The sequence below is a fragment of the Cervus elaphus genome, chromosome 15 (genome assembly GCF_910594005.1).
Source record: "Cervus elaphus chromosome 15, mCerEla1.1, whole genome shotgun sequence".
NCBI classification, from domain to species: Eukaryota; Metazoa; Chordata; class Mammalia; order Artiodactyla; family Cervidae; genus Cervus; species Cervus elaphus.
The window spans coordinates 8,060,784-8,596,737 of NC_057829.1; the positions used below are offsets into that span (position 1 = coordinate 8,060,784).

The window sequence follows — 535,954 nt, forward strand, 5'->3', positions numbered from 1 at the left end:
AAAACAACCATTGAACAGAATCCTACTTTTATCTGAGTTGATCTATTAGATATGAAGTTTGTAGTACTTTCATTTTACAATTACTTAGGAAGTATCCCACCATATGACACTGTTAAGAACTCATCCATTTCCATAAAACACTGATAGAAAACTATAAAACATTTCTAGAATTAAAATTTTTTTTCTTAATATCTTGACCACCCACATGGAATATGGGATCTTAGTTCCCTGGCCAGGGATTGAACATGCCCCTGCTTTGGAAGCTCCAAGTCTCAACCACTTGACCACCAGGGAGAACCCTAGAATTTTGAACTTTTTGATGAGTGAAAAATTACCTTAACTTTGGATTCCATTTACAAAGTCACCCTTCAGATGTCTCCATCTTCTATACTATATGACAGCAGTGAACAGGTAAATGTTGGTGGGTCTTTGGAAGTTTATCATATTTCTCTGCCTGTTTCATATCTAATAAAATAGGGATACTACTACCTCCCTCACAAACTCTGCTAAAGAGAATTAAAGGAAGTGTCTTACATGGCACCTAGGAGAGGTCTTAACACTTAGCAGCTATACAATAGATGTTACATTTTTCTCCCTCTTAAATGATAGTTTGTTGCCTTGATCTGCATGAAATGCTTCTTTCCTAATTCACCCAAGTCTTTATTGCCTACCAAGAATCACCAGATGTTAGATTGTTTTTTGAAATTCTTCTGATTTAAACATGCTAATAATGAACACGTCTCATTAACCACATCCCTCTAGCATCAACTGATATTTACTTCATACAGTAATTCACTCTGCCAAAACGTGCCTTCTGAAAAGCTAGTTGCAAAATTCTCACAGTGGAATTAAATACGTTTCAATGCACATGTAAACCAAACAACATTTGAAATAAAGCATTTCATTATACTTTAAAAAAGATATTTAATCCCATGGTTCATTTCATGATCCTTCCATTTAATCAATTTAGCAGGTTAATACCTGGCTTATTAATAATCTTATTAACATACTTTCCCTTATTGAATAAAAAATAAACTATTACAAACTAGTCGCAATCATCAGGAGTAGACCAAAGCCACTGAGCAAATAGATAAACTATAAAAAAAAGTTTATTAAAAAAATAGACAACATATGTAAACATCTTTTTCAGTCACAAAGCTTCATAATACAGCATACCAGGCCCAGGCCTCAAATCTCTGCAGTGGGAGCACCGTAATTGTTGACTAATAAGAATCAGTTTAATTTATCTTTCAGTGAGTTATTAGGTCTATATGAAAATAAATAACCAGATTCTGCTAAGTATACTAATATACATAGAAAATCACAGATGTACAGTGGATCTCAGCAAAAAATAACTATCTGCAGTAACATGTGAGATTGAGTCCTTTTATCATAATTGTCTTTTTAATATAGCTTCATTTCTAAATTCATAATGTAAAGTTGACTGAATAAAGCCAAACAGGAACAGAGTAGAGGAACCAGACAGATGGACACCCATCACTCCCCACCCTCACATGCCATGCCACGCACATGCCACACACACACGCCACACACACCTGCCACCCTCACATGCCACACCACACACACATGCCACACACACATGCCACACCACACACATGCCACACACACAAAGACACACACAAAGACACACACATGACATGCACACATGCCACACCACACACACATGCCATGCCACACACACAAAGACACACACATGGCACGCACACACGCCATGCCATACACACATGCCAAAGACACACACATGCCACACACACATGCCACACAAAGACACACACATGCCACACACACATGCCACACCACACACACATGCCACACCACACACACATGCCACACACACATGCCACACCACACACACACAAGGCACACCACACACACATGCTACGCCACACACACATGCCACACAAAGACACACACACCACACACATGCCACACCACACACACATGCCACACACACACAAATACACACAGGGTTTTGGTAGAAGCAAAATTGAAAACATAATTTCTATATTTCATGTTTCATGTATTACTGTAGGCACATATTTCCTTTACTTTTAGCTGGAAGTTACATGCCCCCAAGTGACTGAGTATGAAGTAGTCAACCATAGTTTCAAGTGTGATACAATTTTGAGGAAACCAAATCTGTTACATAATTCAACAGCCACCCCAAAGGGAAGTCAAATCACAGAATGGACCATAACACAACAAAATGTAATTAAGTACCTGAGATTTTGCTGCAAGAATCTTAAATACAAGACTGTTCTCTTTAGGGCAAAATGCGCTTATATTAACATAATCCTTTCATGCCCTGTTCTTTATTTGCTGGGGCATACTTATTAGATGACTAAGATGTTCCAAAATGGCTAAATAATACAATTTTACTTTTTAAAAATCTACTATAGGTAGATATTTTATCACACTTGATTTAATTTAAATTGCTGACCTTTCAATTATTCAGTAACTTTTAACCAAGGAAAAATTTTAAATGAAGTATCAAGTAATATTTGCAATTAAAGTTTTTCACTGTATGGAAAATTTAAGATAGTTATTATCTGTCATCTGAATAATCATATTCTAATGATTAGCATAATATATTTAACAGAAGAACCCAGATAATTTACCAAGTTCCTGGATAGCCATTTCATAGCTTAATAACTCAGTAGTCTATTTGTAGCATATCTGTATAATTCATAAAAGTGACTCATAAAATAATTTTAAATCATTTAAAAATCTGATCTGCTATCCAAAGATTCATTTTATAAATCCACATCTAAAAATAATCTATAGTTCTCCTTTCTATGACATCAACTTATCTCACCCAGCAGATATCTAACATTTATCCACAATTAAGTGAAATGTGAAATAACTATTATTTGAAAATACTTAAATTCTAACATACTGCTGTTTCTTGACTTTGCAGTGTTTCTCACTGACTGTATTTGAGGTTACTGGGATGATTATGCATTTAAATAGAGAAAATAAAAATTAAATGACATCAATGTTTACAATGCATGACACAATTAATTTTTAAAAACCCCATGGCAAAAGGAAAATTTTTACACTTCTGGATGCCAAATCAATGGCTACTGCTGACAGGGGACCTTTTTCACAGGGAGAACCCACAGGATAATGTGTCTCAACTGTACACAGTATGGTCTAAGTCAAATGTTAATGACTGATTTGTTTTAAATCTATTTTGGAGTTCCAATGGATAAAATTTTTTAAAGTTACATTCATCAAAACTTTCATAAATTACATTCAGTAAAACTTTCTCAAAGAGAGAAACATTGCATATTTTAGATGAGATTTGGACATACTTGTGCATTATAAGCCTATTGCTGAACTTAAGTAGCTTAAATAGGACTCTGCATCTATTCTAGTTATCAAATTTTTAAAAACAGACACCTTTACTCACTAATATCACATTATTCTTGGCTTTTGTTGCACAAGTAACAAAAGAAAAGAAAGAAATGAAGAAAAAAAAGGGAAAGGAAAATAGAAAATGAAGGAAGGCAACAGGAAGAAAGGAAACAAAAATGGCACACTCACAATTTTTGTGTTGTGGGGTCGCCAGGAGTCAGACACGACTTAGCGACTGAACAACAATACCAGAAAAGAATATAAATGGGAAAAAAAGCATTTAGAGTTGTGCTTAAACACAGATTCACTTTGTTGTGCAGTTCTTGCTTTATAGTATTGTAGTATTTCAAGTTGCTAGGTAAGAATCCAGTGGACAAACAATATAGTCAGCCAACAGCAATGACTTCCATTTCTGGAGAAGTTAAGACATCCATTACTATTTCAGTAACACGGCCACAGCTTTGAAAACACAGCAGCATGAAACAATTAAAAGGTAGACACCTTGTTTTCATTTGTTCACCTTAAAAAAACAAAAAGAAATGCTTGAACAAGAAGGCACTTAAGACAGAAATTCTTTCTCGAGTTCGTGCAGAGACGGTCGGCTCACTCTGCCTCTCACCCTGCACAGAGGCGCCGTGCGGTCCCGGCTCTGGCCTTCCACGTCGGTGTCCAGTAAGGAGGGCACGTGGGGCTGAGTCCTCTTCTTGGGGCCGAGAGGACAGCTGTGGGCTGGTCCTGGACCACCCACTGCAGGGCCAGCCTGTGAGGGCTGAGGCTCTGTGCTCGGCAGGAAGGCCTGCAGGGCACCTCCTCGGCTTCTTAGAGGGGGTGGGCGAGGCAGTGGCACCATATGGATAGCTCTTTGCTTCTCAGGTGGGACCTCACTTGGCAGGTCACTGGGAGGTCCAGACAGGGAGGGGGGCATCCCCCAAACCCACTCAGGAGGCAGTTCAGAGGCTCCGGGGGCTGAGATGAGAGCTGCACCAGCTGGCAAAGAGAGTGTGTGATTAGACAGTGACATTGAAGACGATGGATAGCAAGGAAAATAAACTGGGTGACTTCACTGAGGTGACCACCTTAAGTAAGCTTTGACAAAAGAACCTGAGCACAAACCTTACTTTACAAACTGTTAGGATATAAGGTTTGTTTTTATTGAAAAGCACCTCAAAGTTGGAAAGATTGCTTGAATCTATGGAAACTACAGCTGTAAAGAGCTAAATCATCATCAGATACTCGGAACAATGATCATTAAAACTGTTTAATAAACAGGATAGATTTCAGAATGGGATTAGACTGGACTAAAATTAAGGCGTAAAATGATGGTGAATATGACTGAATTCACTTTCAGGTGATAATTTGAAAAAATTAATGAAAATAAGGAAGCAGCTATGTTTCTACATGTTACACCTTCCCTGTTTTGTTCTGAAGAACTGACTTATTACCACTCTTGTTGTTTAGTTGCATCCGGCTCATTGCAACCCCACGGACTGTAGCCTGACAAGTTTCTCTGTCCATGGGATTTCCCAAGCAAGAATGCTGGAGTGGGTTGCCATTTCCTCCTCCAGGGGGTCTTCCTGACCCAGGGATTGAACCCAGGTCATTTGCATTGGAAGGGGGATTCTTCACTGCTGAGCCACCAGGGAAGCCCTATTACCACTCTGCTACTGCTACTGCTAAGTCACTTCAGTCGTGTCCGACTCTGTGCGACCCCATCCCTGGGATTCTCCAGGCAAGAATACTGGAGTGGGTTGCCATTTCCTTCTCCAACGCATGAAAGTGAACAGTGAAAGTGAAGTCGCTCTGCTGCTACTGCTAAGTCACTTCAGTCGTGTCCGACTCTGTGCGACCCCATCCCTGGGATTCTCCAGGCAAGAATACTGGAGTGGGTTGCCATTTCCTTCTCCAACGCATAAAAGTGAAAAGTGAAAGTGAAGTCGCTCTGCTGCTACTGCTAAGTCACTTCAGTCGTGTCCGACTCTGTGCAACCCCATCCCTGGGATTCTCCAGGCAAGAACACTGGAGTGGGTTGCCATTTCCTTCTCCAAGTCGCTCTAGCAGATAACTATTGGCTTTAAATTAAGGAAAAAAGTTCTTATGGGATTATCGTGGTGGGATTTCACCATGTGCAATTATAAATTACTAATACTTTATTGCCTCATAAAAGAGCAATAAACCAATTTATTTAAAGACAATGAAAAATAATATGAGAAAAATTGTGCCTACTTGTAGCACACCTAAAGAGATAAAGGAAAAGATAAAGCACATGGAAGTAGCTTCAGTTTTAATACACTTTATAACCAATCCCAGCATAACATTTTATGATCTAAAAAGCATTTTTCATATGCATTATCTCACTTAATCCTCATGATTTATATCTGATGTGATTGTATTCACATTTACATACAAAAGAAATAGTAGTTAATCCCCACATAGCATCTACTGTCCATTTGATTTTTATACCCCCTGAACTCAATCTCAACATGACTGGACAGTGAAGTCAGGGGATGCGGAAGACGTGGTACCACAGGGGAAGTAGGACAACCAGTTTCAGCAGCAGCTCTCCCATTAATTATTGGTTCAGACTTTGTCAAATGATTGTCTTCCTAACATGAGGGGCTTAGAGCAGTTATTCTCCACATGCTCGCTCTGCTTTAATATGCTATTAAGTATTTAAGTTTAGTTGTATTTTCCCCAGAATCTAAATGATAGTTAAGGTCAAATCAAAGAATAAAATGAAATGAAAGTCAAATGAAAGGGTAAAATGCAAAGATCTCTGTAAAGAGTGAAAACAGAGTTGTAAATGTAATCGCGTGGAAAAGAGAATCAGAGAGTCATAGAGTTTCACGGTCCAGTCTCCGCAGCGGTGTCTGGTACTGTCAGCCGTGAACGCAGCCTACCTGGGGGCCGGGGAGCGCTTCCGTCAGACATGGTCCTGCGGTGACGAGCCGCTCTCTCTCTGGAAGCAGCAGCGTGAGACGCTGCCGTCCCCCCACGTGTCAGCTCCGCGAAGGAGGGAGGCAGGTTTCCGCACCCGTCACGGCTGGTCTCCAGTCCGGGCGCGGGGGCGCACTTCCGGCCCCTCCCTCCAGAGGCAGCGCAGGGGTCTGGGGTGGGCGCCCGAGGGGCACAGGAGACGTGCGTGCTGCTCTCGAAGGAGTCTTCGCCGGCCGCCTGCAGCAGGCACTTGGTGGAGAGGGAAGGCGCCGACAGGAGGTTTGCAGTGGTGGACGGTGGGAGTGAGAGGGTGCTGCCGGCTCCCTCGCCCAAGGCCAGCAGCCTTGGGGCAGGGCTGGCACTGCGGCGGGACTTCGGTGCCCGCTGGAAGATGCCTTCACGTTTCTTCCTGTCTTCCTTAGGCAACGGGTCTTCAGGAGCCTGTGCTTTTGAGAGCTCCCTTATGTCCAGGCCCAGGGCCACCGATGCCAGCAGCATGGTGCAGCCGTACAGAGCGGACTCCGTTTTCTTTCTCTGGGGGGATCTGCTCAGACTGTTTGGAGGGCTCCCCTGAGGAGTGTCGGCAGCAGGGCTCACTGGGGTTCCCTCCTCCCAGCTTTCGGGTTCCACTGGGTTCTCTCTCTGGCCATCTTTCCAAAGAGGTAGATCGATGTAGGCCTGAGTTGGCGATTTTATCTGCTTTGGTTTTCTGTGTTCCAACCCGTCAGGGGCAAGTTTTGGCTCTTCACAAGCACCTACAGAGAAGGATAAACACACACGCTATGACCATTTTACAGCAAAAACCATGAAAACTACATTGTAAAACAAAGCTGAAATCTAATAAATACATATTCTACATTATGACACATGGAGTCCTTTTCTGTTTAGCAAATGGTTCGTCCAGGAGGATCCTGCAGAAGGGGTATCCAGGGTGCTATGACTCAGGCTCCCTGCAGAAGAGCCGGCAAGCAGGGGCATTTGCAAGCCCTGAAACCAAGGTAAACATGATCAATATCTGCATAAGATCATATCGTGCTTTTGGGAGTCACTTAGGCATTTGAGAGATGCTGAATGCTTGCTAGGCACCAGGCACTGGGAGGACAGTGGTGAACACAGATAAACTTTTTGGCTTTGAGTTGACATTCTAATTTGCAGGTGATGAAGAACACATACATTATGGGTTCCATGCAGACAAATAAGAATTTTAGGTTAAGAGTGATGAATAGGGAGAGAGGTTCAAGAGGGAGGGGACATAGGTAGAGCTATGACTGATTCATGTTGATATATGATAGAAGCCAATACAATATTGTAAAGCAGTTATCCTCCAATTGAAAATAAATAAATTAAAAAAATTAAAACAAAACCAAAAAACGTTATGGGCAAAATGGAGCAACAAAATAAGGCCGCTTGAATCTTCTGGCTTGTGTCACTTTTACCCTACCATATTTTTCTGCATTTCCTTTGTGTGCTTTTGCGTGCTTTTCTTTCTTGAAGAATTAAAGAAAAATCTGCCTCATGATTAAAAAAAACAAAACAGTGATAAATAAATAAAAACGGGTACTGAGGTAGAGGGCTGGGGTGACATACTTCAGCTGAGGTGGTCAGGGAAGGCTTTCCGGAAATGCTTGAGCTGAGACATAAACTCATAGAAGGACCAGGCCACACAGATGGGAGGTGGGAGGGGGCCTTCAGGCAGGACAGACAGTGTAAGCCCTTTGCTCATTGACCCTTCCAATGAACTACAGGGTTAACTTTGTGCAGACCCACCTGGGTCAGCCACATAAATCCTTTGACTTCCTCCAACTGTCCTGTGGAGGAGTTATTAATAGGATCAAAATATTCTAAGAAAGAATAAAAACATTAAAAAAAAAAGGCAGGAGGACTATCCAGTCACAAATAATGAAACATGTACTGTAGAAATAACAGCCTTGTTACTATTAATTGCCCTTCATGACTCCTCAAATGACATTTGATGATGCACTGCAGTATATAGAGAGAACCTCTTGCCTAGAGTCAGCGCACAGTAACCAATCTGGTGTCAGAAGGTGCTCTGAATCCAGGATTCAGAGGGGACCTGCCTCTGTTTACCTCAATGTTTACGCAGATATTTATGCTGAAACCACATGGTTGTGATAACACAGAAGAAGAAAACTAAACATGAACAGTGAGTGATAAGGTGTGTGTAAAATTGAACATAGCACTGATAATAAATCCAATACGTTTATACCATGTTTGGATAAAGCATCTTTCCTTTCATCACAGTATCAAAGAGCTGTCTTAAGTTGTTGAGGGTAAAGACCAATTTTGTCTTCTTTGATGATAGCCACCATTGAAGGTTTTCAACAGCTACCATATCTCTTCAGTCTTTTAATATCTGAACACTGAACAGGAATGTTGAATATTGAAAGCAATGATGACTTACTTAAATTAGAGATTCCAAAGTAACACTCTCCAGCAGTAGTTTTCCACAGCTAACTAGCTTGACAATATTTTATCATGTTGTGGGGTGGGAATATAACCTCAGTAAAATTTCAGGGTGCCTACATTTTCATATTTACTATTTCCTATACTCAATTAATTTGGATGTATCTAATAAATTACACTAATTTTTCTGGTAAAGAATAGGAGTTACAAATTCCTAGTAAACAGTGTGGAGCCTAATGACCACTCTCCGCCACGAAGCCTGCCAGGACAGAAGGTAAGTTTTGAGGTCAGTATACCCCACTGCTACTCTGATGCTGCTAACCCTTCTGACATCACTTCTAGGGCACTCAGATGCTAAGTCTGTTCCCTGAAACCCATTTACCTGGCTGGTCCACAAATAATGAAGCCAATGGCATGGTTTTCTGATTTTTTATTAATATGGTTGACCAAGGACTGTTGCCATCTGAGAGAGGTCTTATTCTACAAGAGAAAAATGTTTATTTTGGTATAATAGAACCACATGAAACACAAATTAGGTTGGTAAATACACAGTAACCAAATTTTTAGGTGGTAAAGAGGACACATTTGGATTCCGTGTTTTACGGAGCTAACAAAGTGCCAATAAAACCTTAACACGAGACAGAAAAAACACTTTAAAATGCTTAACCAAATAATAAGTAATTTAGTGTGATAAGCTCGTTCTAGAAGTTAACTTACTATTCAGGTATCTTTCTATTACTCTGACTGCTTTTTAAAAGGTAAGTCTGGCCAATGCAACATTTAAAAGGCCCCAGTAAAAAAATAAATGAATAAAAAAGCAGTGCTCCGTGTCACAGTGCAGACTGAAATACCGCCAATGTCACACATGTACCTTTCTTTGCAATCAGTTCTTTCTTTCATTTGAATCGAATTTGGACCCCAGGTACAACCCTTTTTCTTGAAATTCCTTTTTATATCTTCAAATTCTTCTTGTCGACAGACGGTGTTTCTGCCCCAAGTTTTATTGCTTTCATCTGAGGTCACTAAACAGAGAGCATCACTCATTAACCAATTACAATTTCTTTAAGTTTTAGGATGAATCAAATCAGTTGTAAAACTATCTTACTCAAAGTGTATAGATGATTGAGAAACATGAAAACAATGAAGAAATTACTTCTTTCACCCTACTCAAGGCAAACGTCTGTCTCTAAATGTAATAGAAAAGTAAAAGATACAAATTTGAGGTAGCCATAAAGGGCTGATTATTTCTTTATCTATGCATTTAACATGATGCGATAGTTAGGATTTCATTTTACTTGGGAGAAAAAAAAGAAAGGCAAATTGAACATTTTAACCAAATCAAAGTTTAAAACTTAAGGAACAAAGGTCTATTTTGAAACTGTAATTTCAGCCACTATTTCATTAGTCATCACAACTATTTGGCTACAATTACCTTTTAAAATCTGAACACATGCAAGTTTTCCCACATCTTGCCTTATTTCATTCCCCTGTGGGGAGGTTTACACTCACGTCTGACCTCCACCTGTTGCTGACACACGTGTGACACAACCGCCTCCTCCCCCAGCCCCTCTCTGCTTGGGAATCCTGGGGAGCGTGGCTGTGGTTACTACACACTTAGAAAACAATCCTGTCACACGCCAGAGGTCCTAGAAACACAGCTGAAAACATTATGACATGTCTACACAGGGGGTAAAAATACACACTTCAGGTCTAACTGAAACTTGCACGGCTTGATGAATTAGTTTATGTATTTTTTCCACTAGGCTGAACACACTAAAAGCAAATACTAAGTGGTATTTTGAAGGACAGATCTTCCTCGACTTATGATGGGGTTACATCCCAATAAACCATCGTAAGTTGAAAATGTAGTTAATACACCTGACCTACCAAACATGGCTTAGCCCAGCCCACCTTAAATGTGCTCATGTACCGCCATGGCTGATTCACGTCAATGTATGGCAGAAACCACTACCATACTGTAAAGTAATTAGCCTCCAATTAAAATAAATTAATTTTAAAAAATGTGCTTAGAAGAGTTACTGTGTTTGCTTAGTTGCCAAGTTGTGTACGACTCTTTGGTGACCCTATAGACTGTAGCCCTCCAGGCTTTTCTGTCCATGGGATTTCCCAGGCAAGAATACTGGAGTGGGAGGCCATTTCCTTCTCCAGGAGATCTTTCCGATCCAGGGAATGAACCCGCGTCTCCTGCATGGCAGACAGATTCTTTACCATCTGAGCCACCTGGGAAACCCGCTTAGAACAGTCACACTGGTCTATAGTTGGGCAAAATCATCGAATGCAAAGCCTATTTTATAATAAAGTTAAATATCTCATGTAACTGATGGAATCCAGTAGTGAGAGGGAAAAACAGAGCGGCTGTGAGTATATGGCTTATTTCTCCTCATGATGGCGGGGCTGACTGGGAGCCCAGCATCTTGAGAGAGAAGGGTGCCTTGCATCACTCCCCAGGAAGAAATCAAAATTCAAAGCATGGTTTCCACTGAATGTGAATCAGTTTAAAACCATCGTAAAGTCAAAAAACCCTAAGTCAAATTACCATAACGTGGGGGGCCATGTGCAGTAGGTTGGTCAATACACACCAAATGAGAGCTAAATCCCCAAAAGCAGAATACTGTTTTCTTTACAAAACAACTGGAAGTAACCCCAAATTCTGGATTTCAGTTTTCAAAATATCCACAAGTATGCTACTGATGTAATTAGGTTATACAAACGTCGCAGGTACAGGCTTCACAACATGTCTCGAGATCTCATTTGAGTTTCTACTCTGTGGCCTGGTAACGTCACCAATTGTGCGGAGTCAAAAAATCATTTACTGTGAAAATAAGAAAATTAGACTAAGAAGAAAATTTTGATTTCCAAATAGTTATGATACCTCCTGTGTTTCATATGCTTAGAAACCAGTTATAAAAACATGTCTGCTTAAATTGAATCCAAGTCCACCAGTGACAGAAACCCACCCAGAAGACCCCAAGGCGGGCAGAGCTTACGCTGTATCGCTCGGAGCCGGGGGATCACCGTGGGGCTGCTGGGCGGGCTGGAGCTGCTGCTCTGCAGACTTCTTCGTTTGTCCAAGTTGGGGGACGCCTGCACCGTTATTTTGTGCTGGAAGTCTGTTGGACATGGGGAAAAGAATGAGAACTGAGATTTGAGGGTGTTAGGTGGTTTTCAGAGCCCCGTCTTTGGTATGTGGCAGTAAAAGCAGAAACTGCCAGGCAGTAAGAATACGGTATGTCTCAGAGTCTGTTCCTGGTTTCTTTCTTCTCTTTCATTCAGGTCCATAAATAATGACTCAGAATCTTGGCACAGGAGGCAGCACACTGGGACGCACATACTCAGAAGGAAATGAACTATTAGTGAGTGTCTGCAGGACCCAGCAGTCTTCCGGGAAAAAGAGCTCTCCCTGCGTTCAGGCCGACACAGTCGACAGGAAACTGAAAGAGGAGACAGCCTGGGTTAAACGTGCCCCGGTTCTGTCACTGACTGTGGACCCCAGCCCGGCAGGGCGCCTCTTGGAGCCGCTTTCCTCGGCCTTTGGCTGGCACGGCAGACACCACCGCGGGGCTGCTGTGGTGATTAAAGCAGAAACCCTCCTCACGTGGGGTTCAGAGCATGCTGCCCCAACGCTTGCTCCTCTGTGGTGTTGTTTAGCCACTCGGTCGTGTCCAGCTCTTTGTGACCCCGTGGACTGTAGCCTGCCAGGCTCCTTTGCCCATGGGATTTCCCAGGCAAGAACACTGGGGTGGGTTGCCATTTCCTCCTCCATGGGATCCTCCTGACCCAGGGATCAAACTCCAGGCAGATTCTTTACCACGGAGCCACTCAGGAAGCCACATTTACTCCTTAACCTGTTACATTTCTACAAGATGGTTCACTCTTCATCAACCTAGCATGGAAATATTCAGGTCTGGTTTTTTTTTTTTTGGGTATTCATTTCCTTATGCAGGCTCCCATGTCACAGAAACTTATATTAAACACATTTTTATGCTTTTCCCCTATTGATTTGGCTTTGTCAGTTTCATCTTCAGACCCAGTTAGGGTCAGCCTAAAAGTTAAAAGCATTTTGTGGCTAAGGTACCTACAGATGATGGTTATTATTATCTAACTGTGATACAGTCATGCCAGACGAAATGCCAAGAACTATGGGAACATATGAAAGAAAAGTAATATTACCAGAGGAAAGAAAACTTTGTAAACTGTCAGAAAAAGTATTGAAAACTTAGAAGCAGGAAAAAGAAATGAATGGGTATTCTTTCATCATGGTGTCAAGCTTAACCTCTGACTAATTTCATATTGATGGGGCTATTTTTACAACTCAGTAGAGACAGAGGTTAACTTGTAGATTTAGTCTGGTGATGATGCAAATAATTTTTGCCTGGTGTGAAAGAAAATCCCAAAGGTTATTATTTATTGCCATATTGGGCATTAACCAAGTTTGTATGTAGCCTAGCAATCGAATGCTAAGATTTCTTTATTAAATTGACCATAAATACTAAGCTCCTCAAATTCCCATGTGAACCAGTTTTAACTGGTTCCCCATTAATATTAATTAATCAATATTATTAATTAAATAAATCTTTGACATGTTCGTTTTCCATTTGCAAGAAAGCTATAATTTACCTTATTGTATAAAATAATTATACTTTCAAGAAGCACATGCTATTGAATGAGGAGTTCGAATTTGGTAGACAAGACAGCTATCCAATTACTCATGTTAGAAATCTGAAGCTTTCCTTGATATTGTGTTCTCCCTAACCTTCCACATCCAATCAAACACAAAATATCTTGTAAATTCTGTTCTGTAGTCTTCTTAGAACTATTGTTGAGAAATTTCTATTCCAGGTTCTGGAGTCAGCAAACTCCACATGTGAAGCCCAACTTACCACTTACTAGCCACATGAATTTGTGGAAAGTGACTTCATCTCTGTAAGTCACAGCATCTTCATTGACAAAAATGGAAAAAATAATGATTCCCACTTCTCAGGACAGTTAGGAAAACTTAAATACAAAGAAGTCAGAAAGTACTTGGGCTTCCCAGGTGGCTCAGTGGTAAAGAATCTTTCTGCCAATGCAGGAGACTCGGGTTCCATCTCTGGAGGAGGAAATTGGCAACCCACTCCAGTATTCTCTCCTGGGAAATCCATGGACAGAGGGGCCTGGTGGGCCATAGTCCATAGGTCGCAAAAGAGCTGGACGTGACTGAGTGACTAAGCAAGTAAGCATAAAAAATACTTAACACACATTAATGACACTTCCTGTTCTATCTCCACCACCACCATTTCACGCTGAGACTGCTCCAATCCTTTGGTCTATCATCTTCCAGCAACTCCACTTGAGCCCTCTGATCTACCTCACAACAGCCAGAGGCCTGCTTGCTTATTTATTTGTGGCTGTGAGGGTCTCTGCTGCAGCATGGACGCAGTAGTTGTGGCACACAGGCTTAGATGCTCCGAGGCACGGGGGATATTAGTTCCGCAACCAGGGGTTGAACCCACATCCCCTGCACTGGAAGGCAGATTCTTAAACCACTGGACCACCAGGGAAATCACAAGGTACATGCTTGTCATTTCCTGCTTAAAGTCCTTTGAAGGGTTCTCATCATTCTTAAAATTATAGGTTGAAATCATAACATCCCCTCTAATTCCTTGCAAATCTGATCTGGGTTGTTTGTGCCACCCATCACTCACCATGGTCTAGACCAGGGGACAGCAGGCTTTTCCTAAGAAGTGCCACCCAGTAAATATTGCAGTTCCTATGAGCCACATGGTCTGCCGACGGAGCGGGAAAGCATTCCAACAAAAACAAAGGCGTGTGTTCCAATGCAACGTTGCTATGGACGCTGCAGTTTACCTTTCCTGGAAGATTCATGGGTCAGAAAATCTTCTTTTCTAGTATTTAAAGTGTATAAACCGTTCTTAGTTTGTGGGCTACAGGAAAGAGGTGGGAGGCTGAATTTGGACCAGCAGGTACAGTCAAAACGGTCTTTTTTCAATTCCTCAAAGAAACGAAACTTCTTCCCATGTGCTTCCTGCCTGTTCTTTGGCTTCCCTTCATATTTGGTGGGGCTTCCTAGGTGGCTTAGTGGTAAAGAATCTGCCTGCCAATGCAAGAGATGTGGGTTTGATCCCTGGTTGGGTCAGGAAGATCCCCTGGAGTAGAAAATGGCAACCCACTCCAGTATTCTTGCCTGGGAAATCCCATGGGCAAAGGAGTCTGATGTGCTATAGTCCATGGGGTTGCAAAAAGTCCAACATGACTGAGCATGCATGCCAGACCACATACTTGGCAGATTCCTACTTTGAGTCTCAATTTAAATTTTTATTCTTGGAGAAGCTATTTGTGATTGCCTTAGATCAGGAGACATCGCTCCACTAATCACTGTCATATGACTTTTCCTTCACAGTAGTTAATAATTACAGCCAAAACAAAAGAACATTTGTTTAATTATTAGCTTAAGACTCAGCCCCTCCAATACAATGTCAGTTCTCTATTGGGAGGGTTGTTAGTTGCCATCACTGCAGCATCTCCCCTAAATGGGCACAGAGCCATGCACAGGAAAGATGCTGAGCATATCTTTGCTGAATGAGTGTTTTCTCTGTTTGAGATTACAGTATTCACGAGCGCAGAGATCATGTTTTGAAGGCAATGCAGATGGAAGTGAAGTGCCAGATGGGAGCTCTGTGCCCCTACCATCTAAGAAAGAATGATCTGACCAGGCAAAGCGGCTTAAGAAAGGGAAAGAATTGATGCAAGAAAACAGTTCATCAGAACAGACTAGTTCTAACTGAACTAGGGGGAAGGGAAATAAGTAGGAAAAGAAAGAAACATTCTCACCCAAAGATATGAAACAATTTAGAGTGAAGAGCTTTATAAAGGTTCAGCTAGCCTGGTGGCTCAGTGGTAAAGAATCCAGCTGCAATGCGGGAGCTGCAGTAAATGTGGGTTCGATCCCTGGGTCAGGAAGATCCCCTGGAGGAGGAAATGGCAACCAACTCCAGTATTCTTGCCTGGAAAATCCCATGGACAGAGGAGCCTGGTGGGCTACAGTCCACGGGGTCACAAAGAGTCAGAAACAATTGAGCACATATAAGCACATGGAAGTTTTTATAGCGAGAGGAGCCTGCAGCCCAGAGTAGAAGGCATGCATGCACTTGCAGGCCTCAGAACTAGAATAACAGAACCAGGCCAGAGCATCTGAATGGAAAACCACGAAGAACAAGTGATGGGAGAAGAGACGACAGGCACAGGTCAGGGAGCCAAAACAGAACGTTTTAAGGCCAAGGGTAGTTGCAAAGGCACAAGACTGGATCTTAATAATTACTAAGATTGAGAGTGCTTCTGGTCTTCTGAAAAAAACCAAATACTTGTACTCAGGGGAAAAAAAGAGCACTCTGTGCTTTAAACATAACAAAACATTCTTTACGATAAACATCCTGTTCCTTTGAAACAGAGAAAGGTTGATTCTGTCCCAGTTACAGATGGAGGAAAACTCAGGCTGAACTGTTAAGGGGTCCTGGTTGATGCCCAGTGTTTTCTGGACTGCTTGCTAGATCTGTTCTCAAGGTATCTGCTCACGGCAGGTTATCACGTGGTCCACAGGCTTTTGATTAAACCTGTATATTTTCACTGGCAATATTCATGTTTCATGAAGGACATTGACACGGCTCAGTGGGAATCCTCATTTTACACTAAAAGTTGCAGTATCCTTTGAAAAGTCCTTTTGGGGCTTCTGCCTTCTCTCCCTAGGCACGTACACATGCTTGCTCACATTCACGCATGCCAGACAGGTGAGTGTGGCAGGCCTCTGGCTCTTGTGAAGTGGTTGAAGTTAGAATACCCTGGCTTTAGAGACATACCAACTCCTGAAAGTTTCAAAACCTCTTTGATCTATTTTATATGTTCTAAAAATACAACTTGGGCTCAAAACAAACATAATACAGAAGGAGTGATATAAAGTGGTCACTGTATAAATGTATCTGCCACAACCATTCTTTCTCTCTCTACAAGTTCCAAGACTGTACACAATTTAATTTACCAACTCTTAGATTATGCTGCCTCATTGTATAAGCGTTCACCTTCCCTATTAGGTAGCTACGCAGGATTGTCAACAGGAATAATTACATTTGAGTTTTCCAGCAATAAATCATCCTAGCTATAAGTAGCCATAAGATGACAAGCTGCCATCTGTGATTATGAAGGACAAAATTACAATAATTAGATAATTATTCAAATTTAATAACAATTTTTTGAAAGAACTTTTAAGCAATGTTCTGGCTTGTCATCTGAATCATTCTCTAACCACCAAAGTGATTCTTTGCTTAACTCCACCTTTTTAGGAGGCTTAGGTGAGGATTTGGCTACTCTAGTCAAAAAGACAATCTAGGTTGATCTGTGTATATGTGTGTGTGTGTGTGAAAGTTGCTCACACACAATGCCCTTGTTACACTGGCTGACCAATTTTTCAAAACAATTAAAAAGAAAAGATAAGGGGGTATCTATGAAAATTATGAACCTTCAATTGCACCAGTTGAGTACACAATGCTAGTTGAAGGTTAACTGACCCCCAACCAGTTTAATTCCCAAACAGTACAGAAAGCTTGAAGGAAAAAATATCTCTTAGAATTCTTACCCTAAGGGAATACCTCCTACTAGGAGAACCTGATTTTTGCTCCCCATGCCTTGAGACCAGAGCTCTCTGGATTACTTATCTAGACCATCTCTTAAAAAAAAAAAAGGAATGAAGTCTTTTAAAATGTTCTTATTTTCAACTGTTATTTACTAATAGTGAGTTTTACTGGAACAAAACCAGAAATATAGACCAATGGAACAAGATAGAAAGCCCAGAGATAAGCCCATGCACCCATGGGTACCTTATCTTTGACAAAGGAGTAAGAATACACACTGGAGAAAAGACAGTCTCTCCAATAAGTGGTGCTGGGAAACACAGCTGTCCTACAAGAATGAAGTTAGAACTCTTCCTAATACCACACACAAAAATAAACTCAAAATGGATTAAAGATCTAAATGCAGGCATACATATTAAGAACCAGTTCGTAGGAGTCTCAGATACATTTCTAAGAAATTCTTTAAGCTAGATAGACATGGAAAAATTCCTGCAAAAGGGATTTAAGTAGTTTGTAGCTGGAAAAATAAGTTATATCACCCTCCAATCTGTCATCTACCAGCCGTTTCTTCCTTAATAATGTACCATGAAATAGTACTAAAATCTGGTAACTTAAAGAATTTTCTAACAGATCATAATATTGGAATCCACTAACTTCACTGAATGTAAGATACAAATAATTGCTTTCTCCACCAAGCAAAACTACTGAAGGAGAAAAATAATTGTTTTTATAGTTCTAATTCTTTTCTGTGGATCTTTGGATGTGTGTCCTACGTTGGGATACTGTGTAAGTAAACTCTGCGTGTTTGTGTTGGTGAGGTGGCTTGCAGAGTTGGGGGATTCTAATGAGTTTCCATAGAGGTACCGGTGTCACAGCGATGTAGCACCATCTTGTGGGCAGAGGAGGTAACTACCACCCTAAATTACAGAAACTGCATTTCATCCTTTAAAATGGATTAGGACTATAGCAATAGATTTTGAGGTTATGTTTTAACTAGAATCTTTTATTAAGTGGCACAAGGTAAAAAAAAATATGTGACTAAAATGACCCCTCTATTCTCAGAAACAGAAAAGGGAACTAGTACTATCCAGGAATGATACAAATCTAGCAAAAATATTCAAATATATTCACTTAGTGCTGAATAAATGCAAGGTACCAGCCAAGCAAAATTTGAGAAGAACCACCCCAGGGACCCTGTGATATTTTGTTTAATCACTCTCTCATGAATTAAAGAATCGCTGGAATGATTTCATTGTTTCCCCCAAGTTTCTTTTCCATCAGTTCCTAATTAGCTCCCCTCTCCAAAGTTTCCCCAGGGAATCAATGAATATTAATTATGGTAATATGGTCACAACACAGATAGAAGAACACTGATATAGCTAAGGACTAGAGAAGAAAACTCACACTGAATGCCTCTCTGACTGTCTATTGTCTATATTAAAAGCAGAAAGAAGCCTTACCTTAAAGAAAATAGACTATTTTAAATTATGTCTGACATGTCAGACAGTCCAGTGAGTTGTCTTTCAAGTTACACTTTGGCTAAAAGCAAACATTAGAAGAGGACCTGGAAAAGCACCTTTTTTTGGTTCCCAAAGAGGTCAGAGGTAAAGTGAATGAGGACCACATAGCCAGTTCTCACCTCATCAAACCACTTAATCAATGATGTATATGCTCTGTACTTCTGACTACCCCATAGCAGCAATTTTCTGATCAATTAAGGACTTCTTCTGCAACCAAAGAAGTCACAATACATGGCAAGCTGCAAGGATTTTGTAGTAAGTATCTTTACAAGACAATGTATATATATTTTACATAAAACAAAACTACTGTTACTGTTATTTAAATCAAATTTCCACACTATTACCAAACATCTCAGGAGAACACTGGAATCTGTAAAGAGCACTCTAAGATGTAATACAGACAGAGAGAGACAGATACATACACAGATATACACATCTACTGCGTATTCTCTATAGGCTGGGCTTCCCAGGTGCTTAGTGGTAAAGAACCCACCTGTCAAGCAGGAGACATATGAGACTCGGGAAGAACCCCTGGCCAGGAGAAGGAAGTGGCAGCCCTCTCCAGTATTCTTGCCTGGGAAACCCCACGGACAGAGGGGCCTGGAGGGCTACAGTCCATAGGGTGGCAAAGAGTTGGACTTGACTGAAGCAACTAGACAGCAACCCTACAGGTGCAGCTCCTGCTCTGTCATCATCCTTCCCCATGAGAAGACGGCTGCGAAACCCAGAGGGGCATCTGAGGTTACCTTAAACAAAGCGCAACACAGAACATCGAAGAACTTTATGGATTGACATATGTTTGCTGTTTTGTATTTTGCTCCGTTTCTCCCAACATGTCATCCATTCCAGTTCAGTCGCTCAGTCGTGTCCGACTCTTTGCGACCCCATGAACCGCAGCACGCCAGGCTCCCCTGTCCGTCACCAACTCCCGGAGCTTACTCACACTCACGTCCATTGAGTCAGGGCTGCCATCCAACCATCTCATCCTCTGTTGTCCCCCTCTCCTCCTGCCTTCAATCTTTCCCAGCATCAAAGCCTTTTCCAATGCGTCAGTTCTTCATAATCCATTTATGTTATATCACAATGATTTAAAATATTTTTTAAAAGGTTGCCTAGAATTACTGGTTTACTTCCCTCATGGCTCAGCTGGTAAAGAATCTGCCTACAGTGTGGGAGAACTGGGTTCGATCCCTGAGTTGGGAAGATCCTCTGGAGAAGGGAATGGCTACCTACTCCAGTATTCTGGCCTGGAGAATTCCATGGCCTACAGTCCATGGGGTCGCAAAGAATTGGACACGACTGACCAACTTTGACTTTCACTTTTTTACCTCAACAATTTTGAACCCTTAGATGAAGGTGGGCAATCACTGAGACACTGAATATACCTTGCTAAGGGTGCGAACAGCAACCTCAGTGCCCCAGATAACAGCCCAGCTCCTTGTGGAAGCAAGAAATTGATGTTCAGATTTTAAAAGGTAACTGTAGCCTAACAATTGTGATGACTAATGAAAAGTTTGCTTAAATTACGATGTTAAAATATACCTCTGTTCCTTCGTTTCAGACTTTGATTTGGTTAAAAAATTAAGTACGAAGTTTAAGTTAAATGTTCCATTTGACTTATCCCCCGCCCACCACAGGACCAAAACCCTAAACTGTTGTAGGTCAAAGAAATCATTTCATTGCTTTTATGTTTCTTGATTGTTTAAGTATTTTGAGAAAGATGTGTTTGTTCTGGATTTTCACCATGTTGTGTAGTGCTGGTTCAATGCAATCAGCTAAAGAGGAATTCTGCTTTGATTTCCAAAGGAGTAAACAATAAACATCATTAGTTAGGAGAGGATGCTCGCAGTCAGATACACTGCTTCTGGTCCCCGGCAATATGCTCCCTCCCCAGGCAGTTTCACACGTGAAAACTCACTAGGTCGTTCTGTTCTGACCACAACTGAAGCAAGAGGTGAAGATGCTCAGCCATAAAATCTCAGCCCCGCTCAGATGCAACAAACAGCAGACAGCAGGGAGAGGCACACCATTCTGAGGGGACGTGGGGGCGGGCCGTACCTGAAGGTAAACTGATGCGGTGGCCGTCTCTGAGCTTCAGGCGGCTCCTCTTAAACTTGCCCTTCCTCTTCTTGACGTTGGGCTTCTCCTGATTCAGCTGGAAGATGAGGATGTTGAGCTCTCGCTCCAGCACGTCGATCTCCCGCGCGGCGAGCTGCTGCTCCCGCCGCCGGAGCAGCTCCTCCTGCGACTTCTGCTGCAGGGCGGCCCGCGTCAGCTCCTCCTCCCGGGAGCGCAGCTCCTGCCGCCGGGACAGGGGACAGGACCACGGTCACTGCAGGCCTCCCGGAGCCTCCCCGCAGCCAGGACAGGCCAGGCTGGACCCCAGCTCGCCAGGGGCTCACACAGGCTCCATCTGGCAATTCTGGGGTGTTTCTGCTTCGTTTTGGGGGTGGGGGTGGGGGGGGCAGGATGGCTTATTTAATCCATGGCTCTTATTTGTATGGAGAAGGCAATGGCACCCCACTCCAGTACTCTTGCCTGGAAAATCCCATGGATGGAGGAGCCTGGTAGGCTGCAGTCCATGGGGTCACACTGAGTCAGACAGGACTGAAGCAACTTAGCAGCAGCAGCTCATTTGTATTAGGGGCCATTAGCATCATTAGCATCATTAAGTATGGGGTTCTGAGTCTCACCAGGTGCGCTAGACGGTAAAGGACCCAACTGCCAATGCAGGAGATGTAAGAGATGCAGGTTCAATCTCTGGGTCGGGAAAATCCCCTGGAGGAGGGCATGGCAACCCACTCCAGGATTCTTGCCTGGAGAATCCCACCGACAGAGGAGCCTGGAGGGCTACACTAAGTCGCAAAAGTTGGACACGACTGAAGTGAAGCACAGCATCATTAGGTGTCGAGTTTTGTGCCTCACCAGGCAGTTTCTCAGATTTGCCCTTCCTCCTGCATGGTTCTTTCTGAAAGTTTTACCCACCTTTTTCAAAGCCCAACTCAGAAGAAGGCCGGGAAGCATCCCCCTGGGCTGAGGCACTACGGGCTGGTCCCCTGCCACAGGCAGGCTGCAGCCCGTCCACGGGATGCATGCAGGGCACCCGGCCACAAGCTCAAGTGTGAAGGGTGTCAAGCTGTGGGCCGCCGATCCCATCTGTCCATAGCCCTTCTAGTTTTAAGACCCAAGAAGAGGCATCACATGTCTTTACACCCAAGTGTAAAGACCCTCTCTCTTGTTTCTGGCCTTTACAATCACCTGGCACACACAATGTATATCAACACGCCGTAACCAACTGCTGATGTGAAGGACCCATTGGAAAAGACCCAGAACTCTAATCAGTGACTGAAATGGGGAGGAAATCTAAAAAGGAGGGGATATAAGATATATACGTAGAGCTGATCACTTTACAGGAGAAACTAACACAACATTACTTCAACAAAAATTAGGAAAAAGAAAAAAGAAAAAAAGAAGGCCCATTAAAGCCAAAGGGAAAGCTTGATTAATTAAAGGAAAATTCTTCTAGTCACCGAAGACTGCAGCAGTTCAGATTTCTTTCCTTAGGGACTTCCTTAGGGCATTTAAGAATTTGCTTAGGGAATTAACACACTGTGGTGGAAAGACTAAGGGGAAAAGCAAAGCTAATGTGGCAGGAGTCAGGTGAAGGCCCATCAGAAATGAAAACGCAACAGCTCTAAAAGGATAAGCCACTGGAAAATACAGTCAGTCCACAGAGAATTATTTAGGTTCCCGTGGATGGATGAAAACTGTCGTTTCACAACACGGATGTCATGAATCAGCTAACAGAAGCCCCTCTGTCATGACACTTACTGAGTAAAATGTAACTTCCTCTCAGTTTTGGTTTTAGAATCATTGAATTGGTAAGAAATAGAAAATCTATGAAGAATACTTTTATTCCTATTATAAAAAAATTACTCACTAGTAAAACGGAGAACACTACAGTTTTTAATCCACATCCCCATTCTTATTCCATTTCTGTAACCTGTTCCGTTCTTTATCAGAGACATAAATACTTCCTTTGGTGCTGAACTGCTTTCTCTTGTAGACTACCCTGCCATAAATCAAGCACTCGCAAAGAAAGCCAGGCGTTTGCAAACTTTTGTTTACACTGCACCAGACAAGTTTAATCTTAGAACATGTGTGTTAGTCTCTCTGTTGTGTCTGACTCTCTGAGATCCCATGGACTGTAGTCCACCAGGCTCCTCTGCCCATGGAATTCTCCTCCAGGCAAGGATACTGGAGTTGGTAGCCATTCCCTTCTCCAGGGGATCTACCTGACCCAAGGATTGAACCTGAGTCTCCTGCATTGCAGATGGGTTCTTTACCATCTGAGCTACCAGGGAAGCCCAGATCCTAATGCCAAAAACTTTGTGAGAAACTCCACCTTCTCAGGCAGAGCCTTGGGCTGTGAACTTAGAGAGCTACAAGCTTGGTGCGAACATGTCACACTTCCTATGAGGCCATACTTTCCAGAGGCCACCTCAAAAGTACTGATGTGAAGAATCACTGCAAGACAGACGCTCTTGGAAAGGAGGAGAGTTGATCCATGGGACTGGAGTCATAAGGGAAAATAAATATGGAGGAGCATCCTCCCACAAACAAATAAGGTAATATCAAGAAAAAAAGGAGAGTCGTAAAAATAAAGGTTCTTTTTGTGGATCAATTCTGATCTTACTACTGTAATCTACCAAAGTAGACTGAAACTCAGCTTTGAAACATTCCTTCAATTTGTTTTTTCTAAACAAATTTCATAAACAAAATGATGAGAGAAATAATTTCCTTAAGACCAATCACTATTCAAATCAGTTCTGCTAATATGTATCAGCTGATTTATAAGGAGAGACCAGTATTTCTTCATTGTATTGTGCCAAATATAAATAACTATTTATTACTTGAAAAGGAAAAAGAAAGAAGAAAACACTAGCTGTTTAAAACAATTCTGGAATCCATTATTTAACTGGTGGCTTTACAGTTTGTTCAAACTGGAGGTTTTACTGTAGTGTATTTGGGGAGAGGATCATTCCAGTCAACTTCTAACTCATTATTGTCTGCCCTTCTGTTAAGATATTACTTTTCAGGAGTATAGATAACAACCCAATTAGCTATTGTAGAATGAAATGGCATAAGGAAGAGATAAAGGCTGTAAATTCACTTAGGCTTTTTGTGTTATTGCTACAGTAATTGAATAAGAAACCATTTTTAACTCCAGGTCTCAAACTAAAATGTAAAACCCTGTGCAGTGACTTTATAAATTTAAAAAAAAAAAAAAATCACTTGCTTAAGACTTCGTAAGAGAAAAAAATAAGATCAAAGAGAAAGTAGCCAAGTACTCTTCCTTCTGAATGAGTTTTAAAGCATTCAAAAGTATATAAAAAAAAATAGTCTGGGGTATCAGAAGCCCTTTGGATTCTTTGAAATTATGAAGCACACAAAAACATTCTTCTGGCTGCTGAGATTACTAGGCAGTGCTATGTGTTTAATTGCTTGGCACAGGCCACTCTAGTAATGGAAAACCCACATTCCTGGCACGAGGTGTTAATCATTAACAGCGACAGGCCTTCCCATAGTGGTTCAAAGACAGGTGCACATACCCAGCGCACAGAGACAGACGTGCAGAGATAAGGAGCCAGGAATTTGGGGAGGCGCCGGTATCTATGGAGGCCACGGTTTACCGAATAACGCAGAGCACGGCCAAGTCACTGACCATTAATTCCAAGTCCGACGCCTCCTACCTCAAGCAATCAGTGAACAAGAAAGGCAGATAGAGCACATCTACTGTGCTTTTGACTCTATCAAAAAAGATGCAACTTGAAACCTTCCAGCAAAAAAAAAAAAGACTATATATTCTTTCATTGTAAATCCAAGACCCACAACATACTGTAAATGCTGTATTTCAAAAAGCACTGCACAGAAATCATATAAATATATCAGAAATCATATATATATATATGTAAAGACACCACTGCAGGATATTGCAAAAATGAACCCAAAGACTAGCAAAGAAATTACTTGTAAGACCTCAACATGGAGAAAGAGCAGACATCCAGTCTTAAAGCATGCTTTTTTAATTTTCTCACCACATATGATAAGAATTGAGCTTCCCTTGTGGTTCAGCTGGTAAAGAATCCGCCTGTGAGACCTGGGTTCAATGCCTGGGTTGGGAAGATCCCCTGGAGAAGGCAAAGGCTACCCACTCCAGTATTCTGGCCAGGAGAATTCCATGGACTGTATAGTCCATGGGGTCACAAAGAGTCAGACACGACTGAGTGACTTTAACTTACGGTAAGAATTAACTCACTGGTTATGCCTCTCTCCTACAATTTCATATATAATTACTAAGTTTAAAGTAATAAGAGTCAGTTATTAATGACATTGCTTCCAAATTTTAAATTCTGTGATGCCAAGTTTTATTTTTCCTCCAAGTCTTTTTCCATTCCCCAAATGTTTTTTACTTTTGCTATTAAGCATCTCATTTTAGAATTCCTGAAAACCATTTGGAGAGGGGTCAAAAAAAATCTTAAGAACATATTAATAATATCACTGATAGTAATCCTTCAAAGAACTGCAAGGGTGCAAAAGTAATGCACTCAGTCATGTTCCAGCTCAGAGCCCCGTTTCCCAAACACCTGGGCTGGGGACAGGGGTGGGGGTGCGGGCAGGGACCCGCCCCGGCTTCAGTCAAAGCCACGCTTTCTTTGTTGCCAGGTGAACACGCACACAGGTCAGCACTTAGGAAGCAGCACGCAGGCCTGAGCCCTCTGGACACCTCGCTCGCGGAAGCCCACAGCACCCCGAGGAGGGGGACGGCATGGCGGTGACACTTTGTGGGGGTGTGGGAGGACGGCAGGACAGTCTCCGTCAGCCAGTGGCAGCGCCCCGACCCCACCAGACAGCCTGGCCCAAGTCCTCGGTCTGCACCACCTTGCTCGACTGCTCGAGATGCTGGCATTCTGCTAAAGACTTAATATAACACGCGGGCAGGGCCGGTCACGGTTTGGCAGACTCCCGTGTGCACACCCCTGCAGTCCGCCTGAATTCCTCGGGGGCAGGGGCAGAACAGCTGGAGCGGGCTCAACCGCACTCCTGCTCAGCTCCGAGAGCTGGGGAGTTGTTGAGACCCGATCTTCATGCCTGGAGCACTCACCTGAGAGTCCTCCTGCTTCTGACCCCTGAACAACCAGAATATCTCTCTTTACGCCCCCATTCTGCACCGGTTTCTCCTCTCCGTGGCTCCGGGCTTGCAGGCCCCTCGCCTGGGTCCCTGGCCGTCCACCAGGGGGAGCTCTTTAAGACGTGGTGGTGCTCGGTCGCTTCAGTCGTGTCCGACTCTTTATGACCCCAAGGACTATTGTCTGCCAGGCTCCTCTACCCATGGGATTCTCCAGCCAAAAATACTAAAGTGGGTTGCCATGCCCTCCTCCAGGGGATCGTCCCGACCCAGGGATCGAACCCACATCTCCCGTGTCTCCCGCACTGCAGACAGATTCTTCACTGCTGAGCTTTTGGGAAAGTCCCTTCCAGACATGGTGCCCTCGGTTGAACGTGACGCTGACGATATGATCTGAACAGACTCAAACAGGATGACTGTTTCTTATTAAGTGAGCTCTAGGTACTTATTAAGGGGATCAGGGTATAAGTTTGCATTTATCAGTTTTGAATTTTTAAACTCACAAAACACTGAAAAATCTAAGGAAGTCAGTAAATTACCTAGAAGTCTACTATTTGAAAAAATGGCTTACACAAAAGAAAAAAAAAGGATTTTAGCAGCTCACAGATTTCCCTCTAACCTTTATTTTTAATTAGTTAAAATTATGAAATATTTTATATATACTACAACTAGAGAGAACAGCAAATACTCATGCACTTACTATCAATATTTAACAGATGCTAAATTTTTACCATATCTGTTTCAGACCTGTTAAAGTCCTCTGTGCGTCACAGTGAATCCTATCCCCCACCTTCAGACCTGCTGTACTTATGCTGTATCCTTTATATCCTTCCTCTGTCTATACTTTGCCTTTCTGTACATTTGAATAATACTGTTTTATGTGGTCTTATAAATTTATACAATGTGATTATCCTTCTGCAACTGCTTTCTCTGCCCAATATTATATTGTCTGAGATTTAGAAGGCACTAGTGGTAAAGATTCCGCTTGCCAAAGTAGATGCAAGAGACACGAGTCCAATCCCTGGGTCAGAAAGATCCCCTGGAGAAGAGAATGGCAACCCACTCCAGTATTTTTGCCTGGAAAACCCATGGATAGAGGAGCCTGGTGGGCTACAGTCCATGAAATCACAAAGAGCTGGACATGACTGAGCACTCACTCACTACTGTCCATGTTGAAACATACAGCTGGAGTTCATTCATCTAAGTACTGTACAGATTTCTACTGTAAGAATATACAATGGTTTAGGCACTTATTTCCCTATTAATGGATATTGGGGTTGTTTCCAGTTTTTCATTATTACAAACAATACTTAAAAGTGAATAACCTTAATTTCCTTGAGCATACATGTGAGTTTCTTATATATAACCAGAAGTTAAACAGCTGAGGTGTCCTCCACGTAAGATTCAAAATAGGATTCATGGCATTTACACACTTTTAAATTCTCTTTTCACTGAGAAAATATGACAGTTGGAACTTCCCTGGTGGTCCAGTGGTTAAGAATTTGCCTGTCAATGCAGGGGACACAGGGTGGATCCGTGGTGCAGGAAGATGCCACATGCCTCAGGTCAACGAAGCCCCACGCACTGCAACTACTAAGGCTGTCCGTCCCAGAGCCCGCGCCCCACGTCAGGAGAAGCCACCACAACAAGGAGCCCACGCTGCAACCGGAGAGCGGCCCCTGTTCGCCACAACCAGAGAAGAGCCCGCACACAGCGATGGAGACTCAGCGCGGCCAAATATTTTCTACAATGACAATAATAGTAAGTACTAATATCTCTCAGCTATTAAGATATATATTAGGAACCTGTAAGGAAATTTTACTTAGGTATTTAACATATCTATTGAACGTCTACCACGTGCCAAGTTCTTTGCTCAGTGTTACAGATGAGTGTGACCAAGGATAAAACAGACAGCTCATGAACTTAACGAGTAGGAAAGGCGGACCAAGGACACACGAAGAAGCAGATAATAATAAAGTATGACCCAGTGCGGCTGTGATAAAGAAAGTGTCGGACGCTGTGCCGCTCTACGTGGTGCAAAAGATGAAGGGCAGGGGGCTCTGGGGGCCTGAGGAGGAAGCAGCAGCAACTGTGAGGAGAGGGTAAGCCAGGCCAGGGACAGACAAAGAATATACACAAAGGCCAAAAGGCAGGACAGCGGCACCAGAGGAAATGGAAGAGTTCAGTCTGGCTGGGGACAAAGGGAGGCTAAATGTGGGAGAACACAGGACGTTATAAGGAAAAGGAGTCGGCCACTGAGGCGAGGTGGTTCTGAGTTGCGTTTTAGAAGTGTCACTGGTGTGCTGAAGGGCTCAGTTAGGGGAGCAAGGCTGGATGCAGGGCACCCAGGTAGGATGCTGCTGCAGGGAGGCAGGTGATGAGTGAGGACCACAGGGGTCAGGGGAGTGAATTACCACTGATGGTCTTTGTCACAGGGGAGGCCACATCTTCAAGACCTTTGAGACTGGGTACCTACGGGAATAATATCTCATTACCACACAAAGGAAGCAGGAGGAGGGAAGGCAGATGGGGAGTGAAAAGGAGGTTCTGACTTCAGTGGTTGACTGGCAAGGGTTATGGGGTAGCACATCAAGCCCCTTTTGAAAACTTGTCAGCGGGATCCAAACCCTTAGCCTGGTGGTCCAGCACTGCTCACGGATATGGGATGCTACATCACAGGGCTCTCACACTTGTCCCAGCACAGAGCAGACATTCAACACATTTGCTGGGAGGAAATTGTAACATGGAAACTGAGAACAATTTCCCCAAAGACATGCTTTTAAGTTGTATTTTTTTTTAAGAGAAAAATTTACTGTTGGGGGAATACCCATGACATATCTTGTATGAATTCCCAATTCAGCCTGGTAATAGCAGAAGTAAGCTACTCACAGACTGAATTTAGTGTCTTGGCCCCATGCACAGTATTATTGTACACTAGCTCAAGAACTGTTATGCATATATATGTGTGTGTATATATATACACACATATATTCAAACCACAACTTTTTTGCTCTTTCCTCTGCACTTAGTTTGGCTATGTGCCTTCAGTATTATGGTCAATGTGAAAGTCTAGTGATGTAATGCTGAGTCATACTACATAAGTCAAGGTAATTTAACATGGGAGAATGACCCAGTTACACTCTAATCCCATATTTTTATGTCAAGCACTGGAACATGCAAATGGACTCTTTATTTAGCAGACCACTATGGTCTATTTAAAAAGAACCCTACTGCTTTAGATAGCTAATGGGAAGCTGAGGTAGTGCGGGGAGCTCAGCCTGGTGCTCTGGGACAACCTAGAGGGTGGGATGGGGTGGGCGGTGGCAGGGAGGTTCAGGAGAGAGGGGATATGTGAATGCCTACGGCTGATTCTTGCCGATGTATGGCAGAAACTAACACAGCTTTGGACAGCAATTATCCTCCAATTCAAAATAAATAAAGAAAAAAGGAGAAGAATTCTATAATTTTAGAATCACAAATATACGGCATATAAAAATGCCTTCCTGGACAATTACATAGCTTTATGAAGTCTATCAATAACTTGCAATGTGGTGTTGCCCAGACATTTATTGTACATTGTTGTTCAGTTGCTAAGTCGTGTCCCACTCTTGGTGACCCCATGGACTGCAGCATGCCAGGCTTCCCCGTCCTTCATTATCTCCTGGAGTTTGCTTAAACTCATATCCATTGAGTCAATAATGCCATCCAACCATCTCATCTTGTTACCCTCTTCTCCTCCTGCCCTTAATCCTTCCTCGCTTCAGGGTCTTGGAAAAGAATAACTGGGTCATTCTTCACATCAGGTGGCTCTTCACATCAGGTGGCTAAAGCATTGGAGCTTCAGCTTCAGCATTAGTCCTTCCAGTGAATACTCAGGATTGGTTTCCTTTAGGATTGACTGGTTTAATCTCCTTGCTGTCCAAGGGACTCTGAAGAGTCTTCTCCAGCACCACAATTTGAAAGCATCAGTTCCTCAGCACTCAGCCTTCTTTGTGGTCCAATTCTCACATTCGTACATAACTACTAGAAAAACCACAGCTTTGATTATATGGACCTTTGTCGGCAAAGTGATGTCTCTGCTTTTTAATACGCTGTCTAGGTTTGTCATAGTTTTTCTTCCAGGGAGCAAGCAACTTTTAATTTCATGCCTGCAGTCACTGCCTGAGGCCTTTTTTGCAGAGCTCTTCTGTGTTTCTTGCCACCTCTTCTTAATACCTTTTGCTTCTGTTAGGTCCATACCATCTCTGTCCTTTACTGTGCCCATCTTTGCATGAAATGTTCCCTTGCTATCTCCAATTTTCTTGAAGAGATCTCTAGTCTTTCCCATTCTACTGTTTTCCTCTATTTCTTTGCATTGTTCACTTAAGAAGCCTTTCTTATCTCTCCTTGCTATTCTCTGGAACTCTGCCTTCAGCTGGGTATATCTTTCTGCTTCTCCTTTGCTTTCACTTCTCTTTTTCTCTCAGCTATTTGTAAGGCCTCCTCAGACAACGACTATTGTCTTCTTGGATTTCTTTTTCTTGGGGATGGTTTTGGTCACTGTCTCCTGTATAATGTTATGAACCTCCGTCTATAGTTCTTCAGGCCCTCTGTTTACCAAATCTATTCCCTTGAATCTATTCATCACCTCCACTGTATAATCATAAGGGTTTTGATTTAGGTCATATCTGAATGGTCTAGAGGTTTTTCCCTACTTTTTTCAATTTAAGTCTGAATTTGGCAATAAGGAACTCATGATCTGAGCCATAGTCAGCTCCATGTCTTGTTTTTGCTGACTGTATAGAGCTTCTCCATTTCTGACTGCAAAGAATATAATCAGTTTGATTTTGGAATTGACCATCTGGTGATGTCCATGTGTAGAATCATCTCTTGTATTGTTGGAAGCAGGTTTTTACTATGACCAGTGTGTTCTCTTGGCAAAACTGTTAGCCTTTGCCCTACTTCATTCTACACTCCAAGGCCAGACTTGCCTGTTACTCCAGGTATCTCTTTCCTACTTTTGCATCCCAGCCCCCTGTAATGAAAAGGACATCTTTTTTTATGTTAGCTCTAAAAGCTCTTGTAGGTCTTCATAGAACTGTTCAACTTCAGCTTCTTCAGCATTAGAGATCAGGGCATAGACTTGGATTACTGTGATATTGAATGGTTTGCCTTGGAAACGAACCGATATCATTCTGTCATTTTTGAGACTGCAACCAAGTGCTGCATTTTGGACTCTCCTGTTGACTACAAGGGCTGCTCCATTTCTTTTAAGGGTGGCCCCCTGGTGGCTCAGCTGGTAGAGAATCTGCCTGCAATGCGGGAGACGTGGGTTTGATCCCTGGGTTGTGAAGATCCCCTGGAGAAGGAAATGGCAACCCCACTCCAGTATTCTTGCCTGGAGAATTCCATGGGCAGAGGGGCCTGGTGGGCTACAGTCCATGGGGTTGCAAAGAGTCAGACATGACTGAGTGACTAACATACATATATATATATATATGCCTACAGTAGTAGAGATAATGGTTATGTGAATCAAATTCACCCTTTCCTGTCCATTTTAGTTCATTGATTCCTAAGATGTCGATGTCCACTCTTGCCATCTCCTGCTTGACCACGTCCAAATTCCCTTGATTCATGGGCTTAATATTCCAGGTTTCTATGCACAAGAGAAGAATTTAATCTGTTGAACAATTATACACCTCAGACAACCAAGAGAAACTCTGAGTCATCCAAATGCTAAAGTATTAGAAAAATAGCTTTTAAAGAGTAAGTACTGCCACTGAAACACAACACCCCCCAAACCTGCAGGCTTCTGGGGGCTGCTGACAGTCGGGAAGTCACTTCCCCACTCGTCTGCCTTCCTATTAGGTGTGTTTCTGCTCGCCTGCTTTACACTGTGTATGTAGTTAGCATACACACAGCTTCAGCTTAGTTAACGCTCGAGTTTATTATTTTCCTTCTCTTAAAATGCATACACCTAGAGCCTCACTCATCATATTAAAAAGTTCAAAAGTTTTTATACAATTTTCCACTTTCTTCAACAAAGTAATGCTTTAAAGACAAAAGGAGGGGGAAGAAGGGGGAACTAGCATAAAAGAAGTTTTGAAGGACCTTATGGAAAACATGTAGCCCATGTTTAAATTCTGATTTGCACCAATCAACTGTAAGAAGACATCTTTCAGACAAACTGTGACATCTGAATATGGAATCTTACATGGTATCAAGGAACTACTGTTATTTTTAAAGATAATGATGGCAAGAAAAATGTTTTTAAAATTCTTACCCATCAGAGATGCATTCTGAAGTATTTAAAGGTAAAATGACAAGAGTCTAGGTTTTACTTTAAAATATTCCAGTTTAAAAAAAACATGATGATAGAAAAAGAAATTAACAAAGTGACAATCTTTCGACAATTATTGAAGCTGGTTGATGCACACAAAGGGTTTAGTATGTCATTCTTTCTCCTTTTTAAAGTTTTTTTTAATATTTGAAAATTCCTTTAATAAAATTCCTTTAATAACCTTTAGTAAAAGGTTATTTCTTTTCCAGTTATACCTTTAGAGTACAGTTCTGTTTTGTTTTAACTGGAAGGAAAGAATCAACAAATATTGATGTGTGAAAATATTTTTAAATAATGGTTTAGTGGTTTAGTCTAGTGGTTCTTGCCTCATGTTCTACATAATCTTCATGAGTGTGAGCATGTTATGCAGTTAATATTTATCACTGACCTTTTCCTTTGTTCTCAACTCATCAAACATTTGTTGAATTTCCAGTTTCCAGTCATCTTGCATGGAATGAAAGGACTCTTGAGGCATTTCAGTCATAACTGCCTTTTCAATTTCAGTCAGTTGTTCAAGAATTAAGGCAAAAGATGGTCGAATGTGAGGGTCTTGTTGCCAGCATTCTAAAATAAATAAGAATCATGGTAAGTCCATTTCTCCACATGGTTCAGATTGTCAGCCTGTGTTGACAGGGTCTGTTCAAGATTTTAAACATCAGTTGATAATGATTTTGAAAATTTTATTTTACACCATGCCTGTGTCAGCAGCCTGTGAAATAATTACTATTAGATAAGGCTCTTGTTGTCTGCATGACTTGACATCAGTATACGGATGTGTGCTTCCTCTGCCTTACCATGAACTCTATCTCGCCTAAGCTGCCCTCATCACGTGACTGACAGTTTCAGAGTTCTAAAAGTCAATCCAAGAAAACCTAGGTCTCTGAAATGTTATAGTCACAAGAGAGGTTCCAAGTAAGGTAACTTACTGCCCACAAAAAGAGTTACCTAACAGTTTTTAAAAAGATAAGACCAAAATAGATAAGGTCATGGCAAAACCATGTCAGCTGAGACTGTAAAGGATTATTGATCATTAGGAAGAATCAAAAATAGCACACATGAAGCCAAATCAATATTGCCTTTGAACTCCACTAGTGTATTTGATGAAAAATTTATTACCATTCAACTGAATTTTGGTATAAATGAGTTATTATTAAACTGGATTGTTTTTAAGTTACTTAGTTCATCAAAACTTAATCTGACATCTGAGATCAAAGACATGATTTGTTTTTCTTAAAACAGCATAATTATTTAAAATCGTTTGAAAATTATAATTACAGAAAGTACCCTTTCGGTTAAAAAAATATGCAGATGTTCTCTTTTTTAGAATATTTGTTGGAGTGCAGCTGCTTCACAAATGTGTGTGAGCTTCTGCTACGTGGCAAAGTGAATCAGCTACGTGTGTGCTCGGCTGCTACACAGACACACGCGTCCCCTCATTTCTGGATTTCCTTCCCAGTTAGGTCGCCACAGGGCGCTGAGAGGAGTACCTGTGCTGTATAGTAGGTTCTCATCAGTCACCTGTTTCATGTACAGATGTCCTAATGAGTGACTCCCTTGATCCCACAGACACACAGAGACAGAGACGCCCAAATACCTTTCATGAGCCTGGCAAACGGCTCGGGGCAGGTGGAGGGGATGGGCAGGGTGAGCTTGTTGACCGCCACCCCGTAGGCCACAGCCAGGCCGTCGATGCCACGGTAGGGCACCTCTCCGGTGAGCAGCTCCCACAGCACCACTCCATAGCTGGGAGGGAGAGTTTTCATAAAGTTAGATGGGGTTTTCTTCCTCACGACACAGTCAATGGAAGAAACATATCAGTGCCTTCACCCAGCTCCTAATAATCTTCTCTTCCAGCAAAGCCCACAGCGGCCCTTATCCCAACGTGAGAGGTAGGTTCTTCCACTTAACATTCCAAACATATGCAACTCCTCTCCTTCCAGAAATCCGTTATGCCTTCTTCTGAGGAATTGAAACTACTTAGTGGATAGGAAAGCTTAAAAGCAGTACATGACTGAATTAAACAGTGTCCAGAACCAGGCCTTTTCATACTGTTGAGATGACATATTGGAAAAGACCCTGATGCTGGGAAAGATTGAGGGCAGGAGACGGGGATGACAGAGGATGAGATGGTTGGATGGCATCACCGACTCAATGGACATGGGTTTGAGCGAACTTTGGGAGATGGTGAGGACAGGAGGGCCTGGTGTGTTGCAGTTCGTGGGATCGCAGAATTGGACACGAGTGAGAGACTGGAAAACATGAACCAGGCCACACATAAAGAGCAATGTGGTTGTTCTGATGTTTGTCCTTCTGTCTCATTTTTTCCACATCTGAGGATCTTCAGGACACTGAAGATTCCAGCCCTACTGAATCTCATGCTATACAGCACGGACTGAAGTCCAAACATGCTGTTTTAAAGCAGGTTTTTGAAATTGCTTCTCTCTGCCTCTCCCTTTATATTTAGGAGATGTGATGCCTACTAGTAACGGACAAAGGAATCCTGTGAGCCTCCCTGCGCCTGCTGGGAGGACATGACACATCTTTTTTATAACCGAGGGAGGTAAAGTGAAAGGAGAAAGAAAAACAAGGAACAGCCGCAGCAGCCAAGCTCTTCAAAGCATCAGCAGATGCCATGCAGGCGTGTGCTGTGCTGTGCCGAGTCACTCGGTCGTGTCTACTCTCTGCGACCCCACGGACTGTGGCCCGCCAGGCTCCTCTGTCCATGGGGATTCTCCAGGCAAGAGTACTGGGATGGGTAGCATATCCCTCCTCCAGGGGATCTTCCCAACCCAGGGATCGTCTCTTGCATTGCAGGTGGATTCTTTACCAGCTGAGTCACTGCTGCTTCAGTTCAAGGGCAAATGAAATTACATACAAGAACCAGCAAACACACAGTAGAAGGATATCGAAATGAATTTTTAAATGAAGCTGAAGGACCAAGTTTCAGTTCACATCCATAGTAGAGACTGTAAGTTGGCCCAGTTCAAGGCAGTACAGGGCAGCATAGAAATAAGCCTTGAACATTGTACATATTTATTCTCTTCTACAAAACCAATCAGAACCTCAGTTTCTCTTTGTTGTTGTTGCTTAGTTGCTAAGTCATGTCGGACTTTTTGTGACCTCATGGACTGTAGCCCATCAGGTTCCTCTGTCCATGGGATTTCCCAGGCAAGAATACTGGAGTGGGTTGCCATTTCCCTCTCCAGGGGATCTTCCTGTCCCAGGGCTCAAACCTGCATTTCTTGCATTGGCAGGCAGATTCTTTACCACTGAGCCACCAGGAAAGTCATCTTTTTTCAGAATATAAAGTGCATTCAGATTATCTTTTGTTTCATTACATAGAACATCAGTCACTCTTGACACTCACCTGACTTTAAAACACATAAGCATGGGGAGAGGACACAGCTTTGTACCTATGGATAATTCTTGTTGATGTATGACAGAAAACCACAAAATTGAGTACAGCAATTATCCTTCAATTAAAAAATTCAAAAAAATGTTGAAATGCAAAAGAAATTAGCCTATAAGGAAGGAGCATATTTGCTTTAAGCTCTACTAACATAAGGGGCTTCCCTTGTAGCTCAGTCCGTAAGGAATCTGCCTGCAGTGCAGATCAGGGTTCGATTCCTGGGTTAGAAAGATCCCCTGGAGAAGGAAATGGCAACCCACTCCAGTATCCTTGCCTGGAGAATCCCATGGACAGAGGAAACTGGCAGGCTACGGTCCATGGGGTTGTCAGAGTTGGACATGACTTAACGACTAAACCACCACTATTAACATAAGAAGTACAGTGCTATTCACTTTTCTAATCTTTTCAAACTTCATTAACTTTAAGTTAAAAAAAGTTTGAATTTTTTTGTGTTTGTGTGAGTTAAGTTTTATTTTGGGGCATAATGAGGACTATAGCCCAGGAGACTGCATTTCAGATAGCTCTGAAAAACTGCTCCAAAGAGATAGGGGGAAGGCCAGTGTTCAATATGACTCTAGTGAAGTGGGATACTTGCAGGCAAGCATAACATTTTGGCAGAGGCTTGCCAGTTACCAGGAACAGATAAAAGTTTGAAATTTAAAGAAGTAACTTCTCATTTCTTCTGTTTGCTGCTTATATATGATATTTGAGCATAGTTTTAAAGACAGCAGACAGAAGGCAGTAAAATATGCCTAAGCAAAGGCAAAACAGCTCAGAAGCAATAAAAGCCATTTAACTGTGTGTTGGAACTGATTTCTGAGTCTCATTTGATTATCTCCTGATCTTAAGAGATACAGTGATTCACAGCATCACAAATACAAAAAGCCCTCTGTGAAGAAGAGCTGGTCTGCAGAGAGACTCTGGAGCCCTGGTGCAGGTCATCCTGGCCATGACCACTGCCTTTATAGGTCTCTCCACTAGTGCCCACTGGACTCCAGACTACACTGGAAACATTCAGAAAGGGACATAGAAACAACAGAATGTGCCTACTCAAGTGGGGCTCACAGGTCCTCCAGCTGATGTGCTGCTGGCCCAGGAGCAGAGGTGCTTCCGTCTGGAGGGCCTGAGTCCAGGGCCCCTTCTCCACCAGGAGGGGTAAGAGGGCAGCACTGAAAGGCTCCTGGACCTGGAGGCAGCAGGCCTGGGGCTGAGCTGCGGGGCTGACTCTCTGCTGACTGTGTCTCCACTCACACGGCCTTGAGCTGACCTTGAATCACTGATGAAGTATTAGGGATATCTGCCCTACCCTCTCAAAGCACTGCTTTACATTTTTTAATAAAAGGAATATACAGTGCAGTACTTCTAGGTTATATAATGTTATAAGTATTAGTAATTAAGTTGTAAACAGGATTTTTCAAAGGCTATCTGCTTAGTTTCTTAAAAATTATCTGTATTATGATGCATTAGCAGAGACACACACTTAATTTCAAGAGTAAGTAAACTTAATTTACAGTTCAATCAACAAAAATCATTTCAGAGCATAAGACCAAAAAATTCTTAGAATAACCGAAAACTGCCTAAATTCAAAGAAGCTTCCTTGCTATTCTCAATAGAAAATAACAATTAAAACAATAACAGCACAACTTTGCCTCTTGGAAGTTTCAGAGAATGAATAATTTAGGATAGGTCATTTTTCCAGAGCAAAGTAATCTGGTAAGAACCAATCTGGAAAAAAAAAAGGGGGGGGGGACTATTTCTATGGGACAATTTCTAAAGCATAATGCATATTTTTCTGCTCTCTGAAACTCAGTGGGATATAGCATAAAAAGCCCTCTGCTGAGAACACAGTGGTCTAATGATTAAGGGCTGCGGTGGCAGAAACGTGGCTCTTAAGCCATGGATCAGAGTGTGCTATTCATTAGTTTTACAATTCTGGGGAAATGTCTAAACCTGTCAGTGTGAAACTGGGGTAATCACAGGAGTCACAGTAAAAGTTCAGTGATAATATCTGTCAAAGTTATCTCGTAGAGTAGTAACTGGTAAGGAGGGCAGAGGCAGAGAGGACGATCACTAAATACACTGGTGTACATATATAATACCAGCCCCACAGACCAGGGCAATGCTTCTTGAATGCAATTATTTTTATGGGAATATTACAAAGGAGGTTCTAAAGCAAAGGTCTGTGTAGTTCAGAGGGACAGCCTGCCCTGCCTTCCACATCCTGACACCTAGGACTCTGCTTTAACACATCGGTGCGTTCTGGAGATGTGTGCGGACGTCTGGCTCCACACCAGGTGGCTACAGAGGTCAGTAGGCTCTGGTCTTTTTCATACATTTCATGCTCTTTCGCTCCTGTCGCCTACTCTGTTCTCAACTGCTGTTTTTGTTCTTTTTTCTTTTTTACCAGCTTAGCATCCTTCTCCCCTCTTCTGATTAGATGCTTCTACTGAAAATCAGACAACCAAGCTTATATTATACAACTGAGAAAAGAACAGATTTTGAGGGAATTCCTCTCCACGAGTGTCTGGACTTTAAGACCCAGACTGTGACTGATTTTAGAAATTCTTTTTTTCCTACTTCTTGATTCTATGTTTATAGTCAGTGAGGTTGCTATAAAGCATTTATGTAGATTGCACAGCATTTGTATAACTTATAATTACATAGTTTATTTTAAAAGGCACACAATGAGTAAAATGGTTATAGTGTTAAGTAATTATTCAGAATGTAAAATTGATTTATGGTACATTTTATGAGTTTTCAGAGTCTTGAAGTATAATTTCTTAAAACAATCACCTACTTCACTTAGGTATTTTGGCATTATATGTTCAGAAAATTACTGTGATTAAGTCAAGAACAACACATCTAATATTTTATAAAGACACATGTGCTCAGGCTCTATCACCACAGTATAACTCATTAAGTAAGGGGTGAGGCCCAAGCTTTTGTATTTCTCAGAACGGCCCAAAGACGCTATAGAACCCCTGGCACAGGCGATAAATTTCTTAAAAGTCGTAAGTATAACAATTAAGTTAGAAGGCCTTATTTATACACTGCTGGTAGGAATGAGGATTGGTGGAAAACAGTCTGGCAGTTCCTCAAATGATTAACTATAAAATTACCCTGTGACCCAGCAATTTCACTCCTATCCAAGAGAAGGAAAACTCATGTCTTCACAAGAACTTTTTCACAGATGCCCATAGCAGCATTATTCAGATTTCGTCAATAAGTTGAAACAGCCCCAATGCCATCAACTGGTAAATGGACAAGAAAATGTGGTATTATCCGTCCAATGGAATATTATTCAACAATAGATAAGAATGAAGTTCTGACACATTCTATGACATGAACCTTGAAAATACGCCAACTGAAAAGCCACTCAGAGGACCGCATATTACATAATTCCATTTATACAAAATGTCCAGAATAAGCAAATCTAAAGATACAAAACATAGATTCATGATTGCCTTGGGCTGGGAGGGATGAGGTTTTGAGGGAGATGGCTACCTTTAATAGGATTTCTTTAATGGATTATGAAAATGTTCTAAATTGTGGTGATGAAGGTGCACAACTCTATTAATATGCTAAAAGCCATGAAATTGCACAGTTTAAACTGGCGAATTCAATAGTTTGTATGATGTGTGAATTATATCTCAGTAAAGCTGTTAAAACAACAACAATTAAAAAAAAATCCTGGAGTTTTAATATTAGTCACACAGCATTTTATGAGCCTTAAGTGAAGACCAGTAAGCTCCTGGTGCATTTTAAGTATAAACAGAGTTGTTCTGTTGCTCTCTGTGTTGTTCTGGCATGGATGGTGTCTTCACTCCCTAAGGAGACAAAGTTGAATGGAAAATTCAGATAACCTGGGATCCCACTTTGGTCCAGCTCTCCATTCCCAAACCAGAAGCTTTAATCTTTAGATGATTCAATCTATAAAATGAAGGAGCTGATCTAAATTTTTTCTTCAAACTCCTTCCACGCTAACATTCTGTGTGTGAGTCATGAGGAATCAAAATGTTGCTTAAAGTGAGATTTATGTTTATTTACCGACAGGTCTTACAAAATGACATTACTGTTGACTCAAACTATAACCAGTTTTAATCAAACCTCAGATTTAATAAGATTCTCCTATCAAATGGAAGTCCTAGAACAATCAAAATCTCAAGTTACCCATTCCAGCATGATTATAACTAACGTGATCAAAACCACAAAACCTTCAAAAAGCCCCAAACAGATCTTCCTCAACTTCCAATGAGGTCACATCTGGATAACTCCATAGTAAGCTGAAAATACACTGAATACACCTAACATCACAGAAGGCTAGCCCGTGCATGCTGCGTTCTCACTGCAGTCCTGTCCGACCCTCTGCAACCCCATGGACTGTACCCACCAGGCTCCTCTATCCATGGGACTCTCCAGGCAAGAACACTGCAGTGGGTTGCCGTGCCCTCCTCCTCCAGGAGATCTTCCTAACCTGGGGATCAAACCCACATCTCTTCTGTCTCCTGCACTGGCAAGCGGGTTCTTTACCACCGGCACCACCTGGGAAGACCAAGCTTAGCCTAGTCTTTCTAAAAGTGCTCAGAACACTTACATCAACCTAGAGTTGGGCAAAATCATCTAACGCAAAGCCTAAAGCTGGTCTTGTGTTGACTACCTCGTGTAGTTGATTGCATCTGATACCAAAACTGAAAAGCAGGGTGGTTATCTGGGTCCAGAATGGTTGTAAGTGTATTATTGGTTGTTTCCCCCGCTGATGGTGGGGCTGACTGGGAGCTGTAGCTCACTGCCTTTGCCTGGCCTCACAAGAGAGGACTGGCCCATGTGTCACTAGCCTGGGAAAGATAAAAAAAAAATCCCAAGTACAGTTTTTAGAGAGTGCATACCACTTTTGCACCATTGTAAAGTCAAAAAAGTTGTTAAACGGAATGACCACAAACTGGGGACCATCTTTACTATCCATTATGCTCAGAATGATTCAATACTTTGGGACTCACATGGCAAAGAATTTGCCTGTAATGCAGAAGACCCAGGTTCGCTCTCTGGGTCGGGAAGATCCCCTGGAGAAGGAAATGGCAACCCACTACAGTATTCTTGTCTGGAGAATCCCATGGACAGAGGAGCCTGGCGGGCTACAGTCCATGGGGTCACAAAAAGTTGGACACGACTAAGCAACTAACACCTGGGACTCATTTAATGGAAGTGCAGCAACCAGTTTCCGCTAACATCTGCAAGAGCAAAATGCATGATGCTTACTCACCTCCAGATGTCGCTTCCCTTGGAAAACAAGGAAGACTTGATGACTTCTGGGGCCATCCAGGCATAGGTGCCCGCTGCGCTCATCCTGGTGGTCCTGTGCCATTCTCTCGCCAAGCCAAAGTCTGTGATCTTCAGTGTCTTGTTGCAGATGTCATCATACTCTATCTTCTCGAGGAGCAAAACTAAGGGAAAAACAAAGGGAGAGTGTTCGCTTATTTTTATAATTTTTCAGTGGCTTTTAAAATACAGTCTTCACTGCAGTTAGCAGTGAAGAGAACAAACCTGCATTTTACCATTTTATCTTATTAATACATCATGCTTTTCATAGCCTTTAGTGGGTCATTTGTGCCTGAAGTTACAAGTTTAAAAAAATCCAGACACAACACAGCTTAACATCTTTATGAGAAAGTAAATGATTTCTAGGGGCTGGAAACATTTAACTGAGATATCACAGGGAGAATCAGAAGTCTGTGAAAGTTTATGTGACAGGAAAATAATACATGGTTTTCTTCCAAGAACTTAGGTCCTGATCTAAAAATGTAGTCTTTTCTACTGAATGTATCAGAGTATTGCAAGTAGACGGCATATTACCATAAATCATTATTATCAAAGATTATCTTAAGTTTGCCAAATGTGAATAGACATGCTCACCCATTAAGTTATTTTATGAGATTGGATTGCTTTACCCAGAGATCAGAATACAGCAAAAAGTAAAACTTTCTAAGAAACATTATCCAGATGCTGGCTCCCCAGCCCCCTGACAAAACGCAGAGTTACAAGAGCAGCTTCCAGGAGCTGAGCTGAGGTCAGGGCTGCCCCGAGCTCTCACGTGTGTGCGTGTGCGCTAAGTCTTTTCAGTCGTGTCCGTCTGCCACACTCAGGTAGCAGAAGCTAAAACAACCCTGCTTCCCATCACTGCCTAGGTGCACCCCCAGCCCCGCCCTTCCCAGAGCCTTGGGTTCCTCTCTCCCCTGATTTCTCTGCCTATAACCAAGCAGAAATGTCCCACTATTTTCCATGAGGATCTGATGTAGCTGCATATCCACGCGACTCCTTCCCATTTGCTACAAAAGGGATGGTTTAAACCTACTGTTTTCTAACTTATCCCCTTGCTCCTTCCTTAAAACCCTCCTTCTAGCCTGCAGCTCAGTTATTCCAGTTCAACCTAGTGCCCCACAGACATGAAATTAAAAAAGACGCTTGCTCCTTGGAAGAAAAGCTCCGACCAACCGAGACAGCGTATTAAAAAACAGAGACATAACTTTGCCAACAAAGGTCCATCTAGTCAAGGTTATGGTTTTTCCAGTGTCATGTATAGATGTGAGAGTTGGACTATAAAGAAAGCTAAGCACTGAAGAATTGATGCTTTTGATCTGTGGTGTTGGAGAAGACTCTTGAGAGTCCCTTGAGCTGCAAGGAGATTCAATCAGTCCATCCTAAAGGAAATCAGTCCTGAATATTCATTGAAAGGACTGATGCTGAAGCAGAAACTCCAATCTTTGGCAACCTGATGCAAAGAACAGACTCATTGGTAAAGACCCTGATGCTGGGAAAGATTGAAGGCAGGAGGAGAAGGGGACAACAGAGAATGAGATGGCTGGATGGCATTACTGACTCAATGGACATGGGTTTAAGTAAATCTTGGGAGTTTGGGATGGACAGGGAGGCCTGGCGTGCTGCAGTCTATGGGGTTGCAAAGAGTCAGACACAACTGAGCAACTGAACTGAACTGAATGCCCTGCAGATGCCACTCCCCCACTACCCTGCCACCATCTCACACCAAATTACAGTCCTTCTCTTTTTTATCTTTTTAAGCCTCTCATGAATAAACTACCGATACATGTCACAACAGGGACGACTCTCAAAACCACTACCCTAACAGAAGGAAGCCCCACATGAAAGGTTTCATACAGTGATCTTGTATGACATCCTGGAAGGGGGACAGAAATCAGACCAGCAGCTCTGAGGCTGAAGGGAATGGTCTGAGGGCAGCACTTCATGGGAGAGTTTTTCCAAGGTGTGCAAATTCTCTCTCTTGGTGGTGGTGGTCACAGGATTATATGTATCTGTCAAAACTCATCAAAGTGAACCCTCAGAGGGTGAGTTTTACTCTATGTAAATTATACCCCAATAACCTGCATTTTAAAACATTCCATGAGTCCCCATAACTCAGGGATAATGTCCACACTCTGAAACCTGGGCAATCACAGCCCCTAGATTCACACAGCAAGCTACATTCAAACCATGCCCGGTTCCTCTACGGATAAGCTTCCTCCGCTCCAGCCAGGCTGGCTGCTCCTCCAGCCCAAGCAGTATCTGCTCAGTGACATCTTCCAGATACCCCAAGTCAGGAAGCATCACGTCCTCCACACTCACGTGACCTCTGTGTTTTGGTGACAGCTCTGCGAGGCGCCACGTACCGCTGTGTTTGCACTTACTTGATGCCTCCACTACTGTGAGCGCTGAGACAGTAAGTGTGACACAGTGAGTGTGTGAGTGAGGGAGAGAGTGTGTGTGGTGGGCATGGCAGGAGAGCAGAAAGACAGTAAGAAACGTGTACGTTCGTGCTCACCCGCATGGAACCACTCTGTGGTGTCTGATTCAGCACAGGTGCATGGTGTTTACAGGTGAAATGAACAAAACATGCCCATTCTCATGTTTATCCTTTGCCCAGGCCAGTTCCCATCTAACAGAAATAATAACCAGTCCATAAGAGTCATTGGTAACTGTCAATATTCACTATATATTCCCTGTACTTTACAGGCGTTATTTCATTTAATCCTCACAAAAATCGCAAGAGATAGGTCTTCACGATCAGAAGATAATTAGTACTGGAAAAAAAGTGAGCAACACAGTGAATCCAATCAAACAGTAACCCAAATTTCAGAGTTAATAGAGTATATGTCTGTGTGTGTGTAGGGGGAGTTATTATTCAGGTTTCACCTTGAAAAATAACATGAAAAAGTCTATTTTAATCTTTTTTGCCAGTTTTTCTAAATGTCCTATGGACATCTAATAACAACATATGAGATACAAAATTTTAAATATATTTGTGCAGGATACAAGATTAATATAAATTAATTAAATATATTAATCTACTATATTTAAATTATTAATGACATCATTCAAGATGCTCCTATTCTTATTTTTTCTGCACTTGATAAAATATTCTCAGAGAAATGTTAATATGTCTCACTATGATTATGTATTTTGTTCTTTTCCCTTATATTTCTTCTGATTTTTGTTTTATGTATCTTTCTTTGTTATTAGGTGTCTAATGATTTATGATGTCCATCTTCTTTATAAACTGCACCTTTTATCATTAAAAATATTCACCTTTGTTTCATTTAAAAATGAATAAATTAACTGAATTTTTTTTGAAAAGCCTTTTATTCTTTAACAACACTTTTGTCATTATTTAAACTAGGCACTAACTCTTAAAAGGACAAAAATGAACAAGCATGGGAGACTTCTTAAAATAAATTATCCAAACAAAACTGGAAACGAGCATAAGACATTCTTCATGTTTGATCTGTGGAAAAGGGGAAGCACTTTCCCAAATGTTATAGGAATAATCAGCGTTGATGGAGCACATTCTGTCCGGTACACTTAACGGGTATTTTAATCAGATAACCCCCACCAGAGTGCTATAGGTGGATATTATTTATCACCTGTACTTGCTAGATAAGGAAACTGAGACACAGAGATGCTGAGTAATCCGTCCAAGGTCACGGAGCTAAGGAGCAATGCCATTCAAGGTTCAGGCTGTCTGACCCCTGGGTCCATGGTCCTAACTACGGCCAGCATTGCTCAGTTGACAGCGGTTATAAATTTTTCACAACCGCTTTCTCGACCCCTTGGAAATCTGCTTGTATTCAGGAGCCCGCTGTCGTCCTTTCTGATTTCCTGCCATTGGATAATTACCACGTGATCTCAGGGCAGCCCCGAGGCATCACGACAGAAGCATGCGTGCAGGGCAGACTGCTCGGTTTGGACTCTGCCTCTGATTGCTGTCTGTCACGGGAATTATGATAATGTGAACGTCATGGGGTTGTAGGGAGGAACAAATGAAGACACACAGTGCTCAGAACCATGTCTGAAACACAGTAAGCGTTTCGTAAGGATTACACATACATGTATCCACATATACCAGTGATCAATGGGTTTGAAAGCATTTTTAGCAAATCTTCAATATCACTTTCATGGATGTCAGGAAATCCTATCACTTTGCAAGGCTTGAAATTTCACTTTGTAATGTATTCACATTTGTGTCATCAATTTAGACAGTCACTGAAGTCACAGAGTTAATGCAACATGAGCTAGCTGAAGGGAGACTGATTATACAAGTTGCCAATTCTGAATAAATACTGTTGCATGTAATGTTCCCTCCCCTAGAACTTCTAACTAATATGCAGAGAGCAAGGACCCCCTTCCATCCCCCCAACACCACCTAAGGCAGTACCTCATACACCAAACACTCAATAGAATAGTTTTCATTAATGATAATTATTAATATCACCAGTTATAATAAGAAAATTATCTCCCACTAACTAATCCTCTTCTATGTCGAGTTGTCTCCGTTTCATATCTCATTGGACCTTCATGCCATTCTGTGACAGTCTGGAATTTACAGTTTCCAGGTCATAGTTAGAAATGTAACCCAGATCATACGGTACCATACGGGGCCAGGCTTCAGATCCCATCTGAAGAGCATGCATCTGAATGACCGGGCACAAAGTGGGCACACCAAATTCTGGGCCACAGAAACAGACAATTCTTGCTAGCAACCCAGTCTTCCTTGTTACTAATAATGCTACCAGTTACAAAAAGGGAACAGAATAATCAGAAATTTCACTTTGTTAATTTTTGAATTTTCCTTTCTTCCATGTCAACTTAAGGTATATTTATTTCTCAGTGCTAATTCCGCATAAATATCAAGAAAAAAATCAATATTTGATCCTTTAAAATCCTGTATACTTGAACCACAGAAACAAAAAATAGGTAATTAGCCACAGAGACTTCCCTGTGGCTCAAACAGTAAGGAATCTGCCTGCGATGCAGGAGACTGGGGTTTGATCCCTGGGTTGGGAAGTTCCTCTGGAGAAGGGAATGGCAATATGCTCCAGTATTCTTGCCTGGAGAATTCCATGGAGAGAGAAACCTGGCGGGCTATAGTCCGTGGGGTCGCAAAGAGTCGGACATGACTGAGCGGCCAACACACACACACACAAAGCTACTTTATCAGCTGTATGATGTTTTCCCCCTCATAATACACACTACTTTCACTTTTAAATGATGATATCCTTACACCATACAAGACTCTACATTAATGGTTGAGTTGGCTGGCAGTTCTATATAACTGTGTTTTCCAAGACATTTTCACATATTTTATCTCCTCCTTCTGATAAACTTCCAAACAGGAAGGCATGAGGATGCCTTGATTAAAATGGGCCTTATAACCAATCCACATCCTCAGGCCCCAAGTAATGCCTGACAGCCCTTAGAAGCAAAAAACCTCAGAAAGGCAACTCTAAAATAAAGGCAGAACTACCAGTGAGAAGTAAACACTCAATATTTAAAGAGGATTGCATTTCTAAAGCAATGCCATGGCAGAATGCACTATTAGCAGCCACTGCATTGGCAGCTTTGAAACACCTGCTCCCACCTGGAGCCCGAGGTTTCCACAGAAGCTTTGAACTAACAGAAAACAAGTTAAAATAACACTCTGAATGTCAAACGTTTAGAGTTCCATGAAAGGCCCATTGTTCTGGATTCTGTTTCAGAGGTGTTCAGCAGAATTCTTCAAATTCCTTATCTTTTGGGCAAAATGACCGAAACCAAAAATAGCCAGTGTCCCGACAGGTAACGTGACCGGGCACCTGGCCAGGTTTCAGCGGAGGGCAGGCTGCGGTGCTTCCGCTTCCTGCCCACTGCCAGGAAGAGGACCCCAAGGAACAACCATGCATGAAGCGGGCACATCAATTTCTGGGCCACAGAAAGTAGTCAATTCTTGCTAGCAACCCAGCGACGAATGTTTGAGCCCCTTTTTATGCGACTTCAGTAAAGATTTTTGACCCCTGTTAGCCCCATTCTTGAACAATCAGCCTTTACAACCTGTGTTTTGTCTACTTATTCAACCATGAGGCACTTGATTTTTTCCAGCTCCTTTGAAGTTTCACTTTGGTATTTTCTGAATTATAGTATATAATGTATATATTTTTCAAAGCAATTACAATGTATCCATTCTATTTCCTCACCATTTATGGGAGTGCCAGTCCAAATTCCATCTGAGTCAAATAGGTTCATTTCAATTAACCTTTAACTAGGACTATGTTATAAAAAAAAAAAAGTCTGTAAGAAAGAAATCAATTGAGGAAAGCACCAGTGTGAAAGAATATATTAACAAAACACCACCTCTCAGCCTAAGACAGTAATGTTACTCTGTGAATTTCAAGTCTGAAAACAATCAGCCATTCATTTCCAGGGGAAAAAATGATAACTTTCTAAGTTTACCAAATAGCGCTGAACTTTCTCACGTTTCTTCCATCCATTCCCACACCTGTAGTACTTATTCACTCACCAGTCTCTGGAGGCCTTCATGTTGGTCTTCAAGTCCCTCCTCAATCTCATCTCTATGTCTTTTCAGCTCTTCCTGGACTTTCCAAAAGGAATCCTACACCCTAAAATTTCCGTACATTAAAGGCCACTTCTAAAAAACATGACATTACATTAGCGTCTCCTTGCTCCTGGTGCCAGCCGTGTGGACTGCCTCCCCCTTGCACCCTCCACAAAACCACGCCTGGCCTCCACTTCCCATGGACGCAGCCCAGCTCCAGCCCTGGATTCTCGCTGCAGCACCTACTGTGAGACGGCCATCAGGTCCCACTGGCCTTTGGCATCTCAATTTCCCCTTCTAGTAATAAACCAAAAAATCAAAAATGAACAGCTTTGCCACTCTCTCCCTGCTCCCATATTACGAAAGTTTAGTTTAGTTGCTCAGTCGTGGACGACTCTTTGCGACCCCATGCACTGTAGCCTACCAGGCTCCTCCATCCATGGGATTTTCCAGGCAAGAGTACTGGAGTGGGTTGCCATTTCCTTCTCCAGAGGATCTTCCTGACCCAGGGATTGAACCCGAGTCTCCCACATTGTAGGCAGACACTGTACCAGCTAAGCCATCAGGGAAGTCCTTATTATACGAGCCTGTAAATACCATGTCCCCCTGGGTGCCTTCCCTCAGGACGTCATAGATGTTCTCTGCATTTCTAAGGCACTTAAGCTGTGCCACTCCCATTACACTTATCTCACTTGCTGGTCTCATCTCTAATTAAATTATAAGCACCTGGAGGAGAGAATGTGCACCTAACTCATTGTATTCATTTATTTCTACTGCACAGCAACTACCATTTCTATATACTCAATAAACAGTTGCTAAATGAGTGACTACTATAAGGGGAAGAAGGAGCAGGAAGAAGATGAACCTTTTCATGTTAAGGCAGCTGCTGAGTATGGATAACCAATGCACCTGTTCCTCCTAAAACAGCACAGACTGCTTTAGAAATGATGATAGCAAAGTAGTTATTTGGATATTGACCCATCAGCTGCAACTGACGCGGTTGATCGTTCTCCCCTGAACCCTGTTCTTCTCTGGCCCCCAAGTGTCACAACACTCTCACACTCTGTCACTTTCATTCCTTTACCAGCTGCTCCTTTTTCTGGTTCCTCCCTCTCTGCAGGGCCTCTAATCCCTGGTGACCTCCAGGGCTCAGCCCTCAGACCCCTGGTCTTTCCTCTTGGCACTCAGTCCCCAGACAATGTCAGCCACTCTCAGGGCTTCACATGCCACGGACGTGTTGCTGACTCCCAAGTGATCACTTCCACCCTAGTTCCTCGAGGGTTCTCAAAACTGCAGACTGTGTGACCTGCCGCAATGTCACTCAGAGCCCAGGCCTTGGTTCAAAAACTTTCCAGGGGCCAACCCCTCTCTCCCGGGTGCCCCATGATTCCCTTCCAGGCCTCTCCTGTCACAGCAGGCTCCTGCTCTGGGGAGAGATTTCTGTTTTTCAACCAGAGCTTGTTTCTCCAGGTGATCCGCTTTCCTACTTCTTCAGGTTTTGCTTCCTTTTCTGGATGGCCTTTCTTAACCACACGCTAATCTTTAGCTGCTCACTCCAAGATTTCAACCTTCCTTTACAACTTTTAGTTTTTCTACTAAGCATTGGGCTTCCTAGGTGGCGTTAATGGTAAAGAACCCATCTGCCAATGCAGGAGACTAAGAGTGGGTTTGATCCCTGGGTCAGGAAGATCCCCTGGAGGAGGGCACGGCCACCCACTCCGGTACTCTTGCCTGGAGAATCCCGTGGACAGGGGAGCCTGGCGGGCTACAGTCCACTGGGCTGCAAAGACTGAAGTGACCTGGTACTCCTGCACTAAGCATTGCCACCCTCCACCATACTACATCTTTCACCATTTACCCTCTAACGCCCACACTGCCCACTGGCATGTAACTTCCAGGAGGGGAAGCACTTGCTCTCTACTTTGCTCACCACTGACTACCCAGAGCCTGAAGCATCCCTGGCATGCAGTGCAGCCACCAAATGGTGTGATGAATGAGTCAGCCCACTATATACAAGGAGAGAGACCGCTGCAAGTTCCGGACACGTGAGCAGCTAAATATCGTGACTTCACATGGCGCTTACCACCATAGACACACACAATATTCAGTTTCAGTGAGAAAACTTCTTACATTTCATTGTGTGTGAAACAGCAGCTCACTCTATCGGCTGAACATTTTCCGCTGAACATTTTCCGTATTTTGTCAAGGTACGGAACAAAGAAAACTCATGAGGGAGGAATCTGCCGCAATATCCTACATGAATAAGTTAGTAAACAGAAAGTAATATAGTTGATATTATGTGAGTCAATATTTGCAAACAACCTGAAACAAAGTAACTCTTGAAAGTCAATTAAGCCAACAATAACTCAAACCTCCTATATGTAGTCAAGACACTCTTCCCAAATGGCATGTGATTCGCTCTTTTTCAAAAAGCATAAAAAACGTCCCAGTAATGAATTCTGCTGCTGCGCTTAGTTGCTGTCGTGTCCGACTCTCTGTGACCCCATGGACTACAGCCCACCAGAGACCTCTGTCCATGGGATTCTCCAGGCAAGAACACTGGAGTGGGTTGCCAAGCCCTCCTCCAGAGGATCTTCCCAACCCTGGGATCAAACCCAGGTCTCCCGCATTGCAGGTAGATTCTTTACCGTCTGAACCACCAGGGAAGTCCAATGAACTCTGCAGTGAAACAGTTAAAACAGCAATTGAATACTTCATGCCTTCTCCCTGACCCTCAACTTATCAGCCCAAGTTACAAGCAGACTTGCACAGTGTGCGGAGGGCAGCATTCCTGCAGGGAACAGAGCGCGGGACTGTTTCCTTGTATAGCTGGCTGGCCTGGACCAAGGGAGGCAATGAAATGATGAAGACTCTTACCCCCAACTAAAATGAATAAACGCGTGATAACATGGCACTATATTCTGCAGAAATAACAATGTCCTTGGGTTATAAAGAACTGTGGAAAGCTTTCAGGTATCAAAGAGTGCACACACAAGCAAGTTAGGAACTATTTAAAGCACTCAAAGTGTTTCTAAATCATACACAGAAATAAGTATAGTCACCAGCTTACACTTAGATTGCAGCTTACAGTTTATTAAGTACTCTGACATATACAGAAGTCTGGGAACTACATCCTGTGGTCCAAACTGGAGAGCTGAATAGTTGCAACAGGAACTACAGGGCCTGCAGAGCTAACACATTTACTATCTGGACCTACAGAGGAAAGTGTGCTGACCGCAGGGGTACACTCTCTCAGTGATCCTCACACTACCCTGTTCAGAAAGTTTCAGTCCATGAGCCCACTGCTTGTGAGAAGTGGAGTCAGAGCTAACTAAATCCTTGCTGCTTTGGGGTCAGTTGTACAAATATAAGTTTTAGGCTCCAAAATAAAGCCATCACAGTTCTCCCAGCCTCCCCAGGAACCCTTCCTTCTGCCCCCTAAAATTCCTTCATCAAGGTATTTCTACCTTGTGGGAGCCCCTCAAGTACCACAGAGAGTTTGGGAAGTCACACTGAAATTCAAAGTTAAAATCATCAGCCTGACATAGTAAATCTGGTCATTATTTTCTAACACTGGTGAGTCAGAGGGAGAAAGTGCCCTGTATCAGCTGACTAAATAAATAAGGATTATAAAAATTAGGTTCTGGCCATAGATGATAAACAATTTATGCCAAACTGATGTCTAAGTATTTTATTTTTTATTCCTGACCCACTAATAATAGTGGGTATTGATAGATATAGTCATAAAGCAAATTACCCTAAGGTTATATACTTTTCTTTGTAGATGTTTGTCAGAGCTCTTTCCTCCTCAAAACTGTCCATGGCTTGCTTTTGCCGTTAGACAGTCCACAACTCTTGGCGTGGCATTCAAGGCCAGGCTAACTGGCCACAAGCTAAACACCAGTCTCCTTCTCAACAAAAGCCACTGTCTGCTTTTCATTCTAGCCATACCTGACTCCTAACTGTTCACTAAAAAAACATCTGCTTTCATGTAGAATGTACCCAATTGCCTATGAAGGATTGAAAAAAAAAACAAAACTAGATTTTTCCCCTACAGGTTCCTCTCCATCTCCAAGACAGGAATTCAGTAGACAGTATCAGAAATCAAGACTTTCAGGCTCAGTGAGGTTATATAACTTGCCCAAGGTCACACAGCTCGTAGAGGACACCAATATTCAAACCCAGGTCTGACCTCAAAGCCAAGGCTCCTGCTGGTACTGCACAGTTCTAGAACAGTCCAACCCTCACATGCCAGTGTGGGAAAGCGGGACTTGCAGATGGCCTTCTGAAATGATGGAGGAGATCTCCTATCTCTGCTTTCTTTCCCATGCTTTGATACACTTGACAACGACTACAAAACGATCTGAGATGTACCTTATAAAATGAGCATAATGTGAAAAGTGAAAGTCAGTCAGTCATGTCTGACTCTTTGTGACCCCATGGACTGTACAGTCCATGTAATTCTTTAGGCCAGAATATTGGAGTGGGTTGCCATGCCCTCCTGCATGAGATCTTCCCAACCCAGAGATCAAACCCAGGTCTCCCAACATTGCAGGCAGATTCTTTACCGTCTGAGCCACCAGAAAACCCATAAAATGATCATTAGCACTAAATTACTCACAACTATTTAAAAAAGAAATCAGAAGTGGACTATTTATTTTCCAACAAGCAAGCATAAAAATGGAAGGGGAAGACATGCCTGATCAAAATCAAGACCCATTTTGATTGCCATTCTTTCAAAGATATATCTCTAGTCAATTTTGTTTCAGAAGCAGACAGCTCTCTGTCAGCACTGGACTCTCTGAACTGATCTCCCTGAACCCCTAGAACAGGAAGAGGCCACGGCATGAAGCTGCATGTCTGGAGTAAAAGAACAGACGAGAGAAGGGAGAAGACGCACGTCTCTCAACTGATAATAGCATAATTAATAGCTCCTCCAAACCACTCTTATGAGCTTTGTAAGCACCTTATTTGGAGATCATGCTGGCTATAATTTTCTCAAATAGCTCCTTTATTTACACTGCACTAATGAGAAAAGCGAAAAAAAAAAAAAATTAGACTCCTTTTGTAGTTTTAGTAAGAGCTCTAAATTGCATTTCATAATAAATATAACTATGTCTATTTATAGACTGCAGATGTCCTTGTAGATAATAATATACAATAATTATTCCCAGGAGGCTAAAAAAAAAAAAATCAGGATAAAAGATACCTAATCACTGAAAGAAAAAGTACACAAATAAGCAGCTACAAGGTCTGTGGCTCAGTTTCTCACGCAACGTTTATTTTCTGCTTAAAAAAAAAAAAGGTAGAAAACAGTAAGCAACATTAGTAAAAAAGGAACCATAAATTATGCCATGTAATCCTTCTTTCTATCCTGAACTATGTCAGAACAAACAAAACACTTAAGACTAAATTCTAATAATTCAAACCCTCCTCAGCAATTCACATATTGTACTATTTTCTTTTCACTCCTTCTTGGTGACTTCCCTGAAAACCACTTCCATTGCTCAGCCAAACCAATGCTTTCTCTGGCCTGAACAATTTCCCAGTCTTCACTCAGGCCAGTTCCTAGTCCAGTCTTCAGAGTGATCTTATAAACACAGGCATTCGATCATGCCCCTCCTCTGCACAAAATGCCCGGAGGCTTTGGACTGATGGATGGTGCTCAGAGTGAACCCCCATGTGGATCAGGGGCCTGCAAGCCACCCCCAGCCTGCACCTCTCTTCTACTCTCTGCTCCAGCCCTCCGGCCCGCCTTCTTCCCAGTCCTCCAACAATCAGGCTCATTTCTGCGTCCTCTGCCCCTTCTCCAGGTCTCCGTGTCACTTCCTCGGAGTGGCTGCCCTTGACCACCCCGTCTGATTAGCATCCTCACTCTCCACCCCTCATCATGCTTTCTTTTCTTGACAGCACTTACTGATACTTGCATGACTGCCATTTATCTTCCCTATGAGACTTAAGTCCTGTGCTGGGGGAACACTTTACCATCTGCTTTCACACTATATCCCGGGGGCTAGAAGTTCCTGGTAGAGGGTGGGCCATCAAACTCTGTGGAATAAATGAGTTCCAGCCCACAATGGTTTTTCTCTTCTCTGAGTGCATATAAAACTGGTCCTTTTCACAGTAACCCAAGGTTGCCTTGTATTGCTTTCTAGTTGTGGTACACAGATTTAGCAAAGCATTTTCTATTTACTTTGCATCTGGGAGTGACAGGGCCTAGCATATTTCAACAACATAAATGATGCTTAAAACTTGCTCATTTGGCTCAACTTTGAATCTTTTGCTGTCTCTTGAAAAAGGGATAAAATTGCTTGTACATCACAAGATTGGTTTTTATTTCAACAAACATTGTCTCAGAATGATATGACAGGACTTAAAAAAAAAAAAAAAAAGACTGATGAGAAAAAAAAGAAAATATATCAAGAGCCATGTCTTAGTTTGATAAATTTAAACATTTGTTTTAAGACAATAATTTCTACTAGCTCGGGTCCAAGTAGTTGTATTCTGGCTCTTTGTTACAAGAGCAGACTAAAGAGTAAAATTAAAATTCAACATTGATTTTTTAAAACCTTGTTTACATTATCATTAACTCACTACCACCATTAGCAAATATCCAATAGAGTCAAACAAAACATAATGTAATAGAGTCTGTGCTGTACTGAAAAGTCTCAACAAGAAGTTACGGCTTCATATATCACAAGAGGGTTCCCAGGGACCTGCATTAATTCATTGAATAAATAATACCAGAGCCAAGATAAGACAATGTGCTAGACCCTGCTCTGCACCTTTTAGGCCCCATTCAAAATGCTTATATCATAGAAATTACAGTTAAAAACTGTAAAAGTGGTCATATCGTAACAAATATTTGGCTAGGCAAGTGACCTAGCCAATTAAGTCATTTTAAAAGTGCGATAATGCCACTCTGCCTAACAATTACAGAAATTAAAATGCTCCAGGAAGTTTGGCAACTTACTCTGAGGGTGAAAAGTCTTTCAAAAACTAAATTGCAGCCTATAATCACCTTCAGATTACATAATATCTCCCTGAGACACAGTAAGCTACTTGTTCCACGGTACAAGTTTTTCTGGTGTCAATAAAAAATTTTTAACCATTTTATTATTCCGAGGTCATGCTGTTTCTTTTCACTATTTAATAGTATTAGCACTTTAAAAGTTTTCAATTTATACACTGGAGCATGGGTTAACCTGCCCTTCTGCGCTTTTACCACCACTGGCAGACATGCTCTGCCTCTGTGAACAGGTCGTATGGACCTTAAGCGTTATTACAAGCTAACCGAACAGCCTAAGCATAATGCAAAAGTAAGAGTTACAGACCCTTTAATTTCTGGGTCTAAGGATCAGTCCAACCCAAACTGCTTGCCGGTGTTGGTGATTTGACGTCCGGCAGCAGAGTAAGTTTGTAGGATGCCAGGTTCCATGCCTATCACAACTACAGCAACTGCCAGGAGCCAGAAAGAGCAGGATGCTGCTGCCATCCTTAAAATATCTGGTTCTGCAGAAAACTCTCAGCAGACAAAGGCTTGTGGGTTTCCCTAGGGGTAGGGCTTCTGGGACACACAGGTCATGTTCTTTGGCAGCAGGTTAAACCTTTCTTTCAGTAAAAGCATAGTTTAGGCAACAAGCTCGAATTGGTAACAAAGACTGTCAGGTGTTAAGCAGTTACAAAGATTAGTCCATCTGAAATTGTGCTATGTCTTTACTGCAACACAGTCCAAAAGTAAGTAAGTGGCCTCATGCAGCCTCTTTCAGGACTCTGAGGGCGCATAACACCCCTGCCACTTTTCTAGCCCATATTTTGTTAGAATTTGTTCCTGTCACTCAAGCAGCTACAATCTAAATTGTAAGACATGGGGACCAACAGAAGTCATAAGATTAAAAAAAAAATCCAATGCTTATTTGTAGTTACCAACACTCATATTATTTACAGTTCCGAAATGCTACATTAGTCATTTTCAGGTACATTGCTCTAGGATTTTGAATAGGAGAAAAAGTCTACATAAACATACAACAAATATATCATTTCTTCCTGTCACTCTTCTGTCTTGCAGAGCAGAAGGGCAATGTTTCCATTTGCCTCAGCTCCTGTCCTAGCAGGTTTTACAAGGTTGAAACACATGCAGCTGTGGTAGGCCAACACCAGTTCTGGCTGCATCCTTTAATCTTTCATGAGATTTTACCTCATTCTAAGACTGTGAAGAGATCTTCAATACCGAAGATCAAACTTTAAACAGCTAATTCTAGTAGCTCTTTTATATGATGAAATTTAATAGGATTTGGGCTGAGTTCCTTTGTCAGTTCTTAATCGACATCTGTAAAACGCACTTTGATTTATAAACAAAGTGAATGATACAGGCCAGATTTTCTAGATTTCAAGTACCTGCACAAGGAAAATGAACTTGCTCTTAAATCAACCCAAATGTGCATGATGGCACAAAATGGTGTTTCTGGTCTGGAGACAATTCCCTAACACACAAGCCACTGAAGCAATAATGAAATCATACTTCACGGGCAGAGACATCTGAATGAAAATACTTTGGAGACGTCAAAGGACACGAAGCCATATTGAAAGTGGTAAAGAAGAGACTTCAATACAGTGCTTGTAAAGCTGAAGGAAAGGGCAGGTTGATGAAGGCCACTAGACAAAACGGGGGCGGGGGGGGGGGGGGCATGGGTTTCCAGAAAGGCCTCAGTTGGCGAAGTTCTATCCAAACGAACTAGTTAGTGTACCTAAAGGCCAAACAGCACTATGAGGTTTCCAAAGTCCAGATCTTCTACAACTGTGTGGTTTGCAAGCAAGTCTGATCTGAATTAAAAGAAAAAAAAAAAAAAACACCTAAAAGCCACAAAGCAAAGTGGGTCACCTGCTCCAAAGCAAGTAACCCGGGTGCAAATGGACCTCTGCGCCCTCGAAAGTCTGCGCAGGGGGCTTTTCGAGAGTCCGGAGGTCAACTAGCCCATCCAGGTGGACTGCGCCTGGCGCAACGGCGTCTTCCTCTCCCCCATCCCGCCGCCCCGCCGTCCCCACTCACTGTTGCTGGACTTGAGGTCCCGGTGAAGGATGGGCACCATCGCCTCCTCGTGCAGGTAAAGCATGCCCCGCGCGATCTGCACGGCCCAGTTGACCAGCACGTGCGGGGGGATGCGGCGCGCGCAGCGCGGGGAGGGCGCGCGGGGGTCCGGGGTCGCACTGGCGGCGGCCAGCGCGCGGTTGAGCGCTCCGCCGCGGGCAAACTCGAGCACCAGGCAGAGGTGTGGCTGCCGCAGGCACACGCCGCGCAGCTCGAGGATGTTGGGGTGCCGCAGCATGGAGAAGAGCCGGGCCTCCCGCCGAACGCTCTCGGCCGCCGCCGCCGCGTCCTGCTCCGGGTCGCAGCGCGCCGCCTTCACCGCCACCTCCTGGCCCTGCCAGGTGGCGCGGTACACCTGCCCGAAACCGCCGGCGCCGATGAGCTCCTTGAGTTCCAGCCGCTCGAAGTCGACGTGCACGGGCGAGCCGGGCCGCGGCGGCGGCGGTGTGGCGGGCGGCGGCGCGGGGTGGGCGGCCGCGCGGCAAGGCGCCACGTAGTTGGCAGGGAAGATGCCGAGGCGCCGCTGCACCTGGCCGGCCCACCAGCCCTCGTCGCCCGACACGGCGGCGTCCTGGGACAGCACCTCCACCAGCTGGCCGCGGCGCAGGCTCAGCTCGTCCTCGCCGCGCGCCTCGTAGTCGTAGAGCGCGGCCCACAGCCCAGCTCCTGCCGAGGCCGAGCCGCCGGAGGAGGCGGACGAAGACGACGCGGAGCCGGTGGGGGCGCCCCAGGCCGGGGATCCCGGCCGGTCAGCCGCGCCCTCGGCGCCGGGCCAGGCCATGGTGGGTGGTGGCGAGGGGCGAGAACCGGGCGGCGGACTCAGCCTCCCGGGCGGCCCGGGGCGCGCATCGTCCAGCGGGGTCACCGCCGGCGCCCAGAAAGGCAGGGAACGGGAGTCTGGGCTCAAGGACGACTGAGGGTTCACTGGCCCACTACCCGGAGGCCCCGGCTTCAGCCCCCGTTCCTCCTCTGCTGTCTCTGCTGCTGCGGCGGTCCCCGCGGCCGCCGGCCCTGCCGCTCCATGGTGGCGCGCTGGGCCTGCGGCCGGCCTGCGGCACGTTCGGCCTAGCAGCCGCCTGAGCCCACCCCCTCCTGGCCCGTCCCTCCCTTCCCGGGTCCGTCCCGCCCCCTCCCGGCCCATCCCGCCCCGTCCCACCCGGGTCCGTCCCGCCCCCTCCCGGCCCGGCCCGCCCCCAAAGCCTTCACCGACCTCAGGGCCTGCCCCGCCCTCCGGGTCCGCGGCCGTCTGGGCCCGCCCCCTCCGGGCCTGTTTCCCTCTCCGACCAGGGCCCACCCCGCCTCCAGGAGCCGCCGTCTCCCGGGCCCGCCCCCTCGGGGCCTGTCCCGCCCCCCACCGGGGCCCTTCGCGCATCCAGGGGCCGCCCTACCTCCAGGGCCCGCCCCACCTCACGGGGCCCGCCCCTCACCCTGTGTCCGCCCCGCCCCCAGGGCCTGCACCACCGCCAGGGCCTGCTCCGCCCCCAGGGCCCGCCTTCTCCTGGGCCCGCCCCCTCCAGCTCTGTCCCCCTCCCACCAGGGCCTGCGGCGCATCCAGGGGCCGCCCTAACTCCAGGGCCGGCCCCACCCCACCTGGGCCGGCCCCACCCATTTGGGTTCCGCCGCCCCCGAGGCTCGCGCTCCACCTCTTTGGGTGCGCCTCACCCTTATGTCCCGGGAGGCGAGCCAGCCCCGGGCTGCGAGAGGTTTTCGAGAAAGTTTAAATGAAGCCCAAGGTCAGGCTGGGAGACTCTATACTGTTCTCCACTGTTGTCTGGAACGCGGTGGCAGCAGGTGAAGGCGATCTGGTGCCTTAAGCCGAACAGAGATGGGGCTGAGAGTCGTGGTGCGTCCTGGGACAGGTCCGAACAAATGGAGCGAGGCTGCAGACCGGCCCCCTGGGCGTGCAGCCCAGAACTGACGGGGTGACGAGAACCGGTGTGCAGGACCCGGCAGCGCGTCCTTGGTGACAGATAATCCCGCGTTCGTCTATACTGTGGCACTCCAACCGGAGAGGACCTGTGAACCCACAGGTTCGGGTGTAGGAGGCGTTGGCAACCACTGGATGCTAGAGCCCCTAAACTTACATATTGCCCAGGGAAGGCGAATAGAGCAAGAGAATCTGTGCACAGAAAGCTAAGTCCTCGAAGATGTGCTGGCTGCTCGTTTACCGGAGTACATAAATGTCCTGGGAAGCAGGGCCTTCACAAGCTTCCATTTACTCCGCGTAGCGAATGATCGTCTTCCAACAGCATCGGAAAGGGAAGCTTTTATGTTTGGGGGCAAGGACCGTTTTAGGTCTAGAGATAGGAACTTTGGGGTTTTCTTGTATAAACGTAGTTTCTTCTTTGGAATTTTTTCATTCATTAATTTAGAAAACCTTGCATCTTTGAGGATTTACCCGTGATGAGAGTGGAAGCTGCTGCTGCTGCTAAGTCGCTTCAGTCCTGTCCGACTCTGCGACGCCATAGACGGCAGTCCACCAGGCTCCCCCGTCCCTGGGATTCTCCAGGCAAGAATACTGGAGTGGGTTGCCATTTCCTTCTCCAATGCATGAAAGTGTAAAGGGAAAGTGAAGTCGCTCAGTCGTGTCCGACTCTTCGCGACCCCGTGGATTGCAGCCTACCAGGCTCCACCGTCCATGGAATTTTCCAGGCAAGAGTACTGGAGTGGGGTGCCATTGCCTTCTCCGAGGGTGGAAGGGAACACCATAATTAGTCCTCCTGAAACGGACCACCGCTGAGATGCAGTCAGCCTCTCTTCCTCTGCGGCCGAAGGGGAAAGCAACGCCCAGCGCAGGGCCTTCCCCGCTCCACCCTGTTAGTCCTCCATGCTACCCTTATTTACAGTTTCTACCATGATTATCCACAGAACAGACCCGTGGGTCTCTTCTCTATGTTGATGGAGATGGTGGACAAAACCCTCCAGGTGTGACTACATCTAATTTAATTATACTTAGGGAGCGCTTACTCTGTGTAAGTGACTAGGCTAAGGATTGGAGGTTACAAGTCTCAGTCCTAGAAGCGCCAGGACAGAAGAATAAGCCAAGTGTCCTGGGCTCAAGTCGAAGGAGCAATCCATTATGCCTGGGGTCACTGGGGGGATGCTTTGCTGAGTGCCATTTGAGTTAAGTATGTCTAGGATTCGTAGAAAAATGGTGTGTGAGTACAAGTAAACAGTGGGCTCAGGAAACTGAGAGAGGCTGAGAGTTTCCTGTGGCAGATGAGTCTAGAACGTAGTGCCTATCGTCCTAAGTCGCTGCAGTCATGTCCGACGCTTCACAAGCCTATGGACCACAGCCGGCCAGGCTCCTCCGTCCATGGGGTTTTCAAGGCAACAACACTGGAGTGGGTTGCCATGCCTTCCTCTAGGGGATCTTCCCAACCCAGGGATCAAACCCTCATCTCCCGTGTCTCCTGCCTTGGCAGGAGCTGCCTGGGAAGCCACCTGGGAATCAGGGCTAAAATCCCAGGATGCCTGATCACCTTCATGGAGAGATGAAGTGAAGTGAAAGTCACTGAGTTGTGTCCAACTCTTTGCAACCCCGTGGACTATATATACAGTCCATGGAATTCTCCAGGCCATAATACTGGAGCGGGTAGCCTTTCCCTTCTCCAGGGGATCTTCCCAACTCAGGGATTGAACCCAGGTCTCCTGCACTGCTGGTGGATTCTTTACCAGCTGAGCCTCCAGTGAAGCCCTCATGGAGAGATAGTGTAACAGATGAGAGAACTTTCAGGGTTGGTGGAGTAAACAAGTGGATGGGAAAGATAGGATTGTAAGAGGATGAAGAAGAAAACATAAGGAAGAAAGAATAAGGATTCTGGTGTCTGTGGGCCATTGAGATGACTCACTGACAGGAAAGAATATTTTCTGGAGAAAAGTTGAGAAAGGAAGTCAGGTTAGAAAGGACTTAAAAAATGAGCTGAGGTGTCTGGATGTAAGGAGAGATGAGAAACCCTGGAGAGAGGGATGAGGGAAAATATTCCCTCAAGAACTGTGTAAGTTGTTTAAGACATGAAACAATCTTTTGGATAAAAAAATGTTTCTTAGAAGTTTTAGTTACTTTTATTGGATCTTCTTCTTCTAGACATAAAACAGAATACTAGAAAGTTTAACAGTTTGATGGAATTGCTCAAACTTTTTAAGACAAAAAGCATTTTGATTGATGGCTTGGAACTTTGGAAATGCCAGCTATCATTCATTATTTACCTTGGATTACACTTGGAAAATGGTGTGTGTGTGTGTGTGTGTGTGTGTGAAATGTTTTACCAATATGGTATAATTTGGTATAACAGCAAGAGTCTGTCAACAGTCCTGGGTTCCAGGCTTGCCTTTGTCATCACTTATTACATGATCGAATGTTCTTCCATGGTCTATGCAAAATTGTAGAACGATAGCATCTGCCCCATGGTGGTGTTTTGAAGATTCATTTAACTAGTATATTGAAGTATAACACTTAGTTAGTGCTAATAAATGTTAGCTCTTATTATTTTAATATTAATTACTATTCACAAAGGAGATATCAGAATAGAAAATTCAACAGAAAACATATTTATCCTTTTTTTAGCTTCCATTTGATATATTTTCCTATGCCAAAGATCAATGTCATCTGCTAAGAAAAATTCAAAAATATTCACAAGGTGGTTAGAATTAAAAGTTAGCATGGTAATTTCCAAGGCTTTGGAGCATATAACATCACAAAACATAATGTTTTTTGAGTCAGCCAAATGATACATATGTGCAACTAAGTTTTATTACTATTATCATTTATTATCAACTTTTATTGTGTTGCTACTAGTATTCTTGCTATCGTTCATTATGAACCATGCCACAATAAAGCCAAATAATAACAGAGATGTAATAGTGATAGGGCAGAATATACAGAATAACTAGGTTCATCATTCAACATCTCTTTTTTTGAGTGTCAGGCAGCAATCTAGGTGAACGACACAAAGAAAGTTCTTTTTTATCGTGGAGCACATATATATATAGTAAGTTTATTTGGTTGCACCAGATCTTAGTTGTGGCATGCAAACTGTTCGTTGCTGCGGGTGGATTCTAGTTCTCTAGCCAGGGATTGAACCTGGGCCCCCTGCATTGGCAGTTCAGGGTCTTAGCCAGTGAACCTGCAGGGAAGTCTCATGGAGTTTATATTTTAAAAGCAGTAGGTAGAAAATAGAATAAGTAAGCAAATTACACTGTATATTAGAATTTGATAAATATTATAGAAAAAGAAAAAGGAAAGCAAGAAAAGATGGCTCAGAAATTGGGGGTGGCGGGAAGGTGGGGTGAGCTGGGGTATTTTGTGGCGGTCAACAGTGTGGACAGGGTGGCCTCGTTGAGAAGGGGAGATCTGAGCTGAGACTTGAAGGAGAGAAAGGAATGGGTCAAGTAATTATCTGGAGAAAGATCAAGAGAGCAGATACTGTTCGTGGACTTCCCCATTGTGGAAAAGGCCCAGCTCGTGACCTCAGGGTGTTTTTATTTTTTGAGACTACTTTTAAAAAAATTGAAATATAGTTGATTTACAATTGTGTTCATTTCTGCTATACAGCAAAGTGATTCAGTTATACATGTATGTGTATATATGTATTTATACACATATACATATACACACACATACATATATATACATTCTTTTTCATTATGTTTTATCACAGGATATTAAATATAGTTCCCTTGTTGTTTAACCATTCTGTATGTTGAGATTGTAAATGAGCCTTTCCAGAATCTAATACTCTGGCTTCCTTTTCATAAGTTTAAAGATGCGGGGTTAAATGAATAATAATAATGATGATGATGGATCAGTAATAATAAGTTAATGCTTATGTCATGTTTTCTAAGTGTTGATGCTTTGAATTCATTCTGTGTGTCTGGTTGCTGTTTATTCTCAAAGTTGCAGCTGGCTTTCAGCTTTAGACCGAGTCATTGTGATTTTTAGAATTTCTGTAACTTTAATCACTGGACAAGACTGGCGCCTTGCCTGTCTACGCTTAAAGTTACAAATTCCAGTCAGAGCTACTCAGATGCACAATGAACTACTTCACTGAATAATACAATAATGTAAAAACCTGAGTGGTTTCAGAAAGTCAAGGCCTTTGAAAATTCTTGACGCTATCCCTTCTAAAGGAAAGCTGCAAAACTCATGACCTTGGACCCGAGATAGAAAGGTTGCCATTCCACTGAGTTGCCATTTTAGTACATTTTATCCTATCAGAATTAGTTTCTTTTATTTGTGATTTGCTGGACTCATTTCAAATATAATGACTAATTCTTAACAAACTGCTAGAAATACTAAACAGAGGATGCTGAGGACAAAGATGATTTAAAAAAGAGAGAAAGAGCAACTCATCCTCCTAATATTGCAGTGAATAAACCACAGAGAATGAGTTTATACTTGCTATGTTTAGTTTTTATTAAGTGCCAGCAGCTTGCTAGTTACGTCACTAGCAAGGGAAAATATACAGTAAGTTCATGTTCTCGATCAGAATGTCTAATTCTTAGATTCATGGCTCACAGATTCATGGGTCTGTTTATATGAGCTGATTTTTCTAATATGGACAAATCTACTCTGTCCGTGTTCTTTTGTGGTATCCATTCTATGAAAAGAATCGTTTTCCTGCACATCAAATCTACTTTGGGAGTATGGGAGTGGAAGCTTCCTAAGACAGACACACAACAAATTTACACCACTGACCTTTTTAGAGGCCTTAAGCTTTCGTTTCAACTGTCCAATTTTTTAAAGTTACACATAAAATTAGAAGAATACTAAGATACTTAAGAATAGGATGAATACCATGAGAATTAATGATAACAAAATTAAACAGCTCTTTTGAAATTCTTAGAAGGAAAACTAAATAAATCCAAGAATTTTTTTCCTAATTACTGCTTTGGGCATATACTAATTCAGTCCTGATCCATGTGGTTCAGGGTTCTCTCATGAAGTAATCGCTTTCTTTCAGTCTTTTTATTTATTTTTAAAAATTAAAAATTTAATTTTGGCCTTGTAGCACGTTGGATGTTAGTTCTCTGACTGGGGATGGAACCCCTTGCCCTGTGGGAGTGGGAGCGTGGAGTCTTAGCCACTGGCCTGCCGGGGAAGTCCCCTCTCAGTCCTTTTACGTTGCTGTGGAAGTTTCTTCAGAAGTCTTAAATGAACCCAGCTGACCTTGTCTTCCTTTAAACACAAAGGTGGTACGTCCCAGTTGTAACAACCCTGTTTCCTTCCGTTCCTGCTGTCATCCTTTCTCCTGCCTCAACGTGAGCTCTAATCTCTGTAAGAAGTTTTCAGGGCCCAAAGCTACAGCATTTGCATCATCGTGCGAACTTCCTGATTTTCTGGGTGTTATTGTTACCTTCTAGGGTTAGTTGTATTATCCTGAAGGAACTGGTGAGTGTGAAGTTCTGTGAAAACTGAAATGTGTCCTATAAATGTCAAGCATTGTTTTGTGGTTGCTACTTACAGGATTATCTGAAGTCTTCCTGATCTTCTCTCGAGTCACTTGATTAAGCCAAGGGTTCAGTGAGGGAAACCTTTCAGGGCATATCTATTTCAAGGAGCATTGTCTTATCTAATAATGCTCTTGAGCAAACTGGTTTTTCTAGAACAGTAAGAATACCATTAAAAAAACCCCTCAAATCCTCAGTCTCTCAAAGATTTGAAATTTAACATCTTAAAAAAATATTAACACATCATGGTATATTGAACACATAGAATCAGAGCCTCAGTTCCTGTTATGCCAGATATTGATTTTCCTTAATATTAAGTTTGGTACTGGAAACTATTTTTCCTACTTTGATGGATTCTAAGTCTGCTTTTTCAAGTGAAACTAATATTCTTTTTTTTTAATTTATGTATTTTAATTGGAGGCTAATTACTTTACAATATTGTAGTGGGTTTTGCCATATGTTGACATGAATCAAGTGAAACTAATATTCTTCTAGCAGTTTATTATTCCCTTGATGACTGCCCTATTGTTAAATATTTTCCATGCTTAGAATCTACCTGGAAAGAACCTTGAAAAATCTTCAATGTATTCGTGTGTTCTAATTATTTATTTTTGCATGTACATTTTAAATTCTTTATTGACTTTGTTACAATATTGCTTGTTTTATGTTTTAGTTTTTTGGTCATGAGGCATGTGGGATCATAGCTGCCTGACCAACAACTGAATCCATACCGCCTGCATTGGAAGGCAAAGTCTGAACCACTGGACCAACAGGAAGTTCTTGAGTATATATTTAAAAAAATTTTTCTTACTGTGACTGAGATGGAACATCGTTTTAGACATCTGAGTCATTTGAATTACCCTTTCTGTGAACTGTTCTTTCCTTTTGTCCATTTTTGGTTGACCTTATTTCTTGTTGATATTTAGGAGGTCTGTGCCTGTTAAATGACTTATCAATATACGTGTATCTTACATGTACATATATTGATATGTGTATCAACATATGTGTACCTTATTGACTATGAGGCACACATATTTTTACTGGTGTGTCTAGACTTTTTCTCTCTGCATAATTTTTTTGGCCAAATACTTTATTTTTATTTATTTATCTAACTGAAGTATAGTTGATTTACAATGTTGTGTTAAGGTCTATTGTACAGCAAAGTGATTCAGTTACACGTATACATATGTTCTCTTTTATATTCTTTTCCATTCTGGTTTATGTGTGTGATTTTTAATGGAGTTTTTTAACCTTTCTTTTTCTTTTAACTTCTATATAGTTGAATCTTTTTTCCTTTATGGATTCTAGGTCATAGTAGAAAAGTATCTCTTAATTATTGAAACTGATTTTCCATAAGTTTTCTCTTAATGTTTTCCCCTGTACCCTCTCCATCCTTCTATCTCTCTGACATTTCTGTTTACCTGTGCCCCAGGACCACAATACTACAGTGTCAGCTAGGACTAATCCTCCTCACTAATAGTTGTTTCCAGAATTTTCCTGGCAATTCTACTTTCTTATCTATACAGAACACAAACTAATCTCATTTGTGTAAGCAGCCCACAGGTCAAGAAACAGAACACCAGTAGAAACCCAGAAACCTCCTATCCTGATGTCATAAATTAGGTTTACCTCTTTTCAAATTTATTACACATGAAATCAGGATGTGCACATATTCTTTTGAGCTAATTGTGTTCAATTAGCTTATATTTGTAAGATTTATCCATGTTGTGTGTATTTTTAGTTTGTTCCTTTGAGTTTCCTAAATTTGGATTTAGGAATTGGGATTGGAATTTAGGAATTAGGAATCATAAATTGGGATTCCCTAGATAGGGCTGCAAATTAATTCACCCAAAGCTTGTAACATTGAAATCTTCCAGGCTCACAATTTTCTGTTAGGTCTTTTTATTTCCTTTGGTGGTGGTGGTTGTTTAGCTGCTAAGTTGTGTCTAATTCTTGTGACCCCATGGACTGTAGCCCATCAGGCTCCTCTGTCCATGGGATTCTCCAGGCAAGAATACTGGAGTGGGTTGCCATTTCTTTCTCCAGGGGATCTTTCCCATGCAGGACTTGAACCCAGGTCTCCTGCATTGCAGGCAGATTCTTTACTGACTGAGCTATGAGGGAATCCATGGTCAGTTTCCTTTAGCAGCCTTTAAAGTTTTCATCGTGTGATATCTTCTCTAAGACATTGACCAATGTTCCCAGATTATATCAAGTAATGGTTTTCATAATGGACATCCTACATTTACCTCCTTTAATGGCCCCCTTTAGGGGCTGAATCATCTTTGTTTTCCTGGAATGAGCCTGGCTTTGCTTTTAATGTGGTGCTATATTCAGGTTGCCAATGTATAATTTGGATTTCTGCATCAATATTCATAATTGTGATTAGCCACAGTTACAATATTTTATTTAATTTTTGGAATGTGTGTTATGTTACCTTCATATAAAGGATTTGGAAATGCCTTTCTTCTTTTTCAGTGTTATGAAACAGTTTAATCACACTGGAAGTACCTGTCTCATAAACTTTGGACAAATCTGCTGTGCAATGGTTTGGGTTTTGTGCTTCCTGAATGTGTCCCATTTCATAATATTCTCTATTAATTCTGTAAGGTCATTGTTTGCTTTAGATTTTCTCTCTTCTGGGCTGAGATTTGGTAATTTTATTTTCCTAGATAAGTACCTATTTCACCTGGGTTCCCACATTGATTTAAATATTCCTCAGCAAAGTATTCTCTTATGATTGTTTTAATTTCTTTCTTTCTATTTTCTTTGCTTTAAATTTCTTTTTGCCTAGTTATGCTTTCTACTTTTTTTTCTGTTCAGGAGAGCCATTGATTCATCTACTTTATTGTCCTCCCCCCAACAAAACTTTGTGGTTTTGTAGTGATTTATTAATTCTATTGCTTTTCTCTTTTCTAATGATTAATTTCTGCACTTATACTCATTTATACCTTCTATCTGCTTTCCTTGATTTTGTTATTATTTTTCTTGATTTCTATGCTTAATTTATTTTCATTGTTTCTTATATTAGCTTGGGAAGGCTAAGCTGCAGTAGCAAATGGATCCCCCAATTTTGGTGACCTAATGCAACAGAAATTGATTTATTTCGATTGTAATCTATTTCCAAGTAAGAAGAAGGTATTTAGGCTGGTGAATCAGCTACATGCTGAGGCTACTCAGGGCTCTGGTGTTCTGCTTGGAAATAATTCAATTATTTTTTGCTAAGCAGACCCAGAACAGTCCATATGCACACGTATTCTTTTCTTTTCCAGTCTCTTTCTTTGGAACCATAGCTCCAGTAGCTGCTGGTAGGTTATCTGAGTCCTTGAAGAGGACATTTTTACCAAAAAATTTATAACTGCATAACTTGGGTCTCCATTTTTCTAGTCTGTAAGATGTTTCCTTGCAATGACAACTCTTAGGTTTTGTTACATTTGTATACAATTTCAAGCCAACAGTTTCTGTGTTAGTTAGAGTAGTTTTGCTGCAGTAAAAATAGACTCCTAAAACTTATTCACTTAACAAAGTGAAAATGTATATGTTGCATGTTAGAACAATACTAAGGAGGAATTCCTGCTTTATGCAGTAGTCTTTATTTTTAAAAATATTTATTTATTTGTTTTATTTATTTGGCTGTGCTATGTCTTCGTTGCAGCATGTGGGATCTCTGATCTTCATTGCAGCATGCAGAATCTTTAGTTGAGGCATGCGAACTCTTTTAAAAACAATATTTATTATTCTTATTTTTTTATTTTGGGCTGAATCAGGTTTTAGTTGAGACACACAGGTTTAGTTTCCCTGTGGCATGTGGGATCTTAGATCCCCAACCACGGATAGAACCCTCCTTTGGTAAGTGGATTATTAACCACTGGACCACAGGGGCAGTCCTGGCATGTGAACTCTTAGTTGTGGCACGTGAGATCTAGCTCCTGAGATTAGACCTGGGCCTGCTACATAGACAGCACGGAGTTTTAGCGACTGAACCACCAGGTAAGTCCCTATGGAAGTCCCCTTTAATTCTCATAAAAGCAGCTATGAGAATAGAGGGGTTATAAAGGAGAATATGTTTATATGTTTTTAATATATACTTGGGCAGATACCTTTACTGGTGCTCATTGTTTCTTTGTGTGGATTGCAGCTGTTGTCCACTGTCTTCATTTCAGCCTAAAATGTCCTTTTATCTTTCTATAGGGTTCTGTAGGGTGGATCACTGAGCTTGGAAAGGAGGAGCGATGGGAATAGCTCCTGTTAAAATGTCACAGACCCTACTGACTTACCTAAGTTCAATAATTCCTCTTGTGTGGATGATCTGAAGTTCAGTCTATGGTTTGGTTAATTTTCTTGGTACAGAAATGGTTGCTTCTGATTGCTTTGCCTGTATTTTCTTTCTTTCTTTTTTTTTTTTTTTTGTGAGAGTGAGTTCACCAAGGTCCTGCTCTGGAGATGTCAGTTGCCCTAGGAGCTATCTTCCTGTTCACTTTTCTGTAGTTTTGTGGGATGGGGCATGATGCACCCTTTTAATGTTTATAGGTAAAGCCCTCTTTTATTTCTGAAAAGTTTTAAATTAGAATTTAGAATATACTTTGGGTGCTATTACTTCTGTTCTTTGGGGACACTAATTGGTATATAAGGTTAAAATTGATTTAGATAAATAATGGCCACCCACAATGGTCTTCAGAAGACGTGAACAAACTAGTCAGGTGAATGTAGAAGTATCATTTTGGAGGCAAGCTTTCCAGAGTACTGAATTCACCCTTGACGCAAGTCTTGCTTTGAAGTGTCTGCGATAGGCTAGAGTTTACGTCATTTGACAGTGCTCTGGCGCCACCCAGTGTTATAGATGAGTAAAGGCCACTCTGCCTCCCCCCCCCCCTTTTTTCAATAATGACAGTTAATAATAATTGGTGTTTTCTACTTCATAATATGCAATCAAAAAGACCAAAGATGTGTTTTATATGTTTACTCTTATACATAACCAGGCATATTTGGGAAAATCTTGTTATCTTGGAGTGAAGGGTTAGTGAAGAACTAAAGAGCCTCTTGATGAAAGTGAAAGAGGAGAGTGAAAAAGTTGGCTTAAAGCTCAACATTCAGAAAACTAAGATCATGGCATCCAGTCCCATCACTTCCTGGCAAATAGATGGGGAAACAGTGGAAACAGTGGCTGATTTTATTTTTCTGGGCTCCAAAATCACTGCAGGTGGTGATTGCAGCCATGAAATTAAAAGACGCTTACTCCTTGGAAGGAAAGTTATAACCAACCTGGACAGCATATAAAAAGCAGAGACATTACTTTGCCAACAAAGGTCCGTCTAGTCAAGGCTATGGTTTTTCCAGTAGTCGTGTATGGATGTGAGAGTTGGACTATAAAGAAAGCTGAGCACAGAAGAATTGACGCTTTTGAACTGTGGTGTTGGAGAAGACTCTTGAGAGTCCCCTGGACTGCAAGGAGATCCAACCAGTCCATCGTAAAGGATATCAGTCCTGGGTGTTGGACTGATGTTGTAGCTGAAACTCCAATACTTTGGCCACCTGATGCGAACAGCTGACTCATTTGAAAAGACCCTGATGCTGGGCAAGATTGAAGGCATGAGGAGAAGGGGACGACAGAGGATGAGATGGTTGGATGGCATCACTGACTTGATGGACATGGGTTTGGGTGGACTCCAGGAGTTGTTGATGGACAGGGAGGCCTGGTGTGCTGTGGTTCATGGGGTCGCAAAGAGTCGGACATGACTGAGCAACTGAACTGAACTGAACTGAAGGGTTAGTATTCTGTTCACTAGGAATTTCTCCTAAATGCAGTCTTGTTGTCCTTATTTCCATACTTCTCTGTGCCTACTGACTGAGGATTAGCCTATTTTTTCTCTGCTCTCTCCAAATTCTTTATAGATACTCTAAGATGTCTCTGAATACAAAAAATCTTCACTTTATCTCCAACTCTGACACAAAAGTACCTATGCCCTGCCTGCACTCCTCTGTGTTCCTTCTATGTACGTGTCCTCCACGTCCTGGCATTATTCTTTCTACTGTAAAATTTTTACCACCATTAGAAATGTCTTACTTCATATTTCTGACCTCTTTAAAAAAAAAGGCTTCCAGGTTTATAACTTTCAAGGTTATATAAAAAGTTTAACAATAAAAGATAATCCATTCAAACCAGTCAATCCTAAAGGAAATCAATCCTGAATATTCATTGGGAGGACTGATGCCGAAGCTGAAGCTCCAAGACTTTGGCCACCTGATGCGAAGAGCCGACTCACTGAAAAAGACCCTGGCACTGGGAAAGACTGAAGGCCAAAGGAGAAGGGGACAACAGAGGATGAGATGGTTGGATGGCTTCACTGACTCGACGGACATGAGTTTGAGTAAACTCTGGGAGTTGGTGATAGACAGGGAAGCCTAGCGTGCTGCAATCCATGGGGTCTCAAAGAGTTGGACACAACTGAGCAACTGAACTGATTCAAAAGGAGCCAAGGAAGAGATGAAGGAGGCAGCCGCTCCAGATTGGTAGGTGGTAGGTTTAATAAGCAAGGGAACTTATATATGAGGCTTGTCTTGGGTGGCTACAAGACAGGAGATTGCCACAACTTCCTGCCAGAAACTTAAGAGTTTACATAGAGGCCTTAATGTATACAGTCTAGATGGTCACAACTACATATTATTCTCAAGGCTGCATCGTTAAAGTTGCTCCTAGCATAGGAACAGTGGGTGGAACGTACACTCCAAAAGTCTGCCTTTCAATTTGTGCACCTCCACGGGTTTCCCAGATTGCTCAGCGTGTAAAGAATCTGCCTGCAATGTAGGAGACACAGGAGACATGGGTTCACTCCCTGGGTTGGAAAGGCCCCCCTGGAGAAGGAAATGGCTCCCCACTCCAGTATTCTTGCCTGGAGAATCCCATGAGCACAGGAGCTTGCTGGGCTACAGTCCATGGGGTTGCAAAGAGTCAAACATGACTGAGCAACTAACACACAGGCAAGCAACAGCAGATCTATCAGTTCAGTTCAGTTCAGTCGCTCAGTCGTGTCCGACTCTTTGCGACCCCATGAACAGCAGCACGCCAGGCCTACCTGTCCATCACCAACTCCCGGAGTTTACTCAAACCCATGTCCATGGAGTCGGTGATGCCATCCAGCCATCTAATCCTCTGTCGTCCCCTTCTCCTCCTGCCCTCAATCTTTCCCAGGATCAGGGTCTTCTCAAATGAGTCAGTTCTTCGCATCAGGTGTCCAAAGTACTGGAGTTTCAGCTTCAACATCAGTCCTTCCAATGAACACCCAGGACTGATCTCCTTTAGGATGGACTGGTTGGATCTCCTTGCAGTCCAAGGGACTCTCAAGAATCTTCTCCAACACCACAGTTCAAAAGCATCAATTCTTCGGTGCTCAGCTTTCTTTATAGTCCAACTCTCACATCCATACATGACCACTGGAAAAACCGTAGCCTTGACTAGACGGACCTTTGTTGGCAAAGTAATGTCTCTGCTTTTTAATATGCTGTCTAGGTTCGTTATAACTTTCCTTCCAAGGAGTAAGCGTCTTTTAATTTCATGGCTGCAATCACCATCTGCAGTGATTCTGGAGCCCAGAAAAATAAAGTCAGCCACTGTTTCCCCATCTATTTACCATGAAGTGATGGGACCAGATGCCATGATCTTAGTTTTCTGAATGTTAAGCTTTAAGCCAACTTTTTCACTCTCCTCTTTCACTTTCATCAAGAGGCTCTTTAGTTCTTCTTCACTTTCTGCCATAAGGGTGGTGTCATCTGCATATCTGAGGTTATTGATATTTCTCCTGGCAATCTTGATTCCAGCTTGTGCTTCCTCCAGCCCAGCATTTCTCATGATGTACCCTGCATATAAGTTAAATAAGCAGGGTGACAATATACAGCCTTGACGTACTCCTTTTCCTATTTGGAACCAGTCTGTTGTATCATGTCCAGTTCTAACTGTTGCTTCCTAACCTGCATACAGGTTTCTCAAGCAGATGCATATTCAATCCTATTAAATGTGCACAGAGCACATTTAATTCCAAGTCTTTGTTGATGTGTTTGTTTCCTTTTGTAGTCTGTGAACTCCATGGTAGTGACTATATATTTTTTTTATACTTGCTTTCTCTGTCTTTAGCAAAATGCCTGGCACACAGAAGGTGCCCATTAAATATTTTGATGAATCGGGCATGAATGAATAAAGGCACTTCTTCAATGCAGGAATAGATCTGTTGCATGGCTATTCCTCCTCGGCCGAAGCACATGAGATGATCCTTTAATGTGGATCTTTCCTGTGGAGTTGATTGACTGACTGATTCATTAAACATTTATAGAGAGCCTGATAGGTTTCAAGTAATGAGTCCATATAAAAACGAGTATAGTATCCTCTGAGTCTATGAGAAAATGATTCTTCCAGTGCAGAAAGCAGCATTAGTACATTTTGGTTAGTCATTCCTGCAGATGAATGCTGAATAGGTTAAGGAGTGTTTAAAGCTGAATATTTACATACCAGTGTGAGTTTGGACTTTCATGTCCCTGACCTGGTCTTCAGGATGGCCCTCGCCTTATTTCATTTCTGCACAGAGAGGCTGTATGCCTGTTCTGGGCCTGCCTAAGGCAGCCACGTACTAAAGCTGCTGCAGACCAGAGCATGGCCAGGGCATGCACAGGTGCGCATGTCAGGTGAGGTAAGCATGAGGCAGAAAAGGCATGTTTTGAGGATCTTGGCACCTTCTAATCCTTGTTCTTCTCCAAAGATTCTGACTCACACAAGGCTTCCTCTGCTCATTCCTAAGGAAAACAAATTCCCTGTTATCTCCAGCTTCCCAAAACTTGTTCTTTTCAACAATATGAAGCTCATTTACTTTAGATAATCAATTACTAATGATGAGGGCTTCCTTCCTTTATTCTAAGAAAGCAAGTTCGTCTTAATTTCTTCCCTGTCCAAACCTGCTTTCAGAAGAGAATCTGAAATTTCTTTACTATAAAAGGTCAAAGATTATTAGTTCAGAGATGCCTTTCTAGTGGGTCTTCCTCTCTAAATAGTATACCCAATGGATGCCTGAGATTGTGTTCTAGGAAACATGTAAAAAGACAAATAAACTGAGGCTTCTGAAATTATTCCCAAAAGGAGGTTATCTTCTTTATCTACCAAGCTGGACAAAGTGGGGGATGGGTGGGGAGGAAAAAAAAATCAGGGAGGAAAAAGCTCAGTGTCAAGGGCAGAGGTAGACTTAAGCTAAAAAAACGTCTGAGGTCAGCGGTTAATTAAGGAGAAAGAAACCGTGCAGGCAGTGCTCAGAGGAAGAAATTACATTGAGTGATGTGTGACAGGAGCTGGAGTTACATAACTATTTTGGTGCAGGCTGCAAAAAAAGGAACTTGTCCTGGTTTATCTCTTCTGCATTAGAACATCTTTGACTTTTAAGCCTTTCACATTCCCTATCAGAAAGATGGGGGCGAAAAGCAGGGGAGAGTGGGCAGAAGCAAAAATAGAGGCTGGAGGGGCTCCGAAATTCTTCTTCCCCCGCCTCTCCGCCCCCGCCCCCGCCGCAACCGCGCACCTCCCCTCCCCCGCCACCGGGAAAGCGATGGTGGGACTCTGGGCGGGCGCTGGGAGGAGCCTCTGGAGCATCCTCAGAGCAGCCGCCTCTGAGCACCATGGGAAAATCCTTCCTCCCTCGGACATGGCGCCCACCTGCCCGGTGGCAGCAGCCGGCTCCGGCGCCGCGATTCGCGGGTCCGGGCAGAAAGGCAGCTGGAGTTTGGGTCGCGGGGCGGAAGGAGCTGGAGGGGGCGGGGGCGGGGGCGGCGGCGGTGACGCCGCCCGAGGGCCCGCGTGTTAAAGCTGAGGGCATCTGGGCGGCGGGCGGCGGGCAGCGGGCAGCGCCGCGCGTGCCGGCCCAGGCGCGCAGGCATGGGGTCCCAGGTGCTGCAGCTGCTCCGGCAGGGCGTGTGGGCCGCGCTTACCGGGGGCTGGTACCACGACCCCGATCAGAGCACGTTCACCAACAGTTGCCACCTCTACCTGTGGCTGTTCTTGCTACTGCTGCCCCTGGCGCTGCACCTGGTGAGTGGGGGTGGGGGCCGGTCAAGCCTTGGGGTAGCCTGCGAGTCTGCCTTCAGGATGGAAAGGGTTGGCGGTGATTCCTAGGAGCTGGAATGGAGAAGGTCTTCAGGAATTTGGTACAGAGAAAGTACAGGCAAGGGGTCAGGGAGGGACTCCCCCGGCAGAAGTAGAAAGGACTTCGGGGGCTCTGGGACTCATTAAGAATTGATGCTCGCTGTTCCGATGAGTCAGATTCTGCTTGTCACTGTGCAATGTAGAACCGATTTTACATGTGAACAGCCCCAGGCCCCTTGGCTGGGTAGCTTAAGACAATATTTAGTATAAGATGCTGTGCATGATAGCCAGAAGGCAAAATGAAATGTTAAAAGCGAAGCTATTTCGGTTGTTAATCTGTTACCCCTTTTCTTCGCTTTCCTGTTTTGCTTTGGGAAGGCAGGTTCAATGATCAATTACTCCATTGGCGGTTTCCACACCGCTCTGTAAAGAAATCTGTAGAAAAAAGTAATGATGAAGAAATCTAATGTAATTTATTTGACCCTTTAGTGAGGTTACACGGTTGAGTGCTTGCTGAATAACTGCATAGATGACCTTCATAGGTAAACAAACCCAATTGAAACAATGTTTAACCTTCTTTGAAAAGCTCTACAAGTAAGGTGCTCCCGGTCATATGAGATGTGTTCGGAATAGAATTTTGATATGCCTATTGAAGGACTTAATTTCTAAAACATAACTTGATCATGTTCTCCACAACAAAATTCTTCAGCGAGTTTGTATGGCTGACAGAGTCCCATTTTGCCATTAGATGTTGTCTGTGATTTCATTCCTATTTACTCTTTCTGGTAGTTTATCCATAGGATCAGAATTCTGGTTCTGAAGTCAGATTGCCTACATTAAATTTTGGGTTCATTCCTTACCAGTTCTGTGAGCAACTTACTTTTACTTTATCTGATTAAAAAACTTTTATCCTTAAAATGAGAAAAATACTAGAACAGTGTTGTTTTGGGGCTTATGTCAACATGTAAATCTATCCATCTTTATGGCTTTTGACCCGGGATTGGACACAGACCTGGTGTAAATTTCTGTTTGGCTTCTTATTAGTTGTTTGACCTGTTCTTGGCCTTAATCTAAATCTTAGTTTGTCACCCTTAAAATAGATGTGATAATGACCATTTCATGGGAAGAATAAATAAAATTTCATGTAAAAAACACTTAATACAATGGCTGACCCTTGGAGACCCTTTAATAAATTTGTTTCCTCTTTCTGTGTGACCTCATCCTTCATGTTTTCTTGGCATAGAGTTCCCAGTGTTTTCTCTTTGCCTGGAGGGGCAGCACAGGGGAGAGATGAACCAAACTTGGATTCAGTTCTGGTTCTTCTGCTCACTGGTTGTGTGAGCTTGCGCTTCCTGGTTTGTGTACCCAATAGTAGCAGCCTTACAGGGTTCATAGGAGGATTGAATAAATTAATGAGTAGAGGACTGAATGAATTAGTTAACAGTTGATTGAATGAATGAATCAAACTACTTCTCAGTACTGTTTTTTCCCCACATCAATTCACTTGTCAAAATCTGTCCATTCTTCAAAACCCAGTGGAATGGCCATTTCTGTCTAGGTGTCCTTGTTTCCACTTATCTAGAATTAATTTCTTTTCTCTCCTGCCCTAATATCATTCTCTTTTTACTGTCAGTACTGTGGCATATTCTGAATTCTGTACTTAGTTGTTGGAACATGTATTTTAGCTCTCCTCATGGATTGTGAGCTTTTTGAGGACATGGGTTTTGATTTTGTTGATTCATCTTGGTTTCCCTTGCTGTAGCAGGGTGCCCTATATTTGGTTAACAGTGATCTCATACATAATAAACTGGTGGAAATAAAGTCAACCTTCCTGCCCTTCTGTTCCAGTCAGTATTAAGTTGTCTATCTCACAGCACATTCTGAGTATTTCCTGATAATGAAAGCAATACATACTTCACTTCTACTCCCACTCCTCAGCAACAACCAAATTAATGTTTAATATAATTCCTGCAGATTTTTAAAAAATGAATATGGGCTCCTTTTTGTATAACTCCTTTTAAAATTTGATGTATGTGTATGATCAGAACCCTTAATTTCTACCTAATTATGCTTCATTGAGTAGCTTGATTTCTACTTTGTATTTGTGAATAGGAAATTGTAGCTAAGTTTCTCTTTAATGATATTTCAAAGTAATTTTTGGCTAAATCTCAAGAGTTTAGAAATCAAAAAAGTGATACCTCAAATACTTTTGTGTCGGGTTTTCTGGATCAAACCAGTTATACTGAAATTTTTATATCTTTTGCCATTGTGCTTTTAATCATTACAGAATCATTTAATGTGAGTGCATTCATTACATTGCTGTTTTTTAAAATAAGAATAAGATAGCCTGTCTTATTGAAAAAAGTGCAGGTAGTCCTTTTCTTGCTCTGGTCTTCTGGTTTCTGAAAATTAATTTAGAAATAAAAGACCCTTCTTCCCCAGTGGAGGGTTCTGTTCTCCGGGTTTTGATGCATAAATATATTTTTCTGCACTTCAGTGCTCCTGTGATTGTCAACATCTTTCTCAGTTTGTTCCACTTATGAGAACATAGTCCGAAAAGATCCCTGGCTGCTTGCTGACAGCAGGGACATATAAAGTTCTGTTATTTAAAGGAACTGAACTTTTCTGGGCTTCTCACAATTTATTTAAGCATGCTTAATCAAGACAGTTGCTCTGTAAGAAAAATCCACCCTTTAATTTAATGGGGACTTTGAATAGGTAAATATAATTTTTGTTTTAATTATCGAAGCAAACTAATCTCTAAGCCCCAGCATTTATTTAGGTCTAGGTGGAAAATACGTTATTTATTAACATTCATAAGCTATATATTTTCAAGAAATGCTCAAAATACATACCTAAAAACAAAGGTCATTTTAGATCGTTTGAAAAGAGTTTAACTTTGATTTATTATCAGCTTAATTTTAGTTTGGGCAAGCTGAAAGATCCATTTGTCATCAGAGATGTTTAGTTTCTCATTTATTAACATGTGTTCTTACATTTATTCTCTGAAGATTCATGTAGAGCTTTAAAACGGGAGCACCCTGGCCATGATTCTGACCCAGAATAAGTTCTGGCAGCACCAGACTAGTGTCAAAAGATGTCCTTGCCCTATTACTTATCAATTGTGTGATCTTATGCAAGTCTCTTCACTTCTCTGGGCCTCAGTTTTCTCATCTGTAAAATGGGGATTTTTTTTTGGTTTTTAGATTAAGCCACTGAGATCCAGAGGGCGTAGGTTACTTGCCCAAGGCCATCTAGATAACTGGTAGTAAAATTTAGAGCTTTAGCTGAGGTCCTGTTGTCTCCAAGTCTTTGGCCTTCTCACAGCACTGTTATCTGACCTGATATACTGATATACAAGAGAGGATTTGAACTCCCTGAAGCAGTGACCTGTCCTCTAGTGAAATTCTGAGCATCTGGGAGGTGGTAAGGTTAACCTGAATATAAGAAAAAATGGGGTGGAAACTTTACATTCTTTAAGACCTCATATAAGTCATTATATTTTTTTTATTTATTTTATGGTTGTGGCTTTATTTTTCCCCAGATTTTTTTTTTTCTGTCTTTTAGCCAGACTTACTTGGCTTCCCAGGTGACTCTAGTGGTAAAGAACCCGCCTGCCAATACAGTAGACATAAGAGACGTGGGTTTGATCTCTGGGTGGGGAACAGCCCCTGGAGGAGGGAATGGCTACCCACCCCAGTATTCTTGCGTGGAGAATCCCATGGACAGAGGAAGCTGGCGGGCTACAGTCCATAGGTCGCACAGGGTCAGACACGACTGAGGTGACTTAGCACGCGGGCACTCTGTTTCCAGTTCTCCTTGCTAATGTAAACTTGACAACTGTTTGTTTGGATAAAACCCGCTTCGTCTCTGATTGCTGTGATTGTAATAAAGTGGGTCACTTGTCAGGGGCCGTGTTGTCCCAGACACACAGTGGGTGGTCTGTGGGTGGTCTCACTGCCACCCCTAGTTGGTGACTCTCCTATCACGGTCTGTGACCACTCCCCATTTGGGTCCACAGCTATTTTTCTTTAGGTTCTGTATTTCTTTGGCTACCCCTTCTCGCTCCTGCTTCTAACATAGAAGATGCCTTTATGTGAATTATGGAAAGGTGGTCTGTCCAAAAAGACACCCTGTCCTGGCTCTGGACCTCGGGGCTGGACTTCAGTCACCATTTCACCCTGTCAACCTGCACACCCTGACACGACAGGTGACTGGTTCACTTGATTGTTGTTACTTTGTTGGACTGCTTGGTACACTGCTGGTCCCAGAGGGTACCTCTCAGGCTGATCAGTCCTAGTGCTTATATTCAGCTTCTCCATGAGAAAGGCTTTTTCTGCTGTTGCATCCCGTGGCTCGTACTTAGCCTTTTTTGATTTGTAGAAGCTTGTTATCTGGTGCTTTTGCTTGTGGTGACTATTTATACTCACATGGAGATGCTTGATGCTTTACGCTTTCCCATAATCCACTTGAATGTCTGAACTTCCTTCTTCCTCCCCTCAGCTGCCTGAAACAAAATCGGTTTGAGGTTGAGGGATGCTTGAAGGCATTCTTCCCTGGGCCCTGGGCTTCCAAAGAAGTGCAGACCCGAGCCTTCTAGACTTGGACTGAATGCCATCCTTTGCAATTGTCTTAAAATTTTTGCCACTTGAGATCCTTGTTTGGACTGTGTGTACAAAGAGCTTGGCTCCATGGGGACTTGGCTTTCCTGGTGCAAGCACATTTGCCAGAGATGTCCCTAGGATGTCGGGCATCCTAGGGCAGTCTTCTTCAATTTTTTCAAGTTAATATGGCCTTTCTTGAGTGACCTGGCCACCTTTTGCAAAATTCCTCCTGCTTTTCCTCATCTTCTGCCATTTAGACACATGAATGTCTGCCAGCCAGTTGTGTTTTTGTGTCTGTGATTAAAAAGAAAGCACCTGCCTTGTTCTAGGATGTCGGCCTCCGCAACACTTTCCAAAAAAGAGTATTCTTCCTCACTTTTCTTTCTTTGAAGTATTGCAAGTTCGTGACTAATTTTCTGGTGGTAAAATTTATTATGTCCCCAACCCCACCTGCACTTCCCTTTCTCCCAATTAATGACTAGTTTTATTTGGATGCCTCTCTCCATAGACATATTGTTATTTTTCCAATTGTAATGTTTAATACTTTATTTAATACCTTTGGTGTGATTTCTTTTGCATGGAAGGTGATACTTATCAGGAGATTATTGTTTTCTGATTTTAACCATTTGGTGTCTCAGATTATTCCTTTTTGAGTTTAACCAACTTTATTGTCACTTTTTTCTACTCTAAATCTCTTTTCTACATCCTACAGAAGAAAAAAATGGACTAGTTCTTTTTTAAAATTTTAGCTTAATGTAATTTCTTATTGGAAAAGAATAGCTTTACAACGTTGTGTTAGTTTCAGCTGTACAACAGGGCTGTATGTGCACTTGAGCCTCCCTCTTGAGCGCCCTGCCAACCCCCATCCCACCCCTCTAGGTCCTCACAGATCACCAAACTGAGCTCCCGGTACAGTACAGCAGCTTCCCACTAGCTCTCTGTCTTACACGTGGTAGTGTATACGTGTCAGTCCGACTCTCCCAGCTGTCCTACCCTCTTCTTCCCCCACCTCCGTGTCTACAAGTCCATTCTCTACATCTATGTCTGTATTCAGTTCGGTTCAGTTCAGTCGCTCAGTCGTGTCTGACTCTGCGACCCCATGAACTGCAGCACGCCAGGCCTCCCTGTCCATCACCAACTCCTGGAGTCCACCCAGACCCATGTCCATTGAGTTGGTGATGCCATCCAACCATTTCATCCTCTGTCGTCCCCTTCTCCTCCTGCCCTCAATCTTTCCCAGCATCAGGGTCTTTTCAAATGAGTCAGCTCTTCGCATGAGGTGTCCAAAGTATTGGAGTTTCAGCTTCAACATCAGTCCTTCCAATGAACACCCAGGACTGATCTCCTTTGGGATGGACTGGTTGGATCTCCTTGCAGTCCAAGGGACTCTCAAGAGTCTTCTCCAAAAAAAAAAAAAAAGAGTCTTCTCCAACACCACAGTTCAAAAGCATCAATTCTTCCGTGCTCAGCTTTCTTTATAGTCCAACTCTCACATCCATACATGACCACTGGAAAAACCATAGCCTTGACTAGACAGACCTTTGTTGACAAAGTAATGTGTCTGCTTTTTAATATGCTGTCTAGGTTGGTCATAACTTTCCTTCCAAGGAGTAAGCATCTTTTAATTTCATGGCTGCGGTCACCATCTGCAGTGATGTTGGAGCCCAGAAAAATAAAGTCAGCCACTGTTTCCACTGTTTCCCCATCTATTTGCCATGAAGTGATGGGACCAGATGCCATGATCTTAGTTTTCTGAATGTTGAGTTTTAAGCCAACTTTGTCACTCTCCTCTTTCACTTTCATCAAGAGGCTCTTTAGTTCTTCACTTTCTGCCATAAGGGTGGTGTCATCTGCATATCTGAAGTTATTGATATTTCTCCCGGCAATCTTGATTCCAGCTTGTGCTTCCTCCAGCCCAGCATTTCTCATGATGTACTCTGCATATAAGTTAAATAAGCAGGGTGACAGTATACAGCCTTGACGTCTCTATTCCTGACCTGCAAATAGGTGTATCTGTACCAAAAAATGGACTAATTCTTAATGGTATTCAAAATTTTTCCTTTTTTTCTGATGGATTTTTCACCTTTAACATTGCTATTATTATAGATAATAGTAACAGCCAGCACTCACTGAGCCCGTATAGACTGGCACGTTTGGAGGAGCTCTGCATGAACTAAAACATCTCCTCCTCTCAGTAAACCAGAGGGCCACTGTCATTATTCCCACTTTACAGTTGATGAAATTGGCATGGAGAGGTTGGCATGATACATGGCTAGTTGTGACCTGACCAGAATTAGAGCCAAGAGTTGGAGTTGGTACCCACTCAGCCATACCACCTCTAATCCAGGTAATTTCACAAGTTAACTTTTCCTATGTAGTCCTTTGCACATGGATAGTGTCTGGATCTCTTCATGCCAGTATGCAGAATATTTTGCAACAGGGGATCTATTTTTTGCACTTTGGCATGAAGAGATCCAACCACTGAGTATGTGCAAAAGACTGTGTAGGGAAAGTTACCTTCCCTCCCACACTTGTCTCCAGTGCGTTTTTTGAGAAGCAGCCACCATATACTGTCTCTTGTGTGTTCTTCCAAGTGACATTTGGTCACATGTGACTGAGTTTGACTTCGGGGTTCTGAGGTTTAATCCCAAAGCAGCCTTCTTTGTCATCTACTCTCCCTTTTAATTTGCTCTGTAGGGAGTTCTTTCTCTACTCTTAGATAAAAATGTACAAATCCCATGACTTCAGGTTACAGATAATACAAGGCTTTATAGTTGCTTTAAGTAACAAAACACAGATTTGATTGGGATTTCAGCTTGTCCAATTCCATATGGTGATGCCAGGCTTCAGGGATATGAGGATGGCCTGATCTTTTTTCACTTTTCTCTCTCACACATTGGCTGATGTTCTAATGCCTTTGGTATTGAAGAGTAGGGAAGTTCTTTGTTAAGCAGTGCGGTGGTAAGTTGGCTGTCAGCTTTTGAAGCATGGCTCACATTTCCAGCTGGCTCTCTCCATCAAGGTCCTCCCACATGTCCTGTAGAGACCCTGTTCTTCTTGCCAGGTTTCTCCTGCCCACGGTTTCTTTGAGGGCTGCTGTATCTCTATTCTGCCTGGTTGCCTACTCCTTCCACAGTTCTTTGGCACGTGGCAGTCCACCCCAGCTTTCTTTTGGTCCAGGGCCCCTCTGAACCTCTAAAGCAAACCCTGATGTCATTTGCACACACAGTCTCTGCAAATACTCACACATTCTCTCCCTGAACAGATGGGGAGTGCAACCAAACCCCAGCATATCAACTTCTCCTTCATCCCTCCATCAGAGCAGCTAGCCAGCCAGTCTCTCATCTTTTAGTTCTTCAGGGAAGAATCAGGCATCATACTCCCTGCCCAAATTGTCAGGACCATAACAAGTCTCTGAGTGGTCCCACCAAAGCCTTCCTCTTGGTTGTGGGGGAGAGAAACACGGGGCTCACTAAATACCAGCAGGGCTGTCCAACAATCTTCATGAGTCCTCTCATTCCGTACTTGATTACATCCTCACTTTGGGTGAGGGTTTTAGGGTCATCTTGCTCATCGTCATAACCTATTTAGAAGTTTCTGGATGTGTCTTGTTCCAGAAGTTGTCCTGGGATCTGATAACTATCCTACCTTGGCTCTTCGGTCAACGCTTCCAGTTCACTATTTTGTTATATTCGTGTGCAGCCATTTATCTGTACTACATCTCCTTGTTCTTTCCACTTTACCTTTTCCACTTTATTTTTGGAGAGCATTCCATGAAGAGCTACTTCATTATTTTTAATGTCAGCACGGTATGCCACTGTGTGAGTAAAGAGTGATTTATTTGACCTGTCCCCTATGAAGACTAGACCTTCACAGGTGGCTAAGATGGTAAAGAATCTGACTGCAGTGCAGGAAACCTGGGTGTGATCCCTGGTTTGGGAAGAGCCCCTGGAGAAGGAAATGGCTACCCACTCCAGGCTTCTTGATTGGAGAATTCCATGGACAGAGGAGCCTGGCAGGTTACAGTCCGTGGGGTTGCAAAGAATCAGGCATGACGGAGAGACTTAAACTATGAAGATTATTTTAAGTTTTTCAGATGATGTTTAACATTGTCTATTTGAATTGCTTCTTTCAGTATTTGAACATGTATAGAAGTCAGGGTATGCTAATTTGTGCTGATGTAACAACCTCAAAATCACCTTGGTTTTACCTTTTTAAAAAAAATTCGTATTGTTATGTCCAACATGGTTAGTTGGGAATGGACAGCATGGTTAGCAGGGGGTCCTGCTTATCACAGGCATGTAGATTTCCAGGCTACATGCCCATTGCGCTCAGACTTTTCCTCATCAGAACTTTCCTGTACTCCAAGGGCAGTGGAAAGTACAGTCCTACTGTGTGTCCAGAAAAGAACTGGACCTATATGTTGGACCTGTGTCTACTATATCAAAGTGCCAAGTGTTCAGTTGGATACTGGGGAAACAACGGGCTAATGATAGATTGGTATCTCTCCTTGTTAACAGGTAAAGATAAACAGATATAAATAGGGAGGTCGGAGGGGGGATCCGGATGGGGAATACATGTAACTCCATGGCTGATTCATGCCAATGTATGACAAAACCCACTACAATATTGTAAAGTAATTAGCCTCCAACTAATAAAAATAAATGAATAAAAAAAGAAAAAAAATAACACAATGATAACTTATTTCAAGGGAAGTGCAAGATGCTTTATAGTAAAGATGGAAGCCCTCTTCCTGGCTTTGGTGTGTAGAAGGGCTTTGCAAAGGAAAGAATTTCTAATCTGGAGTCTGTTGGGTAATTAAAATCTAGTCAAACCAAGATAGTAGACCATGAGAAGGAGTGTGGGGATTTTTCCTCAGCATGGTGAGATACAGTGATGAGTTATTTTTCAGTCAACTTTGAGGTAGGATATTATTTTTTATCCCCCAGTTTTTATTTTTGAAAAACCCCTCATCTGCAGAAAAGTTATAGATATAGCACAATGAATTTGAATATTATTTACCCTTCATTTTCAGTCACCAGTTCTCAATGTTTTGCCACGGTTACTTCATCACTGTCATTGTTATACAGTTTAAAATTTGCTGAATCATTTGAGAATAAATTACAGACATCAAGACACTTCCCTCTAGAAACTTCATCAGGTATCTCTTAAGGAAAAAAACATTCTCTCACATAATTGTCACACTCATAAACATTGATATAATGCTTTGTCAAATATATAGTTCTCATGCAAATTTCACTAGTTATGCCAATAGTGTCTCGCCTAGCTGGGCTTTTGGTTTTGTTTTTCTGGATCTGAGTTTCAGTCAAGGATTGCACATTGTTTTTAGTTGTGATGTCTCTGTCCTTTATTATAGAACATGTTTCTCAAGTCTTTTTTTCTTTGTTTTTGCTTTTGTGTCAGTGAAAGTCGTTTTGCAGAATGTCCCACAATTTTGATCCTTTTTTATTGCATCCTTGAGATTAGATGTGTGATTATGCATTTTTTGTAATGAATACTAAGTGATGGGTCTCGTCCTGATCATATCAGGGCCACCCAATGTCATTTCCCCCATTTTTAGTGCTGTTAAGTTTGGTCATTGGTAAAGATGGTGTTGGTCAGATTTCTCTGTTGTAAAGGTACCCACTTGGTTTCCCCTTGTATTTAACAAGTAATCTTGGAGAGGAAACCTGGAGATTGTACATGTTATTATAAAGTCAAAGTGAAAGTCACTCAGTCATGTCCGACTCTTTGCAACTCCATGGACTGTAGCCCGCCAGGCTCCTCTGTCCATGGGATTCTCCAGCCAAGAATGCTGGAGTAGGTTGCCATTCCCTTCTACAGGGGATCTTCCCAACCCGAGAATCGAATCCAGGTCTCCTGCATTGTAGGCAGATTCTTTACCTTCTGAGCTACCAGGGAAGCCCCTACATATCACCCCTCAAAATTTTCATTCATGATTGTACCATAAATTAATGATGCTTGGCTAAAATAATTACCTTAATGATAGCTCCAAAATAGTGATTTTCTATTTATTGATTAGGTATTCTTCCGTGAAGAAAGGCTTTCCTTTTCCCTCTGCCCTATAGTTTTGTCATGCTTATTAGTGTGGTCTCATAATTCCTTTTTTAATTCAATGGATATAATTCATTCCTACCGTCATTATTTTTTTAAAAAAATTAAATATTTTATTTATCTCCAAACTATATTTAAAAAAAAATGAAATATAGTTGATTTATAATTTTATTTTAGTTTCAGGTATATAGCATAGTGATTCAGTATTTTTACAGATTATATTCCATTAAAAGTTACTACAAAATATTTAAAAAAAAGAAAAAAAAAGTTACTACAAAATAATGGCTATAATGCCCTGTGCTGCATAATATATCCTTGTTGCTTATCTGTTTTATTTACAGTAGCTTGTGCCTCTCAGTTCCATACCCCTATATTGCCCTTCCTTTTCTCCTCTCCTCACTGCTTTGTGCTCTCTGTCTGTGAGTTGTTTCTGTTTTGCTCTATCCATTCATTTGGTTTATTTTTTAGATTCCACATATAGGTGATATAATGCGGTATTTGTATTTTGTCTGACTTCACTAAACACAGTACACTCTAAGTTCATCTATGTTATTGCAAATGGCAGAATTTCATTCTTTTTATGGGTGAGTAATATACCATTATACATATACATGCCATTATTTTATGAATGAGTAATACATCATTATACATATATATACACTCCTATACCTCTACCAAAACAAAATCTTTTGGTTAATTTCATGAGTGTTTTGTGATTTTTATTATTATTACTATTGTTATTATTACTTTAAGAACACGCCGATAATGTGCTGTGAGAGTAGTGTTTTCTAAAGTTACTTGGATTAATTCTTTAAACAATTTTATTGAGATATAATTGACATATGTCACATTAGTTTCAGGTTTACAATGTAGTAATTCAATATTTGTATAGGATTAACTCTTTATTTTTATGTTTTGATTTGTTTTTATGGTTATGCTATCAATTTGATATATGATTAAGATCATCTGTGATTATTTAATTCTAATTTTTTTCCTCCATCCTTGTTGATTTAATAATTTTGAGAAGTATAGAACAAGTTAAAAAAACACATTAAAAAGACATGCCATTTTACTTTATCAAAAAATGTCTCTGGCTCTTGAGTGAAATTAGATGCGGAAAAGAACAAGATAGATGTGGGAGGTTTGGAGGCTGTTTTTACTAGTCCAGCCCAGAGATAATGTTGGCAGTAAAGATGGATAAATGTGGTCTAGTTTGATAAGATTTAGTGATGCATTCACTTTTGGGGTGGAGTAACAAGTATAAAGGTAGGAATCAAGGGGGATGCCCAGTTAATTGGTTTGAGCAACGGGTATACGGGGTACCATTGACTGAGATGGGAAATGGTAGGTAGCAGAGGACAGTGGTGAGAAAGGATGTGAAACCAAATACCTCATTTTAGACATGTTAGCTTGGACTTTCCTTTTAGATATCAAAGTTGAGAAATTATTGACTAGGTAGTTGGATATAGGTGTGGGAAGCTTAGAAAAGCAATCTAAGCTAGAGAAATGGATTAGAAAATCATCAATTATAGAGATTATATTGATGCCAAGGGACTGAGTACATGTAGGAAGAGAGAAGAGCCCCAGGAGCTGTAGACTCAGGTGTAAAGCAAAGAAGAGGTGTGAATGAGACGGGGAAAGCTAGGAGTGTGGCCTCTTAGAAGCAGAGCCAGGAGAACATTGCAAAACATAAGCAACTATGTTGAGTGCTGCTTAGAAAATTGGATTAAATTGTTGTCTTTAGAGATGTTGACAAGAACATTTTCAGTGGAGTGTTGTGGAGTAGCAGTCTGTTTGCTGTGGGTTTAAGAAGCAATGGGAGGTGAAGAAGTGAAGACAGGTGGAAAAGACCATGCGTTCATGCAGGGAGTGAGAAATAGTGCAGTGCAATATCTAGAGAGAGATGTGGAGTCAAGGGAGACCTATCCTTCCTCCAAGTTTGGAGGAATCTTGAGGATGAGGATGCAATTTGAATTCCCTCGTGGTCCCCAGAGTGCTGCTTCATACACAGTAGATAATCAAATCACTCTTCCCATTAATGAAATCTAACTCATATGGGAATTCACAATTTTGGAAGAGTGTCTGTGGTCAGTTGCATTTCAGTATACCCACTGCAATGTGGTGGCCTGGATCCAGATCATTAAAAATGGAGCTTGAAAACCAAGGTGTTACTCCTAGTATGAATTGCCTTAAAGTTCAAATTATGCTGTTGCTTCTGTGACAATCTTTGTTTTACTACTTAGATGGCAATAAAAGAGAATATTTATGTCATTTATGTAATAAATACAATCTTTTCCCCGTCATAGGAGACTTGCATTTAAAATGAAAAGACCATTGACTGATTTTACCTCATTTATTGATTTTGGCTGATCTTAAATACAAAAAACAAATATAGAAATGTTGGGACTGTGAGAGACCTTGGGAATTTTTTATATTGGGTTATATGTATGTTTAACTCCTTTTTCCAAATCTTTATCATCTCAAAAGAAAATGAAGAGAGCTAATACTTATTTCCTACTGGTTTTCCTAGTCTTTTGATAACTTATTCTTCCTTTAAAGACTACAACTTGAAGTCTGTGAGTCTGTTTCTGTTTTGTAAATAAGTTCATTTGTATAATTTCTTTTTAGATTCAACATATGAGGAATGTCATATGATAAGGATGGGGGAAGGGATAGTTAGGAAGTTTGGGATAAACACACAGCTATATTTAAAATGGATAACTGACAAGGTTCTATTGTATAGGGAACTTTGCATGTGGCAGCCTGGATGGGAAGGGAGTTTGAGGGAGAATGGATACATGTATGTGTATTACTGAGTCCCTTTGCAGTCCATCTGAAACTATCACAACATTGTTAATAGGCTATATACTCCAGTATAAATTTAGAAGTTTAAAAGAAAAAGAGATTACAATGCAATACTTAATCAGGGAAGAATAAAAATTGGAAGATAAGAAACATCCCTGAAACAAATATTTTACCAAGAAAACAACTGTTGGGCTTATTTCATAATTATTTTTTTCTTATTATATATTAACATTTCTCACTGTCTAGGCAAGCAATAAGAACATTTGCTCTGTAGCTCTTTATTCACTTCAAAACACTGTATCTGAATTTATTATTCCATGGCATTGATGAATGATGCATAGATGATGATAATAGTGATGATGATAAGTGACACAAGCATTTGGGTACTTATTAAGTACCAGAAAATATATTAGTACAATAGTTAACAATCTTGTTAGGAGCTATTATTCCCATTTCCCAGCAGAAATAGATATTTATGAAGGCTCAATAGATTGCCAGGAGAAATATCAATAACCTTAAATATGCAGATGACACCACCCTTATGGCAGAAAGTGAAGAAGAACTAAAGAGCCTCTTGATGAATGTGAAAGAGGAGAGTGAAAAAGTTGGCTTAAAGCTCAACACTCAGAAAAGTAAGATCATGGCATCCGGTCCCATCACTTCATGGCAAATAGATGGGGAAACAGTGGAAACAGTGGCTGACTTTATTTTTCTGGGCTCCAAAATCACTGCAGACAGTGATTGCAGCCATGAAATTAAAAGACGCTTACTCCTTGGAAGGAAAGTTATGACCAACGTAGACAGCATATTAAAAAGCAGAGACATTACTTTGTCAACAAAGGTCTGTCTAGTCAAGGCTATGGTTTTTCTAGTGGCCATGTATGGATGTGAGAGCTGGATTATAAAGAAAGCTGAGTGCCGAAGAATTGATGCTTTTGAACTGTGGTGTTGGAGAAGATTCTTGAGAGTCCCTCGGACTGCAAGGAGATCCAACCAGTCCATCCTAAAGGAGATCAGTCCTGGGTATTCATTGGAAGGACTGATGTTGTAGCTGAAACTCCAATACTTTGGACACCTCATGCGAAGAGCTGACTCATTTGAAAAGACCCTGATGCTGGGAAAGATTGAGGGCAGGAGGAGAAGGGGACGACAGAGGATGAGATGGTTGGATGGCATCACCGACTCAATGGACATGGGTTGGGGTAGACTCTGGGAGTTTGTGATGGACAGGGAGGCCTGACGTGCTGCAGTTCATGGGGTCGCAAAGAGTCAGACATGACTGAGTGACTGAACTGAACTGAGTAGCTTCTCTAAGGTTGTAAAATTATTGAATGGAGAAAAATTACAACATGTAGACATGCATAACTATCATAAATGTTTATTTATTCACCAAGATTTTTGAGCAACTGTTTGCTACATACCAGGCTAGGTGTTGAGAGAATAATGTAGAACAAGACAGACCTGGTCTTGTCCTCATGGAACTGACCATCTTTGAATGAATAATTAAGAATCAATAATAAAAATGTAAACACCTTGAAAAAAGGCAAAAATAGACAACTGACAGAGAAATACATATACATACATATATTTTCAATAAACACATGAATGATTATTTTAGTAGTAATCTAAGAAAAGTAAATATTAAAATAATGTGATTTTGGCATATCTGGGTTGCAAAGATTTAAAAGGCAATACCTAATATACTTTAAACAAATAACCATTCTCCGAAATTCAGAGGGATATATGTATAAGATGAATCACAATTTGTTACAATAAAAGACTAGAAATAGGTATCAATTGATAGGGAATGGGTTAATGAATTATATATGGTACTTCTGAAGTAGACTACTATGAAGTTGTGAAAAAGGGAATGGGACAGTAGACTGCTGTGGAGTGATCTCTAGAATCTATTACTAAGTAGAAAAAGAACAGAAGTTAAAATTAGGCTAAAAATTAGGAAGGAAATAGAAAGCATTTACCGTTTTGTTTTTAAGAAGACACAATAAAAGGATAAATTAGGAAAAAGCTAATAGAAAAGTAAAGGAAATAGATGGGAGGGTATCCACAGAGCTGGCAAAAGGAATGAATCTTATTTGATGGTTTGGTGGCATACGCAAGCAAAAACTATTTCAAATGACTTTAAACATGGAGTTTCTAGGCTTACTGGAATATAACCTAAAGACAAAAACACCGAAAACATCTTAAATTGTATTTGGTTATCTTATTTGTCATCAAAAAGATTTTATATTATTATTTTGAAATTATTATATTTATAGATTGATGATGACAATAAGAAACTGTGATTAGGAATCAAGAGTTCAGCAGTAAGAGAAAGCAGGTACAAATGAAATCACAGAAGTCACTTAGAACCTTGTAATCTACCATTTGAATTGGAAATACCCATCTGAAATCATGATTTATTTTTTTCTAAAAAATGCATATTTGTAGCTCTGTTTAGATTGAGGCCAAGAGGAGAAAGGAGTGACAGAGGATGAGATGGTTGGATGGCATCACTCAGTGAACATGAGTTTGAGCAAAACTCCAGGAGATAGTGAAGAACAGGGTAGTCTGGAGTGCTGCAGTTCATGGGGTCGCAAAGCAACTGAGCCACAAAACATGACTTAGCAACTGAACAAGAAAACACCTAGAACCAATGATAACGCAACAAGGATGCACAAATTGCACAGTCAGATTCTGGTCTTTAAGTGCCATTTCCTTCTTAAAGATAGCAGGATTCTTTGGAGAAATGGCCCGTTCTAGGTTTGGGCCAGAAAACATACAAGAGGAGCCTAAAGTCAGAGAAACTGTTGAAAAATACTACGGTCATGTTGAAAGGCTTTGGGATTAAACTTGTAGATGCCGGCCAAAGATGGCTCAGCTTGAGCATCCATGGGTCGTAATATGATGGTGTGCATTTAGGAATAGGGTGTGTCCTATAGGAAGACAAGACATTGATGCTGTCATATAGAAACTGTACTGGATGCCAGAAAGACTCAGCTGTCCCACCTGCAGTGGTTGGTATGTCGGCAGAAAGACTTGCCCCCAGGCCAGCGACCAATCTGTGGTTAGCCTAAGAATGGGATGCCTGGAGGGCCTCAGTGTCTCCATCTGCGAGGAACTGGAGAAGCAGATTGACGTCAAGAAAGAGGCATACAGTCCTACTTGTATCCCTTGGTTATCAGAAATTCTTCCCTTCTTAGAAATCTCCACTCCCATTTTGCACAGAAGTGCACCCCTATGCCCACCACCAGGCCTGATTCTTTAAGCCCTTTTCTTGCTCTGACTCAGGAGATTGGGGCCCTTGGTCCCCTCTCCATCATCCAGTGCCTCTCGCAGTGCTGGTCTCATGTGATGTCACTCTGCAGGATCCTCTCTCCCTCACAAGGCCCGCACTTGTCATCTCAGGAGCACTCACCAAGCAGCTAGTGTGGGAGCCTGCCTCCTCGCCGTGATTCAGCGACTTCTCGAGACTTCTCCCTGAACTTGGCTTTGTCAGCTCCCAAGGAAAGCTCAGTTCATCAGTTTGGGAAGATGAAAAGACTCTCTGGATGGATGGTGGTGATGGGTGCACAACACTAGGAGTGGACTTAATGCCCCTGAACTGTACATTTTGAAATGGTTAAGATGGTAAATTTTGTTATATGTAATTTGCCACAATAAGTGAAGTGAAGTTGCTCAGTTTTGTCTGACTCTTTGCAACCCCATGGACTGTAGCCTACCAGGCTCCTCCATCCATGGGATTTTCCAGGCAAGAGTACTGGAGTGGGCTGCCATTTCCTTCTCCAGGGGAGCTTCCTGACCCAGGGATTGAACCCAGGTCTCCTGCATTGTGGGTAGACGCTTTACCATCTGAGCCACCAGGGAAGTAAGGATATATAAAAAAAATGATTGTGACTGTGAAAGAACCAGAGCTGTAAGCAGAAGGAACAGAGGTGGGTCCCACGGGGAGAGCTGTGAACCATTGGGATATACACACGACAGGTGCTTCTAGGGAATGCTAAATCCCAAGAAACCCAGTTTAGCAAGAAATGCAAATTATTGTATTCATAATGCTTAGTTGGTAACGTTATTTTTCATGAATTTTGTCAGAAAAAAGTTCAGTCGAATGATGATATGACTAGTTATCCTAATAATGGATCAGAAAATGACATATAGCTTATCTTTGGCCAGGGATATACTTTTGAAAAAATATTGCCTCTTATTGTTAGTAAAGATGTGTTCAAATGATAAGTTCATGGAAAGGAGAGAGAAATATGATTTACCTTAGAGCAAGTAAACCTCTATTCAAAATCTGAATATACCTTATATTGGGGGAAAGATTTGGGGTTGAAATTAAGCATGAATATAATGCTGCTCATTCATGACAGAGTCCTTCCTAAACCCTCCTCCTTTCCCTGCATGTACACTTATAGGAGAGAAAATTCTGGAAGCTGGAGATTTTTGTTGATTGAGCATAAAAAGATCAGCAGTAAAATGGCCGTGAAAGTAATTTTCAGTGATCTCCCTGGGAATGTAGAATTGGGGGAACCTGAGCAGAGCTTATTTATATAGCATAAAAAGGAAACATTTGAAAACTTCCCTGGTGGTCCAGTGGCTAAGCCTCCAAGCTCCTAATGCAGGGGGCCTGGGTTTAATCCCAGGTCAGGGAACTAGATCCCACATGCTGAAACTAAGAGATTACATGCTGCAGTTAAAAGATCCTGATGCCACAAGGAAGATAGAAGAGCCTGCATGCTGTGACTAAGACCTGGCACAGCCACATAAGTAAATATAAAAAAATGAATAATAAATGGGGACATCTCATTGATGTCATTTATTATTTTATTGAATAATAAACAGAGAAGACGCTCATTCCATTTGGAGGGTCTGCTGAAGGGAGAGGTTTTTAAAAGACTCAGTAGAGCAAAGAATGTATAATGTGCCATGTGTCACATGCTGTGGCATCTTTCCTATCTACAAGGGAAGTTTCAGTAAAATATGTATCTCTACAGTCTGGTGTGGTGTAGGGGATTTTCCGTGATGTGACAAAGTTCTAAGTGGTCCTTCATTGAGGATGAGACAAGAACTGTTCTTACCTGAGTTGCAAACTAGTTACTGATACTCATGTTAACTTCAAATTCTAACTTGTTGCCTTCTCTTAATTTCAACATTACTAAGCTTATGCTATAGCACATAGGTATAAGAATGAACTGAAAACTAATATCTTTTCTTATTGTGGCAAGTCAGTTTTTTTCCAAATGAATTCCCCAGTATTCATATGTAACCTTTTCTCTCATCCTTCTTCCCTAGCCTTCTTTTCCCTATATCTTAGTTTTATCTCTAATCTGATTTGAAGGGAAGCTTCCTCATAAAATGGAACCCTGACATTTAGGTGAAGCCATGCTAGGTGCCACAGCCCAGATCTGGTTCAATGAATCAAAGGTTTATTTCTCGCTTCTGTTATATGTCCATCCGGGGTCTGAAGGTCCTTGTTCCACAGAGTCACCCAGGAGCACAGGCTGAAGAGGCTCTATCATCTTGGGGATAGATCTGGGAAATCATGACCTCTGACATGATCAGCTAAAGAGGAGAAGGGCATGGAGGATGCACCGAGCTTATAATTGTTTAGGCTTAGAAGTGACATTGACCACTTCTGCTCATAGTCCATTGGTCAAAAGTGGCCCCCACCAGACTGCAAGGGAGGCTGGAAAATCCAGGGGAGTCCATGTGTATTTGCGAGCACTTTCTTTGCTACCGCTACTAACTGGAATACTATGAAACCCAAGTTACATTATAGTTCAAACAGTTTTTGAATGTAATTTGTATATGGCAGTTTGCTGATCTGTTCTCATAGACATTTGCTGGGATTTATTTATTTTTAAAAATTTTGTTTATTTATGGCTGTTCCGGGTCTTTGGTGCCACGTGTTCTTTTTCTAGCTGTGTTGAGCGGGAGCTACTCTCTAGATGTGGTGCTCAGGCTTCTCATTGTGATGGCTTCTCTTGTTGCAGAGCATAGGCTATAGAGTGTGTGCGCTCAGTAATTGTGGTTCCCAGGCTCTAGAGCACAGACTCCGTGGTTGTGGTCACAGGCTTAGCTGCTCTGAGGCATGTGGGATCTTCCTGGACTAGGGATCGAACCTGCACCTCCTGCATTGTCTGGTGGATTCTTTACCACTGAGCCACCAGGGAAGCCCTGCTGGGATTTACTCTTTATTAAAAACTCTTTAAAATCTTCCTTCTTTTCCTCCCACTTTTACTGAATAATAATTGACACTCAACGTTTAAGATATACATCCTAGTGGTTTGATTTACATATATTGTGAAATGATTATCACAGCAAAGCATAGGCTTAGTTAACATTAAGCATCTCCTATATACAATGGATTCAATAGAAAGAGAAGAACAGAATTCTTGTGATGAGAACTCTTAGGACCTGCTCTCTTAACAACTTTCTTTTATATCATACAGCAATGTTAACTATAGTCATCATGTACACTACATCCTTAGTACTTATTACTGTTATAAGTTTTGACCACTTTCTTTTAATTTTCCCTCTCTCCACCCTCCCACTTCTGGTACCCAACCTATCCCTACTCCCACCCAACCCCTCTTGGCAGTCACAAGTCTGTTCTCCATGTCTCTGAGTCTGTTTCTGTTTCATAGGTAGGTTCATTTGTGTCCTATTTTAGGTTCCACACATAAGTGATATATATTTGTCTTTGTCTTTCTGACTTACTCCACTTAAAGTGATAATCTCTAGGTCCATCCATGTTGTTTCAAATGGCATTATTTCATTCTTTTCTTTTCAGTTTAGTTCAGTTCAGTCGCTCAGTCATGTCCATCTCTTTGCAACCCCATGAATCGCAGCATGCCAGGCCTCCCTGTCCATCACAAACTCCCGGAGTTTACTCAAACTCATGTCCACCAAGTCAGTGATGCCATCCAGCCATCTCATCCTCTGTCGTCCCCTTCTCCTCCTGCCCTCAATCCCTCCCAGCATCAGGGTCTTTTCCAATGAGTCAACTCTTCACATCAGGTGGCCAAAGTATTGGAGTTTCAGCTTCAGCATCAGTCCTTCCAATGAACACCCAGGACTGATCTCCTTCAGGATGGACTGGTTGGATCTCCTTGCAGTCCAAGGGACTCTCAAGAGTCTTCTCCAACACCACAGTTCAAAAGCATCAATTCTTTGGCACTCAGCTTTCTTCACAGTCCAACTCTCATATCCATAAATGATCACTGGAAAAACCACAGCCTTGACTAGATGGACATTCGTTGGCAAAGTAATGTCTCTGCTTTTTAATATGCTATCTAGGTTGGTCATAACTTTCCTTCCAGGGAGTAAGCATCTTTTAATTTCATGGCTGCAATCACCATCTGCAGTGATTTTGGAGCCCCCCAAAATAAATTCAGCCACTGTTTCCCCATCTATTTCCCATGAAGTGACAGGACTGGATGCCATGATCTTACTTTTCTGAATGTTGAGCTTTAAGCCAACTTTTTCACTCTCCTCTTTTCTTTTAGCCTATTTAAAAAATATATTTTAGACCTGAAATATATAGACAGGTTAAAAAAGGTGATGAAGGCTGTTAATGACCTCTTTATCTCTCTTCCTAATTTGTCTATACATTCCTTGAGATTCTTCACAACTTCTCATGAGGAGATACATGTGTAAATGTGACACTTGTCTGCTTTCAGGAAGGGAAACTGACTTTATATATTATCTGTCTGTCTAATATTATCTTATTTAATCATTCTTTCATTTATTTATTTATGAGCTTATATTATTTGTGGAATTTTTTCCCCATGAGATAAAAACAAGTCAGTGGTGAAGAAGATTTGTCACTTTGACTTTTCCTGTTGGCGATCTTTCTTGGTTGTTCTTTTGGTTTGTCTATTCTGTTCAGGCTTCCCTTATGGCTCAGCTGGTAAAGAATCACCTGCAATGCGGGAGACCTGGGTTCAATCCCTGGATTGGGAAGATCCCCTGGAGAAGGGAAAGGCTACCCACTCCAGTATTCTGACCTGTATATTCCATGAGGTCGTAAAGAGTCAGACACATCTGAGTGATAACCCATTATTATTCTGTTTAGAAATCGTGTTACCTAGATGGTAAACTATCAGATAAGACCAAGACAAGTTGTGCAGAGGCTGCGTGGGACCAGAAGGTGGCCAGGCAATGTGGTCTCCATGCCTAGCTGTGTTCCATGTTACAGCACAGACTGGACTCATCACTGTCTTTCTGAGGTCCCTCTGGGAGATGCGTTGATGAAAAAGGTCTCACTCTATTGAGTCTGTACTTAGTATCATCTTGAGACACTCAGGGATTCATTTCTATCCCAGAAGATAAGAATTTCATTTAGGAAGGACTGGAAAACCCATCATGGTTTATGGTCTGTGAGAGAAATAAGAAGAGATGTGAGGGGAGAATTAAATGGATCTCAGTGATTCTATTAATACTTGTTTCTTGAGGGGAGTGGACAGAATCAAACTGAGCCTCACCATTATCTCCATGTAAAGATCCTTTGTTACTGATGGAAATATCCCTCTGCCTTTTGTTTTTTTGAACTTTCTATTTTATATTGGAGTATAGCCTATAACAATGTTGTGATAGTTTTAGGTGCACAGCAGAGTGACTCGGCCATAAACGTACACGTATCCATTCTCCCCCAAACTCGTCTCCCATCCAGGCTGCTGTGTAACAGTGCCATGTGCTACTAGGTTCTTGTTGGTTATCCATCTTAAATTTAGCAGTGTGTACATGTTGATCCCAAACTCCCTAGCTATCCCTCCCCTTCTAGTAACCATAAATCCATTCTGTAAGTCTGTGATCCTGTTTCTGTTTGTAAATAAGTTTATTTGTATCATTTCTTTTCTAGATTCCTCATATAAGGGATATATGTGATATTTCGCTTTGACTGACTTCACTAAGTATGACAGTCTCTAGGTCCATCTAAGTTACTGCAGCTGGCATTATTTCATCCTTTTTAATGGCTAAATAATATTCCATTGTATACATGTATGTAGCACATCTTCTTTATTCATTCATCTGTTGATGGACATTTAGATTGCTTCCATGTCTTGGCTGTCGTAAACAGTGCTGCCGTGAACATTGGGGTGTATGTTTCCTTTCGGATCATATTCTTCTCTGGATATATGCCCAGGAGAGGGATTATCCTTCTGTGTTTTAGAAACAATACACTCTCATAGAGCCCTTGCTTACATCACGCCACTAGAAAAATCCATGGCTTGATGAAATTAACCCAATGAGAAATCAGTTTTTTTTTATTTAAATTTCTTTCTCCTTTCCTCTGTTCTCTGCAAGGGTGTTTGTGTTTTGTTGAAGAAAACAGCATCTCAAAGGCCTTTCTCCGGCCTTGAAGACCATGTGCACAAGAAGACCAGATCTGACTATAGAAAAGAGCTAGTAGGAGTGGAGAGTCTTGCTATACTGTGTCTTTCATTCTGTGAGGTTCCTGTCTGCAAATCAAATCTTGGTCATTGCAGCTAGTGGTAGAATCTGAGAAATAAGACAGACTTTTTAAAAAGATAAAAAGGTAATAGCTCTTTCTCCTTGGGTATTAAGAAAAGAAAAAGTTATATAGCTAATAAAATTTGAAACTTTGCCCAATTTATGCTTAATAAATACTTAAAAATATTTTCATATATAAGATAAAAGATAATCCTACAAGCAAATAATTTTTTCCCTTTCTTTTCTCTTCTCTAGGCTTTTCCTCCAGATGCCATCACTGTATTTTTTTACTGCAGTTCAGTGACCATATTCTTCACAATAATTAAATTGGTCAGTTATCGCCTACACCTCATGTTTGATAAAGGAGAAGTGATCCAGCAAAAACCCTCTGGAAAGAAAGAAAAGCCAAGTAAAGACAAAGAGGCCAACAGTGACCATATAACTAATCACAGAAATCCAAGGTAACATTTCTAATTAATGCATCAGTTTATAATTTAAATGTTTTAATCTTGATTAAAATAATTTTGCTCATTTATTTGTTGTTTATGAAAATATGCCAGGAGAGCCAGACACAAATATGTACATTTTTCTTCTATTTACATATATACTTAGGCATAAAAAATGTTGATGGTCCAGATGGCTTAATTGACTGTTTAATGTGACCTCATATCATGCTCTGAAATTCATTTGCATTAGGCTTAGCATAACAAAATATTTTTCTTTAGTCTTTCTATCTCATCATTTAAATGCTTAGCACACGCGAGTATTTTCAGGAAATTTGTGTTTGTTAATTTAAAAGTAATACATTGTGTAGAACTAAAATAGTAAAGATAATTCTCATGTGGGCATTTGTCACTATTCTTGGTCTTATTTCTGATAGTTCTTTAAGAGAGTATGTCTTATTTTAAACTAATGTTTTTAGCTTTTAAAAGTAAAGTTTGTATGCCATGATTTTTCCTTTTTGTTTGTATATGGATTTATGGACGTATAGTTGATTTACAATGTTATATTAATTTCAGGTGTATAGCAAAGGGATTCTTTTTCAGATTCTTTTCCCACATAGGTTATTACAAAAGATCAAGTTGAGTTCCTCATGTTATACAGTAGGATCTTGTTTATTTATTTTATATATGGCAGTGTGTATACGTTAATCCCAAATTCCTAATTTATTCATCCCTCTCCTTTTCCCCTTTTATAGCTGTAAGTTTGTTTTCTGTGTCTGTGAGTCATTTCTGTTTAGTAAATAAATTCATTTGTGTCATATGTTAGATTCCACATGTAAGTGATGTCATATGGTATTTGTCCTTCTCACTTACTTCCCTTAGTGTGATAATCTCTAGGTCTGCCCATGGTGCTCCAAATGGCATTGTTTTATTCTTTTTTATGGCCAAGTACTATTCAGTTGTGTCTGTCGTGAATCTGACAAAGTGGAAACAAGGAGAACAGTTGTTCAGGGACTAATGCCGAAAGGGCCGTAGTTCTGTTTCATAATATCACTACCCCTGTGTTTCTCACGCTGGGTTAGCAGCAACGGGCAGACTGGCAGCGGCAAAGAAGAAGCCGAGCGAACCCTGCCCACCCCTCCTCTCCGCGGCCGCTCCGGAGGACAGAGCGTAAGCTCCCGTCGCTCTTCTGGGCTCCTGGTGAGTGGTCTGTTTTCTTTCCCACTCTCCTCACGCTGCTGGTTTGTTGGTTCCAGAGGTGTTCAGTGGCAGTGGCTTCTCTTCACACGTGTCAGTACTTGTCTTTGGGTGGCAGTGACCTGAGGGGTGTCCCTGGGCCCTGAGATAAACACCTAATCCCGTGGAGCGCACCCCCAGCCTCCTCTGCAGCCCGCCCACCCTGCTGGGACTGCCCGTGACCAGACCCCAGAAGCACACCCGCCCTGCCCTTCCCTGGTCTTGTCTGTCGTCCATCTCAGTCATCGCATTTTCAGTGCCCTCCCCTGGAGTCCACTCCCTCACTGCACTTGAAATCACGCTTAAATCACCTTTTTCCCCCTAGATCCACTTTCTTGGACTCTCTTCCTTACAATATAAAGTAGCACATTATTGGTCTTCTTACTTTCTTAATTATCAAACTCCCCTTTATCCCAGCACTGGGGTCTTGGGTGGACGTCTGTACCTCTGTATATTTTAGTGTCCGTCTTTACCCATTTGTCTCATACATGCAGTGTCCAGTATAGTGGACACTATCTTGTCTCCTCCCCACCTGCCATAAAAACAGTGGTTGTTGTTCCGTGTCTGCTGACTGCCTGGAAGTGAGCAAGGGAGCTGAGTCATTGATTGATTTTTGTTCTTTCATTTATTTAGGACCTGCCAGCGCAGGAAACAGTGGAAGATCTCAAAGGTAGAGTGCTCATTCTCATTATTCAATATTTTATCACAGCATTATCCTCAGTGAAACACAAAGTAGTTTTTGTAAAGCCAAATGCCAGTGAAGTCATTAAGATTTAGAACTGTACCTAAGGTTGTATATTTATATTTTACCTTCATTTCTTTAACTCTTCATTTTAATTATTTATCAGAATTTTTATATCATGTCTATGTTCAGACTGTGATATTGTATTGATCATATTTCATTGTCCTTTCTCCAATCTATGCCTCTTTCCATAAAGCTAATAATAGCTGATATAAAATAGGTAAATTCATCATCAACACACATACTTGCTTTCTTTTTCAATTTTTTGGCTCTACCTACCACCTGGCCTGTGGGAATCTTAGTTCTTCTACCAGGGATTGAACTCCTACCCTTTGCATTGGAAGGGCGGATTCTTAACCACTTAACAACATTGTGTTCTGTGTATTTGCATTTCTCCCAATTTACAAATTTTGTTTCTGGGATTTCCTTTTAATCCTCCCACCCCAAATATTTATTTTAATTTTTTGCTAAGATTTCTATTGTTTTTTGACTGCCTTCAGAAGACTTGTGTGCATGCGAAGTCACTTCAGTTGTTCTTGTCTCTTTGCCTGCCAAACTCCTCCATCCGTGGGATTCTCCAGGCAAGAATACTGGAGTGGGTTGCCATTCCCTTCTCCAGGGAATCTTCCTGACCCAGGGATCAAACCCATGTCTCTTACGTCTCCTGCCTTAGCAGGCAGGTTCTTCACCACTAGCGCCACTGAGAAGCAAGACTTAGAAGACTTAGAAAAGAACTTTTGGAGGCCTGAGTGAACCTCTTCTTTTCTCTGCTTTGAAAAACTTCTGCTGAGGTCACATTATAAAATCCAAGCTGCTTTGGCTTGTCAAGTGCTATAGTGGATTGGCCAAAAAGTTTGTTATGGTTTTTTTTTATTACATCTTACAGAAAAATCTGAATGAACTTTTTGGCCAACCATATATTTTGGAGCCTCCCTGCCTTGGTTTAGAAGGATTAAGTAACTTACCCAATGTACTGTAGCTAGTAAATAGCATGGCCAGCATCTTTCTGATTGCAAACATGTTGTTTAAATCACACTAGTCTGCCTCCCAAGCTTCCCAGGTGGCTCAGTGGTAAAGAATTCGCCTGCCAATTCACGAGATGTGGGTTTCATCCCTGGGTCAGGAAGATCCCCCTGGAGAGGAAAGTGGCAACCCATTCCAGTATTCTTGCCTGGGAAATTCCATGGACAGAGGAGCCTGGCAGGCTACAGTCTATAGTGTTGCAAAGAGCTGGACATGACTGAGCAACTGAGTATGCAGGAGTCTGACTCCCAGGGCCACAAAAGAGGGAAAGCTAAAAGTCTGAATTATTATCTTAAATATAGAGATTTCAAGAACAATTTCACAGCAGAGGTGGTATTTTAAAAATAAGCATCTAATCACATTTGTTGCTGGTGTTATTTTAAATTTTTTATTGTTATTATATATAATAATAATCATTTATTATTATTTGGTCTTGCTCTGGGACATCATTCATCCATTCTGGATGGAAATCAAGATGCTGTTGTTGATTTCAGGTGTCATTCTGTCAGATGACCAACCCATAGCACCAGTGTCATCTGCCTCACCTGGTATCAAAACGGAAAGCTTACCTGCTTCTAAAGCACCTGTGCTGGGAACCGTTACCACATCGGCAATACCGCTGAAGCCCGTTGTGGCGGAAACTTGCATCAGTGATCAAGGGAAGGAAAGAGGGGGCAGGCGGCAGCCCCCCTTCCACCACAGATCCGAGGGTGGCTTGGCGGACAAAGAAGCCATAAAGAAGTCGCCCTACCTGTCTTTGTCTCAGTACGACTTACTGGAGACGGGCGTTTCTGTCCAACCTTGGGGGAGTGAGAATTCTGTCTTGATTCCAGAACCTGGTAATTATGCCTCCATCAGGGACAAGCTGCAGAGCAAGTCGCCTCAGGACAGCCTGAGCAGCAGCTGCCCTCAGTGTAACACCGTCATCGCCAGACCTGGGCAGGAGCCAGTTTCCCAGCAGGTGGACTCGACCTTGAACCAGGACGTGGGCGACTCAGATAGTGAGGTCGCCGTCACTCTGATAGATACTTCTCAGCCTGGTGACCCGCTGAGTCTGCACGAACCCATTAGGATTGTCATCACCATGAGCAGTACTCCCAACTCCATGACAGACTTGGAAAGCTCGCTCCATCTCAAGGCGGTTGGTACTCAGCCATCTGGCTTCCAGGCTGATGCTGAGCCAGCTCCCCCAGGGGCGGCCGGTCCCCCAAATGTGGAGCAGATGAGAATTCCCGTCATCACCCTCCAGCTGTCTGAGGATGCAGGAGGCATGGTGTGTCCCGAAAGCAATGGAAGTGGCAGGACGCCAGAGAGACTGATGGTGGAGGCATCCTCCAACCCGTGTTCTGGCTATGAATCTGGGGAGGGGGGCAGTGCCACCCAGGACCGCAGTCCTTCCTCAGGAGACCACTGTGCAACCCCCCCACCTACACCTCACATGATCTCTGAGTCTGAGGCGGGAACGGAAGCCCAGGCCAACCTTGGTCCATCATCTTGTAGAACCAGCCAGGAGAAGAGACATGCCCGGGTCCTCAGCGTAGACAGTGGGACGGATGTCTTCTTGAGCAAAAGTTCTGCAGAAATTATTAATGATAAAGAGCAAACAATGCCGACTTCCAAATCTGACTTAGAGGCCAAGGAAGGACAAGTACCAAATGAATCCAACTTCCTGGAATTTGTCTCCTTGTTAGAATCGATTAATACTTCCAAGGTGGTGGTGTGTAACCAAAGGAATGAGCCAACAGAGCAGAGCAAAGACAGCAGGCTTCCTGCAGGTAGGATCCCACATCTCTTCTGTCCTGCTGATGCAGAGAAGGCAGTGTCTCTCTTTGTCATTGGCTTTCTGTGATTAGATTTTGCAAACAGCAGGACAGCTATTGTGTAATTGTTGGCTGTTTGGCTCCTCACTGATATTTGCTGAGTGTGCCAAAGCCAAGCTGTGTGATGAACATAGATTAAAACTGGCTCTCTCCTCCAGGAAATTTTAGGCATAGTAATGAAGATTTGGCTTCCCTAGAAGGCAGGAATATTTATTTCTAATGAAATAAGCAATTATATGTTACCATGGTGATGAGAGCCTTCAATGGATGTCTCTTCCATTATAAAATAGATGCATTCTGGGAAAGAGATTGTAAAGCAAATTAAAGAATCCACTTTTCTGTTGAATTCTGTTATACAGTCCTGTATGCTGAATTTCCTAACTATCCCAAGTTGTAAACATAATTATAACACACGGCCCTTAATATATGCCAGTGAAAGTGTTAGTTGCTCAGCCGTGTCTGATTCTTTGCAACCCCTTGGACTGTAGTCTGCCAGGCTCCTCTGTCCATGGGGTTCTCCCGGCAAGAAGACTGGAGTGGGTTGCGATTTCCTTCTCCAGGGGATCTTCCTGACCCAGGGATCAAATCCTGGTCTCCTGATGTGAACCACCAGGGAAGCCCAATTTATGCCAGGCACTGTCCTAAACCCTTTATAGATATTAACGAGGGTGATCATCTGTGGTGGTTTGTTCGACGAGGTCCTTGTTAACACGTGTTTTGCCAACATAATTATTAATAGCACCACCTCTCTCTCACAAAAGTGTTCCCAGCTTGAACAATAAATTATACAGTTACTGTATAATGGAGTGAATTATATACAGCTTCACTCATTTGCTCCTCATATAACCTTGTGTTATGGGTTCTTTTATCATTCCTTCTGGAAAGGTGGTTTTCTCTAAGTTTTCCAAGTTAGTCTAGTAAGTCTGGAGCTGAGCTTTGATCTCGGTGTTGCTCCAGAGTCAACACTCATAAATAATAAAACTGTATTTCCTGCATGAATATAAGATTCACTCGTTTTCAGGTTACTTAATATCTCTGAGCTCAGTTTCTTCCCTGGCAAGGGATGTTACTGGACTAAAGTTTCTGCAAAGTCTTTCTTTATGTTCTTTTTCTTTTTTTTGGCTGAATTGCATGATATGCAGGATCTTAGTTCCCTGAGAAGGGATCTGAGCCAGGCCCCCTGCAGTGGAAGTGAAGAGTCCTAACACTGGACTGCCAGGGAAGTCCCTATAGTCTTTTAACTTTAAATGTCCACATTTCTCTGATTTTTGAGTACATCATTTCTTCATAGATCTCTGAGAGCATATCTATACAGTAGGATTGCTTGCAGGAAGTTGTGGTTCATGGGTCTGTAGCATTTCTTCATTCTAGGATTGCCCCTTTATTATTGGCCGTTCTCTGGGACAGTCAGAGGTCCCTTTGGCTCCACAGTGGTAGCTCCCAGCAGTTTGTTCTTGTTCCTTTTGTCTTTCTGGTGCTCTTCAAAAGGCTTGTCCTGCTAGTGGATCAGTCCACTCTTGCACAAAATTTCATCAATATTTGAATATTTAAATTATGTGAACTGAATGTATTCACCTTTTTACTACATCTATGTATCCAGGATTTGTGTATAAAGTAACATGGACAGGAAAGGTAAACTTCTTAACAAACATGTGCAGTACGAGAAAGCATTGGTTACTCTGAGATACTAGACATCTTTCTGATATGAACTTTGGATTGCTTACCCCCCAGTTAATGTAAAGATTCATGGATCTTGACTAGCGTTGTCTGGTGGAACCTTCTTCAGTGATGGAAGTGTCCTGTATCTGCCACCACCAGTGGCTACTGGCCACTTGCAGCTATTAAATACTTGAAATGGGGATTGTGCAGAAATGCGGTTTTTAATTTGATTGAATTTTACTTTATTTAAATAGCCCCACATGTGGCTACGGGCTACTGTATTGGATAGTGCTGAGCCAGACGATGTGTATCTTCCTGGGGAGCTGTGAGTGGGGTGGACAGATCCCTGGCTTTGGAACCTGACAGCCCAGGGCCAAATTTTGGTTTTGCGGTGCCAGCTGCATGAGCTTGGGCCATTCACCATATCCTTCTGAGCTGCAGTTTCTTCAGTAAAGCAGGAATAATAATATGTTACAGATGTACTGTGATGATTCAATTAGGGAAATATGTTAAAAGTCTTATTACTTGATCAATTTCAGCCATCTGTTCTGAGTTTCCCCTCTGGCTATTATGTGAGATTTATTTCGTCTGTCTAAAGTTTCTGCTCTTAAACTTTTCAGCCAGCCATATTTAATCAGAACAGGGTTGAGTTGGAAAGAGATGTGGATGCTATGAGGTTTTCTTTGGAAAGAATCAGGCTTGGTTGTTGGGACAGGAACAGGTTTGGCTATTGGGAACTTGTAGGTACAACAGGATTGGAGAAAGAAATGGCAACCCACTCCAGTGTTCTTGCCTGGAGAATCCCAGGGGCGGGGGAGCCTGGTGGGCTGCCGTCTGTGGGGTCGCACAGAGTCGGACACGACAGCAGTGACTTAGCAGCAGCAGCAGTTGTACCTACAACAGGGAGGGGGAAGTTGGAGTGGATTATATGTCTATTCCAGGAAGGGTCAGAGGTTTTTTCTTAATTTATTTTTTAAAAACTACCAAGCGTTTGCTCTTCTTATTGTCCTGTGATTTATTCTCCTCCCTTTTTTTTTTTATTAAAATACAGTTGATGTGCAATCCTATATGTGTTTTATAGGATCAATATCAACACAATCCTATATGTTTTTCAGGATTATATAGCAATGATTCTCAATTTTTAAAGATTGTATTTTATTTAAAGTTATAAAATATTAGCTATATTTCCTGTGCTGTACAATATATCCTTGTAGCTTATTTATTTTAAATATGGTCGTTTGTACCTCTTAATTCTTTATTCCTGTCTTACCTCTTTCCCTTCTCTCTCCCCACTGATAATCACTAGTTTGCTCTCTACATCTGTGTTATTTCTGTTTGTCATATTCACTAGTTTGTTTTATTTTTTAGATTACATGTATCTGTGATAACCTACTGTATTTGTCTCTCTCAACTTACTTCACTAAGCATAATAATTCCAAGTCCATGTTGTTGCAGACAGCAAAATTTCATTCTATTTTATGGTTGAGTAATATTCCATTGTAAATACTTATACTACATCTTTTTTATCCATTCATCTGTTGATGGACACATAGACTGCTTATGTATCTTGGCTACTGTAGATAATACTGCTTTGAACATTGGGGTGCATGTATCATTTGAATTAGTGTGCTTGTTTTCTTCAGATAAATACCCAGGAATAGGATTACTAGGTCATATGTGGGTTCTATTTTCAGTTTTTTGACAAACTTCCATAATCCATAGTGGCTGTACCAGTTTGCATTCCTACCAACATCCCTTTTTTTCTACATCCTCACCAACATTTCTTATTTGTAGACTTTGTGATGATGGCCATTCTGACAGATGTGAGGTGATATCTCATTGTGGTTTTGATTTGCATTTCTCCAGTGATTAGTGATGTTGGCCATCTTCATGTGCCTGTTGGCCATCTGTATGTCTTTTTTGGAAAAATGTCTATTCAGATCTTTTGCTCATTTTTGAATCAGGTTGATTGTTTTTTGTTATTGATTTGTATGAGCTGTTCATATATTTTGATATTAACTCCTTGTCTGTCATATCATTTGCAAGTATTTTCTCCCAGTCATTAGATTGTCTGCTTATTTTGATGATGGTTTTCTTTGTTGTACAAAAGCTTTTAAATTTAATTATGTCCCATTTTTTAGATTTTTGCTTTTGTTTTCTTTGCCTTAGGAAACAGATGCAAACAGTAATACTTCAATTTATGTCAAAGAGCTCTTTGCCTATGTTTTATTCTAGGAGTTTTTTGGTTTCTGATGTTATATTTAGGTCTTTAACCCATTTTGAGTTTACTTTTAGTATCTGGTGTGAGGAAATGGTCTAATCTCTTTCTTTTATATGTAGTTATCTGGTGCTCTTTATGGTACTCTTATTTCCAACCCAGGTTGCCTCCACAAAGGCCTTTAGGATTATCTTTAGATCTTGGGGATATTCTAGAATTTGAGGCTATAGAAACCCGCATACTTACCAACAGACTTTAAAACCATGTTTCCGTTTTGTTTTGATACAGCTTTATTTTATTTTGTGGAAATAAACAAAAACCGCTCAACTGAGAAAAAGTAAGGCTATTATTTAGAGCTTGCTACAAAAGATGCAACCACCAGCATTCTGGCAGAAACTCTGAGGCAGGCAGAGAAGAAAGCTTTGTAGTGGAAAAAAGGAAGATTCCAGGTGTGGTTGGAAGTTATTGGCCTGGGGAAGCTGGAGGCGAGATTATAGCAATTGATGTGATTGGTTTATTATTGTAATTGACTAGGTCCTGTCCACCTCCTTGTGACCCCATGGACTGCAGCATGCTAGGCTCCTCTGTCCTTCACTATCTCCTGGAGTTTGCTCAAATTCTTGTCCATTGAGCTAGTGATGCTATCTAACCACCTCATCCCCTGCTGCCCTCTTCTCCTCTTGCTGTCAATCATTCCCAGCATCAGGATCTCTTCCAATGAATTGGCTCTTCGCATCAGGTGGCCAAAGTCTTGGAGCTTCAGCTTTAGCATCAGTCCTTCCAATAAGTATTCAGGATTGATTTCCTTTAGGATTGACTGGTTTGATCTCTTTGCAGTCCAAGGGACTCTCAAGAGTCTTCTCCAACACCACAATTTGAATGCATCTATTCTTCAATGCTCAGCCTTCTTAATGGCCCAACTCTCACATCCATAGATGGCTACTGGAAAAAACAGCTTTGACTATACGGACGTTTTTTGGCAAAGTGAGGTCTCTGCTTTTTAATATGCTGTCTAGATTTGTCATAGCTTTCCTTCCAAGAAGCAAGTGTCTTTCAATTTCATGGCTACAGTCACCATCTACAGTGATTTTGGAGCCATGAAGTGATGGGACAAGTAGATGATCCCAACTAAGTGATGATCTTAGTTTTTTGAATGTTGAGTTTCAAGCCAGTTTTTTCACTCTCCGTTTCAGCCTTATCAGGAGGTTCTTTAGTTCCTCTTCACTTTCTGCCATATAGTGGTATCATCTGCGTATCTGAGGTTGTTGATATTTCTCTTGGCAATCTTGATTCCAGCTTGTGATTCCTCCAACCTGGCCTTTTGCATGATGTACTATGCATATAAGTTAAATAAGCAGGGTGACAATATACAGCCTTATTGTACTCCTTTCTCCACCACTTGTTCCATGTCCAGTTCTAACTGTTGCTTCTTGACCTGCTTGAGGTTTCTCAGGAGACAGGTAAGGTGGTCTGGTGGTCCTATCTCTTTAAGAATTTTCCAGTTTATTGTAATCCACACAGTCAAAGGCTTTAGTGTAGTCAATGAAGCAGAAGCAGATTTTTTTTTTTTTTAATTCCCTTGCTTTCTCCATAATCCAACAAAGGTTTGCAATTTGATCTCTGGCTCCTCTGCCACTTTGAAACCCAGCTTTACATCTGAAAGTTCTCAGTTCACATACTGCTGAAGCCCAGCTTGAAGATTTTGAGCATAACCATGCTAGCATGTGAAATGAGCACAATTATATGATAGTTTGAACATTCTTTGGCATTGCCTTTCTTTGTGATAGGAATGAAAACTGACCTTTACCAGTCCTGTGGCCATTGCTGAGTTTCCAAATTTGCTGCCAAATCAAGTGCAGCATTTTCACATCATCATCTTTTAGGATTTTAAACAGTTTAGCTGGAATTCCATCATCTCCACTAGCTTTGATCATGTATGCTTCCTAAGGCCCACTTGACTTCACACTTTGGGGTGTCTGGTTCTAGATGAGTGACTGCATCATCATGGTTATCTGGGTCATTGAGACCTTTCTTGTATAGTTTCACGTATACATTTCTTGTATAGTTCTGTGTGTTCTTGCCACCTCTTCTTAATCTCTTCTGTTTGTTAGGCCCTTACCATTTCTGTCCTTTATCGTGGGAAAGAAAATGGCAACCCACTCCAGTATTCTTGCCTGAAGAACCTCATGAATGGTATGAAAAGGCAAAAACATGATTGGTTAAAAGAGCATATTTGACTTTCTCTGATTGGTTGGATTTCTGCAGTTGGAAGCAGGGATAAAAATTAGGGAAGCTCTTAGTTATTAATCAATTCCTGTCCATTTTGGGCTGGTTGTTGCAGGAGTTATTATTTGGCTTCCTGAGTTGTTTGCTAGAAATAGTGGTCTGACTTCTGACAAGTGTGACTTGTACATAGTATGTTAGTTTCCTGGGCTGGTTACTGTAGTTAATGGATTATTTTTCTGAGCTGGTTCTGTAGATTGTGGGTCAGAGTTCTATTTGTATATATATTACATGGCTATTGTCTATTTGTATATTCAATTTCTCCTAGACTTTCTAAGAAAATAATCATGAATGCATGTGGAGATGATTATTGAAGGATTATTAATATCTGCGGTATAGAAAAATGGAAACACTAAATTTATAAGAATAGGAGTCTAGTTTATTAAATTATACTATGTTAATGTAATACTATTTAGCTTCCATTTGGGAATAATGTAGAAGAATATCTCATGTCATTAAATATTTATAGTACTTTAAGATAAGTAGAACAGTTATAAAACAACATCTGTTTTTGGGGACTTCCCTGGTGGTCCACTGTTTAAGATTCCATGCTTCCACTACAGGGGACATGGGTTTGATCCCTGGTCAAAGAACTGAGATCCCACATGCCTGTAGCGTATCCAAAAAAACCCAACACCAAAAACATCTGTTTTATAACTTTTCTATTTAGTTTAGTAAGTTATACTGTATTAATGTAAGATAACTTCCATTTTTGGATGATGTAGAAGAATATATCATTAAATATTTGTAATAATTTAAGAAAAATAGAACAGTTATAAAACAATATCTAAATTATGACTTCATTTTTGGAGAAAAAAATGTCTAAAAGAAATTTCCAGTGTGATATCTATCATATTGGCTCCTGAATCAGCATGGTGGGGTTAGGAGTAATTTAAGACTTTTCCCCTTTTCTCTAGTTTTAAATTATATGCCATTCACTTGTGCTATTTTTAGACAGAAAATTCCTTTACATGTGTATTTTTAAAGGGAAAAGGAGAAAAGTAGCCCATTGTTGTTGTTGTCTGTCACCAAGTCATGTCCAACTCTTTTGCGACCCCATGGACTGTAGTCTGCCAGGCTCCTCTGCCCATGAGATTTCCCAGGCAGGAATACTGGAGTGGGTTGCCATTTCCTTCTCCAAGAGATCCTCCCACCCAGGGACTGAACCTGCATCTCCTGTCTTGGCAGGAGGGTTCTTTACCACCAAGCCATCAGAGAAGCCCCAAAGTAGCCCATAGGTTGGCATTTGTTATGTGCCCATTTAAGAGAAGGAGAGACTAATGTATTAAAAGCAACATGAATGAATGAGTCCACATACATGTAGTGTTAGCATGTAGAGCTGTCTAAACATGCCTCCCTGCAGTTTTTATGCGACATGATCACTGGCTAAAGCTATTTGTTATGATAACACTTTTTCACAGATGTGATTCTTGAAAGCTGTGAAAACTTCTATCTTGACAAGCTGTCAAATGAAATGCAAACATTTTTGTACCAAAGCAATTCTAATTGTTTCACAGATGCACTGGGAATATTTTTCTTCAGGACTCACATGGAAGCCAGCAATGTTTCTCTAGTTACTTCAAGTCTAAGGATGAAAAACTTTGTTTTACACATGGTGATGGGATTCAGACCCCAGGGAAGCTAGCATCTTTTACTTTTTAAGGCAGATCTTGGTGGGCTTTCTGAATGTCATTCCTTGAAAGAGCCTGTATGTTCAAACCACACAATCATGTTCTTCTCTCGGGCGAACATTTATGCAGAAGAACATAGCTATTGGCATCTTTGGTCATAAGAATACAGAAGACATTGTGACCTTGAAAATGGCCTTTGGTGTGTGTCTTTAGCCATGTATTTCAGTAGTTGTGGCACATGGGCTTCTCTCGCTGTGGCGTGCAGACTTAGTTGCTCTGCAACATGTGGTATTTTAGTTCCCTGACCAGGGATCAAACCCACGTCCCCTGCATTGGAAGGTGAAGTCTTAACCATTGGACCACCAGGGGAGTCCTCATAGGAGCTATTTACATGTTTCTATTTATTCTTACTTCAGTTTGGTAACTTATTTCCGCAAATTTCCACCTTAATTTCTTACTAAGTATTATGTTAATACATAAAGCAATGTTTTTCAGATAACTGCTCCCAGGAGAAAAAGGAAGAAATCCTGGAAAGTGAGAAACCCAGTGGACCCATTGCCAAACAAGGAAAACCAGACGTGCAAAGTCAAGACCACACCAGTACCAGCCCTGGGCTCACTGAACCTGCCAAGATCCCAACCCTGTAAGGATAACTTACTCATATAACTTGATGCTGGTACAGTCTCATTCACTGGCTACTTCTTTTAATTCTTTGTTAAGGATAAGGAGGTGTTCCACATCATTTTTGAAACTTTTATATATGTTAAGTTTCCAGGGCAATAGGCAAAGGCAAATAATCTACAGGGTGACTTCCCAACAAGACAGTTCTGTGCTGCAAGTCATCAGTGGGCCTGAAACATCGGTGCAAGATGAGATGTCCGTGGATGCGATGCATGTCTTCATCGATGAACATGGTAAGTCTTCAGGGCTCTTTACTCATGAGGTGGAGGGGGGAAGCTGGCAGCTTTCTCAAGTCTCGTGTGGTCTCAGCCTGAGGACAGGTTTACCAGCCATCTGAAAGTAGAAGGGTCCTATGAGACCTTTCCTAAACTAAAATGATGTAAAGTCCTCAGCCTCTGGGATCTAATGCCTGATGACATGAGGTGGAGCTGATGTAATAAGAACAGAAATAAAGTGCACAATAAATATAATGCACTTGAATCATCCTGAAACCACACCCTACCCAGTCCGTGGAAAAATTGTCTTCCACGAAACTGGTCCCTGGTGGCCGAAAGGTTGGGGATTGTTGGTATAAAGTGAAGAAGCAGTTACCCAGGGATGCATGAAATGCATCGGTATAATACACAGATGCTCCCAATTCAAAGCCATGATGGCTTGATGCTGAGATGCTTGGTGGGAGCCTGGCGATGCTACTCTTACTGCTTAGGGTGTGAGCTGGCTCTATAGCTCACTGCAGAGCAAAGACTGAATGCTGTTTTTACTTTTAGCCTTTTAGAAGCAGAACTCATTTCTGGATTTCTTTCAGTTAGCAAAATGGGTACTAAGGTCAGTCTTTAGTAAAAAAGTGAAGTGGCATAAAGCAAACTTTTGAAAAGCAGGAGATACCTGTATTAGACTTTGGAACAGGAAGGCTTAGTGCTGACTGGTCCATTTAAAGTTCTTAGAACAGGCTGTGCGCCCTCTGCATCAGGGCCTTTGCATATACCATGCAAAGGTATATGCCTATGCCTGCATTATGCCTTTTATCCTTCAGATCTCAATTCTAAAGAATATTCTTAAGGAAAACTTTTCCTGGATTTCCCAGGCTTAATAAATGTCATCTGTGTTTTTGCTCTCTCAACACCCTATCCATTTCCTTCTTTGAGACTGTTATAGCTTCTAGTTGTTTATTGAGTGCTCAGTTGCTTTGATTGTATCCGACTCTTTGTGACCCCATGGACCGTAGCTGGCCAGGCTCCTTTGTTCATGGATTTTCCAGGCAAGAATACTGGAGTGGGTTGCCATTTCCTACTCCAGGGGATCTTCCCTACCCAGGGATCAAACCCACATCTCCTGAGTCTCCTGCCTTGCAGGCAGATTCTTTACTGTTGAACCACTGAGGAAGCCCAGTGTTTATTGCCTTATAATAATTTGATTACTGACATTCTCCCCATTTTCACAATTGTAAATTTCAGGAAGGTAATGTCCAGCACCTAATAAATATTTATTGGGTATATGTTGAAATCTGACTTTGATATATTTTTAATGCCTTGCTACAAAAAGATTAAAAGTAATTAAAAAAGAGAGGAAGGAAGGGAGAAAGAAAGAAAAAACCATTAAGTGGCAAGTTCAAGGTTCCTTTGATTAAGAAATATAGATCTTAGTTTTTCTAGGATGAGTCTTGGGTTAAATTTTTTATAGATCAGTTAATACTTGGTTATTCTACTCGCAAGGGCTTCCCAGATGGTGCTAGTGGTTAAGAACCTGCCTGCCAATACAGGAGATGTGGTTTTGATCCCTGGGTTGGGAAGATCCCCTAGAGGAGGGCTTGGCAACCCACTCCAGTATTCTTGCCTGGGAAATCCAATGGACAGAGGAGCCTGGTGGGCCACGGTCCATAGGGTCCAACATGATTGAAGTGACTTCACACCCTTGCACGCACATTCTACTTTCAAATAGATCCTGGTTTGGGTAATAAATTATGTGTTACCATCTCTCTATAGTTCAGTAATTTATAGTTCGAAGTGCTTTTGCATCTGTAGAAATACAGAGACTTTTATGTTATAAAGAACAACGTTATCACTTTTGTCCAAGCCTCCAGAGGGGCCATGGTTGTCACTGTCTGTGCTTTTTATGGTGGGACAGCCTTCAAGTTGAGGTCAAGCACTGTGTAATGCATTGCAACTACTCATAACAGACAAGGTTAATTATGCTCCCCTGTCACCTGAAGAAAGTAGTTAAAACCTCTTCTGGGGAGAGACTGTTTACATTTACAAAGTGAACTGATTTTCACACCTCAATACCCTGAACCACTTTAGCAGGCTAATTTAACGCTGCAAATTAATTCCATCTCTTGCTTTCCCTCATTACCAGGCTGACACCCCAGTCAGCAGCTATGCCAGTGCTTATCTTCAAATTCAAAGGTAGGGATGGCCCCATGTGGCCCACCTATCAAAACCATACATTTAATAAGCTTCTTTTTGTGCATGATACCAAAAAACAAAACAAAACAAAACCCCAGTTACAGCATGCTCAGATCATCCTGACACATGAAGAGAATATACCAAAAAACGCATTGAAAAGAATGTATTAGAAGAAGATTAGAGATGGTGCAATTTAATCGATGAAAAGCAATTAAGTGATAAGGAACTGAGTCATGTGATATCACTTAATGTGGGATCTAAAAAAATAGATAAAAGTGATCATATTTAGAAAACAGAAACAGTCTCAGAGAGGTAGAAAACAAATTTATGCTTACCGAAGGGGAAATAGCAGGGAGGGTTATACCAGGAATTTGGAACTAACAGATATAATATTATATATATTATATATATATAATAAGTTATATATAAAATATTATATTATATATAATTATATTTATATGATTATATACATTTATTATATATAAATATATTTATTATATAATATATAAACATTATATATTATATTATAATATATATTATTATATATATTATATATGTAAAATAAATAAACAACAAGGACCTACTATATAGCATTGGGAACTATATTTAATATCCTGTAATAACCTATAATGGAAAAGAACATGAAAAAGAATGTGTAGATGTGTGTATAATGGAATCACTTTGCGTACACCTGAAACTAACACAGCATTGTAAATCAACTATACTTCAATGAAAAAAAAGTAACTGAGTCCAACTTGTCTAATATTATTAGAGAGATGCCTCAGCTTTTCCTAGTTAAGTTATACCTTCTATGGAGAAATATAAAGAATGGACTTAGATTACCAACAACTGTTATTAAAATCATCCAAAATTAGTTCCCTCTAACTTGAAAAAAGTATCCACAGAAATGATCATATAAGTTGTGTAACATTCTTTGCTGAACTTTTGCAGGGGAGATTAAATCCTGTTATTTAAAGTCTGGAAATCAGAAAGAAGGCCCTTTCGAGCATCAGCCATCAAACTATGAAGACTTCTCTCACGCTGGGTGAGTAGGGCTTGTTTTCAGGTCTGGGAGGCGTTGTGTTGCTGCCCCCAGCAACTTCCATGCAGCTTACTCTGACTGTAAATGAAGTGAGGATCCTGGCGTCAAATGAATGTGTTAATCCATCTGTGGGCCTGAAAGCATGTGGGTTTCATGTGAAAGAAAAAGAAAACCAGATATTGTAGAATAATCAAAAATAAGTGGAACCACCTTCATAGTAGCCACTTCCAAAAATAAATATAACATGTTGGTATGAATAGAGAGGAATCCTGTGTAAATGATTATGGGAAAGGCATTGACGCAGTTTGAGGATGCATTATGAAATCCCTCTCAAGGAATGAACTAGAGAAATGGTTAGTTTTCATCTGTATGGATAAGGCAAACTCTTTTGCTGGTAGATGATCTAAACCTCTTTTCTGTTCTCCTTCTGAGTGCGTTGAGTAACTTTCTTAATTGTATTCATTACGTTGATATGGAATTCACTTGCTCATCCAAAGCATATGTGGATTAATGGTGACATTAGGCAAGCTATAAGTCTTCTCAGTTGTGGATTGAATTCGTCTTTCATCCTGGACTTCAGGATTCTTTGAGGATAATCAGTGGCTTGCTCTGAGTGAGAGAGTACATTTTTCATGTACATTTCTCTAGGGTTGTATGCCTTTTTGAAAATTTATGGAAGACTTTTGTGGTGTCACTGAAATGCCTTAGACTTCGTGCCTGGAGAGTGTGTAGGCAGTTACAGGAGCTCCATTCCTAGTTTCTAGCATGCGGTGTTCCTTCCTAAGGTCAAAGTTTCCTTACCAGGTATGCATGGGAAATGCAAGGTGAGCCTCCAGTGTACCTGGAACAAAGTCTGTCCTTGTCCCTGCAGTCTGCCTTCAGGTGGGATTCTGGCATGTGCCAGCCTTTCAGGGTGTTCTTTCGTCACTTCTACTGCTTCTCACCTTCTCGGGAATGCTGGTGTCAGCCGTCATGGCAGATCTGATGGCTGTTGTGGGTGGCAGTATTCATGACCACACAACCCCAGCTGGCTCCCAGCCCCAAAGCAGCCTGCTTGGGTCCAGAGTCTTTGGGGGAGACAGGCATAGTGTCCATCACCCACCTGCCTTCCACTGTTCTTTATCTCCCTTGGTACCCACATTTCAATCAAGACAAACAACACAAAATTCTTCTTCAGCCAAAAAGCATGCAAAGTGATGTTTGCCACTGGAGACCCAAGAGGAGAGACAGGTCTGCCACCCTATCTTGGCTCCAGCCTCCAGGATGTTTGGTGGCAATGATTTGATGAGTTCAGTCATCTAAGGTGGCAGCTTTCTTCAGACAAAATATTTAATTACACGAGAACACAGTTTGAAAAGCTGTCCTGTTACCCTGCAATCCTCAGTTGAAAGCTGTAGTATTTTTAAGCTATATTTGGAACAAGTGTATACAAGCCTCTTATTTTATCCCCAAATAGATTTACAAAGTTTTGTAATTTTTGTTTTCCTGATAAATGGGCTTCACTTTCCCTGAGGAAAATATTTGAACTGCCTTTTGCTGGTAATGGCAGGTAGAATAAGGCCACATATCCAGAGCCTTAAAACACTAAAAATACACAGTGTGCAGATAAGAATTAAAAAGAGTGCCTTTAGGGTTTTCAGTAAGCCCCATTCCTTGGACCATACCTCACTGAGAGATGCCATTAACTCGCTTTCTCCCCTTAATTTCTCTCTCCTCGTTAATTTCCCTCCAACTCTTGTTTTCTTTGGTTTCCTCTGTGTTTCTTCCCCAGCTAGAGCTCTTTTCTGTTTAATCCTTGCTCCCCCTCCATTTCGAGACCTGCTATGGCTAAGGATTGCCGTAGTGCATTTACTCTCGCCAAAAGAGATTTTGGCGAGAGGGTAGGTTTTGGCCCTGCTGGAGTTTTAGGGGAACACCGATTGTGTTTTCCTGTGAAGCCCTATGGCTTAGCAGCATCTCAAAATGTCAATCCTTTCCTAGATCTGCCTTTCCATGTACATGAACAGTTAGACCCTTTCTGTTACCCATGAGAGAAATCCAAGTCCAGCAGCCTTCACCAAAATGGGAATTTAGGGGCCATGTAATGGAGTTGTCTTGGGTAGATGGCTTGAAGTGTATGGTTTCTCTTTCTCCCATCACCTTCCTGTTGCTCTTTTTGACATCACTATCAAACACCTCACCCTGACAGTCAAAAGATGCCTGCAGGGACTTCCCTGAGGGCCCAGTGGTTGAGATTCTGTGCTTTCAACACAGGGGGTGCAGGCTCAATCCCTGGTTGGGGAACCAGGATCCCACATGCTTTGTGACTAAAAATAAACAAAATGCTCTGATATTAAAAGAAAAAAAGGTACCTGCAGTAGCCCCACAGCTTATGTCTTCACTCAAGTCCACTGTAGATAACATATTTCTTCCCCGTAAACTGTGTAACTCATCATTCTGACTGGGCTGTGGACCCTGAGCCCAGTCACCAAGGCAAGTACTTGGCTTGGGTCTGAGCGCATCTGCAGAGCTGGAGTGACAGGCTCCCTTTCAGAATGTGCGGGAGTGCTCTTCAGAGGGAAGGTGGGAGCGGAGTGGGTGGATGTCTGCTTAGTTGCCCAGCTGTGTCGGACTCTTTGAGACTGCATAGACGTAGCCACCAGGCTCCTCTGTCCATGGAATTTACCAGGGAGGATACTGGAGTGGGTTGCCATTTCCTACTCCAGGGGATCTTCCCGACCCAGGGCTTGAACGTGCATCTCTTGAGTCTCCTGGATTGGCAGCTGGGTTCTTTACCACTAGTACCACCTGGGAAGCCCCACGGTGCATGGATGCTGGGCAGCAAAAGTTGACAAATGACCCCTGAGGACTCTCGTTCTGGTAAAATGCAAGTAAATTAATGACTGTCCTTCTTTAAAGAGAGTAATGATCGAGTTTATAAAAGCAACCTTCTTTTAAAGAAACGTTCCTAGTTGTCTCTTATGTTTCTTGTATGTGAACAAGGTCTTGGTCCCCCAGCCCTACATGCGATGTTCTTTTTTTCTATTTTTTATTTTTAAAGATTTTTTTAAAATGTGGACCATTTAAAAGTCTTTATTGAATTTGTTACAATATTTCTTCTGTTTTATGTTTTGGTTTTGTGGCCACAAGGCATGTGGAGTCTTAGTTCCTTGACCAGGGACCAGACTCTCACCCCCTGCTTTGGAATGTGACGTCTTAACCACTGGACCACAAGGGAAGTTCTCCTACATGCTAAGTTCTAAGTCTTTGATTATCTGCTTTTTCCTAAGGTAGTTTGACAGGACATCAGTCTTAAGAGTTCTAAGAAAGAGTGGCCCACAGTCACATGCATCATCTCTTTCTTGTGTTTAAAGATAAAATAACATACATGTCTGCTATTGTATGTGTATGTGCTTAGTCACCCAGTCATGTCCAACTCTTTGTGACCCCTTGGACTGTAGCCTGCCAGGCTCTTCTGTCCATGGGACTTCCCAGGTGAGAATACTGGAGTGGGTGCCATTTTATTATATGAGAATATACACGTCCTCTGTACTGTCTACTCTTTTAGATAAGTTGGTCCTTTCAAGGGGACTTTGTTCTGGAGTGCTCTGGCCATTCAGTGGCCCATTTGGACACATGAGGTGTGCAGTGCTTCTTGTTTGATGCTTGAGCACAAAACTCTAGTCACTTCACTTAGCAAAATTATAGCGTTGAAGGTGTTCCTGGGGTGATGCTGGAAAAGCACTTATGGGACTGCCATTTGTTTAATTCATGCTCAGGAAAAATAGCTCAGTCCTGGGTAGAGTCAGCTGATCTTCTGGGTTTCAGCTGCTGTCTGACAGCCTTAGGGTGAATATTCCAACAGTCTCACACTCCTCTCCAGGCTAAGAGATGTTAAAAGCTGTGCCACCCACATGTGGGAGGCTAATTTCTTTGGATTTGTAATCAGATTTGGCTTTTGTGGATGTGTGTGGTGTAGTGATGGCTTGGGTATTTTTGAACTGGTTGTATGAAAGAAAAATTGTGGTAAGATAGGATGAAAGCAGGGCTTCCTGGGTGATTCAGACTATAAAGAATCTGCCCACAATGCAGGAGACCTGGATTTGATCTCTGGGTTGGGAAGATCCCCTGGAGAAAGGAATGGCCAACCCACTCCAGTATTCTTTCCTGGAGAATTCCATGGACAGAGGAGCCTGGTGGGCTACAGTCCATGGGTTTGCAGAGAGTCAGACACACTGACTGACTAACACTTTCACTATCTTTAGGATAAAAGCAAACAAGCTGGTTTAACTTCTTGTTGTTGTTTTTAAAAAGAATTTATTTATTTATTTGGTTGCACTAAGTCTTAGTTGCCTCACATGGGATCTTTAGTTTTGGCTTTTGGGATCTAGTTCCCTGACCAGCTTTGAACCTGGGCTTTCTGCATTGGGAGAGCAGAGTCTTAGCCACTGGACCACCAGGGAAGTTCCAAGCTGGTTTAGTTTGAGTATGTGAATTTTTGCATTGACCACATCCAATTTACCTTGATTCATGGACCTAACTCTTCCAGGTTCCTATGCAATATTGCTCTTTACAGCATCAGGCTTTACTTTCACCACCAGACTCATCCACAACTGAGCGTCATTTCCACTTTGACCCAGCTGCTTCATTCTTTCTGGAGCTATCTCTCTGCTCTTCCCCAGTAGCAAATTGGACACTTACTGACCTGGGGGCCTCATGTTCTGGCGTCCTCTGCGTGCTGCAGTCCATGGGGTTGCAAAGGGTTGAACACGACTTAGCAACTGAACAACAGCAATCCTTTCACTAACATACCTGTGTGTGTGTGTGGAGAGTGTCACTCCTTCTTTAATGCCAGAGGAAAAGACACATCAGAGCAACACATAGCTGATCAAGTGCAGTGACGGCAGGTCAGGAGTTTGTAACTTGGAGGGCAAGTCAGTCACACTTTACACTGTATTCCAGTGGGCCTCGAATCTTTGCGTGGGAAGCAACACTCTGGGACTTCCTGGCCCTGAAGGAAGTGTTTTCCTGTCATAGTTATGGTGGCAGCAGCCATTGCTTATTAATGATGTATTTTGCACTAAGTACTATGCTAAGTATTAAATTGTCCCCTTTCATTCGTGTGAAGGAAAGTTATGACCAACCCAGACAGCATATTAAAAAGCAGAGACATTACTTTGCCAACAAAGGTCCATCTAGTCAAGGCTATGGTTTTTCCAGTGGTCATGTATGGATATGAGAGTTGGACTGTAAAGAAAGCTGAGCACCGAAAAATTGATGTTTTTGAACCGTGGTGTTGGAGAAGACTCCTGAGAGTCCCTTGGACTGCAAGGAGATCCAACCAGTCCATCCTAAAGGAGATCAGTCCTGGGTGTTCATTGGAAGGACTGATGTTGAAGCTGAAACTCCAATACTTTGGCCACCTGCTGCGAAGAGCTGACTCATTGGAAAAGACCCTGATGCAGGGAGGGATTGGGGGCAGGAGGAGAAGGGGATGAGATGGCTGGATGGCATCACTGACTCGATGGACATGGGTTTGGGTAAACTTCGGGAGTTGGTGATGGACAGGGAGGCCTGGAGTGCTGCGGTTCATGGTGTCACAAAGAGTCGGACATGACTGAGCGACTGAACTGAACTGATCTGTGTGACAAAGTAGAGGTAGGTGATATTTGCTCCACTAGATAGAATAGGAAACTGAGCCTGATGAGGAAACAAGCCCAACCTCAGTAGCTACTAAGTGGCCGGGGGACTCTTAAATCCCTCCCCCAGCACCCTCCCACCGGCAGGGGCCACAACCTCAATTCCTGGGTGCCAGGCAGGTGGGATAAATGAGTGAAGTGGACCCAGAATCAAATTCGATGGGTGTTGGGTGCTGAATCCATGGGAGGTCATTTGTCCTGTGGCACCAGTGGTAAAGACTCCACCTGCCAATGCAGGAGACACAAGAGACGTGGGTTTGATCCCTGAGTTGGGAAGATCCCTTGGAGGAAGAAATGGCAACCCATCCCAGTATTCTTGCCTGGAAAATCCCATGGACAGAGAGACTGGTGGGTTATAGTCCATGGGGTCACAAAGAGTCAGACACGACTGAGCACACACATTTGCTAGAGAACTATTTAGGGTGCTTATGCCAGCTTGGGAAGCCTGCGTGACCAGATTTTCCAATTTTTTCCCAACAGGAGCTAGAAATTCCCATTTATCTGTAAAAATCCATTTTTTAAAAGGATCTTTTTTGATGTGGACCATTAAAAAAAATCTTTATTGAATTTGTTGTAATATTCAATAATATATTCTTTTATTTTTTATGTTTCTGGTTTTTTGTCTGAGAGGCCTGTGGGATCTTAGCCACCGACCAGGGATTGAAACCACACCCCGGCATTGGAAAGCGAAGTCTTAACCACTGGATCACCAGGAAGTCCCTCTATTTTGTCTAATGTCGATTTTAATACTTTTTTCAATTGCCACAGGCCACAGATGACACGTATGGTTGGCTGAGGCCTGTGAGTGCTCTGAGACCTGGGTAGGGCAGTGCTCTTGCTAACACATGTGATATTGGGGTGCCCCCCCCTCCTCCAGGCACCCTTCACAGCCCGTGCTTCACTGCCTCACTCCTGGGGGCCCATGGAGCTGGCCTTCAACCCTTCCTCTTCCAGGCCTCTTCCTGTTTTTGCCTGGAACGCCCATCTCCACTCACGTCTGCCTTCTGGAATTCTCTTCTTTGCAAGCACAGATTACTATCTGCCTCTTATATCCATCTTTCCTGTGTCAGTCCTACCATGACAATTACTCCATCCCTCCATGCTGCCATTAGAGGAGCTTGCCACACCCTCCCTGGTGCAGGAGACACCCAACTCTTCTAGACTGTTCTTGTTTCAGGAAAAGCCGCCATGGCTAGGGTGCCCCGGGGGTTGTGGTGGCTCAGTGGTAAAGAATCCGTCTGCCAAGTACAGGAAGCATGGGTTCAACTGCTGGATCAGGAAGATCGCCTGGAGAAGGAAATGGCTACCCACTCCAGTATTCTTGCCTGGAGAATCCCATGGACAAAGGAGCCTGGTGGGCTACAGTCCATGGGGTTGCAGCGAGTTGGACACAATTTAGTGACTAAACAACAAATAAAAATACTACGGTGCCTCTGTAGCCCTCACTTAGCCCTCTGTAGGTGGGTGTTCAGTAAATAGTGAACTGAATCAAATTAATCACTGGAAATGACAAGGTAGCCTGATCAGAGTTCTGGATAGCAGACACCAACTGGTCATTTAGGGATAGCAGATAAGAGGTAGAGCAGGGCGGGATGTTCAGAGAGAACAGCATTGAAAGAAGTATACTATCAAGGGTGAAACAGATCGCCAGCCCAGGTTGGATGCATGACACAAGTGCTCAGGGCTGGTGCACTGGGATGACCCAGAGGGATGGGATGGAGAGGGAGGTGGGAGGGGGGATTGGGATGGGGAACACATGTAAATCCATGGCAGATTCATGTCAATGTATGGCAAAAACCACTACAACATTGTAAAGTAATTAGCCTCCAACTAATAAAAATAAATGAAAAAAAAATAAAAAGCAAAAAAAAAAAAAAAAGAGGTAGAGCAGGAGGGGGAGAGGTAGGCTGTGAAATCCCGTGGAGAATGTCATGGTTGGTTCTTCTTGCAGCAGGAGTAATTAGACCTCTCTGCAGAGAAACAACCCAATGAAGGTGGGTTTAAAACAGTACCCACAGATCATTCCCTCACCTTGAGATTGTTGGAGGGGAAGAGCCAGAAGCCATAGGAGTTGGTCTAGCAACATATTCTTTAAACTTTAACTTTTATTGACGTATCATTGCTTTACTGCTCTGTGTTGGTTTTTGATGTACAGTGCAGTGAATCAGCTGTAAATATACATATGTCCCCCCTTTTTGTGGATTCTCTTACCATATAGGTCATCACAGAGCACTGAGTAGAGTTCCTTGTGCTATGCTGTATGTGTGTGTGTGTGTGTGAGTCCCTCAGTCGTATTTGATTCTGAGACCCCACCAGGCTCCTCTGTCCATGGGATTCTCCAGGCAAGAATACTGGAGTGCACTGTCATGCTCTCCTCCAGGGGATCTTCTTGACCCAGGGATTGAACCCATTATATAGTAGGTCCTTATTAATTATCTAACTTATACATAATAGTATATATATGAGGGCTTCCCAAGTAGCTCAGTGGTAAAAAAAAAATCCACCTGCAGTGTAGGAGCCGTAGGAAATGCGGGTTTGTTCCTGGATCAGGCAGATCCCCTGTAGGAGGGCACATAGCCCACTCCAGTATTCTTGCCAGGAGAATTCCATGGACAGAGGAGCCTGCTGGGCTACAGTCCATGGAGTTGCAAAGAGTTGAACACAACTAAAGAGACTTAGCAGCACACGAGTGGTGTATATACGTGATACAGAATGTTATCTTCTCCTTTCTTTTTTTTTTTTTCCATTTATTTTTATTAGGTGGAGGCTAATTACTTCACAACATTGCAGTGGGTTTTGTCGTACATTGACATGAATCAGCCATGGAGTTACATGTATTCCCCATCCCAATCGCCCCTCCCACCTCCCTCTCTACCCAATTCCTTTGGGTCTTCCCAGTGCACCAGGCCCGAGCACTTGTCTCATGCATCCCATCTGGGCTGGTGATCTGTTTCACTTTAGATAATATACATGCTGTTCTCTTGAAACATCCCACCCTCGCCTTCTCTCACAGAGTCCAAAAGTCTGTTCTGTACATCTGTGTCTCATTTTCTGTCTTGCATATAGGGTTATCATTACCATCTTTCTAAATTCCATATATATGTGTTAGTACGCTGTAATGTTTTTTATCTTTCTGGCTTACTTCACTCTGTATAATGGGCTCCAGTTTCATCCATCTCATTAGAACTGATTCAAATGAATTCTTTTTAACGGCTGAGTAATATTCCATGGTGTATATGTACCACAGCTTCTTTATCCATTCGTCTGCTGATGGGCATCTAGGTTGCTTCCGTGTCTTGGCTATTATAAACAGTGCTGTGATGAACATTGGGGTGCACGTGCCTGTTTCAGATCTGGTTTCCTCGGTGTGTATGCCCAGAAGTGGGATTGCTGGGTCATATGGCAGTTCTATTTCCACTTTTGTAAGAAATCTCCACACTGTTCTCCATAGTGGTTGTACTAGTTTGCATTCGCACCAACAGTATAAGAGGGTTCCCTTTTCTCCACACCCTCTCCAGCATTTATTGCTTGTAGACTTTTGGATAGCAGCCATCCTGACTGGCGTGTAATGGTACCTCATTGTGGTTTTGATTTGCATTTCTCTGATAATGAGTGATGTTGAGCATCTTTTCATGTGTTTGTTAGCCATCTGTATGTCTTCTTTGGAGAAATGTCTGTTTAGTTCTTTGGCCCACTTTTTGATTGGGTCATTTATTTTTCTGGAATTGAGCTACAGGAGTTGCTTGTATATTTTTGAGATTAATCCTTTGTCTGTTTCTTCATTTGCTATTATTTTCTCCCAATCTTAGGGCTGTCTTTTCACCTTACTTATAGTTTCCTTTGTTGTGCAAAAGCTTTTAAGTTTCATTAGGTCCCATTTGTTTATTTTTGCTTTTATTTCCAATATTCTGGGAGGTGGGTCATAGAGGATTCTGCTCTGATTCATGTCGGAGAGTGTTTTGCCTATGTTCTCCTCTAGGAGTTTTATAGTTTCTGGTCTCACATTTAGATCTTTAATCCATTTTGAGTTTATTTTTGTGTATGGTGTTAGAAAGTGTTCTAGTTTCATTCTTTTACAAGTGGTTGACCAGTTTTCCCAGCACCACTTGTTAAAGAGGTTGTCTTTTTTCCATTGTATATCCTTGCCTCCTTTGTCGAAGATAAGGTGTCCATAGGTTCGTGGATTCATCTCTGGGCTTTCTATTCTGTTCCATTGATCTGTATTTCTGTCTTTGTGCCGGTACCATACTGTCTTGATGACTGTGGCTTTGTAGCATAATCTGAAGTCAGGCAGGTTGATTCCTCCAGTTCCATTCTTCTTTCTCAAGATTACTTTGGCTATTCGAGGTTTTTTTGTATTCCCATACAAATTGTGAAATTATTTGGTCTAGTTCTGTGAAAAATACCGTTGGTAGCTTGATAGGGATTGCATTGAATCTATAGATTGCTTTGGGTAGTATAGCCATTTTGACAATATTGATTCTTCCAATCCATGAACACGGTATGTTTCTCCATCTGTTTGTGTCCTCTTTGATTTCTTTCATCAGTGTTTTATAGTTTTCTATGTATAGGTCTTTTGTTTCTTTAGGTAGATATACTCCTAAGTATTTTATTCTTTTTGTTGCAATGGTGAATGGTATTGTTTCCTTAATTTCTCTTTCTGTTTTCTCATTGTTAGTGTATAGGAATGCAAGGGATTTCTGTGTGTTAATTTTATATCCTGCAACTTTACTATATTCATTGATTAGCTCTAGTAATTTTCTGGTAGAGTCTTTAGGGTTTTCTATGTAGAGGATCATGTCATCTGCAAACAGCAAGAGTTTCACGTCTTCTTTTCCTATCTGGATTCTTTTTACTTCTTTTTCTGCTCTGATTGCTGTGGCCAAAACTTCCAAAACTATGTTGAATAATAGTGGTGAGAGTGGGCACCCTTGTCTTGTTCCTGATTTCAGGGGAAATGCTTTCAATTTTTCACCATTGAGGGTAATGCTTGCTGTGGGTTTGTCATATATAGCTTTTATTATGTTGAGGTATGTTCCTTCTATTCCTGTTTTCTGGGGAGTTTTAATCATCAATGGATGTTGAATTTTGTCAAAGGCTTTCTCAGCATCTATTGAGATAATCATATGGTTTCTATCTTTCAATTTGTTAATGTGGTGTATTACATTGATTGATTTGCGGATATTAAAGAATCCTTGCATTCCTGGGATAAAGCCCACTTGGTCATGGTGTATGATTTTTTTTTAATATGTTGTTGGATTCTGTTTGCTAGAATTTTGTTAAGGATTTTTGCATCTATGTTCATCAGTGATATTGGCCTGTAGTTTTCTTTTTTTGTGGCATCTTTGTCTGGTTTTGGAATTAGGGTGATGGTGGCCTCATAGAATGAGTTTGGAAGTTTACCTTCTTCTGCAATTTTCTGGAAGAGTTTGAGTAGGATAGGTGTTAGTTCTTCTCTAAATTTTTGGTAGAATTCAGCTGTGAAGCCATCTGGTCCTGGGCTTTTGTTTGCTGGAAGATTTCTGATTACAGTTTCGATTTCCTTGCTTGTGATGGCTCTGTTAAGATCTTCTATTTCTTCCTGGTTCAGTTTTGGAAAGTTATACTTTTCTAAGAATTTGTCCATTTCTTCCAAGTTGTCCATTTTATTGGCATAGAGCTGCTGGCAGTAGTCTCTTATGATCCTTTGTATTTCAGTGTTGTCTGTTGTGATCTCTCCATTTTCATTTCTAATTTTGTCAGTTTGGTTCTTCTCTCTTTGTTTCTTAATGAGTCTTGCTAATGGTTTGTCAATTTTGTTTATTTTTTCAAAAAACCAGCTTTTAGCTTTGTTGATTTTTGCTATGGTCTCTTTAGTTTCTTTTGCATTTATATCTGCCCTAATTTTTAAGATTTCTTTCCTTCTACTAACCCTGGGGTTCTTCATTTCTTCCTTCTATAATTGCTTTAGGTGTAGAGTTAGGTTATTTATTTGACTTTTTTCTTGTTTCTTGAGGTAAGCCTGTAATGCTATGAACCTTCCCCTTAGCACTGCTTTTACAGTGTCCCATAGGTTTTGGGTTGTTGTGTTTTCATTGTCATTCATTTCTATGCATATTTTGATTTCTTTTTTGATTTCTCCTATGATTTGTTGGTTATTCAGAAGCATGTTATTTAGCCTCCATATGGTTGGATTTTTAACAATTTTTTTCTGTAATTGAGATGTAGTCTTACTGCACTGTGGTCAGAAAAGATGACTGGAATGATTTCAGTTTTTTTGAATTTTCCAAGACTAGATTTATGGCCCAGGATGTGATCTATTCTGGAGAAGGTTCCGTGTGCACTTGAGAAAAAGGTGAAGTTGATTGCTTTGGGGTGAAATGTCTTATAGATATCAATTAGGTCTAGCTGGTCCATTGTGTCATTTAAGGTTTGTGTTTCCTTGTTAATTTTCTGTTTAGTTGATCTATCCATAGTTGTGAGTAGGGTATTAAAGTCTCCCACTATTATTGTGTTACTATTAATTTCCTCTTTCATACTCGTTAGCGTTTGCCGTACATATTGCAGTGCTCCTATGTTGGGTGCATATATATTTATAATTGTTATACCTTCTTCTTGGATTGATCCTTTGATCATTATGTAGTGTCCTTCTTTGTCTCTTTTCACATCCTTTATTTGAAAGTCTATTTTATCTGATATGAGTATTGAGACCCCTGCTTTCTTTTGTTCTCTGTTTGTGTGAAATATTTTTTTCCAGCCCTTCACTTTTAGTCTGTATGTGTCTCTTGTTTTGAGGTGGGTCTCTTGTAGACAGCATATATAGGGGTCTTGTTTTTGTATCCATTCAGCCAGTCTTTGTCTTTTGGTTGGGGCATTCAACCCATTTACATTTAAGGTAATTATTGATAGATGTGGTCCTGTTGCCATTTACTTTGTTGTTTTGGGTTCATGTTTATGCAACCTTTTTGCATTTCCTGCCTAGAAAGATCCTTTAGCATTTGTTGAAGAGCTGGTTTGGTGGTGCTGAATTCTCTCAGCTTTTGCTTGTCTGTAAAGCTTTTGAATTCTCCTTCATATCTGAATGAGATCCTTGCTGGGTACAGTAATCTAGGTTGTAGGTTATTCTTTTTCATTACTTTAAGTATGTCCTGCCATTCCCTTCTGGCCTGGAGTGTTTCTATTGATAGATCAGCTGTTATCCTTATGGGAATCCCTTTGTGTGTTATTTGTTGTTTCTCCCTTGCTGCTTTTAATATTTGTTCTTTGTGTTTGATCTTTGTTAATTTGATTAATATGTGTCTTGGGGTGTTTCGCCTTGGGTTTATCCTGTTTGGGACTCTCTGGGTTTCTTGGACTTGGGTGGCTATTTCCTTCCCCATTTTACGGAAGTTTTCAGCTATTATCTCCTCGAGTATTTTCTCATGGCCTTTCTTTTTGTCTTCTTCTTCTGGGACTCCTATGATTCGAATGTTGGGCCGTTTCACATTGTCCCAGAGGTCCCTGAGGTTGTCCTCGTTTCTTTTGATTCTTTTTTCTTTTTTCCTCTCTGCTTCATTTATTTCCATCATTTTATCTTCTACCTCACTTATCCTATCTTCTGCCTCCGTTATTCTACTCTTGGTTCCCTCCAGAGTGTTTTTGATCTCATTTATTGCATTATTCATTTTTTAAATTTTTTTATTTTATTTTTTTTCCCAGTGGGTTTTGTCATACATTGATATGAATCAGCCATGGATTTACACATATTCCCAATCCCGATCCCCCCTCCCACCTCCCTCTCCACCCGATTCCTCTGGGTCTTCCCAGTGCACCAGGCCGGAGCACTTGTCTCATGCATCCCACCTGGGCTGGTGATCTGTTTCACCATAGATAGTATACATGCTGTTCTTTTGAAATATCCCACCCTCACATTCTCCCACAAAGTTCAAAAGTCTGTTCTGTATTTCTGTGTCTCTTTTTCTGTTTTGCATATAGGGTTATCGTTATCACCTTTCTAAATTCCATATATATGTGTTAGTATGCTGTAATGTTCTTTATCTTTCTGGCTTACTTCACTCTGTATAATGGGCTCCAGCTTCATCCATCTCATTAGGACTGGTTCAAATGAATTCTTTTTAATGGCTGAGTAATATTCCATGGTGTATATGTACCACAGCTTCTTTATCCATTCATTTGCTGATGGGCATCTAGGTTGCTTCCATGTCCTGGCTATTATAAACAGTGCTGCGATGAACATTGGGGTGCACGTGTCTCTTTCAGATCTGGTTTCCTCAGTGTGTATGCCCGCATTATTCATTTTTAATTGACTCTTTTTTATTTCTTCTAGGTCTTTATTAAACATTTCTTGCATCTTCTCAATCTTTGTCTCCAGGCTATTTATCTGTAACTCCATTTTGTTTTCAAGATTTTGGATCATTTTTATTATCATTATTCTAAATTCTTTTTCAGGTAGATTCCCTATCTCCTCCTCTTTTGTTTGACTTGGTGGGCATTTTTCATGTTCCTTTACCTGTTGGGTATTTCTCTGCCTTTTCATCTTGTTTAGATTGCTGTGTCTGGAGTGGGCTTTCTGTATTCTGGAGGTCTGTGGTTCCTTTTTATTGTGGAGGTTTTACCCAGTGGGTGGGGTTGGACGATTGGCTTGTCAAGGTTTCCTGGTTAGGGAAGCTTGCGTTGGTGTTCTTGTGCGTGGAACTAGATTTCTTCTCTCTGGAGTGCAATGGAGTGCCCAGTAATGAGTTTTGAGATGGGTCTATGTGCTAGGTGTGACCTTGGGCAGCCTGTATGTTGATGTTCAGGGCTATGTTCCTGCGTTGCTGGAGAATTTACGTGGTATGTCTTGCTCTAAAACTTATTGGCTCTTGGGTGGTGGTTGGTTTTAGTGTAGGTATGGAGGCTTTTGGATGGTCTCTTATAATTTAATGTTCCGTGTAGTCAGGTGTTTTCTGGTGTTCTCAGGTTTTGGGCTTAAGTCTCCTGCCTCTGGATTTCAGTTTTATTCTTCCAGTAGTCTCAAGACTTCTCCAACTATACAGCACTGATAATAAAACTTCTAGGTTAATGGCGAAAAGATTCTCCCCCGTGAGGGACACCCAGAGAGTTTCACAGAGTTAAATGAAGAAGAGGAGTGGGAGGAGGGAGAGGGATGAGCAGGAGGAGAAAAAGGGGGACTGAAAAGGAGAGAGACAGATCTATGCAGTTGTCTGTTCCCAGAGTGTTCTCCATAGCCCAGACACCCACAGAGATTCACAGAATTGGATTGGGGAGAGAAGGGCAAAGGAGGAAATAGAGGTGTTCTGAGATAGAAAACGGAGAGTCAAGATTGGGAGAGAGTAATCAACACACGCCTGAATAAAAATGGGAACTGAATATTGGATTCTTAAATGTCCACAATTTATATCATATACTGAAAAACAAAGATTAAAAATCTAGAGTAGAGGTTAGACTCTTAAAAATACAATATTAAAAACAAAAACCAAAACCCCCCAAAATTTTAAAATATATATGAAGTTTGGTTTAAAAATAGGGATTCTCTTTTTTTTTTTTTTGCAAGGTTATAGTGTAATGAAAATGAAAATTAAGGAGTAGTAGAGGAGTAATAGAGGACTTTAAAAGGAAATAAGAGAAAAAGAAAAATAGAAAAAAGAAGAGAAAAAGGAAAAAAAAAAACAAGGAAAAAAATTTTTTCCTAATTAAAAAAACCATAAAAACCTATGAAAATGAAAGTTAAGGAGTAATAGGGAAGTTTAAAAGAAAATAAAAGAGAAAAAAGAAAAAAGAAAAAAAAATTTTTTTTAATTTATTTTTTTATTTTTTTCAGGTTCTGACAAACAATTTTATTTATTTATTTTTTTATTAGTTGGAGGCTAATTACTTCACAACATTTAAGTGGGTTTTGTCATACATTGATATGAATCAGCCATAGATTTACACATATTCCCCATCCCGATCCCCCCTCCCACCTCCCTCTCCACCCAGTTCCTCTGGGTCTTCCCAGTGCACCAGGCCCGAGCACTTGTCTCATGCATCCCACCTGGGCTGGTGATCTGTTTCACCATAGATAGTATACATGCTGTTCTTTTGAAATATCCCACCCTAACATTCTCCCACAGAGTTCAAAAGTCTGTTCTGTACTTCTGTGTCTCTTTTTCTGTCTTGCATATAGGGTTATCGTTACCATCTTTCTAAATTCCATATATATGTGTTAGTATGCTGTAATGTTCTTTATCTTTCTGGCTTACTTCACTCTGTATAATGGGCTCCAGTTTCACCCATCTCATTAGAACTGATTCAAATGAATTCTTTTTAATGACTGAGTAATATTCCATGGTGTATATGTATCACAGCTTCCTTATCCATTCATCTGCTGATGGGCATCTAGGTTGCTTCCATGTCTTGGCTATTATAAACAGTGCTGCGATGAATATTGGGGTGCACGTGTCTCTTTCAGATCTGGTTTCCTCGGTGTGTACGCCCAGAAGTGGGATTGCTGGGTCATATGGCAGTTCTATTTCCACTTTTGTAAGAAATCTCCACACTGTTCTCCATAGTGGTTGTACTAGTTTGCATTCCCACCAACAGTGTAAGAGGGTTCCCTTTTCTCCACACCCTCTCCAGCATTTATTGCTTGTAGACTTTTGGATAGCAGCCATCCTGACTGGCGTGTAATGGTACCTCATTGTGGTTTTGATTTGCATTTCTCTGATAATGAGTGATGTTGAGCATCTTTTCATGTGTTTGTTAGCCATCTGTATGTCTTCTTTGGAGAAATGTCTGTGTAGTTCTTTGGCCCATTTTTTGATTGGGTCATTTATTTTTCTGGAATTGAGCTGCAGGAGTTGCTTGTATATTTTTGAGATTAATCCTTTGTCTGTTTCTTCATTTGCTAAAAAAAAATTTTTTTTAATTAAAAAAATAAAAGTAAAAATATATCTAGGAATTTCTCTGGAGCTGTTGCGGTCAGTGTGGGTTCGGCTCAGTTTCAGATAGCTCCTTGTTCCAGCTTACACTTCTCGATATCTACAGGCCCCTTCCGGTGTAGTCGGTGTTTTCTACAGGGATTTTAATCTGTTGCACTGGTCCCTTCTGAAGTGGTTCCCTTTGTTTATTTGGCTTCTGTTTGCCGGTCTCTTCAGAGCCTCATTTCTGCCCTGACACAGGCGGGCGGAGGTGGACTCTTATTCAGGTAGCTAGTTCCGTCGCACTGTGGGGAGGGGCTGGCGCCGCGGGGATGGGCTGGCGCTGCTTTCCGTCTGCGCTGCTCAGGCTCCTGGCTGCTCTGTATGGAGTGTGCCCTGTGCTGCGCGCGGTTCCAGCCCTCGGGTGTTCCACAAAAGCGCGGAACAAAAAGGTGCGCCTGCTCTTTGTGCCTTCCCCGTCCGAGCGGCTCAGGCAGCCAGGAGCTTGACGGGCGCACTCTCCCGCGGTGCGGCGTGCCTTCTTCCCTCCGCCGTCCCAGTCTCAGTTTCCGCCGGTGCCAGTCGGGTGCGTGCGCCTTCTGCCCTCCGCGTCCCCAGCCCCAGTCCCCGCCCGCGCTGGTTGGGTGCCTGCGCCCTGTGTCTCGCGGCGACCCTCCCTGCGGATGTCGACCATCCAGAATCTCAGGAGGTCTTTGGTTAGAAACTGGAGGCCTGTTTGCAGTGCGGTAGGGGACGCAGTCCTTGGGGCCGAGCCTGCCCCTTTCCCTTACCCCCTGCCTCCTGCTTCTGGCGGGGCTGGGCCGGTCCGCAGCCTGCGAGCTCTTCTCTGGACTTGCTCAGACTCTTTGTTCTGCGAACGGCTGCAGTGTGTTCCGGCCGGTTAATTTTTCTCTCTCTCCTGCTATCCCACAGTTTAAGTTGGTAACTCACAAAAGCTCCCTCCAATTGTCCTCAGGGCACTCAGGCCCGGTCCTTACTCTAAGCAGTGCCTCCCGCTTCTCTCTGTTCCGCCCCCACTTGCTGGTGGCGGATGCGGGCGTCTGGGGTACTTTTCTGCTGGGAGTTGCTTTTACGCACCTAATCTGTGGGTTTTATTTATTCTTCCCTTCCCAGTCAGGTTGCCCTCTGAGATTTAAAAACTTCCCCCAGACTCACCACTGCGAGGGTTTCCTGGTATTTGGAAACTTCCTCTGTTAAGACTCCCTTCCCGGGACGGATCTCCATCCTTAGCTCTTTTGTCTCTCTTTTTATCTTTTATATTTTGTCCTACCTCCTTTCAAAGACAATGGGCTGCTTTTCTGGGTGCCTGATGACCTCAGCTAGTGATCAGAAGTTGTTTTGTGAAGTTTGCTCTGCGTTCAATTGTTCTTTCGATGAATTTGTAGGGGAGAGAGTGGTATCCCCGTCCTATTCCTCCGCCATCTTGGCTCCTCCCAAGCTTGGGTTTTAGAGCACATGCTCTTCCTCTTCTCCTTTCATAAGTGGGAAAATGGAGGGGAAAAAACCGTGCGAAATGACTTTTTTAACCCTTCTTTGTAAAAATTGAGTCTCAAATTTGATTTTCTAGCGGACACTATTCCACTCAACGGAAATGATTTTTTTGTCCATATGAGAGATGACAGTGATGGAAAGCTGACATTTCCTGAAGGAAAGCCACACTTCCCTGACATCAGAGGGGTTGTGTCTGCAGCTTGAACTTGAGCTTTCATCTTGGACTGACTCAGATTCCCATTCCTGCACAAAGAGTAACTTTGGGTTTGACACTGAGCAGCTTACTTGATCATTTTAAGCATCAGCTTTCTAATCCATAAATGGAAATAATACTAGGAATGAATTCAGTGGGTGGCTTCAAAAGCTAAGTATCACAGCTGAAGCTCCAACACTTTGGCCACCTGATGAGAACAGCCAGCTCGTTGGAAAAGACCCTGATGCAGGGAAAGATTGAGGGCAGGAGGAGAAGGGGGTGGCAGAGGACAAGATGGTTGGATGACAGCACCAATTCAAAGGGCATAAGTTTGAACAAACTCCGGGAGATAGTGGCGTGTCTGGCATGCTGGCAGTCCACGGGGCCAGAAAGAGTCAGACACAGCTGAGCAACTGGACAAGAACCATATGCAGTGCTTAGTACAGTACTTCTTACCCGGGACACTGGGCAATGTGAGCTGTTGTTAAATGGTCTCCAAACAGAAGCAGTAGGATGGTGGTTGAGGTTCACCATGACTTTATGTAGCAAAAGAGCCGGACTTCAGGCTGAGGAAAGTCTTCCCTCCTGCATTTTTATGAGTCACTTTATGAGATTTTTAAGGTGGTTAAGTACCTTGTATTCTGTCAACCTGTTGTGTTCCAGCCTTCTGGCCTCTTTGGCAGTTTTAGAGAAGGTACTTTGCTATTTTATGCCTGGCTTTTAATGCTATTACATTTAGAGTTCTCCTACCAGAGTAAACATAAACTTTGATTTTGAACTTGGAAGGATTCCTAGTGGGGGCTGTTTCTAAGCCCTTCAGCCATGGAAGATATTAGAGAAGCAGCCTTTTCCCTTTAAGGCAACCTCAGTGGCTGGGATCGCCTCCAACTAGGCCATTAAACCCCTGATTCTTATTATTGGCCAGAAAGCCATTCCTCTTCACCATTGTTAAGCCTAGTTGCCATGTGACAGTTTTATATCCCCGACTCCCAAGAATGAATAGGGAATTGTTTGCCGTGTAACTTCCATGTCTCTCTGGGGATTCCTGGGGGAAACCAGAGGAGGAAACAAATTTCCCTCCTTGGTCCCTCCGTCATTGTGGGAACCAATACATTTCTCATTAACTGCCAGAGAAACATAAGCATTATTTTCCGGTTGTACAATAACTGTCCAGAAAGCCAGTACCTTTGGTAACATTATCTCATGTAGTCCTGCTTGTCTCAGAAACTAGAATAAGGGACAATGGCTTGAATAGCAGAATTCAGAATTGCTATGTAAAAAAAAAAATTTCAGAGGATAAATTTATTACCCAGGACACGGGACTGATTTACCAGCTCAGACTCTCCTATGAGCTCATCTGCCTAGAAAATCGAAGTTGAAATAGGCTCTCTGCCTAGGAAATTGAAGGTGAAGCTGCATAAAAGTTGAAGTGTGGTTTTGTATCCAAAGGGTTCACTGCAAAGTGGACTTTTATTATTTCCTCTGTATGTCTTGCAATGAAAACTTGATAGTTTCTGTTCTTTGTTCAGCAAAGATTTACCTTTCTTTCATCTGTGAATTCTTGCAAGTAACATAGAAGAGCTTTCTTCTGTAAATGATATATAACCATGCTTTAGTATTATAAAACCTTTTTTAATGTCAAAAGCAATCTCATGCAAATGTAAACAAATTTTTTTAAAATGCATACAAAATGCATATCATCTGCTCTCCAGTGAAATCTTATGGAAAGACGTAGTGTTTACATTCATTTTGAGAATCTATGACTCATAGAGTAGCCTTGGTCTACTGAATGGTAAACTCATCTGGAGCAAATCAGTTTATAGGATCTTTATCAGGGATTTTTGTATCTCAACTTGTTTCTATTAAAAAAAAGTAGAGTAGATTACATTAGTAATCATCTATTTATATTTATCTGGATTCACTTATTTTGAGCTTCTATTTATTGATGAATCATTGTAGTACATATTTGGAGAAGGAAATGGCAACCCACTCCAGTATTCTTGCCTGGAGAATCCCATGGACAGAGAAGCCGGGAGGGCTGCAATCCATGGGGTCGCAAAGAGTCAAATATGACCGAGCTACTCACAGGCATGCAGTGGTACACATTGAAACAGATATTGTTATGCTTATACATTAGACTTGCTTTTGAAAGCTGCTCTAAACCTTTAAACCCGTTAGGTACTACATTCCAAAGATGGATTGAAGTGCACTTAATCTTTATTGTCTTCTCAGAGTTCTTGCTTTTTTGTTGAACATTATTATTATTAGCCTCTCTGACCCTGGTCTCAGTAAAGCCTCCCTTACTTACTGGGATCAACTCTCAGGAAAGCCTTTTAAAGCCATCGTGCTTAGGTACCTGGATTCCAAAGAAGGCAAGCAGGCAGAAAGTTGTAAAAACAAAACAAAACAGAACACCTCTTTAGGATTCTCTTCTTTACATTAGTCAGAAGAAGTAGTGATCCCTGGTTTGCATTAACTCAGCCAGAATGTGGGGCATGGATGTTAGTCAATTAGGTGTGCAAAATGTAAAATGTTGTGAATTCACCCAATATTAGATATGCCTAGTTTTGTGTTCCCCTCAGGCATGAGTTGAAAATGTTAACTCCAGTGATAGATATTCAAGATATGTACATAGCTGCTTCACTCTGTTGATCTGCATGATAGAGTTATGTGTTACTGAGTTACTTTGAAAACTGCTGGCATGGGGGTTCTTGGTGCCTTTGATCACATTTGTTCAGTTGCTAAGTCATGCCCAACTCTGCGACCCCACGGACTGCAGCGCTCCAGGCATCCCCATCCTTCACCTTCTCCCGGAGTTTGCTCAAATGCATGTCCACTGAGTCGGTGATGCCATTCAACCATCTCATCCTCTGTCGGCCCCTTCTCCTGCCTTCAATCTTTCCCACCATCAAGGTCTTTCCCAAGGTCACATAGAGGTGGAAATATCTGGAAAAAGCAGATGACCATCCAGAGGGGTTTGCCTCTGTGAAGTTCCTGCTATTCCACAATTCCTGTGTCCTCTCTCTCTCTTGTTTTGCTGTTGTTAATATCAGATCCTTTCACTGTAGTCCTTATTTTGTTTTTGTAGACACACTAGATAGATTAAATTTTCATCCTGGCGCAGAGTCCTAACAATGGAAGGTTTGTGAGGTTCACCCTAGAAAGACTTCTGTCTTCCCAGGCACTTTCTCTGCACCCTGGGGAAGAGGCCCTGTGGCTCAGAGGAGTCTGTCTCCGTGGTCACAGCCCCGGCTGCCACATGGTGGCAGTCTCATCCCGTGCTGGAGGCCCAGACCAGCTCCCAGGCTGGTGCTCTTTTTCTCAAATGCAAAGACGAATTTTGCTGTCATATAAAAGAAGAGTTGTTTGCAGACTTTAAAACAAGAATCCCTGTTCAAATTCTAAATAACAGGTTAGAGTTTCCAAAACAGTGCTTCTTTATTTAAAGATCCCTCTTCTTGAGCATGTGACTGTGGCTTTCATCTCCAGGCTGCCCCTCTGGGTGACTTCTTCCCATGTCCCCCAAGTAAGCCCGTGAAACAAGGAAGGACAGGCAGAAAAAGAGGGCCCTCTCCCTCAGGCTGGTAGCCTGTAAGTTTTGAGATGTGGGGAAGATGAAGAATTTCAAGGACTTTTTTTCACATCGGTGGGAAAATGTGTTTCAATTATTTGTTACTTACAGAAGCTGGGGTGAGTGAAAACCTGGAGAATGCAATATAGTACAATGTGGTCACTGTGAGTTTGAAACCCAACTATGTCTATAAGAAAGTGCACCATTCTGGCTCCTGGTTCATCTTTATTTCCTCCTGTGGCTTCTCTTTTTGTAATTTCCATTAATCACTATTTCTGCTATTAGTGTAAGCTTGATCTAGTTTAAATTTGTTTATCTATGCCATGGGGCTTCCTAGGTGGCTCAGTGGTAAAGACTCAGCCTACCAATGCAGGAGACACAGGAGACACAGGTTCGATCCCTGGGTGGGTCAGCACGATCCCCTGGAGGAGGAAGTGGCAACCCACTCCCATACTCTTGCCTGGAGAATCCCTTGGACAGAGGAACTTGGAGGGCTACAGTCCATGGGATCGCAAGAGAGTTGAACACAACTCAGTGACTAAACAACAACAACATCTATGCTATAGCTCTGAACCAAACTAGTTGACCAGAGGTTAACCAGAGAGCAGGGAAATCAAGACCAGATGTGCAAGTACAGCTCTATTGTAGTTCAGAGTGTAATTACTACAGGGTTGGAATATTTCCATTTCCATTGCTATTGTAGAGGAGGAAATATCTCCTGAAGCTTAGCATTTTAACATGATATTAATTAATATGGGGGAAGTCTCTAGCCTTAAGTTAGGGAAACAGAGACTTCTTTGGAGATTTTTTAAAAATCGAAGTATAGTTGATTTACAATGGCGTGTTAGTTTTAGGTGTATAGCGAAATGATTCAGTTGTTATTTATATATTTTCCAGATTCTTTTCCCATATAGGTTATTATAAAATATTGAGTAGAATTCCTTGTGCTATACAGTAGGTCCTTGTTGATTATTTATTTTATATATATAGTATTACTCCCAAACTTCTAATTTATCCCTTTCCCCAACAGAAACTTTTTAGATGATTCTAGATCTAAACAGCCCATAGCTAAGATCAAGGGAAGAGACAGCAGATAGTCTGAGAAGACATACAAGAAAAGGAAGGTTGGATGGGAATTCTTGGAGGGTTGGTAGGAAAAGTCCTGTCCACTGAGTGATTTTTGTGACTTCATAGCCTCGTTGGTTCTTGAGTGGAAAAGCTGATGCCCATGGTTCACTTCAACTTCTGGGCCCCAGAAAACTATGCCAAATGAGGAAGATACATCTTTTTACCCCTGGAAACAGCATTACACATCTACTAAAATAGGAAATCTTTATACACATGACAAGACAGATTTTCCAGTGAGGACACACCAGTCATAAAGCTCAGAAAAGAATTTCTCTTTATAGCATCATGACTCACCTAGGATACTAAACTTCCTTAAAAGAGGGTAATTAAGAGGCGCTTGATATGCTGTTTGAATCTGTCTTTACTCAAAGAAAAAGATTGAGTGAGGTGAGGGCAAGGCACTCTTTCCTCATTCCTGTTCATAAAGACAACTAGAATTAGTATGTTGTTTGTGTGAAAAACGTAGGGGCCAGTTTACTGTTTCATATGACAATGTGCAAAGTCAGATCTTGCATCAATAGAAGGGAATAAGAAGGTTATTAAAGGTATGTTTATTAAGCGACTAACATATGAGAAGCACCATACCCAGTCTGCTTTAATCCTTAAAACAATCTCTATGAGGACAACATCATCCTTATCTTATAGGTGAGGATTTTAAAAGGTTATTTTACTGAATTATAGCTGATTTATAATGATGTGTTGGTTTCTGCCACACAGCAGCGTGTTTCACTTATACATACATATACATTCTTTTTCATATTCTTTTCCATTATGGTTTTTCAGAGGATACGGAATGTAGTTCCTTGTGCTGTACATACAGTAGGATCTTATTTATAGGTGAGGATTTGAGGTAGGAAAAGAACATACTTATAGTCACAAATAGTAAATAGCAGAGCGATAATTTAAACCTGGGTATGCATGCTTAGTTGCTCAGTCGTGTCCGGCTCTCTGTGACCCCATGGACTCCTCTTGTCCATGGGATTTCCTAGGCAAAGATACTGGAGTGGGTTGCCATTTCCTCCTCCCAGGGATCTTCCCAACCCAGGGGTCGAACCCATGGCTCTTGCATATCCTGTATTGGCAGGTAGATTCTTCACCGGTGGCACCACCCTATTTCTGCGTAATTCTAGAACTCATCCAAAAGATTTTGAAAAGAAAACCAAACCCTAGATTTTTACATAGGATTTTTTAAATGGCTTTCACAAGAAAAATATGTTATCGATTGTAATTTTTATTTGCCATCAGAAGCATGCTAAGTAATATGCAAAAAATTCAGCACTTTCTTTTGGACCATGTTTCCTGGCAGAAGGAAGGTTGCTCTGAAATAACTGTTAACACCTTACACAATAGTCTGTTCGTAGTTTATGTCAGGTGGCAACGGAGGGCGCTATACACTGTCTAGATTTTCTCACATTTCCATCCTGCCCCTGGCTGTTTATAGTTATCACCTACATTACCCACAGTGAAGTCAGATTCATCTTTTGGGTTTAGTGAAGCTTTGGCATTCGCTGAGTTTTGGGTTTTTCTGAATTTGTACTAACAAGATCTTTCCAATTCTATTGTACTTAGCTATGAGGTGACAGAAGTATAGTCCTCAGAGGTTTCTACACAAAGCACAAAGGTTTGAATGAACATTGTTCTTATACATCCAACTTTTTTTCTCTATTAGTGACAGACTTTACACCACCAATATGGACAGGAAGCAAAAGGACTGTTTATGGAACAATCATCCACATCATAGAAAGATAGGATTTTTAAGTTTTCAAAATCTATATACTTATCCCACATGACTCAATGCTCAAACCCTGGTGTTAACATACAATATTTCCTAAGTGGTTCTTTACAAGGAGGCCTTTATTGAATGTGTCATCAAATAATCATAAATCATGTTTCAAAACTGTAGAGAAATCTGTGTCTTTGTGCGTGTGCATGTGAGAATAGTGGACATATTTTAAACACCATTTCTGGAGAGTATCTGTCTGATCATGAATACAGTAGTAGGGAGTTGGGAAAAAGAAAGATCTAAAAACTTGTCAGAGACTTTGTACTGAAACCTGAGACTGGAAATCAGAAGACATTACCACTCACCCATAAAAAAGAACAAAATAATGGCATTTGTAGCAACCTGGATGGACCTAGAGATTATCATACTGAGTGAAGTAAGTCAGACAGGGAAAGAAAAATATCATATGATATCATGTATATGTGGCATCTAAAAAAATTGTACAAATGGATTTATTTGTGAAACAGAAACAGATTCATGGATATAGAAAGCAAACTTCCAGTTGCCAAAGGGGAAAACTGTGGTGGGGATAAATTAGGAGTTTGGGGTTAACATATACACAGTACTATGTATAAAATAAACAACAAGGACTTACTGTATAGCACAGGGACCTCGACTCAGTATTTTTTAATAACCTATATGGAAAAAGATCTAAAAAGAACATATACATATTTGTTGTTGTTGTTGTTGAGTTGTTAAGTCTTGTCTGACTCTTTTGCAACCTATTGGCTACAGCCCTTGAGGCTCCTCTGTCCATTGGATTTCCCAGGTAAGAATACAGGAGTAGGTTGCCATTTCCTTCTCCAGGGGATCTTCCCATCTCAGGGACTGAACCCGAGTCTCATGCATTGTGGGCAGATTCTTTACCACTGAGCCACCTGGGAAGCCCTGTATAACTGAATTGCTTTGCTGTACCTGAAATTAACGCAGCGTTATAAATCAACTATACTTCAAAAATAAATAAATTAATTTTAAAAATTAAAAACTGAAAGAAAAAGAAGTAGAGGAATTTGCCTGTGAGCACCCTTATTTGTGGCCTCCACCCCTTTGTTCCATGGTGGCCTCTTAGAGTAGTGTTACACTCCTCTGCCAAAGCCAGGACTGGCCAGAGTGAATGGAGTTCCCACGATGGGCATGGAGTACTCAGGATTTACTCCAGGGGTCAGGGAGGGACCTCATCTGTTCTGGAGCACAGAGTCTTGGATGATTGAATAAGACTAGCGTTCCATGAGCAGGAATTCTGTTAAAAATGGCTGTAGGTGAGGCAACCGATTGTCTCCTCAAAGATGGGTGCCCTGCTAGAAAAGCAGATGGAGGAGTATATCCTATTTTTTGCTTTCTGAGCTAAAGGGAAAATGCTGAGCTTGAGTTTACTTAAAGCGTTCTATTAATTTTAGTCCTGTCAGTTTATATGCAGTTAACAACAATAAAGTTCTTTAGATACAGATCACAGCTAGCTTAGTGATGTCCTCTTTTACAACTACCTGAGGCATTTCTTTGCTCTGCTGTGTACTCTCTTTTTGTTGGGTGGAGGTGGCGGGTCAGGAGGAGGTGCGGACAGTGTTCGGGGTGAAGGAGGTAGCAGAGGTGTTAGATCATTGCTATTTCTTCCTGATCAGTGTCTTGGGAATGATCCAGGTCACTGTTTATTGTTTGTGCAAAATATGAGGCTAGAGACTTGCTACCACCTCCCCATCCATTAAATATATAGAAAATTGAGATCATTGTCTCTAGAACACCAAGTGTCCACCTGCTTATCCCATGGCACCCTATATCTCTGGACAACCTGAGTTATTTGAATGTGTGCAAGATGACTGCCCTTCTTGCTGAAGGTAGCACAGCAAATGCAATTGTCAACTTAGAACACTCATTGTTATTGTTGTTCAGTTACTAAGTTGTGTCCAACTCTTTGTAACCCCATGGACTGTAGCATGCCAGGCTTCCCTGTTCTTCACTGAGTTTGCTCAAACTCAAGTCCATTGAGCTGGTGATGCTATCTAACCATCCCATCCTCTGCTGCCCTCTTCTCCTTTTGCCTTCAGTCTTTCCCGGCAGTGGCCACAGGACTGGAAAAGGTCAGTTTTCGTTCCAATCCCAAAGAAGGGCAATGCCAAAGAATGTTCAAACTACTGTACAATTGCCCTCATTTTACATGCTAGTAAGGTTAGGCTCAAAATCCTCCAAGCTGGGCTTCAGCAGTACGTGAACCGAGGACTTCCATATGCACAAGCTGGATTGAGAAAAGGCAGAGGAGCCAGAAATCAAGTTGCCAACATGCATTGGATCATAGAGAAAAGCAAGGAAATCCAGAAAAACATCTACTTCTGCTTCATTAACTACACTAAAGTCTTTGACTCTGTGGATTGCAACAAACTGGAAAATTCTTTGAGATGGAAGTGGAACTGCTCATCAAGGTGGAAAAAGCTTACTTGCAACCTGCATTAAGGATCCATGCTGTCCTTGTGTTTAGGTGTAATAAAGAGATGATTTCCAGGACCTCTGGGTAACGGAAGTGTTTGTTTTGCCCATCCTCAGAGACTTGCAGATTAGCTCCTCCAGTACCACGACTTCTGAGAGTCAAGATCCTTCTTCTGGGGATCCTGCAGTCAGTGCCCTTCAACAACAGCTGTTACTGATGGTGGCTCGGAGGACCCAGTCAGAAACCCCACGGGTAAGTCCCAGCATCACCGTTTGTGAATGTTCCAGAAGCAGGGATCCTGAAACCTGTTTCCAGGTTGGTTTCCCTAACAGAATTAGTCCCGTCTTGTCCCAAATTTTATGTTAGAGGGTTGTGGTTACATCACTTCATGGTAGTCTACTGGATGAATGTGAAAAGAGACCATTTAGGTAATATGCCATTTAGATAATACCTTTTCATAGATGCTAATGGGGTTATTAGTCTTGATTGCTCTTCCAATGTATTAGAAATTGATTTACATTGATCTTTTGTTGCCGAGGAACACAGATTCCACAAGACCTCACTTGATTGGAATGGCTTTTTCTCGCTTGGTTTGGAGAGTATCTAGATATTTATTAATTTATTATAGCCTTATGATTTAGGCATGCAGAAATTTTGAAAGAGAATCTTGGCTTGAAGAGAGACTTTATTCATGGAACAAATGACATGATCATTAAGCACTTAAAAGATGCCGCTTTTCATTATTTTACCGAGAGATTAACTTCCTGATGTTCATTCACTTATTACTTCACCTTTAATGAGACTCTGTAAGACATGGAGCAAAGAATTCAAAGAGAATGTGGGAGGAAAGATATACAACCAGTCATGAACTTAGAGCTACACATTCTATTAGGGCATTTTGGAGAATGGCTGTGGAAAAGGCTCCTTAGAAGAAAGGACACTTGGGCTAGACCTTGAAGGAAGGTAGATTTCAGTAAGTGCAGATTGAAAGAAGAGGGCTATAAATGGGATTTTGTTACGTTTGTGTAACGTTTCTTTACTGCTCTGCTTATCTTCTTCCTGACCATGTTTTGATTTCTTCTAGAGAGTCTCGCCTACAAAAAGAAATACAGTAAGTTCTGTATATACAAATGTGTTCTGTTCTGAGAGTATGTTTGTTAAGTCCAGTTTGTTCATCAGTGCAACAGTTAGCCTAGGTACAGTTAGCCAACTAACACAATTGGCTCTACAGTACTATACTACAATAAGTTTATAACACTTTCCACACAAATAAATACAAAAATAAGGGTAACATTTTTAACCTTACAGTGTAGTATCTTGAAAAGTAGTTATTGTTGTTCAGTCACTCAGTCGTGTCCTACTCTTTGCAACCCCATGGACTGCAGCACTCCAGGCTTCCCTGTCCTTCTCTATCTCCCCAAGTTTGCTCAAAATTCAAGTTCATTGAGTCGGTGATGCCATCTAACCATCTCATCCTCTGTCATCCCCTTCCCCTCCTGCCGTCAATCTTTCCCAGCATCAGGGTCTTTTCCAATGAGTTGGCTCTTCGCATCAGGTGATCCAAGTATTGGAGCTTCAGCTTCAGCGTCAGTCCTTCCAATGAATATTCAGGATTGATTTCCTTTAGGATTGACTGGTTTGATCTCCTTGTAGTTCAAGGGACTCTCAAGAGTCTTGAGAATCAGCCAGCACCACAGTTCAAAAGCATCAGTTCTTTGGCACTCAGTCATCCTTATGGTCCAGCTCTCATGACTACTGGAAAATTTTCCGTACATGACTACAGGAAAAACCATAGCTTTGACTATACGGACCTTTGTCAGCAAAGTGATGTCTCTGCTTTTTGATACACTGTCTAGGTTTGAAAAGTACAGTAATGCAGCACAACAGTTGGTGCTTCTTAGCACTACCAGCTATATCACCACTGCTTTTACACTGGCTTCCAGACATCTGGGGCTTGAAAGAGATACTATATTACTGTACTCCGTACAGTTCAGTAAAGGACACAGAAGCACAGCCTCCTGTAGAGCATGCACTTACGTGACAATGTACACCAGACAGATGGACTAACTTACGTGATTGGACATGTGAACATGCATTTACATCTTTGGAAGTTCACAACTTGAAGGTTAATATGTAGGGGACTTAGTATAATAGTTTTAGATTCAATTTCATGATTGCTTAACCAGATTTTTTCAGAAGCTTGATGGTAATTTACACACCCTTGTTCAGATGTGCAGAAAAAATGTTGTGTTATCTTCTAACTGACCACATGTTGTCCTGGAGTCCTTATTTCTGCTGTGCTGTGTTTAGTCACTCAGTCATGTGTGACTCTCTGTGACCCCACAGACTGTAGCCCACCAGCCTCCTCTGTCCTTGGGGATTCTCCAGGCCAGAATACTAGAGTGGGTTGCCATGTCCTCCTCCAAGGGATATTCCCAACCCAGGAATCAAACCCAGGTCTCCTGCATTGCAGGCAGATTCTTTACCATCTGAGCCCCCAGGGAGGCCCTTCTTCCTGGTGACTGGATGCAGATTGGTGGGGGAGCTGCCTAGGGAGGATGTGAAAAAGCCAGTGAAGCATCATCAGCCTTCTCAAGCTTGAAGGGCTTTCAGTGGGAGCAAGCATTCGATTAACTCCAAGAGTCAGTCTTCAGGACTATCTTCCCTTCTTTGTACTCAGTCTCCCCTCCCAGTCCTCCCCTCCAGGGCATCTCGGTGCAGGAGGAAGCTTTCCAGCTCCCCGGGAAGCAAGTGGAGCTGAGAGGGCATCCCTGGTGGCTAAGCAGGGCTCAGATGCCTGGCACCTGCCTGGTCCCTGGGTGTGCTGGGTGGTCCCTGCTGAGGGGTGGCTGCTTCTGCCCAGTTAGGGTGCAGTGCTGGGGTCTTTGACCTTGCCATTAGGCCCTAGCTCTGAGGACCCTGTGTCCTGAGGCCGCCTCCTCTCTCTCAGTATCTTTGGATTCACTAGTCTTTCTTATATGTCCGTGTGCTCCTGAGGGCTCAGACCCCAGCTGTATCCTCCACATTCCATGCCCAGCCGCACTTCAGCAACCAGTACTAGTTCCCACCACAAGCCTTAGTGCAGGAGGTGGGCCGTGGAATGTGGGTTTTCTCTGAGAAATTTGCCTTGTCTTGGGATGCGTGCATTCTAAGTCGCTTGAGTCACATCTGACTCTGCAACGCTATGGGTTGTAGCCTGCCAGGCTTCTGTGACCATGGGATACTGGACCAAGAATACTGGAGTGGGTAGCCGTTTCCTCCTCCAGGGGATCTTCCTGACCCAGGGATCAAGCCTGCGATTCATGTCTCCTGCATTGCTGGGTGGGTTCTTTACCACCAGGTACCAAAAGGCCACCTGGGAAGCACTTTTTCTTGCGCTAGTCCTGGGAAAACTTCAGCTCGCTGCTATTCTTTCCTGCCTCCAAAACAGCAATACTGAACTTACAAGGAGGAGAAGGTTATATAAAATTATTCATACAGTTTGGGAAGATGCAAATGTTATTGATCCCATGTGTGACAGAATTGTAGGGAAACTGGGAATTTCAGATTGTCAGAGATGCAAAGCACTGACTTAATATCTCAGAAACTTCCCAGGTAGAGCAGAAACTCAGAGTTAAGTAAGTATTGCATGGATAAGCCAGAAAAGCCATGCTACTCCTTGTTTAAAATTTAAAATTCTGTAAGTGGCACGGTTATATAGATGAGTATATAAAAAAGCTAAATTCATATATAGTGTTTCATTGCTAACACTTGCCCAAATTCGTTGATGAACTTTTAACTTTTTTAACTTTCTTGAATTGAAGTGAAATTTCCTCAGTTGTGTCTGCCTCTTTGTGACCCCATGGACTATAGCCTGTCAGTCTCCTCTGTCCATGGAATTCTCCAGGTCAGAATACTGGAGTGCATAGCTGTTCCCTTCTCTTGGAGATCTTCCCAACCCGGGGATCGAACCCAGGTCTCCTGCATTGCAGGTAGATTCTTTACCATCTGAGCCTCCAGGGAAGCCCAAGAATACTGAAGTGGATAGCCTATCCCTTTTCCAGTGGATCTTCCCAACCCAGGAATCGAACCGGGGTCTCCTGTTTTGCAGGTGGATTCTTTACCAGCTGAGCTACGTTTTTAAGTAAAATTGTAAAAAATTTTAAGTTTTACTCTATGTAGGTATGCATGTGTGCTAAGTTGCTTTATTTGTGTCTGACTGTTTATGACCCTATGGACTCTATCCTGCCAGGCTCCTGTGTCCGTGGGATTCTCCAAGCAAGAACACTGGAGACTCAGGTTCAGTCCCTGGGTCGGGAAGATCCCCTGGAGATGGAAAGGGCAACCTATTCCAGTACTCTTTTCTGGGAAATCCCATGGATAGAGGAGCCTGGTGGGCTAAAGTCCATGGGGTCTCAAGAGTCCGACTTGACTTAGTGACTGAACAACAACTGTGAGGTTTTGAGAAGAATATATGGCACAGTTATACTTTTAAGAACCAGTGGCAGTTATTAATATCAAAATGCTTATCAGTTATGGGACTCTTGATGATACCATTATTTTGTCTCTTTTATTTTTATTTTAAAAAATTTTGTTGAAGTATAGTTGATTTACAATGTTGTGTTAATTTCTGCCATACAGCAAAGTGATTTAGTTAAGTATATAGATATATTCTTATCATATTCTTTTCCATTATGGTTTATCATAGGATTCTGAATGTAGATCCCTGGGCTTAGAGTAGGACCTTGTTGTCCATCCAGTCTATATGTAATAGTTTGCATCTGTGGAGGAGTTATGGTGAGGTTTTGAGAATTAGAGAAAATATATAACAGAGTTATACTTTTAAGAATCAGTGGCAATTATTTTTTTCCCTTTTTAAAATCAGTTTCTTTTTTTAAATTAAGAAAATTTAATTGAGGGATAATTGTTTTACAGAATTGTGTGGTTTTCTGTCATGCATTAACAAGAATCAGCCTTAGGTACACCTGTGTCCCCTCCCTCCCAAACCTCCCTCCCCTCTCCCTCCCTATCTCACCCTTCAGCCTGTCACAGAGCCCCTGTTTGAGTTTCCTGAGTCATATAGCAAATTCCCATTGACTGTCAATTTTACATATGGTGATGTAAATTTCCATGTTACTCTGTCCATACACATCCCCTTCTCCATCCTCCCCTCCCTCCATGATCTTAGGTCTGTTCTCTATGTCTCCTTCTCTATTGCTGCCCTGAAAATAAATTCATCAGTGCCATCTCTTTAGATTCCATATATATGTGTCAGTATACGATATTTATATTTCTCTTTCTGACTTACTTCATTCCGTATAATAGGCTCTAGGTTCATCCACCTCATTAGAACTAATCAAATGCATCCATTTTTATGGCTGAGTAATATTTCATCATATATATGTACCATAGCTTCTTTATCCATTCATCTGTCCATGGACATCTAGGTTGCTTCCATGTTCTAGCTGTTGTAAATAGTGCTGCAATGAACATTGGGGTACATGTGTCTTTTTCAGTTTTGATTTCCTCAGGGTATATGCCTAGGAGTGGGATTGCTGGGATATATGGTGCTTTTATTCCTAGCTTTTAAAGGAATCTCCATACCATCTTCCATAGTGGCTGTCTCAGTTTCTGTTCCCACCAGCAATGCAAGAGTGCTCCCTTTTCTCCACACCCTCTCCAGCATTTATTGTTTGTAGACTTTTTAATTATGGCGATTCTGACCAGTGTGAGGTGGTATCTCATTATAGTTTTGATTTGCATTTCTCTAATAATGAGTGATATTGAGCATCTTTTCATGTGTTTGTTAGTCATCTGTATGTCTTCTTTGGAGAAATGTCTCTTCAGGTCCCTTTCCCACTTTTTGACTGGGTTGTTTGCTTTTCTGGTACTGAATTGCATGAGCTGCTTGTGTATTTTGGAAATTAGTCTTTGTCAGTTGTTTCCTTTGCTACTATTTTCTCCCATTCTGAGGGTTGTCTTTTCATCTTGTTTGTAGTTTCATTTGCTGTGCAAAAGCTTTTAAGTTTAATTAAGGTCCCACTTGTTTATTTCTGTTTTTATTTCCATTACTCTAGGGGGTGGGTCATAGAAGATCTTGCTTTGATTTATGTCATCGAGTGTTCTGCTTGTTTTCCTCTAAGATTTTTATAATTTCTGGTCTTACACTTAGATCTTTAATCCATTTTGAGTTTATGTTTGTGTGTGGTATTAGGTAGTGTTCTGATTTCATTATTTTGCACATAGCAGTCCAGTTTTACCAGCACCACTTATTGAAGAGGCTATCTTCAGGGGCCATTATTAATATCATCAAAATGCTTATTAGTTATGGAACTCTTGAAGAGACTATTATTTTTTTATTTTCATTTAAAATTTTTGGTTGAAGTATACTTGATTTGCAATGTTGTGTTAATTTCAGCTGTACAGCAAAGTGATTCAGTTATATGTATTTTTTTTCGTATTCTTTTCCATTGTGGTTTATCACAAGATATTGAATATAGTTCCCTGTGCTATACAGTAGGACTTTGTTGCCCATCCATTCTATATGTGATAGTTTGCATCTGTGGAAGAGTTATTATGAGGATTTGAAGATTAATGACAATGCATAACCCACTCCAGTGTTCTTGCCTGGAGAATCCCAGGGATGAGGCCGCACAGAGTCAGACACGACTGAAGTGACTTAGCAGTAGCAGTAGCAGCATGGCAAAATTATGCCTTTAATAATCAGTATTAATTATTAATGTCATCAAAATTCTTATTAGTTTTATGGAACTCTTGAATTTTTCAGATAGCTTGGGGGAAATACAGTTCTATTGTCTAAGACACCCTATTTGTGGTCCTTCATTGTGTTAGCCCTAGCAAACTAACACGGAAGTAAAATCATTTTTTCTTTGTAGTAAATTCTGAGATGATTTTCATTTAAGCAGTAATAAATAGCACAATATGCCAGAATATTTAATAAGTTTTCAAAAGATGTAGGCATAGTCTTCATGTGATTTTTTTTTATAGTGACCTTCCCTAAAACTACTATCTAAAAGAGAGTATTTTCCTACTATTCAAAAGAATGTTGTCACCTTCACTGTTGCTCATCCTTGACGTGTTTATACATCATACTGAATTCCCACATCACAGAATGGTAAACCCTACTCAGCTGGTACACGTGTTTTTATTTCTTACTTGCACTCTTAGTTCATGAAGCATAAAGGGAAAGGATTTCTTTTGAGAGGAAGATTTACTCTAAATTACAAATTCACTAGGCTTCCCTGGTGGCTTAGACAGTAAAGAATCTGCCAGCAATGTGAGAGACCCGGGTTCGATCCCTGTGTCGGGAAGATCCCCTGGAGAAAGGAATGGCAGCCCACTCCAGTATTCTTGCCTGGAGAATTCCAGGGACAGAGGAACTGGCAGGCTGCAATCCATGGGGTTGCAAAGAGTCAGACAGGACTGAGAAAGTAACACTTTGACTTTCATAAGTTCGTTGTTATTAAAGAAGATACTGTTCTTGCTGACATGACAGCAGGAAGTTTCTTTGAGGCTCTCTTTTCTATTGGAATCAAATTCCAGACACAAGCAGCACTTATAATCTCAACTTACCTCTAATAATACAGCCCAATCCATCCTGTATATTGTCAACCTGCATATTACCTTCACAATGGATCAACTTTCCCTTGAAATGCTTTTTGTGTTAATATTTTATAGTCTGAATAACTCTATGCTCCATAGCTGAGTCAGGGAATTAGCATCTGGGAACAGAGAGATGGCAAAGTCAGCCTCCTAAGAGGGTTCCACATGGTTTCCAGTGAAGCAGATGTGTTGCCCTTATGTATGCCAGGAGTTTTGATATCAGCGACTTTCAGTGAATTAAGGAAAAATTATGCAGCCTGCCCAAGTATGACCTTCTGCTTTGTAAGCCTGAGAGGAGGGAACAAGACCACTGAGAGGTCACTTTACCTCCATGGCTGCTCTTCCATGCTGTCCCCTCCCTTCACTTATCTTGGCCCTTCTTCTCCGTATTCTGTGTTTTACCTTGTTGTTCAGTCACCAAGTCGTGTCCGACTCTTTGTGACTGCATGGACTGCAGCATGCCAGGCTTCTCTGTCGCTCACCACCTCCTGGAATTTGCCCAAGCTCGTGTCCATTGAATCGGTGACGCCATCCAACCATCTCATCCTCTGTTGCCCTCTTCCCCTTCTGCTTTCAGTGTTTCCCAGTGTCAGGGGCTTTTCCACTGAGTCAGCTGTTTGCATAAGGTAGCCAAAGTGTTGGAGCTTCAGCTTAGCCTACAGGAAATTAGAGCCTACTGAAAATCCTTTTTGGAAAAATATAGGACGAAAGCAAACAAATAAAAATGCAAGCTAGCATGATCCACCAATTCCACTTTTTGGTGTATATTCAAAGAGCCTAATGCAGGGAATCCAACAGATACTTGCATGCACAGTTCACAGTGCGTGTTATTCATGATTGTGAATAGTGAATATTCCACCAAGAGGTGGATGCAACCCAAGTGTCTGTCGACAGATGAATGAATAAACAAAATGTGGTCTACCCATAAAATGAAATTTTATTCAGCCTTAAAAAAAATTCTGACACCTGAAACATGATAGACCTCGAGATCATTATGATAAATGAAATAAGCTAGTCACAAAGGAATGATACTCTTTGATTCCACTTATAGGAGGTACCCAGAGGAGTCAAAACAGAAAGTAGAGGAGAATGGGGAGTTAGTGTTCAATGTGGACAGAGTTTTAGTTTTGCAAGGTGAAAACATGAATAATATTATGAATATTATTGCTACTGAAATGCATACATACAAAATGGTTAAGGTATAAATTTTGCATTATGTATTTTTTTAACCACAGTTACAAAAACAAAACAAAACAACCCCACAGATTAGAAATAGAAGGTCTGCAGGGGGCTGGGGCTCATTAAGTATTTGTTCAGCAAATGAATGGAGACTAATTTTTTTCAAAATTGAATTCCTTTCCACTAGATTAGATCCAATCAGAGATGAATTTGGGGTGAAAATGTTTTAAATCTGAAATTAAATTCCTCCACCTGTTTCTGTTTTATTTTTTTTTTTCTGACAAATATTTCAGTTTTTATATTGGGCTTCACTAAGAACCTACGTAATGTGGATAAAAATCTTTTTACTTAAAAAAATTTAAATATTTATCTTGGTGTTACATTAAATAACATACCTTTCAAAAATTATGTCATTTAAGGCCTTTTGTTGAATTCTAATCTTTCATAATAATTACTTTCATGGCAGTTTCCTGGCCTAACAGTAGTATTTTGATTTGAGTAGCATAATTTTAATGTTACATTATAATGAAATTGAAATGTATTGGTAAAAAAGACCTTTTCTACAACAAGGATCTACTGTTTAGCATAGAGAACTATACTCGGTGTTTTGTGATAACCTATAAGGGAAAAGAATACAGAATAGAATGAATATATGTATATGTATAACTGAACCACTTTGCTATACACCTGAAACTAACATAACATTGTAAATCAATAATAGTACAAAAAATAAAGCTGGGAAAAAAGACCTTTTCTGTTGATATTATCCTTTTGTTAGGGTGCCCATTTTTTTTATGGACTATGTTGGTTTCCATTTCAGAATTTGAACATCTGCTTTTGGTACTTTTAAATCAGGAGGCTTATTTTTATGACAATAACACATCTATGTGAAACCCTCTCTCTGTTTTTTCTTTCGGTATCTAAAAGCATCTGAGTCAGGATCTGGAAGATTCATCCTGTTCTTCCACACAAGGAAAGTTTAACCGAGAGCAGTTTTACAAGTTTATCATTTTCCCTGGCAAGTGGATTAAAGTCTGGTATGATCGCCTTACCTTGCTCGCATTACTTGATAGGTAAGCCTCCAGGCATGCACACGTGCTGGTGAAAGACACAAGTGGGGCATGGCAGTGTGCACTTGCTTGCTGATAATAAGCAGTTTGGCCTCAGGCTGAAATTCTCTGGGGCTTTTCCAAGGTGTCCACTTTGTGTGCTGCAAACCCAGAGTCGAATCAGTGAGATCCTGACAAATGAAGGAATAGTCACTGAGCGGTTAAAATGGGAACTAGGAGAATTTGGTAGCATGGTTTAGTTTTAAGGTTTGGGGACAATATTATACCGTGGTCTGCTCATCTTTTGCCAGCTTTTGTAGGAGAGCCTGCAGCTGCGATGTTGAAAGCAGAGCTTGGGTGCATGGATGTGGCGTGGGGAGGGGAGGAGGGACATGGTGGGGGTAAGGAGTGATGTCTTGCCCTTTCCTTTCAGGACTTGGGTTCTAAATATTCTATCCTATACTTTGGATGCTAGTTTTTCCTTTAAACCTTAATACTCTTTCTCAAGATTCAGTGCTGTGGGGTTGGAGCTGAGGGTACTGCGTGGGGAGGTGGAGGCGGGTGGCAGGCATCAGGTTGACTAAGGCATGATGGAGTTGGGGACCAGATAGGGGACTCCCCATTTCCCTCCCCCTCCTCGGGATATGCAGAAGACTAGATTGTGATCTTTTTTTAAATAATGTTTTTATTAAAATTTAAAACTTTACTCTGCAAAAAGACAGTATAAAAGAATGAAAAGACAAGTCACTGACAGAAAAAATTATTTATGAGACTTCCCTGGGGGTCCAGTGGTTAAGACTTCGCCTTGTAATGTGGGGGGTGCAGGTTTGACCCCTGGTTGGGCAGCTAAGACCCCATACCTTGTGGCCAAAAACCCAAAACATACAACAACGAAAAAACCATAGGCGCAATCTTGTAACAGATTCAATAAAGACTTAAAAAAAATTAAAAACTTACGAAACGCACATCAGATATATATCCAAGATATACAAAGACTACTTAAATTTCAATAATAAGAAAACAACCTAATTTTAAAATATGGGCTAAAGATCTGAAGAGAACCCTCATCTACGAAGACATCCAAATGGCAAACAAGTACATAAAAATAGGCTTGTCATTTTATATCACTAGAGATTTGCAAATTTAAGCAATGATGAGATACCACTGTATACTATGACAATGTTTAATGTAGCAAAACTGACAGTAGCAAATGCTGGAAACAATATGGAACAAAAAAAAAAAACCCTTTTCTCACTGCTGGTGGAAAAACAGAATGGTACAGCTAATTTGAAAGACAGGATGGTAGTTTTCTAAAGTAAACAGTTTTGCCATATAATTCATCAATTGTACTCCTAGGTAACCACCTAACTGATTTGAAAACATCCACACAAATACTGCATATGAATGTTTTTAATATCTGTATTTATAATCATTAAAAACTGAAAGGAAAAAAAAAAAAACTGAAAGGAACCAGGATGTGCATCAGTATACGAGCAGATAAATTGTGGGGGCTTCCCTGGTGGCTCAGTGGTTAAGAATCCTCCTGCCAATACAGGAGACGTAGTTTCAATTCTGGGTTGGGAAGATCCCCTCGAGAAGGAAATGGCAACCCACTCTAGTATTCTTGTCTGGGAAATCCCATGAACAGAGGAGTCTGGTGGGCTACAGTCCATGGGGTCGCAAGAGAGTCGGATACAACTTAATGACTAAACAACAACCACAATGAATTGTGATATTCACAGGTTGTGGGTTTGGAGATTCAGATGCTATTGCTAATGTTGTCATCAGAAAACACAGGAGTTTCACAGTTAAATACCAGTCAGTGGGGTAGTGGGAAGGCTGGTTGCCAGCCTGGCTGTTGTGGGTCCCCCAGTGACTACTTGTTATCATAATGTCTTAAATGGTGTGATCACATACTGAAAAACTATAGTCATGCAAAATTACAACAGTAAATTTCAGGACCCACAAGTCAGGGAAGGGAGTTGTAATGGTTTTTCTAACAGCACTATGTTACCCTAGGGGCACACACTTAAACAAAGACGTCATACTTAACTAAAATAATTCAAGATAATATAGTATGTTAGATGAGAAGTGTTTTTGAAATATTCATTTAAAAAGAAATTATTGGAAGTTGAACTAACTTGCCTTAACCCTTCATATTAAATACAAATATTTCTATGGATTTCTGGGTTTTTTATTTTAAAATCTACTCACTGATGAAAATTAGCTGAAAATCCAGTGAAGATCTAAAAAATGATGATGAGGAAGATGATTATCATCTTGTGAAGGTTATAGTGTTAAATCATTTTAATCACCTCTCTTGCAAGTTACATGCTAAGTCGTGTCTGACTCTTTGCGACCCCGTGGACTGTAGCCCGCCAGGCTCCTCTGTCCATGGGATTCTCCAGGCAGGAATACTCGGGTGGGTTGCCATGCCCTCCTCCAGGGCATCTTCCCGACCCAGGGATGGAACCTGTGCATTGGCAGGTGGGTTCTTTACCACTGCCCTCAGTGGTAAAGTTAAATGGGGGTAATCCACTGGGTTGGCCAAAAAGTCTATAAGATGTTATGGAAAAACCCCAACAAAACCATATCATGGGGAGGACGTGAGGATCAAACCAAATTAGTGATAGAAAGAGTTCTTTAAATCTTAGTTGTTGGGAAGGTCCCCTGGAGAAGGAAATGGCAACCCACTCTAGTATTCTTACCTGGAGAATCCCATGAACAGAGGAGCCTGGCGGGCTACAGTCTGTGGGGTCGCAGAGTTTGACACAACTGAGCACTTGTGATGTTATTTTTATCACTTGGAATGTGGCCCAGAACCCAGAAAGAAGAAAAAAAAATTTTAATGAAATAAATGATTGTAGCCAAAGTGTGTGTGCTGTGTGTATGCTAAGTCACTTCAGCCATGTCCCACTCTCTGTGACCCTATAGACTGTCGCCTACCAGGTTCCTTTCCAGCCAAAGTAGATGTTGTCAAATGCAGACCCTGAAACTTAGCCCCTTAGAAAGGAGAGCTCACCCTTTCTTCAGAGCCCGTCTAATCCTACTTTCAGTCGTCCACCTGCAAGCTTGGTGAGCTGGTTTTCTAGTTGGCAGTCAATGAAGAGGGGAGAGAGGGACACCTTGACTCCCAGCTGACAGTGAGGAAGGAGGAAGGAAAACCCAGAACACTGGCCTGGAAAAACCGAGCAGCTTGGGACTGTGGCGCAGCACACAGAACCACCTGGGAGCTTGGTGAAAACACAGACGCGCGGTGTGAGAAGCCGCCACCCCGCATGGCCTGGGCCGCAGCACACCTCCTTAGCACACCTTGTTGGTTCAGTGATGATCTGAAAGGGCTGCTTAAGAAAACAGGGATTCACACGACAAATGTTACGTTTTTGATGACCAGAGCTGTGTTTTTATTTGAAAATGTATACATAAATTACCTTGGATATTCATTGGGAGTATTTAAAGTCACATGGATGAGAGACCTTGAATTTGCCAAGTGAAAGCTTGGAAAGAAAACACATACATAATTGAAAACAAACTTGTAAGTGTTGGCAGAAACTGGAAGAATTTGGTGAATAACAGGCAATGAAATCAGACTGACTGCTGCGCTGAACTCCCCCAGGCCAAAGACTTCTGTTTGATGTTTTTTAACTTTTCTCTGGGATTCAGGCTCATCTTCCTTGAATGTGTTTCCTCATCCTCTGATCGTGGTAGCATCCTGGGTCCCTGTGATCACAGCCTCTTCTCTTTGCCTTCAGTTTGCCGTCCAGTCTGCTTAGATATTTTCAGACTTGTCTCTCTTTTCTTTTATCATTTTCTCTTCCTTTCTCTTCTGCTATTACCTCATCTTGCAAAACACCTAGGTTTGCTTTTTCTTGAACTAGTTTATCAGGTTAGCATCTAAAACAAAAAGCTGTCCATCTAAGCATCATTTCATTCATTTATTTGTTCATTCAACACTTAAAAAAAAATCAAAACACCAACTCCACTCTAGGCTCTATAACGAGCCCTGGGTATAGAGCAATAAATGAAACAGACATATAGTTCCTGTGCTCAGGAAGCCTGACTCCACGGGGGGATGTGGGCTAAGACCCCAAACGGTCCTGGTGCCATGGAAGACACCCCTGAAGGCCTGAGATAGAGAAACTTGGGGGGAGAGGACACAGATGTCAGGACAGGTGATGGCGGAAGTCTTATCTGAGGAGGAAACACACAGTTCTGAAATAGAGCAGGGAGCTAGGCGTGAGAAGCAGGGGCAAACTCACCATCATTGTCATCGTGAGGATGTGCTCTCAATATCTCCCATCCTTACAAATGCTCTGGACCACGTTCCCCCAGCTGCTGTCCTGTTTCTCCAGGTTTCCTTGCAGCAGAGTTCCTTGAAGCATTGCATGTTATTTTTTTTTTTTTCCAGTTTCTCTCCTCCCATTTTCTCATAACCCCCTTGCATTCAGTCTTCTGACCCCAGGACTGCGTGGAGCCTGCCCTGGCCCAGGTCATGGTTGATCCTGTCAGTCATGTCCCTGGACTCTTATTCTTGGTTTACTTTCTTCTCTTGTTTCCAGGGCTCAGTCCTCTCTTGGTTTTCCTTCTGCCCTGTCGGTGGCTCCTTCCTGGTCCCCTTTGCAGGTGACCTCTTTGTGTTGGTGTCCCAGGAGCTGCTCAGCCCTTGGTCTTTCGCTTCCTGCCCACTTTTCTTTAGTGATCAGATTTAGTCTCATGGCTTTAAATCCCAGTAATCTGCCAGTGACCCTCAATTTCTGTCTCCACCCTGGACCTGTTGCCTGGTTCTTTACTTGTGTATCTAACTATGGGGTTGACATCTCATAATCAGAGTTGAAACTGAGCTCTTCATTTCTATCTCATCCCGGGTCTGCTCCACCTGTGGCCTCCCCCACCTCAGCTTTTCATTAAAAAACTTGGCATAATTCTTAAATCTTTCCTTTCACTCCCATGTTCAATTTCTCATAGATTCTGTTTACTGCTCCTTCAAATGTGTCTACTGTGGCTTCCACCTTTAATTTTGCCGCCTTTGTTTGAGCTGCTTTCCTCTCCCATCTGGGTTACTGTAAGAGCATCAACTGCTCACACCCGTTCTCCCTGGACACTATCCTTTTTCAAAATTGTATTGAAGTAATAGTTGATTTCCAGTGTTGCATTAATTTCTGCTGTAAGGCAAAGTGTTTCAGTTATCCATATATATTCTTTTCCATTATGGTTTATCACAAGGTATTGACCAGAGTTGCCTGTGCTGTACAGTGGGACCTTGTTGTCTGTCGCTCCTGTGTAAAATAGCTTGTATCTAATCCCAAACTCCCGATCCATCCCGCCCACACCCCACTCCCCCTTGGCAACCGCAGGTCTGGTTTCTGTGTATGAGTCTGTTTCTCTTTTGTAGATGAGTTCATTTGTGCTGTATTTTAGATTTCTAACATGTGATATAATATAGTATTTATCTCTCTGTCTGACTTACTGCACTTAGTATGATAATCTCTTGGTCCATTATGTTGCTGCAAATGGCATTATTCGTTCTTTTTTATGGTTGAGTAGTATTCCATCATATATATATATACACACACCACATCTTCTTTATCCTTTCATCTGTCAGTGGACACTTAGGCTGCTTCCATGTCCTCTCTGTTGTAAATAGCGCTGCTGTGAGCACTGGGATGCATGTATCTTTCTGAATTATGGTTTTCTCTGGATATATGCCCAGGAAAGGGATTGCAGGACCGTATGGTAGCTCTATCTTCAGTTTTTTAAGGAACCTCCATACTCTTCTCTGTAGTGGCTGCACCAGTTTACATTTCCCCCAGTATCCCCCTGCATACTATTCTTAGCACAACAGAGTGTTGGTCGCCTCTTGGTCTTCCTGTTGGTCACCACACCAGGCCCTCTTCCAGCCTGAAGACCTTTGCGCTGGCTGTTCCCTCCACCTGGTGCACGCTTCCCTCCGATAACTGCACGGCTGACCCTTTTGTCTTTTAAATGCTTTTTCTTAGAGAGAGTTAGCCTGACCTTCCTGTTTGAAGTCCATCAGGTCTCTGTCCACACACTCACAACTCCTCTCAGCTTGTTCTTTTCATTTTTCTGTTGCGCTAATCCTCTTCCAATAGTCTATCATATTCTTATTCTGTGTGTGTCTTACTTATTTTATGTCACTGTCCACTGAAAGGAGGCTTCATGAGTTTCATTGACTGATGTATTCCCAGCACTTATGTTACGTGAACAAATGCATCAGCTTCCCTTAGCACACTCCTTCCCAGTTTCTGCCATTATGAGCCTTTTCCCCCAGATTGAAAGCTGAAAGTCATCTTTATTCTTTCACTCTTTTATGGCCCATAATCCTTTCAATCACAGAGTCTTTTCTGCCCTGTTCTATTTTGTGTCTGAAAGTCGCATGTCCCCTCTAATTTTACAGCTGTGTCACTTTCCCAGGCTCTGGTTACTTCGCTCTGGGAGTGCTGTTTATCCTTTCCCTTCAGTGCGTCTTGTTAACCTCTGCAAGATAAATCTTTATAAAGTATGGCCTTAATCATGACACCCCTTGCCTGGTGAGCAAACTTCTTCACCCAATATTTATGAGGAACCATGGGAGGGGAGTGATGGTGGGGAGGTAGAGGAGTGGCGTCCTGGTGGAGGAGGACCTGGGAAAAACTACTTTTTAGGAACTTTATTTTTTCTCTCCAAATAGAAAAAGTTTGTTTTTTTTTTAATTGAAATTTTTGTTTTATTTCCTAAGACTTATTTATTTCCTAAGACTTATTCCTAAGACTTTAGATAGTCTTAGATAGATACCTCCAAATGTTATGAGCAAGCTAAAGAATACATAATGTACTTTATAGATCTGAACTGGATAAACAAATATTTTTAGCTCTATAAAAAGTACATAGTAGAGAATAAAAAATACATAAATTTCACTTTTCACCAAATACCTATTGTCCCTTCCCCAGTTTTTAAAAAAGTTTTCAACATGAGCATCTTAATATCTGAGTTCTTTACATTTCTGTACTTCTGTACCTCTTGGTTGCCTGATTAAAAAAATGGGGAAAGACTATGAACAGATTCCTCACCAAAGAAGATAGACAGATGGCAAATAAATGTGTGAGAAGATGCTCCACATTGTGTATCATTAGGACGTTGTGAATTAAAACAATGATGAGATGCCACCACACACCTATTAGAAAGTGAATGTCACTGAGTCATGTCTGACTCTTTGCAACCCCATGGACTAGGCCAGAATTCTGGAGTGGGTAGCCTTTCCCTTCTCCAAGGGAATCTTCCCAACCGAGGGATCGAACCCAGGTCTCCTGCACTGCAGGCAGATTCTTTACCAGCTGAACCATAAGGGAAGCCCAAGAATACTAGAGTGGGCAGCCTATCCCTTCTCCAGCGGATCTTCTGACCCAGGAATTGAACCGGGGTCTCCTGCGTTGCAGGGGGATCTTTACCAACTGAGCTCTCAGGGAAGCCCCCTCTCAGAAAGGCCCAATCCAAAACACTGATAATAGCAAATGCCAGCAAGGGTGTGGGGCAGCAGGACTCTCGTGTCATTGCTGGTGGGATTACAAAGTGGTACGGCTGCTTTAGAAGACAGCTCGGCATTTTCTTACAAATTAAACACATGAGGACAGTTTGACCTACCAGCCATGCTCCTTACTTCCACACAAAAACCTGCATTTATAGATGCTTTATTCATAATTGCCAAAACTTGGAAGTAACTGTCTTTTGATAGGTGATGGATAAACAAATTGTGGTCTGTCGGTATTACTGAGCAGTAGAAAGAAAAGAGCTATCAAGCCATGCAGAGACATAGAGGACCTTTAGTGTGTACTACTAAGTGGAAGAAGCTAACCTGAAAAGGCTGCATACTGTATGATTTCACTGTGGAATCTGGACAAGGAGGGACTATGGAGCCAGTAAAAGGATGAGTGGCTACCAGGCGTTAGAGAGGACAGACGAATAGGCAGAGCACAGAGGATTTTTCGGGCAGTGAAAATACTCTGCATAATACAATAATGGTGGATATGTATCATTACAGCATTGCCTAAACCCATAGAATGCACATCACCAAGAAGGAGCCATAATGTGGACTATGGACTTGAGTTGGTAATGATTTGTCAATGTTACTTCATCAGTTAAAACACACGTAGCACTCTACTGGGAGATGCTGATGGTGGGGGAAGGTGGGTGTATATTTGGAGGGAGGAGCTATGTAGGAACTCTTTACACTTTCTCCTCAATTTTGTTGTGAATCTAAAACTGTTCTAGGGACTTCCATAGTAGTTCCGTGATTAAGATTTCACCTTCAAAGGCAGGGAGTGGGGATTTGATTTTTGATTGAGGAGCTAAGATCCTACATACCTCATGGCCAAAAAACCCAAAACATAAACAACAGAAGCAATAGTGTAACAAATTCAATAAAGACTTAAAAAATGGTTCACATAAAAAAATCTTAAAAAAATAAAGCTGCTTTAAAAATAAAATCCATTAATTAAAGAAAAACATTCTGGAGTGCCTGAGCATGCCAAGGATGAAGTAGCCAACTGTTCCTGTCTAAAAATGGTCATAATTTAATGGGAAAGACCAATAGGTACATGGACAAAAATAGGCAATGTAAGATAGCTCAACTGGTAAAGAATCTGCCTGCAATGCAGGAGATCCAGGTTCAATTCCTGGGTTGGGAAGATCTGCTGGAGAAGGAATAAGCTACCCACTCCAGCATTCTTGGGCTTCCCTTGTGGCTCAGCTGGTAAAGAATCCACCTGCAATGCAGGAGACCTGGGTTCAATCCCTGAGTCAGAAAGATCTCCTGGAGAAGGGAAAGGCTACCAACTCCAGTATTCTTGCCTGGAAAATTCCATAGGTGGAGGAGCCTGGTAGGCTACAGTCCATGGGGTCACAAAGAGTCAGACACAACTGAGTGACTTCACTTCACTTCACTCAGAATTCTAGTGATTAGTCCATCTAAACTCTTGACCTTGGGGTCCACACTGTTCTCCCTTAACTTCAACTGTTCCCTCCTGTAACCCCACCCCGAATCTCGTCCTCTCATAGATGCCTTCCACCTCTAATGTCATAGTCCCAGCCTCAGTTCATTCTTCACATCCCCTCTGCGTGCGTGCGTGCTAGATGTCTTCAGTCCTATCCAACTCTTTGCGACCCTATGGACCATAACCCTTCAGGCTCCTCTGTCCTTGGGATTCTCCAGGCAAGAATACTGGAGTGGGTTGCCATTTCCTTCTCCAGGGGCTCTTCCTGACCCAGTGATTGAACCTGGGTCTCCCGCACTGCAGGCAGACTCTTTACCGTCGGAGTCACCAGGGAATTTGCTTTCTCTCTACCCCCATCCAGTGTCTCCACATCCCCTCTTGCACTTTGATGGATCCACTTCCTCCCACTAGCAGCCCTCGTTGCCTCCCGCGTGATCCTGCCTTCAGCCCCTTTATATCAGCATCTCGGCACTCCCTTTCTTGTCCCTTTGCACACCCGCTGTCTGGATGAGCTCCTCTCTCTGCCCCACACACACGTCTCACGTGGCGTCTCCGGAGCGATCACCCAGTGACACATGGGTCAGACACGCTGCACTGACAGCTCCCTGGCCGGAGCTCTCCTGGCCTCTGGAACGGAGCAGCCAGTTCTGGCCACTGTGACTGTATGTGGAAGGGATTGCCTGCTTTAGTCACGTGTGGTGTACCCCCTCCTCCACTTCATGGAGTCAGTGAAGCTTCTTCTCTGAAACACATTTCACTGCGGTGGATGGAATAGTTAACAGTCTTCTCCCAGTAAACCTGGTTTAATGGCCAGGGACACCCAAAGGGATTATATTTCACTTGTTTCAATAACAGAAAGTGGGGGTTAAATATGGCTTTAAAAAAAACGTAGAATGCAGTAATAAGGCAAGAAAGAAAGAAACTGTAGAATCTTGTTACCAAGCATTAAAGCTTCGGATAAGTACTCTCTGCGGACAGTCATTTTAGAAGCACGCAGGTATTCTCCGGATACAAACAGACAACCTTACCTTTTATTCCCTTTGTTTTTTTAATTTTTTAAAATTATGAAATGTGGTAACACATTTACAGGAGACTAGGAAAATACAGAACAATATTATGTATAGTTGCACTATATATTGCAATTATTTTTTAAGTAGATAAATTAAGATTTTTAGATGGACTTTCAATATTGTTTTTATTTGTTTATTTTGCTCAGAACTGAAGATGTCAAGGAAAATGTGCTGGCGGTTTTACTCATTATCCTGGTCTCCCTGCTTGGATTTCTGACATTGAACCAAGGCTTTTGCAAAGACATGTGGGCGCTCCTCTTCTGCCTCGTCATGGCCAGCTGCCAGTATTCCCTGTTAAAGGCAAGACCACATCTAATTCTTACCATCATTAATGTAGCCTTGAAATCATGAGATGATGACCCAGACACTTCTGATTTGTGTTCCAGAGTGTTCAGCCTGACCCCGCCTCGCCAATCCACGTAAGTGTCCGCTCACAGGCTTGTCTGGTCCGCTTGCATTGAAGATGGGGAATGGCCAAAAGCAGTTCAAATGTGTACAGCAATATGCATATATATTGAATGACAAATGGAAGTACTAACGCATGGTGGTCAGGTTCAGGGGAGATCTGAGGCTGTGATGGGAACGGTGGTGGGGAGGGGCCAGGCTGGGGACCATCCTGTGTGGAGGGCCTTTTGCATCTCACTGAACTCATCTCAGGAAAGGCGTGGCAGCCAGTGGGGAAGTCGGCAGAGTCTGCAGTCAGGATGCCTGTGTTGGCTTCCTGGTTCCTGTGTCTGAAGCTTGGACCCTGAATGAAAAGTGAGCTCTCCATGCCTCAGTTTCCCTGTGTGTGAATAAGGATAGTAAAAATGCCTATGGAGGTTAAAATAATCCAAGTCACGGGCTTACAACAGTGCCTGGTATATAGAAGTTGCTTCATAGATGGTAGCTGTTATTGGGAACATTGGTTATGTAAGCACAGATCATTATTCTTTTTACATGAAGCTGATCTCTTCCTATCCCACACTTTCAAGTGTTTTGTTACCTTTTATCTCATTGTTTGGGGGGCTTATTTATATTTGAAACTCTGGCCTCCCCAGCACCTATCTCTTGGTGCTCCAACATCCCTCCCTGAGCTCAGAAGCACAGGTAGCATCCACTGACCAGGGCGCTCCCTCCCCTGCGGGGTGGTGGGTCCAGGTCTGGCACTGCCCCTACAGGGACCCCAGCCGCATGCCTTTGCACCAAAACCACTGCTTGGCGGATGTCCCAGCTCTTTGAGAAACCTTCCTTCTCTGTTATGGTAAACTCCTGTGAGTCCCTGAAAATCCCATCTGATGAAAGAAAGCTTGACTTTCCCGGTATTATGCTTTTAAAAAGAAATTCACATCCAGGATTTAGGAGTGATCTCGAGTCTGTGATAGCTCATATTTAGCTCATAGTAATTAAGAAAAGCCTATAATTGGCTGCTCACCTGGCATACGTTGCTATCTTGTTAAATTCCTCTGTTCCCCATAATTGGTTTACATGGAATACATCTTCTTTTGTCCCAGTGTCTGAATGTCAAGATAAGGAGAAACAGCATAATTAGGGTATCACAGATGTATTGTTGTGATTATTGTCAAGAATCTGGATTAGGTAGTGTGAGCAGAGATGCTCAGCCCTGTGATGTTCCGTCCCAGCCCACCCCAGATGCGACACTGCCGTCCTCCTGATGCTGTAAATAAGCCCCGCTTCCTAGTGACAGCGCTCGGGTCACTGTCTTTCTGGGTGACCCGGGGGAGGGGTGTAATTGGCTGTTAAACATTCATTTCCTGCCTGTGCTCTCACGAATGGTGCTACCAGAGGTGAATGGTGAGAACAGCTGTTATTATCCCTGTGGATTTATAATGACTGTTTGTAGGACCCCTGGGTCACGGTTCTAAGTTGGAGTTGTAGTGTCTACATTGATCCAGTTCCTAGAGGGCTATACCCCGCTGCTCTTCCTTTATCTGAGCACGCATGTCACAGTGAGATAGGAAACAGCGACTCCTCTTTCTGTCATTGGAAGCCACAGTCAGACATCAAAGTCTGTTTATTGTAGTAATTAATATGCTTACACAGATTGCTAAGTGGATTAGTCCTGATTTGAGTTAGCATTTCCAGCTATTACGGTGAGGAAAGAAAACATGGTAGGTATAAAATATTTCCTCTTGTAATGTGTCTCAGCCATGTAGACGTTTAGAAGACTGCCTTACTGTTTAGAGATGAGAAAACCTCAGAAAGCTCAGTCCAGTCTGGTAGAGAGATGGTTCCGTGCCTGCCACCAGCCCCGGCTAAGATTCCTTTATCAGTGGCTGCCAGATAAAGCAAAGTACAAAAAAAAAAAAAGCATTTTGTTTTGGACTGGAGTACAGCTGATTAACAGTGCTGTGATGGTTTCAGGTGGACACTAAAGGGACTCAGCCATGCATATTCATGTGTCCATTCTCCCCCCAACGCCCCACCATCCAGTTGCCACCAAAGTGCTGTTCAAGACTCTGTTCGTTCCCAGGGAGCGGCTGTTCAAAAATGCAGTCAATTCTTATTCTTCGACTGCTTGACTTTTCTGCTTTGTTTCCTTCCGGGAGCACAGAGGTGGCAAACTTTGAGCAAGTAGTTAAAACCAGAAAATAGCATAACGATTTTTTTTTTTTTTTGGTATAACACTGTGTGTTTCAGATAGAGTTGCAGAATTAATACTGGCATGCTAGTAGATATGGTACCATCAACCCTGGGCTTGGAAAAAAAAATGCTTCTGATTGTAAAAGAAAACAGGTCTAGGAGAGCTTAAAAACTGAGATGAGAGTAGCTCCTGGAATCAGTTGGAGGATCAGAGACTGGTAATTTAGTGATGAGTGATGAAGCTGTTCCTTAACTTACACAGACTTGTAGACTTGTCTAACCAACAGTGGGTTTCCCGGGTGGCTCTAGGGGTAAAGAACCTGTCTGCCCATCCAGGAGACATAAGAGATGTGGGTTCGATCCCTGGGTCGGGAAGATCCCCTGGAAAAGGAAATGGCTACCCACTACAGTATTCTTACCTGGAGAATCCCATGGACAGAGGAGCCTGGTGGGCTACCATCCATAGGTTTGTAAAGAGTCACACCCGACTGAAACGACTTAGCGCACATGCACAACCAACAATATCCACTAATGATAACCCAGAAAGCAAAATCTAGTGCGATATCTGAGAGGTAGCCAAAGACTGGGATCCCCAGCATGGAGCTGGAGTCAGGGGCCTTTCCCCACACCTGCTGAGACCCTGCGTGGGGGTGGCTGGGACAGCACCCGGGAATCTGCATTCTGACACCACCCAGGCGCTGGTGGAGGAAGTGACCTCAGGTCATACCTGAGAAACACAGGTGATGGGGAGCGTGCAGGTTTGCGGACTTGAATTCAGCCTCCCCCTGTGCACACTACGGCCTCTTGGTCAAGTGACTTCTCTGAGTCTCAGGTTTTTTGTCTGTGAAAGAGGAAATATTAAAATAGGATATTGTGAGGGAAGCAAGGTGATGCACATCCAGGGCTCAGCATAGAATCTGGCACTGCGGGAGCGCTTGACAAATGCTAACAATTTTTGTGTGAGTAAAGTAGGGGCCATAATAACAACCTCAGTTAGTGCTGGTAATGAGTGAGCTGGACAATGTATCTAATGTTCCTAGCGCAGGACCTGGAATATTAAGTCCTCTGGAAATGATTCTTTTCCTTTCTCATTCTACTTTGCAGATACAGAAGGCTGAGAATTTTCACAAGCCCCATACCTAGTTCCCTTATTATTAACCTCATACATCAAAATGTTTCATTTGACACAGCTACTGAACCCAGGTGGACACATCGTTATTAACTGAAGTTCATGTTTTACTTAGATTTCCATAGGTTTTTCCTATTATCTTTTTGTTTATTGGTTTGAGGATCACATCCAGGATACCACATGATGTTTAATTATCCTCTCTCTTAAAGCTCCTCTCTGCTATGACGGTTTCTCAGGCTTTCCTTGCTTTTCTGATCTGGAAAAGAGCTTCAAGGAGCATTGGTCAGGAATTTTATAGACTGTTCCTCAGTTGAGATTTATTTGGTGCTCATCTGATGATTGGATTGGGGTTATGGATTTTGGGGAGGAAGACTGCAGAGTTTAAGTGTCATTTTCCCCACATCTTTTGAGGGTCTGTACCATCAACATGACTTACCACTTCTGATGTGGACCTTGATCACCTGCTAAAGGTGCTGTTTATCAGAGGAATGATTTTTTAAAATTTTATTAAAACTTTTTTAAAAGTTGCAGTAGAGTTGATTTGCAGTGTTATATTAGTTTCTGGTGTCCAGCAAAGTGATTCACTTATACATGTACATATATCTATTCTTTTTCAGTTTCTTTTCCATTATAGGCTATTACAAGATATGGAGTATAGTTCTCTGTGCTCTACAATAGGTGCTTGTTGGTTGTCTATTTTATATATAATAGTGCTGCTGCTGCTGCTGCTAAGTTGCTTCAGTTGTGTTCGACTCTGTGCGACCCCATAGACGGCAGCCCACCAGGCTTCCCCATCCCTGGGATTCTCCAGGCAAGAACACTGGAGTGGGTTGCCATTTTCTTCTCCAATGCATGAAAGTGAAAAAGGAAAGGGAAGTCTCTCAGTCATGCCCGACTCTTAGTGACCCCATGGACTGCAGCCCACCAGGCTCCTCCATCCGTGGGATTTTATCTGTTAATCCCAAACTCCTAATTTACCTCTCCCTCCCCCATCTTTCCCCTCTGGTAACCATAAATTTGTTTTCTATGTCTGTAAGTCTGTTTCTGTTTTGTAAAAAAGACTATTTGTATCATTCTTTAGGTTCCACATATAAGTGATAGAATACGATATTTGTCTGACTTACTTCACTTAGTATGACAGTGTCTAGGTCCATCCATTTTGCAGCAAATGACATTATTTCATTCTTTTTATGATTGAGTAATACCCCATTGGGTATATATGCCACCAAGTGTGGGCCATAGAATTCCTGTTGGCTAGCGTTTTACTAGGGTCAGCTTCTTTAGGACAGTTGGACACCCACCCCCAGATCATCTTCTTTTGCTCCACATAGAAAGGGAACTAAAGAGTATAGGTAAAATTTTTCAGTATACAGCTGAAAAAAAAAACAAGACTAATTTGAAAGGATATATGCACCCAGTGTTCACAGTAGCACTATTCACAATAGCCAAGACGTGGAGGCAACCCAAGTGCTTTCAGTAGACATTGGATTAAGAAGATGTGGTATATATAAACAATGGAATACCGCTCAACCATAAAACAGAAAATGCCATTTGCAGCAGCGTGGACAGACCTAAATAATACTGGGTGCCTGCTAAGTTCCTGCAGTTGGTCCTACTGTTTGCAACCCCATGGACTGTAGCCCACCAGACCCCTCTGTCCATGGGATTCTCTAGGCAAGAATACTGGAGTGGGTTGCCATGCCCTCCTCTAGGGGGTCTTCCTCACCCAGGGATCGAACTCGTGTCTCTTACATCTCCTGCATTCGCAGGCGGGATCTTTACCACTAGCATCATCTGGGAAGTCAGATAATACTACATTTAGTGAAATAAGTCAAACTGTGAAAGACAAATACTATACAATAGCACTTATATGTGGAATCTAAAATTTAGTACAAGTGAATCTATATGCAAATCAGAAACAGACTCACAGACATAGAAAGTATACTTCTGGTTACCAAAGGGAGAGAGAGAGAGGGAGATAAATTAGGAATTTAGGATTAATGGATACAAACTACTGTACATAAAATAGATAAGCAACAAACATTTACTCTATAACACAGGGAACTATATTGAATATCTCATATACCTATAATGGAATATAATCTTTGTTAATAAAAAGCTCAAAACAAATCACTGAGCTGTACATCTGAAACTAACACAATATCGTAAGTCAGCTCTATTTCAACTTAAAAAATTTAAATGAAAACTTCAGGAGCTCTAAATAGACAGATGAATTGCCAAGTCTTAAGTGAAACAGAACTAATCAACAGCCACCAAAAAATTATACTTAAATAAACTATTCTATACTGTCGTGTGTGTGTGTGCTAAGCTGCTTTAGTCTTTGTGACCCTATAGACTATAACCTGACAGGCTCCTCTGTCCACGGGATCCTCCAGTCAAGAGTGCTGGAGAGCGTTGCCAGGCCGTCCTCCAGGGGATCTTCCCAACCCAGGGACTGAACCTGCAGCTCCTGCATCGCAGGCAGATTCTTTACTGTTGAGTCACCATGGAAGCCCCTCTTACCATCATAAGAAACTATAAAAACAACCAACCCTTATTATAGTGAACAGAGTTCTACGTAGGTAGACATCATACTGCAGAGGGGCTAGACAGAGCAGGTAGTTATTTTTCTACACTTTCCAGGTAGGGGCCCTTCTCACCCTCCTGAGTCCTTTCAGGAAGAGTCAACACCTTCCAGGAAATGCTGTTACGAACGCTTTTCCCCACACTCTGTGTTCACTTCACAGGGGTAACAGTCACATTGTGTGTTTAAAGAATGATGACTATGAATGAACTTGAGCCAAGTGAGGTTGAGTGTTGGGGCTGGAAGGATCCAGGGCCAAATACAGGGACCATCTGCGTTGGTCTGGTGAGCCAGTGGGTAGTGACCAGGCAGCCAGGTGGCCAGCAGCGGGGTTCAAATCCTGGTCAGCCACACTGTCTTCTGTCTGTGAAGTCGGGCAAATTTCTTTTTCATGCCTCAGTTTGCTCTTGGCAAAATGAGAATAATAGTAGGACTTCTTCAGGTGGGTTAACTGTGTGGTTACCTTTCCCGTAGGTAGGACAGGGCCTGAGGCACAGGAGAACAGGATAAATGTCAGCCATTGCTGCTGTATATCAGCTTGTCAAAAAGAGCTGCCCTATGAGTTCCGCCAAACAGGAACATGTGCAGACTCAGTAGGTGGGAGGCAACTGTTTTCTGCCCTCTGGGCTGAGAAGCAGAGATCTGCAGGAAGCCTGGAGCTGACATGGGTACCAGCGGAGATGGGATGGGGCTGGTGTGGCCTGGCTGCTGACAGCCTCGGTAGAGTAATGCTGTGTTCAAATACTCCATCCTCCTTATAACCAAATCCTTTCATCTTTTTCTCTCTCTCTATCACCTATCTCTCCATGTCACTATCCACCTATCATCTATCTTTCTATCTTCTACATCTATCCATCTATCTATCCATCATCTGTCATCTCCATCTCACTATCGTTTATCTTTATCTACCTGTCTGTCTATCTGTCTATCTCTCCATCTCCCTATCTAGCTATCATCTATCTTTCTATCTTCTATATCTATCCATCCATCATCTATCTCCCTAGTCTCTGTCTCAATATGCTGAAGATAATGAAGAAGCTGAAGTTGAATGGTTCTATGAAGAACTACAAGACCTTCTGGGACTAACACCTAAAAAAGATGTCCTTTTCATTATAGGGGACTGGAATGCAAAAGTAGGAAGTCAAGAAACACCTGGAGTAACAGACAAATTTGGTCTTGGAGTACAGAATGAAGCAGGGCAAAGGCGAATAGAGTTTTGCCAAGAGGATGCACTGGTCATAGCAAACACCCTCTTCCAACAACACAAAAGAAGACTGTACACATGGACGTCACCAGATGGTCAATACTGAAATCAGATTGATTATATTCTTTGCAGCTAAAGATAGAGAAGCTCTATACAGTAAGCAAAAACAAGACCGGGAGCTGACTGTGGCTCAGATCATGAACAACTTTTTGCCAAATTCAGACTTAAAGTGAAGAAAGTAGGGAAAACCACTAGACCATTCATGTATGACCTAAATCAAATCCCTTATGATTATACAGTGGAAGTGAGATAGATTCAAGGGACTAGATCTGAAAGACAGAGTGCCTGATGAACTAAGGACGGAGGTTTGTGACATTGTACAGGAGACAGGGATCAAGACCATCCCCAAGAAAAAGAAATTCAAAAAAGCAAAATGGCTGTCTGAGGAGGCCTTACAAATAGCTGTGAAAAGAAGGGAAATGAAAAGCAAAGGAGAAAAGGAAAGATATTCCCATTTGAATGCAGAGTTCCAAAGAATAGCAAGGAGAGATAAGAAAGCCTTCCTCAGTGATCAGTACAAAGTAATAGAGGAAAACAATAGAATGGGAAAGACTAGAGATCTCTTCAAGAAAATGAGAGATACCAAGGGAACCTTTCATGCAAAGATGTTCTCAATAAAGGACAGAAACGGTATGGACCTAACAGAAGCAGAAGATATTAAGAAGAAGTGGCAAGAATACACAGAAGAACTGTACAAAAAAGATCTTTATGACCCAGATAATCAGGATGGTATGATCACTCACCTAGAGCCGGACATGCTGGAATGTGAAGTCAAGTAGGCCTTAGGAAGCATTCACTACGAACAAAGCTAGTGGATGTGATGGAATTCCAGTTGAGCTATTTCAAATCCTGAAAGATGATGCCGTGGAAGTGCTGCACTCAGTATGTCAGCAAATTTGGAAAACTCAGCAGTGGCCACAGGACTGGAAAAGGGCAGGTTTCATTCCAATCCCTAACAAAGGCAATGCCAAAGAATGCTCAAACTACCGCATGATTGCACTCATCTCACACACTTGTAAAGTAATGCTCAAAATTCTCCAAGCCAGGCTTCAGCAATACATGAACCATGAACTTCCAGATGTTCAAGCTGGATTTAGAAAAGGCAGAGGAACCAGAGATCAATTTACCAACATCTGTTGGATTATTGAAAAAGCAAGAGAGTTCCAGAAAAACATCTATTTCTGCTTTATTGACTTTGCCAAAGCCTTTGACTGTGTGGATCACCACAAACTGTGGAAAATTCTGAAAGAGATGGGAATACCAGACCATCTGACCTGCCTCTTGAGAATCTATATGCAGGTCAGGAAGCAACAGTTAGGACTGGACATGGAACAACAGACTGGTTCCAAATAGAGAAAGGAGTACATCAAGGCTGTATATTGTCACCCTGCTTATTTAACTTCTATGCAGAGTACATCATGAGAAATGCTAGTCTGGGTGAAGCACAAGCTGGAATCAAGATTGCCGGGAAAAATATCAATAACCTCAGATATGCAGATGACACCACCCTTATGGCAGCAAGTGAAGTAGAACGAAAGAACTTCTTGATGAAAGTGAAAGAGGAGAGTGAAGAAGTTGGTTTAAAGTATCAACATTCAGAAAACTAAGATCATGGCATCTGGTCCCATCACTTCATAGCAAATAGATGGGAAACAGTGGAAAAAGTGACAGACTTTATTTTGGGGGGGGAGCTCCAAAATCACTGCAGATGGTGACTGCAGCCTTGAAATGAAAAGACACTTCTCCTTGGAAGAAAAGCTTTGACCAACCTAGATAGCGTATTAAAAAGCAGAGACATCACTTTGCTGACAAAGGTCCATCTAGTGAAAGCTATGGTTTTTGTGGTAGTCATGTGTGGATGTGAGATTTGGACTATAAAGAAAGCTGAGCACCAAAGAATTAATGCTTTTGAACTGTGGTGTTGGAGAAGACTCTTGAGAGTTCCTTGGACTGCAGGGAGATCCAACCAGTCCATCCTAAAGGAGATCAGTCCTGAATATTCATTGGAAGGACTGATGTTGAAGCTGAAGCTCCAATACTTTGGCTACCTGATGCAAAGAACTGACTCATTTGAAAAGACCCTGATGCTGGGAAAGATTGAAGGTGGGAGGAGAAGGGGACGACAGAGGATGAGATGGTTGGATGGCATCACCAACTCAATGGACATGAGTTTGAGTAAACTCCTGGAGTTGGTGTCGGACAGGTAAGCCAGGCGTGCTACAGTCCATGGGGTCGCAGAGTCGGACATGACTGAGGGACTGAACTGAACTGAATCCTCTACCTTTCTATATCTATATATCTAACCATATCTATGTATCTATCTATTTATCTATGTATCCATTCATCCATGTATCTGTCTATTTACCTTCCTATTATCTACCTATCTATCAACAGCAAGTTTGAAGCATTTGAGCAGCCTACCCTCTTGGTAAGAGGATAATTAGAATGATCTGGTCTCTTAGTCACAAGCACCACTGCTCTCTAGATGGGGACCTCCAGGTTTTAATAGATTCTCTCACCTTATCCTTTACTTGCCCTGCAACCAGAGCGCAGGCTGAGAAACTGTATGCGTAGGTGGGGCTCCTGGGAGAGCTAAATGCATGTTCAGAGCAGATTTTGTGAAGCAGCCTCCAAGATGCCCCCCAGCAGAAATCAGCAGTGCCCCCTAGTGTATTTTAAGGTTAAAAACACTTGAATGGGAAACACTGGGATAAGTTTTAAAAGACTGTGTTCGGACTTCACCTGGAGGAGCAATGTAATTTTTAAATTGAAAAAAAAAAAATCAATCCTTGGAGGTTTTCCGGACTGAATCCTATATGAAAGAAGTAACTGGAGCAGGGAAATTTTATTAATGGGTGTTCTTAGGAATCAAGGCAAATAAAAGTGACTCACATGCCATGTATTAGTGATTCACTTAGAATTGTTTGGGGACCCAAAAGGTAGCATGACGTTCAGGGCAGGCTCTTTCTAAGGGAGGGTTAAAGTTTATGAGTCATAAATTATGGGTAAAAAGAAAGCATTCCCAGACCCAATAAGTAAAGTTTGACGTGGCAGATCCAAGATGATATCTTTAATTTGTTTGAAACCAAAGACTTTCAATTCCTGGCAGAAGTTTTAACCTTTTAGTAAAAGAATCAGGGCAAGTGGGAAGTAGGTATTTAATTATATTTCTAAAATGATATCAGTTTGAGGAAAGATCTCATATGCTTGTGTATTTGTATACTAAGTGGCTGTCTATACCAAGCAATTTATTTTGCTATTAACTTGATAAGAAATGCATTAAGATTTCACTTAGGCTTTAGTTTCAGTTTGTTTTTTTTTTTCAAATGCAGAAGAAGTATTCCCTTTCCCATTAATCTATGACCTAGTTGGATTCAAAAGGAAATTTCATAATAGTGCAAATATTCCTTTAAGACTAAGCCCAGACCCAGGGCCAAACATAGCCAGCCCCCATGGATAGGCTGTGTTTTCTTTCCCATTAAATGATGGTCTCAGAATAGGACTATTTCTATTATAGAAGCAGAGCAATTTAAATTGCATTTCTAAATATAATATGTTCAAGGCAGTGACTTTAAAAATTCATATCTGAGCTCGTATCACTTTCATCTTGACTTTTTATACTCAAAGTAGTTCATGAATTGCAAAGAATATTCTCTCCCTAATTCATTTTTGTTGGTTTTTTGAACCTTAGGAATTGTGCATTGATTTGTGAGATGTAAATTCTTCATTGGCTTTTGCCCTGGAAAGTTACCTTAGGAATTGTGCATTGATTTGTGAGATGTAAATTCTTCGTCGGCTTTTGCCCTGGAAAGTTGATGTTACACCTTTCCCCTAATTTTTCTGTCCATTCCAAGAGAAGAATAAAAATGCGTCTGCTCTCTTTGTAACAATATTTTGAGGGCTCAGATGAAATCTGTTATGTTTTCGGTCCTCCTCAGAGGAAAATGGATATAAATAGCAAATGTTTAAAAATTGGATTATTCCACTGTACGGTACTAAGGCATTTTATGCAGACTCTGCAGATATAAACTTTGCACCTGAATTGTCTTGCTTTCTAAGACATAAGGAAATTGAAGCCAAGTTATAATTCTATTTCTTGTTAATAATGGAGCTCAAATTAGACCATGTAGAGCAAACAGTGGTTTAAATTAGTTTTGCACTTGAAACGAACAACACAAATAGAAGTTTTGCTGTGGGGGAAGCATTGAATTAGATCTAGGTTTCATCCGAGGCTGGTAATTAAATTTTCAGGTAAATCCTGTTGAGTCTGAGAAGGAAAACATTCTTTTTGATACTGTCAGTCTTCTTAAACAGAGTAAGCCTCGGGGTTTTCTTTTTGTCCTTGGTGTTTTGTGTGTCTGAATTATAGTGGGGGAGGGGGAGAATGTGTTATATGGTGCAAGTTGTATAATATGGTATAAATGATTGAGTATGAGGTTTCTGTCATTGAATCAAAATTAAAGGTACCATTCAGAAATTATGTTTGTTTTCTAGGGACACAACCAAATCATAACATACAGCAGACCAATCTATTTTTGTGTGCTGTGTGGCCTTATTTTGCTTCTTGATACAGGGGCCAAAGCCAGGCACCCTCCCACTTACATTGTGTATGGTCTGAAGCTCTTCTCTCCAGGGTCCCTCCAATGGGCTAGGGACCTCTTAATAGGTGAGTTCATTTGGGGGGATTGTGGGAAAGGTCACAGAGACGGGAGGGTATTTCTCCCCTTGATTTTCTGAATCCCTCATTGGAGAAACTTTCTTACTTGCTTATTGGATCAAGAGATGTGCATGTTCCTTTTGGTTTGCATGCTTTCAGTAGACTCTCTGGGAGCCAGAGCCCAAAGCATCCAACAATGGACTTATTCTAAAGCAGAGGTCCCCCACCTTTTTGAAACCAGGGACTCATTTCATGGAAGACAATTTTTCCACTGGCCAGGGGTTGTGGGGGTGGGGGTGGTGGTTTGGGGATGATTCAAGCGCAGTAGGGTTTGTGCTCCTATGAGTATCTAATGTGGCTACTGATCTGACAGGAGGCAGAGGTCAGACAGTAATGTGAGTGATGGGGAGTGGCTGTAAATACAGATGAAGCTTTGGTTTCTCACCCGCTACTCACCTCCTGCCGTGTGGCCCAGTTCCTAATCAGCATCAGTCCATGACCTGGGGGTTGGAGACTTTGTTCTAGAGGATGTTGATACTCATGACTAGGGAGCCGCAGCACTTAATATCTGAAGACAGGTGGCTAGGGTACATGGTGTGGGGCATCAGTGGGACTCCCCAGGAGGGGAGTGATTTTTGTCCTCAAGGTGGTGGTCACAGACTCACCCACATGGCACAGATGCTCTGGAAATGCGTGAATGGACGTGGTTCTCAGTCCACATGGCATCCTGGATATGCTAGTCACCTAGCTTTTCACTGGTGTGCTTTACTTGCCTGAAGGTCCAGGCAGTATTTGATGTAAAAAGCTCCACTTACACAGGTGACCTTCATGTTATAATGGTATAGAGCCCCAGCTCTGGAGCCAGATGGCTGGCTATTTGAATTCCAGCTCTGCTTCTTTCCTACTTGTGTGACCTTGAGCAAAATTCAACTGTAGTTTGAGGATAAAAATAGTACACACCTCAGAGGTTGTTGCAAACTTTAGATGTGTTAGTATATTTCAACATATAGAAGAGCGTCTGGGACCAGGTGTTAGCTATTATTATCTTTATTATGCAAAGAGACTGCCCCATTGTGGACCTGCAGCTCTGAAGACTTGACTGCCAATGCTATGAGAATTCCTGTGATGACACCCAGAGGATTACACACGTATTCATGTGTGATTATCTGATCACATTGACCAGATGAGTTGATAAAGGGCAGCTACCAGAGGCTGCACTTCCTGGATCTGTTACTTGCCAGCTGGAAGTTTTCCTCGGGGACATTGTCAGAGCCATAGGTCCTGCATCATCATTCTCTGATCCTGTGACAACTCTTGGAGTCTCTCCAGTGGGACTCAGGAGGACCCCAGATATGATGTCTCTGTGCTTCTTAGAGGTGAAAACTGGAGGAGACATCCCACCTTCTGGCTCACTTTCCCAGCTGTCATCTCGCATCCCTCTTCCTACCGTTTTGGTAGCAGACTGTTCACTCCCCTCACACTTGGCCCACTGCATGAACCCACCTTTGTCTGCACCCTCAGCACCTCGATTCCTGCTGTATCATGTGAGGAGCTGAGTGTTGGGACCATGTTTCAGAGACTGTCTGAATTCTAACAGGAAACAGAAACAAGTTGGGAGAAACTTAGGAACTGATCCCATGATTAAACCCTAGTTGGTGTCCTCTTGGTCACTTCCCAGGTAGTTCAGTGGTAAAGAGCCTGCCTATGATTCAGAAGACTCAGATTCAGTACCTGGGTCGGGAAGATCCCTTGGAGGAGAAGATGGCAACCCACTCCAAAATACTTGCCTGGGAAATTCCTTGAACAGAGGAGTCTGGCAGGCTACAGTCTATGGGGCCCCAAAGAGTCGGACACGACTGAGCGACTAAGCATACACACACATGGTGTCCTTTTGCCCAAGAATCTTTACTTCTACTCTGCTTTTTTTTCTACTCTCGTATTTTTCACTTTACTTTTTATATTATTTGAAATTCTGTCACAACACACACACACACACACACACACACACACTATGAAGGGCTTTAAGTCCCTTCTACCTTCCCATACATTAGCTCACCCCTCTTCCTTCTGAGATCAGCTTCAGTGAAGGAGTCAGGGCCTGGGTAGGCAGACATGCCCCATCACCACTGCACACACGTGAGAGGACTGTCCTTCCCTGTCATCTTCTTTGTATAAACAGCAGTGCTGGACGCTGGAGTCTTCAGTCAGGGGCATGGGAGGAGATGTAGAGGGCACACAAGGGTTTCGGAAGGTGTCCAAGAAACACCTGTCTGTGCCGTAACATTGCCTTTTCTTGTCTGTGCCCACACTCAGTCTTGTGTATCTCGTGGACCTCTTGCCTGAGGATCTCAGTGAGCATGAGTGTCGGCAGACTTCCATGTCTTAGAGGCCATGAGGGTTTGCAGCCTGGCCTGAAGCCCCAGTTCCCGTGTCTTCTCACCTAATCTTTGTGTCCCTTCTCTGCCGCACTCCCAGCCCCAACAGCAATACACACTATGCTAGGCAATGATGACTCATTTCCCTAAGTTGGGTCCCATCTTCTCTCCTTGCATAGCCCCTGCTTTTCATAATATCGAACTCATTCTGTAGTCATCTGCTCCATTTGTGATGTTCGACCATGTCCATCTCTGTCACTAGCTTGGACATTCCCCCAGGGAATCCCTGGTACTAAGCATGGTGTCCAGTGCATACAGGTGCTAAGGAGACACCTTGTGGAGGGGTGAGCATGGAGTATGCTTTAAATACCAAAGGAATTACTGTACAGAGGACTTTGGAACACTTCCCATTCATAAATCAGGAAAAGTCTATAGTCGTTTGGGGACTGTTCAACTCAGCCCTTAGAATAAGTAGGAATTTTCTAAGTACCTTTTACAGATGGTTTGTATAAAGAGATCTAGAAGAGGAAAAGCATGACATATGTTCCATTTAGAAATCATTTTTTTCTGAATAGATCTCCCCTATTCCTATTTTTCTTTAATTTGCTACTATGAAAAAGCCAATGCTATTGAATAAATGCAGTTGTCTTGGCATAGTGGACTTAGCATACCATCAGAACATAAAATTAAATGTTATTAAAGCTCAAAAAGTGAGACCTTAATGTAATTGGTCAAAGTCTAAGATTTTACTTTTAGCAGGAACCCTGGTTCTAGAATTGGCTATTAGCTATGTACATTCAAATTTTATTTATCTTCAAATCAGTGTCATTAGGGAGTGGAGATGGGGCAGGGAACATGGCATTTCTTATCTTTTTCACCAGAATTCCCTGTTTTCTCATTAAAACTCCCCCTTAATACATATTCTGTCTGCTTGTCAACAGTGAGGAGAGTAGTGATAAATAGTCCAGCATGCCGACTTAATGACTTCAGGGTCAACAAAAGTGGAAACCTAGAACAGTGGCAACCCCTATGGAATGAAGGTGGTAGGCATTACTAGTTTGTACCAAACAGGAAAAGATCGTGGGACAAATTTAGACAGAAAGAGAGGCTTATATAAAGTTTCCAACTTTATGAGGGAAAAGAAGTTCAGAGTCATCTATTCTTCTTTGTCACCTTCTGTCCCTCAGCTACCAAGGGATCTGAGTGGGTTATAGCTGCTGACATTGTTAGGTTCAGAGTTAGCAAGAAGAGAAAGAAAAAATTTCAGGGAAAACAAAAGGTTATTAGGAAGAAAAGGGGGAGTTTTGATGTCCTGAGAAAGTACCACAAATGGGTGGCTCGGAACAGCAGAAGTGTGTGTCTACTAGTTCTGGAGGCCAGAGGTCTAACATCTCTGAAAGCCCAAGGGGAAGATACTCTCCAGGCTGTCTCCTCGGCCTGTCAGTGGCCCTCTTCTCCCTGTATCTCTTCACATTATTCATCGTCCCTGTCTTTGTATCCGAATTTCCCCTGTTTATAAGGATTTCAGTCATATTAGATTAAAGCCCATTCTAATGATCTCATCATAATGTGGTAATCTGCAAAGACCCCCATCTCCAAATAAAGCCCCATTCACAGGTCCTTGGTGTTCGGACTGTGACATCTTTTGGAGGGGCGCAATTTAACCCATTCGACAAGGAGCATCTAAGACAAAGGACATGAGAAAAGTAGGAACTGAGTAAGTGAGACGTTTACCATCGTGGGCCCAAAGATGCTCGTGTGCCCATCATGCTGAGGGAGTGGTCCTCTTCTGACTGATGCTGGAGTGTGTGAAATAGTGCCTGGAGCTGTGCTTTCTGGGTAATATCTCTATTCCCCACTGCTGCTCTTGGTTTCTGCTCAGACCACCAACCTACCAGAGTGTAGAGAGGCGGCAGAGGAAGAGGAGCAGGAAGAGAGGAAGATGTAATGTCTGCTGCCTTATTCTGCCTCCCAGGGCAGAAGGGGTTGAAAGTGAGCCAGGGGTAGGAGATGAGTTTAGTGGCCATTGGGCAGGTGGGGAGGTTAGAGAAGCTCTTTGCCACGTGTGACATGAGAAGAGAACATCAGATAACAGAACTATAGAAGGAGGAGAAAGTGCAGTGATAAGGAACAGCTCTACACTAGACCACTTCACCAGTCTTGGCAGTGAGCTGTAATCCACCTACTAGACAGTGGAGAGATGCAGAACCTTCCAAGAGATAAGGAACCTGGAGAATAAAATTGACACAAGAAGAAAGACAAAGTCAGTGGTGGGACTAGTTGTTTTTGTAGGCTGAGGGGTGAATTCAGGAAATAGAAACACTCAGGGTGATATTCTTACATAATTTATTTCTCTTTATGATCTTTCATATATGTTCATAATATCACCTCTTTCATTATAAGGAGAAAGTCTGTCTTTTTTCCTGAGAAAGACCTTTCTAGTGCTCATTTCCTCTGCTGACCTCTGGGCTGAAATTTTTATTACTTTGCATTTGGGTAGCTTCAACAAAAGCCTGTGAGTGTGACTGGCTTTGTAATCATCCTTTGGATGAGAAAGCCAAGAGGTCTGCAGTCCCTAGTACTGTATTTCAAGAAGAGCAGTAACAACGCCAGCGTGTGCTCTGAGAAGTGTGGCCACGTGGGCTACACGGGGTCTTCACATGGGGCCAGGGAATGGGGATGTCCAGCCTAGAGAGGAAATGCTGGGGTCCTGGGGGCACATGTGGTGGCTGCAGGTGGTTAAAAGGCTGCCAGATTGGAACAGGAGAGATTTTATTTCTGCTGGAGTAGCTGTGATAACGAGTTCCACTGTCTAGTAGGTGGATTACAGCTCACTGCAGGACTGGGGAAGTGGTTTGGTGTAGAGCTGTCCGGTAGGGCCATGGGTTGCCTAGTCAAGCAAGGAGTTCCCTAATGTGGGAAGAACTTGGGCAAGATGAGACAGCATCACTTACAGAAGGGTTCCATGTGCTTAATGGGTCCTTTCCAGATGTGAGAGTTTGACATTTTGTTTTAGTCTTCAGGACCATCACCTGCTACCTACACTAAAGCAGCTCCAATGATGTAACCCTTGGAGGTAATGGAGGTTTTGTAACCAGTGACTGAGGTGGATCCACTCTCACCTGCACACTGAGGCACACATTTCCATGTCTCGTGTAAAGACTTGCCTCTTGGCCCCAGTAATCCATGTCAGGACCATGTGCTAAAGCACAGATATGACATGTGGGAGACACACAGTGTTTGCAGTCATACCAAGTTCAGTCGCTCAGTGGCGTCCAGCTCTTTGTGACTCCATGGACTGCAGCACGCCAGGCTTTTCTGTTCTTCACTATCTCCCAGAGTTTGTTCAAACTCATGTCCATTGAGTCGGTGATGCCATCCAGCCATCTCATCCTCTGTCACCTGCTTCTCCCTCCTGCCCTCAATCTTTCCCAGCATCAGGGTCTTCTCCTTGGTTTTATTTCTGTCTTATTTTAATTTTGCTCACTTCCCCCCACCCCAACCTGCAAATATAGTAATGAATATTATTATTCACATTTAGCATAAGAAAGGAGCAAGTTCCAATATTTTTATTTATACCCTGTGCTTGAAAAGAAATGGAACTGTACCAGAAGTTTCTGCATTTATGGTAATTATTAGGGAACATGAGGAGTAGGCAGGATGTGAGAGAAAATTACAGACCCTCCCAGCAGTACACTAAGAAAAAACTCTTTGTTCACAGGGAAAATTGCCAACAAACACAGCGATTTGTTTATTTTTCACTTTTTGGAAAAAAGACAAATTCATTTCAGCGACTTCAGGTGGAATTTTCCAGTCGTCCTACTAATGCCACGAGGTTTGGGCTGCGTTTTCATTCACCTGTTCCACTCTGGCTTTAAACGCGAGAGACTTCCTTCTCTACTTCCACCTGGGGATAACTTAAATCCTGGGCTCCCCATCGTCTGCTCTGCTTCCTCTGCTGTGTCCTTCTGCTCCTGCTCCACAGGTGTGGCCAGAGCATCTTTGGTTAAAACTTCTGGCGTCTTGTACCATTTATTTTCCTCCTGCCATCCTTCATCGTGTTCTACTTCTTTCCACTTTATTAGTTTGGGTGTTATTGCCTAATGTATTTCTTTTGATAATATTTATTCTATTTATTATGTATTTAACTGGCTATGCTGGGTCTTAGTTGTGGCGTGCAAACTCTTGCATGTAAGATCAAGTTCCTTGACCAGAGATGGAACCCCAGACCCCTGCATTGTGAGCATGGAGTCTCAGCCACTGGACCACCAGGCGGGTCCAAGCCTAATGTATTTCTTGTAGAAAATACTTATTTACCCATGTTTCACTGCACAGGTTCAGTATTTGGCTGCCATTATTGTATTATTTCACAGTCAAAAATTTTTTCCCTGTAGCTCTTCATTCTTGGTATGGTTTTTGAACTAATGAAATCTCGTTGCACCTTCCCTCTGCTCCTGTCCTAGTCATGAAGAATGCAATGAATTGTCTAATCTTCACTGCTGGGTTTTGAATCCCAAAGTTAAGAAAAACTAGTCAGTTTTCTTGAAATTACATAAGTTAAAATTTTGATGCTCAAAACTATATGTCCTATCATTAACTTTCTATTTATTTCTTCTATCTTTCCTTTCATATAAAAACTGAGAAAAGAAACTGTCTTATGTGATTATGACTAGCAGATATCTATTTGTGTCTTATTGCCAACTTTGTTTTTGTTTTAAATTTTATTGAAGTATAGCTGATTTGTAATGTTGTGTTAATTTCTGCGGTACTGGAGAGTGACTCAGTTATATATATATATGTGTGTGTGTGTATGTATGTATGTGTGTATGTATATATATATATATACATATATATATATATTGTTTTCCATTATGGTTTATCACAGAATATTGAATATAGTTCCTTGTGCTATACAGTAGGACCTGGTTGGTTGGCTGTTGTTTAGTCACTAAGTCGAGTCCGACTCTTTGTGACCCCATGGACTGCATCAGGCCAGGCTTTCTGTCCTACACCATCTCCTGGAGTTTGCTCAGACTCACGTCCATTGTGTCAGTGATGCCATCCAACCGTGTCATCCTCTGTTGTCTCCTTCTCCTTCTGTCCTCAGTCTTCTTTCCCAGTACCACAGTCTTTCCCAGTGAGTCGGCCCTTCACTTAACGTGGCCAGAGTATTGGAGCTTCAGCTTCAGTCCTTCCAATGAATATTCAGGGTTGATTTCCTTTAGGATTGACTGGTTTGATCTCCTTGTTGTCCAGGGGATTCTCAAGAGTCTTTTCCATCACCACAATTCAAAAGCATCAATTCCTTGGCACTCAACCTTCTTCATGGTCCAACGCTCACACCTGTGCATGACTACTGGAAAAACCACAGCTTTAACTGTCTGAACCTTTGTTGGCCATTATCCATCCTCTATATAATAGTTTGCATCTGCTAACCCCAAACTCCAAATCCATTCCTACCCCTACCCCTTGTTATTGCCAACTTTGACTGAGAAGCATGTTACTCACAGATCTCTAGATTTTCACAATGTAGTTTAAATCTTGTGACAGAAAACATTACAACAAAATCACCATGTATGTCAAAATATGGCTCCAATCCCAAGCAAAGGCTCGTTTGTCATGGCCACGTTTGCTGCATAAAATTTTACCTCCTCCCAATGTGAGAACAGTTGTTTGGTATTGTTGTAGTGGGGTTTATTCCATATTAGTATAGTGGGGTTAACCCACTATTTTCCAGATAATGGGAAACACAAACACTCTCATCCCTACGATTTCACTGTGGAAAGTTTACATTTCCAGTTCTTCAGGAATAGCTGAAACACAGTCCTCATCCTTCCTACATGCACTGTTCACTGTGGTTTATGTATGGGGCTTGGACATAGTTCCATGTTTAGGCATCTTAGATTTCAAATCAAATTTCCCTAGTTTTATTAAGGTTTACCAGTATTAAACTTCATAGACTTTCCACCCAGTAAACTTAGATAGAAAGGTAGACAGATATACTGTACCACCACTAATAGGAGTTTCTGTGTTTTTATGAAACCTAACTGAAATAGGATTGAGAAAGAGAGAACGATGGGTAAATTGCTGTAAAATGCAGCTTGACTGTATGTTATTTCCCTGAACAAATGATCTCTGTGAGACTTTGAATTACAATGTATAGAAGGTGTTAGTCGCTGACTCTTTGCAACCCCATGGACTGTAGCCCACTCGGCTCCTCTGTCCATGGAATTCTCCAGGCAAGAATACTGGAGTGCGTTACCATCCCCTTCTCCAGGGAGTCTTCCTGACCCAGGGATCGAACCCGGGTCTCCTGCACTGTGGGCAGATTCTGTACCATCTGAGCCTCCAGGGAAGCCTGTAACGTGTATGTTTCATCCAATTGCGCTGTGATGGTCTGGGGGCCAGCAGTCTTCCTCTTCTCGGGCAGGGCCCCCCTCATCTCCCAGGTGACCTGCTGCACCTGAGAAGCAGGCCCTTCAGTGTCATAGCATCACGGTGATGGGGTTTCTTTGTCAACTGCCACCTTCCCTTGCTCCTCTCTGGGTTCTGACTGAGCTCTGAGTTTGCAGTGAGAACAGCGAAGACACCACAGCTCAAGCCCTTGAAGGGACAAAGCCAGTAGCCTTGCAGGAAGAGAGCCCCTAATGACTGGCCTTGGGTTTTGCACGTTCCAGTCATTTTCCTGGTCCTCTTTCTCCTGTCTCATCTCCCCCAAGTTCAGGTCTGTCCTTGCAAACTAAAGGCCGGTCTACTCTCTACCTACCATCCCCAGGTGTCCTGGGCCAGCCTGCTGGCCTCTCCTTCAGCAGCCCCTCCTGTTACTTCCAAGGCCTGTGTTTAGTTCAGCCTCAGCCTCCATCAGTGGCTGGGGGAGAGGAGGCCATGGTGTCTCCAGGACCAGGGCGGGGTGGACTGGGCTGAAAGGTGGGGGGGAGGTGGGGGTGCGGTGGAGCCTGGGCCCCTGTTTCTGCGTGCTCACTGTCAATTTTTTCTGCTTGCTTTCAGTATTTCTCTATTGCTTCCCCGCAATCTCCCTCCTTGGACTCTTCCCGCAGATCAACACTTTCTGCATTTATCTTTTGGAGCAAATTGACATGCTGTTTTTTGGAGGTTCTGGTAAGTCTTTTACATTCTGTTCTTTCTGTAAAAAAGTCTCAAGTTCAGATAAGGGCTAAATAGCCTCAGGCATGGAATGAAACCTGGACAGTTAGGTTTTCTTTGTCCTCAGCCTTAAAGGACTTCAGCTTGGGTTGGTCAGGTTGATTGTGGGCCCTTCTAGATTCATCTGGCCAAATTGAAAGTGGCCCACCTGCCTTGACACAAGCAGAAAACAAGGAAGTGTAGAATTCTATGAGCTTTGGATTTGGTTTAAAACTGAAACTGTGAGTCGCTCCGTTGTGTCCAACTCCTTGCAACTCCATGGAGTATGGCCCACTAGGCTCCTCTGTCCATGGGATTCTCCAGGCAAGAATATTGGAGTGGTTCTGGACCTAGGGATTGAACCCGGGTCTTCTGCATTACAGGCAGATTCTTTACCATCTGAGCCACCAGCGAAGCCTGGACTTGGTTTAGGGACCCTCTAATTCTTTGGAAAAGCTGTATGTGTGAATGTGTGTGAACGTGAGTGAGTGGAGGTTAGCGTGTGAGCATGTGCATTTGAGCATGTGCCTGAATGAGTTAGTCTGGGAGCATGTGGGTGTGACATGGTGAGTGTGTGTTGTGTGCGGGCCTGTACAGACAGGTGACCTACGCCCTTTCATTTGGTGTGTCCCTTACTTTCTGACCAAGGTGGGTAAAGCTTCATCTAATGCTTACTTGGAGACTTTACCCAGATTTCTTACCTTTAAAGCTTACTCTTCTCTAATTGGAAACTAACATACTGATCTCATGGGGTTGCTGTGAGGATTTCATGAAGTCATGTACATAAAGCATTAGAGCATAGTGGGTGATCTGTTATAGCTACCTCCTCCTTGTATACATGCACACACACGTACACACACACCTACACCCACAGGAGTGCTGGCTTGTTCTGTTTATCTATCTATTTATCCGTTCATTTATCTATCTATTAATCTATCTAGCTATCTATTCATCCATCTCTATATATCTATGTATGTATCCATCTATTATCTATCTCTCATCTGTCTATCATCTATTCATCTATTAATATCTATGTATCTATCTATTCATCTATCTAGCTATCATTCATCCACCCATCTATCTGTACATCTATTCATCTATTCATCCTTCTATTATCTGTCTTTCGTCTGTCTGTCTCTCATCTATCTATCTATTCATCCATCATCTATTTGTGGATAGATTTATCTATTTATCTATCCCTATCTGTGTCTAATTTCCATTTCCATATTTGTCCCTCTCTCTCTCCTTTCTTCTATTGAAATCACATCTCTGATCTTTCCTGGGCCAGGAGCTTCCAACTATAAGCAAGAAGGTCTCCCCACCTCCACAATGACTGGTTCACAGTCTTCTAAAAGTTATCAAAAGTTCTTTCTAACTGTGGTCTTCCTGAGTTTTTAGTTAAAGGTCGGTGTCTTTCTTGTGCTAAGCGTCACCCAGTGCTTTTTGGCTGCCCTGTGGATTGAGGCTTTGCCCCTTTGGCAGGCATTCTGCATTTGAAAGTTACAAACTTCGCTTTCTTACCGTATGTGTTGACCGTGAGACCTGCCAGTCCAGAAGGGAACCCTTGCTGTTTGTGTTCCAGCCGTTTCGGGGATGCTGTCAGCCGTTTACAGCGTGGCCCGGAGTGCGTCCGCCGCGGCTGTGTTGCACGTGTTCTGCTTCAGTGCCGTGAAGGTAGGTGCGAGGCCACGGGCCGTCTTCTCACGTCCAGCGAATTAGCTGTGTGGGGAGTAAACAAGCATCTCCTCCAACTACAAGAGGAACAGGATCTGAGCGCATCAGGAGTAACAGGGCCTGGAGGCTGAGGTCTCAGTGGTCTAGAAGATGCATTAAGATACCTGGTTTGCTACTGACCACAAAGCCCACCTGCTCTGAGCCCCCCACGCTTGCAGGTGTCTGCCTGGCCCAGTGAGGTACTGACACTGGGAGGGGCTCTGGCTTAACATGGCAAACAGGCTCCCACTTGCTTACTGGTGCTTCCTTCTGAAATACCACTCAGAAGATGGGAAAAGGATACAATTGCATAGAGCTTTATGGACAGAGAACAGGAATGGATGTGATAGCAAAAAATGTTAGAATCCAGAAAACAGATGGACCATAGATTTATTCAGATGGAGAAAGGTAAAACCCAGGCTGGCAGCAAAGGAAACCTAGGATGATAAAACAAAACAAGATAAGCATTAACTTTTGGAAAAGAACAAGTGGTATCAGAAAAGAAATGTGTGGTCAGTGCATGGCTCAGCTGTGAATAATATGTTGTATTTATGACAGTCTGAATAACAGTTGCAACTATAATAGCAGAATAGGGGGAGATGAAGTGTGTGTGTGTGTGTGTGTGTGTATGTGTGTATGTGTGTATGCCTGTCTGACTTTGCAGAGGTCTTAATCTTGTCTTCCATATTAGAAAGTCAGCAAATAATATCTGAAGTTGAAAAAAGTCAAGAAATAACAAAAGCGTGTTATTTGGAAATATGGAGGAAAATAGGTGAAGGAGAAACAGCTGAAAGTCACTGCCTTCAGGCAGCAGGAATTAGAGCAAAGAGATGGGTGATATGGGCAGAGGACCACTGCTGTTCATCCCTACATGCAGAACTGCAGAGGGTCCATGAAGTCTGAAACAAAACACGTTCAGGGCCATTTTCAATCAGTAAAAAAGTAATTGACTGATAGTATACTTATTTCTTGACTTTACGGACACTCTGCCTTTAATGTGTTACACCACAAGTATGTCTTTGATAAAATAAAAATTAAATGCAAAAGAGTAAATGATATATGTTCCAAAGGGCTTTAAATAGAGAGTATATGGAATTTGTTAACTGACTTTTGAAAAGATTTTAATTTAAAATCGTATTAAACTCATCAATATCAGTGGCAGCAATGTAACTGTTTATTCCTCTTTGTGGAAGAGAGGAATTCAGTAATGTCATCTTCCAATGCATCACAGTTGAATTTCTCTGGGGTAGTCAATGGCATAATTCCCTTCTCACTCCTTCCATCCTTTTCATATGATTATCTTCTTTTGCATTAAAAAAAAGGCAGAGGAGAAGGCTCCTTTTTCCAATACATAAGGGTAGCATACAGCTTTTGGTGGATCTGTTTGTCAACACATTTATACTTTTGGTGGATTTGTTTGTCATCACATATATATTTGTCACATAGAACAATTATATAATTAGTGTTTCTGGGTTCTTGCTTTTGAAATATAATTCCTTTATTCTGTCACAGGACCCAGGTATTCCATTCAGGAAAATTACTAAGGTATTTTCTGAAAACCTCTTTCTACTGCTCTTTGGTAAAATGACTGCCTATAAAATTTGGGGGTCACAAGCTTTTCTCTGCAGGACCCTTTATATTTTGTTCTGTTATGTTCCAGTCTTTGCTTGTTTATACATTTATTTTTCATTGATTTTTTGAAAGTCTGGTTCATTGAGATATAATATGTGTGCTGCAGAACACATATTTTTAATATACATAATTTGATAAGTTTTGATAAAGAGTTTTCCAGGTGGCACAGTGGTAAAGAATCTGCCTGCCAATGCAGGAGACTCAGGAGATGCAGGTTTGATCCCTGGATCAGGAAGATCCCCTGGAGAAGGAAATGGCAACCAGCTCCAGTATTTTTGCCTGGAAAGTTCCATGGACAGAGGAGCTTGGCAGGCTACAGTTCATGGAGTCACAGACAGATAGACACAACTGAGCACAAATTTTGATAAATGTAAGTTTTGATAAATTCCTGCCTCCAAAACTGGAGAGATAGACAGGTAAATACAGAGAACTAAAACTTACTGCAACAGGAGCCCAGGAACAGAAACTTCTGTGGGAACCAGTACCAAGAGGAGGAAAACCCGAACTGTAGTTGACAAATTGCTGAAGGCTCAGTGTAGACAAGTCTGAGAGTTAATAACCCCAAGTGAATCCAGTCAGTAGGAAAGTCCCACACTCTTGTGAGTTTCACCCCATGAGCTCAACAGTGAATAACTGGAGAAGAATCCTCCTGCTTTCAGTAGGTGGAGGGGGAAGAGTAACCATTTTGAAATATAGCAGAGTATTCTGTTCTTAACCAAGCCTGCCTTAAGATTTTACTGTAGCCTAAAGTACTGGGATTTTTCCAGAGCCTAACTGACCTGGAGGAAGGGAAATGCCAAACTCCAGTTTGGCTCCAGCCTTACATGTGGGAAAGGGAAATACCCAATTCCAGCCCAGTCCACTCTTTCCATTCTGTCCCACCTAAGGTGGAGATGGGACTCAGAAGCACTTGTGAAGTTTACCGTCTAGAGGCGCAGGGTCACCGAAATATAGAACTAATCACTAGACTGTAGAGTTTCCCTACCTCACACATTAATACCATATTACTGAAGGTCTATTTACCTTTTTCCTCTTACATGCCTGGCTACCAAGAAAAAAAATTACAAGGCATACTGAAAAGCAAAACACAGTTTGAAGAGAAATATCAAGCATTGGAACGAGACCTAGATATGACAAGGATATTGGAATTATCAGACTGAGAATTTAAAACAACTATGATTAGCATGCTAAAGGTGCTAATTTATAAAGTGGACTGCAGGCAAAAACAGATGCACAGTGTAAGCAGAGCGATGGAAATTCCAAGAAAGAACCAAGAAGAAATGCTGGTGATTAAAAACACTCTAATAGAAATGAAGAATGCCCTTGGTGGGCTTATAAGTAGATTGGACATGACTCAGGAAAGAATCTCTGAGCTTAAGGAAATGTCAATAAAAACTTTCAAAATGGAAAAGCAGAGAGAAAAAAGACTGAAAAAACCCCAGAATATCCAAGAACTTTGGGACAACTACAAGCGGTATAGCTTATGTATAATGGATATACTGGAGAAGAAAGAAAGAACTATAACTAAGAATGTTCCTGACAGAACTATCTAAAACTCCATCAATAACACATTTTTCTAGGGGAAAGAGACATCTGGTTATATTGCTGTGATGAAAACAAGACATTAGAAAGTTCAATGAATTGACTTCCCAAGTCACTCCGTGAGTGGTCAGACCAGAAACCTCACTTCCAGATTCTCTGTCAGTGTCAACTGTTAAATCATACCTGCTTACTCTAAACCTTTGACTTACGATCAACCTTTGTCTCATGCGTCATGTTTTTGATCAGGTAAGCCTCATTTGAGAGTGAAAAATAATTCATTGATAATAGTATTGTTGTTGAATCTATGGAAGACAGAATATTCTTCCAAACACCGGATGGTGTTTGGACCTCCAAGGAATTTCCTTGACAAATGTTGAAGGCTTATTATTACCAGTTCAAATATTATCAAAATTAATGTACACTCCTGGGATTATGAAATAACTTTTTCTTGCAAAGTTCTTAGAGGGTTTTGGAAACTATTGAAGAATCTGGAATTCAAAAAGATAGAACTCTTTTGGGAATTTTACCTAGCTGTGGGACATCTGCAGTCATTCCCTCACCTCCCCAAGTCCAGTTCCTTCCTCATACCAGAAACTGCTAATTGATGACAGCATTTTTGCTCACTGATGTCAGTAGGGCTCTGAGATGCCCAGACCGTATTACATGCAGCCAGTACCAAATGATCAGAGCCAGCCCAAGAGATAAAATCTATTTACCATCCTGGGCAGAGACTTTTATTTCTGTTTTCCTTTCTGTTTATGGCATGCCATCAGCTTAAGTCACTGTTGGATCAGAGTAAATAGATTCCACTTTGAAAGCACACCGCCAACTCTGTATGGGACTGAACACTTCAAAGACTCTGGGGTTTGCTTACATGTTGAAGTCTTTTTACCAGGTGAAACTGGGGTACGTTGAAAGATTTATTTAGTCTCAGAGAGATACTGACTTTCTTGCTCAGCATAGAATAAGCATGCCTTGTGATAAACAGCATGATTTGCTGTTAGAGAAGCTTAATGTTCTATCTCAGTTTTGAAACACCTTTTAGTTAAAAATAGAGCAATTTGCATTTCTCCCTTCTCATTTGTGAGTCCTGAGTATTCTAATGGTCTCAGATAGACTCCCCACTTTAAAAAAATAGCACCTATTAAATGCCGTGAACTGACTGAATCTGTTGAACAAATTGGCAAGGGGATCCTTAGGAAAAAAGAAAAGCTCACCCACATTCAACCTAAAATTCCCAGAGCTATGATTCCACTTCTTATTTAATGATGCTTTTGTTTATGACTTTTATGCTTACACTTTGCACTACTGGAATTGATTTTTTTCCCCTTTTATCTCTGCTGTGTAGTGATGGATTGAAGGGCCCTTGTGAGCAATTTCAGCATGTCAGCTGCCTTGCCAAGGATGTGTTTCTCTATATGGTTCTTGATATGTATTTATATCTGTGATCTTTATTATTCTCACTTGATTGAAGCAGATTGAGGGACTGGGGTTTAATTTTGCTCTCTGGAATGTTAATTAGAGGAAGAAATTTTATTCCTCTTTTAATTTCATATTCTTTTTGACTCATCCAAGATGGTAGCAAGTAACATGTAAATGGACTCCCTCATTGACTTAACTATTTGACAGTGATATACAGAATCAACCAGAATGTTTGCTCCCTGGAGAAATGGCTCAGTAGTTAATTAGCTGGGCTTTCTGTATGTCTGGAAAAACTATGATTTCTATTTTTTTTATTACCCCTTACAAAGAGATTCTATTTTATTGATGGCAGGGACACCCAGAGGTGGAGGTACGTTATTATAATTTAATGTTTCGCAAGCATCATTAACAACTGCTGTGGGAGTTTGCTCACATTCTTCCAGATACCACAGGGTTGCAGCTAAAACAATGGCTTTTCCCCTGCATTCAGATCTTTAATATAAATATAAAACAAACTCATAGAATAGTTTTAGTTCTGAAATAGACTTTACACATCCCCTATCCCAGCCCCTTCATTTTATTATTTAAAGTGAGGAAATGGAGGTCCAGAGAGTGATGAAAAGATTTAACATTACAGTTCCCAAATCTTATATCTTTTCAAAATCTCACTTCCATGCCCTTCTCCCTAGCACATTTGAAGTATAAATATATTTTTCTAGTCAAAAGAACTCTTCGCAGGCATATAAGATACCTTCCAGATCCATGGTACTTTAATTTTCAGAATAATTTCCCAAGTGTTTTCTCATTTGCCCTTTTTTTTTTATAACTCCATGTAATGCATAAAGAAGGTAATAGCATTTCTATATTCCAGTGGTGAATGTGAACAGAGTGCTGAAGTTTTTGCCTAAGGGCACATGGCTAATTCACATTGTTTTCTTTTTTTTTTTTTCAATTGTAAAATGGATTAGTAATAACTACTTCATATGAATGCTGTCAGAAGTGAATGAAATTAAATTGATAATGTATATAAAGTGCCTAGCTCAGGGGTTTTCATTAAATGGTGTGGTGGGCAGGATTCTGAGATTGCCCCAAGACTCCTGCCCCCTGGTATGCCTGCACTGTATAATTTCTGCCCTCTGAATGTGGGTGATCCAGGAGGACGATGAGGTGTCACTCTGTGATTAGTTATATCATCTGGCAAAGGTGGAGGGATTTTGAGAGGTAACCAAAGTTCCTAACCAGTTAACTTGAAGTCAGTCAGAAGAGAGATTATCTGGATGGGTCTGACCTAATCAGGCAAGCACTTTAAGAGAAGACATAGAGGTCAGAGACAGAACAGCAGAGACCCTCCCCGTGGCCATGAAGAAGTAAACAGTGTTGCAGATGGCCCATGGCGAGGACTGCATGTCTTGAGTCTGGCCTGTCAGATCTCTAGCAGATCCCAGCAAAAGCCAGCAAGAAAATCCAGTCCTACAGCTGCAAGGAAGCTGAATTCTGTGAGCCAGAAGTGAGCTTGGAAGAAGAGCCAAGTCTCAGTAAAACTGCTGCCTTGGGTGGCGCTGCAGTCTTGTGGATTTCAGCCTGATGGAACCTGAGCAGAGGAAGCAGTCATGCCATGCCCTGAGGCCTCAGGCAGCACCCCACAAGGTCATATGTTGTGTTGTTTAAGCCACTGTTTGTGGGGATTTGTTGCACTGCAGTAGAAAACCAACATAAATGGAAAGTATTGTTATTAATAGCATAATTAGTTGATGGTGATGATGTTGATGAACATAATGGTGATGCTGTTAATAGTAATACGTCTGAAAACAAATTCCAAGTTGTAATTCACTTTTATTACTCTAGACTTCAGATTATATTTTATGGGTAGATCCATGTCACTTCTAGCTGCGATGGAGTGGGAATTGCAAATCTTTTAGCTGTCTGGACAGCTAGTAAGGTTGGGAAGAAGGGCAGATGAATATTAGATGGGCAGCAAGTGCTTTCTGTCACATTCGCTTTCTAGTAAGTTGAACATGTGTAATTGATCTCTTGGTTTCCCCTGGTGGCTCAGCAGTAAAGAATCTGCTGGCAATGCAGGAGACACGGGTTCGACCCCTGAGTCATAGGGAAGATTCCTTTGAGAAGGGAGAGGCAGCCCACTCCAGTATTGCCTGAAAAATGCCATGGATAGAGGAGCTGGGTAGGCTACAGTCCATGGGGTCTCAAGAGAGTCAGACATGACTTACGACTAAACACATTGGTCTCCAAACCCAGTCAACATTGGATTGGATCCTTAAGCTAATGTTGGATGCCTTTGACAGTGGCAGTGGACACTGATATGGGGGGAAAAAAACAGGAGGAAGAATGATAGCTCAGTTGTTCAAAATGGAATTGCAGTTGCTGAGTAAAGTAAGATCTGGAGTCAGATTTAGATCGGATGTACAGAGTTTAAAAGGGTCAAATCCAGGAAGTGTTGTGAAATCAGCATTGGTAGGATTTGGTGGCTGTCCAGTTTGTAGAGTGGTGGACGGGGAGAGGGGAAGGTGGGTGGAAAAGAATTCCAGGCCTGCGCTATGAGCAGTGGTGGTCCCAGTAGAGATGGAAAACTATGCTAGTCCTGGCCATGCCAGTGGGAGTCTATCTTTCTCTCTTCCAAAATTCTATTGTCCTTTTGGTGTTCATGTCGGTTCTTATCTATTCTGAATATAATTAGTTCTGTGGGAAATACAGATACTCCCACAATAACTAGTACAGTAGAAGCCTCTGTTTCCTCATGTTTAAAATGTGATCCCTGCCTTTAAAGGTGGGCTACAGTCTGAACGTGACAGTGTATGTCAAGTGGCTAGTCAAGCTTTTGCTTGGTACATCGGTTCTATTTTTGTCGATATTGTTCGTAAGTACTTTTCTTTACCCCTAGTTTGACCATGAGCTCCTAAAGGTCATGACTATGGTTTATATATGTTTTTTTTCATATTCTATAAAAAGTCCACTGTTGCCTAAAAGATACTCTATAAACTTCTGGATTGAATAAATGCAGATAACAGAGAAGACGGCTATGAGAAGTAAGGTAAATGGCAGTATTTTCCAGAAAGTTTGTGTGTATGTGTGTTTGTGTGTTTATTTATCTATATTTATCTATGTTGGGTGGTTTTGTTTGTTTGTTTAGTCACTAAGTTGTGTCTGACTCTTTGGAACTTCATGGACTGTAGCCCTCCAGGCTCCTCTGTCCTTGGGATTTTCCAGGCAAGAATACTGGACTGGGTTGCCATTTCCTTTTCCAGGAGATCTCCCCGATCCAGGGATCAAATCCACATCTCTCACATCTTCTGCATTGGCGGGTGGACTCTTTACCACTGAGCCGCCAGTCAGTATTTTCCAGAAAGTCTGTGTGCATGTGCTTATTTATCTACATTCATCTATGTTGGGTAGTGCCTGTCAGTCTTTCTTGCTAGCGAGTGAGCTCATTTTCCCCCAGCACCTATTCTTAAAGGTCAAATTGGCTTTTTTTGACCACACCGTGTGAAATGAAAAAAGCTATGAAATAAGGAAACCTTCTTTAAGCAGACAGTGAAGTCTTACTCATAGTATTTGTTAATGTGACCATTTATTTACTTACTGAACACATATTGACTGGCTGTTATGAATTAGGCTCATTGTTAGGCCCTGGGGCTGCCCGCTAGGTGTTTGGGACCATGGGGATGTCAACAGGGGCTGCTGTGGGATGCGCGCTGGGTGCGGGGGGCTCTGGAGGTGCCCATGCACGCTCGGAAGTGCCTGCCCGCCGCATGCTGACCCATGGCCGTGAGATGTAAACAGAATCTGATCTTCTGGGAACTTGAGGGGCACAGAGTTTCTTTTACTTCAATATAAGATTCATGTCAAAATAGTCCTAGAAATAGGACTTATATCAAAGTGATATGATCTAGGTCTTATTTTAGGATATATGAAAACCTGGATTCAGAAATGCCCTGATGTGTAATGGGCTAAGAAAAATCTATTGCTTTTCCCTTAAAATGACTGTGTGAATCTGATATGAAGGGCATAGCAAAGTGAAATTTGGTCCATTTACTTCTCTTTATGACCAAATTCTGTTTGCCCTGTAAATTCCATCATAGAGATGTCTCAGGTTTTGCAGAAAAAAAATGCTGAAACTAGGATTCTCTTTAGAGAGGTACTTTCATACAAAGCTGAACTTCCTTATGCATTTTCATCAAAAGAATTCCCAAATGCATATGAAATCTACCACAAAATTGTAGGACTATTAGACAGTTTTATTTCTACCTCATAAAAATATTTCAAAACCTGTGGGAGTTTTATGAAGCCAGCACTCATCAATCCATATCATTCCCAATTCAGGGGCCCATGAGACTCCTCTCAAAGCAAATTAGGGACATTGATTTTTGAAGCAAACTGTCACATGATATACACTTCATATCAGTGCATAATAGGTTTAAAATCTTATCTCTGTCCCTCAAAATATAGGTATTTGTGTGTGTATATATGTGTGTGTGTGTATTTGTGTGTCTGTGTACATTTCTGTATATATGTGTGTGAGTAAAATAAATTTTATGTAGTTATATAAAATTCAAGACATACATGTACATTTAAAATATGAAAATATTTTTTAAATGTAGGGTGTTCTACTATATTTTTAAAAATCCACTAAAAATGTCAGTCAGCATCTCCTCTCTTCCTTTCCACTTCTCTTTGCAGAAATAAGACTATTTGAGCAATGAACTGAAACTTTCAGATAAAATACCCAGTGCATTTGATTGTTTTCTTTCAAAATCCTTCTTCAGATCTGTGGTTCTGTTCTTTCTCAAGTGTCAATGTTTTCTCCTCTTTCCCAAAATTAAAATGAAAATATCCTGGGACTTCCCCTAGTGATCCAGTGGTTAAGACTCCCTGCTTCTACTGCAGGAGACAGGGATTCAATCCCTGGTTTGGGAAACTAAGATCCCACCTGCTGCACGGTGTGGCCAAATAAATTATTTATTAAAATACATTTTAAAAATTAAAAAATATAAACATCCTCAAATGCATTTTTATTATATTTTATTATTTAAAATATATTTAATATTTTAAATATATTTAAATATTTATTATATTTTAATATATATAACATATATATATTATTATATAGAAAACTATATTTCTGAACTTGACAGGCTCAACTCCTGCTAGAAGTTTGGCTCCTTAGCTGCTCTTGACTCTGTGGAAAGCCCCATCCATCCCATAGTTAGTCTTTTACAGGGTTCCCACCTGTCCTGGGCAGTCCTGCCCAAAAAAACCTGGACAGGGAGGCAAGCCAAGGCCCTGGAGGGAGTTGTAGGTAGGTGCGGTGACTCGGTAACTCGGGACTGAACAGCCTGGAGGGGATTAAGTGAGAAAGGAATGGAGTGAGATTAAGCAGAAAGGAATGGAAGAAATGGACAAAGCCATTTTATCTTGCTGTGTTCCCCCCACCCCAAATCATAATTATGTAAAATGATCCTGAATAGTTCCTTCTTGTTCTCAATTTGTTTATTTAGTTGTGTGTGTGTTAAATTGCAGAGCTGTTAAAACAGGTTATTCCTATGCAGTGAAAGCGTAAAAAGAGACATTTGCAGCAGGTTTCTTCTTCCTTCTTTCTGAAGCAAGCTTGTCTCTTAACTCTCCATGGAAAATATCTGTGTTTTAAAATAACTGGGAAACGGAAATGCTAATGTTTCCTTAATTGTACTTTATTGAGTCATCAATGTCACGAAGTTTTTCCTTAAATTACATCCAGATTCCCTTGCTGATGTCAAAGATTATTTCCTTTAGTTTTATCTTCAGTCAGTGGCACCCAGCTGTCTCTCTTCCCAGTGTAGAAAGTTTGGGGTTGATAAACCATAAAGGTTATTTCTGTTCAGTGTATTTTCTGCATGCTTAACTCTTCCTGTGAACTTCATATTTGTTTGAGAGTGGTACCTTTTAAAATCTTTCTTATTTTTAATTTTTTTTTGTTTTAAACTTCTTATTTTATATTTGAGTATAACAACTTTTGTGATAGTTTCATTTGGACAGCAAAGGAGCTCAGCCATACATATACATGTATCCATTCTCCCCTAGACTCCCCTTCCATCCACGCTGCCACATAACACTGAGCAGTTTCCTATGCTATACAGTAGGTCCTTGTTGGTTATCCATTTTAAATATAGCAATGTGTACATGTCAATCCCAAACTCCCAATCTATCCCTTTCCCCCATCCTTCCCCCCTGGCAACCATAAATTCACTCTCTAAGTCTGTGAGTTAGAGTGGCACCTTTATAATTAACCTAGCAGTACACATTCTCTAGCATACCCAGACCATGCTTGAATGCAGGTTCATACAGCCTTGAAGAATTATACCCTTGCATGATTTGTAATATGCTCTTCTCAAGTTCATTCCTTTGCAACCACACTCTTTAGTCAGGCCTCTAGAAATCTGCCTCTGAGCCCCTCTCAAATAACTTCTTCCTTTGGGCTATCACCCTACCATGTGTTATAACAAACCCTAAAACAGGCATTTATCTAAAACGATGTTCAATACTATTGAATGGCAGAGATACAATAATAAAACAACTTGTAAAGCTGGGAGCTCTTATCAATTATAGTGATACCCAGCCTTTTGAAATGGGAAGTCATGAGATGTCCACATACTTTGCACATTTTGGCTGTAGAAGTATTTAGGGTGGTGTAAGATACAGTGCACTGAAGTAGGGGCTGGGTACTGATCTTGCCACTTTGAGTGAGTCTCTTCCAATCTCCCTATCTTATTATTTGATTAATAATTTGAAGGGATGATATTAGCTCAGTTAGAAGATCTCTTCCAAATTGAAAATAATCTTTCCTGAAGATGGCATGGTTTTGCAAATGTTGGCATTCTGAACATGAAAAAATAACTCGTGTATATCCAATAGTCTTTTCTAGCCTTGATTCCCTGAGAAATTTGCCTCCTATTTTATATATTATATAACTGTATCTGTTGAAAAAATGAACAATGCTAAGAACTTGGAGCTTGAAGGTGTTGCCAGTAGAAAGCCTAGGGAGATGCAGGTGGTCTGCCTTTTTACAGTCTGCCCAAGCTCAGGGGAGCCCAGGTTCTTTCTGGGAAGAGTTGTTTGAGGATCTGAGGTTGGGGTAGGAAATATGTACAGCCACACCTGGAATTTGAACTCCGCCAACCTTCATCTCACGCTGCTTCTTGGAAGAATAACTGTGCCACTCTGGCGTCATCTCATTTTTACATTGTTAAAGGAAATATTGTCCCTTCTCTTCTGTCCCTGTGGCCACAGAGCTGTTCAGTCATCTAACAAATGATCCTACCTCTTATGTCTCCTGCATTGGCAGGTGGGATCTTAGCCCACCAGGCTCCTCTGTCCATGGAATTCTCCAAGCAAGAATACTGGAGTGGGTTGCCGTTCCCTTCTCCAGGGGATCTTCCCAACCCAGGGATCGAACCCAAGTCTCCTGCACTGCAGGCAGATTCTTTACCATCTGAGCCACTAGGGAAACAGTCTTTACCACTAGTGCCACCTAAAAAGCTTAAAAGCTTGCCCAGTATCTTTGTGCTAATAATCAGCAGAGTTGGGAGGGAACCGGCAGTCCTGCACCAGAGCCCATGCTTTTAACTACTGCTCTGCACTGGGAAAAACCAACCTTCTGTGTCTGTGTAGGTAACCTGAATAAAATGATCCAGGCAGTTCCCTTCTTAGGTCTGCATCACAGGATAAGGAAGTAACGGTTGCTCAAATCCAGGGCATTGGTACCATACGTATTTATTAAGGGCCTTTCAGGGCCTGGGCCCTGTGTAGAGTGTTCAGAATACACTGGGGTGAAACATGAGTCTCTGCTCTCAACGGGCTCGACCCAGTGGAGGGATCACAGATTAATCAAGTGATCTTTATACAGACCTGTAGTGACAAGCTGAGATAAATACTAAGAAGTAGAAGGAATGGGGACAATGTCCCTCCCCTCTAGCTCCACTGTTTCCTATTAGATATTTTTAACCTCCCGTTCTTTTGCCTGCCAACTGCTAGTTTAGTAGGTAAAGAGGGAGGGTCCCTCAGTGCTAGGAGCTGTCCTTTCACGTTTGTACTGCAGAGATTTAATTAAGTGGAGAGTAAATGAGAGGAGAATTAGATAAGGGTATTGGGTGAATAAAAGTAGGTAAACTTAATTATTTAAGTATATTTAGTTTCACTTTAATTTATTGTCTGCGAAGACCATCCATCATGGGTGCCCTTTCTTTTCCAATTAATAAAAAACTAACATTGGCATACTACTTTGCAGCATGGAAGGCCATTTCAAATATCATTAAGGCATTGCAGCAGTATTTCAGGAAGGGTGTCGTTGTCACCTTTTTACAGAAGCAGAAGCTGAACCACTAAGTCCCTTCCACAGAATCATTCGTTCCAGGAAGTGATGAGCCTGGAATCCACTTCTGCTGACATATATTCTCCTGACTTGTTTCTCCTTGTTCCTTTCAGGGACCATTATTTTCATGGTCATGGTTACTAAATCCTTCTCATAGTTATTTTTTCCTTTTTGCATTCTTAAATGAGCTGCATGTGAAAGGAAGCCCTCTGCCTTCACGAAATTGTGAATAAACATGCAAAGAGGCAAGCACAGAGAAATCAGAGGGAGGAAATGCCATTTAGCAGGTTTCTCTCTTTCAGAAAACTTTTTGTCCATGTTTTTGTAACAACCAAGTATGAGAGGAAAGAGGAGAAGGTGCAGGTGGGTGTCCAGAGCAGGGAGAGGAAGAGTATAGGTAAGGATGGCAGGGGTCAGCTCCATGCACCCCCAGCACCCCCAGAGCCCAGCTTGGTGCTCCCAGAAGCCACTACAGGGGAAGGACGGTATTCTCTGCATTTCTTCTGTGCGAGGCTCCACTTAAATGCCACTCTCTGGACTCACTGGAGCCTCTGCTTCCTGCCCAGTGAGCACCCAGCACCAGGCACTTCACTGTCCATTGCCTGTCACTCCTCATCACAGATATTCTTGTTCTTCCCTCCCTCGACACCTGTGCTGTCCTCCACAGAGTTGTGCTCCTTGGTGCCTGGCACCTGGGAGGTGGCCAGTAAATGTGGGGTGGATGAACTTTCAAGGAAAGACTAAAACTCCCAAGTTCCAGAATAAATTGTCACTGGGGCTGTGGTTGGAATGAAAAAAAAATAGTTTTAAGGTCATGAGATATCTTTGCTCTGATAGTCTATCATTTCTGTGGCCTTTCACTGCCTGGCCCACATGATCTAAGCTACCTATTTTCTTCACCTTCTTTTCTTTCTTTTTCTAAAAATCTATACAATGTTTTGTATATCTTTATTATTGAAATCCTTTCTGCCAAGGTGGTATTGAAGGTGGTGAACTGCACAAGAATATTTCTTTTTCTTTTTTTTAATTGGAGGATATTTGCTTTAGAGTGTTGTGCTACTTTCTGCTGAACAACAATGTGAATCAGCTGCAAATATACATATATCCCTTCCTTCTTGAGCCTTCCTCCGACTCACTCCCAGCCCCACCCTCTTTCCTTGTTGAAGCATTTTTTTCACAGGGGTCATAGAAGAGGGATGAATGTACTCATGAAAACTGATTGTGTAGTCATTCTGTCAAGGATGGGTTGATGTGGTAACATTGGTGCCAAGTACAGGTCAAGGGAGATGCAAACTGCCCCTCCTCAGGGAATCCCCACAGGGCAAGTCATAGCCATGCCCACGAGTAACAGGACTAAGATATCTTAAAAACTGAGGTAGATGTGTATTAAAGATGGTTCTGATGCAAGGGGAGAGCTTCTATTTGTCTGAGAAGTCAGAGAGATTATACCAAACAGGTGGGACTTTTTATACTGGGCACTGAGGCATGGATAGGAGTTCATCAGGCAGAGGGAATGAACTCTGATTCAGGGTGGAAGAGATCTCTGGGCAGATGAAATGTTGTACATGAAGAAGGTGGGGTGGTGGGGGCAGGAGGCAACACATCTTTATGGTTTTGCTGCTGTGAATCTCCTAAATGTGTGGAAGGAGGCTGAAGAATTGAGCTTGGGCCAGATCCTAGCTGGCTTATTGACTTCCTGTGGAGTAGGTTATTTTGGTAGGCAATAGGAATCTCTGAAAAATACTGATGGAGGACAATCATGTGACTGATCTGCATTTTATGGGAGGAGGCCCACTCTTTTGTGACAAGGGAGATGAATCATGGGGTTAGTTGAGTGAGAAGTGTTGTAGGGAGGGATGTGGAGACCATCGTTAGATCTTCCCATTATGAAGCTGTTAACAATAGCCCTGGAAGGAGGCAGTGGACGGCTGACCCTGTTGGATGCAATGAAAGGAAGGGACCAACTGGAGGTGTGTTGCAAGGTGCATCGATAACATTTTAGGACCAGCTGACTGTGGATAGAAGGAGAGGAAACAGCCCAGGACAGTCTGGCACAGAGCACTGGGTACCAGTCATCAAGTAGAGGCTGCACGGAACCTCTCATACCAACAACTTTAAAATGGCCAGGTGTATAGAAAAGTACCCTTGCAGCAACCCTTGTGTATGTGTTGTTTTCTGAAGAACAGCAAGCTAACACAGTGTTCAGAGATGTAAAGTAACTTAACCAAGGCCACACGGCTCATCCCTGGCAGGACTAGGATCCAAATCCATATCGGCTTGCCTTGAAGCCTGTGCTGTGAGGAGGTGCCCCGCATGACAGAAGCACTGGCTGGTGAGGAGCCTCCTGCAAGGCTGACAGGGGCACTGGAGGAGAGGGGAGAGCACCCTGGCTTTGCAGTGTAACTGAGGGGGGGAACCTTTGCATTTTTATTTTGCTTTATTGACATCTAGCTGGTTTACAATATCATGTTAGTTTCATAAAGATGTCAGCAACTTCAGCATCTTTATAGGCAGGGCAGTTTCTGTTCAGTTGCTAAGTTGTATCTGACTCTTTGCAGCCCCATGAACTGCAGCATACCAGGCTTCCCTGTCCTTAACTATTTCCCTGAGTCTGCTCAAACTCATGTCCATTGAGTCAGTGATGCCATCCAACCAGGCAGGGCAGTAGGGACCAATGAAAAAAAAGAAAACTACAGGCCAATATCACTGATGAACATAGATGCAAAAATCCTTAACAAAATTCTAGCAAACAGAATCCAACAACATATTAAAAAGATCATACATCATGACCAAGTGGGCTTTATCCAAGGGATGCAAGGATTCTTTATATTTGCAAATCAATCAATGTGATACACCACATTAACAAATTGAAAGATAAAAACCATATGATTATCTCAATAGATCCAGAGAAAGCCTTTGACAAAATTCAATATCCATTTATGATAAAAACCCTCCAGAAAGCAGGCATAGAAAGAACATACCTCAACATAATAAAAGCCTTATAGGATAAACCCACAGCAAACATTATCCTCAATGGTGAAAAATTGAAAGCATTTCCCCTAAAGTCAGGAACAAGACAAGGGTGCCCCCTCTCACCACTACTATTCAACATAGTTTTGGAAGTTTTAGCCACAGCAATCAGAGAAGAAAAAGAAATAAAAGGAATCCAGATTGGAAAAGAAGTAAAACTATCAGTGTTTGCAGATGACATGATCCTCTACATAGAAAACCCTAAAGACACCACCAGAAAATTACTAGAGCTAATCAATGAATATAGTAAAGTTGCAGGATATAAAATTAATACACAGAAATCCCTTGTATTCCTATACACTAGCAATGAGAAAACATGAAGAGAAATTAAGGAAACAATTCCATTCACCATCGCAATGAAAAGAATAAAATACTTAGGAATAAATCTACCTAAAGAAACAAAAGACCTATATATATAAAACACTGATGAAAGAAATCAAAGAGGACACAAATAAATGGAGAAATATGCCATGTTCTTGGATTGGAAGAATCAATATAGTGAAAATGAGTATATTACCCAAAGCAACCTACAGATTCAATTCAATCCCTGTCAAGCTACCAGTGGTATTTTTCACAGAACTAGAACAAATAATTTCATGATTTGTATGGAAATACAAAAAACCTCGAATAGCCAAAGTAATCTTGAGAAAGAAGAATGGAACTGGAGGAATCAACCTGCCTGACTTCAGGCTCTACTACAAAGCCACAGTCATCAAGACAGTATGGTACTGGCACAAAGACAGAAATATAGATCAATGGAACAGAATAGAAAGCCCAGAGATAAATCCACGAACCTATGGACACCTTATCTTCGACAAAGGAGGCAAGAATATACAATGGAGAAAAGACAATCTTTTTAACAAGTGGTGCTGGGAAAACTGGTCAACCACTTGTAAAAGAATGAAACTAGAACACTTTCTAACACCATACACAAAAATAAACTCAAAATGGATTAAAGATCTAAATGTAAGACCAGAAACTATAAAACTCCTAGAGGAGAACATAGGCAAAACACTCTCTGACATAAATCACAGCAGGATCTTCTATGACCCACCTCCCAGAATATTGGAAATAAAAGCAAAAATAAATGGGACCTAATGAAACTTAAAAGCTTTTGCACAACAAAGGAAACTATAAGCAAGGCAAAAAGACAGCCTTCAGAATGGGAGAAAATAATAGCAAACAAAGCAACTGACAAAGAATTAATCTCAAAAATATACAAGCAACTCCTGCAGCTCAATTCCAGAAAAATAAATGACCCAATCAAAAAATGGGCCAAAGAACTAAACAGACATTTCTCCAGAGAAGACATACAGATGGCTAACAAACACATGAAAAGATGCTCAACATCACTCATTATCAGAGAAATGCAAATCAAAACCACAGTGAGGTCAGAATGACCTCATGCTGACCTCATTCTGACCACATGCTGGTCAGAATGGCTGCTATCGAAAAGTCTACAAGCAATAAATGCTGGAGAGGGTGCAGAGAAAAGGGAACCCTCTTACACTGTTGGTGGGAATGCAAACTAGAACAGCCACCATGGAGAACAGTGTGGAGATTCTTTAAAAAACTGGAAATAGAACTGCCACATGACCCAGCAATCCCTCTGCTGGGCATACACACCGAGGAAACCAGAATTGAGAGAGACATGTGTACCCCAGTGTTCATCGCAGCACTGTTTACAATAGCTAGGACATGGAAGCAACCTAGATGTCCATCAGCAGACGAATGGATAAAAAAGCTGTGGTACATATATACAGTGGAGTATTACTCAGCTGTTAATGCATTTGAATCAGTTCTAATGAGGTGGTTGAAACTGGAGCCAATTATACAGAGTGAAGTAAGTCAGAAAGAAAAACACCAATACAGTATATTAATGCATATATATGGAATTTAGAAAGATGGTAACGATGACCCTATATGTGAGACAGCAAAAGAGACACAGATGTAAAGAACAGTCTTTTGGACTCTGTAGAAGGCGAGGGTGGAATGATTTGAGAGAATAGCATTGAAACATGTACATTATCATATGTGAAACAGATCGCCAGTCCAGGTTCGATGCATGAGACAGGGTGCTCAGGGCTGCTGCATTGGGATGACCCTGAGGGATGGGATGGGGAACACATGTACATCCATGGCTGATTCATGTCAATGTCTGGCAAAAACCACCACAATATTGTAAAGTAATTATCCTCCAATTAAAATAAATAAAAAAAGAGAGAGGATGTCTGTCCTCCACGTTGGGATGTGTGTGGACTAAGAGGAGGACTTCGTGGGCATGAAGAGAGGGTTGGCCCGAGAAAGAAAGAAGGACCTCTGTCCCTGGGCATGGGAAGAGGGGCCTGAGAGGGGGCTTTGCTGACTCCAAAGGGAAGAGAAGAGGGAAGCAGAGAATGCTTTTCTCACTGCTCTGGAATTCACCAGCAAATTTGATGGGAAGAATCAGGAAAATAACAGGTAAAGCCCTAGAGCCTTCAGAACCCCAGAGGCTCCCTGCACCAGAACTGAAAACACTGATCTGAGAGCCTGGAGGAGCCCTTGTGGAGACTGGACGCCTGGAGGTGCATCAGCGGCCAGCCTTGCCACCTGATTGCTCCGCTGCAGCTCCACAGCCCCCGCGAGGCTGGGGGCCTTCAGTTCCTTCCAGATGCTGCTCTCCAGGTCCTGGACCTTCGCTGGGGCGGAGATGGAAGGAATACATTTTAATGTCTAGGAGGGAGAGGCCTGTGAAACTGAAACCCCTCTCTGTACCCAGTACAACATTAACTCCTTCAGCACATCTGAGTAGTTACAAGTATAATCTGAGCACAATTGACTCAGTCACTTGTATTTTTGATTTTAAGCAAAATGAACAATTTGTTCTTATCAAATAAGGCACTTGGTGAGTTAAGGGATCAAAATCTTAAGGGAGCAGTCTTGGAATCCTTTCCTCGGTCCAGCTTTTGGAAGCCATCGGCAGATTCTCGATGGAGGTTGAAAAGGCTGAATATACAGAGGTTTCCTTCTTTGTGTAAAAGGCATGATGCTTGTATCAGGAAGGAGACCTCAGTCCCAGATCACTGCACTGCTCACAATGGGAACACGTATTCCCTGCGTCTCTTCTTTGCCCTGGGTGCAGTGCCTCAGTTATTGGCATCTGGGCTGATATCCAATTAATTGTGAAGTATCTTGCTGTTTTCGTTTCGAACCATTTTTCTCTTCACTGAGCCTCAGTCCACTAGTTGATTTGGTTTCTTATGCCATATTGACACATCTATAGGAGACGCGGATTTAATCCCTGGGTCGGGAAGATCCCCTGGAGGAGGGCATGGCAACCCACTCCGTATTCTTGCTTGCAGAATCCCATGGACAGTGGAGCCTGGCGGGCTACAGTCCATAGGGTCACAAAGAATTGGGCATGACTGAAGTGACCGAGCTCGCATGCACTCACTCCCTTTTAACCACTGATTAAATAAATATTAATAAATGCAATCTTTATAGTTGTTATTAAGTATTGTATTGAATTAAAAAGCAGCAACATGTGGTTTATGTTCCATCTTATAAAAATCCTGTACTTAATTTCAGAAAAGATGAAGTAAATATATTCTTATAGATGTGTACAATTTGTTTGAAATGCCCTCTCAAAATCAGTGCTGGTACATTCACGGGCAAGATTTCCAGGAGCCATCAGGTGCTTGCATGTCCACTGGTGGGAATGATCCCAGGGCACCATGTCTATCCAGCTGGACCTTGGGGAAGCCAGCTAAGTATGTTCTGGAATGTGACCCTGCTCTTCCACACCCAGCCTTGGAGTGACTTGGCTCTCTGATCTTTTGCTCAGGAACCCTGGAGCACGCAGCACATTCCGGCGCTGTTTTCAGCTTTCTGTGGCCTCTTGGTTGCACTTTCCTACCATCTGAGCAGGCAGAGCAGTGACCCCTCTGTGCTCCTGTGAGTAACACACACACACAGCTGTCCACTGGCCCTGCAGCCTCACCCTCTCATCCAGTGCTCAGGGTACTTGACCTCTTGCCCTGTTAAACCAGCTGGTCCCTGGGTGATGGTGGGAGAAACCCAGAACTAATGAATGAAACCAGAAATGAATGAAAACCAGAGGTCAAGTTCAAGGACACACTGAACCTTGGCCCTGGTGCTTTTGGAGTAAAACTCACAAAGCCAGGGATAGATGTCCTCTTGTACCCAGGCACTGTCTTTGACCTTCCCTTGGGGAATTGCATGAGAAGCACCAACCTTGACAAGTAGGCCCTCTGGGTCCATGAGGCGGCACCACTGCTTTTATGCCAGGGGGATAAAGTCTACCCTGGGGAGACTAGACTTGCCTCTCTGAAAGGAAAGGTTTTGTTTTGTTGCTTTTTGTTCTTAGTATGGTCAGTGCCCTCTGGATTTAAAGTGAAGTCTGTGCCAAAGTTTTAAAATGTGTTTAATAATAACCCTTAGTCACTAGAAAATATACCTTCAAATCTTTCCTTTCTTTGTGTCTTTTAAGTGTTTGATAAATATGCACTTTGGACCTGAAAACCCTTCAGGTGATGCCATAGTTTCAGGTACCAGTCAACCATCAACCATCTCATTTGGCCACATTTATGGGAGATGCAGGAGACCTAGATTTGATCCCTGGGTAGGGAAGATCCCCTGGGGGAAGGAAATGGCAAACCCACTCTAATATTCTTGCCTAGAGAATTCCATAGACAGAAGAGCCTGGTGGGCTACAGTTCATGGAGTCACAAAGACTTGGACACGACTGAGTGACTAACACAAGGGAGATCCTGACTTAAGTTATAAAAATGGATAGAAGTGTTTTGCGGAAGTAGAAAAAGTGATAATTTTAGGCTGTCAGGTGCAGCAAGATGAAAGATGTGGAAAATGGGAGAATTTAAATATCATTTGCACAGATTTTCTTAACAAATATTTTACCATATTGAGGGCTGGCCGAAATAAAGAATCTCTGTGAGCTTAGCTAGCTCATGATGGTCAGTGGGACCCATACCTGCTGTGGACAGCTTTAATCTGGATGGAATTTGAAAATCCACCCATTGTCTTTGTGATCACCTGCACACATTACTCTTTTTCTACATTATGAACAATTTAAAGGAGAGAACACTGACTTTTGTCCTCTGTGAATGTGAGGTCAAAGGTGAAGCTGTTTCCCTCAGACTTTGAAATAGACACATACTTTTTTTAGACTAGAGCAGTATTTCTTGAATTTTAATATGACGGGAATCACCTGAGGATCCTGTTACACTGCAGATTCTGATTCAGGTCTAGAGTGGGGCCCGAGATTCTCCATTTTTTTTTTAAGGCACATATTTTGAAAAGTAAAACCTGTGTATTTTTTCCATTTTCAGGTCCTTTATTCAGTGCAAATTGTTTCATAAATTTTTACATCAAAATCTAGAAGACTTAGCTTCAGACCCTCTGCCCATGAAGATGAAAGATTCTGTGGTAAGACATTTGTGCTGTATAATGTATGAGGGAGCATCTCTTGACTTGGTGTGAAATGGACTGCTGAGCTGCCTGCTCAAAGGGTGTAGACACTTTGAGTCTCTGGAAGGCAGATGCTGTGCACACCTGCCACAGGTGTTCACTTAGTCTAATGCACTTTGCCTGGATATTCAAATGAGCCACCTTCAGACAGTTCCACACACTGCTGGCCCCAAGTAGCAGGCGGGATGGGCATGAATAAAGCTTAAATGTTCAGGCAAACTGCAGTCCTCTCTGCATCTTCTGTCTCTGTCTCCTGCTGAGTTCAAGGCATTCTTTCCTGTGTATTTTGGTTCAAGGTTGACATCTGTGCATCCCTTGGGAGGGACCCTTGGGCTTTAGACTTATGGCTAGGATGTTGTGGGCTTCCCAGGTGGTAAAGAACCCACCTGCCAATGTAGGAGATGTAAGAGACGTGGGTTCTATCCCTGGGTTGGGAAAATCCTGTGGAGGAGGGCTTGGCCACCCATTCCAGTATTCTTGTCTGGAGAATCCCATGGACAGAGGAGCCAGGGCGGGCTATGGTCTATATGATTGCAGAGTCAGACATGACTGAAGTGACTTAGCATGCATGCTAGGATTTTGTGGAAGGGGCCGCCATATTGGTTGGAGCACAGAAGAGGAAAAGGAAGGAGGAAATGAGGGAAGAGAGAAAATAAAGGCTGTAAAAGAATAATATTGCTTCTTTGTTCACCAGGAAAATGGCTTGGGGGCAGTTTCAAACACCCTTTGAGCAGGTGTATCTCTTTGATATCAACTTACAAACCTTAATAATTTGAAAAGCAAAGCTCATTGATTAGGTAATCTCCCACTTGAGTACTGAGCTTGGAGCAGTCTGCTATCTCCCAGTCTTGCTTTTCATGTATGTGTTTTTATATTTGTTTGTTTTTTTTTTCCTTAGAAATAACAGATCAAATGAGAACCATTTAATAGGATATTGATTGCAAGCTCCTCCAGCCAGGAGATGGATCTCATTTGTCCTGGTCTCTGGGCTCTAGTCCACGGGAGCGCAAAGAGCTCAACACAACGTAGTGACTGAGCATGCACACATGCACCACAGCACCAGGGCCTAAGGCCTAGTGGGCGTTCAGTGCGTTCCACTGAATTTAGATGAGTTAAATTGTAATTCACCATTACAGCCAACATGATAGAATTTCAAAGAATTCATACTCAGACCTCTGTGCCTTTGAGTATGGTTAGCGTTCAAGCTAAAGCATTGAGCATTGGTTACCACAGGGAATCAAAGCACAAATCACTTACTAGGAATAAGGGTTTGTTAATTATTGAATTTAATTTTTACTTCCAGTTTTATTGAGATATAATTGACATTCAGCACCGTGTAATTGTGTCATTAATTTTAGGGCTGAGACACACCTAAAAGCAGGGTGTGAGGTGGAGCTTCCGGGACTGATGAGGTGCCAGCTAGCAACGAAAGAAGACACTTGACATCCAAATGTAGTGTCAGCAACCAGACCTCTATTATTTATACCAGGAAAATTACATGGATGAGATCAAACTCACACTCCCAGATTAATTTCTATAGTGATAGGGTGGCCTGAAGTCAACCCAAGAGTTTCCCATGGATATCTGTGAAATAACTCACTCCCCTTGGTTTCATGATGATGATGTTTTCTGATTTATTGCAGTAAAAATAATCTGTGAATTACAATGAAATCTGATGAGAAATTTGCCTAGCATACACAGATAGCATTTTATTAGTATGATTAGCTGTGATGGGTTAGGTGTTGCCTTACTTGATTTTGGTATTCTTTGAAATGCTTCATACAAGGTACAGCATATAACTTGTAGGTGATTTAATATGATGTGTGTGTTCATTCCTCTGAAAAGATTTCTCATCTAATTATAATATTTTAAAGGGACTCTCAGATTCACCTTTTATAGTGTTTTTGTGGTGTAATACCATTTATTTCCTAGTGCAAGGAAATTTCCCTCCTTGATTTTGTTTCTTTATGTCTCTCTCTGGCTGTCTTACTCTCTTTCTCTTTCCCTATGCCTGTCGTCTCTCTCTTTCTTCCTTACATTTTAGTTTAATGTGAGAAGTCCCTGGGGAACATCATACGCTCAGTTCTCCTATTCTGATTCACTTGGCCTGGGGAATCTACATGTTTATGAGACTGTCCACCCAGGTGATTCTGATTAGGTGCCCTACAGGCTGCTGTAAGGGACAGTGATCTAGAAATGGAGATACCCAGAGCTCTAGCAGTGGGTTTATTCCATATGAGCAACACAAGTTATGCTCGCAAAGTTTATTACCACAGTTCAGTGGTTAATAAAAGTAAACTTTCCACCAGTGGTTTGCCTGGTTGGTCTTTTTCCATATGCCTCGTTAGCATGGTCTTTCCCTTTTTACCCTCATTTTCGTCACTTTCAACATTTTTTCCCATCGCATTCAGATATGTTATTTTTATGACGTCTAGAAACAACAAACAAAGTTACCTAATTTTTATGTGTATTATTCAGACTACTTCTTTTAAATAATTGGTTGTATCATCTAGGTTTTTTGAGTCCCATGCTGTCTAAATCTGCTGGGTTTGTAGTGTTGGACCAGGGCTTCTTAAGTTTCTTTTTAAAGGTTTGGGGCATGAAGTGCTACATAAAATGCCACAGTGAATTTAAAATGTTCAGTGTACTGAGATCTATTATAGTTATTAGCTAAACACATATGGATTTATCATTAAAATAGGGAACAAAACTTTAATTGAGTGTTGTTTTAGAAGTTCTGGCAAGTATAGGTCCTGAAAGAGAAAAAAAATGTAGGTTATCAGTATGTTATTGTATTCATGCAAAATGCATAGAAAGTTTACGTCAACTATGATAAGAGAATTCATAAACACCACCAGAGACACAAAAAAATTAGAAAAGCAAAAGCATTCTAATACATTAAAAATAACCATAGAAGACATGACAAAAACATGATTGAACTCACAATAGTAACAAAACATATCAATTGATAATAGAAATGATTTTAACAAGTAGTATCAGAAATAGAGAAAGCTACAGCAGTCTATTAAAATGTAAATGAAGCCTGAAAGTGGTGATAAACAGATATAACCTGATTTTTCATGAGAAGGCTGAAATTTATTAAATGCCAAATCTCTCTAATAAATTTATGTATTTAATATAGTTCAAAACAGTTCTAAAGGAATTATATTCAAAACTTGGGGAAATAATTCTAAAGGTTCATTTAGAAGTATAGAAGGTAATAATAGTTTAACAAATCTGAAAAAGAAGAATAAGAAAGGAATTTAGCACTTTGAGGTGTAAGAGTGCATTATAAAGATTGAGTGATCAGCAAAAATATGAGACTAATCCAAGATTAGAGGGTGGGATTAGTGAATCAGTTAAACACAGAAAGGTGACAGAATTATTTATATGACTGTGTCATGTGAGAATTAAATGTCACAACCGAGAATTGATTATTCAATGTATGGTGTTAAGGTGGTGGTTTATCAATGGGAAGGAAAAGAGGATTTTATGTGCGAATCCCTCTTTAGACACCAAAGTAAGTTAGAGAGAGGGGAAGAGAGATCAAATGAGACTTTCCCATCTCTGATATTATGGCAGACTAAATTATTACAATCAGACCCTGTTGATTAATACTGAAAATTCTGAATAAAACATAAAAAACTCTTTTTTAGGAGGATGGGACTAACATATACACACTACTCTATGTAAAACAGATAATAAATAAGGATCTACCGTATAGCACAGGGAATGATACCCAATACTTTGTAATAATCTATAAGGGAAAAGAACCTGAAAATGAAGATTTATATAAAATAAAATCACTTTGTTGTACACCTGAAATTAACATGACATTATAAATTAACTATATTTCAATAAAATAAAAGGAAAAAAATCTTTCTCAAGAGTGACTAAAAATTTGACAACATAATAAGGAATAATTAAGTCAGAATTTGAGTGAACGAGGGAACCTTCACATATACCTAATCAGGGAACCTTGAGCCTCAGTTTTCAGCCCTCCAACTGTGGGGAAGAGAAGTGAAAGCCTGCCAAGGTAGTCACAAAGGGGAGATCATTTACTTATCATGCTGGGACACTGAGCCCACTCTCAGTGGAAGGATGAACCAGAAGGAATCTGTTCCACCCTCTGCAGTGCCAGGGGAATGCAAGCAAATTCACTCCAGGGTTGAACTTAACAGCAACAAAATAATCATTTCCATGGATTTTCAGTACAAATTCTAACATCTGAATTGTACAGTCCCCCTCAATTTATGAATATACTTTAAAGTTACTGGCAACTGGAAATGCCTTATGACAAAACAAAGACAAAAATATATGAATCTTCTGTAGAGATTCCTTCCTTCTCAGTCTCCCCAAATTCCCAAAACCATTTTTCTAGGGAATGTGAGCAGCTTTTGATAAAAATTTAAAACTACACAGAAAAACAAAGAGCCAGAAGAAATAGATTTGCAATCACTTCAAATATTGGAATGATCAGATACACATTTTGAAACAACTCTACTTACTATGTTTGATGAAATAAAAGGGTTAATATTTAACAGGCTTCCTTGGTGGCTCAGCTGGTAAAGAATCTGCCTGCAATGTGGGAGATCTGGGTTCAATCCCTGGGTTGTGAAGATCTCTGGAGAAGGGAAAGGCTACCCACTCCAGTATTCTGGTCTGGAGAATTCCATGGACTGTATAGTCCATAGGGCTGCAAAGAGTCGGACACAACTGAGTGACTTTCACTTAATATTTTAATCCATAGAAAGTATTTAAAATGATCCAGTATGTTTGAAAGAGAACCCAAAAGACCTAAACAAAGTAAAGCAATTAAAGTAAACACACAGACATATGGGAGAGATTAGATATCTCTGAAAGGAGAGTTAGTATACTGAAAGAGCAAGACAGAGGAAAGTCTCTGGAATGCAACAATGATAGACCAAAAATTAGGATATATATACAACAGATGCAGAGATGTGAAAGATGGAATAAGAAGATCTAATATATCTATCTATTTACATTTTATATATATATATATATATATATATATATATATATATATATAATCAGAATTCCAGAAAAAAGGGAGAGAGACTGAAGCATAATGAATATTTGATGAGATAGTATCTGAGTATTTACCATAACTGATGAAAGACCCTGATCAGAGATTTAAGAATTCTGGTGAATCACAAGCAGGATAAATTAAAGAAGAATACACACTGGACAAACTGTAGTGAAATTACAGTACACCAAAGACACAGACCATCTTAAATTTGTTAAACAAAATGAACAGATTACATTCAAATGAATGACAGCCTGAAAGCTACCTTACCAAGTGGAATAGTGTAAAACAGAAGACAGTTTGATATGTTTAAAGTTCTGTAAAGCAAATAACTGGCACGCTAGAGTTTGATGCCCAGTGAAAATATCTTTCAAGAATAAGGGCAAAATAAAAATATTTTAGAAAAATGCTGAGGCACTCTCAGTGAATGTAATTCTGAAAGATAGTCTTCAAGAGAAAGTAGTCTCTGATGGTCTAATTTATAAGAAAGCACAAAGAGAAAAGAAAGTGGCAGTGTGTTAGTAAATCTAAGAAAATTTTGACTGTATAAAACCATCGTGAGTGTATGGTTGACTTAAAAAATGTGAAGTAAAATTGACATATGCGACTACAGTAACATTCAAGTTTGGATGGGAAGGGAAATGGGCACCAGGACTTGTTAATTTCTTTGTATGTCCAGGATATGAATTAAAATATTGATTAAATTTAGACTGTCATTATTTAAGCTTGCATAATTGATTGTTTAGTATAACTGCTAAAGGAATAGAAACAGAGCATGTAAGTTCCAACCCTGTACAGAAGGAAAAATAGAATAAAAAATGGTTTTTAATAAGTAGAAAAATATAATAGGATTCTTTTGTCCCATTGTCCTTAAAGTCAATTTCAGATGGAATTTTGCATCTAAATATTAGATGACAAACCCTGAAAGCACTTAGAATCATAATAAAGGAGATTAGCTTTATGATATCAGGGTACAGAAAAAATTTTAATAACAAAACTTCTAATTCATTAAAATTATCACTTTTGATTTATCAAATAATAGCTTCTTCAAATAAGACTTAAAAACCTAAGCTACAGAATGGGAAACGATTTTTAAAACATGTATAGTTGATGAAGCACTAGTGTCATGATTAATATTAAAGTCCTATAAATTATAAGAAAACCAGATATCTCAATTAAAAATGGGCAAATATCAATGGCCAAAACATGACTACATATGCAGTCTAATTAATAACCAGGAAATTCCAAACAAGCTATCATTTTATACCAACCAGACTGACAATAAATTAAAGTGTTCATGATACTAAGTGTTGACAGAAGTGTAGCACCATGAAACTTCATGTACTGCTAAGAGTAGAGTAAGTTAGTACAATATATCTGTTTTGGAAACAGTCTGGTATTATAAAGTTGGTATTATATGTATACACTAGAGCCAGCATTTCTACTTCTAAATACGTATCTACCCTAGAGCAAATCTTGCACATTTGTACCAGATACACACATAAGATTGCTCAACATAGCATTTGGTCATAAGAACCCCAAACTGAAGCTGCTGGAAATTCCACCTACAGTAGAATGGCCTTCGTAGCAAAGGAAAGGAACTTACTAGAGCTATAAATGGTGAATTTTAACCACTTAAAAAATGGCCATTTATATTTGCCCATTTTAAACTGAGATGTCTGGTTTTCTTATAATTTATAGGAATTTTATAGTCCCTGATAGCTCAGTTGGTAAAGAATCCGTCTGCAATGCCAGAGACCCTGGTTCGATTTCTGGGTCGGGAATATCTGCTGGAGAAGGGCTAGGCTACCCACTCCAGTATTCTTGGGCTTCCCTTGTGGCTCAGCTGGTAAAGAATCCGCCTGCAGTACAGAAGACCTGGGTTAAATCCCTGGTCTGGGAAGATCCCCTGGAGAAGGAAACAGCTACCCACTCCAGTATTGTGGCCTGGAGAACAGCCCATGGGGTCACAAAGAGTCAGACACAACTGAGCGACTTTCGCTTCACTGTATTCATCACGACACTAGTGTTGAGCAGAGGAAACAGACACAAACAGATACATACAGTGTGTGCCATCTATCAGGTAAAAATAGGCAAACTCAGCTGTTTATAGCTGCATACATAAGTAGCGAACAGTTTTTCTAAAGCAAGAAAGTTGTGTTCATCAATCAGGATAGTTGATGGGCACCCAAAGAGGGGAAGAAAGGGTTTATGACCAGGGAGTCACATACAAAGGACTTCTTGGGTACCAGGAATACTGGATTCTTGAACCAGGCATTCTCACTGAGGCATTCACTTTATAATTATTCCTTACATTGTCTATATGTATTTTATATAATTTTCTGTATGCATGGCTCACATTTTTAAAAGTGTTAAAGAAATTTTCATAAAAGAGCATGAAATATAATACACACTTATTCAAATTCTAAAGAGCAAATGATTTCCCAGACTATAGGATCTGTAAGATAAAAATAAATACGCACACAGTTAAATTTGAGTACATAAAAATTTAAACTTCTATATGAAAAAGGGCAATAAAATGCAAATAATTTTGATAATTTCTAAAAATATGTGTTACAAATTTGTAAGTTAAATTATCTTTCTTATACCAATGACTGTTATAATTTTTTAAACTCTATAAGCAAATAATATTAATGCTTCATTTAGGGGCAAAATATTTAATAGGTAAATGTATGAAATATACTTACCCTTCTTATAAATAAAAAAATGCAGGTTAAAATGAGATGGTATATTTTGGTCTACTCAGTTAGCACAGGATAAACTAATGATATTGTTAATTGTGACAAGATGAGATCTCTTAGACATTGTATTATATTTGTGTAAATTATTACAATTATCTGATAAGGTGTAATTTATCAAGAATTGTGAAATACTCTTAACCTATGATATAATAAATCTATTTATCATAATTTTTTATAGAGAATTGATTCAAAATATGAAAAAAGACTTAGGTGCAAAAAGATAATGGAGCAAGCAAGCAAGTAGTCGTTTCCTATTCTTGGCAACCCTATGGATTATCACGTGACAGGCTCCTCTTGTCCATGGGAAGCTCCACACAAGAATACTAGAGTGGGTTGCCATTTCCTCCTCCAAGGGATCTTCCTGACCTAGGATTGAGCCCACATCTTCTGCAGCTCCTTCACTGCCAGGCAGATTCTTTACCACTGAGCCACCTGGGAAGCCCAAAAGATGATTGCAGCATAATTCATTATGGTTAAAAATGGAAGGCAACCCAGTGTCTTAGCAGTTAGGAAATGTTTACATTCAATTTTATTCACTAGATTAATGCTTTGAGGGTCCATTATGATATTGTTGGTATATGTATGTGTTTATATGTATGGCATCACAAGATGGAAAATTATTTGACCATTAAGTGATGATAGTAAGTCTATACATCTATATAATCATACCTATAATGTTTACAAAAGAAACTACTGTTGAAAAAGGCAGAAAATTTAATGTATACTAGATTAGATGTTTAAGAAACATTCATGGAAAAACCCATAGACATCATGATTAGTGCTAGAACTATGGTTCAGCATTTACAGGCCAAAAAACTGGCCCAGAAGACACAGCAACAGTCTCTGAGGTGTGTTTCAAGATTCCTTTCAAAAAATATTTTCCAGAATAAAATTTTTTGGAGCAAAATAATATCTGCTTTTTGGTGGCTATATGAAAAGAGGAAATCATTTCCTTTCTACGTTGCTGATGTTACTGTTACCAATATTAAGTTTGTAATTTTTTATTAGTTAGCATCAAGAGTGAAAAGGTGAGCTCTCTTAGACATTGAATTATATTTGTGTAAATTATTACAATCATCTAATAAGATGTAATTTATCAAGAATTGTGAAATACTCTTAAACCTATGATATAGTGAATCTATTTATCATAGTTTTTCTAGAGAATTAATTAAAAATATGAAAAAAGGTTTGGTAATATCATTAATTTATCCTGTGGTTTTATTAATTAGCATCAAAAGTGAAAAGCTCAATAATTACCATCTACCATCTCCTTTGGTGAGCCTATTCAAAAGTTTTGCCCATGTGCAGTTAGGAATGAGAGTTAGAAAGAGTTGTTGGACTTCTTATTGAGTTGTAAAATCCTTTGTTGGATGGATGTTTTGCAAATCATGTATGTTTGTTTTTCCCAGTCTGTGGCTTGCTTTTTCATTCTGTTAGAAGGTCTTTGGAAGAACAAATATTTTAAATTTTCTTAAAGCCCAAATTATGACTTTTTTTTTTCATTTTCACAGTTGCAGCTTTTAGTGTCTTATTTAGGAAAACTTTGCCAAACCCAGAGTCACTAAGATTTCTTCTTATGTTTTCTTTGAGGAATTTGATAGTTTAGGTTTATGATGCCAGTTGAGTTAATGTTTGTGCATGATGTGAGGTGTCAAGGAGATTTTTTGTTATTGTTTTCTTTTTGTAGATGGCTATCCAACTAAACCAGAATCAGTTGAAAAAAATTTTCCTTTACCTTATTGTGGGGAAAGGTGTCATTTTTACCTTGACCCCTTTGTTTAAAATCAGTTGACTGTTTATACGTTGGCCTATTTCTGGATTTTTTTTTCTGTTCAGGTGGCCTCAATGTCAATTTTGTGGCAATGCCACCAATACCTGATTACCATGGTTTTGCACATGCAGTTTCTGAATCAGATATTGAGTGTCCTCCAACTTTGTTCTTCTTTTTCAAAATTGTTTTACCTAGTCCCCAGTCTAGGTCTGTTGCATTTCCAAGTAAACTTTTGAATTAACTTCCAAATTTGTAAAAAAATAAAATAACAATCCTATTAGGATTTTTATTGGAATTGCCTTTAAACAATTTTAAGCAGGTCATTTAAAAATGGCATAGTTTAACTAACATAGCATTGTTAATCAACTATGCTCCAATACAAAATAAAAAAATTTTTAAATGACAATTTTAAGATAGAATATTTGGGAAAATGTATATCTCCCTTTTGGATAAGCATCAGCAATTTTAAAATGACATAAACCATGTCAATGAAAAATAGTAAATAAAAATGAATAAATCTCCACAGCCTGAAGATGCAGTGAATTATAGAACTTCCCTCTGGGAGAGTTTGGCCTTCTTTCAAGCATTTGGAATGAAAGGAGATAACTAGATTTTTGCCATTTACTAATAGTAAATTTTTGAGAAAACTTATGATGCGAAAGTTTATAGATTCAGAATTAAAAACCAATGATTTTCCTGCTCAAAAATCAGATTACCATTACTAAGAATAAATCCAGAATTTTGTTTATCACTATTTGATAGCTCATATATTCAGTACTTGTATGTGAATTGTAAACTTTGGAGATAGGAAGTGCAAAGCAACTTTAGCAGCTAATTGGTAAATTGATGTTGAGAGTGGATCTCTTCAGTGTATTATTGATTATCCTGACAAAGCCATGTTGATTTTTCATCAGATGGTTCAGGTCATTTTTACTGCATTTAACTGTCCTCCTGATTTCTTCCTGTCACTTTGGATGACAATTCAGTCAGAAAATCAGCAACATGACTTGCAAGAAACTCCAGATTTTAATTTTAAAAAGACAGGAAAAGATAAAGGTAGGGAGGGAATGTAGGTAAACAGGTATACGGTTTGTACAAAAAGAAAAGAAGGGAGGCTATGGGGAAACAGATGTATATTCTGTATGATTTTCTGGCAGGTAACATTCAAAATAATTATTTAAGAGGCATAATTCATTTTTGATATGATATATTGATATATTTAAACTGATGATTTCAGAGTTTTCAGATAATAATGTGATACCTTAATATGTTCAGTAATTATGTACTGCAGCTAATTGGATTCTGTAGAAAGAAAAAATTTAATGATCCCCCAGTACTCCTTTTAGCTCTGTCAGTTAGCCAACATTGTATCCTACTGAGCTAACAGGCCATTTTCCATGTATCTGCAGTATTAGTAACATTCTTTGGTCTAACTTTGCTTCGTTTTCCTTTATGCCTGCTCACTACACAATTTTGTGTGATGGAAAATTAGTAGCAAGTTACTGACATTTCATTTCCTGCATATGTGTACATAATATAAATATACTTAAATTATTTGGAAGTCGCTTTTACCTAATTTAACTGAATTAAAATGTAAAATCTATTTAGGAGCAAAGAAAAATGTAAGTGTGTAAGAGGCCTCTGTCTGGCCTAGGCTGCATGCACATTAAAATACAAGCCACACCAAAGCCCAGTGGAGATTATTAGCACTTTACCCATCTTTATTAGACCTGGGCATCTCGCATCTGATCTGTGATTGTCAAGAACTTTATGCCTCTTACACGTGTAGAAAATCTTCTCTCCCTGGCTAGCGGATGGAGGCATGGCAGTCTGTATTTCCTTTTGCCCCGCTTCTGCCTTAGTTTCCCTGATACCCCCCACATGGGAGGTGCTGAATGGTCCATCCAACGTGTGCCATTGGGAATAGATCAGGTATGTGGTGTATCCAGGGGTTAAGATGCTGTCACCTGATTTACCTGGTGCCCCAGGGTTGCCGAGAGAAACACAGGAGAGCGAACTGTACAGTTGTTTTCTGTTTGCAGAAGGATATCTTAAAATCGGATCTCATCATCTGCTCGGTGGCTGCCGTTCTGTCGTTTGCGGTCAGTGCCAGCACTGTGTTCCTGTCCTTGCGAGTATGTATCCATTTGGCTTTGCACTCTTCCCCTCTCCTCGTTGCCTGTAATAAACAGAGCCCACTGTGCAGCTCCAGGCTATTGAGAGCTTAGTGGAGCCAGAGGAAGAATAGAAGAGAATAGAGAGCTTGGAGGAATATATCCAGGTGTGTTGAGTTATGTCTGAGATGAGTTTTGGTCCACAACACAGAGTTGATGCAGATGTTTTACCCTTACTGTTTCCCATCCAGGGAATTGTTTGGTTAGCATATCTTATAGAATCCACCATGAGGATGGTCAACAGTCATGACAGGATCACAGCTCACTGCTAAGAGTGGAGAAGGGAGGACTCACCAAATCAGGAATGAGATGGAAGTCGCAGAGCCAAAACGATTATTGGAACATAATTTTCGGCTGGAAAAACAGCAGTATAGTGAGCCAGATGGGATTTCTGGCTAGAGGTTCTTGCAGATAGCTGCTGTCTCACTTTTCTATCAGTGAAGAAAAGTCTGTTAGCTAAATTTGTTATTCTCCATCTCATCTTTAAAAAAAATAACAAAAAGCAAGAAAAAGTATTCTAATGGGCAGAATGTCTCAGCCTCTTCTGCACTCCGTCTTGGTGGTTCTCAATGCAGAGACCAGTTTCAAGTGCTACGGGAGAAATTTTCAGAGGCCTGAAGGAAGAGCTGAGTTTGGCTCTGTGTGCTTTGGGAGGAGCAGGGAAGGAGCATAGTTATGGTTCTGGGTTATTTACAGGCATCCTTCCCCATGCTTCCAGCTACACATTGACTCTTACCTTCTTCTGTTGCAGCCCTTTCTCAGCATTGTGCTCTTTGCCCTGGCTGGAGCTGTGGGGTTTGTAACCCACTACCTGCTCCCCCAGCTGCGCAAACATCACCCGTGGATGTGGATTTCACACCCCATCCTTAAAAACAGAGAGTATCAGCAACGGGAAGTGAGAGGTGAGTAAGGTATCCTTCATGAAAATGGGGTGTGGCGGGAGGTCTGCCTTATACTGAGAATGTGCACAGCTGTGCTGATGTCCTTAATGCTGTGGAAATGTATCCGTAAATATGGTGATGTGCGGATTACTTTATGTGTGCGTATATGTTGTGTTAGTCACTCAGTGGTGTCCGACGTCTTGCAACCCCTGTAGCCTGACTGTAGCCTGCCAGTCTTCTCTGTCCGTGGGATTCTCCAGGTGAGAATACTGGAGTGGGTTGCCATTCCATTTTCTAGGGGATCGTCCCTACCCAGGGATCAAACCCAGGTCTCCTGCATTGCAGGCAGATGCTTTACCATCTGAGCTGCCAGGGAAGTGTGTGTTTCTCTACAGTAGATAAAGGAGAGCGTGTGTACCTGAAGTGTGCAGTAATGTTCCCCGAACAAGAAAGCTGAAGTGGGGTGAATGAGAAGTCTGTTTTATGAAAATGATTTGTTGTTATTATTGAGGAAAATTTCATTTATATCATTCAGACCTGAACGTTATGCTGTTCCACGTTCAGCTGATGGGGGACCAAGAATAGCATCACTCAACTTGCCTTATCCTCTTCCACAAAACCAGAGGTGGGATGTAGCAGAGGCTGACCTTTGAATTTTGAGCCATGACCCCTTGAAATTTTGTTGAATTTGCAGTGCTCACCTAGAACTAGACCCACACCCCGACCTGGACTTGATTGACTTAGCAGTTTCCATGGCTGACTCTGGCCACCATTAAGTAACAGCTTGATAATGACCCTAACAGTATTTGAGCTTCTAAGTAAAAAAGTCAGAAATTTCCATGTTAGGTCTCTCCAGGCTCTGTGATTGAACAGATGGCAGATGGATTGATTTATCCCCATGTTCAGACATATTGGGCACGGTTTATAGCTATAGTCTGTAACTAGCCAACGATGCTAAGTCTACACAGAACTATATAGCTCACTGTAATTTCTCCATTGTTAAATGAGTCATCTAGTCATCTCCACCTTCAGACATGAGGGTATATGAGTAGCACCGAGGTATGCTGACGCATACTCATAGTTTGCTGACTCAAGGTTTGCTGGACTCAGCCAGGTTTGTCATCGATAACTTCAGTAGGCTAGTACTGAAATGATTCAGTGTTGTTTCGAAGACTCAGAAGAGCTCAGGTACCACAGTCCCTTATCTTTCCAGTGTGGGAAAAATTTAGCAAAAGGCAAAGAGAAAAGAAGTGATTTATTAGAATAGGATGCTTGTGAGGGTTACAGGTGAGCAGGTGAGAGGATGCCATGCCCAGAACTTACTGGGCTGCAGTTTTAAAATCAAAGGAAAAGTGGAGAGGGGTGGAAGATCTTTGTTATTCTTGAGTAGATGCAATGCTTCCATCGTCAGTTCCTCCTGCAGGTTGGGCAGGGGAGTTTTCTTGTCCCTACAAGGTCAAGCTAGGTCCACAAATTATTGCTTTTTGTGTGTACAGAGAGCACGTCCTAACTTACTGAGCTCCCTGGGCAGGATGTGGGTCTCATGCCACCATTGTTTTATTGTTTAGGGGCATGTCTCATGATTCTGTTGCATGGTTTTGTTGCTGAGCAAGCCTGCTTGGTTTTGTGATTAAGCAAACCTGCATTCTTGAGTAATTGTTGATTTACAGGAGTCTCCCATATTTTCTTACTTACAATCCCCTAGTGAGATAAACTATTTAAGTACCCACTTCATCCCTTCACTCTGTTCCTATCGGCGTGACCAAAGTAAAAGGGCAGAGGGGAATTAATTTAAGAAGAAATAAAATAATCACTTATGATGCTGCCAAGAATAGAGAACATGTCTGAGAGGCTACCTGGAGCTGCCTTAGTTTGAAACAGCGAAATCAACAAAACAGGGTTTTGCTTAGAGGAGAGACATAGCCTGATGGGCCTGCTGCCAGCATAGGGTTTAGAAGGTGGTGGAGGCAGCTCAGACTGTCCTGCCTTCGGACGTTTGTTATTCCCACTTACAACACCAGTGACTCACCAAAGATCAAGCTGCATAATACGGTTTTCAAATGCTGTGTTCAATCTTGTTTGCTACATAAATGCAAATTATTATCAGTAATATAAAAACTGAAGGAAGATGAGCTCAGAGTAGGTGCAGTTGATAATGGTCAGTTCATGTTACAATCCACCTAGACGGAAAGTGAAAGAAAGTAACAGTGTTGGTCACTCAGTCATGTTCAGCTCTTTGCAACCCAATGGACTGTGTAGCGCACCAGGCTCCTCTCTCTGTCCATGGGATTCTCCAGACAAGAGTACTGGAGTGGGTTGCCATTCCCTTCTCCAGGGAATCTTCCTGACCCAGGGATCAATCACAGGCCTCCCTCATTGAAGGCAGATCCATTACCGTCTGAGTGGTCCATCCAAACCAGTTCCTGCATGTGGGTCAGTCAAGCTACCTGAAGAAAAGACGAGTTTCTTTAGAATTTCTGCAGTGTGAGGGTCACATTTGCCTTTCATTTCCTTAACTTATTATTGAAATACTAGGTTTTGTTGACATTAGTTGAGTATTGTTTCAGCCTCAGTGGTAAGTAGTTGATGGGGATTTGAGGTCAGATGCTTTCACTTGGGAAACTGCATATCTATATCTGTATCATGTGTGTCTGTGCCTGTACCTAGATACTTATATGCCTTTGGGTTGAGGACAGAGAACGTGACAAGAGAGAGGAAAATAGAGTAGATCAGGTGTAGACTCCCCTCATTGTGGCAGTTCAGAGTGTGGCATTCAACACTGAAAGTTTTCCAAGTGGAAAACTTGGAATTTGTGTGTGTGTGTCCTTGTTTTTTACCCCTGAATCTAAGAGAACCCAGCCTATATTAGAATCATTTAGACATTTTAAATCTGAATGATCTTTTCAGTACAAGGGTCAAGAGCAAGAAAGGAGAGTGTGTTTGTATGTTGATATCCCCTCTTGGAGGACTGAGTGGGTGGGCAGTTCTGGGCCTCTGTCCTTTATGATGGGCGGAAGACGTTCCCTTTGGGACCACAGGCTTCAGTAGAGGCTTGGTGGATATTTCTCACTTGCCTACATTAGCTGTTTATAATCCACCTGAAATCTAGCCAAGAGTAATAGATTTAACAAATCAGGCTCATAATGAAAAACAGATAGCATTTCAAAATTGTGTGTTGGAAGGAAAATCCAAATACTTAAAATATGTTAGTATGAATGTATTGAAGACTCCTTACCCATTTTGATATCATCCACCGTCTGTTTTCTCACTTTCTCCTCCTGGCTGCCTTTCTGCCTTTTAGGTATTTCCTTCTTTATTCCTTCTACTAGCCAGAAAACATGCATAGGAGATTCAAACTGATCATATACCTTTAATGTGAGACTATGTCAAATCTTCTTTCTCATATGGTCACAGAATATTTTGAAAAAGCAGAGCAGGGCTGGTAAGTCTGTGGATACCACTGTGATCCCTGGTCCTGCAGTAGGCATAGCTAAGAGAGAACAGTCCTAAGACGGGCCAGTAGTAGACTTTACCAGTCAGTTGGAGTTGGCGTGTGTATCAAGGCCTGAGTGTTGTGTCTGTCTTGAAGTTTATATAATACTATACCACCACTTTATTGGGAGAAAACTGACACCCAGAGATGTCAAGGGACGTTGACCCAGGTCCCACTAACTTTGTGGCCGGTGAATGATCAGAACCCAGGTGATCTCACTCCCTCTGGTCGTATACTATTTCTGCTACCCATATTACTCTCAGTGTACTGGGAAGATGGTGTGCCAAAAAACACACAAAAAAGCAAATAACAACAAAAACAACAACCAGTAGAAGGCTCAGACCCTGAGTGAAGAGGTTATCCTTAACTTCATGTCCATCGATTGTATGCGTGCTCAGCTGTGTCTGACTCTGTCTTTGTGACCTATGAACTGTAGCCTGCCAGGCTTCTCTGGTCCATGGAATTTTTCCAGGCAAGAATACTGGAGTGTGTTGCCATTTCCTTCTCCAAGGGATCTTCCTGACCCAAAGATTGAACCTGCGTCTCTTACATCTCTTGCATTGGCAGGCGAGTTCTTTACCACTGAGCCATCTGGGAAGCCCAACTGGCATGCCCATTGGTTAAGCTGTTCTAACTAGTTGGTTCTGTGTATTAAATGGAAATAAATGAGATTTAAAAATTAGATGTTGCATTAGGATCTGGTGCATGGTAGGTATTTAATAATATTGGCTGAATGAATGAATGAATGAATGAATGATTGGTGCTTTGTAAATTCACTGAAGGAAGAGTTCCCCACAGACAGGAAAAGCCCAGAGGTAAAGGCTTGTTTGAAGGACTCTAGTCTATGTGTATAATAAGATGCATACATAGAGATTCATCCCACTGCAAAATATGGTTGCAGGAAAAGCTTAAGCTATAATTTTTGGATACATTAGAATAAATGGATAAAAGATTATAGAAATCATTAAAATATCAATTGAAAAATCTCATTTGCATTGTAATTTAACCAAATTCACTATTATAAAACTAATTCACAATTGAGTCCTCAGTTTGTAATCCTTAAATGAGATTTACTGTGCATTTTAACAAATCTTGCCTGTTGATTTGCAGATAGACTGGTTTTTCCATGTGAAAGACTTGGTTCCAACAGATGATGCTTTTTCTAATGTATTTTTCATTTATAATTCCCTGTTGGCTCAGCTGGTAAAGAATCCACCTGCATGCGGGAGACCTAGCTTTGATCCCTATCAGCCCCTGGGTTGGAAAGATCCCCTGGAGAAGGGAATGGCTGCCCACTGCAGTATTCTGGCCCGGAGAATTCATGGACTATCCATGTTGTCACAAAGAGTCAGATGTGGCTGAGCGACTTTCACTTCGCTATTACCTGCTGTTAAAAGGCAAGCAGGACAAGTTGTGATGAAAAGCAGCAGTCCCTGGTTGACTTTTTCCTGTATGATTCCTCCTTACTTTTTACTCTAGGTCTTTCTTCAATATTTACCATAATTCTTGCAAATAATGTGCATGTTCTTATCTTTCTTGATATTTCAGATTTGCCTGTCTACTGACACTCTGTTATGAATAATAGAGATCGCTCTCTCTTCTCTTTCGTCATGTATGAACATTTTCCCCTACTCCTTCCTCCTAATATGATTTTTGTTGAACATATATTCAGTTTTTTTCCTGATCATATATGTGTATGTCGTATAGAAAGTCTAATTGTTCATGTCTAGTTCATTAGTGTACCCTGCTTGCATTTCTTTTCTTGTTTAGATTTCTGTTTTTGCATCTCATAGCCTTTCTAATTTCTGTTCTGTTTTTGTGTTTCCTAGTCTTTCCAATAACTATGTAATAACAATAACTATGTAAAATATCTCTCAATTTAACTTTCCACACAGGCAAACTTGAAAAATAGTTTCATCCTTTCCCAGACTCCCTCTGGAGCCTATTTCAATTGTTCCTTGTTTATTCCCTTTGAATGAAACACATCCTCTGGTCACTTCAGGGAAAGGGTGCATGGTAGGGAAATGTTTTGAGACTTCATCTATCTCAAAGTGTTTTCATTCTACTTTGCACTTAACGGAGAGCTTGGAGCTTGTAAAGAGTTAAACACTTCTTTTGGAATCCTAAGCTAACGTCCCATTGTTTTCTATCTCCTGTTGCTGCTGGCGAAAAGTCTGATGTCTTCCAGGCTCTTGGTCCTTTGTTTGTGACCAGATGTTACCCTGCAGGAAGCTTTTGGAAAATTTAGAAGGGAATTCTACTGTCATGGCCCAGAGAATAGGCTCTGAATACGGCAGGGCTCAGATCCTGTCTCTGTCTCTATTAGTTGGGCTTAACTTTTGTGATTCATCTATAATTATGGGTTCCTACAACAAAGATTTATTGGGGGATGAAATGAATCAAGGCAATACATGTAGAGCATTTGGCAAGGTCCTTGGCAGGCAGACTGCACTCAGTAAGTACATCCTGCCCCTCCTCTTCTCCAGGATTCTGCATTCAGTTATTTTACACCTTGTTTTGTGCCTCATTTCACCCATTGTGCTATAAGTTGGTGACCCTTTATGATCTGGATAGACACGGGAAATTTTTGCCAGCAGAAGATAGTACTACTAGAATGACCTAGCTTACAGACTTTCCATGGAGATTAACTCCAACCAGATAAAATCTTTTGAAATGTATATAGCGCTAGAGGAAAGAATAAGGCATGTCTGATTTCAGAACCTAAAGGCTGTACTGGGATCTATGGGATGGTCTCCATGTGTGTGATGAGGAAACGCCATGGTTCTGGAAAAAGGGATGTATCCTTACCCTCTTTTTCTCTCCACATAAAGAGACGCTAGCACCAAGAGATAGTTAGAGACCTAGGAACCCTCCAATGCCTCTTTAATTCAAAGTGACTCAGATGGACCAGTGCTACCTGAGAAATAGTCTCATTTGCTACGATGCTTCTGAAAGAGTGTTACAAATGCCAAAGAAGTGGCTTAGGGCTGATGTGTCAGAAAATAACCTGCCGGCTGGCAGCCTGCCTTGGTGTTCTTGCTGTTCTCACGTACCTTCTCTTCCCCTCCTGCCTGGCTCTGCTTCTTCTGCCCTCATCTTCTGGCCCATCTCCTCCTGGTCGACTGGGGAATGTATCTTCCTGTGTCAGCCCGCACAGGCTGGAGGGGGCTGCAGGGGGCTGGCGGTGAAAGCAGGCCTGCCCAGCAGCAGGGAGACAGACAAGTGGAATCCAGAGTTCTTTGCTCACAGGGGAGCGAGGCAGAGGGACTCCTGGAGAAGCACAGGCCAGCCCCAGGCAGCGTTAAGAGGCAAAGGGTTTGGGGACAGAGTTCAGCCATCAGCTGCCAACCTCAGACTCCCACTCTCTCTCCCATGGAATTTTTATCAGGTGCCCCCTGGGGTTCTTCTAAACTGCTGATAAATTTGAAACAATGCAGAAGTAAAATAATTGGGGAAAGATTTAAAAAAAAAAACTAACATTGAAAATTAGGCAGTCTTTTTATCTGGCTGCACCATGAGGCATGTGGGATCTTAGTTCCCTGACCAAGGATTGAACCCATGCCCCCTGGCATGGAAATGTGAAGTCTTAACCAGTGGACCACCAGGGAAGTCCCTGTAAGCCTTACTGTGCTGGATTTGATGTATGTAGGATGGCACTCAGCAGCTTTGAGCTCTCTGGGCCGAGCATGCATGGGAAGGCAGGCCTGCAAGGAGGAGGAACGATGCCCGTTCCCAGCTGGAGTAGGTGAGGCCCCTGGGATGGGGCCTGACTCAGGCTCCCTGCCATGCGTCTGTTGGGATCTTATCTAAAATCACATAACCCTCACGGCGCTTTGTGATACGATAATTGACATAGATGCCAGTGGAAAAATAGATTTAGTGTTTTAAAATAATCTTGACATTGAAATAACATATCCATCATACTTTACTTGAGGGGAGGAATTCTGATTTTGTAAATTTGTCATTCATCAAGCACCTGCTACGTACTAGGTGCTGTGCTGGACGTTGATGATACAAAAATGGATAAGAATGTAATCCTTGCTCTTGGCAAGGTGGTTGTTCTCACAAGAAGTGTCTTCCTCCAGTGCCCATGGCGAGAACGTCTGAAAGTTTCTCTTAACCCTTTTTTTGTGAACATTTTGAGCTAACCATCTTTATGTGAAAAATTGATAAATGATTCACTAGTATTTTTAGTTTTAAATACTATGGATTAATATTGGTAGAGGACCTTTTTCTACCAGGAAGGGAGAGTACGTTATTTCTTGAGTCTCCTAAGAATTTCTCCATCCCTTTGAGGAGATGTGAAGAATATATTTTTAATCCCCACTGAATTGGTGAAAAAAAAAAAAGCCAGTGGGATGGTTTTGGGGAAATGAGCTAAACATTTTAAAAAATTGAATTAGACTTTGTATCAAATGAAAATCCAGATGGATTAAAGATTTAAATTGTTTTAAAGAAAGAAGAAGAAAGAAAAGAACCAGAATAGCACTGCAAAAAATATAGGTCAAGTTATATAATCTTAGGGAAAGAGAAAAAGAATTTTTCAAACATGATTCCAAACTCAAAAATCACCAAAGAAACAACTAAAAAATTGTATTCCTTGAAATACATGAGCTTTATTCTTGTGATTCCTGAATGTTCCCACCTTGTGTTTCTCTAAGATGTTTACCATGATATTGAACCTGATAATAGTTATTAAGCAATTCAAAAACATTTATAGACACTGTCACATGCCAAGGACCATGTGAATGCTGATGAAGCACTTGGGAGCAAGGCCAGCATGGTCTCAGCCCAGGACAAAAGAAAGGGGGCCAGGAGGAGATCCCGAACTTCTCTAAGGCAGGCAGTGCCTCACCATGGGAACCCCAGCTTCTCAGACTTTGTTCTGTTAGGTATCTGCTTTGGTTATTTACGTCAATAACCAGTGATGTTGCCTGGATCTGCTGAGTGGCTCCATGAACAGAGTACAGTGCTAAATGTCAAATATGAGGATGAAAGACAGCCCTGGACCCCTGGCTGTACTAAAGAGATGAACATTCATCACACAGATTAATATATTTGCAAGGTGTTTAAAGTCCAGTGAAGGAAAAGTATAGGGGGCTAGGAGGGAGTTATAAAGGGATCTTAATTTAGATTTGAGGGAAAAAGAAAGGCTTCTTTGAGAAAGTACAACTAATTAAAGCCTGAAAGATAACAAAGGGGTTAGACCTCAAAATGGGGGAGAAGAAGCCACACGCTCACTGTGAATTTGCGAATTTGGGAATGGGAAGGTCGTGAGAACCTTGGGTTTGTCTTAAACAGAATTTTAGGCTCTAAGTGGTGGGGTGGTGTGATTTGCTTTCCATTTAAGAATGATGACTCAATTCCTGCTACTGATTTGGGTAGTTAAAGCTGTTTTTTAAGAGAATAAACCTTTATAAGTATACATTTTAGTAGTAAGGACTTGGCCCAGCAAGAAAGATGAGAGTGAGAAATGCTCATAGGAAAAGCAGTTGCTTATAATAAGGGGGTGCAACCAGCTGGGATGCAGTGAATCTATTTTGCAGGGTCTCTCTGCCTTACATGCCTTGGTGTGACCAGGCAAGTTGAACCCAAGGTGTACCCCTATTGAAATGTTTATAAATATGTTGCTACAAAGCAGGAAGCCTCATGTTCTTGAAGCTTGTCAGTCATAATTCAAGATTTGAATTGGAACAAATTGTCTTCCTTTTATCTTTTATCCTAAAGATGATAAAAACATCCTGGGGATTTTTTTTTATTAACTTTTAATTATTGAGAGGCTCTAGTTTTAGTAACATCTAAATAAAACACAACCTGAAAAGCATTCAGTCATGATAAATCACATGTAAATTTGTAAGTGGTAGAGTTAGTTTGCATTCTTTTTCTCAAGGGCCTACTATTTCAGGGAAAAGAGAAATAATAATGTTAAAGAAATATTTTTTTATAGTCTCTTTGTGTATTCGGAACATTACAGAAAGACAGTTATAAAATATCATTACAAAGATTTTCTTTTTAACTTGACTTTGTGTGAATACTGAGACAATCTGGGGACTTAAACGTATTTATCATGTTACTGCCTTTGTAAGCTTTTTGTCTTACTAGTTTTTCATGGCCACCCTCATAATGAAGGATTAACTTAGTCTTTTAGAATTCAGAATTCTGGATCACACTTGTGTTTTAACTTTCTCCTACATTATTATTCATCCTTATATTTGCTTCCCTTCTACTTCCAAATAGAAATGTCCAGTACATTTATCTGTTAAACATTTTCTACAATCTAGAGATTGTAGCATTTAATTGGAATAATTGACTGAACTTGGTAGAAGGATTCTAGAGATATATAAGAATGAGCATGAAATTGATTTGCCTTCAATTCAGTTTCAATGTGCAGTAGTAGCAGAACTTGAAGTCAAGAGTATGGTGTTGGTGACCTCTGGGATTCACTATCTACTGTGTCCCTCCTAGATACTGATTTGAACTCCCTTTCCACATCCTTTTCCATTCCCACTTTGACTAGATGTTATGCTGAATACAAACCATGGAACCCCTGCCTTGGGGTGAATCATCATCTAAAATGTTTTCCTCTTTACATGTAGTATGTATACCCATGCTTGCTGGTGTATGCAGACAGTGTAAAATGTATTCACAGTCCCTGCAACTAGAGATTCAGAATTAATCAGTGGGAGGCATGTGGAGCTTCTGTATCACACTGAGATGTCAGCTGTTGTCACTTTCAATTCCCTGGCAGCACCTCAAGTAGTAAGCTAGAGCTGAATTATGCAGTGCAACCAGTCTTTTTTGTTTACTGTAGGGGTGCTATTGAATAGTAAAGATTTTTGCAACTTATGATTGAATTGATTTCTAGTCCTCTTGAAGTTCTTTTTATCCTTCAGAAGTCCAGCAAACAATTCTTTTGCAGCTATCATCTTGCTTCTAAGTAGAGACCCGGTTATTAAAGACCTGGGGCCTTAGCTGTTCATATATGTTATTTTGACCATATTGAATGCTAGTCCTACAAGCTTGCTGTTTTAAAGGCAGACAGCAGACTAGTGCTTACAATCCAAGACTTTTACAGCCTAACTCTCTTAGCTACATGCTTTATAATCTTGTCTTTGATGTAGTTTCACACATGTGCACAGAGGGTTAATATCTTACCGAATAAGTACTTCTGCTCTCAAATATTTGGAAAGACATGGATGATGAATTTGGAGCTTATTAGTGATTTCTGTATTATTTGATATTCATTGCTTTGTGTGTTTCTGGAATGGATAAACTGAAATTCTATGGCAAACCCATATTTGTTATCATTATCTGCAGTAAATCCTTGTGCACTGCAATGGGATTGTCTGCCTACACTCAGTCAGCTTTATCTCCACTTACTGGAATATATCATCTACTGAAATTAAATGTGACAAGCACTTGAAAATCTGGATCATACCCCCCATCCACGTGGCACCCAGGTCACTCTTGGATGATGAGCCACTGAAACATTTCTTTTAATTCAGATATTTTTCTAACTGCACTGCAGGATGAGGTTGGCTTATATTTCTCTTAATTTACATGTTTTTGCAGGATTCTAGCTAAGGTTGTCATGTTTCTCTGAATTGGTGACAAATGTTGATAAAACTCTATAAATGTATTTTTATAAGCAAGCTGAATTGCATTTGATGTGATGGCCTCAGTCTGACATTGTTGATGTCTTATAAATTGAGAAATCAGAAAAAATAATTTTGTATAGAAGGAAACCTAGCTCTAACTGATTATACTTTATGAGAGATTAAAATAGGAAATGTTGTTTAATATGTTATTGTTAGACAGCTTTTTGTTTTTGGAATCAAAAAAGCAATTACAAGAGGCTGCTTATTTTAAAAATCCCTCTTTTCATTTTAATTATTCAGAGTTGCCCCTGACCACCAAAATAAGATGATAAATGAACATTTATTGAACCTTAACTCTAGGTCAGGCATTATGCTAGGTACTTGAAATACTGATTAAGACATAGCACCTACTCTTGACAAACTCACAGTCTAATGGGAAGATTAGTATATTTAAATGAATATTTATTCTGGTATGACAGGTGCTATAATTGTAGAATTCACAGTGTACAGTAATGGCTCAAAGAAAGAACACATCTTGCTTCAAAACCAAAGGTAACATACAGAATGCAGGCAGAAAGTGGGGTGCATGGTTATAAAGAATTTTAAAACAGTAACAAATCCAATTAAAAGTTGGACTCTGTTTTGCTGTCATTATGCTGACAGTTCTGAACAGTGTTAGTGATAAAGCCTCTTCCTACTGGGATGGACTTCAAATGCCCTGCCCTTGGCCACCACTGGTGGTGACTGTATTGGGAGTGGCGAGGGGTTGGGGAGGGGGCCAAGAAAAGCTCCAGAAGGCAAGGTGACATATTTTGTAAAAAGATGAGGAATTTGTCAAGTAGGAAATTTGGAAGGATAGTCCAAGCAGGCACCAGGCACATATATGAAGACATCTAGAATAGCACGCTTGACTGCAGTGCAGGGGGAAATAGCAGTCGTTTTCAGTAGATGGTGATGACCCATTAGATATCCAAATGGGAAAAATGTCAGTCTCAACCACCATCTTGTAAGATAGTGTATTATACACAATAACCAGTTCTAAATACCATGCAGATCTAAATGTAAAATTTAAAACAATTATAGTTTTAGAGGAAAGTAGAAGGTGGTCATGGCCTTTGTCTTTTGAACAGAACACAGAAATCTTTAAAAGGAAAAATAGATGAGAACTTGGAGCATATTAAAACTATTTCTCTTTTACAGGAGATACTATTAGGAGAGTTAAAAAGCATCCCACAAAATGGGAAAAGATTTTTCCCATTGCATATATGTGAATAAAACCTGATGTACGCAGAACTCTTAAAATTATGAAGGAAAGACATATAATCCAGTAGGAAAAAGAACCAGGCAATAGCCATGAAGAACTGCTTCAGCAGAGTGTATATCCAAATGGCCAGTGAGCACATGAAAAGGCACTCAGCTGTGTTAATCATTAGGAAAATGCATAATAAAACCATAACATGATAGCACTATACACCCACCCGTGCAGCTAGCATGAAGGAGGGGAAGATGTTCTGGCAAGGATGTGGAGCAAGTGGAAGGAAAGCTTTGTATTGTTTGTGGGTGTATAAATTGTCTCAGTACCATTGGAAAGTTGGCAACACCTCCTGGAGCTTTCTATGTGCACACTTAATAACCTAGTGATTCCATGCCTAGATACATACTCCACAGAAATGTCCTCTGGTTATCAAAAGATATGTACAAAATGTTCATAGCAGCACTCTTCACAGTAGATACTGGAAACTAACCATATGCTCATGAACAGTACCTTGGAAAAAAGCTGTATGTTCAATAAGTAGATGACTCTATGGCAGTGAGAATGAACAAATGACAACCGCCCTCGAAAATGTGGAGGAATCTCACAACACTGCTGAGCAAAAGACACATGAAAATAGTAGGCAAAATAAACTGCTCTTCAGGGATTAGGCAGTGGTTACCTTGTGGGGTGGTGGCTGTAAGCAGGCATGAGGTGCTTTGAGGCTGTTTTTCAAGCTAAGTACTAGGGACACAGCTCTGTGTGTGTGTTTTATGCACATTTCTGTGTATAAAAGAGATAAATGAAAAGGTTTTTTAAAAAAATCCAGCATTGATAATCCAGGGAGTCAGTTCAATATAGGATGTAAGTGGAAAATTGATGGAAGGTGATTCCATAGAATTATATAGCAGCATATTATGAAAAGCCTATATGCTATATTAGGGTACTTGGGGTGTATGGATAGACACAGTGGAGAATAATGAAGACTATGAAGTATACAGTGGCTAAATGTACATTTCCAAGAGTTCTTTGATGACAACAGGACAGAAAAACAGATGGTGTGTAAAGAAGCTGGAGCCCAGGAGATCATCCATTCATTTACTCAACACATATTTATTGAAGGATTACTGTGTCAACAGGGGGAATATGGTAGTGAACAAGACAAAGTCCTTGCCCTTGTGGAGCTTACCCTGTTGTGGAGAAAGCAGAAAACAAATAACACACAAATAAAGACACAAACAAAGTATCAAATCGAGACATTTTATAAAGAAAAGTTCATTAGACTAAAGAAATTGTGACACAAGGAGGCTGTTTTGGATATGGCAGTAAGAAAGGGACCTACTAAGGGTATACTACTTGAGCAGACTTCAAAAGGATTAGTGAGTGAGTTATAAAAATATCTGAAGAGGAAAGTCCTAGGCAGAATGGACAGCAGATGCAAACTTCTGAAAGAGAGCAAATTTGGTGTATGTAATATTCAAGGAGGATCACTGAGGATGAGAATGCATGATGGAGAAAGTGGTTGGAAATAAGATTAAAAAGGTAACAAAGTGCCAAATTACAAGGGTCTTCTAAAACATGGTAAGGACATTGGATTTTCTGTTAGTCAAGAGATAGGAGGAGGCTAAATATCATGGCAGATACCTCCAAATCTTGATGGGTTAGCAAAATAAAAGCATATGTTTTGTTCATGCAAAGTCCAATGGGATGTGATCAAAAGGTTTTTTCTAGTCATTGTTCCTAGCATAGTGGAGGGTCCTGGTCACTTGGGGTATAAGATTTCTTCAGTATTTGGAAGCCTCGCCTTATGGTTTCAGGGTTACTCTAGAATGTTAACATTCTTGTGCCGGCAGATAGAAGGAAGAAGACGCATGGAGAATCATGCACCCAGTACCTAGCCAGTTGACTAGGAAATGACACACTTCTGCTCTCATTTTTTGGGCAAGAATGAGTCACATGATCCTCCCATATGCAAGGAATAACCAGAAAGTGGGATCCCCAGTTGGGCAGCCACTTAACCAGCATCAGTTCCATGAAAAAGGGGAGTGTGAATCTTTGGGGATCAACTAAATAAAATTTGACACAGGATTTTTATCATAATTAGGATGAAAAGCCATGGGAGACAGATGAATAGGGTATTAACAATGTCTTAAAAATTCCTCTGGCTGCTGGTTGGATTATAAATTGTGGGTCTGGGGACATTAAAACAAGCAAGGAGTCCAGTTTTAAGGAAGTGTCATCAATCTAGGTGAGAAATGATGATGACTTGGTGTGATGGTAGCACAAGAGGAGAAATATGGTTAAATTTGGGATAGATTTTGAAGATAGAGCCAGTAAGATTTGCTTATAGTTTGGAGGTGTAAGATCCAACCTAGAATAGATAGACTAAGGAAAGGATTTTGGCCTGAGAAACTAGGTGATGGGGGAGTACCATTTAATGAACTATTGTCCAAATGGCATCTTGCTTCTCAAGTGTCATCTTCTTAATTGTGTCTCTCATGCCACTCTATTTTACATTGTTATCCATGTGAACCACCCAGAACTCTTGATCCTCTTCACTCTATTCTTTCATTCATTACCCATCCTTTATTATATACTGTGCAGTTTACATATTCATTATGTTTTGTTGATTGTCCGTACTAGAATGTAAGATCCATCAGGGCAGACATTTTGTAATGTTTTGGATGCTCATTATGCCATAAGAAAATATCTGGCATAGAGTTGTCTGTCTCACTTGTGAAATGAATGAATGGTGGACATGGGAGGAGTAGGTTTAGGTGAGAGCATGAAATGAAGACCTTTGCTGAGATGCTTATTAGAAATTCCAAATATGTTTAAAAGATAGTTGGATATACTGGTTTGAAGCCCAGAAAAGAGGTCCATGCATGGAGATATATGTTTAGTAGTCAACAACATATTGACAGTAAATGTTTAAGGCCATGGAACTGGATAAGATCATGTAGGGAATTACTAGAAGTGTGGGGTAATAAACTGGATCAGATACTGCTGGGAGGTTGAGTAAGATGAGGACTAAGGCTGACCATTGAATAGCAATGTGAGGTCCTTAGAAAAGCAATTTCATGAATTGCTTGGGATGACTCTGGAGTGAACTGGAGTGAACTCAGAAGACAAAAGGAGTTAAGTTATGGAGAAAGTGAGTGTAGTCAATTTTTTTTTTTTTTGAAATTATTACAAAGGGGTGCAAAGAAATGGGGCAGTATCTGGAAAATATCCAGCATCTGGAAGGAAAATGGTCAAGGGAGGGTATCTTTTTTTAGGACTAAAGATATTACAGTGTATTTATATTTTGATGAGGATGATTCAACACAGAGAGAATAAGTAGGAGAATGGGCCTGCCCAGAGAAAGGTCCTTATGTAGGTAAGGAATAATGGCATCCAGTGCACACAAATGAAGGAGTTAGGAAAGAGAGAGTTCATTTTGATAAACGACAGTTACAATTTTTTTAAGGCTAAGAGACGGCATATCTGAACAGTGAAACCAGAAGAGAGGAGATAGGTAAGAAGCACATAGACTCAACATAGTCTAGTCCTGTATAGAGGAAGAACTAGAACAGTGATTCTCAAACCCGAACACATATCAGAATCACTTGTAGGGTTTGTGAAACACGGATTGCTGGGCCCAGCCCATAGGTTTCTGACTCAGCCGGCCCAGGACTGCATCTGAGAATCTGCATTTCTAACAAGCTTCCTGGGGATGCTGATGCTAATGGTACCGGTTTCCGTACTGTGTGGGTGCGGAGACCAGCAGCGTCGGCATCCCCTGGAAGTTTGTTAGAAATGCAGGGTGTCCGGCTCCACTCTGGACCTATTGGGCCAGATTCTGCCTTATAACAAGTAGTTTATTTGCATGTCCAAGTTTGAGAATCGCCGTTCTAGGAAAGTATTTTTCAGCCTTGGCCTCAGGTGATTCCAACATGCAATCATGATTGAGAACAACCGAGTCAGGGTGACCCCACAGTAGATTGCCTGCATGACTAAGCAAATGCACATCTCGTTAAATAAGATAAAGAGTTCATGAGGAGGAGCGGGGGTGTGGAGGTTGACTGAATTCATATTGTATTTGAAGAGTTTTTTTAGGACATCAGATGAAGCTACTCAGTTGAGTGTCTAGATCTAGGAAACACCAGAAGAGAGATGGAAGACTGAGTTACAGATCTGAGTGTCATCAGCATGGAAGTAATAATTAACATTAGGGTTATTGAGGTGATCAGTCCAAGAAAATGAGAAAAATGGCAAAGAAGTCCAAGGAAGGCAACTGACCCAGGGGAGAAGAAGAGGCACCTGCAAAGAAAGTGGGGACAGTAGAAAGGTTTGAGCACGGGCAGGAGTTGGGCTTCCCAGGTGACTCCATGTAAAGAATCCGCCTGCCAATGCAGGAGCCGTGGATTCGATCCCTGGATGGGGAAGAGACCCTAGAGAAGGAAATGGCAACCAGCTCCAGTATTGTTTCCTGGAAAATCCCATGGACAGAGGAGCCTGGAAGACCATAGTCCGTGGAGTTGCCAAAGAGTCGGACATGACTTAGTGACTAAACAACAACAACAGGAATTGGCAAGGCAGGGAAGCTAAGGTGAGGGTTGTAGAAAGAAGGAAAAATCAATGATATTTTATGTCTCAGAAAATTTTAACTCCAGTAACATACTGAGAAGCATCAGTTATCCATCTTTTGGGAGCTCACAAGTGGCCTTGCCATTGGCAGTTCTGGGCAGAGGTAGCTGCAAACCCCTAGTGCAAAAGTTTCACTAGGAAACAGGAGACAAGGAACTGGGATTGTCAGACGTTGCCAACCTTTCCAAAAATCTTGACTGTGCCAAAAAGGACAGAGTGATGAGCACTAGAGGGAGATGCTGGGGAAGGCAAGTTTTCAACTTGGCCAAGACCAGAATCTTGCCACTCGCCATTAGGAAAGAGCCATTGGTTAGTAAAGAGGGAACCGAGGTGTCAGAAATAATGGGGTCCATGGCATCCATGGGGTCACCCTTAGGAGGAGCAAGAAGGTGGGTGTGAATACAGATTAATTTGTAGTTGAGGGGTTGGGATGTGGGGAAATTTATGCCTAATAGCTTCAGTTTTCTCTAGGAAGTAGGGATAAAAGTCATTTACTTGGAAAGAGTTGGGGAGGGATCTTGGAGATTTACCTTTCTACCTACATGTAAAATATATAATATACCTGTGTGTGTGTGTTAGTCACTGAGTTGTGTCTGACTCTGCTCCTCTGTCCATGGGATTCTCCAGGCAAGAATACTGGAGTGGGTAGCCATTTCCTTCTCCAGGAGCTCTTCCCCACCCAGGGATCGAACCCAGGTCTCCTGCATTGCAGGCAGATGTTTTACTGTCTTAGCGACTAGGGAGGCCAATTATATATCATAAACTTCATTCCTTATTAATTAACCCATTTTTAAACCCTGACCAGAAAACATTGCACATTGACCATTAAGAATACTCAAAGTTGAATTCTTTCCCAATATCCTTATTCTTGAACTATTTTTCCTTTAACACTTCCTCCCTGTTTCATTTTTAAGTAAAATTTGTCTTTAATTTGATAATTTCTCATTGTATCTCTCTTGTGATTGTTAAGCTGATCACTGGGGTATTTATTCTTGCTGGTTCCCATGTGATAAAGTGTTTACTCTGTCCATTCACATGATGCCTATCTCATTCAAATTAATTATTTTCAAGCAAGATTTCTGAATGCCAAACCTCTTCTCATAATCTCAATCATGTGAGGATAGCCTCTGTGTTTTTGAGTTATAAACGTATATATTCTTATATAGAATTTAAACCACATAAAGGAGGAAGTAGAATGTGTGTGTGTGTGTGTGTTGCTTTCTGTGCCCATCACATGAAGTCCCAGTGAAGCCGGTTGGGAATGCTAATTTGTCTCTAATCCTGGATAGGAAACCTGGCAGGAACGGCGCATTTATGTTCCTGCTGTGTCCCTCTGTACAGTGTGTGTCCGCTGTTTGTTTTTCATGAATTGATCCTTGTGTCATTCAAACAGTGTAAAGCCTACCAGGCTCTGTTGGTTTTTCATTATAAGCTATTGGGGTGTAAGTTTTTTAACTTATAAATTGTTGAAGGAGGCTATGATTCCAGAGGTTTGATGGGGTCCCCTTCCCTCTCGGCAGATTTAGGCTTTGAGTCCTGCCGTGTCTGGCCCATTTGCCCAGCTCTAATGGTGGGCTGGGGTCTGCCTCAGCCCCTCAGTTACTAGCAGACAGAGATCTGCAGGGAGTTGGGGGTGGTGAGATGGGCCCACCTGAGGATCTAAACCTGCTGTGCACTCCCCATGGAGAAGGAAAGCCAAGGAGGGCAGGGGTGCGGTGTTTTCCTATCCCCAATACTATGACCTAAGGACGTGTGTGCTCTGACCAGTTGGACCATCCACTTCTCCCCGGAGAGAGAAGTGGGAAGAGATGGGTAAGAGCTACTGCATTTACCCCATCATGGGCAGGAGAGCTGATTTCTTCACTGTGAGTAGTAGGAAGGATGAACAGAACATACAAAACTGAGGCTAAGAAAGATGAAGGCAACTGTCCATGACCACACACTAGTGGTTGGTAGAGTCTGAATGCAAACCCAGATTGGTATAACTTAAAACTTTAGCCCTTGTGAAAATGAACCTTCCTTCCATGATACTTCCTTCATTGTGAAGACTCACAGAAATTTAATACGTTCATGGTGACAGGAGATTGGGGATCAGCTTTCTGGTACATATATAGATGGCCAGGGATTTGATTGTGGATTTATAGATGACAAAAGAGAGAGCCCAGAAATAAGCCCCAGACTCAGAAGCAACGCCAAGCTTAAGAGGAGACAGGTCCATGAGATTGTTCCCCAAGTCTCCATCCTTCACTTTCTCACCTCACTCACTCTGTGATGCTTTGATGTGATGTGACAGCTGATTTCATTGGTTCCAGTAATAATATGAAAAAATCAATTGACTTGAAAAATTAGGAAACTTGCCTATACTGTATATTATTATTTATGAACAATGTAGAAACAAAGCAAAAAGCGCCTGCTTAGAAAGAAAATTGGTCTATCATGTATCTAGAGTTCTGCAGCTTTTGAATGAAAGGAAGGAGAGTATCACTTATTATCACATGTACTTAAGAAAAATAATTTGATTGGTGGCTGTTCTCAGTGGTTTTGTGTTTCTTTCAGATGTTGCCCATTTAATGTGGTTTGAAAGACTCTATGTTTGGCTTCAGTGTTTTGAAAAATACATCTTGTACCCAGCAATCATTTTGAATGCCCTCACAACGGATGCGTTTTCAATAAGCAATTACCGGCGACTTGGTACCCAGTAAGTGGAGAAGTTTATTCACACCATGATTTGAATCAACATGTTTTCAAAATCTAGTGCATTTTCTCTGAACAGGCTGCAGCAAAAGCCAACTTCTGTCTACTAATGATGGGCCAAGTATCAGTAAGCCATGGTGGCCTTTTACTCAAACTTGCTGTGGCTAGATGGTTATTGTTGAAAGACTGGGGTGCAAACAGAGTTAGGTCTGCTTGAAGTGATCTTGGAAATAAATTGTCAATAGATTTGAGAGTCATCCTGTGGAACCTTAGTCAGAAGCCTTAACGAGATAATGGCAGCACAGTGTGATCCCGGGGTTCCTGGAGTTCTGACGATCATGCTTACAACTCTATGAATTGCCTCATGTCATTTCATTTAGCAAAGACTCTATCATTTTGTGCTTGAGGGAGGGGGAAATTAATCACTGTCACTGTTCTCTCTGCATTTATCAGGAGAAGCCTTGTAATTAAAAGGAAAAATGGACCACAAAGAGACTTCATGTCATCAAAATGCTCATGTTTTTGCAAAATGTTGTATTTTAAAATGAACTCTGAATTTACAAATGAAAGTCTACGTGATAATTTGTGGATGTGTTTTTCCTACAAAAGGTTGACAGTTCTGCCAATGAGTTAATAGAGGAGGAGGATGTAAAAGAGATTTCTTCTCAGATTTGCTTCTGAGTCATGACATGACCATATCAACCCTTATGTGTAATGCCAAGCAGGCCTAGTCTTCCTTTAGGGGTGTGATGAGAACAAATTAATCAGTATTTGTCAAAGATAAAGCAAACTCAGATAAAAGTCATGTGATTTCTTGGTTGGACCTTGAGTAGATTCATGGTCACTCAAAGCAGACGCTAAATGAAATGACCCTATAACCTTCCTGTCTTTATCAGACTCTGCTTTCCTTCTAGTCCAGACCTGGTTCAATCAGGCCAGGGCAAGAAGTCCATATGTGTGTGCTAAGTCACTTCAGTCATGTCCGACTTTGCAATCCTATAGATTGCAGCCCGCCAGGCTCCACTGTCCATGGGATTCTCCAGGCAAGAATACTGGAGTGGGTTGTCATGCCCTCCTCCAGGGGATCTTCCTGACTCAGGGATCAAACCCATGTCTCTTATGTCTCCTGCCTTGGCAAGTGGGTTTTTTTTTACCACTAGTGCCACCTGGGAAGTCCATACCGTTTGGTAATTAAACTCCTAGACTTCAGATCCAGTGATGAAGATTTAGTCTTACTAGACAGAGAAGGCAGCTGATGCGACTGCAGACCTTTCAGTTTGGGTGGGGCCCCATGCATGAGATAACCCTACGTCTAGAACATCCAGTGCTTTTCTAGTGGCAGGTGTTTCCAGTGTGGTACCATTTTGGCTGACGCCATGAGGACATTCTGGGACAAGGTAGATCCTCAGTTTCCCAAACAAGCATTCACAGTCAGAACCAAAACAGCCAGCCAAGTACCAGGGCTGCCCTGGGATAATCAGCAAAAGCACTGAGAGTTCTCACTTCCCAACATCAGGACAAGGACCTTGAGAGTTAAGCCTGCCAGTTGAGGCCAAGCAGCTCTGGCTATTGATGGAGGATGGATATAAAGGTTAGGAATTATGAAGAGTCGAATAAACAATTCACAATTCATTGATAGTCCAGTTTGAAGTAGTATTAATCTCTATCTCCTGTCATTTTTTTCAAGACACTAAAGAAGTGGCACCTTACCTATGTACCTGCAAATACTCTTAACTCCCAGATGATACCCACAGAATTCTTTTTCTCAGAGCCCAAAGTGATGATTCCTTTATATTCTTGAGGCATCCATCTGAAGACTCAAAAAGTCTCTCTAAAATCTGTAAAATCTAAAGACTCTAAAGAGCTCAAGCATCCCGCTAGACCAGCTGTTCTCAAACAGGACAGCAGGAGGCCATGTGTCAGTATCTCCTAGAGACCTAGAGACCTGGGTAAGCCCAGCCCACACCTGACCCTCATAGAGAACCACGGTACTAGATTGTGAACTCCTCAATGGCAGGCACTGTTTCTTATTCAACTTGTAATAACAGGAAATGGTAGGAGGATGGACGGATGGATGGATGATTGAGTGGGGGCTGGTAAATAATGAGTGGGTGCCTCATGGGGTCTTGTTAGGCATCTGCCAGTGTGATTTAAAGGGATGCTTTGCCTCTGTCCCAGGCCATTGTTCACTGACTGCTACTGAAGCCTTTATAAAATCTTCAGCTAAGCCTACAACCATCTGTGAACCATTGGCTGTAACCATTGCTATTGCAGTGTTAGAAAAGCCACAAGCATCACTCCGTAAGCTCTCTCTTAGTCTTCGCCAGTTGTCATTAATAAATATAAAATGGGTGCTGTCCATTTTAGTCATAGTCATGGAAAACAAAGTTTAGAGTTAACCCTCATCTAGATTTTTGCCTGAATAACCGAGAAAACCCACTCCTCTCCTTTGAAAACCAGAATATCCCTAGCCTTGGGACACCTTATCTTTGGGTCCCTTCGCCCCAAGAACTTTGGCTGTGTCATAGGCATTCTCATATCCTGGGCTGTCATCAAAGGCAGATGGGCCTGAGTCCTGTTTTCATACTGTATGTTCATCATGGCCATTAGTTTCTACTGGAGAAGAAAGGGGTTATAGAGCAGTGCTCAGCCTCGCTGAAGGAATAGAGGTTACTAAACACCTTCCCACTCTCCCCAAATCTGCATGGAATCAGGGCTAGTTTTTCTCAGAAGCCAAATCTAAGTCCACACAGTGCTTTGGCCAGACCTCACTCAGGGACAGGGTAGAATCGATTGCAACACTAGGTCTGAAAGTGTATAAATTATTAGATTGAGGCCAAAGGCCAATGAAAATACTACCATTAGATCTTTTTGATGACAAAAATGACAATTTTGTACTTGATAGATGCCAAGACTTAGGAGACATGCTTTTACTGCCTGGATCCTGAGGTATTATTAATGCTGATAAGGGTATAAGTGAGTCACTTAGCTGTACAGCAGAAATTATCCCCACATTGTAAATCAACTATATGTTCATAAAATTTTTTAAAAAGGAAACCTCTCTTTTAAGTGCAACTGTTCTCTGGAACATATTTCCACGTCTTTTTCTTTTGAGTTACCAAATAGGATGTTCAAACTAGTGGGAAATCTGGTTAAAATGTGCAAGACTTTCTTTCAAAAGGACTGACCCCTCAAGGAGGTAGTGGTGTGCTCTTTCTGGCTGTTCTGAGCACTGATCAGTTACCTTCCCGTCTCAAGGTAGGTAGATTGTTGACCTTGTTGTCTGCTAGAATTGTGCACATAGCACCTGCCCCCAGAATAGTTAGACAGGAGAACTGAGGAGTTTGGTCCTCACAGCAGAGTCCTGCTATTTCTTTGCGGGTCTGCCTCTGTCCTGTTTCGTAACTCAGAAGGTCTAGGGCGTGGGGTCCTGGGTCATGTTGTTGATATAATTTTTAGTGGGGAAAAAAAAGATCAGAAAGCTTATGTTTACAAAGACAACAAATATGGTGGAAAACATTGCAATGAATATGTAAAGTAACAACAGTCTTATTGAGACAGTGGGATTTTTCCTCATTTCAGAATTTAATATTAGCTACTGTTACTCAGATGTTTAAGAATCTGCCTACAATGCAGGAGGCCTGGGTTCGATCCCTGGATCAGGAAGATCCCCTGGAGAAAAGAATGGCAACCCACTCTGGTATTCTTGCCTGGAGAGTTCCATGGACAGAGGAGCCTGGCAGGCTATAGTCCATGGCATTGCAAAGAGTTGGACAAGACTGACTAACACTTCGCACTGTTACGGCATTGATTCAGTGAGATTTTGTAATTTTTTTAAAGGCTTGCATTGAGCTGATGCTAACAAGGACAACCTGCTCTCTCACTTGCCACCAAGCTTCCCGTGGAACTTGACAAAGCAGTAGCTCCTTCAGATAAGCTCCCAGGAAGCTCTGTGCCCTTGATTGCAAAGTTCTGAGCACAGTGGGGAAGCTGCCTCTAGTGGCAGAGTCTGTGTTGGCGAGTCCAGTTTCAATTCTACTGTCACCCCGTGAGATGAATGACTAAAACTCTGAGACTCAGTTTACTCCTCTGTAAAATGAAGATAATAACCCACCGTCTTGGCTTTTTGTAATGTGCATAACTCACAGTAAGCACTCAAGACTCGTGAGCCGTTGTAACTCACCCAGCAGCGTGTGGACCACCACTGATCATCTCCTTTCTTTCCTTTTCAACAGCTGGGACATTTTTCTGATGGTCATTGCAGGCATGAAGCTGCTGCGGACCTCTTTCTGTAACCCAGTCCACCAGTTTACTCACTTGGGCTTCACAGTGATTTTTTTCCATTTCGACTACAAAGATATTTCAGAGAGTTTCTTACTGGATTTCTTCATGGTGTCCATTTTATTCAGCAAGGCAAGTTAAGCTCTTTTCTTCATTTCAAAATAGAAAAGGTGCATTTCTCACTAAATGCTTTAAGAGGTTGAAACATTTTCTTTAAAAAAATTATAGCATTATATTAAATTGAATTTCATATGCATGTCACACTCTTGCTGCCATTTGAGGAGCATTCCCCATGGAATGGACGTATGCCATGTTATTTGCCAAAAATCACTAATTAGCATAAATTAGCCATTTGTGTTGCTTGAAATTTTATGATCTTTGTCTCTGTTAACAATCTCATTGTGGAACTTCATAGATCTCAAAGTGCTTGGAATTAAAAATTAGCAACCAGACTAATTTTCTTTTTTAAAAAAAACTTAGCATTTTGCCTCTGGAGGTAAAGTGGAACCAGGGAGCTGTGACTCTTGGAATACTTTCTTTCCCTTAGCTTGTCTCAGGTCAAGATTTCATCTGGTGTAAGTTCACCCATGGGCAGTGGGAAACCCTAATCACAGTTCAGGCAAATATATGGGAGTAGTACCTAACATTTAACAAAGGAAGGTAAGCTCCTTGGAATACTGGTCTGAGTGTATGTGCTCTGAGCCCTGTAACAAAGCTGGAGTGTAAACAGAAGTTAGGAAAAGAATTTGGAAAACTCTTTCCTCACATGCTCCATTTAATATAGCAGGCATGGTTTTCTGCCCTGATGATGTCCTATTCCCCCTTTTGGGTAATCATTTTTAAATTTGAAGGTTCTTTTCCTGAATTTCATTTTTAACTTCTATTGAATTAGTTCTATTAATTTCTGTATATATTACCTGTCCTTTCCTTCACCTGGCTTCCTCTTGTTCTAAGTGACAAAAATTCAAATATTCCAATTATATCACTTTGGCAGCCCACCCTAGTTTCCACATTTTATTCCCAAGTTTCAGCTTTGGTCTTTAACCCACAAAGGTTTGTTTTCCATTTGTCTGGGGTCTGTTTAGTCTTGATAAATTTATTACATTTTTCTAATGATTCAAGTCACAGGCTTCCATAATCTGTTTTTCTTCATTATGTCTAAATGTCCATGATCTCACATAATAAATGTAAAATTGTCTCCTTTGATCTTGAAAGCATTGATGAAGTTGTAAATAATTTTACTACTCATAGCAATAAGAGCTTATTATCAGATGCAAAATGGGTTGGAATAGTTTGAATTCCTCACTCTGGCATTATTTATATCTTGACTTGGTAATATGTATATTCTTTCCTGAACCCTAGTATCTTAGAAAATTATACATAATGATGCCAGTCTCACCAGGTGAGAGGATTGATTAATGTTAAGTAGAAGAGAAGGTTTTGTTTGTTTGAGTTCTACCAGTTTATTGCTACCAACCCATCTCCCTCCACCCTCTTCATGCATACTCATGCTTAGGCATGTAATCCCATGGACTGCAACCCGCCAGGCTCCTCTGTCCGTGGACTTTTCCAGGCAAGAATACTGGAGTGGGTTGCCATTTCCTTCTCCAAGAAGAGAAAGGTTTAAGTAACATGTGCTGTCTAAATATGAGGTAGGACTTTTAAAGCCATCATAAGTAGAAAAAGAAAAGTCACACCCTGCTTAGGACATGAAGTAGTGTGGCTGCTTTTCTGTACTGAACCGTTTGTTTCAGTAGCCTCCTGTATTAGCGCCAGGTGCCGAGTGAACAAGAGCTTAGCAGAGAAGGGTGAGCTCCTCCGGTAATAGTCTTCTTAAGTGATTCCACTTCTGCAATAGGAACAGGGATTTTCATTTGCTGGGGGGACAGCAGCCTCCCCACTGATCAGCCTGCTGGTCAGTTGAGAAATGGCTACTGCTAAAATGTCCGGTAGGGGCGGATGTCCAGATCGAGAGGGCTTGCTGGCAGGAGAGGAAGCATTTACACAGACCTGTTGCTCTTCTTCCTGCCCACGTGGGCAATTAGTGCCACCCTATGCATAGAATAATGAGGAGGGTGGAGCCTGATGGTACATAGTCTGAAACTGTTAATAAATTAATAGTCTTTACTTACAGAGCAGAAACAGACTCACAGACTTAGCAAACTTGTGATTGCCAGCGGGAAAAGAAGGGGAAAAGAGATAGGCAGTTTGGGATTGACATGTTCAGTTCAGTTCAGTTCAGTTCAGTCGCTCAGTTGTATCTGACTCTTTGTGACCCCGTGAACTGCAACACGCCAGGCTTCCCTGTCCATCACCAACTCCTGGAGCTTACTCAAACTCATGTCCATTGAGTCAGTGATGCCATCCAACCATCTCATCCTCTGTTGTCCCCTTCTCCTCCTGCCTTCAATCTTCCCCAGCATCGGGGTTTTTTTAATGAGTTGGCTCTGCCCATCAGGTGGCCAAAGTATTGGAGATTCAGTTTCAGCATCAGTACTTTCAATGAATATTCAGGACTGATTTCCTTTAGGATTGATTGGTTGAATCTCCTTGCAGTCCAAGAGATTCTCAAGAGTCTTCTCCAACACCACAGTTCAAAAGCATCAATTCTTTGGTGCTCAGCTTTCTTCATAGTCCAACTCTCACATCCGTACATTACTACTGGAAAAACCATAGCTTTGACTAGACAGACCTTTGTTGGCAAAGTAATGTTTCTGCTTTTTAATATGCTGTCTAGTTTGGTCATAACTTTTCTTCCAAGGAGCAAGTGTCTTTTAATTTCAAGGTTGCAGTCACCATCTGCAGTGGTTTGGGAACCCAAGAAAATAAAGTCTGTCACTGTTTCCACTGTTTCCCCATCTATTTGCCATGAAATGATGGGACCAGATGTGGTGATCTTAGTTTTCTGAATGTTGAGTTTTAAGCCAGCTTTTTCACTCTCCTCTTTCACTTTCATCAAGAGGCTCTTTAGTTCTTCTTCCCTTCCTGCCATCAGGGTGGTGTCATCTGCATATCTGAGGTTATTGATATTTCTCCTGGCAGTCTTGATTCCAGCTTGTGCTTCATCAGCCCAACATTTCACATGATGTACTCAGCATATAAGTTAGATAAGCAGGGTGACAATATACAGCCTTGATGTACTCCTTTCCCGACTGGGGACCAGTTTGTTGTTCCATGCCCAGTTCTAACTGTTGCTTTTTGACCTCCATACAGATTTCTCAGGAGGCAGGTCAGGTGGTCTGGTATTCCTATCTCTTTCAGAATTTTCTACAGTTTGTGGTGATCCACACAGTCAAAGTCTTTGGTGTAGTCAATAAAGCAGAAGTAGATGTTTTTCTGGAACTCTCTTGCTGTTTTGATGATCCAGCAGATGAAGGCAATTTGATCTCTGGTTTCTCTGCCTTTTCTAAATCCAGCTTGAACATCTGGAATTTCATGGTTCATGTACTGTTGAAGCCTGGCTTGGAGAATTTTAAGCATTACTTTGCTAGCATGAGAGATGAGTGCAATTGTGCGGTAGTCTGAGCATTCTTTGGGATTGCCTTTCTTAGCGATTCGAATGAAAACTGACCTTGTCCAGTCCTGTGGCCACTGCTGAGTTTTCCAAATTTTCTGGCATATTGAGTGCAGCACTTTCACAGCATTATCTTTCAGGATTTGAAATAGCTCCACTGGAATTCCATCACCCCCACTAGCTTTGTTCATAGTGATGCTTCCTAAGGAATTAACATGTTCACACTGCTGTGTTTAAAATGGATAACGGACAAGCACCTACTGTATAGCACGAGGAGCTCTGCTCAATGTTATGTGGCTGCCTGGACGTGAGGGGAGTTGGGGACAGAATGGATACATATATATGTATGACTGAGCCCCTTTGCTGTCCATCTGAAACTGTCACAACATTGTTAATTTGCTATACCCTAATATATAATCAAAACTTGTAAAAAATAAACCCAGTGCTGCAGGCATTTGGGTTCCACTTACTGTCATCTTTCTGAAGCACCAATAATTTCAGAGAGAACCATAGTGACAGCATTCCCGTCTCCTCTAATTGAGAGAGCCTTAGCAAGTATAATTTGAATAGTCTGCTTTTAGGATGGCAATAATAGCAGAGTCTAAAAGAAAAAAAAGCAAGTGAGACAAAAGCTGGAAGAATCAGCACCCTGAATTAGCAAGTTAGTCCTGAAACATCCCTGGCTCCATCTGATGCCTGCTCACTCTATCTTGGCAGAGCAGCAAATTTTCTGGAATAAGACACGAGATCTGATTCCCTGGTAAAAAACATAGTTAAAGAAAGGTCTTTAAGGTCTTCTTGGAAAGACAGGCCAGTAGAAAACAGTGGCGATGAGGAAGGTCACAGTTAATGTTTCCTGTAAAGATCCTGCCTGCCAACCTCAACGGCTACTTTCTGTTCTTTCTCCACATTTTAAGATATCTGTAAAAAAAATTGTGTCTATTTAACATATTTCTTAGAGTCTTTCTAGAAACCTCCAATATTGTTTTTGCAGGGAATACTGCTCTTTAGGGGGATTCATTGCACAATATGAAATTTTGTTTGTTCAGTAGACTCATCAATGTCTGACTTATTTACCATCGTCCTCTCATTTACCATCGCAAAATCTCTAAGCTCTTTCCCCAGCCCGGCTCCTGTTTTGCTAAATAGCAAAACTGCTGTTAGCCTGGCAGAAGGGCTGCAAGATGAATGGGGAGAACTTGGAAGGGCCTCCAGTTTCCTTGGAAGAAACGAGCTGCGTGAATATTGGACTTGTTATTATTATCATAAGTCAGTTGTCCCTAATCTTTCAGGCTTTATGGGTGGAAAGAAAGATGTGATATGATTACAGAGAGATGATCTGTGGAGCGAGATCAAAGCTCTGGGGTCCAGAGGGTGAAATAGATGGCTTCCAGAGAGCCTGCCTGCGTGTTACTCTCTCCCTCCTCCAGTTCCCAAATCCCCCCGAGGTCTGCAAGATGAATGTTGGCTGGTCTCCTCTGTCTGCCAGATCTGCTGAAAAGTGGGACGTCATGAGTTCTGGGCCAGAGCTCAGCAGGAAGGATTCGGTTGCATTGACTCAGTCATCTTCCCAGGTGGCACAGTGGTAAAGAATGCGCCCACCAATGCAGGAGATGCAGAAGACTCAGGTTTGATCCTGGGTTGGGTAGATCCCTTGGAGGAGGAAATGGCAACCCTCTCCAGCATTCTTGCCTGGAGAATCCCATGGACAGAGGAGCCTGGCGGGCTACAGTCCATGAGGTTGCAAAGAGTCAGATATGACCAAGCAACTGAGCATACACATGCATGCATTGACACAGAGGATGAAACATTCCTTGTGGATGGGGCTCTTGGATGGGGGAGACGAGCAGCGGAGGGAAAGAAGGGTCCCCACATATTCCATCCCGTGAGGTCTGTTGCTCCAACCACACACCTCTTTCAATTTAACCCCTTCAAGGAGTTAGGCCCCTCTGTCCTCTCTCCCTTAGCCTCTCAATCCCTTTCCTCTCTCTCTTCTGTCCCATTGTTACTGACCAGAGTTCTTGGCCTCCTTAATCAATAGGAATTGATCAGAGGTCAGGCAAAGCTTTATTGGGGCCCCTGCTGCAGCAGGGGATAGCAGACCAAATAACAGTTTCTCTTGCTCACTCTCTGAGGTGGGGAGAGGGAAGTTAGTTCCTTATTTAGGGTGAGGGTAGGGGAGTGTCCAGGAGTTGGGCTGGAGGAGAGGCTCAGGGGGTTTGCTCACCTTTGGTGTGGCTGTGTGCGGGGGGCATGCATGGTACCCTGCTTTCACGTCTGGCTCCTCCGCAGTGGCCGTCGGGCTCTTTGGTCTCCGTGTATCTCGTTACCTACAATTCGCTCCAGGTGTGCACAGCACGTTGTTGTTCAGTTGCTCAGTTGTGTCTGACTCTTTGTGACCCCACGAACTGCAGCACGCCAGACTTCCCAGTCGTTTACTATCTCCCAGAGTTTGCGCAAACTCATTTCCATGGAATTGGTGATGCCATTCAACCATCTCATTGTCTCTCGCTGCCTTCTCCTCCTGCCTTGAATCTTTCCCAGCATCAAGGTCTTTTCCAGTAAGTTGACTCTTTACGTCAAGGAGCCAAAGTATTGGAGCTTCAGCAGACGCACACACACAGTTATTGTCGGTCCCTTGTAGTTTCTTTGTATTCTGTTGCTCGAGGAGGCAGTCGTCCAGGTACAAGTGTTGCCGCAGAGGGTCCCAGGTCTCAGCCTGTCTCACCAGCAGTCATTCTTCTGATGTAATGAATTTGTAGCATCGTGGATATGCATGGATCTTTGGGGGACAGTGAAGCATGATCCAAGGAAGGACGATTTGGTTGTGACAGGAACAAAGGTGACAAAGGGTTCGTGCTCTCCCACTGGTAATGAAAAAGTTCTTGGAGACCATCTTGTCTTGAAATTTTTAGTAATTTTTAGTTGGAGAAGTAGGACTTGAAAAAATAGTCCTGCCAGAGAATCATTCTGCCAACATTTCCAAATTGTGTTACAAATGAAATTCTAAAGAGTGTTAGAGTGGGGGATAGCACTTTTACCATTCATGATGTTAAAATTGATGGATGAGGTGGTTTTTACATAAAGCTGTGTGAATGATGGCCCCAAAGCTGTGATGAGTGGCTGTGTTCTGGAAGACTGCAATTATCATTTAAGTTATTTGAAATTGGTTTCTAAATGGCATTTTCCTTTATTTTATGTGTCCTGGTATAAAGTCTCACCTTAAAATGGAACCACATCTTGGGGAATGAATGCTTCTACAGAAGTATTTTTTTCAAAATACTTGTTTTAAAAAGTAATTGTTCATTTATTGAGCATCTCTTACATGCCGGTCATTGGACTAGACACAAAGATGGTTAATAATATGAATGAAAGCAGTCCTTATTGGGTGCTTTCCATAAGCCAGGCACTATTTCCAGCACTCTGTGTAGATGGACCTGCTTAATCTTCACAACAATTTTGTGGCTGCGTACAGTTCATTGTACAGATGAAGAAACAGAGGCACAGAAATCAAGTTAATTGCCCCGAAGTCTCACAGCTATAAAATGATAGAGCAGGATTCTGTTCTGAGCCTATACTTTGTGACCCCCCTGTTTAGGGACTCTGGAAAGAAGTCACATGAGTAAAGGGATTGTTACAGTAAAGTAGGACAAGGGAGGTGGCCGGGGCAGAGCATTTCAAGAGTATACGTAAGAATGGTACCCCATCCCTCTAGGAGAATTCTAGGAGAATCAGAAACAGGGATGCTTCCCTTGATCTTTGAAGAAAGAGGGAGTGAGGCAGGAAAGGAAGGCGGGGAAAAGTGAGCTAAAGCAGAGGAAGCTGCCTCTGCAAAGGCGCTGAAGTGAGAGAAGGCTTGGTGTGCTCTGGAAGCTGCCAGATGTTTGCTACGTGTGGGATGTGGGGAGGGGATGGTGAGAAGGTCAAACTGGAGGTGCCGTCATGAGGCAGATCAGAGAAGACCGAGCATGCCTTGCCCCTTAGTTTGGACATTTTTCCTATTAATGTATCTGCTGGAGATTGTCAGGCGGAGGAATTACAGGCTCAGAACTGCATTTAGAAACATCTCTTTGTGGGGGAGAATGAAAGATAAGGAAGCGTGGAGTCTTGGTGATTGGGTAGATGTATATAGTAATAAGCCAGGCCACTCATAATGAGGGCTTGGGCAGCAGAGGCAGAAATGAGGACAAGGAGAAGGGACAAATCCAGGAGGTGTTTAGAAGGTGGAGCTGATAACATTTAGTGACCATGGGGATGTTGAGAGAAGTGGACTGTGGGAAGAAGAGCCATGTCTGGGAGTGTTCCCATCTGGTATTCCAGTGATTAGGTGATCTCATTAATTAGGGCCAGAATAAAAAGACATATGGGGGAAGTGCAGACACCACACACACACACACACACACACACACACACCATACACACACACACACACCATGAGTCATTCAGTCATGTCCAACTCTTTGCGACCCTATGTATTGTAGCCCACCAGGCTCCTCTGTCCATGGAATTCTCCAGGCAAGAATACTGGAATCAGTTCCATGCCCTGCTCCAACACACACCACACATACACACACACAAAATCTAAAATATTAATGAGATCATTCTTTACACATTTCACTTACTTTTTTTTGCTTAAAAATATATCTTAGAGAACTTCCATGACAGTATGTATAACATTGCCTCTTCTTTCTATGCTGCAGAGTATTCCACAGCACACACCATAGTTTGACTAGCCATTCCCTCATTGAAGACATTTAGTTTGTTTCCACTTTTTTTTCCTGTGGTAGTTAGGATTTCTGTGTTCACAAACTTCAGAAACCCAGATGTAACTGGCATAATGAAAAAAGGGGATTTATTGGTTCACATAACTAGAGCTTCCCAGATGGTGCTAGTGGTAAAGAACCTGCCTGCCAATTCTGGAGACATGAGAGACAAGGGTTCCATCCATGACTTGGGAAGATCCCCTGGAGGAAGGCATGGCATCACACTCCAGTATTCTTGCCTGGAGAATCCCATGGGCAGAGGAGCCTAGAGGGCTACAGTCCATAGGGTTGCAATGAGTCGGACACAACTGAAGTGACTTAGCATACTCGCATGCGTAACTGATGGTGTGATCCAGAGCCTTAAATGACAGTATCAAAATTCTGTTTTTATGTTTCCTCTTCTGGCATCATTCTTAGATTGGTTCTTTGTTTACAGAATTCATCCAGCTAATAATCCCAGAAAGAAGAGAAGGCATCTCTCCTAGGGTTTTAGCCTAGGTCTTGGGAAGTCTCATTGACTCGTTTTGTGTCCTGTGTTCATTCATGAACTAGGTACAGTGGCCAGAGGGATGCAAACCCTCCAGTCACTGAGGCTTGGCTCTTGTCTGCCGCTCAAGTTCTAACCAAACTTTAGAGACTGGAGTCAGAGACAGAAGAAAGGGAGAGCAGACAAGAAATATCAGATGCCAGTACATTCAATTTCATAACTCAAATACTGGTGCACATGAGTGTTTCCAGAAGACAGATTTCTGTGATAGGAGTTGCTGGGTCAACAAGATGTGCAGGAAAGGGTCTCCACAGAGAATCCTTCCAAAAGACTTCTTTGCTTCCAACTTGGATCGTCAGCATTTAAGACTTAGGTGGAGGAGGAACAGAAGTGACTCATGAAACAAGGTAAAGTACAGAGAAATGAGAAACAAGAAGAGAAATCCTTTCAAGAAGGAAGGAGTGATCAGCAACATAGAGGCTTCACAGAAGTCAAAGGCCAGAACCGAAAAGTGCTTTTGGTATAGTGGGCCCTCCATGCCTGTTTGTAAATGACAAAGTATACTCACTGACCGCAGGTCAGTATATGTAAGTGTAGGTATTTGGGGGAGCCTTGTAGTATGCTATTCCGTGGAGTGGTATTTAAGAGACAATTCCACAGTCACAACCACTTTCAGGCTGTTAATACTTCATTAGCTTAGAAAAGGTGAATGGCTTTAGACATGCCATTCTAGTTGTGTTTAAAAGGTTTAGTCCACTTGCCAGCAATAAACATGACATATGTGTGTGATATGAAGGGCCAGAGTGCCATGTTTACTTAATGTCACCATCTCTGTGTTTAAAATGCAGGTCTTGACACTTAATACAAGAATTGAATTCTTTAAGCATCTCCAGTTGGGATGCTATAGACAGCAGAAGTTATTTTCTTTAGTTCCATTACCTTAGTGTGGCTTCTGTCTGCCTCCTCTGAGTTTCTTTTTTTTTTAAATAGCATATATTTATTTATTTATTTGTTTATTTTGGCCATGCTGTGTGACATGCAGGATCATAGTTCCATGATAGGGGATCAAACCGGTGCCCCCAGTATTGGGAGCACAGAGTCTTAACCATTAGACTGCCAGGGAAGTCTCTCATCTGAGTTTTTGTTGACATCTGCACCACTTCCTCCAGAGGGTCATCATGTGGACTAGTTCTTGATATCCTGAAATAAGGTGGGGGCTGTAACATCTCTGCATTATTGTTTTGGTTCAATAATGTTGACAGATGCTCCATTTTCCATTTTCAGTTGATTTGTAGGTCATTTTCGCTTACTGTGTTGAAGAATGGATTTATCAAGTTTATTGATTTTTTTATAATTCTGAAATTTTCAATAAGGTTGTCTCACAGCTTTCTCTCTGCTAGATAAGACCCACACCATCAGCTCTTTCAAGGCTTTGCTCAGATTTGACCTTCTTAGTCAGATCTACCAAGACCACCCAATTTTCATATTGCAACTTGTCCCTACTACACCCAGCCTCCCCATCTATTCGCACTGTAATGTTTTGCTTTTTGCTGTACCATTTGTCACCTTCTAACATACTCTGTCTTTCTCTTGTTTTTCATTTTATCATCTCTTCCACCAGATGGACAGAGATCTTTGTCTGTTTACTGATATGTTCTAGTTTCCGGGACAGGGTCAGGCACACAGTGGGAAAACAAAAAATATCTGTGGAGTGTTGCATGGAGCTCTTCTGCATGGATGGGTCAGAAACTTACCCAAAGCCCCTCTGTCACAGAGCCAGACATGAACTTGATCCTATCCCCAGAATGGCCAAGCGCAGGAGTAAAAACTGGTTTGCAGAAGGTTCACAAAACTTACAGGAACTAGCACAGCTCCCAGGCTCTCAGACCCACGTTTGCGGGTCATGGCCACCCAGCATGGTGCAAGAAAGAAGTTCATAGGGTCTGCACTCTGTCCAGAAACAAAGAACACAGTCTTATGTGTCCGTGTTCCCAAGCAGACTGGAAACTCCTCGAATGGTGGGACCATGGGTGTGCTTATTTTTCCTGCCTTCTGCAACATCAAGCAAAATGCAGGGCCCTGGTTAGGGTCAGGGTTAGGGGTTAAGGGTGAGGGTCAAGGTTAGGATTATGTAATTCAATACATATTAATTGCATTCAGTTGAGAGCACAAAGATTGAAAAACTGGTTTGTGAGATATGAAATCCTAGCTTGGACGTGGTGGCTGGGTGATGTTTTATTATTCTAGAGAGATGATGAGTCACGGAGGAGGGGAGGGCGGCACATGGAGGAGGGGTGATTTTAGACTGGGCACGCGGGTTACTCAGCACTCCCTCCTTGGGCTTTCTGTGGTGTGTGTTTTGATTTTCTTGGCTTCCAATAAGCCTTGTTTCGCTGCCTCGCTGCTGCCTGCTGTCCTGTTCACAGTGGGGGAGTCAGCGCATGACCGGCAGAGCCGGCTGTTCTGCTGTGAGTGTTGCTCCATGCTCCCTGGGCAGCTGAGCCCTTCTCGCAAAGTCGAGAGGGTCGATCACAGTCTGTTTCGCGCTGTGTGTCTGCCCCACTGGTGACACCCTCATGTCATTCAGTTGGCCAGCTCACGGCATGTGGCCCCACTGTGATGCCACTTTTAACTGTGTCATATAACTGCTGGGAAGCGCCTGAATAGCCCCAAACACCCTTTTAGTCAAGATTTATAGCCCAACACATCAACTTTCTTGTCTTCCACTCCCCAGGACAACACCCACATGCCAGGGGAATGGGTTTCCCTTAACTCAAACCATACAAGTTCCGGTAATTCATCTCCTGGAAAGGGACAGAGGGCTGGAATGAAAGCTAACAGATTGTCTACACCTCAGCCTTCAAAGTAAGGGTCTGTTTTTCCTTCCCATTTAGGACTTCAAGGCTGGTGTGCAAGAGTTATATCTTTTTCCTTCATTTTTCCTTTTTTCCCATGCCAGAGTATACTGTAATAAATACATGGATTTAGTCATGTTGTTCAAACATCAACATAGTCATGTGTGTCCCTGCTAATATGTCAAAGAAGTATTTATGGGCTCTCATTAAAAAAAAAAAATTCTATAGCTTTCTCTGTAGAATCAAAGGGCTGTAGCTGATGAATCTTTAGAGAACAGGCATGTGGTGTGTGTTTGAGGCATACAGAAGCTGCATGAGAGGCTTCAGGGAATTTAGCCAAGGTGACAAATCTAGACTCCTTCACTGAAAGAATGTTGAAAACCTTCTTACTCAACAGTGAGGAAGCCCTCCTTAAAGTGCTTCCTGAAGACAGAGCTCAATTGGTTTAAGTCAGGGCAACACCTTCCTTACAAAAGGCTAATAGTTGGCACTTGTTCTCCATTATTGGGTGTAGGTTTCTGGTTCTGCAGAATTTGCACACACATAAACCTAAAGATTCCAAACAGCGTCCTTTACCACGCATTCATGTTTAAGACAAGATCTTCGAGGTCACACACTTTTTCATTACTTCTTTCATTTTGCTACCACTTTTGAAAGTACTTTGAGTTGACCAAACCATGTTGTTTCTGCCACAGTTGCAGAAAGGCGGTCAATGACAGTGAGATGGTTACTATCGTAAAATATTTATGGAGAAGAAGAGGGGAAACATCACTTTTAATCAGGAAAATTAGTGGTAATTGCATAGGTCTGGCATGTACATGAGAGTCTAACAAGAAAAATTCTATTGACCCAATACCCACCTGAGGCTTTTCTTTGCTCATTGTTTCTGAAAAACACTTTCTGTTCTTACATTAACTAGTTACTTACCTATTAGAAGATAACTGTGCAAGTATAACCAATACAGTATCACTGATGGTGAGCATACACTCCAATGGAAAATGTGGGAAAGAAAAACATAAAAAGTACTTTTGAAGCAATGTCGTAAGGGAAATAAATAAAATAACCTTTATTTATTGAGCACTTATTATATGTTTGGTCCTGAACTGAAAACTTAATGTGGATTATTTCATCTGCTCTACACAATCATTTTCTGAGATAGGTACCATTACCATATTTACTTATTTTCGTAGCACTATTTATTTATTATTTTAAATTATGTATTTATCTGGCTGCGATGGGTCTCAGGTGCAGCCTGCAAGTTCTTCGTTGTGTCATGAAGGCTCTTTCCTCTCATGTGGCCCCTGGACTTCCTAGTTGTGGCACAGGCTCAGAAGTTGTGGCTCATGGGATTAGTTGCTCCAAGGGATATGGGGTCTTGGCTTCCTGGCCAGGGACTGAATCCACATCTGCTGCATTACAAGATGGATTCTTAACCACTGGGCCACTAGGGAAGTCCCTGCCATGTTTACTTTGCATGAGAAAACTCAGGCTCAGAGGAGTAAACCTTGTCCAAGATCACACACCTAGTGAGAGGCAGAGCCTGGATGAGAACCTAGGTCTAACTCCAAAGCTTAGTCTTATCACCAGGATGCTGTACTACTTTCCATGTGATAGGAAGTTATAAGCCAAATATTATGCAGATCTCCAAAGGGAGCAATTAATTAAAGTAGTGAAAGAAAGAGTAGCAGGAAAAACTTTGAACTATTTTTAAAATCCATTTTATTTCTTCTATTGGAATATTATTTGTGTCTCTTTTTTTAAGTCACCACTATTACATTAATGGGGATTCCCTGATGGCTCAGAAGGTAAAGAATCTGCCTGCAGTTCAGGAGACCCAGGTTCAATCCCTGGGTCAGGAAGCTACCCTGAGAAGGGAATGGCAACCCACTCCAGTTCTTGCTTGGAGGATTCCATGGACAAAGGAGCCTGGCAGGCTATAGTCCATGGGGTTGCAAAGAGTCAGCCATGACTGAGTGACTAACACATATAACACACATTAAATTAATAATAGAAAACTTACATTCACCAGGATCTACCTTCAAATAATATTATATTGTTACTTGTGCCAGATGGTGCTAGTGGTAAAGAAGCTATCTGCCAATGCAGGAGACCCAAGAGATGTGGATTTGATCCCTGGATGGGGAAGGAAATGGCAACCCACTCCAGTATTCTTGCCTGGAGAGTTCCATGGACAGAGGAGCCTGGTGGGCTACAGTCCATGGGGTCACAGTCAGACATGACTAAGCAACTGAGTATACACACACTACTTGTATAGTGTGAGAAATTTCAACAGTTTCTTCCCTGGTATCCTTGGTATTATTGTCATATATTTTATTTAACATATGCTAAAAACACATAGTGTATTGTTAACTATTTTTGCTTTAGAGCAAAATTTCTCTTTTAGAGCAATTAAAAATAAGAAAAAATAGTTATTGTCACCTATTTTATTTCTGATTCATTATTTGTTTGTGTAAGTCCAAATTTCCAACTTGTATTTCTTCTGCCTGAATTTCCTGAACAGTTTCTGTACTGTAGGTCTATTTGCAATGAATTCTGTCAGTTTTGTTTGCCTAGAAAATATTTCTCTCTCCTTTTTGAAAGACATTTCATTGGGTATAGAATTCTATATTGATAGTTTCTGCCCCACCCCTATTTTTGCTTTTAAAAACTACCACTCCATTGTCTTCTGGCTTACAGAAAGTCTATAATTTTACTTTTATTCTTCTCTGTGTAATGTGCCTTTTGGGGGGCTGCCTTCAAGGTTTTTCTTTTTGTTTTTAGTGATTCGATTATGATATGCCTAGTGTTGTGTAGGATTTATTATTATTTGTTTGTTTATTCTATTGTTTGTTTGGGTATTTATCCCCCTTGGTATTATCTGACTTTCTTGAATCTGTGGCTTGGTATCTGTCATAATTTTGGAAATTTCTTTTCCATTATGGCTTCAAACACTTCTTTGTCCTGTTCTCTCTTTCTGAATTTCAAAGAACACCTATGTTAGTTTGATATTGTTATATATCTCTTGAATACTTAGTAATGTTTTTCTATGTGTCTTTAAAATTTTTATTTGCTTATTTATTTTCAGCCATGCTGGGTCTTCACTGTTGCATGTGAGCTTTCTCTCGTTGTGGTGCGAGAGCTCCTCGTTGCGGTGGCTTCTCTTGCTGCAGAGCATAGACTCTGGGGCACGCTGGCTCAGTAGTTTCAGGTTGAGAACTCCAGAGCACAGGCTCGTGGCTCAGCTGCCTGGCAGCTGTGAGATCTTCCTGGACAGTGGCTCAGACCTATGTCCCCTGCATTGCAAGGCAGATTCCTAACCCCTGAGCCACCAGGGGAGCTCCATATTTTCTTTTTGAATTCACTCAGCATTATCTTTATATTTTGGTTTAGGTCATTTTTATTGGCCTTCTTTGAGTTCATTGATTCTTTCATCGACTGTGTTAGTCTGATGAGCCTGCTGAAAACATTCCATGTCTCTCTTGTGTGTTTTCCATTATTTGCATTTGAGTATCTCTTTTAAACTTTCCATCTCTCTGCTGAAACTTTTCATCTAATCTATCACATTGTGTACCTTTTCCATTAGAGCCCATAACACATTAATCAAAGTTATTCTAATTTCCACAGTCAGATAGTGCCAACATGTGGTTCATATCTGACTCTTGCTCTGATTGTGGCTTTATGTTTTAGGAGTCTCTTTTTTCTTGCCTTTTCATATGCCTCATAATTTTTCGTTGAAAGCTAGACTTCTGGTGGAGGGCCATAGAGAATAAAGCAACGAGCTTTTATGCCTGGAACTGGACATGCCTTTCCTTCTGCTAGATTTTTGATGGAGAGTTTGAGTTAATACAGTTGGGTTGGGGGTTTGTTGTTGCTGTGGTTACCCTCAAGGTACCCAGACTTCAGAACTCCTGAAGGGATACCTTGCGTTTAGATCGGGGTTTGGTTTCCAGAGCAACATTTGCTCAGCACTCAGCTCTGCTTCCAGCTGCTCCTCGCTGTGTCTCTTCACGTGGGGGTGTTCCTTTCCTTTCCCTCTTCCCTCAGCATCTGCTTTTACTTTTCACTTGAAGCTTGTTAACTTGGTGGCGGAGGAAGAGGGTGGAGGACGTTCTCTGCTTTCTGATTAAACCTCAGTCTCAGGCCTGCCCCGTCCCTTGGTCTCGGAGCTGTGTCCTTCTCGGTCTCCCTGTCCCTCCTCCAGCTGCAGTTGGTCCAGGAGGTGCTCCTGCCCCCTCCCCAGGAGCAGGGCTTTGTTCCTATTGTGTCATTCCCCTCTCCCAGCTGCAGTGAGTTTTTTTTTATCAATGCTCTGGCGACAACAGTGTTTGCTGGCTTTTCCTCTGCAGATTGGGGCTTCCCTGGTGCCTCAGATGGTAAAAAATCTGTGTGCAATGCAGGAGACCCGAGTTTGATCCCCAGGTCAGGAAGATCTCCTGGAGAAGGGAATGCCACTCAGTATTTTTGCCTGGAGAATTCCATGGGCAGAGGTGCCTAGCAGACTGAAGTGCGTGTCCCATAGGAGAAGTCTGGAAAAGGGGTCCAGCAGAGTTTTGTACCCTCCAGGTGTCCGCTGTTTCCTTCTTTCATGTCTATACCACACCAGACACTTCCTTAGGGTTTTCTCTGATCTTTTCTGTGAGCACCCGGGGGAGTGCATGGAGAAAGAGCCTGCAGTGTCTACACCCCTCAGGGGCTTCCTGGTCTCCCAGGAGCCCACACTTGACTATCACCGATTCATGAGCTCTTTTCCTGCTGTGAAAGCAGTAGCTTGAATCCTGATAGGAGTCTTATGAACTTGGCCTTTACACCCTCTTTGTAAAACCTACATTTGTCACCCTTAGAGTTCTAATGAATCTTCAAGAGGGAGGGTGCTGAGTCGCTTCAGTCATGTCCAACTCTTTGTGACCCCATGGACTGTAGCCCACCAGGCTCCTCTGTCCATGGGATTCTCCAGGCAAGAATACTGGAGTGGGTAGCCATTTCCTTCTCCAGGGCATCTTCCTGACTCAGGGATCGAACCCATGTCTCTGATGTCTCCTCCTGCATTGGCAGGCAGGTTCTTTACCACTAGCACCACCTTGAAAGCCCTCAAGAGGCAGGAAGCCCCCCAAAACCGAATCTCGAAAGCTGCCTCTCCCGTATGGGGAAGAGAATTATAAATAAAATCAAAGACAGGAGACTATCCTACATACAGTAATTGGATAAAGGCTAACATTCGGAATTTAAAGGACTGAGGAATTGAAAAGGAAGGCAGAATGTGTACATTAAATGTATTGCTTCTACCACTCCACTCCATGTTCAATTTGATGCTTAAAGAACAAAAGTAACCCTCTATCCTCAGTTACTTTCATCACCTCCTGTTTCTGCTGTGTTGAAGTCCACCCTTGCCTCCTTCCCCAGTGACCCACCTCCCCACACACCAGAACCTGCACCCCCACTGTCCATCACAAGCAGAAACACACACAGAGATGCACGATTAAATTTAATTCCTAATTCTCAGGGATTGTGACAAGACCTTTTACTTTTGTGTATTCCTACCTCTTGGTAGATTGAAAAATTTAAATGTGCCATGGTGACTTCATTTGCATTTATGGATACCCTAATTAGTAGTTATGAAATATGAACCTAACTAGTATTTTCTGTCATGTTCTCCTTGGGGTCTGAATTTGTCAGGCTGCATAAGACTGGCTAATCAAAGAATCAGGGCCTGTTGCAGTGCCCTTTATTAGCTGCACATTCATTTGCCTAAGTAGCCTACCCCTGCTGGGTACCCTCATCCCTGTATCGCCTCTGCTTCTCTTCTTAGTTACAATTTTCCAAATTGCACTTCACAGATAATCTATTACCCCACGTTCCTTTGTCTTCCCTTATATTTTAGTTTCCCTTAATGATTCTGTTTTCACTGTTCTGTTGTAGGTTAATCAGACTCATCTTGCTTGATACCTCTTTCCTGAATAGTCCTGAAATTTTATATTTTACTATTAAATATCATGCTTACTGCAGTATAGCACTGATACCCTTTATCAGTTTAAGAAGAACTTTTAAAATTACTAGGTTGTGAGGCAGTTTTATAAACTTGTTGAATTTATTTTTCAGCATCTTTCCTGAATCAATTAAATATTATATAGTCTTTCATTTACTTCATTTTTGTGAATCAATGACATTTTTTCTAATATTTAACCATTATGTGATAAACCGTATTTGATCATGATATATTTTTATACATTTACAGATTCATTTGTTAAATATTTTATTGAGGATTTCTGCATTTATATTCATAGATTAGAACACCTGTATTTTCCTTTCTGATAATATTCATGCTACTTTTTTGGTATTACAAAATAGACTTCCAATATAAACTGTGAAGTTTTGCTAAGGTGCACATTTTAAGGCTACATCTTTTCCTCTACAAATAGCTCTAGCTGAGTTCCACAAATTATAATTGGTACTAATGCTTTTCATTGTCATTCATTTTCAAGTATTATCTGATTTTGGTTATCACTATCAATGCTGTTTTTATTGTTATTATATCCAGAGTTTGTGGTTGTTGTTTCTATTATTGCTTTGTTGTCCTATTATTATTGGCTTTTAATTCAATTACAAAGCAATCTGCGTGATATCAATTCTTAGCATTGGTTAAACCTTCTTTTGGAGTTTAATCATTCATCAATTCTTGTAAATGTGCATATGCTTGAAAACTATATTCTTTCTCTTTGGGTTGACTGCAAGATTCTAATACACATATCTCTTAGATAAAGCTTGTTAATTCTATTGGTCAAATATTTTATATCTTCATTTTATTTCTCTAATTAAGCAATTATTTTCTCAGATGCCTGTCTTAAAATCTCTCCCTGTGATATAGATTTCTTAATCTTCTCCTGTAATTCTGTCCATTTTTACTTTAGATATCTTGAGATTATGTGGATAAGTACATACATTCCACTTAATTGTATCTTCTGGTAACTCTTTCTTTTCATCATTATGTACAGATTTTTATTCTTTATTGAGTAAAAGTCTAGTTTGTCTAATATTGATATAGGTAAGCAAGTTTTCTTTTGATTAGGATTTGCCTGGTATGTATATTTTTCATTCCCTTAAGCTTTCTAAGTAATTTTACTGTTTCTAATGAAAGCATCTAGCACAATTTTCCTTGTTAATACAGACTGAGAATCTTTACATTTTCATAGGCAAATTGTATCCATTTACATTTACTCTGATTACTTGTGAGCTTTTACATTTTTCTATCATGATTTTTTTCTTTCTTTTTATGATGCTTTTTCTTTGCCCTCCTACTCCTCTCTTTTTGCCTTATATTGAATTGAATAAATTTTATTTGGTCCCTTCTTTTCCTGTAGTGCTTGGAAATTGAACAATATTCTTCTGGTTCTTTAGTGCAATGAATCTCAATGTGTGATCCTCAGAAAAGCAGCATCAGAATAACCTGGAAAGATATTCTGGTCTGCATCCTAAACCTACTGAATCAAGAACCTCTGCAAGTGGGAATCAGAATCCTTGATTTACAAGCTCTCCAGGCAATTCTGATTCATACTAAAGTTTGAAAACTTTAGCGGTGTAGTGGATACTATTAAATCATTAAGATAAGCCTATGAAATTAAAAATGTCTTTTTTTTCTCTCAGCCCAGAGACTTAACCTTCAACTCCAATTGCCCTCTCACGTCTTAAATATTTATATCTAGTATTCAAATGTATCACTGTCCTTATGATTATTTTTACAATTAATCCTCACACTGATATTTTAACACTTCAGCAGTTTTTTTTTTTTTCTCCATTATTCTTGTATGTCCTCTCTTGAACATTTTTCTACTCCCCATATCCCTACCTATGCATCAACATGTCTGATCACTTTCCCCAATTCTTTCGCTCCTGGTTTTCAATCCCTCAGCTGGGCTGCCACCTGAATTCATCACCTCGTTCCATCTTGAACTTCCAAATGTCTTTCCATGTGTCAACATCCTTTGCAAGCACTCTCATCTCTGCTGTCTCAGCATTCACTCATTTTGAACTCAATTCACCTTTAATTCAATAGCCAGTCTCTGGGATTCCTTTCAGCCTCTCCTGCTTCTTCAAGTTCAAACACTGATAATCATAAGTTGCATATTTTTCTGAGTTAAAAAAAACTTGATGAATTTTACAACAAAATTTTAAAAAAGGGCAAAAAAAAGAAAAAAGAACTAGTCTGGGATGGGAGACTAGTAAGGCTGGAGCAATAGGGATAACAGGTAGTGATTGAATTTAATCAAATGGACTTATCATATAGGCAGCTCCTAGTAAAAGAACATTCAGTAAATGGTGAGTTATTTCACTGGGAAAGAGGGAGGAAGTCCCCAGAGGAAAGGTGGCCTATGCCTTATTTAAGAATGTACTAGCAAGGAAATGGGTTAGGGTCATATTTATTTGGGTGACACTTCCCTTAAGATAGTTTGTGAATTTATGCAGATTGCATTTTCTACCTAGAGCAGAGATACAACAGCATGTCTATGCCAAATTGAAAAGATGTTTCCAGAAAGGGTTATTTGAAGTGAGAGTATTTATGGTGTCTTTCTTTGGGAAACAGCCAGAATTATTCCACTGTGACTTTTCGTCTTTTCTGAGTGTTTTTAGTGGAAAAGACCCAGATGATTCTGTTTTCTCGTATAGTCATACTTGGGTAATTTGGGAAGTTTATTATGCTTTATTAGGTCTGAGATTTAAGAGCGTGGCAGCAGAGCATTAGGAATGAGATAAGCTTCATAAAAACAGAGGCCTCATACTGTCTAAGGAGATGCTCAAGTTCATAGCTAATGGAAATGGGACTTCTATTTAAAGTACCTCAATGTGACATATCAGTCCCAAGCTCACACGTTGCTGTATATAAAATAGATAACCCACAAGGACCGACTGGATAGCACAGGGAACTCTACTCAATACTCTGTAACAACCTAAATGGGGGATTTAAGTTTTCTCATTTGAAATAGATATATGTGTGTGTATAACTGAATCACTTTGCTATACACGTGAAACTAACACAGCACTATAAATCAACTCTGTGTGTGTGCTTAATCGCTCAGTTGTGTCCGATTCTTTGTGACCCCATGAATTGTAGCCCATCAGATTCCTCTGTCCATGGAATTTTCCAGGCAAGAACACGAGTGGGTTGCCGTTTCCTCCTCCAGGGGATCTTTCCAACCCGGGTACCAGACCCACATCTCCTGCGTTGCATCTCTTGTATTGCAGATGGATTCTTTACCACTGTGCTACTTGGGAAGGCAGTAAATCAACTCTCAGTTCAGTTCAGTTCAGTTCAGTCACTCAGTCGTGTCCAACTCTTTGCAACCCCATGGACTGCAGCACGCCAGGCGTCCCTGTCCATCACCAACTCCCAGAGTTTACTAAAACTCATGTCCATCGAGTCAGTGATACCATCCAGCCGTCTCATCCTCTGTTGTCCCCTTCTCCTCCTGCTCCCAATCTCTCCCAGCATCAGGGTCTTTTCCAGTGAGTCAACTCTTCGCATTAGGTGGCCAAAGTACTGGAGTTTCAGCTTTAGCATCAGTCCTTCCAATGAACACCCAGGACTGATCTCCTTTAGGATGGACTGGTTGGATCTCCTTGCAGTCCAAGGGACTCTCAAGAGTCTTCTCCAATATCACAGTTCAAAAGCATCAATTCTTCGGCGCTCAGCTTTCTTCACAGTCCAACTCTCACATCCATACATGACCACTGGAAAAACCATGGCCTTGACTAGATGGACCTTTGTTGGCAAAGTCATGTCTCTGCTTTTTAATATGCTGTCTAAGTTGGTCATAGCTTTCCTTCCAAGGAGTAAGTGTCTTTTAATTTCATGGCTTTAATCACCATCTGTGATTTTGGAGCCCAAGAAAAGAAAGTCTGACACTGTTTCCACTGTTTCCCCATCTATTTGCCATGAAATGATGGGACCAGATGCCATGATCTCAGTTTTCTGAATTTGAGCTTTAAGCCAACTTCTTCACTCTCCTCTTTCACTTTCATCAAGAGGCTTTTTAGTTCCTCTTCACTTTCTGACATAAGGGTGGTGTCATCTGCATATCTGAGGTTATTGATATTTCTCCAGGCAATCTTGATTCCAGCTTGTGCTTCTTCCAGCCCAGCGTTTCTCATGATGTACTCTGCCTATAAGTTAAATAAGCAGGGTGACAATATACAGCCTTGACGTACTCCTTTTCCTATTTGGAACCAGTCAGTTGTTCCATGTCCAGTTCTAACTGTTGCTTCCTGACCTGCATATAGGCTTCTCAAGAGGCAGGTCAGATGGTCTGGTATTCCCATCTCTTTAAGAATTTTCCACAGTTTATTGTGATCCACACAGTCAAAGGCTTTGGCATAGTCAGTAAAGCAGAAATAGATGCTTTTCTGGAACTCTCTTGCTTTTTTGATGATCCAGCGGATGTTGGCAATTTGATCTCTGGTTCCTCTGCCTTTTCTAAAACCAGTTTGAACATCTGGAAGTTCACGGTTCATGTATTGCTGAAGCCTGGCTTGGAGAACTTTGAGCATTACTTTACTAGTGTGTGAGACAACTCTACTCCAATATAAAATAAAAATTTTTTAAACTACTTAAGTGCAATGCTGTGCTGCATGTGGTGGTGTTAGTGTTCTTCTTTCCATTGACTGTTATCTTAAATGAGTTACTATTTCCTAGATAAGGGTCTAATATGGTGCAGAAGGTGCTTCTTCATCCATGCTTCTCATTAATTAATGATTAGTGTTCATGAATTGACTTTCTTGTATGCTTAGACATTGCTTTTTGGATACCCATAAATTTTTCTTTTCTCTCATTTGTTTTTTTTCTGACTTAATCTTAGAAGAGAAGAAAGAAGTGTAAAGGGAAAATATGAAGTTGAGTCTTTTAACCTGGAGCACACCTCTTTACACTTTTAGGGGAAAAAAAAATATGTAGGTCATATCAACCTTCTTGGAGCTGTGCCTTTAAGAAGCACAGGTAACCCAATAGCCTGCCTTGTTGGGACCAATTGTCACTGGACTTGTTGGGTGGACTCATCTATTTTTTGTTTGGCGTTTGTACTGAAAAGGGTGTTCCAGGACAGATCAGAGCCTGGTGCTTGTGGAGAAGAGGTCCCCAGTAGTGGCTGTGGCCCCATTTGTCCCATTCAGACTTGTGACCCTGCCCATTGCTATGAGCAGAAAGGCACAGGTAGAAGACAGCTTTCCTCTGCTGCTTCCTGCTGTTGTCCTTCCAGGATGGCTCGTGTCCTCAAGAAGATGTGGTAAGTTTGGGAGTTAGAAATCCATCACCAGGTGGAGAACTAGGAATTTCAGCATCTGGATTCACATGGTCCGTTGAACTCACTTTCTTCCCTAAGCAGCCCACTTAGCTTCCCTTTGTGCGATTTCTTCCTCTGAAAAATAAGAGGACCTGGACTTGGAGTTTTAGTTGTTTAGAGGGGAGCCCTAGAATTTCCTGATCATGAGAAAATATATCCTCAAATAAGATATCCTGTCCTATATTGCACATACTGTTGCCAGGCAGCATCCCAGGTCCTTAACAAAGATGAAGTCATTTAATCCTCAGATGACCATGTGGGGAGGTCCAGGTATCATCCCCAGGATAGGTGCCAGCTGGGATTGAAACCCAGGCAGTGTGCCCTCAGGCCCATGCTCTTAAACACTGTGTTGTGTTGACGTCTGACAAAGTGCCAGCATGTCCTTTTTCTGGTGGGCTTCACGGAGGGTTATTAGGTTGTCAGATTACTGAATTTTTACTGTATAGCTCAGGGAACTCTAGTCAATGTTATGTAGCAGCCTGGATGGGAGGGAAGTTTGGGAAAGAATGGATACATGTTTATGTATGACTGAGTCCCTTTGCTGTCCACCTAGAACTACCAGAACATTGTGAATTGTCTATACTCCAATGCAAAATAAAAAGCTTAATAATAAAAAAAATTTACTGAGTTGTGGAGGAATCAATCACTGGTATATAAAGAACTGTCATTCTGGAGATCTGGCTTCAATGATTAAGAATAGCAGAGTCTGTTTGATGAGTGGCGTACTGAAAATCTTTTACAAAGCTTGTGTTTTACTCTTCACAGTGGTCATGAAAAATGAGTAAAAACACAAAGCAGAGACATAGGAAAAGAACAAAGATACCCGGGGTCTTGGCCGCAATTAGAGCGTGAGAGTGCATGTGCCTGATTACTGGTTTTGCTTATGTATAAATACAGGTTGCTGTGCTATGCAAAAAATAATTGTGATAGACTCATTTAATCATAATGCAGCAAAGTTTAACTTGTTAATGCTTTAAACTTGCAGATGAGGCTTTCCCTGGGGCTGCCTGTCTGATTGTAGTTGCAATACCTGACCTACTTATCAGCTTTTCCAGGAGGTGGCTTAAAAGCCTCCCAGGATATAGTCATACACTGAAAACCCAACAGGAATAACTTTTTAAAACCCATGATTCATTTTCAGGGCATTTGGGGGTTCATACATCACATAAGGTAATCGTGTTCATGCTTGCAGTTTTCACCTAGGCATGAGTCACAGGACTAAATCTTAATAACCAGACTAAGAATTCTTAACAGTGTTGTGATGAGAATGTTTCAAATCCAGAGGCATTTTGCTTGATAGAGTTGGGTTAGGGCACAAAGGAACAAGTTAATACAAGAGAGTCCACCCCCACTTCTCAGGATTGTTGCTTTTGATGTACTCTAGAGTCCTTTGTTTGAATGTCTTCTGTTTTGTAATTAGCTTACTCCTCCTCTGGTTGAATTAATGGTGGGGATGCATGGATATGATAATGACCTTCAAAGGGAATCGTATCTTTTAAGAGAAGTGAGTCAAGAGTTTGAGTCTGTGTTTGACCTGTCTGTCCACATCGTCTTTAACTGGTGGAAAGTAAGGTGGCGAGAGGACTAATTTAAAAAATTTTTTATTTTATACTGGAGTATAGTTGATTAACAATGTTGTGTTAGTTTCAGGTGTACAACAAATTGATTCAGTTGTACATATACATATATTCATTCTTTTTCACATTCTTTTCCCACTGAGGTTATTACAGAATATTGAGCAGAGTTCCCTGTGCTACACAGTAGATCCTGGTTGGTTATCTATTTTAAATACAGTAGTGTGTATATGACAATACCAAACTCTCAGTTTATTCCCCCCAAATCATGTTTCCCTTTTGGTAACCATGAATTTGTTTTCTAAGTCTGTGAATCTGTTTTGTAAGTAAGGTTATTTGTATAATTTTTTTTTAGATTCTGTGTATAAGTGATATTATATGATATTTGGCTTTGGCTTTCTTAGTGTGATCATCTCTAGGTCTATCTGTGTTGTTGCAAATGGTATTATTTCATTATTTTGTGGCTGATTAATATTCTGTTATATATATGTATCACATCTTTATCCAGTCATCTGTTGACGGACACTTAAGTTGCTTCCATGTCTTGGCTATTGTAAATACTGCCACTGTGAACATTTGAACCATGATTTGGGAGAGAACTCACTTTTTGTGAACCTTAAAGATACAACCTCAAGCTGATGTAAGAGAGTAAACTGCTGTTCTCTCAATTTTTGGCATCTCAAAGGGCCCCAGAGCCTTGGAGACCCATCCAGATCCAGGGTTCAAGAAGCTTAAACCAACCGCTTGATTAAAACTAAAGTGGACTTCCTGAAAGAACTTGGAAGCCAATTGAAGTCAGCTCTCGGGTGGATGTCAGTGAGCCAGAGGGAAGAACATGAAAGTTACTGGGAAAAAACGTTTGTTTTTCTTACCCAGAATTCATATTCCTTCACAGTTCTTCTGGTCCAGTTGCATCCTGTTTCTCCTCCACTTTTCCTTTCTCTTTGCTCTGCCTCAGTCCTCCCCACTGTCTCTATTTCTTTCCCTCTCTCTTGCTCTCCCCTTTGCTTTCTCTCTGCCCCAACTCTTCACTGCTAGGTGTGTGACCAGGGTCCCCAGGGGACACATTTAGACTGTGGGATTCTGCACACTACCAGATGCGGTCACTTCTTAAGAGCTCCCAATTTGCTGTGCCTTTGAGAGAACCTCTGTCCTTGGTTCATCTTCTGTAGCCGGTCCAAGAAAGTTTAACTCTAAAGTTAGTCTCCTAACCCAGGATATTGATGAGAATGTGGTAAGATAAGAAAAGCCAGAGGAAGATTTGAAGAGGATTCTAATTAACCTCACTTTTCCTTATGACATTTTCATGAAACAATTCAGGTTAGCCTCATCTTTTGGTTCCAAAATCACAGATTTGACCTTTCACTGACAGGCTAAGTTATCTTGGTTCCTTGAACCTTACTTTCGTTAGTGGCCCATTTTCCAGCCTTTGCTTTCTTTTCATTGTGATCATCTGATGTTCTGTGCCACACTCACTGAGCCTCATTAAGAGTTCTATTTTTCCTTCTCTTTTCACATCATGAGTCTGGTGAATGTATTTTACTGTCTCATATGCTAACCAGTCTAGGAATAAACACATCCTGCCATTTGAATTTTCCATAATTATGGAATATTAGCCATAAAAAGAATAAAATAATGCCATTTGCAGCAGTATGGATGGACCTAGAGATTATCATAGTAAATCAGAGAAAGACAAATATCATACGACGTTGCTTATATGAAGAATATTAAAAAATGGTACAAATGAGCTTATTTACAAAGCAGAAATAGATTCACACAGGCATAGAAAACAGACTTACGGTGACCAAGGGGAAAGCGTGGGGAGGGGTAAATTAGGAGCTTGGGATTAACATATATATACTGCTATATATAAAATAGATAACCAACAAGGACCTACTATATAGCACAGGTATTTTGTAATTAGTATTTGGTAATAATCTGTTGACAAAAAATTATTCACAACCTAAAAATTGAGTTATGTTTTATTTGGCGAGAATTTTTAGGACTTCAGTCCTGGGAGGCAGCATCTCAAGAAACCCTGAGAGAACTGCTCTGAGGAGGCGAGGGGAAGAGCCAGGTTATACAGAAGTTTTGCAACAAAGGGCAGGTAGTTGGGAACATCAAAAGGTTATTGTTAATTAAGGAAAACCAGATGTCTCAAGTTAAGGAATTTGGTGCTTTTCTGTGTATGGGAAGATGCAAGAGTCGGGTTCCCTGAAGTCATTCCTCCGACATGCCCCTCAGCTGTCTGGCGCCAGTATCCGGTTTTCACATCCTGCGTTTCCTCAGGGCTCACAGTGGGGACGAGCTGCGGTCGGATGGCTGCTCGATGGCAGGTACTCTTTCCTCCCTGAGTCTCCTCAGGGCTCGTTAGTTTGCATGGGAGGGCTGCAATCACTGGTGACTGTGACGTCCTTTCTTTACTGATACAGCAGGGAATATTCCATTTCTCAAACCTGTAAGGGAAAAGAATCTGAAAAAAAGAATAGATATGCACATGTATAACCAAAATCAACTTTGCTGATTACCTGAAACTAACACAACATTGTAAATCAACTATACTTCAATTTTTTTAAAATGAGGTCTCCGTTATGGATGAAGAGTGTGTGTGGAGTTTAGGAAGTATGTTGGTACTTCCTGACTGTATCTAGAAGTGACAGCCATAGAATTTCACATCTGGGGTCCATCAGTCACTGCTGTCTACAAAGCAGGGGTCTGCAGTCAGGGAGTCCGGCCCTCTTCATCCTTCCCAGCACATTTATGTTCTGGATCTCCAGCCCAAACCAATGGGCACTTTCCCCCTCGTGTTCATCCTTAGGCCACATAAGGTCTCTTCTCTCCAACCCCTACTTCTCCCCAGAACTCAGCTTTCTCCTGTGCTGGCTTGTCTAACAAATAAATGCAGCAGCTCCTATATCCTATCTTGGCTTTCTAAAACACTTTGTAACTTGCAATTCAATCCTATAGAGCAGTTTTCTCCAGTAAGAGTGACTGAAGAGGTAGGCTGAAGTCCATACACAAAGAACTTGAGTAATGTCCATCATGATGGGGTTTTGTATAAATCTTTCCCTGAAAGACCCAAGTATGAAGGAGGAGAGACCAAGCTGTGAGTATTCCTTTAAGAAACACAGAGATATACCATATCATTAACTTGGTGAAATTACCCACACAAGGTTTCCTCTGATCATCTTGTTGCTGTTTGAAGGTCCCCTTGAACAGCTGTCTTGCATATGAGACAAAGGAAGTGTTGAGAAAAATTTGCACAACTTGAGAGTTGCGAGTTAAGTTTTATTTGGAGCAAAATGAGAACTGCAGCCCAGGAGACAGCATTTCGGATAGCTCTGTGAAACTACTCTAAGGGGGCGAGGCAAGGAGCCAGGATATATAGGAGTTTTGCAACAAAGGGCAGGTAGTGGGAACATCAAAAGATGGTTGTTAATTAAAGAAACCAGATAGGTCAGGTTAAGGAATTTAGTGCTTTTCTATGTATGGGTAGATGCATGAGTCTGGGCTTATTGAAATCATTCCTTTGATGTGCACCTCAGCTATCTGGGGCCAGTATTCTATGTTTTCACATCCTGATAGTCCTCAAGACTCACCATAGGGAGTGGCTACAGTCTAGTGGCTGCTAGATGACAGGCATTCTTTCCTTTCTTGAGTTTCCTCAGAGCTCACCGGTGGATGCTGGTGACTGTGACATCCTTTGTTTACTGATGTGCAAGGAAATATTTTCATTTCTCAAAGTATTCCGTTTCCCAGACGGTAACAGGAAGAGGGTTAACGATAGTCGCAGTGTCGTTTTGTAACTTTAACACAGGCTCTTCCACCAGCTGTGACAGGGCTGCCACTGTGGTGGTCATCACTGATGCGTCTCTGTCTTTCGCTTTCAGCTCGGGGACCTGCTTCACAAGCTGCAGTTCGTCATGACCTATGTGGCTCCTTGGCAGATGGCTTGGGGCTCCTCCTTTCACGTGTTCGCTCAGCTCTTTGCAATCCCTCGTATCCTTTCTGCTCCTGTTTTCACCCCCCTGGCTCAGATCCATATTTTACGGATGTGAGCTTTTCATTGAACCTTGGCAATAAAAAGGTTTTAAAGTCTTTAAGATTACATTTTAATGGGGACCTGGGGAGGCACTGTGGCTTCTTTTTAGGCACTTAGCCTTAAGAGATATTTCTTAATTTGGAACTCTTCCTGTTTCTTAATGCATATTCAGGAGTGACTTGATTTCTTCTGATTTTTCCATTTCCCATGACTGCATCTGCATTAAGATATCATGTCTTTTAAAATCACCACTTAAATGACTTGGATTACCTGTGCAAAATAGTGCAAATTAATTCACTATTTATAAATATAATTGCTATATTATTATTGATTATATAACATTATATTAAAACATAGCTTGGTTATCATATACTTGAAGAATGTCCAAAGACCCAGAATTGGGCACAAACAAAATTACTCAAATATCTTTGAAGACCAAAAAAAATATTTATGGTTTTGTTTTACAATTGTCATTAACCAAGGACCCTAGTTTTATCATTCATAGTTTCATTTGGTTTCCTTGTCTATTTTTAAGTGTTTCCATAATGAGAATTAGTTTTAATTTACTTCAAAACAATTTAACATGCTCTTACTAAAGATCACTTTGACACAGCTAAACTGTGTGTGTGTGTGTGTGTGTACTTGGAGAGAGGGAGAAAGAAAAATCAAGAATATTCTTGAAGACAGAGAGAGGAAATAAAATATTCTTAACTGAGGCCTAAAATTTGCCCTCCCTCAAGGACTTTTCTTCCCACTAAATTTATACATTTTTAGTTTGTGTTTCCTGAGTTGTGGTCCAGGAACTTCCTGTATCAGAATCCTTAGAGGAGCTTATTAAATAAGCAGGTTCCTGAGGTCAGCACATACCTTGAAAACCACATTAAAGGGGGACTCCTGAAACCTCCATCTTCACAAGACTCCCTGAGATTCTTATCCACTGATGTGTGTGAAGCACAGTCTTGCTGGCATCCACTGTGGGTGCTATGAGCTCGTTTTAATGGCCACATGGAGCTTTCTTTCCTGGAGGTTACATGAGGCTCCTCAAGACAGTTCTTAAGGAACCCCTGGGATCTCAACTTTGAGTACAGGGATAGAAATGTACTTGGGATATTTGTCATCCCCTGGTAGCTCAGATGGTAAAGAATCTGCCTGCAGTGAGGAAGACCTGGGTTTGATCCCTGGGTCAGGAAGATCCCCTGGAGAAGGGAATGGCTACCCACTCCAGTATTCTTGCATAGAGAATCCCATAGACAAGGAGCCTAGTGGGCTACAGTCCATGGGACCCCAAAAAGGAACTACTGAGCAACTAATACACACATTTGTAAAGTGATAATATGTTCTATATTATTTTTAAAAAATGCTGTCCTTCTGATTCATTTGTTTTTTAAAAAAATTAATCATACCCAAAGTTGTCCTCAAAATGCACATTCTCCGTATTCCTATTCTTAGACCTGCATTGATATTTGTAAAGTGTTTCATGCTTATTTGGCAGAACAAGCTCAGGAAAACTGATCGCAAAAGTGTGAGCTTGTATACCACCCCTTTATAACAACATTCATTTTCTACAGCAGCAGTCATTTTAGTTTTTCTAAACAGAGTCCTTAAAGGAATCTTTACAAACAAAGACAGTGAGGTGAAAGAGTGAGGGGATTTTTATTTATTTCTGGTGCATGTCTCAGATATCCTGTCTAGAATTTAAAGCCTGTTTGTTAAATGAAAAAGATGAAATGGATATAAATTTGCAGCTGAGGAGTTGGACTAAGAATTTAAAACTTGAAGTAGTGGTTTCCAATTTTATCCTGAATTTGATCTCACAGAAACCTGTAGCATTTCTTGTGGCTTCTTCCTTGTTCAATGAATTTAGTAATACTAGTTACTCCTTGTAGTTCCATAGCTGAATTACACCTGTTCTGGGAGCCATAACTTTCAATTACCTGACCTTTATGTGTGTTGAGGGGTCACACTCAAGCATGTGGCACCTGGCACTTGATAGTTCCTCTAAATACAAAGGCGACAGTGCCATCCATCTCAGATGGAGCACAGTGGGCATTAAATCTAAGTATGTTCGTGATGGGCTTTCCTGGTGGCTCAAAGGTAAAGAATCTACCTGCCAATGTAGGAAACTCGGGTTTGATCCCCTGGTGGGGAAGATCCCCTGGAGAAGGAAATGGCAACCCACTCCAGTATTCTTGCCTAGAAAACCCCATGGACAGAGGGGCCTGGTGGGCTACAGTCCATGGGGTCGCAAAGAGCCGGACATGGCTTAGCGACTAAACAACAGTGTTCCTGACAGATGGATTTGGTTTTCGGACACAACGAATCCTCGTGCTTTGCTCCTAACACTGTTCCCATCAGTGACACCCACCTGCCTCTGCTCAGGGACAGACCCTTCAGTGGTCGTGGAGCCTGACCGCAGCTGGTGTGATGGCCTGCAGGAGCTTCAGCACCCTCCTCATCACCCGAAGACACCTTCCTATCCCGGGTCTGTTGTAAGGGAGGTGGTGGTGGTGGTTTGGTCACTGAGTCATACCCCACTCTTTTACAGCCCATGGTCTGCAGCCCTCCAGGCTCCTCTGTCTGGGATCTCCCAGGCAAGAATACTGGATTTTTCCTTCTCTAGGGGAACTTCCCTGCCCAGAGATCGAACCCTGATCTCCTGCTTGGCAGGGGGATTCTTTACCACTGAGCCACCTGTGAAGCCCATTGTAAAGGTAACTATTTGCTATTTGCAGCCCAACATCATACCAGTCAGAATAGAATGAGATCATTTAAAAAACCAGATATATATGCCATCAGGATGAAGCTATCAGGTTCCTAAATGCCAGCCCTGGATCTTGACTAATTTTGAAATGTTAATGATTTTATCACTCTATTAGGAAGCTGTGGGTTCCATCCTGGTGTTGAGAAGGGACTAATTTGCTCCATTTTGAAACTGAATTAACTTTCAGGCCAGCAGGTCACTGTTTAGTAAATTGTTTTTCCAGTCCTAGCATGTTTTCTCCCTCAGTCATCTGTGTTAGTTTCTGAGCTTATAACCTCCAGGGAAGGATGAGAATGCTCACCCTTTTAATATATGCAGAGACCATGCAAGACCATTATCTTCAAATAATTAGACAGAGTTAGCCAGATTCGCTCTATTAAATGTGTGTATTGGAAAGACTGCTTTCTATTTGGCATGTCATCTTGAGCTTCCAATTATTTTTTTAAGTATCAATGTTGACATTTTCATTTTAAATGCCCTCAAATAAACCTGAACCTATTTAAGGAGTCTCCATCCTTAGCAACTGAACAACAGCCATCTACCCCTTAGGCCCGCCTCTTGGCTCTCAAAAAGGAAACATTTCTCAGTACTGCCTTAGTTGTTATAGTCACGATATTCTGTATTTATATATTTACTGATATATATTAAAAATATATATTTATAAATATATGTATATTTACTGATTGCCCCTAAATAAAATAAACTATGAGATCTTCTGCTCACTGCTGCCCTACTTCTGACTTACTAGGCTTCATTTTCTTTCCTATCAAATTTGAACTTTCTTTATAAGCTAGCAATATTTTCCTCATTTCTTAATGTCTGGATAACTATTTCTGGTGTTTAAAAAATGGATAACATACTCTTATCTTTAGAATCAAAAAGAACGGCAGTGCCAGCCCACTCAGCCTGGCTTCTGCTTAACTCTGTCCTGGTTCTTCTGCAGACTGCACAGGGCCCCCTGAACCTGCCAGGGTGGATGTGCCTCTCCTCTTACCCTCCCCATAGCACCCCACTCCTCAGGAATCTCCCCTGTGACCCCACTCTGCTTTTTCAGCAGCTTTTCTCAGTGACATCTCCTGTGTAGTTCCTTCTACTTCTGATGACGGAGATGTAGTAAATTGGTATGTTTTGTGGCAGAGGTATTTTTAAAAATTTTTAATTGTTGATACTTTGTTTAAAAATTTTTTTTAAAATCTATTTCTTGGCTGTTCTGTGTCTTTGTTGCAGTGAGCGGTCTCACTGGTTGTGACACATGGGATTAGGTACCTGGTCGCATGTGGGATCTTAGTTCCCCAACCAGGGATGGAACCCATGTCCGCTGTATTGGAAGGCAGATTCTTAAACGCTGGAACACCAGGGAAGTCCCATGTAGTAGAGATATTTAGAACTTTCCAGTGTTCAAATTAACAAGAAACTGATTCTGCATTTGAACCGAGGTCAGAATAAAGGGAACTGGACTGAAATTGTAGCACAAATGAGATCTTTTGATACCCAAACAATTCAACATGGTTATTAATGGCTGGTGTGTCATTTCACTCCTCAAGAGGGAAACAAACAGCAAGTTGGAAGAAAAAAAAGACACAGTTTACAAATGAAGAAGAACTTTTTGGTTTTTTTTTTTTGCTATTTTTGTTTTCTTTTTTTTTCTTTTCCCATTTATTTTTATTAGTTGGAGGCTAATTACTTTACAATATTGAAGTGGTTTTTGCCATACATTGACATGAGTCAGCCATGGATTTACATGTGTTCCCCATCCCCATCCCCCCTCCCACCTCCCTACAAATGAAGAAAAACTTTTACATCTATGAAAATGTTCAGGGAAGTGCCTGTAGACAGACAAGGCTCACTCGCTCCTCTGTGTTTATACGTGAATGGGTCTGTGAAGGCCTGCATCACATAACTAAGCCCTGCCATTGATAACACGGGAAAGCCCTTCTATGCTCTGGTAGGTAATGAAACACAGAGCCCTCCCTTCTGTGACAGGCGTGGAGGCATTTCTTACTGTCCACTGGAACTTTGTAAGGATGGACTAAAGAAATAAGACGTCCATTTGCGCAACAATGAGAAAAAGGCACATCTTCCCTTCCAGGTGGGAAAATCAGCCTTACGGGAGATCAGACTTTTGTTTTCCTTGGCCCTGCCCTGTAGCATGCGGACCTTTGTTTCCCGACCAGGGATTGAACCTGAACCTCCTGTATTAAGAGTGTGGAGTCTCAACCACTGGCCCCTCAGAGAAGCCCCATCCTTATAAATCAGATCAGACCTGCAGTAGAATCAAGCAGGCCCTCACCCTGAAGGACAAGGACTCACGTGCATATGTAGAACCTGGGCAGTCTGGCTCCCCACTGACTTCTGTCACCTCTGCTCCTCTGACTCTTCCCCTCAGGCCCCACCATCACCCCGGAACCACAGCGATGGGAGTGTGATTGACCGCTGGGGGAAGTTCTCCAATGACAGTGGGAAGCTGGGGAGGGACTAGCCCTCTACACCTCCCCCAGATTTCCAGAGATCAATTAGTTGAGCTTAACCCAAAAGTTAGAGCCATACTTATTTTAATTTTGGACAATTACATTTCTGATCAGAGTATGTAAAGTTGAGGCATGCCAACAAGTAGGAAACCCATACAGAGTACTAGGGAGATGACTTAGCCGGCAACACACTGTGACTTTATGTGTACATGTTTTTAGCTTATAAACCAGATATGAGCTGGATTTTTTCCTTTTTTTAATTGAATTGATCTATTGGTGTTCAGTGTGTGATAAAAGACACAGATTTTTGAATAGTGGGAAAAGATTCTTTGAGGAACTGGGATGCTGTCTTCCCAAACAATGGTATTTATTTACTTTCAAAGTGGAATTTAATTTTAATTATTTATAAAGCTGCTTAGTACTTTAGTAAATGTGCCACAGCATGTCTGGTTCAGATAATGTTATCTCAGGAAAAAGCACTGTTCTTTTCAATTCTTAGATATTAAATCTTTGCCATGAATTGTGCTGAGACTGCTGGGAATTTTATGAGAATCATTTGGTTTTCACAGTGGTGATAAATGAGACCTAGCAGGATACTATTGAAAGTTTTACATTTCCAAAAATGTACCTACAGCCGCCACAGGGATGCCCATCTTTCTTTCCTTGGTGAGAAAACGGCTTTCACATAAACTTGTTAAAATCTCAAATATTATTTACAAAAATAACAATGAACACACTTTTTGAGCCTTAACTCAAAATCCTCAGATTCTGCCATGCTTTTCTTTCAGACGTTTGCCACATCCATCGTTTCTACTCCATTGAGCCCATTTCTCGGGAGTGTCATTTTTATCACATCGTATGTCAGGCCAGTGAAATTCTGGGAGAAAAACTACAAGTAAGATCCTAAAATCGTTGCTGACTTGCTTTGCTAAGACTTGAGTTCAGGATGCTCCTCGACCTCTGTCTGTGAGAAGCCCAGGCATCAGGCTTTGTCCTGTGGGGCAGCCCTCGCGACCCCACCCCCACCCCGCACCGGATCGTCCACTCAGCTTCCAGGTTCTGGGCCAAGTCTACTGACGGCAAATTTGCAGTCAGTACCAGTCTAGGTTTCACCGGTTGTGAAGGAAAATGAGTTATCACTCTGCATTCTTTTTTTTTTTTTTAAAAAGCTTTTTACTTTGTGCTGGGGTTTAGCCAATTAACAATTTTGTGATAGTTTCAGGTGAACAACGAAGGGACCAGCTATACATATACATGTATGCATTCTCCAGCAAACTTCCTTCCCATCCAGCTGCCACGTAACATTGAGCAGAGTTCCCTGTGCAATATGGTAGGCCCTTTTCGGTATCCATTTTAAATATAGCAGTCACTGCCCACTCTTAACAGTTGCCCTTGACAGGTTGTCTTAGGAACCATGGTCTAGTCATTGGATGAGATTGCTTCTTGGGGGCTCATCTGCCTTCTGTGGGCCTTTGAAATGTACATGTCATGCCTGTACCAGTGTGCATGCATCACAGCTCAAAGTCAGTACACCATTTTTTTCTGAGCACCTTTGAACTTGTAGAAGATGATGCATGTGCCTTGTCTTGGCTATTTGTACTGGTCAGTCATAAGTTTCCTCAAGCAAACAGTGATGGAGCCAGAACTTTTTTTTTCTTGGTTGTGCCACACGGCATGTGGGATCTTAGTTCCCTGATTAGGGATCAAACCTTTGTCTTCTGCATTGAAAGGCAGAATCTTAACCACTGGAGCACCAGGGAAATCCCGCTAGGGCCATGATTTTGTCCGAAGTGGTGGGGAGTAGTGGTTCTGTGAGTAACTTTTAAGAGCCACTAATGATTTGTGGGGGGAGGACCTGAGAACAGCCAGAGGAGGGGGCAAGATGAGCCGGCCTGTCTCCAGCCGGGTTGTCTCCTTTGCCCTCATTTACAAGCCTTACCTGGGCTGTCCCATCCAAGCCCTAATCCATCTTCTGTAACGTATCTACATTGCCCATGACTCTGCCCGGTGACACAGGTGAGAAAGAAACTGCTTGCCAATGCAAGAGACAGAAGAGACACAGGTTCGATCCCTGGGTTGGGAAGATCCCCTGGAGAAGGAAATGGCAACCCACTCCACTATTTTGCGTGGCGAATCCCTTGGACAGAGGAGCCTGGCAGGCTTCCATAGGGTAGCACAGAGTCAGACACGACTGAAGCGACTTAGCACACTCGCCCTGCCACTTTACAACGCGCCCGAGTGTGTCACAGAGGCCAGAGTTAGGTTAGGAGGTCCGTGCGGCTAGATGGTGTCTGTGAATAGAAACACACATCTTTCTGGGGCAGGCAGTCGGGTGTTATGATGAGAGCCCAGCGCGGGCCGCCAGCCTGCCAGGGCTCACACCGCACCTTCATCATCTGATGCAGGGGACCTCAGTCCTTTCTCTTCTCTTCTGTAAAGTGGAGCCGAAGGAATAAGGCCTACTTCACAGCCTTGTGGGGGAATATGAGTCAATAGTCATAAAGCACCTCGAACACAGGGACTGCCACGTGGGCCTGACTGTCCTGCCTGGAACTCCTGTCCCTCCTGACTGTGCTAACCATCTCTGGGGGCTCCCATTCAGGGGTCCAGGGGAGATCGGACCAAACTGGAGCACCCCAAGGTGAGTGAGTGCTGTGAGACCACCGGGAGGTGGGGAAGGCCGCTCCTGTGTCTGGCAGGTTCCGCAACTTCGAAAAGGTGGGCTGGTTGCTGTGAAGCCATCTTAAAACTTACACGTAAGCCAGAGTCTCCTTTGCATTTGTCTAAATAGAGGCTGGGGCTTCCCAGGTAGCTCAGTGGTGAAAGAATCTCTCTGCAGTACAGGAGATGAAGGACATGTGGGTTCAATCCCAGGGTCAGGAAGATCCCCTGGAGAAGGAAATGGCAACCCACTCCAGTATTCGTGCCTGAAAAATCCCATGGACAGAGGAGCCTGGTGGGCTACAGTCCATTGGCTGGCAAAGAATTGGACATGACTAAGTGAGTATGTATGCAAAGAGATGCTGGGCATATTTACAGAGTCAGAAGGAAAGAAAGCCACCAGCGCTGGCTTCTCTTTAAGCTTCTCAAGGAGAAAACAATTTGGGGGACTTTTGTAGAGCTCAGAAAATCATACTTCCAGAAGGTACAAACACTTGAGAATAAGAAGTATGACAATCTCATAGGCTTTTTAACTATTCAGGAAAGTGCACGATATTTTAGAGGTGATCTTTAACATAAAAGATTTCTTTTTGTCTCCTGTTCTCAGATAAGTTTGAGAACCAGCTTTTGGTAGGGAAGAATTTTGGCCAGGGAAGAATTTGATAAGCAAAAGGCATCCCCTTGAACTGGAGAGGGTGTTGTTCAGTCACTAAGTCATGTCCGATTCTTTGTGACCCCGTGGACTGCAGCACGCCAGGCTCCCCTGTCCTTCACTATCTCCTGGAGTTTGTTCATATTCCTGTCTGTCCATTGAGTCAGTGATGCTATCTAACCATCTCATTCTCTACCCCCCCTTTTTTTTGCCTTCAGTCTTTCCCAGCATCAGGTCTTTCCCAGTGAGACTGTTCTTCGCATTACGTGGCCAAACTATTGGAGCTTCAGCTTTAGCATCAGTCCTTCCTGTGAATATTCAGGGTTGATTTCCTTTAGGATTGACTGGCTTCCCATAGCAAGGAAAGTGGGGAAGTCTTTGTGAGATACTTTTATTGAGGGGAGTCATCCTAACACCTGTGCAGTACAAGTTAAGTATTTTCATATTTAGTTTCCTCACTTCCAAGAGTCAGCCACCCATTCAGGATGATACACTGAGATATGAATTGTGGGTTTGTGAAGGTTACTTAAAAATATGGGCTGCTCGAGTGTTTCCTTATTCAGTCACACGATGAGATGATGATGCTGTGACCCATTCTTTCGCTCAGGGTAGCGCTCTGTTACATTGGGGGGGCTTTGGTTGACTGTCCTGGGCTGAGAAGGGAGCAGCAGGGTCTATTGGTATGTATGAGGACGTCCTGTCTTCATTAGGTCTCCCTGAAGGAGCCAAGTTGGAGAAAATATTCAGTCCAGCTGGTAGGGGGCAGGGAGAGACGCTGATGCAGAAGCCAGCCAGCCAAAAGTCTCTTGTCACCTTGTGTTAAGCCTCAGAATACAGAGCCCAGTGGTCATCTGCTTAAAGGATCAGTGATGGAATTTGGAACAGTGAGAATGGTGGGAACCCAGAAAGGAAATGGCAGGAAATCTCATCTAGATCCCTGCCAGCCCTCTGGAAAGCTCATTCTCTGTATCTGAAACTGTTGGTTTTTATTTCAAGCACTAATGACTCTTCTTATTCTTACTTGTGAGTGTCTCTGTAGCCGGTCCTATTACTTTCTTTTCAGTCTGATGCAGAGAAGCAGTTGTTAGTGTAATTGATTGTTTACTAACTGTCCCAGCTAAGAGATACTCTTCTCTCTGTGTATCAGTGAGCGCAGTCTGCCAGTGGGCCCCAGGGTCGCCAGCCTCACCCTGGGGTGTGATGAAGGGCCCTCATCATCTCCCCACCTGGCTCCCTCTCCCTCTTCACCCCTGCTCCCTCACTTTCCAGTCCTCTGATTTTCCTCCCAGACTTTCTAAAGCTGCCTTTGGTTTCTGTAAGACTCCAGTGAGCCCTGAACCCTAAGGAGCCAGCTTCTTTCTTCTTTTTTTTCTTTTTTGCTGTTCGTGGGATCTTCCATTCCCTACCAGGGATCAAAGCCATGCCCCCTGCATTAGAAGGAAAGAGTCCTAACCACTGGACTTCAGGGAAGTCCCCTGGGACCCTTTTCATTCTCTGTGGAAACAGTAAGTAAGTCACCAGCTACCTGATGACTCCGGCCTGTCAGCTTGCCCCAGCCTGGTCTGTCTTGAGATCCGCAGAATCTGTACCGGAACGCTGCTCCTCGCTGGGGGCCGGTGACAAGCATGTCCTCTGCCCACCTAACTAAGCTGCTCTCCGGTTGATTCCCCAGAAGCAGCACAGGTCACACTGTCCACGAAGTCAGTGGTGGCTCACTGCTGCCTGGCGAGAAGTCCCCCAGAGCCCCGCACTGACGGAAGTGCTCTGCGTCTGCCTCTTCCACTGTGGCGGCCCTCCACACTCGCCGCAGGGCTAATGTGGCTGCAGTTGAAATTCTGTGAGTTTTAATTAATTTAAATGTAAGTAGCTGCATGTGACTAGAGTCTGCTGCATTGGACAGCACGGATGCAGACCCACCTCACCTCAGTCCTTATCTTCCACAGTACTTTTTCATGCATCACATATTCACGTTTTTCATTCCCAGCCCTCCCTCGGCCAGGCTCTTCTCATCCAATGCTCTCCCCTCCCACACACCTCCACTTCCACCCACACAGATTCAAAAGGCAGAGAATCATTCCACCTGCTGAAGAATGAATGGAAGGTTCGGGAAGGACTTTTAGGATGAGAGGTACCGAAGCCATCCCTTTTGGGAAACAAATTTGCTCTGTGGCTGTCGTGAAGTGAACCAAAGACTGGTGTGGACTGATCCTCCTTCCAAGTTTGGACTCCTTCGTTTTCGTCTTTGTGCCCCTGTGTTGGGCATACAGAACAGCTCTGCACACAGTGGGTGTTTTATGACTATTTCTTAACTTAATGAAGTCCAGCAATATTACGTAAAAGAGAAAGGAAATCATAATCTGGATTTCATTTGCCACCAACACAATGTTCACCATTAAACTGTTCTTCACTAATGTCTTTAAAATCTGTCTTGATGAGTTCTGCCTGGTGTCTCCATTTAATTTACAGGCAGTGATGGCAAATGCACTGTAATAATAGTGCCTGATGTTTATAAATCCTCTTATGTTAGAGTACTTTTAAAGAGCTTTAGAAGTACATATTGATATTATGATTTATCATCCTTCTCTTTATATATAAACAACTGCTAAATAACCAAACTTTATCATTAACATGAAGCAAATGTTTAGGCTAGAAAGTATTTGACTCATGGCCCTGGTTGTTTTATCCAGTGTCTCGGTCCTAAAGGAGTTGACTGGTCAGGCAGATTCCCTGGAGGAGAGCATGGTAACCCACTCCAGTACTCTTGCCTGGAAAATCCGATGGACATACGAGCCTGGTGGGCTACAGTCCATAGCGTTGCAAAGAGTCGGACATGACTGAATTGACTTGGCACGTCTTCAGCCCTGAAAAAGGAAAAGTTCTATTCACAATGATTTGATTTTGATACGTCATAAGTCTTCTGTTGTTGTTCAGTCACTAAGTCATGTCCAATTCTTTTTTGACCCCATGGACTATAGCCTGCCAGGCTCCTCTGTCTGTGGAATTTCCCAGGGAATGATACTGGAGTGGGTTGCCATTTCCTTCTCCAGGGGGTCTTCCTGTCCCAGGGATTGAATCCACAGCTCCTGCATTGGCAGGTGGATTCTTTACCACAGGGAAGTTCGAAAAGTCTTCTATAAACTGTTAAATACCGTAGCTATGAGGAGACACATGTGACAGTCACCTGAAGGGCACATGAAACTTCATGGTTGTTATATTTCTATTATATTGTCCAGATTCATTTTAAAATGTTAAATAGTTCTGGACAACATTCTTGTTAACAAGTATACTATAAGCATGTTCATGGGACCACTCTGCTGGCTTAAGATTGGAATCATTCTATATGATTGCTTTACAAAAAAAATCAGCTCTGCATTCCATGCCTTTGCTTGTTGTTATTCAGTTACAGATGTCATGATCTTGTCCCACCCTAATCAGGAAGAAGATAATCATTGTGACTTCATCTTCAGCTCTTCCTGAGATGGTGATGGTACTCAAAAAGACCTTGATTAAAATCCCAGTCCATATGCTCCATTTGGTGTTTGACTTTAGGAAATTATTCAGCCTGTCCCATTCAGTCACTCAGTCGTGTCTGACTCTTTGCAACCCCATGGACTGCATCATGCCAGGCTTCCCTGTCTATCAGCAACTCCCAGAGAATGCTCAAATTCATGTCCATTGAGTTGGTGATATCATCCAACCATTTTATCCTCTGTCATCCCCTTCTCCTCTTGCCTTCAATCTTTCCCAGCATCAGGGTCTTTTCCAGTGAGTCAGTTCTTCTCATCAGATGGCCAAAGTATTGGAGTTTCATCTTCAGCATCAGAGCTTCCAATGAATATTCAGGACTGATTTCCTTTAGGACTGACTGGTTGGATCTCCTTGCAGTCCAAGGGACTCTCAAGATTCTTCTCCAGCACCACAGTTCCAAAGCATCAGTTCTTTGGTGCAAGTTTTCTTTACGGTCCAACTCTCACATCCATACATGACGACTGGAAAAACCGTAGCTTTGACTAGACAGACCTTTGTTGGCAAAATAATGTCTCTGCTTTTCAATATGCTGTCTAGGTTAGTCACAGATTTTCTTCCAAGGAGTAAGCGTCTTTTAATTTCATGGCTGCAGTTACCATCTGCAGTGGTTTGGGAGCCCAGGAAAATAAAGTCTGTCACTGTTTCCATTGTTTCCCCATCTATTTGCCATGAAGTGATGGGACCAGATGCCACAATCTTTGTTTTTTTGAATGTTGAGTTTTAAGCTAGCTTGTTTACTCTCCTCTTTGACTTTCGTCAAGAGATTCTTTAGTTCCTCTTCACTTTCTGCCGTGAGGGTGGTGTCATCTACATATCTGAGGTTATTGATATTTCTCCTGGCAATCTTGATTCCAGCTTGTGCTTCATCCAGCCGGCCATTTCACATGATGTGCTCTGTGTATAAGTTAAATAAGCAGGATGACCATATATAGCCTTGACGTACTCCTTTTCCACTTTGGAACCAGTCCGTTGTTCCATGTCTGGATCTAACTGTTGCTTCTTGGCCTGCTTACAGATTTCTCTGGAAATTATTAGAAGAAATGAAGTAGCCTGCAGAGTCAACAAAATTCAGCCTGTGAGCCTCAGTTAACTCATGTGTAAAATGGGATGACTATCTCTATGTGCCTCCTAAAAGTTGTAAACTCATTTTGCTTTCCTTCTTTGTATTTTTTAAAATTTATTTTTATTTGAAGACTAATTGCTATACAAGCTTTTGTTGTTTTCTGTCAAACAACAATGTGAATCAGCTAGAAGTGTGTATATATATGTTCTCTTCCTCTTGACCTTGTTTTTTTAAAATTTGGCCACATTGCATGGCATTTCAGATATTAGTTCACTTACCAGAGATGGAATCTGGGGTCTTCTGCATTGGATCCATGGAGTCTTAACCACTGGACTGCCAGGGAAGCCCCTTCTTCCTTGTATTTTTATCTGCTGTCATTTAACTTTTAGTTCAGGTAAATCTAGACATGTTTTATGTTTCCTTGCAACCTACCTGAAATCGTTTCTGAAATGGCAGAACAGAACCATAGCAACGCATGAAAGGACACATGTGTAGGCCATGGAGCGTCATATCTACAGTCCCCGTGCTGTGAGATGCTCTGTAAATACTGCTGGTCCTCACCTCCAAACGCTATGGTTATTTTGAGGCCTTAGCCAGTCCCAGAGCCTGAGTTCTGTTCTCTGAGCATCAAAGCTGCCTTAGTGGAAAGAATGAGATCTCCCAAGTGCCATTCTTTTGCGGTTTATCGAACAACAGAATAGAAGATCAAAATATTTCAGCTAGTCTTGGTGAGCTCTCATGGGTCTTACTTTGTTATTCCGCAGCCCTTTCCTGGGTTTGTAACATAGAAGGGACACTAGCTGGACCTTCGGAATTACAGAATCCCCCCTGTACTGTCTGTTCAGAGAGGGAGTCCTCTTGCTCCTCCTCTGGAGCAGACCTTGTATCTCACTCAGCACCCCTGTGAGCGTTGTCAGCCACAGTAGTGGGCTCTCGCTGCACTAGATCTGCTCCTTGTGGCCTTACCCAAATACCCCATACACCTGGATATACCTGCGATCCTGAAGCACACAGCATCCTTGCTCCACCTGTGCCATCCTTTAACAGTTTGAAGGAAGCTTTCCTTCCCTTCTCAGCCCTCAGCTTCAGGCTAAACAGTCCTGTCTGTTCTTGGTGTGAGATGGTCTAGACCTTGAGCATCTCAGCTGCCGTCACCCAGATGTTTACTGAGATTTCCCTGTCCATGCCCTCCATAGCAGATACTTCCAGGTGTCACCTACTCAGTTCACAGTAAAGGGACCTGTTACTTCCTCTAAGTCCTATCTTCTGCTCTCACTTTTGCTTCTTAAAATCTTGTTGTTCAGTCACTAAGTTGTATCTGACTCTTTGCGACCCCATGGACTGCAGCACTCGAGGCTTCCGTCCTTCGCTATCTCCCAAAGTTTGCTCAAACTCATGTCCATTGAGTCGGTGATGTCATCCAACCATCTCATCCTCTGTCGTCCCCTTCTCCTCCTGCCCTCAGTCTTTCCCAGCATCAGGGTCTTTTCCAATGAGTCAGCTCTTCACATCAGGTGGCCAAAGTATTGGAGCTTCAGCATCTTAAAATCTAAACCTCCTCAATTATTTTGCTAAAGTATTGCCAAGCCAAGTCTTCATCATCCCACTCTCATGTGTATATGTTTTACTGAAAGGCAGAAATTTCCATTTCCTCTATCAACTCTCAACTTCTTGGCTTCAACTCAACATTCCAGTCCATACAAATCAATGTGTCCATCATCATTCATCTTCTCCCCAGCCCCTTCACTTGTACTGTCTGCAGATGGGCTTGCCTGTCATCATCTGGGTCTTCATTCATGGTTTGTTAATGATGATGGGCTGGAAAGAGTCATGAATGTCTGACATGGTTAAGGCAGTCAAAAAGAAACTCTTAACTTCACACTTTATTTTCTAATCTTTTCAAAACGAAGGGATTTTGGGGGATATTCTCTTCCTAGCAAGCTGTGGTTTAAGGGTGGTTTATAAGATCTTCGTGTAAAACATTAAGCATCTCAAAAGGCATTTTGTTTTTCTGTTTTACAAACTTTTTGTTTTATATTGGGGTATGCTGCTGCTGCTGCTCTGTCACTTGAGTCCTGTCTGACTCTTTTATGACCCCATGGAATGTAGCCCGCCGGGCTCCTCTGTCCATGGGATTTCCCCGGAAAGAATACTGGAGTGAGTTGCCATGCCCTCCTCCAGGGGATCTTCCCAACCTAGGGACTGAACTCACCTCTCTTGTGTCTCCTTCATTGCAGGCGGGTTCTTTACCACTGAGCCACCGGGGAAGCCGCTGTTGGGATATAGCCGATTAACAAGCAATGTTGTGATAGTTTCAGATGGTCAGTGAAAGGACTCAGTCATACACATACATGCATCCATTTCCCCCAAACCCCCCTCCCCTCCAGGTTGCTGCAAAACGTTGAGCAGAGGTCCATGTGCTGTACAGTAAGTAGGTCCTCACTGGTTATCCATTTTAAATAGAGCACTGTGCGCATGTCCGTTCCAAACTTCCTAACTATCCCTTCCTTCTACCCACCCTCCCTGGTTCATTCTCTAAGTGCATTTTCTAAAGGTCTGCACGTCTGTTTCTTTTTTGTAAGTTCATTTGTATCATTTCTTTTAAGATTTCACATATAAGGAATACGATATTTCACTCAAAAGACATTTTTTAAGTGTAAAGCAGGAAGCTTATATGGCTTATGGGTTAATAGTAAAATGCTGCATTATAATTCAAGTCTGCAGTTCTTCCAGAGAGGGATTTACATATTTCAACTTGTAATGAAGCTACCCCAGAATTTATTTGGATATGTTTTAAAAGGGCTTCCCACATAGCACTAGTGGTAAAGAACCTGCCTGTCAATGTAGGAAACATAAGAGGTGTGGATTTGATTCCCTGGGTCGGGAAGATTCCCTGGATGAGGACTTGGCAACGCACTCCAGCATTCTTGCCTGGAGAATCCCATGGACAGAGGAGCCTGGCGGGCTGTAGTCCATGGGGTTGCAGAGAGATGAACATAACTGAAGCGACTTAGCACGCATGTTTTATAAAGCACTCGGACATAGTTGCTGTGGGGTTAAAGTCCTGAAACTCCCTTATCAGATGCCTTAGGGCTCTGAGAGCTCTTGAATGCATACCTAGGAGTGTGCTGGGCCCTGGATACATACTTCTTAAAGCAGTGGCAATAATGCAGCAGTAGTAGCAGTAATGGGAGTGAGCCTCATCTTTCTGTATTTAGTGACCACCTGCTCACTTTCTCAAATGTATTCATTCCTGTCCTGTCACCCACTTTGGAAGTAGGATTTCATTTTTCTCATTTCACAGATCAGAAAAAGGAAAGTCAGGGCAGTGAAATAACTTGCCCAAGGTCACAGAACAAGTCAGTGGCCAAGCCAAGATATTAACCCAGGCCTGGCCTTATTTCAGGCCCTGTGCATTTCCCATTATGTCATAAAGTTTCTCAAAATGCCTTCCACACCAAAAACAAAAAGCAAACAAACAACAGCAAGAAACCCCAAACTAAAGCCAGTGACTGCCAACTGAAGCATTTGCTCTTGACTTGAGAGGTGCGGTCCCAAGAGCCTGTCTATATGGGAAGGGGGCTGCAGCCGAGCCTGAGATCCCGTGGGCCTCATTCCGGGAAGGCCTTCCCTGGGTCTCCCTTCTCTGAAAGGCCTTCCCTGGGTCCCCAGGGGAGCCCTGTGCGGCCCCGCCCCACGGGGTCAGCCCCGGGCGCTGCAGAGGTCGGTGGCTGTGTCACCTGTCACCTCCACAGAAGCGGATGTGGGGCCCACACCTCTCCTCTGCCCTCAGGCAGGTCCAAACTGACCCGAGTCAGAACACGACTTGCCCAAGTGCGTGCTTGCTCATTTGCTTCAGTCGTGTCTGGCTCTTCGTGACCCCATGGACTGTAGCCCAGTGGGCCCCTCTGTCCATGAGAATGGCCAGGCAAGAATACTGGAGTGGGTTGCCGTGCCCTCCTCCAGGGGATCTCGGCAACCCAGAGATTGAACCCACGTCTCCTGCAGCTCCTACACTGCAAGCGGGTTCTTTACCACTGAGCCACGGGAAAAGCCCGACTTGCCCAAGGCCACTCTTCGGATCATCCTCTGAGTGGTCTCACTGATGACTGGACCACTGGAGCCTCGCAGCTCAGGGGCTTGGAGCCCCGTCCTCAGGCTGCATGAGAGGTGGTGAGTGGCCACCTGGCCAGATCTGGACCATCGCTGAGGGGTTCATCGTTCCCTGTTTCCACGGGGACCTTGTGATGCTCTTGCATCCCTGAGCTGGGCATCTCAGTGATCCTTCTGGAGGCCCTGATCAGGAACTGCAGTTTGCCTGATCCTCAGGAGCCCTGGATCCCACGCAGGAAGGTGAAGGGGCACCCCCTTGGGTATAGCCTGCTGCCTCCAGGACTGCCAGACCAGCAATGGGAGCCTCTCCCACTGGGAGACCCAGAACCACCAATGATGTGAGGCACTGGGGCGCACTGGTTCCAGACCCTGCCAAGTGGGTAGATGTGACTTCAGAGCAGGATTGAAGCCTGAAGGACCCTCAATAGTTCACCTGAGGTCCTGAATAAAAGATCAAGCCCAGAAAGGATGGTTGTTCAGTCGCTCAGTCATCTGACTGTTTGTGACCCCATGGACTGCAGCACACCAGGCTTCCCTGTCTCTTCATTATCTCCCAGAGTTTGCTCAGACTCATGTCTGTTAAGTCGGTGATGCCATCCAACCATCTCATCTTCTGTCGCCCTCTTCTCCTCCTGTCCTCAATCTTTCACTCTTTCCCAGCATCAAGGTCTTTTCCAGTGAATTGGCTCTTCGCATCAAGTGGCCAAAGTATTGAAGCTGCAGCTTTAACATCAGTCCTTTTAATGAATATTCAGGATTGATTTCCTTTAGGATTGACTGGTTTGATTTCCTTGCAGTCCAAGGGACTCTCAAGAGTCTTCTCCAACACCACGGTTCAAAAGCATCAATTCTTCAGTGTGAACCTTCTTTATCCATACACGGCCACTGGCAAAACCATAGCTTTGACTATATGGGCCTTTGTTGGCAAAGTGATGTCTCTGCTTTTTAATATGCTGTCTTATGTTTGTCATACCTTTCTTTCCACGGAGCGTGTCCAACTCTTGTGACCCCCATAGACTGTAGCCTGTCAGGCTCCTCTGTCCATTTCCCAGGCAAGAATACTGAAGTGGGTTGCTGTTGCTATTTCCTTCTCCAGAGGTCCAAGGATCAAGTGTCTTCTAATTTCCCAGAAAGGGAGTCAAACTAATTAATTCAGATGCAATTTTCTTTTTAAACAGGCAATTTGAGAAATTCCTGTCTGCAGCCTTCAGTGCCCTTAGCTTTCTGGAGCCTCCAGTAACTTGATAGGCTTGTGAAAGGAATAAGGACACACCCTCACTTTTATTGGGAGCTAATGATAGGTCTTTGGGAATCCTCTCCCTAGAAGGGATTCAAAGTCTGATGCATATAGACATCTGGGTGTTTTGAGCCATTTAAAAATGCTTGAGAGTCACTTTGAGGTTTCATATGGGTGTCTGTTGATAAATGAGGCGTGTTTTGGGATGAGCATGGTTTAAGCCATGTCTGGGAAGGCAGTACATCCTGGGACTTACAAGGACAGGCAGAGTGGGAAACTGGACTAAGTCTCGAACTTTCCAAAAGTGATAGAAGTGAAGATAAGCCAGCAATAAACATTCGCAGTTACGCGTAATGAACTGGAGGTGTCAAGATGGACTGAAGAGCCAGAGGAGCTCAGAGTTTAGTATCAGTAAATCTCAGCCAGGTTCCTGGGGATACATGAGCTGAGTCTGTGGACATGTGTCCTGACTCATGTTTCATTCCAATTTGTAGAACCTAGTTCTGCATAAATAGTGTCCTGGACTTCAGGCCACAGGTAAGCAAGAAACAGATGAACAAGTGAGACTGTGGCCAAAAAGACAATAGAAAAACAAGGTGTGAAACTCAGAGTCCTGGAGATGGATTGTTTCTGCCTGGTCTGAGTGAGCTCTGGGACTTTGGGGTATGCCAAGCCGGCAGGAGAGGAGAATCCTATTTCCCACTGGACTTGGTGGTGTAGAATGAAAGCTTAATGCTTCTGACAGCCTTTTTGTCCCCATGAGGTGTGAACTGACCTGAAAACACAGCAAACAGGCCGGGCTGAGGAATCAATCAGAAGAATGATTCCTGATGACACCATCCACTCTAGCCCCTGAGTCCAGCTGGGCTCCATTGACCTTTCAGCTATGTGAGTCAACGCGTTTCAGATTTTTCTTAAGCCATTTCCAGTTGAGTTTCCTATCACCTGAAATCTGAACACTCATAATAAAAGCAAGTAATAGCTTTAATCAAAAGGATCTTTCCCTCACCATTTTATTTAGGGGAATGACAGCACAAAGGTAAGATCTTTAGCCCTTAAGTCTGTGAATCTAGTCTAGAATTGCAGGGAAGGGTGGACTGGCAGAAAGGAGTCTGAGCCTTCTCCGATCTCTGTCTGATGCATCCTGTGTCTTATCAGAACTTACACATCTCTTCTCTCTCTTGGATTTTCTCAATCAGAATCCCAGTTTCTGTGTCTGAATGCTGTTATGTCTGAGACACTAAATGATGAACTTGGCCCCATCCGGCTGTTTTGCCAACGGATGAGAAAGCTCGCATACATGTACCCAGGGGTAAGGTTTGATACTTCAAGTGTGGTGATGAGCAATTATGCAAACGAATTCCATAAGGATGATGCTTTTGAGGAACTCCAGAGCGTTGAATTTCTCAAATAGCACAGGTTTGAGCTTATTATTCATTGTGCTGCTGTGCATAATTTTACCCAGAGTCCTGTTCCACCCTGCTGAGCAGTTAGAGAATCTGGAAGGTGCGGAACAGTGAAGTTGACTGGGCGCCTGCGGGAAGGCCTCCACCTGCCCACCTGCTCCCCAGCGTTCTGGTGCTGCTGAGCCGACATATCAAGGGCACCCGGAAGTCAAGGTTACCCAGGAGCAAGGCTGTGTGTCTGAGTCTGCAGGGAGTGTCAGCCTAGCACAGTGTGCAGGCAGAGCCCTTCTCAGGCCTGGCAGCTTTTCCAGCTTTTAGGCATGTGTTGGAGATGGAATTGATTGATTCCAAACAAAGGAAGGCAGAAGTCCCCAGCTTTTGCCTCTCAGACCTTTTTACTGCAGGGCTTGAGTGTTGCTGGCTCACGAGATTTATTGGGCAGATGGAGGTATTTGCACAGTTGAGGGTTCACTCCCCAATGCCAAGAACCCTAAGCCCTTTCAGAGTCTTCTCTGTGATCAGGCAGACATGCTACTGGCCACACTGTCCCAGCAGTTGGCTGAGGGATGGCCGCTCTGACTCCTGGGGGACTTTTGCATTTGAAACTCTAGGTTCAAACTCACTCTTTAACATTGCAGTCATGGGGGGCACGGGCAGAAGGCTCTTTAATTTTGTAAATGTCAACTGAAAAGAAAGCACAGCCAAAAAGTTGAGGATTATGTTTTATTCCAAGGACTTGCTGAAGCCTGCAAGCCCCGGAGACAGCCTCTCAAAAGCTCTGAGGAGCTGCTCAGAAGAGGAGGAATCAGGGTATATAGTTTTGCAACACAGACCAGGTGGTCCCAGAGCATCAAATGATTACTGTTAATTAAAGAAAATCAGCCATATCAAGGAATTTAACACTTTTCTATGTATGGGCAGATGCAAGAGTCTGGGCTCACTGAAATGGTTCCTTTGACACACCTCAGCTATCTGGAGCCAGCAGCCCGAGTTTTCCCATCCTGAGTCCCCTCAGGGCGAACCATTGTTGTTTTTTGTTGTTTACTTGCTAAGTCATGTCCAACTCTTTTGCAATTCCATGGACTGTGGCCCATCAGGTTCCTCTGTCCATGGGATTCTCCAGGCAAGAATACTGGAGTGGGTCGCCATTCCCTTCTCCAGGGGATCTTCCTGACCCAGGGACCAAACCTGCGTTTCCTGCATTGGTAGACGGATTGTCTACCACTGGGCCACGGAAAGCCGCAGGGTGCGTGGTTGGGTGGCTGTAACGCATGGCATGATGGCTGCAGCATCTTTTGTCTGCTGACATGGCAGGCAACATTTATCATAAACAATGCTCTGAGCATACTTCCAAGACTGACTTTAGTCCCTCTTTATTGAAGGCTAAGACCTGTCCCAGACTTCACATATGGTTGCTCTTTCGGAGTTTATGATGCGATTGGCTGATTAATGAAATTAATGCATTATGTGAACATAGGAAGCCATGCTCTTTTTTTCTTGTCACTTTGAAAGCATTCTGCCATCATCACCACTCCGTAGGGTTTATAATGCTCTTTCATGTCTCAGTAACCGCGTTTCTCTCTCTCTCTCTGTAAACACAATTAAGTAGATGAATGCTCCCCATCAAGCTGGTTTATATGAAAAATGACCAATAATGGAAAAATAATCCCATATGTGAGAATTAGTAAAAATCTTACCTGATAAGAATAATGGCAATTTAATGTATTATATTCTTTTTCTGTTTTGTATTGTCTAATTAAGTTACATATTTTGGTGTTTGTGTGGTTGGACCTTAATTTCCTAGAGACTGGGAAAGCTTTGGAGAGGGGAATACTTTGAGGTTTGAGAGAAAGAAAGGAGAGAAAGTTCTTAGTGGATTTTAAAGAACTCTGTATTATTTTTGTTGTTCAGTAGCTAAGTAGTGTCTGATTCTTTGCGATACCATGTACTATAGCATGCCAGGATCCTCTGTCCTCTATTATCTCCTGGAGTTTGCTCAGATTCATGTCCATTGAGTCAGTGATGCTATCTAACCATCTCATCCTCTGTCATCCCCTTCTCCTTTTGCTTTCAGTCTTTCCCAGCATCAGGGTCTTTTCCAGTGAGTCGGCTGTTCTCATCAGGTGGCCAACGTGTTGGAGCTTCTGAACAATACAGCAAGTGTTGTTTGAGTAGAGAATGAAATTTTTTAAAATCTCTAATTTTAAGAGTCATCCACAATGATAGAACAGGAGCTTTCTAGTTAAAGTTATCTGGGACAAAGCCTTCTAAGGAGATTTTCCTCGTTATTGTCAAAGACACCCTGGGGGAAAAGCCGGGGAGGTGGAGGACAATTGGAGGAGGTGAATGATCTCATTTCCTGTTGTCTATAATGCCTGTGCTCTCAGAGCCAGGATTCAATACAATTTTAGTATTTAAAATCAAATTTGAAAAAAACATATTAGGATTTTAAAAGTCCTGTTCTTTTTTTTCCGCATAAAAGAAATCTATACCCAGATGTACTGATGCAGTGATATAAAAACTATTTCCTATTTATCCATTGTCACTCCTGATTCCCTTGGGTAATAGACCTGTTACAAGGTTAAGTGATTCTTTGTTTAGTTTTGCAGTAGGCAGTCAGGAAAAGGGCTCTGTATTTTAGTTTCATATCAAAAGTGCTGTTTTTTAGTTGCCATTTTATGCACTCAGAAAACTGAAGGTCAGAAGAATTATGGGAGTCTTTCTTTTACGTCTCTCAAGTAATTTAATAAATCATAAGCCAAGTTACAAACAGAAATCAGATTTACCAACTTAAAATTTCAGTCTTATTCTTAGGTTCCTGCTTATTGTTTTTGTATAATGTTTACAGGCCAAATTATTTTTCGTAAGGTACACCATCACTGCAAATGCAAGCATGAGAGGTCAAGCCTGCATTGTTATTATTGTTGTTTAGTCAGTAAGTTGCGTCCGACTCTTTGCAACCCCATGGACTGTAGCCCACCAGTCTCCTCTGTCCGTGGAGTTTTCTAGGCAAGGATGCTGGAGCAGGTTGCCATTTCCTACTCCAGAGGATCTTTTCCACCAGAATTGAACCCGAGTCTCCTACATGGCAGGAGAATTCTTTACTGATGAGCTGCCGGAGAAGCCCCACAAGCCTGCATATGACACCTTTATTTATCATTTTAGTCAGTGTAACTGATTTGGCAAGGTGTCTCATGGTGATTATAGAATTAGAAGCACCATTTTCATTGAACCTGGTTTTGTAAGAGGTTTGAAGATTGAGCATGGGTGAGGTAAAATGTTATATAGTAGGAGTGAATGAAATAACAAAGGAAAAATGAAGTCCATCTCAGTGGGAAAAGGAGCTGGTGTGATTTTATTAAGTGCCACGTCCCTTGAGGACAAAACAACACTGTGTCTTAACAGACTTCACGTTTGGAGAGCGTGTCTTCTGGATTTGCTCTCTCTCTTGAATCGAGTGGCTGTGAAAACAGGAGGGTCCGGAGGTAATCCGTCAGGGCTGTGCGTGTCACTGCAGAATCCTGTAATCTCATTGCCAACGGTTGGCATTTCTTTTTTCTGTGTGCTCACCTTGATCCAAATTCTGTACATACCAGTGGTCACTAATAAAGAAATAAATGTGTCTTCATCCCCAGGAGAAATATCATCCAGAACTCTAAATAAAACACTGTCAAATTGGGCCTCTTTTTACCAGGAGGTTATTGTACCCAGAAGTCAAAACCTTAAGTCAATCATGTTACTCTTGGGAAACAAAAGTAGCAGCACCCTGATCATTTAATACTTAGGAATCCCTGATAATCTTTTGCATCTCCATCTATTCAGTTCCCCATTTAGGCCCAACCACATGCAACTAGAATTTTTTATTACTGTTTTGATTAGTTGCATTTGCAGAAACATTTTCATCCCCTAAATATTTATGACTTCCCAGTGAATGAATAGTTGGACTTCGTATCCTGTAGTTGAAATGCTGGAGAGTCTTGGATTTTTCTGACTGAAACAATAGAAGTGATCCTAATTTGCAATGCAAGCAAGTTAAGGTGAGAGATGAGAATCATGCATGAATGCATTATAGTCACAGAATTCAGGCTTGCTACTAGCTATGGGTTTTTTTTTTTAATGTATCACTTTTTTTAAAAAAGTTTTTCATTTTGTATTGGGGTATAACCAATTAACAATGTTGTGATAGTTTCAGGTGAAGAACAAAGGACTCAGCTATACATATACATGTGTATGGAGATGTTTTAAATTAAACTTTTTTTTAAAGCTAAAGTATAAATTCACATGGGATTGAAAGAAATATTAAAAAGAGATCTCCCCATATACCTTTTATTCAGTTTACATGTGTTAACATCTTGCATCACTATCACTGGGATATTGATGTTGGTCCAGTCGAGATATTGACCATCTCTACCCGCACAGAGATCTCTGGTGCTGCCCTTTTATATTCAGAACACACTCTTCCTTTCTGCAGCTCACCGATTCTTAACTCCTATAACCATTGATCTGTTCTCTAACTCTAATTTTGTTATTTCAAGAATTTTATATGAATGGAATGCTACTACAATTAACTTCATGGGATTGGTTGTTTTCACTCAGCTGTAGTTCACTGAAGATTCATACAGATCATGGTATGTCAATAACTGTAATTGCTAAGCGGTATCTCATAGTACGGGCTTCCCTGGTGGTTCAGAAAGTAAAGAATTTGTCTGCAATGCAGGACACCTGGGTTTGATCCCTGGGTTAGGAAGAACCCCTGGAGGATGGCATGGCAACCCTCTCCAGTATTCTTGCCTGGAGAATCCCACGGACAGAGGAGCCTGGCGGGCTACAGTCCATGGGGTCTCAATGAGTCAGACATGACTGAGCGACTAAGTACAGCACAGCACATCTCATAGAATGGAAATGACAGTCTGCTTAGCAACTCACTCATTAAGGGACACCTTCTTTTGGTCCAACTCACATCTGTACATGACTCCTGTACATGACTATAGCTTTGACTATACGGAACTTTGTTGGCAAAATGTTGTCTCTGCTTTTTAATATGCTCTCTAGGTTTGTCATAGCTTTTCTTCCAAGGAGCAATAGTGAAGGACAGGGAAGCCTGGCTTGCTACAATTCATGGAGTTGCAAAGAGTTGGATACAACTTAGTGACTGAACAGCAGAGGGGCATCTGGGTTGCTTCCAGATTTTGGCTTTTATGAATAAAGCTGCTAGGGACATTGGTCTGTGGGGTTTTGGGTGAACATAAGTCTTCATTTCTCTGGCATAACTGTCCAGGAATATAATTGCTAGCTCATATGGTAGTTATGCTCATATGGTTCATATGCTCATTAGACAGCGTATTAAAAAGCAGAGACATCACTTTGCCGACATAAGTCTGTAAAGTCAAGTCTAGGTTTTTCCAATAGTCATGTACTGATGTGAGAGTTGGATCTCAAAGAAGGCTGAGTGCCAGAGAATTGATCCTTTTGAATTATGATGCTGGAAAAGACTCTTGAGTCTCTTGGACTGCAAAGAGATGAAACCAGTCAATCCTAAAGGAAATCAACCCTGAATTTTCATTGGAAGGACTGATGCTGCAGCTGAAGCTCCGATACTTTGGCCACCTGATGTGAAGAACTGACTCATTGGAAAAGACCCTGATGCTGGGAAAGATTGAAGGCAAAAGGAGAAGAGGGTGGCAGAGGATGAGATGGTTGGATGTCATCACCAACTTAATGGACATGAGTTTGAGCAAACTCCAGGAGATAGGGAAGGAATCTGGCATGCTGCAGTTCACAGGGTCGCAGAGTTGGAAACAACTTGGTGACTGAACAACAAAATGGTAATTTTTTAAAAAAGAAACTGCCATACGTTTTTTCAGAGAAGTGATACCATTTACATCCCTACCAGCAATGTGCAATAGATCTAGTTTATGCATATCCTTGGCAGTGTGTTGATATTTTCACAATTTTTTACTTTAGTCATTCTGCTGGGTGTATATAGTGATACCTCATTGTGGTTTTAACCTATGGTTCTCTTACGATTTATGATATTGAACATCTTTTCTGAGTTTATTTGTTGTCAATCTGTCCTCTTCACAGAAGTGTTTGTTCGTGTCTTTGTTCATTTTCTTTTGCATTCTTTGTGAGGGTTTTGTTTGCTTTGGGGTCTCTGTTTTGTCTTCACTGTTAAGTTTGAGAGTGGTTTATAAACACTTGTACTTTGTTGGATACGAGGTTTGAAGATATTTCCCCACAGTCTGTACCTGGTCTTTTTGTCCTTTTGGCAGGGTCTTTTGCAAAGCAAAAGATTTTCAAAAAACATTTTTGACAGGGGCACATGAAACAAATCTCCAGAACAGACCATGTGTCAGGCCATAAAACAAACCTCAGTAAATCTAAAAGGATTGAAATTATATAACATATGTTCTCCAGCTACAATGGAGTGAAATTAGAAATTAACAGCAAGAGGAAATCTAGAAAATTCCCAAAGGTGTACCTTAAACAACCTATGAGTCAAGAAAGAAATTACAAGAGAAAACTAAAAAATATTTTGTGGTGAATGAAAAGGAGAGCACAGTATATTAAAACGTATGGTATTGTCAACTTTAAAAAAGTGCAACATGAAAGTTGCAAGGGAAGTTGTATTGGGGGCAAAATGAGGACTGCAGCCCAGGAGACAGCAGATACCTCTGAGAACTGCTCCAAATATCACAGATTAACACATATATGTGAAATCTAGAATGATGGTACTGATGAACCTGTTTGTGGGAGAGCAGTGAAGACACAGGTATAGAGAACAGACTTCTGGACATGGTGGGAGGAGAGGGTGGGATGAGCTCAGAGAGTAACACTGAAACATTTACATTACCATATGTAAAATAGATAGTGGGAATTTGCTGTAGGACACCAGGAGCTCAAACCACTGCTCTGTGACAACCTAGAGGGGTGGGGGGAGGCGAGAAGGAAGCTCAAGAGGGAGGGACATACGTATACCTATGGCTGGTTCATGGTGACGTGTGGCAGAGACAAACACAATATTGTAAAGCAATTATCCTCCAATTAAAATAAGAAATTTTTTTTAATGTAGTGGAGAAGGACAGTATATATGTGATTTTGGTGAAGGAAGTGTACATACAATCAAGCATACAAGCACATGTTTTTTCAGAAGCTTCCTTTTTTTTTTTCACATGGAACTTTTTTTTTTTCCATTTATTTTTATTAGTTGGAGGATAATTACTTTACAGTATTGTAGTGGGTTTTGCCATACACTGACATGACTCAGCCATGGATTTACATGTGTTCCCCATCCTGAACCCCCCTCCCACCTCCCTCCCCATCCCCTCCCTCTGGGTCATCCCAGCGCACCAGCTCTGAGCACTTGTCTCATGCATCCAACCTGGGCTGGCGATCTGTTTCACGCTTGATAATATACATGTTTCGATGCTGTTCTCTCAGATCATCCCACCCTCGCCTTCTCCCATAGAGTCCAAAAGTCTGTTCTATACATCTGTGTCTCTTTTTCTGTCTTGCATCTAGGGTTATCATTACCATCTATGAGAAACAGCCATCCCATGAAGGATTGCAGTGCTTTTCTAGATATGAGGAGACCAAGAATTGGGCTCATAAAATCAGCTCCTAAATATATCTAACTATCTGAAGACCCGTCCTGCCAGTTTTATTCCCCAAGATCACAGAGTGCCTCATCTCTGTTCTCCACCTGGAAGGCCTCTCAGGGGGTGTTGAAGGTCAGCAGCTGCAGCAGCACGTGATTTAATCCTAGTAGAGGTAGATGTGCTTCGCTGCTCAGTCGTGTTTGACTCTTTGCGACCCCATGGACTGTAGCCCTCCAGGCAAGTGCCCATGGTGAGTGCCAATTTGTAGTTGACAATATGTAGCAAAAGCATTGCTCAGAGAGAAATTCATAGCTATGAATGCCTAAATTAAAAAAAAAAAAAGAAAAATCTCAAATCAATAAGCTAGTCTTCCATGTTAAGAAACTAGAAAAAAAAAGGAGCCAACTAAACCAAAGTAAGCAGACAGAACAAAATAATACAAATTAAAATGATGAGAAATGAAATAGAGGATAGGAAAACAATAGAAAGAATAAATTACACCAAAAATTGATTTGTTGAAAAGATTGACAAAATTGACAAACCTTTACCAAGAATGACCAAGAAAAAGAGACTGAAATTACTAAAATCACAGTTAAAAGTTGAGAACATTTCTACCAACATTACATAATTGAAAGAGAATTCTATAAACTACTGTGTATCAACAAATGAGATAACCTAGCCAAACTGGAAGAATTCATGGAAATACACACACTACCAAAATTGACTGAAAAAGAAATAGATAATCTGAGTAAACCTATAACAATTAAAGGGAATTAGTAGGTAATCAAAAACTCGCAACTAAGAGAAGCCCAGAATCGGTTAGCTTGACTCTCAAATTCTCTAAAATGGTTAAAGAATTACCATCAGTTCTCAAATCTCCCCAAAAAAGAGTGGAGGAAGGAATAGTTCTTAAATCACTCTGTGGGGCCAGTATTACCCTGATACCAAACCCAGACAAAGTCATCACAAGAAAAGACAACCTTAGACCGATATCCCGTATGAATATAAACACAAAAATCATCAAAAAATACTAACCCAAATGAAACTTGTGCATATATTCAACTTAAAATGTGACAGTGTCCTTCTGTTTAGTGTCTGACTGCCTTCTCATTGTCCAGATTTTTCTAATGCTGTCCTGCCCTATGAAGAGAACTACAGTCCATCCATCCTGGTTTCTCCATATGAACAGATGCCCATCAAAGTTCTTACTCCATCCAGTCACACTTCCTCATCAAAAATGGGGACTACTTCTCCCATAAATGGGCTTTCATGGTGGCTCAGATGGTAAAGCGTCTGTCTCCAGTGCAGGAGACCTGGGTTCGATCCCTGGGTCAGGACGATCTCCTGGAGAAGGAAATGGCGACCCACTCCAGTACTCTTGCCTGGAGAATTCCATGGATGGAGGAGCCTGGTGTGCTATGGTCCGTGATGTCACAAAGAGTCAGACAGACTGAACAACTTCACTCACTCTCCCATAAATAGTCTATGTGAGCTGTCAAACCGGAACTTGAAACAGTATAATGAAGTTACTATTAAATTACTTCAGCTCCTCAGCTGAAGCCATATAAGAGACAAGGTGCTGGATTTAGATGAGGAGGTAGGAAGGCAAAGCTTGAAGGGAGGAAATGAGCTTTGCTGTTGGCATTCCGTATTAACATAAGGGAGAGATGCTTCACAGTGAGTCACCTTCTCTGGGAAGACCTGTCATGTAACTGGACTCTTGGCTTGTGGCCCTTGGGACACTGTGAGAGGCAGTGAGCCTTGACTTTGCCAGGCAGGTGCTAAGAGCGTTCGCACCTCACCACGCCGGCATTTTGAACTCTCTGAGATTGGGGAGTGAGTTGGAAGCCCCCACCAGGTGGCGATAGTGGTAAAGAAGCTGCTGGCTAGGGCCGGAGACACGAGAGATGCGGGCCTGATCCCTGGGTCGGAAAGAACCCCTGGAGTAGGAAATGGCAAACCACTCCAGTATCCTTGCCTAGAAAATCTCATGGACAGAGGAGCCTGGCAGGCTACAGTCCATGGGGCCGCAGAGAGTCGGACATGACTGAGCAACTGACCATACCACACGCTGCGCAACAGAACCGATGTTCCTGCAGTAGGACAGTGAAGGCAGAAATCCAATTACTGAGCTAATTAGCACCTTTGAGTGGTAAGCACCAAATTTACAGGAGGAAAGCACTGGAGAAAACCTTGAATACCCAGTAAGGCTGACACTTGCCCTTCTTAGAGAGTCTGGTGGCGAGCCAGAGGCCCTGGGGGCACACAGGCAGCGTGGATTAGTTACTGCTGATCAGAATTTAGCCTCTGCATCCAAAGCCTTTTGCAGATAGCTTTTCATTTAACATAGTTTTAGAAGGTGTTTTAATTCCCTAAGGAGTTTGGTAAATGACTTTCTTTTGGCTCAATCCCGTTTTAAAAATTGTTTATTCTGCTGCTGAAAATTCCATTTGTCCTAGGTCTTAAGGTGAAATTAAAATTCCATTCAGGGACTCACTATGCCGACGTGGGATTACGGCCTTCATTAGAAAAGAATTTTGTTGTTCGCTTTATTTTCTGCCACCCAGGCTCTTTTATTTTCAAAGCCTATCTGAGGGTATTTGCAAGGAAAATGAAGCAGTAATAGAACAATGTGACCTTTTCGAGCTATAACAGAATAGCCCTTCTCTACAGCCCATCTGGAGCGCCTAGTCTACAAAACTCCAACAGGATCCTGCCTAGATAGTTCTCATATATCTGAAACAAGGTATATCTAGGTATGGTAAAGATAAGATGCTCATTATGTTCAAACTGTATGGAACCCTTCATTCAGTGGTCTATTTCTAGTGAAAGCCCTTTCTTTATGGCACAGGTTTAGCCTTATGAGATTTTTGTAGGAAGAGGGATGCTTTCCAGGGCCCAAGAGCGGGCTCTTGTCTAATTCTCAGAAATGAATTGTCTAAGGAGACACACGAGCTGACAAAGCAAGAGACTTCACTGGGAAGGGACGCCAGGTGGAGAGCAGCAGAGTAAGGGAACCCAGGAGGACTGCTCTGCCAAGAGGCTCACATCTCAGGTTTTATGGTCATGGGGTTAGTTTCCAGGTTTTCTCTGGCCCGTCATTCTGACTCAGGGCCCTTCCTGGTGGCATGCACGTCACTCAGCCAAGATGGATGCTAGCAAGGAGGATTCTGTGAGGTTGGTAGGACATTTTGACCTACCTGAGTTCTTCTGGTTGGTGATGTTAGTTCCGCATTCCTTACTAGGATCTCCTATTATAAAATAGCTCACGCAAGTAGTTACTATTGTGTTTGGCCAGGATGGGGCAATTTCAGTCAGTGGTTCCCCTAACAAAATTTCCATTTTTATAGACCATAAACTGGTGAATATCATTAGCTTCATGTGGTTGGTGTCAGTTTCACATCTCATCCATCAAAGAATGACAAGACCCTCACTCAATGCCTGAACTAAGTCAAGGCTGGTCCAACATAGTCTCTCCAAGCAGAACAGACTGTTGCACTTACAAAGGGTTTGGGGGATATCTGAAGTTCAAGGCAGATGAGTTTCAGATTCAGAAGCGGGGTGATACCATCTGCAGGGCAGTCTCTTGGGGAAACTGTTACTGATTGGTCACCCTCAGAAGTCTGCACTGAGCCTGTCCCTTGCTGGCTGACTTTCAGAAGCAAGCAGCCACTGTGCACTGGCTGCCTTACCAAAGCTGTAGGTTGAGGTGAGTTGTCATAACTGAAAAGGTTTAAAACTGGTTCTGGTGGCAACTAGTTACCATGGTTACAGACAATCCACCTTTTCCTAAGCTGCAGAAAGCTGTTTTTCATTCTTATGGTTCAACCTAAGAAAAGTCTGTAAGAATGCATCCAACTCTTGAAAGCAAGTGGTGGAGACCTGGACTACTTATCAAGAATGTTCTGGAATCAGTTTGAATAGCAAGATAGCTATTTATGTGCTGCTCTCAAATACTGTCAGGGAGTGGTCGTCCATTGACAATTTCAAGGCTTGCTTTTATTTTGTGGATTGGATGCTCAGAATTGATAAAGATGAAGGTCTGTCTCCTGTACCTAAGTGCTAAACATCTCTTCCCTCTGTATTTTCTGTACTTTTCCCGCCCTTCTGACCCCTCTCTTCCTTCAGCCTTGTCAGTGTAGAACAATAACTCTAATATGTGATCTCCATCTCCCCTGGATTTCCCACCCACACAGCTGATTCTGTGAGCCAACTCTCATTTGCAGGGATCTGATCACAACCTCTTACTCTTTTGTGGCTCTTTCTAGTACAAGGCGTGTGGATAATTCCAATACAAGACTGGTGGTCCAAATTGAAAAGGATCCAGGTAAGAGGATATCTTCCTTCTCTTTCTCTCTTTTTTTATTGTTTTATTTTATTTATTTTTTTGGCCTTGCAGCATGTGGGATCTGAGTTCCCCAAGCAAGGATTGAACCCATGCCCCTGTGTTGGAAGCATGTAGTCTTAACCACTGGAGCCTCCCTGCCCAGAAAAGTCCCCTGCCTCTCTTTTAAGCTATTTATTTTGTTGTGTAGATGGATTCCTTCAATCCAAAAAAGAGGAATTAAGTACTCACTTTTTTTAATCATTGTGGAGACAGTGAATGTCTTGGTAAATGTACTGATGGTAAAAATAAAACTGTGCAAATAGAACTGATCAAGTATCCTGATTTGGTTTAGAAATGGATTCTTCCATGATTTAGAACTGATTAGATATCTTTTCAATATTGAATAACTGTTGATTACAACATTTTAGTTAGTATATGCTAAACATCAAATACAGACAGTAAACCTTGGTATTGGTATTCTGGCAAAAAAGAAAAAAAAAAAAATAGCATTATGATGTCCTTAAAGGCAAGCCATTCCAGGATCCAGGGCCTGGATATCTTCAGAGTCTTTGTACAACATTAATCTATGGAAAGATTTATCTGCCATAGTAACAGGAAGTTACTTTTTTCTTCCTATAGTCTATTTCATTTTGAAGCATTTGACCTTTTCTCCCCTCATATCAGTATGCAAATTTAAGCCAATCTCTATTTTTAATCCACCTCACTCTCTCCTCTGTGCCAAAAATGTTGTCTAGGAAGAATTGTATCCTGCTTATTAGCTATATTTGAATTGCATATACATGATTAATTTGAAATCATAATTTAAAATGTGAAAATATCTGGAGAGGCAGGTTTATTTTTTGCTAAACTTTGTATCAGCCCAATTTGAAGGGGGTGTGGTTGGAGTGTAAATATCTCTAATGTGGAGCCATGGGATTCTAATTTTGCCCTGCCATTGACATTAGGCATAGAGACAGTTTCATAAGTACATTGAGCTTTTAGTTGTTCAAAATTTTGTCTCATTTTAATCTAATTATACAGATGTGTGGTCAGTGTGTTCTAAGATCTCAACTTTTCATGGTTTAAATTGTTTTATTCATACATCAAACAGTTTGAACAGTTAAGCAAAAGTTAATTCTCTTGTTCAGGTTTTTTCTTTAAAAGTACCAGAGACTCGGAGTAATCTCCAATTAGTGTCTCTGGATGCATGCTGCTTCATCAGAGAAAATGAATATCACTGCAGGTCAGGCAGGCTTAATCTGCATAGAAAATTAAGCACAATGATACCTTATTAGAGGACATGACATGACTCAGTCCATAGAACAGTTTGTTTCTTTCCATTAATCATAAATAGGTTAAAAATGCACCTATTTCAATTTGGCTTTTAACTGTCGTGAATGCCTAGCCCTGATATCCATAGTTTGATAGTGTTATCCTGTAGATTTCTTAGCCGTGGGTCAGTGCTCTTCCTTACGTGGGTGCATTTGGGGCCAGTCTGCACCTTCCTGCACCCTCAGTGATGCTCCAGTTCCCAAGAGTACCGAGCAGGAAGGCTCCATTCAGATCTTCACGGATCTTTATCTCCAACCTTCTTGAATCTCTGTCTCCATGCCAGAAGCAGGCCTAGAAGGGGTCCTTGAGCTTTGCTTTAGGCCTCTTCTCTTTGGGGCAACTCTATGCTTCTCTGACTTTCTGGAGGCAGAGTTTACTCCCCAGAGGAAAGATGCTCCTAAGGGGAAAGCACTGGTGACAAACTTTCCTTCTAGCCCCTCCCAGTACTTCTTCCACTCCCAGGACCACAGACCAGGAGGACTTCCCAGTTTACCCAGCCTTCTCAAAAAAGATTCTGTCTTCATCATGAGAGATCTCACAGAGGGAGTAAAAGGAGTCGGCCCAGCCAGGACATGAAAGGAAACGCATCATGAACCCCCAGTTTCATGCCCCTGAAACACACTGGCCCTTTATTGGGAAGCAGGGTGTTCCCTCACTCCATCTCCTTTGCTGTATCCTTCCTTTTTTTCTTTCCTTGATGTCCTCATCCACTCCATCTGAATGGCTAAGTTCAAACAAGCAAGCAGCAGTCCTGGCAAGGATGCAGAACAACTAGAATTCTCAGTCCCTGCGACTGGGGTGCAGAATGGTTCAGCCACTTTGGAGAACGGTAGTGCCACTCTTAGGGGTTGACTCAAGAGAAATGAAAATGTGTTCTTATAGACTTCTGTTCATGAATGTCGTGAGTGGATTTACTCATGTTCACCAATACTGAAAACAGCCCAAAGGTCCTTCAGCTACTGAATGGTTAAGCAAACTGTAGTGACCACATACAAATGAGACAGAACAAACTACTGCTGCATACCTCAGTATGGATGGAGCACAAATGCAGCGTTCTAAGTGGTGGTTATGTGACTATAAGCATTTTTTAAGTCCATTCACAGAACTGGACATTAAAAAGGGCAAATTTTGCTCTCTGTAAATTATGCCTCAATAAATCGGAGTTTTATATACATATATAACAAAGTTAGTAAATGGCATTGATATATAATAATTTATATACTTGTATATAATATATAAAAATGTATACTAGCAATAATTATTTATATTGTAGACTATAGTTATATATGTATATATGCATATATACGCACTGTTTACACAGTATATACTATCAATAATTATAGAATATATATGTATATGTGTATATATATAAAACTTCCCTATAGTTCAGATGGTAAAGAATCTGCCTGCAATGCAGGATACCTGTGTTCAATCCCTGGGTCAGGAAGATCCCCTAGAGAAGGAAATGACAACCCACTCCAGTATTCTTGCCTGGAGAATTCCATGGGCAGAAGAGCCTGATGGGCTACAGTCCATGGGGTCACAAAGAGTCAGACACAATTAAGTGACTAACACTGTACACACACACACACAATTTATTGTCTGTAAATTATTTCTCAGTGAAACCCTAGAGTTACTTAATGGATTATGTTCTCAAAAGCAAAATTTCTCTTAACAAAGCTGTATCATTTATGGTGTCATCTATTATTCAACAGATGTTTAGTCAGTCATTACTGCATATTAAGAATCTGCCAGTACTGAGATACAAAAATAAACAAATTCAGTCTTCCTTCACCACCGCAGGGTGTAGAGAAATCAGATGTTAATCAAATAACCATATATACACATATACACACACACACAAAGTCAAATTCCAACTGTTTCAAGTGCTTTCAAGTGGAGAAGGTCATAGTCCTGATGTCCTATAAGGTGGCATGGCAAAGGGGTCAAGGAAGGCTTCCCTGAAGTGGCCATGGAACAGAGGTCTAAAGATTAGTAGAGGTAAGAAGACAGAGAAGAATGTAGGGAAACCAGGCAGAAAGATTAGTCTCTGCAAAGGCCCGGGGTGGGAAGGGGCAAGTGAGTCACTCAACTGGGAGCAGTTCTGTGTTGCTAAGCGTGAAGATTGAGGAAGAGATGAGTGAGAGGTGAGGGTGGAGACTGAAGTGGGGAGCAGAGCACACAGCGCCCCTGGTGTGACTATACACCCTGGGTTTGATCAGGCTGGTGTCCTAGCTTATTCCTAGGAGGATGACTTATGGGACCCTATTATAGGTGATGTTATGAAGTTGTGTCTCTATCTTAAGAGCCCTCACAAACCACTTTAAGAAATGGGCTGCAGGGCCCTGGGTGACACATTCCCCTTTCATCTGAAAGGCTCATCCTGGCTGGGGGGTAGGCAATCGATGAGGAAGCGTATCCCAGTGAAGACGCATAGGTGAGTCACATGACCATTGTGGTCCTCCACCTGAAAAACTGTGTAACTTGGGATAAAGCAAGGGTAATGGGAATGGGAAAAAGTAGGAAGGTGCAAAAAACACTTGAAGAATGTGAAATTGAGAGCCTTAGGTGGGACGAAGTGGAAAGAAAGATGCCTAGGTTGTGGCCAACTGGACAGCTGAGAGCAGGTTGGGGGTGGGACTGGGGGGGCAGGGCCTGACTTGAACACATTGGGTGGAGCAGAAACATTGGAAACAGACACGAAATGTTAAGTAGACAAGGAAGTAGACAGGTCTAGAGTCCAGGCAAGAGATCTCTGCTGGAGATAGGAATTTGTCAGGTGTCTCGTTTAGACAGGAATTCAGTCCATTTATGTAGACGACATTGACCAGAAAAAGCACAGAGGGAAGAAATAGGAGTGTCTCACAGAGCCCACCACAACGGGTGAAGTGTCTGAGGAGTCTGATTCACCCCAATCAGATGACGGCTCCCCATCTCCCAGGGAGAGCACGTTGGAGCAGGACTCACTGGGCGTCTTCTTTCTTGTCCTGTCTTCAGGGAGCGATGGCAACAACCTCAATTCCATCTTTTATGAGCACTTGACAAGGGCGCTCCAGGAGTCCCTCTGTGGAGACCTCATCCTTGGCCGGTGGGGCAACTACAGCTCTGGCGATTGCTTTATTTTGGCCTCAGATTACCTCAATGCTTTCGTTCACCTGATTGAAATTGGCAATGGCCTTGTCACCTTTCAACTTAGAGGACTGGAATTCCGAGGTAAGAATCTCTTTACTGTGGAAGTTGTTGGAAATTGGTCATTTGAGTGAATTATCACGCAGAGCTTTCATAAGAAGTCACCCTTAGAAAGGAAGAGTGGGATGCCTGTCCTAGAGAATGAGTTAGGGAGCTTGCTATAACCACCTTTCATCATGTATTTGGATACAAAGAGAGGCCAGTCATCTGAATTAGTAATCAGGTTAAATGTACAGTCTGATGTAAACCTTAGGAGTAGCAGGTCCGAACTTTGGTTTATTTGGGGAAAAACTCAGAAGCATTAAATGGGTGTGGACCATGCATGGGGGCTCCATGTGGAGTCAGCCAGACCTAAAATGGAACCTGCTTCCTTGGGTTACAAATGCAATGGTCTATTGTGGGTGAATCTCTGAGTTTTGTTAAAAATTGTCTGTAAAGTGATAATAATAATAAGAATGACTGCCTCATACAGTTGTTGTGTGGTTTAACTGAGATCATGTATATGCAGGCACTGTTGTTGTTTAGTTGCTAAGCTGTGTCTGACTCCTTTGCAACCCTATGGACTGTAGCCCGCCAGGCTTTTCTGTCCATGGAATATCCCAGGCAAGAATACTGGAGTGGGTTGACATTTCGATCTCCAGGGGATCTTCCCGATCCAGGGACCAAGCCCATGTCTCCTTCATTGGCAGGTGGATTCTTTACTATGAGGCCCCTGGCAAGCCCACCTGCAGGCACTGCATGAGTGCTTACTGCTCTGTGGTTACTGAGTCCGCCTGTGTCTTTGAAGAGTGATTCTGGCTTTTCCATGAATCAGACGCTGCAGTTGTGTGGTGATCACTCAGGGATCAGCGTCACGGACATTCCTGTGGCCCCGTCTCCCAGGTTCCTTGTGTGGTCCCTCATTCACACATGCTTTTCTCTACCGCAGCAGCCCCTCTGTGTCAGGCCACGTGCCGATGCTGAGGACGCAATGGGACGTGACCTTGAGTCTTACCTTCATGACATGGTAAATAAATAAGTAAACAAAAGAGCAAACCAATCACAGCTTGAGGAATGGTAGAAAGGAGGTAAATAAGGTTCTATGACTAGAATTGGTGCAGAAGGTGAGGAGGCTCGTCAGGGTCCTGAGGAGGCGAACAGGGAGAAGAATATTCCAGGCCAGGAATTCGGAAGCGCTGAATGTCTGAGTTAGAGTAACCCAGGAGGAATGCCGTGACCAGAGAGGCGGGGTTGGGGGAGGTCATGGGGTTTCTCCCAGCCAGGGCGAGGTGCTGCATTGTATTCTGTGCACAGTGAGGAGCCATGGAACGTTCTGGAAATGGGAATGACTGAAGAGCTTGTTCTGGTTGCTGTGTGGAAGATGTACTGGAGGGGATGAAAGGAGAAAAGCGGGGACCACCTAGGAGTGTCCTGTAGTCACCCCAGCAAGAGAAGATGGCAGAGGCAGAGATGTGCTGGGGGGCTCAGAAGTGGAGGACAGGCCTGCATGTTGGGGTGAGGGAAGGTGGGGTGCTCAGTATGCTCCCTGCTTTCTAGGTTGAGAGCCCGATGGACATTGGTGCGTTTACTGAAACTGAGAAGCCTGGATAAGGAGTGGCACTCAGGGTTTGAGGATGCAATCAAGAGCCCCATTTTGAATATTCACTTGGATTCATCCAAGTGAATGTATCACATAGCTAGTTGGACATACGTGTCTAATATTCATTTTTGTTGTTGTTTAGTCACTAAGTTGTGTCTGACTCTTTTGTGACCCCATAGACTGTAGCTTGCCAGCCTCCTCTCTCCATGGAACTTTCCAGGCAACAGTACTGGAGTCGGTTGCCATTTCCTTCTCCTGGGGACCATCCCAACCCAGAGGCTGAACCCAAGTCTCCTGCACTGCAGGCAGATTCTTCACTGCTGAGCCACCTGGGAAGCGCTTAATGCTCATTTGGGAGATATTTATTGAGCACTGATTATATGTCAAGCACTAAGTTAGGTGCTCTGAGTAGAGAAGTAAAGGTCCTGCCGTATGGAGCTTGAAGCCTCCCTTAGAAGACAGGCACCTGATAAGTAATTACTGCCCAGACAGGTGGCTGTTACAGCAGCAGGGTGCATGGGGGCCTGGGGGCCAGAGAAAGGGCACTGGAATCAGAGCTGGGGTCTGGTCAGCTCAGTAGAGGAGGGGCTGCAGTTAGAACGGAGAGGAGGGAACAACTGGTGTGATTACAAGGAGGCTTCAAGTAACCAGATGTGGTTTCCAGGTGGTTTGGGAGGAAGGGGTCACAGACAATGCTAGAAAGGTAAACAACAGCCAGGTCATGCCTTCTAGAACCTCACAGTGACCAAAGGACACGTTTCCACCAAGAACAAATTGCTGTCACTTCATATTTTAAAAACATAACCCAAAGAGAATTCTTGTACGTCCTTACAAATTCTAGGAATCTAATTTAGGCAGCTTATTTGGGAAAAGGTTATTGGGCCAAGGGAGTGATGATCAGACTCTAAAGAACAGAGAAGCAATATTTCCCTGATATTTTTCACAAATGCCAGAAAATGCCACAGAAGGTGGTAGAAATTAAGTGTCTGGGTACAATAGTGCAATAGAACTGCCTATTTTTGAGAGCTTTCCATTTTTTCTGGGAATTCAAGGGAAGAACTTTTAAGGTTCGCTGAGTTGAATCTGAATTATAGTTATAGCACAAGTTTTATGTGGCTTATAGCATCTTCAGCAAACTTAACCGATCTTTGAATTGAAGGGTTAGTTAGGAGGCTTCCCAAGTGGCACAGTGGTAAAGACTCCTCCTGCCAACACAGGAGACACTGGTTTGATTCCTGGGTTGGGAAGATTCCCTGGAGTAGGAAATGGCAACTCACTCCAGTATTCTTGCCTGGAGAATCCCATAGACAGAGGAGCCTGAAGGGCTACATACAGTTCATGGGATCTCAAAGAGTCATACCAGACTGAAGCCACTGAGCACACATTTCAAACATGCGTAAGAGAATGTTGTATAGCTGAGCACCTAGGAGAAAAAGTAAAAAGTTTGGTGAACAGTTAGCTAGCCTCTGGCACAGTGGGTAATTTTCCCAACATTAGAATAAGAGTTTAGAACCTGGATAGCCCAAACGATTGATGAAGGTTCATGGCACATGCTGTTTCCATTGGATGGTACTATAGTGGTGTAAATTCAAATTAAGAATACAAATAAAGAAGCCATGTTTTTCTGTTCTACTCCTTTGGCCTATGCATCCCAGAATAGAAATACATTTTTTTGTTGTTCATGTGAAGAAACATGATTGTACTGCTGCTCTTGGTTTGTGAGTATTCCTTGCATCTGCCCAACCAGAGAGCTTTTAAGGAAACCATTCAAGAATTGGTGGATTAATCAGCTTTAAGCCTACAGTCAAGGAAACAGACAATGCACTTTAGAAGGCCCTCAGTGTGAGGGGCACCAAATTTAAGGCTTTTCAAAAGAAATGGAACCTGTTGTATTTAACCATCATCCGAGTAGGCGGACACAGAAAAATGGGAAAGTGAGAGTTGATTATCTGTTCAATCCATTTCTGTTCTCTGTTAGTCATTCAAGTGACCTAGCTTGATGGTTTGGCTTATTTCTATAAAGGAGGAGAAACATGAATGAGGAGAACAGAACTGCCAACAAAAGGAGTCAGACTACTTGAAAATCCTGTAATTATAAATGAAGAAGAACCAAGAATAGGAGCAAAAAAAAAAAAAAAGGGGGGCATTGGAGAGAGACTTGTATGAGATACAAAGCACTCTTGCCTGTGAAGGTGACAGCTACCTCAAGATTGGCCTTAATCCCAATATTCCTCCCATCTAACTGATGGGGAAATCCAGATCCCTCAAGATGAATTATTTCCCAAGACTCATAGCTACTTAGGGATTGTTTGTTGTTTAGTTGCTCAGTCATGTCCAACTCTTTGCGACTCCATGGACTGCAGCACTCCAGGCTTCCCTGAGTCAATGATGTCAGTCACCATTGAGTCAATGATGTCAGTCAACCATCTCATCCACTGTGGCCCACTTCTCCTCTTACACACAGTCTTGCCCAGCATCAAGGTCTTTTCCAAAGAATTGGCTCTTCACATCAGGTGGCCAAAGTATTAAAGCTTTAGCTTCAGCATCAGTGGACTTCCAGTGAATATTCAATGTTGATTTCCTTTAGGATTGACGGGTTTGGTCTTCTTGCAGTCCAAGGGACTCTCAAGAGTCTTCTCCAACACCACAGTTTGAAAGCATCAGTTCTTTGGTGCACAGCCTTCTTTATGGTCCGACTCTCACATCTATACATGACTGCTGGAAAAACCATAGCCTTGACTGTTCGGACCTTTGTCAGCAAAGTGATGTATTTGCTTTTTCAATGTGCTGTCTATGTTTGTCATAACCTTTCTTCCAAGGAGGAAGTGTCTTTTAATTTTGTGACTGCAGTCACTGCAGTGATTTTGGAGCCCAAAAAATAAAGTCTGTCACTGTTTCCCCTTTTTCGCCATCTATTTGCCATGAAGTGTTGGGACTTTATGCCATGATCTTAGTTTTTTGAATGTTGAGTTTTAAGCCAGGTTTTTCACTCTTCTCTTTCACCTTCATCAAGAGGCTCTTTAGTTCCTCTTTGCCTTCTGCCATTAAAGTGGTATTATCTGCTTATCTGAGGTTGTAGATATTTCTCCTAGCAATCTGGATTCCAGCTTAGAGCTGGGCAGACCCACAGGGTTCTTAACCAGAACTTCTCATTCTACCTGACCATTTCCTCTTTTCATTCCTCCTTTTGGTTGGAAATTTGTACCATAGTGTTCATTGGTTTATTAAACACTGAATAACTGGGATATAATGCCCTCAATCACTTGTATAGCTCCATGTAATTTTCCCAGTTGCATAGAAAACTCCACTTTAGGTCAGGATGTTCAATGGGGGCACACATGTGACTTGGCTTCTCAGAGTCTCAATTTCTTCATCAAAAGCTTGGTGTGATTATAAGTTCTTTCCAGCTCTGAAATATAGGCAGAACACTCTCCAACATAGATCACAGCAAGATCCTCTATGACTCACCTCCCAGAGTGATGGAAATAAAAGCAAAAATAAACAAATGGGACCTAATTAAACTTAAAAACTTTTGCACAAGAAAGGAAACTATAAGCAAGGTGAAAAGTCAGTCTTCAGAATGGGAGAAAATAATAGCAGATGAAGCAACTGACAAAAGAATCAATCTCAAAAACATACAAGAGGCTCATGTAGGTCAATACCAGAAAAATAAATGACCCAATCAAAAAATGGGTCAAAAAACTAAACAGACATTTCTCCAGAGAAGACATACAGATGGCTAACAAACACCTGAAAAGATGCTCAACATCATTCATTACCAGAGAAATGCAAATCAAAACTGCAATGAGGTATCATCTCATGCCAGTCAGAATGGCTGCTATCAAAAAGTCTACAAACAATAAATGCTGGAGAGGGTATGGAGAAAAGGGAACCCTCTTACACTGTTGGTGGGAATGCAAACTAGTACAGCCACTATGGAGAACAGTGTGGCGATTCCTTAAAAAACTGGAAATAGAACTGCCATGTGACCCAGCAATCCCACTGCTGGGCATACACACCAAGGAAACCAGAATCGAAAGAGACACATGTACCCCAATGTTCATCACAGCGCTGTTTACAATAGCCAGGACATGGAAGCAACCAAGATGTCTATCAGCAGACGAATGGATAAGAAAGCTGTGGTACATATACACGATGGAATATTACTCAGCTATTAAAAAGAATGCATTTGAGTCAGTTCTAATGAGTTGGATGAAACTGGAGCCTATTTATAGAGTGAAGTAAGTCAGAAAGAAAAACACCAATACAGTATATTAACAGATATATGGAATTTAGAAAGATAGTAATGACAACCCTATATGCAAGATTGCAAAAGAGACACAGATGTAAAGAACAGTCTTTTGGACTCTGTGGGAGAAGGTGAGGGTGGGATGATTTGAGAGAATAGCATTGAAACATGTATATTACCATGTGTGAAATAGATGACCAGTCCAGGTTTGATGGTGCCCAAATAGACCACTCAAAGCCGGTGCACTGGGACAATCCAGAGAGATGGGATGGGGAGGGATATAGGAGGGGGGTTCAGGATGGGGAACACATGTACACCCATGGCTGATTCATGTCAATGTATGGCAAATACCACCACAATATTGTAAAGTAATTAGCCTCCAATTAAGACAAATAATCAATGCAAAGAAATCAGTGCAAAGATCAATGCAAAGAAATAGAGGAAAACAACAGAATGGGAAAGACTAGAGATCTCTTCAAGAAAATTAGGGATACCAAGGGAACATTTCCTGCGAAGATGGGCTTGATAAAGGACAGAAATGGTATGAACCTAACAGAAGCAGAAGATATTAAGAAGAGGTGGCAAGAAAACACAGAAGAACTGTACAAAAAAGATCTTCACGACCCAGATAATCACAGTGGTGTGATCACTCACCTAGAGCCAGACATCCTGGAATGTGAAGTCAAGTGGGCCTTAGAAAGCATCACTATGAACAAAGCTAGTGGAGGTGATGGAATTCCAGTTGAGCTATTTCAAATCCTGAAAGATGATGCTGTGAAAGTGCTACACTCAATATGCCAGCAAATTTGGAAAACTCAGCAGTAGCCACAGGACTGGAAAAGGTCAGTTTTCATTCCAATCCCTAAGAAAGGCAATCGCAAAGAATGCTCAAGCTACCACACAATTGCACTCATCTCACACGCTAGTAAAGTAATGCTCAAAATTCTCCAAGCCAGGTTTCGGCAATATGTGAACCGTGAACTTCCAGATGTTCAAGCTGGATTTAGAAAAGGCAGAGGAACCAGAGATCAAATTGCCAACATCTGCTGGATCATCAAAAAAGCAAGAGAGTTCCAGAAAAACATCTATTTCTGCTTTATTGACTATGCCAAAGCCTTTTACTGTGTGGATCACAATAAACAGTGGAAAATTCTGAAAGAGATGGGAATACCAGACCATCTGACCTGCCTCTTGAGAAACCTATATGCAGGTCAGGAAGCAACAGTTAGAACTAGACATGGAACAACTGACTGGTTCCAAATAGGAAAAGGAGTACGTCAAGGCTGTATATTGTCACCCTATTTATTTAACTTATATGCAGAGTACATCATGAGAAACGCTGGGCTGGAAGAAGCACAAGCTGGAATCAAGATTGCTGGGAGAAATATCAATAACCTCAGATATGCAGGTGACACCACCCTTATGGCAGAAAGTGAGGAGGAACTAAAAAGCCTCTTGATGAAAGTGAAAAAGGAGAATGAAAAATTTGGCTTAAAGCTCAACACTCAGAAAACTAAGATCATGGCATCTGGTCCCATCACTTCATGGCAAATAGGTGGGGAAACAGTGGAAACAGTGTCAGACTTTATATTTTGGGGCTCCAAAATCACTGCAGATGGTGACTGCAGCCATGAAATTAAAAGATGCTTACTCTTTGGAAGGAAAGTTATGACCAACCTATAGCATATTAAAAAGCAGAGACATTACTTTGCCAACAAAGGTCTGTCTAGTCAAGGCTATGGTTTTTCCAGTGGTCATGTATGGATATGAGAGTTGGACTGTGAAGAAAGCTGAGCACCGAAGAATTGATGCTTTTGAACTGTGGTGTTGGAGAAGACTCTTGAGAGTCCCTTGGACTGCAAGGAGATCCAACCAGTCCATCCTGAAGGAGATCAGTCCTGGGTGTTCATTGGAAGGACTGATGCTGAAGCTGAAACTCCAATACTTTGGCCACCTCATGCGAAGAGTTGACTCATTGGAAAAGACCCTGATGCAGGGAAGCATTGGGGGCAGGAGGAGAAGGGGATAACAGAGGATGAGATGGCTGGATGGCATCACCGACTCAATGCACATGAGTTTGAGTAGACTCCGGAAGTTGGTGATGGACAGGAAGGCCTGGCGTGCTGCGATCATCGGGTTGCAAAGAGTCGGACGCAACTGAGCGACTGAACTGAACTGAACTGAAGATAAATAAATTGATTTTTTTTAAAAAAGAAAGAAACAATAACAGCCAAAAAGTTCTTTCCAGCTGTGGATGGCTCATCAGTCTAGGAGCTATATTTCCTTCCACCATATCATGGGGAGAAAGTTGAACTCCCTGCGGGAGTTTGATAAAATTTCCTCCCAGGGAGGAAGCCCCAGGCTTCAAAGTCAGTGGTGGAGGAGGGGTAAATGCCTAGCTGGGGTTGACTCCAAAGTCCATGACCTTTGTAGTAAACTCCATGGCCTTGGAGGGTGGCAGGGAGTGAGGGAGGGAAACAGGGAGGCAGGGAAGGAAGAAGGAAGAAGGAAAGAAGGAATGAAAAATAAGGAGAGATTACAAAAAAAAAAAAGAATAAGTAACCATTGTCTTTACATCTCTTTGGCTGTTGAAATTCAAAAATAAAACTTTTACCTGAATATACTTCTGAGTGTTAATATGGAACCACCACTTTTAGGAGCTCAGTTTCTTGAATTGCTGACTGCCTTAGCAACCATGCAAGCTGGACGGCTCCTGCACGATGAACATGGAAAGCAAAGGCGTAGTTATCAAGAGATAGCCACACATTACCATCAGGCCTGGAAAATATCACAAAAATGAGATTTACGTTCCTGTCTGTGTGAAATGTTACCAGCCATCTCATAGTTTGGCTAACACCCCATAATCACCACCCTGTGGGGACATTCTAAAAAAAGGTATGTAACCTAATCTAATCTAAAGCTAGTTCAACCCAAACCCTTATCCTAACTGGCTAATCCATGTATAGTCAGAGCTCCCACTAATCTTGGAACCAGCTAGAATTCTCTTCTCTATGACAACAATTAGGTCATTAGTGAGTCTACTTCTTTTGTCTGTATAGCTTGAGGAAGCTGTTAAGTCCCTTGGTTCCAAACTTTACCCATGAAATAATAGGTTCTTACTCAGAATTCCTCAATGCATATTTTTCTTCATTTCAAGTTATGTGACATATTGGTGAACAAAACAAAGCCCTGCTTGTTCAGATAACAAGTCTGGGAAAGGAGAAGTGCTTTCTTGGAGAACATTAACAGAGTCTGCATATTTTAACATTCAACACTCAAAGTGTGTGGGAGAAAAGCAAGATAATGCTTGTTTGAGTTAAATATTAATTAGAAAGTAAATGACTCAGTAAGATTGAGTGCATTGGTTTATCTCATCTAGAAAATGGAGGGTGGGGGGATACCATATCATTCACGGATACCATTATTGTATATATTTCAGCTTTTCTTATGCTTCACATTTGCCCACCATAAATTTCCCTGTGCACTGTAGGATTTGGTTTATTTCATTTTCTTCTATAGGCTAGAAGAAAAAAGTAAATTCAGGGAACTTTTGCTTGTAATTTGTCAAGGCTCATGAGACACTCTGTGAAAAGGGAAAACCATGGACTTTGAATTCAAAAGGCCAGAACTTTCTACTGGACAAGATGTTTTGAAGACTCAGTGTCCTTATTTTACTAAAAGAAATTATTTCTAAAAGAAGAGATTACATCTTCATAGCTGGGTTGATGTGTGCAATCAATGAGATGCTCTCTGAGAAGTTACTTTTTAAGTTGGTGAATGTCCCATAGACAGAAATTAAAATTTTAAAAATATTGAATATAAAAATTCTATGAGAAAAACTGTTATACCACATTCAAAATCTCACTTGCTGAACAGGTCATAAAACAAATTGTATTTCTATGGCCAGATTGTGAAGCAAATTGAGGCTCTTTGGAAGACAGAACTGTTATAATAAAAAATCTCTGCTATGACCACAAAATCAAACATGCTATAAATTATTTTCACATACTTTTCCCTCCCCTGCACACTGAGCCAATACACTTCTAAACTCTCAGTGTGACATTTAAAAGACACTCGGGTCCACTCCTGTGTAGCACAGGGCACTCCACTCAGCGCTCTGTGGTGACCTCAATGGGAAGGAAATCCAGAAAAGAGGGGATATGTGTGTATGTACAGCTGATTCACTTTGCTTGGCAGCAGAAACGGACACAGCATTGTGAAGCAACTATCCTCCAATTTAAAAAAAGACACTTGGGTCCAATGTGGCTGAAGAAATGGAAATTGGGACTGGGAAGAAATTATCTAGTAAAATAATGAAGAACTAAACTCATTCAGTGTATCCATAGGTCAGGTCCTTATTTAAGTTCTGTTCTGTGACCATTTCTCCATCTTTAAGTTTAGATTAATGTAAAGTGTGTGATTATCAAATGGATGTTTAGCAATTAGGAAATGGGAAGTGTAATGGGACAGATTATTGTTGTATTAAGTATTTCTTCCCAGAAGTTAAATCTGGTGATGTCTAGGAGATTCAGGGTCATCTCCCATGGCAAGTAGCTGGGGCTAGATGACCTGCGTATTCCTTTCGGCTCACATTCTAGGATTCCGTTCCAGAGAACTAGTGTAGGGTGGAGGAAGGGCTGAGAAAGACATGTCAATAACACTGAAGCTGTAGGAGAAATTTTGGGGGAAAAAATTCCACTGTGACCTTCTAAAAATGACATTCATTCAAAAACTTTTTAAAAAGCTTTCTCCGACAGTGTTTCATTTGGCCACAAAATGGCCCTTGACTAATCAGCTGGCAGAGAGCAATGATAGTTTAGATTTCTAGTCTGAAGAAAAATGGTCTGAAAGTCTTCATCATTACATGTATTATGTGTATTACGGTGTTAGAAGGGGCACTAAAGAAGCTGAATCTTCAGCAAGAGCTCATAGACTGAGCCCTCACTCACAGCTTGTGTTTCCAACATGCAGTGCACGCTGGCCTGCATGAAGTCCAAATGTCCATGGACGTGAACTGCTTTGAGCTTAGCAGTGACCATACAGTAAGTCCCCTACGTATGAGCCTTCAAGGTGCGAATTTCAAAAATGCAAACATGCATGCAGCCACTGTATGCTGGCTATTGTGCTGTATTACTGTACTTTCCAAGGTGCAGTCCTGTAAGAGTAAAAATGTCTTCTTTATTTTTTGTGTTTGTTTCTTGTGTATCATTTGTGTGAAAAGTATTGTATGCCTATTACAGTACAGTACGGGATAGCTGGTTATGTTAGTTGGGTACCTAGGCTAACTTTGTTGCACTTATGAATGAACTGAACTTACAGATGCTGTCTTAGAATGGAACTTGTTCACATGTAGGGAACTTACTATATCTGATGGCCTCCTCCTCTTGTGGACCTGAGCAATTCAGGAACAAGCTTACTTGTGACTTCAGAAGGAAATGCGTTTTATACAATAATAGTCCAATACACACCCCAAACTGTACATTACACCTGAAACTTGAAAAACATTGTTTTTGTTCAGTAGCCCAGGTGTGTCCGACTCTTTCTGACCCCATGGACATCCATGGCATGCCAGGCCTCCCTGTCCCTCACTATCTCTCAGAGTTGACCCAAGTTCATGTTCATTGCATCGGTGATGCTGTCCAGCCATCTCATCCTCTGACGCCTTCTTCTCCTTCTATGCCTAATTATCCTCCACTCCACAAGCAGGGTAGTTTAAGGATAATCTAAACTTCTCTCTGGCAGCCCCTTCAGGAGACCTCACTGCTTGGCATATAGAAACACCATCCCCAAATGCCTGGCATGTCAGGCTGATGAAGGCTGTGACCATTTCAAGACTTAGTTCAAATAAACATCTAGTAAAGTTATTGTAAATCATTATTGGTGGGTGAGATGGTTAGATAGTATCGCTGACTCAATGGACATGAACTTGAGCAAATTCTGGGAGATAGTGGAGGACAGGGAAGCCTGGCATGCTGACGCCCATGGGATCGCAAAGAGTTGGACACAACTTAGTGACAGAACAACAACAATTAGTGGGTAACACTAAGCATAATAATGTTGATGATATTTGGGGTTTTCTGTGGAATCCAATTAGCCAGTCCCTGGGACAACTCACATCAGATAAAGAGGAACTTGGAGGGCCAGGAAGCCCGATCTTAAACATGTTGTGCATTAGGGCTTTCATGTGCCTATTCTTGCTGGAAGGCTGTAAACAAGCTGACATTCTTCCAGTGCAGACTTACTGCTGCAGGGAATCCATTTTAATGCATCCTTTGAAGTCCCCTTCACATAATGGCTCAGCGCCTCCATCATTTCCTCCAATTTCTCCATAAACAGCCTGTACCCTAGTTTCAGTCCCATCACTCTTCACTTGAAATGGGACTGTGGGTGGCTGACTGCCCCATGACCAATCTCTCCTCTATACTTCCCCAAGGCCGCAGGGGAATGTTTCTTAAGTGCAACATTCTCTCTGTTCCTTGGGACTTAAAAATACCTGTTACCTATCTGTTACCTACAGAATGAAGTTCGAATGTCTCCATAGGCGTCAACTTCCCACTCCAGCAGGCCTGCCCTGTGCCTCCCCTCTCCCCTCCAGGATCTTAGTCCCACTTCCCAGCCAGGAGGGCACCTCCTCCACTCTTGTTTGCCCGCCCTTCCTTTCTCACAGGCCTTCTCCTTTGGCTTCCCAGTTTTCCCCAGAGAATGTCACCTCTACCTCTACCATTAAAGCAAGCATGCCTTTGCTAACCAGCCCCAAAGGATAGCCACACTCCTGTGCTTGTCAGGGAGAGTGTGTTAAAATTCACTGCCGCTCAATACACAGTCATTGTCAGAACTAGATGGAGAGCCTACCTTCCTGGTGGTCCAGTGGTTAAGATGCTGCACTTCTGTTGCAGGGGACACAGGTTTGATCCTTGATCTGGGAACTAAGATCCCAATTTTTTTGGCTGCACCAAAAAATTAATTAAAAACTAAGTGGAGAGACATGGTCCATATCAGGGAGTTCCTGAAAGATGTGAGGTCCTCCCAGTCCTCCTGCGTCTCCAGAATCTGCCCTTGGGTGACACCAGACCTCTGGAGAGCCCCATGCCTAAAACTGAATTATTTTGGCCACCTATAGAAATTTTTCTTTATTGTACTTTAATCCTATCAGAACAGCTGTGGAACCTCATATTGTACTTGTGCAATGCTGATAGGGACAGTGGACACCATACTGTACAGTTTTCTTTCTGTGATGGCCTGGGGATGTCGTCTCTCTGCTGTCTTCAACAGAAATAGCTGTGATCCTCCCAAGCAATTATTTTCATTTTGTCTTAAGGACATGAGAAACTCCTCATTATCTTTCTATACTGGTTGGTAGAAAGCCTGAGTGAAATCAGTGGTCCTCTTTTAGTAAATTTATTGCACATCATAGAAGGAAGTGAAGGTTTCTTGACATTCTTTTGGCCCTGTTATGTTTCTCCTGTCCTCATCTTCAGTTAAAATTTCGTCATTTGCTTTTGTACTGTGTATGCCTTTTAAGACTGACTTCATATCTTTTTGGAATTAAGTATGAATAAATAAGCCAGAACTGACCTGTCCCTGGTAAAGATGACCAGTGGTGCTTAAAGGGAGGCAGTGTTTGCACCTTTGGAAATGAGGAAAGGGAGGAGGAAATGGTTAGGTAGTCAGGAGAGGCCTGTCTGGCATAGCTGCAGCCTTAATGGCTGCCCTGCATTTTGACTGCACTCGGGAAATTCATGTGTATCCTGTGTGCAAGATATCTGGGATCTACTGGACACATTTTCAGTTCAAAGACTCAATTTTCACAGCTTTCATGAGGCACAGTCATTTATCAGAATGAAAAAATTCCAAGATACTCTGAAAATTCATTTTTAAAATACTTATTGAATGCTTTCCATGTCCCACTGACTTAGACTATGAGAACACAGCCACATAAAAGATGCCAAGAGCTTGATTCAGTGGAAACTCCAGAGACAGTCCTCTGGAAAAGGTCAAGTGTGGGGGCAACTGACCTCCAGCCTTCCCTCTGAAGGAAACATGCTCTAAACCCAGGGAGACTCTCTGAGAAGAACATGGGCCTGATTTGCATGTGAACAGCAAAATTAGTGCCTTTGCAGAAACGACTGGGTTTCATCATTCTTGTATTCTTTTACAGTGTGATCCTGACTACAGTAAATCCCTTACATACAAACAAATTCCATTCCAAGAGCATGTTCGTAAGTTCAATTTGTTCCTAAGTCCAATAAAGTTAGCCTAGGTACCCAACTGACACAATTGGCTATATAGTACTGTACTGTAATAGGTCTATAATACTTTTCACACAAATAATGCATTAAAAACAAACACAAGAAATAAAGAAAACATTTTTAATCTTACAGGACAGCACCTTGAAAAGTACAGTAGTACAGAACAACAGCTGGCATACAGGGGCTGGCATCAAGCGAACAGACAAGAAGAGCTGCTGAATGGAGGAGGGAGAGGAAGTGGGAGATGGTAGAGCTGAAGCCCTACCTGACCTGGGTGTTTGTTAAAAGCCGTGGGCAGTTACGACTGCTTAGCAGTCCTTCACAGAAAACCCCTTCCTCAGCCGGTCCTCTGACCAGTGTAGATATGAGCTCTTGCTTCTCACAAAGGATGCTGCTAAGTTATTTTCTTCAGATAGTAGAAATCCGAGTTATACATTGTCTTCATGTGCTCATGAGTACACGCACACCCCCCTTCCAGTCTGATGTAAAACAGACAAACAGCGCTGACCTCAGCCCAACATGATCAATGCCTAACCTGGATGGAGAAGGAAGGAAGGAAGCGGAAACTGGAAAAAACCCTCAGGGCACGTCATTTACACAGTTTTGCTAATCTATTTGAGGTGAAGTTCCCCCTTTTATGCTTCTCCTTTGTAAGGTCTATTTCTATGAATTGTCTTACTTCTTTCATTGAAAGAGCATTTCTCCCAAAATCATATAATTAACCAGTGTTGTTGGTGTGCCACTGAGAGGGGGAGACTTCCCTGGACTCCAGTGCCCCCAGGCCTGGGGTTCCAGTGGGCAGCTCAGTTAGGACTTGGAGGTCATTATTCACTCTGGGTGCCCCCAACATGTGGTCTGAGTTACTCACTGATTGTGGTTCACCTGTGTTGTTTCTATACATCTTGCCCAGCAGGAATAAAAGTTTCATATTACAGAATGAGCAAAGAGATCCCTGAAATGTTTAATAGAGAATGCTTTTCAGCTCAGACCCAAAGGGGTGAGGTCTTGGAGAAAGACAAATGGAATCCTAAGACCCGGGATCAGCCCTTCACTGTTTCACTTTATGTTACAACAACCTGCATCTTCTCTTCTTCCTTATCTTGATTTCTAGTTCATAGGCTGTTATCATGACAGTTCTGTGTGTACATTTTTATTTGAAGGTTGCAGTTTTTCATCTCTGATCTATTATGACCATCTCACTCATGGGTACTATAGAGAGACTTAGTTTAAACATCACCTGTCTTTGTCTTCCTCCTGAAATGTAACAGAAGCTATTGCATACCCTGTGGATTTTCTCAATAAGGTATCTGTTGTCTGTATGGCTCTAGTAGTAAAAACCCACCTGCCAATGCAGGAGACATAAGAGATGCGGGGGTCAGGAGATTCCCTGGAGAAGGGCATGGCAACCCATTCCAGTATTCTTGCCTGGAGCCTAGCGGGCTACAGTCCATAGGGTCACAAAGAGTCAGATACAGCTGAAGCGACTTAGCAGGCATGCATGCATGCCTGTTATATAGTGATCTAGATAAGAATTCTTTCATTTGTTCATCCAGCCTTTCCTTCAATCATTCCACCGACCACTTTGTTATCCTACCAAGTACCAGGCATTGTGAATAATGAGATAAGATCCCAGGAAAAGTGAACGGTGTGGAAATGGGTGTGGGGACAGTTTCATGTTTGCATTAAGTTTCAAAATACTTGCTAAAGGAGTCAGACATCCTGCTTCTACTCGTATGAGGTGAGGTGATTATGCCCTTGCACTTGGGCCAAGAAGATCTTCCAGGACACGCTTCCTCATAACACTTCAACATCTGGTTGCTCTCAGACTTGTCCACCTGCTACATTCCTTAGCCTCCTCTTGGCTCAGCCTTGACCTGCAGGTTTCTGGAAAGGGAAACTGAAGGATATAACCATCCTGCATTTCAGCATTAATGTCCATGGCTGCCATGAGACTGTGTCTGTTCTAAGACACACATACACACACATAGACAAAAAAAAAAAAAAAAACCAACAACAACACAGGAAGAGATGAGAATCAAAATGAATATGAATGAATAAATGAGTTAATGATTATAAGATTGGTGACTTATTTGGGGGTACTTGCTTGAACTGAGAACTATACAAATTTTCTGATTTCCAGACTCTCTTTAGCATCTTCCCCTTAGTAAGGGCAAGGGGGAAATCCATTCTAAACAACGATTATCCTATGACTTCTTGTAAACTTCCGTCATGTGTGTTATTGCCAGGAACCTACTGCCAGCAGAGGGAGGTGGAAGCCATCACGGAGGGTGACGAGGACGACAGGGGCTGCTGCTGCTGCAAACCAGGCCACCTGCCCCACCTTCTGTCCTGCAACGCCGCCTTTAACCTCCGCTGGCTCACCTGGGAAATCACACGGACCCAGTACATTCTGGAGGGCTACAGCATCATGGACAACAACGCAGCCACCATGCTGCAGGTTTTTGATCTCCGAAGGATCCTTATCAGATACTATATCAAGGTATTGCTCCAGGTCCCAGATGTGTGTCTTGAGTAGTAACGCTGGGCTGGCTCAAAAGACTCCTGGAGAGCTTTGTAAAGAGTTTAAGAAGCTTCTCCTGAGCGTCTGAAGCAGAGGCTTAGTTCAGTTTCAGAACTGCTGGTTTTGTGAAAAAGCCTCAGAGGTTTGGATTGGCCTGAGGTTTTGTGCCCTACCTCCAGGCTGTGGACCAGTACCTCCTGTCAGATCAGTGGTGGGATTAGATTAAAAATAAAGTGCACAGTAAATGTAATGCACTTGAATTAACCCAAAGCCATGCCTCCTACCCCCAGTCCGTGGAAAAATTATCTTTCACGAAACTGGTCCTTGGTGCCTAAAAGGTTGGGGACTGCTGTTCTAAGCCTGGAAACTAATAAGCAGTCTATTTTCTTACCTAGATCTTTTTCTTCACTATTTTTTAAAATTATGGCTTCCCAGGTGGCTCAGTGGTAAAGAATCTGCCTGCCAATGCAGGGGATGTGGGTTCCGTCCCTAGGTCAGGAAGAGCCCCTGGAGAAGAGAATAGCAACACACTCCAGTATTCTTGCCTGGGAAATCCCATAGACAGAGGGGCCTGGTGGGCTTCTGTCCATGGGGTCGCAAAAGAGTTGGACATGACTTATCAACTGAATAACAACAACAAAAGTCACATAATATAAAACACACTATTTTGATCATATTTAACTGTACAGTTTAGTGGCATTAAGTATATTCACATTATTGTGTGGCTCTCACCATCATCCATCTCCCGAATTTTCACTTTCCTAAACTGAAACTCTTTACTTTTAACACAGCATGAGTCATTAGTAATGATGGTACTGATAAATGGAAACATCCTGGAAATATGACCAAGCCTAAACTTTCATGAATTATAAGTATTAATTTAAAGGCTCTGCAAATTTCTACTTTTTAGAACCAGAATGAATTTTTTAAGCTCATGATAAAACTGCAAAAATAGCTAAATGATCCCATCAGGATTAGCTATGGCAGCCTTTTCTTTTCACTCATGTGGGGACTAGCACATTTTTTTCAGTTACTGAGTACCTGCATCTGTCCAACCTGTACTCAACATCAGAACAGGTCCTGGTTTGGAATATGTCTCCTGGAGGACAAGTGTGAGACTTGACCAAGATGCAGAGTGACAATCGGGGTGAAAGTGTTTTCTAAAGGGTTAGGACAGGCAGAGGCAGTTGTGTCTGAGGATGTCTATGATGGCTTCTCTTCTGAGGGGCTACTTTGCATGGTGCAAACCCTACATAGTCTTTAAAAGGGTCCACATCTTATGCCATTCAGAATGAAGAAGCTCATCATCTGAGACCCCAAACTCCCTGCGAGCTGAGGCTGAGACAAGTGGTCCAGCAGAAATAAGGAAATACAAAATCAAAAGGTTACACAGGTGCCTGAAATTTTGGGAGTTTCCGTCAACAAAGAAGGATGTTTAGAAATTAGGAGTAACTCCTGTGAGGAGCCTCAGCATCCACAGCAAAAAACAGCTGCTTGAATGTTCAGGAAATAAAATTCAGACTATGAAAGTCAGAAGGGCAAAGAACTCTTAATGATCACACCCCAAGGTGATTGCAACAAGAGACATTGGGGAGACCCTGTTCTGTGGCAGAATATTTTAAACATTGAGTGATTCATGATCACTACCTTCGTGTATGTTAGACAGATGTAAAACTTTATATCCAAACCTCATGCAAAATAATAAATGTCCAACCTCACACAAATTGGGGAAGATTTGGGAAGTGAATCAGGAAGTTGTAATCTTTTGTGTCATGATTCCATGTGTTCCGTTGGTCATTGTATCTGAGGTCCAAAAAGTTTTTCATACAGAGTCAACTTTGGGCAACTCAGTCTATCAGTTGACATTAGGTTTGGCAGTGGATCATGAAATCTCAGTGACTCACACACATGTATTCCTCTCACACATAAACGAAGCTCTGCTCCAAGTTCTCAGGGACCCAGGTTTCTTCCGGCTCCCAGCTCCACCATTTTGAGCGTCAAGACAGGCTTCCCAGGTGGTGCTAGTGGTAATGAACCCACCTGCCAAAGCAGGAGACATAAAAGACACAGGTTTGATCCCTGGGTTGGGAAGATCCCCTGGAGGAGGAAAGGGCAACCCACTCCAGTGTTCTTGCCTGGAAAATCCCATGGACAGAGGAACCTAGTGGTCTACAACCCATGGGATCACAAAGAATCGGATGCAACTGAAGGGACTTAGCACACCCATCCCAAGCCTCAAATGGATGGAAGAAGGAATCCAGGAAGTGAAGGCCAAGGGTGTGCACCAGCTCTTCCTTAAGAAGGTTCCTGAAAGTTGCCACAGAATGCAGCTGCTGTGTCCCATTGGCCAGAATGTTGTCAGATGCCAGCTTCAGGGGGCTCTGGAAAGGTGTTCTGGGAAGCCGTGAACCCAGAGGGAACTTGTGTGTCATGAAGGAAGGAGAAAACTGATGTTAAATGGCAACCAGCTCTCTTTGACACCTCCCTCCAGGAGGAGAGGGTCCCTTGAGGATCTGGTGTAGTTCCTAAGTGGCAACAAGAAGTGGTCATTGCAGGGGAGCTAGATCCAGGGGCTGACTACAGCCATGCGAGGGTCTGGGAGCTTACTCGGAGGGGCAGGTAGAAGTCTAGAGGGGCCAGATTAATGAGCCCAGGGGCCACGTGTCTCCTTGGTGCCTGTATCGCTGATCGTGTTCCTGACGCCGATTGTCTTGCTGTTCACACTGTTCGCTGAACTCAGGGTAAGCAAGGCTGGAGCTAAGAGGCGGGAAGAAGATGCGAGGAGCCTAGGAACTGCAGACACGTTTATTCTCTCCTGGCTGGCACGGCAGCCACAGCACAGCCTCTCTCCTGGCTGACTTGGCAGCCGTAGCAGCCGCCACAGCAGAACCGTAACGGAGCTGTAACGGAGCCATAGCATCAGCTCACATAAAATAACCATGATGTCGCTCCAGCGCAGCAGCGGCCAGGGCTTTCATGGTGAAGCCCACACAGGCGTATCACACACAGGAGCCCAGGCCCAAGCGAGTACCTGGTGACGCACATGCGCAGTGCTGCAAGTGCGCTCCGCGGTTACATCGTCTTTATTTACACAACGTGGGGCGAGAGAGCCTGAACACGCCACCTTGGCTAATTTGCTCGCTCCCCACAGTGCCTCAAGAATAGGGCAAGACAGAGGGGGCGATTCAAGATGGCAGAGCAGAAGGACCTTGGGCTCACCTCCCCTCGTGAGCACAGCAGGAAACAGCTCACCGCTGAACTGCCATCCATACAAAAGCCAGGGGGAATGGGGCAAGACTGTTTGTCTGCCACCCAGAGCCATCCGCTGGATGTCTGACGAGGCTCTGCACCCCGCGCCTTTTCTTTGCCTGTGCACCCTACCCCCCCAGCCCTTGCACGCTGCAGCCCACCCCTCCTCTCTGCTCCCCCCATGCTCACAGCGCCCGGCCCAAACTGAGCTCGCGTGCCAGCTCCTCTCACAATCTGCCCTGGGGCCCAGGCTGGCACTCACACCCCGCCTCCTCTGAAACCCTTTCCCCTTCCCTTCTGGTACCGCCCTGAGCCCAGGAGACATAGACCGCTGCCCCCTCTGTGGCTTCTCAGGCCTTCCTGTGATGACTCACCGCTGAAGGTGCCCACAGGTTTTGAATGAACAAAGAAGGTTCCAGGTAATGTGGAATCCAGAGTCCTGGCCATCCAGTTGGGAAGAATGAGACCCACGTGTAGGCAGGGGTGTGAGGGGTCTGCCCCAGGCATTAGTGGTGAGGATGGAGTTCAGGGCCGAGCCTTGTCTCTGTGAATCTGGCATATGTGTGTGTTCGGTCGCTTCAGTCGTGTCTGACTCTTTGAGACACTATGGACTGTAGCCCACCAGGTTCCTCAGTCCATGGGATTCTGCAGGCAAGAATACTGGAGTGGGTTGCCATGCCTTCCTGCAGGACTTCTTCACCCAGGGATGGAACTTGCATCTTCTGTGTCCTCTGCATTACAGGCAGATTCCTTACCGCTGAGCCGTCAGGGAAGCCCTGTGAATGTGGAGCTCCCCATAAACAGCCTCTCCATGGACCAGACAGACCAGGCCCACGTCACGGGGCCCGCAGGCCTCTGTGAGTGAGCGAGAGCAAAGGGCTGAGGTGCCCTGTCCTGGCCCACCCGCTTGGCTTTTCCAGAAGCCTGGGGGCTCCATGTAGGACCTGCCTTTTGATGTGTCTCTCCCTTCATAGTCCTCCTTTCCTACCTCCTGGAAATGTGCCTCCCAATTCCCTGCATGTTTTCTAAAATGACACTTTGCAAGCTGAAAAACAAATCCAAGATAATGTGCAAATGGTAGAGGGCTGAGGGAGGGCCCCAGAACCTGCTAGATAATAGTGGGCTTGTGGAGACAGTCCCTTGATTCTGTTTTATACGTGCAAGCAGTGATGCCAACACGAGAGCTTTGGGCGGGCAGGAGAGGGGCACAGGGCATGGTTTATGACCCAGCAGGACAGCAGGCAGGGGCAGATCTGTAGCATCAGGCTCCCCCAGCTAGCCAGGTGATTGTAGATCGCCATGTCCTACCAGAAATTCCCGTTCTGTGTGCCTGGGAAGTACCTATGTTTTAAAATAAGTTCCCTAGGTGATTTATGGCAGAAAGCAAAGAGGAACTAAGGAGGCTCTTGATGAAAGTGAGAGAGGAGAGTGAAAAAGCTGGCTTAAAACTCAGCATTCAAAAAACTAAGATCTGGTCCCATCACTTCGTGGCAAATAGATGGGGAAACAATGGAAACAGTGACAGACTTTATTTTCTTGGGCTCCAAAGTCAGTGCAGATGGTGACTGCAGCAATGGAATTAAAAGACACCTGCTTCATGGAAGAAAAGTTATGACCAACCTAGACAGTATATTAAAAAGCAGAGGCATTCCTTTGCCGACAAAGGTCTGTATAGTCAAAGCTATGTTTTTTCCAGTAGTCATGTATGGATGTGAGAGTTGGACCATAAAGAAAGCTGAGCACTGGAGAATTGATGTTTTTGAACTATGGTGATGGAGAAGACTCTTGAGAGTCCCTTGGACTGCAAGGCGATCAAACCAGTCAATCCTAAAGGAAATAAGTCCTGAACATTTATTGGAAAGACTGATGCTGAAGCTGAAGCTCTAATACTTTTGCCACCTGATGCAAATAGCTGACTCATTGGAAAAGACCCTGATGCTGGGACTGATTGAGGGCAGGGGGAGAAGAGGATGACAGAGAATGAGATGACATCACCAACTCAGTGGACATGAATTTGAGCAAGCTCTGGGAGACGGTGAAGGACAAGGAAGCCTGGCATGCTGCAGTCCATGGGGTCACAAAGAGTCAGACATGACTGGGCAACTGAACTGAACTGAGGTGATTTGATATGCAACTAAGCATGGGGACCACTACAGATGTTTGTGCTCAGCAGAAGAGATGTTTTGTAACTGTCAGTCAGCGCTCAGGAGACACTGAGATTAGTGGCAGGTGGAGCTCACACCGGTACCTCCTGGTAATTCACATCAGCACCAAGAAGGCCTGTTCACATGAGACTTTCTCCAGACATCACCCTTGGTGCCTTCCTGCCCTTTGGGGACGGGCAGCTCAGAAACTGTGCTCACCTCCCTGGTACAGTCAGTTAAAGGAAATTTCAGAAAGGCTGAGTGGCTATTAGGACAGAAGCAGCAGCAGTTTAGGGTAAAAACAAATGGAATATTTTCTTCTTTGGCCTAGGCTCCTCTGCCAACAAAATTGCCAGTTGCCTCTGTAGCCCTGAATCGGTTCAAGTTTCAAGGGTTCGATTTCATTCTTTTTATTATTTTTCATTAGACAGGAAGAAAAACTTGGAACAATTCCTTTACACAAAAGGATTTTTTTTTAATCTCCTAATAAACTGGGTCAGTTCTCCCTGCCTCTATGAATATATTTGAAATCATTTGCTTCCTGATGACTGGAGGTTTTCCCTGGTGCCTCCTCCATCTCTCTTCCATTCATTAGTGTTTCAAACCCTCTTAATCAGCAAGAAATGAGGTTTCTGTGAGGGCCTGGTTTCTCGGCCACTGTTGTTTCTGCCCAACTCTTAGAAAGGAGATGCACTTATCACCTGCCCTGCAGATGATAAGGCCAACATAAGCCCAGCTCCAGGGCATGTTGGCCTGCCTGCCAGGTTCTCTTCCTGGGATGAGCTGTCTGAGAGAATATGCTGATCTACAATTAAAATCAGAAACCAGGAGGGTCCCTGCTGGAGGAGCCAGATATGGCAAATTAATCCAGAGGTGTGTGAGTGTTAGTCACTCAGTCGTGACCGACTCTTTGTGACCCCAGGGACTGCACCCCGCCAGTAGCCTCTGTCCGTGGAATTCTCCCAGCAAGAATACTGGAGTGGGTAGTCATTCACTTCTCCATGGGATCTTCCTGACCCAAGGATCGAACTTGGGTCTCCTGCACTGCAGGCAGATTCTTTACCATCTGAACCACCAAGGAAGCCCTAATTCAGAGGAAGTCCTTGCTTTCAAGTTGGATCAAGTTGTACACCATCAATTCATGTCACCATCCTGACCTAGCTTTTCTTGTTATGGGATCCGTTTCATCTCGACAGATTCTGAAGGATTTCACATTGTTCATTGACAGCATCTCTGCCTAAATAAAGCAGGATGGAGTACGGTTTGCAGCCAGTTCAAGTAGTTCTGTTTCCCCACAGTGAAAGGATGTGGGAAAGCCCAGCAGTGGGCTGGGCTTCCACTCAGAAGCCAACTCTGTAAGATTTTGCCAGAACTAGAGAAACGAGTTTGAATCCCTGGGATTCAAAGCCCTCGTTAACTACTCTGACCTCATCAGTGAAGGGGTTATTTTCATTCATCCCTAGAAATGAATGAAAAGGTTAGTGTTGCGCCTTCCATTTTTTGTTTGTTATTTCTGTCTGGTACACGTGATCAGTACATATTGAGGGAAAACTAGACCAGATGTTTGCTTGTGTCAGATGTTTAGACAGACCAGATTTCTTTCTTCCCTTCACAATTGTCAGCTGAGAAGCTGTGCCTTTGGTCATGGTCACGTTTCCTCTTTGGCTTGCAACTTTGGATGGAATGCTTAGCAGGTTTAAGTGGTCCTGCCAGCTGGTGGGCAATAGGACACCCTCCATATTCTTGATTTATGTACTTGAATATCAGATGTGTACTCTGGTGACCATGAGAGGTTTGGCTGTCTCCTGCCTCCTGATCCCCCGCTCCAAACCTCTCCTGGGCTCTGCTCCCCAACCTGAGCCTCAAGCTTGCTGGGTAGGTAAGTCAGAGATGCCAAAGATATGATGATGATTGTGCTTTTGCACACATCCCACATGCCAGGCCAGGTGCTAAGTGCTTCAGATGCATTATCTCATTTTAAACCTCAAAACAGTGATGAAAAATGGCCATGATTAAGCACGTCTTTCTTTTGCATGTCTGCTTTAAGCTTCCCCTGGCCTCTTCCTCATTTCTTTTCTCCTTCCCTCCTTCTCTCCCTCCTTCCTTCCATTGAAGGGGTTTTCTAAGGCCAGCAGGGTTGCAGAGGTCAGGGAAACATGTGAACTCCGCTGCAAACTTCGTGTTTCTTGCTTCCTCAGTTGGGGGTCAGGTGGATGATGGAGCCTAATAGAGATCGTGCCCCAAAGAAGGAAGGAGGACCACACACCATGAGCCACAGATGAAACTTCCCCAATGAGCGGGCTGCCCTCAGTCCTAAGAGCAGACAGAAGCTGAGTCAGGCATCTGCTGTGGTTTTGCCCGAATCCAGAGACCACGTGTGTCTGTCCACTTAGCTGTTCAAACTGCTACAGTAACCTGAAATCACACACCTCACAACCTCCAACCTTGGCAGTGTGGATTTCACATCCCAACCAAAGAGAAGAAGAGGAGGAGAGCTGGGGGGCTAGAAAAGGCCCCTCTGCCCACTCACCTCCATAGATTCCCATTGCCTAAGCCCTGTTCACATCCACCCCACATGTGTTACTTTCTGTCTTCTCGCCTGGTAAGAATGCCTTTGATAATCAGAGGAGTCCATTGGTGAAATGTTTGATTTTATATCACTGCCTCCTTGCATGGAAGGCTGTCCCTCCTCCTTCTCATCACTCTTAATTCGCAGGTAGGATGCTAACTGTGTTCCCTGGTCTGCCTTAGCCCCAGTGACACCAGCCACATGCCTTTTCTTATGATGATGAAGAGTGAAGCTGGAAAGGACTCATCCACAGATACTCCCTTCTATTCCTGACATGCCCATGGCAGACTTAGGTTGTGTTTTTCTCTGTCATGTGTTTACTTCTCCAGGCTGGATGCTAGCCTTCTTGAATGATGAACTCATTCGAAAACTACAAGATGGCTTTCAATAAATCTGTAGCTCAGAATCATAAAGCCCGAGCGTGGCATTTTCCCCAATTGGACTCATAAGTGGAGTGTCTGATGGAGGAGGAAACTTCGGGGTTATTTTTGAAGACATCTCAGATGTCCACTGTCTGGGTACCCAGGATTACTTCTGTGTGTGTGTGTGTGTGTGAACAATTGTACATCATAAGTACTTTCCATAAGAACCATGTTGCTTTAGCTCATGACACACTCTTGGTCTGAGGCCCTGGACGAGGACCTGCCCTGATTTCTTCTAGCAGCATCAGCCCAGCCCGGCCTTCAGGAAACCCAAGGAACCACAGTGCTTTTTTGTGCCTCTCTCAGAAAGGATGACGCTTTCTCTCTGACTGGCATTCTTTCTCACCACTGAGATTCTGTTCTAGCTAGCATTGAGATTCTGCTAGCATTCTGCTTCACATTTTAGAATGGCTCCAGTGGGTGCATTAAATCTAGCAGGAAATACAAATGATACTGCATGTGGGGATTACACGTGTCATTTGTTCGTGACAGTGATTTACTTTAGGAGATGAAATTTTAAGTCTTTCAGACTTTGGGCTCAAAACCTTTCTTTCTCTCTGCAGAGTATAATATACTATATGGTGACATCCCCCAAACTGTCCTCCTGGATCAAAAACGAATCACTTCTGAAGTCCCTGCAGCCCTTTGCAAAGTGGCATTACATTGAGCGTGACCTTGCGATGTTCAGCATGAACACTGATGATGACTACGTCCCATGTCTCCAGGGAATCACACGAGCCAGCTACTGCAACGTTTATCTGGAGTGGATTCAATACTGTGCCCAGAAAAGGCAAGAGGTGGGTAAGGGAGGTGGGGCTGGAGGAGTTGAATGTAAGTTAGGAAACAAGGAGCCTTGTAAAGACCATCTCTTTCTTATACTCTGCGTGTGTGAGTCACTCAGTCATGTCTGACTCTTTGTGACCCCATGGACTGTAGCCTGCCAGGCTCCTCTGTCCATGGGATCCTCCAGGCAAAAATACTGAAGTGGATAGCCATTTCCTTCTCCAGGGGATCTTCCCAACCCAGGGATCAAACCTGGGTCTCTTGCATTGCCGGCAGATTCTTTACCATCTGAGCCACCAAGGAAGCCCTGGTAGACTACAACAAAATAGAGGAGAGAAAGGACACTAGTATTTGGACAAATGTTTATTTAGCAGTTAAACAGAATGAAATTGAAAAATTCATATATGATGTCTCCAAGAAAAGCACCTTGAAAGTACATTTTCCTTTCTACTGTGCTCAGAGTTGGTACAGTGTTAAGCCTCGATCATGGCTTTAAAACTCTGGACACTTCTTTGTTTAGAGTTTCTTTTTGAGATTTCTGAACAGGTGTATATGGGCTGAAATGCAGAGGATTTACTAAACCTATTGAATTGTGGACAAGCCCATTCTGTTGAGCAATCAGATTGGTCCAAGCTACTTCTATAGTTATGTCTGTGTGTGTGTGTGTATTGTTGCTCACGTGCTGAGGATGCTTTTGAAGATGAATACAGCCTCTTGGAAATGAAAGCAAGGAAAATGACATCTTGTAAAAGGAAGACAAGCAAGCAGGCAGGAGAAGAAAGGGGAGGGAGGCCAGTGGAAGGAGTTTGTTATCTCTGCTTCTCAGGATTTGGAAAGCTTCTCATGATGTGTTGTTGAGGGAGATGGTAGATCCAAGTTGAAAACTGCCTTCTCAGCAGCTGACAAAGAGTGCTGTGTGACCTGGTAAACCAAATTATGACACTCGCCCAGGTCCTTGACCTTTCATGAGTGATTGAAAGCAGGTGGGAGACAGTCGGTGGTAGAGTCGGTCCTCCAGATGCAGCCGGGAGAATGTGTGCTGAGATCTTAACCCATGCAGAGCCTCCACTGGCGGCTGAAATAGTCAAGAATCTATTGCTGATCCTGGCTAACCCCACAATGAGGGCACTCTTCTTTCCTCAGCTAGCTCATAAAAATGAAATAATCTTGCTTTGCTTGCAAATGATATTTTAAGTTCCTTCGGCATCTTCCCCTGCTCCTCTTCTTAAGCTTGGATGAACCACTTCATTTAATTATTGATTGTGGACTTATGGTCAGTTCAGTGTGCTCCTCGTTATAGAGGGAACAGAAAACCTCATTTGCACTTGATTCCTATACTTCTATTTCTGCTGGTCTACCTGCCCCCCTGCATTGGACAGGGTTAAGGTGGGCATTGGATGGGGTTAAGGGGGGGCCTTGGACAAGGTTAAGGTGCAAATTCATTTGGTGGCTCAGACAGTAAAGAATCTGTTTGCAATGCAGGGGACATGGGTTTGATCCCTGGGTCAGGAAGAGCCCCTGGAGAAGAGAATGGCCACCCCCTCCAGTATTCTTGCCTGGAGAACCCCATGCCTAGAGAAGCCTGGTGGGCTACAGTGGATGGGGTCATGAAGAGTCAGACATGACTGAGTGACTTTTACTTTCATTTGACTGTGAGCTCTGACCATCTTCCCGACCCAAGGTGGCGTATTCACAATTCCAGGAAACTAGGCTGACAAGCCTCATGTTAGCCCCTTTATTTCCCTAAAGTAACTTCCCCATTTAAATGTGTTTTTATGTCCAACCTCCAGAGAAACTGCCTCAAAAGCAGAGTTTACCATCCTCTGGGTCACTGTGGGGGGACCCAGGTGACCATGGTGGCTGCCTTGTGGTAAACCTCTGCATTTGTGGTTCTGTGTAAGTGCATGCCAGACCCCACATGAAAGCTGAATGAACATCTTTGCTCTTCCAGCCCTCGAAGCCCCTAGAAAGTGACGAGGACTCTCCTCTGGTGACCCTGTCCTTCGCGCTCTGCATCCTGGGGAGGAGAGCTCTGGGCACCGCAGCTCACAACATGGCTCTCAGGTACCCCGGGAGACAGTTGGCACAGACACCAGTTGACACTTTATGTGCTGGACAGACTTTGGTCCATCATTTTCTTTAAGTTGGACTGCCTCTACTTCTTCCAGAGTGTTCTCTCTCTAATAAATCATGCTGGACCTGTGAGAAGACTTTTTGATCATGGTGATCTTTTGGGGAATTAGATGTGGAAATGGTATTAATAAGGAACAGTCAAAACCCTGGAATTCTAAGCATAGGGCGTTCTATGTTACAAGAGTCTTTGCAAATTTTGGGGGGAGATTAAATGAAATCATGCATATATCAACTGAAAAATCAGTCACAACCTGAAAGCAGCAAATGTTTTATTTGGTGGGAATGTTTAGGACACTGGGCCCAGGGAATGGCATCTGAGCAGCCCTGAGAAGCTGCTCTGAGGAGGCAGAAGAGGGAGTCAGGCTATATACAAGTTGGCAGCAAAGGGGGCAGTAGCCTGAACATCAAAGATTATTGTTAAGTAAGGAAAACCAGATATCAAATTAAGGAATTTAGTGCTCTTCTATGTACGGGAAGATGCAAGAGTCTGGGATTATTAAAGTCATTTCTTTCATATGCACCTCAGCTGTCTGGGGCCAGCATCCTGCATTTTTACAGAGGTATTCTTCTCTTACTTGAATTCCCTTAGGGCTCACCAGCTCACACTTGGGTGCTGGCATGCTAAGTCGCTTCAGTCGTGTCTGACTCTTTGTGAGCCCATGGACTATAGCCCACCAGGCTCCTCTGTCCATGGAATTCTCCAGGCAAGAGTACTAGAGTGGGGTGCCCTGCTCCCCTCCTGAAGGAGGGAATCTTGGCAACACAGGAATCAAACCTGTGTCTCTTATGTCTCCTCCCCTGGCAGGTGAATTCTTTACCACCAGCCCTGCGAGGGCTGTAACCGCTGATGACTATGACTTCCTCAAGTTCCTCATGTAGGGCGTGGCGCTGCTTGTCAGCATGGCTCAGAAATTCATATTTGGAGGGCTGGAATCATGGATAGCTATGACATTTCTTGCACACCATTATGGCAGGAGATATTCCATTTCATACGTATGAAGTGCCTATGATATTCATCAAATTAATGTTCAAAAAAATGTTAGTTCCCCTCCCCTGTTTTTCTTTTTTTCTAGAAAAGGAAATGGTTACTTCTGTGCTTTAGTCCAGAGCCTACTCTGCCCTGACTCTATGGGGCTTTGATGACTGGATGTTGCTTCTCCTGTTTTTTTCAAACTCTCTTTCTGCTGGATTTTGCCCCATTGTATGTTAGTAGCCCAGGTTTCTCTTCTTAAACAACAAAACTATTTTGAGTTTAATTTTCAATTCTCTCCTAGCCTGTTTACCCTCCTTCACCCTCTACCCCTCAGGTCTTGCCTTCACAAACAAGTCCTTGAATTTGAATCATAAATGAAGTTGTACTCATTGCCCGCCCCCACCCCCCACCCCCATTTCCTTCTCCAGGGAAACAGCTCTTGTGAATTTCATCAGTTACCTTCTCATCGCCCCAGTCCGTGGCCATTTCACAGACTGCCCCTTTGGTATTTAGCACTGTGGGCCAGATGTTCTGGATTCTGCCTGTCCATTAAAGGCATCTTGATTGGTGCACATTAGTCTCCCAAGGGTCTTGTAAATATCCCCGTGCCCAAGCCCTACCGCAGGGCAGAGCCATCATGTCAGGACCCCTGCTGGTGGACCATGCAACAGGACATTTTATGGTCCCCTGGGTGCATCAGCGTGCAGCCAAAGCTGAGAATCATGTAGATCCAGGGAGCTTAAAAAGAAAGTGCTCTTCTATGTAATGGTTCCTCCTTTACTTGGGCTTTCTTCAAGATTTCTGAGTTGTATTGTTGAACCTGTGTTCTGCAAAGGGGTCCTTTTGATACCCTACTTGAGTGCGTTTGGGGGTTATTAGATATGACAAGCTTCTTAAGGGCAAAATCCACTTACGTGCTTATTTAACAACGCTCACAATAAAGGGCCATTGGATAAACAATTCTGAGGGGACTTCTGAATGCCCTTCCCGCAGGGGATAGCTGAGTCATCCCCAGTGGCGAGCCATGGGCAGATATCATCCCAGACGTGTGTGCACTGGTAAGGGGTGAAGTGGTGTGGTTGGCAGGCCCTCATCCTTCTCTGGAGAGGAAAAGGTGAGAACTGAGGCGGTTAGGATTCATGACAGCTGTTCTTTCAGCACCCACACCTCAGAATTTTATGGTTTTCTTCATAGGGGAGAAGTGCTCACTGATTATTGTGTTGGCCTGTTCTAGAAAATCCTCTGGGGAGAACTGCCTGCTTCTCCCCGCCTCTTCCCCCCTACCTGACTCAGCCTCATACTGTGTTCTGTACTAAGTTGCTCCCATCATATCCAGCCCTATGAACTGTAGCCCAAGAGGATCCTCTGTCCATGGGATTCTCCAGGCAAGAATACTGGAGTGGGTTACCATGTCTTCCTCCAGGGGATCTTCCTGACCCAGGGATCGAACCTGCGTCTCTTTTGTATCCTGCATTGGCAGGTGGGTTCTTTACCACTAGCGTCGCCTGGGAAGCTTCACACTAGATGCAGGCAATTCCCTTTGTGGTCATCTGGGACTGAATGCAAAGATTGAGAGTCTAGCAGAAGGCCCCTTTGTAAGCTTTGTAAAACAACCTACTATAATATTGTAAATAGGAAGTACTCTTTGAGAAGGGCTTCAGAAGATTCAAGGCTCTATATCACAAAATGAGTCTTCATACAGTCATAGCACCCAAGCATCTTTTGTTGGATTAATAGAAAGTTTTTTTTTAATAAATTTAAAATTTTCTTTACAAATTGCAAATACAGCGCTTCAGCGATTTTACTTTTTCCATTCCCATCCAACATATTTTCAGACTTCTTCACTCTTGTTTGTGTAGCTTGTTCCAATATTTCTGATCCAGGTGTTTCTTGCTTGGTCTGCTTTATTTATTTTTTCCTTGATTAAGCACCATGCCTAGCAGCTGCTTTGTCAACCTTGTTTTGATGGACTTTTTCTTTGTTTCAAAAAGCTTCTCATACTCCATGTCAGTTTTGCTTGTTCCAAACACAGTGATGAGATAAGTCTGGGAGTAATACTCTTGGTATTCTAGGGAAAGATTTGATTATCTGAGGCTGATTCACTCCACTGAGCAGTTCCATACTGTAATAAAATCCTACAGTGCATTTTCATTTTGGTCCTTGATGTACTAAAGATATATGTTAGACACTGCTCTGGGCTGGGGGTTGGAGTCTAAGTCCACGAGGTTCTGATTTATGTGGAGGTATTGTGGGGAGTGGGGAGGGACACAGAATGAGGGGGAGCTTGGAGCAGGGTCCCCACCTCCACTCCAGCCAAACAGCTGTGATCTACTTTTTCCTGAGCTAGAGCTCATTCAAGAAATGGTTTTGCTTGTGAAAAATGGTTTCAGAGCTCAAAAAATATTTTAAACATAAATTTCTATAGATATAGTCAAACTGCTTTCTACAACTGCCCCAATTTCCATCCTCACCATGAATATTTTGCCATAACTTGACTAACACTGGACAGTTAATCTTTTTTAATTTGTCTAGCCTAATGGGTAAAAAAAACAAAATCATCTCCTTCTTATCTGAATTTGCATTTCCATAATTAATAGTGAAGGTAAGACTCTTTTTAAAGATGTATTGGTTGTTTTTTTCCTGTGAGGTGCCTGCCCATGTGTACATTTTATCCACTTCTGTGAGGTTGTTACTGCTGTTCAGTCACCAAGTCGTGTCTGACTCTGACCCCCGTGGACTGAAGCATGCCAGGTTTGCCTGTCCCTCACCATCTCCCAGAGTTTGCCCAAGTTCATGTCCGTTGAATCAGTGATGTCTTCCAACCATCTCATCCTCTGTTGCCCTCTTCTCCTGCCTTCAAATCTTCCCCAGCATCAGGACCTTTTCCAGTGAGTCAGCTCTTTGCATCAGGTGGCCAAAGAATTGGAGCTTCAGCTTCAGCATCCATCCTTTCAACAAGTATTCAAGGTTAATTTCCTTTAAGATTGGCTGGTTTGATCTCTGAGCTGTCCAAGGGACTCTCAAGAGTCTTCTCCAGCACCACAGTTCAAAAGCATCAATTCTTTGGCGCTCAGCCGCCTTTATGGTCCAACTCTCACATCTGTTCATGACTACTGGAAAATCTATAGCCTTGCCTGTATGGACCTTTGTTGACAAAGTGATGTCTTTGCTTTTTAACATCCTGTCTAGGTTTGTCATAGCTTTCCTGCCAAGAAACAATCATCTTCTAATTTCACAGTCACTATCCGCAGTGATTTTAGAGCCCAAGAAGAGGAAATTGGTCACTACTTCCACCTTTTCCCCTTCTGTTTGTCAGAAGTAATGGGACCAGATGCCATGATCTTAGTTTTTTGAATATTGAGTTTTAAGCTGGCTTTTTCACTCTACTCTTTCACCTTCATCAAGAGGCTCTTTAATTTCTATGAGGTACTTACTGGTTTTTAGAAGCTATTCTCATATTAAGATATTAATATGTGTTAAATGTTTTCTATCAAGGTGCTCTTGTCTTTATGGTGGGGCTGCTATGCCTCATTCTCTCCTCAGGTGACATTTATTTTATTTTAAAATATTTATTTATGTATTTATTTAGCTGTGCTGGGTCTTAGTTGTGGCATGCAGGATCTAGTTTCATAACCAGGAATCAAACCCGGGCCCCCTGCATGGGGCGTGCAGAGTCTTAACCACTGGACCACCAGGGACATCCCTTCTCAGGTGAAATTAGACCTCACATTTTATAAAAACCTCAGGTGGAATTTTGATTTAGATTATATTAAATTTACAGATTAGCTTAAGAAGTAAATGGACATTAGTCATTAATATACTGTCTCTGGAATCATTCAGTTTTTTTAATGTCTCTCAGTAGCAGTTTATCATTTTATGGAGATTTGTAATACTTAAAAGATTTTATTCTAGATATTTCATAGTTTTATTGTGATCATGAATAGACCCTTTTTGTCCCTATCACATTTTCTAATGGCTATTGCTGGTTTACAGGAAAGTTATTTCTTTTTTCATATTGGTCTCATTCTGGGCACCTCTTACCGAACTCTAAGCCTATTATTTCAATGGCACTTTCCTGATGGTCCAGTGGTTAAGACGTTGCCTTAAAATTCAGAGGGTGCAGATTCCATCCCTAGTTGGAGAACTAAGGTCCCACATACTTCACAGCCAAAAGACCAAAACATGAAACAGAAACAATATTGTAATAAATTCAATAAAAACTTTAAAAATGAACCACATTTAAAAAAATCTTTAAAAAATGTTATTTCTATTAATCCTATTTGATTTTCTGCTAGAAAGACATATCTGCAAATAATGACAGTTTTGCCTTTTCTTTTCCGATAGACATAATTCAATTCTTGTTACACTGGCTATGACCGCCAAGTGGAGGTGGGCATCTGTGTTAGTCTCCAGTTGCTGCTATAACAACTTACCACACACTTGGTGGCTTACAGCAACATAAACTACTGATCTTACAGTTCTGGAGGTTGAAAGTCCAAAACAGGTGTCACTAGGCTAAAACCCAGGTGTCAGCAGGGCTTCGTGCCTTCTGGAGGCTCTGCGGGAAGAATCCGTCCCCTGCTCAACAGGCTGCCTACCTCCTTACCACACCTTCCTCCATCTGCCCAGCCATCTGTGTGGCATCTTCCAGTCTCTCTCTCCAACAAAACCTATCTCACCTCCTTCTTCCTTTTACATATGAGGGTCCTTACGATTACACTGGGTCCTCCCAGATAATCCAGAAAAATCTCCCCCTTTAAATTAAAGTGCTCAATTTAATCACATCTGGAAAATTCCTTGTGTCCTGTAAGATAACATATCCACAGGTTCCAGAGAGTAGGACATGGACATGTTTGAGGGGCCATTATTCTGTTCAGCAAAGCATCCTCAACATTAATCCAGACATTCATGGGCGTAAATGTCAAATTTTAGCATTAAAAAATAAGCTTTGTTTTAGGCTTCTATTAGACCATTTTTATCAGGTTAGGAGTTTTTGTCTCTTCCTCGATTGCAAAGGCTTTTTGTCAGGAAAGGATGATGAATTCTTTGAAAGTTTGAGGGCTTACATTCAGATGAAATTCTTCTTCTTAAATCTATTAGATGGCCAAAAAGTTTATTCAGATTTAAGTACCAAGACACATTTTTCATTTTCACCAGGAGCTTTATTGAACAATATATTCACTAACTGAATAAACTTTTCAGCCAACCTAATATTAATGTAATTGGTAATATTAATGTAATTGGTAATATTAACAAATTTCTTCCTTAAAACATCCTTATAATTCTGAGATAAGCTCTTTTTGGTCATGATGCATTATTTTTATGCAATGATGAATTCACTTTGCCAATATTTCATTCAGTATAGCTTCATTATATATTCAAAGTAGGAGTGTCTCATGATCTGTGTGTGTGTGTGCACATACTTTATCCTCATAAAATTTCAACTCAGGAGTATACTCTTAGGTGTACTCTCTGAGACCAAACAAACAATATCATTCTCACATATTTAATGTTAAGGAGTAAAAGATGATTTTTGAACACTGATTCCCCAGGTAAGTCTTACACAGCAGCCTAGCAGAAGTCACAAGCTCTGCTCATTTGATGGGTTTATCGGGGACATATTTTAACTTCACAACAGTGACATAGCTTTGATAGGCTATCCTTAAGGAATAAAAGCATGTGCATACAAAGTTAGAGAGAAAGAGTAAGTTAAGAATCAGCTTAAACCGAATGCAAGTGAGCAAAAGAATACAGTATATAAAATATCTTCAAGTAAAATATCCATATGTTAGGGAAATAGAATGAGTTAATAAGGATGTGACAAGCAAAAGCTGATAATGGTTTTAATTTGGAGTTTGGGGCCTTTCTCCTTTGTAGAACTGTGTCTCCTACTGATTAAAAGCATACATATATAAAGGCATGTCTTAGGAGGAAGTCAAAATAGATTCACTGACCCCAGGGGCTAAAAGACGGCTTGGTGACTGCCTTCTAGTAAATGAGAGGGGATGAGTAGATCCTATTTGATGTCTGTTTAATAGAGATAAAAGTGAGAAGGTGGCTGCACTTTACAGCAGCATCATGTTTGCTTGAAGGAGAAATTTTACTAGCTCTTGGAGTACATAGGCTTCTAAGAGGATAGAGGGCAGGAGGAAAAGGGGGCAACAGAGGATGTGATCATTGGATGGCATCATCGACTCAGTGGACTTGAGTTTAAGTAAACTCCAGGAAACAGTGAAGGACAGGGAAACCTGGTGTGCTGCAGTCCATGGGGTCACAAAGAGTCAGACATGGCTGAGCAACTGAACAACAACAAAGAGGATAGAACATGTCAAGATAAATGTGAGCTTGAAAAATGACAGACAAATAATGATGATGTTCTGGGCTAGAGGCTGAGAGCCCTGAAAGATGACCTTGTGTCAAGAGGTCACTGTCCCAGTCTGAGGTCACATCAACCATATCCCCACCCCTCCCACCCAGAGTGGACTGAGGAAAGCAGTGTTATTCAGGAATCCTATACATCATCTCAGTTTCCCTTCTCCATCTTCTACTGGATATGTGTCCCCACATTAGGGCCAGATGTCATACTGGATCATCTTGCAGACAAGACTGAGGTTTGTCTGACAGACTGGAGATCAGTTCAGTCACTCAGTCGTGTCCAACTCTTTGTGACCCCATGGACTGCACCACGCCAGGCTTCCCTGTCCATCACCAGCTCAACTCAGAATTTACTCAAACTCATGTCCATTGAGTCAGTGATGCCATCCAACCATCTTATCTTCTGTCGTCCCCTTCTCCTCCCACCTTCAATCATGCCCAGCATCAGGGTCTTTTCCAATGAATCAGTTCTTTGCATCAGGTGGCCAAAGTATTGCAGTTTCAGCTTCAGCATCAGAACTTCCAATGAATATTCAGGACTGATTTCCTTTAGGATGGACTGGTTGGATATCCTTGCTGTCCAAGGGACTCTCAAGAGTCTTCTCCAGCACCACAGTTCAAAAGCATTGATTCATCGGGCATTCAGCTTTCTTTATAGTCCAACTCTCACATCCATACATGACAACTGGAAAAATCATAGCTTTCACTAGACGGACCTTTGTTGGCAAAGTAATATCTCTGCTTTTGAATGTGCTGTCTAGGCTGGTCATAACTTTTCTTCCAAGGAGCAAGCGTCTTTTAATTTCATGGCAGCAGTGACCATCTGCAGTGATTTTGGAGCTCAAAAAAATAAAGTCTGTCACTATTTCCATTGTTTCTCTGTCTATTTGCCATGAAGTGATGGGATCAGATGCCATGATCTTAGTTTTCTGAATGTTGAGTTTTAAGCCAACTTTTTCACTCTCCTCTTTCACTTTCATCAAGAAGCTCTTTAGTTCCTCTTCACTTTCTGCCATAAGGGTGGTGTCATGTGCATATCTGAGGTTGTTGTTATTTCTCCCGGCAATCTTGATGCCAGCTTGTGCTTCATCCAGTCCAGCATTTCTCATGATGTACTCTGCATATAAGTTAAATAAGCAGGGTGACACTATACAGCCTTGATATACTCCTTTCCCAATTTGGAACCAATCTGTTGTTCCATGTTCAGTTCTAACTGTTGCTTCTTGACCTGCATACAGATTTCTCAGGAGGCAGGCAGGTCAGGTGGTCTGGTATTCCCATCTTTTTAAGAATTTTCCACAGTTTGTGGTGATCCACACAGTCAAAGGCTTTGGCATAGGCAATAAAGAAAAAGTAGATGTTTTTCAGGAACTGTCTTGCTTTTTCAATGATCCAATGGATGTTGGCAATTTGATCTCTGGCTCCTCTGCCTTTTCTAAAACCAGCTTGAACATCTGGAAGTTCACAGTTCATGTATTGTTGAAGCCTGGCTTGGAGAATTTTGAGCATTACTTTACTAGCATTGAGATGAGTGCAATTGTGCGGTAGTTTGCGTATTCTTTGGCATTGCCTTTCTTAGGGATTGGAATGAAAAATGACCTTTTCCAGTCCTGTGGCTACTGCTGAGTTTTCCAAATTTGCTGATATATTGAGTGCAGCACTTTCACAGCATCATCTTTCAGGATTTGAAATAGCTCAACTGGAATTCCATCACTTCCACTAGCTTTGTTCGTAGTGATGCTTCCTAAGGCCCTGTTGACTTTGTGTTCCAGGATGTCTGGCTGTAGGTGAGTGATCACACCATCATGATTATCTGTGTCATGAAGATCTTTTCTGTATAGTTCTTCTGTGTATTCTTGCCACCTCTTCTTAATATCTTCTGCTTCTGTTAGGTACATATCATTTCTGTCCTTTATTGTGTCTATCTTTGCATAAAATGTTCCCTTGGTATCTCTAATTTTCTTGAAGAGATCTCTAGTCTTTCCCATTCTGTTGTTTTCCTCTATTTCTCTATTTCTTTGCATTGATTTCTGAGGAAGGCTTTCTTATCTCTCCTTGCTATTCTTTGGAATTCTGCCTTCAAATGGGTGTATCTTTCCTTTTCTCCTTTGCCTTTCACTTCTCTTCTTTTCACAGCTATTTGTAAGGGCTCCTCAGGCAACCATTTTGCCTTTTTGCATTTCTGTTTCTTGGAGATGGTCTTGATCACTGCCTCCTGTACAATGTCATGAACCTCCATCTATAGTTCTTCAGGCATTCTATCAGATTTAATCCCTTGAATCTATTTCTCACTTCCACTATATAATTGTAAGGGATTTGATTTAGGTCATACCTGAACAGTCTAGTGGTTTCCCCTACTTTCTTCAATTTAAGTCTGAATTTGGCAATAAGGAGTTCATGCTCTGAGCCACAGTCAGCTCCCAGTCTTGTTTTTGCTGACTGTATAGAGCTTCTGCATCTTTGGCTGCAAAGAATATAATCAATCTGACTTTAGTATTGAGCATCTGGTGATTTCCATGTGTAGTCTTCTCTTGTGTTGTTGGAAAAGGGTGTTTGCTATGACCAGTGCATTCTCTTGGCAAAACTCTATTAGCTTTTGCCCTGCTTCATTTTGTACTCCAAGGCCAAATTTGCCTGTTGCTCCAGGTGTTTCTTGACTTCCTACTTTTGCATTCCAGTCCCCTATAATGAAAAGGACATCTTTTTTGGGTGTTAGTTCTAGAAGGTCTTGTAGGTCTTCATAGAACCGTTCAACTTCAGCTTCTTCAGCATTGCTGGTCAGGGCATAGACTTGGATTACTGTGATATTGAATAGTTTGCCCTGGAAGTGAACAGAGATCATTCTATCATTTTTGAGGATTGCATCCAAGTACTGCATTTCAGACTTTTTTGTTGACTATGATGGCTAATCCATTTCTTCTAAGGGATTCTTGCCCCCAGTACTAGATATAATCGTCATCTGAGTTAAATTCACCCATTCCAGTCCATTTAGTTCGCTGATTCCTAAAACGTCAATGTTCACTCTTGCCATCTGCTGTTTGGCCACTTCCAATTTGCCTTGATTCATGTACCTAACATTCCAGGTTCCTATGCATTATTGTTCTTTACAGCATCGGACTTTACTTCCATCACCAGTCCCATCTACAACTGGGTGTTGTTTTTGCTTTGACTCTGTCTCTTCACTCTTTCTGGAGTTATTTCTCCACTCTTCTCCAGAAGCATATTGGGCACCTACTGACCTGGGGAGTTCCTCTTTCAGTATCCTATCATTTTGCCTTTTCATACTGTTCATGGGGTTCTCAAGGCAAGAATACTGAAGTGGTTTGCCATTCCTTTCTCCAGTTTTGTCAGAAGTCTCCACCATGACCCATCCATCTTGGGTGGCCCTACATGGCATGGCTCATAGTTTCACTGAGTCAGACAAGGCTGTGGTCCATGTAATCAGATTGGTTAGTTTTCTGTGCTTGTGGTTTTCAGTCTGTCTGCCCTCTGATGGAGAAGGATAAGAGGTTTTTGGAAGCTTCCTGATGGGAGAGACTAACTGAGGGGGAAACTGGGTCTTGTTCTAATGGGCAGAGCCATGCTCAGTAAATCTTTAGTCAAATTTTCTGTTGATGGATGGGGCTGTGTTCCCTCCCTGTTATTGACCTGGGACCAAACTATGGAGGAGGTGATGAAGATAATGGCGACCTCCTTCAAAAGGTCCCCTGCACGCATTGCTACACTCAGTGCCCCCAACCTTGCAGCAGACCACCGCTGACCCACGCCTCTGCCAGACACTCCTGGACACTCACGGGCAAGTCTAGGTCAGTCTCTTGTGGGGTCACTGCTCCTGGGTCCTGGTGTGCACAGGTTTTGTTTGTGCCCTCCAAGAGTCTGTTTCCTCAGTCCTGTGTAAGTTCTGGTGGCTCTATGGTGGGGTTAATGGCGACCTCCTCCAAGTTGGAAACTCAAAAATCAGCATCAAGATTTTACATTCAGGAGAGCCCGAGAGTTGTGGGAAACCAAGAGTCACCTCTTTTTCATGCTTGTGCACACACTCACTCTGCTCTGAGTCCCAGCACAGAGACAGCAGCTTGGAGAACACCTGGATCATACAAGAAGATTCACTGATTAAGTTTAGGACATATGCTGAGTGGAAGGGATCTGGTGGGACTTTCTCAGGGGACAGAAGTGTTGGCACGTGCCTTTTTTCCCCCTCTCCTTCCACATTGCTCACCAGGTGCTGGTTAGTGTCATTTCTGTCATTCTCTGCTACTTAGCTAACACCACGCACCCTGTCCTGGAGTCCTCTGAAGACCAGCCTTGCCAAACCTGCCAACAGCCTCCTCAAAGCAGCTCCCATCCCAGGAGTCTTGCCCTGTACATCACTATGTGCAGAGAAGTAACAACCAGGCCTCAAAACAGCCAACCTGGGGCCAAGCACCACCCATGAGACACCCATAGCAATCATGAACCAACCACAACAGGAGGTGCATTCAGCCCACAGGGTACTCTGCTCTGGTGACCTGAGGGAGCTGTGCCATTGGGCTCACTGGACACCTGCTGCATAATGTCACATTTTCAAGGTCAAAAGACTAGCTGATATACCTAATACATAGAAACAAGCAGAGAGAGTTGAATATAATGGAAAAGAATCTGAAAGAGAATATATATGCACACACACATCTATGGGCTTCCCAGGTGGTGCAGTGGTAAAGAACCTGCCTGCCAATGCAGGAGACACAAGAGACGGGGGTTTGATCCCTGAGCTGGGAAGATCCCGAGGAGCTACAAGTGGCAACCCACTCCAGTATTCTTGCTTGACAGAGGAGCCTGGTGGGCTACAGTCCATGGAGCTGCAAAGAGTTGGATATGACTGAGCGCACGCACACACACACACACACACACACACACACATAGTTGAATCATTCTTCTGTACACTTGAAACTAACATTGTAAATTAATTATACTCAAATTAAAAAAAAAATCATTTAACCCCCCCTCAAAAAAAAACCCAATAGGCAAAAATTAGACAAAGGAATATCTTCCAAGTGAAAGAAGACAAAACCCCAGGAAATGAATTAAATGAAACAGAGATAATCAATGCAGCAAATAAGAGTTTAAAGTAACAGTCATAAACATGCTCACTGAAATCAGGAAAAGAATGGAAGAATATAGTGAGAACTTCAGCAAAGAAATAGAAAATACAAAGAAAAGAGCCATTAAGAATCCTCTGTGTGGGAAAGCCTTCTCTTACCCCAGTCTGGGGCACAGGTCCTGTGCCAAGCTCCCACTCTATCGCTTCTCTGAAACTTCTGGATGTCTTGAGGAAGCATCCAGGTTCTGGTTCCCTGAGTCTCAGACCTCCCTATGCCCCAGAATCATTTGGGGATCTTGGTCAGAATATAGACCCCAGACCCCATCTCACACACACCAGCTTAGTATCACTGGGAGCCAGTTCTGGAAATCTATTTTTATTCTGAGCAGTTGCCAGGAGGTCATTTTTTCCACAGCCAGCCTGCTCCCGGTCCAGTGGCCTCCAGAAGCATCTTTCACCAGATAATAACAGTTGATCCCATTGATATAGAGGCCCAGAAGTACTAAAACGTTATGAAGCCAAACATATTTTTAAAAAGCCTTTCATCAAATCTTGCCTTTTAACTACTTCTCACTTGGGAGTTATTATTTCTCAATATAGCTGGCACTTAGTTGAAACCACATCCCTGAGATTCTTTCATCATGTGATTGCTCTCCAAGATTATTTGAGATTTTATAAGATAAGCATCCTTTGTTTATATCTGATGCCTATATTGCCTGGACATTCCAGTTCAGTGAAAATGAGAATAATGATCATAGTGAACATTGATGATGTGCTCCATAGGTTCTGGGAACAGTGCTAAGTGCTTGACATGAGTTGACATATTTTATTCTCTCTCAGGGCATGAAAGAGGATGAGGTAGGTGCTGTTGTTGGTGTTGAGTTGCTAGGTCATGTCTGACTCTTTTGTGACCCCATGGACTGTAGCCCACCAGGCTCCTCTGTCCCAGGTATTTCCCAGGCAAGAATACTGGAGTGGGTTGCCACTCCCTTCTTCAGGGGATCTTCCTGATCCAGGGATTGAACCAAGGTCTCCCACATTGCAAGCAGGTTCTTTACCATCTGAGCCACCAGGGAAACCATACACCAATTTAAACCTTGGAAAATAGCTGGTCACCGACCTCAGGAGGGTGAGGTGGGGGTAGTTCAAGACTTACACATTCGTGGTATTTTTACTGTGGGGTCAACTGAAGCCTTTGAAGAGATCAGTCCATTCTAATACAACCTCTGAGCTGGTCTTTAAGAAGATGAGTCCAGTTACACATTTTTTTTTTTTTTTGCATTTAGTAATAGTTTTTTTTTTTTTATGAAACAGACTCTGTTTCCTGGAGAGGTGGGTGGCAGGAGGGAGGTATGCTCCTTCAGTGTCATGTGCGTGCTAAGTCACTTCAGTCGTGTCTGACTCTTGTGAACCTGTGGACTGTAGCCCACCAGGCTCCTCTGTCCATGGGATTCTCCAGACAAGAATACTGAAGTGGATTACCATGCCCTCCTCCAGGGGATCTTCCGAATCCAGGGATCAAACCCACATCTCTTAGGTCTCCTGCATTGGCAGGCGGGTTCTTTACTACTAGAGCCACCTGGAAAGCCCTTCAGTGTCGCATGAGATGCTAAATGTCTGTTCCCACCTGTCTCATCCTCTTTCTAAACTCCTTTCTGGCCTGTTTCCTCTTAAATGAGAGGGTTTTAATACTATATCTTGTACAGGCAACCATGGGAATGAGCTGAGCTGATGGAATGGAAAGCACTCAGTAATGCACAAACCACCAGACAGATGTAAGGTATCCTTTCTGTCTCACTTCTGGTTGCTCAGAGCTGGTGCTTTTTAAAAAACAATATGTTCACTGAAAGATTATTTATGAAGTGTTAATATTTTATATAGTGGTTTCAATATTTGTGTAACTTAAAATTCTCAGATGCCCTTGAATAATATAGATATCTACAATACTCTCATGTACACAAACTACTATATTTCCTGATACTTAACATAATAAGACTACTCTAACTTCCACCCATAAAACATTAATCTTTCAAAACCACACCTTTAAGAGTTCACAAATTCTTATTTCTCCCGTTTTTGAAAATTATATTTAAACATTCTTTAAAAAAAAAAAAAAGGAAGCTGAAATCCTCAAACCAAAAGCCTTAATCTGCCTTTCACAGTGTTTATCAAATCATCATGATGTACATTTTATTTATTTTCTTTCAAGTGGGATATAAGATTTTGTTTTTATATTAATATTTTTGGCCTCTTAAATACTTAAAAATTGTGTCGATTACACCTCAATAAAACTGAGAAAATTGAAATCAAATACAAAAAAAAGCCTTAATCTGAACGAATTCTGAGAAATAGATCAATGAAGAGGATCTTTTATTCATCCCACAGAAAAAATACACTTAGTAATTTTCGCCTGAAGAAAATATATCTTGTATTTAAAGAACTCAAAGATTAGTTGTAAGGAGTTGCTTTTGGACAATGATCAATAAGAGCTTATCAACAGTAGGATACTGATACCAAGGACCATCCCCTCTTGCATGCATTACTCTTTGTACTTCCAGCTCCTTTACTGGTCAGGAGTGATGGGATCAACCGTGCAACCAGTGCATGGTTGTGGGATCCCACAAAGGAATGAATCATGTATGAAGCATGCTGCCTCCCCCACAGTGGAGACACTCTCTGAGCCAGGATACTGACTTAGATAACCAAGCACACACTCTCTAAGAATCTCCATTACTAATTAGTAAGCATGCGAAACCCAGCCTGCAAATCACAGCTGTTCACATATGTTCTCTGAGGGCTCCATGTACAACAGTGCCCTGCAGCTGAAGGCTCTTCACGATGCCCATCTGCAACATACAGTATACGAGCCTGTTTGGACATTAACTTGAACATATCAATCCTTCTGGAGAGTCCACTGGGAGTCCTGCAGAAACTATCCCAGCATTAGAGTTGTTTCCTCCTGAATCCCAAGAGTCACTAACACTGGATCCAAGATAATGAACTAGTGTCTAGAACTTAAAATCTGTATCTTTAATCATAATGGGCAAGGTTTCTCAGCAGCAGCATTATTCACATTTTAGGTTGTGTGGTTCTTTGTTGTGGGGGACTGTCCTGGGCGTTCCTGCCTGGCCTCTACCCACTGGGTGCCAGGAGCACTGCCCTACAGCTGTGACATCCAGAATGTTTCTGGATATTGTCAAACGTTTCCTGGGGGCCAGTTTCCATGGACTGACAGCCAGTGAGAAAGGGTGCAGGTGAGAACTGGGCTGAGCTGGATAGGGTCATAGGCAACATCTGGCTAGACTCGAGCCCTGGGGACTCCTCTGTGGATAAAGAAAGATGCCGTAAAACAGTGAAACAGGAGTGAAAACAGCCTTCGCTTCAGCTGGCCATTCTCAAGTTGTCACTGCTCTGTGAAAGGTGATGGGTGAAGATGCTGAAATGGGCAGGACCCGTTAAAGCATAATCCTCATGGAGCTAGAGTTTCTGCCAGGGCTTCAAGCAACAGCCAGAGCTTCAGGCCAGAAAATGACTGTTTCCAGAAAGGTTGTGTACATCTGTGCTTAAGTGCTGATGGCTGCAACCTCTTATCTGTACTCACCACCAATGGTTATGTCATCATAGAATAGGGAACAGGGTCAGGAACCAGAAAGAACAGGAATAAGTACAAGCAGAGTGTCACAGAGACTCAGCTTGGTGGTTGTTGGTATCTGCTGGGGGTGTGAAGTGACTCTGAGCAGAAGCTGAATCGTCCTTTCCAACACACATGCACACATACAAACATGCACCCTTGTACATGCACACACACACACACATGCACATTACACATAAATGTGTGCTCATCTCAAGCACACACATATACAAATGTGCACTCATGTACATGCACATACACACACATGCACATATATACACACAAATATGCAGCCACACACGGACAGGAACACACACACGTGTACACACGCTTACAAAGGTGAGATATTATGCAAGTCCTAACTGCATGGACTGTGGGTTAACATTGCAGAAGAGGTGCAGAAGGCTGGTCACAGAGAGTGTCACCAGACAATCCTCAGTGCAGGGGCAACCCTGTCCATTTGTGTGGGGATGGGGCAGGGCAGGCTCCAGAAGAAACCTGGCCCAAGTGTAGTCATGTGTTAGAGACACACACCCACATATAGAGAACTGGGCCGCGGCACTGAGATGAGCCTAGGCTTACATGGCACCACATTTGTGCAAAAAACTTCAATGAATAAAGATAGCACTAAGGGGCCAAGTGTTGGCTGTTCTAGTCCCCATGAAGGCCAACCTTGAATAACTCAGATGTAACCCTGTTTCCCTGCTCCAGCTGTTGGCCTGGGGGTGGGAGCCTGTCATCTCTCAGTAGAGTCTTAACAGAACAAAGCCTGGTGATGCTGCAAGTCAGAAATGTGTGGGGGCCACCTGGAGACCTCTCCTCTCCTCAGAGCTTCCCAGCTCATCACATCTCTGCCTTCTTCCTCTTCAGTCTCCTGAAGATAAAAGGCAGATAATGAAATACCTTATATTTAGGATGCCTGTATCTTTGAGGTACTAGGAGTAATGCCCCGCAATCTAAGGGAAGTACCCTCATTCTAGTGAAATTCTAATTCAGCTTTGTTTTCTGCATGGAGACTCATTTTTTAAAAAAATTTTCATTGACATATGGCTCACTTACAATGTATTCACTTCTGCTGTACAGAAAAGTGTATATGTACATTCAATTATACATCTAAACATTCTTTTTTAATATTCTTTTCCATTATAGTTTATCACAAGATAATGAATACAGTTCCTTGTGCTATACAATAAGACCCTGATGCTTCTCCATTCTATATATATATATGTTAGTTTGCATCTGCTAATCCCAAATTCCAGTCCTTCCTTCCCCCAGCCCCCTCCCCCTTGGCAACCACAAGTCTGTTCTCTCTCCCCATGATTCTGTCTCTATTTCATAGATAGGTGTGTGCATTGAGACTTGTTTCAATGTAATAGCAGTAAGTCTCACAATGTGTCATTTTCCTCTGAAAATAGAAATGATCAGTAAAGCATCTATCATTCTGTCATTAGGGGCCTGAGATGGGCTCCAATCACTTATCAAGGTCCCGTGGAAGGGCGTTTTCTAGACTGGGGAATCAGGTCTATGCTTGCCTTCCATACGCCGTCAAAGGATGGGCTGAATGCCTGGCTCTTCTCTTCCATCTACCTGGGCATCTCAGCAGGTCCCTTCATCTCCCTCTGCCACTGTCCTCAGCCCTTCATCTAGAGGAGTGGTTTCTCTAAACCTGTGTGCTAGCAGCCTGGCATGCTTCTAATCCTTTCTAGAAGAAACCCCACCTACTTTTAGCCCTCTTTTTAGTACTTCCTGCTATCTGATGACAGAGGCATTTTGGATCGTTTTCAATGACAGCAGTTTGCACTGTTTTAAAGCTCCCCTCCCTTGCCCTATCCTGTTGCATCCTTGCCCTGCCGTCCACCCATCCCCTCCCAGGACTGCAGGCAGCCCCAGGAAGTCTTTGTTCTGTGTGAGGGCAGCCTGTTCAGGACGGCTGCCTCCTGAAACTCTTCCTGGAAGGCTCTGGGCTCCTCAAGACCCTGGCACCCACCCCACCTGCCTAGACCCATTTCCCACAGTCATCTCTGACCTTGAGCTTCAGCATCCCTCTCAATGGAGTTCTCGAAGGAAGTTAACGATTGTGGTGCATTTTGCAATCACGTGCTCCAATAGCAGTCAGCAGAACTATTTCTCTGGCATGTGGGCCTAATGTTCTGTGTTGAATCCAAAGTCTTGCTGGGTGAGCCAGCTCGTTTAAATCCTCCTCAGCTCCATCCTCAGAGAGTCTCTTCCACACACATTTCCTGGATCGTTTTGTCCCAGTTCAATCCTATCAGGGATGCTGTTTCTTGTGTAGTCGCCCAGTCCCACCAGGGATGTTAGAAGCCAGACTCATTAGAGGCGGCTGCCAAGTGTATTAATGGACCTAGAGGGAAAGAATTAAGAACACTTCTTTCCCTCCACATAATATAGGATGAATCACTTTCCTGAACCGTGTGTTGATCCAAAAGGTAATGAGCCCAGACCGTGAAAGGTGTCCCTTGGGTGCCTCTCTGCTCTCCACCCAGGCAGTACTCAGTTACATGCAGGAAATGGAGGCAAAGCAGAAAAGCCCAGAAACATAAAAACCTGGACAATCTGAGAAGTCCTCTGGTCATTCATTTTAACCCCCTCTATCATGGGGGCAGCAGAGAATGAGATGGTTAGATAGTATCACCAACTCAATGGACATGAGTTTGAACAAACTCCAGGTGATAGCGAAGGACAGGGGAGCCTGGTGTGCTGCAGTCCATGAGGTCGCAAAGAGTTGGACACAACTTAGCGACTGAACAACAACAACAAATTGTGCCTCATCCACTAGTCATTAACAAAAGGGGTGGGATTGGGAGACTGGTGTACTCTGAGAATCTAAACGGCCAATTTGAGATTTCACTTGGTGTCGTTTTCTCTCTCCATATGGTGAGAGAATCCAATTTTCATTATGAGTCACATAGTCCAAAAGTGCCATCCGGAAACACAGAGAGGACAAGCAGAAGGGCCTGGACTCTTCCCCAGGCCTCCCTGCCTCCCTCCTGAGAAGTGGAGCCTTTCCAGGGCTCCTGGACCAGATGGCCTGCGTCTCCACTCACTCTGCCTGTGGATGTGGCAGGCCAGCTCTGCCCAAGACCTCCAGCCCCACACTCCGGGATCCAGTATGTCACCAGCTATTCTTGATGATGATCACTACAGCATTTGTCACAACGGTCTGAACACGGGCCACAGGTCAGGTGTTCAGTGGGACCCCCGCCAGATCAGCCTAAAGACAGTAAAGTCCTTGTGGTGTCATAGGGGAGACTCGGGCCAGTTCAGGGTGACAGGGGCCTGAATACCTTTGCGCCATGTGAACAAACAAACTTTGTTTCGCAGCCTGGATTCTTTCCTGTACGGCCTCCATGCCCTCTTCAAAGGTGACTTCAGGATAACAGCCCGAGATGAGTGGGTGTTTGCGGACGTCGACCTGCTGCACAAAGTTGTCGTCCCAGCTCTCAGGATGTCTCTGAAGCTGCATCAGGTAAGCATTCTTTTTGTTTTTTTTAAGTATAAGCCTGAAACATTCGGGGGAAAAAATGACCTTTCAAAAATACGGTCCCCTTGCTCAGCATAATTCTGACAAGTGGGCTTCTGACTTAGTAACTAAGTGCGTGTGTGTGTGTGTGTGTGTGTGTGTGGTGTGTGCTCAGTCGAGTCCCCTCAACTCTGTGGCCCCATGGACCGTAGCCCTCCAGGCTCCTCTGTTCATGGAATTCTCCAGGTAAGAACACTGGAGTGGGTTGCCATTTCCTCCTCCAGAGGATCTTCCTAACCCAGGGATCAAACCCACATCTCTTGTGTCTCCTGCACTGGCAGTCAGGTTCTTTACCACTAGCACCATCCAGGAAGCCCAGCAACTAAGCATTGAGGCATTGCCTAGTTTTGATGGCACCCATGGTGATATGCCATCAAGATCGCCCACTAGCATGGAAGAGGGGACCTGGCCAGAGAAAATGACATCACCACATTGTGGTGAAAAGTCCCAGGCTCCTACGCCACCAGCTCTCTGGGCCCCGAGGCCACTGCAATGCTGAGGTGCCTTCCATCCACTCGGGGGGCTGAGCGATGTGGAGGTGGACTTGACCTTGCACCAGGCATTGGCCTCATTGCCGCGTGCACAGCAAGCCAGGACCAGCTCTGTGGTCCTCCCGACCCACAGACGAATTCTTTCCCCAGGACCAGTTCACTTGCCCTGACGAGTATGAAGACCCAGCAGTCCTCTACGAGGCCATCCAGTCCTTTGAGAAGAAAGTGGTCATCTGCCATGAGGGTGACCCAGCCTGGAGGGGCGCCGTGCTGGCCAACAAGGAGGAGCTGCTGACCCTGAGGCACGTGGTAGACGAGGGTACGGATGAGTACAAGGTGCTCATGCTCCACAGAAGCTTCCTGAGCTTCAAGGTGATCAAGGTACGGGAGCCATCCCTCCCGGCTGCCACCAGCCTCCCTCCTGGGGGAACATGAGAAGAAATATATGGCTGGTCAACAAGTTCATTTGGGTTTTCATTCAGGAAAAACCTGAATGAACTTTTTTTGTTTAAAATAATTTATTATATATATTGATTTAATTTTTGGCTGTGCTGGGTCTTGGCTACAATATGGGCTTTCTCTAGTTGCGGTATGCAAGGGCTTCTCATTGGGGTGGCTTCCCTTTCTGCGGAGGACGGGCTCTAGGGCTCGCAGGCTTCATCAGTTGCAGTGCATGGGTTCAGGAGTTGCTGTTCCCGGGCTCTAGAGCATAGGCTCAGTAGTTGTGGGGCATGGGCTTAGTTGCTCCTCCATATGTGGGATCTTCTCAGACCAGAGAGCAAACCTGAGTCTCCTACACTGGCAGGTGAATTCTTTACCATTAAGCAACAAAGAAGCTACCCTGAATGAACTTTTTTTCCCAACACAGTAGCATGGATTGGCACAGACACCCCTGCCCCTGGGCCAGCATCCTCTGTCCAAAGCCACAGTCCCCAGGGATAGGGGGAGCGGGCAGCGCTGGCCAGCATGCAGGGTGGGTGGCCCCGGACAGGCAGTGCATCCCTGCCAGGGCCCTTTCCCACTCAAAGAGCTGTTGTACAGGTGATGACTTTGGCAAAAAGTCCTGCTAGGCTAGACAGGCGTGGGGTCAGGATCTAGCTTGTTCTTAAAGACTTTCTAATTCTCTAAGATTCCAAACCTCCCTCTCATAACCTGTTCCTGGACCTGATAACTTCCTTCCCAGAGCTTCTCTTCTTCATACAGATTCAAATCACCAGGCTGAAACAAAGCCTTCTTTCCTTTTTATTTGATCTCCATGGCCCCATGAAAATGGCATCATATCCACCTTGCTGCCGTTCCGACATCACTAAGAAAGCTTTAGGCCAAAGCATGGTGGTCACAGGTACTCAGACCCAACAGGCTGTAGCCCCGCTCTCTCACCGCCCCCACCATCCACTTTCCTCCCCGTGTCTTCCCCGCGCTGCAGGTAAACAGAGAATGCGTCCGCGGCCTTTGGGCGGGGCAGCAGCAAGAACTCATCTTCCTCCGCAACCGCAACCCCGAGCGCGGCAGTATTCAGAACAACAAGCAGGTCCTTCGGAACCTGATCAATTCCTCCTGTGACCAGCCCCTGGGGTACCCCATGTATGTCTCCCCACTCACCACATCCTACCTGGGGACCCACAGGCAGCTGAAGAACGTCTGGGGTGGACCGGTCACCTTGGACAGCATCAGGGCGTGGCTCCGAACCAAGTGGTTGAGGTGGGTCTTCACGGCAAAGGCATTATTTACCCGGATGGGGCGGGGCTGCGAGCTCCAAGGCTTCTGGTAGGGATCTCACTGTCCCTACCAGGGATCCCTGTCCCTATCACAGGGATCTTCCTGTGGTGAAAATTGCCGTGCCCAAATGTCCTCCAGCACACCCTTTGATTCAATAAGCCGTTTCAGATGATGACTCAATGGGAAACGTCATCAGATGAGAGTCTGTCTCCCTCCCCCTTCCATCCACGGGCTGAGACTTGGGTTTGAGTCCTTGCAAAGTTGCTGAGGTTACGGGTCTTTGTCACACATCTGTTGCCAAGAACCAGGCTTGAACCAGCCTCCTTGCCCCATCCCACCCCCAGCCCTCATCTCTCATCGAATAAGTTTTCTCACCCGGTGGTAACAGCGTTCCTCGTTAGTGGGAACAAATTCTAAGTTGTTTTGCCTGAATCTAACAGGGCTCTTTGTCGGACCTCAAAGCTGAGGGTCCCTATAGATGGTGGAGCGCGCGCGGCTTCTTCATCCAGGCAGGGTGTATTCATTTATCAGTCCCTGAGGGGCTTCTTCATCTGGGTAGGGTGTATTCATTTATCAGTCACTGAGGTTTGGGGAACGGAAACCCCTCCCTCCATCTGCATCCCATCTGCATCTCCATCGCTTCTCGCCAGTACAGTGTGGTCTGCCATCCTGCTTTGGACACAGATGTGATGGGGCGTCTAGGGGAATTACACATGTTTGGGTGAGAATCCTTGAAGCGTTTCTTCCTCTCAGAGTGCGGAAGGACTGCGACGCAGCGGGCCAGCCGGGCGCGGGCAACACGGAGGACGTGGATGCAGGGGGCGCTCCGCCCGCAGGCGGCAACAGTGCCCCCAGTGGTGAGAGCAGGGAGAGCAGCGCGGAACAGCCCAGAAAGGATGGGAGCCGCCACTGGTCACCCCGGGAAGGGACGCGGAGGCCAGGTGAGTGCAGTGGGGGCCTCGTGTTACCGCCGAGGCTCCTCACGTCTCACTGGCCAACACCGTGGGCTATGTTGTCATTCTAACCCCTGAGAGACCGTTCACACAGGACAAACCAGTACTGGGCCAAAAGATGCCCCCAAGTATACTGACTCATATAAGTTCTACTCAGAAAAAAACTCTATTCTGTGTGTTAGATTCAGCTTTTATCCTTTATCCATCTGTCTGTCCATTCCCTCAGCCAGTCATCTGTCTGTCCATCGGTCCAGTGGTGAGTCCCGTCCACCCCATCTCTCACTCCTTCAGAGACCACTGGCTCATGTGTCTCAGTGTTAGGCTGTGTTGTAGCTCTTGATCCCTGAAGGCGCCTCCCTCCTTCTGTGAACTGACCCACCTCCTCCAAGTCCCGTGATGAGGCAGCCAGGCTCCTGCCCTCCACTGCCTGGTCACTGCAGCTGTCCACTTCCTCCCCTCACACCTGACATTTCAGAGCATAAGGAAAGAGGGGAAAAGGGTGCCAGCCAATGGGGGTGGAAGTGATTTGGTCTAAGTTTGGGCTGAGTGGAAAGCTTAAAATCATGTTTAAACTAAGGCCCACCTAATTAGGCTCAGTCAGATGGATGAGGTTCCAAAATCCCTCTGTACTTGGAGGAGAAGGCTGGGTTAGAAAAGGCGACCCTCAGGGCTCACAGAGGACATGCCCAATTAGACTGGGAGAGACAGATGATTGGCCTGGCTCCCACCGGCGCACTGTCCCTTGGCTTTGACCTTCAAAACCTGTCAGTGGTTTCAGCTTTTGGCCTCATTACTTTTACCATCAAGAAGCATTCATTAAGTGCCTCTTTGTGCGTGTTCCCCTGTCAGCTCTGCATCAAGGGAGTAAGTGAGGAGCAGTGCCTGCCTCCTAGAAGTGCCCAGAGCAAGGCTGGGGATTTAACTGAAATACTGAGGATGTGTGTAAAGATGGGCAAGAAGATAGATAAGATTAAAGAAAGACAGATGGATGACAGATAGATAGGGAGACAGAAAGATAGATAATGGATGGACAGATATCAGTAGAAGATAGAAAGACAGATTATAGGTATATAGGGAGATTGAGGTTATATATATAATAGGTGATAGATGGATAGAAAATTGATAGATAATAGATATATAGATCGCTAATTGATTGATGTGTGTGTGTGAGTGTTCATTTATGTCTGACTCTTTGCAACCAAATGGACTCTAGCCTACCAGGCTCCTCTGTCCATGGAATTTTCCAGGAAATAATACTGGAGTGGTAGCCATTTCCTGCTCCAGGGGATCTTCCCTACCCAGAGATCAAACCCTCATCTCCTGTGTCTGCAGACAGATTCCTTACCACTGTGCCACCTGGGAAACCCATATCTCCTGTAAAGTATGAATAGCAGAGTATTTTAAAAGAAATTTAATCTTATTAAGTTCATAGGTGGCACATGAAAGCTTTTGAGGGGATCTTCTCCGCTCAGGGATTGAACCCTGGGTCTCTCACATTGCAGGCAGATCCTTTACCATCTGAGCCACCAGGGAAGCCCCAGTTGGTTGATAGAGAGATAATAGATAATAGAAAGACAAATAGATAATATAAAGATACATAGGTAGGTTGAGCTATTTCAAATCCTAAAAGATGATGCTGCGAAAGTGCTGCACCCAATATGCCAGCAAATTTGGAAAACTCAGCAGTGCCCACAGGACTGGAAAGTCAGTTTTCATTCCAACCCCAAAGAAAGGCAATGCCACAGAATGCTCAAACTACCGCACAATTGCACTCATCTCTCACACTAGTAAAGTAATGCTCAAAATTCTCCAAGCCAGGCTTCAACCGTACATGAACCGTGAACTTCCAGGTGTTCAAGCTGGATTTAGAAAAGGCAGAGAAACCAGAGATCAAATTGCCAACATCTGCTGGATCATTGAAAAAGCAAGAGAGTTCCTGAAAAACATCTACTTCTGCTTTATTGACTACAACAAAGCCTTTGACTGTGTGGATCACAACAAATTGGAAAATTCTGAAAGAGATAGGAATACCAGACCACCCAACCTGCCTCCTGAGAAATCTGTAGGCAGGTCAAGAAGCAATAGTTAGAACTGAACATGGAACAACAGACTGGTTCCAAATCAGGAAAGGAGTACATCAAGGCTGTATATTGTCCCCCTGCTTATTTAACTTATATGCAGAGTACATCATGTGAAATGCCAGGCTGGATGAAGCACAAGCTGGAATCAAGATTGCCAGGAGAAATATCAATAACCTCAGATATGCAGATGATACCACCCTTATGGCAGAAAGCGAAGAATAACTAAAGAGCCTCTTGATGAAGGGGAAAGAGGAGAGTGAAAAAGTTGGCTTAAAACTCAACATTCAGAAAACTAAGATCATGGCATCTGGTCCCATCACTTCATGGCAAATAGATGGGGAAACAATGGAAACAGTAAGTGCTTTTATTTTCTTGGGCTCCAAAATCACTGCAGATGGTGACTGCAGCCATGAAATTAAAAGACATTTGCTCATTGAAAGAAAAGTTATGACCAACCTGGACAGTGTATTAAAAAGCAGAGATATCACTTTGCTGACAGAGGTCCATCTAGTGAAAGCTATGGTTTTTCCATTGGTCATGTATGGATGTGAGAGTTGGACCATAAAAGGGGCTGAGCGACAAAGAATTAATGCTTTTGAACTGTGGTGTTGGAGAAGACTCTTGAGAGTCCCTTGGACAGCAAGGAGATCCAAACAGTCCATCCTAAAGGAAATCAGTCCTGAATATTCATTGGAAGGACTGATGATGAGGCTGAAGCTCTAATACTTTGACCAACCTGATGTGAAGAGCCGACTCATTGGAAAAGACCCTGCTGCTGGGAAAGACTGAAGGCAGGAGGAGAAGGGGAGGGCAGAGGATGAGATGGTTGAATGACATCATCAATTCAATGGACATGAATTTGAGCAAACTCTGGGAGAGAGTGAAGGACAGGGCAGCCTGGCATGCTGCAGTCCATGGGGTCTCAAACAGTTGGACACAACTGAGACTGAACAAGAACAAGATGGCTAGGTAGGTAGATGTTTGATAGGTACATATATACATACACAGATATATAGAGATAAATAGATAGATGATAGCTACTTAGTTGAAGATAGATGAGAGATGGAAGGGAGGCAGGAAGACAAGGAAGGAGAGAGAGGTAAATAGGTAGGTAGCTGAACACAGTGACATCAGTTGCTTAGGGTGAAGAAGACCCCCTTGCTCACCCTGTGCCATCTACCTGAACCTCGAGCAGAGCAGCCTCCAGTGTGTAGCTGGCTCTCAGGCCAGGAGTTCCTCATTGCTTAGTTAGTTAACAGTTGTTATCGCATGAGAATTTTAAGTTTCAAAAATCACAGAAGTGATTTTCCAGGTGGGAAAATGCAAGGTAGGTTCCAAATGGAGCAGCGCCTGAGTATTTGATCTTTCTGTCAGGCGACTTGTCTGAACCAGAGAGGGGCTCGAGTCCGAGGGTGGGGGACTGTGGGGAAGGGGGTCTGGCTGGGGGGTTGCAGGGGCACAGGCTTTTAAAGAGCCTGAGATGGGCATGGTGGACAGGCTCTGACTCAGTGAGATACCTCTTCCTTTTCGTACAAGTGAAGCCATGCCGGCACTGCGTGGCCTGGAAAAGCCAGCGTTCCTTCTGTCCTCAGAATCCAGGCCCCATAGGTCGTGAATGTCCCCCATTTACCACCAGAGTCTGAGGCTGGGACCAGTCACAGGCTTCTGTGGCAGATGTCAAAGCTGAGTCTTCCAGAGCCCACACCAGCTGTTCGTTTTTCATTATTGCTTCTTAAAATTGCTCCTACCAAGGCCACTCTTGGCTTTGCCTGCTTTACAAGGTAACGAGGCATGCTGGGCAACAGCGCCTGTGGGCCTCAAGACCATGAGCCCCCACCTGCAGTCAGCGTCAGCCTCAGGCTCTGCACTCAGCTTTTGTCCTGCTCTAGAGACTCTGAGTCTCTAGAGTATCTGAGGCTTTGGAGCAAACCCACTCTGAGCCACTCCTCGTCGCATGCCCCCCCATCCCACCACCCTATTGTACCAAGTGCATCCTTGCTATGGTCATAAAATGTAATAAGTAACAGTCCTCCAGTATATACTGTGTGCCAACCCTCCGCAGGACTCTGACAGGCTTCCCTAGTAGCTCGGATGGTAAAGAATCTGCCTACGATATGGGAGACCCGGGTTCGATCCTTGGGTCAGGAAGATCCCCTGGAGAAAGAAATGGCAACCCACTCCAGCATTCTTGCCTGGAGAATCCTATGGACAGAGGAGCCTGGCGGGCTACAGTCCATGGAGTCACAAAGAGCCGGACATGACTGAGGGACTAACACACATACTTCCCTGTGCTCATCTTGCAGCTGAAGAAACCAGGGCAGAGAAATTCAGTCACTGAACAGAGAAGCTCAGTCACGGGGCAGAGAAATCACCAGCTAGGAAGCAACTGATCTGGGATTTGTAGTCAGGCAAGATGGCCCAGTGCCTGCAGTGCTAACCCCGGGCACGGCCCCGTTACTCTGGTCCTGGGACTCTACCTCTGCTCATCAAATGCAGCCTTTGTCCCCGAACGTGATGGAGCCACTCGCCCAGGCTCCTTCTTCCAGCGCTCATCTCTGCTGCTCCCGCGGTCCGGGCCCTGCGTGACTTTATCCCCTGGCTGAGGGCTGCTCTTACAACTGGTCTTCCTTGGGTTCACAGCCAGGCATAGCTGACACCCAGCCCTTGCTGACTCAGCTGCCCAGTTTCCTGTAGGTCCCACTGTGGCCTGGGCAGGTGAAAGGTTGAGGTTGCAAGCCGTGTGCTACGCCAGGATTTGTGGCCTCTGGAGGAGAGGAATTCGATCCGGGGCCAGAGACGAGGCTTGACCACTTGGAGCTTTTCTGTAGCAAGGTTTTATCCAAGTAGAGTAGAAACAGGAAACGCTTCTAACAGAGACGTCAGAAAGAGTGCCTGCTTGCTGGTTTTTAGCAAGGTGTTTTATGTCTGTTAGCAAGCTGCTAACCAGATAAGAGAGACACCTCGAGGCTGAGGGAGTTTCACCAGGCCCTTGTCCCACAATGTGCATTTTTGAGATAGAAGGGCACAAGATATGTCATCCCCAACCATAAAACAATGGGCATGAATACTGGTTTGTTGAGCCATTATCAGCCCAAGGTTTGAGAAAAGACAAAGAAAAGGTTGTCTTAGGCAGAACTGGTTTTGTCAACAGAGAAGGGGAAAAAATACGTCTGCCACTTGCAGTTTATTTCCTCCTGCTGCTTGGGGACCTCTGGCCTCCCTGCTATGGCTGTTAACACTCTCACAGGGATGGGGCACGCGGAGCAGACACATGTCCCTCCCTGTGCTCTAGGAGAAGCTGACAGTCTGTGGAAAGAAGGCCTTGCATCCCCAGGAAGTTATCCTGAGACTGGTGCCCCCTGCGGAGGGTCAGAGAGCTGGGAGGGAGCCCACCACGCCCTCTCCACCCCCAAGAAAGGAAGAGCCACTCTCCTGCTCTCTGGCCATTCAGGCAGCCCTGACAACTGCACAAATCCTGAGTCTCTTTTCCCCATACCTGCCAGGTGACGGCGTTTTAACTTAGGACATCTTTCTGTTGAAGGATGGCTTCCGTATCTCTCGGAACTGACCTATGTTCCTTTGCTATAGGGCCACTGTAACAAAGTACCAGAAACTCAGTGGCTTCAACAAAAGACTGCCTCCCATCTCTGGAAGTCCAAAATCAAGGTGTTGGCAAGGTGGATTTCCTCTGAGCCTGGGAGGGAGAATGGGTCCCTAGCCTCTCCCCTGGTTTCTGGTGGTTTGCTGGCAACCTCAGGCATTCCTTACCTTGTAGAAGCTTCATCCTGATCTCTGCCTTCATCTTCACATGGTGCTCTCCTGTGTGCATTTCTGTGTCCAGATTCCCCTTTATTAAGGAAATTATTCACCTTGGAGTAGGCCCCCCTACTCCCGTATGACCCCATCTTAAGGAATGATACCCGCCACAGCCCTGTTTCCAAACAAGGTCACCCCCTGAGGTTCTGGGATTAGGACCTCGGCGTATGGCCGGCAGGTCCCAGCTGAGCCTCACCTGGCCTGCAGGGCTCCCCGTGACTGCCGTCTCCGGACTCTCTGTGGCCCGCTCCTGCTGGCTCACACCCCCAGCCTTAGAAGCCCCCCTGCCCCTCACTCATCCCAGGTGCTGCTCGCCTCACAGCTCCTGCTGCTGCTGCTTCCTCAGGCTGGACGTGCTGCCCCCACGCTGGACTCAGTCCCCCGCTCAGCCTCTGGCCAAGTGCCGCCTTCTCAGGGAGGCCCCAGCCAGCCGGCCAGCCAGCCATACCACCTGCCTCCCCCACCCTGCCACTGGGTCCCCTGGGTCAGGGCCTGGGAGCCGCCCTCCCCCGTAGGAGGGCAGCACAGCGCTGGAGGGGGCGGGGGGCTTGGTGGCGGCCCTCACTTCCCAGGGTGGGGGGCGTGAGCACACACGGAGAGTGTGACCCACTGTCCCCACACTGCCGTGCCTGACGAGGGGCCGTGCCTGTGTGGACAGCACATCCACCTCCACCCACACCTCCCAGCTGCTCCTTGCCCAGCCTCAGGCCTCGGGTACACACACCTGCAGGAAGACCCAAGGCTCACCTGGGGGGGACCCTGGGGCAGGTCTGGGCAGGCTCTGGGTTCAGTCCAGGCCTTCCCAAGAGCCCGGGGCCCATCGCGTGGTGGCAGGAGTGTGTGGGAGCCGGTCAGCTTGTCTCTTGTCCCCGCCACTTCCTGGTCCTGTGGGGAGAGATGTAATGGGAAAGGGGCAGGTGCCGAGTGGAACCCTTTAAAGTGCCAGGGGGCACCCAGGGCTAAGGTGGTGCTCTGCACAGGCCCAGTGATAGAGCAGACGGTCCCCTCCCGACTCAGCCTTTCCCGCTAAGTCTTCTCTGGAGGCTGGGTGGGGTCTCAGGCCCTCGGGTCATGGAATTTCCAAGTGGAACTCAGCAGTTGCCAGCTTCCGTCCATCTCAGCCAAGAGCAAAGAGCCGAGGGCTGCTGATCCCACCTACCAGCTTGACCTTGTGCCCCAAGCCCCCTGCCGGAACCCCTCATCTAGCTTTAGAAGATTCTCCAGATCCAAGGCTGATCCTCTCCTGGTGATGCCTTGAGGATACAGTGCTGGCCACACCGAGTGGGCCTAGTCTTGGGGAGGAGGGCCCCCAGAGGCAGCTGCCTGTCTTCCCTCCCCCAGAGGAGGACCACGCCAGGTCCCCCGCAGGCTCTGCCTGCCCTGGAACATCCAAGCCTCTCCCGATGCAGCCCAGCTGGTCCCCACCTTTCAGGCCATCTGGCTTAGAGGCCCTGACGGGGCCCAGTGCACCGAGAGGCGCGAGTCCAGGAGAGGGAGCAGCACAGACGGCCCCACCTGCTCTCCGGCTCTGCCAGCAACCCCACGACCCCCCTACCTCAGCAGCTGCCTGGGGCGAGCCTTCCCCAAAACTCACCAGGGGATGTCGCAGCCGCTAGCATCAGCCAAACCCCCGTTCCGTGTGGCTGGGCAGGGCTGGAGTCCAAACTTGCCCTCAAAAGGATGAAGCGTGTGAGACGGTTTTCTGGAAACCAGTCCCTGAGGCTCACAGGCTCTCCCCGAGACAGGAGGGGAGTCTGAGGACATCTGGGGCAGGGCAGTCCCCCAGGAGACATCTGGAAAGGCCCAGAGTTGGTCTCGAAAGAGACAACCTGCCTCCCTGACAATCGCCCCGTGTTTTTACTACCACTGTGGTTAAAGCCACGTGGGGACATCGGCACCTTTGGCTGTGGTTCATGGCACCCTCTCACTCCCTGGGGAAGTTCAAGGCCAGGACCCCGTCGTCCCTTCTCTCCATGACCTTGGCAGTTAGAGACACGCCCTCCTATAAGTAAGCACCACGTCGGGGTCTGGGAATCACAGAACAGAGCCCAAGATGGGAAGCTTCCTGTGGGCTCCCCGGCTGCATACCTCAGCCCCTGATAAACACAGGTGCTCACGGAGCATCCGTGCTGTGCCTGAGAGGAGAGCTGCCTCCTGGCTCAGGCTTCCCAAGCCCAGCAACACCCGCCTCCCCCACCCACACCAGTCTTCTCCTCCTCAGCTGATGCAGAGAGTGATGGTGGGGGGGCTTCCCTATTCTCTTGGCACAAAGCTTTCAGTTACTGAGGCCCCTGAGACCTCAAGGACACAGGCCCCCACAGGGAGCCCCACGTAATGACGGGCAGCCTGCCTGGCTGGCCAGCCTGGCCTCAGCTTCCTGTACCTGCCACCAAAGACTCTTCCCAAATGATGCAGCCAGTGGTGCGATGCCTGAAGGTCCCTGGAAGAGGGAGGGCAGCTTGGGAGGCCCCCACACCCCGCCACTCCCAGTAGGATGGTGTCCTGTGCTGGGCAGATGTTGGGTTTCCTTTCAGCCTCCGGCTTCTCTGGCCTCCTTCTTACCCTCCCCTCAGCTGAATCAAACCAGTGCATCCACAAATTCCAGAAAGGAAGCCAGAAGCCTGCTCAACCAGTGCAGGAAAGTTAGAGGCTGGTCTCCAGTCTTGGGAGAATGTTCCTGATCCTGGATCTTTGTGCTTGAGCTGGAATAAAGGAAGACAGCTTCCCAGCTCCCTCTCTATAGCTTCCCCGCGCCAAGTCTGCAGGGGCACATGCCAGGGGGCTGGAGAGGGTTCAGCCTCTAGGTCAAGGCATTTTGAAGCTTCCCACATGCCGTAGGAGGGAACCACACAGCCGAAGGTCCCGAAGTCCCCATGTGGCTTTAACCACAGTGGTAGTAAAAACAAAGAGAGAATTTCATTTTCCAGGGGCAGGAGGAGGTGTCTGTGTGCTGGGGGTTGGGGAGGCAGGTTGTCTCTTTCTTATACAGCATAGTCCTAATAACCAAGAAGCCCTGATGTTGTTGTTTAGTTGCTAAGCCGTGTCTGATTCTTTGATCCCATGGACTGTAGCCCACCAGGCTCCTCCATCCACGGAACTCCCCAGGCAAGAATACTCGAGTGGGTTGCCATTTCCTCCACCAGGGGATCTTCCCAACCCAGGGATCGAACTGGTGTCTCCTGCATTGGCAGGCGAGTTCTTTACCACTGAGCCACCTGGGAAGCCCTCAAAAGCCCTGTGCCCACCCAAACTCGGGATAGGTCTGTTCCTAGTCAGGGGTTGAAGAAGCTCTGGGTTTCAGTGTGAGGTGAGTTTTGCAGCCTGAGTTCTTATTTGCCAGTGTGCCAAGCAACAAGCCTGCAGAAAGGATGCCGTCAGAGGCAGGGCAGAGGGTGGAGGCCACCACATGATGCCACGCAGGCCACCAGGGGTGCCCAGTGCACTGCAGCCTGCGGGAGGGAGTCCCAGGGCAAGTGCCCAAGCAGGGTATGGCACGGAAGCCTGGCTAAGCAGCAGTGACCGAGATGTTCTCAAGGGTGGGTGTGGACCAAGCTCTAAGAACAGGGATCTTGTTTCACTCACAGTGCCCAAGGCTCAGTGCCCATAACTGGGGTCCCAAGTGTTCCTCCCCCAGATCCTGCCTCAGTTCCCAGCTGAGTGTCCCCATCCTGGTCCTTGCTGGATTCTCAGAGGACTGGGGTCCCAGGTGGCCACACCTCATGCCCGGCGGCCCGGAGCTCACTGTGCAGCCCCAGCGGTGGCTGACAACCTGTAGACTTCTCACTGGAAGGGGACTCAGCCCACTGGTGGAGGCTGGTGGCCTGGTGGCTCAGAGAAGTTAGGAATTCATAACTAATCACCAATTCAATGGACATTAACTTGGGCAAACTCCAAGAGATGGTGAGGGACAGGGAGGTGGCTTGCCATGCTGCAGTCCATGGGATTGTAAAGAGTCAGACACAGCTTGGCAACTGATCAACAACAACAACAAGTAATCTGACACCCCAATTGGACAGAAAGACTATCTCTTCTATCCTATTCTAAGGATTTGCACCACCACTTTTCATCAGCCTGTTGATGAAAGTGAAAGAGGAGAGTGAAAAAAGCTGGCTTAAAACTCAACATTCAGAAAACTAAGATCATGGCATCTGGTCCCACCGCTTCATGCAATAGATGGGGAAACAATGGAAACCATGACAGATTTTATTTTCTTGGGTTCCCCAAATCACTGCAGATGGTGACTGCAGTCACAAAATTAAAAGACACTTACTCCTTAGAAGAAGAGCTATGACAAACCTAGATAGCATATTAAAAAGCAGAGAGACATTACTTTACCAACAAAGCTCTGCACAGTCAAAGCTATGGCTTTTCTAGTAGTCAAGTATGGATTGAGAATTGGACCATAAAGAATGTTGAGCACCGAAGAACTGATGTTTTTGAACTGCGGTTTTGAAGAGGACTCTTGAGAGTCCTTTGGACTGCAAGGAGATCAAATCAGTCAGTCCTAAAGGAATTCAACCCTGAATATTCATTGGAAGGACTGATCCTGAAGCTGAAGCTCAAGCTCCAATACTCTGGCCACCTGATGCCAAGAACTGACTCATTTGAAAAGACCCTAATGCTAGGAAAGATTGAAGGAAGGAGGAGAAGGGGACAACAGAGGATGAGATGGTTGGATGGCATCACTGGCTCGATGGACATGAGTTTGAGCAAGTTCCAGGAGTTGGTGATGGACAGGGAAGCCTGGCGTGCTGCAGTCCATGGGGTCACAAAGAGTCAGACAGGACTGAGCAACTGAACTGAACCACCACTTTTGAGATAACAATCAGAGAGAGAGGAATAATGCCGGAATAATGAACCAAGGAGGGTAATTTATATAGAATTTCAACTCAGGCTCTTAGGAGGTTTTCCCTAGAATCGCTTATAATTTGATAATGAAGTAATTGGCAAAATAAGTTAAACTACAAAATAATAAGTAGCATGAATGCATTAAGTTTGGTTTCTTGTTCCATTTGCAAAATTAATTTAAAAAAAATCAAGAGCAACCAAAAAAAAACCTCAAGAAAATCTGAAGCAATTTGGGGAGAGGGTTACCCCATCTTGCATAGAACACAGACCAGTCCCCTCTGACACACAGACGGGCCTTTGTCCTTTGTTACTGAAATGAGCTAAGTCCCCCACCAAGTATGGGTGGTCTCTCCAGCATCAAAATCACCATCTTGTGGATGACTGTGGAGTATTTTGGGGCAGCAATCAGCGTTACAGGATAAATCAGAAACAGATGTTTGGCCTTGCCAAACTGAATAAACTAACAAATCACCATCTCTCTTCTTAATTCTGATTCGTCAGGGTCCCTTTCTCCCTCTTTCTTCCTCTGCAAGAGTAAGTACTCAGCAGGGACGATCAGATGAGCCCCAGCCTGGGTAGGGCCCCAGCTGCCTCACTCATCCAGGGAACCTGACTCCAGTCCCGCACTGTGAGCACCCCAATTTCTTGGACAGGCAGGAGGGAGCCAGGTGGGAACCCCAGAGCCCTCTGAAACTCGGCGCCCACCACCACAGTGGGCAAATGGCACTAACGTTAAAGTCAGGAGGCCCCTTTCAGCCAATCCAGGGCAGTGGGAGGAGCAGGGCTTGGGGGGACCCAGGGGATGTCCACAGTAACGTCTCTTCCCATATTGAGTGCAGCAAGTCAGACAGAGAAAGAGAAACATCCTGTGACACTGCTTTAAAAAAAAAAAAAAGGTACAAATGAGCTTATCTACAAAACAAAAATAGAGTCACAGACGTAAAAAACAAACATGGTTACCAGGGGGTGAAGCAGGAGCAAGGATAAACTGGGAGATTGGAATTGACATATACGCACTACTATATATAAAAGAGGTAACTAACAAGGACTATACTGTATAGCATAGGGAACTTACTCAGTATTCTATAATAACCTATATGTGAAAAGAATCTTAAAAAGAGTGGATGTGTGGATGTGTATAACGGAGCCACTTTGCTGTGCGCCTGAAGCTAACACAAAGTTGTAACAACTACATGTCTGCTCAGTTGCTTAGTCGGCTCTGACTCTGCGATCCCATGGACTGTAGCCCACCAGGTTCCTCTGTCGTGGGATTTTACCAGCAAGAATACTGGAGTGGGTTGCCATTTCCTCCTCCAGGGGATCTTCCTGACCCCAGGATCAAACCCTCATCTCCCGCATCTCCTGCATTGGCAGGTGGATTCTTTACCACTGCGCCATCTGGGAAGCCCGTGTAAATCAACTATACTCTAATAAAATTTTTTTTAAATTAAAATGTGTCACTCATGTGGTCCCATTGGACAAATATAAACATTTCAGCATCACCAGATTCCCTGTTAATAATTTGGGAACTTGGGATGAGTTGACAATCCTTGAGTGTACCCACCCACAGCCCTCTCTATTTGTACTAATTGAATGTAACTGAGCCACTTCAGGAGACTTGTGAGTGGGGCAACTGGTAGCACTTTGACATCACTAGCTGTTCCCTTCAAAATAATATTTATTTTTATTATTCATTTAAACATTTTCAAAATTTAAGTATAGTTGATTAATAGTGTTGTATTAATTTCTGCTCTACATACGGCAAAGTGACTCAGTTATACATTGTACATTCTTTTTTTTCCCTAGTCTTTTCCATTATGGTTTATCATAGGACACTGAATATAGTTCTCTGTGTTACACAGTAAGACCTTGTTGTTAAAATAATATTTTAAAATTAGACCCTCTGGGCTTCTTCCCTTGTAGCTCAGTTGGTAAAGAATCAGCCTGCAATGCAGGAGAGCTGGGTTCCATTCCTGGATCAGGAAGATTTCCTGGAGAAGGAAATGGCAACCCACTCCAGTAGTCTTGCCTGGAGAATCCCATGGACAGAGGAGTCTGGAGGGCATAGTGCATAGTGCATGGGGTCAAAAGAATCAGACTTAACGACTAAACCACCTGGTGATTAAGTTAAGGAATTCAGCATTCCAGCAAGCACAAGCCTTCCTCCACCCGCCTGGTCTCTACAACTGCAGAGGTGGGTCCAGCACTTTAAAGCCTCCCCACTCACAGCCCCCAGAGATGTGCCCGGACCAAATCTTTGGGCAGTCCAGTCCCTTGTGTCAAAATGGCCTTGTTTCAATGATTCTCAGCAAGAGCTAGGCCAGGAGTGACCCCCTGAGGGGGAAGGATGGCTGGCCAACGGGAGCTGGGAGCCCCTCCAGTCCGCTGGGAGCCCAGACAGACATGGGAACCTGGGTGACCCTGTGAGCCTGAGAGCTTCCTCTCAAAGACCTTGATCTTAAGGGAAAGCTTTTGAGAAAATAAAGGCTACAGTATGTGTGGCTCAACCCCCTTTTTTTTTTAACACCCGTTTTTGAAGGTAACTACAAATGATCTAAACCTGAGTGTTTTTCCTCATGCTTTCAGGGACATGAGACTTTGGTGTGAAAGCCAGGACAAGCTGGGGCAAATTGGACAGGTCCATACCCCCGGCTGCTGCTCCCCACAGCAATGCCCACACCCCACCCTTCAGTTCTCAGGCCTTAGTGGAGGCCCGGCCTGGGCTCCCAGCCCTCAGTCCCGGCCCAGAAGGCGGGAGACAGCCTGGCTCTCTGGGGTTCCAGAGCAGGCCTCCCACCTCACCTCGAAGACACTGACTTTAGGGACCACCTGCCATGGCAACCTGGTCTGCTCTGCTTTCTTTTTCTTAATTTCCCATTTTAGAAAGCTCTGGTTAAGTAGATGAATGACCTTTTGAATGCTCCTGCTTTCCCCTTCTTTCTCTTTAATTCCCTGTCTTATGGGTTTTTAAATTTATAGTTGATTTACAATACCGTGTCAATTTCAGGTGTACAGCAAAGTGATGCAGTTGTACATACATACTGTGCGTGCGTGTGTGTGTGTGTGCGCGTGTGTGTGCGTGTGTGTGCGTGTGTGCACATGTGCTCAGTTGTGTCTGACTCTTTTCCATCCTATGGACTGTATGTAGCCCACCAGGCTCCTCTGTCCATGGAATTTTCCAGGCAAGGATACTAGAGTAGGTTTCCATTTCCTCCTCCAGGGAATTTTTCTGACCCAGGGATCGAACCCATGTCTCTTGTGTCTCTTGCATTGGCAGGCCGATTCTTTACCACCTGGGAAGCCCAAACATATATACAAACATATTGGGCTTTCCTGGTAGCTCAGACGGTAAAGCATCTGCCTGCAATGAGGGAGATCCGGGTTTGATCCCTGGGTCGGGAAGATCCCCTGGAGAAGGCAATGGCAACCCACTTAAGTACTCTTGCCTGGAAAATTTCATGGACTGAGGAGCCTGGTAGGCTACAGTCCATGGGGTCGCAAAGAGTGGGACACGACTGGGCAACTTCACTTTCACTTATATATATGTGCTTTCTCGGATTCTTTTCCCATATAGGTTATTACAGAGCATTGAGAAGAGTTCCCTGGGCCATACAGTAGGGCCTTGCTGTTTATCTGTTTTGCTCTGCTTTCTTTTAAAGGCAGGAGAAAAGGCAGAAGTCAGTCCGCCCAGGCCCACAGGGCCTTAAGCCAAACGCCGCCCGTCCCGCGCGCGTGCGGCCCGGTGGCGGGCAGCCGCCCGACCTTCCTGCAGACGTCCACGTCGGTCCACGAGCTGGCGCCGCGGCGCTCGGGCAGCCGGCTGTCCCTGTGCCCCTCGGCCGCGTCGCTGCACTCGCAGCCCCCAGCCGCCCCTGCCGCCGGCCCCCTGAGCGTCCGAGAGCGGGCCGAGGCCCTCCTCAGGTCCAGCCTGGGCTCGTCCACCAGCTCCACCCTCAGCTTCCTGTTTGGCAAGAGGAGCTTCTCCAGCGCGCTGGTCATTTCCGGGCTGTCTGCTGCCGAGGGGGGCAACACCAGTGACACCCAGTCTTCCAGCAGCGTCAACATTGCCTTGGGCCCCTCGGCCAGGGCCGCCAGCCAGTCCGCACGGGTGAGGGGCTAGGGGGCGGGGAGGGCTCCCGGCCCGAGGACCCGGGCGCCCTCCTGCAGGCTCCCGTCACCTCCCCCGTAGCGTTTGCAGAGGAACAGACCAGTGGTGAGATAGGAGCTGGAAGGTCTGCGCTCTGAAGCCGACAGGAGACATCACCCTGGTCCTGTAGTAGTGGCGCCTGAGCAGGTGTTATTGCAGGGAGCCCGAAGGCAGAGTCCCCTCCGCCCTGAACCGGGGGTGTGGGGGCAGGCTTCCATGGGCCCAGGTTAAAGGACCGGTTGCAGTCCTTCTCTTTTCACATTCCTCTGGCTGGAGGGAGAGGAAAGGACGTATGTACACCAGCCTGGTGGGCAGATCCTCACCGATTCCTCGCCACTAGATTTCATTGTGAAGCTGCCGAGATGGCCTTCTGCTTTATGCAATTAAATGTTAGAGAGTTTGGAGGACTTCACCAAATAAATCATTAGGTATCTAGAACCCCTAGCTAGCTGGCATTGGATGAATCCCTGAGCATCACAAGTAAGTATACACATAAATGCCCAGCCTTTCTCTTCTGTAGGGGAAGAATAGGAGACATTAAGGCAAAAGCCAGCATCAGCTTGGATGCCTGCAGTTCTGTTTGAACATTCGGCGCTGTCCTGTCAGCAGTGGAGCTGAGTCACAGCCCGCCGGCCTGTGGTTCCGGGTGTGGGTGTTTGGAGGTGGATGATGGGGGCCTGGCCCTCCCTCTCCTCCCCAGGAGAAGTCATACAGTGGCGCCCCAGCCCCCTTGAAGTCAGGGCCACTGTGACCTGCCCTAAGAAGAGCCTGGGGGTTGCAGCCTTCAGGGCGGGGTTATGAGCACCCTGCAGCCCCAGGCTACTTCAGGAGTTTAATCCAGTTTAGTTAGACAACTAAATGTGAACAAATCTCCTTCCCTTTTTCTCAATTCCTCAATAACAATGCATACCTTTCTGCCACCCCCAGTATGTGTTTATGACAATCTGTGGGTGCAGTTCTGGGATTCTGGAAAATTCTCTCTCCCTCTCTCCCACAAGGATGGCTGAGTCTTTGGGACCACATTCAGCCAGAATAAAAAAAGCCTCAGTATTACTGTTTAGGATTAAACCTGCAGGATTTAGCAGGGGTGCAGGGCTGAGTGTATATGAAGTGACATTGACCCAAACTCAGAAAATCCCGGCTCACAAATGACTTTTTACCCAAGGTCCTCTCTTTGCAGATTACCCGAGAAAAGGTCCCTGTGTGTAGAGGCACCCCTCTCACTGTATTAGACTCGTGACTGGGACTGCATGGCCCTTCCTCAAGCCCAGCTGCCTTTGGTCCTCTGTAACTGTACTGTACTTTAGACTCTGACCCCGTGTCCCTGCCACACTACCAGCTGGCACCTGCAGCTGTGAGAGATAGTCATCAGGGGAGGTGATCAGCCTGGCTGAGCATAAAACTAGCTTCTCTTTTCTCTTCGGAAGCACTTCTCTGAGCCTTGCGAACACTCGGAGGTCACTGAGCAGGGACTGCTCCGAGATCACCGCGTGGCCGAGAACCTGGGTGTGATGTGCAGAAGAGCGAGCCAGGAGGACATGGGCCTGGACGACACAGCCTCCCAGCAGAGTGCTTCCGACGAGCAGTAGCCGAGTTCGGGCCAGAGGAGCCGTGGTGTCGGGGAAGGACCAAACCCCCTGGTTTCCCCCTTGCACTCCCCGAACCAAACAGAGCACAGAGTTTGAGCCAGGAGATGTGTCCTATGGAAAAATGAATGCTGTGTAGAAAATAGAGCAACTCGATCTCAGGTTCTTGAAAAATCTCTCACGTGATAAAAACAAACCTTGACACCAGGTCTCCCTCTCCTTTGGCTCTTGTGGCCCGAGTGGTGGGATGCAGGAGGCACCCTTCCCAGGACTGGACAATTCAAACAAAAGCCATGTAACATCTTAAGACAACTCAAGCAGAGCACATAATTCCTTCCTGCCCTTTGCAGATTACCCGAGGCAGTTCCTGATGATAAGAAGACAGCTGCATGCTAAACAACTGGCATTTTACACTCACTGTTACCGTGAAAAAGCAGCAGACAGCAGTGCGTATCACACCATGAGCTGGTCCAATGCACTGATGTTCAATCTATGTGTAAACATCTCACTTCTTGATAATATTTATGCAGATGTTAAATATAAACCAGTGACAGCTTTACTGCAAAAATCGTGACAGTGCATGCAGTCACGTCCAAGACATCCTGTGAAAGGAGCCAAATGCCCCCAGCAATGTGCGCGCAGAAGTTTAGTCAAGGCAGGCCACAGAGAGCCACCTAGGAATGATGCTAACTGCAATCACAGCGACTTCCTGCAGGAAGCCAGGCCCCATCTCTCCTGGCGTTCCTGTGTGCTTCCCAGGAATGCATACTTGTTTCCAAGCCAAGCAATCCTTAATGTGTCACAGGACATTTGCACATACTTTGTTTTTGGAATTAAAATGTTTACAGTTATTGCTGTGTCCGGTTGTTTGAGTTCTACTAAACTATTATTTATTTAAAAAAAAAAATCCTTCACTGTAAGAATGACATTTAGGCGAATTATTTTTTTTAATTTGTTTTTTTACAAAGTATAATTTACAATGTTGTGTTAGTTTCAGGTGTACGGCAAAGTGATTCAGTTATATGTATGTTATTCTTCAGATTCTTTTTTTAATTACTTTTTAAATTGAAGTATAGTTGATTTACAATGTTGTAGGCAAATTCTGAGACAGTTTTTCTCATCTTAAGAGTCCCAACAGGTACAGCTGAAACGTGACTTCTTGCTGCTGAGACGGGGGAAGAAGGGGTATCAGAACAGGGTCCATGGAAAATATCCATCACTGACCTGGTGAGGCATCCCTTTTGGAAAGACAGTAGTTAGAGATACTCAATTTGAAAGCAGTCACACAAATTTCTTAAAGGTATTTGGGATTGGAAGTGTAGGCAGAGGGGATGGCACTGTAGAGAATTCCTTATCTCTTGGAAGTAGATGGTAATACTGTTTTTGTTTGGTAAAATAAGAATTAGCAATTAATAACAGTAGAGTCTATCATCAGAGACAGAGTGCATTCTCAAATCAGTGATCCCTAGAGGTGCATTTTTCTTATTTCTGATGGATTTGCAGATGTCTGTCTAAAGAACAGCTGAAATAACCTCAGCACAGTTCTTTAAGTTGGCTCAACAAACTTGGCCGGCAGTTCCTGAAATTCTCTTGGGCAACTTGGCAACCAAGACCGTGGAACTAAAGGATGGCTTCCCTATATTAGGGTGGTCACTTGAATTAGGTAAGAAAATGACCCACGCCCAGCAGCATTCAGCCTGGGTGCTCCTTGGGCCTCTAGAAGTAAGAAACAGAGGCATGGCTTTCAGAGAAAGTGAGAGCTGCTCAAAGAGCTGGGAAACCAGTCTATAGGGACAGGGTGATGCAGATGGGAGGCAAGCGCATCCCTGCTATGCCTGCATCTTGTTCCACGAGAGATTCACGAGCTGCTGCTTCAACCGCTGGGTCTACTGCTTATTATCCTGGTTCTCTGGCAGCTTTTGCGGGGCCAGCGGGAGGAGGAAAGGTGTGGTCTACCCACTTCAGGGCCAGACTCCTCAGGCAGGGCTGCCATGCCCTGCACTGCCTACAGCAGGAAAGCTGCGTGCGTGTGCACACTGAATGTGTGTGCACATGGACCCATGGCTGAGATCACGGCTGGCCTCCCTCCAGGACTCTTCGGGGCTGTCAACAACTCAGTCACGTGTTTTTTTTAGGTGTTGTAAACAACTTTTATATTTACAACTCATGAGCTCGTTAATCTCATCTTCAGCCTATCAACTGTTTATCAGAGTGTACTCCTTGCAAAATACTGTATTATTAGCCCCCATTTAGAAGAGATTTTCCAAAGGTGACATTTCCTACTGGAGTTATTCAAATGTTCTACTGGACTTGAGCTAAGAGTTATTTTCTACATTTGAATGCTGAACAAAATTGCTTCTCTTTTAAAGATAACATAGACCGTAGTGCTGGGTTTTATATGAATCATGTGGCTATTCTGGAATTATTGAGTCTACATTCTGTACTGTGTGTTAAAACCATCTGCCTGGCAGGCCATTTCTAAGATTGTTAAGATGTTTCTAAGATGTGTGGACTTCTCTTGGTCCATGAAAGAGGCATCACAAGGCCTGTTCCCTGAACTCTCCTCAAGCCTCCTCCACTTTCCTACTGTTCTGTCCCAAGTCACAAGCTCCTGCCATCAGGCCTGCCTCCACCTGATCTTCCCAGACACAGCATTCCACGAACACAGACACAGATGGAAGAGAGAGAGGGGCAAGTCCATCCCACCTTCCCCGGCTTCCCAGGGGCATCGCCCCTTACCCCTGTAACTTAACGGAATACAGCATTACGGGGCCCTCTTCATGGCAGCCACGATAGAGATCATATTTAGTGAATTAGAGGACCATCTCCCTAACATGTGCTTATTCAGAGATAAAAAGATAACTCTTTGGGGGAATTCCCTGGTTTCCCAGTGGTTAGACTCAGCACTCTCACTACCTCTGTCCTGGGTATGATCCCTGGTTGGGAAACAAAGATTCCACGAGCCCCTTGGCATAAGCAAAAACAGACAAAAAAAGTCCCACTTTTAAAATACTGGGTGTGCAGCGGCTGCTACAGGGAGGAAGAGAGAACAGTTGGGCAGGCCCGGCCTCCACGTCAGCTCTGCCGCGTCCTGTCCGACCATGTCTTCCAGCTTGGGCTCGTCACACGAGCTCTGCACATGTCCACTCTGTGCTTTTCAGAGTGAACTCCCCCTTGAAGTCTGGACTCACACCCAGCAATGCCAGGCATCTGGATTTATTTGAATAGCAGGCATTTCAAACTCAGGTGTAAGAGGATTCCTATCTCAGCGGCCCCCGCACCCCTCCTCTCCGGGAGCCCCTCACCTCAGTGGTCCACACAGATGCAGTGCTCAGCGAGTGTGTGAGCCTCAGGTGTCCTGCCCTCTCTTCCCTCTTTAACCTCAGCAGAACGTTGTTTCTACAGACTGTGCATGCTTGGCCCTGAGTTGCAGTTATTTGTGAATTCATTTTATCTGATACCACAGGCTGGAGCCTTAAACAACAAATATTACTCACAGTTGGAAGGCTGGGAAGTCCAATATCACATTGTTAACAGATTCAGTGTCTGGTGAGACCCACTTCCTCACATGGCAGCAGGTGTGAGGGAGCTCTCTGGGGCCTCTTTTTCAAGAGCACTAATCCCCTTCATGATGACCCTACCCTCATGACCTAATCACATCCAAAGGCCCCACCTCCTAATATCATCACATGGGGGATTAGAGTTCAACCCGAATTCCCGGGGAAGGGAGCACGTGGGGGGTCCTGGGAAGAGACACTCAGACTTGGGCTCAAATCCTTTCCTGCCGGGGCCATCATGAGCCAGAGTGCAGGAGCTCCCCCACCAGCAGCCGCCCAGGGCCACGATGCGAGGAGACCCCCACACGCCCCCTCCTCAGGCACATCTGGCCTCGGCTCTTAAGTGCTCCTTTCTCCCCCCTTGTTTCTGTTTTTTTTTTTTTAAACTTTGGATACTTTTAAAAATAATTTTTACTGGCATATGGGTGATTTATAACGTTGTGTTGGTTTCCTTTGGAAAATGTCCCCTTCTACTCACGGCCAAAGAGTCCCTGGCTAGGGGTGCCGGTGAAGGCTGCTTCCTGCTGGGGCAGGAGCACCAAGAGGGCAGCCTGCGCCCCAGGCCAGGGTGCTGGGGGCACGGGGCCCAGACCTACTCAGCCTGCCTCCCTCTTTGCTGGTGCTAAGGGCTGCGGGGGCCTCATCCAGGGCTGTGGAAGCTGCAGGGGGGTAGATTTATCACAGGAATAGGGCCCCTGCACCTGAGAAGCCTCTACCTGGTTCAGAGCAGCGGCCACCCCAGTGCACCGAGCTCGCAGACCACGCCGAGCTGTGCCCGCTGGCCCCACTGAGTGAAGCTCCTGTCATAGCCCGCCTGTCGGATGTCATAGCAGAGCTTCCCAGGACGAGTCGTCCAGGCAGGGAGAGTGGGATGCCCACACCCTCAGCCTGGCCCAGGCACCCTTTCTCAGGCTGAGGTCTACTAATAATCTGGGAGACCCTTTCCAGGTGTGACCCTGCAGAGCCTGGGCCAGCGCAGACCAGGCTTCAGAGAGCCACCATGGGGCAGACAGACCATCCTAAGAGCCGGTCACAGGCTGTAAGCTGTCATCTCGGTTTAGATGCCAGTGTTTTCTGCACTGTCTGCTGTCCCAGGGCCCACCTTGCCAGGCTCCTTGCTCTACACATGCCCAAATGGGTCAGTGGTCACATTCATGCATACTCCCAGCAATAGCACCAGCTGGCACTGTGGCTAAGGTTAAAAAAATATACTGGCAATTCAAAGACACTGAAATGTCTATCGCTCGAGTACCATCACCCTTGGGAGAGCAACTCTTACCCTCTGTGAGCTCTGGGTTCAGTGGTCTGGCCCACGGGGCCCTGCCAGGGCCGAACCTTGTCTCTCTGCAGCCTTCTTCCCGACAGCCCCGGCTCTGGCCCTGGCCACTCCCCAGGGGACTGGGTGGGGACCGACGGTGGCTTCCTTCAGGCCAGGGCAGCCCTCCTCTGATGGCACTCACTCACCCCTTTTCTGGAAGGGAAACGGGGCCCAGAAAAATTTGTGAACCTGTCTAAATGAATGGGGCCCAAGTGGGGCTCTGATCTGAACCCCTGCTGAGTACCAAGTGCTACCAACATTTCTACATCTGCTCATCTCTCCCACATCAGGACCCACATGTCTGCAGCCATCACATTTCTCTTTATTTTATTAAGCAATAAGCAAACAGAGAAACAGTCAAAGATGCGGGCAGGGAAGGACCGAAAATGGCTTTTCCTGAAATACTGATTTTCTTAAAATCAAATAACTGTTATCACTCCAAGTTGCAGGAGGCTGCAGCTGCTCCAGGGGAGGGGTTTAATTTTCCTGACATGCCAAAATGATCAGGCAGTGAACTCCTCCCCACCCCCCTCCCCTGAACACATTTGTAAACTTCAATGGGGGCAAATTCCATCTAATACTCCGAAAACCATTTCTTCTTTCATAATTTACCCAAATCATATGCACAACTGCAAGAGGAAATAAACAGAAATCTCTCAGCATAAATACACCACAGTGGATTGTTAATCTTGTCGAGTCAATCCAGCATTAAGGCTAATTTGATATTTTAAAACATTTTATGGAAAACAGCTGTCAGGCTCTCTTTGGAAAAGCCTCCAAGGTTTCGTAAACCAAAAGCATAAAACCTGGTCAGGCAGGGCACTGGGGCTCCTCTCGAAGAAACGTCTGCACGTGCAGAGAAGTGGTGACACGTCTTCTTCACTTCTGGCTGCTCTGCACGTGGGTCACAATCTCTGGCAAAAGGTGATTTCTGTTCTCCTTGGTTACCTAAGTAGGAAGAAGCAGGAAAGCAGATTTCAGAGTCCCTTTCCTTTTCTTCAGTTCCCTACTCTGCCGGGTTATACTCTAACAGAACAGCCCAGAAGATGACGTATGCTTTATAGAGTGTGACCCAGGCAAGGCTCACCCAGGGAGGAACCCCAGGCCTCCAAGAGTGCCCTGAAAGAGGGGCAGGTGGGCTCAAATCCCACCACCAGCTCCTGCGAAGGGACAGCTCACAGAGTGAGAGTGGGTTTTGATGACAGATGGATTTTAACCAGGAAAAGAGCTGTGAATTGAGCCTGGGAGGGCTGCTGGGGAAGCAGGGTGGGATGCGGCTCGAGTGAAGCCTGACCTGGACGGAAGGAGGCCCGAGTGCAGCCAGAAGAACCACGGCTTCAGGTGGGCCCCCGCCCGCCAGGTGAGGCCCCTCAGAGCAGCCTCACACCCAGGACTCCGGGGTTCTCTGAAGGGCAGTAATCCACTCCTCTCTCCCTGATTTAGGAGATCTGCGAGTTGCAGGAAGCCTCTGACACCAGTCAACTCTGCACCTAGAGGATGAGGATGGCGCGGGGGGCGGGGCACGCGGTGGAGAGCAGGGCTCTTGCTGAGATCTCAGGCGCAATGGGGGATGCAGGGCAGACTAGAACGCAGATCCCCTGCGCCCGATGTGTTAGCTCAGCAATTATCACTGTTACAGACAAAAGGAACTAGAGTGGATTCAAGCTCTGCTTGAGAATCTGTGTTACAGTTTTCTTTCTTTCACTACCACAGGCCCACTGAGTACAGTTCAAGCACCCAAACACCCCCCCGGGAGCCCGGTGGGGGGCTGTTTCCCCAGCAAGGGGCAGGGTGGTCTCTCCTCATCACCAGCACGTTCCTGGGCCACCCACACGACATTCAATGCGCAGTGCCGGGGCAAGGTGCCCAGAGTGGCGAGACTCAGCCAGGACCTTGACCTCACAGAGCCTGAAGACCAGACCAGGGGCACACATAGAACAGGGAGGGCAGGGTTGGCAGAGGGCCCTGAGACCCCTCGAGTCAGGAGGCACGGGATGCTGGCGGCGCAGAGGGGGTGGGGGGGAAGTGATCAGGAAAGAAGGAAAGACTTCCACAGGTGGTTATGCCCGAGCTGCTTTTGACCAGTGGACCTGGGAGAAGGGCAGCAGTGAAGAGGAGAGCCGAGCGGAGACTCATGCTGACAGGAAGTGCATGCGCCTGGGAAACCTGAGTGGTCCTGGAGGTGCGGTCCTGAGAGGAGATGGCCTGGTCCCACTGCAGGACCTCAGCCCCCGGGGGTGGCAGGGGCCCTGGTTTGGGAGGTGCATACATGCCAAGAGGAAATGCACAGCGGACCTCAGCGCCTGGCCCCCTGCATCCTTCTTATAAGAGGGCGATTCTCCTGTGGGAGCAGCCCTCGGCCCCGGGGTACAAGCTGGGCCCTGGAAGACTTCCTGAGAAAGTCTCAGAAAGACTTAGCCCCGGCCCCTAAGGGTGGTATCCCAGAATGCTGCCCACTGGGTGTTTTTGCCACCCCCTTGATTTTCCTAAGGTGATTTCTGAAAATCATGCAGTGAGATGTCTATGTGAAACTGTTCACAGTGTTCAGTCACCGTGCTCCTGGCCCACTGAAGACAAGCTCGCAAATCCAAGAACAGGGAACAGTGTCATCTGTCAGCGCAGCTGCCCCTCCCTTTCAGGACTCCAGTCTTTCCGCAGCGTTTAACTAGAGGAAGGCACTGGGGCCTGGGAGGGGAAAGGAGGTGAGGATGACGCGGGAAGGACCCCAGCGTCCTCGCCCCCCGCCTCCCACCATGCCCTCCTAGGGCTGCAGGAGCGGCTCAGCCTCAGGTCCCGTGAAGATCAGACCCTGAGTTCCAGGGCTGGACTGCATTCATCCTGGGTCTGACACAGAAAACGTTTACTATATTCTAAGCTGAGGAGGGGCTCTGAAATAGAGCTGAGCAATTAAATACAGATTATGAAGACTCTGACCGAGGAAGCATCCAAAGTGCTCTGAGACTCCTGGGGCCAGGGAAAGGCCTCAGAGCTGTCAATGACTCAGGGCCATAACATCAGGAAGGTGCAAACATTTGGACAGAAGAACACGTGGGCAAAACACATCTCTTTATGCATATACCATGTGCAAGAGAGCAACACAAAACCACATACATCTCCTAGAAACCACGTGGGAAGCACCCTGACAGGTTTTAAATAAGCAGGAGAATAAAAAAGGAAATTAATTTGACAATGCTCATTATTATAAGTTAATACATATCAAAAGTACTACTAGTCTGTTTCATATTTTGTCTTCATTCTATTGAACCTAAAAATAGGACGATTCATGAATTCAAACCCTCTAACTCTGTTTTTCCTTGAAGTTTAAGGGTTCTAAAGCAAGAATTACTTTGCAAATGGGGTTTTCGGGAACGCAGTGCCCACAGCAGAGAAGGGACTGCATCCCATATCCCAGGGCAACACCATGTCTCGCTAGAGGAGGAAGGGGGCGGGATGGTTCTTTGTTTGGCCGTCCTGCCGATGGATTTCTGTGTGAGCATACAGCATACACAACACAGCTTTTGTGTTTGTGTGCTCAGCTGCATCCAACTCCGGGACCCCCATGACAGGCCATGGGGTCACAAAAGTCCTTCACAACTTATCAACTGGACACCAAAACACAACAACAAAAAACACGTAGACATCATACAACATAGCTTTACTGAGGTATAATTCATATTCCACACAACTCAACTTCTTTAAAGACAGAACTCGGTGGCTTTTAGTACGATCGCAGTTGTGTAATAACCAGCACTATGGGTTAGAGTCTTTCCATCACCCCTCCCCTCCCTCTCCGCAAATAACCCCACTCCTGATCATTACACTCACACCTTCCCCCAGGCCCCAGCAACCACGGATCCAAGGTCTGTGTCAACAGATTTGCCTATTCTGGACATTTCGTGTAGACGGAATCATACAGTCTGGAATCCACTGGGACAGGGTTCCCTGACTTGGCATCACATGATGTTAATTCCTCCAGGTTGAGTACGTGTCCCCAAGTCATGTCCTCTTCTTGTGGCAGAAGACGGTATGTACATCATTTGTGTACATCAACCACATCTTTGTCTGTTCATCACCTGATGGACATTTGGGTCTGTCTCACTTTTTGGCTAGTATGTACTTGAATGTATGGCTTCTATGAACATGGTGTGTACAAGTTTTTGTGTGAACATGTTTCCAGTTCTTCGGGGTACACACCTAGAAGTGGGATTGCTGGGCTATAGGGTAATGCCATATCTAGCTTTTTGAGGAACTGCCGCATTTTTCCAGTCTCAGCAGCAGGGTAGGATGGCACCAATCTCCCCGCATCCTTACCAACATTTTTATTTTCCATTTCTTTCCTTTAACTTCATCATAGCCATCCCAGGAATGTGAAGCACTATCTCACTGTGGTTCTGGTTTGCACTGCCCTAAAATCTAACAATGTTACAGATATGTTTATGTGCTTTTCTACTATTTTTCTATCTTTGGAGAAATGTCTTTTGTTTCTTTGCTCCTTTTTTAATTTGTATATTTTATTTATTTCTTTTTAAATTATTGAACTGTGATAAGAGTTATTTATGTACCCTGGGATACATGAAGTTCCTTATCAGATATGTGATTTTTACATATTTTTCCCATCCTATGGGTGGCCATTTTACTTTTTTGACAGTGTCCTTTGAAGCACAAAATTTTTTAATTTTGATGAAATCTTTTTTCCTTGTCACTTGTGTTTTTGGTGTATCAAATAAGACTCTGCCTAACCCAAGTTTACAGAGGTTTACTCCTACATGTTCTTCTAGGAGTTATATGGTTTCATTCTTACATGCAGATCTATGAGTTTGGGTTAATTTTTGTGTCTGATGAGAAGTAAGAGTTCAACTTCATTCTTTTGGATGTGGATGTCCAATTTTCCAGTGCCATTTGCTGAAAAACTATTCTTTGTTAACTTGTCCTCGCACTCTTGTTGAAAATCAGTTGATTGCAGACGTAAAGGTTTATTTCTGGACTTTTGATTCGATCCCAGTGATCTACGTGTCTGTCTCTATGTCAGCACCACACTGTCTTGATTACTGTAGCTTTGCCGTAAGTTTTGAAATCAGGAAGTATGAGTCTTCCAACATCATTCTCCTTTTCACGGTTGTTTTAGCTGGGTCCTTTGAATTTCCATGTGAATTTTAGGATTGGCTTGTTAATTTCTATAAAAACCACAGAAAATCCTGCCTCCTGACTTCTGACGTGGCAGCTGCCAGGTGTGCTTGCACTCCTGTACTTACAGGAGTCTGTGCCCCAGAAACAGCATCAAAGTCCTGTGAGATCAAAATGGTTTACACTTTGCCTGGTTAAAATACCCAAGGCCAGGAAGAGTAAGAGGAGGTATAGAAATTTCCAAATTGAAGGGAAGCTGGGACATAGCCCCCATTTTGTGATCTTGCAATCCACTGGCAAAAACTAAAAGAGGAAAAACGGATTTATGGAAGACAAGTTTAAATGGCACTGAATTCAGAATAGTAGAAGATTTTAGTTACAGCAATATTTTTATAAAGTAGAAAAACCAAATAATCTCTAGGAATATTAGATTTTTAAAGTCACCTGAACCATCCCTACCCTCAAAGTTAACACACAGCAGGGCTACGCTGATGCTCAGGCTTTGGGGTCAAAAGACTGAGGTCTGAATTCTGCTTGCACCCCCACGAACCTAACGTCCTTGGGTAAGGCATGCCAGCTGTCCCTGATGATGCGGCTGCTACCACATCCCCACACACTGATGGGGTGACCTCAGCACTGCCTTTAGGGTCCCAGGACTGGGGGCCGCCAGCCCAGGCCTCTCAACCCCCAGTCCTCAGACTCCAGGTATCTCCTGTCCCCTCAGCAGGCAGCATTCTCCAGCATCTCCAACAAGGAGACACTGCACAGAAAATCAAAAGCAGTATGCGCTGGAAATACCACCAATGTGACCAAACTCGTACTTTTTTTAGAAGTGACCAGCAGGGATAAAAGTGTTTCTTAATGTTGTTGATCAGAGAAGGACGGAAGCAGTAAAGAGTTGCTGCTGCTGCTAACTCGCGTCAGTTGTGTCCAACTCTGTGCAACCCCATAGACGGCAGCCCACCAGGCTCCCCCGTCTCTGGGATTCTCCAGGCAAGAACACTGGAGTGGGTTGCCATTTCCTTCTCCAATGCATGAAAGTGAAAAGTGGAAGTGAAGTTTTTCAGTCGTGTCCAACTCAGCGACCCCATGGACTGCAGCCTACCAGGCTCTTCCGCCCACAGCATTTTCCAGGCAAGAGTACTGGAATGGGGTGCCTGTTGGTCGTAATCTGGACCCATGAAGGTCTTCACCTCTTGTCCCCACAGCACTGACATCACCATTAAATGTTCTCTGACATTTGGTTTCAAATAGCCTCATGAAGTGAAGTGAAAGTTGCTCAGTCGTGTCCAAATCTTTGCGACCCCATAACTATACAGTCCATGGAACTCTCCAGGCCAGAATACTGGAGTGGGTAGACTTTCCCTTCTCCAGGGGATCTTCCCAACCCAGGGATCAAACCCAGGTCTCCCACATTGCAGGTGGATTCTTTACCAGCTGAGCCACAAGGGAAGCCCAAATTTAGACCTTAGAGCGAGCACCCGGATTTGAACTGGGAACCTCTTAATCTGCAATCAAATGCTCTACCATTGATTTATACTCCCAACAGGTATATATTTAAAACATGTTTCAGTAGCTACACATTTAGCAGTAAGCTCTAGAATAAATAAGAAAAACATTTCCAAACTTCTGAGAGGGAAACAGAATTTTCAGGAAAGGAACCTTCAATGCCTGAACATGCATAAGGATGGAAGTTTCTACACTGCTGAGTCTCACAGCTTCCCTGTGGCTCTGGCTTTTAACTTTTTTAGCCTGCTCTTTCCTGGGCAATCTCTGCTGTTCCACCGCTCGCATTCACTGACTCTGTCAACTCCACTCAGCAGGCTGGGTCCACCCACAGGCTTTCTCATTAAGTTATTGCATTTTAGATCCTAAAATTGTCATTTGAGTCTTCCTGATAGCTTCCATGTCTTTCCTGAAACTTTTGATGTCTTGGCTTGAGACTTTCTATTTTTTATTTGTTTCGAGTGGGTTTGTAATTGATCGCTGACACATTTTTATGATGGTTGTTTGAGAAATCTCTACCCTATAATCTCAACATCTATGTCATCCTTCTGTTGGCACGTAGGCTACTTTTCTTTCTCACTCAGGCTGATTTTCCCGGTTCTCAGCATGACAAGTGACTTCCACTTGTGTCTTCCATGCTGTTTCCGGGGTCCTGAGGTCCCTAGTCTGCATGCCTTCTTCCAGCCACCATTCAGGTCTTCTTATGTCTGTTTTGTGTACAACGTCCAAGGCTGTCAGCTGTGCTCAGGAGGAGGAACACTTTCTCTCAAACTGGAGGTGCCCTCAGCTGTATTTCTGGTAAGTGAGGCTCTGTTTACCTAACCCTGTGACGAACAGTCTAGATACTGTGAGCAGCCCTGAGTTACTGTGAATACCTCCCCAACATCATGACTTCAGTCCCATCTCCACATCCTCTATCAGCGCAGGGAAGCTGCCCTCCATGTTATACATAAATTATTTCCTTATTTGGAATATTCTCCCTTCCTGTCCTCTTTCCTCTTCAAAAATCCACCCAAGAACCCCTTCCTTCTGGATACCTCCCTCCACTCCTTCTGTTCACACTGATCTCTCTTCTCATCTCCAGATTTTGACTGTCCCATGGTCCATTTTTCTGGAGGGAAGGGTACACTCCTCACATGTGCTTGTACCATGGACTAAGTGTTTGATGCAAAGGATGCTCTCAAAAATAAATTCAGGTAACTCTGCTGCTTGTTAGAAAGAGAAAGGACCAAAGAAATATCTAATCCAACTCCTAAATCTGCAGATGAGTGAGCTTCTTTATTTATAAAATATATGCAGGAAGTTCACAGGAGCCCCAAAGGAATGCAGGAAAGATAAGAATAACGGGGTCTCTTGCATAATTAACCAAAAGCTAATCGCTTTATTTATACATCATTAAGATCAATGATTACCTTGCCTAGAGAATAATTTCCTAGCTTAGAGAGGAAAATCTGTGGTACTGTCTTAAGATACAGCACTTGTTTCTGATTTAACAGTCAACCACCAAGCCCACTGCAGGGCTATTAGAGTAGTGTGCAGAGACACCCAATCCCTGGAGCTTAGCATCAGCGGCTATGCAGGCCCCCAGCTTGGAAGCTATCTGACCTGAAGACTAATTGTCTTTCATGATCTTTTATTATTCACTGACTCTGTTGCCACAGAAACTCTATGATCACAACCAAAAACTCTAATGTGGAGGCCATGCCATGCAAGAGATAGAGAAGGTAACATAAAACTCTGAAGACATGGTCATGCCCTTTGAGGAAGTGACCCTGGGTGGCTCCCAGGCCTCCCCTGATCACTACTGCCTGTCCCCAAAGACCACAGTGCCTGGGTTCACCTTCTTTGCATTTAGCCACAACTGAAACCGCGTAATTGCCTGCTCACATTTCTGTTATCCAGCCCCTCCATTAGAATTTCAGCTCCATGAGGATAAGGACTTGTGTCTCGTTCATCACCAAGACCTAGCGTGAGGCCAAGCACACAGGAGATGCTCAATCCATGCACAGAGATGCTCAGTCTCTCACTTATCAAGTAAGTGAGAGAATAAATGAACGAAGCAACTTACAGACACAATGCTGCAGCCCTGGCTGCTCTAACCTTAATGGCTGCCAACTGCCCAGAAGCGCCCTGGACGCTATGGAGAGAACATGTGGATGCCCCACCGAGGGCAGCTGACCCTGGGGACACGGTTACTCTGCACTGGTTCACTTGGTGGGGGCAGGGTGTGAGCGCAGTGACGTGGCTGTCACTGACGCAGACACGAAGGTGCCACCGGGAGGACAGTATCCGGGAAGGAGGACGCAGAGGGATGACGAGAGAAAAGCGCGTATGTGGGCAAAACCCCGCAGCCCCATCAGCGCTGCAAACCGGCTCAGCCACTGCCCCTGACCTACCTGCCCTTCACCAGCTCCACCCCACGGCTCCTCCCACCGCAGGGCCTGAGCTCCCGGAGCTCGGGAAGACAGGTTCCTGGGCCTGCCCAGAGCCAGCGTCGCACTTCCAGGCAGAGCGTCTCACCTGACAAGTGGCCAGCGTGACTGAGAAAAAGAGTTTTCTAACTTAATTTCGTGTCATTTAATTCAAATGTGGACAGTCACACGTGGCTCGGCGCCGTCTGGTGCGGGCAGCACGTTTTCACCGTGGCGGGAGCTCTGAGCAGTGCTGCTCCACGGCATCTGGAATCTGTGCCTCAACCTGCAGCCACAGCTCCTTCCCCTCACAAGCAGAAGGGGGTCAGTTTCAAAGGGAAACCTTTAAAGTGAGACAGCACTGCCTGCCTCTGTAAGCTCATCACCCGGGAAGAGGCACTCAGCGCAGAGCACCGCAGCCGCGCGCTGCTGACGCCGCCGAGGCCCGGGCTTGGCGGGGGCGGGGTAGCGCGGCGGGAGGAGCCGGCCCCTCCGGCGGTCCCAGAGGCAAGACTGCTTTGTCACCAAGCAGTGGTATAATTTCAGCTCCATAACCTAACAGGAAGCGAGACGCGCCTATATTCCAGCCTAAGAGGAAAAGCTATGGGGACCTGAAGCCACGGGTGTGCTTCGGCACCACAGGCTGTTTCAGGGCGCCTGCTCCACACCCGCGGGGTACTCACGCTCAACACCTTCACGTCCTTTCGGGTTCTGATCTCTTCCACGAGGGCCAGTGGTTTTCCTTTGGGTACGGGGATGGTGCCGAGGACCACAGTCCCTGGCGTGGACAGGGCCTGGCGGACGGCCTGGATGAACGGCTGACTGAAGAGCTCCATCTTCCCCACCTCGTCGATGACACAAATGCTCTGTCCCGGGCGACCACTGGCACCTGCCTGGGGGTGACAGAGACACTGACTGGGACCCGGAGTCACCCCAGGCAAAGGGCCCAGGATCCCCCTCCCCCATCACTCACTGCCAGGCAGAGCAGGGCAGGCAGCCCCGCTGCAGGAGGCAGGAGGCGGTCTCTCCAGCTACCCAGAACAAACCACCGGCAGAGGAAATCAGGAGCTCTCCCCTGGGGACCTCAACGCCCAGAAGACTCAATTCCCTGAGCTCCCCGTTTTCGTGGCAATTGTCCCTCTTCTAGAACGGTCCCAATAACAACCAAGTTTTATATTTATATCCATCCAAGAAACAAGAAGGATCCACATGCCTCAGGTCTGAAAGAAATGAGACAGCAAGCCTGGGAGCCCTTGTTAATAACACTGGCCTCTGTTTTTTGGATTTGGGGTTGTAAGAGTCCCTGTCTGCTGGGAGGATGTAACCGCTGCAGGCAGATGCTTGTGTACTTCACAACCTGAGCTGAGAGGGTCACTGCAAAGAAGTGAAAATTAAAAGAGAAGGAGTCCTGGTTTAAGAGGGGAAAAAGTGAGTAGGTTGTGCCTTTGAATCTCAGATTCCCCTTCTAATGACTTTACATCAATGCACCGCCACTACGTCACATACTTGAAGACCCCTCTAGGAACAGGTGTGGCAGCCAGCCTCCAAGAGCCCTCAAGATTCCCAGCTTCTAGGATTGGCACCCTCTACAGACCCCGCCCCCACAGTACAATGCTGCCCTGCAACACATGGACAAAGAATGACCGAAGGGATGATATGCCATTTCTGAGATCAGGAAAAAAGATCACGGATTCTGTCCTGGTCCGAATCTCACCCATCCACCCACCCATCCACCCATACCTGTTCTCAAGGAAGATGCCTGCCGTGCTGTGAGGACACACAGGCAGCTGATGGTAAGGTCCAACAGATAAGGAACTGAGGCCACATGTCAACAGCCTGGGAGGATCTGAGACCTCCCCACAACCATCACTGTGAAATTGGAAGCCTCAGGGCCCTCTGACCTCATCATAAGAGACCCTGAGCCTGAACCACCCAGCAAAGCCATTTCTGGATTCCTGACTCAGGGAAACTGTATGAGATAATAAACGTTTGTTGTTTCATATTGCTAGATCTTGGGGTAATTTGTTACCCAGCAACAGCTAACCAATACACATGTCCTCTCTAGGAAGCCCTCCTAGAGAAAGCTGGTAGGACTTTGAATAGTTTTTCCACAGCAGGGACACAATGGAACATACAATAAACACTTTGATGAGTGCTGAGTAACAAATATATTTCTATATCTTTGTATAAATGATTATTTTGAAAATGGTATGTAAAGCTGATTTACCAAGTATGTTTCACTGTAAGTTCTCAGACTCCTTAAATACTGACACCAACACATTCTCAGAATGAATGGCTGGGTTAAGCTAGATTTTGCTCAAATTCTAATACTAATACCAAAGCTCTTCCAGTGTGGCTGCGGGGCGGGGGGGGGGGGGGGGGGGGTGCCGGGGTGACAGGCAGGGCTGGGGGTAGATCCTGGAGCCTTGTATGGTTTGCAGAGGGTGGGATGCTGTCCAACGGCTGAGAATCAACGTTGGAGCTCACACATTGTGCCTGAAAGGCTGCTCGCTGTGTGGGGCCAGGAAGACAGGGGAGACGTCTTTGGGAACAGACACATGAGCCTGGAGGGAAGCCGCAGGGCACTGGTTTTCAAACTTTTCTGTAAGTGGTCCTCTTTTAATTTTCCTGCTTGCTATCCAGTACATATATTTTTCTACTCCTTTTATTGACAGAAAGACCAGAAAGGGGTCCACTGTAATTGTCCAAGAGGTTCTAAATCTCACTCAAACTTCGGTGTTTCTAATACACTTCATGTTTACCTCTCAGCTGAGTTTATCTGCATGCGTTTATATACACACACGGCTACCCTGTCTCCCTCCCAGGGGCACAGACGAGGTGTGACTCATCTTTTTCTTCTCTGTGAAGGTGAACGGTGCAGGCTGGGCTGATAGCCGATGCTGCCCTGCACTGGCGGGCAGTATAGGGAGGGAGGGTGTGGGGGAGGTCACTGTGTCAACAGATGCTTCAGAAATGAACGCCTGACTGTGGAGGAAAAGAAACAGCTACTGGCCACCTGTGTGCCAGCATAAAAACAGACACGCTCCCAACAGCGAGCCATCCCAACCAACCTGCCTCTGATTAAGGCGTGTCTGGCGCTTCCTGCTGCCCCCAAAGACTGTCTCCTGTAGATGCTGTTCTGGAGCCTGCTGTCAAAACCCCAGACAGAACTCAAGTCCAGCACACCAGAACCACGGTTCTGAAAGCATTCAGATCAGATAAAGAAACAACACGGAAGAATGTTTCAGCTCCCATCTGTGTGTTTAGTGGGTGCGTGTACACAAGGCGGTCAAACGTATGTGGCTGTGTATGTGAATACACGCGGACAGGTCCAACACAAGGCGCGGGGCTCCCAGCCACCCTACAGCGTTCACCCGTCAGCACTCACCCACCTCCTTAAACTGCTGCACAAAGATACCTGGACGCACCTGCAGACATTGTTTTCTACCAGCTGAAAACGCTGCATTTAAAAATCTCCATTCTGTCCAGAATTAGGGACTTTCTTTATACAGAAACTATAAAAATCTCAAAAAGTCTGGGATTTTTAATGAAAAGTTGGGTTATTCCTGCTCAGTTGAGAGACAGTTACCAGAGGCTAAGCTACTCAGAAGCCTATAATCAGTCAGTCTGTTTTTCTAAATAACAATGAACATATATTCACCAGCTTAATAAAAGAATTACTGTTACGTTCAGAATTGGTTGTTTTTTTGTTTTGTTTTTTTTTCTGTATAAATTCCATTTTAAAAGGAAACAAAAAATAAGCCAGTGAGCACTCACCCCATTCCCATCATTGTAAATGACTGTCTGAGCTGATGAAGACACAGTGAGTACAGGACGATGGCCCTGGCCTGGCTTCCTGTTTCTGGCTGTGGGCTCCAGACACGGGTATGGGGTGAGGATCCCGCAGAAGACTCTGGGTGGCCATGTGGTTAAAAGCACTGTGCAGGCCATCCAGGGAGCAGCTGTTCTCCCGGCATCCCTTCCCCTACCCCAGAGCAACTCAGGATCACTGCGGTCCTTTACGTCACGCCCCATGCTCCTCTCCACAGCTTACATTTCTGCTGATTGTACATTCTCACAGCCACAAGAGCAGGAAAACCTTCTCTGTGCAAAGCATGTTTTAGTCCCTCTGTTGGTTCTGAGGGAGAAGCTATTTCCTTGGGAGAGAGTCCTAAAATTGACCAGCCAGGGGCAAAAGAAGTTATGAATAATTTTCTAGCTTTGGTTACCCTCAGCTAGTTTGCTTTCCAGAAAGATTAAATCAATTTAGAGCAACAATGAAGTAGCTTTATACCAGCTTTGCCATGGAGCTGAAAAGAGTGTGATTCTTTTGGTCCTTTGTTTCATCCTTAGGCGTCCGTTCTAAGGATACAAAGAAAATGTAAACCTAAAATAAGCAATTTCATTCAACCAAAATACTGAACCAAGAAAAAGCTAATTAAAGTGGCCTCTGCCTTATTTTGGATCATTTAAATAATACCTATTTCTGGTGGTATTAGGTTGCCATTTTTTTTTTTTAAACATCAGACAGACTGGCTTCCTGAGCTTGCCTGTCTGGGACAGCAAGTCTCAAAAGTGATGGGAGGGAAGCAGGGGGCCATGGCCAGAACACAGGCAGCACAACTGAGCCTGCCCCCCAAAGAGCCACAAGTCCTGGGGAAGCTGGAGAGGCAAAACACATGGCGAAAACACAGCCACCGCTGAGCAAGCCCGATGCCTTGATCATCTTATTAAATGAAAGGCAGGACTCCAATCAGACTTTTATGTGTGTTTATTCCAAGCTTTAAAGTCTCAGCATCTCTCGGCAGTCTGGTGGCGGGTCGACTGCGTGTCCCCGGGGAGTAAAATCCCAGGCTGGTGGCCAGGATGTCTGGACGACCTGACACACCCCTCAGCACGGAGCGCACGCTGGGCAAGAGCCGCCCCCAACCACACATGCTGCCGGAGGAGACTGGTGGTTCCTCCTGGGTGTCCCTGCCGGCCTCCCCGGGCCCCCCACACCAGCATCTTGCCACAGAGTGCCATGACGCACCTTGGTATCTGCCAAGCTGTTAAGAACCATCCTGGGGCTGAAACAGTGTCTGCTGGCTGACGGTCGGCCCTGGCAGATTAAAAACCCCTTCGTCCTCTGATCCCAGCGCCTTGGGACCAGACCAGATGTCTAGGCTTGTGGGTCCCGTGACGGATTTACTGCCGGCTCTGGCCCCTCGTTCCCAGCAAACACAGATCAGACTTTTGATGTGACATCTTCCCAAGGGACCACGCCCATCCCCTCCCGGGACTTCTCAGGAAAAAAATCATAACCATCCCTACTACGCTCTGCACCATCTAGCGGCCAGGGACTAACACACCTTACAAGCAGATCGCCTTCATTCCTAATAACTTCACATAGCAGGTACCAACACCTCTGTTTTACGATTAAGGAGAAAGCCAGGGACTGAGTGACTTACCCAGTCCCAAGGCACGGGGCTGGGAGGCTGGCCCAGTGTCGCCCTGCAGGCGATTCCACCTGCACGGTTTTAACATGAAATAAGAACACACTGAGCATGAGAAAGTCTCCTCGCCGTGAAAAACCACTTTTCTCACCAACGAGACGCAAGAGTGTTTGAGTTTCTAGGGTCCCCACAGAGGCACAGCCACAAAAACTCCTTTTTTTCCCCCCCTGGATTAGTCATATTATTTTCAATATAACATATTGAACAGTAGTATCAACCTCATTGCATCACGTATGGAGAACGGTCCACTTTAGTTGGCAGATGTGCTCTGCAGGTGAAGGGGCTTCTGCCAGGAGCTCACCTCTGCACACAGCAGAGAAGATACGCCCAGGTAGCCCAATATGCACAGACTTACCTTGGTGAGATGCAGAGTTCACTTACAGACCCCCCCCCAAAATAAAGCGAGTATCATACTAAAGTGAGTCACGTGAATTTTTTGACTTCTTGCTGCATCTGAAAGTTATATTCATGCTATACAGTTGTCCGTTAAGCGTGCAAATGCATTATGTCTAAACAAACAATATACTTTCATTAAAAAACACTTTATTACTAAAAAATGCTAACCATCATCTGAACTTGCAGCAAGTCATAATCTTTTTGCTGGTGGATCATCTTGCCTCAGTGTTCACGGCTGCTGACTGATCTCAACAGTGGCTGCTGAAGGTTGAAGCGGCTGTGGAAATTGCTTAAGACAACAATGAAGCTTGTCACACTGACCAAGTCCTCCTTTCATGAATGATTTCTCTGTAGTGTACAGTGCTGTTTGAGAGTATTTTATCCAGAGAACTTTCAAAACTGGAGTCAATCCTCTTAAACTCTGATGCTGTTTTATAAACTATGTTTATGTTACATTCTAAATCTTTGTTGTCATGTCAACAATCTTCATAGCATCTTCACCAGGAGTAGATTCTGATGTCCAGAAACTACTTTCTTAGATTTTCCTGGTGGTCCAATGGATAAGAATTCGCCTGCCAATGCAGGGGACATGGGTTCAGTCCCTGGTCCAGGAAGATTCCACATGCTGCGGGGCAACTGAGCCCACACACCACACATGCTGAGCTCGCACTCCACAAGACGGGCCATGCACCACAACCAGAGGGCACCCCTACTCTCCACAACTAGAGAGAGCCTGTGCAGAGCAACGAAGACAGCGCAGCCAGAAAAGAATTAAAAAGCGAACGTACTTAAAGAAACAAACCAATTTTTAAAAAGAAACTACTTTCTTCACTCACCCAGAAGTAACTCCTCATCCCTTAAAGTTTCATCCTTAGATTGCAACAATTTAGTCACATCTTCAAGGCTCTGAGTCTAGTTCTCTTGCTATTTTCACCTCATATGCAGTTACTTCTTCTACTAATGTCTTGAACCCTTCAGAGTCATTTATGAGCACTGGAATCAACTTCTTTCAAATTCCTACTGATACTGTGACCTCTTCCCATGAATGTTCTTAATGGCATCTAGAATGGCAGATCCTTTCTAGAAGGTTTTCAGTTGACTTTGCCCAGATCCCTCAAGCGAATCACTATCCATGGCAGCTATAGCCTCACAAAATATATTACTTATTACTTGAAAATCGATATTACTCCTTGATCCATGGGCTGCAGAATGGACATCCACAGGCATCTCCATCAGAGCTCTAGGGTAACCAGGTGCATTCTCAATAAGCAGTCACATTTTGAAAGGAATCTTTTTCCTGAGTGGTAGGTCTCAGCAACGGGCTTCACATACTCATTAACCTCATTGTGAACAGATGTGCTGTCATCCAGGCTTCGTTGTTCATGTATAGAGCAGAAAAGGAGTCAAGTTAGCATAATTTTGAAGGGTTCTAGGATTTCCAGAATGGTAAATGAGCACTGGCTTTGACTTCAAGTCACTAGCTGCACTGACCCCTAATAAGAGTCAGTTTGTCCCGTGAAGTTTTGAAGGCAGGCACTGACCTCTCCTCCCCAGATACGGAAGTCCTAGATACCATCTTCTTCCAGTATAAGGCCGTTTCCTCTACACTGAGGATCTGTGGGTTAGCACAGCCACCTTCATTAACTGTCTGAGCCAGACCTCCTGGACAACTTGCTGCAGCTTCTACATCCGCACTAGCTGCTTCCTCTCGCATGTTTATGTTGTAAAATGGCTTCTTTTCTTAAATCTCATGAGCCAACCTCTGCCAACTTGAAATTTCTCTTCTGTAGATTCCTCACCTCTTTCAGCCCACCTTCATAGACTGGAAGTGAGCTCAGTCCTTTCTCTGGACTACACTTCGGTTTGGAGGAATGTTGTGGCTGGTTTTATCTTCTATCTAGAATGCTACAACTTTCGCCATTTCAACAATAAGGCTGTTTTGCTTTCTCATCATTTATGTGATCACTGGAAAAGCACTTTTAATTTCCTTTAAGAACTTTCCCTTTGTATTCACAGTCTGGCTAACTGGCACAGGAGGCCTAGCTTTCTGCCGTCTCGGCTTTCAACACGCCCACCTCACTAAGCTTAGTCACTCCTAGTTTTTGATTTAAAATGACAGACATGCAACTCTTCCTTTCACTTGAACACTGAGAGGCCACTGTAAGGTTATTAACTGGCTCAACGTCAATGTTGCTGTGTCTCAGGGACTAGGGAGGCCCAATAAGGAGGCGAGCGACACGGGGCGGGCTGGTCAGCGGAGCAGTCAGAACACACACAACATTTACTGAATAAGTTCACCATCTTATGTTGCATGGTTCGTGGCACCCAAAACAATTACGATAGCAACATCAGGATCCCTGATCACAGACCACCATAGCAAATATAATAATCATGAAAAAGTTTGAAATATTGTTGAGAATTACCAATGTGTGATACAGAGACATGAAGTGAGCAAATACTCCAGGAAAATGGCATCAATAGACTTGTTAGACACAAGGTTGTGAGGAATCTTCAATTTGCAAAAAACGTAGTAGATGCAAAGTACAGTAAATCGAGGTGAGGTGTGCCTGTATTAACTTCTAATGTTCCTTATCAGCTGACAGTGTTCACAATAACTTTTTTAAAAAAATTTCAATTGTTTACTAAAAAATTTTAATCATTATTTAAGCTTTTGGTAAAAGTTTGGTATTTTTGATGCCTGATAATCTTCTATTAGGGGCTTCCCATGTGGTGCTAGTGGTAAAGAATCTGCCTGCCAATGCAGCAGATGCAAGAGACAGAAGTTCGATCCCTGGATCAGGAAGATCCCTGGAGGAGGAAATGGCAACCCACTCCAATATCTGTGCCTGGAAAATCCCATGGACAGAGGAATCTGGCAGGGTATAGTCCATGGGGCCACAGAGGGTCAGACATGACTGAACACACAAATATAATGAACCTTCTATTAGAAATTTCCTGAAGGAGATAAAGTTGATTATTTTTGCTACAGTGAAATGGTGGTGACTATTTTTCTAACTAATGAGGTAAATGCATACAAACAGAGGAGGACAGCTTAGACAAGGAGAAATCAACCATTCTGGGTTTGTATAGTTCAGTTTCTGAATATACAGTAATTTTATGTTTGTTTCACCTTGCTAGGGAAAGTATTTCAATAGGCAGTAGCTAATTTGCTTTTAAAACCTCAAGTTATTATCTTAAGATAACCTAATAAAGTTTTTGTTTTAATTACAAAAATTAACTGGGAGAAATTTTGATGAAGAGGCTGTGCAAGGTCACTAAGTAGCTCTGTACTCACGACTATTAGTTTCAAAGGAAAAAAAAAGAGTAGACATACAGGGGAGAAACTGGACAATAATACCTTGAGTGGGTGACCAAGTTAACATCACCAACCATCACATGTCTCCAGATAAGACACTGAGAAGAATGTATCACCATGTACTGAAGTGTTTCAGGTGAATCTAATTCATGAGGAAACATCAGAAAACTCCAGAAGAGGAATATTCTTTTAAAACAAAACTGTATTCTTCAAAAATGTCAGAGTTGCAAAAGATAAAAAAAAAAAAAAAGATTGTGGAAATGTTCCAGATTAAAGGAGGTTATGAAGATATGACAACTAAAGGTAATATCTAACCCTAGACTGAAGGAAAAGAAATGTTACAAAGAACACTGTTAAGTCAACTGACAAAACCAGCATATGAATGACAGATTAGATCAAAGTATTTTCTCTTGCAAAACTGACTGAGGTTGCTAACTGTGCCAATTACGTAAGAGCGTATCCTTATTCTTAGGAAAAAATACTACAGGACTAAAGTACTCTGATGACTACAACATACTCTCAAATGGTTAGAGTTCATACTCTCAACATACCCCCCAAATCTATACATTTATACACACATGAGGAGAGGGAAAAAGTAAGGAGAAAGTTAAAAATAGGTGACTGTAAAATAACGAGTCCACAGGGGGTCCTGCTCTATCATCATTCCTATAATTTTCTCTAAGAGTAAAATTATATCCCGAAAATTTTTAAAAAGTTAGAATCAATACACAAAAAGAAAACACTCATATCCACACTTTCTCAATATCAGATTCAAGAAGACCATCCACTCCTGGCATGTGAGCTCCCTTCAGATGCAGCACAGGGCTTCAGGCCTTAGAGCCCAGGGTGAGGATCAGCAGTAAGGACAGGGCAGGTGGGAAGGCGGAGAGAGGCCAGTTAGACATCCTTTGCAGGCCCACTTGCGGAACACGTGACTCTCCCACGCTTCTCGGGCGGGACGCAGGCAGCGTCACAGGAAGATGACGTGCCCCCGGCAGTGGCCGGCGGGGCTGTCACTCCACGGAGCAGTACCGTGGCCAGCACCGAGAAGTGAAGACCCCGCCCACCCGCCAGGCGGATCCCGCAGATGAGGGGAGGGGCTGCCATGCCCAACCCTGCAGGGCGAACTGTGCCGCCAACCTCACACAAAACGTTCCGTTCATCTTCTATCTTCAGTCTCTGCAGGAATGATTTACTGACAATTTTTAACTTTTCACGTTTGTACCAGGTAGCTTTTAATTCCCCTCGCTGATTCTGTAATACATATGTGAGATCATGAGATACAGAAACAGAAAGTAAGGAGGAACCAAGACATAAATGCCATGCTTGCTAATAGTGAAGGAAACGCTCAATTAGTGTTGGGCTCTTGTCAGCCTTACAAGAATGGATATACTGACCAGAACTTAATTTTTCTAAATTCTTTCTAAAGCTCAGTGGCCAGAAATACTAAGCAGCATTTCCAGGTCAACTGATTTTTTAAAAAAGAACCTTTCCGTAGAGAGTTGATCTCTCACCTTCAAAGGATGTTTCAAAGATCTGAAGCAGGTTCTTATTTCAGAATCAAAAACAGATCCTGTTCACAAATAGAAATAAACATCGAAAGCCACATTTTGAACAAAACAGGAAAATGTTCAAACCATGTGGATTTTCTGGTTGTAACTCATTATTCCTTCCGTGGATCTTTACAAAAAATGAGATTGTTCAACCTATAAAATAAGGTTTTGAGTAGATGTCTCCTGTTCTTCAAAACCTTATAATCTACTGCTGTCTTTCTGTGTGAGTATGAGATACACCAGATGCCAACAAAATGTTAAATCCTATATTGCATCAAATTCTAACACAGCATTCAGGGTAGCTGACAAGTAGACTATTACACAAAAGGCCTTGTGATCCTAACAGCATGATCCTAACAGCCTTGATCATTAGGAAACTGAAAGTCAATCTTAATTACAGCAGCAGCAGAAAATAAAAAAGATCTATGAAAAACCTCACAACATTTTTTTTAAAAGAAGAACTAGAAAAAGAATGATACTCTGTTTTTGGCTGTGGAGAATGAAGACTGTCTGGAAGATTAGCAAGTTCTGTATATCAAAGTAACTATAGTTTTGTATAGTTCAATCACTCTATATAAGACTTTGTAACAGAGTTCAGCTCATGCCAGTTCTGCTGCTTGTAAGCTGTTTGTCACTGGGCAAACCTTCTATGCTATGCCTGTTTCCTCTCATCTGTAAAACAGAAAACTGACAGATTTGTTTGAAGGATGAAATGAGTTAGTGCCTGGGGCATAATCTGCACTTGGTCACTGTTCACCACCATTACCATCACCACCAATATCACCACAATTTGGAAGAATGAGCAAAGAATGGTTAAGGCATTGTTTTAAAGAATAACAACAAAAGCAATTACCAGAGTACTGATGCAAGCATCAGATGAATGGAAGAGAACAGACAGCCCTAAAGCATTATACACACATGTATTTTTTAATAAAATAAATTCAGCATAATAAACTAATGAGAAATGACTTATTAACAGATGGTTTTGAAAAACCATCTAAGTATTTGGAAGAAAATCAGTTGAGAGTCCCATTGAATACTACATTCCAGATAAATCCAGATGGATTTTAAAGATTTTTTTTTTAAAAAAGCACAAAGAAGAAACATATAGGTACAATTTTATATTAACTTGGAACAGGGACAGACTTTTACAATGTTAAAAAAAGAAATAAAGAAAAAGGAAATCACCAAAGCGACAAACTGAGAAATAGAATCAATAAGATTTTTTAAAAAGTTATTTACCTTACAAAAGATCTCTTTAAGCTAAAAGGAAAAAAATGGGGAAATGAATGAACAACTTAGATGTTTAAAAATACCCAACAACTGAAAAAAATTTAACCTCATTAGTACCTTAAAAATGCAAATCAAACAAAGCAACATATTTATCAAAAGTAAGTACAATGCTCAGTGTTGGCAGAAGTACAGCAAAACAAACATGCATGCCCACAGCAGGGGGTGCAAAGTGACACATGTCAGACACGCAACACCCTGGAAATCCACGCCATCCACCCAGTATTCCACATTACTCCACCCATAGGTCCCTACAGGGAAACAACCATGGCTGGATAAACACTGAGGTACAAAGAGGAAGTCTTGCAAAGTTACTTGCAACAGGGATAAATAATCTCAATGTTTGGCACTGAGGGAGTAATAGTTACATGAGAGATGAAAATCCATACCCCAATATATTATGCAATCAATAAAGTATTAATTTTTTCTTTATGGCCATGCCACACGGCATATAGGATCTTAGTTCCACAACCACAACCAAACTCTTGCCCCCTACAGGGAAAGCACTGAGTCCTAACCACTGGACTACCAGGGAAATCCCAAAGTATCACAGTTTTGAAGATTATATGTGAGACCCATCCCATGTCACTCAATAATATTAAATGAAAAAGCCCACACCAATAAAACTATATTTGGATTTTCCCCAATTTTGGATGACTATTTAAAAAAAAAAAACAAAAACAGGTATAGAAAAAGGGCAGAAAATATGCTAAGAATGGTTAACTCAGTGATAAGACTGAGCTATCCATATTTTCTTATCTTATATACTTTTTACACATTTTCTACCTTAAGAATATAGAAACTTAATACTCAATAAAATAGTAAATGATGTCAAATAAGGGAAGATGTAGCTATGGAATGAAAAAAAACCAGCAGTAGTCAACTCTACAAGGGACTTTTTAAAGGCCTTCCTGCATTGAGAATGTTTAGTCTGCTCCCTCTTTCATTCCCGTGTGCCCATGATGGTGACCACCTGAGGAAAAGCTTGAGCAAGACCTCACAGCAGGCTGGCCTCCCCCTCTGCCTGGCCTCAAGCAGCTGTTTTTCAACTCACATATACGTTCTTATTTCCCAACCCACAAGAACAGCCCTGCTGACCTAATCAAAAAATAATATTTATGTTTCTCACAGTATTTAAAAATAAAAAAACTCAAGATATTTTTCAACCATAGTGAAATTTCTTATACAGAGGAGGCACTTAAAGAGATATTTCTTAACTTATTGTCAGAATTTGTGTTTTCATACATCCCGGGCAACTGTATGTATGGAAGCTGTCTATCTGTATAAAGACTCTCACCTGTCTGGAGACATAACCCTCCCAGACTTCAGACAATACTATAAAGCTACGGTAATAAAACCAGCATGGTACTGGCACAAAAATAGACATATGGATCAACAGAACAGACTAGACAGCCCAAAAATAAACCTACACACTTAGGGTTAATTAATCTTCAACAGCGGAGGCAGGAATGTATTGGGAAACCGAGGATGAGAAAAAGACACACTCTTCAGCAAGTGGTGCTGGGAAAGCTGGACAGCTGCATGAAAATCAATGAAGTTAGAAGATATCCTCTCACTCAAAACGGCTTAAAGATTTAAAAAATAAAAAGCAAGACACCATAACCTCATAGAAGACAACACAGGCCAAACATAAACTGTACCAATGTTTTCTTAGATCCCAAGGCAGCAGAAATAAAAACAAAAATAAACAAATGGGACCCAATCAAACTTACAAGCTTTTCCACAGCAAAGAAAACCATAAGCAAAATGAAAAAACCTACAAAATGAGAAGAACATATCTGCAAACGATGCAACCGACAAGGGCTTAATTTCCAAAATATACAAACAACTCATACAATAACAACAAAAACAAACAAACAACCCAACCAAAAAAACAGGCAGAAGACTTAAATAGACATTTCTCCAAAGAAGACATAAAGATGGCCAATAGGCACAGAAAAAAGATGCTCAACATCATTAATTATTAGAGCAATGCAAATTAAAACTACAATGAAGCACAATCTCACACTGGTCAGAATAGCCAACATTAAAAAAAATCTACAAATAATAATTGCTGGAGAGGGTATGGAGAAAAAAGGGAACCCTACTCCACTGTTGGTGGGAATGCAAGTTTGTGCAGCCACAATGAAAAACAGTATGGAGATTCCTCAGGAAACTGAAAATAGAGTTGCCATATTATTCAGCAATTCTACTCCTGGGCATATATCCAGAGAAAACTCTAATTCAAAAGGATACATGCACCCCTTACATTCATAGCAGCACATTCACAGTAGCCAAGACATGGAAATAATCAAAAAGTCCATTGACAGAAGAATGGATAAAGAAGATACACACACACACACACACACACACACACACATATATATATATATATATATATATATATGCATGCAATGGAATACTAGTCAGCCATGAAAAAGAATGAAACAATGCCACCTGCAGCAATATGGGTGCCACTAGAGATTATCATACTAAGTGAAGTAAGTCAAAAACAGAAAGAAAAGTATTATATGATATCACTTATACAAGGAATCTATATGGCACAGGGGCTTCCCTGGTGCCCCAGAGGATGGGACTCCAGCTGCCAACGCAGGGGACACAGGTTCAACCCTCAGTCCAGGAACTGGGATCTCACATGTCGCAGTGCACCTACGCCCGCATGCTGCAGCTACTGAAGCCCTCGCTTCTACAGCCTGGGCTCTGAACAGCAGGAGGCAGCACAGTGAGAAGCCCATGCACCTCAACCAGAGAAAGCCCTTGTGAAGCAATGGGGAGCCCGTGGGCCTCAATGAAGACCCAGCACAGCCAAACGAACAAACAAATAATAAAATGAAAATTAAATAGAATATAACACAAAAGAACTTATCGAGGAAACAGAAAGAGATTCAAAGAAGAAACTCGTGGTTGCCAAGGGAGAAGAGGGGGGAGGGACGGACTGGGAGTCTGGGGTGAATGTCAGTCACTCAGTTGAGTCTGACTCTTTGTGACCCCATGGACTGTAGCCCACCGAGCTCCTCTGCTCATGGAGTTCTTCAGGCAAGAATACTGAGGTGAGTAGCCATTCCCTTTTCCAGGGGATCTTTCCAACCCAGGGATCGAACCTGGGTCTCCTGCACTGCGGGCAGATTCTTTACCACTGAGCCACCAGGGAAGCCCTTGGGGGTTAGAAGATGTGAACCACTGTATACAGACGGGATAAACAGCAAGGTTCTATTTACAGCACAGAGAACTACACTCAATATCCTGGGACAAACCATAATAGAAAGCAATACAGAAAAGAATCTATCTATGTCTATAACAGTCATTTTGCTACACAGCAGAAATTAACACAACACAGAAATTAACAGTAAATCAACTGTTTTTCAATTAAAAAATTTAAAGAATAGGCTCTGACCTGCCTAAATGTGCTTTCTAAAACTCAGTTTACTTTAGTTTCCAGTGACCAATTGGAATTGGTCATTCCAATTGCCGATAATAAAATCTGTCTCTCTCTAATCTCCTATTTTTGTTGCCCAGTTACTTTAAAAATTTCTTTTTTTTTTTTTCAGTATAAAGGCAAAACACTAATTCCTTTCCCTTTCTTCATTCCAATGAAATATATGTGATGGGAGAAAAATTTCTGCTTCAGAAAAGAAACTGATGACCTTGACCTGCAACCTTGGAATTTCTTCTACCTAGAATGTGACAGTCTGGGTTTGGTAATCAAACTATTAAATACTGGAAGAGTCTGGTTTTTTTTTTCCCTCTTTTAATTAAAAAAAAAAAAAACGGAGAGCGATTCTAGCTCTTATTCCGGTCAGTACACAATTTCTTATATAATCCTGCAGCTAGACATCAAGCCCATATGTACACACTGCTCTCCCGGGATTGTCTGCTCTAAGCAAGGTGTGCAAAAATCAATTCCTTATATCGATCCAGTACTCAAAGCCAGAGTCATCATCTGGAATTTTATTTGAAGTAGTCCACTTGCTTCTCTAACATTTAGGTGGAGAGGTATGTACTGGATGGGAAAATAACTAGAGATAAAAATACCACGTTTCCTGACCGCTTCCACACAATACAACAGGCACCAGAGTCCCCAGCAGAGGGCATGAGAGAAAGCTCCAAGAAAAATAAATTAGGGGAAAAAGAGGAGCAGCCAGGGCGAGACAGGGCCAAGGGGCAGGCGGGCTGGAGGAGCAGCCGCCGCTGCCAGAACGCGGCGCGAGACCCCGAGGCCCGGAGTCAGACGCTGCCCTTCGCAGGCACACCCAGCATTTCCAGCAGCCTTGGGCACTTACCAAAGCCTGTCTATTTCAGCTGAGCCCTGAGTATCAAAAGAAAAAAGAGCAGAGAAGCCAAGGCATGAGAAACGGCAAACGGCAAGGGCGGAAGGCTGGCACGTGGCGGGCAGGCTGAGCCGCGTGCAGGAGGATGGGGAGGAGGACGGGCTGCAGGAAGCCACACGGCAGGTCCGAGGCCCCGGGAGGACCGGGACTGCACCGCTGGTACAGTGGAGACTGCCAGAGTTCACAAAGAAGTGCCTCTCGAGGCAGGTCCACACTATTCGATTTTCACAGAAGTGTATCAAAGTTGTAAGTCGATAATAAGACGATATAAAACCCATATTCCTTAACATGGTCCACAAAAACCTCGCACGGCTGACTCCACCCACCTCACCAAGCGGCCCTCCTCCTTCACCTGCTCCTGCCCAGGGCCCCGAGGCCTCCACATCTCTGCTCCTGTCATCCACAACACTCTCCCCAGACCGCCACGAAACACCCGAATATTCTCTCCTGGAAGCGATGGTGCCCTCCTCACCTTTCCATTTCATCCAAACGCCGCCACCCCAGAGCTCTTTCCTGGTGAGCAGATCTAAAGTCCACTCCTCTCGTCTCTCTCACAGCACTCCCATTTTTTTTTCTTGGCAGCGTTTATGACAATTATCCATTTATTTGCTTAATATCTACATTTCCACTAGAATGAGAGTTTTGAGACAGTAGAAAACATGTTTTGTTCATGACTATATATTAAGGATTTGATAAATATTTGATGAATGAATGCAAAAAACAAGTAATATACAATCTCAAAGCCAAAAGTTGGTTCTTTGAAAAGATCGACTAAATTGACAAACCTTTAGTTATTAAGTCCTAAAAAGAGACAACTTAAACAGTTAAAATGCATGAAAGAAGGGAAAATATAACAGATTTTGCAAAGTAAAAAGGATTATAGGGGAATATATGAACAACTGTATGCCAAATTAACTAACTTACTATCTAATGACATGGACAAATAAATTACTAACAGACACAAATTATCACAACTAATTCAGCATGAAATAAAAAAACCAGCAGATATATAACAAGTAAAGAAATTGAATTCATAATTAGAAAGCTTCCCATGAAGAAAAACCTAGACCCACATGGCTTCACTGGTGAATTCCAGCAAACATTCCAAGAAAAATTAATACCAATTCTTCACAAACTCACCGAATTGAGCTTCTGGTTGAGGCAATTAGGAAAGAAAAAATAAAAGGCATCCAAAGCAAATAGGAAGAAATAAAATTTTCCCCATTTGCAGATGATATCATTTTGTAAATAGAAAATTCTAAGAAATTCACTAAAGAACTGTTAGAACTATTAGTCTGCCTAGGTTGCAGGATACATTAATAATGAACAGTCTAAAAATAAAATTGGGAAACTTTTATAAAAAGGTATAAATTTTTTAAAAAGAAGTATAAGACTTGTATGCTGGAAACCTCAGAACAATGTGACTGAACAAAATCAAAGACAGTCTAAGTAAATATAAAGATAAATCATGTTCATGGATCAAAAGATACAATATTGTTAAGATGGCAATGGGGCTTCCCTCATAGCTCAGTCGGTAAAGAACCTGCCTGCAATGCAGGAGACCCAGGATCAGGAAGATCCCCTGGAGGAGGAAATGGCAACCCACTCAGTATTCTTGCCTGGAGAATCCTACGGACAGAGGAGCCTGGCAGGCTACAGTCCATGGGATCACAAGAATCGGACACGGCTTAGTGACTAAACTACCACCACCAAGATGGCAATACTCCCCAAACTGATTTACAGATTCAACACAACCTCTATCAACATCCCAGCTTCAGTAATCAAACACTGTCATTCTGATATAAGAACAGATGGAACTGACATGAGGATAAACTGAATAGAATTCAAAACAGAATTGAACTGATTTGTAAAAGAGTTTCAATATAATTAAATGGAGAAAGAAGAGTCTTTTCAACAAACAGTTCTGGAAAAACTGGATATTTACATGCAAAAGAATCACTTTTAATCCATACCTTACGCCATACACAAAAACCAATTCAAAGTAGACCACAGACCTAAATGCATTAGTAAAGCTATAAAATTCTTGGAAGAACACATGGAAATAAATCTCCATCAAACGGCATCAGGCAAAGCCTTCTTTGGTAAAACGCCAAAAGCACAAACACCATAAGAAAAATAGATGAACTAGACTTTTCAAAAATAAAAACATTTGTGTCATCACATCTACAAAGTAAAGACAACTACAGAGTAGATAAATACAGGCGTCCCTTGGTATCCAAGGGAGACCAGTTCCAGGGCCCTCCCACACACACCAAATCCAAGGATGCTCAAATCCCTCATATGAAATGGCACAGCAGTTTGTCTTCCACAACCACAGACGTGGAATGCAGAGATACAAAGAGTCAACTGCAGACCAGCTAATCAGTTATCTGAAAACAGACTGGTATCCAGAACTCACACAGAAATCTTACAACTCAGTAATAAAAAGACAACTGAAGCAAGTAAAAAATGGGCCAAAGAAAAAGACATTTCTCCAAAGAAAATATACAAATGGCCAGTAAGTACGTGAAAAGATGCTCAACATCAGAGATCAACAGGGAAGTGCATATCAAAACCACAGTGTGATACTGCATCACACCTACTAGATTGTACATAATTAGACAGCAATTAGCAAAAGGCTACACAGAAAAGAAACCTTCATTCATTGCAGGTGGGGATGTAAAACAGCATCACTGGTTTGGAAAACACCAGTGTTTTCTCAAAAAGTTATATATATAATTATTACCTCATGACCCAGCATTTCCACTTGTAGGTAGTCCTCCACAAGAGAATTAAAACAGATATCTACACCAAAACTTGTCCATAAGTGTTCAGAGCAGCATCATTCATAATAGCCAAAAGTAGAAGCATATCCAAATGCTCATTAGCTGAAGAATAGATAAATTATTTGTGGTATATCTATACAATGCAATATTATATAGCCATAAAAGGAACAAAGTACTGATATATGCTGTGATATGGATAAACCCTGTAACTATTATGCAAAATAAAATAAGCTAGTCACAAAAGACCACATATTGTATTATTTCCTTCTCAGAAAATATTCAGAATAGCCAAATCTGCAGACAAAAAAGTAGGACAGTGGTTTCAAAGAACAGCAGAGACATAGAAATAGAGATTGCTTATGGGAATGGGGTTTCTTTTGGGGATGACAAAAATGTTCAAAAATCGGGCTAAGATAGTTGATTGCACAATCCCATAAGTATATGAGAAAAAACTGAACATTTTAAATGGGTGAATTGCACAGTATGTGAATTATATCTCAAAATGTGCTCAGCTGCTCAGTCAGGTCCAATTCTTTGTGACCCCTATGGACTGTAACCCCCAGGCTCCTCAGTCCATGGGATTCTCCAGGCAAGAATACTAGAGCGGGTTGCCGTTTCCTTCTCCAGGAGACCTTCCCGACGCGGGAACTGAACCTGTGTCTCCTGTGTCTCTTGCTTTGGCAGGCAGATTCTTGACTGCTGAGCCACCTGGGAAACCCATACCTCAATAATGCTGTTTTTTAAAAAAAATAACAGGTAATACAGTGATGTAATGTATTAAGTTCTTACCATTATGTTCATATAATGACATTTTACCTTCCTAAATATTTATTTGTTGTGGTGTGAAGATAGGGTTAAGATATAAACAAGGGGAAGATCAGAGGAAAGACTTATCTTTGGGGACTGTGGAAGATTGGCATCAAAGCCCACCCAGTATAAAGTCTTTCACATGTACTGAATTTCTGTGACAAGGAATTTACTTGTAGTTCAGAGTGACAGTAAATTACATGAGCTCAATCAGTTAAAGACTTTTAAGCTGTAAAACACAAAACTGACATCTCTGTAGAGCAAAAGCCACTCTGTTCCCAGGGCTAGCAATTCCCACAAGGTACTAAGAACAGCCCGGCTTCAGAAGCAGAAAGACACACTCACATTCCTCAAGACCGGGAGCGCCAGCTGCTCAAAGGACGTCAGATCCACCACGTACTGCCCTACACGGCACTCACGCTTTCCAGGCAGAGGCTCTGACCTGAAAGAAAAAGATGGTACATCCCTCCTTGAGACCCCTGTACTGACTTCTGATTTTTAGCTGCTCCACTGAGCCTCTGGCCTTCTCCATGTGCTAAACCATCCTTAGAGAGTGCAGTCAGCAAAGCTGATCTCACTCCTCATTCCCTCCTGAGAGCAGGGCTAACACTGGTGCACACACCAGCACCCACAGCCTGGCAGTTACCTCCAAGGAGCGGGTGTATCATCTGTCTTAGAAGAGTGACAGGAGAAACAGGGCCACAAGGTACCAAGTGAGAAGAGCTTACTGTTCAGTGGAATAAGTTTGCACTGAAATATGGTATTTTCAACTTTGCTTTTCATACGATGACTTCAACCTCTGTTTTCTTTGATGCCAAGAAAGCCATAAAAGCTCCAGATTCTTTAAGACAGAAGGGACCTCCTGGCTCAGCCCTAGCCCCAGGAGAACACCACCGCAGAGGGACTCCCGTGGTGGTCTGGGGGTTACGATTCTGCCCTTCCAATGCAGAGGGCGTAGGTTTGATCTCTTAGTCAGGGAACTAAGACCCCGGATGCCGTGAGGCATGATCAAAGAAAAAAAGAAAAGAAAAGACACTTCAGGAATGAAGCTGGAGTACCCAATTCTGGATAAAGGTCCCCGGATGCCAGATAACGTGACAACATCAAACCCTATTCTTCTTCCTCCCTGTCTGACTTCTTCTGTATAAAACCCATCGACAGGCACGCCAGAGGACTTTAAAACTTCAGTGGCTTTCTGGATCAGTGTTGTTTTTCCAACTCCTAGAGAAAAAAAAAAAAAAAGTCCATCAGGAACCACTGCCTTGTTGGAGCATAGCAACCAGGAGAGAAATGGGCTGCAAAAGGCTTTTATGAATATTAACTTCACTTAACTTTGATTGCTCCAGATGTTAAAACTGTTTAGTTTCAAGTAGAAAACAAATATAATAAAAATGTGAATGGTATACTGAAGTTTATTTTTAAATTCTGAAACATTATTAGTTTTGTCACATACATGATCAGAGAACCAACTGAGTGGTTTTCTGATGATAATTTCAGGTGCAATTTGCATCCTACAAGACAAGCTTTTGTTTTCTCCTAGGTTTACTCTTCTTGAGGGAGCAAACTTTTCCACCTAGAAAGTAAAGCTTCAGGCAACGGCTAGATGCTTTAAGTTAGGATTTCAAGGCACTGTGAACCTATGTTTAACAGTGGGAACATCCCTTCATTTCTCCTTGGACTTACAATGTATGGCTCCCCAAAATGGGACTCTTAGATACCTCCAACACTATTAGAAATGGCAATTTTTCAACTTTTTCCAGAAAAGCGATCCCCTCAGGTTGGCCATGCCTTCCATCACCTCCTCAGTTCAGTTCAGTTCAGTTCAGTCACTCAGTCGTGTCCAACTCTTTGCAACCCCATGGACCGCAGCACGCCAGGCTTCCCTGTCCATCACCAGCTCCCGGAGTTTACTCAAACTCATGTCCATCGAGCTGGTGATACCATCGAAGCACCTCATCCTATGTCATCCCCTTCTCCTCCACCTTCAATCTTTCCCAGCATCAGGGTCTTTTCCAATGAGTCAGTTCTTTGCATCAGGTATTGGAGTTTCAGCATCAGCATTAGTCCTTCCAATGAATATTCAGGACCGATTTCCTTTAGGATTGACTGCTTTGATCTCCATCACCTCCTAGAGTATCCCTAAGTATTCCTTTGACTTGCCCCCAACCTCTTCCCAGATGATAACCTATGCGCCTCCGCCCACTCATCCTCCCCACCCAGGACCCCTTCCTTTCCTCCCAGCCTAGCCAATGGACTACTCTGGTTAACACTTGGGTGCTAAACACTATTTAATACTACTATTCAGTGACACTGTGGAGGCAGGGCCTGGTCTCGCATGCCTCCTAAGCATTTTCTTGCTTAATTCTTTACAATTACCCTGTGAAGCAGTTGCCACCCTTGTCCCTATTTTACAGAAGAAGAAACTGAAGCACAGAGAAGATTGGCAACTTATCCATGGTCAGACAACTGAGAGAGACCATACAGTTTAACAGGGGCCTTCATCTGCCACCATGATTTTATTTCATATGAACCTTGTCCTCATACAACGTCAGTGGCATCATGACTACCCCAAAATGGGAAACCACGTCTGCAACACAGCTATTATGGCACAACAGGGTTGCAAGCCGTATTATTCCTATGGCTGCCCATGCAGAGTCATCAGGGTTCCCAAAGAAGCTTTTGAAGCTTACTTGAAATAAAATATGATGTTATTCTCATTTAGTTCATTCTTCCTCCAAGTTTCACACGAACAAACAATGGTGTCCGGCCTTCTGAAACATGAACAGCAGCCCACGCTCACGGCACTCGGAGGGAATGTAACCCCACCTCTGTCCCTCGGTAACTGCTGCTTTAGGGGAGTCACTGAAGAATCCGCTCAACACAGGCAAGTGGCCTCTGCTGATGTGTAAGCTGGGACTTCTCTGAAACAACTTAATGTTCATTCATTAGGGATTGTTAAATTATGGTATCATGTGTATAATGACATAAACCCATAAGAATCTCATGCAACCTTTAAAGAGAACACTGTTTACCTATGGAAAGAGCTTACTGCTTAGCATGGAAAGCAGACCACAACATATGGAAATAATATATGGAGAAAAAGCAGGTTAAGAAACAACAGAAATACACAGTAGTATTCCATTACTTTTTTTTTTGTGAAAGACCACAAATAACAAATGTTGGCAAGGACGTGAAGAAAAGGGAACCTTGTACGCTGTTATGTATAAATTGGTGCAGTCACTGTGGAGAACAGTATAGAGGCTCCTCAAAAAACTAAAAACAGAACTATCATATGATCCAGCAATTCCACTCCTGGGTATATATCCAAAGAAAACGAACACACCATTTTGAAAAGATAAATGTACCCCCAAATGTTCATAGCAGCATTATTTACAACATATGGGAGCAACCTAAGTTTCCATCAACAGATGAATGGACAAAGATATGGTATACAATACAATGAAATACTACTCAATTATAAAAAAAAATGAAATTTTGCCATCTGCAACATCATGGATGGGCCTGGACGATATTATGCTTAGTGAAATAATTCAGGCAGAGAAAGACAAATACTGTGTGGTATCACTTATATATGGAATCTAAAAAATAGAACAAACTGGTTTTATATAATAAAAAGAAACAGACTCACAGACAGAGAGAAGAAACTAGTGGTTACCAGTGGGGAGAGGGAAGGGGTATGATGGGGGAGATTAAGAGGCACAAACTACTACGTATAAAACAAATGAGCTACAAGGATATATTCTACAGCACAGGGGGAAAAAAGGCAATATTTTATAATACCTATAAACAGAATCTTGAAAAACTGTGAATCACTGTTATGCACATGAAACTTACACAATACTGTAAATCAACTATATCTCAATTTAAAAAGTGAAGCATGTGGGTGTCTCCAGAAGAAAATGTCGAGAAGAACAGAAAGATTTATGGCATTTGTTTCTGTCTGTTGTAAATCCAAGGCACTTTCAATTTCTTCTTTATAACTTTCTAGATTAATTTTTTTTTGGTCTTACAGTGAGTATTGCTCTTAATTTAAGAAAAAAACAAAGCTATTTACATTATGCAAAAGACAAAAGGGAACAGCTGTAATAAAAGGGATTATCGTGGGTCTGATCTGTTAGGGAGAACACTTAAACCAAGAGGAGGCATTTGGCTCTAGTCCCTTTCTCCCTCTTCAGCTCTAGAAATTTTTCATCTCAGTTAATTTGCTATCTACACTGGCTAAGAAGTGACCTATAGGAAGGAGACCCCAAAATCAAAGGCCCACACCACATTCAGAAAGAATGGGTTGGAAAGCCCCAGAATTATTTTGGTTCTGGTTCTCCTATAAAGTGGACCGTGAAATAAAGACTCACATGCAGGCTGTTTAATTTGGGAAGCAACACCCGAAGATAACACACTGGTGGGGAGGTGACTGCATTATCAACAAGTTATCAGTGGGTAGTTTAATCCCACTGAGAAATCCTAGGAGACAGCTTTGCATTCAGAGTTCTCTTGTATGATGAGTGAGGAAGGAGTTTACCCACCAACTTCCAACTGTCAAGGGTCACGGCTGCTTCAGTGGGCAGGAATTCCCTGGCCTTTCAGGCCTGCCCGTGTGTAGGCAGAGGTGGGCGCCAGGGGTCAGAGAAAGCCCTCTGGATAGGTCACAGGCTGGACAGCTGGACGTGGGGGAAAAACTGCTAAGTGCGAAGGACACATGAGTGTGGCCCTGAGAGTGTACACAAGTGTCTCTGAGAAGATACTTGATGTCTGAACACACAGAGATTCAAACAGCAGGCAGAGTTTGGGACTGGGCTGGTAACAGAAAGATACTAAGTCAATGAAAAAAACAGGAGGAAATTCCAAAGGGGGGAAAATATGCATAAAGGGAAAATACATTACAGATACTCTTGGCTCCATGGCTCTACTGTGGTTTACTTTTACAGTCAAAATACCATCAACACTGACCACTGAGCTAATTAAAATTATAGTGTAACTGCTTTGGGAAAACTGGGAGGAAAAGAAGGTTAGTGGGTTTAAGGCCAGGCTTAAGAAAGCTACACTCTAGCATTGAGTCTTTCAATCATGTGTATGCATATAAAACTTTTATAAAGAAGGAAACAGAAAGAAGAACTAGTATTGGCCTGGCTGGCCTCTGTCCTCACCCACCTCCAGGACTCAGGCAGGTACAATCATAAAAATAAGCCACCTCTGTTATGAAACACATAGATGTCCTGGGGCCAGGCTGCTGAGAAAACTTTCAAATAAAGTTTCAAATAAACGACTGACAAATCAACTTTTAGAAGACATTCCTTTACAATATTAAGGAGTACCTCTGGATATTAGAAATTTCTCAAAACACCCTTCTCCTCACCACTCCCCCATTGCCTGATAAATATAAAACTCCAGAATCTGCAACATTAAGTTAACCTGTGGTCCTAAAAGCTAAAGATACTCATTAAAAAAAAGTGAAAGAGAATTTCAGGCCTGGGGTTACAATGGTTGATATCTGAATGCACAGTTAACCTGAAACTGCAAAGAAGCTAAAGAATCACTTTCTGCACTCAAAGCCCATCTTTTTTGTTGCTGTTCTCTCTTAACCTATCTGATGCTGTCTTAATCTGATGCTGCCACAAACTTCTTGCCTCTTCTTTTAGTAATGGCTTATCTATGTGCAGCATCTTAGCTTAAAAGGCATCTATCTGTTCCACCAGTCTCTCATTTAAAGGCACACCACCACCTTTCAAGGACTTCCCTGGTGGCTCAGAGATTAAAGCATCTGCCTGCAATGAGGGAGACGTGGGTTCGATCCCTGCGTGGGGACGATCCCCTGGAGAAGGAAATGGCAACCCACTCCAGTATCCTTGCCTGGAGAATCCCATGTAAGGAGGAGCCTGGTGGGCTACAGTCCACGGGGTCGCAAAGAGTCGGACACAACTGAGCAACTTAACTTTCACTTTCACCACCTTTCAAAGATGAGACCTTCACAGCCTAAGGTTGGAGGGATTTCCATTAAAAGGGACAGGCACCAAAGTAGGGTCTGGGTGGGGGTGCCCAGTACCCCGCCCCCGTGTGTGGGGGTACCAAGGCTCTCAACCTGCGACCTCACTCATGCAGGAAATTGGGGTGGGGGGGGGCGGTCAGTGAATGTGGATAGGGAACACGGTTGCACTATCCTGCAACTGGAATTCAACTGGAATTCCACTCTTTCATGATAAATGCAGGCGCGTGTGACGACAGAAATCAGACACCTTCGGTGGTGGTGGCAGAGATCCTGAAATATGGCATGTGCACATCACAACTTCAGAGTGTTAGTCGCTCAGTCCTGTCCTACTCTTTCCGACCCCACGGACTGTAGCCCACCAGGCTCCTCTGTCCGTGGGATTCTCCAGGCAAAAATACTGTAATGGGTTGCCATGCCCTCCGCCAGGGGATCTTCCCAACCCAGGGCTCGAACCCGGGTGTCCCACATTGCAGGCGAATTCTTTACCGCCTGAGCTACCAGGGATAGTAATACTACTGCCTTTGATCCTACTTAACACCTTAATACGGAAGCCCAGGTGCCACTCCATAACAACCTGGTCTCGCCCTCCTGAAGTTGGCTTCATTTCATTTACCTTATGGACTCAATCACATTTTCCGCAGGCTTCTGACCACCAAGCCTGTAACTTAACATCCGGAATTTTAGAGGCGGAGAGCACCGGCTGCCGCAACCCCACGCGCACGCCACGCCCACCCCTCGGCCTCGTGGAGGGTGCGGACACTGGCAAGATTACCTGGGGGCCCAGTCAGGAACACGTGCCGGGCCATGCGGGTAGGCTCGGGTTGGGGGCACGACCCCCTACGGGTGGGGTCGAAGTCGCCGAACCCGGAAGGTGGGAGAGGTCGCGACCCAGGGTCCGCCCCCCAGCACCGCAGTCCCCTCCTCCGCCAGCCGGAAGCAACGTCTGTAAGGCCGCGCATGCGCCCTCCGCACTCAGCGTCGGTCTGCGCTTGCGCCCTCCGCGCCCAGCGTCGGTCTGCGCTTCCGCCCTCCGCGCTCAGCGCCCGTCTGCGCTTGCGCCCTCTGCGCTTAGCGGCGGTCCTCGCTGAGACCTCCTTTCAGCGACGTGGTTATTCTGGTCTTCCCTCGGTCTGTGTGCTTCAGCCTCCGTGTTGGACTTAGGCAGGGTGTTTGCGAGGAGGTGTGCGTAAAAGCCTTTTACTAAACCACTGCTGCTCAGGTGAGCGCCGTTTACGAAGCTCTGGGACCGGACCTGAGAGCTGAAATTTCCCCAGGCTGCGGGGAGAGACCTCCTGAAGGAAGTTGGGGTCCTAGAAGCCTTCCCAAAAGAAGGAGGATTTGCTACCGATTGGAACTACTTCCCCAGTGTTGTCAGCCACCTCTGCAGTGTGGTATTAGATGGTTAAAAGTGTTCATGCGTGGGCTCCAACTCCCGAGATGCGGAGTGATTGATCTTGGGCGAGCCCTGAGCATCTGGGTCTTCTTGATATTGTTGAAACTCCCCGGCAGTTTCCACTATAGTCCCGTCTTCACCCGTGCATACAAAGACCAATTTCCCCTTCTTGCCACCGTCTCAGAAATGTAAACCAACGCAAGACCCAGCCGGAGGATCTTCCTGTGCCAAGCATTAAGTGGTTTTCCTCCTCAATTAACCATTTGAGGTGTTTGATCCTGCGAAATGAAGTGGCGGTGGCCTTGGGCCGGAGTTACCTGTAAGCCCTTTCACTGTAATACATGTACAGTTTGTTTCGTGATCGATCATCCTCCACCCTGTCTGGGAAAGCAGTTTCACTGAGTGCTCAACTCAGTTGTGTGGGCACACACAGGACTTCCAGAGCTCCCCTTAGCCTGGTGGTTCATCAGTTAGATGGCCTCCATTTCTTACTGTTTGAAAAGGAATCATGTAAAAGTCAGATTTGTTCAGTCGAGTTGTCACCATCATTTCCGCAACATTTATAACGTTGCATCACTGGTAAGGTGGGGCCTTCCACCCAGATTTCTTTCACCTCCATTGCAAACTGGAGTCAAGAGCAGTTGATATAGTCAAGTAAACCCACAGAGTAGTTTCCAAAAGAAAGAAATGTGTACACCATCGTATGTATGATCTTCTTTTTATAAAAACAATTATTTTAAAGTGCTAATTATGTAGGATTTCCATCACTGAAGCAGTTTGTGTTTGCAAGGTTCACCAGGAGATGGGATTATTATATTTTGAAGTTATGCCTGGAATTCTGGTAGCCACCAGCAGACCTGTTTAGGTAACTCAGTTTAGGTACCTCAGTTTAGGTAGACTCTAGATGTAGAGTGCTGGTATTTCAGAACAAAAAGAAAATTCTTCCAAAGTTGGATGTTCTTTTTCCATCAAATCTATTTGTTTGGGCAGTTTACTTGGATATCTTCACTTTATAATAATTAATTGATCTGCGTCTTTGATTTGTGCAGTTTCCTTTGTGGGTTACACATCAATCACAACCGATGAAATACCTTATCTTAGAGATTAAGAACAAAAAGAGAGGCAAACATGATTAGTCACCCATTTTTAAATAAATAGATTATTAAACTACTGTGCTGAAGCTAACTTTTGCTTACTATCCAACCAGTGTGTAATTACTTAGAACAGGTGATTCCAATTCTTTCTTCCTGCAGGACCTGGGTGCAGGCTAACTTTTGATAGAATGCAGTACAACTGTTTATTAAAGCAGTTAGTAAGCATACATCTGAAGTCTCTACAGTTCCAGAGACTGTTTCCTCTATTGCTGCACCCAAGCACCTAAAACAGTTCCTGGCACACAGTAAGGGATGCTGTGTGGACTGTGCTATCTGCAGTGTATAAAGGCATGAATAAGAAGAGCTCCTTTAGATTCTTGCCTTTTGAGGAATTTTTAGTTGGTTGGGTAGAGAAGACCCTCGGGCTGTCACAGTCGTGGGGGTGCTGTAACGGAGGCTGAGTGAGCACTGGTGAGGGGCCAGGAGGATGAGAAAAGCCTTCCTAGTCCAGTGACTGTGAGCCTGCTTGGAGGATGAGTAAGAGGCAACTGCAGAGAGCAAAAGGGGACACCTCTTAGGTCCCCTATCCTTTTGTGTCTCTGCTTCAGTCACCACTACTAGTGGGTGGCTGTCCTCAATCTGGAGTGGCAGGGAGTGAGGTGGTTAGAGGAGATACAGGTCAAATAAAAGCCATCCCTGTGTGACCAACCCAGCTTGAGTGATGTGATTTCTGGAGCCAGTCACTGACCCAAGGAGATGGAATGATCTCACTGGTCAGGCTTGGATCAAGTGCTCCCCTGGAGAAAGGGGTGATCTGCCCCTTACAATGCCAGAGACCCAGGCCTGAGGGAGGGATGCTCCCCAAAGGAGAATTTAGGCACTATTTCCACAGGGGCAAATGAATACCAGGCTGGCAAAACAGATTCACGTGTCCTTTTCCCCACTTTCATATTTTTACATCTGCAGTAGCCATAGTCTTGGTTCTGTTTTCTTGTGCTTAGGACATAATCCAAGTTTAAATTGTGTGTATGTTAAGTGGCTTCAGTTGTGTCTGACTTTTTGTGACCCTACGGACTGTAGCCCTCAAGGCAAGAATACTGGAGTGAGTTGCCTTGGGAATCTTCCCAACTCAGGGATTGAACCCATGTCTCTTATGTCTCCTGCATTGGCAGGTGAGTTCTTTACCACTAGCACCACCTGGGAAGCCAAGTTTAAATTATGTTAGTACAAACATGTTAGGGGAAACACTGACTAAAACCACTCACCTTGGCCAAGCACCACAGCAACCACTTGCATGGGATATTTTATGAAAGGAGGTCCTGGTAAAAAACAGAACTAACAAGCCACCACCAACCAGAATTCAGGAAATGTCAAAAGGAAACAGGCGATGCCAGTCCATATGTCCCCCCTGACTCCTGGCTGGAATGCATCTTGAGCGAGTGATGCTTATGCCACCAGGAGGGACCCTGAGTCAGAATGATTGGCCAGAGACAACACGGAAACTAATCTTATCACCATAAACCCAAGACTGTGAGCCACATGACAGAGTGGTTCTCCTGGGTTTCCCTACCTCCTGCTCTTAACCCCAGTGCCTCCTTCCCAACAAGGTTTCTTGCTTTGCTAGCACAAGTGTCTCCTTAGACAATTCATTTCTGAGTGTTAGACAAGAGTGCACTCTTGGGCCCTGGAAGGGATCCTTCTTCCTGCAAAAAATATACTTAGGAGTAAGTGTTGTGTGTGTACACTTGCACATGCATAGGTTTATAGGTTTGGGGAATATTTGTATACATCTCATCTCATTTGACCAGTTACTGTACAGTTGTGGGCACCATATCCTTATATAGGGTTAGGAAAAATGGAGCTTTGCAGAAGCGCTGGCTCAAAGTAAGGGGCAATGGGAAAGCTGTGTATATGGCCCTATATGTGAGACAGCAAAAGAAACACAGATGTAAAGAATAGTCTTTCAGACTCTGTGGGAAAAGGCGAGGGTGGGATGATTTGAGAGGGTAGCATTGAAATGTGTATATTGTCATATGTGAAGCGGATCGCTGGTCCAGGTTCGATGCATGAGAAGCGTGCTCAGGGCTGGTGCACTGGGATGACCCAGAGAGATGGGATGGGGAGGGAGGTGGGAGGGGGTTCAGGATGGGGGATACATGTGCACCCGTGGCTGATTCATGTCGATGTGTGGCAAAAACCACTACGATATTGTAATTAGCCTCCAATTAAATAAATTAATTTTTTTTTAAAAAGTGTGGCTATGATTAGAGCGGGCTTCCCTGATGGCTCAGACGGTAAAGAATCTGCCTGCAGTGTGGGAGATTTGGGTTCGATCCCTGGGTTGGGAAGATCCCCTGGCGGAGGGCATGGCAACACACGCCAGCATTCTTGCCTGGAGAATCCCCGTGGACAGAGGGGCCTGGCAGCTGCAGTCCATGAGGTCGCAGAGAGTGGACGTGACTGAGCACCTGAACACAGCACAGCATCATCAGAGTGAGTGCAGAAAACCAAGCAGAGGAGAGTCATGTCACTGCGAGATCCCAGGGAGAATGGGGAGCCAGCAGGAACGGGCATTTAGCTTCTTCATGGATAAGAGGAGTAAACAGGGAAAGTTGTTAAGAGTGAACCACCAGGGACATGCTGAGAGGTCCAGGGGAGAGGAGCAGAGCTTCTGTTTGGCTGTCTCGTTCCTCAGGAAGGCTAACACTCTGTTTTGTTCAGGTTCATTTTCATTCGTTTCACTGGGATCCCATCAGTGGAGTATCTATTGTTTGCAGAATAATACGGCAATTGTTCTGGTTTGAATTGGCCTCTGATGTGTAGGAACCAAAAAAATAAAAAAAATAAATTGCTGTCTCTAATGAATATTCAACACCTGATATAAATAGAGCTGGTTATTTAATATATTCACCTTCCTTCTTCCCTCTCTCTCTTCTTTCCTTTCTTTGCTTTCATTCCTTTCTTCCTTATTGTATTGCAGACACTGCACTGTGGTACATAGTAGGGATCAAAGATACATTTGAAATATGTAATATTTCATATATTTAAATATCATATACTAATGCATATATATGGAATCTAGAAAGATGATACCAATGAATTTATTTGCAGGGCAGCAATGGAGAAACAGACATAGAGAACAGACTTAGGACATGGGGGGGAAGGAGAGAGAGGGTGAGATGTGTGGAGAGTGACGTGGAAACTTACAGTACCATATGTAAAATAGATAGCCAGTGGGAACCTGATGTATGACTGGAAACTCAGACAGGGGCTCTGTGACAATCTAGAAGGGCGAGTTGGGGAGAGATGGGAGAGAGGTTCAGGAGGGAGGGGACATGGGTGCACCTATGGCTGATTCTTGTTGATGTTTAACAGAAAATAACAATTCTGTAAAGCAATTATCCTTCAATTAAAAAATCAATAAAAAAACACTGGTGAGCAGACTTTTATACCTAGGTTTACATTTTTTAAAATATTAAATATCCATGAGCTCTTCCTTTTCATTCAACATGAAAATACCTTTATCTGAGCTCCTGAGGGAAGAATTCCTTTCCCACCCCTTTAGATTACCTACCTTTTTGAATAACAATTGGCATTGGGAAAGCTGGCATTGCATTCTGGCCTCCAACCTTGTAGTACTTAGACATTTAACAAAAGGTTGTAGCTAACATTTACCTGGTGTTTACCATGTGCCAAGTTCTCTTCGCAGAGCCCTAAAAATTGTAGTAACTTCTTTAATCCTCACCAAAACTTCATTCTATCTATGGACAAACCAAAATAGAGAGGGACAAAGGAAAGGACCCAAGACCACCGTGCATATACACACATGTGTTTAGATGTGATTGTGTGTATGTGTATATCAGTGCATGTGTATATATGATTCAAACTCAGGTATTTGGGTGCCAGAGTCTGTCTGATACAGATTTTTAACTTTCGTCCTGAAAATAGGTCATGGGCAACATCACAAAGCGAAAAGTTCACGTGAGGACTACAAACCTGCTCCATTAGTTACTCTTCCTTCTTCTAGGAAAACAAGCATCATGTTACAGCAAGTCCCCTACATAGGAAGGAGTTCTCTTCCAAGAGCACGTTCGTAAGTCCAGTTTCTCCCTAAGTCCAACAACTAGCCTAGGTACCCAACTAACAAAGTCTGTTATGTAGTAATGTACTGTAATAGGTTTATAATACTTTTCACACAACTAATACACAAAGAATAAAACATTTTAATCTGACAGTACAGTACCTTGAAAACTACGGCAAAACAGCTGGGCATGTTCCCGTCTTTGAAAGTTCCCAACATGAAGGTTTGTATGTAGGGGACTTGGGGCTTCCCCGGGGCTCAGCGGTGAAGAATCCGCCTGCCAGTGCAAGAGATGTGGATTCGATCCCTGGGTTGGGAAAATCCCCTGGAGAAGGAAATGGTAGCTCACTCCAGTATTCTTGCCTGGGAAAGCCCATGGATAGAAGAGTCTGGCGGGCTACAGTCCATAGGGTTAGAAAGAGTCGGACATGACTTAGTGACTGAACTGCAACAGGAATAACATGTAGGGGACTTGCTGCACTGAAGAGCTAAGGTAGTTCTTGAAGGACAGAGAGAATGGAGCGCTCTTTCTCATTCTAATTCTCTTCCAGGGCTGTCTAGGGTAATAATTCCTATCACATCTGTGTGCGTGGACCAGCTAACTCAGAGATCCCTGGGTCGGTGATCATGGAGTGAGCCAAGCAGGCCCCCGTCTCACCCCCAAATCTCACTGGGTGTGAGACTGCAAGTCCTCGGAGAGACACAGCCGCTGTCCTGCTGGGCTCAGTCAGACATCCTCTCCTCCCGCCTCAGCCTCTCTCAGCACAGCTACATCAGGTAGTGCCTCTCCTCTGACTAGGTACAAGCTTAACAACATTTATTCAAGTTTCATTGTCTTTCCCTGTAAATAATCTGCAGGAGACACTAATTGCTTTTTAATTTGGTCAAAATACATCATCCCCAGAATTGTTTGCACCATGAGCCCCAGGCAAAAGAGGCTATGGGTGTTAATTAGCCATCTTCATCCGTGTGGGAGCCTGGGTTCTCCTCCCCGTCTCCCATGCCCTCTGGTCCATTTCTAGTTAAGGGCATGGTTTCAGCTCCATTTGCCAACAAGTTGATAAAAGGTTTTGCTGGCTGAAAACTAGAGGAAACTTAAGGAATAATTCATTTTCATTTCTATCTTCAGTCTTCCTGAAGAATGTCATTGATTCCTTTCCTGGACCAAAGTTCATCATCCTCTCCTAATGCCAATGAGGTCTGAAATCTGGTGGGTTGGATAGATAAAGCATTAGTCTGTGGCTGGCCAAAAAGTAATTGGGGGACCTTTTAAAGGCAGGTTCTGCTCTCTCCTGTTTCCCTGAACGAGCCAACACAAAGACCCTGGATGGTGCATTTCAGTCACCCTAGTGTGAGAGCAGATTTTCACAAGGATATGGACATTCAGGGGCTTCCCAGATAGTGCTAGTGATAAAGTACCTGTCTGCCAGTGCAGGAGATGTAAGAGACACGGGTTCGATCACTGCATCAGAAAGATCCACTAGAGGAGGGCATGGCAGCTCACTCCAGTACTCTTGCCTGGAGAATCCCATGGACAGAGGAGTCTGGCAGACTACAGTCCATGAGGTCACAAGAGTTGGACTTGATTGAAGCCACTTAGCGCATGCGCATGCATAGACATAATCTGCCTGCAGAACGTAATCTTCCTGAGGACTTCGCCTCCAGCCCTTATTTCAGAACAATGCTCACAGTTGAGTCACAAAGAGAGTTGAGAAAAGTGACTCAATGCCTCATCCTGTTCACTGCTCCACCGACCCTTCTGTTTGAAGAGCTGAGGGTAGTTGGCTTCTGGGATGCCCTGCATGGATGTAGCCTAGCATCCTTCATGCCCCCTTCGTGCTGGAGAGCAGAAATGATGACATTGGATAGGAGGATCAGGCCAATCTTGAGTTGTTTAGGGCTCTTACCTGGTATGGAGGTGATATTAAATGTTCTCACGTGCCCAAAAGTCTCATGTGCTCTCTTCCCCAGGGCCTTTGCACATGCTATTTCTTCTGCTTCAAAGGCTCTCTATGCTCCCATCATCCCCTCATTGTGCATCGTGCATGCATGCTTGTGCTCAGTCATGTCCGACTCTTTGCTACACCATGGACTGTAACCTGCTGGGCTCTTCTGTCCATGGGGTTTTCCAGGCAATAATACTGGAGTGGGTTGCTATTTTCTCCTATCTTCCTCTAACTCACAGTTATTCAGCATTCTTGGCTCCCTAGTACATTACCAGGTGTCCCTGATAAATGCTCCCTTAGGTTTCTGAACTTGTAGTTTTTTTCAATTACCATAGTTGTAATTGAATAATTTAGATATTTAAATTTATAAAATTACTTTCTCCTCTACTAAAACTAAAGCTTTATGAGTGAGGGACCTGGTTCCAGCTTTTTCCACCACTGTAACCACAGCATGTAGGTATTCAGTTATGCTTGCTAAGTAAATGAATTTCCAACTCAGTATTTTAAATGGAACAGTTTTGAAAAATCTTTCCTTTGTTAATAGTTTTTTGTTGTTGTTATTGTTCAGTCACTCAGTCACGTATGACTCTTTTCGACCTCATGGACTGCAGCAGTCCAGGCTTCCCAGTCCTTCACTATTTCCCAGAGTTTGCTCAAACTCAAGTCCACTGAATTAGTGATGCCCTCCAACCATCTCATCCTCTGTCATCCCTGTCTCCTTCCTTCAATCTTTCCCAGCATGAGGGTCTTTTCCAATGAATCAGCTCCTTGCATCAGATGGCCAAAGTATTCGAGCGTCAGCTTCAGCATCAGTCCTTCCAGTGAATCCTCAGGGTTGAGTTCCCTTAGGATGGACTGGTTTGATCTCCTTGCTGTCTAAGGGACTCTCAAGGGTCTTCCCCAGCACCACAGGTTAAAGGCACCAATTCTTTGGTGCTCAGCTGAAGTCTACTATCCGAAAAATGGAAAATAACAAGTGTTGATGAGCATATGAAAAAACTAAAACTCTTGTGTACTATTGATGGAAATGTAAAATGGCACAGTTTGCTGTAGCAAACGCTATGGCAGTTCCTCCAAAACTTAGAGTCACCATATAAACCAATATAGTAATTCCGTTTTCTGAGTAATTCCCAAAAGAATTGAAAGCAGAGACACAAAGAGATATTTGTACATCCATGTTATAGCAGTATTATTTGCAAGAGACAAAAGGTAGAAATAACCCAAGTGCTCATCAGCAGATGAATGGATAAACAAAATGTTTATGTGTATTGACACAATGGAATATTATCTAGCCTTAAAAAACAAGGGAATTCTGATATATGCCACAACATGGATGGGCCTTGAGGACTTTATGCTGTGTGAAGTAAGTCAGACACAAGAGGAAAAATGCTGTTTGATTCCACTATATGTATGTATATATACATACATATCCTGAATATTCATTGGAAGGACTGATGCTGAAGCTCCATTACTTTGGCTACCTGATGTGAAGAGCCAACGCATCGGGAAATGGCTGGGATAGACTGAGGGCAGGAGGAGAAAGAGGAGACGGAGGATGAGATGGTTGGATGGCATCACGGACTCAATGAACATGCATTTGAGTGAACTCCAGGAGACAGTGAAGAGAGAAGCCTGGCGTGCTGCAGTCCATGGGGTTGCAAAAAGCTGGACACAACTGAGCAACTGAGAAACAACAACCACTTATATGTGAGAAACCTAGGATAGTCAAATTCATAGAGGTGAAAATTAGAATGGTGATTGGCAGGGCCTGGAGAGGGGGAGACGGAAGTTATTATTTAAGGAAGTTAGTTTCAGTTTTGCAAGATGAAAAGAGCTCTGGAGGTAGAGGGTGGTGATGCCCACACAGCATTGTGAATGTACTTAACACCATGAGTCACACACTTAAAAATGGTTAAGAGGGTACATTTTGTGTTATGAGTATTATACCATATTACAATTATACAGTGGAAGTGACAAACAGACTCAAGGGATTAGATCTGATATACTATGAACAGAGGTTTGTGACATTGTACAGGAGGCAGTTATCAAGACCATTCCCAAGAAAAAGAAATGTAAAAAGGCAAAATGGTTGTCTGAGAAGGACTTACAAATAACTATGAAAAGAAGAGAAGTGAACGACAAAGGAGAAAAGAAAAGACATACCCATTTGAATGCAGAGGTCCAAACAATAGCAAGGAGAGATAAGAAAGCCTTCCTCAGTGATCAATGCAAAGGAATAGAGGAAAACAATAGAATGGGAAAGACTAGAGATCTCTTCAAGAAAATTAGAGATACCAAGGGAATATTTCATGCAAAGATGGGCACAATAAAGGACAGAAATGGTATGTACCAAACAGAAACAGAAGATATTAAGAAGAGGTGGCAAGAATACACAGAAGAACTGTACAAAAAAGATCTTCATGACCCAGATAATCATGATGGTGTGATCACTCACCTTGAGCCAGACATCCTGAAATGTGAAGTCAAGTGGGCCTTAGGAAGGATCACTACGAACAAAGATAGTGGATATGATAGAATTCCAGTTGATCTATTTCAAATCCTAAAAAATGATGCTGCGAAAGTGCTGCACTCAATATGCCAACAAATCTGGAAAACGCAGCAGCGGCCACAGGACTGGAAAAGGTCAGTTTTCATTCCAATCCCAAAGAAAAGCAATGCCAAAGAATGCTCAAACTACCACACAATTGCACTCATCTCACACTCTAGCAAAGTAATGCTCAAAATTCTCCAAGCCAGGCCTCAACAGTACGTGAACTGTAAACTTCCAGATGTTCAAGCTGATCTTAAAAAAGACAGAGGAACGAGAGATCGAATTGCCAACATCCACTGGATCATTGGAAAAGCAAGAGAGTTCCAGAAAAACATCTACTTCTGCTTTATTGACTATGCCAAAGACTTCGACTGTGTGGATCACAATAAACTGTGGAAAATTATTTAAGAGATAGGAATACTAGACCACCTGACCTGCCTTTTGAGAAATCTGTATGCATGTGAAGAAGCAACAGTTAGGACTGGACATGAAACAACAGACTAGTTCCAAATCGGAAAAGGAGTACATCAAGGCTGTATATTGTCACCCTGCTTATTTAACTTCTATGCAGAGTACATCATGGGAAATGCTGGACTGGATGAAGCACAAGCTGGAATCAAGATTGCTGGGAGAAATATCAATAACCTCAGATATGCAGATGACACCACCCTTATGATGGAAAGCAAAGAAGAACTAAAGAGCCTCTTGATGAAGGGGAAAGAGGAGAGTGAAAAAGTTGGCTTAAAACTCAACATTCAGAAAACTAAGATCATGGCATCTGGTCCCATCGCGTCATACAAAGAGATGGGGAAACAGTGGAAACAGTGACAGACTTTAATTTTGGGGGCTCCAAAATCGCTGCAGATGGTGACTGCAGCCATGAAATTAAAAGATGTTGCTCCTTGGAAGAAAAATTATGACCAACCTAGACAGCATATTAAAAAGTAGAAACATTACTTTGCCAACAAAGGTCTGTCTAGTCAAAGCTATGGTTTTTCTAGTAGTCATGTATGGATGTGAGAGTTGGTCTATAATGAAAGCTGAATGCCAAAGAATTGATGCTTTTGAACTGTGGTGTTGGAGAAGACTCTTGAGAGTCCCTTGGACCGCAAGGAGATCCAATAAGTCCATCCTAAAGGAAATCAGTCCTGAATATTCATTGGAAGGACTGATGCTGAAGTTGGAACTCCAATACTTTGGCCACCTGATACAAAGAACTGACTCATTGGAAAAGACCCTATTACTGGGAAAGATTGAAGGCGGGAGGAGAAAGGGCTGACAGAGAATGAGATGGTTGGATGGCATCACTGACTCAACAGACATGAGTTTAAGTAAACTCCGGGAGTTGCTGATGGACAGGGAAGCCTGGCGTGCTGCAGTCCATGGGGTTGCAAAGAGTCAGACACAACTGAGCAACTGAACTGAACTGATTGTACCTCAATTAAAAACTTTAAATTAAAAAAATCAACATATGGAAAGTCAGGCAGAAGAAAAGAGATTAGTAAAGGCTGGTGTGGTCAGAGAAGGGGTTGTGGAGAAGGTGTGTCTTGAGCTGGGCCATAGAAGATGCATTACTTGACTGGGTGAGGATGAGGAGGGGGAGGCGATCAGAAGAGAGACCTTCAGTGGTGCAGGATGACTCCAGCATCCCACGGTGGGTCTCATCCAGCAGGTGGTTTCATTAGAGCTGGAAGCTGGTAAACCAGAGTCTGGTAAGGGCTGGTGAAGGTACTTGGGAGGGGTGCTTCTGGGACTCCTAATTTGGCCCCTCAGGCTGGGTTAGCATAATGAGATACTGTTCCCTCTCTGTCCCTAGGAAAGAACGCCAACTAGATAGTTCAGCCCTGGTAACAGGAAGATCCAGGATTGTCCCGAGCCCAGTCCTGCTCTTTTCTTGCAGCTGCGACCAGTCAGACTCTGTGTACATGGCTGCCAGATGGCCTTGGAGGACTGCCCTCCCAGGTATGCTGACTGGAGCAGCAGGGAGCAAAGGTGGAAGGGAAGGTGGGAAAGGACAGAGCCAAATGGGGGCTTCCCTGGAGATCCGGTGGTTAAGATGTCACCTCCCAATGCAGGGGGTGCAGGTTCAACCCCTGGACAGGGAACTGAGACCCCACATACGTCATGGCTAAAGAATCAAAACATAAAACAGAAGCAATATTGTAATAATTTCAATAAAGACTTCTGAAAAAATGACCCACACCAGAAAAAAACAAAAAAAAAACTTAAAAAAGAATAGGACCAAACGGTGTGATGTGCTTGAGCTCAGCGGTGGAAGGAAAATAGGGCTGTGTGAATGTCAAATCTGCTTCATGTAATTACACCCAACCCTGGACACACACAGAGCCCACCATCCCACCCCAGAGAAGCAGCCCCCTGCCATCCCACAGACCTGAGGCTTAATAGTGGGGACACTGCCCATCTTTACCCAAGAAGACTTGACTTTCCACACCTTAATGAGCAAAACCTGGGCCTTTCAGCCTGGCTTCCTGCCACAGGATCTCGAATGACAGCTGAGCACAGTCACATTGGATCGAAATAAATATGTGGAACCACGAAAGGAGCATTAAAGTGGGAATTCAAGTGGCTGAGCTGACACCAACTTGTTATGTTACCCTAGGCAAGTCGTGCAACTTCTTGGAGCCTCAGTGTCCACAACCAAAAGAATGAAAATGAGATTCCTGCCCTGCAGGACCCTCAGGTGTGCTGCAAGTATGAGGGGAGGTTATTTATGGAGAGGCTCTTAAACGGGGTAGAGTCTCAGCCGGTTTACTAGATGCCCAAGCTCCTGTGAGCCTGGAAGGCGAAACTGCCAGTGTGTAATTGCACCTCCTCTGAGCTCTAGCATTCCTCTTAGAGGCGTTTCTTAGACGTGTCTTACACTCCAGGGGTTTTGCTTTTTTTTTCTTTTTTTTTTTCTAAATTTTTATTATGTAAAATTTCAAAGATGTAAAAATGTGGAGAGAATAGGATAATAAGCCCCTTGGACCCAGAACCAGCTTCAGCAATTACCAGCTCATGGCCAACCTCGTTTCATCTGCACTCCCTCATCCCTCCCCTCCTCCTAATCCCACACTGGCTTTTTTCAAGCAAAATATCTGACATCATATCATTTCATTGATAACTATTTTAATACACCTTTCTGAAATATTAGGATACTCTAAAAAATGTAACCACAATATGTAAGATTTATATATTGTAATTAGTTGAAACATCTTGCCTCCCTTTGAAGTTTTTAAAAACTATTTATTTATTTGGTTGGTCTTAGTTGCAGCACCTGGGACCTTCGCGTCTCCTTGCGGCCTGTAGGATATTTAGTTGTGGCATGTGAACTCCTGGGCATTCCTGGTGGCTCAGTGGTAAAGAATCCACCTGCCAATACAGTAGACATGGATTCCATCCCTGGGTCAGGAAGATCCCCTGGAGGAGGAACTGGCAATGTACTCCAGTATTCTTGCCTGGAAAACTCCATGGACAGAGGAGCCTGGTGGGTTACAATGCATGGGGTTGTAAAGAGTCAGACATGACTTCACACGCGCATGCACGCAAACACACTCTTGGTCGCGTCATGTGGAGTCTAGTTCCCTGATCAGGATTGAACCTGGGCCTCCTGCAACTGGGAACACAGAGTGTCCCACTCGGCCAACAGGGAAGTCCTGCCTTGCTTTAATTTATTCCTTCAGTTTAACCTTCCATCTTTCTTTCTGCCTCTCCCTCCCTCCCTACCCCCTCCCAATTTCTTTGATAAAGAAACTGCTGGTCTGTCCTACCCTGTTGTTCAAATCCTACAATCAAGGATTTGCTGAGGTGTCGCCTCCCCATGGTATTGTTGAGCCTGCCTTTCTGTGACCCGTGTGTCTCCTATTCTGCTATTCCATCAGAAGACCTGGTCCAACAGCCTGCCCCTGCATGCCTCTGGATGCGTCCAGGTATGTCAGATTTGTAGAGTTCAGTCTTCCTCAAGTAGAAACTTCTCCTCCACTTCTTCCTCATGAAACATAAATAGTCGGCTCACTTCCTATGTGCCAGGCACTTGCTAAGCTCTTACATCACTGTTTTTCACAGCACTATTATGAAACAGCATAGTTCAACTTGACGGTTCACTCTAGCTCCCCAGCATCTAGATCCTTTCCTGTATTAGGGGAATGGTTCACCTCTTTACATGTGATACCTCGTTTCAAGCCGCCTATGCAGTTAAGGAAAGGAAAAGCAAGTGACCAGGGCTGCACAAACAGAATTCCCGTCCTTGGCCTGAATTTGGTACTGCTGGTGCAAGGACACGTGGGGTCAGAGGCGTGGTGATTGCAGCCTGGGTCCTAGCAGAGGGCAGCCTCGAGGGCGGGGCCAGGCCAGGGCTCCTCCTTCCTCTGGGTCGCTCCTGGGCTTGCAGGGTCCACCTTCCCGTGAGATCTGCCATCAATACCCTGAGCTCAGGAAGAAGCTGTGTTGCAGACCGCCGCAGCAGAGAAACAAGGAACCCATTTCTTGTAATATGCATGTGACTCACCCTCACCCAGAGCCCACCCTGCCCGAGGGCATGTTTCAAGTGTGCATTCCAGACTGGGGAAATCACCAAAGGCTGGGTTCAGGACTCACAGAGCCCACTGTGAAATGGATTTCTGTCAAGAGGCACTCACCTGCCCTACATAAGCCCCCATTCTGACTAGGAAGTGGAGCACAGTGGTGTTTTGGCTCCATAAATCCCTTTCAGTGTAGAGCCAGTGTTCTGTAATCCTGGAAACGTCTGATTATTTACCTTTCCTCAAAACACAGTCACTCTGGTAAATGACCACAGGGCCTTTTGGAGGAAGATTTACAGCCTAAACATTTGCTGTGTAGCACCATCCTTCCTCTGGGGGACTTGGCCTCCCTTTCAGGCAAGGGCCTCTGTTGGCTGGGGCCAGGGTGAAGCAAGATGGGGACTCCTGCATAGAATTAAAGGAAGGGGTTGCTCTTAAGGTCCTATGGGGGTGATTCTGCACTTGCATAACCCAGGAGGGAGTGCCTCCTCCAACTCTGCACCCTGGGGGTCTTTCTTGCCTCCTGAGAGGCCTAGCCTAGAGCTGAGCTTCAAAGACTCAAGTCTGGGAGCTGGTTGAGAGGCTATTAACAGTCTATTGCGGTGACTCAGCTCAGACTTCTGTTCAACAGATGTCGAGCTTTTCCGCTTACACAAAGTAAGACTTTAGGAAGTTCCCAACTCTTTCACTTCTAGGGGCACCGTGACCATCATCAAAGACACTGCAGGTCAGACTATTCTGATGACTGAATGGTCTGTGTTAAAACAAAAACTACAGGCCCAAAATAGAGCCACTTATGCCAGGCCACACCTCCAAACAGGGGTTTAATACAGAACCTAAGTGAAACTTCAACCTGCCCCAGACACTTAGTCTTAACCAGTGAGGCAGGAATTTTCTGGTCAGTACCAATGAGGTCATCTGTCCCATGGGTCCTTTCAATCCCCCAAGGGTAGATGAGGTAAACCCCCTGATAAGACCCTTTTGTCCCCAAAGGAAAATGACTTAATCTGAAATAATCCTTTTTTCTGGTTTTGACTTTTTCCTCCTGCCTTTAAAAACCTTTCCCTTCTGTGGCCCCTGGAGCTCCTCTCTGCTTCCTAAATACTATGCTGCCTAGTTTATGAATCATTTAATAAAGCCAATTAGATCTTCAAAATTTACTTGGCTGAATTATGCTGTCTCACATCTGATGACTGTATAGCATTGACTCTGCTGTCCATTACCACATGTCCTCATCTGTGATGTTTCTGCCTAACCCTGAAATCTCAGGGCCCCAAAATCCCCAGTGAATGAAGGGAATCCAATTCAATGACAACATTTCCCACTGTCATTTCTGGCCTAAAGATAATTATACCACTATAGTCTCTCTAACAATCAAGCATCGGGAAATAGTGACTTAGTAAGCTTACTATAGGAAAAGTCCAAAATGCTATAGGTGTCTGGTCTACAAACCATTGCATTTTGTGTAAGTGGAAAGATGAGTCTTTGCCTTGTTGCACACACAACATATTAAGTCTGCAGCTCAGTGGTACTGGCATGTTGACCCTTTACATGAATAGCACTGTCTCTGCCTACAAATATTACCCTGCTTTGCAAGAACTCAGCCTTTCAGAGCAGGCCAGGCCTGTGTAATATAGAAGTGTGTGTGTGTGTTAGTCACTCAATCGTGTCCCACTCTTTGCAACCCCGTGGACTGTAGCCCACCAGGCTCCTCTGTCCATGGGATTCTCCAGGCAAAAATACTGGAGTGGGTTGCCGTTCCCTTCTCCAGGAGATCTTCCCCACCAAGGGATCGAACCCTGGTCTCCAGCATTGCATGCAGATTCTTTACCCTCTGAGCCATCAGGGAAGCATGTAATATAGAAACTTTCATTAAATAGAGTTGGGAGACCAGGAGGGGGCGCTCGCATGCCTTATGCTGATAGCAGAGACCAACAGGAAGGAGAAAGACCCCTCTTCTTTCATTGCAAGGACTCAGCTGATGAGAGACTATCTCTTAGCCAATGATAAGCTGGGGACTCTTTACTCCACTTCCACCTGAACTTCCTTTTCTCCTCTATAAAAGAGTTCTCCCCTCCATTTTTGTGGGGGATTTGCTTGTGGCTCACCATGACTGCTTCCCAGGTGGCAATCATAAAGAACCTGCCTGCCAATGAGAAAACATATGAGATGGGTCAGGAAGATCCCCTGGAGGAGGGCTTAACAACCCACTCCAGTATTTTCGCCTGGAGAATCCCATGGACAGAGGAGCCTGGTGGGCTAGAGTCCAGAGGGTTGCAAAGTCGGACATGACTGAAGCAACTTAGCACACACATGTTCGCACTGTGATTGCAGACTCCCAATTGCAACTCTTTGCAAATCTCCAAATAAAACTGTTTTTGCTAGAGAAATAATGGGCAGTCTATTTGCTTTAGCTCAACTCCTGGCTGGTTTAGGGGATACCAAGTGCCCATGATGGCACCCAGGGGTCATCCCAGCACACTTTGTCCCAGAACTAGTTGACAAGACAATATAACAATGCTTGGTTGGCTCACCAATGGATGGGGGTCCCATTCTTATAAACCCAGCTACAAAAGTTAGAGGAAATGAAAAGCAGACTGACCTTGTACAGGTTTCAGAAATTAATAACTATGAGTTTATTTCAAAAAACTTTTCAGAACCCTTTTTATACCTGGGAATATAGCAGAAATCTGCACTTTTGCCCTAACTTTCTGAATTCTTTTTGGACGAAATAACCACTGTCAAATTCACCTTTCCACTTGATGAAGGCTCACTTAGTTCTCTGTACCATGTTTGATTTGTTCCAATGCTCTGGATTTAAGAGTATCGAAGCATCTATGCAAGTTTATATGGAAATAAATTACTTTTAAGCTACTTGTGAACTTTAAGCCTGGAGTTCTTTTTAGAAAACTGAAGGACTTTGCTAAACTACCTCATGGTCTCCTATTGTAATTTAAACAAATAAACAAGCTTTTAATTAATGCTTCTCTTGCTTTATTGAAAACATGTTTTGTTAAATTGCAAACTTGGAATGAGCACATTTTGCATGTCTAACTAGGTCTTAACAAGTAAGTGGTAGTTTAATTCTACAAACAAAGACACTATTATAAGTTGGAAAGAAAATTAATCTTTCTTTTCTTATCTCTTTAAGAGAAGCTATTTTCCTTCTTCTTTTCCTTGATTCATTTCCCTTGAAGTTCTTACACTTGTTTTCATAATGTCCCAAGTCTTTGGGATTTGGGGAGAAGTTTTAAATTGATAGATAACTTTTACAACACATGTTTTTCTCTAGTTCCTTATAGTTTCCAGTTTAAAACTAGAAATTTCTGATACATTAATATTTCAGAAATTAGACCAAGTATGCATTGGGTTCTATGCTTTATGTTCTATAGGCATCTCATTTAATCCACACAACCACACTACTGAGATGGACACTTTTAAAATAAAGGATATACATATTTCCATCTGTCTTGCTGAATTGTTGTTGTTTGTTTGTTAAATTGTGTCTGACTCTTTGTGACCTCATGGACTGTATAGCACACCAGGCTCCTCTGTCCTTCACCATCTCTGGGAGTTTGCTCAAACTCAAGTCCGGTAAGTTGGTGATGCTCTCTAACCATCTCATCCTCTGCTGCCCTCTTCTCCTTTTTGCCTTCAGTCTTTCCCAGAATCAGAGTCTATTCCACTAAGTCACCTCTTCGAATCAGATGGCCAAAGTACTGGAGCTTCAGCTTTAGCATCAGTCCTTCCAATGAAGATTCAGGGTTGATTTCCTTTAGGATGGACTGGTTTGAGCTCCTTGTACTCCAAGGGGTTTTCAAGAGTCTTCTCCAGTGCCACAACTTGAAAGCATCACTTCTGCAGTAATTCTTCCAAATCTCCAGGAGATCTTCCTGACCCAGGGATTTAACCCACGTCTCCTGCACTGGCAGGCGGATTCTTTACTACTGAGCCACCAGGGAAGCCCCATCTTGATGAATGCATGAGAGCATTTTCATCACCTGAGAAAGTTCTCTTGTACCCCCTTCCAGACAAGCCCACAGCCATCCACACACCATACACATTCTGATCCTCTTAGAGTTCTTCTGCTCACTGAAAAATTGGATCGATTTTTTTTGCTTGAATGTTATCATTGTGAACTATTTTCTATATATTTTCTTACCTTAAATAATGGTGGTCCTGAAACCTGAGTTTTGCTTAGATGCTTAATGTGCTAAAATATGTGATACTCCTATGTGCTTCTACAAAGAAGGAAACTTTTAGAGAAGGGAGACAAGCATTAGGCTATTTTCTCCTAAAGCCTTCAAAGTGCTTCACTATTCTTTTCATGTAATCTAATTCTCTTCAGATATAAAAGGGTTACATAGTATAAAGAATTTCATCATCCCTAATTTCTTCAGATAGCAATAGCACTAACCCCTAGGGAGAAGAGACAAACAACAAAAAATCCATACATACACTGACATTTAGCACATAGTTTAGTTTTTCCTACTTATAATGTCATATAGTATATATTTTGTGTGTATTTGGTTTTATTCACTTATAATATCCATGTTGTTAACTCCACGAGTTACAACCTGTGTAAACTCCATGTGTGCATATATGCTAAGTCGCTTCAGTCATGTCCGACGTTTCACTACCGTATGGACTGTAGCCTGCCAGGCTCCTCTGTCCGTGGGATCCTCCAGGCAAGAATACTGGAGTGAGTTGCCATTCCCTCCTAGAGGGGATCTTCCTAACTCAGGTATCAAACCCGCACCTCCTACATCTGCATTGGGAGGCAGAGGGTCACAGGCAGGGCCCATTGCTGCCAAGATGAAAGATACTGACTCCCACCGTGGCGGTATGCAAGTTAGATGAGAAAATTGTTATGCAAATACATTCTGATAAAATCTAGAGCAGGGGGGAAAAGCTGCCCCCAGGAGGTCAAAGCAAGTAGTTCTGTACGAAAGCATACAAAGAAGTTGTTTAGTCTCTAAGTTGTGTCCGACTCCTTGCCACCCCATGGACTGTAGCCCATCAGGCTCCTCTGTCCACAGGATTTCCCAAGCAAGAATACTGGAGTGGGTTGCTGCTTCCTCCTTCAGGGGCTCTTCCTGACCCAGGGATTAAACCTATGTCTCCTGGATCCCCTGCATTGGCGGGCGGGTTCTTTACCACTGTGCCACTGGGGAGGTCCTGACTAAGCACAGAGAAATCATCAAATGGAAAAAGGTGCAGTGGGATAGCCCTGTGTATACACACAACAGGCTTGTGTGTGCACGTAACATCCCTATATACACACATAACAACCCCATGTGTGCATATAACCGGTGGGGAATCAAGAAGGGGGAGATTCAGTAAAAAGTTATAAAATAATAATAAAATGATTTGATCTTAAATGTGGTGGAGAAAAATTTCAAGGTGCAGACACTAACCATTCTTCTGGTCTAGAAGCCATTGACCAATGATCAGTGCCTTTTAAAGAGAAGAATTGTCTTTTAATTGTTGTTGAAACTCCCCTGGCTACCTATAGCTCTCTTCTTTGCACAGAAGACTAAAGAGATTTTTAAGGATGATTTTGACTACACAGATTTATCTCCTCACACTGTGACTTCAAAGGTTAGAGCCTTTCACAAAAGGGTGAAGTTTATTCATTCCTCACCGAATCTCTTGTCCAGAGACTGGGATGAAGGATCAGCCAGAAAATGGAGGACAGCAAGTATAGATTTGTTATACTGATGTAAGGCATTCAAAAGGATGGCCTTTCAAGTAGAAAATAGTTTATTTTCCCTTCCTTTTTATGTCTCAGTCAGATCACCTCCCAGTGATTTTTATAAATTATATATTTAATTAAATATCACGTTGTTACAAATAAAATTCAAAACCTGTGATCATTTTGCAGCGTCACACTTTTAGCTACATCACTGTTCCTATGGGATATATTCTGTTTATATTGGCCTCACCTCTTCTTTTTTGGGCTCAGTAGTTGCAGTGTGGCCTTAGCTGCCCCATGGCACATGGGGTCTTAGTTCCTGGACCAGGGACTGAACCTGTGTCCCTTGCATTAGACAGTGGATTCCTAACCAGTGGGCTGCCAGGGAAGTCCCAAAGTGGCTTCTTCCTGATTGTCCGCACTAGGATCCGCGGTGCCATTTTACATGAACACCTGTGAATTACTCATCCCACTGTATGGTAAGCCTTGCTTGCACGATGAAGTGTGGGATTTTCTACACTGGGTGTTACAGGGAGAAGCGTCCTGTGTCTACTTTGATCTTATTTTCCCTAAAGGCACAATCATAGTGCTGCTGGATCTTGGGGGAGTTTTGTGCTTTTGGAAGACCTCTCTACCAGGTGGCACTAATGTTAGAGAACACGCCCATCCATGCAGGAGACATGAGAGACTTGGGTCCGATCCCTGGGTCAGGAAGATCCCCTGGAGGAGGGCCTGGCAACCCACTCCAGTGTCCTTGCTTGGAGAATCCTAAGGACAGAGGAGCCTGATGGGAAACAGTTCACAGGGTCACAAAGAGTCGGGCATGACCAAAGCCACTTTGCACACGTGCTTCTCAAACTGGGTGCCCATATCTTTACAAGAACGTGAGGGCAAGGACAGATAACAAACTGAGTGCTCATGCCCAGCACTGCCCTAAGCACTTTAATGTATTTTAACTCATGCTGTCCTCATAATAAAGGCCTGGGGTGGAGGGTGCCATCCTCAGCGCCTTTTATTTTTTATTTTTTTATAATTTATTTATTTATTTTAATTAGAGGGTAATTACTTTACAATATTGTAGTGGTTTTTGCTCAGCTCCTTCTAAAACAGAGAAAATAGGTCACTATCTACCTGTGGTTTAGAATGATTGATCCTGGACCCTTCCTTCTGCATTTTCATATATCAAAGGTCACCTGTTTTATGTTTCCCCTCTTGAACCAAAACCACTTAGTCTGCTGTTGGCCTGTGACTGATCACATAGAAAGTTAGTAAAGGCTGTTGCTTTCCCGAGAGAGAGGACCTGTCTGGGGTCAGGGTTGTCTGTCTGGCTATATTTTAGGAGGTAGGATAAGAGATACATGGAGTGCAGTTCCACAGCTTTGACCTTCAGTGTCCAAACCTGCATGATACATTCCTGATTAAGTTTCAATCAGGGAGTTTGTCTTTTTAAAAGAATCTTGTTAAGAATTTATGCCGTGTATTAGCTGGATTCTCCTTGGGCAGTAGGTTCACATTTTCGCCCTCCTGTCATGGTCCTCGCTGACTATTCAGCTTCTACTTTGGGCTCCTGTATGACCTTGGCTGGCCCTGTCACCTCCAAGGATCTCCAGTTTCCTCACCTGTAAAATGAGAAAACCCTCTGCTCCTGCTCTAAGGCCTCACTGGGATGCAGGCATTTCTTTAAAGTGCTGAAAAAGTTGCGTGTGCCCCAGGAGTATCAACCAGCAATTTGCCCTGATAAAGAGGCGGGACTCCTCAAGTTGTCACAAGCCTTCAACCACTGACCCCTGCTGCTGCCCCTGGGGCATCCTCTCTTCTCCGGGGAAACAGCACTGGAGCTCCTGCCATGTGCCCCCCTCCCCGCCTCAATAGACACCCCCTGCCCCTGTCCACCTGCCTAGAGGTACTAAGTTTTTTCATTTTTATTTTTGGCAGCCCTGTGTCTTTGTTGCTGTGTGCAGGATTTCTCTAGTTGGGGTGCACAGGCTCTAGGTGTGCAGGGCTCAGTAGCTGTGACTCAGGGGCTCAGTTACACTGTGGCATGTGGGATCTTAGTTCCTGGACCGGGGATCGAACCCCTGTCCCCTGAATGGGCAGGTGGATTCTTAACCACTGAACCACCAGGGAAGTCCCACCCGTGTTTTTAATTGAACCCTTTGCACCTAGCCCAGTGCTTGACACATGGTCAGTGATCAATTAATAGTACTGAAGGAAAGAAAGAATAATAGATGAATGTAAGTTTGGAAGAGATGGGTTATTGCCACTTCTGCCAAGAGAGAATAAGACCAGAGCTCCATAAAGGTCCATTTAGGACAAGAGATTGACAGGAGTTCTGTACGTGTCCATTTCTGTGAATCTGGATAATTATCTAGGAGGCCAGGAGGAGGGTCTGGCAGGAGCTGGGAAAGCCTGAATCACAGTGTGCATGGGAGTAAAACGAAGCAGGCACGTGGGTCTTCTTCAGAGCCTTCAAGGTCAGAGTGAGCTGAGATCCACAGTCTAGGCTTTGCTGTGTGGCAGGCAACGTTGGTGGGGAAGGCTAGGCAGTTGAGACGTGAACCTGTAGGCTGTTGGCTCCACTACCACCCGAGAGCAAGACCTGCCCATCATTTCCCCTGTGTTCTCCTCTATTTATCCTGGTGGTGGTGGTTTAGTCGCTAAGTCATGTCCGACTTTTTTCGACCCCCATGGACTGTAGCCCGCCAGGCTTCTCTGTCTGTGGAATTTCCCAGGCAAGAACACTGAAGTGGGCTGCCATTTCCTCCTCCAGGGGATCTTCCCAACCCAGGGATGGAACTTGTGTCTCGCATTTCAGGCAGTCTCCTGCATCACAGTGGATTCTTTACCACTGAGCTACCAAGTAGTAGATCCTATCACAAGGGGAGTGCTGTCTGTGAGAGTCAGATGGCTCTCCTCTCCTTAATAAGACGATATAGCTTTACTTGTTGACAGGAGAGGATCCTACATAGAAACTTTACCACCCAGTAAAGTCAAAACCAAATGTCTCCCCTGGGAAAGTGTTCCCCATCTGACAAGTCTCTCCCACTCTGGACCCACAACAGATGCACCCTGTTCCCTTAGCGAGTCACTGTACTGGAGGCTCTCTACTTTAAACAGCATTCCAACCTTCCTTCTTTCATTGCTAACACATTCATGTTTGAGCGCGCCACTCAGGTGATAAGAAAGTGGGCAGGAAATAGCAGTCACCCTGAGGGCAGACCTTGCCCATCCCTTGGCTTCCTGCCGGAGGGAGGTGCTCAGTCAACCCAGCTGACCCCATCCCTCTGTTCCCCTCAGTCTCAGCCCTGCATGTCTCCTTTCTCATATTTGTCTTCTTAACAGCCCTTTCATTCTTCTTTTTTTTTTTTTTAACTCTTATCATTTTACTAACAATTTTTTTTCAGGGTTACTTTTTTTTTTAAATTATTTATTTTTAATTGAAGGATAATTGCTTTCCAAAATTGTGCTGGTTTCTGCCATACATCAGTATGAATCAGCTGTGGGTATACATATGTCTCCTCCCTCTTGAACCTCCCTCTCGCCTCCGACCACATCCCACCCTTCTAGGTTGTCACAGAGCACTGGTTTGAACTCCCTAAGTCACAGAGCAAATTCCCATTGGCTATCTATTTTACATATGATAGTATTTGTTTCCATGCTATCTCCATTCATCCCACCCTCTCCTTCCCCACTGTGTCCACAAGTCTGTTCTCTATGTCTGTGTATCCATTGTGCCCTGCAAATAGATTCATCACCATATTTCTAGATTTCATATATTTGCTTTAATATATATCTTTCTCTTTCTGACTTACTTCACTCTGTTTAAAAGGCTCTAGGTTTATCCATCTCATTAGAACTGACTCAAATGTGTTCCTTTTTATGCCCAAGTAATATTCCATTGAATATATGTACCACAGCTTCTATCTATTAATCTGTTGATGGACATCTGGGTTGCTTTCATGTCCTAGCTATTGTATATAGTGCTGCAATGAACATTGGGGTACAGGTTTCTGTATCCATTATGGTTTCCTCAGGGTATATGCCCAGTAATGGGGTTGCTGGGTCATATGGTAGTTTTATTCTTAGTTTTTAAAGGAATCTCCATACTGTTCTCCATGTTGAAGAGCCCTTCTTAAAATAGATCCTTTTGCTTGTGTGAAGTAGGGAAACAAATTTGGACCTGAAGGATTCAGCTTCTACCTTCCTAGACTCTGGCCATGGTCCCCGCCCCACTGGCCCACTGTCTTTGGGTTTTACCAGCTCATGTCAAAGCAAGGTCCAGCCTTTTGAACAAAAAGGCCCACGTGGCAAGACAGATGATTCTGCAGCATCACCGGACATAACTGCACCTAGAATGAGACACAGACTCCCCAGCTTGCTGCTGAGTAGTGCTTCCAGGCCTTTGTGGGGGCTAGAAAACTCCCAGCCCCTTTTCTCTGAGTTTTGATGCGCCACTGTAACCAATGCACAGCGGGTGCTGCACCCTGGTTTGAATTTAAGCCATCCTGTTGAATGTGAGCTAACCTCTCCTTACACGAGAATTAAGCTATAGCCACATCACAGGGAAGTCTTCACAGTGACATGGCCCTGATGGTCCACAGCCTCCACTGTGAATGTGCAGATATCTGGGTGAGGGAAGAATTTTGTTTGTAAGCTGCTTGGGGTCTGATCTTGTTATTTGGCTCCTGTTAAATGGAGAACTTAGTGATCTATTGAAAGAAGACATTTTGTCTCCACCCTGTAAGACCAAATCCTTCCCTTGCCTTTCTGGCTTCCTGACTGATGAAGGAAGTCTTGGCCTATTTCAGTTAGTCAGTGGAGCATCATCAGTCTGGCCGCTTGTGCACACACAGACCTACCATTCTTAGAGGGACAATGCAGTCTTTAAATAAAGCACAGATCAGGGTGTTCAGACTTGGGATCCAGTGCCTGCATTGCCACAGTTAGCTGTGTGGTCCTGGGTAGGTCAAGTACCCTGACTGCATGTGATTTGGCATTTGGAAAAATCAGGTGTGGGACCCAGCAGTCTGTGTCCCCCTCCAGCTCTAACACCTTGCATTTTTCTCTTAAGCATGTCTCTGGGCTAAAGAATTGTTAGAAAATTTCAATAGAATTCACAGCACCCTGCCATAACAGCATCCTCCTTCTAGAAGGTAATATAGGCATGTAACAATTAGCTGCAAAATTTCATCAGTTCATCATAAATTGCCATAGAGGGTTCCTTGGGCTTCAAAGTGGATCTTTGCTAGTTCTGAGTAGTCTGTTTTTATTGTCTGTCTTAAGAGTTAATGAGATATTTTCCATATGCATTTCCCTTGTGTGGTGTGGTGTCTGGGACAATTCATTTGCAACAAAAGGAGATGTCACAGACATGTCAGGCCATTCCAACTCACTGCAATTTGCCTTTGCAATCCTGAGTGAGGCACAACCCAGAAATACAGAAATGATGACACAGAAGAATTCAGACCCATTGGTCCTGTCTCTTGCGCAAGCTGACCCAGCCAGCAAGACCACTCTGTGACCTCCCACCCTGGATACTTCTGGTAACCATGTCAGTGGGGTAAATGTATGTCCATGCTGTCTTGTTCCAAATCAAAGGGGAAAATATTTGAAAACTCAACCCTTCCTAATCCCTTAAGGGTCCGTTAATGGCCCAAGTCATGCCATCCTTCCACTGAGATGGAAGACGGTGGTCGGTGATCACTTTTCACTCTGAAACAATGAACTCCAAGGCCCAGCCCAGTGTTGTTGTGCTGGGAGAGCCTAATTATAGCCTTTGCATTTATAGATACCTGTTAAGAGTCTTTGGAACCTCGAGGTCACATCAAGGTCACAGTCTTTGCTGCTTTGGGCACAGTCTGGCAGCCAAGGAGGAACTGCTCACATAGCTCCTGGTTCTTTCCTCCTTTCTGAACTGTGTGTAGCAAATGGCTTTGCAATGAAGGATGGTTTTGTTTACCACCAGCTTCCAGAGTCTGAGAAGGTAGCTTTAACCCAGTGCATAAGGGAGAAGAAAAGAGAGCAAGATGGCAGACTCTTGGGCTGGTCTCTGGTGAACTCTATCTTCACTGGTCACTGACACCATGTCTCTGCCTGACTTATGTGACAGTGATCAGTGTCACAGAATCTGATCCTGTCACCAAGAGTCACCCCACTGTGGAAAAGCATTCCTCTACATTTAACCTTGTGATAAATGCAATCTTCCCTGACTTCACAGCCGCAACAGAGAAAGAGGTACCAGCTTGGCACAGCATAGGAACCCTCGGGTGGGGGAAGAGGGCTGGAAGGTTCCCTTTGCTACTGCTGTGGTTGGGTAGCCACACTTGCCTTTTCTCCAAGCCTACTGACAACTCTCAGCAGACAGATGATCACAAGTGAGTGAGTCAGGGCCTCCTTGGGACCCAAGGGACCTACATAGCAATTTACCAAATGGGACCAGAGATCTGGAAGAATTAATGGGCATCTACTGTTGCTTAACTCTGCTTCCTGACTCAGCCTTCCACATCATGGGAGTCTGAATCAAGATTTGCTAAGTGCCTTCACAAGCACAGTTAAAATAAAAGTTCCCACAGAATCCACTTTAATATTGAGGAAGAGACCAATTTCTCAAGAAAGGAAAGCCAGTACTCTTGGTGCACTATACAAATGGAATATGTGATCCAAAATAGGAGTTCACAAGGGCAAGGCCTACACCAATCAAGTCAGGAAATTTAAAAAATCAGTTAAACTTTTTACTTGACCAAGCTGTGCAATTTATTAAAAATAAATTACTAGTCCTGAGACGATACATACAAGATTCCTCTGAGAATTTTACATCTCTAGTAAAATTATAAATTCTTGAACTCAGAGTCCATCTATGTTGCTTAGTTTTTAATCTCTATATCTTCTGGCAGAGTGTGTAGTAAGTTGTTTTAAAATGCTCTTTACCTCCCGAGACGTTAAATGCTCGATCCCAAGATTTTACTGCAATATTCTATACCCGGGAAGAGACTCTAAAACTGAGTCTGGATTTTATTGTAAGAAAAGTGACATTGGTAAGCAAATTTATTAACTGGTAGATGATATCAGGTTTTCACCACATCAGATGTTTACTCTTTTCCTTCAACATTGTGAATACAGAATGCCAGTTACTTATGTCTTTTATTTGCAGAATTGTTTCATAGTCTAATTGGCACCTTCATTGGGAGCATTATAAATTTTATTTTCTCAGAAGATGAATAGCCTTAATAATGGAATAAAACCATTGTGACCGGAAACATATCTCCTCTCCCTTTCCTCATGTCAGGCAGCCCTTTAGGGTACATGAACATGAGTCATTGTATTATGCTTTATAATGAGCATTTTTCTTTCTCTTTTTCTCTTCTAATGGAACAACATTGCTTGTAGTCTCAGCCATTCACAATAGATGTAAGGAGGCCAACTCCAAACATAAATCATAGGAACAACTGTGAATAACTGCAGTAAACAACACCCACTCCTCTGTTTAATTTATGCAAACACAGTGTTGGAGCAGCACAGATGGCCGTGACCAGTTGCTTGGTATATAATTCATAGAAAGTTACAACACCTCCAGCCCCAAGCACGAACATGACCAAGCACTGACTTTCAAGATCAAGCTCACTGAGTTCTTAAGAAGCAGAATCTGAAGATGACAAAAACAGGGTACCAATGATGCTTATTATCCCATGATGTCCAAGGGGGACTTCACAAATGGGTCCCTTTCTCTTGGAACCCAAGTACTTCCCAGATGTCTTCCCACACAGGAGGGCTCTAGGCAGCCACCATCACTTTACTTGAGTTAGCTTTTGAGTTCAAGTCTCTTTATCACTCCTTCCCTATATGTGTATGTACAACTCTTTCAAGTAACAGAAATAAATTAATTTGATAGCTCATCTTTAAAAGTTTCATTAAACCCCTGTGAACCAAAATGTTATTTTCACTAATAAATGAAATTGAGTCTCAAAACACAGCTATTTTTGTTTGCGCAAAAGTCCTGCAACTTCTAGTAGACTGCTCAGAATATAGGAGGCGTTCAGAGTTATTTACAGAATAAATGAAACTAGAATTAGTATCACCAACCAGAGTGGATAATGACAATAACCAAATATAGGCCCAACACTATTCATGGATAGCTTAGACAGCCACGGACATGATCTATGTATTAGTCAAGGCTCTCCAGGGAAAAAGAGTCAATAGAAGATAGATATATATATGTATACATATATATACATACATACACACTTCCCTGGTGGTTCAGATGGTAAAGAATCTGCCTAAAAAGCAGGAAAACTGGATTTGATCCCCTGGAGAAGGGAATGGTTACCCACTCCAGTGTTCTTGCCAGGAAAATTCCATGGAGAGAGGAGCCTGGTGGGCTACAGTACATGGGGTTGCAAAGAATCAGACACAAATGAGCAACTAACACACACACACACACAGACACACACATACATGTGTGTGTGTGTGTATAGTCCATGGGGCTACAGTCTAGTCCACTGGGTCACAAAGAGTCAAACATGACTTATTGACTGAGCACACACACAGACACACACAGTGTATATGTGTGTGTGTGTGTGTGGGGGGGGGTATATGTATATATATATATACAGTATATACATATAGTGTGTATATATATATACATACATACATTATATATATAATGTGTGTATATATGTATATGGAGAGAGAGAAAGATTTTTTTAATATTTGGCTCATGAGCATGTGGGGACTTGCAAGTCTGGCAGACTGGAGACCCAGAAGAAGTTGATGTTGCAGCTTGAGTCCAAGTACAGTCTGGAGGCAGAATTCCTTCTTCCTCGAGGGTCTTCAGTCTTTTCTCTTTGAGCCTTCAATTGAGGCCCATCCACATTAATTGGCTTTACTCAAAGTCCACTGATTTAAACATTAATCTCATCTGAAAAATACCTTCACAGCAACATCTAGATTCAATCTGGATTGACATTCCAGTAGCATTTCGTGAATTTTCACAAGGTTATTCAAAAACTTTTGTGGAAATGCAAATGGTTAACAACGGCTAAGGACATCTTGGAGAAGAGCAAGGTGGAGGGGTTTTCACTGCTGGGTTTTGAGTTTATTAAGAATTCAAGTAAGTTAAACAAGAGGTATCTGGTCAAGGAGAGACAAATACACTGACAGACCAGGAAGAGAATCCAAAAACAGACCCACTCATATATGGACACTTGCTTTTTGACCAAGATGACTTTTCAGAGCACTGGGCAAAGGGTGATCTTTCAATAAATAGTGAAGAATCAAATGTATATCCATATGCAAAAAGGTGAAACTTGATTCCCATCTCATGCTATGCACAAAAATCAATTCCAAGTGGATTTTAGAACTAAATGTGAAAATCTGAATAATGAAACTTCAACAAGATAACATGAAGAGTATCATCAGGACCTTGGGAGGGGAAAAGATTTGTTAAAAAGTATACAGACACCATTAATCATAAAGAAAAGACTGAAAAACCATAATAAGTACATTAAACTCAAGACAATTTATTTATCAAAGACAGAAAAACATGAAAAGGCTAACCACAGAGTGAGAAATAGAACCACGACCCATATAACAACAAAAGGTTCCAATCCAGATGATACTGAGTTATTAAGAAAAAAGACAGACAACCAAGCAGGAATATAGGCAAGAGATTTGAACACGCATTTCATGAGAGATCTCCAAATGGCTAATAAACAGATGAAAAGGTGATCAACATCATTAGTAATGATGAATGTGCAAATTAAAACCATTTGGAAAAGGCAGACAATACCAAGTATTACCAAAGATACAGAGAAAATAAAGGCAGTGGTAAAGAATCCACCTGCCAATGCAGGAGATACTGGAGACTTGGGTTCAATCTCTGGGTAAGGAAGATCTCCTGGAAGAGGAAGTGGCAACCTACTGCAGTATTCTTGCCTGGAAAATTCATGGACAGAGGAGCCTCGCAGGCAATAGTCCATGGTGTTCGCAAAGAGTCAGACATGATTGAGTGAGTGAACACATGTACACAGAGCAAATGAAACTCACATCAACTGTCAAAGGAAGGCTAAGGTAGTATAACCCTTGGAAAATGGTCTGACATTATCCACTAATGTTTGATAAACTCATGACCCAGGGTAGCAGTTTTACTTGTGTATGTGTGTGTGTAAGACTTGTACAAGAATTATCATAGCCATGCTATTAATAATGGTCACAAATCAAAAACAACTTAAATATCTGTCAACAGAATAGATAGATATAACAAAATATTAATAATCTAAAGCTATTAAATATTTCCAACTATATGCAACAACATGGGAAGAATTTGAAAATCTTAAAGTTGAGTGAAAGAAACCAGAAGCAAAAGGCTTCATACAAAATAACTCCTTTTATATAAAGTTCAAAAGTACACAGAATTGAAGTCTGGTGTTAGAAATCAGAACTTCTGCCACCTTTGGAGGGGAGGGAAGGGAAGCACCCGAGAGACAGGGACTGTTGGAGACTTCTTGGGTGGGGATATGGTTTTATGTCTCCATATGAGTTGGGGTGGAGACAAGATGTGATTATTTGGAGGGCACTCATCAAACTATATGGGCTTCTCTGGAGGCACAGCAGTAAAGAATCCACCTGCCAATGCAGGAGATGTGAGTTGTATCTCTGGGTCAGGAAGATCCCCTGGAGAAGGAAATGGCAACCCACTCCACTATTCTTGTTGGGAAAATCCCACGGACAAAGGAACCTGGTGGGTTACAGTCCTTAGGGTCACAAAGAGTTGGACATGACTGAGTGACTGAGCATGCAAGCTATATACTTATGGTTGTATGTTCAGTTCAGTTCAGTTCAGTCGCTCAGTCTCGTCCGACTCTGCGATCCCGTGAATCGCAGCACACCAGGCCTCCCTGTCCATTATCAACACCTGGAGTTCACTCAAACTCATGTCCATTGAGTCGGTGACACCATCCAGCCATCTCATCTTCTGTCATCCCCTTCTCCTCCTGCCCCCAATCCCTCCCAGCATCAGGGTCTTTTCCAATGAGTCAACTCTTCGCATGAGGTGGCCAGAGTATTGGAGTTTCAGCTTCAGCATCAGTCCTTCCAATGAACACCCAGGACTGATCTCCTTTAGGATGGACTGGTTGGATCTCCTTGCAGTCCAAGGGACTCTCAAGAGTCTTCTCCAACACCACAGTTCAAAAGCATCAATTTTTCAGCGCTCAGCTTTCTTTATAGTCCAACTCTCACATCCATACATGACCACTGGAGAAACCATAGCCTTGACTAGATGGACCTTTGTTGGCAAAGTAATGTCTCTGCTTTTTAATATGCTATCTAGGTTGGTCATAACTTTCCTTCCAAGGAGTAAGAGTCTTTTAATTTCATGGCTGCAATCACCATCTGCAGTGATTTTGGAGTCCCCCAAAATAAAGTCTGACACTATTTCTGCTGTTTACTTTACACTTTAGTAAAAAGAGCTTCTAAATTCTTTAGATGATTTGGTAGAAAATGTTGAAGAAATCTGAAATAAAGAATCAAGTAGCAAAAAAATTTTTTAAACAGAAAAAGCTAAGAAAGGTAAAGGATTAATCTTGTGCTCAAAATCCAAATATTGAGAGCTCCAAAACAAAAGATTACAAAAAAACTGAAGGATAAAATTATCCAAAATATTTCAATAAAACTTCCTAGAACTGAAATTCAAAATACCCTCAGAATCTATTAAGGCACATTACAAACAAATGCTGGGGCAAAGAGTAGATCCTAAAAACTTTCAAAAATAAATAATATCCCACTTCTCCCATCCATATAGGAACAGGGGCCTCAATATTTGGAGAGAAAACAATTTTCAATGTAGAATTCTATACCCAGCAAAACTATCAATTAATTAAGGGAAAATAAAGACTTAAAAATAAAAACAAACAAAAAAATAAAAATAAAAACAACAAAAAAACCCAATAAGACTTAATAATGCACACAAGGCTAGAGTTTGCTCCCAAATAGGAAAACTGCATATCATTTTGTTTCAAAGGTTATAAATTCAGTGCTTGAGAAATACTGCACGTAAACAACAGGGCTAATAGAGTCTGTTTTTGGATCTGTTTGCCAGCAAGCAAGCAGGCCTCTGTCCAGGAAGCCTTTTCTCATGAGGGGGTTTGAAGGAAGGTTCTGTTTGCATCCCACCATGCCCTCCTCCCCTTCAGCCATTCTCAGTTCTTTTTCTTGAACTTCTGATAGTGTTAGAAATCTGTAGTCCTTAGCAGGATTCTCATGGTTAGGGATGTAGAGACTCTTTCCAAAGGCTGGCCTTGAGCTCTTCTTTATTCTCCATCTGGGGGCATTGAGTACACTGTGATAAGATCCATTTACTGCTCATAATTCACACATGTTGATGAAGGCAGAGGATGTCTCCCTGTCTTTCTTCTTGTTCTGCCGACCTTCCAGCAGATGGGCCTTAGCATCCTCCATGGAAATATGTTTCATCTCAGCATCATGTGGAGGTCCACCTTGGGGATTCTGCTTAACATCCGATTAGGAGACATCCCCACCATCTTTGCTGAGGATGCTTTCTGAAAGTTCACAAGATTACATTCTTCAGCTTGACTTTCTGCTTTCATGATCTCTTTCTCTTTCCTCTTCCTCAGCTCTGTCTCAAGGCTCTTCATCATGTGCATGATCTCGTGCCTTTGGTTGGTTTCTTTGCAAAAACATGTTCAAGTGGGGTCTTTCTGTTCACTGATCTCTTCTGTGGCTCTGTTCTTCAGCTTCCTTATGTCTTCCACGCCTCCTGTTTTCATCTGAGAGATCTCCCCTCATACCTCCTCTTCCACCAGCAGGGCCACAGCACGGGCCACAGGGCTCCTTCCCCAAGTCCTGCACCCCTTAGGGCTCCTCCAGTTTGATGAGCCTCTTTGAGTCCAGCTCATCTTCCCACAAATTCGAGTGGCTCCAGTGCAGGTGAAGATTCTTTATGATGGCACAGATCTTGAGATACAACTGCAGCAGTCAAGACATTTTTAGATACACAAGGTCTCAAAAACAAAACCAAGACAAAAACAAAAAACAGAAAACCCTCTCATGCATGCTTTCTTATAAAGCTACATATTAATATGTATTCTTTCAAAACTAAGGAGTAAATCTAGGAAGAGAAAGATATTGACTCCAGAACCCAGAGAGAAGAGAAGCTGTCCCTAGGACATGCTGAAGAGAGGCCATGGTGATCTGCATGTTTGGCAGGAGGGCAGAGGGGTCCAGGAGGCAGGGCTCCATGATAAAATGAAACTCATAGACAACCTCTCTTACAGTATTGAGGCCGGTGTATACTTCTAGCAAAGTAATTTTCTAACTCCAGGGACAACATAATTTGTTTAAGAAAGGAAATGTAATCAGAGTTTAATAAATAGCTAAGCTGCTATTGACAGGGTCAAATTGAAAATGCCAAATCTAAAAATTATTATGTAACTAAATTGAGTGGGAGGGAAGATTAGTATGGTAGAGAAAGGTGTAAGTGGTGTGGGAAGTAAGAGAGTGAGACCCTGATTTTCAAAATAACAAATGGCAATCATTTCTAAGCTATTAAAATATCTAGAAATGGCAGTATAAAAGCACCTAAATCATTACAATGGCTGTATGGAGAACATGAAATTTGGGAGAGGGGAGGAGCATAATAGAAGATTGCTGGTTTTCTTTTGCAGAAACATAAGCAACTTTTGGCAGAAAAGAGCTCTCTACAGGGGGCCCCTTTTGTTTTCTCACTAACCTGAAACCAGGCACCTCCATGCTACTCTGTCACATCAGACTTTCTGAGACCCCACGGACTGTAGTACAATCACTAGGCCCTCTGTCCTTGGGATTCTCTAGGCAAGGATACTGGAGGGGTAGCCATTCCCTTCTCCAAGGGATCTTCCTGATCCAGGGGTTGAACCCAGGTGTCCTGCATTGCAGGCAGATTCTTCACTGGCTCCATTAGTGGTAAAGAATCCACCTGCCAATGCAGGAGATGTGGTTCGATTCCTGGGTTGGAAAGATACCCTGGAGAAGGAAATGGCAACTCACTCAAGTATTCTTGCCTGGGAAATCCCATGGACAGAGGATCCTGATGGACTGCAGTCTATGGGGTCACAAAGAGTCTGACATGACTAAACAACAACCATGCTGCTCATCTTTGACCTTAGCACACCTTTCAAATCTCTTGACCACACAATACCTTTCCTAACTTGTTGGCTCTTTCTACAGATCAAAGAAGTAGATATGAGGAGTAAGTAATTAAACACATGACCAGATCTCTTCCCTAGCTTCCCCTTCAGTAGCCTTGTGAACAAAGTGTGAACAAGATAGCATTCTAAAAAAAGATCACAAGAAATGGACAAGCCTGAAGACAGTGGGTGATCACGATGACTCTGACACCCCATCTCAATTAACTCACTAAGATTACTTCGCTATTTCCCTTTAAATACTTTCATAGCCGAGCAGAATTTTCAGAGATGGCTTTTGGAGGACACTGAGTCCACCAACTCCCTAGATTGCCGGCATTCTCATTAAAAGTAACTTCCCTTTCTACCAACATTTCTTTCTCTTTCTCTCCTCTCCTTGTATTGATTTTTGAGCAGTGAGCAGCTGAATCCGAATTGCTAACAGAACTATTTGACATTCTTTACTAGGAGCAGTTATAACCTATAAAACCAAACAGTTTGGGACAAGCAGCTAGGCAGCATATTGCACTTAGGTCAGTCTTTTGCCCCTGGAAGAGAATACACAAAAGTGTTCATGGCTATGCTAGCCCAGAAAGAATGCTGGGAAGGATACTTTGCTGTAGTCTTAGGAGAAGCTGTAGCAAGAAAGACACGAGACACACCAGCAGAAATACAGCCTGTTGCAATGGGCGGAAACGTGGACCTACTCTGCTCACCTGCTGGTGGAAGCTTGAATCCACATAAAGGACAGAAGTGGTCTTTTCTACCAGAAGGAATCACTGAAAAGGTGGGCTTGGAAGAAGGAAGATGCTCAAGACACAGGTAGGAGTCCTCAGGAGAGCGTCAGTGTTTTCCTTGAGGGCATCTAGAACTAACACCCAAAAAAGATGTCCTTTTCATTATAGGGGACTGGAATGCAAAAGTAGGAACTCAAGAAACACCTGGAGTAACAAGCAAATTTGGCCTTGGAGCACAGAATGAAGCGGGGCAAAGGCTAACAGAGCTTTGCCAAGAGAATGCACTGGTCATAGCAAGCATCCTCTTCCAACAACACAGGAGAAGACTCTACACATGGACATCACCAGATGGTCAACACCAAAATCAGATTGATTATATTTTTTGCAACCTAAGCTGGAGAAACTCTACATAATCAGCAAAAACAAGGCTGGCTCAGATCATGAACTCCTTATTGCCAAATTCAGAATTAAATTGAAGAAAGTAGGGAAAACCACTAGACCATTTAGGTATAACCTAAATCAAATCCCTTATGATTATACAGTGGAAGTGAGAAATAGATTTAAGGGACTAGATCTGAAAGACAGAGTGCCTGATGAACTATGGACAGAGGTTCATGACATTATACAGGAGACAGGGATCAAGACCATCTCCAAGAAAAAGAAATGCAAAAAAGCAAAATGGCTGTCTGAGGAGGCCTTACAAATAGCTGTGAAAAGAAGAGAAGCGAAAAGCAGAGGAGAAAAGGAAGATATACCCATTTGAATGCAGAGTTCCAAAGAATAGCCAGGAGAAATAAGAAAGCCTTCCTCAGTGATCAGTGCAAAGAAATAGAGGAAAACAATAGAATGGGAAAGACTAGATATCTCTTCAAGAAAATTAAAGATATCAAGGGAACATTTCATGCAAAGATGGACTCAATAAAGGACAGAAATATTATGGACCTAACAGAAACAGAAGATATTAAGAAGAGACTGAACGAATACACAGAGCTATACAAAAAAGATGTTCACGACTCAGATAATCATGATGGTGTGATCACTCACTTAGAGCCAGACATCCTGGAATGTGAAGTCAAGTGGGCCTTAGGAAGCATCACTAGGAACAAAGCTAGTGGAGGTGATGGAATTCCAGTTGAGCTATTTCAAATCCTAAAAGGATGCTGTGAAAGTGGTGCACTCAATATGCCAGCAAGTTTGGAAAACTCAGCAGTGGTCACAGGACTGGAAAAGGTCAATTTTCATTCCAATCCCAAAGAAAGGCAATGCCAAAGAATGCTTGGACTACTGAACAATTGCACTCATCTCACACACTCGTAAAGTAATGCTCAAAATTCTCCAAGCCAGGCTTCAACAGTACAGGAACTGTGAACTTCCAGATGTTCAAGCTGGATTTAGAAAAGACAGAGGAACCAGAGATCAAATTGCCAACACGCATTGGATCATTGGTAAAACAAGAGAGTTCCAGAAAAACATCTATTTCTGTTTATTGACTATGCCAAAGACTTTGACTGTGTGGATCACAATAAACTGTGGAAAACTCTGAAAGAGATGGGAATACCAGACCACCTGACCTGCCTCTTGAGAAATCTGTATGCAGGTCAAGAAGCAGCAGTTAGAACTGGACATGGAACAACAGACTTGCTCCAACTCGGGAAAGGAGTGAGTCAAGGCTGTATATTGATACCCTGCTTATTTAACTTATACGCAGAGTACATCATGGGAAATGCTGGTCTGAATGAAGCAGAAGCTGGAATCAAGATTGCCACTAGAAATATCAATAACCTCAGATTTGCAGATAACACCACCCTTATGGCAGAAAGTGAAGAACTAAAGAGCCTCTTGATGAAAGTGAAAGAGGAGAGTGAAAAAGTTGGCTTAAAGCTCAACATTCAGAAAACTAAGATCATGGCATCTGGTCCCGTCATTTCATGGCAAATAGATGGGGAAACAGTGGATACAGTGACAGGCTTTATTTTGGGGGGCTCCAAAATCACTGCAGATGTTCACCCATGAAATTAAAAGATGTTTACTCCTTAGAAGGAAATTATGACCAACCTAGACAGCATATTAAAAAGCAGAGGCATTACTTTGCCAACAAAGTTCTGTCTAGTCAAGGCTATGGTTTTTCCAGTAGTCATGTATGGATGTGAGAGTTGGACTATAAAGAAAGCTGAAGACCAAAGAATTTATGCTTTTGGACTGTGGTGTTGGAGAAGACCCTTGAGAGTCCCTTGGACCACAGGGAGATCCAAACAGTCCATCCTAAAGGAGATCAGTCCTGAATATTCATTGGAAGGACTGATGTTGAAGCTGAAACTACAATACTTTGGCCACCTCATGTGAAGAACTGACTCATTTGAAAAGACCCATTTGAAAGACGGATGATGGGAAAGATTGAAGGTGGGAGAAGGAGATGACAGAGGATGAGATGGTTGGATGGCATCACCGACCCAATGGACATGAGTTTGAATAAACTCCAGGAGTTGGTGATGGACAGGGAGGCCTGGAGTGCTGCAGTCCATGGGGTCACAAAGAGTTGGACATGACTGAGCGACTGAACTGAATTGATCCTTTACTTTGTCTTGAATGATACCCCAACTGCGGTAGGAACTGGAGGACCCTTTGGGGTATAGAATCCTTCCTGGGAAGGTATTCTGTTCACTTGCTAGCTCACATCCAAACTAGCTAGCTCAAGTTCCTCAGACTCATGCATCACTTACCCAGTGGGGCAGCTCACATTGTTGTGTCCAGGTTCACAACATTGTTGAGCTCCAAATGAATGTGGCTACATCAACGGGCATCCCCTGGGTGTTCCTGTTCATCTCTTGAAGAACTCTATTTAATATGCAATTCCCAAGCTGTTGGTTAGTTCAGTTCAGTTACTTAGTTGTGTCTTTCTCTTTGCAACCCCATGGACTGCAGCACACCAGGCTTCCCTGTCCATCACCAACTTCCAGAGCTTACTCAAACTCATGTTTCTGCCATAAGGGTGGTGTCATCTGCATATCTGAGGTTATTGATATTCCTCCCAGCAACCTTGATTCCAGCTTGTGCTTCTTCCAGCCCAGCATTTCTCATGATGTACTCTGCATATAAGTTAAATAAGCAGGGTGACAATATACAGCCTTGACATACTCCTTTCCCGACTTGGGACCATGTCTGTTGTTCCATGTTCAGTTCTAACTGTTGCTTCTTGACCTGCATACAGATTTCTCAGGAGGCAGGTCAGGTGGTCTGGTATTCCCATCTCAAAGAATTTTCCACAGTTTGTGGTGATGCACACAGTCAAAGGCTTTGGCGCAGTCAATAAAGCAGAAGTACAACAGGGTTAATTAGCAGAGCAGCTGTCCTTTCTGTCACCCAAGAGCACTGATGACAAGATAGCAAGCCCAGGTTTGGTGGAGTTGGAAGGTGAGCCTGGGTTCTGGTTTCTGGTCCTGCCTTTTTGCTGTTGTTGCTAATTTAATTTCCATTTTACATTTGTTTATAGTTGTGTCCAGCAAAGTGATTCAGTTACATATATACATATATCTAATCCTTTTCAGATTCTTTTCCCATATAGGTTATTAAATAATACTGAGTAGAGTTCCCCATGGTATAAAATAGGTCCTTGTTGGTTTTTTTTAATTTTATGTATAGTATATTTAGTATGTATATGTTAATTTACGACCTCATAATTAATTCCTCCCCTCATTTCCCCTTTGGTAACCATAAGTTTATTTTTTAAGTCTGTGAGTCTGTTTCTGTTTTGTAAATAAGTTCATGTGTATCATCTTTTTAGATTGCACATATGAGTGTCATCATATGATATTTGTCTTTGTCTGACTTACTTCACTTAGTGTGATAGTCTCTAGGCCCATCCATTTGCTGCAAATGGCTTTAGTTCTTTTTTATGGCTGAGTAATATTCCACTATATATATGTACCACCTCTTCTTTATCCATTCATCTGTCAGTAGAAACTTAGGTTGCTTCCATGTCTTGGCTATTGTAAATATTGATGCAGTGAACACTGGGATGTATGTATCTCTTCAGATTAAGGTTTTCTCTGCATATATGCCCAGGAGTGGAATTGCTGAATCATGTGGTACTTCTATGTTTAGTCTTTTAAGGAACCTCCGTACTGTTCTCCATAGTGGTTAAATCAATTTACATTCCCACCAACTAGTGTAGGAAGGTTTATTGGTTTTGATGATGGCCATTCTGATTGGTATGAGGTGATATCTCATTGTAGTTTTGATTTGCATTTATCTAATAATTAGTGATGTTGAGCATCTTTTCATGTGCCAACATTATACTCAACAGTGAAAGGCTGAAAGCATTTCCTCTAAGATCAGGAATAAGACAAGAATGTCCATTCTCACCACTTTTATTCAACATAATTTTTGAAGTCCTAACCATGGCAATCATAAAAGAAAAAGAAGCAAAAGGAATCCAAAGTGAAAAGGAAGTAAAACTGTCACTGCTTGCAGATGACATACTATATACAGAAAATCCTAAAGATGCTTCCAGAAAACTACTAGAGCTCATCAATGAATTAGGTAAAGTTATAGGATACAAAATTAAATACACAGAAATCGCTTGCATTTCTGGTCCTGTCTAAATGATTACAGCTGTTAACCATCCTCTGACTGTTTACCATTCCTTTTCCCTTACAGGTTTGGACTTCCTCAAGGGAATAAACATTATTTTGTTCATCTTTATTATTATTTTTTTGATGCCCATAAAATTTCCCATAACAAAACAAGTGTTCAGAGACATTTCTTTTTGAAATAATGAACTTAGTCCCCTTGGCAATCACATAAACATAATCAACTCACCCCACGTGCTGAGGAGCAACATTCGGGGATTCCGTTGCCTTTTACTGATTCAGTTCTCTGTTAATTCTCCTCCCTCCTGACTCTATGTCCTTTTCTGTTGATTTTTTTTTCCCCTCTTGGCTCTGTGGCCCATTCATTCTTTTGAATGTTGCCTTGAAGCTGTGATTCTCAGTCACGTAATAGCTCCCTTTAGGTAAAAGTCTCTAAAAATGTTCAGAACAATAACAATTTAAATTTCCATCCATGAAACTTTAAATAAATAACACATGCCTAATTTGGGTGGAGAGAATTAGAGAGGAAGTTAGGGAATCAAATGAACAACATGATGTTGCAACCTCCGGATAGTTGGGAAAGGCCTGCCCCAGGGGACCAGAGACCATGTCTGCTTATTAGTACTGGGCCTCACCATCTGCAGGAGAGCCTTGTAGAAATCAATCTTGTTAAAGCAATATCTGTCAAGCTCTGCTGCTCAGCTGGTTTTGCTGTTACTGGGTGTTGGAATCACCACAGACATGGTCACAGAGTGGACTGGTGGCTCTGGTGGCCCTTTTAACAATAATCAGAAGGGCTCCTAAATGGAGTTACTCTGAAGACAGCTTTTTGTTGACATGGATAGCCCTTCTCTGTGCTTCCCTTGTGGCTCAGCTGTTAAAGAATCTGCCTGCAATGTGGGAGACATGGCTTCAATCCCTGGGCTGGGAAGATCCCCTGGAGAAGGGAAAGGCTACCCACTCCAGTATTCAGACCTAGAGAATGGTCTATATAGTCCATGGGGTCAAAAAGAGTTGGACACAGCTGAGCAACTTTCACTTTCTTTCAGTCCTTCTCTGGAAAGCTATGATAAACCTAGATGGTGAATTGAAGATATCACTTTGCTGACATAAGGTCTGTCTAGTCAAAGCTATAGTTTTTCCAGTAGTCATGTATGGATGTGAGCATTGGACCATAAAAAAGGCTGAGTGCTGAAGAATTGATGCCTTCAAACTGTGGTGTGGGGGAAAAGTCTTGAGAGACCCTTGGACTGCAAGGAGATCAAACTAGTCAATCCTAAAGGAAATCAGTCCTGAATATTCACTGGAAGGACTGATCATAAAGGTGAAGCTTTAACACTTTGGCCACCTGATACAAAGAGCCAACGCACTGGAAAAGACCCTGATTCTGGGAAAGACTGAAGGCAAAAGGAGAAGAGGGCAAGCAGAGGATAAGATGGGTAGCTAGCATCACCAGTTCCATGGACATGAGTCTGAGCAAACTCCAGTACATGGTGAAATACAGGCAAGCCTGGTGTGCTGCAGTCCATGGGGTCGCAAAGAGTCAGACACGACATAGCAACTGAACAACAACAGTACTTCTCTGGGCTTAGTTACACTCCCTGCCCTTGTACTTAATCTTATTTCTTCTGAATATAATCTGAAGAATATAATACAATCAAAAATTATTTTAAGATTTAAGCTATTTTTGTAGCATCTCTTTCAATGTTTATGTTGACATTTGTATCATAATCAAAAGAATAGGTCAGGCTTAACTATGTTTTTTTACTTTATTTAAATTCATTGATCATTGATCAGTTGGCTGGTGTGTAGAAAGCAATGAATCTTTTAGGGAGAGTACAGGGTAATGTATGTGCTGGATCCTTGCAGTTTGTGATGTCTTCATATTAACTCTACACATACAAGACAATTTGGTTATTGTATCATTCCATTGTTCTGGAACGGAGTGCTGAAGAAAGGTCTGTTCATTTCCTTTCAGATAGCTTTTTTATTCTCTGTATTTCTTCAGGTTTTCCTGTCTGGATGTATGCATATTTTTTTTTTTTTTTTTTACTTTATGCTTGAAATTCATATCCTTCCCCCAACTAAGACTAAACATTAATCTCTTTTGTTTCTCTCTGGTACTCAGTAAGACTTTTGATACTACTAAGTCTTTCTTTTGTTTGGAAACTTTTCTTTCAATAATTGTCTCTCTTCTTACATTTACTCTCTTTTTTGGGAATTCCCCATGCTGCTCATATTTTACTCTTCAGTTTTGTATTTCTTTTCCCCTTTTGTGAGTATCTGTTGTGGTGCTTCGCTTTGGCTGATGGTCACTCAGCTGGTATTCCATTACACTGCTCCCTTTGGGGTTCTGCATCTGGCCATCCTGTCTGTCATCTTCATTCAGGGTCTTATGATTTGAGAAATTTGTCTTCTTTAGGTTTATAGATGTATGTGAGCTCAGTCACTTCAGTCATGTCAGACTCTGCAACCCCATGGACTGTAACCTGCCAGGCTCCTCTATCCATGGGTTTATCCCAGCAGGAATACTCGAGCAGCTTGCCATTTCTTCCTCCATTATGAATGCTTATTTCTCTTAAATCTTGCTGAGAATCTGAATTTGAAAATTAATTTAACTGCTTTATCTTTCACTGTGTCTTATGTTTGAGATTTCCATTTGGTCACCCTGACAGGGAGGTCCATTCTTGTTTAGGGCCCTGTCTATGCTTTCATGGAACCGTGTTCAAAATCTTTCAGCCTAGATAAACAGAGGAAGGAATGATACTTATTTTTATAACTTCTATGTGCCAGATCAGAGATGCACCCAAAAGTGAGGGAGAAGGAAGAAACTGGAAATTTAGACACATGTCACAGGGAACTTTACCGTGGTTGATGATGGGGTGGCCTTCCTTTCAGTCCGGCAGTCAGGAAGTAGCTGGGATGGTGTCCTTTCAGTTATCCTGGATGTCGCCCTCATTAAATCCAGCTATGGGCATCTTTGACTCTCTGACCTGTGTTGTGCTATGCTGTCGCTTCAGCTGTGTCTAACTCTTTGCAATCCTACGGACTGTAGCCCACCTGGGATTCTCCAGGCAAGAAGACTAGAGTGGGTGGCTGTGCCCTCCTCCAGGGGATCTTCTCAATCCAGGGATTAAACCCGCATTGCTTATGTCTCCTGCATTGGCAGGCGGGTTCTTTACCGATAGTGCCACCTGGGAAGCCCTGCATTGACCTGCATTGGCTGAGAACAAATACCATTCTTTGGGGGGATGGCTTAGGTTCAAGGATAGGAGCAGGGGGACTGGTTAGAAGCTCCTGCAACAATCTATGGCAGATGGGGGCACAGGTGGTGGGAGAGATCAGATGCTGGGTGGACCCTGAGCAGAGTGGATGGGGCTTACTGTTGGTTGGGATGTGGAGTATGGAAGATGGAGATACATGAATTTTTCACTTGAGCAACTGTAATGGGAAAGGACTTATGGGGAGAAGGTTTTTGGATACAAATCAATAGTTTGGCTTTGAACATGTCAAATTTGAGAGACTTTTGGGAGATTTTAAGTAGGTCAGAGTGGAATTCAGAAGGCAGGTCCAACATGAAGAAAGAAATATGCAAATCTTCCTCTTATATATGCCTTTTTGTGGGGGCAGGGAGTGAGCATAGAAAGAACACAAGACTTAGATTTTATAAGGACTCTTTAACAAAGGACAAAGAACTGTGGATTCCTGGAAGGAAGAGAAAGGAGGAGAAATCGCTGGTGAGACTGGGGTTGAGAACAAATAGGGACCACAAGAGAGATGTCCTAGATCCCCGAAAAGAAATCTATGGAGACTGCAGGAGTCACTGAAGACAGAGATGCTGACCACTGGATTCAGTGATACACAGGTCACCTTGACAAGCCCAGAGCTAGAGGAATGGTGGGATGAAGGCCTGGCCTTTGTGAGAGAGTGAGAGACGGGGAAGAGGAAGAGGCTGGTGTTGGAACTAACTCTTAGGAATGTAACTGCAAAGGGAAGCAAAGAAAAGGCACAGCCCTGGGAAGAGGACATAGATCAAGGGAGATTCCTTGCAATCATGGTGCTGTCAGGGAATTGTTGACTGAAACCACTTGCCTTGGACAGGCAGTGATAACTGCTTTCCTGTCACAACAGGACACACACACAACAGTTCCTTAACAGGAGGTCCTGATAAGGAACATGCTGCTGCCGAAAACTAACCAGGAGGATTTGGGAGGGGCCAAAGGAGGGGGGAGGCTACCAACCTTCCAGAAGTCCTCACGCTGGAATCCATCCTGCTGAGAGATGTGTGTGCCACCAGAAAGGACCCCGAGTCAGACCAAACATGGGCCAAGCAAGATGACTGGCCGGAAACTAACCTCATTACCCTAAAGCCTGAGACTGCAAGCTCCATGGAGAGCAGTTCTCTTGGTTCCCTTAACCTGCTGCTCTCTGCCTGGCTGCCCCTTCCCAATAAGGTCTCTTGCTTTATCAGCATGGGTGTCTTCTCCAATGATTCATTTACGAGTGTTAGACAAGAGCCCACTCTTAGGCCCTGGCAGGGGTCCCTGTTCCTGCAACAACACTGTGGTGGCTGTTGTTGAGATGGGAGCTCTTAGAGAATGCTTCCTCTACAGAGGGAGAAATGGGCAGCAGGGTGATGGAATTGGAGGGCTCGGGTATCGCACCCAGCCTGCACAGGGTGGGGAGGCAGGCAAAGTGGGGATTGCAGGACTAGATGTGTGCCAGCGCTCTTCTGATACTTCCATTTTCTCAGAGAAATAAGCAAGGTCAAGAGCAGAGTGTGAAGAAGGGAAGGTGGTTGGCCCGAGGAGGTCTGATGGCTGCGTCAGAGTTTCTTCAGGATTCTTCTTTGCTTTTACCTTTATTGAAAATAAAGTCCTTATGAGCTGAGTCCTTACAGTTGATGATTTCCAGAACTTTCCTTTCTCACTAACGTACTCTTCAAAATGCTGCTGTCTATTTAAAGAGTTGGGCTTCTCTGATGGCTCAAGCAGAAAAGAATCCCCCTGCAATGCAGGAGATAGAGAAGACATGGATTTGATCTCTGGGTAGGTAAGAACCCCTGGTGGAGGAAACAGCAACCCACTCAAATATTCTTGCCTAGAAAATCCCATGAACAGAAGAGCCTGGAGGGCTACAGTCCATGAGGTTGCAAAGAGTCAGACACGACTGAGCACGGGATGGGTGGATGGATTTAATGAGTTAATGGGATTTTTCACAATGTGGCAGATCTCCATTTCTTCTGTGCTGTTGTAATGGGGATGGTATTTTTAAATCGTATTTAGAGGAAGAATCAACTCAATTCAGCAACTCTCGACGGAGTGCTAAGTGACATGTACTTCTGGCCCAGTATGCAAGTTACAGGGTGGTCTCCATGGACAGTGCCATCACTGGCTTCTGATGTAGCAGAATTCAGTGCCTTCTGAGGGCAGTAGCTGTCACGACTGCTCTTCTCTGCACATTACTGCTCATCCAGCACCAGCCCAGGTTACCTGGACTATAAGGAGCAGTCATGAGAACTGCCTGTTGCATTAACATTTGCAGGACCGTTTGCCTCAGAGGGAAAAAAGAGAAAGAAAGAAAGACTATAAGCTTAGGTGACTTCTCAATTTGTTCTTGTCTGGTTATTTTGGAAAGTAGGAGGTTTCACTTTATGTCTTAAAGAGAAATAAAAACTTCAATTGCTCCCCATATTAAAGCCCCAATGACACATTTTGTCAGAGACTTAAAAAGCACCATTTTCAAAAGTAGACAGTGGACACTTGATTTATGTCACTTTGTACCTACTTACTACTGCTGGCTGCTGTCCAAAAACATAAAACAGTTTTAAAATTACAGTTTTGGAAAAGGCTATCCTTGCTAATATATCCTTTTTTTCATTACTGAGACCTGAAGGTAAAGGCATTTGAGAATGTTTCTTTTGGGCATTGAAGAAAGAGAGAGAGAAATATAAGTTGATCTGTTTGATTAGGGGCAAGAACCATTTAGAAGGGCTGCAAAGAAAAAATATGGGGATAATAAAATAGCTTTTGGAAAATGGACTCATCATGAATTATTAGAAATCATTTAATTTACCAATGAAATAGTGATTCTGCAGTTGCCATTATGTATGGGGAAAAGAAATATTTAACTGGTGGGCACTATTAGCAATATGTAAAGTTGCTTTTCTTAAGTCAAATAACAGAAGCATGGAAGAAGCAAATTAAAGCACCTGAAAAAAAAAAAGAAAATCTAGCTTGCAATAAAATTTTCCATGGAATGTTTCTTCACCCTTGTCCCAAACCTGCTGATATTTTTAAGAGTATGCTGCTCCCATCCAAACTGATTATAAATTAAGTTGTGGTTTCCATCCCCAAAACACAAGTAACATTAAGAAGGAACCAGAAATTCTGGCCCTCAAGTTATCTGGGGAGATTGCCTTCCCCTCAGAGTGCAGCATTTGAGGAAAAAGCACAGGAAATAAAGCAACTCTGTTTTACTTCCCCATCACTGACTTAGTAAGAATTGACTTGGGAATTTACCAAGGCAAAGAAGCCCATCACACACACAACCACTGTATATCCATGGGCCTCTTACATTTGGCACTGGGGTTTCACCAATTCCAGAGGCACCTGCAGGGCCAGCTTTGTGCCAGGCCTAGGGTAGATGTTGGAAGGTGATATGGAGGTGACTGGCAGCTCCCTGTTTCCCAGGGGCTCCCCGAGTAGAAGGCGAGATCACCACATGTGTAAGTGACCACAAACCAACAGGGATACAGACTTCCTGGGAGAGGCAGGGACTGCGGGAGAGAGATTCTGACGGCCCCACAGACGAGGCACCATCTAAGTAGGGACAGGAGACGTCAGTGGCTCTTCGACAAGCTCAGGTGCTCAAGAAAGACATTTTGCCCATCTGTGACAACCACGTTTTTAGTTTCTAGATGTGATGTTTTGGCCTTTGGGGCCTGAGAGGGGACTTCCCCTCCCAGAGCCAGGCAGTTCCTACAGACAGTAAGCAATGCAAATAGAAGCTCATCTTTCATCTGCCAATCAACCCATTCAGAGCCCACACCCAACTGCCTCCTCTATAAGGCTCCCACTCTCCCCCTGCCCTAGTCACCCAGGGCCAGTGGCCAGACAACTAGGGTCAGATCTACACCCCAGAGCCCTGAAATGATTCAAACCAGCCAGTCCAGTGCAGTTTCCTGTAGGCTAAATGCCAGCATGCACACATGAGTGTATAAGACTCTGTGGTGGGTTCAGTCACTCATTTTATTGAATTTATAGAACTTTGTAAAAGAAGCTTTTCAAGCATTCTTAATTATATATCTATATGCAGTGTCCATACTATAAATCACAATGTGATTTTAGTATAAAGTGTACTCCCTTCTATACTTGTTAAGAATAGATTCAACAGCAAGCATGGCCAAGTCCCTAATGAGAATCACTTAAATAAAATAGAAGTTTATGTCTCTCTCACATTCAGCCTGAAAGTAGGTGGTCTAAATCTGGTATGTTTCCTCTACTTAATAAAATACCCAGTGACCCAGATCCCTTCTATTTTGCCACTTTATCAAGTGTGGGCCTCAATCCCAAAGTTGCCTCATGGTCTAATGTGGCTGCTTGTGGTTCAGCCATCACATCACAAGTTCACTTCAGACAGTGGGAGCATAAGGGCATGTCTCTGCATTTTAAGGACCCTTTCCAGAAGTTTTAGTTGGCCAGAATTTAGCCATATAGCCACAATGGGCAGCAAAGAACCCTGGAGGATGTAATTTTCACTCTGGGTAGCCATATGGGCTAGCAGAAGTTTCAGTGGCTCCATTATGAAAAGAGGAGGGGACAGCTTGCAGGCTCTGCTTCCCTTTCTCACAAGGAATCACAGGGACCTCTGGGAAGATGTGACAAAATCCAGTCCCTCCACGCTCCTGTTTCTTCTCATCCCAGTTCTGTATCTCAGTGCTTCCCCTCTGTGTCTTCTGGGAAACCATGTCCGTTGCAGTAGTCCCTGGGATGACATTTTCTCATATTTTCAACAGAGGGGAGAGGGAGCTGAGGCATTCAAATTTTTTGTACTCCTTTTTTGGCCAAGCCATGGGGCATGTAAGATCTTATTTCCCTGACCAGGGGATCGAACCCATTCCCTGTGCAGTGGAAGCACAGAGTCCTAACCACTGGACCACTGGGAAAGCCCCACTGAGGTGTTTTTTGTTTGTTTTTTTTTTAAGATTTATTATTTATTTATGGCTGTGCTGGATCTCCATTGCTGCATGCAGGCCTTCTCCAGTTGGGGTGAGTGGGGTGTTCGTCTCTAGTTTTGGAGCGTGGGTTTCTCACTGCAGTGGTTTGTCTTGTTGCAGGGCATGGCTCTAGAGTACTGGCTCAGTAGTTGTGGCCCATGGGCTTTGTTGCTCCAAGGCCTGTTGGATCTTCTGGGACCAGGGATTGAACCTGCGTCTCCTGCATCGGAAGGAAGATTCTTTACCACTGAGGCACCAGGGACGTTCTGCTGAGGTATTTTTAAAGCAATGTTTCCAGCCCTCACCTCACTGTTACAGGCAGTCAGGCTGTGATGCCTGGAAGAGTTGAGCAGGTTTGGAGGCCCCAGGAGGGGCAGATTCTGGTGACTTCTCGTCCTAAATCAGCAGTGTCAAGTAGATGCAAGCTTGGCATTTAAGACGATTTGCTTTTCTCCCAGGCAAGATTTGCTTTTTCTCTGAAGTGAAGCAGGAAACAGTCTCCCGCCTCCCCTCTGTTCTGTCCATCTCCTCTCTCCAGTGTTGCCATCTGGGGTGGTGACAGGGGCTGCTTTGCATTTCTGATAGAAAGAGACAGCTTCTAGGGCATGGAGCACCTGAAAAGCGCTCTGTCAGTTTGTGGAAGCTTTGGCCTCTAGGATGCAGCCCAACATTCCTCAGTTTCTTGTGACTGTTCTCTGACTGGTGGTGCACAGTATACATACCCTATAGGGACCCCCCGGCCTTGAAGAGTGAGGAGGGCACACCTGGCATTCCATATGGAGCTGGAAAAAACACTTGTGCGCCTGCAGGGGAACAGATCATGTTTCCAGGTTCCACAGCCACCTGGCTTCTTAGAGATGCCCAAAGTACTGCACCTCGGGCCATGCTCAGCTGCTGTCCCTTCTCCTCAGAAGCTCACGTGCTGCAGAGAGCAGAGCCTGCAGCTCCCACTGTCGGTGGGTAATCCAAATGTTCCTGTTTTCCATCTTGCTTCCCAACCAGGGAATGGAGGAATGGGGAGGGTCTAGTTCCCTCCAGGGAGCTCCCAGGCTCCCACTAGACCCTGAGGATGGAGCTGCAGAAAGATCAGGGCCCCAGGGCTAACCCTGGCCGCCACCCTGGCCCCTCAGGGCCTGCATTGGCTCAGACAGTAAGGAATCTGCCTGCAGTGCAGGAGACCTGGGTTTGATTCCTGGGTCGGGAAGATCCCCGGAGAAGGGCATGGCAACCCACTCCAGTACTCTTGCCTGGAGAATCCCATGGACAGAGAATCCGGTGGGCTACAGTCCACGGGGTTACAAAGAGTCAGACACTTTCACTTTCTCTGTGCGTACACCCTGAGGGCTTATATCCAGTCTCCTTGGGAAGGGGACTGAAGGTCAGACCTCTGATTCTTAGCTGTGGTAAATCAGCATGAAGTTCCAGAAGAAAATCCCTTTTTTCTCTGTAATTTTCACTGGGTAAAGAAAAACATTTTATCCTTTCCTCAAAGCCTCAATTTTCCTAAGATATTTATAGTGTCTGATTTTTCAGAGCACAGTGATTGTGTTGCTATATTCCTACACAGAAATACCTCATGGATATATTTCTTCCATTCCCTGGGCTTATATATTGATTCCCTAAAAGCCATATCAATTAATTTTTACTTCAACCCTTGTCACCAGAATTGCCTCATAGTATTGTCGGGGGAGTGTGTAATTTCCTTGGTTCTATCTCGTCACAACAAAAATTTGAAGTGATGGATGGACCAGCGTTACAGTCCTTGGACAGACCAGTGTTACAGCTCCGTGTTACAGCTCAGTTTTATTTAGACAGTAAAGGAAAATACATCTTCGAGGCATGAGGGAATGCCGACCCAAAAGATGCGAAGAGAAGAGAGGCCCCTGGCCCAATTTTGGCTCCTCTTTTTATATGTTTTTTATCCTCCCCCTGGGCCTGCCCTATGTAAATTGGGCTAGCCAGGAGTGCTGTTTGTTCTACCTGAGGTCCTCACTCCGGTCCTCAGAAGTTCCTTTGTTCTATTTTTGCAGGCTTTTCCTTTCTTTGTCTTTTAGCCACTGCCGTTCTGGACTCCTTTTTCCTATTCTAACTACCTAACAATATGGCAATCATATTTTCTGAATCCCAAATCATTATCTAATGCATGTTTGGGCTTAGTGCAAGTTTAGACCACAGAAAATTTAAATTGTGACTGACCTGGAAAATTTGGGGCACTTGGTTGACAAATCCCCTGGGTCCAGACAGAGAAGATTGTTTTTTGGGAGGCCCTGCTCTGTGCCATGAGTAACAGTAGTGTTTATTGTGTGTTTTCCATGTTCCAGGTAATGTGCTAAATGCTTTCAAGGCAAAAACATGTTACATGTAAGGATTCTTGGGAGAAATATGTTTCAAAGCCAAGGAGTAGGAAGAAATGCTCTTCTCCTGAGGAACTAACTGAATTCTATCTTGTGAACACTGAGACTCATATAATTGGTTATATTTTTCTGATTGACTTGCCTAAATGTGTGCCCAATTTGTGTTTCACTACTTCTTTTTGCCCTTATTTTCCATTCCTTCTGATTTATTCTTCAAATTCTGAGGTAGGTATAGTTTTGGAGGCCACCTGAAACCCCCTTTTGTTAGCGTGGTGTGCAGATAAGTAAAATGTCACTCACCCAGGACCTCACTGACTGCTCCTGACTCAAATGCTCCTTTTTTTGTTGCCAACTTTCCTCAACATTAGGAGAGCCCCCAGGCACCATCCAAATCCTCACATGCAGTGACAGCTTGTCCATCGCTCCCGCAGACTAGAGCCAGCATCAGCTGAGAGTCCTGGGTCTCAGAAAAGAAATCTGAGGACACCTGTCAAAAAGAAAGATGGACACAAGGTTTCTCAAAGGCAGCTAAGTTCCTGACAGGCCATTCCTTCTCCTATTCAGCCTCATCCAAACATTCAGAGCTTGGCAGTTGGTGTGTGGGGAAGCGCTCTTTCTCATATCAGCAGAGTGCCTCTCTGACATTTGGTGACTCCAGCCACTGCGGCTTGGAGATTAGAGCTGGAGTCAGGGGTCTTGCCAAACAGGATGGTGGCAGCCTGAGCCCAGGAGAGACCCGTAGAATTCTCTTTGCAAACCAGTCTTGCAGTTGAAGAGGGTTCAAAATGTCTGATTGAGACTGTAGGGCTCTTGAGAAATAGATCTAAATGTTAAAAGAGGGGAGATAATAAAAGCAGAAGTCTGAATCCAGCTACCATTAGCCATTGTTTTATTTCAAGAGCATCTCTGCTTGCCATTGTAAAGGGGACCATGTTCCTTTCAATGAAATGATATTGCGGGAATTCTGAGTCTCTTTTTCATGTTGTGGGTTATTTAGGCAGGAATGTGTTCAGTATTTTAAGGTGCTCTTTGCATTTTAGACTCACCCTCGGTGTCAAATATTGCCAAGGAATACCCGATTGTCTTTGAGCCATGGCTGTTTCACTTTTAAAATTGTACTAGATTGCACAAATGGTCACAAGGTCTTCTTCCCCCACCTCCCCATTATTTGCACCCTGGCTTGTGGCTTCATAACTCCATCCATCAAGAGTTCAGGTCTTCCTTTACCCTGTGCTTGGGTTGACCGTGTAGCCTTCTGTGGACAGTAGCAAAAATGATGCAATCAGAGACTTGAAAAGCACTAGTTGCTGCACGTGGAATCTTTTTGTCCCACGTCAGTAAGTCCAAGCTACTCTGTTGGGTGATGAGGGATGTCAGTTCACAGGATCCCACTCCAGCACAGAGCCTGTGAGCTGCATTGGAGTGGGTGGACCACAGACATGTGTTTGAGCCCCTACCAAGTCCAGCAGAGATGAACCAGCTGGCTGAACTCAGCCCAAACTGGCAACCCTCAATATTATGAGGTAAGCACATGCTAGTTGTTTAAGCACGGGCTTTTTCTAGTTAAGGTGACCAGGGGCTCCTCTTTGTTGTGGTGGGTGGGTTTCTCATTGCAGTGGCTCCTCTTGTTGTGGAGCACAGGCTCTAGTCTCTCAGGCTTAGTTGCTCCGCGGCGTATAAGATCTTCCCAGACCAGGGATCCAACTCATGTCCCCTGCATTAGCAGGCGGATTCTTAACCACTGGACCACCAGGGAAGCCCCTGATCTTTTTAAGGTTGAGTGACATTCCATCGTGTGTATATACTACATTTTGCTTATCTACTCATCATAAACGAACACTTGAGTTGCTTCCACATTTTAGATATTGTGAATAATGCTGCTATAAACATGGGTGTACAAATATTTCTTTGAGACCTGCTTTTACTTCTTTAGGTATTAATATACACCCAGAAATGGAACTGCTAGATCAAATGGTAATTCTATTTTTAATTTTTTGAGGAAATGTCATACTGTTTTCCAGATCAGTTTTGATATTAGTCATGGGTATAATGTGGTATCTCATTGTAGTTTTGATTTGCATTTCCCTAATGATGCGGGTCAGGAAACAACAGTTAGAACTGGACATGGAACAACAGACTGGTTCCAAATAGGAAAAGGAGCACGTCAAGGCTGTATATGGTCACCCGGGTTGTTTAACTTATATGCAGAGTACATCATGAGAAACGCTGGGCTGGAAGAAGCACAAGCTGGAATCAAGATTGCTGGGAGAAACATCAGTAACCTCAGATATGCAGATGATACCACCCTTATGGCAGAAAGTGAAGAAGAACTAAAAAGCCTCTTGATGAAATGGAAAGAGGAGAGTGAAAAAGTTGGCTTTAAAGTAAAGTAAAAAAAAGTAAGCTTTAAAAGCTTAACATTCAGAAAACTAAGATCATGGCATCCAGTCCCATCACTTCATGGCAAATTGATGGAAACAGTGTCAAACTTTATTTTTCTGGGCTCCAAAATCACTGCAGATGGTGACTGCAGCCATGAAATTAAAAGACTCTTACTCCTTGGAAGGAAAGTTATGACCAACCTAGATAGCATATTAAAAAGCAGAGACATTACATTGCCAATAAAGGTCTGTCTAGTCAAGGCTATAGTTTTTCCAGTAGTCATGTATGGATTTGAGAGTTGGACTGTGAAGAAAGCTGAGCGCCGAAGAATGGATGCTTTTGAACTGTGGTGCTGGAGAAGACTCTTGAGAGTTCCTTGGACTGCAAGGAGATCCAACCGGTCCATCCTAAAGGAGATCAGTGCTGGGTGTTCATTGGAAGGACTGATGTTGAAGCTGAAACTCCAATACTTTGGCTATACCTCATGCGAAGAGTTGACTTATTGGAAAAGACCCTGATGCTGGGAGGGATTGGGGGCAGGAGGAGAAGGGGACGACAGAGGATGAGATGGCTGGATGGCATCACCTGACTCAGTGGACATGAGTTTGAGTAAACTCTGGGAGTTGGTGATGGACAGGGAGGCCTGGCGTGCTGCGATTCACAGGGTCGCAAAGAGTTGGACATGACTGTGCAACTGAACTGAACTGAACTGAACTATTAGTCTCAACCCCAGATACCTAATTTGACATGTAAAGTTAATCATTGCACGTAGTTTTAGGTCTTACACCTTTTAACACGTTTTGAATTGATTTTTGTTTATGGTGTTAGATCAGGACCCAATTTACTCTTTCACATGTGGATATCTACTTTTCTCAGCATTATTTGTTGAAAGACTATTCTTTCACCCAATGAATGGTCTTGTCACACCTATCAAAAATCAAGGGTTTATTTCTGGGCTTTCAGTTCTAATCTTGTGGCCTATATATTTGTTTTTATACTCTCTTGATTATTATAGCTTTGTAATACATTTTAAAATCAAGAAGTGTGAGTCTTTCAGGTTTGATCTTCTTTCTAAAGATTGTCTTGTTTATTTGGAGCCTCTTGAGATGTCACATGAATTTTAAGATGCAGTCTCTATTTCTGAAAAAGAAATGTTTTTGTAGTTTTGATAGAGACTGCTTTGAATCTGTAGAACACTTTGGGTAAAATCAACATCCTAACACTATTAATTCTTGTAGTCCATGAACATGGATATTTTCTCACCTGTTTATATCTTTAATTTCTTTCAGCAATGTTTTATACACTTTATTATATTCACCTTCTTAGTTAATTCATAAGCACTTTATTTTTTTGATGGCATTGTAAATGAAATTGTTTTCGTGGTTTCCTTTTCAGGTCATTTATTGTTAGTGTTCGGTATATGTCTGTGAAATCTATTTGGCTTATTGTTGTTAAAATTATCTTATTTCCTTACTGTTTTCTGTCTGCTTGCTCTATTCATTATTGAGAGTGGGGTGGGGTACTGAAGCCACCAATACTGTTGTAGAACTATCTATTCTCCCTTCAGTTCTGTCAGCTTCTGCTTCATCATTTTGGTGGTCTAATAGGTGCATAGACGTTTGTAATAGTTACACCTTCTCACTGTATTGAACCTTTTAGTAGTATGTAGCATTCTTTGTCTTGGCTTCTAAACTTTTTTGTTTTGTTGCTGTTGTTTTTGCTTTGTGCCTGTGCTAGGTCTTCACCAGCCCGTGGTCTTACCCCATGGCATGCGGGATCATGGTTCCCTGACCGGGGACCAAACCCATGTCTCCTGCATTGGAAGGTGCACTCTCAACCACTGGGCCACTGAAGTCCCCTGAGTCTTTTTTTATTTAGAGTCTATTCTTTCTGACAGAGTAATCACTCTTGCCCTCTTTTCGTTACTATTTGCATGAAATATCTTCTTCCATCCTTTCATTTTCAAACGACTTGTGTCTTGGATCTTAAGTGAGTCTCTTATAGAGAGCATAGAATTGAGTCATGTGTTTTTATACATTCTTCCAATCTTTGTCTTTTGATTGGAGAGATCAAGCTATTGTTTACATTTAATTAGTGAGTAAGGACTCGATTTTGTATTGTGCTATATGTATTATAGCATTTTTGTCCTTGATATCTTGTGTTACAGTTCTTTTTGTATTTTATTTGATTCTTTGCAGTGAACATTTAAACTTTATTCTCACTTACTTCTGTGTATATTCTAAAGCTATTTTCCTTGTGGTTACCATGGGGATTATACATTTAACATCCTAAAGTTATAAAACTCTAATTTGAATTAATATCCACTTGACTGAACTGACACACACAAATTCTGCTCCTTACAGCTTTGTCCCACTCCTTTCACTTGTTGATATAATAATAATTTAAAAAAATTACATCTTGGTACACTGTGCACCTCCAAACATAAACTAATAATTCTTTTAAATTCATTAATTTCTTAAATTCTGTAGAAAACAAGATTTGGAGTTATAAACCAAAGTTATAATAATCCTAGCTTTGGGACTAATAATTATTTTTCTTTAAATATATTAATCTTTTAAATCATGTAGAAAACAAAATGTTCAGTTACAAACCAATGTTACAATAAGCCTAGCACTTTAAAATTACCCATAAATGTGCCTCTATTGAGTTGTTTATGTCTTTACACGGCTTTAAGGTACTCGCTCATGTTCTTTATTCACCCTTTAGAACTTCTAAACATTTCTTATAAGTCAGGTGAAGTGATAATGAGCTCATCCAGCTTTTGTTTATCTGGAGATGTTATAGTTTCTTACTCATATTTAAGGAATAATTTCACCAGATGTAGGATCTTTGGTTGATTGACAGTTTTGTTTTGTTTACAGCACTTTGAATACCTAATCCCACTGCCTTCTGGTCTTCAGAGTTTATGGATATATTAGTTTCCTACTGCTGCTGTAATAAATTACCACAATTTAGGGATTCAAATTTAGGACTTTCAAGACAATTTAGGACTTCCCTGTAGCTCAAATGGTAAATAATCCGCCTCTGGATGCAGGAAACCAGGGTTTGATCCCTGGGTTGGGAAGTTCCTCTGGAGAAGGGACTGGCAATCCACTCCAGTATTCTTGCTTGGAGAATTCCATGGACAGAGAAGCCTGGCGGGCTACAGTCCGTGGGGTTGCAAAGAGTTGGACATGACTGAATGACTAACACATATAACACAGGGGTTCAAGATGCACAAATACATTATCTTACAGTCTGGAGGTTCTAAGTCCAAAAAAATCAAGGTTTCAGTATGGCTTTGTTCCTTCTGGGTGCTCTAAGGGACCCACTTCCTTGCCTTTTCCAGCTTCCAGAGGCTATTTGCATTCCTTGGCTCATGGTATCTTCCTCTATCTTTAAAGCCAGCAATGGCAGATTGAGTCCCCATGTCACCTCACTCCAACCTTGCTTTCAGCATCACATCTGACGCTCCTCTTCTGCCTCCCTCTTCAACTTTCATGGACCCTTGTGACTACACTAGGGTCTCCCCAATAATCCAGAATAATCTCTCCATCACAAGGTCATCTGATTAGTAAATTTAGCTCCATTTGTGACCTTAATTCTCCTTTGCCATGTGACCTAACATATTTGCAGATTCCAAGACATCGACATTTTTAGAGGTCATTATTCTGCCTACCCCACTGGACAAACCATGCCCTTGTTTTAAGAACTCCTTTTTCCTCTCAGGCACTGAAGCCTGGAATTTTATGTCAGAGAGCCATTCCTTTTTGTCAGGGTGTCTCTGTAGGAGATACCAGTCAGCATTCAAGAACCTTGAATTATTTATCTCCTATAATTCTGATTTCCGTCGTTCTAAGTCACTCTGGTGATAGAAAATTCCATCCCACTAGCAAGTAAAGATGGAAAGCCTATTTCCCTCCAAGATTCATAATCCTTCAGTTCCCAGACTTGTCATGCTTATTTGTTTCGTTTGTTGATACCCCTTTTGGGAAACTGCTTATAGATGTGAGTCTTCAGCTCTTTCAAGCTTGTATTAGAGTCTGGATCACATAACCATCAGGAGAGACACAGATTGAACGAGATTGCTCCTCAGTCAGTTCAGTCACAGAGTTGTGTCTGACTCTTTGTGACCCCGTGGACTGCGGCACACCAGGCTTCCCTGTCCATCAGCAATTCCCAGAGCTTACCCAAACTCATGTCATTCAAGTCAGTGGTGCCATCCAACCATCTCATCTTCTGTTGGCCCCTTCTCCTCCCATCTTCAATCTTTCCCAGCATCATGGTCTTTTCCAATGAGTCAGTTCTTCACATCAAGTGGCCAAAGTATTAGAGTTTCAGCTTCAGCGTCAGTCCTTCCAATGAATATTCAGGACTGATTTCCTTTCGGATGGACTGGCTGGATCTCCTTGAATCCAAGGGACTGTCAAGAGTCTTCTCCAACACCACAGTTCAAAAGCATCAATTCTTTGGCGCTCAGTTTTCTTTATAGTCCAACTCTCACATCCATACATGACCACTGGAAAAACCACAGCTTTGACTACATGGACCTTTGTTGGCAAAGTAATGTCTCTGCTTTTTAATATGCTGTCTAGTTTGGGCACAGCTTTTCTTCCAAGGAGCAAGTGTCTTTTAATTTCATGGCTGCAGTCACCATCTGCAGTGATTTTGGACTCCAAAAAAATAAAGTCGGTTACTATTTCCTTTGTTTCCCCATCTACTTGTCATGAAGTGATGGGACTGGATGCCGTGATGTTAGTTTTCTGAATGTTGAGTTTTAAGCCAATTTTTTCACTCTCCTCTTTCACTTTCTTTTTTTTTTTTTCCTTTAGCCATGGACTTTATTGTTTGAATATTAACAACTATTATGCTATACTTACATTTTAATTTCTTACAAAACTCTACATTCCACAGTGCTAAGTCTCTTCATTCTCCATTTTATGCCACATTTTCATGAAAAGGTATTTCCCTGAATCATAATCTGCCTGATTGTGTGTTTGTTGTTATGGTTGTTGTGGTGTAGTCACTAAGTTGTGACCCCATGGATCATAGACCCCCAGGCCCTTTTGTCCATGCGGTTCTCTAGGCAAGAATACTGGAGTGGGTTGCCATTTCCTTCTCCATCCTCTTTCACTTTCATCAAGAGGCTCTTTAGTTTTTCACTCTCTGCTGTAAGGGTGGTGTCATCTGCGTATCTGAGGTTATTGATATTTCTCCCAATGATCTTTATTCCAACCTTTGCTTCATCCAGCCCAGTATTTCTCATAATGTACTCTGCGTACAAGTTAAATAAGCAGGGTGACAATATACAGCCTTGATGTACTCTTTTCCCAGTTTGGAACCAGTCTGTTGTTCCATGTCCAGTTCTAACTGTTGCTTCTTGCCTTGCATACAGATTTCTCAAGAGGCAGGTCAGGTGGTCTGGTATTCCCGTCTCTGGATGAATTTTCCAGTTTGTTGTGATTCACACTGTCAAAGATTTTGGTGTAGTCAATAAAGCAAAAATAGATGTTTCTCTGGAACTCTCTTGCTTTTTTGATGATCCAACAGAAGCTGGCAATTTGATCTCTGGTTCCTCTGCCTTTTCTAAATCTAGCTTGAACATCTGGAAGTTCATGGTTCATGTACTGTTGAAGCCTCACTTGGAGAATTTTGAGCATTACCTTACTAGCGTGTGAGATGAGTGCAATTGTGCGGTAGTTTGAGCATTCTTTGGCATTGCCTTTCTTTGGGATTGGAATGAAAATTGACCTTTTCCAGTCCTGTGGCCACTGCTGAGTTTTCCAAATTTGCTGGCATATTGAGTGCAGCACTTTCACAACATCATCTTTTAGGATTTGGAATAGCTCAACTGGATTTCCATCACCTCCACTAGCTTTGTTCGTAGTGATGCTCCGTAAGGCCCACTTGACTTTGCATTCCAGCATGTCCGACTCTTGGTGAGTGATCACATCATCGTGGTTATCTGTATCATGAAGATCTTTTTTGTATAGTTCTTCTGTGTATTCTTGCCACCTCTTCTTAATATCCTCTACTTCTGTTAGGTCCATACCATTTCTGTCATTTATTGTGCCCATCTTTGCATGAAATATTCCCATGGTATCTCTAATTTTCTTGAAGAGATCTCTAGCATCTTTAAAACCTATGGAGCTTTCAAGTCAGAATGATGCTGTGAAAGAAGCATTCATATTTGAGGTTGAAAGAATTGACTGAAAACCCACCTTTATGACTGATTACTTGTGTGACCTTTGGACAGTTACTTCAAGTTCTCTCAACCTCAGTTACTGCATTCGTAACATTATTTTTTACATATGCTATAAAGCTGTTAGGAGGATTATAGATGGTATAATAAACCACTCTTCATAACCCAAGTTGAAATAAATAGCCACCATTGTTTTGCTGGTGGCTCAGATGGTAAAGAATCTGCCTGCAATGCAGGAAACCTGGGTTCAATCCCTGAATCAGGAAGATCCCCTGGATAAGGGGACAGCAACCCACTCCAGTGTTCTTGCCGGGAGAATTCCATGGACATAGGAACCTGATGGGTCGGTGGGGTGGCAAAGAGTCAGACACGACTGAGTGACTAACACACACAAGCTCCAAGTATGTATGTGTACCCAATAGACTATAGCGAACATACCTGATAGTTTCTGCGAGGAGCTCAAAGTATGAGATACAACACCCACCGTGAGAGGCAGGTGGTGCAGAATGATAAGAGTTCTCAGTGAAAACAAACAAAAAAAGAAGGAATATAATCTTGTACAGTTTGTTTTTTTCTGGGTTTTCATTTCCTAATCTAAAAAATAATCAACTTTGATTAGATGATCCTCAAAGGGTTTCCCCTTGCTAACATTCTGTCATTTTCAGAAGCATCCTGACTATTGGCAAATATGACTAACCCAGGAAATAAATAAGATTTTTGCCAAAGGTATGTGTAAAGAATGTAAAGTTCTCACATCCAGTACAGACCTCAGGACCTTGCAAACAACATAACTGTCATTCAAGTGTATCACTTTGAATGTCTCCTTTAAATACACAATATATCTTCAAGCCAAAAGGCATGGTGAACTAGAACAAAGTGGCAGACACCTGATCTGAAGAGAAGTTCCACACAAGATACAAAGGAGACAGTCACAATGGCCATGAAAATGGGCCAAACGGAATGAGTCAACACAGTTGCTGAATTATAACCCCTGGAATTCCAGCAGTGCTGAGGTGGTCATCCAGTACTAATGAAAGTCTTCCATATCTCCCCAATATTTTCTGTTACATTTTGATTTTTGGTTCTCTTTTTGGGAAATAATAAGAGGGTTTCAGCTTGGGTGCTGTTGGCTTTGAGGTTTTCTTTTAATGTATTAATACAATTGTCAACCAGATCACAGCACGAACAAATTGTATGTCAGGCAGTGATTGCATAACAGAACTCATCTCTGTTTGAAGAAAGGGACAAAAGGTGGCAGTGTACCCGTCTCAGGAACATCCTCTCATGCAGAGTGATGGGCTCAAGCACAAAGCTTAGGCAGATGAAGCCCGGAAACAGCGGAAAGAGACAGGCTGCGAGTTAGAGACTGCCCACGGTGACAGCCCCTGACAGAATGAGAGGGGCTGGAAGGATGAGCCTGGGGAGGGTGGCTGACATTTGTCTCTGTAAGTACTAACAGGAGAACCAGCAAATTCATGGAAAATAAGAATCCGTGTCTAATACCCACAATTACAGAAGAGGTTGTCAGAAGTGTGGGACTTAAACACGTCTGGGAATTCAGAACTCTTAGTTCGTAGAGATGCACAGTAAATTCTAGCTGAGAAATATTTACAGGCCATTTGTTTAATCAATACTATTGGGCTGTTCCTGGGTGTCCCATGGGCAGGTCTTGATACCAGAAGTGATCTGCCAGATATTCAGACAGAGATCTTAAAAAATAGAGACACAGGCAGAGAGCAAAGCAGATTTTAGGATCTTCTTTCTGCACGTCTCCTTCTAATTCTCTTATGGCCAGCAATGGTACGGAGTTGACTGGAAATGCTTTCTGAAGGTGTGTCAGCATAAGAATGAATTATAAAGACAACCTACAGTTCCTTGTCTTTGATATTTTGCCTCTTTTTTGACCCTGGTTGTCACTCCTCATTTTTGTTGCGATGTTTCCTGCTTAGCCCATTTTGGAGTTTTACTTTTAAAGCAATTGCATCTGCTCTTTTCTGGGTTGGGAGTGCCAGTGGATGGCTGCAGGAAGCTTACAGCTTGCTCCAGGTTGACATGAGTCGACAAAACTGGCATCTTTGTTTCTAACCACTTCTTCTCTGGGTCTATGGGATGCCTAGAAGTTTGTTTATGTGATTCTCAATTTTTAAGGATTCAAGAAAGATGCAACTGGGTAAGAGTGAAAATATGAACATTTTGAGGATTTGCTTAGCATGCACCAATACCTATTTATTCAGTGAAAGAAAGTGGGAAAAGGAAAGAAAGAAAACAAAGAAGAAGGAAGAAGGAAGGAAGGAAGAGAGAGAGAGGCAGCCTGGGAAGAAGGGTGGTGCTGGGAAACTGGGGAACATCTTGCCTAAATGTAGTGGCTTCCAATCACCATTTCATGGAATTCTGGTATTACCTTAAGAACAGAGCTTTCAGTTTATTCAGAACCATATTTTGTGCTGGAAAGTCCACTGAACTCAGACTTGACTCATTTCTGAGTCATATTTTTATCTAAGGCAGCTTGAACATCAAACCCTCTTAACTCCTTACCTTCAGGTCTCCAGGAAGAAGACATCAAATTCCCTGCATTCCTCCATTATTCACCTCTTTCTTGTCTCTTCATCTCTTAATCATAGGCTGGAGTGGCGGGGGACGGTGGTGGTGGTGTTGAGAGGATTGAGGTGGGGAGTTTCCTAGTAGGGTTGCCATACAAAATACAATAGTAACTTACATTTGAATTTCTAATAAACTATAACATTTTTCTACTATAAGTACATCCCAAATATGATATGGGATATACTCATAAAAATGTGTTGTTTTTTGGAAATTCAAATTTAACTCAGTGTCCTGCATATTTGCCTGGATGGCATCACCGATGCAATGGACATGAACCTGGGCAAACTCTGGGAGATGGTGAGGGACAGGGAAGCCTGGCATGCTGCAGTCCATAGGGTCACAAAGAACTGGACACAACTGGGTAATTGGACAACAGTAACCTGCATATTTATTTGCTAAATCAAGCAACCCTTCCAAGGCCTTCCACCACGGTGGCTGCAGTTCCTGCTGCCCTTGAACTCCATGTGGTCAGCTCACTGCCCTCTCCCAGACCAAACCCCCACATTTCAGAGGCTGTGAAAACTTGTCAAAACTTCTAACGTGGGGAATGAACATTTTCTTTCTTTAAAATTAGCATTTGTATAATGTTGCATCTCATTAAATGACATAATGTTACACATAAATCATCCTGACCAGATTTGTTTTTAAAAAAACGCCATGCCTTTGGTTTCTTTTGTCTAGAATCTGCATTTGAAAGCGCACCTGCGCAGACACATCTGAACTTCCCAAGGAGCACGTAGTGTCTCTGTCGCGGTGTCCTCCCCTTGGTGGCTGTGGCTCTGTCACAGACTGCCTCCGGCAGCTCTCCGCTCTACCCTGGGGGCCACCGGGACTGTTTGTACTCAGTGGAGGGTGCAGGGGGCTGCACAGCCTCAAGGTGGGAAGAGAGAACCACCTGCATGGAAGATGATTGGACTCATCAGTTTGCACTCTCAGTGGAAGGGAATTATTGACACATATTTGGAGCTTCCCAGGTGGCTCAGCAGTAAAGAATCTGCCTGTAATGCAGGAGATGCAAGTTCAATCCTTGGGTTGGGGAGATTCCCTGGAGCAGGGTGTGGCAACCCACTGTAGTATTCTTGCCTGGAGAATCCCACGGACAGAGGAGCCTGGTGGGCTACAGTCCATTGGGATGCAAAGTGTCAGACATGATGAAAGCGACTGAGCACGCACATCACACCTTTTACCAACTTACTGTCTATATAAACTGTTCGTTAAGAGTGGCATGAATATAAACAATCAACAATATGATAAATTCATGAATAAAAGGCTACACACACACACATCTCAACAGACCCACATGTATACGCATTTCCTGCTTCTGAGATGGTTCATTCCACAGACAGGTGAATAGCAAGAACTTGAAGAAGGCACACCTAGCTCCCCAGCGGGAAATCTCCCAAGAGCTCTAATTTAATAAAGACCAAAGAACACATATTTATAGAGTTCTCAAACGTTGAAGACTGCATACTTGGTAAATCACAATGTTAATGGTCAAAACTGAGAAAAATAAAATATTAACTAAAACTAAATGCACACACACACAGAGGGGATTCTTAAGAGTGAAGATGAGAGACTATAAAATGGAATGGCTCCATGACTATTTCTTTGTTGGGGAGGATATGGAAGGAGCAGCTGTACTTGAGATTGGCACTGCAAGTTTTCACTCGAATGGAGAAGCAGAAAAGTAGATGGGGTCTGTCTGCAGACACGATGGAGCCACGATGCCCTGAGTGTCCAGCTGACATGAGGCATCTTGAATCAAGCTCTGTCCCATCAGGCACACCAGATGGGTGGCGTTGGCTAAATTCACCAGATTTGGGCAGGAGCAGACAAACCCAGGGGTGATACTGCAAGAGGAGCCCAGGCTTGGGAGACAGAACTTTTCCAATCCACCACTTCCTGGGACTCTGACGTTACCTGAATCTGCAAGCAGTTTGATGAGAGCTGGTGAAATAAAATAAAAATAACAGAAGACAGACAAAACCTCTTGTACCAATTTGGTCAGAGGAGCCAGTCTTCCAAACGTTGAGTAGGGAGACAGCCAGGTGGCTGAGGTCCAGAGAGAAAAGCTGGTAAGCGGGGCTCTGCTGGTTACCAGCTGCTTGTTCTGGGGCAGGTCACAATTCTAGACGCCTCAGAAGCCTCCTGTGCAGAGGAGCAGATGATGTGAATAGCCTGCAGGAAGCTCTCAAGAACGTAACTAAGATTCTTACAACCAGGTTATGACAAATTCCCTCATTTTCTGACTCCAGGGTTTACCTTGTCATATGCGGGGAACAATCAGGAGGCGGGGTTACACAAGTTGCTCCATTAAGGGGAAAGAGTGGCTGGGCTCCTGCCTGCCCCTCCGCTTCTAGAGCTGTCATCGGCCCAGACATCTGTGACCTCCCCATTTTCAGCATCTTTTTCTAAATTTGCATGATGGCATTTATATGGGTTCCTGGAATGAAGTAGCCCCCAGCACCCTGGAATCTTATCTAGGAGAGGAATATGATTTTGCCCCTCCTTTCCGGGGTAACCCCCAGCTTCCCTAGTCTCCCTGGCACAGCCCTGTTCTCCCCAATACACCCTGATCTCCACACCCAGCCACTGCGGTGATGGGAACTCAACATTCTCTAGTGAAGAGACGGTCAGATCTCCAAGCAGATGTTATGACCTGGTCCAACATAGGTGTCTTCTTACACTGTAGGGGAGAAGGGACCCACACCCAGCAGGTTTGGAAAAGGGGGTGCTTCTCATGTCTCTCTCTCCTCAACATCACTTGCTTTTTCTACAGCCTTGTCCTTCCATCACTCAGCCTGATGCCTTCAGCCTCTCCCTCAGGAAATTCCACTCTTTCCCAAGGAGAAGGAGATTCTGAAGTGTCCTCCTTACCCTGGAGCCTCCAGTTTGATGCCCACAATTCTCGTTTCCCCTAGTGTGTCCCGCAGTGGGAAAGAGGGGCAAGGAAGTGGACTCGAGGGTGTCCCAGCGTCTAGAGGGAAGGGACCACTTTTGCATCCGCTTCCTAACCACCAAGACTAGAAGCTGCTTTCCTGCTGAGTCTAAGGAGATGCACACAGAGCCAGACCAGCATTCTTCCTCCCTGGGAGAGAGCACAGCCTCGTTTTGCTTTGGGAAAACAACATTTCTGTCGTTGTGGATGGGACTTTGCCTGCCCCTTGTGAGATAAAAACCCAGCAGGAGCACTTGAGTTTTTTTTGCTGGAGCTGGCTTCAGTGCTAAATGAGAAGACGTTAGCTGCAATGGTGCTCCATCTACTTGCCATATGAGCTGGTGGCCCAGCTCATAGATCCCGGACCAGGGATCAAACCGGGGTCTCCTGCATTGCAGGCAGATTCTTTACTGTCTGAGTCACCAGAGAAGCCATATTAGGTTGTATGTCTTTATTTCCAAAAGAGTCTTAGTCCTAATGTACTAAGAGTGCATTAGTTTTTAGTGTTTTCCCCTCAGTTTATTCCACCATTGTTACTGACAGTTTGTCACTGACAGTCCACATACTAATAGAGTTTAAGAAAGATGACAACTCTTCTTTGCCTAACAGTAGAATAGAGATAACCCCCAGGGATGGTCTAAACTCCATTTGTAAAACTGGGCGGAGCAACAGCTTCCTTCCTGACCTCCATGGGCATAAAAATGAGGATGAGGAGATGGAGATTTGCGGGTTCCTCAGAGAACCATGTACATGTAATGGTTCATGGCTATTGAGTTAAATGGGAGGGAGGCTGTGTATTCCACCATACGAGGCTATTGATGATGGAGCCAGCGCCTGGGCCAAGGTGTGTGCTAACATGAATCGTGTCTGCTAACCTGATGGCCGCTCTGCAGTGACCTGGAATGAGGGACGTATTGGAGGATGAGTGCCTCCACAGGGATCAAGGGGTACCATCTGGGGAGTCTCCAATGAAGAGACCTCCCAGCTATCTTGTGGAGTCTCCCAGTACAGACTCTGGACTTAGCTAAGTGACAAGCATTGGCCAACGTGGCCTCAGATAGCATATGACAAGCAGAACTTTGAATTTAGCCATTCTGATTTAAGGAAGCTCAGTAGTCAAGGGGAAAGAAAACCACAGTCCCTGGCCACAGTCCCAGCTTGGCTCCCAGGAAATTAATGATGAGGTGTGGCCGTGCCTGCCTAGCCATCCCAGCACCTCGGCAGAAATACACAATCACAGAGAATGGCCCAGTCAACCCGCAGAGTGATGAGAAATGGTAAATTGCTTTTATTAGTGTTTCTTTCCCTGCAACTATGGATGGTGACTGAAATACTGTCTGGTTAATTCACTTTGGCTAATGTTTCTTGAGTGTTTACTATGCACAAGGCATGACTCCAGGAACTGTGTGCTGACTCACAGGCAGGTGACCGGCCAGGGAGAGTGGGTGGAAGTAGGGAGAGATGGAGGGCTCCGAAGGACCTCGTGGGTCCCAGGTTGATCTGCAGGAGCAGATGTGATGACCAGACAAAGCTTAAAATGAAACTCTAGTGCTACTAATGGGCCATGTGCTGGCCATCAAAACAGATGTAAAAGCAGATTTTTACAGTGAGACCATTTCCTTCTCCAGGGGATCTTCCCCAGCCAGGGAGCAAACCCAAGTCTTATATATGGCAGGCAGATTCTTTGCCACTGAGCCGCCTGGGAAGCCCATACATGCATATCTATGCTGAGTCCTTCACTGTTCATCTGAAACTGCCACAACATTGTCAATACGCTATACCCCAGTACAAAATAAAAATTTAAAGTTTGGGGAAAAAAATAAAGTGAGGCCAAAATTTAAGCTAGGGTCTTAGCACCAGAATGCTTGGCTATTTAGGGACAGATCTCAGACAACTAGGTGTCAGGAGGAAAGTCATGTTGTAACCCCTAGTGAGAAGACCCAACCTCCATGTTAACCCAGACATCTGAGCTTTCTAGAATGACTCAGACTTCCAATTTGCCTCCTTTTGATCACTGTTATTATGCTGGCGAGGCTGCTACTGGGCAAAGCTCTGGGTAGATGACGCTCAGGAAGAAAGAGCAAAATACCAAGTGCCTCTGCAACCCAGAGGAGCTGAAGAGGGAAAGACACTGACCACCAATCTTTGAGAAAGACAGTGACGCCGCTTTAGGGGCTGATAGGAAAATCCAGTACAGAGATTATCTAGAGGGTGAGTGCAGCGGGTAAAGAATCTGCCTGCAGTGCATTAGATGCAGGAGATGCAGTTTCGATCCCTGGGATGGGAAGATCCCCTGGAGAAGGAAATGGCAACCCACTCCAGTATTCTTGCCTGGAGAGTCCCTTGGACAGAGGAGCCTGTGGGCTACAGTCCATGGAGTTGCAAGGAGTCAGACAGGACTGAAGCGACTGAGCACTCAGGCATGTAGGAAGGAAAGAGAGAAGGCTATAAGACTGTCTGGTATTTCTAGGTTGGGGAGGTGAGAAGCCTGCAAAAGGGTCTGAGAAGCTGCAGTCAGAATAGTGGGAAGAGAACCAAAAGAAAGTTGTCCCTCAGGATTAAAGGTTTTGGAGGGGTTGGTTGTTGAGAAGTGAGAAAGATAGGATGTGGTGATCATTGGCAATCTTTGATGTTAGGGTTTCAGTGGACGATGGGTATGGCGGTCTGACAAGAACGTTCAGGAGAGAGGTGGATTTCTCAAGGAAGTTAGCCATCCTAGGGAGCAGAGAAATGGACCAGTAACTGGAAGACAGAGGCATATTTGTACCCAAGATGTAAGGTATTTCAACAAGGTTGCATACTAATGGGAATAATCTATCAGAGAGTAAGCTGTGGGAAGAGACAAGCTAAGGGTTAAGGCTAGAGGCATTATCCTGGGGAGGTGAGAAGACAAACATTTAGGGGACAAATGAAGAGTGGAGCTCCCTGGGGGCCTAGTGCTTAGGATTCCAGGCTTTCATTGCTGTGACCTGGTTTCAATCCCTGGTCTGGGAACTGAGATCCCGGAAGCCGCGTGGCTAGGCAAAAAAACAACAACAAAAACCCCCACACAATTTGCCCTTCCTGTGCCTCCATTTCCTTATCTGCAAAATGAAAATGATAATTATCCATCACACAGGATTGCGATGAGGGTTAAGCGCACTGACCCGTGTAATGCACTTAGAAATGCGCTTGGAACAGTAAGCCCTCAGTAAAATGTTAGTTCTCTGTCTTCTTATCATTATGGTCCATTGCAACAGCAGGAAGACAGAAGATAGGACCACAGGATACAGATGGATCTGGTGAGGGGTGGATGACAGCTCCTGTGAGCTTGTACTTTTCTACTGAATTAAGAAGCAAGATCTCAGTGACGGGAGGAGTCATGTTGCCAGGGGAGTGTCATGGGGTCATGAGCCAGGCTGTGGGCCTCTTAAGCGCTATGGTCATAGCATTAAAGGAAGACCCCTCAGCATGGCTTGTATTTCTCTGCATCTACAGTCAGCTGCTCAGATGCATCTGTGCAGTAGGTGGAGAGTTTGATTTGACTATATTTGGGGGTTTTCCTGGTGAGTGAGATATAGGAAGAGAATGGTTAAGGGAGTTGTGGTAATAACAAAAGGTCATAGAATCTAAGCTAGACAGGAAGGAAGTGAGGATATTAGGGGGAGGGAGGGCAGGGGGGAGGAGAAAGCTGGTGGGCCTCCTGATCAGAGGTCCTAGCATGGAAGTGTTAGAATGGGAAGCTTGGGCAGGTGAGCCTCAACGATGGGAAGCTGCGGTCAGAGACTGGGATAGTGGAAATCAAGGATTTAGAGCTGATGTTGTTTTGGTGATGACAAGGTAGGACGTGACCTTGAGGTGAGAGGCTGGGCTGGGGGAGGAGAAGATGGAGGATCTGAGAGGGTGAGGGTGGAGGAGGGCAGGTCGGGGGTGGTTATCAGTGTGAGTGTTGAGGTTGCCAGGAAGCAGACAGGAATCAGTGGCCAGGTGTAAGTCATTTATGAATAAGGCTGCATGACTGCAAGTGGGTGAATGACCACAGAAAGGAGAGGCAGTGGAAGACAGAATAGTCAGATAGCATGTTCTTTGAAGGAGCTGGATTGCTTTACTGTTTTGTTGGTTTGCTTTTGTTTTGGAGGGTGGAGAAGCAACGTTCTAGAAGTGGCAATGAAGAACCAGGAGAGCACTTATTTTACTCTGGGCCCAAGTACATGGGATGTGGAAAAACAAACAGCAGGCAGCACATAAGAGGCTACAGCGGATGCAGCGGGCTCTGAGGGCAGCCATGTTTCCACTGAAGTGAGAAGGGAGAGAGCTTTCCAGAAAGCAGTCCCATAGAGCGAATTTGACCGAGGACAGACCTGAGGTCCTCAGGGCCCCAGAACAGAGGTCTGGGAGATTGAAGAGGGTGATTATGGGTGTTATGGGTCCAGGTGTTAGTGGGGGTCATGGGAAACTTAGGCTGAGGCTAACTGAGGTGAGCAGAGACGTAAGGCAGGGGGCTTTTTAGGGCTCAATTAGTAAGTTTCTTTGTGGCTTGCCATTTGCCAAAGTATCTAGTGAAGATGGCCTGCACATCTACCTAAGAAGCCTGGAGATCAAACATGTAGGAATTGGTTGCAATTACTAGGTGATATTTTCCAACTGCGATGCTGGATAAGGCTCTTGAGAGTCCCTTGGACTCAAGGAGATCAAACCAGTCAATCCTAAAGGAAATCAACCCTGAATATTCACTAGAAGGACTGAATATGAAGATGAAGCTCCAATACTTTGGCCATCTGATGTGAACAGCTGACTCATTGGAAAAGACCCTGATGCTGGGAAAGATTGAAGGCAGGAGGAGAAGGGGACGACAGAGGGTGAGATGACTGGATGGCATCACTGACTCAATGGACATGAGTCTCAGCAAACTCAGGGAGATGGTGAAGGACAGGGAAGCCTGGTGTGCTGCAGTCCATGGGGTCACAAAGGACTGGACATGACTCAGTGACCGAACAGGAAACAACAGCCGGTCGACATGGCCAGAAGAAGCGTGGAGGCAAAACCAGTTAGAGACTAGAGAGTCTAGAGAGAAACGTGGATGGGCAGAAGCTGCAGTCAGATTGCTGTGCAGGGAAATGGCTGGACACCTTGTGAATCCATGTCCACGCAGTACATTCACTGTGGGTCACTAGAACGTAGGTATAAAATGGACTCCACTGTAAGTCCAGTGGTTAGAGTTTCCCTGATGAAGGGGATTTTCCATCTTGCCTATGGTTGAGGCCCTTCACAGTCATTTATTCATAAATAAATATTGACAGAAAGAGCCATCTTGGTTAAGATATTCTTTGGAATTGAGATTGCATGATGGTCTTGAGACAGGCAGATTTTAAAGTTTCTGGCAATGACCTCCCAGGATCAGCAGAGTGGAGTTGTCAGCAGTAGCTTTTGTCAGAATTAAAGTATAAAGTATAAAATTAAAGTATAAAGAATACTGGTGTTGGGGCCAAAGCCTCCATTTCTCTAGTCATTGGTTTTTGAGCAGGCACATCACACAGCCCTATGAGGGCTGGAGGAGGTTCTAGCTGCATGAGTCTGCACCAAAAGGCCAGTATGGAGCCCAGCTCCCCCAGACTGGGTAGAACAGGCAAGCTGAAGTCCAGTTACCCTTGGGAGCCCCAGGCACTACATTCTTCCATAATGCTCACCAGCCTCCAGGCCAGGGCAAGGTCACTGTTTCCAGATGCCCCAACACTGCTGGTCAGGAGGAGCTTTCAATGATCTTGCAGGTCTGGCTCTTATATTTCAGTACCTGTGTGGAGTTGATCCTCCTGGTGGCAAACATCACTTAAGGCCTCTGGTGCAGACAGTGGCAAGTGGATGCTGAGAGACAGAGCCCTTTCCAGGTGGAGAAAAGGTGTTTAGCAAATGAACAAAAGTGGGGAGGCTGAGGGTGTGTTTGGAAGATAGAAGGAATCTCGTCCTGTAGCCACAGACTCTGAAGGAAGCCGGGTCTGGATAGGATTCAGAGAGCTTGGAATGCAGGGTATGGTCTTTCTATTTATCTTTATCAAAGCCTCTGGCTTTCTTCCTCATGTGGGAGGGAGCCAGGTAAAGACTGGGAGGGAAAGGATTGAGTAAGTTCCATTTCAGCCTGTGAAGTTAGTTTTCAAGTCCAGTGAACTTAAAAATTGAATTTAAAAAAATCATAGTAATTTTTTTAGAGGTATTGTGTGCTCAGAGCTGAACTCAGTCTTGCCTTGTATGCTAAGTTGCTTCCGTTTTGTCTGACTTTTTGCAACACCATGGACTGTAACCCACCAGGTTTCTCTGTCCATGGGATTCTCAGTGCAAGAATACTGGAGTGAGTGGGTAGCCATTCCCTTCCTCAGGGCATCCTCCCCACCCAGGGATCAAACTCACGTCTCTTATATCTCCTGCATTGGCAGCTAGGTTCTTTACCACTAGCGCCACCTGGGAGGCCCTAGTCCTTCCTTGGACTAGTGAAAACTCACCCATTCTGAACCAGGAGGGAGGGTGATCATTCTTCATCCTGGGTGAGGTCTGAACGGGAGTAGGCTCTTGGCTTCTTCTCAAAGAGCCAACCTTCATACCTACTCAGGAACAACAGGATGGGGAGAGAATAGGTGGGGGCAGAAATGTAGAAGGGAAGAGGGTGAGAGAGGAGTGACTCTAGGGGTTTTCAAGCAGCAGAATTCCATTCCTCTTCCCACAGTGCAGCTTGCACAGAAGCCTAGGACTGGGTTGATGAAGATCGCTGCCCTGGGAGACATTGGGAGCAGTTCTGCCTCTTCCTCTGCAGTTCAGGGGGACTTAGTACATTCGTATCCTTGTGCGACCATCACCACCATCCACCCCAGAATGGGTGGGGTGGATCCACCTTGTCATCTCCCCCAACTGAAACTCTCTCCTTTAAACAACAACCTCCTAGCCCCCTCCCCAGACCCTGGCAATCACCTGGTTGCCATGGTTGCCATGAATCTGCACCAAAAGGCCATCATGGAGACCCGCTCCCCCAGTGACTCCTTGTGGGCACCCAGGCAGCAGCCACTGACGGTCTCAGTCAGCCAATACTGGAGTTGAAAACCCACTGGTTTTCAGTTAGCTTTCCTCTTAGCAAAGGGGGAACATTTTTAGAATTTTCAGCTTCAAAATCCTGTGACTTATTCAGCCCTAAAAAGGAGGGAAATTCTAGTACTTGCGACATCAAGGATGAAGCTTGAAGATCTTACTCCAAGTGAACAAGCAAGACAAAAGGACAGATACTGTATGATTCTCAGCTACATGAGGTCCCCAGAGGAGTCAGCTTCATAGACATGGGGAGTAGAAGGGTTGTTGCCAGGGGCTAGGGAGGGGGTTGGGGGGAGGGGTTGTTGTTTAATGGGGACAATTTCAGTTCGGGAGATGTCAAGGTTCTGGGGTGCATGGGGGTGATGGTTGCACAAGGATGTGAATGTACTAAATGCTGCTGAACTGTGCACTTACTTAGGATGGGAAATTGTATGTTGGTTTTATTTTACCACAATATAACAAAATCTACGGTCAGGATTTGGTGATGAGTACAAGTGAGTGACTGCTACAGTGTCATTTGAGAGCTTCCCCCCAGGGACATTTTTAGAAGGGGAAACAGGTAATCCCAGTGCCTGGCTCCTCCCAAGCTTCCCAACCAGGCCGCCAGCGACCCGGATCCAGGAAGGAGGTGCCAGCGCCACTTAGAGGTGATGTCACCCAGTGCAGCCCATGCCGAGGGCCCTCTCAGAGCGAGACAAACATGACCCCATAGACAGCTCCTCCACCCCCCGCGTTCCTTCTCTTGTTTCTGATATTTCTTCTCTCAAATCCTGTGTTGAATTAGGAGAAGGTTCACTGGGATTAAATAAAAATCTCTTTCTAGCAGTCGTTTGACTGGTAAGCTCCCTGACACCCAGAGGTGGAGTGCAGAACTCTGTGTCTAGAAACCCAACTGTCCTTGAGCCATTCTAAGGTCTCCCCATGATAAGTCAGCAGTGTTCCCTGAATGCTTAGGACATGCAGCTGGAGACAGACGCCTCGGGGACTCCCAGGGAAAAGGCGGATAAGCTCCTGACTGCCGACAACTCATGTCCCTAAATTACAGACACACACGTGCAACAGGACACGCGACAGAAATCATTATTACATAAAGGTATTGGAAGAAAAGCTACGACCAACCTAGACAGCATATTCAAAAGCAGAGGCATCACTTTGCCGACAAAGGTGTGTATAGTCAAAGCCATGGTTTTTCCAGTAGTCGTGTGTGGATGTTAGAGTTGGATCATAAAGAAGGCTGAGCACCGAAGAATTGATGCTTTCAAACTGCAGAGCTGGAGAAGACTCTTGAGAGTCCCTTGAACAACAAGGAGATCAAACCAGTCAATCCTAAAGGAAATCAACCCTGAGTATTCACTGGAAGAACTGAAGCCGAAACTCCAACATTTTGGCCACCTGATGCAAGGAACCGATTCATTGAAAAAGACCCTCATGCTGGGAAAGACTGAAGGCAGGAGGAGACGGAGATGACAGAGGATGAGATGGTTGGATCACATCACTGATTCAATGGACATGAGTTTGAGCAAACTCCAGGAAATAGTGGACTGGAAAGCCTGGTGGGCTACAGTCCATGGGGTCACAAGGAAATGGACACAACTGAATAACTAACACTACTAATTTCTATGGTAACTCTATTTTTAGTCCTTTTAAGGAACAATACAGAACCTGTTTAAAGACTATTTGGGGGTATATCCTGTTTGAACAACCAGAGTTATTAAATATTTTAAAGGAAGCATTGTATTACTTTTAAGTTTACTGACTAGTAGCAAATTGCTGCCACAGATTCTGAGCAGCAACGAGGACTCTTTCTGTTGCAGGTGCTAGAAAACTCCAAGCCTACTTGGCTTAAGGAAAAGAAAAGATGGTGTGTTTTCTCATCAGAAGCTAGATGATAGGCAGATTGCAGTTGCCTCTTGGCGCAGGCCCCCAGCTGATTCTCCGAGGACCCTGCACTTTGTAATCTTTAAGGTCTTACAAAAAAAGGAAACGTGCATGAACAATGCACATGTTGGCAAATAAAATTTATGTGCACTATTTACTCAGCAAGGATGAAAAAATGTACACAATGAAGCATTAATGTAAAACAATGTAATACAATGTAAAATGAGAATCATTTCAGGTCAACAAAGAAAACAAAAGCAAGCACCCTTTGGAAGACCAGCTAATACCACAGTCAGTTCTGGAACTCTCTACGCTGCTCTCGCAATTCCTCCTTCTGAGCTAAGAACCACCAGACCCCACCCACGGCCCCTTGACTGGTCGCTGGGACTCATCTCCAAGTCTCCACCTTGGCTTGGCTTCAAGACGCTCGAAAGCAGGGTAGGTAGGAAGTGACAGGGAGGAGAATATGACAGATAGATGGTGTCTTAGCCTGGGTTCTTCAGAAACACTGCCTGAGGCCGAGTTAATAGGTCACTGATTCATTAGGCATTATACTCCCAGGGAAGCAGGAGAGAGGGGTGAGGTGGGCAAGGATGGAGAACCATCCAGGGTGTATGGGCCACCAGCCTCCACAGACTGAGTGCTTGTCATGTGGGGCCATGTTCCCTCAAGTTGTAAAAATAGGTGTTCCAGGGTCACTGCTCCAGAATAGAGGAAGGGAGGGACTTCCCAGGTGGTGCAGTGGTAAAAGAATCCTCTGGCCAATGCAGGAGACTCAAGAGACACGGGTTCGATCCCTGGGTCAGGAAGATCCCCTGGAATAGGAAATGGCAACCCATTCCAGTGTTCTTGCCTGGAGAATCCCATGGACAGAGGAGCCTGGTGGGCTACAGTCCATGAGGTCGCAAAGAGCGGGACACGACTGAGCCAGCATGCACATGTGTGCACAGAGGAAGGGAGACTATCCTCTGGCTCGTGTGTCCTATGGGCTTAATCTTCCCCACAGGTGTTAACGCTCCCACACTTTGGGCTGGGCAGGTGTGAGCACCTGGTGGGCCATGTAACATCTCATGTGGCAGCACCAGCTGGGCAGGGAACACGGGGCATGGGCAAGATGAGGCACGTAGGACTGTGCCACGTGGAGCTGGTCAGAGCGCACGCAGAGCTCATGGCTGCATGGTGACTGGTCAGAACAGCGGCAAGGGCCCCGAGGAGGAGGAGGTCAAGATGCCAGGAGCATCGATGCAAGAGCTGTCTGACTGCAGAGGTAGACAACAAACGTATGGATGCCAAAGGGGAAGGGGGCGGGATGAATTGCAAGATTGGGATTGACATATATACATTATGATACCAAGTATAAAATAGATCTGGAGGGGGGCACGGCAACCCACTCCAATATTTTTCCCTGGAGGAGCCCATGGACTGAGAAGCCTGGCAGGTTACAGTCCATAGGGTCGCAGAGTCAGACGTGACTGAAGCGACTTAGCATGCACACAACATAGATAGCTAATGAGAACTGACTTTATAGCACAGGGAACTCTTCTCAATGCTCTTGATGACCTAAATGCTAAGGCAATCCAAAAGGGAGGGGACACATGTATATGCAAAGTTGATTTACTTTGCAGCAGAAACAAACATCACAAAGCAACTATGCTCTAATAAAAGCTTTTTTAAAAAAAGAGCTGTCTGAATCACAGAACCCTCTAAAGAGAATTGGCTAGAGAAGCGATGAAAGCAGGGGAAGAAGTCATAGGTGCCGAAGTGCCCTGAGGCTCCGAGGAGGGAGCGGGCGTGGGGTCAGCTCTGGGGATGGTGAGGGAAGGTTTCAAGAAGAGGAGAGAGCAGGGGAACCGGCCTAACTAGTGGACCAGACACTCCATCTGCCCAGGGGCTCGAACCAGACCCCAAAGCGAGGATAGCATCTTGGCAGATTATCCCCTTTATTAAACCGAACGTCCTTGTAATTTTGTTGTCAGTATTCATTTGTTTTGTGAAAACCTTTCCTCATAAAATATGTCACAATAAAACTTGGCTCAGCCCAGATGGAATTCTTAGGAATTCCAAACCAGTGAAATCTGAATCGCACGCACAGACAGAGCTGGGTCATGGGGACGCAGGGCCCCAGGGGATGTAGGACTCAGGGCGGTGAGCATGTCAGGCAGGGCTGGATGAGAAAAGACTCTGGAGGGAGGGACGTGCTGGGCTGAGCTGAGAGGTATGGGGGCTGGCGGGAGGAAGCTGGGGGACACTCAGCCTGTGGAGGAAAAGGACCTGAAAAGAGGCCATTCTACAGATCTGCTTCTGACAGGGAGAATTAGTAATTTTCTCTTAAAGATGACTTCAGGGGTAAGTCAGAAAGAGAAAAAAAAAGTATTACATATTAATGCAGATATGTGGAATATAGAAAAATGACATAGACGATCTTATTTGCAAAGGAGAAATAGAAACACAAATGTAGAGACATGTATGGACACCAAGTGGGTAGTCGGGGCGGGATGAATTGGGAGATGGAGATTGACAGATACACACTGGTGTGCATGCGCTCTCATCTGTGTCCAACTCTTTGCAACCCCATGGACTGTGGCCTTCCAGGCTCCTCTGTCCTTGGGATTTCCCAGGCAAGAATACTGGAGTGGGTTGCCATTTCCTTCTCCAGGAAATCTTCCCCACCCAGGGGTAGAACTTGAGTCTCCTACATTTACTATGTATAAAATAGATAATGAGAACTTGTCGTATAGCTCAGGGAACTCAGTGCTCTGTGGTGACCTAAATGTGAAGGAAATCCGAAGAGAGGGGCTATATGTGTACGTAGAGCTGACTCACTTTGCTGGGCAGCGGAAACTAACACAGCATTGTAAAGCAACCGTGCCCCCCCAAATTTTAATTAAAAAGAAAAGATGACTTCAGGGGATATGCTGGCAGAGTGATCTATCCTGGAAAGCAGGTGAAGCCAGACCAAGTAACTTTCTTCTGTGTCATCGCTGCCCTCTCCAGGGCCCAGGTGCCCATCAGATGACTCCCAGCCACTTTCTCCATCTCAGAGAGAGGCTGGGGTGAGGTTCTCGGCTTAAGGCAGACTAAATCGACCAGCAGTTTGGGAGTTTCTCAAAGGAATGCCAAGTCGAAACCCACACAGAGAGGAGAAGGCCCACCCGTATCCCTGGTGTACAGCCCTCAGGGATGAGTGAGATCCCGGGGTCCCAGGGAAGCAGCATTTCTTGGAAGGAGAGTGACAGGGGTGGCTGCCCAGGATTGTCTCTGGTGATGTTGTGAGGAAGTTGGGGCTTATTTGGGGATCCCTGGACCACCTCTGCTGAGCCTCCTCTTTTGGGTGACTGATCTTTCAGTTGACTTGGAAGTTTCTTGGTTTTAGCGCTGAATGTTCCACATCTCAGGAAACCCCTCAGATCTGGGGAAGGCTGCCTAGTTGGTCACCCTACCTCCTCCTCCCTTCCAGAAGCCCTTTTTTGGTGAGGCCAGAGACTTGCCCTCCCCCAATAGCTCTAGGAGTTCCCCAAAACTAATTAAAGACATGCCTCACAAAAGCCAATACCAACAAATCCAAGGAGGTAATACAAATGGGGGAGATTTACATCATTCATCATTATTTATATTATTTTTCATGGGTAGAAATGTCTAATTTGTTTCACAAAACTCCTTAAGTTGTGTTCTTTCTGCATTGTTTGCATATTAAATATGTATGATGACATGTGGGATCACCTTGGGGCTCCATTTTGGGAAGACAACCAAAAGAAGTAGGTTTTGTGCTCCTGGAGAAGCTTGGCCCCTTGGGAAGGGGCCCCTGCGGGTTACTGCTTGGAGGGATGGTGCTTCTGGGGGACCAGGCATCCCGATTCTTCAAGAAGATGGAATTTTCAAATGTTATGTGAAATCTGTTTTGAAATCAGGATGCACAATGGAATAGTTTTAAAGACACAGTGTGGTCCAGGTTTGTGGGGAAAAAACAAAAACCCATTCACGGGTCCTGTCCAGCACACCAGCTGCTTGTTTATACTCTATGGATTAAACTTCCCAAGCAGTCACTGCAATTCTCCTCCCTCCCCTGTCCCTGAATCGTGGCATCGGCACCTGGACATTCCAAGCCTTGTCCGAGACACCGGCTAGTTTTCAGAAATGGTCACTGCAGCGGCGCCGGGAGGCACAGCCCAGCCCTCCCTCGCCCTCGGCCTTTCCCCACTGTGCTGTCTTCCAGGGGACCACCAGGGACACGCCTGCAGCCCCGGGGCACATCTGCTGTCTCACCCCTCCCTTCCTTCCAGAGCCATCAAAGGAACAGAGGGATGAGAAATGAATGAACCCTCTTGTCTCAGTGGGGAGGAGGTACCATCACCCTCCACCCTCCCTGTGTTTCCTTAGAGCTGCCACAGAGCTGAGACCAGCTCCTCAGCTTAGAGCTCCCGCCTCCAACTGAACAGGGAGGGTCGTTCCTCCAGGGCAAGGTCCAGGGAGGCTCCTCAACAGGCAGGACCTTATGCCCTCCAGTCTGGAGAGAAGTCATTTGAGGATCGAGCTATTAACGTGGTGTGGAGGAGGCAATCTTCTCTGCATATTTAATGATTCTAGTTTACGATAGGAGAGGAGGAAGGGAGAAAAAAAACAACTTTGCTTTTAAATACAGTCAAAAGAATTTCTTGTTGAAATCATTTCTAGTTGGTGCAGACGGTACTATCTCCTTCAGCACAAAAGTAATTATCAACATCGTCATCATGCCAGTCTGGGACTGCTCAGTTCATGTGCCAATGTGATAGGCTAGCCATCTGTGGATGCTTTGTAAAAATAATCATTAAAAACTCATTTCCAAGATCACATCATAATGGGAAATGAGCTTATGATGCTGTGTTAACTGGGATCTGCATCTTATGACTGGGAACCAGCAGTTACGTCATGATATTCAATGAGTCAGTGAAATTGGGTCTGAAAATCAAGGATCTGTCTACACCCTAACACCCTGAATGCCCCTGATCTTGTTTAAAAGCAAGGATCAGCTTCCTGTGGTTGTTAATCCATGCTCAGATCTGTGCATTGCTTTCGTTCATAAGAGGCTAAAACTTTTTGCCAACATCATCTAACGGGTCTAGGAAAAATGACCCTGTGTGTGGTTAGCATCATAAAGCAAAGGGCAAGCCCTCCCATTTTGTATGTAGGGAAATGGGACCCAGAGACCTTCCCCAGTCCCCACGTCCAGCAGCCCAGGGATCTTCTTGGAAAGTGGAAAGCCACCCAGCCCTGATGCCATTCTAGGTGTGGTGCCTGAACTCCTGAGATTACATTGGATGACTACCTGGCCATTTTGTCAGCCTTCCCCTTAAATTTAGGCTTCCTTCCTCAATCTCCACGGGACACATCAGCCTCTTTCCTTTCCTACTTCAAACGCATTCCTGATAGACAACCTCTTCTCTCGGTATTTTTAAATATGTTGTAGAATTCCCTCACTTGAAAATAGCCTAACGTATCAATTGGACTAATGATGGATGATAGCCTGAGTGGATCAAATATTTTAAGATTTATTTGAATTCAATGGATATTTCCGCATGGATAGGTTTGCATTTTATGCCACAATGACTGGAAAATTGAGTGAATGATAAATCAAACATCAAATGAATAACAATAAACCAGGTCAAGCAACCTTAATTCTGTGTTACTGTCACCTTCACTAAACCCAGCTGGAGAGTGAAGAAGGCCTGGGGTCTGCTTTAGTCCCAAAGTTGAATCTAGTTTTATCTCTTGTCTCGTGTGCACATGTGTACACAACACACACACACACCCCATTCCCTTTATCAGGGGCTCAGTCAACATAGATACATTGAATGGATCTTAGAAGGTTATCAAGCAGATCCAAGTCTGATGAATAAGTCACACGGTAACTGCACTTCATTAAAAAAAAATCCAAGAGTTAATCTTTAATATGCCAGGTGTTTACAGAACATTCTGCTATGAGTATGGTGATTTTTTTTTTAAAGCGTAGTTTTTGACCTTAAGGATTTTATAGCTACATCAGGCAGGGTTGAACCACAGGCAGAAGCAGTTAAGACAGATAGATAGGTGATAGATGTTGGTCAGACAGATGGATGGACAGACATATACATAGAGGGATCCATGAATCTACCACAAGGAACTGGCTCTTGCAATTGTTGGGGCTGGTTTTGTGCACATGTGTGTGTGCTGTGCGCTCAGTTGTGTCCGACTCTTTGTGACCCCATGGACTGTAGCCCTCCAGGCTCCTCTGTCCATGGAATTCTCCAGGCAAGAATACTGGAGTGGGTTGCCATTTCCTATTCCAGGGGATCTTCTCGACCCGGGGAACAAACCTGGTTCTCCTGAGCTGGCAGGCGGATTCTTCATCACTGCACCACCAGGGAAGTGGTTAAGCAGATCTAAAGTCTATTGAGGCAGGCTGTCAGGAAGGGAAGATTAGGAGCAGCTGGAACCCCACAAGCATGGGCTGAAACTACTGTCCAAAGGGAGGAATCTCTTCAACTGATTAAGTAAGGGCCTCCTAGGATAATTTCTCTAATTTAAAGTCAGTTGATAAAGACTTCAATAACATCCTCAAAGTCCCTTCATAGCACTAGATACATGTTTGGTCAAATACCTGGGGGAAGGGTGTGTATGCTACAAAAATCGTGCAGCTCGCCTTCCCGAGCCCTCAGCAGAGAGTGTCTCGCTCAGCCCAGCCTCTTGCATACTTGAAAGGGAACTCTTGGGCATGTAATTTAGCCTGGTCAAGTGGACACACCACAAAACCAGCATGACAGCATCGTTCAAAACAAACAAACCAAGAAACGAGAACCAAATATGAACACCCAAAACAAGGCCATGGGCCTGCCAAAATGAGCAGAGTCTAAAGCAGGCACTCCGACAAGTCCACCTGTGATCTCGTTTTCTCTGGCCCTTGAAGGAACAGAGGTTCCTCAGTTCAGCTGAAATGAGGGATGGGAGGGTCACAGTGCTGGCCACACTCAGAAAGCAACAGGCTCGCTGAACTCCAGCTTCACCATCTGGGATCCTTGCCGATGGGGAGCAGACGCTTGTCATTTTGTACAATAACAACCATAAACTATATAGTGAAACATATTGAAAATGTCCACAATGGCTCCTCAGGGCATGGTGAGACCTATCAAGCATGAAGTTTTCTCAGCAAACTGCATCTCTTCCTGGTTGGAGCATGTCTGTTTTGATTTTTGTGCCAGGCCAGGGATAAAGTGTTTTTCTTCTGCTAATCGGCCCCTGCTGTTGATACCAATGGCTGTTGAAACTTGTCTGATGCTGAAACATGAATCTGAAGATCCACCCTTGGTGCCAGGGGCTTGGTCACATCCGCTCTTACTGCAGGGTTGAAGGGAAATGGCAGTGCTGCATTCTTTGTCATGAAACACTCTCTCAGGCCACTGAGTTCCAAGAAAACACTTTTAAAACAAGGAGGGTGGGGAGGAACCACATCTCTCCCAGCCCAAGGCAGTTATTTCTTAGCACACGCTGTGTGTCCTTGGTGAGAAAGCATGGGGGCATTATTGCTCTGCCCGCTTGCAAGTTTTTGGAGCTCACCCTGATCTAATTAAGTGTCTGTTTACCCTTAGGCCTGGCACTTCCTCTGGATGAGGCAACAGCTGCAACACTGCAAGAAGCCACATGAAGGGCAAAATATTTGTTGGTTGCAGCTATTTTCAGCCTTGCCAGAGTAAACAATCATGGGCTTAGCCCTATTGGCTCATTTTAAAAATGTGTCTTGAAAGGTGCTAGCCTACACGTGTCACTGCCCATGGTCTGAGACAGTGTTGTGGGCTTGCTGGAGAACATAGGTTGGGAGAAGGTGCTGGAGCCTGACCTTCTCCACTGGAATCAGATGGGCTGGAGACAGATTGCAGGTTTGGTCCTATTTAGGTGGTGTTCAAAGCAGTGTCATCGGTCTTATAGTGTATATCCTTTGCCAGCGACAAGGATGGGGAGGGGTCTAGAGACCATTATATTTTCCCCACAAGAATGTGTGAAAATGAAGAGAAAATCAAGGAGGAACACATTGTAAACTCTTAATCTGAGCAAACTCTGGGAGATAGTGAAGGACATGGGAGCCCGGCATGCTGCAGTTTATGAGGTCACAAAGAGCCGGACATGACTTAGTGATGGAACAACAACAATTTGCTTAGGTAGGTTCAAAGAAACTACAGGTTTAACCTGGAGAAGAGGCAATGTTAGAGAGAGACTCACTCACAGTTTTGTACCATTTGGGGAGTCTTCCATCCACTCTGAGTGTGGTCGCAGGAAAGCAGGTTGCAAGTCAATATAAGGAAGGGTTTCCAAACCTGTGGTGAGTCCCCACCCTTGCCTCCGTCTCCATCACTAATGGGGCCCCCATGGCAGTGGCCTGTTAAGGCAGCTTCATGGGAGGTTGGACCAGCCTGGTTGTGGGGTACCTTCCAAGTCAAGCTTCACATCAGTGTGAGTCAAGTGAAAAACAAAAAAACAGGCTGACTGGAATGTAGATCACAGATTCATCCCATACTTATCCATTCCACATATGATCGATCAATCAGTGTCAGGAAGGAGATTTAGAGGGGTCATCAGTGGTTTCATATCAAGGTTTTTTTTTTTTTAATTTTACTTATTTTAATTGGAGGCTAATTACTTTACAATATCATGGCGGTTTCTGCCATACATCGACATGAATCGGCACCCCCGTCCCAAACCCCCCTCCCAGCTCCCTCCCCACCCCATCCCTCTGGGTTGTCCCAGAGCACCGGCTCTGAGTGCCCTATTTCATGCATCAAACTTGCACTGGCGATCTGTTTCACATATGGTAATATACATGTTTCAGTGCTACTCTCTCAAATCATCCCATCCTCACCTTCTCCCACATAGTCCAAAAGTCTGTTCTTTACATCTGTGTCTCTTTTGCTATCTTGAATATAGGGTCATCCTTACCATTTTTCTAAATTCCATATATGTGCATTAATATACTGTATTGGTGTTTTTCTTTCTGACTTACTTCATTTTGTATAATAGGCTCCAGTTTCATCCACCTCATTTGAACTGACTCAAATGTGTTCTTTTTTTATAGCTGAGTAATATTCCATTGTGTATATGTATCACAACTTTCTTACCCATTCATCTGCAGATGGACATCTAGGTTGCTTCCATGTCCTGGCTATTGTAAACAGTGCTGCGATGAACATTGGGGTGCACGTGTCTCTTTCAATTCTGGTTTCCTCAGTGTGTATGCCCAGGAGTGGGATTGCTGGGTCGTATGGCAGTTCTATTTCCAGTTTTTTAAGGAATCTCCACCACTGTTCCCCATAGTGGCTGTACTAGTTTGCATTCCCACCAACAGTGTAAGAGGGTTCCCTTTTCTCCACACCCTCTCCAGCATTTATTGTTTGTAGACTTTTTGATGGCAGCCATTCTGACCAGCACATGTCAAGGTTTTCTGACTTCTCTCAGATGGTTCTTTTTAATCGTAAGCTGGTTAACAAATGTCACTGTGGTGTAAGTTTCATGTTTGTGTGCTCAGGTGCTCAGTCGTGTCCGACTCTGAGACCCCATGGACTGTAGCCCACCAGGCTCCTCTGTCCATGGCCCTTTCCAGGCCAGAAGACTGGAGTGGGTTGCCATTTCCTTCTCCAGGGGATCTTCCCAACCCAGGGCCTGAACCCGCATCTCTTGCGTCTCCTGCATGGTGTAAGTTAAAATCTCAAAATTATACCCATGGGATTTTCAGCCAAAGGTTCAAAATAATTTTATTAATTGGGTGGGTTTGAAACTAAAAGGATAATGAAAATACAGCCCTGTAAAGAGTTCGGGGGGCTTTTACATTCCAACATCAAGAGAAATCATGACTGGAAAGCAGTAGAGAGACAGCAGTCACGGGTGACTGACAGGTCATCTGTGTCGCGTCAGCCTGCCTTATCTCTTCCGTAACTGGGAAGCATAATGCAATAGGGTAAGTGCATAGAGCTGCAATTTTTAGGACCAGTTCAACCCCGGGCTCTGTCATAGGTTAGGGAGTCACCATGAGAGACTCTGGGTCAGTGTCCATATCTGCAAAATAGGAATGATGCCAGATAATGAAGGGAAAATGAAACAACACACACATCACACACCCAGGCCATCAAGAGGCACTTAATAAACATCGGTTTCTTTCTACTCTCTTTTTGATAGCATATATGTTCCTGCCTACTGCTATTTTCTCAGGAAATCAAAGTGGAAGATTGTGATGGCTCTGTCTGACCCCCAGAGCACCCCTTCCTCATTGCTTGTTAGGGCTCTGAGAGGAGGGTAGGCAAGACAGGCACATCATGCCCTTCAGCTGCACACCCATGGGAGAGACAGACACGAGGCCGTCTTTGGATACCCATGGCTTATTTAATTGTGATAGACATGCATCGTTTACACTCACACATACCTTGCATTCAGTTTAGAAAGAGTTGCTTTAACATTTGTAAAATTATTACACGGGTAAAACATACACTTGGATAAAAAAATTTTAAACTACCAAAAAGCAAACAGGATGAAGTAAAATTCACCTATAATTACACCACACAGAGAGAATTATTTTTAATATCAAGTAGATATCCTTTGACATATATGTGTATAAATAGAAATATACATAGACATGTATGTAAGCAGGCATATAATAATATCTGCAGTTGAATTATACATGTATCTGATATGTATTCTGACTTTAAAATATTGTGAACAGAAAGTACAAACAATTCTGTCTCTGGGAAAATGTAATCTTAATTACCAATTAACTTATTCTCTCTCTGTGCATGCATGCATGCTATGTTGCTTTAGTTGTGTCCAACTCTTTGTGACCCCATGGACTGTAGCCCACCAGGCTCCTCTGTCCATGGGATTCTCCAGGCAAGAATACTGAAGTGGATTGCCATGCCCTTCTCCAATTCTCTCTCCATTAAGTGCCAAATCTGAGTGATAATTTTCAATAGGGAGGAAAGAGACAAAAATTACTATATGTCCTTTCCATAGCCCAAGGTATCTTTCTCCCCTTTATAGAAGGCAGTTTCTTTTTATTGGCCAAACTGTAGGAGGGCTAGAACTTTTGAATCTAGAAATAGTGGGAAGGAGGCTTCCAATCAACAGTTTATGGTCTTTTTATTCCAGGAACTTCCTTCCTGGCTCTTGATAAAGACAACAGAATTTCAGTGTTCAGTAGGAGTGTTTAAGAACATATGAGAGCCTCAAAGGAGATGGTTTGGGGTATTATGTAGAATCAGGGGACCATCTGTCTCTAAATACACTGCAATGCTTGACAACAAGGAACAACCATTTACAAGATGGATAGACAAACAAAATATGACAACATGGACAAAGCCTTGTGCACTAGATGAAAAATGCCGCCAGAGATAAATAAGACAGCTTGATGCATGCCCCTCGTATTCTAGCCGTAAAGATGGACATTAGTGACCAGAATGCTCAACTGTTCATATTTATGACTAATGATATGATGGCATATGGGCATATATCCTGTGAGATGAATATTTTATATACTTAACCTTATTAAAACAGCTTGGGTTAGTAGATTCCTTCAGGCAGTTTTTAAGCACTATTCTACATCCAGGAAGGAAACATCTTCTGGCTATTGTGTGAGCAGATGGGAAATGCTGAGAAAATCTGGAGATTAGACAACTTGGCAACTATGGTACCCTATTAAATTGGTTTATACAGCGATGGATACCCACAATTAAATAGCAAGGTGTTTTCTGTTGTTGCCAGAATCTGCTTTCCTGGTAGTTCAGTTACAAAAGGAGGCAAAAATACTCTGTAGATTTGTCTTCGGGTGTGTGTTCTAAAGGGAGAGAAAGAAAAGAGAACTCAGGAGTTCTCACCTAATTCACCTAATTCATCTTTGCTCTGCTTACAAGTCATCCTTCCATCTGCCTTATAATGCCCAGTCTTCCTGCTACTCTTACTCAAGAAGTGGTTGTGTATCCAGCATTCAACTTCAGAAACCATCATTTAATTCTTATTACTAAAAGAACAGAATTGTGCCATTATTATAGAACTGCTTTAAAACAAATTTATCCACTTCTAGAGCATACTTCCAGTGGACCTCTTATGTTTAACCATCTAATCAGAGATCAAAGCGATCAAAAGTTGCTGATGATGTCAAGTATGATCAATATCATTATATTCCATTTCAAAGGTTAACCTTAGATGGGAGCCACATACCCTCTTCAAGATATTTCATTGAGCAGAAAATTTCAATCAGTACATTGATCAGTCTACCTTTGTATCAAGCCGTTAACTTAGCTGACCTTCAAAGTCATCATCCAGTCTGCTTTGAGAAGATGCTTGCAAACCCTATAGAGATCCTGCCAGCTTAGGTCTGGGTCTCCATCCCATGGTTCTGCAATTATTCTCTCCCTGATGACTGCAGCCAAGTTATCCTCCCTAGCAGGCTCAGCAATGTACTTTGTCCCCAGAAGCAATTTTGGTCTGAGGTAGGAAGTATTTGGCCAGTTTCCTAATGTGATATTCTAAAAAGATAGGTAGATGAATAGATAATTGATAGATTAGAGAGATGATAGATAGATGATGTTGTTGTTGTTTAGTCACTCAGTCAGACTGCCTGACTCTTTTGCGACCCCGTTAATAGATAAATTATAGATGGTAGAGAGAGACAGATGATAGATAGTAGACAGATAGACAATAGATGATAGAGAAGATAGAAAGATAGAGGATAGGTAGACAGATAGGGAGACAGTGATGATAGATACATAGATAGGAAGACAGACAGATACAGATAGGCAGACGGGTGAGGGTGTGTGTGTATGCACAGCTTGCTGCTCGTTTGCACAGATGCTGCGGTGCCCCAGCTGCACTAACCAAGCTTCTGTCTTAGCCTTACTTGTAGCTGCTAGTCTAGGATTCAGCGCACTGCGGGTTCTAGGGGTCTACTTGGATCTCATTAGGTACTCCCCTGGGACCAGAGCTTGCTGCCTGCTGACTGCCCTATGTACTGACTACCAACCAGGAAACTTCCAGTACTGCACAGAGCACCTTGCTTTTATGAGAACTTCTTATGAAGAGACTCTGGCATCTTGGCTGGAAACCATTCGAACCTTGCGTTCACAGTGAACACTGATGGCTGTACATCAGGGACAGTCTGCCTTTCCCGTCAGACCTCCACTGTGCTCAGCTGGCTCCATTCATCTGAGTGCCCAGGTGCTCCTGGTCCCATTACTCAGCCATTTCCCACTGTCCGCACTAGCATCTTAGATAATATCACTAGAAAGTCCTAAAGGAGATCAGTCCTGGGTGTTCATTGGAAGGACTGATGTTGAAGCTGAAACTCCAATACTTTGGCCACCTAATGCGAAGAGCTGACTCATTGGAAAAGATCCTGATGCTGGGAGGGATTGGGGGTGGGAGGAGAAGGGGATGACAGAGGATGAGATGGTTGGATGGTATCACTGACTCAATGGACATGAGTTTGGGTAGACTCTGGGAGTTGGTGATGGACAGGGAGGCCTGGCATGCTGCAGTTCATGGGGTCGCAAACAGCCGGACATGACTGAGTGATGAACTGAACTGAACTGAACTGAAATGAACTAGAAAGTCACTCGGAATAAGAGTTTCCAGATTTAGCAAATAAAAGTAGAGGATGCCCAGTTAAGTATGAATTTCAAGTAAACAATAAATCTGGGGACTTCGCAAGGAGATCAAACCAGTCAATCCTAAAGGAACTTAGTCCTGACTGTTTGTTCATTGGAAGGACTGATGCTGAAACTGAAACTCCAATACTTTGGCCACCTGATGCGAAGAACTGACTCACTGGAAAAGACCCTGATGCTGGGAAAGATTGAAGGCAGGAGGAGAAGGGGATGATAGAGGATGAGATGGTTGGATGGCATCACCGACTGGATGAACATGAGTCTGAGCAACCTCCGAGAGTTGGTGACAGACAGGGAAGCCTGGTGTGCTGCAGTCCATGGGGTCACAAAGAGTCAGACACAACTGAGTGACTGAACTGAACTGGTAGTCCAGTGGATAAGATCCCACTATGCGATGCAGGTTGCGAGTTAGATCCCTGGTCAGAGAACTGAGATCCCACATGCTGCGGAGCAAGTGATCCCATATGCCACAACTAGAGAGCCTGAGTGCTGCTACTTGCGAAGCCCACACACTCTGGATCCTGTGTGCCGTGACTACTGAGCCCACAGTCACATCAAGAGAGCTGGTGTGCTGCAACAGAAGATCCCGCATGACATGGTGGAGATCCTGCGTGCTGCAAGTAAGACCCAATGTAGCCAAATAAATAAATATATATTTTTTAAAATGCATAAATTTTAATGTAAATGAGTCCCGTGCAACTCTGAAAAGTTCTTCATTGTTTATGTACAGTCCACATTTATCTGGGTGTCCTGTGGTTTACCTGGCAACCTTAACTGGAAGGCCAGGTTGAATTCATAAATGCCTTTTGAAGATGGTAGCCTCCGAATCTGTCCTATTACTAATGTTTTCTTGCTGAACTTGGCTGCACCGGTCTCCTCATGGCCTCCTACAAGAAGAGCATGATCTGTCTGCCTGGTAGCCATTGTAACCTTGGGGGAGATATCCTGGTTCTTCAAAGCTTATCTTATTTTTGGATTTGTTCCTGGTCTTTGAAATTAACAAGGAACCATTGTCTGAAGGAACCATTGTCCACGATAGTTTGAAGTTTCTTAGGGATCTGCTATGCTCAAGGAATTCCAACAATATTCCAGCTCTTTTGCTGTGTCTCAGACTGTTGGAAAAAGCAACACTCTAGCTCCCTTTCCCACTTTAGATAAAATGTGAGCATCCTTTAGCTTCTTAGTCTGAAATGCATCATGTCCTCCTCCCTTGCACTGATTTTTTTCTGCCCCCACCTTTTCGCATCTCATCTCTGTTCTTTTGTCACTGTCAGTTCTGCAGGCAGTTTCTCTGCTGTCCTGCTTATCCTAAGGACAATGGTTCTCAACCCTTCCTGTAAATTGTAATAATCCAGACAGATCTGAGAAAACAGCCATGCCTGCTCCCCAGGATGCTAGTCACTGGGGCAGAGCGCTGAGAGCTGTAAAGGCTCCCCAGGTGATTGTAACATGCAGCGGGATGTGGAAACCCCGCCGCAGGGCACCCTTCCAGAATGAGGACTCCCAGGTGCACCTGCAGTCCAGGTGTGGGGCAGCCTGCTGATCCAGCACACCACAGCTGCCACGTTCTCATTCAAGCATAATCACCCTCTCACGTCCGAGCATAATCTCTCCCTCTCAATGCCATCACCAGTGTTTTCTGACGATATTGGCAAACATCCTCAAGCCCATCACAATAGAACAAAAGCAGAAAATTATAGAATTACAATCCTGTAGCACTTTTCAGTAAAATCCTGTGCAATTTGGGTACACGTGTTCAAATTTTTGGTATTGACTAAACAATCCATCTACACTTTCAATTCAAGACTGCGTTGCATAGTCAATACAGAATGGAAAAGAAAATACCTAATCCTATAGTAATCATTACATTCTAAATTGCATCCAATTGTGTATTAATTAGAATAAAATCTTTATAGCTCAATTCAGAGTTATCTATTATACTATTTTCTATTTCATGCTCACTCACGTTCTTGCCATTTAAAAGTATTTCTCTTCAAAATGGTTCACCAAAATTAATTTATGACTTCCTAGGCTCGTTGATGTTTTCATCTACATGGAACATTTCTCTTCACACAAGGCTCTTTTATAACTTTCAGTAGGCTCAAACAGCAATGGAAAGACATTCTCCTGTCTGTCCAGAAAGAAAGGCGGAGAAGATTCCTGGTGATAACCTGCTTTCAACCCAGGTGTTCTCTCGAGTCTGCTTGCCAACCATGATAGGAATGACCTTGTCCCCTCTCATATTCAAGTAGTAAGTCCCCAGTCTCATTCACTGCATATGTCAACACTCCTTTTCTGCCTCAGAGGCTTGAAGGATTTCTGGGCAGCTGACTGTTGTACAATACTGATTTTCTTTACCAAATATTAGGGAAATATTGGAAGGAAGCAAGGAAAGGAGGGAGCGAGGAAGGGTTAGAGAAGGAACGGAAGGAAGGAGAGGGGAAGGAAATTCACTTAGCAAAACCTGACAATGAATAAAAAGCAGTAAAAATGAAATGCAGGTTTCAATGACACTTTTATATTACAGTCCTAAAATTTTAGCATTCTTCAGAAGTGAGTTTGGGTTGAGACACCTAGAATTATCAATGTCCTGTATCTGAAACATTAAAAGCCTCTATCAGTTTCACTAAGAAAAGTAATGGATCTTCAGACAAATTGGCCAAAAGCTAAAATTCCAACACGTCACACACAGTCTTTGCCATGTAACTATAAATTCAAACCAGAAATGGCTATCATTCTACACTCATGTTTTCAAGCCAATGCGTGGCACATAATAGATAATCAGTATTTTTGAATGAAAAAAGAAAAACTGGTTATATCTTACCATCACTGTTTCTTCCAGTTCACCCTCTAGATGCTCAAAGACATCCTTCCAAGAGTTCCTCCTTTCTTAACCTGCTCACTTCCCAACTTAGATCCCCAGAGAATTTGTTGGATGCCCTTGTCCTTTTTCTTTCTGATTGTCCTCTAGAGAACACCTGCACCATTGCATGTGGCTCTACTGAGGATTTCTGCTGTGTTCCGACCAAGGCATAGGATGCTAGTGAAGCCAGGGGAGTCAGACTCTGTTCTTTTGGCAATCTGGGGTTTGAGAGGGGTGAAATCACTGTTTTTCTGGGCACCCGAACCTCCACAACCCATCCCAAGATTTTGAAGCCAAATTTATTTCAGGCCAGCCCTGCTGAGCTAGCAGGCCTGATCTAGATTGTTGTTCCTAGTCAAGAGGAAATGTTTTAAACTCCAGCCTTAGGTTTGAACTCCCTGTAAATGAAGTCAGTTCCTTTGAAGAGTTTTAGAGTTCTCTTCTTATCGCTTGCTTCTCCCCATGGACAAAACATCTGAGCCTGACTCTGCATGCTGCCTTGGAGATCCCTCTGGTCTGCTCGACTCTCCCCTTCTGGCTTAGAATCTTTATTATCAAGGGGAGGCAAGGCTGTCAGGGGCCCAGGATTTTCAGCCTGCCCTGCTGATGGGGCTTCCTTCATAGCTTGGTAGGTAAAGAACCTGCCTACAATGCAGGAGACCTGGGTTTAATTCCTGGGTCAGGAAGATCCCCTGGAGAAGGAAATGGCAACCCACTCCAGTATTCTTGCCCGGAGAACCCCATGGACAGAGGAGCCTTGTGGGCTACAGTCCATGCCATCTCAAGAGTTGGACATGACTTAGTGACTAAGCCACTACATGCTGATGGTAGAGTTCATTCTCTGAGTATGGATTGCATAGAGGAAGGTAGCCCCCAACCCCTCACCCACACTCACCAGGAATTTAACCACTTCACCTGTCATGGTGCATAACAACCACCTGCTCCTCTGAGCAGCTGGTAATCCTTGATTGGAAGCTGAGGGAAGAGGGAAGATGTGTTTTTTGGGCCACAAGCTACTTGGAGTGGAGATTCTATCAAACTGAGCTGAGTGGGGGTGGGGGAGAAGGAAAAATGGGTTGTTGTTTAAATACCACAGCCGCTTGTGTTCTCACCTCGTGCTAGTAGATTTCCATGAATACACGTTTCTTTACTTGTTCCCAGGTTGCTCAATGGGTAAAGAATCCTCCTGCAAGGTAGGAGATCCAGGAGACGCTGGTTGGATCCCTGGGTCGGTAAGATCCCCTGGAGGAGGGCGTGACAACCCACCAGTATTCTTGCCTGGAGAATCCCATGGACAGAGGAGCCTGGCGGGCTACAGTCCACAGGGCTGCACAGAGTCGGACATGACTGAAGTAACTGGGCATGCACGCATGCTCTTAGGAAAGTTTTCAGAGACTTTCAATGACTTGGTGTTTTTAAAAAATAATGTTCACCAGTGTTACTCTTTTCCCTGGGGTAGGGGGGTAAGCCCACAGAACTCCTTAACTAGCCTTCCAGAAGCAGAATTCCCTGCCTGGAAGGTTTATTGCATCATGCCACATGGGTCACCGTCTCCGGCTCTGGATTCCTATCATGGATTTCATGCTCTGGAGAGATGTTTACATTCTATTAGTATTAGTTTCACCATGTGTATTTTGGGATAATATGAATCCTTGTTTTAAAGAGTTACCAGAGCAATGTAAAAATAATAACAGAATAAAAATACAGTGCCCAGTACATCATGAACTCTTATTACATTTCTGTTCTGATCTTGTAGGAAATGTGGAACTATGGATAGAGTTTAAACAGGGAAGTGTCAGGAGGAGACATGCATTTTAGAAGCATTGCTCCCAGTGAGCAGGTCAGGTGATGAGAAAACCAAAATAAAGCATGACGGCTTGGGAGGGGCCGTTGGAAACTGAGGAGGGAGACATGCAGAAGGAAGAGTTAACAGGACTTGGTGTCCAGAGAGATGCCAGGAGGGGGAAGTGAGGGAAGGAGGTATGAGATGACTTCTGTGCATCTGACTTAGATGTGGTTATTCAGAAGCGTGTTATTTAGCCTCCATATGTTTGAATTTTTAACAATTTTTTTCCTGTAATTGAGATCTACTCTTACTGCACTGTGGTCAGAAAAGATGACTGGAATGATTTCAATTTTTTTGAATTTTCCAAGACCAGATTTATGGCCCAGGATGTGATCTATTCTGGAGAAGGTTCCGTGTGCACTTGAGAAAAAGGTGAAGTTGATTGTTTTGGGGTGAAATGTCCTATAGATATCAATTAGGTCTAGCTGGTCCATTGTGTCATTTAAGGTTTGTGTTTCCTTGTTAATTTTCTGTTTAGTTGATCTATCCATAGTTGTGAGTGGGGTATTAAAGTCTCCCACTATTATTGTGTTACTATTAATTTCCTCTTTCATACTCGTTAGTGTTTGCCATACATATTGTGGTGCTCCTATGTTGGGTGCATATATATTTATAATTGTTATATCTTCTTCTTGGATTGATCCTTTGATCATTATGTAGTGTCCTTCTTTGTCTCTTTTCACATCCTTTATTTGAAAGTCTATTTTATCTGATATGAGTATTGCGACTCCTGCTTTCTTTTGGTCTCCGTTTGCATGAAATATTTTTTTCCAGCCCTTCACTTTTAGTCTGTATGTGTCTCTTGTTTTGAGGTGGGTCTCTTGTAGACAGCATATATAGGGGTCTTGTTTTTGTATCCATTCAGCCAATCTTTGTCTTTTGGTTGGGGCATTCAACCCACTTACATTTAGGGTAATTATTGATAGGTGTGGTCCCGTTGCCATTTACTTTGTTGTTTTGGGTTCACGTTTATACAACCTTTCTGCATTTCCTATCTAGAGAAGATCCTTTAGCATTTGTTGAAGAGCTGGTTTGGTGGTGCTGAATTCTCTCAGCTTTTGCTTATCTGTAAAGCTTTTGAATTCTCCTTCATATCTGAATGAGATCCTTGCTGGATACAGTAATCTAGGTTGTAGGTTATTCTCTTTCATTACTTTCAGTACGTCCTGCCATTCCCTTCTGGCCTGGAGGGTTGCTATTGATCAGCTGTTATCCTTATGGGAATCCCTTTGTGTGTTATTTGTTGTTTCTCCCTTGCTGCTTTTAATATTTGTTCTTTGTGTTTGATCTTTGTTAATTTGATTAATATGTGTCTTGGGGTGTTTCGCCTTGGGTTTATCCTGTTTGGGACTCTCTGGGTTTCTTGGACTTGGGTGGCTATTTCCTTCCCCATTTTAGGGAAGTTTTCAGCTATTATCTCCTCGAGTATTTTCTCATGGCCTTTCTTTTTGTCTTCTTCTTCTGGAACTCCTATGATTCGAATGTTGGGGTGCTTCATATTGTCCCAGAGGTCCCTGAGGTTGTCCTCATTTCTTTTGATCCTTTTTTCTTCTCTGCTTCATTTATTTCCACTATTTTATCTTCTACCTCACTTATCCTATCTTCTGCCTCCGTTATTCTACTCTTGGTTCCCTCCAAAGTGTTTTTGATCTCATTCATTGCATTATTCATTTTTAATTGACTCTTTTTTATTTCTTCTAGGTCTTTATTAAACATTTCTTGCATCTTCTCAATCTTTGTTTCCAGGCTATTTATCTGTAACTCCATTTTGTTTTCAAGATTTTGGATCATTTTTATTATCATTATTCTAAATTATTTTTCAGGTAGATTCCCTATCTCCTCCTCTTTTGTTTGACTTGGTGGGCATTTTTCATGTTCCTTTACCTGTTGGGTATTTCTTTGCCTTTTCATCTTGTTTAGATTGCTGTGTCTGGAGTGGGCTTTCTGTATTCTGGAGGTCTGTGGTTCCTTTTTATTGTGGAGGATTTACCCAGTGGGTGGGGTTAGACGATTGGCTTGTCAAGGTTTCCTGGTTAGGGAAGCTTGCGTCAGTGTTCTGGTGCGTGGAACTTGATTTCTTCTCTTTGGAGAGCAATGGAGTGCCCAGTAATGAGTTTTGAGATGGGTCTATGTGTTAGGTGTGACCTTGGGCAGCCTGTATGTTGACGTTCAGGGCTATGTTCCTATGTTGCTGGAGAATTTGCGTGGTATGTCTTGCTCTAAAACTTATTGGCTCTTGGGTGGTGGTTGGTTTCAGTGTAGGTATGGAGGCTTTTGGACAGTCACTTATTACTTAAAGTTCCATGTAGTCAGGAGTTTTCTGGTATTCTCAGGTTTTGGGCTTAAGTCTCCTGCCTCTGGATTTCAGTTTTATTCTTCCTGTAGTCTCAGGACTTCTCCAACTATATAGCACTGATAATAAAACTTCTAGGTTAATGGCGAAAAGATTCTTCCCCGTTAGGGACACCCAGAGAGGTTCACAGAGTTACATGAAGAAGAGGAGAGGGAGGAGGGAGACGGAGATGAGCAAGAGGAGAAAAAGGGGGACTCAAGAGGAGAGAGACAGATCTACGCAGCTGTCTGTTCCCAGAGTGTTCTCCGTAGCCCAGTCACCTACAAAGATTCACAGAATTGGATTGGGAAGAGAAGGGGAAAGGAGGAAATAGAGGTGTTCTGAGGTAGAAAACAGAGAGTCAAGATTGGGAGAGAATAATCTTCAGTTTAAAAATAGGGCTTCTCTTCTTTTTTTTTTTGTAAGGTTATAGTGTATTGAAAATGAAAATTAAGGAGTAGTAGAGGAGTACTAGAGGACTTTAAAAGAAATAAGAGAAAAAGAAAAATAGAAAATAGAAGAGAAAAACGAAAGAAAAAAAAAAGAAAAAAGAAGAAAAAAAGAAAAAGAAAAAGAAAAAAAAATTTTTTTTTTCCCTAATTAAAAAAATCGTAAAAATCTATGGAAATGAAAGTTAAGGAGTAATGGGGGAGTAATAGGGGATTTTAAAGGAAAATAAAAGAGAAAAAATAAAAAAAGAAAAAAAAAGAGAGAGAGAAAAGTAAAATTATGTCTAGGAGTTTCTCTGGAGCTGTTGCGGTCAGTGTGGGTTCGGCTCAGTTTCAGATAGCTCCTCGTTCCAGCTTACACTTCTCGATATCTACAGGCCCCTCCGGTGTAGTCAGTGTTTCCTAGAGGGATTTTAATCTGTTGCACCAGTCCCTTCTGAAGCGGTTCCCTCTGTTTATTTGGCTTCTGTTTGCCGGTCTCTTCAGAGCCTCATTTCCGCCCTGACACAGGCGGGCGGAGGTGGACTCTTATTCAGGTAGCTAGTTCCGTTGCGCTGCGGGGAGGGGCTGGCCCTGCGGGGGCGGGGCTGACGCTGCGGGGAGGGGCTGGCCCTGCGGGGGCGGGCTGGCGCTGCCGGGAGGGGCCGGCGCCACCTTCTCCGTCTGCGCTGCTCAGGCTCCCGGCTGTTCTATATGGAGTGCGCCCGCGCTGCGCGAGGTTCCAGCCCTCGGGTGTTACACAAAAGCGCGGAAGGAAAAGCTGCGCCTGCTCTCTGTGCCTTCCCCGTCAGAGCGGTCCAGGCAGCGAGGGGCTTGATGGGCGCACTATCCCCAGGTGTGGCGCACTCACTCCCTTCCGCGGACCCAGTCTCAGTTTCCGCTGGCGCCAGTCGGGTGCGCGCGCCTTCCGCCCTCTGCGTCCCCAGCCCCAGTCCCCGCCCGCGCCGGTCGGGTGCCTGCGCCCTGTGTCTCGCGGACCCTCCCCTACCCCCTGCCTCCTGCCTCCGGCGGGGCTGGGCCGGTCCGCAGCCTGCGAGCTCTTCTCTGGACTTTCTCGGTCTCTTTGTTCTGCGAACGGCCGGCAGTGTGTTCGGGCCGGTTAATGTACTCTCTCTCTTTTGGTCTCCCACAGTTCAAGTTGGCAACTCACAGAAGCTCCCTCCGATTGCCCTCAGGGCACTCAGGCCTGGACCCTACCCCAAGCAATGCAGCCTAAGACTCCCTTCCCGGGGTGGACCTCCGTCCTTAGCTCTTTTGTCTCACTTTTTATCTTTTATATTTTGTCCTACCTCCTTTCGAAGACAATGGGCTGCTTTTCTGGGCGCCTGATGACCTCAGCTAGCGATCAGAAGTTGTTTTGCGAAGTTTGCTCTGCGTTCAGTTATTCTTTTGATGAATTTGTAGGAGAGAAAGTGGTCCCCCGTCCTACTCCTCCGCCATCTTGCCTCCTCCCCTGACTTAGATGTGGATAGAAAGTCTGGACCTCTTCTCATGAACCAAGTCTTACTGTTTCACGGGTGTGACCTTCAAGGCCCTGACCCCTAAAGAGCTGGTGCAAACCTCAGATCTAGGTTTGTTTTTTCCAGTTTCTGGACCTCAGCCCTCTTGGGCTGTTGCTGTTGTTTAGTGCATTGAAAGTAACTCAGTACCTACCTACTTTCTAGAGAGACTAAAATAAAAATAACATCAAATGTCGAGGATATGGAGAAATTGCAGGTATGTAAAATGGCTTCCCTGGTAGCTCCGCTGGTAAAGAATCCTCCTGCAATGCAGGAGACCCTCTCAATTCCTGGGTTGGGAAGATCTCCTGGAGAAGGGATAGGCTGCCCACTCCGGTACTCTTGGACTTCCCTGGTAGCTCATAGAGAATCCACCTGCAATGCAGGAGACCTATCTCTGTCTCTGTGTTGGGCTCTGTCTCTGTGTTGGGAAGGTCCCCTGGAGAAGGTAACGGCTATCCACTCCAGTATTCTATGTGGAATGTATATCTGGACTTCCCTGGTAGCTCAGCTGGTAAAGACTCTGCCTGCAATGCAGAAGTAGTAGTGGTTTTAGTCGCTCAGTCATGTCCGACTCTTTGTGAGCCTACAGACTATATATAGTCTGCCAGGGTCCTCTGTCCACGGGATTCTTCAGGCCAGAATACTGAACTGGGCTGCCATTCCCTTCTCCAGAAATACAGGAGGCCCCAGTTCGATTCCTGGGTCAGGAAAGTCCTCTGGAGAAGGGATAGGCTGCCCACTCCGGCATTCTTGGGCTTCCCTGGTGGCTCAGATGGTAATGAATCTGCTCACAATGTGGGAGACCTGGGTTTGATCCCTGGGCTGGGAAGTTCCCCTGGAGGGGGAGGGCACGGCACCCACTCCAGTATTCTGCCCTGGAGAATCCCCATGGACAGAGGAGCCTGGTGGGCTACAGTCCATGGGATTGCAAAGAGTTGGACACAACTGAATGACTAAGCACAGCACAAAATGGTACAGTCACTGAACACTGGAAACTTCTTAGAAAGTTAAATATACATCTAGCCCATAACCCAGTAATCCCACTCCTAGATATTAAGCCAACAGAAGTAAAACACCCACAAAAATTTTAAACGATAATATTCATAGCTTCTATATGCATAATAGTTCCAAACTAGAAGCAGCAAGTCCATTAATAGAAAAATAGATCAGCTCTCTGTTGGTTTATTTTTATGCAGCAGAATACACTTCTCATCCATAGAAATGGGTGAATGATTGATATGTGCTACATGCAACATGGATTACCCCTTCAAACTCTCTCACAGGAGGAGTGCCTTCTTCATGAGGCCTCACACAAAAGAGCACAATTGTATGATTTCATTTGTTTGTCATCTGCAGTAGGAAAAATGAATCTGTGTTGGTCAAAATCAGGTCAGTGGTTGCATGGAAGGGGTGGGTTGCAGCAGAGGGACTGATAGAAAAGGGAACAAGGGAATCTGCTAGTGTGATAGATGTTTCTGTATATTGATGAGGTGAATTACATGGACATTTGTCAAAAATGACTGAACGTAAGATATGTACATTTCACTCTTTGTAAAGTACATCACCATAAAAAAAAATCTTAAAAATTAGTCAAAACTCACCTGCAGTCTTGATACTTGCCTCCTGGTACACACCAGTGCTAGTCACGGTGTCAGGGCCATGTATATGATGTACTACGTTCTCTGCCTTACGGCCAAAAAAATGTTCACTTAGCCTCCATCCAAGTGAAAAGCTTACTTTCCTTGCTCTTGTCATCTACCCATTCTCTTTCAAAAGGCAATACCAAAAAGGAAAAGAAAAAACCACTCTCCATTAAGAGCTAGAAGAGCAGATTAGCAGTAAAAGTCACTGGAGACTTAACTTTCTGGGACCGGATATCCACTCAGGAGCCTTGGAATGTGGAAGAGTCTGGGCCCGGAAGGGATAGGTCACCAAGGCTGCAGATGCCTCTGGCAAGTCCTGTCCAGGGCAGGAGTCTGGCTGCTGAATCACATAGACATTACTCAGCAAAAGTCTGGGAAAAGTTCAGATAACTTTCCAAGGGTCTGCAGCTGTGGGTTATGGCTTCTATGATGAATTACAACTCTACTTAATTCTGTGTTTTTCAGAAGAGCATGAAAGAGAAATGGCTTGAGATTATTTTTAGCTTATTTTATGGGAATGAAAATTAGACTTCTTTTGACAACTCTCCAAGTTACTACTTGAACAAGTACAATTTTGGTGTGATTTCTCTTTTCTTGACTGTCTTCATCAATAAAAGACATGAATAACAGTGACAGATTAGGAAATGAGGATCTTGTTTGTTGAGTGATGAGACATATTTCACTGCTAAAACTCACAAGCCCATTTGTTCTCCCATTCATAATCCAGACCCTGGTCCTGAGACTTGCTGACAGTGTCAGACGTTCGCCCTCCTGGGACGATTCGACCACAGTCAAACCACTGTTACATCATGACATCAGTTCCTCAGAGCTGTGAACCGGTCTTCAGGCAATGGATACATGACTCCCAGCAAATCAGAATTTATTAGCGGCTGTTGAGATATGAGTTGTGTTCCTCTCCTTTCATATCATCCATTTATCAAATGCAGGATTTAATTTCAGTCTCTCCAGCTGAAGTGGTGAATCAACATTAACCAGACGACTCTGGATTGTGTTGCACAGCCGTTCTGATTTACCTTCCATATGGGCATCTCTTTAAAAACAACTGCCACACTTACCAACAGTGTGCATTTTTAAGACCTAGTGAACAAACACATTATTTACAAAGTCTGTAATCAGGGAACCTGATCCAACTCATTAACTGTATGACATCCCACTCTTTATTTAGACAGTTTACTGGCTATGGACTTTCGTATGGGATCTGTCATTTACACTTCCTGATAATAAAACTTGATTGAAATTTCATTCCTGTACAAGCAAGATACCAGTTTAACAGATGGTCTGTAATTGTTATGTCCACATATTTTATATGGGATGGTATCACAGACAATTTTACACAACTGCTATTCATTTAGAGACGGGGTTTGTTAAGGCATCTCTTTCATATTAAAAACCTTATTGTTTAATATGAGTGTAAAATCTATCATTGAAATTAATCAGTTGAAATTGAAAAAAATGATTATAACCATCCTACTGAAATGAAATGCATGACTAAAACCTGACCGCTATTGTTGAGGACAATGAGAATACTGGTACAGAAACATCTAGGTTCGTGTGTATGAGGCAAGGATTGACCCAGAAGGGCACAGTATATCTTAGTGTATCATATTCTAACAAGTACCTGTCTCTAAATTTTAATGCTGCTTTGATCATTCCAGAATCTTTTCATGTTCTTCTTAAATTTTGATTTTGGGTCCACTGACTTTACTAGTCTGTATTCAGAACGCCAGGAATTCTCACCCTTAAGACAGAGATGGAAAAGGATTTACAGGAAGGAATACATAAGAGGCCCTGAACGTGTACAGAGGAATTCCAAATATGTTCATATAATCCTAGTGTTACATATAATCCCAAGTGTTACATTCAGTGAAATTTGAGTACCTATCATCAGGTTAATTTTAATTTTTTTGTGTCATGTTTAGAGAACATTTTACAGGAATTTAGCAATACAGTTTGAAAGTAAAGTCAATTCAACTCAGCTTGAAAAACTGACTTGTTTCTCTTTTGTAATGGTGGTAACTTTCACCTCCCTTCTCTACCTCCTCTCCAAATAATTTCAGTTATCTACTGCTCACAATTTTTCTTTTTCCTACCCCAAACCCATTCTCTCTAAAAAGAATTAAATAAACTCATTCACCCCAATACAGAAAGGATGTATAAGACTCAAAAATATGATTTCCCCAGGGGTATTTACATTTCAGCCAGAGTATACACCTTTGTGGAGCAAGAATGTTTAAATATGAAATATCAGACACTGATGAGTAAGGGAAGCCCCAGAGTCTCCCAGATTGTACCATCCTCTGGTGGCTTTCTTAATGTATTCCTACATCCTATCCTGCCCTCCACATTCAAGAAATGAACCGATTAAATAAGGAAACATCGTGCTTTTCTTAGAGGAAATGGGGAGGAAGACAATAAATAGAAAAGATGGGAAAAGTGAAAAGGGCCTACTAAAGGTATTGAAAGGCTACTCTGGAATTCTTGGAGAAATGAGGCACCAAGTGATAAAGACAAAGGAGAAAAACACAGGAAACTACTTGGAAATGCTTTCTACTTCTTCTAAGAACTCACTGTGAGCCAGGACATGTCCTAGTGATACTACACCTATTTGTCCAGAATGGTTGTGAATGGGATATGCTGGTGATCCCATTTTCATCTTCTGCTTGGATCTGAGTTGTCATTTACTTCCTAAGAGGAAAGGAGACCCTGCTTGTCTTTATCACCACTATGTCCCCAGCACTTAGCTTAATACCTGGTACAGAGTAAGTATTCAATACATATTTGTTAAATAAATAAATGAATAAGTGAATGGATGGCTTGACAGTTATTAAAGAATTACAACACAATGAAACTGTTGTTTTATTTTGAAATATATTTTAAATTAATTATTAATTATTATCCAGCCATAACAAGAGATGATTACTGACACATGCTACAACATAAATAAATCTTGAAAATTTATGTTGAGTGAAAGAAGTCCGTCACAAAGAACCACATACTGTATGATTTCTTTCATACAAATGTCCAAAATATGCACTATAGAGGCAGAAAGGAGACTAGTGGCTCCCAAGGCCAGGGGGAGGGGTGATGGAGCGTGACTGCCATTTGAGTCTGTTTGTTTTGTCACATGACATGTGGCTTGCAGCATCTCAGCTCTCAGGGAATAAACCCAGGACTCAGTAGGGAAAGTGCCAAATCCAACAGACACCAGGGACTCCCCAGTTTGGGGTTTTAAAAAGTTTTGCGATTAGATAATGTTGACAGTTATACAACTGTGTGAATATACTAAAACTCAATTATATACCCTGAAAGTGTGAATTTTATGATACATGAATTATGCTTCCATTTCAAAAAATATATGGAATAAAAAAGATGCAACCATTCATATCCAGTACACAGAAAAGTCTATAGAATAGATGATCAGATTTTTTTGACAAATGAATGCCAGTTAAAAAAACAACAGAGGAAGGGAAACAATTACATGTTCCCCAAATGCGGTGGTGGACTTTGATCTTTATTTGAACAAACCAACTATTAATTACAGACAATTAAATGAAATTAAGAAAAAATTTTAAATTCTTTAGGTGTTAAAATGGTATTGTGGTTATGTCAAAGAAAGTGTTCTTATCTCTAACATCATGTATTGACATATTTATAGGTGAAATAATGTGTCTTGGATTTGCCTTAAAATTTTTCACTTGGGAGGAAGGGAAGGTGGCATTGATAAAGTAAGACTGTGCTGTACTTAGTTGCTCTGTCGAGTCTGGCTCTTTGCGGCCCCATGGACTGTAGCCCGCCAGGCCCCTCTGTCCATGGGGATTCTCCAGGCAAGAATACTGGAGTGGGTTGCCATGCTCTCCTCCAGGGGAACTTCCCAACTCAGATCGAACTCAGGTCTCCCGCATTGCAGGCGGATTCTTTACCGTCTGAGCTACCAGGTAAGCCCCAAAGTAAGACTAGCCATACATCAATTATATTGAAGCTGGGTAATGGGTGTAAAGAATAATTTCACTGTTCCCCATTTTCATGTATGTTTGAAATTTTCATAGTATAAAGTAAAAGAGAAAAGAATAATATTAAATCTTCCTCTGTAGTAGTAGTAGCAGTGTTAGTCGCTCAGATATGTCTGACTGTTTCATGGAATGCCGCCTGCCAGGCTCCTCTGTCCATGGAATTCTCCAGGCAAGAATACTGGAGTGGGTAGCTGTTCCCTTCTCCAGGGGACCTTCCCGACCCAGGGCTTGAACCTGGGTCTCCCACATTGCAGGCAGATTCTTTATCTTCCTCTGACAAATTACCAACTTAATTATACATGACAGGAAATACATGGCCCATGCTGTCTTAGAGTTTACATTTTGGTATGCGGAAACAGGATAAACAAGCACAGGAAGGAAAAGAACTTTCCTGTTTATCATTGAGGGAGAAATCAACCAGACATATAATAAAGAAGTTATAGGAAAGGTGTTTTATGTAACATAGCCGTGGACGGCCTCTCTGAGGAGGTTCCATTTAAGTTGAGACAAGTGTTAAGATGATCCATCCATGTGAAGAGCTGGAGGATGTTCAGAAATAAAAAACAAAGTAGCTCTCCTTGGTCTCCTGCTCCTTCCTGAATATTCTCTGTGAGTCCACAGTGAGGTCTGTGAGTAAGTGAGAACTCCTCCTGTATCTGTGACTCCCAGGGATTCTACATTCTCATGCTAGGCAATACTCAACCTTTAGAAATTTGTTTAAAATGGTAGCTGAAATCGCTTAAACTAATTCTATGGCAGCTTCTTTTTCCTCTCTCACAAGTAAACTTCAGCTCATGACCCATCATTACTCCTTGGAAATCCCTGTATTTCCTTAAGTTTCAGACCCTTGGTTGCCCTGTGCCTTAAGTGCTCCGAGAAATTGAAGATAAGGTAGGATTTTGCAGGTTATCTGACTTTTTTCCAGTTGTTAAAGTGGGAGCTGCTCTCTTTCCAGATTTCTACATCCTTAGAAGAAGCTAGAAGCCCATATACTATTTGGAATGAGGCATGATATAAAATAAATAAAATAAGATGATACACCTTTCAAAGCTACAAATAACATAGGGTTTTGATATGCTAAAAAAGAAAAGAAAAAGAATACCATGTTCTAAAAGTATTATTGAATATGAATGATAATGTGGTAAAAAGTACAAACTATGAAATACAGTTAATAAAAATAAACTTGCTACAAATTGAGATTAAGAATATACTTCCCTATCGATATTTATAAGATGACGATTATGGGTCAACAGTTGTGAACCTAGGTTGAACTATCTGGCCCAAACTCAGTTTTCTAGAGCTGTAGAGTGAGAGACATAAAACAGATTTACCTTCAATATAACTCCTTTCCTTAAAGAATTCACCTGCAATGCATGCTCCCCTCCTTGTATTGATTTTTGAGCAGTGAGGATCCAAATCCGAATTGCTAACAGAACTATTTGACATTCTTTACTAGGAGCAGTTATAACCTATAAAACCAAACAGTTCGGTACAAGCAGCTAGGCAGCATATTGCACTTAGGTCAGGCTTTTGCCCCTGGAAGAGAATACACAAAAGTGTTCATGGCTATGCTAGCCCAGAAAGAATGCTGGGAAGGATACTTTGCTGTAGTCTTAGGAGAAGCTGTAGCAAGAAACACATGGGACACCAGCAGAAATACAGACTGTTGCGATGGGCGGAAACGTGGACCTACTCTGCTCACCTGCTGGAGGAAGCTTGAATCCACATAAAGGACAGAAGTGGTCTTTTCTACCAGAAGGAATCACTAAAAAGGTGGGCTTAGAAGAAGGAAGAAGATCAGGACACAGGTAGGAGTCCTCAGGAGAGCGTCAGTGTTTTCCTTGAGGGCATCTAGAACTAACACCCAAAAAAGATGTCCTCTTCATTATAGGGGACTGGAATGCAAAAGTAGGAACTCAAGAAACACCGGGAGTAACAGGCAAATTTGGCCTTGGAGCACAGAATGAAGCAGGGCAAAGGCTAACAGAGCTTTGCCAAGAGAACGCACTGATCATAGCAAACAACCTCTTCCAACAACACAAGAGAAGACTTTACACATGGACATATTCAGATGGTCAACACCGAAATCAGATTGGTTATATTCTTTGCAGCCAAAAATGGAGACTCTCTATACAATCAGCAAAAACAAGACTGGGAGCTGACTGTGGCTCAAATCATGAACTCCTTATTGCCAAATTCAGACTTAAATTGAAGAAAGTAGGGGAAACCACTAGACCATTTAGGTATAACCTAAATAAAATCCCTTATGATTATACAGTGGAAGTGAGAAATAGATTTAAGGCACTAGATCTGAAAGACAGAGTGCCTGATGAACTATGGACAGAGGTTCATGACATTATACAAGAGATAGGGATCAAAACCATCCCCAAGAAAAAGAAATGCAAAAAAGCAAAATGGCTGTCTGAGGAGGCCTTAAAAATAGCTGTGAAAAAAAAATAGCTGTGAAAAGAAGAGAAGAGACAAGCAAAGGAGAAAAGGAAAGATATTCCCATTTGAATGCAGAGTCCCAAACAATAGCCAGGAGAAATAAGAAAGCCTTCCTCAGTGATCAGTGTAAAGAAATAGAGGAAAACAATAGAATGGGAAAGACTAGAGATCTCTTCAAGAAAATTAGAGATATTAAGGGAACATTTCATGCAAAGATGGGCTCAATAAAGGACAGAAATGGTATGGACCTAAGAGAAACAGAAGGTATTAAGAAGAATGAATACACAGAACTATACAAAAAAGATGTTCACGACCCAGATAATCACGATGGTGTGATCACTCACCTAGAGCCAGACATCCTGGAATGTGAAGTCAAGGGGGCATTAGGAAGCATCACTACGAACAAAGCTAGTGGAGGTGATGGAATTCCAGTTGAGCTATTTCAAGTCCTAAAAGGATGCTGTGAAAGTGGTGCACTCAATATGCCAGCAAATTTGGAAAGCGCAGCAGTGGCCACAGGACTGGAAAAGGTCAGTTTTCATTCCAACCCCAAAGAAAGGCAATGCCAAAGAATGCTCAAACTACCTCACAATTGCACTCATCTCACACACTCGTAAAGTAATGCTCAAAATTCTCCAAGCCAGGCTTCAACAATACATAAACTGTGAACTTTCAGATGTTCAAGCTGGTTTTAGAAAAGGCAGAGGGACCAGAGATCAAATTGCCAACATCTGTTGGATCATCAAAAAAGCAAGAGAGCTCCAGAAAAACATCTATTTCTGCTTTATTGACTGTGCCAAAGCCTTTGACCTGTGTGGATCACAACAAACTGCGGAAAATTCTGAAAGAGGTGGGACTACCAGACCACCTGACCTGCCTCTTGAGAAACCTGTATGCAGGTCAGGAAGCAACACTTAGAACTGGACATGGAACAACAGACTGGTTCCAACTTAGGAAAGGAGTACGTCAAGGCTGTATATTGTCACCCTGCTTATTTAACTTATATGCAGAGTACCTCATGAGAAACGCTGGGCTGGAAGAAGCACAAGCTGGAATCAAGATTGCCGGGAGAAATATCAATAACCTCAGATATGCAGATGACACCACCCTTATGGCAGAAAGTGAAGAACTAAAGAGTCTATTGATGAAAGTGAAAGAGGAGAGTGAAAAAGTTGGCTTAAAGCTCAACATTTGAAAAACTAAGATCATGGCATCTGGTCCGATCACTTCATGGCAAATAGGTGGGGAAACAGTGAAAAGAGTGGCTGACTTTATTTTTTTGGGCTCCAAAATCACTGCAGATGGTGACTGCAGCCATGAAATTAAAAGACTCTTACTCCTTGGAAGGAAAGTTACCACCAATCTAGACAGCATATTAAAAAGCAGAGACATTACTTTGCCAACAAAGGTCCATCTAGTCAAGGTTATGGTTTTTCTAGTAGTCAGGTATGGATGTGAGAGATGACTATAAAGAAAGCTGAGCACCAAAGAATTGATGCTTTTGAACTGTGGTGTTGGAGAAGACTCTTGAGAGTCCCTTGGACTGCAAGGAGATCCAACCAGTCCATCCTGGAGGAGATCAGTTCTGAGTGTCATTGGAACGACTGATGCTGAAGCTGAAACTCCAGTACTTTGGCCACCTGATGAGAAGAGCTGTCTCATTGGAAAAGACCCTGATGCTGGGAAGGATTGAAGGTGGGAGAAGAAGGGGACGACAGAGGATGAGATGGTTGGATGGTATCACTGACTCAATGGACATGAGTTTGGGTAAACTCTGGGAGTTGGTGATGGACAGGGAGGCCTGGCATGCCACAGTCCATGGGGACGCAAAGAGTCAGACAGGACTGAGCGACTGAACTGAACTGAACTTTTCAACTATTCTGAGTGTGCAAATGGGGCAAAGGGCTTATGCATATTGATGGCCTACCACATGCTACACGAATGGTTCTCAAGCTTTGGTTAGTGTCAGAATCACATGGAAGTTCATAAAAAGACAAAGAATCTTCTCCTACCCCAATGCCCTTGGGCTTCTGCTCTTTAGCAATTCATAGGTGATTATGATAGACATCAAGTTTGAGAACCACTACAGTAATAGGCACCTAATAAGCATGGCCTCATTTAATCCTTTATTCTATTAAAGTAAATAGTGCTGCACTTATTTTACAGATGAAGAAACCAGGGCTCAGAGTGACTAAGTAGCCAGTGAAAGTCACAGAGTGAATTATAAGTGGCAGATTCAGCGTGAAAACCAGTGTGTCCACCTCTAAACCCACACTCCTCCAGTTCTGCCACATAAGGACTCAACACTTCCATCATGTGCTTCTTAAAGAGGGTGATAAAGGACAACCCGGTGGAGCTAGTGGTAAAGAACCCAACTGCCGGTGCAGGAGATGTGGCTTCAGTCCCTCGGTCTGGGAGATGCCCTGGAGGAGGGCATGGCAACCCACTCCGATACTCTTGCCTGGAGAATCCCATGGACAGAGGCACCTCACAGGCTACAGTCCATCCAGTCGCAAAGAGTCAAACATGACTGAAGCAACTTAGCATGCACGTAAAGGACAACCTCTCCACCCTGAGCCTGTGAAGTAAACCAACATTGTTTCCCATGTCTTATAAGAATTATTTTGCTTTGCCTTTAAAAAAAATGCAAACACAGTGGATTATAAAAGTCTTCTCTCTTAGAGGATCCATTAATTGAACCCCCTCACTGCACTGCCATCCATGTGCCTATGAGAAAGCTGAAGAATTTGGGGAAACACATAATTAAGACCCAGAAGGGAAGCCAAGACTGAAGAAAAGCTTCCAAAGGATGGAGTGACTGGCAGCAAGGCTTCCCAAGGGACTTTCCTGAGACAAATGAGGTGTGGACATAGGTGGTTTTCTTACAAAACTACCCGGAAGGCAGATAAGGGTCCCTAGGAGTATAAACAAGGTTAATTAAGGACAAGAAAGGAAAAGGAGATATTATTGTCTGTTGGAGGGATGAAGGGAAGTATGATGCTCTTTTACTATTGTATCAGGAGAGAAACCAGTGCCAGAGAGGATTATTCTAAACCTATTAAGAAACGAAAGGAGAATTAGATCCACAGACCCATTTGGAAGCTAAGAGAGCAAAATGGCTTTCTATGTCTGCCAGGGCTAAAAACAACAGAAACCTAGAACAATTTAAACATATTTACCCAAGAGATTTGGACCACAGGAACTTTAAAAGATTAGAAGAAGAGATTGCCATCAAAAAAAAAAAAAAAAAAGAAAGAAATATGAAAAGCTCAGTGTGGTCAATGTTTAACCCACAAATTCAATTCAACTTTGTCCAAGATTAAAGGCCCACAATATATTTCTGCCAAAAATAAAAAATAAAAATAATTACTCTTTCTTTTGAGATTTCTGCAGTATGCTGGTGTTATTCTGCATTATCGAAACATCTAATGGGTATTTAACTGATTCCCATACTAATAGTCTCTAGTAAATTTCCTAAAAATGTTCTGAATTCTGTATTGTGAAGCATATAAGAGTCCAACGCAGGCCTTGAAAAGTTCAAATGGACCATTTTTCACAGTTTGTTTGAAGTAACAGTGCCTTTCCTCCACAGGTATTGCATTTCAATGGGGTGACCCTCTGGCCAGCTGCTGGAAATTTCCCACTTTGAGAAAAGCTGTACTTTACTATGTTCTTCAAGAATGTATTCTCCTTATTGTGTCTCATTCGATTATAATTAATTGATTATTTATCTCCAGATCAGAGCTTTTCAAACCATAGGTTGTGACATACTAGTATCAGCCAGTCATGAAATCAGTTTAGTGTATCCCAGTCAGCACTGAAAAAAAAAAAAAGATGAAACAGAATACAGAAAATAATTTCAAACCATATCATGCATGCGTGCTAAGTTGCTTCAGCTATGTCCGACTCTTTGCGACCCTAAGAACTGTAGCCCACCAGGCTCCACTGCCCATGGGATTTCCCAGGCAAGAAGACTGGAGTTGGTTGCCAGTTCCTCCTCCAGGGGATCTTCCCAACCCAGGGATCAAACCTGAGTCTCTTATGTTGCCTGCATTGGCAGGTGGGTTCTTCATCATCAGTGCCACCTGGGAAGCTCAAACCATACCATACTCTTGTGATGAGTACTGTTATTTTGTGTATTGTTTTGTGCCGCACATGTGTATGCAAGTATGGGGGTTTGTGTGTAAGCTGAGTCACAACACAGCACGAATTTCTCATCTGGACAGAAGTGTTTGAGAGCTGCACTCTGTGGGGCTTCTCAACGGTTGTCCCGACTCTAGCTTCTCTCTCCTCATTTGCCCTGCACCCCGCCCCCTCAATCAAACGAATCGTTACAACTATGCTTTGATTATGTAACTCTTATCTGTTCATTCTCTACTTCATTCAACAGATGTTCAGCAAATATTCACTCTCTGCCAGATCCTGGGCTACCAGAAACAAGTCACACCTGTTCTATCCTGCTTCCAAGGAAAGAGACTGTACCCAGGGCATCAGGCTCATTCCCAGTTCAGGGATCAGCTCCTGCTCCCCATTACCCATCAAATCAAGAATAAACTCCTCTCATCTGTTAGGTTCCTCTTTGATCTAGCTGACTGTTTCCACCCAAACTGTTTTTCCCATTGTCAGTGCTGGTTCTAGCTGCCTTGTCTACAAACCTGAAAATAACCATCTGCGTACCATGTTAATTCTGACACTTGTGTTCCTCTTCCATTACTGATGCTGTCTTTGCTTCTCTCCTCCTTAGCAAACCCTCCTCAGCATCCCTGGATCTCAGCCCACCCTCCTCCTTTCTGAGCATGCAGCCTGTCTATGGACCACAGCTTGTTGTCATCCCAAACCCCAGGCCCCTTGCTGCTCCAGCTATCATACTCAGCTACCCAGCTAGTGCTCCTCTGCAAAGCACTTCTGAGTCCACTGTCCCTTTGTTTAGAATGTCTCCAGGGCCTGTGTTTCCATCACTTTACTTGAAAGCCTATTTCACAGTCTAGTAGGTCTCACTGTCTAGAGAATTTTTCTTGTCTTCCTCTGAAAATGGCCTTTTCTTAATTTCAATCTACTATTCCTAGTTATACTGCTGATAACACCATAAATAATACTTCAAATTTTGGGAAAATAAAATATCTTACCCTCGCTTAACTTAATACTGTGTGTTTAAATTAATCCTCAGTCATCAGTTAATCTCACTGCTCATTATTGAATTCTAGCAGTTGATCATCATACATAATCCTGAAAACAAGGCAACTCAAGCTAAAAGCAGCTGCAGGCTAGGATGAGAACTGTCATCTTTCTCTTTCTGGAAGAATCTAGGAATGAAAATGGACTCCCTGATCTTTGATGACCTGGCCTCATTTGATTTCCTTTTGGCTTTATCATAAAAGGAACTGTAAACATTTAAGTAAAACATTTAAGAATTTGCTGTGACGTATTTTCTTTGTATGTCACTATCTGCCTGCTTCATTTGTGAATATGGCAACAATTACTTAGTTTCTACCTGGTCCCAGGCCCTTTTAATTAAGTGCAGGGGATCAGAGATGAGTTAAACCAGTCAAGCTGTTCACTGTCTAATCAGGGAAGCAGATTTGTCTTGCCAGCAGATTACACAACATCAAATGGGATAAGAAGAATGGTTGCAAAGGTGGGGGAAAAAGCAGCTCTCTCTGTGAGAGTCATGAAATTTCCCCAGGAAAGCTATCTACACTGGGTCTTGAAGGGCTAAGTAGAAACTTCCTAGAAAGAGGAAGAAGAATATTCTGGACAAAGGAGTACAGTATACGCAAATATGCAGAGATCTGAAAGTTGCTCCATACCCAGAGAGCAGTGAAAAAGAAGGAAGACTGCAACCTATAGTACATAACTAGGAATGTCTGGAAATGACCTTGAGTATCTGTGAAGGATTTTACACATGCTAAGGAGGTTAGTGTCGTCAGAAAAATCTTCAGAAGATGATTGCTTCTTATCAGGAAAGTGATGACAAACCTAGACAGTGTGTTGAAAAGCAGAGACATTACTTTGCCAACAAAGGTCTGTATAGTCAAGGCTGTGGTCTTCCCAGTGGTCATGTATGGTTATGAGAGCTGGACTGTAAAGAGGGCAGAGAGCCAAAGGACTGATGCTTTCAAACTGCGGTGCTGGAGAAGACTCCTGATGGTCCCTTGCACAGCAAAGAGATCAAACCAGTCAATCTTAAGGGAAATCAACCCTGAATACTCATTGGAAGGACTGATGTTGAAGCTGAAGCTCCAGTATTTTGGTCACCTGATGTGAACAGCCAACTCACTGGAAAAGTCCCTGATCCTGGGAAAGATTGAGGGCAGAAGGAGAAGAGGGCGTGAGAGAATGAGAGGGCTGGATGGCATCACCGATTCAATGGACATGAAACTGGGCAAACCTCGGGGGATGGTGAGGGACAGGGAGGCCTGGCATGCTGCAGTCCATGGGGTCTCAAATAGTCTGACACGACTGAGTGACTGAAGAACAACAAAGGAGGTTAGCCGGGCTTCCTAGGTAGCGCTAGTGGTTAAAAAAAAAAAACCCTCTTGCCAATTCAGGAGACACAAGAGACACGGGTTAGATCCCTGTGTCTGGAAGAACCCCCTGGAGGAGGGCATAGCAACACACTCCAGTATTCTTGCCTGGAGATTCCCATGGATAGAGGAGCCTGGAGGGCTACAATGGGGTCGCAAAGAGTTAGACTGAAGCAACTTAGCACCCAAGGACATTAGCATTCCTTCTGAAGCCAACTGCAAATCAATGAAGGATTTTCTTAATGAGAGATGGAGGGGGGCGCTGGTCCAGGTTATTTTACATAAGCTATTGTGAAAGTAGTACAGAGAGCAGGCTGGAGACAGCCCTTTACAACCAGGCTTAATTTGAAGATTGTTGCAATACTGCAGCCAAGATAACATTTTATAAAGGAAACACACACACACACACAATCTACCCTTCAGTGGAAAAAAGGTGTTTTTTTGTGTGTTTATTTTCTTAAGAGAAAGTAACTGCTTCTTTACAAAAGAAATTTGTTACGTGGAAAGAGCATCTTGAAAAGCGATGTTTGGGGATGTTTCCATTGCTGTGTAATTTTATTGCAGAAAATGTGCGTGTCACCTATAACAACTCTCTTTGGGTATAAAATTGTCTAACATATTTAAGGATCCTCCATTTGAAGAATTTCAATGGATTTTAAACACATCTTTGTCCGTGTGTGTATGTGCACTTGTGCATGAATATAAGTGCTTATACACACACTGGATAAGAAACATACACATATATAAACATATATAAACTTCTCACCCCCTTCTTCCTCTTCCTTTCAGATAAGGCTATAACATAACCAATTCATATCAGAGGACATAGATTAAATTACACAAGGCTTCCCTGGTGTCTCAGACAGTAAAAATCTGCCTGCAATGCAGGAGACCTAAGTTCAGTCCCTGAGTTGGGAAGATCCCCTGGAGAAGGGAATGGCTACCCACTCCAGTTCTCTTGCCTGGAGAATTCCATGGACAGAGGAGCCTGGGGGTCGCAAAGAGTTGGACACGACTGATAAACTAACACTTTCACTTTACTGTTAATACTGTAGATACACTGGCAGTAGGGTAAAAAATTCTTTTAAAATAATAAATGTGGCCCACAATGTATCACCTCCATTTGGATGTATTTGTATTCATGTAGTAATTTACTGAACTACATCAAGGATTAAAACCCATTACTAAAGTAAAAACCTAGAAAGAGAATTTTGAAGACCTCTGCTTAATTAGGATGTAGAAAATCATGTAAGTCTGGGACACGATAACAAGAAAACCCCAGAAAAGCAAAAATATACTTTTATAACATCCTCTAAGAGTGTTAGACACGGATAATGCTGGATGAATGGGATTCCAAAGAAAACCAAGCCCTTTGTAGCTGAACAAAGAGGTGGAGCAGCATCCTTTCCCAAAGGTGGCAGATGGAGAAGCAGGCCTGCCATAGCTAACAAGGTCTGGGGAGGACAAGGAGAAGTTAGGGGAGCCTTGGATGACAACATAGGCTAGCAGGACATGTTGGAATCTGGAAAAGCCCCAAAGGCAGAAACATTACTCAGTCCAAAAATTCTCCCATTCTACCAAAAATTATGCCAAGATCGTTGCAGTGATGCGTAGTTCTGCACATTTTCATGCTGTGGCCACTTAAGTTTCACTCAACCATGGTGATGAGAGCTTGGAAAACTGGAGCACTGAATAGAGAGACCCAGGGGTTACACCTTAGTAGCAGGAGAAACCTACACCTAGAATAAGGTCTAGGCAGCAATTACAATAACAAAGGATTAAAAATTAGCCTTGAAAAGATTAAGCTGCTCTCTCTACCCCTAGCAACTGAACTCACTGCCCAACAACACAACAAAGGTCATGTATGAAAAGCTTATGGGGCTTCCCTCATAGCTCAATTGGTAAAGAAGCCTCCTGCAATGCAGGAGACCCTGGTTTGATTCCTGGGTCGGGAAGATCCCCTGGAGAAGGCAGAGGCTACCCACTCCAGTATTCTTGGGCTTCTCTTATGGCTCAGCTGATAAAGAATCTGCCCACAATACGAGAGACCTGGGTTCAATCCCTGGGTTGGGAAGATCCCCTTGAAGAAAGGGAAGGTTACCCACTCCAGTATTCTGGCCTGGAAAATTCCATGGACTGACTGTATAGTCCATGGGGTCACAAAGAGTCGGACATGACTGAGCGACTTTCACGTTTTTTTTTTTTTTTCACGAAAAGCTTACAGTAGCACTGATACTCAATGGTGAAAGACTGAAGGGTTTCCGTCCAAGATCAGAAAAAAGGCAAAGATGGCTGCTTTCACCACTTCTAATCAAAACAGAGTCCTGCAAATTCTAGTCAGAGCCATTAGTCAAGAGAACGAAATAAAAGACATCTCAATTAGAAAGGAAGAAGATATACAAATAACCAAGAAGCACATGAAAAGATGCTCAACGCCACTAATTGCTAGGGAAATGCAAATCAAAACCAAAGTGAGATGCCATCTCACACCCCTAGGAGGACTCTATCACAAAACAGAAAATACTGTGGTGACGAGGATACGCAGAAATTAGAATCTTTATGTACTCTTGGTAGGAACGTAAAATGGCACAGCTGCTGTGAAATACAGTATTCTGTTCTCAAAAAATTAAAAATAGAAGTACTGCAGGATTCAGAAAATCCAATTTTGGGTCTGTATCTCTAAGAATTGAAAGCAAAGTCTTAAATATCTGTACACCCATTATTCGCAGTAGCTAATACGTGGAAGCAACCCACCTGTGTGTCAATGGATGAATGGATAAGCAAAATGTGGAGAAGGAGATTATACATTGTGCCACAGTATGGATGAGCCCTGAGGACATTATACTAAGTGAAATAAGCCAGTCACAAAAAGATAAATATTGCATGATTCCACTGATATGAGCTATTTAGAGGGGTCAAAATTGTAGACACAGAAAGTAGAATGGTTGCAGGGACAGGGGAGGGGAGAATGCGGAGTTGTAGTTTGAGTGGCACAGAGTTTCCGTTTTACAAGATGAAGTGAGTTCTTGAGACAGAGGACTTGGTTGTATGATATGAATGTATTTAATACCATTGAACTGTACATGCAAAAATGGTTGAGATGGTAAATTTTCTGTTATGTGTACTATACTACAATTTAAAAAATTGAAAAGAAAAAATAATCATGAATAAAGAAAAAACAGGACTGTGACAGAGTTTTAAGCATAGACCTATGATCTTTGAAGAACCTAAACATAGTCACATGTTGCATGCATCCTAAGGCACTTTAGTCGAGTCCAACTCTTTTCGACCCCATGGACTGTAGCCCACCAGGCTCCTCTGTCCATGGAATTCTCCAGGCAAGAATACTGGAGTGGGTTGCCATGCCCTCCCCCAGGGGATCTTCCTGACCCAGGAATCAAACCCGTGTCTCTTGTGTCTCCTGTATTGGAAAAAGGGTTATTTATCAGTAGCACCACTGGGAAACCCCAGGGAAACCTATACACGTTACTATATGATAGGTAACTAATAAAAACCTGTTGTATATCAGAAGGAACTGTACTCAATACTGTGTAATGGCCTACATGGGGAAAGAATCTACCAAAAAAAAAAAAAAAAAAGAGAGAGAGAGTGGATACATGTATAAATATAACTGATTCACTCAGATATACACCTGAAAATAACACAATATTGTAAATCAACTATACTCCAATAAAAATATCTTTTAAAAAGAACCAAAACATACACAATAGTAGCTCAAAAGTCAACAGAAGCGAACAAAAGTGTCAGGAATCTGATGATCAAACACTACCTTTTTCTCTTCTATAAAATTAACACTGAAAATTTATAATATCTGAATAGGAAATCTATGTGGAAATTAGCTTTCATTATTATTCAGGTTTATTTTAAGATTTGATAGAAATCTAGGTTTATAAAGCCATAGGATTATAAAGCCTAGTGTTGATGTGTTATGAAGCTAAAAAATAATTCCAAATTCTTTTTCCAAAATTGAGATGAATTTTCTAAATGATGGAGAGTAAAGTTGAGTTTAGGGTCTTCCCAAGTGGCTCAGTGGCAAAGAACCTGATTGCGGTGCAGGAGATCCAGCTTTATTCCTGGATCAGGAAGATCCCCTGGAAAAGGAAATGGCAACCCACGTCAGTGTTCTTGCCGGGGAAATCCCATGGACAGAGGAGCCTGGTGGGCTACAGTCCATGGGGTCACAGAAGAGTGGGACACTACTTAGCAACTAAGGAACAACAAAGGATGAGTTTTACCTAATTTGTTCGCAGACTTGTATCACTTCACACTAGAATGCATTTTGTTGGCACTGCTGGTCCTTAAAATTAACTTAGAAAGTAAAATCCCCTTTGTATATCAAGGGTTTTGACATATTGTATCTGGGGATAATATGCAGACACACCTCAGGAAGGGTGCTGACTCTCTTACTCCTCACTGTGTTTCTAGCCCATCTAACCCACTCCCATTACGGAACTGTGTCTTCTTCTAAAAGGGCCCATCATTTTTCGTGTCTTAATAAACATTACTTTCTCAGTCTGTCCTAAGACCTTTACCTTTCAACTCTGATCACCTAGTCAGTATCATGTTACAAAATCACAGAGTGTATCAGGTTAGGTGTTATGCTTTTGCTGTTTTTTAACTCATCTATGGAGATGAGATAAGAAAGAAAAACACTGAATGAAATAGCTGGTTCATAAAGAGTATACAAAAATGACTAACAACCATGATAAAATGTTCACATCCCTCATAGTCAAGGGAATGCAAAGAAAAAAATTAGACATTTTTATCAATGTCAGAGAGATTTTTAAAAAACAATTATTAAAGCTGCTCAAGTTTTTGTGAAATGGGCCCCTTATATACTACTTGGAGTGAGGGGTCTAAATTTGTGTAATCCTTTTAGGAATCAATTGGGAAATATCTTGCGGCATCTAACAAAAATTTCTAAAAATGTTTATTTCCTTAATATCCATTTGGCTTGGTACTTATATTTTGGGGCATTTGTTCTGAGAAAATAAAACAAAAGCATTGACAGGTTCATCATAATACAGCTTTTATAAAAGCAAAGATTGGAAACAATTTAAACCTTTCATACTCAAAATTCTCCTCCAAAAAGCACCTGTAACTAACCTTGTCTTCTCATCTTTTGTCTTCTAGAACTTAGGTACTCTGGTAAAGCGTTGCTGGCTGATACTGTTGCCCCACAAAAATTATTCAGTTATTTCTTCTCTGTGCCTTCTGGTTATCTTTCTCACTCAACAGATCATAAGCAATTTGAAGGCAAGATCTTTGTACTTCTCCCTTCACAAGATCTAATAGAGAGCAATCAGAACCCTCTGTGGGATCCATACAACGGTGATCATGTTCCATTTCCACTCTTCATTTCAGTGGGCACAAGGCCAGTAGAGCCCCCAGACCTCCTCCAGGGCCTATGCTGAGAAATGTAGAGGGCTCTGCTTCCCAGGCAGGCGAGTGGTAAAGAACCAGCAATGCCGGACACCTAATGGACTCAAGTTCCATCACTGGGTTGGGAAGATGCCCTGGAGGAGGCCATGGCAATCCACTCCAGTACCCTGCCCGGAAAATCCCATGGACAGAGGAGCCTGGCAGGGTCCAGAGTCACGAAGAATCAGACATGACTGAGCCACTAAGCATGCACGCACTGCTGGCTGGGGAGGGGCTCACCACATCTGATGAGCAGGGTGCGAGTGGGCTGCACCGTGAGTCACCAGCTCATGTACGGTGGCTGCGTCACCCCCGTCCTTGCTGTGGAGCGCAAGAATGCCCCACAGCCTGACTCTATCAGCCAGCCTGGAGTGGGCCCAGTTTATAAACACTGGTGCCTACCATCCATCAAGAAGAGAACCAATTGACCACAGTGTCAGGGGCTGCTATTTTTTATCTTCAGGTTTTTATTTATTTGGCTGCACGGGATACATAAATAATTTACTTTATGTATTTGGCTTAGTTGCAGCTCATGGGCTTAGTTGCTTCTCGGCATGTGGGCCCTTAGTTTCCCGACCAGGGACTGAACCTGTGTGCCCTGCATTGCCAGGTGGATTCTTAACCACTGGACCACCAGGGCAGTCCCAACTTGTTTAGATGTTTATCTTCTTGCTTCTCTGGACTGTGAGCTTCTGGAAGGCAGGAGTTAGATCTTCATGATTTTATCTTCTGTATGTAGAACAGTGTGGTCCAAAGGGGGAGCTGAAGATCTATTAAATTCATTTCATCAGAGCTACCAGGGCAGCACATGGGGCCATCAAGTCAGGAACATGAGACAGGAGAGGAGGATACAAGATAGGAGAAGACACAGTGGAAATGGGAAAAAAATAATTTCCAACAGATGTTATTCTTAGACTGATGAGAAAATATGCATTTAGGAAAAGCAAAACCATAAAAGGAAGTCTAAGAAGTCTAAGAGGAGTTATTATGGAGGTCACAAAGGAAATTATTTGAAATGGAACAGGATTAAGAAAAGTTTACTTGCTAAGGATGAGAGGGAGTAGGAAAGAGGAAAGTCAAAAATGTCTAAAAAGTCAAAAAAGTCAAAAAAGTCAAAAATCAGTCTGGGTATTGACCACACTGATCTCTCTGGACCGAAGCTGAGGTCAACTAAAGACAACAACAGCAAACCCTTCTATCCCAGAAAAGCAAGAGAAACTTCAACTACATTTTTTAAAAATTCATTATTTTGTGCAACATCAGAATGCACTCTAGAATGTGCAAAGTATTTGAATTTTGCCAAGAATGTGACAAGCTGAGACTAGGACAAAATCAATTACCCTTGATGAGCTACAACTGTATTTTTTCATTCCCGAATATTCTTCATTCTTAAACTTACTGACCCACAGAATAAAATATAGAGATACATAGAGAGTTTCATGGGAGATTGAGTGGAGCTCTCATCATACTCAAGACTCAGTGGCTCAGATGTAAAACTGAGACAAAGAAGCCTCAATTGCCCTGCATTCTCAGAAGAACTTCCAGCTCCAGACACACATGTGGGGCTTACTGAGTGAGCGCCCATCAGTTCTGCTCCCTTTGCTGATACTCCCTCCAGCCCTGCTCCTCCGCAGTCACCATAGGCAGAAACCTGGGGGTGGGGACACAGGGGGGAGAACAGCGTCAGGAGAGAAAAGAGGAGCGTCTGGCTGTAAGTCCACCATTTGGTGTGGACAGCTGGACTTCACGCAATCCTCTCCCTGGGATGTGGACACAGCAAACCAAATGGGGGATGCTCTGGGGAAGGGGTTCAGTCCACCACCCGTCTCTGTAAGTGGAGTTCTGCTGGCACACAGCAACGCTCATTCATTTTCACATCTTCGATGGGTGCTTTCTGACCACTGGGCTTCCCTGGCGGCTCAGATGGTAAAGAATCTGCCTACAACGGCGGGAGACGCAGGTTTGATCCCTGAGTTGGGAAGATCCCCTGGAGAAGGGAAGGCTACCCACTTCAGTATTCTTGCCTGGAGAATTCCATGGATAGAGGAGCCTGGTGGGCTACAGTTCAGGAGGTTGCAGAGTCTGACACAACTGAGCAACTAACACTTTTCTCACTATAATAGTGGAGTTGAAAACTCTAAGCAGAAACTATATGGCTCACAAAGGTGAAAAATGTTTATTCTATGGCCCTTTACAGAAAAAGTCTGCTGACCCTTGCTCTGGGAGAGTCACGTCCAGGGGGTACAGATGCTGGGAAAGGGGAGGCTGGCTCCCACTTGGGTAGGATGCCTGCTGATGCTGCTGGCACCTGTCTAAATAGGAAAGGAGGAGTTGAAGAAAATGGTGGAGGGTTGATAGGTACGGCCAAGCACTAACTTCCTGGCCTGGTGAGAATGGGAGAGTTTCCCACAGACCAGGTGGAGTGACGGAAGACTGTGGAGTTGAAGGCATCCTGGCCCAATCTAAGGGCTCTGTCATCTGCCAAGAGCAGGTGGGGTGTCCCACCATAGGGGGTTATCGGAAAACGATGAATGACCTCAGGAATGTGTGCACTGGGAAGGTCCCTTTCATCCAACGAGGCTCCCCGAAGAACTCATACACACACGCCTGGGGACCTAACTCTGCACATCTGCTGCACGGGCCCTGGCGGCCACCCAGCACTAGGCAAGCAAGCAGGGGCTGGCAAAGGAGGACTCTGATGCCACCAGGAACTAGAGGGATGCTCTGCTTTTCCGTAAGCCCCCGTAAGCTTTCCGTAAGCTTCTCACACTTCCAAAGGAGTGGACCCTTCTGCATCTCACTTCAAATGCTGCCTATAGATGCCTGGTCGGTGCCAGGGGAGGACAGAGCTGAGTAGGGATTTGGTGATGAGATTGGATCACTTGCGGAACAGGGCTGAGCCATCACCCAACTCATAAATAGCAGGCTTGACAAGGCACAGACAAGCACAAGGATTGGAAAATGCAAAATTGTTTGTTGTTTATACTCACTCATCCAACTCTTCCCTCCAGGGATTTAGAATCTAAACGTACTGGTGACATTAGCCTGGACTTTGTTGAATGATTTAATATAAATTTTTATTTCCCTTATTAGTTTCCTTGGTTTGCTAATTGGATTAAAAAGAATTTGTTTTCAGACTTCCCTGATGGTCCAATGGTTAAGACTCTTTATATTGCAGGGTTTGATTCCTGGTTGGGGAAGTTCTGCATGCTGGTAGGTGAAGCCAAAATAATAATAATAATAATTTGCTTTCATTTGTTAAATGGAAACCCATCTTTGCCTGCCTACTTTAATCACTTTTGAATTTGTCATTGCTGATTACTGGTGCCAGAAACCAAAAGCAGAGCAAAATTCTTAGCTTCAATTTTAAAAGCTAGGATTTCAAAAGTAATAATAAAGTTAAGGTAAAAATAAATCTTGCGATGCCTCCAAAAAATAATAGTTGGTAGCTGAGGTGTCATACCACCAAATGCTGTGTGGAATATTGTTATACCTGGCTCTCATCTAGGACTCCTAGAACAAGCATATACATACTTGATTTCTTTCATATTAATAAGTATCTAGAAAAAGTAGGCAACTTTTCAAAACTTCAGATAGTTTTTTTTCCTTCTTACTATTAAAGAAAGTGATTTAAGCTTTCAGAAGGTGGAAGTCAGAGAAATTTACCATCTTCTTAGAAAATATATAGCTAAACCCTCTAATGCAGAAAAATCTCTTTGAGGAAGGCCGTTTCGTGCTTAGCTTCTTAAAATGGATTTTTCAAACTATTAAACAAGATAGGAGGTCATGTTGACCCTTCATTCTTTCTTTCCTGGCCAGGGTTTTGCAAAATTAAAATCGCACACTATGACATAAGGGAAAGG

General features: G+C 43.1%; 3 protein-coding genes across 7 annotated transcripts; 1 reads left to right on the top strand and 2 right to left on the bottom strand.

Moving 5' to 3' along the window:
• Positions 1-1,920: 1,920 nt before the first annotated feature.
• MAP3K21 (mitogen-activated protein kinase kinase kinase 21) lies at positions 1,921-57,933 on the bottom strand. Its single transcript, XM_043926225.1, has 10 exons — positions 56,740-57,933; positions 41,076-41,256; positions 34,001-34,149; positions 32,795-32,970; positions 20,957-21,197; positions 11,745-11,867; positions 9,608-9,758; positions 9,119-9,216; positions 6,276-7,067; positions 1,921-4,365 (listed from the first exon to the last, which is right to left on the bottom strand). The coding sequence occupies exons 1-10, from the start codon at positions 57,917-57,919 to the stop codon at positions 3,938-3,940; spliced, it is 3,519 nt and encodes a 1,172-aa protein (XP_043782160.1). The 5' UTR covers positions 57,920-57,933; the 3' UTR covers positions 1,921-3,937.
• A 15,972-nt stretch (positions 57,934-73,905) lies between these two features.
• On the top strand, positions 73,906-375,895 carry PCNX2 (pecanex 2). 3 transcript variants are annotated; one of them, XM_043925987.1, is made up of 35 exons: positions 73,906-74,287; positions 97,534-97,739; positions 98,804-98,921; positions 99,591-99,627; positions 101,217-102,497; positions 110,829-110,976; positions 111,102-111,247; positions 114,368-114,461; positions 141,736-141,871; positions 142,704-142,730; positions 151,328-151,473; positions 161,653-161,806; positions 161,893-161,925; positions 173,561-173,732; positions 183,107-183,217; positions 184,824-184,915; positions 204,766-204,875; positions 206,291-206,387; positions 218,052-218,144; positions 218,935-219,085; positions 238,593-238,734; positions 242,966-243,143; positions 271,419-271,527; positions 277,565-277,694; positions 303,326-303,384; positions 307,714-307,929; positions 324,229-324,482; positions 333,451-333,684; positions 335,622-335,734; positions 355,205-355,349; positions 356,045-356,275; positions 357,321-357,595; positions 358,367-358,554; positions 372,971-373,419; positions 374,886-375,895. In XM_043925987.1, exons 1-35 carry the CDS (start codon positions 74,135-74,137, stop codon positions 375,045-375,047), a joined length of 6,390 nt encoding a protein of 2,129 aa, XP_043781922.1. In that variant the 5' UTR covers positions 73,906-74,134; the 3' UTR covers positions 375,048-375,895. The 3 variants fall into 3 exon arrangements, with proteins under 3 accessions (XP_043781922.1, XP_043781923.1, XP_043781924.1); XM_043925988.1 differs by having other exon boundaries at positions 98,807-98,921; XM_043925989.1 differs by lacking the exon at positions 142,704-142,730.
• Positions 375,896-380,221: 4,326 nt separating this feature from the next.
• Positions 380,222-415,908, bottom strand: NTPCR (nucleoside-triphosphatase, cancer-related). 3 transcript variants are annotated; one of them, XM_043925992.1, is made up of 6 exons: positions 415,729-415,868; positions 411,643-411,882; positions 410,011-410,173; positions 409,298-409,394; positions 389,644-389,853; positions 380,222-380,867 (listed from the first exon to the last, which is right to left on the bottom strand). In XM_043925992.1, the coding sequence occupies exons 2-6, from the start codon at positions 411,668-411,670 to the stop codon at positions 380,799-380,801; spliced, it is 567 nt and encodes a 188-aa protein (XP_043781927.1). In that variant the 5' UTR covers positions 411,671-411,882; positions 415,729-415,868; the 3' UTR covers positions 380,222-380,798. The 3 variants fall into 3 exon arrangements, with proteins under 3 accessions (XP_043781927.1, XP_043781925.1, XP_043781928.1); XM_043925990.1 differs by lacking the exon at positions 411,643-411,882 and having other exon boundaries at positions 415,729-415,906; XM_043925993.1 differs by lacking the exons at positions 389,644-389,853; positions 411,643-411,882 and having other exon boundaries at positions 415,729-415,908.
• Between the last annotated feature and the right edge of the window lie 120,046 nt (positions 415,909-535,954).

What these genes read in the sequence shown, in the direction of transcription:
- PCNX2 (XM_043925987.1), top strand. Translation starts at nt 74,135, where the DNA reads ATGGGGTCCCAGGTGCTGCAGCTGCTCCGGCAGGGCGTGTGGGCCGCG. An exon ending in TGCCCCTGGCGCTGCACCTG is followed by an intron (nt 74,288 to 97,533) that starts GTGAGTGGGGGT and finishes TCTCTTCTCTAG; the next exon opens with GCTTTTCCTCCAGATGCCAT. An exon ending in TCAGCAACGGGAAGTGAGAG is followed by an intron (nt 219,086 to 238,592) that starts GTGAGTAAGGTA and finishes TGTTTCTTTCAG; the next exon opens with ATGTTGCCCATTTAATGTGG.
- NTPCR (XM_043925990.1), bottom strand. Translation starts at nt 415,762, where the DNA reads ATGGCCCGGCACGTGTTCCTGACTGGGCCCCCAG. An exon ending in GTTCCTGACTGGGCCCCCAG is followed by an intron (nt 410,174 to 415,728) that starts GTAATCTTGCCA and finishes TTTTTTCTCTAG; the next exon opens with GAGTTGGAAAAACAACACTG. An exon ending in CGCTCCCGGTCTTGAGGAAT is followed by an intron (nt 389,854 to 409,297) that starts GTGAGTGTGTCT and finishes TGTCACCCCCAG; the next exon opens with GCAGGTGCCAGTGGTCGCCC.
- MAP3K21 (XM_043926225.1), bottom strand. Translation starts at nt 57,919, where the DNA reads ATGGGCCGGGAGGGGGCGGGACGGACCCGGGAAGGGAGGGACGGGCCA. An exon ending in AAGGGAAGCGACATCTGGAG is followed by an intron (nt 34,150 to 41,075) that starts GTGAGTAAGCAT and finishes TCTCCCTCCCAG; the next exon opens with CTATGGAGTGGTGCTGTGGG. An exon ending in CCGCATCAGTTTACCTTCAG is followed by an intron (nt 11,868 to 20,956) that starts GTACGGCCCGCC and finishes CATGTCCAACAG; the next exon opens with ACTTCCAGCACAAAATAACG.